At 41.6% G+C, this 576,716-nt stretch overlaps 3 protein-coding genes and 1 pseudogene across 10 annotated transcripts; 2 read left to right on the top strand and 2 right to left on the bottom strand.

The window, feature by feature from the left end:
- Positions 1-116,240: 116,240 nt before the first annotated feature.
- Positions 116,241-306,499, bottom strand: LRRC28 (leucine rich repeat containing 28). 5 transcript variants are annotated; one of them, XM_037832922.1, is made up of 11 exons: positions 306,392-306,499; positions 302,788-303,015; positions 284,138-284,178; positions 269,282-269,319; positions 268,533-268,670; positions 213,784-213,990; positions 186,876-186,968; positions 184,775-184,877; positions 155,816-155,991; positions 153,461-153,620; positions 116,241-119,520 (listed from the first exon to the last, which is right to left on the bottom strand). In XM_037832922.1, the coding sequence occupies exons 2-11, from the start codon at positions 302,953-302,955 to the stop codon at positions 119,448-119,450; spliced, it is 1,197 nt and encodes a 398-aa protein (XP_037688850.1). In that variant the 5' UTR covers positions 302,956-303,015; positions 306,392-306,499; the 3' UTR covers positions 116,241-119,447. The 5 variants fall into 5 exon arrangements, with proteins under 5 accessions (XP_037688850.1, XP_037688852.1, XP_037688851.1 ...); XM_037832924.1 differs by lacking the exon at positions 306,392-306,499 and adding an exon at positions 306,170-306,188; XM_037832923.1 differs by lacking the exon at positions 306,392-306,499 and adding an exon at positions 305,882-306,087.
- A 1,847-nt stretch (positions 306,500-308,346) lies between these two features.
- TTC23 (tetratricopeptide repeat domain 23) lies at positions 308,347-408,632 on the top strand. Of its 3 annotated transcripts, XM_037832927.1 has the most exons (11): positions 308,347-308,527; positions 323,017-323,216; positions 326,242-326,365; positions 329,712-329,862; positions 330,025-330,150; positions 348,036-348,213; positions 365,170-365,275; positions 385,358-385,485; positions 389,708-389,857; positions 407,063-407,145; positions 408,064-408,632. In XM_037832927.1, exons 2-11 carry the CDS (start codon positions 323,037-323,039, stop codon positions 408,158-408,160), a joined length of 1,323 nt encoding a protein of 440 aa, XP_037688855.1. In that variant the 5' UTR covers positions 308,347-308,527; positions 323,017-323,036; the 3' UTR covers positions 408,161-408,632. The 3 variants fall into 3 exon arrangements, with proteins under 3 accessions (XP_037688855.1, XP_037688856.1, XP_037688857.1); XM_037832928.1 differs by lacking the exons at positions 407,063-407,145; positions 408,064-408,632 and adding an exon at positions 406,873-407,052; XM_037832929.1 differs by lacking the exons at positions 389,708-389,857; positions 407,063-407,145; positions 408,064-408,632 and adding an exon at positions 387,595-387,832.
- A 4,451-nt stretch (positions 408,633-413,083) lies between these two features.
- Positions 413,084-441,128, bottom strand: SYNM (synemin). Of its 2 annotated transcripts, XM_037832931.1 has the most exons (5): positions 440,182-441,128; positions 432,596-432,720; positions 422,119-422,189; positions 416,923-419,375; positions 413,084-415,989 (listed from the first exon to the last, which is right to left on the bottom strand). In XM_037832931.1, exons 1-5 carry the CDS (start codon positions 440,980-440,982, stop codon positions 415,645-415,647), a joined length of 3,795 nt encoding a protein of 1,264 aa, XP_037688859.1. In that variant the 5' UTR covers positions 440,983-441,128; the 3' UTR covers positions 413,084-415,644. The 2 variants fall into 2 exon arrangements, with proteins under 2 accessions (XP_037688859.1, XP_037688858.1); XM_037832930.1 differs by having other exon boundaries at positions 413,084-419,375.
- A 75,684-nt stretch (positions 441,129-516,812) lies between these two features.
- Positions 516,813-517,597, top strand: LOC119532713 (annotated as a pseudogene).
- The last annotated feature ends 59,119 nt before the right edge of the window (positions 517,598-576,716 follow it).

The following is a 576,716-nucleotide window of genomic DNA, read 5'->3' on the forward strand; positions in this document are numbered from 1 at the left end:
AGAGCAGAGCTGCAGGTTTAGTACGGATTACTTTCATTAATAGCAATAAACTAAAACTCCCTCGCAGGCAAAATTGGGATACTCAGGCTCCATATCTTCACCATACGTGTTTCTGTCTGAAAGAATTTGAATATATTTGACCAATTCTAATGACAGGAATAGACAGTCATATCTTTCTCTAGTATGATGTAGAAAGCAAAAAGCAGAAAGGACAGTGACTTTTAAGGAGCTGGATCTTAAGGTTCCTCACATTTTCACCCAATTAAAAGTTATTTTACCACAGTGACGTTCTTTCCTTAAGCCCCAACAGGAACTGCTATCCTGACTAGTGAAATTGTTTTAATTGTGCATGTTTTAGGTTGTTATCACAATTCTGTGCTTATTTAAAGTATCACAGCCTGTTACCACACTATCACAGGCAAGTGTGTGCACCATATTTTTGTGGTGAGTCCTTAACCCTCCTTGTCCAACCTGATTGGAAAGAAAATTGTCTTTAGAAAAGCCAAATGATAGCATTGAAATAAAATGTATGTGTCAATTTTTATCTGAGAAGTACATTTTTTTCCTCTCTGGTTTCATCCTCAGAAATTTGGCCCTAGTGTAAAACAATGTTCTTGAATTAATATGTCATGGAAAGTGCTGTCCCCCTTCTATTTCTGATTTCAAATAAGCCTCTTTTTACATCAATATCATTCTCCAAAATGTGGGTTCTTTCAGTTACTCTTTATTTTACTTGAAATTATGGGATAGTTCTTAGGGCTAGGCAGGAAAATTAGCACTTAAGCTTCTTCTGAAGACTTTGCTATCTATTTTGGGTTGGTCCTTATTTCCTAGGAGCTGAGAGGTCACTCTGGTGGGCACTCTTATACACAATATAGACAACCTTTTTAGGTTCTAATGAATGGAATAACTAGCAGTAAACACCTGAAACTATCAAACTACAACCCAGAACTCATGAATCTTGAAGACAATTGTATAAAAATGTAACTTATGTGGGGTGACAGTGTGATTGGGAAAGCCAAATGGACCACACTCCCCTTTGTCCAATGTGTGGATGGATGAGCAGAAAAACGGGGGCAAAAAAAAATAAACACCCTGTGTTCTTTTTTACTTTAATTGTTCTTTTTCCCTTAAATTTTTATTCTTAATACTCTTGTGTGTTTGGTAATGAAAATGTTCAAAAATTAATTTTGGGGATGAATGCACAACTATATAATGGTACTGTGAACAACTGAATGTACGCTTTGTATGACTGCATGGTATGTGAATATATCTCAATAAAAATGAATTAAAAAAAAAAAAAAAACCATGGTCACTAGTCTCTAACAAGCTTCCCTGGTAGACAACATTTCACATGTGTTGTCACAATCTGTTGCTGCAGCAATCAAGCGTATCCCGAGTGAGTCCACTGGGAGAGGGCTCTTGGGAGCTTGCACCGGGTTTCCTCTGGACAAAATCCCTTTGCTGACTTTGCTGTGTGTCTTTTCCCTGCAATAGGTCAGACCCATGAGTACAACTATTTGCTGAGTCCTCTGAGTCCTAGCAAGCCATGGAACCTGGGGGTGGTCTTGGAGACCCCAGACATACCAGGAAAACACTAGTCAAAAGAAAGTTGGGGTGGCAAATTAATATCAAAGGAGACTTCAGGACTAGGAAGAAAGAAGGGCATTTCATAATGATAATAGGGTCAATTAATCAAGATGACATAATTATCCTAAATGCGTATGCAACTAATAGCAGAGGTCAAATTCATGAAGCAAAACTGATAGGATTAAAAAGAGAAATAGACAAATCCATCATTACAGTTGGAGATTTCAACAATTCTCTATCATTAGGACAGACCAAGTAGATAGAAAATCAGTAAGAATATATAACACCTATCAGACCAAATAGAATTAATTAATGTAGAAATCAATTAAAAAAAGACATTTCAGAAATCCCCCCAAATTTGTAAATTAAAACATTTAAATAATTCATGAAGAAGTCACGAGAGTAATTGGAAAATATTTTGAACTGAGTGAATGTAAAAACAACCTATTAAAATATGTGAAATGTAGCTAAATTACTAACATTAGATGCTTATATTAGAAAAAAGGAAGCTATCAAATAATAAGCTCCCATCTTAAGAAATGAGATAAAAGAAGAACAAATGAAATCCACTGTAAGCAGAAATAATGAAAAATAAAGCTACAAAAAGAAATCAATGAAACAGAAAACTGGAAAATCCCAGAGAAAATCAGTGAAATAAAAGTTAGTTCGTTGAAAAGACAAAAGTCTACACAGACTGATCAGGATAAAAAAAGAGAGAAATACAAATTATCATTATCAGGAATGAAAGAGGTAACTCCATGACAGATCCTGCAGACATTTCAGGATAATAAAGGAATATAATGAACAATTTCATGCCAATACACATTCCAAGCTTAGAATGAATGAACAAATTCCTTGAGAGACGTAAACTACTTAAGCTTACTTGAGCAGAAATATGACTAATTTACTGAATAAATTGAATTTGTAGTTAAAACTCTTCCCAGAAGGCACTGGCATTAGGAACTTATTAGAAATGCAAATTATAAGGCTCCACTCCAGACCCACTGAATCAGAAACCCTGGGGTGGGGTCCAGCAACATGTTTTCATAAGCCCTCCAGGGAATTTGATTCTCACTCAAGTTTGAGAACCACTGGACTATTAAATAGATTGTGGTTCGATAGGCACAAGTTAGAAATAACTCATTCGTGGCACAGCCACATGGGCCAGTACTTTGTAGAGAAAGCCAGCTGAGGCAGGAAACCATCCCATGGGCCACTTCACTTCTTTCCTTGTCCTGAGTTTTTGTAAATGCCCAAATCAAATGCTCTCTGCCAGCTTCAGTCTGTAACTCTCAAGTTTAGCCTTGGGACAATCATCATTCTTTTTGTCAAATATACTCAGCAGAGAAAGTTATTCACAGAAAATGGGTCATCCCACTTTTTGAAAGGATCTCATCTGAACTTCTTCTTTAAACATTTAAGGATGAAGAACCGGTTGTCGGGGAACTTGGCCTTCCAGAAGGTTAACTAAGCATAAGACACCAACTTGGAATAATTACCACTCCAAGTTTCAGGAAAACATTTTTGTTCTTAATACTCTCTAAAGAGTTTCAATTTTCTCCTAAAATTAAACCTTCCAGTGTGTTTAGCCTATACATTCAATGAAAATCTCAAATTTACTCTTAAAAATGCAACCATTTCAAGTTTTGTTGGGTAAATAACACTGCAATTCTCTATCAGTAGGACAGACCAAGTAGACAGAAAATCAGTAAGAATGTATAAGACCTATCAGACCAAACAGAATTAATGGAGAAATTACACAGCCATGGATACAGTGCCTTCCTTATAGCCAAAATTCAAAGATCTCAGGAAATAATTTTGCAGAAAATGCTACTGCTTAATATGTCTAGAAATAGGCTCCAAAGTATAAATGCTAAAATAAAATTCATTCTTTTAATAATACCCTATTAACATACTTATTTTTGCTTTTTATTCTAGAAATTTTTAAACATAGACAACGTGGGTGTTGGCTAACCACTGCCCAGCTTCCTCACTTATCTACATTTGGCCAAACATGCTTAATGTATTCACCTAACACAATTTCTTTCCTTTTTTTTTTTTTTTTTGCTGGAGTATTTCAAGAAAATTCTGTACATTATCTAATTCACCTGTATATTCTTAAGTCTGAATCTTTTACAGATAAGGACTATTTTTACATATCCACAATACCATTTTCATTCCTGACAAAATTACTGTCTCATCTAATACTCAGTCCATGATCAAATATCCCCAGATTGTCTGAAATATGGCTTTTTATGGTTGGTTGTTTGAATCAGGATCCAAGAAACGTCCGTGCATCAAATTTGATTGATATGTCCCTACATCTCTTTCAATCCATAAGAATTCTCTCTCTCTTTTGTTTTCTGCCATTTGTTAAAAGAACAGCATTATTTGTGGGCTAGACTTTCCCACATGCTGGCTTTGCCTGATAATTTTCCTTGTGTTGGTGTGTAATTTATTCCTCTACACTTTGTGTGCCTTGTAAACTGGGATTAGATCCTCGAAGCTTGAATCATTTAGGTTCAGTTCTTTTTTTAATGTTGGCAAGAATAGTTCATAGGTGGGACTGTGTACTTTCTATCTCATCAAATCAAGGTGGAATACAATGTTTGGCTGTCATGGTTTTACTGATATTAAAATGGATCAGTATGTTTTGGTGTTTTCTGCCTGATGCATCCTTTATAAAGTCCCCCATCAACATTTCATCTGGTAACTTCAGCAGTCTTTGTCAATCATCACAGGACCTATCAAGAGCCTTATAAATACTCAAATCCTCTGAGTCCAAATATTATTTCCATAAATGTATCCTAAGGGAATAATATAAAAAGTACAGCACTTGAGGAACAAAGCTATTTGTTGCAGCATTATTTACAATAGCAAAAAAAGACTAGAAGCCACCTGATAATCCCAAAAGAGAGAATTAACTAAGTAAATAAATTACTGTAAACACCATAAAGGAATAAAGTAGGTTTAAGTTTACAAGTGCATATCTGTTTCTTTATTCTTTCTCCTAGTTTCCAGTTTCTCCAAAACAAGCCTGCATCAGTTTTATCATTTTAAAAAAGTTATAACATAAAGTTCTTAGCCAGATGGTATGACATAACAACAATCTGATCATTTGAGAGTAAAGGAGAATTGAAAAAAATTATTTCGAAGATCATTTCTGGATGTAAAATTCCACATTTCTCTGTTCCCTCTAGTTAGCTACAACCCAGAGTAAAGGAAGAGCAGATTCTGTCACTGTGTACAGGCCATTGCCACCGAACCCTGCCTGGCTGGCTCCGTGTTCTTTGCCCCAACAACCACCACCCTGCATCTTTCTAACTCATGTCTCTATCTCCGATGAAGATCCAGTCTACTATTTGGTCACTTCTGTAGATGTCTCTTCTCCCATAATCGTTGCTGACACCAAGCCTTTGTCTTCTTCTGGGTTCTGGGAATGGCATTTTAAAATATTGGGGGACATTTTCTTAATTGACCATAAAAATATAAAGGATTCTGCAAAATTTTTACATGAATAATGTTATCTCTAGAATTATCTGGATCAGACATCTTAAGCCTTCTTTATGACTTTCTTTTAAAAATATTAAAGGACAGAGATAACACAATTTTTGCATACGTTGTCCCCTCAGACAGGAATAGTCTTTTCCCCCAGCTAGCTTCTTTTCATCCCTCAAAATTCATTTCAACCATCACTTCCTCAGGGAAGCCTTTTTGGACTTCCCAGACTGGATTTGGTCAAGTTATATTCTCCTACAGATCCTGGTTCTTTTCTCTATAGCGGGAGGCAGCTGTATACTGATGACTAGATGATGCTGATCTGCCTCTTCAGAAAGCAGGCTCCACCAGGGCAGGAATGGTATCTGCTTGCTCACCTGGACAGCCCTACTTTCTCATTCATATACCAGGAATTCAATGTGTTTGTCAAATGAATGCATGAATTTTCTATCAAAGTCAATGAGTTGACTTCAACCAAGGTATCTACTAGTAAGATTGATTGGCCATGACACAACAACATGGTCTTACAGGAGGTCTTTGTAACCCAAGAGATCTATGGCCCCTGAATTACATGCCCTCTCATACACTAGCCAGACTTTTTAGATAATTACAACTGCACAAACCTCCCTTTTGGTTGCTCTGCAGATGTATTATTATTTATTATTAGAGGTCCTCTAATGTACTCTTTCTTTGAACCACAAATACTTTGAGCACACAAAGTGTTAAAACTGTCTCTGGGTGTGTATAAAGGAGAATTTTGGCAATAAGAATAAGAAAACAAGATCATAAAGTAAGAATAAGAAAGCAAGAGCTTATTTCTTTTGCCATTCATCTCTGGCAAGGCAAGTCTGTAAAATTCTATTTTTTTTTTAATATTTAAAAGAAAGAGAGCATCTAATACAATAGTTCTAATCCCTAATAGACCCAATGCCTTCCTTTAAAACAATTTTGAAATACCCCCTGTAAGATCCTATAATAAAATTCATAGATAACGTCACCTACTTATATACATAATTTCAAAGCAATTAATATAATGCTTTAACTATTAAGAGAAGACAGAAAGGAGAAATTATTTTACAATAAAAGAATATGAATTTCAATATGTAGATTCTTGGGCATGTCTAGACTAGAAGACATAACAAATTAATCAGCTTCTGGCACCAATACGTGGAATCGCAATTACAAATGCAGCCTGATTTAGGAGTGTTATATTGAGGATTCAAATACCACGAGCAGCGTCGCTAATGGGGATGTGATATTTCTGAAAAGGTGAACAGCCCTCAGTGGAGTTTCAAACAAAATGTAATACAGTCTTTTCTAAATTTATATGATAGTTGCATCCGTGAAAAATCCAGTGCATATTAAAACTCTACAAAGACTGCTTTGTGTGTATATGTAAAACAGAATATTATGAATACAGATAATTACAAACAGATTTTCCCCTTCGTCAAGTTCTGGCAGGATATTCTGTAGTCGTGTGGGATGCGGGACAATTCTTTGCATTGCAGAATTGCCCCACAGCCATCGTCTAGAGTTCCTGGCCCCTCCCCTCTAAGTGCCTGTATTGCCTTCCCAATTATTGTCACAACTAAAAGCACCCCACCACCTTCATCACGTTTCCAAAAGCCCCACTGAGAACAACTGATCTAATATGTGCCAGGCACTGTGCTAAGTTCCCGACAAATATCTCATTTAATAATTTATTAATTTTTCTTTCCATTCAAAATGTTATCATACACCTTTTACATACCAGACGCTGCTCTGTGCTCTGGATATACAAGGGTATACAAGATAGTCTATGGTTTCTGACCACAAAGAGCTAATGAGCTAGTGGAGGAGATAGATGACAAGAACTTACAAATAAATCAGTATATAATGAGAAACCCTATCAAGTACTGGGAAGGAAAGAGTAGAGTACTGTGAATAATATTTTAAATAAAAATGATATTTTAAAGAAGACTATCAGGAAAGTCCCTCACAGCCAACCAATTTAAGCCAAGACCCGAAGGCTGTCAAGGAGGCAGCCATGGGAAGTTATCATGTGCTGCTCACAGAGAAAAAAAATGTGGCCTGGGGGAAATTTTGAGCCCAAGATCACACCACTTCTAACTAGTTGAAACTATTTTGAATTTAAGTCTCTCTAGTTCCACAGGCCATGAGCTGTCCAGATCAAAATTGGACAGACACTTCCTCTCACCTTCTTCGACTGACACCCACTCACTTTGGAAAAGACCTGATGTGTTTATATATAGTCATCCAGAGTAGAGGCATGCAGCCAGGTGGAGAATTATACTCGCCACAAGTTTTCTCATGAGAAAGGCAAGTCAACGTGCTGGAGGAATGAACTCCAATTCTCAAGTTTAGGGCCTTTCTGAGCTTCCTTGACTTGGAGGAGAGGAGGAGCAGGCGTATGGCGATGCAGGGTCCCCGCCATCTGTGGGCATGTGGGACTCCCTCAGGGAGACAATACCGCAGAGGTGAGGGAGGGCTGTGCAATGGGAAGAACCACAGGGAGGATGAGAGACAGCAGGGAGATGCTGCCTGGGGGTAGCAGGGGGTGGGGGGTGGGGTGGGCAGAGAAAGTTCTGAATGGAATTTTGGGGAACTATCTATGGTACACACTGGGTGAAACCTCTGAGCCACATGCTCTAGGAATTCCAAAGATAAAGCTCTCCAAAGAGTCTGGCAATGGGTGTGTGTTATCTTAGAATACGAAGGAACATGTAAGGACATGGAACTCATTTGGTTTCAAGTGAAAATGCAAAGCTGAAGGAGTTAAGGGTCCAATTTTCTCTGTGAAGGTGGAGGCTGTGACATTAGCTGCAAAGGAGGGGGATAGAGACGAGGGAGGGGTCTTGAAGAGGGCAACAGTCCCCATTAGTGGAGATACATCTGAGACTAGAATCCAATTTTCCATTGCCCCATGCTGCTACTTTCTAAGTCAGAGTTCAGTTGCAGACACCAGCAACCACACCAGCTATTTTGAATAGAATGGGATTTAATTCAAGGAACTGAGTGCTTAAAAAAATCATTGGCAGGCTCCAGGCGCAGGCCTCAAAATGAGCCTCTAGGAACAGCTTCCATAATAACTAGGTGTAACTGGCCCACAGGGAGCTGCCACAACCAGGAGGTCAGGCAATACAGAAGCTGCCTGTTACGGTTTGCTAAAGCTGCCATTGTGCAAAATACCAGAAATGGACTGACTTTTATAAAGGGGATTTATTAAGTCACAAATTTACAGTTCTAAGGCCATAAAAGTGTACAAACTAAGGCATCAACAAGAGGATACCTTCACCGAAGAAAGGTTGATGGCATCTGGAACACATCTGTCAGCTGGGAAGGCATGTGGCTGGTGTCTGCTGGTCCTTTGCTCCTGGGTTCTGGTTTCAAAATGGCTTTCTCCAAAATGTCTCTGGCCTTCTGTCTCTCTTAGCTTCTCCCTCTCAGCTCCTATGCATCCTTGCTTGTTCTCCTAAAGCTTTTCTCTCTAAGCATCTGGGGATCCTCTCTTAGCTTCTCTAGGGCAAACTCTGGGCTTCATCTCTTAGCTTAGCATCTCCAAACATCTTTCTGTCTACATCTCCAAGCATTTGGCTTTGTGTCAGCAGCCCCTGAGCTCTCTTAAGGACCCCAGTAAACTAATCAAGACCCACCTTGAATGGGCAGTGTCACACCTCCATGGAAATAATCTAATCAAAATGTCTCACCCACAGCTGGGTAGGTCATATCTCCATCGAAACAACCTAATCAAAAGATACCACCCATAATAAGTCTGCCCCACTAGACTTCATTAAAGAACATAGTCTTTCCTGGGGTACATAACAGGTTCAAACTGGCAAACTGCCCTAGAAATGTTGTCTATAGGGTAACTTACCATAGCTACAATCCAGGGATTGGAAAGTCACAGCAGAAACATTGGCTCTCAAGCCAAGCGGCAATTCCTAATCCACACCAGCAAAAAATATGAATTCCCTGTGCCCTGCCTCTCAAGGTCGAGGTTGAAACTAGGCCTGTGACTGCTGCAGACCAATTCAACACATCCATGGTGGCATTTGTCAGCAGAAACAACAAAAGTGTGGCCTTCACCTTATGTGCACCATTCAAAATTCTGTGCAAGGATGCTCAACAGGTCAAAACAGAATCACATCCAAAAGTTAAGCTAAAAGGGATCCTGGAAAAGGCAGTTGTTAGCCTTCCAGGTTGGCAGTACAGAAAAGCCCCATAGAATGGTAGAATGGGCTGTGTGTCATTCTACAGTTGAGCCATCATGCCTTAGACTTTTTCTTAATCTTAAAAGCATCTGTCTTAGCTTCCCAAGGCTGCTGTAACAGAGTATTACAAACTGATTGGCTTAAAACAAAGAAAACTTATTGTCTCACAGTTCTGGAGACTGGAAGTCTGAATCAAGGTTTCAGCAGGGCCGTGCTTCCTCTGAAGTCTGCAGAGTTCTGGTGGTGGCTTGCTGGCAAGCGATGGCATTCTTTGGCTTGCGGCATAACTCAGTCTACCTCCATCACAGGGCCATCTTCTTTCTCTCTCTGTCTTTCTTCCTGTGTCCAAATTTCCCCTGCTTATAAGGACTCCAGTCATATTGGACTGGGGCCCACTCTCATCCAGTTTGGCCTCATATAAACTAATAATATTTTCAAAGATGCTATTTCCAAATAAGGTCACATGCATGGAAGTGGGGGGTAAGGACTTGAGCCTACTTCTTTGGGGGACACAATTCAACCCATGACAGTACTGTAGTGACAGTCGATCAAGATCTATAGAGAAATCTCAAAGCTCAAACTCTTTTCCTTAGTATCCTGGAGATTGTGAATCCTAAGGGAAGTGGCTCTTTATTGATTTCCTCACTGAATTTCATCAGGGCATAAGAGAATCTGAGAATTTTGGAGTGGGTGGTGTCTCACTTTGCCAGATCTGATATGAGCAAAACCAAAAAACAGGTTGGCTTAAACAATAGGAATTTATCGTCTCATGGTTCAGAAGCTAGAAATTGAAAATCAAGGTGTTAGCCAGACAATGCTGTATCCCCAAAGTCTGTAGCATTGTGGTGCTGGCTTGTCACTATCCTTGGCATCCCTTGGCTTATTCTTCTGCCTTTCTTTCTCTTTCTGTCTGTTTTGCTGGTTTCTGCAAACTCCTGGCTTCTTCCAATGGCCTTCTCTGCTTTCCTGCTTCCAAATTTCCTCTCTTTATAAGGCCTCTAGTACTATGGATTAAGACCCACCCTCATTCAATTTGGTCACAGCTAAATAGTATCTTAGGAGATACAACTCACAAATGAATCCATACCTTAACTGATAATACATCTTCCAAGGGTCCTATTTACAAATGGGTTCGCACCCACAGAAATGTGTATTAAGAAGAAAAACCTGCCTTTTGTTGGGGTACATGATTCAATCTACCACAGAAGGGGAATCATTTTGTCCTCATCTTAAAGACAGAGAAAGAAAAAACTCAAGCCCTGATACTCACATTCTAAATTGCAGCACTCAGACGCAAAATATCCCCACACAGAAAGTCATTGCTATTCTAGAAGGAAGCTCCTAAAATCTTATTTTCATATATTTTGGAAGAGTTCAGGGACTGTACAGTCAGATGTGTAACTGAGTAGAGTTTTTTTTTGTATGCCTGGGGCAAGTTCCAAGTGTCCCTCCAATTTGCCCCCCTAATTTGCCAAACCATGGGAAAACAATCCTGTAATTAGAGTTATATTTTTACACAGCCTAAGTTTTTATGTGGCACTTTTTTTTTTTTTTTTTTTTTTTGCCCTACACACAGTCTCGCCAAAATGCTGTTATTTTCACAGAGGAAATACAAAGAGTGGGTTTAAAATCACAAGTCACATCCTAAGTCAGGAAAAGGAAGTGGGTTCTCTGGGGCAACCTCCAGGCTGGGCTCTGAGCAGCTGCTTTAACTTCATGAGGCCACAACACTCAGCATCTGAGATGGCCTTGGCCTGCCTTTGAAACGTTAAGGCTCCTGCTTCCAATTTTTCTACACAGATTTGTGGTACCTCATTGGCCATTAGACAATTGTGTGCGTGTGTGTGTGTGTGTGTGTGCATGCATGCACACAGGTGTGCTTTTGGTTGGGGTTGAGGAGAAAGTTTGGGTCCTCGGCTCAATATCATGCAAAGGTCAGATATGTTCTCTTTGACTCCACTGGTGAAAAATTCTTGACCCATATCCCAGTGAAGCTCATGACATTTTCTCTGTTCTAGAAATGATAGAAGACAGGTCCCTCTGGGATTCACGCTCCTCTGCTGGGATTTTCACACCATTCGCCATGTTAACATGAAGCAACAGCTGGGTTGAAGAGAACTGATAAAAATAGCAACATCACGCTGCAAGCAAGCTGCATGGAAAAGAAGATAATAAAGTATTTGATGCAGGGTGGCAAGGATTTCTTTTTTCTGAGTCCAGAGCTGCAAGTGTCCAAACACGCATTTTTTCAGAAGGAGCAAAAGAAGCTTATTTTCCATCTAAGCGTTGTCTACAGGAACGTGGACAGAGGCCAGACTACTTCTGCTCTTCCTCTACTTCCCCCTTACAGGCCTCTGGTAGCCTGATTGTTCGCTGGTGGATCATGCAACCTGACAATGTCACCTCCAAACGTTTAGCTCAGCCAATTTTGGGAACTCGGTTTTCAAGGTTGTTGCGTGTTGCCGCGGAAACTTCCTGAAGTTACCCCATCTTTCCATTCATTAAAGTGTAGCTTGCAATTGAACATTCTGACATAACATAGCTGAGATTTTTTGGCAGCAACGTTAACCATATTCAAGAGTTCCCTTCAGCCTTTAAATTTTCATATCCTCATGAGTGCTCACCACCTTCTTTTAATAACTTGAAAAAACAAGCTCCTCTCTGGAACTTCATTGTTCCAATATTTTCCCAGCAGACATTTACTTCTGTTAGAAATGTGTTACGTGTGTGCATATTTATAGAATCTGGGTGAACATAGGTGGGTTAGGATACGACGTGTAACTTATAAAAAGTCAGCAATCTGAATGGATCTTAGAGAAAAGTTATCCGAAGTCTAGTATTTTCTTCATATGATCAAATTTTTCTCATACTAAATTATTTGGTCACCTCACCACAAAATTACATTTTGTAAAAAGGAGTATATTCACTGAATCCAAACTTGGTTTTGAAAAACAGCGTTTACATTTCTAAGGCAAAAATGTGTAGAAAAAATTTTTTAAAACGGGGAGAGGAGGTAATAAGATGAGGGTTTCCTTCTCTTCCCCTGTGGTATAAAAAAAATAATTTTACCATTTACAGGGATCATGGAAGAAATTTTTAACATGGAAAATATAGGTTGTTTTGATTTTTAGCTACTAAGATATTTGGAAATCTTTTAAAACACATTCTCCTTGAAACGCAAAGCAACAGAGTGTAAAATGCAATGGGAAGCCAAAACAAATGCATAATTCTTAAGTGCTCACACAAATGGGAAATGTGTACTCTTCTAGGCTGGCATGTGGTTTAGTAAGTTCTTGAATTCAAATGTGGTGGTTGTTTGCAGGCTGAGTTATAGCAGCAGAGTTACTGTTCCCTCAAACTTTAAGAAGCGTTTTATAATAGGACACAACGTGGTTAACACAAGTTACAACATTAATGAACCCAACCAGATTCACTTAAATTTGTGAATTGAGATGTGCTTCTGGTTCTGTGTCCCCAGGCTGCCCCCAGCAATCCAGAGCCATTATATATAATATAGCAATTATATTAATGATTTATTTCATCCTGAACCCCCACAGCAAACTCGATATAAGTATCCCCTATTTTACAGAGGAGGAAAGTGATGCTAAGAGAATTTAAGAAGCTTGTCTGAGCTGATAAAAGGCAACAGGACTTGAAACCCTGGCTCACTGACTCCATGACTTCAGGACTGACCTCACAGCCATTCACGCAAGTTGGCATTTGTCACCTGAACTTTCTGGATTTACATCAGGTCACTTGTTGGTGTCTCTTGCCTTTGAGTGAATTAAAATTAAATTATGATGGTTTCTATTGACTTCTTCCCCAAAACATGTGCAACACCAAATGGAAACTAAAAGATCACAGATGGGATTGTGGAATATGATTTCTTCAACAAATGACTATATTAATTTATCAGACCCAACTTGTTTAGTCCGCCAGATGCTAAAATCGGATGACAGAAGTGAGGGCAGATTCTGGCAAGACAGGGCTGCTTCCTGCATGCATTTATCAAGCCTGCTGTGGCTTCAGACTCCCCCAGGCCACCAAGGCAGTAACGCCGGAGTGTGAGCATCTGGTTGGGAAGGCCGTCCAGCCAGGTCAGCAGCCCAAGAGCAGAGAGCGGGGGAGCACTCCAGAAGTGCCCAAGAGCAATGGCACGTGGGAGCCCTTATTTCCCAGAGGAAAACTACTGCAAGAAGTGCAAACCAACAGCCCAAAGTAAATAATGCGTCAGAGGTCTAGGTGGACAAAAGGAAGAGGGTTAGGGGAGGTGAGAGGATGGAAGGCTGAAGAAGGAATGTGAGATCTATAGATGAAGGGAGAGAAATATGTGAAGAGACAGACGAAGAAAACTAAGTCTGTGCAGGGAAGGGTCGGTGCAACTTAACTAACATTGAGAGACAAGCACCTGCACGTCCGGGGATATTCCAGAACCTTCTCCCATGTCCTCTGTTTCGGCCAGGCCCTCTTCGTGGTGGTGATGGTGGCCGTGGGAACCGAGCTGAACAAGTTTTAGCTAAAATAAGAAAAATGCACTGCCTCCTGCAGGCAAACTGTGGGGATGGCAGGTCGGCAACACCCACTGGGTCAGATGGGGCCAGGACCATGAGAGCAGACCATTCTCCACCTGTCGCTGCCTGCAGGCAGCAGGAGATGTGGGGCCAGTGTCTTTAGGAACCTCTCTCCCCAGCATGGCGTTCAGACACCACAGCCTTCTCCCCGTCCCTAACCCCACTTAGAAAAGTTCTGGTGGGGGTAGGTCATGTGCCCTTCCTCTGAGTAAATCCCTGCAGTCAAGGGCAAGGAGGTCTTATGATTGGCCCAGCTTTGGTCATGTGCCTACTCCCTGGGCCAATCCCTGCAGCCAGGAGTAGGTGAGGTCCTATGATTGGTCCATTTCAACCAGGGACCCATCCTATGGGAGAAGAGGGGAGGTGGGACAAAGCTTGTTACCAGGTTCAGTGCAGACAAAGGTGCTGGGCAGATGGAAACGTCTGGCATCTGTTTTTCCACCAACAGGTTTTCATCATGTTCTGGCAATGGCTTGGTCCATCAAGACCCAACTGAGGGCAGCCAGGCTGTCCTTGTAGGAGGGCCATATTAGGATGTCAGGGGGTGGAGCAGTTTGTGTAAAATATATTAAGTTATATAATATATTTGATTGGCTTTGAATCACAATATTTAATTTTACTTGAAATTTCAACTAATATTGAAGATGGCACAAGATGTTTTGCATTTATCAAAAAGGAACATGGATTAAAAGTGTTTGAGAAATAGTATTAGAGTGGGGAGCTTTTTCTCCAGCTGGCTTGTCAGCAGCAGAATCCATTCCTGTCTGAACAGAGGCTGACTTGGACACTTCAGTTCTCTGCAAGGGGCAAGGGGGGAAGGTGGGGGATGGTGGCTGAGGTTGAGGGGAGAGGGAGGAAATGGTCCCAAATGGCCAGCCACATTCAGCAGTACTGGGGGAGAGGGAAGGAAAGGTCTGTTTACTAAGCACCCACTGTATACCAAGGACATCATAGGCACTTTTCCAAAGAACCCCAGTTCATCCTTCTGGCACGGTGCAAGGTGCAGCTGCTGGGGCTATTTGTCAACAGATGGGCAGGACCTCAAGGCCCACTTCTGGGCAGCTTGCTTAGTCTCTCTTCCAAGGTGCTTCCAAGTTTGCCACGTGGATAACAATCCATCCTGTCTGCCTCAAAGTGCGGAGAAGATTGATGAGATGGTGTTGGCAGAGCAGAGAGTGATGCAAAGACTCCTTTCTGCTCTGAAACCTTATTAGGATAGCAAGAGTTCTTTCAATCCAGAATCCTCTAGGGAAAACTGGTCATGCTGCAGCCTTGAAAAAGACCTGCCTGTTTCCATTTCCTGCCTACAGCAGACTCTCAAAAGAAAGTGATGGGAGTGAGTGAAGGGCTGGGTGATCACGGGAAAGACACCTCTCTGAGCCCTGTCGTCCTCACTGTGAAATGGAGGTGACAGTGCTCAACTGCAGCAGTTTTCGTGAGGGACAGAGAACAGGACCAGAAAGTTTCTGGCACAGCTGGATGCATGCACCTAGTGTTAGAAGGGACCCTAAACAGCTGCTGGCTGGTTTTTATTTTGTTTATTTATTTAGTTTTACTCTCGGCTTGAAGGCTTAGCTTTGCTCAGCTTCGGAATGCCAGCCAGGCTCAATTAACGCTCTTATCTGCTGGCCCCCGCAGCAGGTAGCCTCTAGGTAGGTCTTGCAGCCTTTGCTTTAGGCTCAGCCACGTGGGCCAGGAACCTGTCGTGAGCCATTCCCAGGCCATCCTCCTCCCTGGACTCCTTTGCCGACTTGCAGGTGAAAGAAACCACCCTGGGCTGTGTGTCTGGAGCAGGCCAAGGCCTTGGGCCTTGCACACGGTGGAAACACAAAACGTCTTGCTGTGAACGTGAAGGAGGGAACCTCAAATGTTCAAAATCATTGTCTCTCCTGGCCAAAGGTTCACTCAACTTTGCCCGAACAGATGTGGCTGGATGTATTTGACCCATCCAGCAAGATCAGCAGCTTCCTGGAGGCTGCCCCAGTGTTTTCTAAGACAGTGCTTCTCAACTCTAGACTGTGTGCTGATCCCCCAGGGGCCTTGTTCAAATGCAGATTCTGATCCAGTTGTCCGGAAGGGGGGCCCCTGAGATTCTGCTGGTCTGACAAGCTGCCTGTGAGAACCACTTCTCAAGAAGCTAGACCCTAAGCTGTTATTTAGCAAACTTCAGACCTGATTTTTGCCATATCCATGTGATCTCTTTTACTATTTAGCTAAAACTTTTCTTCAAATCAGCCTATTTTTAAAAACTTAAACATATGTATATTACAATGAGATCACAGCTTCCATGAGCAATTTTTTTTTGTTTTAATACACCTTAAAATGAATACATAATCATTAAAATAAGAAATATATATCTACAATAATTTTCGATTCCACCAATGGTAGAGTATTGAGTTCTGAGAAACGCTGGCTTTGGGGGTCCTGGAGGAACCCATGGCTTGGATTTTCCAAACTTTGCTCTTTGGACTCTAAATTCAGCAGAGTCGGGTTCTTATGCAGGAGCACTGAGGCATCTAGAAGGGAGCTGGGGTATTTTGGGGTGATGTATTAACTGCAGAGAAGGCCTTCCTGGGCCCAGCAGGCTGGGTGGGAGCTGAGACATCCTCCTGGGTCCTCCTATCAAAAGCCACCCAAAAGGGTGGTGGGCAGCCACAGCCTCGCATCCAAAGCCATTTCTAAAGGACTTCTTTTTGGCCACTATTTTGTGAAAACCCATCAAGAGACTAGAGAATAGGAAAAAAAAAAAATCCAAATTCCTTTCTGATTCTGAGGTGCTTGTTTACAAAGTACAGAGTCCCTAGCGAATTGTTGCATTTGTAATTAAATCTAATAATAAGCCAATGTAGCTAAATTAATTTGGAGCTAATTCCATGGGAACTCCGTGTCCTGTGTCACTTCTGAACAAAAGAGCTTGGTGTCGTGCAATATGACTCATTCTGAGGCTGGACCTCCAGAGATGAGCTCTGGGAGGTAAGAGAGCTAATGCTGAGGACCCATGAGGGCAAGAGACACCTGCATAGTGGGTTCCGGAAGCTTCTGTAACCTGCATGTGGGCTGCCCACGGGAGACTGGCTTTCTGCTCACAGCGCCAACCTTTGAACAGCCCTTGATGGAGGCAAAGCTTTCCACTAGACCCTGGCCCACTCTGGCCACAGCCTGGGGGCCCAGACCCAGCCCTGTCCATGCCACAGGATTTTCTGCACAGGTTCTTTCATACTTTGAACTCCTGCATTTGCCTAACACCGTCACGTCCCTAGCCTGACAGGTCTGCATGGGCCTCTCCTTTTTTACAGATGCAATAAGGAAGCTCAGAACCACCCTGTCATTCTGCCTCTTCCTGGAAATAGTGACCACAAAGAACCCCATCCAGAGCAGGTTCCCCAAATCCCCCTTTAAGGATCTCTAAAGTTTCTCCGAGACCGAATCCCCCTGGGTTTCAGATTTGACTTAGGCTCCCAGTTTGGCTGGTATCAGTCACTTACAGTCTAGTATGAATGATTCTGAGAACAGACTTTGGTCCCCTCCACTGTATACAAGTGGGGTAGGGGTGGAGTAGGGGCTAAGAGAATCCTGACGTGAGAAAGTCTCGGCAACAGGAGTCTGGGGATGCCAAAGCTGAGCTTGGTGGGATTCCTTCATCTCTGGAAGAAATGGCCACCCTCAGTCTCCCTTCCTGGTGCCGGTTTGTCTTTTCTCCTGTTGCTGCGTGTTGGCTTTTATTTACTAGGGTAACCAGATAAAACAGCTTCCCAATTAGTCTGTAAGTTTCTCTTGGATTGTAGTTATGATCCCACTTTCTCAGCGTGCCACAGGATTGTTGTGTCCAATAGAAAGTACAGGGTTTTCACACCCTTGAAAGATCAAAGCCGTGCACATCCCACTGTCTCTGGAATTAGGGCCCCAGTGACCTATGGATGTTAATTTTCACATGCAGTAAGCTCCTGCCCATGGTTATTTTCAACCATATTAAATCTGTACCTTTTCCTGGTAGTGCAACTGGTTTGGATTATTAAGATGACCTTCGAAAGAGCTCACAGAGCAGCGCCTTTATGGAATCTGAAGTGATTGAAGTGATGCATTTTAATTTGAATTGTTTTTGCAGAAGAAAAGATTAGGGCCAGGGCACTGCACTTGTGTTTCCTGTTTGCTGGCTCACAGGGCCAGGACAGGTTGTGTCTGAAGGCAAGCACAGGGCCATTGGTTGGAAAATTTGGAGTCCTGGGGAATGAAAGCTGCAAGGCGGTCTGACTGTGTCAGGGCCTGGGGAGCATGACATTTATGTTTCTGTGCAGGATGTAATTTCCAGCTGAATAGCCTGGGCACTTACCCAGCTTTTACTTTGGCCCCAACTGTGTGTTAAGTGCAACCAACATCTCTTTTAAAAGCTCCGACCAACAACCTGAATTGATGCGGGTGTTTTGTTTCTAACCAAAGGAAGCCAGTCCCATCGGTGAGGAAGGCAAACCCCACTCCCAATCCCACCCTCCCTACTAATGATGGTTGTAAGAATTAGACAAAATATGCAAGGAGCACTCTCCACCCAGGTAAGGGAGAGTCCTGAAATCTTTGTTTCTCTTTCTGACATGTTTCTTCTTTATAATCTGGTGGCTTACTCTAACCCTCCCCAACGTGCTGCAAAACAGCAATGGTTGATGCCCAGAGGAGGTGACCTTTAAATGGAAATACTTTCCTGGCTTCTGAAAGGCCAGAGACCAGCTGACCCAGGGCAGACCCACAGGGAGCTGCCTTGTTTCCCCACCAGGATTTGTTGCCCTCATTCAACCTGGGACATTCTGTTCCCCCCATACTCACAGACACGGGTTGACTCTTACCCTCTTCCTCCTTGCCGTGACTGATTTCAACAGACTCTAGTTTAATCTCAGTGTTCGACTCCTAGTAATGGATGGGAGGGGTGGTGCAGCCTTTTATTAAATAACTTTGCTGTTGGGCAGCCAAGCCCTCACGGCCACAATAGACCTTTCCAGTTCCAGTTGTGTCTTACAGCCTATACATTGTCCTCAGGGGAGTGGCTTCTTCCTCTGTGGCAACGTCCACCCAGCTCCTGCACAGGCAAGAGTCCTTCATGGTTATCCTTGTCTCTCATGTCCCTCCCCTCTCACAGCTCCTTCATCCCCCTTACCCTCACGCCTTGCACCCTCTGCTCCTCTTTCCCGAGGCCAAATCTCTATCTCCTCAGCCTCCCACCAGATGGTTGGTTTGGATTCTTGGGTGGAACATCTTCCAGGCATCAGAGAATATTCCTGGCCCTTTCCCACTGAGTTTCTTACATGAAAAGAAGATGTTCATTTGTCTTGGTTTCCCAACATCTGAGCCTTTATCTTTATTTGGAGAATTCCCAATTTTATGGGTCTCTATGAAGAGCAAACCCAACTCTCCCATATGTCCTTTCCCAGCCTGCCTTGCAGCTGGGGCTCAAAGCATGGGGCCTTCTCTCTGCTGGACACATGCTCCAAGCCAGACTCAGAGCAGGTGACCCAGGAGGGTAGAGACAGTGGTGGCCACAGCAGAAGGGGCGGCTGAGAGGGAGCAGATGACATGGCAGTGAACACATCTTCTAGCGTGCAGTGGTGGGGCAGCGTGTCCCCAACAGCCAGCTCTGTGCTGTGGTTTGGTGCATTATTCTTAGAAGATCAGCTTTGAACCTGATCTCTGGTCTTCTATAAACTACCCAATATTCTTTTAAGAAGCCCTCTTTCTCTTAATTTAGCCAGAATTGGCAGCTGTCACTTGCTCCTAAGACCTTTGTTACAAAGAGCATCTGTCTCCTTCCACCGTAAAGCACATTACAGCGCCTGTCACTGAGAGTTCTTTTCTTTATCCCGCCTTTCTTGTCACCGTGCCATCTCTGCACGAGGGAAGGGAGGGAACAGCATTTGAATTTCTGAGTGGATTTTTAAAAACTTGTAGCAATGACAATACTCTTAAGAAGCCAAGGCTTTTGGTTTCTTTTGCAAATAAATCAGAGGGGAAGGAAGGAATCAGAGGGGGGCAAGTGTCTTGGAGAAGCCCATGGGCACCATGGTACTTGAGAGGAAGCAGAGACACAGGAGGGGCCTCAGCACAGGGTGGTGACACAGGGCCCCAGCACCCCAGGGTGGCATCACCCCTGTTTCTGTGCCACAGAGAAGGGCGAGGAAGGGCCTGGGAGCAGAATGGGGAGACATGGGTGGGGTGAAGAGCACACAGAGGGATCTGCTTGGATCTGGCAATGGGGGAGTGGAGAAGCCACAGACACAGGTGTGGTGAGTAGGTGCCCATGTCCTGGGGCCAGTGAAGATTACACTTCTCGGTGTCAGCCACACAAAGCTTCCCTCCCCCAAACCATAATGCATTCTCCTCAAACTTAACACCTGGAGAGAGGAGAAGGAAAGAGGAATGGGAAAAATCCTTAACTGAGTTGGTTTTTTACCCAAGGGCAGTGAAAACAATCTAGTAATGCCTGGTTGTAAATAAGGGCTTAGGAGCTGAGTTACGTCCAATGTTAGAAAAATAAAGTAAGTTATTGGCCTGCATGAGTCTGTGAAATGTATAACCACCTCATGTCCTTGAGTTATTAATGTTGACATCTGAGAAACTGCCATGAACTGAAGACCAGTTTATTTAAAATGGAAATGTGAACCAAGGACTGGCCTGTGCAATGTCAGATGGCTCGCTCAACCTCTCTGGCTTTAGCTTCCTCATCTAGGAGCTCCTGGAGCTGGGTGAATGAGCCATGCCATGGTGATTCTGGGCTTGCTTCCAAGGTGGCTCAGTCTCATGACTGTCAGCAGGCACCCTCAGCTCCTCCCCACATAGACTGCTCCACAGTGCTGCTTGAGCATCCTCACAATATGGTGTCTGGTTTCTCCCTCAGTGGGCCTTCTAAGAAGGAGAGAGGCGGGAGCCACTGTGTCTCTTGTAACCTAGTCTCAGAAATGATATGCCATCACTTCTGCCTCATTCTATTGGCCATACAGACCAAGGCTGATACATTGTGGGAGGGGATTACATGAGAACACAAAAACTAAGAGGGTGGAGATCATTGACGGTCATCTTGAAGGCTAACGCAGTGCTCCCAATCCAACTTGAATTAGGCCAGCCAGCATTATCAAGAAATCTGTTTGGGGGATTTCTCAGGAAAGCTCTCAGTGTCTAGATTCTGCCCCTTTGTCACTCAGAAGTGGCTGCGTGGGTCCTGTGGAGCTGGGTACTAGAGCAAATGCTTGCACGTGACAGAGCAAGGCTGGGCATAGAGAGAACAGACAAGCAGGAACCAGGAGGGGGTTTTGATGGCCTCAAGCTCTGGAATGCCCCGAGGCACATTGGAATGTAGGAGGGCCCCAGAGTGAGTACTGATGTTGGAGCTGAGTCAAGGATTCATGATTTTTTTGAAGGGATAAGTCCTTCCTAGTTACCAATGAAGTCATTGTGTTAAGACTAATAACTTGAATTATATCAGTGTGCTTTCTTTTTTCAGTCTTCCTTTTTTGTTATTTTTCTCCACATTTAGCCACAGCCTCCATCAACTTAACGAGGAGAAGCTGGAATGAAGGAGAAAGGAGCAACTGGAATAAAGGGATAATGTTCAGGTGAAGGCTTCCAAAGCAGCTCAGAAACAGGAGGATTGAAAGCCATGTTTTCAATTGCAAGATTCAGGTTCTTGAGAGAGGAAACATCTTCCTAAATTTGAATAGATTTAAAAAGTCTCGGAGGATTGAGCACAGAGCTCTTACTATATACTGTAGGGTAGGGTAGGGGGCATAGGATGGCCTCTGAGGAGTTCCCAATCCCACAGGAAGGGAACAGCCCTTCTCGGGCTGGGATGTGGGGGCTGAGCTTGGAGACAATCTCAGTTGACAAGATTAGAGTTAATACGCTACACTCAGGGTACAGGGAGAGATTACAGAATCCTCAGATGGGCCGAGGGAGCATCTAAAAGCTTGTGCTCCACCTTCTGTTTAGAATTCCAGAAGATTCCACCTTGCAGAGCAACCTACATCGATCTGAGGTAGCTTCAATGGAGGAGGAATGGTGGGGCGGCTTGGTCAGGCCGAGAGAGAGTCTGAGACGCCACAGACCAGGTTCCCTGGGGCCTTTGTGTGGCATGGGTGAGATCCAGAACTTTCGGAGGGCAGCAGTAGTGCCAAGAGGAAGAGGTGGCACCCTGGCCTGAGACAGGACCCAGGAGCAGCAGCACCTGGTGCAGGGATGGAGCTCACTCCCAGAGGCCAGTGGGGCCACCCCGAGGGCCTGCCCACACAGTCTGACTTGAAACTGGAGGACAAAGAGCGGACCAGGAGTGTCTGTTCTGAACCACGAGGAACATAATCTCCTTCCTGACCATCCTTTGAGAGGACAGAAGGACTTTGGAGGTGTAGGACTCTGAAAAGGGTTTTAAACTTCAATCAGCTAAATTAAATCTTAAATTGCCTGAGTAAGTATACAAAAGAGTTTTAGAATGGAAGAGAAGAAGCTATATGTAGTAAGATTAGTTGCTTTTATTTGTTCATTTGTTTTCCTTTTCTCCTTTCTGTGGAAATAGGGCCTCAGGAGGAGGTTGAGTGCAGTTAAGTAGAATTAAGCATTTCTGCCACTTGGGTCATTTACCACCTAAAGGAATGTGAGGTGGGATGAGAAGAGCTTAAGGGATGGGGGTAGTATGACAAGTAGCTGCTGTTTTACTTTTAAAAACCTTCCTTTTGTGGGTACAGAATATATAAAGAATGCCTACAAACCAATAATAAAAAGATAACTCAACTTCCAAAATGGACAAAAGTCTTTATTGGGAGCCTCACAAAGAAGAAATCTGATTGACCAATAAGCATATAAAAAGGTGCTCAATATCATTAGGCATCAGGAAAAGCCAAGTTAAAGCCACAGTAAGACACTATTTCACCCACTAGAATGGCTGAAATAAAATAAAATGAACATTGACAAGTATGTGGAGCAACTGGAACGCTTTGCTGATAGAGAACTGTTTTGCAGGTTTTTAAAATAATGGCACCAATATATCTACCCTATGACCCATCAATTCTACTCTTACATATTAAACCCCACAAATGAAAACATTTCTATCCATTTGGATTTTGAAGCCCAAGAATGTTCAAAATGGTCATATTCACAAGAGTGAAAAACTGCAGACAACCCAAATGTCCACCAACAGAACAGATAAACAAAATGTGGTATATCCATTTAATGGAATATTATTCAGCAATAAAAAGCCATGCACTTAAATACCCAGAGCACAGATGAATCTCCAAAAATATTAAGCTGAATAAAAGTAGCCAGACCCAAAGAGTACAGACTGTATGTTTCCATGTTTATGAATTTCTAGAACAGACAAAATTAATTTACGTTGATACAAGTCAAAAAGTGTTAAGGGGCATGAGAGAACTTTCTGGGGTGATGTATATGCTCGATATCTTGTTTTCACTGGTGGTTGCATGGGCATATACAGTTATCAAGCCTCACTGAACTAAACACATAAGAAATGTGCATTTTATTGCATGTAAATTATACCTTAATTTTTAAAAAAGTGTATTTTAAAAAGAGTTTTGGCCTATGTTCTCACAGCAGGATAGCCTGGCCGAAAGAATTAGCACAAAAGCCCTACAAAGCCCTGCATCTTTGGGAGTGCATGCTCACTCCCTCCCTTCATCTATTCCAAGTATGTGCACACCTGGGGAATTTGCACACACACACCCTCCTCACCTGGGGAGTATGCACACACATGCACACTCTGCCCACCTGGACATGTGCATACAGGCTGCACACCTGGGAGTATGCATACACCTCTGCCCACCTGCAAATGTGCACACACACTGCACACTGGGGGATTCTGCACACACCCCCTCCCCACCTGGGGAGTGTGCACACACATGCACACCCTGCACATCTGAGAGTATGCACACACAGTTCACACCTGGGGAATGTGTACACACACATACTCTGCCCACCTGGAAGTGTGCACACATGCTGCACACCCGGGGAGTCTGCACACACACATGCACACTCTGCATACCTGAGAGTGTGCACATACACACTGCACCCCTGGGGAGTATGCACACACCCCTGCTCACCTGGAAGTGTGCACACACACCCCTCTATAGCTGGGAGTGCCCACACACACACAGTGTGCCTCCTCTCTTACCTGGAGCCTGCAGGAACCCCCCCGTCCCCTGTCTCTCTGCCCTATCCCTGCCTTCCCCCTGTGGTCTCTGACTGGACTAGAGTCATCTCCGGTCCTAAACCTCAGCACACTCTAAATCATAGTTGGTGTGTGTTTTTTCAGCAAAATACGGATGCTTTTGAAACCACTTTCCCCTCTAAAGGCCTCCTCCTTCCTTGTTAACTCGGGTTCAGCTGTTTCATAAATAATGCAGCTGCCTCTCTTGTCTCAGTTACAAATGTGGACCTCTCCCTGTTTTGAAGGGTCAGATTGGCTTCTTTTGAGTCGTTTCTGTGTTTATCAAGTCTGTCCATACTTACCTGGCCACTGGGATGGGGGCATCACCCCTGACTCTGCCGATAAGGGTCTGTCTTGGGGTTCAGACGCTGTTTTCAAAGAGGGTTAATTCTCCTGCATGTTACTTTTGCAGAAAGCATGGATAGCAGCTCAGTCCCCGCCCCCACTCCCCACCCCCCACCCCCAGCTGTGGCCCTGTGTGGGTGGCTCTTTGTGGACCCAGTTCCCAGAGGAACAGCCCTTTCCAAAGGAGTGATGCACAGCACGTCACCAGCCCCACAGGACTGATGTCCCCTTCACTTCTGAGCCCCTGCCGGCTTCACTGATTCAACTCCAGTCAGGCCTGAGGGCTGCTCCTACCACAGCTGGCAAAGCTGGAAGTCCATCAGTCCAGGTCCTGTCCCCACTGTACCCCTGTCCCCAGGGCCCAGCAACACTCAGGCTCCCAGTGCTGGGGAGGGGTGGGCGGTGTCCTGAGCATAGGACCAGAGCCCTGAGGGGCTGACATTTAGTCAGGAGGTGGCAGAGTACAGGTCTGCAGAGGCCAAGTGTCACTGGAAGCTGTGAGTGGGCCATGGCTCCTTGGGGAGGGCAACAGGCTGCTGGGGAGGAAGTGGCAGGGGTATCTCTACACGGAAGCCATGAGCTACCTGCGGGGCAAGGCACACCTGTGTCCACGGCTCTGTTTCCCAGGTCCAGCCATGAGCCCCATTGATGGCAATGGCTTGGGGGACGCTAATGTTCTGGTGTAGCAAACCCCATTATATGAAAATCTACCCTGCGTTTTCATAGTTTCCATTTACTACTGTTTGATTTTTTTTTTAAGCCTTTACCAGCATCCTTTGCACCTGGGATGCAGGTTGGAGGACAGTGGTCTCCTTTATGTTCTCTGCTAGATGGTGAATGCACAGCCCCATCTGGAGTTGCCCCCATGTGAGGTCGTGGGCAGCAGAGCCTCTGAGCGTGAGCTGAACACCAGTGAAGGAAGGCCCTCTGGCGTATGGCAAGGAGCCATCAGAGGGCATGGATGTAGGTGGTGGTGGGGTGGCCCCAGCCATGGTCCAGGGTAGGGCATGGTAGGGCCCTTAAGGAAGAGATGCCACGGCTGGGAGCTGGCTCCCAGAAGTCATCCCTGGGTGGCCCACCTCCCAACCCATCCCTTCCCTGCTCTATCTCTCCTCCCCCAACCTTGTCTCTGGGCTCAAAGTTTGTCTCTTCCCTTCCAAATATTGGAAGATCTCTATGACCCTGGCCCTACAGGATTAAGTGTCAGAGAAGATCCCTGTAGCAGAGTCCAAACATAAGATGCTGTGAGGACCCTGAGTGTCATGCCAAGGAGACTGGCCTTTCTCCTGACAGTGAGGAGGAAACACTGAGGTTGTCGACTGGGGACTGGGTCAGATACGAGTTTCAGAAAGATGCTCCAAGGCCGTGGCAATGGAACTAGGGACCTACTGTCCTAGAACAGAGGCCACCTTCCAAGCATCCCTCTTGCACTATCCAACAGCTGCCAGCCGCAGCAGCCCCAGGCTTGTCCTTCCTCTTTCCCTTCCAGTCTTCTGTCCTCTCCTGCTTTTCTGCACATCTGTCTTGCTGCCTCGCACTTGCATTATCTCTTTCCCAAATCCCTCCAGATTCACCACCTTGGGGCCCTCTTCCTGGCTTTATATATCCTGTTTCCTTCCCTTCCCTTGCTCTCCTCCTGGGGACTCTCTCCCCCTTTTGTTCCCCTGGGATCCCTTTGGATTGGCTACTTGGAAGTCAAAACTGATATGCATAGCTCAACCCCTTCCTTTTCTCTCTTAGGGTGGACTGCTTGGAGAAAAGTGTCTTTTTTTTTTTTTAATGGAGGCAAAAATAGAATATTTATTACAGATAATAACTAAATTGGAGGATTTGGCTTTAGATCCATTTAGATCTATTCATTAAGTAGGACTTCCGATGGAATGCAGTAATGAGGCAGACTTCCTGATTCCTCCCCAATACACTCAACCTACCACGGCAGCCCTGGGCCAGGTCAGCCCCCACCGAGGCAGGCAAGAGGCCCTGGAGTAGCAATGGAACTCCAGTCTCCCCTTGCTCCTAAGAGAAAGAGGGTAGCGCTGAGCCAAGCATGTCTGGCCATTCCTCCAAATGGACCAGAGAAGTCCCCCCACTGCTGTGGGTGTCAAGTGAATAAAAAGCCACAAAGAGAACTGGAATGTACTAGAAAGTAAGCTTTCTTGATTGCTCTCCTCCAACAGCTGCCCCTGTCAGAAGAGTTCCACTCCATAGCTCATGTTTGCAAATTCTGGAGTCTAGTTTAACGTTAGCTTAATACTTGGTTCCAGAATGAAGAAGGCCATTGCCCACAGATAAAAGCTTTGTCTTGTCTTCCAAACTAGCCATGTCAACAATAAAAGTGATATTTTGGGCTCTACCTGTCATACTACTTATTTCTCACTTGCTTCAGAATTTAGGTGGGGAAGAAGGGTGTTATTTCTAGGGACCTCTTGAAGACCACAAAATAGCCCCCCACCCCAATGCACTCCACTCTGGAGACAATACTACCCATTTCCTCACTTACTTATCTGCCATTTTATTTATTACCATGTTATTCTATAGGTGTTCTACCTGTTGCTGTTTTGAAGTATAGGAGAGACTTTCAGCTCCCAGAAGGATGTAGTAGATAATAGTCAATATGCTGCGAATAGAGCATAGAATAGAGGAAAAGAAATAAATTAGAAAAATCATATTTTTAAAGACCTTGGAAAACTGTGGATGTGATGAGGACTATTTCAACTAAACTATTGGAGAAGGAAGATCCCGTCTCAGGGGACAGAGACCTATAGGGCTTGCAATAAAACATCTGGGAAAGCCTCACTGGAGGAAGAGGTATAAGGGAGAGGAGGATGGAACCTAACTAAAACTGCAGTCCAGTCAGTCCCCAACCCAGTTCCTAATGGATTGAGGTAGTTAGCCCTCCCCCCATTGGCCAAGCAAAGGGAAAGTATGAACCCCTCTGACATTTTTTGTAAAGGCTTCTACATCCTCCAGAGCTCTTTCATACACAATGTTCAGGGTACATTAAAAACATGTGAGACTTTATGAAGAGGCAGAAAAATTGTGACCAAAAATAAAGAAACAGACGATAGAAGCAGTCAGGGATTTTAGAGGTAGCAGTGAAGGAGTTTAAAATAACTGTGAAAGTATCTTAAATAAGACAGAGGAAAAGATGGACCAAATGGATTAAAAGAGACCAAACAGAAAACCAGAATCTATGAAATAATCGAATGGACATTCTAGAGCTGAAAACAATGGTATCTGAAGTCAAGAATTCTTGGGTGGATTTAACAGCAGACTGGACATAGCAGAAGACTAAGAGAGGCCAATAGAAAATATTCAAACTCAAGTACAAAGAGCAACAATAACAGAAAGAACAAAACAGAGAGTAAAAGACGTGTGGGACACTATCAAACATCCATCATATATCATGTCATAATTGGATTCCCGGAAGAAGAGGACAGAGAATGGGGCAGAAGCAATATTTTAAGAGATAATGGTTGAGACTTTTCCAAAACCAATTTTAAAAAACCTCAACCCACGAATTCAAAAAAACTCAGGAAACCCCAAGCAGGATGAATACAAAGAAAACCTCACCTATGCGCATCAGTGTCAAATTGCTTAAAGCCAAAACAAAGATAGAATCTTAAAAGTGGTTTTTAGATAAAGGCACATTTCCTTCAAAGGAGCAGCTCTAAGATGTATGGCTGACTTTTTGACAGAAACTATAGCTGGTTGGCAGAATAATGTCCCTTCAAAGATCTAATCTCCAGAACCTGTGGATATGGTACCTTACATGGCAAAAGGGACTTTGAAGATGTGATTAAATTCAGGATCTTGAGATTGGAAGGTGACCTTGAATTATCTGGGTGGACCCAACATGATCACAAGGGTCCTTATAAGACGGAGGCAGGAGGGCCAGAGTCCAAGAGAAGGAGATGTGAAGCAAAGATTGAAGTCATGTGATGGCCGGAAGGGAGCCAGGAGCAAGGAATGTGGGAAACTGCTAGAAGCTGGAAACAAGAAAACAGATTCTCCCCCAGAGCCTCCAGAAGGAATGCCAGTCTGCAGAAGCCTTGTATATTAGTTAGGGTTCTCTAGGGAAGAATCAACAAGAGACATCTGTAAATATGAGATTTTATAAAAGTGTCTCATGCAACTGAGGGGATGCACAAGTCCAAATTCCATAGGGAAGGCAGCGACCTGGTAACTCTGATGAAGGTTTTTGATGAACGCCCCAGGAGAGGGTGGCTGGCTGAAGGAAAAGTGAAAGTTCTCTCGCTTTCTCCCTTAAAAGTCTTCAACTGATTGGGTTAAATCCAGCTGATTGGATTCTCTCATTGCGGAAGACGCTCCCTTCATTGATGTAATCAGCCACAGATACAATCAATTGACTGATGATTTAATAAACCAGCCTTCTTCCAGCCACAAATGTCCTTGCAGTAACGGTTAGGCCAGTGCTTGCTTGACCAGACACCTGGGCACCATCATCTGGCCAAGCTGACACGTGAACCTATTACACCTTGATTTGAGCCCAGTGAGACCCACTTTAGACTTCTGAACTCCAGAACTGTAAGGTAAATTTGTGTTGTTTTAAGTCATTACATTTGTGGTAATTTGTTATAGCAGCAACAGGAAACAAATACATGGTATATAGAAGCTAGAAGACTCTGAAATGGCATCTTTACCATGCTGAATGAAACAAAGGGTGAGGTGCTCTAAGTACATAAATAAGTATGCTAACTGCCACTTTGGCCAACAGATTCCTAATTCTTAAATTTTGGGAATCTCATCAGCTAACCACACTGATCCCCCCTGATGCAAACTTTGAAGCCTCAACTGATCTTAGAGACAGCTGAAATTCAAATCTCTGGACAACTCTAACACTTCTAATACATGGTTGCTGAAAGTAAGGAGATAACATTTTTTTTTTTAAATAATAAGCTTTACTTTTAGAGCACTTTTAGGTTTACATAAAAATTGCACCGAATGTACAGTGTTCCCAATACAACCCCCACCCCACCCCCCACACATAGCTTCCCTATTATTAATATCTTGCATTAGTGTGGCACATTTGGTTCAATTAATAAACCCATATTGATACATTATTAGGAACTGAAGTCTATAGCTTACCTTAGGGTTCCCTCTGTGTATACAGTTCTACGGGTTTTGACAAACGTGTGATGTCATGCATCCACCATTACAGCATCACACCAGGGAAAACATTATTAAATTAAAATCATTAAAAACAATTATTAAAATAATTGTTTTTCTTTTTCACACTTTCTTGTCCATGATCTTCTTTCTCCTGCCTTATCTAGGGTAGGACCAAGATTATTGTAGCTGAATTAAAAAGAGAAAGAGACCACGTTTGTTTCTTGACACTGAAGACAGGCTCTTGAAGTTCATTCAGAAACAAGAGTGAGTCTTTCCATTTTAAGAGCCAGGAACGCTTCTTCTAAAGTCCCAAAGCATCACTTTAAATCTCAAGAACCAAAGCCAGGAAGATGGAGCAAGGAGTTTTGTCTTTAGGCTATAGAATGGGAAGGAAGCAGGATATGACATATGGGCAATTTCCTGCCACACAGAAAAGCAACACAGCACATTTTCTAGGGCTGGAGGAAGAGTCTGGAGAGGAAGTGAGACAAAGAAAGTTGAGGGTTGCGTGTGGGGGGGCCTGCCCTCTCTACCGCAGTCCCTGGGGGGTACAGAGGGGACCCCAGCAGGTTAGGAAATCCCAGAACAGAGGGAGCTCGCTCTGCTTCCTGCCAGTGTGCGGGACAACACTTTGATGAGATTTTACCTAAGCTTCCCCCATGTTCCCATGTGCAGCCTGGATGGAAAGACCCAGCTTTCACCCAAAGAGACAGAGTTGACCTGAGAGGGTCTAAATTAACTCTGGGGTCTGGGTTCTCCTGGATGGATGTGGCTGATGTTTTTCTCCCCCCAGGACCAAGTAGAAATGGACTCTTGAACACACTGAATTCTATCCATAGAAAATAAAGTTCCGTTTCTGCCCATCTGAGCTGTAAATGACAAACACCCTGGTCTCAGAGACAGTTTCCCCTCCCCTGCCGGGCTCCCGGAGCTGTTTGGCTCCGAGCAGGGCGGAGCACGCCTGCAGGCTCAGGAGCTCTGTGGAGCAAGCCATCTCGGATTTCTCCCCGGGCACCGTGCCACACGTACATGTCGTATTAACTGCCGACAGCTGTGCCCACTGCCTGGCAGGCCGCTCGCCTTGCCTTCCTGACGGCGCAGACCATTTGCAAAAGCTAGCTCCTTCTCCCAACCTCACTATTTGCCTCCCCGCCCCAACCCCCAGCCCTCTCCTGCTCCAGGACAAATATTTGGACATCGCACGTCCCTCCTGTCACGAAAACACACACAGCCTGAGGAAAAGGGGATGAATGTGCACAGTTCCTTCGTGCAGTCGGGCCAGAGAGGATCTGGGGACGTGGGCTGTGTGCCTGCTGCCCTCTGGGGAGGCTGCCACACGGAGCAGGGCACAAGGGGATTCCAGGGATTTGAGGGCCTGGAGAATCTGTAGGAGTCATGTCAGTTTTTCCAACATTTCTCTCACCTCCACCAGCCACGAGTTCCTTGACGGCAGGCTCAGGCTCCGTCATTTTGTGTCCTTCCAGCTCCTCTCTGCTTGCTGCTTCCTTCTAGGTGGTGTGACTTCAGCAATCCCATAGAACTTGAGGCCTGCGGCCTTGCAAAATTCAAAGTAGCAAACTCAACTCTCAGCAGTTAAGTGAGAAACGAATTCCGCTCTTACTCACTTTTCCCACAAAGATCTGAAAAGTGACACCCCTTGGAGTCCCTGCATTGCTTCTGCTGTCTGTCTTTCTGGCCCCTTCCTCTGGGACCTGTCCTTCTTCCAGGAGTCCTTGTCTCCCGGGCCATGCCCGTCTCTCCACTCCGTATCTTACTGATTCGCTTTACCTCTTCCTCTCACCTCCCGGGCCCCAGCCTGCCCCAGCAGTTCATGGACCCGAAGTGGCTGCAAAGTCTACAGAATGTGCTCTCCAAGCAAGAACTCAGACAGCGTCCCTGGGGGACGTTAGTATATCTAAATTCACCCTTTCACACCTGCAAGAACTGCAAAGCAGGCTGGAAAGCTCAGAGAAATGAAAGGTCCAGGGGGCATTGGGCCTTCAGAGAACCCGTTTAGCTCAGTGTTAACAGGAACTGAGGGCCTATTTTTTTTCCTATGAAGAGGAGAGGAAACAATGCATTGCAGTTCAAATGCCAGGCTCAGTCTCCCTAGGGCAAGGGGAGTTGCTTCATTTCCCCAAACACCCCTTATTTGCCATGGCGCTTCTCTCCACCCTGGCTGCCTGCCCAGTGCGCTGCCACATGGTTCTGAGGTCGATGCACCACTGCAGGCCCCCACCCCAGAAAAGTCCCCACCAACCACCCTAGTCGTGGCCTGCAGAGCCTCCTCTGTCACCGTGTGTCCCCAGGGGCCCTCTCCCAAGGAGGTGCAGAAAGCTCACCTGGAGGACATCCCCAGTGAGGGCTGGTTTGCCACCAGTGGCAGCTGGGACACACTGGTTATTCAGAGTGAAGAGCATTTTTAGTCTTTGCTACCCAGAAGGCGAGAGGCAGCGACCGAGTATACAAGGAGAGGGAAATGTGGTTTGCTTTTCCAAAGCTTGGTGCCTTGGCACTGAGGTCTTTTTGTTATTTGTTTTCACTTTTGTGTTTTTACCTTCACCCCATCAAAGCATGTCATTAGAGAAACCCTGGGCCTCTCGTACTGTGGCTTTGGGAGTGCATTCTCAGCCAACATTTCTACTCCAATTAGCTTCATCTTTAATGTCCCCCAAACAGGCGCACCCTCTGGGCCCACCTTTGAGATGGCGAAGACAAAGAACAAGGATTTTCTTTTCTTTTGAGGTCAAATATATACCCCCATGCTGTGTGGTTGCCCATGGGCTGTAGGTACTCACAGAAACTGGCATCTGAGGCCTGGGATGGGCAGCAGTGACCCTCACTTGGCAAGGACCCCAAGGGCTACTGTGTCTGGAGACTTAGCCCACCAGGCCTGTCTGTACCCTTAGAGCACACTGTCTGGCCCTTCTGTGCCTCAACTTCCATACCTGCAGGGAAGGAATTATGATGCCATGTTCTAGACAGGCTTTGACTGTTTATTGAACCTTCAAAGGCTTAACTATGAGAGCTAAACTTTAGTGCTTCCCATGTGTCAAGTCCTGTTCTAATTAGTTTAATCTTCACAACCACTCCAGATGAGTGAAGTACTGTTGTCTCCTATTGCACAGATGAGAAAGCTAAGGCCCGGTTGAGTTAAGGGATTTGTCCAAAGTCACATGATGCATAAGTGGCAGAGGCGGGACTCAAACTCAGGCCATCTTCAGAGCCTCTTACCCAGGTGCAATTGGTTGAGACTGAGAGGTAGTGGTGGGGGGATCCAAAATGCCTCCAGGAGCCAGGCAGGACCAGCCAGCTGGAGAACACACAGCCCTTCACCCTGGACAGCTGCTCCTCGACTGCAGATAATTGTTGCTGCACGGGAAAGCAGGCTCAGTGTTGCCACATGCTCCAATTTTTCAAGAGAAGCCAGAAATCTGCATACTTTTGTGAAACGTCCCAATTTTAAAATGTCATCAATTAATCCAAAGCAAAAACAAACCCATATCTTCAGGCTACATCCAGCTCCTGAGCTGCTCATCTGTGACCTCTTGTTCAGGCCAAGAAAGGCTAATTGGTTGAGTCAGCTCCATTCAATTGGCGGTAGCCACCTGGAGTGGAATGTTGAGAAGGATTCTGAGTCTGAGTCTGGCCTCTGTGGGAAAGAGTGCTGCAATCCATTACTAATGTCTGCCACAGGTGCAGCCTGGGGAAATGGCATCCATGCCTTGAGCTTGCCAACAATGTAGAGAATGAATTAGTGTTCAGTCTCCATCCTCCAGAACACAATCCTTGAAGTCCCCCAGAGCACCTTCAGATTCAATTAACGTTTGATAAACATATTTCCTGGTGTTATGTATTTACATTATTAACCCTCAGGCCCTTCTCGTGGAAGAGTGTGATCACACGTGCTGTCCCTCACTCAAGTCAGCTGTTTCAGCTCCACTTCAACTGAGAGCCAGACATCCTACTTCCTGCACAATTGCCACAAGAAATCCAACCTCTCCAGCCATTTTGTGATCTCCGGGGGCGGGGGGGGGGGGTGCTTCAGCAGTCTTGGTCACGGGGTGTCACCATAGCACACATTATTTCACTTGAAAGAAATCTCCAGGAGACAAGGCTCTTCTCCACAGTTCCTTCTTCCTCGCCCCACTCGGGGTCTCCTTCTCCCTCTGCAAGCCCCTCCCATCTCCTTTCAGGGTCTGTCCCAACTGTCTCTTCCCCCATGAGGGTGTCCTGATGGAAATTTCCCATTGCTTGTTCCTTTCTGAAGCAGCCACCTTCTGTAGCTTGAGCTCACCCTTTAGACTCCCTCTCCATCCTCATTTGCTTAAAAATTTATTTTCCCCAACAAAGTGAGTCTCCCCTTGTGAGAAATTCTGAAACCAGCTACTAACAGCAAAAGGAGCTCTGGGATGTCTGAGTTTGCCAGGGCTGCTGTAATAAACTTACAAGACTCATTGGCTTAAACAACAGGAATTTATTTGTCTCACAGTTTTGGAAGCTAGAAGTTCAAAATCAAGGTGTCGGCAGGGCTGTGCTTTCTCTGAAGTCTGTAGCATTCTGGAGTGGATGCCTGTACTCCGTAACTCCATCTCTGCCTCCGTCACATGGCTGTCGGCCTCCTTTGTCTCCTGCTCATGATGGTGTCCAAATTTCCTCTGCATATAAGAATTCCAGTCATACCAGATTAAGGTCCACTCTAATCCAGTTTGGTCTCACCTTCACTAATAAAATCTTCCAAGATCCTATTTACAAATGAGTTCACATCCACAGGACCAGGTGGTGGGACATGAGCATGTCTTTGTAGGGGGCATGATTCAGTCCATAGGAGAGCGCATCACAATTTCTCTATAGTCACACAGAGCCACCTCAGATATGTGACATTTATGACATTCAGATGACCTCACCTATAGGCTGATTTTTTTTTCACTGCATTCATAATAGCTTAGAGTCCCTTTCGCCTGGTGTTCTAGTTTGCTAATGCTGCCAGAATGCAAAACACCAGAAATGGATTGGCTTTTATAAAAGGGGTTTATTTGGTTATGCAGTTACAGTCTTAAGGCCATAAAGTGTCCAAGGCAACACATCAGCAATTGGGTACCTTCACTGGAGGATGGCCAACGGTGTCCAGAAAACCTCTGTTAGCTGGGAAGGCACGTGGCTAACATCTGCTCCAAAGTTCTGGTTTCAAAATGTCTTTCTCCCAGGACGTTCCTCTCTAGGCTGCAGTTCCTCAAAAATGTCACTCTTAGTTGCACTTGGGATATTTGTCCTCTCTTAGCTTCTCCGGAGAAAGAGTCTGCTTTCAACGGCCATCTTCAAACTGTCTCTCATCTGCAGCTCCTGTGCTTTCTTCAGTGTCCCTCTTGGCTGTAGCTCCTCTTCAAAACATCACTCACAGCTGCACTGAGTTCCCTCTGTTTGTCAGCTCATTTGTATGGCTCCACTGATCAAGGCCCACCCTGAATGGGTGGGGCCACCCCTCCATGGAAATTATCTCATCCGAGTTATCACCCACAGTTGGGTGGGGCACATTCCATGGAAACACTCAAAGAATTACAATCTAATCAACACCAATAGGTCTGCCCACACAAGATTACATCAAAGATAATAGCATTTGGGGGACATAATAAATTCAAACTGGCACACCTGGGTTAGTACTTAACCTTTTCTCCTATTTTCCCTCTACATGAATTCAGTTTTCTCAGCCATATGATGAGATACCCAGGAGCAGGCCCTATTTTCCTTACTTCGTTCACTCAGTTGACAAACACTACTTGAGCTCCTGCTGTAGGCCAGTCACCATTCTAAGCCCCAGGGAGGCAATACTGATTGAAAAGGGTTCCTGCTTTCTTGGGGCTTTCCTTTCTCTTTGCTGGGATCGTAGAGGAGCAGATGTTCATAAACCTCCTGGTCTTAAGGATTCTTGAGTCACACATGTAGAGCTTGCTCTAGCTTGTACTGCTGCAAGCACTTGGCTTTGATTTCTCCCTGTGGAGACTTCTTTCCCTCGTTGTGTTGCTATGTGCCAACGCCCCAGAGAAAGACCCCTCAAAAGGCCTACCAGACCCTGGGCAAGTCTTTTTAATTAACTTCCTAGGCCCCTTTTCCCACCTTTGAAAGATGGGTGTTGTCTACATGGCTGCTGTGAGTTGTGAGTGAGGGAAAGCACATAAGCAAAAGGCAAATGTTCTTTATCATTGAAGCACCATTGTATTTGGAGATAAAAATGCAGGTTCTTCCTCTTTCCAACCCCCAATATTTCTAGATTGCCCTGATTCTTCCGGAGGTCTCCTTTCTCTGAGAGAGAAGAGGTGGCAGAATACAAATAGCAAGGAATAAAATTCTTGACTCTAGAGTTTTAAAGAAGACTTTTAAAACTCAGAGAGGAGAAAATAATCTTGGGATAATCAAGGCTTTTTGCTACCTGAGCATGATGCTTTAAGAAAGAGAAAGGGTTTATTGAGTTTCAAAGAACTAAAGTCTTAAGAAATTGGAGCATAAAGTTTATTCCCCAAACAGTAGAATGGGGAAAGGATAGAAGAGGCTGGATGAGGTGCCAAGGCTGAGGGAGAAGGAGCTGTGGAAGGGAGAAGCCTGTGATTTCTTGTCTCCTGCCAAGATGGCTCAGGCTGTAGGGGAAGCATAATTTTTAAAAAATGCAAACAAACAAACAGAAAAACCCTAGATGAGTTTGGGGAAATCTAAGGTTAGGGAAACCTTGTACTTCCTGGCAGGAGGGCAGTTGAGAATGGATGAATGTGGTGTCATCAGAGTTGGAGACCCTGGGTCTCCTGCAGGTCTACAGAGATTGGGAGAGCAGCCAAAACCTTTTATGACCCCAAGGTGGATACGGCAGTGTGCCAGTTTGCTAAAGTTGCCATCATGCCAAATACAGAAATGGATTGGCTTTTATAAAGGGAGCATGCTGGTTTGCATATATTATGTCTCCCAGAAAAAGCCATGTTCTTGATGCAATCTTGTGGGGATAGACATGTTAGTGTTGATTAGATTGGAACCTATTGATTGAGTGTTTCCATGTAGATGTGACTCAATCAAGTGTGGGCAACACCTTGACTGGATAATTTCCATGGAGGTGTTACCCCACCCATTCAGGGTGGGTCTGAATTAAATCACTGGAGCCCTGTAAAGGGTTCACAGACAGAAGGCGCTCAGAGCAACTAAGAGTGACATTTTGGAGGAGCTGTAGCTTACAGAGACAATTTGAAGACAGCTGTTGAAAGCTGACACTTTTGAGAACACCATTTTGAAACACAACCTGGGAGCAAGCAGATGCCAGCCATGTGCCTTCCCAGCTAACAAAGGTTTTCAGATGCCATCGGCCATCCTTCAGTGAAGGTACCCTGTTGTTGATGCATTACCTTGGACACTTTTATGGCCTTAAGACTGTAACTTTCTAACCAAATAAACCCCCTTTATAAAAGCCAATCCACTTCTGGTATTTTGCACAACAGCAGCATTAGCAAACTGGAACAGGGGGTTTATTTGGTTAGAAAGTTACAGTCTTAAGGCCATAAAAGTGTCCAAACTAAGGCATCAACACAAGTATACCTTCACTGAAGGAAGGCCAATGGTGTCCGGAAAACGTCTGTTAGCTGGGAAGGCACATGGCTGGAGTCTGCTGATCCCAGGTTGTGTTCCAGCTCCTCTCTCAGCTCCTATGCATTCTTCAAAATGTTACTCTTGGGGCGTTTTGTCCTCTCTTAGCTTCTCTCGAGCAAAGTGTCAGCAAAAGTCTACTTTCAATGGCTATCTCCAAAATGTGTCTCTTAGCTGCAGCACTGAGCTCTTTCTGCCTGAGCTCTTATACAGTGCCAGTAAACTAATCAAGACCCATGATGAATGGGTGAGACCATGCCTCCATGGAAATAATCTAATCAAAATTTCACCTGCAGTTGGGTGAGTCACATCTCCATGGGAACAATCTAATCCCAATATTCCACAAGATTGGATTAAAGATCATGGCTTTTTGTGGGAGACATAATGTATCTGAACCGGCACAGGCAGTAAGACGAGAGCAGAAGCACTGGTCCAAGGGAATCTGGCATCATGACAAGAAGACTCAGCCATCAGTGGCAGACCTAGGCCATGCAAGCCAGAAGCCATGTGGGGATCTGTCTGACCCCATAGACACCGATCTGAGGAAGGGCTGATTGCTCCACTAAATACCAGTGGTAGTCAATGTCAATAGTCAGAGTCCAGCCATGGACTTTGTGTGGGGTCCAGCAGAGGCTGACTTTTGTTACAGTCAGGCTAGGCTAGGCTAGGCTGTAGTAACAAAGACCCCACAACTTAGTAGCTTGATCCATAGAAGTTGTTTCTCCTGCATGGTGGTCTGATCCACTGTAGGTTTGGTGGCTCTCCTGAGGAGCTCCCTTCTAAGGGATGACTCGGGATTCGATCTACTCCATTTAAATTGTGACTTCTGAGTGGGCCTCAGTGGGCTGGAAGAGAGGGCTGGGTGAGTGCACGGAGCTTTCCACTGCCTTGGCCTGGCAATGACATACATTATTTCTCGCTACAGCCCCTTGGCCAGAACTCGTCACATGACCCCAACCTAATGACAAAGGAGACTGGGAAATGCAGTCCTCTTGTGTTCCCAGGAACAGGAAAATGAAACAGAAATTGGGAAAACCTAGCATTGTCTCTACCACCAGCATGAACCAGGCATTCCTGAACACCAAGATCCATAAATCCCTTGTGGAATTGAGATGCCATCTCAGGCAGAACACCCCAAATTGTAACAAGCTTTAATGTGAATTGAGAAATCACTGAATTTGGGGGGTTTTCATGAAAATGACTAGGTCACATTTTTTTGTCATGAGGTAGCAATGGGGACTAAAGACAGGGAGTAGTAGATTTGGGTACAGAAAAATAAATGAAGCGAAATCTTTGCACATGCGAGAACATGGGCTGTGGCATTTATACCTGCTACATTATTATGGGGTATATATTGTTATAACTAGAAAAGGCTCACAGATGGTGGGCTAGCAGAGTGATTCAGGTGTAGGCCTAGGGGTTCAAATCTGGGTCCAGCCTCTCGCTGGCTGGCATGAGGATTAAATGGGATCAAATGTGGACGTGCTCAGCTCAGCACCAGATAAACCACACACCTGCAATAAAGGTTAGCAGTTGTAAATAAACATCCACAGCTGAAATTAAGATCCAGGGATTCTGACATCCAATCTGGTGCTCCTCCATTTTCCCGACCCCAAATCTTCTTGTCTTCATTTTCCACTGCTAAGATTAATAATTAGAAGAACAATTATTATGGGAAGGAGAAGGAGGGGGAGGAGGAGGTAGAGGAAAAGAAGCAGCAGCAACAGCAGCAGCAGCAGTACCACCACCACCACCACCACCACTGCCACTACCACCAACACCACCACCACCATCACCACCACCACCACCATCACTACTACCACCACCACCACCATCACCATCACCACCACCATCACCACCATCACTACCACCACCACCACCAGTACCACCACCACCACCACCACCACTACCAACACCACCACCACCATCACCACCACCACCACCACCACCACACCACCACCACCACCACCAACACCATCACCACCACCTCCTCCACCACCACCAACACCATCACCACCACCTCCTCCACCACCACCACCATCACCACCACCACCAGCACCACAACCACCAACACCACCAGCACCACCACCACCACCACCTCCTCCTCCATCACCACCACCACCACCACCACCATCACCACCAGCAGCACCATCATTAATTGAGCTCCTGCCATGTACAAGGCATTTTATGTAAGTTACCTCATTCAATCCTTAAAACAACTCTGTAACTTGGTATCATTATCGACATTTCATAGCCACAGATGCAATTAAAGTTTCCAGAGGTTGAATAACTCATGAGCGTCTCATGTCCACTTTGAGATCTAACACTGGCTGTGCCATCCACTCCTGTTGGGCCCTGAGTAAGTTACCTCACTGTTGTAAGATTTGCTTCCTCTACCTGTAAAAGAGGAATAAAACTAGTACTTACCTCCAAAAAAAAATCCATAAATTCTCTGACTCTCCTCTCACCAAGAGGTGGGGTCTTAGTCCCCTCTCCTTGAATCTGGGCTGACTTTAGTGACTTGCTCACAACCACTCAATGAAGCTCAGCTTCCAAGGCTGTTCAGAAAAGGCCATGTGGTTTCTGCCTGGTTCCCTTGGGATGCTAGCCCTGAATTTCCTTGAGTCGTCACATAAGAAGTCTGACTCCCCAGAGGCTGCCATGCTCTTAGAAAGCCCAGGCCACATGGGGAGGCCATGGATATGGATTCTGGTTGACAGCCCCAGCTGAGGTTCCAGCTGACAAGCAGCATCACCCATCAGGTATGTGAGTGATGATGTCTCCAGATGGTTCCAGCCCTCAGCCCTCAGCCCTGGAGTCACCCCCAACCTTCCAGTCTTTCCAGATGTGACCCCAGACATCACGGAGCAAGTGCATCCTGCTGTACCCCTATCTGAATTCCTGACCCACAGAATCTGTGAGCAGAATAAAATAGGTATCGTGCACCACTGAGTTTTCGGGTTTCATGCAGCAACATTAACTGGAATAGTCTTACAGCTAACGAGGGGCAGAGCCAGGTTCTGAGCTAGGGATTGACTCCAGGGTGCAGGCCTTTCCTCTACACCCTGGTGCCAGCTCAGCAACCTTGGTGTCTCAGAGAGTGTCTGGGTGGAAAGATCTTTGCTGAGTCTTGTCTCCAAGGAAGCAGGGCTGGTTCACGTGGTCTCAACTCTGGTTAACCCGCGTGGGCTGTCTGGGCTCTGGGGAAGCCAACTCTTCCTCCTTCAAGTTTGGAGAGTGGTCCAGCCTCCCGAGGCAGCCGTCCAGTTGTGGAGTGCACGAGTGAGGGCTAGAAACTGTAGGTGTTGTGTGAACTTGTTCCTGTGGGCCACTTTGCTAATGAGTTTGTATAACGTCAAAGTTGTTGGGAGAACAGAGGCTGGTATCTGACTGCCTGGGTTTAAATTCTGGCTGTGCGGCTTTTTGTTTTGTTTTGTTTGTTTTTAATTCAGTTTTATTAAGATATATTCACATACCATACAATTATCCATGGTGTACAATCAGCTGTTCACAGTACCATCATCTAGTTGTGCATTCATCACTCTAATCTATTTTTGAACATTTTCCTTACACCAGAATCAGAATAAGAATAAAAAATAAAACTAAAAAAGAACACCCAAATCATCCCCCCTCCTGCCCTATTTTTCATTTAGTTTTTGTCCCCATTTTTCTACTCATCCATCCATACACTGGATAAAGGGAGTGCGATCCACAGGGTTTTCACAATTACACTGTCACCCCTTGTAATCTACATTGTTATACAATCGTCTTCAAGAGTCAAGGCTACTGGGTTGGAGTTTGGTAGTTTCAGGTATTTACTTCTAGCTATTCCAATACAGTAAATCCTAAAAAGGGTTATCTATACAGTGTGTAAGACTGTCCACCAGAGTGACCTCTCGACTCCATCTGGAATCTCTCAGCCACTGAAGCTTTATTTCGTTTCATTTTGCTTCCTCCTTTTGGTCAAGAAGATGTTCTCAATCCCAAGATGCCGGGTCCAGATTCATCCCCGGGAGTCATATTCCCCGTTGCCAGGGAGATTTACACCCCTGGGAGTCAGGTCCCATGTAGGGGGAAGGGCAGTGAATTCACCTGCCAAGTTGGCTTAGCTAGAGAGAGAGAGGGCCATATCTGAGCAACAAAGAGGCACTCAGGGCGAGACTCTTAGGTGGCTGTGTGACTTTTGAACTGTGCAGTGCTGGCATGTTATATAACCTTCCCAAGCCAAGATGTTTCCTCATCTGCAAAATAGAAAAATAATAGCCCTCACTTCATTGGAGTCCTCATGAGTCTCAGGCAAGACACCCTCATGTGAAGCATTGAGTGAACGGCTTAAGCACACAGTCAGCCTGCAGAATGTGCTAACTACTATTGCTTTCCGTCGATATAGTTTGCTTGCAGGGTTTTGTTTGTTCAGTTCAGGGCAGACTCTTTTAGCTTCCGGGAGCTTCCTGCAAAGAGGAGACAGTAGCTCAAGATAACCCCTAGACCTCTGAGCTCTTTCAAAAGTTATTTAAAAAAAAAAAAAGATTCCAGACAGACCTAAGATAGCATTGTTATTATTGGTTTTATTGTCAATAGACTTGAAAAACTAATAGCTTTGGAGCTACCGAGGGTAGTACTCGCAGTGTGAAAGTAATCGCAGCGGCAAAGCCTTGCCAAGGGGCTCAAGGCTTCACCTCCTTCCCCATTTGGGGCCCCCCCTTCTACTTTGGCCCCCACCAGGGCCCAGGGGGAGTCGTGGGAGAGATGCGTGGTCCACACACTGCTGCAGGGAAGCACTGCGTGCTGCCCTGATGACTTCCAGAAAGAGATGGCAGATGGGGTGACTCAAAGTGAACCATCTCCTCCTCCCACCCACGCCCCCCACCCCGGGCGCTGCATCCTGACAAGCCCCTCTTCTCTCCGAGCACGAGGCTGAATCACGGCTCAGGGCCGTGGGATGCTCCTAGGTCCCTTTCCACGGGCACTGGCAACTGCGTGGATCTCAGCTAATTCCCTTAGAAACAGCCGCCTGCCCCAGGGCAGCACTTTGTCAGAAACCATCTCTGGACTTGCTGCTGGCTGGCTGCTAAGGCTCCATCCCGCTCCTCTCAGGGCAAGGCTCGTCCAAATATTTGGCTTGATCCCTGCTTTCTGAATCATCCTGTGCAGGAAGCTCTGTAATTTCATCTACAGCATGACTTGCCCAGTGGCCTCCTGGGCACCCGCGACAACTGCGGGAGCTCTGCTGATCGGCCGGCCTCAGATTACATCTCTTTTGCCTGAGATGATTAATGGATCCCCAAACACGCCTCGGCAAAAGGGTGTGAGGTGCACTTTGTACCCTTTCCAAGTTTTACGTTTTTTTTTTTTTTAATGCTAAATCCATTTGCATCTCATAAATTATATTGGCTCCAAAATGAAATGTTCCTGACAGCAGCAGATAGGGTGTGTGTTCCAATGAAACACTTCTCTCCGTCCTTTCTCCTGCTCCAAGACCTGAGGAGAATTCCTGCTTGTCTTCTGAAGGAGCAGGAGGAGGAGGGGGTGGCAGTGGAATGACCTAGATTCTAAATCTGAAAGACAGGTAGGGCCGGCTCGCCTGTCTTCCAAAGGCTGCCCTGGCACGGGGCTCCCGGGGTTTCAGAAGGAGCCAGCAGGAGGTTCCTGCTTAAGGGTAGAATGGTTGTTTTCTCCTTCACCAGGTTGCCCTGCTTAGGAAAGTTCCCAAACTGGGCTGGGTCCCTGAGCCCCCGCTGGTGTCCTGGGCTATGCCACCTGGGTGTGCCCCCGGAGTGTGTGATGGCACTAATTGACAGCAGAGGGAAGATGCCCCTTACAGAGATGTTTAGGGCAAGGAAAGGGGCATCTGAACATGGGGAAGTGGGCATAGCAGGTCTGATGCCAGGGTCTACAGGATTCAGAGACAATGGGGTTTAAATCCTCCTTCCTCCACTTTCCAGCTCTGTGACTTTGGACAAGTCACTCACCCTCTCTGAGCCTCTTGCTTCCTCATTCATTCATTCGTTCAGTACCTATATTTGAGCACTCACTCGTGTCAGACCTAGGGCTTCCCCCCTTGGCCCTTACATTCCAGACATTGCACAAATAATCACAACAATCTGCACATGTAACATCTGGGAGGTGGTAAAGCTAATCAGAAGACAGAGCTGGCTGGGAGCCCGACAATGTGCCTGGGAGTGAGGATGTGGAAGGGAAGAAAGATGAAAAGCAGGGAGGAAGGTGGCTTATAAGCCAGGGTCACTGGCCCAGCTTTTCCCGCCACCACGAGCTCCCTCCACGGCCTGGCCTCTGAGGACCAGGCCAGCCTCGCTTCATATGGTGCCCAAAAGGTCAGCCGGCTGGGTTTCATGGGCGGGAATTCCAGGGCTTGGGGCCGTGCAGGGAACACTCTGCCCACAGTCAGGCCTCCAAGTTCCCGTCTAGAACCAGCTGCCAGAGCCTCCCCAGCCTCTCCCAGTTGGCCTCAGCTGCTGCCAGGCAGGGTGGGCAGGCGGGGAGGAGAGAAGAGGCCCAGGGCAGCTGGCCTTGCTTAAGAACCAGCAGGGAGGGGATGCAGAGGGTGTGGCAGGGCTCGAGCCACAAGAGATGCTTTGCCAGAGAGGCCCAGTAATCTGAAGTGAAGCTGGAAGTCCTAAACATGTGTTTAACATGTGCTTTGAGCCAGGAGATGTGTATGCGTGCACAAGTATAGATATATGTATGCATATGTATATATGTATATAAGCATACATGTATACATGCGCATGTATATATGTGCATATAAACGTATATGCATACACATACATAGATGTATGTATACGTGCATATATGCATGCATGCACATATAAGTGCATGTATATGCATGCACATATATGTATGTGCATGTATATGTACATACACATATGTATTTTATGCATATTTGTACAAGCATGTGTATGTGCATGTATCTATGTATGTAGATATGTATTTGTGTGTATGCACATATATATGTATGTGTAAATGTATACATACATATATGTGTAGGCACATGCATATGTATGTGTAAACATGTATATAGGTATATGTATGCATATGTGTATATGCACATATATGTGTAGGTGTATATGAGTACATACGTATGTGTATGTACGTACACATGTGTATATATATTTCATTCTGTTTCCCAGAGTTCTGTGCAATGGTTATTATTTACTCCCAATTTTTTACGTAAGGGAGAACGAGACTCAGAGAGGTCCAGGGAAACTAAGCCAGTAAGCCAATGGCAGAACAAAAATGCAAACCCCACATGCTGTGGGTTCAGGGTGAACCACTGTTTCCCACCAGGCCCCATGTAGTGGTTGTGAAACAAGAGAGGTGCAACAAGGGGTTAGTTGGGTCCCTCTTCTAATTCCAGAGCTCGATGAATATGCTCCACTAATAGTGGAAGTTTTTGTGTCTCCTATTTTTAAGGCTGCAACAGAGTCAACAGAAGGGAGTGGAATTTAAGCAGGGCCCCTTGTGGCCTATCACCGCGGGGGCGGCCTTGGTGGGCCCTGTCTACCAGTCTCCCCCGCCCCCTCCCCTGCCCCCCTCTGTGCTTCCTTCCCCTTCCCCTGTGCTCTACAGCCCCTGGAGGAACTCTGCTGCGGATGAAAGCTTCACTTGAAGCCCACACTCAGCACTTTCCACTGCCTTCCCCTTCCCCTTTCACTTCCCAATACTATTTGGGGCTGTGTCTGGCTCATCCCGGGCCTCCACAGGGTCAGGCATGGTGGCAGGCAATGGTGGACTCACTCTCATTGCTTACCTTCGTTTCCATAAAGGAGATGAGAAAACTCCGAAAGCCAGCCCCGGAGCGTGGCTGGGACAACCTGCCAGTAGCGTGCAGACTCAGCAGAGAAATACAATCCTACCCAGGCTTTCCGGGGCTGTGCAGGGGGAAGGCTGTCAAGGGGCAGGGCAAGAAAGCAAGCCTGGGTCTCAGCTGCAGCGGGCCAGCCTGCAGAGCACGCCTCCATAGGACCCAGGCCCGCAGGCCCCGTCCCTCGAGGGGGCTGCTCCTTCCCGGGGGCAGTGGGGAGCTTTACAGAAATAAATGGAAGTCACCCTGGCATCTTAGGGACGTTTAAAGACATCCAGAGAATGAAATCTTAGATTTTATCCTCCTGGAAGACTGAGGCTGGGCATAAATTCTCTTTGTTCTGCTCCTTTGTCTCGCTAATTGTTACCGGCTGTACTGTACCTGTGGTTTTATTGTCATCCTTTTTGGAAGTGGGCAGGGTATAAATCAGTCAGTGAAATTTTTAAATGTAGCTCTTCAGTCTGGCATCTAACTAGACAAAAAAGAAACAAGCACTTAATAAATGCCTTCGGAGCCTCGTGATTTGCGTGGGGGCTTCTAATAAAAGGCAAAGTCTTCGCTTTGAGGTTATGTACACTGAACCCAGGGTGGGCCTCCCGCCTCCAGCGCACCCAGCTCCTGAGGCCATCTGCCCTGCCCCCCACCCCACCCCCCAGCCACCTCCGGGACCTGGCAGGAAAGGGGGGACAGCTGAGCTCCCTGCTCCTTGCTGCTGCCACCAACACAGCATGGCCCTATGATCACGCCTCTAGGCAAGCAAGGACAAGATGGGTGACACAGAACAAACCTGCCATCACCAGTTTCCCAAGTTCTTCCCTCAATGCTGAGCAGGGTCTGACAGCCCTAGTGTGTCAGGGCTGGTGGGGTGGGGTGGGGGGACTCTGTGAAGACAGGCGGAGGCAGCTTGCCTGTCCCCACAGTGGGCATGTGGTCTTAGGAGCAGTTGGTCCCTGGGGCACAGGTGAGTGCAGATGGCAGGTAAGATGTAGAGGGCTTGGCAGAGCCAACACCAAGAGACAGTGGGTTCCCTCCCTGGTGGAAAAAACCCAAGAAGGGTTGTAATAACTGGCCAGAGGACGAAAGAGAAAGTCTTAAGAGTCAAAGTTGTGGAGGGAAGTAAGAGTTAGAGAAGCCAGCCACCTGCCATCCTCGCTGTCTATTTGGGAGGGCAGCCGTGATGAAAACCTTCAAGCGAAGTCAAGGTCAACGAGCAGTCTTGAGTCATTAGCCATACGCAGATTAGTAGGTTAATACAAAACAGTCTCTGCAGATGAATTACCTCCAGAAGCCGTGAAGGAGTCCTTGGGGTTGACATTCACAGGTTCAGTTTTCCTAGGGAGAGCGATGCCTGCTTAATTTTGATAAGGCTTAATTTTAGTGATAAATGTCCTTTAGGTTTAACTCTTCATTTTTGCCTGGTGTTAAAATGAGGATTTTCTCTTCAACGGGACACAAGAAAGGCTGGCCCACCCCCCAGGGTAGTGAATCTCCCTGGCAACATGGAATGTGACTCCCGGGGAGGAATCTAGACCCAGCATCATGGGATGGAGAACATCTTCTTGACCAAAAGGAGGATGTGAAAGGAAATGAAATAAGCTTCAGTGGCAGAGAGATTCCAAAAGGAGCCAAGAGGTCACTCTGGTGGGCACTCTTATGCACAATATAGACAACCCTTTTTAGGTTCTAATGAATTGGAATAGCTAGCAGTAAATACCTGAAACTATGAAACTACAACCCAGAACCCATGAGTCTTGAAGACAATTGTATAAAAATGTAGCTTATGAGGGGTGACAATGTGATTGGGAAAGCCATATGGACCATACTCCCCTTTGTCCAGTGTATGGACAGATGAGTAGAAAAATGGGGGGAAAAAAAGAAAAAGAAAGAAGCTGGTCCTTTCTCTCCCCAGTCTCTCTGGGACCCTTGGGGAGAATCCTTGAGGAGTAAAACCTAGTGTTTGAAAAGGACACTGCTTCCCAATCTAGGATGGTCATAGGACACTATGGGTTAAAAGTGATAGTAACCCACTTCAAACAAGTCTAAGAAGTTTATTGAGAGGAAATTCAGTGCTCTCTTGGAATTCAAGCTGAAATCAAACAACCGGGCCTCAGGATGGGTGGAAACCAGGCCTTAGAAGTCCCAGGAGTGCAGAAGGCTACTTTCTGTCTGTCTGTCGTGCAGACCACGTATGTTCTTGCCGCTGCTTTTCTCTACCCTCCATCTTCCATGTTGCTCTGTGCATGTGGCGGGTGGAGGGGGTCATTGCACTGCCTTGAGTTTATATTCCCTCTCTTTATAGGACCACTGGTCTCCCAGCCTCAGTTCAAAATTTCTCGGGGCAACCACTGAGTGGTCCAGTCTGGGTTAGTTGTTCAATCTTCTGGGGCCAGGAGGACAGGGTGGTAGTGTATAGATACGGCTGCCAGGAGCCCTCCCCTGTGGGCTTTGAGACAAGGGGTGATGCTCAGAGCTCCAACATCAGAATCATTGAGAGCAAGGCTGACTCCACAAGAGACCCTGGCACGCCCAGGTTTCTTGATGCCAGGCACAGCATAATGGAATCTCCCACCCCCACCGTCTCAAGCCCTTTCCCCTTCTCTTTATTACAACTTGCTTTGAAGAAAATTCTGGCAATAGACATCCACATCCTTACCATTCAGCCTTACCACTTATTGCACCTAAAGCTTGGTTCCCCCAGTGGTGCTTTAGACATCAGTGTGCTGGGCTGGCTGGTGGTATTTGGGGTGCTGAGATAGCTTTCTCTAGTCTCAAACTCTCCCTTCAACAGGAGTCAGCATGGGGTGGTGGAAAGTGCATAATCGGATATCAGACTCACCTGGCTTCTTGTCAAAATGCTGTCACTTACTGATGTCTGACCTTTCTAAACATTGGTGTTCTTGCCTGTAAAATGTAAGTAAAACTTAAGTGCTATTTATCCCTCAGGGTTGTGAGAACTGGAGATGATATTTGTCAGGCCTTAGTTCACTTAGTTCAGCATGTGGCATGGAGAAGGCATCCCTTCTTTCTACCTCTTTCCCCTCGGATTCTCTCCACCTCCCGACATTCTCCGAAGACGATGATGTCATTCCTTCTGGCCCTTCTGTGCCAGGGCAGCTTCTAGTGACTTCTAGCCAAGGGCCTAATGGCAATGAGTGTCGTCCACAAGTAGACTGAGGCATGACCACTCAGGGGTGCTCAGGTAATAGGGAGAATGAGCTGTCCTAGAGAAGAACCCAAACAGGCCCATTCATTTACAATCACCCGGGACAGCTGGACCCAGCGCCCCAGAGAGTGGAACAGATACAACCTGCTCTTGAAATGACTGTCAGAGACGATTCAGGAGGCTGGGCTGTGGACACCTCTTTAATTTTTGACTTATGTTCATTGAGTGAGCCAGCATTAGATGTTTCAAAGCTAACAGGAATCAGACCATGTAGGGAGAATAGAAGCAGCCCGCAGTGTCCAGGAGAACTTCCGAGAAATCTTCGCAGAGTGGTTAGAACTGAGAGCCAAGTGGATTCTGCCCACTCTCCACGGCCCACCTCACCCCCACCAAGGGCCTTTGGATGTGAGCTGCAGAAAGGGGCTGCGTTGGAAATGATCATGGACTTGAAAGGAAGATGGGAAAACAGACCCTGGGCTCTGAGCTCCTCCTGGCAAGAGTCAAAGTCTCAGGCAGAAGGTAAAGAGAGCGGAGCTTGGGGTGAGAGAGGGGCTTCTTGGCTGAGAGTCCCTCCAAGATATTGCCAAGGACAATAGGGGCCCTGTGATCGGGAGAGGGGGGAAATGGCTTCTGGGTCACCAGAGGTCTCCCCCAAAGCCCCCCTATATCAAGTCTGTTCATCCTGCTCACAAGCTCTTTCTCAAAATTATTGCAATGGTATTTCTCAAATCCATTCCCGTTTTTCCATGTCCCCGGTCACTGCCTGGTCACATGGTGCTTTAACTGCAGCAGCAGCTCTTCAAACTCTTCTCTGCCACTTCCTCTTCCCATCCCTCCTCTGTCCAGCCGCCACAACTCACTTCCGGACACACAGCAGCTTGTGACTTTCCATTGCACAAACCCCGACGGCCCCCCACTTCCCGCAGAACAAGGGAACCTCAAGGTCGGACCCCACGCTCGCTGCCTAAGCTTTACGCCTGCACTTCCGGGCAGTGTTTCGCAGAGCCCTCTGGGCCTCCCTACCTCTGTCCGGGCTCATCCTTTTCCTGGGAATCCATGCCCTCCTGCTCTCCCAGCCCGCTCTGAGACCTCCCCCGAACCCGGCTGGCCCCATGGATCCCTGGGCGCCGGGCGGTGCCGGGTCTCCGCCTGCAGGGCGAGCTCCTGGAAGGCCGCACCCTGAGCGCCCAGAATACCAGACTCCCCGGCCCCGGGCCTGTCTGCTGCATTCCCGGAGCTGGCTGCACCGGGAGGCAGGGAGATCCCCAGTCCGCGCCGCTTCCTGCCCTTGCGCATCCGCCCAGCTCTTCCCCGTCTGAAGTCCTTCCTCCCGGGAGAACTCCTTATCTGCACGCCCCTCCACCCCGGCTTCCTGCCTTGGACTCTCTGGATTTGGAATCAGAAGACCTGGATGTCGAGCAGAGCTCTGAACCTCTTCCCAGCTCCGTGACCCTGGCCACTCCCTGCACTTCGGCCGAGCCTCAGTTTCTTAATCTGTAAAATGAAGTGGTTTTTTTTGTTTGTTTTTTTTAAAGCAAACACTCAAAACACGGATGTTGTTAAAAAGAAACATGTGCCTCCCAACTAACCCTTCTCCTCTAAGGATTCAGGTTAACACTTTACAGGGCAGCCACTCAGACCTTTTCCCATGCATTTACAAACATACTTAGAATTTATTTTGTTTTGCAAAAAAAAAAAAAAAAAGCATCACATATACATACGGGTCTATGCCTTGCTGTCTTCACTCAGCTGATTCCCTGTCCTTTCATACAGACTTCCCTTATTCTTTGTAAGGCTGCTTGCCTTGCAATGTGTGAATGACCCATAGATTATGGAAGTAGGCTCCTAACATCAGACGTATAAAATGTTTTTCTTTAAAAAATATTTTTTAATTAAATTAAACTTTTATTTTGAGGTCATTGCAGATTGGCACGTAGTTGTAAGGAATAATACAGAGAGATTCCATGTACTTTTCACCCAGTTTCCCCCAATGGTGACGTTTGACGAAACTGTTAAAGGATATAGTGACCAAGATATTGACATCCATACAGTCAAGATGCAGAAAACATCTCAGGGATCCCTAGTGTTTCTTTTAGAGTCACACCCACTTCCCTCCCTGCCTCCCCTCCCTTCCTGCCCCCACTCCTTCCTTAACCTCTGCCAACCACAATCTGTTCTCCATTTCTATAATTTTGTCATTTCAAGAATGTTACATAAATGGAGTCATGCAGTCCATGACCTTTTTGGGTTTGACTTTTTTTTTTCACTCAGCCTAATTCTCTGGAGATCCACCCAAGTTGTGGGTGTCCACAGTTTGTTCCTCTTTGTTGCTGGTGCTCTGTGGTCTGGATGTGCCACAGTTTGTTTAACCTTCACCCACGGAAGGACATCTGGGTTTTTTCCAGTTTGGGGCTATTATGAATAAAGTGCTTGTAAACATTCAAATACAGGTTCTTATGGGAACATAAGTTTTCATTTCTCTGGGATAAATACCCAGGAGTGCAACTGCTAGGTCATAGGTAGATGCATGTTTAATTTTATAAGAAACTGCCAAACTGTTTTCCAGAGTGGCTGTACCATTTGATAGTTCCACAAGCAATGGATGAATGATCCAGTTTCTCTGCAGTTTAAATCATTCTGGCAGATATGTGGTGATATCTGATTGTGGTTTTAATTTGCATTTCCCTAATACCTAATGATTTTGAATATCCTTCATGTGCTTATTTCTCATCAATAGATCCTCTTCAGGGAATTTCGTGTTCATGTCTCTTATGGTTTGCTCGTGCTGCCATTTTGCAAAACACCAGAAATGGACTGGCTTTTATAAAGGGGATTTATTTGGTTACACAGTTACAGTCTTACGGCCATAAAGTGTCCAAGGTAAGGCATCAACAATAGGGTACCTTCACTGGAGAAAGGCCATGGCATCCGGAAAACCTCTATTAGCTGGGAAGGCACGTGGCTGGCATCTTCTTGCTCCCAGTTGGCGTTTCAAAATGGCGTTCTCCAAAGTGTCAGCTTTCAATGGCCATCTTCAAAATGTCTCTGTAAGCTGCAGCAGCAGTGAGCTCCTTCTGTCTGAGCTTTTAAAGGGCTCCAGTGAACTAATCAAGGCCCAGGGTGAATGGGCGGGGCCACACCTCCATGGAAACATTCAATCAGAGGTCACACCCTAATCAAAGGTGTCACTCACAGTTGGGTGGGTCACATCTCCATGGAAACAACCCAAATCCCAATATCCCACGAGATTGGATTAAAAGATCATGGCTTTTTCTTGGGGGATATAATATATCCAAATGTCTTTGGGCCATTTTCAAATTGGATTGTGTGTGTGTGTGTTTTTAACTAACTTCTAAGAGTTCTTTATATATTCTGTAGCTTGGCTTTACACCCTCTTAACAGGTTTTGTTTTTTGTTTTTTTACAGAGCATAGTTTTAAATTTTGGTGTGGTATAATTTATCAGTCTTCCCTTTTATAGATCATATTTTTTTAGTCAAGTCTAGAAACTCTGGCTTTCTTTACATCTTCAAGATTTTCTCCTACATTTTTTTTCTAAAATTATTACAGTTTTACATCTTACATTTCTGTCCATGACATGTTTTGAATTAATTTTTGTATAAGGTGTAGTGTTTAATTTAAGGTTGAATAGTGTTTTCTGTTTTGTTTTGTTTTCTTTTCTTTAACCAGTGGATGTCCAATTGCTTTAGTACTAGTTATTGAAAAGGCTATCCTTCCTCTATTAAATTGCTTTAGCACCTTTGTCGGAAATCACTTGTGTTTCATCAATTCTAACAAAGGTACCACACTAATGCAAAATGTTAATAGGAGGCTATATGGAAACTCTGTAAACTGTCAACTACATTAATAATAAAAACTTTTCAAAAACTTAAAAAAAAAATTCATGCATACATTCTGTTCATTGTAACCGCTGTAGGGGACTCACCAAAGGCCACCCTGACTTTGTTTTTGTGGGTTTTCGTGTCTGTATTTATGAGCCATATTGCTCTATAGTTTTCCTTTTTGTTTGTACTGTCTTTCTCTGGTTTTGGTATCAAGGTAACACTTGCTTCATAAAATGAATTGGTAAGTGTTCCCTCATTGTCTATTTTCTGAAAGAGATTGTGTAGAATTGGTGTCAATTCATCACTACAATTTGGTAGAATTCTCCAGTGAACCCATCTAGACTTGGAGATTTTTTTTCAGGAAATTTTAAGGTTTTGAACTTAATTTCCAAAATAGTAATAGGGCTAGTCAAATTATCTGTTTCAAAAAAAAAATTTTTTAACAAATTGTCTGTTTCAGAGGGGATGAAAAGTGGTAATTTGTCCTTTCTGAGGAATTGGTCAGCTTTCATAATCATGTTTTTGGAGTTTGTCATTGTATTCCTTTGTGATCTTACAGAAGTCACAAAGGTCCATTGTGTTTATTCCTTGTTTCATTCTTGATGTTGGTAATTTGAGTATTTTCTTTTTACTTTGTTAAGTCTCCTTAGAAGTTTGTCAATTCTGTTGATCTTTTAAAAGATCAACTTTTTATTTCACTGACTTTTCTCTTTTGTATTTCTGTTTTCACTATCACTGATTTCTGTCTTATCTTTATTTTTTTCTATTGTTTGCTTTGAGCTTATTTTGCTTCTATTTTTGCAAGTTCTTGAGATGGGAGCTTAGATTACTGATCTGAGATTTTCCCCCTTTTTCTAATGTATGCATTTAATGCTATGAGCATCCCTCTCAACACTGCCTTACTGTGTCACACAAATTTTGATATTTTGTATTTTCATTTTCATTCAGTTCAATGTATTTTTTATTTTTTGTTTTCCTTGAGACTTCATCTTTGACCCATGGATTATTTAGAAGTGTGTGCTTAGTTTCGAAGTGTATGGAGAGTTTCCTATTATCTTTCTGTTACTGATTTTTAGTTTGATTCCATTTTGTTCATATACATTCTGTATGATTTCAATTCTTTACATATATTGAGGTTTGTTTTAGGGCCCAGCATATGGTCTATCTTGGAATATGTTCTATGGGCACTTGTAAAGAATGTGTATTCTGCTGCTGTTGTGTAGACTGTTCTATAAATGTCAATGAAATCTTGTGTGATGGTGTTGTTGACTTCTTCTATATCCTTAGTGCATTCCAGGCTAGTTTTTCTATCAATTGTTGAAAGAGAGTTGTTGAAGACCAACTACAAATATGAATTTGCTAATTTCTCCTTTCAATTCTATCACTTTTTGCTTCGCATGTGTTGCAGCTCTGATGTTTGATGCATATATATTTAGCATTGTTATGTTGTTAGTATATTGACCCTTTTGTCATTATATAATATTTCTATCTCTGGTAATTTTCTCTGTTTAGAAGCCTACTTTATCTGATATTAATATAGCTACTCCTGCTTTCTTTTTAAAAATAGACTTTTTATTTTAGAATAGTTTAAGAGTTAAGGAAACATTGTGAAGAGAGAAGAGTTCCATATACCTCACACCCAATTTTCTCTAATATTAATATTTTACATTTGTGTGGTACATTTTTCACAATTAATGAAGAACTATTGATACATCCTTATTAAGTAAAGTCTACAGTTTATTTAGATTTCCTTAATTTTTATGTAATATTTTTTTCTGTTCCAGTATCCCATTCTAGGACACCATATTACATTTAGTCATGATGCCTCCTCTTGGATGTCACATCCTCTCGGATGTGACAATTTCTTAGACTTTCCTTTATTTTTATTTTCTATTTTTTATTTTTTTGCAATGAACTTGACAGTTTTGAGGAGTACTGGTCAGGTATTTTGTAGAATGTTCCTCTATTGGGATTGGCATGGTTATTTTTCTCATGATTAAACTGGAGTCATGGTTTGGGGGAGGAAGTACACAGGCATAAACTACAATTCTCATCACCTCATATCAAGGGTATGTATCAAGATGATTTACCACTGTTGATGTTAACCTTGATCACCAGCGCGAGGTACTGTTAGCCTTCTCCACTGTAAAGTTAATCTTTTTATACACCTTTCCATGTAGTACTCTTTGGAAGGGAAGTCACTACACATATCCTACAGGTAAAGAAGGGGGAGTTCACTTAGGGTTTACTATTTGTGTAGTGTAGTTCCATGGATTTTAAAATTTTATTTTTATTCTGTTACCATATATGCAAGATAACATTTCCCCTTTTAATCATACGTGTCTCAGTGCTGTTAATTCTGTTTGCAATGTTGTGCTACCCCATCATTGTATTTTTGTTCTGTTTCTGAACATTTCCTTGTTTTCTGGCAGTATGAGATGCTCCAGGCTCATCTTGTATATTCCATGCTCCAGCTGTAGAATCAGCCATTTCTCCAGGCACCCCTGGTTCCTTTTACTGGAAATCAGGATCTGAGTACAAGGTGTTCTCATTGCTACTGCCGTGTTGTTGCTTCTAGTCCCTCTCATCTGATAGACCAAGGAAATATATGTATGTATACTAACCCATATATACACACGCACCTCTATAAGTATTTCTGTATGTATCCATCTGTATCTATATTAAGCTATATATGAGCTCATACTGATATCTCCAAGTGTAACCCTGTTCTAATTTGCTAATGCTGCGGAATGCAAAACACCAGAGATGGATTGGCTTTTATAAAAAGGGGGTTTATTTGGCTACACAGTTACAGTCTTAAGGCCATAAAGTGTCCAAGGTAACAATCAGTAATCGGGTACCTTCACTGGAGGATGGCCAATTGTATCCGGAAAACCTCTGTTAGCTGGGAAGGCACGTGGCTGGCATCTGCTCCAAAGTTCTGGTTTCAAAATGGCTCCCTCCCAGGAGGTTCCTCTCTAGCAAGCTTGCTCCTCTTCAAAACATCACTCACAGCTGCACTGAGTTCCTTCTGTTATGTCAGCTCATTTATATGGCTCCACTGATCAACTTAAACCCACCCTGGATGGGTGGAGCAACACCTTCATGGAAATTATCCAATCAGAGTCATCACCCACAGCTGGGTGGGGCGCATTCCATAGAAGCACTCAAAGAATTACAATCTGATCAACCCTGATAACATCTGCCCATACAAGATTACATCAAACATAATGGCATTTGGGGACATAATACATTCAAACTGGCACATTCCACCCCCTGGACCCCAAAATGACATTATCTTTCCATATACAAAATACATTTCATCCCACAACAATATCACAGAAACTTATATCATTTCAGTAACAAAAGTTAAGTACAAGATCCCATCAAAATCAATTACAGGTGTGGTGGGTCCTAAGGCATAATTCTCCTTTAGCTTTGGATCTGTGGACTTAAAACAAGTTATATGCTTCCAATATACAAAGGAGGGACATTCATAGGATAAACATTCCCATTGCCATAAGGAGAAAGAGTAAGGAAAACAGGGTTAACAGGACCAAAACAGTTCCTAAAACCCGCAGGACAAACTTCATTAGATTTCAAAGTCTGAGAGTCATTTACAGAACAGTGTTGCATCCTTGGGGCTTGAGAGAGCAGGAGCCTAACCCTTCCTAAGGGCCTTTGCGGCAGCCCTTTCCTCTCCAAACTCTTAGGTGAGTGCTCCAACATATCCACACATTGGGGAGACCACCTTCTTGGCCCCACCCTCCTCAAACATCGGGGCAGCTCCCGGATTCCCTTCCATCTCCAGGGCACACGCTCAACCCCTTCAGAATAGTGTGGTGGCAGCCAGGCTCTCCCCAATTCCCTGGGAATGTGCTCCACCCGCTTTGGGACCTCGGGTGGCAAAACTCTTCCAGAGCATCGAGGTGGAAGGCCCACCCTCAACCTCTGGGGCAAACTCACCCTTTCCATGTGTGTGGGCTGCTCAACTCTCCCAGCCAAGGCCTCTTAACTCCAGACCTCAACCTCCATGGCTCTGTCTTTGAAGAAATTTTTCCTTCAGTTTGTTTCTTGTCTGTTTCCTCCAGTCCAGACTGGCAACAGCTCTGTCTGTAAAGATCTCGCAAAAATTCTGTTGGCTTCACATGAAGCACACAGGGGTCAAAGCCGTCAGACAGTAGGACTTTCCACAAATCCTTTATGGATAATTCCATCTCCAATCTTGGCTTGTACTGAAATGGCAGCTGGGTTCCATGTTTGGTTATATCCTCACATTGGGCTGTAGCTTCTGGGATTCCACCCCCTGGAAGCTCATAATTTTCCAAGCCATCAGCTTCTGGTTTCTTTGAACCCAAGAGTTCAGTTCTAAGTTTATCTCTCTCTGCTCGCATTTTACTATAAGCTGCAAGAAGAAGCCAGGGTACCTCCTCCACATGTAGTCTGGAGATCTCCTCAGCTAAGTATTCCAGGTTGTCACTTTCAAATTCTTCCTTCCATCTGACATGAAGATTCAATTTTGCCAAATTCTCTGCCACTTTAAAACAAGAATCGCCTTTCTTCCAGTTTGCAACAACACATTCATCATTTTGGTTCAAGGCCTCGTCAGAAGTACCTTTCGAGTCCATATTTCCACAAACAGTCTCTTCAAAGCAGTTTAGGCCTTTTCTAACAAGCTCCTCACAATTCTTCCAGAATCTTCCCCTTATCCATTTAAAAAGCCATTCCAACTTGATTGGTATTTGCAAACTCAGCAGCAAAAGCACCCCACTCCTGGTACCAAAATCTGTTCTAGTTTGCTAATGCTGCGGAATGCAAAACACCAGAGATGGATTGGCTTTTATAAAAAGGGGGTTTATTTGGCTACACAGTTACAGTCTTAAGGCCATAAAGTGTCCAAGGTAACAATCAGTAATCAGGTACCTTCACTGGAGGATGGCCAATTGTATCCGGAAAACCTCTGTTAGCTGGGAAGGCACGTGGCTGGCATCTGCTCCAAAGTTCTGGTTTCAAAATGGCTTTCTCCCAGGAGATTCCTCTCTAGCAAGGTTGCTCCTCTTCAAAACATCACTCACAGCTGCACTGAGTTCCTTCTGTTATGTCAGCTCATTTATATGACTCCACTGATGAAGTCCCACCCTGAATGGGTGGTGCTATGCCTCTGTGGGAATATCTCATCAGAGTCATCACCCACAGCTGGGTGGGGCACACTCCAAGCAAATCTAATCAGCACCAAAACATCTGCCTCACAAGACTACATCAAAGATAATGGTGTTTGGGGGACACAATACATTCAAACTGGCACAAACCCATTACCACATCTTAGCCTTCTCCTCTTGCTTGTCTATAACCTCTCACTCCAACAGAAAGAAGCTTGGCTCTCACCATCCACCATATATTTTTTTTTCTCCAAAATAAATGGTCTTTTTATTGTGTGTCCACAAAAACAAAATCAGGTTGGCCTTTGGTGAATCCCCCACGGTGGTGATAATAAACAGAATGTATACATGAAAGCAACAACTACATGCTCCCACATGCTCCTAAATGAACTTAATTGTTCATTTCTAGTATGTATGTATGTATGTATGTATAGCTGCTTCTATACTAGAGTACAGGGCTACAGCTGCTTTTCCCTCACCCCATTCAGAGAGGTTATTCCATATATTTGTAATACTGTTAGATTCTTTTATTGCAGTCTGCATTCCATCCTAGGATCCCTTGATATTTTTATCACTGAGTAGTATTCCATTGTATCAATATACCACAGTTTGTTTACACATTCACCTTTGAAGGACATCTTGGTTGCTTCCAGTTTTTAGCAACTGTAAGTAAAGCTGCTATAAATATTAATACGAAAACTACTGTGTGGACATAAGCTTTTTTAACCAGTTGGGTAAATATCTAGGAGTGAGATTGCTGGATTATATGGTGACATTATGCCTAGCTTTATAAGAAAGTGCCTGTCTTCCAAAATGGTGGTACCATTTTGCATTCCCACCAGCAACTAATGGGAGCTCCTGTTGCTCTGCAAGCTTGCCAGCAATTGGTATTACCAGTTTTTATTCCTGCTTTCTTTTAATTAATGTCTGTACAATATATCTCTTTTTCATTCTTTTACTTTCAACCTAACTCTATTGCTATATTTGGAATTGGTTTTTTGTAGACAGCATATAGTTAGGTCATGTTTTTAAAATCCACTCTGCCAATGTCTTTTAATTGGTGTATTTAGAATATTTACATTTAGTGTAATTATTGATATGTTAGGGCTTTAGCCTGCCATTTTATTCTTTGCTTTCTGATTGTTCTCTCTGTTTTTCATCTCTGTTTTCTTTTTCTGCCTTCCCATGGGTACTTGAACATTTTTAGAATGCCATTTTTATTTATCTATAGTGTTATTGAGTGTATCTCTTTGTACAGCATTTTTACTGGTTGTTCTAGATATCACATTTTATATACATAACTTTTCACAATCTGTTGGTGTCAACATTTTACCGGTTCAGGTGAAGTATAGAAACTTACTTCCCCATACATCCCTTTAATATGATTGTCTTAAATATTTCCTCTACATACAGTTACAACCACATCTTATAAAGTTGTAATTTTTGCTTCAACTGTCAAACATAATTTAGAAAACTCAAGAGGAGAAGGAAAATGTATCATATCTACCCATAGTTTTACTCTTTCCATTGTTCTTTCCTTTTTCCTAATATTCCAAGATTTCTTATTTTATCATTTTCTTTCTGTCTAGAGAATGACTCTAGCTCTTCTTTTAGGGTAGGTCTCTGACAGCAAATTTTCTTAGTTTTCCTTCCAAAGAGAATGTCTTGATTTTCCCTTCATCCCTGAAGGATACATTCACTGCATATAGAATTCTAGGTTGACAGTGGGTTTTGTTTTGTTTTGTTTTGTTTTGTTTTTGGCGCTTGGAAAATGCTGTGCCAATTCCTCCTGACCTTTTTGGTTTTTGATAAGAAATCCACTGTTACTCAAATTTTATTTCCCATATAAGTAATAAGTTGTTTTTCTTTCTCTATTTTCAAGATATTTTTCTTTGTTTTTAGCTTTCAGAAATTTGACTATGATGTATCTTTTTGTATATTTCTTTGGGTTTATCCTGTGTTGGGTTCACCCAGCTTCTTAATTCTGTATGTTTATGTCTATTGCCAAATTTGGGAAGGCCTCAGCCATTATTCCTTCCAGAACTTTTTCATCCTGGCCCTCCATGTTTAGGTTCATGTGTCAACTTGTCCAGGTGATGGTGCCCAGTTGTCTGGTCAAGCAAGCACTGGCCTAACTGTTATTCTGAGGACATTTCATGGACTTAAATCATCAGTAAGTTGATTGCTGAACAATCAACCAAGGGGAGTGTCTTCTGCAATGAGAGATGTTTAATCTGATCAGCTGAAGGCTTTAAAAGGAGAAGTGATGACTTCAGCCATCAGAAGAGAGAAGGTTTCTCTTACACAAGCTCTGCTTTAGCCAGTTAGCCTCTCCTGGGGAATTTATCAAAACTGTTGATTTGGAGTTGCCAGCTTGCAGCCTGCCCTATGGAATTTGGACTCGTGCATACCCACAGTCGTGTGAGACACTTTTATAAAATCTCATATTTACAGATATTTCCCAGTGGTTCTGTTTCCCTTGAGAACACTAGCTAATACACCCTCTTTCTCCTTTCATTTCAGGACTTCAATGACATGAATGTTACATCTTTTGCGATAGTTTCAGATCCCTGAGGCTCTGTTCATTTCTTTTTTTATTTGTTTTCTCCCTGTAGTTCAGATTGGGTATCTCTATTATTCTATCTTCCATTTCACTGAGTTTTTCCTCTGCTCCTACCATCCTGCCTTTTGCCTATCATTGAGGTTTTTTTTATTGTTATTGTATTTTTCAGTTTTAAAATTTCCATTTGATTCTACTTTACATCTATTTCTTTGCTGAGACTTCCTATTTCTTTGCTTAAATTTTCTGCTTTTTCATGTTTCGAGTATGTTCATAATTGCTTGTTTATGCATTTTATGATGGCTGCTTTAAAATTTTTGTCAGATAATTCCAACATCAGAGTCACCTTGGTGTTGACATCTATGATTGTCTTTTTTCATTCAAGTTGAGGTCTTCCTGGTTCTTGAGATGATGAGTGATTTTCAAATGAAAGCTGGATATTTTGGGTATTACATGATGAGATTCTGGATCTCATTTAAACCTTTTGTTTTAGGCTTCTTCTGACATCACTCTATCAAGGCGGGGGCAGGGAGCTGCCTCATAATGGCCAGGTGAGGGTAGAAGTCCAGGTTCTTCCCTTGGCCTCTGTTAACACCTGAGGGGGCTCCTTGCTATGGCTGGGTGAGGGTGGGAATTCTGGCTTCCCATGAGGCCTCCACTGATCCCATGCTAGTGGGGAAGGAGGGAGGTGCCTCATTACTGCCTGGTAAGGGTGGAAGTCCACACTCCCCAAGTGTTATCCACTGACAACTCAGGAGTGGGATAAATTGATTTCCTTATAAAAAAAATTGCTGTCATGAATGAAGCTGTGATGGACATTTGTGCTCATGTGAGAGGATCTAGAGCCTTGGCGTTGGAACTGCAGGTCAGAGAGAATGCTTGTGGTGCATTGAGAGCAATGCCTTTCAAACTGGGGATTCCATGGACTCTTGGGCACTTCGTGGGGAGCCTAAGGAACTGCAGGGGTGTTAGGCAGTTGGGACTTTGGGTTTTCCACTGTGATTTGGCTGGAGAAACTCCCCTCTTCTCTGTCTTATGCACTCAGTTTCTGGGTACAATTTCATTCAAAGAAATAGTTCAATGGCCAAAATAAGAGAGAACATTTGGAAACCACAGTGAAAATGTCTGAGTTTCTTCCCATTTGTAAATTTCTGAGATGGTATAAATCATAAAACTCTGTCTTGGGACATGACTTCCAGGGGAATGAATCTCCCTAGCAATGTGGGACATGACTCCCAGGCATGAGCCTGGCCCTGGCAGTGAGGAATTGAAAATGCTTTCTTGACCAAAAGGGGAAAAAGAAAGGTAACAAAATGAGGTTACAGTGCCTAAAGATCTCAAATAGAGATGAGAGGCTATCCTGGAGGTTTCTCTTACACAAGCTCCAGCTAGACATCCCAAATGGCCACAGTATGCCATGCCCATACCAAAAGTAGTCCCCAAATACCTAGGTCCCTACCTGAGATTCCATAAGATATTCACTTGCTAAGTTTTATCTCTCAGAAGCTTAAATCCACCATAGTGTTCCTATGCCAGACAAGTCCTAAAACCCAGAAGCAACAGTCTCTTTAAGTACAACAATCAGATCAGATGCAGCCCCCTTCTCCATAATGTTGACACCCCTTTCAATATGAACAAGTTAGGGTGCTCACTGACTAGACACCCCTGAAGATGGAGAAAGAGATTAAGTGAGAGGAAGGGGTAGCAACAGACAAGATAGGATTTAGCAAAGAATTACAAACACTGAAACTTTATATATATATGTTAGATGCTAAGGTATTAGAATAGCTAGAAGGAAATAATGAAAATGGTGGTATTATAACCTATAACATTCTTTGAAATTTCCTTTATAGCAATTCATTGAATTGTGCTTTAGAAGTTAGCACCTTCTCCACATATCCTATATTTCACAATAAAGAAAGAACTGAAGCTGTGGAACTGTATCCCACAATATCTTTGGTAATTACCTATATAACTGCTTGTTGAGCTGTGCTTTGAAAGTTAACACCTTTCTGCATACATGTTATATTTTACAATAATGGAAATAACTGAAATTGTGGAAGTGTAACCCATAACTTTCTTTGAAATCTGCTCTCTAACTACTTGTTAAATCATGCTTTGAAAGCCATCATATGTATGTTAAAGATCACAATTTTAAAAATGCATTAAAAAAAAAAAAAACACTGTCAGGTCTGTGATTTTGAGGTTGTTTAGGAAAAGGGCCATGAACTCGGGTAATACTGGCTATGAAAGAGCCTTTGAAAGCAAAGAATTTGCCATAAAACTATCTTAAAATGCAAACCATCTTGGTGCATTTACAACAGCATTTGATTTATAACAAAGCTAATGAATACCTAGTTCTTTAGACACACATTGATTATGTGAAGCGAGCTGCTCCTGTACCGAAATTCCCAGGCCCACAGTTTCAGAAGGGAACATCTACTCAAATGGGTCCTTAGAGAGCAATGATACATTTGGAAGGTAGGTTTCCATGGGCGGAGGAGAGTTGCAAAAGTGTTCTGAACTTCAAAACAAGGTGCCTTGCTCAAGAGGAGTTTTTTAAAAAGCACCCCTCCTTCTGCTCTCCCCACCCTGCATGCGAATCTCACTTCCAGAGGCAGCTGCCTCATGTTCGGTTTGTGACACCTTCAGAAGCTCTGCTAATAAATGCATATCGGAAGAGCGTTCTGCCCATGGGGACCAATTTCTTTTTCCACCACTCCTGGCTTCTCAACATGAAATTAAAGGCAGGAGCAAGTAATTGCAGCTGGGGGCAGCTTCCGAAGTGTAGCTGCCGTCAAGGGACCTGGTCGACGTGCCACCTCCCTTCTGTCACTTCCACCTTCCAGCCAACGAGCAAGAGAAATCTGGGGCTCAGCTTTTTTTTTTTCCACAGAAATCAGACTCATGTCTCTCTGTCATGCGCGGTCAGGCTGCTTAGCTGAGGCAGCCTTGCCCTGCTGGGACGTCCGCTGCCTGAAGAGCAAGGCTGTGAGAAGGCGACCCTCTCCAGCCCACTGCACAGTTCCCTGGGAACTCAGGAAGCTTCTGGAGCTGACCCACTGGGCTCCCCAAAGCCTGGCCCCAAGTGCAGGACTGGGAGAAGGAGGTTGCTGGACTTCTGCCCTAGTTCAGCTCCATCAACGTCCTCCACGGGCTACCTCTGTCCCAGTGGGAGAAGTCAGAGGGCAATGCCCTCTCCCACAGCAGGAGCCTCCTGACAGCAGGTTCTTCTCTCCCAGAAGGCAAAAGTGAGGGAGGGTTTCCCCAGGTGCCCGGATGGCCCTGGAACTCACCAGGGACTTTCCACAGCCACATGGTCAAACTCAGGTGTGCAAAACAAACAAACAGAAACAGTAGAATTTGCCAAAGCTTTGGTTGTGAGGTGGAAGGAAAATAAAGGAGTCAAGGTTGTCATGGATTTAGGGCTGAGCTGAGAAAGGATGGAGTTGCCAAAGCATTAGGAGGAGATGTATTTGGGGGCAGAAATCAGGGGGCATCCAAGAGGAAAGGGGAGGAGGTGGTTGGATTTATGAGAGTGGAGTTTGGGGGAGATGCCACGGTGGGAGGCATCAGCTGGTTTAGACTTTCTTTCCCCGGCTACTACATACCTGGCAAAGGCCCTGCTCCCCCCTGATGAGCTGGATGCCCCCTCCCCTGGGTCCCCTGCCCACCTGCCCTGTCTCCCTGCAGAGAAGTGAGCCGGGGTGGGGGGCAGAGTGTTGGGCCTTGCTTTTACCAGCTGGGATTGGGGCCTGCAAGCTCTCAAACTGAACACCCTCTGATAAGATCCCCCAGCCCTCTGGGGGCTGCCCACCCACACCAGTCAAGTGTCACAGAAGGAATGTGGTGGCGACAGGCCCGAATCATGAGACAGAAACACCCGGGACACGTCCGTCAAGCTGGAAAGTGCCCCATAAAGGACAGGAGCCCCAACAGGCCAACGGGGGGCGGGAGGTAGCAGTGGGCCTGTGGGAGTCAGTGCTGGTGACTGTCCGACGGGGTGTGCGGTTGCCAAAGAAAGCAAATTCCTCACGCAAGTTTATCTCCTGGTGGAGGAGGAATAATCAGCGGCATGAAGTGGCAGAGGAGGGAGGCCATGTGCTCTGGCCCCTGCCAAACCTCCTGTGCCAGGGTGCGCAGGGCTGAGCAGACAGCTACCCTGGAGCACCTTGACCCAGGAGGGGGGGCTCCTCTGGTGGGCCCCGAGAAGGGGAGCAGCCCCCACACCACGCGAGCCATGCTGCCAGATCATCCCAGGCCAGGTCTTTGAAGGGTGGGTGGCCACTGAGGGAGTGGTGAGGGGCAGAGGGGTCCTTTCCTGGAGATCGGGAGACAAGGGCAAACAATGGAGAATTCCTGAGTCAGGATGTGAAATCTCCATGGTGACATTCTGAACTTTCAGCGGGAAGCCAGCTAGGCTTTGACAATACCAGGGGAGTGATTCATGTCTCCGCGAAGGGTGGCCCTGGATATGTGCAGTGCGCAACCTGCACAGCCAGCCCTGGAGGCCCTGGATGCAAGGTCCTAATTCTGTCATCCGCAGCTGCCTTTGGGAGAACCTATCCCTTGGGAACCCTGTGTAATACTTACAAAAATAGGACCGGGTGTTCCATGCTCAATAGAGGAAGTCACACCTTCACAATGGCCCATTGGAAGAGCTCCTTAGCTTTTCCTCGGCCCCATCTTTCTTCTACCCTAGTGGTTCTCAAAATATGGTCCACAGCCCAGCAGCATTGGCATCCCCTGGGAACTCGTTGGAAGTGCAGATTCTTGGACCTTCCCAAGACCTGCTGAATTGGAAACTCTGGGTCCTTCCAGGGGACTCTGATGCCCACCAGAGTGGAGAACCACGGTTGTGTCTCTACACAGCACTGAGACAGGTGGTTCTGGAAGGTCCAGAGCAGCAGTTCTCAACCTTGGAGTTGCCTGGGGAACTTTAAAAATAACTGATGCCTGGGTCCTGCCCCCAACAATTCTGATTTCATTGGCCTGGGGTTCAGCCTGGGCCTCGGGATTTTCAGGTGAAAACGTCTGTTCTCCAGGGCTTACTCAGGGTCACCATCTAGAACCCGAGAAGGTAGAGGCTCCACCTGACATCTCAGAGGTCTGACCCTCACACCTGGGGAGGCAGCGCAGCTGGATCCTGGGCTTCAGTGAGCACCAGAGTAATGTGGGGGAGGGGGAGGGATGCTTGAAGATGCTGATTCCCAGGCCCCTTCCCTCAGACAGCCCGATTCAGTAGGGCTGGGGCAGAGCCTGGGAATCCGCATCGTGAGCAATGATGATTCTAATGTGGGGTCAGGAACACCTGATTCTAGCCCCATGTCCTCCACTCACCTGCCTCATGCTCCTAACCAGTCACTCCATCCATCCCTGTCTCCTCTGAGAGTAACAGGAGCTGGGATGGTCCTGAGACCATATGGACTGGCCATTGCAGAGGGTGGCACACAGGTAAGGAACTGCTGGCCCTCAGTCCCCCTGACATCGGAGCTTGAGCAGAAGTGTTTAACAGGAGGTGAGCGAGTTGGGTGGAAACCAGAGCCAGAGTGGGCAAGTGGGCACCACTTACCAGCTCCTGGAAGCTCTGGGGAAGGGCCAGGGGTCGGGGCCAGGCTTGGGGTGGGCGGCAGGGGTCCCAGGGAGCTTGATCTGTGGGGCAGTCAGGAGACCCCTCTTTTCCGGTGGGCTCCACAACTGCTGTCCTTTCCAATTCTGTGCAGCTGCCCCTGACCACAACCAGCTACAGTTATTTAACCTGATAGGGGTTTAGTTTCTCACATCTGGAGGCCAGAAGCAGGCAGGGCTGGTGGAGCTGCTCAGGAAGCTGGAAAGGGGCTCCTTACACGACCACATGCTGGTGGGAACCAAATCAGGTGGGGAGACAGGAGGCGGGCGTGGGGCAGGCAGCTTTCAGTCCCATTGGGGAAGCAGACTCCTCGGGCAGGTGTGGGGACCCCTGATGCCTGCCACCCCACTCTTCTCAGACTCCCCACTGCAGGATCCTTTGACTACATGCAGGGACCACTGTGGGGCAAAACAGGGGGTCCCGTGCCTCCCCAACCAGGCCCGCACCCCCAACACCCCACTTTAAAACCCAGAGCAGATCCAAGAGACTGCATATGGGGCTCTGGATTCCTCACTGATGAGCCAAGTAATCTTGCCCTTGACATTTTTGATTTCTACAGTTTTCCTGACTGCCCGTAGGTGGTTGTAAGAATCAAATGAGGAAGTGATCGTGTAAACAATGGAAAGGTTAAAACTCTGATTAGGATTGCACCCTGACTCACTCAGGGTCCTCCTCCAGTTTTTCCCAGAAACTCACAATTCAGGCCTTATCCTCCCTGCACAGGCGGAATTTGCACTTCAGTCCCATGGGCTCTGTCCCTGGCTAGGAGCTGGGCAGCCTCCCCCCCTCTCTGGGCCCGGGTCTCCCTCCCCGCGGCCTCCACCCTGCACACCCCAGAGGCTCCCCGCTTGCAGGGGTGTCTGATCTTGGCCGACCATGTGGCCTTTCTGGGTCAGCACTTCTTCACCTGTAAAGAGGAGATAACAGTTACCTCCACGCAGGCTGACAAAGGAGCCAGCACTTGGCAAACCTAAGCAGCCCTGGAAATGCTTCATAATCAAAATGCCTTTTCCCGCTTGTAAAAACAGAAAGAGGCAGGGGAGAATGTGAAGGGTTGAGAGAGGGGAACAAGATCACAGCTTTGGGGGGCAGGGAGGAGAAGGAGAGAAGAGGAGGGAAACGAGGGTGTGTGCAGAAGGCAGGTGCGAGGGGGCTGGGAAACGGCCCCTCTGCTGTTTGGTTGGGGGGATGGGGCACGGAGGACCCTGCTGGTCCTGCCCCCACTTCCACTCAGAGGGTATGTGGTGCGAGCCTTTGTGTTATTAAGTTATTTGCAGGGCATGGGTCGGGGGCAAGACATCCTTCTCTGGGCTCTGCAGAATGGCTGCCCGCCTCATCGGGGATGCAGAAGGGAAGGGGCTGTGTGCAACTTGATTCTGCTCATGTAGGGATGAGGAGGACAAAAAGTACCCCAAACCCTTGAGCAGGGAATCTGGGTTATTGCAACACTCAGAGTCCCCCACTGTCAGTGCCTTCTCGGGGAGGTGACCTGGAAGCTGTCCCCCAACCCCCAACTTCACCATCACAGCAGAGAAGTTCCAAATGAAGTGCATGCAACCGAACAAGCCTTCTGAACGGTCTCCCCATCTTCCTCCCCTGGCCAGAGCTTCTCTTCCCAGCGGGGGTTTTGCCACTGGTTTTATGACGAGGGCCTCTAGTTGCACAGGCTCTGGGAGTCGGGCTTGTCATACGGAAGCTGTAAACTGTCCACCGCACCAGATGCCTGTCATTCCTTTTCTGCAGGTCTCTACCTGGGAGTAAGGATCGGCAAGCTGAGTCTTTGGTTTGTCCCCACAAAGCCAGAAAGGGGCTGCTCTAAAGTGGAAGGAATTTGGTACTTTGATCCTACAAAGGGGAAGTTTCAAAGGGTAGGGGGTCTGGTCACTGTCTTCCAGTGGGTGGGGGGCTTATTCCGAATGGAGCTTGCCCTGCTTGTGGGTGGGTGACCTCCCCGGGCGTTGGGGGGTGGGGAGGGCATGTCAACTAGAGCAGGAGAGACTGGGGTTAGAGGCGGGGCGTGGTTCCCTGGCAGACAAGGTGAAAACAAATGCTTCCCTGGCAGTGGGTTGCAGAGACGTAGACCAGCCTCTGTCCAGAACCAGGGATTACTTTTATAAATTATTTCTAGAAAGTTATAAAACCAATACCTGTCCCTGGTACCAAATTCAAACTCTATGGCCATGGGTCCCAAAGTGTGGCCTTTAGACCAGTAGCACCAGCCATCACCTGGGAACTTAGGCAAATTCTCGGGCTCCATCGGAGACAAAAAAGCAGAAACTCTGGGGGTGCAATAAGCAGTCTGTGTTTGAACAAGACCCTCGGGAGTTCTGACACCCAAGAAAGCTTGAGAACAGCTTGAAGGCAGAAAAGGAGAACATCTAAGGTAAAGGGCCCCTGCTCTCTGTGCTCCTGCCCAGAGGAAAGCTTTGTTTGTTCATGAGATCACACAAATGGGCTCACACCCTTTTACACACTGCTGGACATGTCACTGTTTCACTCAATGAAATATAATAATTTGTCCTGGAATCCCCCACTCCCCACCCCAAGTCCCTCCAAATGCCAAATGTATGAATCTATTTTTTTCCTTTTAACAGCTGTGTAGAAATTTGATTTAGTGGAGAAGGAGAGTATAATTCACTCAACCAATGCCTTATCGATTTTATTTAGACTCTTTCGATGTTTCTACTATTCCAGAGGTTGATGCAAAAAGCATGCTTGTGAAATTCTATCCATGAAACAAATAGCCAGTGGCGGAATTGCTAAGTCAAATAGTACTTGCTATTCAAATTTTTTTCAGATATTGCTAGATCCCAGAGGTCTCTAAAAAAGGCTCTATCGGTTTATACTCCCCACCAAATAATAAAAAATGCCCTTTTTGCACTTTCTTGCCAGTACTGGAATATAAAACTTTTCCATTTTGCCACTCTTATAGTTGAAAATGGAGACTTGTATTCTGATTTGCATTTCTTTAACTATGAGTGACATTGAAAGACTTTTCACCTGTTGATAGCTACTTAGATTTCTCTTGTGAACACTCTGTCCAATAGAGTTTTTTTTTCTGCTTCCATTATTCCTTTGGGTTATTGTTTTTGTTTTCCTTATTGATTTGGAAGCGCTTTTTGTATATTAAGGGTCTTGGTAATTGTTATATGCTACAAGTGGTTTTTCCTGGCATTTCCTTTGTCTTTTGCCTGAGTTTTTGGCTGGTCATTATCATCGTTATACTTGACCATGAAGCGGTTTATCTTTATATGATGTTAAACTTATTGATCTTTTCCCTTAATGCTTCTGGACTGGTGTCATGCTTTAAAAAGCCTTTCCTGCCTTGAGTTTTTTGTTTGTTTGCTTGTTTTTAATTTCCTATGTCTTCTTCAAGTGCTTGGTTAAAGCATGGGCTCCAGGCCTGGGTTCAGATCCCAGCTCTCCCACCTCCTGTGCTTACTTTTGTACTCTGTGCAGTGGGGATAATGGTGCCTGCTTCAGTGCACCCGTCTGGGTGTGCCCTTCTCTTGGGGAGCCAACTCAGGTTCTCAGTCCCTCAGGGTTTGAAAGCTCCAGTCCTGGAAAGATCACCTGGAGGCCGGACCAGATGTGGAAACACTTGTTTCCGGGATCTCCCACCTCCACAGAAGAGTGACCCTTCTCGAGCCTGGCTGCACACTTGCTTCCTTTGTGGTGACTCTTCTCGAAGGAGTCACAAACCCGAGGTGGGGGCTTCCCAGGAAAGGGCGCAGCGTCTGCTGGGAGGTCGGCAGCCCCAGAGAGGCGGTGGGGGCACCGGGACACTGTAGGGAGTCCCGTCTAGGCCCCTTCTCCTCTGCCTCTCCAGGCTGACATTAGCCAGGGAGCGAGTTAACACCCCAAGTGGGGAGCATGGGTTGTCGGGGTGTCTCCTTTATCCCTTACCGGAAACCAAAGATGCAAACAGCAGTTCTCTTGGCTTTCTCCTTTCTCACCCTCCCCCACAGTCACCCTCCACTCTCCTGAATAACTGGAAGAAACTATGTGAGAGCTTTATGCTTGGCCAGCCTTCAAAGCCAAAGGACAGGTGTCAGCCGCAGTGGGAGGGCCTTCCTCCACCAGGCGTGTGCGGGCGCATCCATTTGGGCCCCCTGAAAGCTGGGCAGCCCTGCTGAGGCCTGCAGACAGCTGCAGCCAGGACAGGTGTGTGGGGGGAAGAGGGACGGGAAAAAGACAGCCTGGCATCTGATTCTGGGATCTCAGAGCCCGCCAGCTTTGGGTGGGCTCCTATGGATGGTGGGTGGTCCTGGGCACTCAGCAAATGCCCCTGCCTTCCCCTTGCCAGCCATCCTGACCCAGGCGGGCAGAGACCAAACAAAGAGAAAGCCACAGAGGCGCGGGCTGGGGGCCAGGTGGAGGAGAAAGTGCAGGGAGGTGGAGGCAAAGCTGTTTAGAGGCTTCTCCTGAGATGTCAGGTGGTGATCCCAGTCCACGTGCTGAACGAGTGACAGATCTGATGGGGGACAAGCCTGCGGACCAAACCCAGGGAGACAGCCCTAGGCTGAGAGACCGTCGCCGCCCCCTTCTCCATCCGCATGAGGCCTGGTGAAGGCTGTCCACGCAGGGCAGGGACACCAGCCTTGTCCACAAGGGCCGAGCTGGCTTGGGAGGCCTGCGGGTGCAGCGGAACCCTGGGGAGGCATCCGCTTCTCCTGCGGGTGTCCACCTCCTGGGCGCTGCTGCCCCCCACCCAGCTCCTCCTGATGGGGGGCAGTGGCTTCCAGCAGCTGCCCTGGCCGGGCCAGGTGTGTGCAGCCCCCGAGGGCAGACACCTGGACAGGCGGAGGGCAGGGTGTAAAGGGTAATTGCCCCGGGCTAGGATCACCGCCCCTTCCTAGAGGCAGATGCAATCTCAGCTGTCAAGCCAGATGTTGGAAAAACACTCCACATTCCCCCAGGGCAGGGGAAAACCCTTGAGCCAGAGAAGGCTGCCTGCTCCAGGTGCAATGGGACTGAACTTCAAAATCACGGAAATAAAGGAGGGAACAAAGTGGAGACTGAGCATGTTTAACAAAGGAGAAGAAGGCTCCCTCGCTCCGTGGTGTGCCCTGGGCTGGCTCGTTCACTCACCATGTCAACTCCCACCTACTTGCCTGGGCTTGGGCTGCTCCCCATTTGGAGGGTCCCTCCCTCCTGTCCAGCATGCCCCACCCACCTGCTGGGAAGGGGTCTCTTCCATGCCCCCACCCACCACCCCCTTTCGTCTGAGCTCGTGTGGTGCTCTTGCCCGCACCACTGGGGCTGGGATGAAAGAACAGCCAATGTCCCATTGGCAGGGGAGGTCTCTGGATGACATGTTCCATGATTTATCCTGGGTTATGCATGGTCAGTGCCTCCTCATCTGGTTCCTTTATCCCAGGAGTGATCAACCCTTTTTTTTTGGATCATGGAGAACCTGATGGAGGCTATGGACCTCTTCCCAGAAAAATGCACATAAAAATACCATTATGAGTGCAATTTCTGGGAGTTCATGGATGCTTTGAAGTCCATCTAGGGACCCTAATCTAAGGCAGTAGTTCCTGTTTTTCAGGGTACACTAGAATCATCTGGGGTTTGTTAAAAATATAGATATCCAGGCCTTACCAGCTAGTTTGGCTGTGAATGGGAATATGCATTTTGGCACATGTCCAGGTCATTCAGATGCAGGTTCCAGGGTCACATTTTTGAGAAATGCTGGTTAAGGAGCCCACAGACCCCAGGTGAGGACCCCTGCTCCAAGTCTATCTTCATCTGTTACCCTTTCAGATGTACGGGTCTTGACATCCCAAAGGAAATTGCAAGCTCCCTGGAGGAAGGGACCATGTCTTCAACGTACCTACAGTGCTCAGCCATAACACAGGAGCACTCATTGATTGTCAAAACTCTTTATTGCTTAAGGCTCCCTGAGGAGTTGTCTTGGGAAAATCTGCAACCCAATCAACATGATGAGATCCTGTTTCTTCTTCTGTCACCAGGAGGGCGACCCAGCATTGCCTTGTGATATGATGGCCCATTCCATCTCCTCCGGTTTTCCACCATTGGGACACCTAGTGCCTGGTGGTAAGCACATCTCTAGAGCATTGGAGATAATCACCTACCACAAGACTCATGGCTTTCCTGCTGAGGCTCCAGTGTCTGTTTGGAAGCTCCTGGTTGAGGGAGGGGGGCTGTGTGAGTGTGTATGTGTGTGTGTGTGGGCATTGTTATGCCTCTGTGGTAGCTGGTTTGAATTTGGAATTCCGCTCTGATTGACTAAGTAACTTTTACTCTAATTAGAACAGTAGGGTTTATTCTTAATCTGCAACCATTTAATCTTCTGTCTCATTAATTGCACAAAGGTCTTTATGAATATGTAGATTGGGAAGGGAATAAAAGATGCTTTGACCTTGAAGCCACACATACAAAATAGGTGTACACTCTCTCAGTCTCCTGTTTCCTTTTATTATGCAGATGCAAAAATTTGTACGGCTCCAAATCAGGCTATTGTGGGTTATCGTCAATCTCACAGCCAATGAGGATACAGCATTCTGATGAGCCATAGAAATTTAATAATTAGTATAGTATTTACATGTGAGCTGCTTGCTGTAAATTTGCATGTAAATAAAAATGTAGCTATCAAAACCAGCCAGAAACAGCCCACTGATGAAAAATGTTTAAGGGGTCCAAAGGGAAAAAACGAAAATGCTTAGGAAGGAAAGGGTTAAGTGTCACCAGTCTGCTGAATCTTTTATGAAGAACACTCATTTTACAGCTAAAGGGCCTTTTGAATATACCTCACTTCTCCCCTTTTAGAGATACTAGTAAAGAAGTATGCTTAGGACATGGAGTCAGATTCCAGCTCTGCTACAAGCACCCGGGAACTCTTGAGATTCAGTCGTCTATTACAGATGGAAGAGCTCATCTTCCCCAGCTTCGTGAGACTGGTACACAAAGGCTGCCCATAAAATGTCCATTTATTTATTTCCTCTTTTTTTTTTTTGACAACATCCACGGCACACTTGAGGGGAAAAAATATTTCCTTAGCAGCTGTACTAACCCAGAGGGAGAAACCTTGTCTCCAAGGAGAATGTTTGGAGGTGGGGGTGGGGGAATAGAGGCTCCCTATTTAGCAAACCACTGGCTTCTGTGGTGCTAAATGGGGTTTATAGTGACGTTAGAGCCAGGAAGTTCAAAGAGCACCGGTGTTTAGATGTTGTAATATCAGATCCCTAGTTACCCACATTTTCAGAGACCAAGCCCAAGATTCATCGTTAAAGTTACATTTCCAGTTTCAAGGAAGACTCAGACTGGTTATGCTCCGAGAGGGGATGCATTTACCTTTTCCAAGGTGACGATAGTGACAGGGAGCTTGTAGCTTTCCTTCCCCAGCCAGATGAGCTGCCAAAGCACCCATTCTCCTGCTGCATGATTTCACACCAGAAACTGGGGTGTTGGAGCTGGCAGGAAGAGGGCAAGGCTGGGGAGGAGAGTGTTTTCCTGGCTAACTCGGGGTGTGATTTTTGGCCGCCGGCCTTTGAAATAGTTTACTAATCCTTTCCACTGCCAAGAGCCTGCACGGACGGGTATGCACCGCTAAGGAGAGAAGTTACTCCGTTTGCCATTGTCTGAAGCAAAAGAGGGGAAACATGTTTATTAGTGTTTTTAACCTTTACATGCAGAGCAGATGAGAGCTGAGACACTTAAGTAGTTAATCAGCAGTTTTCAGATGACACATTTCACGAGGTTTTTTGTACTCAAACGCCAGTGGAGAGAACACTGGCGGAAAGTTCGACTCCATAGAAGCTTGAGTGGTGAAAAAAAAAAGTGACGTGGTTTTTCCATTGCAAATAAAAAAGATATAATCTTATGTTAGTACAGGGAAATGTTTATGAGCAATAATATTAAAGGGGCAAAACAAAAACTGGCATGTACACACTAATCAAAATGTGTAGAAACAGCTCTAAGTACATCCACGAAGATAAGACAAATCGCAAAGCTGTGCCACTGGTAGAGTGCTGGATTCTCTTTCGAATGCAAAGTGAAGTTTTAAATTGTTCTTGTGAATATTAATCAGCGATCTGGACCAATAGTCCCAGGGGGAAGGTGGCATTCCCAAGGACTACTCAAGGGTTTCAAAAGCTTATGGAGCCAGGCTCCCTCCCTGAACCCCAACTCAGGCACTGAGGCCACATTCCCTGCAACCTCAGGTGATCAATCTCAAGGTGACCTTGGGTGGAGGCAGGTTTGGAAAGTTCTCCTAGGTGCGATGCTAAGGGAAGAAAGCAAGATACAGAATGGGGCTCACTGCACTGCTACCCTCTGTGCACAACACACCCTAATACAAAGGGACAGACATTTTTGTGTGTGCACACTCTGCAACCGGCTGAATGAAAATGGCCCCAGGCTTTGTGTTTTCCTCTGGGGAGTAAGCACAGGGTTTGACATAGGGTGAGAGTGAGGCTTCATTCAATGCCACTGTGTACTGTTTGAGCAAAAAAAAAAAATTTCCTATTCCTAAAATGAATTCATTAATTCATTTGAATATTTAAGGGGACCTCGTCACGGTGCACAGTCAGGACTCCAAATAAGATGCCCTTAGCATTGTTTAAACCCCACCACCCTGCTGCAGTTCCCAGGGCTCCTACCCCCCTCCCTCCCCTCTTCCTCCGCCCCACCCCACCACCTCTACAGTAATGTCCGAGTCATTCATTAGTCCATCGCACAGAAAGACAGTGTCTCAAAAAGTTCATCTCTGAGCTTTTCCTTTCTTAAGTCCTTGCACCCAACCTTTTTCCTAGGGGTTGGTCAGAGCAGGCTGTACTCATTGCTTTCAGCTGTAGGAACTTTGGTTAGAGAGGGAATGAAAAAAGCAAAAAACGGGCAATGTGCTTAAGAAAAGAATTCAAGTTGGTCTTTTGAAAATCAAAAAGGAAACCTGAAATAAGCAGAGCACAGATTTTGCATCTTAATAATAGTGGAGAAAAGAAACAGACCCCCTCCCCGCCCCCCACACACACCTAAGGAGGGGCTTCTGGGCTTGTAATAGTTGGGGATAGCAGGAAGGGCAAGACTTCAGGGGAGTATGGGGTATGGAGTAGGGTTGCCAGACAAAATATAGGACAAACCACAAAGTTAAATTTGAACTTCCAATAAACAGTGAATAACCTTGAAGCATAAATAAGTCCCAAATATTGCATGGTGTGGCCTAGGAGAGAAAGCCTCCATACAGGTTTTGGGTGGGACTGAGCAAAGGTGAAGCCCACCTGGTTAAGCAATTATATTCAAGACCCTTGTTGTTTCCATTTCCCAGATGCTAAAACAAATACCATACAATGGGTCAGCTTAACAACAGGAATTTATTGGCTCTCGGTTTCAAAGGCTAGAAGGCTGGCTTGGTCGCTACCTTCTGGTTGGCTGGCAATCTTTGGGGTTCCTTGGTTTTCCGTCACATGGCAATGCATATGGTGGCACTTTCTCCTTTCTCCTCTGGTCTCTGTTGACATCCAGCTTCTGGCTGCTCCCTGCATCATCTCTCTGCTTATAAAGGACTCCAGGAATCCGGATTAAAGCCCTACCTGATCCAGTGGGGCCACACCTTAGCTGAAGTCACATCTTGAAGAGATCATATTTACGATAGGTCCTCACCCACCAGAATGCAGATCAGGACCAAGAACACATGCAGACTGGGACACACAGCTCAATCCACCACACTTGTCCTACAGAAAACTCTGGTCCCACCTGGTCTTAGACCAGGCATCCTTAGAAACCATCATTCCAATGTTCTCATGTTATAATGGAATGGCCCAGTCTCCTTGGAGTTGCCCACCCAGGGAGATCTGGGTCTCACTCTGACCCCAGGCTCCTCCTGTGGCCCTCAGAAGGTGTGGGGGGCAGCAGGGGCTGTGCTAGCAGCTGCAAGATGCAGACGCTGCCACCTGGGCCTGACTTGAACTTGGGTCCTCAGCTTGCCACTGCTCAGATGGAGAAGTTCAGGCGTCACTGGAAATGTTCCCTGCTCACCTCTTGGATGGCAATGTTAGTTTAGTTTCCCTTTCCAGCTTTGGAAATGTCACCCATAGAGACATTTGAACCCCCAGTGGGACTGAGGCTGGAGTCAGCCCCTGCAACATGTCAGTGTGTCTTAGTTTCCTAGGGCTGCCGTAATATACCACAAATAGGATGGCTGAAAAGAACAGAAATTTCTTGATTTATGGTTCTGGAGGCAAGAAGCCCACGCTCTGTAGGGAGAATCCTTCTTTGACTCTTCCTGGCTTCTGGTGGTTGCCAGCCATCCTGGGCTTTGGGCTCTGCCTCTGTGTTCACAGGGACTTCTCCCCTAGTCCGTGTGCAATTCCCCCCTTCTTATAAGCATCCTGGTCATATTAGATTAGGGCCACCCTAATCCAGTTTGGCCTCATCTTAACTAACCACGTCTTCACAAACCCTATTTCCAAATAAGGTCATATTCTCAGGACTATGGGTTAGGATTCAAATATGACATAATATGACCTCAGTGAGTAGCATCTAAATCACAAAGCCGTCCAACTGGGAGGTGAAAACCCCACATCACAACACCACCTGACTGGAACAGATGCCTCCCATCCATGTGCATCGTGAGCCTGCTTCCAGGTCGGATGACAAGGACGCAGGGGAATGGAGTTGTCCTATTATCAATCCCCGTTTCACCACTGAGGAAGATGAGACATGGAGAGGTGAAGTACCCTGCCAAGATCCTCAGCAGAAGAGCTGAGATGTGCACCCGAGCTGTCTGCAGCCCTGGGGCACTGGGTCCCTCTGCTCGCCTGTCTTTCTGGGTGCTTCCAGGGGTCCCGTAGTGACGCTGCAGTCCACGGCTGCCAGCTCTGGGCCCCCAGCTGCTAGGAGGCTGCAGATGACTGAGATCCCACAGCATCTGCAGTAGGGAGAAAATCTCACCTCCCCACCCCAAGCAAAAGCTTTGAGAAGAAATCTGTGCCCCCTTCCACCTCTCAGGCTTGAACCAACCAAGCGGATGCCGTGGAGTGGCAGAACAGACAGGGAAAGTCAGAGCAAGATCCACAAGCAACAGAAAATGCCAGTTTAAGTAGGCTTAAGCAAACATGAAATTTTATTTCTATCATAAATTTCTGGGAGGTAGGGATTATTTTGACCTCCATTTTTATAGATGAGAAAATTGAGGCAGAATGTGGTTAAAAACTTGCCGGAGATCACAAGGAAACAATGGAACTGGGACTCGAACCCAGGTGATCAGGTGCTCCAACTTTAGGCCCACAGTGCATTGCCTGCTGGGAGCTCATTAAAAATGCAGAACCCCAGGACCTTCCTCAGAGCTCCTGAGTCAGATTCCGCCTTCTCACAAGGTCTCTGGCTGATCTGTCAGCACTTTCCCTTTTGAGAAGCACTGCCTCAGAGAACTGTGACATTCTCCCTCTTGATTTATCAGACCATGTGGCTGAGTCTTCCAGGAGCATGGCTGGTGGGCATCTTTGTTATGTTCCTTGCTGTATTTGTAGCGCCTAGAACAATGTTTGGCATATAGTAGATGCTCAATAAATTTTTTTAATGAATGAATGAATGAATGAATGAATTGATGAGTGAATGGAGCAGTTTTGGGTATGGCTGAGTTTCAGCTCTGGGCTTAGAAATACCTCAAGGATCTTTCCTGAATCACCAGGGGGTTTTGGCCACGACTAGAACCCCTTGTCTGAGCCCTCTTGCTGGAAGGTAGAGAGGGGTGAACTGTGCCTTCCGCCCAAAGATTAGCCATTGTTTGGGATTATCTGCTTCCCTCCTTTGTGGAATAATCAGTAGTAGCAACACTGGCCTGGAATACTCAATTCATAAAAATCCCTTGGAATCCCTTGAAGCAGCCCTTCTCCCAGCCATGTCCCTCATTTCTTCCATTTGTTCATCAAACCTTCCCACCTCTATCCTTGAGCAGCTCACACCTCTCAGCCATGTTTCACATACCTAGGAGTTATTTCAGCCAAATTTCTCCAACATCTGCGAAGGGTTTTATTTTTGTCCCGTGAAAAGGCTTCAAAGCCCTCTCTGTGAGCTTTGAGTTTGGCATGGGCAATTTGAAACGTTTAATGGGAATTGTTATGTTTTTGTCAAGGAGGAAATTATTCCTTGCAAAGTCTGGGACTGGCCGGAAGGAGACAGCCAGACCTCTCCAGGTAGAAGCAGACTCCTGCTGATCTTGGGTAAATCAAAGCTAAGCCAGCGGCTCCCAGCACCTGGCCTGACCCCAGCTTTTCATGTGCAACGGCTGCAGGAAGGAGAGAAAAGACAAAACCAGAAAAAACCCCAAAGTACATGCTTAAAATGAAACATTTCACTGGGACAATGCTCTGTTCATCTTTAAACTCTGCCCAAGAATAAATTGAAGCCTTTTTTCCCAGCAGAAAGATGGGATTTCTTTTTTTCCCTATAAAACAGTTTTATATAATCTCTCCCCCATGTCCCTCTGTCCCTCCCCGTCCCGTGTTGTCCTGCTGATGGGCAGGGATGCTATAATCCCCACCACCACCATCACTACCACCACTAGAGTAAGAGCCAACATTCAGGAGCTCCTGCTCCCCTGCATCCCACCTCTCCATGGGCTCTGGAAGCACCCGCTGACTGGAGGCAATGGCCAGCACACACAGGGTGGGATGCAGGCTCCCGCCATTGGGGCTGACCTTTGGGGGCAGAAAACTCACCATGGGCTCTGGCTTCCCTCATCCCCAGCCCTCCGATGTCCCACCCAGAGATGGCCTCACTAGTGCTTCCACTCACTCGGAACTGCTCAGGCTGGTCCATTCTTGGTACACCCTGTTTCATTATTTCAGACCTTCTCAGAGGCCAGTTTGTGGGTGAAGAGGTGAGCAGGCACCTCCTATCCATCCCAGCTGGAGAACACTGGGTCTGGGAGACTTGGTCCGGGACATGCTTGGGTTAAGGGGATAATGAAGGGCCCAGGAAATAACCTTATTTTTGGTCTCTCCAACTCCAAAGCAGGGTGCTGGCTTTGCTGTCTCCTTTTCAATGAGTATTAACAGAGAGAGTCACATGACAGCTGAGACAGCACTGGTTGGAATTCTTACTCTTAAAATAAAATTACTGTCATGAGGCACATTTAGCCAGAAGGACTCCGGGTCCCTGCGGTGTGCACAGCAGGCGCAGCCGGAAGGTGGCCTTAAAAGCTGTACTTGCCACACTGGCCTTCCAGACGCCCCAGGAGGCCTGGGATGACTCAGGGAAAAGCCTCCATCCAGACCTTAGGGTTAGAGGCAAGAGGAAGCGGGAGTCCGTGTTGCAAGTGAAAGGTGGGTGGTCCCTCTGAAGTGAGGTTTCAAAACCAGGGAAGGATGGACAGGCCAGTGGGGTCCCTGGCCTCATTTTCTTCAGCCCAGCCCTGAACCCACTCCTTATCTGAGCCTGCCCAGCATCTCCTTCCAGACCTCAGGGAACCTTCCCTGTGGAAAGGAAGCAGGAAAGCCAACCACATCCTGAGAACTCGGACTCCAGGCCAGTGGCTTTCCTTTCCCTGCTCAAGTCAGGAGCAGGTGCCAGGTGCTCCCCTGTGATCAGAGGGGTTCCACTGGGGGAGGCAGTCAGGGAGAAGCTGTATTCAGAGGGGACCCTCAGGGGAGGGGGTTGGGGGGGAATCTGTGATCAGAGGGGTCCACAGAGGAAGGGCTGCCTGGGGAAGCTTGCAGAGTGTCCACCCCTTCCCACCTGGGCCTCCATCAGCGTGGGCCCTCTGCACAGTGGCTGATCTCATCTCCTCCCGGGTGCTTGGCCCCGGGATGGCAGGTCCCAGCACGCTCAGCCCTGATCTTCCTGGCAGGCAGCAGAGGGGCTCCCAACTGGGGATGGGGCTGCTCTCCTGGTACCAGCTCTTTCTCCCCTCAGGCTCCCCCTTTCCCAGGGGCGGTGGTTCTCGCCTCTGCCAGGGCACACTCCGGACCGGCTAACAAACAGAACCCCCGGGGAAAAGCCAGAGGCGGCTCCTCTTCCAGTCCAGGCAGTCAGCCTTCCAGGGAAGATGCAGAGATGACGCTGGAGAGAGAGGGTGGTGAGGGAGAGCACAGCCAGCAGCACCAGGAGGCAGCACGCCTTTGGTAGGGTCACAGGGGACCTCAGGGGCTCCCTGCCAGGAAGGGGGCTGGGCCCCACCACTCTGCTCCGTGCACCTCACTCTCCTCCTACGGACAAGCTGCCCCCAGCAGCAATGGGGACACTGGGGGGCAGGCGGCCCCTGGTTTCTGCTCCCACCACCCCAGCTTGGTCCAGGTGTAAAACTCCAGGGAAGGCTCTAGCTGTATGAGCCCACCCTGCAGCCTGGGAACAGTGGACCCTCAGAATCATACTGGGGGGCAGGGGGAAGAAGGCAGCCCCAGAGGCAGGGTGCTGCTACATTAAGAAGAAGGGGTGCTGAGCAGTCCCAGGCACTGATGACCCCACAGTGACCTCCACGAAGCTGGCCCTGGCCCGCCAGGCCACCAGGCGGTGCCCCCATCCCCACTCTGCAAAGCAGCGTCAGCATTCTGCTTTGTTCACCTGCCCTGGAGGAAATGCTCATGGACCCTGGATGGGAGGGAAGAGCAGTGGGTCACAGGAGGTCAGATGGGGGTCCTGGTCACTGAGAGAACTTGCAGAACTGTCTCCCGTCTTAGGCCCAAGGAATTGTTAGCTCAGAGGAGCCATTTCTCCAAGAACACAATGCAAATTCATCTCGGAGCACAACTGAACCCATGTCCCAGGCTTGTCCTACAGCAGCTCAGTGTGGCAGAGGGGCTGTGGGGCCCCCAGGTACACAGTGGAGGGAGGTGGGGGGGGCGGGGGTCTCTGCATGGCAGAATTAGTGCTTCCCTGGTGCAGGGGCGCTGACCTGGGTGGGTCCAAGGAGGGCAGCATCCCTTCTGCTTGACGGCACAGGGAAGGCTCCCAGAAACAGCAGAAACACGTTCTTGCCATGGGACGTGAAGAACACGTTGGGTTTTATCAGCTGAGATGAGAGAGAGGTCCCCGGGGGGAGAGGAGGCAAAACTGCAGTCCCAAGCTGCAGGCAAGGCATGCCCCATCTTGGCCCTGAAGAGTTCAGTTTTCCTCTGAAACCCTTCTCCTAAGTGGTATCGCATGTGGTTCTGTGCCTTTCTGGCTCCCCTGTGGCCCGTGGGCCCAAGCGGGCAGCGTCTGCGTGGCTCAGGGCTCCAAACCCAGCACCTAGCTGGGCTTCTGCCTTCACCACTCCCCCTGTGACGGGGGAGCTCAGCAGAGGCAGAGAAGAGGCTGAAAGGGGGTGAGGGTGCGCTGGGCTTAAATGCCCCCACCAGGAGCCTCTGTGTCCCAATGCCCTCTGCTTCCTGCAGGGCTGGATCCCCAGTCCATCCACCCTCTGGCCTCTGTGAGCCCTTGGGGAAGGTAAGGATCCTAAGGGATACTTGGCTTCTTTATTTTTACTATTTTTTTTTGGGGGGGGGGAGGCCATAAAAATAACCAGGTTCTCATAATCTGTGAAAGGGGATGTTCTGGTTTGCTAAAGCTGCTGTTATGCAAAATACCAGAAATGGACTGGCTTTTATAAAGGAGGTTTATTTGGTTACAAAGTTACAGTCTGAAGGCCATGAAAATGTCCAGATTAAGGCATCAGCACAAGTATACCTTCACCGAAGGAAGGCCAATGGCATCCGGAAAACCACTGTTACCTGGGAAGTAATGTGGCTGGTGTCTGCTCATCCCGGGTTGTGTTCCAGCTCCTCTCTCAGCTCCTGTGTGAAGCTCCAAAGTGTCTCTCTTGGCTGTAGCAGTGAGATCGTTCTGTCTGAGCTTTTATAGGGCTCCATAAAACTAATCAAGACCTACACCGAATGGGTGGGGCCACACCCCCATGGAAATAATCTAATCAAAGGCATTACCCACAGTTGGGTGGGTCACATCTCCATGGGAACAACCTAATCCAAAGATTCCAACCTAATCAACACTAATATGTCCGCCCCCACAAGATTGCATTAAAGAACATAGTGTTTTGGGGGACATAACACATCCAAACCGGCACAGGAGACATCTTCACTGAGTGTGAGGTCCCCTTCTCTGAGGCCTTGAGCTGGAGGAAGGAGGACGAAGCTTAGTAATTCTTGGTCAAGTAATTTGGGCCTGTCACTTACTGTCTCATCTGTAAAATGAGGCTGTATACAGATTATTAATTTTCATTCCCTCTCTCTCTCTCTTTTTTTTAATGAGAGAACTCATTCCCGAAGTCTAAATCAGAATTCCAATATATAAAACAGACAGAAGTAGAGCTGCCTGGTTGAAGTTGGGTGCACACGATGTGGGGGATAGGGAAGGGAGGGTAAGACCACTAGTTTGTCCTCCTCCTTTCCTTGGATGTTGCCCTTGTGCCCCCGTCACGGGGCCCCCGGGTGCCAGGGGCCTCCCAGTTTGAACACCACTCCGAAGGCGGAGAACTGTCTGGAGCCAAATCAGATCCAGGAGGGTCCCCAGCTGCCAGGAGGTACAGGTGGCCTCTGGGGATGCCTGGGGAGCGTCCCTGGGGTCTCATGAACTGGGAGTGGGATGAGGGGTCTGGCCCTGAGGAGTGAAAGTCCCTTAAGGAAGGACAGCTCCACTGTCGGCGCTGCCAGGAGGAGGCCCCCCAGGCTGGGGACACAGGGACAGATGGGGCGTGGGCTGGGTCCAGGCCCTGGCAGCCCCCGGGGCAGGAGGCTCCCCTGCTGAGGGGCTTGCACATTTCTTAGCGTCTCTGACACCTGATTCTTCTCCGCCACCTCCCTTGGGTGCCCACCCCTGCAGGCGCTCACGCCTTGTGCCGTCTTCCTGCCTGTCCCCAGGCCCGTCCCCAGGCCGGCACACCCTGCAATTACGGCGGCCGCTCTCTCCCTGGCTTTTCCATTCCTCCCCGCCTTCCTCGCCGCCACCCTGCTCGCTGCTGCTAATTGCAGGGTTTGCCCTTCACAGCTCCCGGAGCAGTGAAGCTAAGGCTGGCTTGCCTCAGCCACCAGCGCTGACTGTTTTAGTAGCTGCAGGGGGAAATAATCCAGAATGGCTTCAGGAAAGCGTCTCTCTTAGCCTGGGAGGAGGGAGCCGGTGGAAAGGCAAGCCTGTCCCAAATGGAAATGCACATTTGAATTGTTAAAATGCAGATTCTGGCCCGGTACCGGGTGCCAGGGCTGGGTGGAGATTTTGCTTTTCTAACCAGCAGAGTGAGGAGGGAGGGTCTAGGGCAGAGAGAAAGCCCAGAGATCTGGGCATTTGCTGGGGAGCTTGGAGCAATCCAGGCTGAGGTACACCAGTCTGGGGGGTACAGTCTCAGGACCTCTGGGGGGGAGGGTGGTGAGGACTGGGAAGGGGGTTCCCTTGATCCCAGCCCGGGGCAGGGGCTGCCAGGGGGCTTCTAGGGGTAGCAGGGACCCCGGGCGTCCCCCTCCTGCTTGCAAAGAGGACTGTCACCCTCTTCTGAGGAAAGGACCCTTTTAATTCATTCAAGAGCTATTTACTGAGCGCCTGTGACACACAGGTACGGTTTAATTTCCCGCAATAGAAAGTAAATAATACAGACAACATTACTTCCGTATGGCGTTTCTAGCCTAATGGGACTGGAGGCAGGAAGAGACACCAAACAAGGAAAATAAATAAAATGCAGAGTGAGTTATTGGCAATATAATGCTACGGAGAAAAAGAAAGCAAAAGGGGGAGAGGGTGAGTTGGGACAGAGGTGAGTTGGGACGGCGGACAGGGGTTGCTGTTTTAAGGGGTGACTAGAAGGAAAGCCAGGGGATCCCAGGTGGGGACTTTGAGAAAAGCCTGATTCCTTAGAAAATCCCCCAAAGTATAAGCCTGCCTTTCTTTCTTTCTTTCTCTTTCTTTCTTTCTTTCTCTCTTTCTTTCTCTCTCTCTCTCTCTCTCACCCTTTCTCCCTTTCTCTCTCTCTCTGTTCCTTTCTTTCTTAAAAACCATTTTCTGAATTTGTGACAAGAACATGAATTCCTCCCTAACAGATCTTGCTCTCCCCAGTGCTCCATCCACAGGGGCCTGGGTGCAGACACCACAACCATCGCGGGGTGCAGGCGGGGGACGGGCTGCTCCAAGGCAGGTGCACCGTCCATCTGGGTGGGCAGCTGGGGAAGAAGTGAGCTATTGAATAAGCACCTACTGGGTGTGCATCTTTTCGTCACTGAATCCCCAACCCCAGGCTGGGGTAGGGGCGGGGACGCCTGCAGGCAGAGCAAGGCCTCCCTGTGTCTGTCCTGGCTCTGGGGGTGTGGGGGTGGGGACAGAGGAGCCCACCCAGGAACACCTGCCCCACCTCCTGCCACCTAGGAAACCCCCCCAGAGTCCAGGGCGGGGCCTGCATCCCCTGGAGATTAATGGGTTCGCTCAGGTGGGGAGGGCTGGATTGGGTCCTCCCCACTCCCCACTAAGATTTTTCAACATTTTCCATCTTAACTGGGATCCAGGGGTTAAAATCTGGCCTCAACTTGGCAAATGAGCCCTTGTCTGCCGGCCATGCGTTCCCCAAGGAGGGGGATGCCCCCCCAGCTTCCCTCAGGCCTCTGCTCCCCTCAGGTCTAAGCCTGGGATGCAGTGGGGGTTGAGCTCAGGGAATCAGGCCAGGAAGCTGCAGAAATAGCTCTTAGGGGGTGGGAGGGCGTGGTGCCTGCTGCAGGCCGCACACCCACACTGGGTGTTGTTTTCCCAGCCTCCCGGGTGGAGGGGAGTTCTCAGACAGGGCCAGGCTGGTTTCCCCGGAAGTGCAGGCCTGGGCAAAAGGAGGTCCCCACCCTGTCCCAGCCCCGTCCCAGCCCCTGGGTTTCCTCCCACTGTTCTCCACTTAACAAGGGCTGGCTCCACCCTGGAGGGGGGCCATGTCCAGCCAGCCGTGGGCCCTTGAGAAGGGGGAGCTGACCTGAGTGTCCCCAGGGCCCCCCAATAGGCCCTGCACCAGCCTGGGCCTTGCCTGACCCCTCCCCACTAACATGGATGAGCCAGGCGAGAGCCGGGCCAAGGTGAGCTGGAGTGGCCTTTTTGTGTCCCAGGCTCACTCCCAGGGGCCATTGCTGCCCTACGCAGGATCCCCTATGAATTGAGGTGGCCTAAAGTGCTGGGGGCCATCTCTGGGCAGCTGGGGTCAGCGTGTGGGCAGGATGAGCCCCCAGAGGCTGGGCCCCAGATCCCTGAGACAGAAGCTACACGCTGAACCCTTCAGGACTCACTGCTCCACCCCGACCACGCTTCCCAGCCTGCTCCCAGCCAGTTACGGAGCATGGCCTGGGAACTGGAGTTCCTCCACGAGCTCTAGCTCTAGGGCTTCCCAACTCCCTGGCAGAGACTTTCTGGGGAGGAGGAGCCCAGAGCACCAGGCTCCTCACACCCAGCCCTGCTTCCTTCCCTTCCCTCTCTCCTTCCCCAAGTGTCAGACCTGGAGGTTGTGCAGGAACCGTGAAAACTCCATGAATGCCGGGGCAAGAAGGCAAAGCTCCAGGAGGCAGACTGGGGGCCCCTAGTCTGCAGGGCAGGGGAGGAGAGCCATCCCCAGCTCTGCATGTCCTTCCCACATGGAGATGGCCAGAGGCTGGTGAGACCCTCCCCTCCTCCTGCTCTGTCACCCCTCCGCCAGGCCAGGCAGCCACCTGCCAAACATCACCCCAGTCACAGCCCCACCTCCAGATGCCAAGCTTCCGGATTCCCATCCCAGTGCTGCTGGCACCCTCGATTGGTCCCATTGTTAGCCCATACTGTGGCTCCAGGGGCAAGAGAGAAGGACCCCTTCCCTCTTGTCCCAAAGAGAGAGAAGGACCTCCGAGAGCTGGGAAGAGCCACCTCTTGCACACACACCGCCCCAGGCAGGGCACCATCTGGGTGACAGCCCAGGGGAGCACCCTCCTCCCCATGCCCACCGGGTCCCAGCCCCCCTCCCCCACCTGCCCCCTGAGGGTCTGACCCCTCCCCCTGCATGACAGTTGATTTGATGTGTCCACTTGGCTAGGTCATGGTGTGCAGTTGTTTGATCAAACACTGGCCTAGATGTTGCCGTGGAGGCCTTGGGTAGATGGGATGAGCATCTCCAGTCAGTTGACTTTAAGTAAAAGAGATTACGCTCTGTAACGTGGGGGGGCCTCATCCAATCTGCTGGAAAAAGAAGAAATTCTGCCTCAAGACTACAAGATCAATGCCCCTTGGAACCTCCCACCATTGGCCTGCTTATGGATCTGGGACCTGCCAGCCCTGCTGTCACGAGAGCCAACTCCTCAAAATAAATCTCTTGATGTGTATATCAAGATATATTATATCCTTTTGGTACTCTTCTTTCTCTGCAGAACCCTCACCGATGCACTCTATTTGTCTCCCCTGCTTGACCCAGGCCCTGGAGGGTCAGCATCCCATCTCCCCAGCACCAACAGGAAGGAAGGGGGTTCAGCAGCCACTAGGTGCTTACTACATCCTAGGAGCTGCTGTGTGGTCAGCCTGGTACTGGGGTTCTCCATGGGGTTCGGGGTGGCTGCTGGAGAAAGGTCCCCTCGGGTGGGGATGGAGGAGGCACCTGCCCCGGACTTTCCTTGGTGGCTCCTGCCACCCCCAGGGGGAGGTCTTGAACCCTGCAAGAAGGCCTGCCACTATCCGGGGACAAAAGGAGATGACGTGACTGTGAAGGCCAGGGACACGCGGGCACAGAGACTGGAAAAGAGACTTATAAAGGGGGTGAGCCTTGGCAGTCACGTCCTCTCGTCTGATGCCATGACCATGTGACCATGGTTAAATTATTTAACCTCTCTGCACCTCAATATCCTCAGCTGACAAAATGGAAATGACTGCAAACTGTACCTAACCGGAGAGGCTGTGTGGGGATGTAAAGCATTCCTTCATGCAAGCAACTAAAAAGCTCCTGGCCCCTAGTAGGCTTCCAATAACTGTTTGCGATCGCAGGAATGAGTCTTCTCTGTTTCCTGGTGGGGAAACTGAGGCCCGGGGGCTGGGGAGAGGTGACTCACCAAAGGTCACACAGCCAGCCAGGAACCGTTCTCGTGGCCGAGCACCCACAGGAAATAGAAGCGGACAAAGCAGCATTGGTTTTCAGCTTCTCTCCGCAGAGAAGTGAGCTGAAGTTTACCTCATCACAGGAATCAATACAGAGGAGGTTGTTAAAAACCGCGTCCCCTTCGTGCCAGCCGCTGGCCAGGGGTGAGCGATGGCCCCTGGGCGGCCTGCTAGGCCTAGCGGGTACTCAGGGCTGGCCACGCGGAGTGTGCTTGTGCACGAGTGTTTGCACACATGAGGGGACTGGGAAACTCGCCAAGGCTATGCCAGCGCCTCACAGCTCCCTGCTTAGCACTGTGGGTTTTGGGGGACAGAGATTTCTCCCGGCCGTTTCACATCCAGAGGACACCATCAGCTCTCAGCAAGAAGTCAACCAAGTGTGAAAACAGCTTTTTATGCCAACTGGGGCCCATACTGACTGGGGAGGCCTTCCCTGGAGGCAATTCCAAACTCCTCCCAGTGGGAAATCTCATAGCCGGAGCTACGCCCCAGGGAGAGGAGGTGAGGGGTGCTTTCCAAGTGAGGCTGGAGTGGGGGTTCAGATGGAACAGTTGAAACAATTTGGGTCAGCCACAGTGCAGCTGAAAGGACTGGCCAGGAAACCAAGATCAGACCCACCAAGAACCTGAGAACTGGCATGTCCTGGCCATGGCTGGAAGGAAAATCAAGTGATTTTTTTTTCCAGGATTACCCAGAGTATTTGGGTTTTGTACGCATCAGGACCAAGCGAGGTTATGTTGTGGTAGCAAACAGCCCCCGAATCTTGGTGGCAACTGACAACTGAGGTTTCTTGCTCATGCTACAAGTCCCTCATGGGTTGGCAGAAGGACCGCCAGGTTAATGGAGAAGCTGCCATCTTGAACTTTGCCAGTTTCCGTTTCAGGGGAAAGGAGACCTCTGGAAGGTCTCACACTGACATTTGGTGCTGCTGCCTGGAAATGTCATCCATCACTTCCAAGCATGGGCCAGAACTAGTCACATGGCCCAGCCCGAACCCCTGCCAGGAAGGCAGCCCCACTGGGTGTCCCCACCGGGGGAAAGGTGAGCAGGACTGATGACCACCAGTGGCCTCCCCCAGTTCCCAGCTTCTAGACCATTCTCAATCTGTAAGCCCATCCTCATCTGATCACCCCCTCCTGCCCCCACAAAGGCCACACAACAGCCTCGTTCTGATGTGTTTGACACAGATAAGGGCCACCCTGCTCAGAGCCCACTGGGCCACCACTGTGAGCTTCATGTTGCAGATGTTTACCTTTGAGCTTCTCAGCATAGACTCAGATCTCCAGAGATTAATACACTTTCTTATTCTTTAAAAAAATAAATTATATGTGTAAATATATAATTGTCCCAGCAGCTTTCCTTTGGGGCTGGCTTGTGGCCCTTGGAGAACACAGATCTGAACACCTCTTCCTTTCCAGCCCACAGGACTTAAGGGACGAGTACTTGCCTCTGAGGAGGGGCTGTGTTTCTCTGAGCTGGTTTCTCCCATGAATGCGGAGCACAGAGTCAGCAGTCAGTGGAGGGACAAAGTTGCCCTGGAAACCATCTTGTTCCAGTCAAGCCCCTCGTCAGGCAGATGATCAGGGGATGAAAGTGGGGCCCCAGCAGGTAGAAGATTTGTCAGCCAGAACTAGGAGGTGCTGACTCCCAGCCCATCTTGAGGATTTGGGTTTCTGCCAAGTGATGCTTTGCTCTGCAGCCCCCCATGCATGCTCGGGTTCACGGAGATTGCTGTACCCTGCTCTGCCTGACCCAGAGCCACACCTGTCCCAGACCTCACAGACTACCTGGGACTGGAGGTGCCCTCCTTGATTTAGTGGGCTTGCTCTCCTGTCACTTACAGCTCAGAGAGCCCAAAGAGTAACACCTAGGCAGGCGGAGAGGTAAAGCAGCCAACAGGACCTTCATCCCTCCCATCTCCCATCCAACGTTTGATGGTTTGGAGCTCTCATGTACCCCAGAAAAGACCATGTTCCTTTAATCCATTCTTGTGGGTGCACACTTATTGTAGGTGGGACCTTTTGGTTAGATTTTTTCAATTGAGATGTGACTCAGCCAATTCAAGGTGGGTCTTAATCCTTTACTGGAGTCCTTTGTGAAGAGGATGAAAGACAGTAAAAGCCAAGAGAGCAGAGAGAGAAATTCCCAAGGAGAAATATACAAGGGCTCACAGTAGCTGAGAGAGGGAGTCATTGAAACCAGAACCCAGCAGATGTTGCCATGTGCCTTCCCATGTGACAGAGCAGCCTTTCTTCAGAGAACGGATCCTCTTGTTGATACCTTAATTTGGACATTTTCATGGCCTTAGAACTGTAAATTTGTAAATTAATAAATCCCCATTGTAAAGCCAGCCCATTTCTTGTATATTGTATTCTGGTAGCTTTAGCAAACCAAAACACAAGGGAACATTTTCAATTGATTTTCTAACTAGGAGACTTCACACGTTCATATCCATCCATCCATCCATCCATCCAGGGGAAAGGAGACCTCTGGAAGTTCTCACACCAGCATTTGGGTGCTGCTGCCTGGAAGTGTCACCCATCACTTCAAAGCATGGGCCAGAACTTCCAGAGGTCTCCTTTCCCCTCCTCATCCATTATCCATCCTTCCCTCCCTCCCTCCCCTCCTCCCTTCCTCCCTCATCCAGTCATCCACCTCCCTGTCCATTCATCCACCTCCCCGTACATCCATCCATAAATCCATCCACTTCTCCATCCTTTCATCCATCTACCCATCCATCTACCCATCCATACATCCGTACATCCAGTCAGCAAGCATTCTCCTTTTCTTCTAGTTTACTGAGCACCTACTATATGGGAGGCTCTATGTTCACAACTGAGAGTACAATGAAGGCTGAGCTGAGAAGCCAGTCCTAAAGAAGCATCCACATTCACACTGAAGAATAAACAACTGCTCTCTGATCCTTCCAGGGAGCAGAGTTTGATCAGAGGAAGGAGCCCAAGGAGTAAAAAGAGAGAAAGAGGGGAGGGGCACAGAACAGCAAAGGTGAGGCTTCTGAGGGTGGGGAGGAAGTTGCCAAAGATAGTCTTTATTTTATTTGAAATTCATAAAGCAAAACTGACCACCAAACAAAACCCTAGCCAAGGAGGGTGCTTTAGTTTCCTGGTTGCTAAAACAAATACCACAAAGTGGGTGGGCTTAAACAATTTATTGGCTCATGGTTTTGAGGCTAGGTGAAGTCCAAGATCGAGACATCAATAAGGCGATGTTTTCTTCCCGAAGACTGTGGCATTCTAGGGCTGTGGATAATGGATGAGGAAGGGAAAGGAGACCTCTGGAAGTTCTGGCCCATCCTTTGAAGTGATGGGTGACACTTCCAGGCAGCAGCACCCAAATGCTCCTTGGTCCTTGGCTTTTCTGTCACATGGCAATATACATGGTGGCCTCGCCTGGCTTCTCTGTCCATCTGACTTTCACTCTGCCTGTAAAGGACTCCAGAGGGGCTGGGGGCAGAGACCCCTGGTTGGGGAGGTGCCTTTATAACTCAGTGCAGGGCAGCTCCAGTGGTTCCCCTTGGCAGCTTGCCTCCAAAGATCCGTGGCACTGGAGGCCACAGTACTCTCCTCCCATCTGCACCCACTGCTCCAACCATCCCTCCCACCCGCCATATGTCCTTTGATTCCTTGTCATTGTGAAAATGTGTGGATGATCATGTGTGGCTTTGATGGCTCAAGAGAGGTCTGTCCTGTGCCTTCTTGTCTCCCAAGGTCAACAGTAGACTCCTTGGTTGGGGAATCGAGTCACATCCACCCTAAAAGACATGCCCAGCTCTTAATCCACGTGGGTGTGAACCCATTTGTAAACAGGACCTTTGAAGCTGGGATTACTAGTGAAGGTGTGGCCATTTGAATCAGGGTGCGTCTTAGTCCGAATGACTGGAGGCCTTGGAAAGAGAGGAAATTTGAACGCAGCCAGAGAAGGTCACAGGAAGGCCAGAAGTCAGCGGAAACCAGACGAGCACACACAAGGAGAGAGAAGTCGCCGTCTGACGGGAGGCAGAGAGGCAAGTCATGGAACCAGAACTACAAGGACTGGGAAGGCCGACACCAGGGCACTACAGGCTCTGGGAGAAAGCCCGGTCTTGCCAAAGCCTTGATTTTGGCCTCCCAAACCGTGAGCCAATAAATTCCTCTTGTTAAGCGAACCGGGGTATGGTATTCATCATCGCAGCCCTGGAAAACTAGGCCCTCCTCACAAAAAAGGGAGACCATTCAGAACAGTGCAAGAACGATGGCTCCAAAATGGCTGTATTCTAACCCTACCTCTGCCACAGTCATGTGGCCTCAGGAAAGCTAGCATTTTCTCATCTGTAAAATGGGAAGCCAAATGGACTCTGTATCCCGAGGTTGCCGTGAGGATCAAGTAAACATATGTCAAACCACGAAGCGTCCTTCAGATGTCTTTTGGTCAGGTGCTGAGGCAAAAGGCCTGAACTTTACATGTGCTTGGCTGTCATGGGTATACAGTAGGTGCTTAATCAATGCGGGTGGCAGGTCCAGAGCCTGCCAAGGCAACGTGGATGGAAGGGCTGACGGGAGCAGGGAGGCCTGGTGGGCTTGGAGCCAGGATCTGTCCTTTGGCCTCTCCCTGGAGGGGATCAGCTGCGAGCTCAGAGGGGAGACCGCTTCTCCCCATCTGAGGACATATGGAAGGGACAGGAAGCCGGCGCAGCCTCCTGCTGCCCAAAGACGTGTTTAGGTGGTATGTCTTGGCATAAACTACTCAAACTGCCTGGCTTGGGTTTGGGGCACAGGACCCCAAGGAGAAGGTACATGAAGCAACAGATGTTTGCCAGGTTCCCTGAAGGATGGTGGGACCGATGAGAGGCAAAGCTTTTGATTTGTTCATCAGGGAACCACATATGGGGAAAGAGAAATTCTTCCGGGGGCCCAGCACCCCCTGGCAGGCTCCTCCTTGGCTGGTGCCGAGGTAAGGGTGGGGCACTGAGGGAAGGATGCCCAAGTGATGAGCTAGCCTTGGAACCCCTGGAAGTGGGCTCATGGAGGTTGCAGGGGTGGGGTCCTGGGGTCCCGGCATTCCTTCCCCTACTCTGCCAGGCAGACCTGAAAGGCTTCCTGAAGCTTTTCTGCTTGACCCTAAGTTGGAAATCCCCCGCTTGTGGCTTTGCAGCGGGACAAGTTGCATTTGCCCTGCCCACGTCTTCCCTGCCCACGAGACGCCCCCTCCCCTCTCATTTGACTGAGGCAGAGCAAGGCCAGGCTGGGGACTGGGCCCTTGTGCCAACTTGGCTCAAAAGTCCACACACTTTGCTGCAGGTGGGGAGGACGCTGCTAAAGCTTTCCAGGCCCAGATGGGGCAAGGGGGCCTCAGCTCTTGGGCCCTTCCCATGCCGTCCATCAAGGCCCCCATTGTGGGTGTTGGTGACAAAGAGGAGTTTCCAGTTTCCATCAGATTCTCAGGAATCAAGCTCATCCTGAAACAATGACAAGCCTCAGAACAGCTCTTCCCAGCCCTCCTGGAGCAGCATGTCAGACCTGGCCAAAAACAAAGCAGAATGGAAAATGGTGTGGGGAGGGAAAGGTCAAGGCTGGGAGCAAGTGGCCTCCTGGGCTGGAGGGCCGAGCAATGTCACCTGAGGGCACGGGTGCATGGCAATGACCCTGCAGGTGTGTGGCAGTGACCCCACAGATCTGCCAGGGCCGTGGGTGCTGACATGTGGCACCCTGGGCTGGCCCGGCTAACTGGTGTGGCCTCCCCCTGACCCTGGCTGGGACCCCACAGGACAATGTCCCCAGCCTCCAGGCCAACAGGTCAGCTCAGTGTATTAAAGCCAGAGTTCCCTTGAGCCCCAGCATGGCCCTGTATGCAGGGAGAGGGGGTGGAGCGGAGGTGGCAGAACAGAAAGCAGAGTGAGAGCCACACATCGCATCCAGCAAGCTAACCAAGGCACCCCTCGGCATCTACGGAGAATGACTACATTTATGGACCCCCTACTGTATGCCTGAAACTACATTTACTACTTACACATCAGTCCTGCCACACATGTATTACTAGTCCCATTTTACAGATAAGGACACTGAGGCTTAAATGACGGGGCAGAGAGCAAGGATCTGGGGGAAGCCCATGTCCTCCCATGCACCTGGTTGCTACCTGCAGCAGAGCCCCTCCTACTGCCCCACCCTATCCAGCTCTCCAGCAATGGCAGGAGACACTTGCCAACTGGCCTCTCTTTTCTTGTCTTGCAAAAGAATCTCTCTGTGGCATTGGGACCTGCAGGCATGGACAGAAAGTGCCAGAAGGGAGTTATCAGCTCCAGGGCCTCCCTCATCCAATGGGGCTCAGATAAATGCCTTCTCTTGCCTCCCTGGTGGGGAGATCAGGGGCCTGTTTCATGTGATTCTCCTCCAAGGGCTGGTGGGCTGTGGCCGCTGTGCAGACCCACCCACTCGCGACTCCTGTGGGCTTCCCTCCCTGCCCTGACTCACTTCCCCACTTCCTCTCTGTGATTGCTTCCTGGGATTCCCATGCAAAGAAATCACCGGCATCCACGTCTTGCCATGGGGTCTGCTTTGTGGGGAACCCAAACTAACAGATGTCCCTTCCAGCCAGAGACAGGGAGAACGTTGTCCCTGTGCCAACTGCTTCACATGGAAGGGATGGGCCTCAAACACCGGTGTTGAATCTGAGCAAAGGATTCTGCTGGGGATGGGTACAGGCAGCCTTTTACCAGTTTAAGGGGGAAAAAAAGTTGGATCGAATTGTAGTCATCAGAATGCTTTCAGCTGCAAGTAACAGGAAATCCAGCTCAAACTAGTTGGAAGAGTGAAGAAGTTCTCTAGCTGGTGAGGCTGGGGTCCAGGGTGAGGGGCTGCAGGATGGGCTCCCTCCCTGAGCGGTGGCCCCCTCCCGAGGGGTATGGCTGATAGCTATGGCCCTTCCAAGCTTACATTTGCTCAGGATGCAATCCAAAGAGCTTGGCGTCTTGGCTGTTCTTGGGACCCTCTATTAAGAGAAAGGATAGGAGAGGCCATAACAAAAAAATCAGGGTTCTTGAGATGAGAGAAGAGGTAGTGAAAACTGGGTGAGTCACCCAACAGTGTCCACTAGGAATTTTTTTCTCCAACTTATGTTGGAGAAAAACTTCTCCCTGGTGAATTATTCTGAAGCCTTCAGTGACTGTGCAAAGAGGCTTTCCTTCTGGCAATTGCCAGTGAATGACAAAGGGAGTGAAAAAGCAGCAAATTAATCTTCATGGAAAAATGCAGAAATGGCCAGTCCTTTCATAGCATGTGTGTGTGTGTGTGTGTGTGTGTGTGTGTGTGTGTGTGCGCGCGCACGCGCATGTGCGTACACGGTGAACCCACAGACTGCGGTTTAATTGTGTGTAAACACAATATACAGTTACACTATGCAAGTAAACATGTTCCAATACAAGGGGTGGATTTAATTGTGAGAATGTTCCATGGCCTTCTCCAAGGAGCTGGGTGTCCCCACAGTGTCCTGTCCAAGGCCCGTGGCCTCCTGCATTGATCTGGCCACTTGCCTGCATCTGTGGATGGCTGAGCAGGAGAGCAGTGCAGAGACAGCCATTGCAGGAGGGTCTGGGAGGTGCCGTGGAGGGGTCATAGCTATCCCAGTGCAAGTACAGGGAGGAGGGCCCTGCTCTCCCTTACTGGGAGAATTTCAAAGCCTTGGTGGTGCTTCCTTTAAATAATTCCCATTCCAGGGCTTAACAGATTTAAAGAGACACTGCCAAACTTGGGAGCAACTTGATCTTGGAGTCTCGAGCCCCCACCTTCCCCAAAGAAGCAAGATTAAGCTTCTTGCCCTTAGAGGGTGGTGAAGGAAGGCTCCTGGGCTTTGCAGCCACAGCTCCTTGAACTCTGCTTGCCGGCTATAGACCATCACGCCTCCCTGACGGGCCCACCTGGAAGATGACAGTGAGAGCATGCGTGAAACTCAGGTGCAGGGTGGCCCTCCAACCCCTGACCCCTTCCTTGCTGTGTCCTTCAGGGTCCAGTGGGAGACAGAAGCCACACCCATTATGTGAACAGAGAGTTGACCATAAAGAATGACTCACATGTGCATGAAAAGGCAAAAAGGGAAAACCGATGAAGCAGGAGGCAAGGACTGCAGGGAAAGGGGAGAGATCAGAGTATGCAAACCTAGAAGCTTGGGGGACCCCTCCCGCCCCATGAAGCTGGGACCCAGATCTGTGAGGACGTGGGCATGGGCTGGCTGCTGCTAACGGTCTCTCCTAGGAAGGGGAAGGAATGGCGACGCAGCTCTGAAGCTGGGAGAGTCCTCCAGGTTGCCCCAAGCTGGGGTGGGGTGACTGAGGTTTATACTCCAAGCTGGCCAGCTGTTGGAAGGGGCACACCCTAGAGCAAAGTGCTTTTAATTCCCAAAGAGGCTGACAGCTCTGGGGGCTGCAGCAGCTCTTCTACCCACTGGGAGAGGAGCACCCAGCCCTCACCCTAACCTGACCCTAAGGAGGCTGCTCCATGTTGGTTAGGGAGCACCTTTCAGGGAGCCCAAGGAGCTGCCAAGCAGCACAGTGTCCTTCTTAACCATCGCATGGGACTCCAGGGGAGTCCAGCCTTTGTGACTTCAGCCCAGAGAGGGGAGAAGAGGAACCCCAGGCTTCACCACTGGACTTCCCTGCCTCCTTCTGCCTCCTTCCCATGGTCCTTGGCTCCATCTTTCATTTTTTAAAGATTCAGATATAATTCACCTACTATAAAATCCACCGTTTTAAAGTGTACAATTTAGTGGTTTTTAGTATATTCACAAAGTTGCACAGCCATCACCATTATCTATCTATCTATCTGTGAGAATGGTTTCATTCATTCCCCCCAAAGTAAACCCCAATACCCACGAGCTGTTATTCTGCATTCTCGCCTCCCCCCAGCCCAAGGCAACCATGAATCCACTTCCCGTCCCTTTGGATTTGCTTATTCTGGACACATCATAAAATGGAATCATACAATATGTGGCATTTTGTGACTGACAGCTTTCATTCGGCATAATGTTTTCAAGGTTTATCCACATTGTAGCATGCATCAGTGTTTCATACCTTTTTATGGCTGAGTAACATTTCATCGCATGGATGTACCACATTGTGTTTATCCATTCGTCAACTGATGGAAATTTGGGTTGCTATTTGTGCTATTAAGATGGACATTTGGGTTGCTATTTGTGCTATTATGAATAATATACAAGGTTTCTGTGGGCAAATGTTTTTATTTCTCTTGGATATACGCCTAGGAGTAAAATTTCTGGGGCATACGTAAGTCTAGGGCTAACTTTCTTAGGAACCAAAAGACTGTTTTCCACAGTGGCTGCGCCACTTTCCGTCCCCACCAGCAATGCATGAGGGTCCTGGGCTCAGTCTTAAGGGGGGTGGGGGTGGCTTTTCATTGCACCACAGAAGAAACTTCATGAACCTCATCACCCAGGCAAGACCCATCATAAGCAAGCAGATGCTAAAGGGATGTAGAAAATATTTTTTCTCTCTCTTTCCGTGATGAATCTGCAAAAGAACCTAAAGCAGAGTAGAAAGCCTGGCCTGAGACACAAACCTTGATATTCTGGGCTGTGCAGTGTTCTCCTTCCCTGGAGCCGTACCCCTCACGGTGGAGAGCGGCAAGGGAATGTGCTCTTCATTTGTGGGGGGCAGAGAGGGCAAAGGAAGAGTTTGCAAGCTCTCCTGTGACTCACTCAGCCTGCACAGTACCTTTGGGAGTGGAGCTCAAGAAGGAGGGCACGTGCAGCTGAGTCACCCCTGGCGGCCTGGGGGCTCCCGGCTGAGCACTGCCTGTGCCCTCACGTTCTCATGTTATGCCACCTCCTGTGCGCTTCAGAAATGACTCACGTGAGGATCAGCTGGGGGCTGCCTGGAAACCCTTATTTTAAGGACTCCCCACTTTCTCGCCCACTTCACTGGCCTGTGACTGGCTTCTCTCCCACAAGCGTTGACAGCTCACGGCATCAATGAGCATCGCACTCTGACTGCTCTATTGATTATTATTGCCACGACAACACTGAGCAACGAATCACCCCAAAACTCGCTGCCTTAAAGCAATATGCATTTATTTAGCTCACTCATCCGTGGGCTGGTGATTTGGGCTGGGCTCGCCTGGGGGGTTTCCTGGTGTGGGCTGGGCTCGCACACGTGTCTGGAGGTCGCTGGCTGTTCTCTCATCTGGGGTGCCTTCGGCTGGGGCAAGTGGAGACACTGAGTTCTGTCCCACGTGTCTCCTGCAGGCCAGCAGAGGTGTGTCCTCATGGCCTGGGCAGAGAAGCCGAGCGAGCAAGCCCCACTTTGCCAGCACTTTTCAAGCCTCAACTTGCACCCCCTTGGCTAACATTCCATTGACCAAAGCAAGTCCCACTACTGATGCAGAGTCAAAAAGGGTGTGAGCCCCGAGGAACTGGGGAGAAATGCAGAAGTGGACTTCCTCACCTGGGCTATTGCTGATTTTCCCGCAAACATTGAGGACTGCCAATTTGGTGGGCCGAGCCCTCGATCAGGGGGCTTTCCCCGGTGAGGCTAGTTGCAGCAAGGGAGGGACTAAGCCCCCTTATAATTGTGCCTAGGAGTCCCCCCCACCCCCCCAGAGAGCCTCTTGGTTGCTCAGATAGAGCCCCCTCTCTCACTAAACCCACTTGCAGGTGAACTCACTGCCATCCCTGCTACATGGGACCTGACTCCCAGGGGTGTAAATCCCCCTGGCAATGCAGGAAATGACTCCTGGAGATGAGCCTGGACCCAGAACTGTGAGATTGAGAGGATCTTCATGACCAAAAGGGGAAAGAGAGCTGAAACAAAATAAGGTTCCAATGGCTGAGAGATTTCAAATGGAGTCGAGAGGCCACTCTGGAGGATATTCTTATGCACTATATAGATATCATCTTTTAGTCTTTAGTGTGTTGGAAGGCTAGAGGGAAATACCTGAAGCTGTTGAACTGCAACCCAGTGACTTTGATTCTTGAAGACAACTGTCTAACTATGTAGCTTACATGGTGTGACTGTGTCGTGAAAACCTTGTGACTCACACTCCCTTCATCCAGTGTATGGACAGTTGAGTGGAAAAAATGGGAACAAAAATTAGATGAAGGATAGGGTGGGATGGAGGGGATGGAAAGAGTTAGGGGTTCTTCTTTGCTTGTATTTTTATTTTGGAGTAAGGAAAAGTCAAAAATTGATTCTGGTGATGAATGCACAACTGTATGATGGTGCTGTGAATAACTGATTGTACACTGTGGATGACTGTAGGGTGTGTGAATATATCTCAATTAAACTGTATTTAAAAAAAGGTAAATGAACAATGCAGGGAGGATGGGAATGGGGTGTTTTGGATGCTCTTTTTTATTTTAATTTTTTTTTACTTTTTGGAGTAATGAAAATGTTCAAAGTTTAATTGTGGTGAGGAACGCACAACTATATGATGATACTGTGAACAACTGATTGAACACTTTGAATGATTGTATGTTATGTGATTATAGCTCAATGAAATTGCATTAAGAAAAAAAAGTGCAGGAGCTACGAGGAGACGGAAGAGGGGCATGTTGATGGGGAGGGCGAGAACGGATGCTGCCTGCCCTTGCCCTGCCGGGCAGAGAGAGCCCGAGGGCCAGAGTCTTAAAGCTAGTCTTGACATTAGATTGCAGATTCCCAGGCCCCTGGAGGCTTTCACCAGCAGGAGCAGAGCGGCTGGGACCGGATGGCATCCTCACATGGCCCTTGGAGGCCACAGAAAGCAGAGTGCTGAAATCTCTCTGGAGTCCTGAATGGAGGTGCCCTCCTCCTGAGAGCAAGGGAGCCCTGCGTTTATTTGCTCTGAGCTGTCCTGGTTGCTGAGCTGCTCTGCATTCACAGTCCCACCAGCAGGCCTGGGCCAGCAGCCATAGCTGGGAGGGGCAAGAGGCCCAGGTGGGACAAGGAGGAGAGGGATGGCTAAGATGCCTGGGATGGGGGGGGGTGCTTACCCCCCAAAGTGGATTCCTGGTGGGCTCAAGGCAGGGCAGAGTGTGGGAGCACAGCAGACTGGGTCCACGATCCAATGGCCTCCAGTGGCTGAGACGCGATCTTTCGGAACACGAAGTCTCTGTGTGCCTTGACTAGACTGAGGCAGCCCCCCGGCCCCTCCACTGTGTCTCTGCGGCTTTCCTTCTTTTTGCTGGAATGAAATGAGAGTCCATGCAAGTGACTTCACAAGGGAATTTGGTGTGTGGAACAAACATGGGTACCGTAGCATCAAAGCCCCCCGTGATTCTGGATGGCGGGTTTCTTTTTGCATGAGCACTGGGCTTGGGCTCAGGGGTGGAAGGAATATCACATTTCTTGAGTTTCTATTGGTCAGATTTACCTAGATCTCCAGGTCTCACAGTCCCAGGCTGGAGGGAATTTGACTTGGTCATCCTTGGGGCTCCTTGCATCGGCCAAGCTCTCTGCAGCCCCAGCCATGCCTGGGTGTGGGAATCTTGACAAGTCTAAGAGTTCTGGGTCTCACACCCCTGCATACTGCTGGGGAGTGGGTGTAGAAGCCCATTGCCCAGGGCTTCATACCCCTTTCCCCAGGGAAAAAAGGAAATGAATATCACCAGAAAAAGTCAAAACATGGGCACTAACTTGACTGACTCTCCATCCCTACAATAATGTTAACAATGATGGCTCAATTTGATTGAGTGCTGATTGTGGGTCTAGCATCGTTCTAAGTACCTGATGAATAATAACCTCATCCCGACACTCCTATGAGGCTGGGATAGGTCCCATTTACAGAGGAGGAAACCAGGAACCCTCCTCTCAGAGCCTCCAGCCTTTGCTCATGTCAGTTCAAAGGAAACTGCCTCCACTAAAGATGTCAAACCACAAGGAATCTGTTCTCACACGTGTAGATGCCCAGCAGGCTTCAGGGCTGGCTGAACCCAGGAGCGCTGGCCCCGTCTCCCCTCCCCTGTTCCAGCTTCAACCTCAGGCTGCCTTTCTTTACGGTGGCAAAACAGTGGCAGCAGTCCAGGCTCAACCCCACGTGCCCAGATGTCCAGAGAAAGGGGAGACGTTGCTTTCCCTAGCTCGTCTTCACGCTCACCTTCTAGGGTTGAGCCCCACACCCACCACCAAGCCCTTTGAGAACCAATTCTGGGGCTCAGGGTAATGCCATATGCTGATTGGCTTGGGTCTGGGTTCTTCAGATGATGGGCAGACAGGTGGACCAATCAGGCTGAGCCTGCGGCAGAGATGCTTGGGCAGACCCAAGGAAGACAGAAGGTGGGTTGGGAGCTGGTGGGCAGCCAGCAAAAGAATCCTGAGTCTGAGAGGAAAGGAGATTGGTCAAAAAAGGGGGCAAGCCACAGATAATCAAACTCCCAGCTCAGGGCAGAGCTTTGCCTCAGGGACTGAGCAACTAGGCGATCTGGCTCGGTCCTTACATGGATATTTCCTTTATGATCTGTCCTGGATGGCTTGGAAGCCAAAGCCCACCATAGAGAGAGAGGGAGGGAGTGGGGAGAAAGACACAGAGAGAGAGGGAAAGAGGGAGGAGAGAAGGAGAGGGGGGAAAGAGAGGGAGAGAGGGAGGGAGAGAGAGGGAAGGGGGGGAGGGAGGGAGAGAGGGGCACTGCCTGGCTTTCACCCATCACCTTCTCTGCTCCAGAATGAGGCAGGTTGGGGTGGGGACCCTCTGAGGTGGGCCCGTGACCATCCCTAACACTTGACATGCCCAAGGTGGCCTAGCTCTTCGGAGACCCTGGGGAACTCATGACTTTGGTGACTTGCCGTTTTTATATTCCATGAAGCATGAAGCCACCTGAGGGTAGGTTTGACTCACATCTCAGCACAACTGCCTCGAGTGATTGAAGGGCTTGTTTGTGGGCAAGGGTCTGGCACTAGGCCCACTCTTGTCCCCGACATTGTGGGAGCCTTCCTCACACAGTCCGGGGCAGGTGCTGAGCTCCCTCCAGCCCTGGCTTGGTGGGGCAGATACAGTGGAATCTTTCTAGAATAAAGGCTCCCAGGTAAGTGTCAGGAGGCTGATGGTGTGGCAACCACGCTGCCTGTCCGACAGAGGCTCCCGGTGAGGTTTTGGATGCACATAGTTTAAAGATGTGTTTAAACATGGCGGCAGCTTTCCCTGTGCAGCTGGGGAGCCTGAAAAGGGGAGTGGAGTGGCCTTCTCGGGCCCAGCTCTGGCTCCCAGGTCCCTCTGTTCAGGAAACAGTGTCAGCTGACACCGAAAATCTTTTATGCATGGAAGGAAAAGGGCTCCTTGACCAGACACACAACCCTGAGGCCAGCAAACAGCTGGTCCTTTCTGGGGAGTGGAGGTGGGAGGTCGTGAGCTCAGGATTAGTTTGGTGATAGAGTCACTTAAAGAAGTAAAATCAAGGCACACTTGCCCTATTTTAATTTGGGAGTGGGACTTCCATTCTGCTTTAGGCGGGAGGCAGTGAGCTCAGGAGAACCACACTCAGAACAGATGGACGTGGCTGTATCTCAGACACGCAAGTTAATGGAAAGGTCCACAAACCCCTAATTCTACATTGTATGCAGATTTTTAATGGATGTTAACATCTACAAAATAAACAGAGAAACTGCAGACCCAGTTCCTTAGAGTGGGTGCCTCTGATGAAGGGGAAAGGGTCTGGGGGTGCACAGTGGGTCTTCAGCTCCACTTCTAAAATTTTCATTCTCTCCAAGTCCACACCAGAGCTGGCGAGTGCAGAGGCCCGGCTGAGCGGGGAGATGCGATTTGATGTCTGACCTTGTTCGGGGTTTAAAGGCGTCCAAGTAACTTGTTTCAGCACTCAAAAGTGCATCCTAGCAAAGTGTCTCCAAAACTGGGCTTCACGCCATCGGCGAAGAAGAAGGCTTGGCAGGAGTGTGTCCTGGGTGGAGGCCTGGAGTCACGCCTTGGGGAATATGATCAGGAGATGGGAGAGGGTTTCCTAATATCCCTTTCCCAGATCAAATTCTGCTCTAGGGATAAAAAATAAATGCTGAGCCCAGGGGAAAGAGAGAGTTGGCAAGAGGGGAATAGAATCAGGTGGTGGGGAGTGGTGGAAGCTTCCATTTGCACACCTGCTGTGCTCTATACCAGGCTCATTTCATCAGAAACGCCCAGAGCAGCTCTTGGAAGTGGGGCTCGGAGAGGCTGAGGAAGGCGGCTGAGCTGAGTATGCACGCAAGACGTCTGACTGCAGAGCCAGCCCTGCCCTCCCCGTGGCTCTGCCAGGGGAACGAAGGATGCCTGCATACTTCTGGGAGCACAGAATGTCGGGGGGCTGGTGGCTGGGGCCCTGAGGGAGCTCCTCCAGGGTCAGTCCCACCCCTCCCCTTAGTGGCTTTCTCGGTCCTCCGGCTCCAGTGCCAGATTCTGGAAGCTCTGAGGAGCTCTCTGTGTGTGAAGGCAATTGTGGCCCTTGTCACAGGCCATGTGCGTCCACTTTAAGTGGGATTGATGACAGTCCAGAGATGGCTCAGCCTGAGTGTAGCCTCTATGGTTTCCGATATCTATGGCTTTGATTATCAAGAAAATGGAAAATCAAAATAGCTGTTATTTAATAATGCGTTTTTCCAAGGCAGATAAAATCTTTCAGACCCTTGGAGCCCCACGTGGGAATTGGTGGGGGGTGGGGCAGACATCCAAGCATCCTCTGTGGAGCCCCATGGCTCTGTGTCTTCTTGCTGAGCCCCATTTGCCCTGTGGCTGGAAGCTCCGCCTACTCTCTGATTGCTGGTGGTGATTGATGGGCAGGGGCCAACTCGGGGAGGGCTTCCCTGCAAACCTGCCACTTGGGTGGTCCTGGTTCTGACAGCTGGAGTGATCTGAGGCAGCACAGGTGAGGCCCCAGACAGCCAGGTGGCTGGGACAGGAGCGGGTAGCCCGCCTCGGCCCATGCCCTTAAAGCCAGTCCTGGCACATCCAATCATGGGTGTTTCTTTATCTCTCTGGTCCCAACTGACTACTCAGGAGGACTAAAAGCTTCTTGAGAGCAACACACAGCTCATGCTGGGTCAAATAGGGAAGCTCCCCAAATTGAAGTTACAGGTGGAAGCTGAGGGATGGAGAAGGGAAATCTGAGTTCCAAGAACCAACAGGTTGCCCAGCTTGTCTTTGGGTAAGAATCAGGACTCAGTTATCAGAAAATCTGTTCTTTTCTTCTTTCTCATCTGAAGAAATCTCACCAACTCTGTCTCTGTCCTTCATGTGGAAGGAGTCTTTATTTTTAAGATGCTAATCCTGGCCCATCTAAACCAAAGAGCGGCAGTTGGTGGGGAGACCCGACGGGATGTGATACAGTCCTGCCGGGTCTGTACATTTTCATGATACAACGTGAAAGTGAGTTATCGAGAGTCAACCTGGGTGGTTGGCCATTGCATTGAGATCAAGGATATAAATTCTTGCCACAAATGTCTGGCCCTGCAAGGACAATCAAATGTTTCAGAACCAAGAAGAACAATTTTTTTAATCTGAAACATTTTTAGGTGCAAGCATTTATTTTCATGAGCAAGAAGACAAGCCAATGGCACCCTTTCACATCTGCAAGAGTCGTGTAACCTGGGAGGTATGTGGTCACTGGTTGGACAATCTCAAACGTGCACTTTCTCATTTCCCATAATGGACACAGGTGCTCTTTACCCTGACTATATCAGGTTCAATTACTGCAACCACAGCCTGCCCAAGGGCACCTTGTCTGCAAATAGCAATGCCTGCCGAAGAAGGCAGAGAATAAAGGCTCCTGGGACATCTCCCTGCTGTTGAGCCACGCTAACCTTTCTGCCCTGTAAGGAAGGAGCGCCTGGAGAAGGGAACGGGGAGAAGCTGGAGAGCCAGAAACCTGTGCCCAAGCCCATACACTGCCCCAGTGGGCAAGCCATTTTATTTCATTTACTTCTTTCTCATCTATTCATTTAATTCATTTGTTCATTTTAGAGGAGCCTTGTCCAATCTATAGACTCTTTGTAAACTTTATTCTTGGAGTCACCCAGGAGTGGGATTCCTCATGTAGCATCCCCTTCCCCAAGATTATTTCTGGGAGAGCTTCTTTATTCTCCCTGTCTCTCGGGGGCAGTTGTGATTTGGGGTTCCCTCCACCAGGGCTGGAAGTGCCCCCTTGTCTTCAAGATTCATGGAGCCCAAATCCCTTCCCAGGTGAACCGTTCTCTCCAACCCTGCAGCAGAGGCTTGTACCGAAGGGACATTCAAACAGGAGCCCATCAAGTCCTCGAGGGTGGGACCTTATCGTTGTCGAGCTTCAGGGGAAGGTTCTGGGGGTGAAGGGGTTGGCCATGGCCGGCCCCAGCCTCCTGGGCTCCACTCACCATGTCAGACATCCCCAACTAGAGCTACTTGTGGATTTGAACTGGGCAAGGCAGGGTGACATTTATTCTTATTTTGTTAATTGTGTGGCCTCTTCCCTCTCTCTGCACCCTTTTCCCTCCCTGGGCTGTAATGAATACATTATGAACGGCACATTACTCAGGGCTGAGAAGTATATCTTGAACATCATAGACACTTACTAGCTATTTTTAGAAAGATAGGACCTAAGCTTTACTTTTTTTTTAAATATTCATTTTATTGAGATATATTCACGTACCATGCAGTCATACAAAACAAATCGTACATCCGATTGTTCACAGTACCATTACATAGTTGTACATTCATCACCTAAATCAATCCCCAACACCCTCATTACCACACTCACAAAAATAACCAGAATAATAATTAAAATGAAAAAGAGCAACTAAAGTAAAAAAGAACACTGGGCGCCCTTGTCTGTTTGTTTGTTTGTTTGTTTCCTTCCCCCACCTTTCCACTCATCCATCCACAAACTAGACAAAGGGGAGTGTGATCCCCATGGCTTTCCCAATCCCACTGTCCCCCCTCATAAGCTACATTTTTATACAATTGTCTTCGAGATTCATGGGTTCTGGGTTGTAGTTTGATAGTTTCAGGTATCCACCACCAGCTACCCCAATTCTTTGGAACCTAAAAAGGGTTGTCTAAAGTGTGCGAAGAGTGCCCACCAGAGTGACCTCTCGGCTCCTTTTGGATTCTCTCTGCCACTGAAGCTTATTTCATTTCCTTTCACATCCCCCTTTTGGTCAAGAAGATGTTCTCCGTCCCACGATGCCGGGTCTACATTCCTCCCCGGGAGTCATATTCCACGTTGCCAGGGAGATTCACTCCCCTGGGTGTCTGATCCCACGTAGGGGGGAGGGCAGTGATTTCACCTTTCAAGTTGGCTTAGCCAGAGAGAGAGGGCCACATCTGAGCAACAAAGAGGCATTCGGGAGGAGGCTGAGCTTTACCTTTGCGTTCATCCCTTGTAGGCTGCTTGGGAAGCTCCCCAGTGGGAGAAATGGCACCCTTACCCCTGGAGAAGGACACGATCCATCTCATTAGAGAATCAACAATAAAATGTCCGGAAAGGGAAAGCTTGCTGCCAAACAGCGGTGATAAGCAGCATCCCCTGTCTGGAAGGAGGGGAAGCCAAGAGGGTCTAAAAAGGTATCTGGCCCAGACGATGAGTTGGCAAAGGGTGGCCACATGAGTTTATAGACTTCAGGTTGGATTCCACACAGTCATTGGCCCAGACAACCAGCAGGCCTTCCCGGGAGAAAGGGGCCGGTTCAAAGCCAGGGTCAGCGAGAGAAGGAGAGGGCACAACCCCCCATTCTCCTGTATCCTACAGGAGGACACAGGGCCTGGCAATCTGCTGTTCCAGGGGAGGGTCCCCTCCCCTGTCATTCTACCTTTTTATAGGGCCGGCATGAGAGGGCAGCCTCGTCAGTGGGCATGCCCAGGCCCCCTGGTGCCAAGAAGTCTGGTCTTTAGTGCAGCTGTTTGAGGAGTCCTCTAGGAATGCCCTTCGCCTGGAGACCTCGGGCCCAGGAGAGTGGCAGAGGAACCACATGTCCCAGGGCACTGGGCTTGTGGGCGGCTCCTCTGGCTGGAAGAAGAGGCCCCAGGTCTCAGTGAGAAACACTGATGGACAAGAGTTGTCAGACTTCTGCAGCTTTCTGGACCTGGGGAATCAATCGGGGGGAAGAGTCAAGTGTGACTCACGTTTTAGGGGAGGTGGGGACTCGCTGGTAGCAAGGGTGTGGACATGGAGGTGTGGGCAGGGTGGATGGGAGGCCCGGGGGCATTTTTTTTTTTGTTTGGTTTGAGTTTTACTGATGTATAGTTTACACACCCTCAGATTCGCCTGGTTTTAGGTGTAGAATTCAATGTTAACTGGGTTACTAGTACGCTTATACCACCGCCGCCTTGTCAATGGCCTGTTGAGCTTCTGTGAGGCTGAGATGTGGGCCCAGGGCCATGGTCAGGGCTGGCACCGACGTCAAGGCTGTGGTGGGCACTACGGCTGGGGGCTGAGGGGAAGGGACAGAGTGCAAGTAACCAAGAAGGGGGAGCCGCAGTCACAGGCGGAGAAAAAGGAGAGGACGACGGGAGATGCTGCTGGCCTGAGAGACCCAGGGGAAGAAAGGAGGTGGCTGCAGCCCTGAGAGAGCAGCATTGGGGAACTCAGAGGCCAAATGGAGGCAGGGATGGGGGAAGTGGCAACAGCCAAAGGAGACTGCTCTTTGGATGAAGAGGAGAACAGGGATGGGACACAAATGGAGGGCAGGTAGATAGCAAGATGGAGGTGGAGTTGGAAGATGTGTATGTGGGGGTGTGGCTGGGCACCTTCTCTCCTTCATCCTCTCTCACTACCTCTCTCCTGCCTGTTTGACCTTCTCCTCCTCCTCTCTCCCCTCCCCACCTGTGTTCCCCTCCATCTCGGCACCACCCTCCTCCCGGCCACCACCACCCTGCTCTGGACTCCACCCATTGCCAGTGGGTCTCTGCCCTACCCCACTCCATGCTCCCCACTGCTCAGCACCGTCCTCTTGGCCCGGTGGTCCCTGAGGTCCCAGGACTTGGCCTTAGAACCGGCGATTACCTGGAATGTTCCCCCAGCTCTTCCCACAACTTAAATGTGAACAAGTTGAGGCTAAAACTCCATCATCCATCCATCCATCCATCCATCCATCCACCCATCCACCCATCCATCTATCCATCCAACCATCCATCCAAACATCCACTCAAGGCACCTTCAAAGAGGCAGATGTGGGGCGAAACTCTAAGCTTGGGCTTCAAGGTCTTCAGCCCAGCCCTCCCTGACCAGGCAATCAATCCCTGTTAGCCCTTCCCTGACACCTTCTTCTTGTCCCTTCCCAGCTCCCATCAGTGTTCATCACTATCAATTTGGGCATACTTTGTTTTACTATTTTCTCTCACTAGAAGATCCACTCCCTGAGGGCACCTGTTCTTTCCTGTTCTCCTTTGAATCCCCAGAGCTTCACCCCACACTTGCCTCTTTGCAGGTGCCTTGAATGGATGGATGGATGCATGGATGGATGGGTGATGGATGATGGAGTTTTAGCCTCAACAACCAGTCATTTAGGCTGTGAAACCTTAGCTACATCTTTTCTCTGCCTCCCCTCTTTCTCAGGACAGATAAGAGGAGACAATTCTTTGCCATATTTTTATCCACGTAACAATCCATCCGGTTGGTTGTTTGGACCCCTGGGAACCTTGCTTTTCTTGGCAACATTGATACCGTTTGTCACTGTGGATTTGGTCTCATGCAGTCTGGCACCCTGGTTGTGCCCTGCCCCACCCCAGGGCACCTGGCAGAGTAGAGAGGGAGCAGAGACCCAGCCCGGCTGTGAGTGTATTAGGAGCCCGTGCCGGGCAGTGCCTGGAGGACGCCATCTTTGAATCTACTCAGACACTGGCCCAGCCTGTGCGACTCTTTCTACAGAGTCCCAAACACTCCTTTCTCGTCTCCTGTGGTTTCTCCGCAGGTTGGATGTTCCCATTTATGGTGTCTGGAAAAGGCAACCAAGTTTCTTTCCTCGTCCTGTTACTTCCTGCCCCCTCTGCAGGCTCTGGGACATGCTGCCAACCTAGAAATGATGTGTTTAGCTCCCTCTTTGTTGTTGTTTTGGTGCTGTGAAGCCTGTGCTGTGAACACCAGGTGCTGAAAGATTAAAACTTATCATCCATCACCATCATCAAAGCAAGGTGGGGTGGAGTGGTTTCAACCAGTCCCAAATTTCCTTAAGGAATTTGGCCTCTTGTCAATTCCTCTCCCCCTGAGGTAGAAGTTACCAGGCAGAACAAAACTCTTTTCGGCTGCCCAATACAGTCTTGGGTTCCCTCAATTAAAAATCCCCGACAATGGACTCTAGTGCTAAGTACAAGAAAGGGAGCAAAATTTCCTGACTAATAAATATTACTTGTTTCTTGCAATTTAACTGTGGGGCTGTAAGAATAGTATATTGTTCTGGAAGCAGAGTTTTAACAACCTGGAAAGCTTAATTAAGCTTGCCTGCTGCATATTTTTTTTTTTTAAATTCAGTTAGTAGCAGGAGAGTATTTTTGGAAATGAAGTGATTATTTTGTGTAACAGATACATGTCTGAATATTCTTAAACCTCTATATAGGGCAAAACATAGCTAAATAACTGACTTCACAAGTGCAAAAGTATGACTGGTTGTTTTTACACAATGTCATATCTATTTATTCTATTCATTCATTATTTATACCTTGTATTCTTTCTTCCTAAGTACACGTGGTAGGATGAGGCTGAGGGGAGAATTTTTTAAAGTGCTTTACAAACTTGGTAGGCATTGAGTGTTTTTTTTTTTCAATTTCCTTTAGTTTTGCCCATCTGGGTGGGGTCCTTGCCTAGATTTTAGTCTCATTTGGATTCTTTTCTTTTATTCAGAGTAACCAGGATACCACTTAGAGGTGAAGGCTTTGACTATTACTCTGGATTGTAAAAATAACATTAAAAAGTTTTGTTATGAGGAAGCTGCAGGGTAAAAAGGAAAACAACCATTTAACAAAAGCTTTGAAGTGTGTACTGCCTCAGCCACTTATGGCGATGACTCAAAGCGAAGCACCAGATGGTAGGTTTTCAAATGAAGGCTCTCGCTAGATTGGATCTTTAAAAGTCTGGTGAAAAGCATGACATAAAAGTTGTCCAGATGAAACTCTTGACTTTTTCTAGAAGGGGATTAGGGCCAAGTCTTTACAAACAAGTCAAATGAAGAGTACTTTAATACTGGTGACGTGAAAAACGCGGTGTGCATATTACAGCTACCACAATTCCTGGTTAAGATCACTAGAGTATTTATTTATGAAAAAAGGGAATCACCTAATAGAAGTAGAGTAACTGACATGAGGTAGAAATCATCCAGAGTTGCATGACACAGGTTTGGCAAAGGGGCCAGCAAGGAGCATTGTGGGAAAGCTGGGGGCCAGGTGGGGCGGTGCCTGATGAATTTTATTAAGGAACTTCCCACATTCTCTGAGATAGGTTTGCCAATTCAGGTGCATCAGCGAGATCCGTGCAAAGATATGGGGTTGGGCAGGACTGTCCCAAAGAAAGGTAGCATGTGAAGACAACTCCTTGAGGTGGCCACAGGCGCAGGCAAAAATCAAGTCATTTCTTGCTTTCTTTTTGATACTTGTGGTATCAGATAATTCTGCTCTTTAATCTCACGTTTCATGTTTAACTTGAGAGTTTCAGTTTTTTCCCATGTCTCTTCCTCTGCCAAACACTGCAAATTCACAAGCCCTGTGTAAGGAACCGTGTACCATTTCTTCTGAAATGGAATATTATCTTATTAAGTTAGGGCTTGTTTAATGACCTGCAAAGCCTCAAGGTGTCTCTTCACCTCCAAACACACCCTTAGCCTAGCTTCTTTGGGTTAACCAGATGGCTCTCTTAGAGTGCAGGTTTTCTAAGCACTGACTCTAGGATTTCTGCAGAAGAACCCTCCCCACCACCATGCCCATCAAAACAGACGCCAGGCCCCCACCCTCTGCCTAGGAGCGTCTCCCAGCAGTCATGGGCTCTGCAACTTGTCGTAGGGCTGGGTATGGCTCCGTAGAGGCAGAGGAGAACTCCCACGGTAACAAATTCTTAACGCTTCTTTTCTTCAATTTGGATTTTCTTTCACTAAGCAGGATGCAAGTTGTTAAAGCAAAAGAGGATAGAGTGAAAATATGTCTACCGGTAACCTTATGCTCATTTTTGTTTTAAGTCATGCTTTCTGCCTGAAGTGGTGGTACCTTTTGTTTTGGACTTTTCTCCTGATCCTAATCTCTTTATTCTCAGATTCCTAAGTCTGTAGAGCTCCTCAGCCACTGGGAAGTGAGCCTTGGAAACTTCCCCAAGGGTGCAGCTTACTCTTCTGCAGCTGATACACTCCCCTAACACTGCCCCCCCACCCAAGTCTTTTTCATGCCATTTTCTTGTCTACAGTAACACTTGTTCTTTCTGCAAACTGCTTATTTTAACTGATCCCAGATTAACATGCTAACTATTTAATATTGTGGCTGTGAATCTGATGGAAATCAATGCTGTGAATTTATTAATAGTAAGCAAAAGCTTAATTGATCATATTTTGTTGCTCTAAAAAATATGCCAAATGGAAATGTGTGTGTATATAATCTCTTTATTGAAAATTGAGTGACTGTGATGCACCAGACAGTTACACGTATAAAAGTTCATTTTGATTTCAATCCTATTTCAGGGCTCCAATCACAATGAGTTTGACATTAAATAAAAGTAAAGAATTTCAAGATTACTCTGGTTGAAAATAGCTAAACTGATAATATGTATTTATAAAAGTAGGGGCAATCTCATACTTATTTTAAAATAATCTGCCTGTTCAAACAAATTGTCACTAAATAGAGGAAGACATTGAAAGTGATATTTTCAAATACAATAGAAACAGAATAAATTCATAAAAGCTTGGAAATATCTTAAATAATATTGGTGGAAATGTGTACTATAAGTTTGAGATTATGCACATCTATGTTATTGATATGGAAAAAGTCTCACAATATATTAGGTGAAGAAAGAAGTTTATAAAACTGTGTGATAACATTTAAGTAAATTAATGTGTGTGTGTAGGATTCATGGAAAAGAGTGAAACGATAGACAAAATAAAAGTGTTGACAATACTCATTAGAAGATGGAGGGAGTACTGGGATTTTGAGCTTTTACTTCATTCTTTTCTCCAGCCTGATGTATTGCTTTGATAATGAGAAAAATGCTGCTTTAATCTGAATTAGAAACCATGAAAAGTATTGCATGGATGGAGAATTCTGCAGGGAGACTGGGATTCAGGTAAACTCCTATACTAAATAAAAAAGAATTTTTTATGTAAAAAGAAAAAAAAGAATACCTTTTGGAAAATCTGATAAAATAAACACAAATATTTAATAATTAAGCTGAAAAGACAGGATGCTTAGTAAATAATATCTCCTTATACAGCTTCATTTTAGGCAAAGAAAGGAACCAAAACACAGAATTGGAAACCTAGGATAAAAAGCAAATATGACCTCCAAGTACTTTACAGAAGAGTACTTCCTAGTACCTTATGGATTTTCCCACTTGATTATATTTCCAAACACATTCATTTCATGGTGTACTTTGCTTTTGGGGTGTTTGGTCGAATAGTGACTATTCGATAAATGGATTAAGTGAATTGGATAGCTCACCAACGGGTTTTTTAAAATCACTGCAGTATTAGTGGGACACTGGTATTACTAGTGAGAACAGAATCTGAAACCAGATGAGCTGTTAGCACTGTTTCCATCCATTTTACAGCCATAATGACAGCAGTTCCAGTCATGGCTTCTGGATGGCTTGTTGGTCCATCCAAAAGTAATTTATTAGTAGACATGCAAAGTAAGTCGCATCCGTAGCTTTGATATGTAAAATTGAGATATAATCCACATACCACAAAATACACCATTTTAAAATGTACTATTCAGTGGTTTTTTGTATATTCACAAGGTTTTACAACCATTACCCATATCTATTTCAAGACTATTTTCATAACCCCAGAAAGAAACTCCATACCCATTAGCAGTCTCTCCCCACTGTCCTCTCCTGCCAGCCTCTGGAAACCACTAATTTACTTTCTTTTTTTTTTTTTTTTTTCCCAGTTCAACTCCTTTTTTTTTTTTTTAACCTTCATTTTATTGAGATATATTCACATGCCACGCAGTCATACAAAACAAATCGTCCTTTTGATTGTTTACAGTACCATTACATAGTTGTACATTCATCACCTAAATCAATCCCTGACACCTTCATTAGCACACACACAAAAATAACAAGAATAATAATTAGAGTGAAAAAGAGCAATTGAAGTAAAAAAGAACACTGGGTACCTTTGTCTGTTTGTTTCCTTCCCCTATTTTTCTACTCATCCATCCATAAACTAGACAAAGTGGAGTGTGGTCCTTATGGCTTTCCCAATCCCATTGTCACCCCTCATAAGCTACATTTTTATACAACTGTCTTCGAGATTCATGGGTTCTGGGTTGTAGTTTGATACTTTCAGGTATCCACCACCAGCTACCCCAATTCTTTGGAACCTAAAAAGGGTTGTCTAAAGTGTGCGAAGAGTGCCCACCAGAGTGACTTCTCGGCTCCTTTTGGAATCTCTCTGCCACTGAAGCTTATTTCATTTCCTTTCACATCCCCCTTTTGGTCAAGAAGATGTTCTCCATCCCACGATGCCGACTAATTTACTTTCATTTCTATGGATTTGCCTATTCTGGACATTTCATATAAATGGAATCATATGATATGTGGCCTTTTGTGTCTGACATTTCTTTTTCACATAATGTTTTCAAGTTTCATCCATGTTGTAGCATGTATCCATACTTCATTCCCTTTTATAGATGAATAATATTCCACTGCATAGATATACCACATTTTGCTCATCCATTCATCAGTTGATGGACATTTGAATTGTTTCCACTTTTTGGCTATTATGAATAATGTTACTATGAACATACAGGTATAAGTTTTTGAGTTGATATGTTTTCAGTTCTCTTAGGTATATACTCAGGAGTGAAATTATTGGATCATATAAGTCTAGGTTTAACATCTTGAGAAACCACACAACCATTGTCTGAAGTGACTGAACCAGCAATGTATAGTTCATACATTCTCATCAGCAACAATAAGGGCCCCATTTTTTTCACATCCTGTCAATACTTGCTATTGTCCATCTATGTGATCACTGCCAATCTACTGGGTACGAAGTGGTATCTCATTGTGGTTTTGATTTGCATTTCCCTAATGACTAACAATATTAAACATCCTCTCATGTGCTTGTCAGCCATTTGTATATCTTTGGAGAAATATCTATTCAAATCCTCTGTCCAATTTAAAATTTCGTTATTTTTCTTTTAGTTGTTGAACTGTAAGTGTTCTTTATATATTCTGGATACCAGACCCTTATCAGATATATGATTTGCAAATTATTTCTCCCATTCTGTGGGTTATTTTTTTCACTCCTGTTCCAGTTTGCTAATGCTGCCATTATGCAAAATACCAGAAATGGATTGGCTTTTATAAAGGGAGTTTATTTGATTACCAAGTTATAGTCCTAAGGCCATAAAAATGTCCAAACAAATGCATCAACAATGGGGCACCTTCACTGAAGAACACCGATGGCGTCTGGAAAACTTCTGTCAGCTGGAAGGCACATGGTTGGAGTATGCTCTGGGGTTCTGGTTTCAAAATGGCTTTCTCCCAGGATGTTTCTCTTTAGGCATCTGGGGGTGTCCTCTTAGTTTCTCCCAGGCAAACTCGGGACTAGCAAAAGTCTACTTTCAATGGTCATCTTCAAAATGTCTCTCTAAGCTGCAGCAGCACTGAGGTCCTTCTGTCTGAGCTCTTATATAGGACCCCAGCGATTAAATCAAAGACCCATGCTGAATGGGCAGGGCCAAATTGCCATGGAAACATTCAATCAAGAGGTCACACCCTAATCAAGAGTGTCACTCACAGTTGGGTGGGTCACAGCTCCATGAAAACAATCAAAAGGTTCCAACGTAATCAACACTAATAAGTCTGCCCCCACAAGACTGCACCAAAGAACATGGTGTTTTGGGGGACATAATACATCCAAACTGGCACAACTCCCTTAATACTGTCTTTTGAAGCACTGACGTTTTTTAATTTTGATGAAGTTTGATTTATTTTTTCTTGGGTTGCTTGTGTTTTTCACATCATATCTAAGAGCCATTGTCTAATCAAAGGTCATGAAGACTTACCCCTATGTTTTCTTCTAAGAATTTTATTATTTTAGCTCTTACAATTTGGTCTTGGGCCCATTTTGAGTTAATTTTTGAGTATGATGTGAAGTAGGGGTCCAATTTCATTATTTATTGAAAAGACTATTCATTCTCTCACTGAATTGTCTTGGCACCCTTGTCAAAAATCAATTGACTATAAATGTAGGGGTTTATTTCTGGACTGCCTGTTCTATTCCATTGATCTATCTGTCCGTAAGCCAGCACCATGCAGTATTGATTCCTATAGCTTTGTAGTAAGTTTTGAAATCAGAAAGTGTGAGCCCTCCAACTTTGTTCTTTTTCAAGGCTGTTTTGGCTATTCTTGGTCCCTTGCATTTCCACCAGCTTTTCCATTTCTGCAAAAAAGGCAACATTGGAATTTTGCTAGGGCTTGCATTGAATTTGTAGATCAATTTGCTAACTTAACAATATTGAGTCTCCCAATCCAGGAACATGGGATAGCTTTACATTTATTTAACTCTTTACTTTTTATGTTTTGTAGTTCTCACTGTACAAGTCTTGCACTTCTTTTGTTAAATTTATTCCTAAGTATTGTATTTTTTGATGATACTGTAAATGGAATTGTTTTCCTAGTTTCATTTTTGGATTTATCATTGCTAATATAAAGAAATCAATGGATTTTTGTATATTAATCTTGTATCCTGCAACTTTGCTAAACTCATTTATTAGATCTAATAGTTGTGTGTACTTGTGTATTATGCATTCCTTAGGCTTTTCCTATATAAGATCATGTCATCTGGAAATACAGATAATTTGATTTCTTCCTTTCCAAACTGGATGCCTTTTATTTTTCTTCCTGACTTTCTTGTTCTTTGCATGTCTCATAATATTTTGTTGAAAACTGGACATTTAAAATAACAATGTGGCAACTCTGGAAATCAGACTCTGCCCTCTCCCAAGGCTTTTTTGTTGTTTAGTGACTCTTCTGAACTAATTCTATAATTCTGTGTTCTTTGTTATGTGTGGTCACTGCAGTCTCTGCTCAGGTAACTTTGTGATCAGCTGGTGATGGGACAGAGATTTCCATAAGTCTCCAGTCTTTTCCATAAGTCTCCCAGTCTTTGCCAAGGTGCTTGGTGTCTGTGCTGGAGCATGCCTTCAACAGTCAGCCAGGCAGTGGACAATTTTACCCCAGCCTCCATTTTCTGCTTCTGCAGAGCCTCAATGTCAGCCTAAGTGAGAGCTCACGATGTTCTCAGGTCTTTTCCTGAGCATGCATACAGCCCTTGCAACATGCAAAGCCCTATGCTCATGCATGGCCTCTAAATTTCCAGGAATATGTTGGAACTTTTCAAATGGATATCTACAGACTTCTCATTCCCTAGCTGTTCCTTTTAAGGTTTTTAGTTTGCCTCAGCTGGTATCCACTGTCTCAGGCTAATCAATTGCCTACAATTTTTTCCCCAACATATGTCCCTAGGGAAAAGGCTTTTCATATCTGGCAAGCTCCTATTCAGTCAAATAAAGACAGCCTTGCAAGTGAGGTCTCCCAGGGGAACTATCAGACAAATCAAATAATGACAATTCTCTGGGAATGAGGCTTTAAAGGAGCTGCAATGACATTGTGGCCCCTCTGGTGGCTGCAGCTTTTTACCATGACTGGGCTGTTGGTTTTCAATGATATCATGGAGCTGGAAAGGGGGACATGAAAGGAAGGCAAGTTAAGACACCACAAAGCTCACCTTTCTTACTGAAATTCAGGCATTTTTCTTGATTAATTGTTCCTTGTATTGGTTAATTTCCAGAGTTCTGAAAAAATTTCCAGTTGCTCCTTGCTTTTTGTAGGGGAGAATTTTTGGAGGCTCTTATTCCATCATTTTTGCTGACATTACTACTGGTTTTGACTTAAATATTTAATGCCCCCTTCTTTTTCTTAACAAGATGATATTGGTTAAAATAATGAAGCCACCACCATCAACACTTCTAGGAATTCACACAACTCAAGCTCAATCATTCTATAAACAGCAGCAGCTGTGAGATGCAACCAAACTGGATACAATATGAGTTACAGAAAAATGTCCACACTCCAAAAGAATATTGTCATATGTTTTCAAAAGGTAGACTTAAAAGTCTTAGAAAATCCTTTCATTATACAGAAAATAACACTTGAATTATTGTAGGGTTTCAAGATTACTATGAAAAACAAAAGCTGTCATTCTTTAACACAGGTAGTAAAAATAGGGGGGAAAAACAGCCTACCCTTGCAACTTTCCTAATTACATATAGAAATGACCTCCACATGCCCTGCCTTCTGCTCAGCCACCATACTGGGCTGGTGGCACTTGTCACTGAAGTACAAGGGACTATGTTGTTTATGCTTCAAAGAGAATATCCTGGGCTGCAAGGCAATCTCTTTTCCTGCCTGAGGGTAACAGTCCCTTAGCTGTGATAAATCCCTTTCCTAGAGACACTTGCATCACCTTCAGCTCTATTAGAGGATGACATAAGAAGGTACACCCTGGGCAGGGACAGTGAGACTTGAATGATTTCAAGACAAACATAGGGCTATTTTCAAGAATGTAGACTTTATAAAAATCCCTTCTGTTTGAAAAGAAAGCAAGGTATTCACTGAGTTCCTGGAGAAATGTAGGAGTGCTTCATTAGCAGCAGGCAGGAATGAATGGAAACCATGAAATAATGAAAGCATAATGAAATGGCCAGGGTTATGTAAGGACACATTTTAAATGAGATTCTTAACAAGACTGTGTTTAAAAGTCTGTGAAATGAATTTACATCTCAACATTTAATTATATCTTGTTGCATTAGTGTTGGCCCAGTTAGGAATCCATGTTCACAAATCATCTGAACAAAAATATTTTGATTTCTGTTAAATCAATGTATCACATTTAAGCTTTTTTATGTCAAAGATGAGAACATCCGATTTTTCAATTCAGGAAGCATAAACCTAATATCACTATTAATAATTTAAAAAACTGGCGTTGAAAGTCCGAGACTACAGAATAGATATATATTTTAGGAAAACCATATGCAGGGGCCTCATAAGCCAATTGATGCTGAAGCCTTTTATCTTAGACTGTAAACCTTTTAATTCATTATGTTCAATGAAACAAAAGCAAGATGTACATTAAATTAGTCAGACAAGCCAGAGTGTGAGAGGTTTTTGTGGATGCTGAGTACGCTGGCCAGAAGATGTTTAACGTACACCTTATCTTTCCAGAAGAGGAAGTCCAGATAACAGACACAGGAGTTACTTCCTCTTCTCCATTAAGCAGAGTGGATCCTCCACTGGCCAGGGCTCTTTTGTGTATTAGTCATCTAAAATGATTTTTAAAGTGTGTTTAAAATATACATGTATGAAATAATGTATGTAACTGTAACTTTGGGTATGATAACAGTTAGGTGTCATGAAGGACACTGACAGGTGATCTACTTGAAATGAACCCCATCTGCCCTACACTCTAGGAAGGCTTTATGCCCAACAGGCTATCCTGGAATTTAAAATTTACTGTTAACCACACATCTGATCACTGATGGGAACTTAATCTGAATAGACTCTATTTCCTAAGTAGCTCACTTTTGCCCCATTATTACTGCATGGAATATTTTCCTACCTAGCATAACTGTTGCTCAAGAAAACAATATATAAATAACTTTGGAATTAGCTTTTCTGCAAAGCTATGTACACAATTCAAAGACAGCATGAAGGCAAATTTTCTCCGGCCTATGTCACTCCTTTATGATATCAAAAGGTTAAGAATGACATCAGTGAATCCAGCCCCAGATTTCCATAATGACAGGCATGAGGAAAACCAAGTGAGAAGTTCTACATCTCATCAATTAAGCTCAGGTGCTACAGCAGGGATTAAGGTTGAGCCTGCCCAAAGATTGTTGCTGCTGTTCAATGCACAGCGGTCTACAGTAGACAAACTATTATCGATATATTGTAAGAGGGTGCTTGGATTGCAGGTGTCTTTATAAAATGTCAAATAAGTTAAAACACAGCAAGCCTTTATCTCAACAGGAATCCTGAGTATCAGGTTAGCACAGTTCATAGTTCTGTTCTAAGACATATGGTTGTAGAGGGTGAAATAGAAAGACGTTGCAATATATTTTCTGTCACTTAGGCTTGAATCACATTTGTGAAATTTCACACTACATTTTTCACCCACCAACTTCTGTATACGTGTCGAGGTTAGAACTAAAACTCCAATTATTCCAAAGGATGAAAGAAGTGTTATATTTTGATATAGATCTTCAGTTCTTATTATTCTATATGCCTTTGAAATGTTAAAGCTGAACAGATCACATTATGAAAGAAACAAGAGGAAGTAAGAATGGTGCAAATGCAGTTGGAAGACATAACTTTCTGCCTTCAGCATTCTAGATGGATAGTTCCTTTCTGGGCAGCAGGTGGTGTGACTGTGAAAAGATCACACATTTGTCAGTAACGATGTAGGATTTTTAGCACTGTTAGAACCCAGCATTACAGATTTAGGGCAGCTATTAAAATTCCATAGACAGAATTTTTAACAAGTCTGAAAATCTTTTAAAACAATGATTCTGCCAAGCAAACCTTGGTTCCTTTTCTAGTACTCTTTATAGAAAACTCTGTCATTTAAAGGTAAGAAGGAAGGGAGGGAGGGAGGAAGACTTCTCAGCAACCAGATGAACATCTGGCAGGAAAGTAACATTAAAATGCCATCTTTTCAAAAGAAGAGCAAATATGGAGAACGCTCCCATTGGGAGCATTTCTTTCTGTCAGGGTGTAATCTCATGCACTTTCAGTTTATGGTCTTTTTGCAGAAGTCCAAGGCAGAATTTGGAACTGCTTTTCCTGCATTTTTTCAGTGGTGTCTGCACAACCATGTAAGTACCTAACAAATTAGGGTCATAATGAATGTATTAAAATAAGGTGTGCACGCAACACTTAGAGTCATCTTGTTAAAAACCAATCGCAGAAGTAGCTGAAGCCTGTTTTTCACATGCAACAAAAATATTCATAGTCAATATAAATTTAATCATAAGCTTATTTAAAAAAAGAAAACTGGAGGTCATTTTGTGGTGTGTTTTTTTTTTTCTTCCCCCTTTTGCATTATACTGAACATGTTTAAATCTAGAAAGAAAAGGATCAGATCTTTTAAAGCCTCAAATATTCCTCAAACTCTTCCCACATTAAAAAATCTTATCAGGATATAAAAAAATTGCAAAATTATTTTTCTGTAAAGTCTTTTAAAGTAACAGTGTCTCATTCATAGTCTATATTTTTATTTTACAAGCCCCCCTCCCCAAAAAAGTCTCTTAGTACAGTGCAAAACTTATAAACTTTCAAGAGGGCATATGTGGTGTGACAGAGATCCTTGCCCAGCCTCCACGGGAGTCTAACTGCCGCCAACTCAGGCACCTCCTCCCCCTATTCAAGACTACTGAGGCCTTGGGGTTTGCTGAAACTCTTTAAAAACTGACAGGTTTCCACTGGGGAAACCATGGAGAATAACCTCTGGGGGAAACAAGTCTCTGGCGAAAGAAAGAAGAGAGGAGATTAGAATTATCAGTGAAGATATGCATGTTCACAAGTTAATTTGGCTGTATTATCAAATCAGTTCTTCAGGGAATGGAAACTTGCTTTCAATTAGGTTTGGGGAGGCACATCAAAGTAAATAGTTTGTGTATGAGACACACTCATATTAAAAAACCACACAGAAGACAAGTGTTCCTTAATTTTGGGGGGCAGGGATATATTCCATTTTGGGGGAGAAAGGGAAGGCAGTTTGGATCTGAAGCTCAATCCGGACGTTTCCAGAGATTTCTGCGGCCCACCCACGTTTGGCAAGGCCGATGTAAGTTCTGCTGTGCCCTGGCTGGACTCCGGCCCCTGGGCCCCGCAGACCGGGTGCGATTTGCAGGCGACTGCAGTGACAAGCTGGCCCCGCTCCCGGGGGCTCTTGAGTGTTTATCAACTCAGTAGGTCAAAAGTCTGCAGACACTGGGTGGAGCAGCAGTAAGCCACAAAACTAACAGTTGTCCTCCTGGAAGGGGAAAAAAGAGAGTTGCAAACTCTGTTAGTTCAAGATTAAAGTCTCTGGATTCTTTCCATTAGAGACAGGATTTTTCTTTGTGAAAATAAAGGATTAAGCTTGGTCAACAAACTACACAATAGAAATGTAAATTTCCTTTTAAAGATGAGCAATGGAATCAGGTGGGGTATGTGTGTATGTGTGTTCATTTTTTTAAGTTTTCAGATGACAGAGTATCCCTAAATTAGTGGCTATGGAAAAAGAAGCCTTTTCCATATTACATTCTAAATTGTGCTTGATAGAACCAACAATGTCACCATGGAATTTGAAGTATTTTATAATAGTTATAAAGAAAATGCCACCAACTTTAGCTAGAACACATGTGTATTGGAAAGCTTAAAAAACAATTTTAAGGAAATTATCCTACAAATGTATTCACACAGACTGCTCTTGGAGGTAATTTCAGAATCTGAATAAAAGAGGTGGAGGGCTCTCGTCCTATGTGGTCCCACATAACAGAGGGGTTCCTTGTCACACTACTGTTTGAGCACCTAACAGCAGTGAGCCCTTTGGGACCATCCAATCCACTCTGGACAGCACCAATTTTTAGATGGGGAGGAGAAAAGGCATCTACTGCTGTTTTCACAAGACTCCCCTGTGCTGTTTTCTATTTCCCCACCTCTTAGTCCATTCTCTGCCTTTCTCTGCCTTTCTCCATGGCCCAGGGCAGTGGCCTCTACAGACTCTACCACCAAAGCTGCTTTCATCTCTGGCTTCTGTCTGGGTTAGACCAGTGGGCAGCCCCAGCAGGAGGCTGATGGGCAGTAAGAGAGCAAGGGTGGCTATTTCTACTCCATGCCCTCTCTACCTCATGACTCCAGCCCCTATTGGGCAGCACAGCCCCCTGCCACAGCTCCAGTCATCACCAGGCCTCAGATCTCCCTTTGCTCTGCAAGCCTAAGGATAAAGGATGATAATGGCTTCCTTTGGTTTTGAGTCCCAAGATGGCTCCACATCACATGTGAGTGCCTAAACTTCTGTATATGGTCCTTCTTCATTAATTTCCCTTCGGAACCCCAACTGAATCAGCCCCCTGACCGATTAGTTACATGTTACAAAGAGTGGCCCGAGGAAGCAGTCCATCGAAATGGGATTCTAAGGTTGGATTGCTGACACATTTGACAAGTGCGTGAATGACCTCCTTCTTAGGGAGAAATGCGACACTGCTAATCGGTAGCACAGTAGCACACTGTGGCTTCACAGTTAGGCAAAGTGTTATCTGATTGGAAGGCAGATGGAGAGTCAGGCGCTACCAGACCAAGTGCTGTGGCACTTGATTGCTCTAACATCCATGATGGATTCAAAGACTGTGGGGTGAGATAGCTTCTTCTGACTATGCTGCAGGCATTTTCTGAAGAAAAAGAAATGCTTAGGGCCTAGCATTCTAAACTCAGGGCATGAGAGAGGATCAGAAAGCATCCCTGATGGTCTTAAAGGAATCCTTACTTTATGAAGCTGTAGAGAGACATGGTTGAGGCCTGAATGAATAGGTTGCAGACACGTGATGCCAGTTAAAGGTACATATTTACTCCAAGTTGCTTATGCTAAGGTGAAGGTGCTGGTTGGGAAGAAGTGTGAACTTGAGACTTGGGATGGGAATCTTTGGGCAGCCACAAAGCTGAAAACCTTGAACCTCTAAACATTTCTCAACATCAGGAACAGCCTTTCCCATCTTCTAAGGAAACTAGCATTCCTTTGCACAAAAATATTTCAATGACTTTATTAGGCATGGCTACCTAAAAAGGAAATGCCTCTTCTCTTCAGGACCCACCACAACCACCACTCACTGCTCTAGGGCTATGAAGAGAGTAAAATTCCACCATGATCCAGAGCAGAATTGAAAGTTCACTCCTGGGGGAGATAACATATACCTTGGAAAAGCTGTGGGATTTTGCCAAATTATATTAGCAGGAACCTGGAAATGGATTACAAGAATATTTGCCAATGAGGATAAATATAAGGTTGGGTTGCTTCACCTGGGCCTCAGGATTTAATGTGTTAGCTTGAGCATGTGAGAGTGTTACTAGACATCTTGACTCAGTGGAGACCTACAGTCAATGAGGCAGAGACGTAGAACTCTGCTGCATACTCTAGAGGGAGGGGACTATAGGCATAGGGAAATGGGAATGCCAGAGAAGATCTAGCATGGTGCCATCTTCTCAGTCAGAGCTTGAAACACAGCTGCATTAAGAAACGTACTGAGGAGGGGAATGCAAGCTGGCAGTAGCAAGAGCCCTAGATGCTTTAATAAGATACATACCATCTACTAGAGGTGGGAGATAAACCTTGCAAAGGTTCAGGTGCCTGCTATCTCAGTGAGGTTTCAAAAGGGAAAGAGGAGTTGTATCTGTGAAGAAATAGTCACACACTTGGTAGGTCCCTTTGGGTTTGAAGAAAAAAAATATTTGAGTGGGGACTTGTAGCTCCATCAGGATGGAGTAGCCCCATTCTACCCAAGTCCTTTCTGTTACAACAAAACACCCTAGACACAAAACAACAAACAAGTATGGGAAGCCTTTGAAATGTAGGAAGAAGCCAGGCAGCCTAGAGATTGCAAGACCTGAGGAACAACATGGCAGTTAGGTCCCTGGTTTCCTTTTGCCTTCCACATATCCCAGACAGGCTGTTCCAGAAGCCTCCAAACCAGAACGGCCAACAGGCACACACACAAAAAAACTCCAAGAAAAGTCTACTCCCCCTATCCAAATGACAAGGAAAAGGGTAGCCTAACAAGGGAAAACCCTTCTGGCAATAACTGGGATACTCTAGCCAAATGCCAATGGAAAAACTGCACCCCAGAGGAAGGCATGACATCGGCAAGATGGTGGAGTAATAAACACCCAGGTTCTCTCCCCCAAAAGGAACATTGCAGAACCAGCAGAAACTGACAGGACCAATTTTCTCAGAGCTCTGGAAAAGAGCAAAAGGGTTGCAGTAAGTAGGCAACTTATAAATGGTAGGAAAACCTCATGGCACATTTACTGGCTCTTCCCCCACCCCTTCCACAGCTTGACATTGCACCAGCCTGTGCCACCAGTGCAGGTCCCTGATCCCAGGTTCTGGAGGGAGCAGAGTAATTCTTATGCACATATTGGGGCACATATATGTCTGTACCAACATTTGGGTGGAAGGCTGAAAGACTAATCCAAGACACCCATCTCTGTCTCACCAGTCCCAGATGAACAGTGGTTGCCAGGACTGATAGAACTCCATAAGAAAACAATCAAACCACAGCTGCCTGGGGCAAAGGATTACTACTTGAGACATAAAATAGCACCGAGAGTGGTACGAAATGCTGTGAATTTCTTAGGGAAAGCTAGGAGCATATCAAGTGCCCAGGAATATGGGGGAATTGATGCCACACACAGATGCCCAAGACAAGATGCATGCTCAGTAAACCTGAGGAACCCTACACTTTCTCCTTGGGCTGTTCTTTAGACTCACTGCGAGTCTGGCTAAGTTCCAAAGGAGAGCACAAGCACAGGGCCAAATAGCAAAGACTGGAAAAGATGTTTTCTTTCTATTTTTCTCTTTGTTAGTTCCTGACATTCAAGGTAATCTCTGCCATAACTCTAGCTGAATACAGTCTAAGGAACAGAAACTCTAGAAACTACATAGTTAAGGGACACAGAGTTTGCATAAGTAGTTTTGAAAAGTCACTAGACAAACAGACTAGAATAGCTTTGAACAATAAAGTAAGCAAACAAACAGCAAAACCTGGATAAGGGGGGAGGGAATCTGATTTCTAGAATGAATATATTAAAATATTCAAATGTTCACATTTCAACAAAAAAATCACAAGGCATATGAAGAATCAGGAAAGACGGTCCTTCAAAGGAACAAAATAAAGCTACAGAAACCATGAACGAGGAAGAGCAAACACTGGAAATATCAACAAAGACTTTAAAAAAAAAAACTGTCCTACAAATGTTCAAAGAGCTAAAGGAAAACATGGACAAAGAACTAAAGAAAGTCAGGAAAATTATATATGAACAAAATGATAATTTCAATAGGGACAGAAATTATAAAAAAAAACTATATAGAAATACTGGAGCTAAAAAGTATAGTAACTGAAATTAAAAAAAAAAAAAAATACCTAGAGAGATTCAACAGCAGATTGAAAGTGAAAGGATGGGAAAAAATATTCCATGCAAATAGTATCCAAAAGAGAACTGGAGTGGCTATCTAACATCAGATAAGATATTAATATCAGATAAGATTTTAAGTCAAAAATTGTTAAGACTATATATTGATACAAGGGTAAGTTCAGTAAGACAATATAACAAGAAGGCAATATAACAATTTTAAACATATCTGCATGCACCTAACAACAGAGCCCCCAAATCTCTGAAGCAAACATTGATTAATTGAAGAGAGAAACAAACAGCTCTACCTTAATAGTAGAAGACTTCAAAACACCACCTTCAATAATGGATAGAACATCTAGGCAGAGGATCAATAAGGAAATAAAAGACTTGAACAAAACTACAAACCAACTATATATATATATATATATATATATATATATATATATATAAATATATATATATATAGAGAGAGAGAGAGAGAGAAGGAACACTTCACCCAATATCAGTAGAATACACATTTTTCTCAAGTGCATATGGATCACTCTCCAGGTTAGGCCATATGTTAGGTAGCAAACAAGTCTCAATACATTAAAAAAAGACTGGAATCATGGAAGTATCTTCTCTAAACACAATGGAATGAAGCTAGCAATCAATAACACAGGGAGAAATGGGAAATTCACAAATATGAGGAAATTAAACAATATACTCTTAAGCAACCAATGGGTCAATGAAGAAATCACAAGGTAAATTAAAAAATATCTTTAGATGAATGAAAACAAAACACAATATACCACATCATATGGGATGCAGCAAAGGCAGTGGTCAGAGGGAAATTTATAGCTGTACATGCTTACATTAAAAAAGAAGAACTATCTGAAATCAGTGACCTAACTGCCTAGAGGAACTAGAAGAAAAAAGTAAACTAAACCCAAAGTGAGCAGAAAAAAGGATATAATAAAGATTAGAGTGGAGATAAATGAAATAGAGAATAGACAAACGAGAGTATCAAGAAACAAAAAGTTGGTTCTTTGAAAGTTTCAATAAAATCGACAAAACTTTAGCTAGACTGACAAAGAGAAAGAGAAAATGTAAATAATTAAAATCAGAAATGAAAGTGGGAATATTACTATTGATGTTTCAGAAATAAAGAGGATTATAAAGGGCTACTATGACAATTACATGCCAACAAATTAGATAATATAGAGGAAATGGAAAAATTCCCCAAACAGACTCAAGAAGAAATATAAAATCTCAACAGACCAATAACAAGTAAAGAGACTGAATAAAAAACCTCAGAACAAAGAAAAGTCCAAGAGAAGATGGCTTCACTGATGTGTTTTTACCAAACATTCAAAGAATTCACACCAATTCTTCTCAAGTCTTCCGAAAAAGTGAAGGGGAGGGAACACTTCCTAACTCACACTATGAACTCAGCATTACCCTAATACCAAAGCCAGATAAAGACATGATGAGAAAAAAAATTACAGACCAATATACCCTATGAACACAATATAAAAATGCCCAACAAAATACAAGCAAATTGAATCTAACTGCACATTAAAAGAATTATACATTATGATGAAGAGGGATTTATCCCAGGAATGCAAGGGTGGTACAACATAAGAAAATCATGTAATATACCACACTGATAGAATGAAAGGGGGAAAAGAAACATGATCCTCTGAATTGATGAAGAAAAGGCATTTGACAAAATCTAGCAACTTTTCTTAAGAAAAAAAAAACACTCAGAAAACAGGAATAGAGGGGAGCTTCCTCAACATGTTAAAGAGCATATATGAAAAACCCACGGCTAACATCATACTCAATGGTGAAATAGCGAAAGCTTTCCTCTAAGATCAGGAACAAGACAAGCATGCTTGCTTTCACCATTCACCACTGCTATTCAATATCATACTAGAGATGCTGGCGACAGCAATTAGGAAAAAAAAAAAAACAGCAATTAGGCCATAAAAAGAAATAGAAGGAATCCAAATTGGAAAGGCAGCAGTAAAATGATACCCATTCACAGATGACATTATTCTTTATATATACTGAAAATCCCAAAGAATACACAAGAAAGCTATTAGAGTTAATAAACAAATAAACATATTTAACAAAGTTGTGGGGAACAAGATCGACACACAAAAACCAGTTGTGTTTCTATACATCAGCAATGAACAATCTGAAAAGGAAATCAAGAAAACAGTTCTATTTACAATAGCATCTAAAAGATTAAAATACCTAGGAATACATTTAATCATGAATGTAAAAGGCTTGTACATTGAAAGCTACAAAACATTGCTGAAAGAAATTAAAGATGACCTCAATAATGGAAAGACATACTGTCACCATGGATTGGAAGACTTAATATTGTTAAAAAGTCAATACTATCCAAAGTGATTTAAAGACCCAAGGCAATCCCAATAAAAATTCCAGTGGCCTTTTCAGCAGAAATGGAAAATTCAATCACTGAATTATGTGGAATTGCAGGGGTCCTGAATATCCACCTCCATCTTGATAAAGAACAGAGTTGGAGGAGTCACACGTACTGATTTCAAAATGTAGTATGAAGCTAAAGTAGTCAAAACACTACTGTTTGAGGTACTGTCATAAGGACAAAGAGACTAATGGAATAGATTAGAGAGTTCAGAAATAAACCCATACATCTTTATGGCTAATTGATTTTCAACAAGGATGCCAAGAATCATGTTTTCAACAAAGGTGCTACAAAAGCTGGATATTCACAAGCAAGAAAATGAAATTGGACCCCTACCTCAAACCATATACATACATTAACTCAATATGGATCAATGACCTAAACATAAGAGCTAAAACCATAACACTCTTAGAAGAAAACATACAGGAAAAACTACAGGATCCCATATTCTTAAATAAGACACCAAAAACATGAGCAACAAAAGAAAAAAATAGATAAATGGGACATCATCAAAATTTAAAACTTCTGTGCATCAAAGGACATTATCAACAAAGTGAAAAGAAAACCTAAAGAATGGGAGAAAATAGTTGTGAATCATATTTCTGATAAGGGGTTAGCTACTATCCAGAATATATAAAGAACTCCTACAACTCAACAATAAAAAGACAAACAACTCCATTAAAATATGGGTAAAAACTTGAATAGACATTTCTCCAAAGAAGATGTGCACATGGATAATAAACATGAAATGGAGTTAAGCCTATGTTCAACACCATTAATCATTAGGGAAATGCAAACCTAAACAACTTGCTGAAATGGCTATTAAAAAAATAGAAAATAACATGCGGTGGCAAGGATGCAGAAAAATAGTGACACTCATTCAGTGTTGGTGGGAATGTAAAATGGTACAGGTGATGTGGAAAACAGTGGTTTCTCAGAAAGTAAAACACAGGATTACCATATGAACCAGCAATTCCACTTGTAGATATGTACCCCAAAGAATTGAAGCCAGGGACTTGCACAGGTATCTGTACACCAATGTTCATAGCAACATTAGTAACAATAGCCAAAGGTGGAGATAACCCAAGTGTCTATCAACAGATGAAGGGATAAACAGAATGTGGTATATACATACACTGGAATATTATGCAGCTGTAAAAAGAAATTAAGTTCTGGTACATGCTACAACATGGATGAACCCTGAAGACATCATGTTGAGTGAAACAACCCAGACACAAAAGGGCATATCTTACATGATTCCACTTATATGAAATACCTTGAATAAGCAAATACATAGAGACAGAGAGTGGATTACAGGTTACAAGGGTCTGGAGGGGAAAACGGTACAGAGTTGCTGTTTGGAGTGATGAAAAAGTTTAGGTAATGGATGATGGTACTGGTAGCAAAATATTGTGAATGTAATATCACTGACTGTATACTTATAATGGTTAAAATAGGAAATTTTGCATTGTATATACGGTACTAGAATAAACATCAATAAACAACAACAAATGCACCCTTGGCCTCCTGCTCTTTCTGTGAGGCCAAGTAGAGTTTTCCTTCTACCCACTCCTTGGCCCCACAGAAGCAGATGGCACACTCTGATTCCCCTGCTAATTGGTATTGGTGGGGTCTAGCAAGGAGCCAATTTGCTGTATCTCCCCTGGAAGAGGCAGGCACACCCCTATTTTCCCTCCTGGTGGTATTGGTGGTTGAGTAGGAAGCTGATCTCCCATCCCCACCCCCCTCCCAGAGGAACTAGGCAGTGTTCTGATTCTCCTACCAAGTAATGTCAGACAGATCTAGTGTTCTGAGTGTCCACCACACCTTACCAACAAGAAGATTTAATGGTGCAGTATGAGCCGAGGCTAGTAACCACTCCATTCCCCCTGCCCCTGTCCAGCTGTCTGCAAGTCCCAGGAGGAAGCTGAGACTCAGGCAGAAGGAGGTGGTGGGAGGTAGGGCTAGTTGGCACTCTGCCTCTTCCCCCAGCTGTCTCCTGCCATCAGAGGAGCCCACCTGGAAGCTGAGCTCTGAGCCCTCTTGCAGCAATGAGGAGGTGAGTCCATGCTCCGCTTTTGCTGAGAAGGTGCCAGTGGAGCCTAGTGGGAAGCTGAATTTTCACCTACCCATCTGCCACAAGGTACTGTGAGTCAGTGCCCCACTTTTGCTGGGGGTTGGGGGGGCGTCAGTGGGGCCTAGCAAGAAGCTGAAACATACCTCCTCCAGCCCTTATGTTACACCTCAACGGGCAAAACTGCCTTGAAACAAATGGAAAATTAGAAAATCTCAGCCAAGAAAAATAAGTCATAAAGAATTAAATGGAAATTACAGAACTAAAAAACGGAAAAACTAAAATTAAAAATTTGGTAGATGAGCATTATAGTAGAGTGGAGATGACAGAGGATAAAATCAGTGAACTTGAGGACAGATGAACAGAATTTATTCAACTGAATATGAGGACAGAATGAAACGAAATGAACAGTGTCTTGGGGACTTGTGGGAGAAAAACAAAAGAGCTGATATTTGTGTCATCAGAATCCCAGAAGATGAGAAAGTGTGACTGAAAAAGTACTCAAATAAATAATGGCCGGAAACTTCCCCAAATTGATAAAAGACATAAACTCCAAATAGGATAAAATCAAAAGAAATGCATGCCAAGAAACATCATCATTAACCTTCTGAAAACTAAAAGACAAAGAAAATATACTTAAAACCACAAAAGAGAAACTATTATAGGGGAACATCAATTTGAATAACAGTGGGTTTCTCATCTGAAATCATGAAGGACGGTAAGAAGTGGCACAATATTTTTCAAATACTGAAAGAAAAGAACTCAACTGTGAATTCATTCTATATCTGGTAAAAATATTCTTCAGGGATGAAGGCGAAATAAAGACATTCTCACACAAAGGAAAAAAAATAAGAGAATTTGTTCCTAGCAAAACTACCTTAAAGAATAGCTAAAGGGACGTTCTCTAAAGAGAAAGGAAATGTTACAGGTTGAATCACGTTCCCCATAAAAACAAGTTCCAGTCCTAATCCCTGGCCTGTGAATGCAAAGCCATTTGTAAATAGGATCTTTGAAGATGGTATTAGTTTAGGTGAAGTCAAACTGGGCCTTGATCCAATATGACTGGAGTCTTCACAGGCAGAGGAAATGTGGACACAGAGGAGGAGCGAGGAGGAGACGAACGGAGACTGATGACCATGTGACGGAGCTGGAGACCGAGTCACGCCACGGACCCCACCAGAACGCTACAGACTCAAAGAGAGCATGGTCCTGCTCACACTTTGATTCTGGACTTCTATAGTTTCCCAAACTGTGAGATGATAAATTCCTGTTGTTTAAGCCAACCAGTGTGTGTCCTCTTGTATCAGCCAAGGCAGAACAGGACAGGAAATAATAACAGAAAAAGGTTTGAGACTTAAGAAAGAAAAAAAGAAATCAGAATGGGGTAAATAAGTGGTAAATAAAATAGACTGCCCTGAATTTCTTACATCGTATTGATGGATGAAGAAAAATTATAATACCATCTGATGTGGCCCTCAATGTAGAGGAAATACTTAAGACAATCATATATAAAAAGTGGGCAGGGTAAAGGGAACTAAGGGGAAGTAAGGCTTCTATACTTCACTGAATTGGTAAAACACAAATGCCAGTAGACTGTAGTAAGTTATATACATACACAGTAATGACTAGAGCAACCACTAAGAAAACTATACAAAGTGACATACTAAAAGACCCTATAAATAATCAAGATGGAATTCTAAAAAAAAAAAAAAAATGTTGAAATAACCTAAAGGAAGGTAATAAAAGAGGAACAGAGGAACAAGAAATAGAGGAAATAAACAGAAATCAAATAAAAAAATGATAGACAGTTTTGAGGCCAGAAATCATTCAAGATCAAGGTATTGGCAAGGCATGTTCTCTCCCCAAAGACTATAGCATTCTGGTGCTGGCTGCCAGCAATCCTTGGGGTTCCCTGGCTTGTATCTCTACCTCCCATCACATGGCAATGTCCTCTACTTTCCTTGCCTCTGTGACTTCTGTGTCCCCTTTATATCAAGTCTCCAGTAGTCTGGATTAAGACCCATTCTCATTCAGTTGGATTATACCTTAAATAAAAATAACGTCTTCAACAAAACCTTGAGGGAAATAGACTGAGTGAAATAAGCCAGACATGTAAGGACAAATATTGCAGGGTCTCACTGATAGGAACTAATCATAATATGTAAACTCACAGACATGAAATATAAGGTACCAAGATATAGAACGAGGCTAAAGAATGGGGAGCAGTTACTTAGTATGAGCAGAATGTTAACTAGGATGAACTTAAATGTTTGGAAATGAACAGAGGTGTCAGTAGCATGTTGTGAGAACAACTAACAGTGCTGAATGGTGCGTGAATGAGTTGGAAAGGGGGAGCTCAGAGTCATAAATATCACCAGAAGGAAAGCTGAAGGTCAAAAGATGGGAATGTATAAAACTGAATCCTATGGTGAGCAATGTCTATGACTAATTGTACAAATACTAGAAATCTCTTCCATGAACCAGAACAAATGTATGACAATACAACTAGAAGTTAATAATAGAGGGGTATATAGGGAAAAAATATATACCTGTTGCAAACTATATACTATAGTTAGTAGTAGTTCAACATTCTTTCATAAACAGTAACAATTGTACTATACCAATACTAAGAGTCAACAATGGAGGGGGGTTGGTTAGGGGTATGGGAGGATTCGAGTTTCCTTTTCTTTCTTTTTTTTTTTTCTTCTTTCACTTTATTTCTTGTCTGGAGTAATGAAAAGGTTCTAAAAATTGATCAAAAATTAAGTGTGGTGACGGATGCACAGCTGTATGAGGATACTGGGGGCAACTGATTGTACACTTTGGATTTTTGGATAATTGTATGGTATATGAACAATCTCAATAAAAATTAAAAAAAAAAGATAAAAAAGAAATAATGTCTTCAAGAGGTGCTATTTGCAGTGGGTTCATACTCACAGGATTGCAGATTAAAATTAAGAACATGTTTTTTTTTCCCCCCTGGGGTACATAACCCAATCTATCACATATATCAATAATTACATTAAATTTAAATAGTCATCAATTACACCAATTAAAATACAGAAATTGTCAGAAAATACTCAGCCCCAAACAGTGAAACACACGTTCTTCTTAAGCTTCCCTGTAAAACTCACCAAAATGAACCACATTCTATCATTAAATCACACCTTAATAACTTTGAAACAATAGAAAATACTTGAACTATGTATCAGACCACAGTGGAATTAAACCAGAAATCAACAGAAAGATAGCTAGAAAATCCCCAGCTATTTGGAAATTAAACAACAGCTTTCTAAATAATACATGGGTCAAAGAGGAAGTTTCAGGAGAAATTTAAAAATATTTTGAAGTAAGTGAAAATGAAAATGCAACTCAACAAAAAGTTGTGGGATGCAGCAAAAGTAGTGCTCAGAGGAAAATCTGTAGCATTAAATGTATGTATTCAAAAATAAGAAAGCTCTAAAATCAATAACCTAAGCTTCCACCTTAGGAAACTAGAAAATGAAGAGCAATTTAAGACTAAAGAAAGTTGAAATCATATAGAGTATGTTCTTTGACTATAAAGGAATCAAACAGAAAGACAGCAGGAAAATCTCCAAACATGTGGAAAGTAAAAAACATATATATATTTTTTGACCCATGGTTAGTCAAAGAGGAAGTCTCAAAGGAAATTTTTAAAATATACAGAACTAAATAAAAATGAAAGTACAATATATCAAAATTTGGAGGACAAGCTAAAGTAGTGCTGAGAGACAAATTTATAGCACCAAAAGCTTTCATTAGAAAAGAGGAAAGGTCTCAAATCAGTAATATAAGTTCCCACTTCAAGAAACTGTAAAAAAGAAGTGCAAATTTTACCCAAAGCAAGCAGAAGGAAGGAAATAAAATAAGAACACAAAACAATAAACTTGAAAATGTCAATAAGATAAAAAAACAAAAAACAAAACAAAAAAAATAAACACTGATAAACCTCTAGCAAGACTGACAAAGCTGAAAAGGGAAAAGACAGAAATTAATATCAGAAATGAAACATATGATATCACTACAGACCCTGCAGTCATTAAAAGGATAAAGAGGGAATACTATGCACAACTTTATGCTCACAAATTTTACAACCTAGAAGAAAAAGGTCATTTCCTTGAAAATCATGAATTAGCAAAACTAAACCAAGATGATATAGACAATATCAATAGTTCTATAACCATTAAAAAATTGAATTTGTAATTAAAAAGTCCCTGATAAAGAAATATCTAGGCCAAGATGGTTTCACTAGAGAATTTTATCAAATACTTTTTTTGCAAACTTCATTTATGACCTACTACTTTTAAAAAATTAACGAAACTAGAGATATGCTTGTTGTAAACGTGGACAATATTGAAGTATATAAATAAAAGGTGAAAAGTTCTCCATCTCTTCCCATTTCCACCCTAATTCTACTTCCCCCATTATCATTTTTTTGATCATTTTTTAATTGTGGAATATAACATATATACATAGAAGTTATAACTTTCTAAGGGCAATTTAATGAGTAGTTAGAGAGCAAATTTCAAAGAATGTAATGGGCTACAGCTCCACAGTTTCAGTTATTTCCTTATTGTGAAATATAACATATATGCAAAAGGTGATAACTTTCAAAGTACGATTTAACAAGTAGTTATATAGGAAATTTCCAAGAATGTTATGAGTTACAGTTCCTAGTTCAGTTATTCCCTTATTGTGAAATATAACATATATACAAAAGGGTGATAACTTTCAAATTACCATTTAACAATTAACCATATAGCAAATTTTAAAGAATGTTATGGGTTACATTTCCACCATTTCAGTTCTTTCCTTCTAGCTATTCTAATACCCTAGAAACTAAGAAAAAGAAAATTATATAGAGATTCAGTATTCATAATCCTTTGTTTAACTCTATCTTGTCTGTTGCTATCCCTTCCTCTAGTTTAATCACTTTTCCGATCTTCAGGGATGTCTAGGCAGTGACCATCCTAACTTGTTCATGTTAAAAAGGGGTGTCAACATTATAAGAAAAGGGGTTGCATCTGGCTGGCATTCTTGAAGGGGCTGTTGCCTCTGGGTTTTGGGACTTAGATGGCAAAGAAGCTTTCTGGAGGATTAAAGTTTCTGAAGAATAAACTTAGTGAGTGAAACTTTTATAAAATCTCATATAGGAACCTGGGTATTCTTTAGGATACTCGGGACTACTGCTGACTTGGGCTTATCATACTGGGCCATTTGGCACATCTAGGGGAAACTTGATACGAATCATGAATTACCAATACCAGACCCTTGCATAGGAGTAACCTTCAGGACAGCCTCCTGACTCTACTTGAAATCTCTAAGCCACTGAAACATTTTGTGGCCTTTCTTTTCCCTTTTTTGGTCAAAAAGGCATTCTCAATCCCTAGATGCCAGGGTCAGTCTCATTCCCGGAATCTGTGTCCTACATTGCCAGGGAGACTCACTCACCTGGGGGGCCCTGTCCCATGTTGGGGGAAGGGTCTAGAATTTATTTGCAGAGTTGGGCTTAACATTTAAAGAAGAATTAAAAGCATTTTTTACACATTTATTTCAGAAAAATAGTAGATAGTAGAGGAAGGAATGCTTTCCAACTCATTTTATGAGACCAGCATTATCCTGATGCCAAAACCAGATAAAGACAGAAAAAAGAAAACTATGTACCAATATCGCTCATGAACTTAGATACAAAGATCCTCAAAAAGAACTAACAAATCAAATCCAGAAATGTATAAAAAGAATTCTACACCATAACCAAATGGGATTTATTCCAGGCATGCACAGCTGGTTCAATATTCAAATCTCAATGTAAACTACCCTATCAACAGGCTAAAGAAAAAAATCATATGTCTATATCAATTGAAGCAGAAAAAGCATTTGACAAAGCCCAACACCCATTTCTGATAAAAACTCTCAGCAAATTGAGAAAAGAGTAAATCTTCTCAACTTTAAAAAGACTATATGCAAAAAGCCTACTGCTATCATCATACACAATGGTGAAAAACAGAATGATTTCCGTCTAAGATTAGGAACAAGGCAAGAAGGTCCACTTTCACCAATTTCACTCAACACAGTGCTGGAGTTTTTTTTTGTTTTTTTTTGTTTTGTTTTGCCTTTGCTTTCTTTTATTTTATTTTATTTTTTATGTTCATTTTATTGAGATATATTCACATACCACGCAGTCATACAAAACAAATCGTACATTCGATTGTTCACAGTACCATTACATAGTTGTACATTCATCACCTAAATCAATCCCTGACACCTTCATTAGCACACACACAAAAATAACAAGAATAATAATTAGAGTGAAAAAGAACAACTGAAGTAAAAAAGAACACTGGGTACCTTTGTCTGTCTGTTTGTTTGTTTCCTTCCCCTATTTTTCTACTCATCCATCCATAAACTAGACAAAGTGGAGTGCGGTCCTTATGGCTTTCCCAATCCCACTGTCACCCCTCATAAGCTACATTTTTATACGATTGTCTTCGAGATTCATGGGTTCTGGGTTGTAGTTTGATAGTTTCAGGTATCCACCACCAGCTACCCCAATTCTTTAGAACCTAAAAAGGGTTGTCTAAATTGTGCGTAAGAGTGCTGGAGTTTTAACCACTGCAATAAGGCATATAACTTAGAAAGGAAGACATAAAACTGTTCTCATCTGCTGATGACTTGTCTATGTAGAAAATCCCAAGGAATCTACAAAAACCCAGCTAGAACTAATAAGTGAGTTCAACATGGTTGCAGGATACAAGATCAACATACAAAAATAAATCACAAACATTAAAAAGAAACTTCTGTGTATCAAAGGACAATATCAAGATAGTGAAATGACAACTGACAGAATGGGTTTAACATCCGGAATAAATAATGAACTCCCACAGCTCCATGATAAAAAGGCAACACAATTAAAAAATGGACCAAGGATCTGAACAGACATTTCTCCAAAGAAGACATATAAATGGCTAATAAGCAAATGAAAAGATACTCAGCATCATCAGCCATCAGAGAAATACAAGTGAAAACTACAATGAGTTATCACCTCACACCCATGATGTCTATTATATTTAAAATAAACAGACAATATAAAGTGTTGGCGAACATGCAGAGAAACAGGAACCTTAGTGCACTGTTGGTGGGAATGTAAAATGGTGCAGCTGATGTGGAAATGAGTTTGGCAGTTCTTCAGAAAGTTAGACATAAAATTACCATTTGACCTAGCAATTCCACTCCTAGATATATACTCAAAAGAACTGAAAGCAGGAACTCAGACAGACATTTGTATACCAACTTTCATTCACAACAGCCAAAAGGTGGAAGCAACCCAAATGTCTATTAAAAGATAAATGGATAAACAAAATGTGGTATATCTACACAATGCATTAAAAAGAAATGAATGCTGTTACATGCTACATCGGTGAACCTTGAAGACATCATGTTGAACGAAATAAGCCACTCACAAAAGAACAAATATGTATGATTTTTCTTATATGAAATACTTGGAATAAGCAAATTCACAGAGACAGAAAGCAGAATAGTGGTTACCAGGAGGAGGGGAGGGGGATTGGGAGTTATTGCTAATGAGTATGAGTTTTGGTTTGGGATGATGAAAATAGTCTGGAAGTAGATCGTGGTGAAAGTTACATGATATTGTCAATGTACTTAACCTTACAGAGTTGTCCACTTAAAAATGGTTAAAACTATTTTTATGTTAAGTATACCTTACCACAATTAAAAATAGTAAAATTTTAAAAATCAATCACACTTCCATGTACTAACAGTGAACATGTGGTTTAGGGTCTGGGGAAGGGAGACTCCTTGGAGTAAATCCCACGGTAGCCTGTATTATCCATGTGGGGAGAGGTGGCTGCCCTCCTGGACAGATGGGGATTGCCGTGAGAATATGGGGACACCCTGAAAACTCTGGTGGTGTTACTGTTTTGCAATAGATAGCAGGACAACTAAATCTTAGCAAAAAAAAAAAAAAAAAAAAAAAAAAGAAGGAGAAAGAAAAAGAACACCAAGTAGCAGTGGCCATAACCTGGCCCCTTTTAGGAGCCTTATGTATGGCCAGAGAGGCAGAACAGGTGGCAGAAACAACATCCCACTATCTAGAGGAGGAATAAAAATTACAGAGGGATACATGGCTTGCTCAAGCAGTCACGAAAGATGCCTTAACCAAGTGCTTGAGTCATGTGGATGATCAATTAGAAACTTTAGCCTGTACATATGCTTGTGCCCATGGTTGGAAATTACCCCAAGTTCAAGCCTGGAGAATAGTAACTAATCCAGGGTGGGACCCAAAAGCTTGGAATCCCTTAGATTCTTCACCTGATGATAAAGAGGAAGAAAAGAAATAAGTATGGGAAGTGGAGGAAGAGGAGCCACCCCCAGCAAGTACACCCAGTGCTACAGCAAAAAATAAAAATAGCGCAGGAGCGACTTAATGGAGTGGATCCTCAGAATTTACAACCTCTTGAGCAGAAACTCCATATTACCGTGAAAGATTATACTGCTGCTGAATTAGGTAACTTCGGGCAGCATTACAGGCAGAAAACCAGGGAGTCATTATGCAATTGGCTTTTATGATCGTGGGACACAGGATCCAAGGGTGTAATGTAACTGGGATGGAAATGAATAAGTTAGCATCTATCACAACACACCATCCCTATACCAGCACCTGTATGACACCCTAAATCAAATAGAAACAGTATGCTTGTTAGCCTGGCTAATAGCTGCATGCAACATTGCCTGGTTCAAGGAGGGAGATGTCCCACATACCACTCCCCACTGGCAATCTATGGAAGAACTGCAAGATGTTTTATGGGGTCTTGGGATGAAACATGCAATATATATGAGAATTTTGCAGGCCCCAACAATGAAACTTTTACAGCAGGGATGAAAGACAACATCCTTCACTCTGCTCCTAATCATTTTTAAGGACCCCTCATGTCCATTTTGAGTCCTCTAGTTGGACAGCCCATTTCAAGAACAGCTCAAGCCATAGCAGATCTTGAAGAATCTGAGTGGCTCTGAAAAAGAGGAGTAAGAGCCATGGGAAAAACTCAAGAAACATGACATCCCTCATTGGGTCTCCAAGTAAGCAAATGTGGGCTGATCTGATTACCAAAGGGACAGAATTAGAAACCAGAGATAAACAGCCAAATGCTATTTAAGTTAAATTGTGGAGCAAATTATGCAAAGATAAAAGATTTACTAAAATAAGTCCCCAAACAGCTGAAGGGGAAGATAAACCGACTAAGAAACACCCTTTCAAAACATGAGAGCCCCCCTGCCCTTTGAAACTTGGTGTCCTAGTTTGCTAATGCTGCAGAATGCAAAACACCAGAGATGGATAGGCTTTTATAAAACAGGGGTTTATTTCGCTACACAGTTACAGTCTTAAGGCCACAAAGCGTCCAAGGTAACACATCAGCAATCGGGTACCTTCACCGAAGGATGGCCAATGGCGTCTGGAAAACCTCTGCTAGCTAGGAAGGCAGCCGGCGTCCGCTCCAAAGCTCTGGCCTCAAAATGGCTTTCTCCCAGGACGTTCCTCTCTAGCAAGCTTGCTCCTCTTGAAAACATCACTCACAGCTGCACTCACTGAGTTCCCTCTCTCTGAGTAAGCTCATTTATATGGCTCCACTGATCAAGGCCCACCCCAAATGGGTGGGGCCATGCCTCCATGGGAACATCTTATCAAAATCATTACCCACAGCTGGGTGGGGCACATTCCAAGCAAATCCAACAAGCATCAAAACGTCTGCCCCACAAGACCACAAAGATAATGGCATTTGGGGGACACAATACACTTAAACCGGCATACTTGGCAAGCTCCCTTTCCCTTCCATAGGGGAGGGGTCAAGACTCTCGGGTACAAGCAATAACTGGGTACCCCAGGGATTAGAGGCCAGGTGTAGAATTAACTATTTATTTGTCCCCTACCAACAGAGAGTGTTGGCACTAGTGGATACTGGGGCTGAATGTACTTCAATTTATGGAAATGTAGCCTGATTTAATGGACCTGTGTTGGTCATAGATGGCAATGGGGGAAAGACAATCAGAGCCAAATGGCATAATTAGATCTTGCAAATTGGGAGACTGCCCCCTAGGAATACATTGTATATATTTCTCCTATACATGAATATATATTAGGACTTGATCTTCTCATAAATTCCACATTACAAACTACCACAGGAGAATTCCGCTCCCAGTGAAGAGTAGTGAAAGTGGTCTTAAAAGGGCAGGCAGAATGGTACCTGGTAAAAGTACTGCAACCTCAGAAGATTGTAGCCACTAAACAATGTAAGTCCCCAGGGGGACATAAGAGATTTCTGCAACCATTAAGGAACTACAGAGTGGGAATATTAATACCAACCCATAGTTCCTTTAATAGTCCTGTGTAGCCAGTATGGAAACCTGATGGAACCTGGGGCATAACAGCAGATTACCACAAATTAAATAAAGTAATGCCAGCATTGTGTGCAGCGGTTCAAACATTGCCTCTTTACTACAAGAAATTGGCACTCATTTATGTCATTATCATTTTTAGATTTAGTTAACGCTTTTGTCAGTATTCCCTTAGATAAAGCAAGTCAACCTGCTTTTGCCTTCACCTGGGAAGGATGACAGAGGACTTTCACAGTGCTCCCACAAGGCTATTTACATAGCCTGACCATTTGCCGTGACCTAGGGGCAAAAGACTTGGCCAATTGAGAAAACCCAAATTTGTGACTTTATTTAATTATATGGATGATATTATGTTAACCAGTGATTCCCTTTCAGAATTAAAAGATGTGTCAGAAATGTTAATATCCCATCTTGAGAGCTGGGCATGAGTAATCAATCATGAAAACCTACAAGGCCTTGGATGTTCTGTCAAACTCTTGAGTATTATATGGTCAAGTTGGAGAAAAATTATTCCTTCTGCAGTAATTGATAAGGCACAATGTTTTCCTATGTTGCATATGCCAAAGCAATTAAAGCATGTTCTAGGACTACTAGGATATTGGAGACATTTCATTCCCCATTTAGCTCAAATACTAAAACCACAATATGTTAACTAGGAAAGGTCGTATCTGGGAATGGGATGACCCCCAGCAGGCTGCTTTTGAGAAAGCAAAAAGGGCTTTTGAGAAAGCAAAAACAGCACTGGCACAAGCACTGAGGGGAGTAGATCCTGATCTACTCTATGAATTGGATGTGGCTAGAACTGACATTGGTCTCAGATGGGGTTTGTGGCAGAGGCAACATTCTAAATGAGTACTCCTAGGGTTCTGGTCACAATTATGGGAAGGGGTAGAATTAAGATACAGCGCCTTAGAAAAGCAACCATGTGCTGCTTATCATGCTCTATTGGAAGTGGAAGGTCTGACACACAAAATTCCTATCATCTTGAAGACGGACATGGCCAATAAGCCACACTCTGGCAGTGCACAATTAAGTACTTTAATAAAGTGGAAAGCTTACTTGTTGCAACACTGTATTTTCAATACCAGCCATCTTAATGCCAAGATGCATGAAATTTTACAACCAGTGTCATATGTAGAAGATTCAACAGCTAAAATTGCTGCACCTGAGATAGCTGTTGAAATATTCACTACAGAGGGCACAGGAACAATTCCCAAGTCTACTTGGTACACTGATAGATCCACACGTGAGCAGCCTCCCACATGGACAGCCATGGTGGTACAACCCTGTACTGACACTATATGGTGGGAGACTGGTGCTACACAAAGCAGTCAATGGGCTGAATTAAAAACCATATGGATGGTAACAGTGCATGAACCAAGAGACATGCTAACTATCTGCACCAGCAGCTGGACTGTTTACAAAGGCCTCATGACCTGGATGGCAACCTGGAAACAAGAATCATGGACAGTCAGAGGTTGCCCCCTATGGGGACAAGAGTTATTGGAAGACATCTGGGATGCCTGCCAGTGACAAAAAGTAACTGTCTATCATGTCCCCACCCACACTCCTAACATGCTACCTGGGAACATTGAGGCAGATGCCCTCCCTCAAGTCCGGAGCCATATTACTGAAACTCAAGAGGCAACCAAGTGGCTTCATCAAAAGAGTGGACACTGAGGGTATCAAACCTTATGGTGTTTAACCCAGCAGTTCCAGCTACTCATCACATGCCAACAACTTATAGGCAACACATTGTGCTCCCTGGGATGACTGTGAAGATTACTGCACCAGATAGGACACATCGGCTGATCACAGGCTCCAGTGACTGGTGGCAAGTGAACTACATCGGTATTCACCATGGTAGATACTGCTACAGGACTTCTGTTAGCTTTTCTGGTGGGAAAAGCTAATCAGTGAGCCACCAAACACTGCTAGAAAGGGTAAGTGCCCTCTATGGGGTACCTATGCAAATAGACAGTGACCAGGGAACCCCTTTCACTGGACAAATGATCCAACCATGGGCAATGGACTATCATGTAATGTAGACTTTTCATCTACCCTATAACTCCACAGGTGCAGGTCTTACAGAAAGAATGAATGGTCTCTTAAGGAACAGTTGAAAGATGATAAGAAATCCCTACAACAATGGACTAAAGACTTTATCAGGTCCTAACCCACCTAAACTCTACACTGAGAGTTACAGCCCCAGCTCCTATTGAAATGCTAACAGTAGGACTAATGCAAGTGCTAAGGACACAAATTAAAGGGCCAGCTACTTTACAGCCTGAAAGGGGGAATAATAATAATTCATTGTTGCCTATGCCTCAGACCATACAAACAGGGGAAAATGAGGTCCTTTGGCCTTGGTGCTGGCCTATGCAGCTGTGCTGGTTGGGAATCTTAAGCCCATGGGGAATAGAAGTCATCCACAAAATTGTAATACAGCCATAATTTATACAAAAAAATGCATGCTAAAACTTTTATCACCAATCTGGTGCCTCCTATTCCCATAGGAACCTTATGTATAACTATGTGGGACCCTTCCTATACCTAGACTAATGATTGATGTCACAATGGAGGACTCTCAAGATTTACAGGAAGAGAATATCTGGTATTTAAAACCTCTGACAATGTCCCTCTGCCTGGTACCTCACTATCTACCAGAGGAACTCTTGCATGTGTATTATTAAATAAACAAGATTTACCCCCTATTGTTCCCCATAAAGATCTTTTCACCCATAGCACCCTTGTAAACACCTTTCTTCAGTGGGCTTCAGTGGTAACTCATGCCCACGACCAAACCCAGTTGGGTTTGCACAGACTTGCCAACTTTGAGTGCTATCGGCCTTCCCTGGACCACAGCTTCTGCTAAGTGGACTATGTGGAACATCCTGTTGACATGGCAGAATTCAACACACCAACAAATCTGAACTGAGACTTTCTCTTTTAACACTGAAATCCAATTACTGTCTTATAATGAGACTTGGGCTTACATCTTTTCCCTTGTGAGGAAAGAAGTAAATAAGCCCTGGCCTATTTTAGGGTATGCTGTACATGATGGGATAGGATGGCTGACAGCAGAAGCAGTAACCTTAGACCATACTGCTCAACTGACCAACTGTGGCACAAGGCAGAACGTGTGCCCTTATAAACATACAATGTTGTGTATTTATTCCTGATCACTTACATAATATTTCACAAGCTTTAAATCATATGCAAGAGCACATACACAGTATTGACCAGTTATCTACTGACCCCCTTTCTACTTGGTATGATTCTCTTCTTTAGCCTTGGCAGCATTTCTTTGTAGGATTATCTGCCCTATATGTTGGATTATGACTATTCCGTTGTCTTTTACGTTGTTATTGTGGTACATGGATGCAATGCCTGTCCTACGGTCAATGCAGCCTGTTAAGCGGCTGGGCCCCCTCCTAAATGGCCCATAACAAACCTGCTTTAGCCCAAGACAAAGGTCAAGAAAGCAAACAATCTCCCACAACAATCACAGATGTAAAAATGGCATTGATTGTATCTTAGTCTTAAACACTAATGTTAGTAAAACATCAAGTTTTAGGCCCCTTTAATGATTATGCTAGAGACCTGATGTTCTTATACTAAATGGAATGTCTTTGTTCTAAAATCACATATTACTTCCCCTGGACACCTATTCCTCATGGCGTGCTAAACCTCTGGAACAGCTGCCACCAGAGAACCCCTCCTGTTTGTAAATCCCAATAAATCTTGTCTACTTCCGTGCCTTGTGTGTTTTTCAGTCTTGCAGCAGCCACCAGCCCATGCATTGCATGAACTTGGTCTGGTCCTGAACAGAGACCTATCCTGAATGAGGTGGGCCACACCTTAACTGAAGTAGACTCATCAAAAGGTCCTACTTATAATGGGTCCACACCCACAGGAATTGACTAAATTTAAGAACATGTTTCTCTGGGGAAAATATAGCTTCAAACCATCATACCAACCAAGGAACTAACTTTATGGTGAAGTACAGCAACAGGCTCCTGCCTCCAAAATTCAGTGATCTTGCCTTGTACATAACCACTCAGAAACATCTTGCCTCAAAGAAAGGTAGACGAGCCTACTGAAGGTTCAATTACTATGCCAGATGGGTGGGACAACCTATAAGGTGGCCATGCTGTCCTACAGGATGCAATTAATGCTTTAAAGGTGGTCAACATATGGTGCTTTCTCCCTACAGCACAAATACAAGAATCTAGGAACCAAGGGGTGTAAGTGGGAGTGGCCCTTTTTCTTAGTTTCCTGGGGCTTCTGTGGCAGAGTACCACAAACTGGATGGTTTAAAACAGAAATTTATAGTCTCACAGTTCTGGAGGCTAGATCAGAAATCAAAGTGCTGGCAGGGGCACGCTCCCTCTGACGTCTGTAGAGAACAATGTGTTCCCTGCCTCTCCCCTGGCTTCTGGTGTTAGTTAGCCAGCAACCCATGGTGTTCTCTGCCTCAGTCGTACATGGCATTCTCCCCTATGTCTGTCTCTCTGTGTTTAGAGTTCCTCTTCTTATAAGGACACCAGTCATACTGAATTAAGGGTCCATCCTACTATATTAAGACTACATTTTAACTTGCCCAATTGCATCTGTCATGACTATTTCCAGATAAGGTCACATTCTAAGGTGCTGGGGATTAGGAATGCAACATAACTTTTGGGGGGGCACAATTCAATCCATAACACCCTTCTTACTACCACACCTATAAACTTGCTTAAAGAAAATGTGCTTTCTGTTTTCACAATTTTGGGTTCAGTGGGTTTGGAAGTCCTGGTTCTCAAGGGAGGAATGCTGCTGACAGAATGATCGTGTTCACTGAAGCTGAAACTCTGCTGCAGCCAAGTCTAGTCCATCCCAGGAAGGGGAAAGTAACCCTGGAAGTGTTGCTCCCCCACAGTTTTATTGGGGTGGGGGGGGTGTTATTATGGTTTCTTTAACTTTAGAATCAAGTCCCCAAGTCCCTAAGAGCAGACAGGATTCATTCACTTTATTATTTATCATCATTACTAATGAATGTCTCCAGATAAATTCATTTTCTAAAACATAACACACACACACAGACACACACACATTTCCTCATCATCTGAACTCTTGCCATCTGAACCTGGGAAACAAATAAATCTGGACACTTACTATTTTTTTCAGATATGGCTGGTATTTCATAACATCTGCAATCTTGATTATTACAGTAACCCAGACACTTGATTGAGGCAGATAATGAGAAATTATTGTCATATACATTCCAACAATTAAACAAAAGATGGAGGGAGGCAGTAAAATGTAATTATATTGTTGTAAGGTTGTTACATTTGTCAAGTGTGAAGAAGGAAGTGGGGAGGGTCAGGGGTAAGGCAGAAGGGGAAGAGGCAAGTTAGGAATGTGAAGATACAGCTTTCAGTAAAGGGTGAAGTATGAAGAAGTATAATATAGCTGCTAAATGAACTAGGATTAAAGATGTGTAGTGCAACATTAAAATAATAATAAAAGGAGATTAGCTAAGAAGTCAAAAAATAAAATAAAACCAAGCAAAAAAAGTATTAAATTAGCCCCAAGGCAGGCAGGAAAGAAACAACAGAGAAACAAAGAAAGACCAGAAAAGACATATGGAAAACAAAAAGCAAGATGGTAGACTTAAACCCAGCCATATCAACAGTTACATTAAATATAAATGTACTAAACACCCCAATTAAAATGCAGACATTGTTAAATTGGTCAAAAGAGCAAGAGCCAACTATATTTTGTTTACAAGAGATGTGTTATGTTTAAAACTCTACTCAAGTGCACATGAGCTATTTAAGGTAGAACACATACTGGGTCATAAAAACAAGGCTCAAATTTCAAAAAACGGAAATCTTACAGAGTATGGTCACTGACCCCAATGGAACTAAATAAGAAAGCAATAACAAGATATCTGGAAAAGTCCCAAATATCTGGAAATCTAACAGCACACTTCTAAGTAATTTATGGGTTAGAGGAGAAAATACAAGACAAAAATATTTTGAACTAAATAATAATGAATATACAACATATCAAAATTTGTGGAATGCAGCTAGAGCATGCTTGAAGGAAATTTATACCTTTAAATGTCTATACTGAAAAAAAAAATGTTTTAAATCAATGATTTAAGTTTCCACAGTGAGAAACTCAAAAATGAAGAGTAAATTAAACCCAAAGTAATTAAAATGAAAGAAAATAAAGATGAGAACATAAATCAATGGAACAGAAAAGAGACAAATAAAAGAGAAAATTAACAATGCCAAAATTTGGCTCTTTGTACTATTAATAAAATTGATAAACACCCAGTAAGAGTAAGAAAGGAAAAAAAAGAAAAACAAAAATTACCTAAAACAGGTATAAAATGGAAAACATCACTGGAGTCTACAGATATTAAAAGGATAACAAGGAAATACTACAATAAGTTTTATGCCAATATTTGACAACTTGGACAAAATAAACTAATCACTTGAAAAATACAACTTACCAAAACTGAAAGTTGTCAGAATAGACTATCTGTATACTCCTATATGCATGGAACAAAATGAATTCATATAAATAATAATAATCTCAATAGATGCCACAAAAATATTTAATAAATTACAACACTCATTAATGACAAAAACTCTAAACAACCAGGAATAGAAAGAACCTTTAACTTCATAAAGGGCATCTATGTGAAATCCACAGCTAACAGCATACTTAATGGTGAAAGATGGAATGTTTTTCACCTAAGATTAAAGGCCAGATGTCTACTCTTACTATTTCCATTCAGCATTCTACTGGAGATTCAGCCAATGCAAAAAAAAAAAAAAAAAAAAAAAGACAAGAGAAAGAAATCAAAGGCATTCCAATTTGACTGGAAAAATAAAAATTAATTTCATTGGTTTATGGCATGATTGTCTATATAGAAGATCCTAAGGTATCTATAAAAAAGCTTTCAGAACTAATTAGGGAGTTTTGCCAGGCCACACAGTATAAGGTTAATATGCAAACATCAACTATATTTCTATATATTAGCAACAAATAATTGGAAAATAAAAAAAATTTAAAATAACATCCATAATAGTATAAAAGTATAAAAATACTTAAGCATAAATTTAGTGAAAGATTTGTAAGATCTCTATACTGAAAACCACAAAATAGTGCTGAAAGAAATTAAAGAAGACATAAATAAGCAGAGAGAGAAATAATGTTACCGGATGGAAATATTCAGTATTGTTAAGATGTTCATTCTCCCTAAATTGATCTATACAGTCACTGCAACAGCAAGCAAAATCTCAGCTGACTTTAAAATTTATTTGCAAAAGCAAAAGACTTACAATAGTCAAAGCAACCTAGAAGAAGAACATAACTGGAAGACTGACATTGCCTAGTGTCAAGACTTACTATAAATTTACAGGACTCAGGACAGGTAATCAAGGTATTGGTATAAAGATATAATACAGATCAATTGAACAGAAGAAACATTCCAGAAACAGACCCACACATTTATGGGCATTTGATTTTTGAAAGAGATACTAATGTAATTCAATGGAGAAAGGTGAGTCTTCAACAAATTTTGCTGCAATAACTGAATATCTTTATGAGGGGAAAGAAAGAACACTGATTCCTACTTTACACCATATCCAAAACTTTGAAATGGATTGCAGACCTAAGTTAAAAAGCTAAAACTATAAAACTTCTAGAAGTAAACAGGAGGACATCTTCACAATCTTGGAGTAGGGAAAGGTTTCTTAGGACACAAAAGCATGCACCATAAAATTAAAATTGATAAATGTGACTTGATCTGCTTTTCAAATGATACCTTTATGAAAATGAAAAGGCAAGTGTTGCTTTAAATTTTTTTCCTTAATTCAGGAAATTACATAAGTTTTTCAGTTATTAGATACGTTGCATTATCACTAATTTTTAAAAAATGAAAGTTGACTAGAACCCCAGTTCAGTTAATTTTCTATACCAGGATGTACACATATGTAATAATCACAACTGAAACAAGCCTCACACACAAAATGATCTTCAACATCCAAGTGCATTTTTAGAGATCAGCTGACTACACTTGCTCTCCTGATTTTAAAAAAAGGTAATTATGTAAAGCGTAAATCATTCATAGTGGAGTACAACCACTGAGTTTCTAAAAATACAGGTTCTAAGCAAAAAAATTGAAATCCACAAAGATGTAATTTTTGGCTCATGAAGCATAACGCCCATTGGGTGATCCTTACCCCTACAGGACACTTAAGGGAGTGAGATGGTAACCTGGAGGTGTCATATTTATGCTACACAGAAATTCCCAAGCCTGTGTATATATTTGCTTTTGGGAAAATCACCTAATAACACAGTGTATCTGTTTATTGCATTAATGATCCAAGCTGTTACAAGTACACCAAGAAGTCTCCTGCCTTAACAATGGATTTCTGCTGGTTAAGCCCTTTAAAATTCCAGAACCTTGGCATCAGAGACATGGTAGTTACAAGGGAGAAACTTTAAGCTAAGCAATAATTTCTTCAGTTAAGGAAAAGATTCCGATAAATTCTACAAAGAACATTAGATGTGACATTTGTTGCTTTAGATTCTCTGAGAATATTTATAGGCAAGGCAGAAGAAAGAACATTTCAGCTTGCTTTTAAAATACAGAAATACCACTATTCCTTAAAAAAACTAATCACAATGCTGTTGGCACATATTGAACCCACAAAAGTCATAAGAAGTATGGGATTTTCTTTGCAAACCTGTAGCCTTATTAAAAACACAAAGCATATCCTTGACTTATACAGAGATTCCAGCCAGAAGAAAAGTATTTAGGAGGCAGAGTTGATCAGATGAAATCTCAAGCTTGTGTATATATTTTTGGAGAATCATCTACTAATATATTGTGTTTGCTTGCTGTATTTATATAATAATAATATAATAATAATATATTTATTCCCAGGAAGTTCCAAATGAGTTTAAAGCTAAAAGTCAAGTGGCTGCAGGATTTGAATCGTTCTTATTCTGGTAGGTCACCATCAATAAAAATGTGGATTGGCTATTAATAATCAGCAAAAATTTATCAACTATACCATGGATGTCATTAAGGAATAGCAGAACAGTTAGACGCCACTAGCTGAATGGCATGGGAAAATAGAATGGCCCTAGACATAATGCTAGCTGAAAAGCAGGTGTCTCTGTTATGATTGGCGGAACTTGTTGCATGTTCATCCCCAATAATATGGCACCTGATGAAACTATCACCAAAGCTTTACAAGGTTTAACAGCCTTATCTCAGGAACCAGCAAAAAAATTCTGGCATTAATAACCCACTAACGGGGTGGTTGGAAAATTGGTTCGGGAAATGGAAAGGAATTGCAACATCTGTTTAAACTTCCCTTATCATTTCAGCTGAAGTGTTCACAGCTGGGTGTTACATTATCCCATGTGCCCAGGGGTTAGTTCAAAGACTCATCGAAACAGCCCTAATCAAGAATATCAGCAGAATAATCTATACCTCCCTCAAAGAGAAAGATCCCTATGATGAGGAATGTGAAAAAGCTCTTAGCAGATTTGAGAAACTAAAATGTGAAAACTAAAAAGAGTTCAAAAAGAAAGAGGAGGGAATCTGTAAGAAAGGGTTAAGTTTAGCTTTCACATAAAGGCAACATGGGATAGGGAAAATGGTGGCAGAACTGGCTTAAACAGGCTCCGTGGTAAAGGGAAAGAGACAGAGAGAAAGTCATGACATAAGCCTAGAATCAGCACCAGCTCCTTATATGGGAAAAATAACCAGGGTTACTGGAATGTAAAGGGCTATGGGGTATAATCAAAGGCAGGAACTCTGGGCAGGAAATTTAAACTAGTTAACTCTCTCTGACTCTGATAGGCTATACAATTCAAAATCTCAAAGGTGGGCTAGTTAGCTCTCTCGGATAGTCTGTAACCTCTGGAGTACACATCCAATGGGGAAACAGGGGAGGGACCTGCATATTAGGGTTAGGATATAACTATCGCCATGTTCTTTTATTAGCACGCCTGCCATGTTTCTGGCTGTGCGTCCGTTCTTGCAAGATTGTGAATAAATTCTTTTCTCCTCCAAAAAAAAATATATATTTACATAATAATTTATATAATTACATAAACAATATTATGTAAATAGTATTATTTCTATAATAATATATTTATATAATAATAATGGCTGTCTCTCCTGGGAAGAGTCTGTGTGCAGAAGCAGAGGCTTTAATGTTACACACTTGCTTCTCTATTTGACTGATCCATGCCCCATACTTTCGGTGAGAGTTACATATGCAAAAACAAGTATTGGGTGGTTGGGTCATAGCTGAATACCCTATGTGTAGCACAGTGCATTACGTGTAGCAGATGGTTACAACATAATTGTTGAAGGATACAATAAGGAAGAAACAAGAACAATTTACTTAAATTTGTTGATGACTGTTTTACTTGTGGGAAATATAATAAGTCACACCCTGAGAGTGTGCCAATGAATAGGCTTTTGCTGATAGAAAATAAAAAATTCTCAATACAAGGATGCAGATAATGTCAGTATCACTGATATTATTAATTAGTTCCAAAAAACAAAGTAAAAAACCACAGAAAGCAGGGGGGTAAAGAAACATTTAAAAAGTGATTAAACCAGGTAAAACTTAGATAGAAGAGACTATTAAAAAAAAACCAGATACTATTATTGGGCTGGAGAAGGGTGGCATTGGTTGTTCTGAAAGACAAAGGGAAGCCCTTTGTAGGACAGTACTTCATCCCCTCTGACAAATGATCTCTATCCCAAGGCACAATGATAACCCAGACTTCAGGCCCTCATGTAATCATTCTAGCCTGGAAGACCATGGAGAATTCCCAAGAGAACTAAGCTCTGTAGATGACTCGGTCACGGCAACACCACCTACTGCGGTGCCCTGCTGGCCGCAGACGCTCCTTGCATGTTTGATGACTGAGAAACGAATAAATGAGTGGATGAATTCTTCTGAATAATTTGGAAGTAACTGAAGAGTACTTTTTGTTTACTGGAAACCACTAGCCTACCAATGTTTTCATGATTAAAAATACTTTTAATTGCTAATGCAGTATCAGCTTGTTACAAAAATTCAACAAGACTTCTCAAAGGAAACCACTGTTAGTCCGGTGTGTGAGTCCTTCAAGACTTTTTCTACGTATATACTTGTTTAAATGTATGTGTGAAAATAAATATGCATACTTATACATATGTACATGTTTAAACACTATATATATACACACACACTCTATATATATTTGCATCCATAATTATTTAACAAAACTTGGCCCATTCTATATATACTCTTATGTAACTTGTTTAAAAATATTTTTAATAAAACAAAAATTTTGCTATAAGAATTTTCCTTTTCTTTTTAGAACTGTGTAACATTTTAGGCAAGGGCTTTTATTTAATACTTCTAGATTATACTATTTTGTCCAAATTATTGTTTTTGTGGATTTGTAAAAAATGCATGCTTACTGAAAATATTCAAATGATTCTGTAGTACATAGAGGTGAAAACTGAAGTCCCCTGACACTACCCCTATAATTCCACATTCTTCCCTCCCAAGGTGACCATAATTAAGAGTGGAACTACATCCATGTGGACTTCCTAGCGCACACACTAAAATTATACAGATACAGATTTCAAAAAGCACCTTGTTCCGAATGTTAGGGATAATATTAATATTGTATTTATGAGTACTGTGTCAAAATTTGTTCATAGTATATAGTGATCCACTTAGTAGCCTATTGTAGAGCACAGTGGTTAAAAGGCAGATTTAGAGCAAGACCACTCGGGTTCAAATCCCAGCTCTGCTATGAGACCTTGGACCAGTTTTTAACTGTCCTGTGCCTCAGTTCCCATAAAGAAAGGGGAGAGTATTGGGGTGAACTACGTGGACATTCTGAGGTATATGATTCAACCTAATAATAGTACTTACCTTGTAGGATTAAGATATGTGGTTCCTAAACCACATCATAAACCTGGCACATCATAAACTCTATGTAAGTACTAGCTGTTAATATTGAAGATACAAACTAAAAGGTTGGTATTTCTAAAATAACAAAACATCACACCTGAAAAGGAATTCTAGAGGTACAGACTGGCTCCATGAAATCAAATTCAATTAGCATTTATGGAGGCGCAACTACTCACCATGACTTTTGTTTTAGTGCTTCTACAGTAATTCTCTTACTTAATTTTTATGATAACTGGGTGAATTTGAAATTGTCATCATCATTTTGAAATAGAAAACCTGAAGCCCAGAGAAGCAACGTGACCTGCCCAAAGTCTGAGCACAGTAAGCTCAATTTCCAGGTTAGGTGTCCTGACCCCTAAGACCTGTATGTTCTTTTCTTCCCACTGCAGGGCCTTACTGCACAAAAGCAGTGATGTCACCAGGCCCCAATCGGAGTGCACCCTGAAGCATGTGTCATGGCCAAACATGACCATGCAGAATAGGAAGAATCAATTTTAGTTGTTGCCTCAAAATTCTCTGGTGGTTTAAGTAAGACTTTCTGAATGCTCCTGAAAAAATACTGGGTAGCCTGAATTCTTATGGGGAAACAAAGAACTTGTGAAACTCAGAAATGCTCAAGAAAAGCCAGACACATGTTAGTTTACTAATAAACAATATCCTAAATGATGTTCTTCATTTTAGTAAATGAACAATACATTTTGTTAATGAAAAAGTGCTATTCCTACAGGCGTCAAAACCATGAATTTACTAGCCATTCTTCTGTGCTATGTATATTGGAAGATCTGGAACTTTACTGTTTATGCAAAATATTGTAATCTGGCATAATTTTACTTCGCTCTGTTAAATTTAGGTTGAACTCACACTTCTATAGAACTTGATATTTTAGAAGAATATTCAATATGTTCTCTTTTAGAATAATGCCAGATGGCCACAATGATTTAGAAATTGACTGATAACAATGTATTATTTTATGACAAGCAATGTACACAGAACTGAATATTTTAGAAAACTTAAAAAATAATATTATTAAGACCTTTTAGTCTAGAACATTAAAAAAATATTGATTTCATTTTCATTGGAGTCAAGTACTTGTTTTTCAGTTACAGAAGAAACTATTCTAAAGACCATGGTAGAAAGTGAAGTCAATGCTTTTAATACAATCTCCATGGCAACATGGGAAGGAGTCCGGACTGGTGAACCAAATGAAAGCCACAAACTCTCAATTTCAGACCCTAGCATTAACTCACCACAGAGAGCCACGTTTATATTTTGACATTTCATTTCTGCTATAAACACAGGTACTTCTGGCTTTGCTTGTCAAAAAGGCACTGCCTAAGTCCTATGTACTTGACATACTCAGTTTATTAAATTAATACTATTACATTTATGTTCTGAGACAATATAAGATTATTCACACCGACTTTCCAGGTTGTAGCTGGGAAACAAGTAACAATAATTCAAAAATGCAAAGACTGAGTAAATTCCCCAAATTTCATTCATAGTAACAAAAATGACTTCATTTGAAACATCTACTACTTTTCTCACGGATGAATTACCATGATAAAAAGCAAGTTTAATTTAATTTAAATGCAATTCCACAAAATTTGGTTATCTGACCGCTCAGGATTAGAAGTAGCAAATTAGAAAGGTTTGGAGGGAGCTCCTTCCCACACAGTAAAGCAGAAGCCATTAAAAATACAGAAAGTTGAAACAGGAACTGAAAGTGTAACAAAATGGGATAATTCGGCACAGGATTGGGGAAGCGAGGGTAGAGAAGCTGGCAAAGGCGTCTACCATCCGAAGAATACCTATGATGTGCCAGGGGTTTGACTTCCTGCATCTGCTAATCCTCTCCCGCCTTGCCCTGCAGGCCGGTGATGTCCAGGGTGACACTCAGTGTGGGTGATAACGTTGCCCCCCTCTCACAGCCAAAGGGCTAGGCCTGCTGGGGTGCCAATGTCCCCATTCTTGATACTGTGTCACAATGAGTTCTTTGCAGTGATTCAGAAACCAGGGAGGGAAACAAAATTGTGGAAAGGTTTCTGTAAATAGGGTTAGACTTGAAATGATTCTTGACACTGAACAGGGGTCATAAGCTTCAGTTATGTGAAAAATCTACTCACCCAAAATACCATATTCAATGGGCAAGAAGTATTACGGTACTTTTTTTAACTTTTAAAAATGCAGATATAATTAAAATTTGAAAACCTGGAAAAACCTGAATTTAGAACATCCTTAAGCCAAGGTTGTGCTAATGGTGGATTTTTCATTTTATGTCCTATTTCTAATTGTCTGGTATTCTTTTTTTGAAACTACCAGCATGGGGGTATTACTTAGTGAACACTCATAGGAAATTCAAGGCTTTGTGCCAAGAAATAGAGTGGCAAGCAAATGCCATTTGAAAGGGGTAGAAATTAAAAACAGAAACACACACACACACACACACAGACTGTTCAGCTACACACTCTTTCAGTTAGCGACGCCAATTAAATAGAAGGGTTGGGCGCGTCCCATTACATAAGAAGTATTTTTTTTCCTTCTTCTCCTTTTTCTGGCATTGTTTATTGCCCAAAGACTACTGTGAATGAGGGAATAGCAAGGAAAAAACTCCACAAAGAATGGGCTACTTTAACTAATGCATATAATAGAACCGTTCTGTATATGACCAAAAAATTCACTAATGAAAATGGAAGCCCAGTTTTCTTGCAGTGCTGAATTTGAGCACTTATCTCATTTAAGATGCAGCTCAGGAGACACACTGTGGCCTGTTTAAAGCTGCTAAGTTAGCCATGCTGCCATGCACACTCCCCACCCCCTGCCCAGGTAGAAACCCCGGGGCCCACGCAGGCCTGATTACCCCTGGTGCAGCCCTGCCATCGGCGTCTCTCTCAAGGGAAAGAGCTTGGGGTAGACAATCGTAAACATGGGCTCGCTGCAGCGGTGACAGTGCCCCAGGGGGCAGTGCAGCAGCTCCAGGAGACTTCTGGGTAGCGAGATTGGAGACAGAAAGTTCAAATCTGGAAGATAAGAGAAAATCATGCTCATGAATCAGAAACCAGGTTTCCTCAAACTGGGTTGCTTCTTTTTTTTTTTTAATAGAAAACTCAGATTTATTTGTTAGGCTATTACAAAGACAAAACAATTCTCCTCTGAAGTACTTTGAGGACTTTCACTTGCTTCACTTGTTCTGTTATAGAAAATCACCCGAAAGGTTGGAAATTGAAGGATATAACCTAAGACGTTATAATGGAAAAGACTAGAATTTTGCAGGCTAAAGTAAACATGGTGGAAAGAATGAACGCTAGTCAGAAGTACAAGACTTGTGTTAGTTGGTGGTATGTGTGGCTGGGATGTTTCTGAAGCCGCTACCTAGAGATGCCTGAATTAATTAACCCAGGCCCCAAATTTCTCAAAAGACCCCACCCCTGTGGAGAATAAACAGAGAGGCTACGACTCTTCTGAGATATCTTTGTTTCTCTTTTTAAGGGATAAGGGTATCCTTAGATCCCCAAAGGGGCATACTTAAATTCAGCCTCTCTCTTCCACACCTAGTCCACCTCCACCCCCAAGCTGCTGTGCATTTTCACCATGTAGGCCTGCTACTGAGACAAGTTGCATGTAGTAAAGGCAGGAATTATAAGACTGATCTCAAACTGGGCTTCTTACCATATTTCTCTTTGTTACCAAATAAGTTCAAGTTAGTTAAAAGTTACTGCATGTTGAAAATTCTTATCTGATAGGCATAGAATAAAAATCTAACACTACTTGGAAATGAAAGACGGTTTTTACATTTTTGATACAAAAAGAAACCACTTATCTATTCTTTTAAAAGCAACCAGAAGCTGTCCTGAGGTTAAAGGCAAGGAAAGAATAAGATCAAATATTCTTCAAGAACAAAGATCAAAAAGGCATCAATTTACCCAGAGAGGGTTTTGAAAACTTCTACAAGAGAGAATAAAAAAAAAAAAAAAGGACTGGGACTGAGCACTAAAACTGCCTTTGATTAAGTTCTTCACTAAATCGACTGAGCATTTAGGATTAGTCAAACATCAATCAAGCTAAATCATATTTATTTAAAAGAATGAAAAGGGAGAAACACTGATGGGAAAACAAAGAAGATGAAAAAATAATGAAATCAAGCCTTTGCCTTGTCTCGCTCCATGAGTAGTCATTAATCAAAATAGGGTGATTCCTTCCCAGCTTTAGCCTGAGATACACAAAAGAGATGTTTAAAGCAAAACATCCCAGTGGCCCAGCCCATCTTGAGCACAAATGTACCCTGGTTTACTGTTGATGATAAACATCCAGGAGAGAGAGAGAAAATGGTCATAAAAAGGTTAAACCTAAAAACTCAATTGACCTTTGGAAGGAAATTTGAGTTATCTTCTTATCTTTTGTATCTGTTTGGACTCCTCAGTAATCATTTAGCAAAATGTAATTTATTCATAGGTGAACAACTATAATTTTCTGTTAATTTTAAAAAACAACTTAATAACTTTGTACTAGACATTCCTAGAAGGTTAATGTCAGATGTCTTTGTCTTTAAGCAAAGGCAAAAAAAATCTAGCAGTTTTAAAAATACCTGAAATATATTTTTCTTATTAAAATTGCCTGGCGTTTTCTTAAAGCATCTCAGATATCCACCCCACAGCACCTATGAAACTTCCACCCTGACGAATCCTTTCCAAAGCAAAAGCTGTCATGCTGTGGCAGCACTGACTAAGTCCCCCAATATTTCTTCTTCTCAATGTATATAAATTTCTGAGATGTGAGGAGGCTGCAAAGCAAAAACTTGCTTTGCTGGAAGAGGTATCCAAATTTGCTTTAGGGATGAGACCTTTACAAATTTTTTTCCTACTGAACAAAGTCTCTACCCAGACTTTTATTGCAACCAACTACATGTTTCTAATCACTAATTTTCTGCATTTAAACCACAGAGTTGCACTTTTTTAAAAATTCAGTTTGAGTTATATTCACATGCCATACAATCAGCCACAGTGTACAGTCAATTGTTCACAGTACCATTGTATAGTTATGCTTTATCATCACAATCAATTTTTGAAAATTTTCATTAGAGTTGCACTTTTAACCACTGTCCTTTGTCACGGACGACCATGTTTTAATATATGCTTCTCTGTGTCTGTAGGAGATGCTAAAGTGATAAGTGTGGGTACAATATTAGAACTCTCCCCTTCGTGGAGAGGCCACGTACCTTTCCACAGCCTGTGGTGGGTATGATACAGGTTCCGCATGGCTAGTTCTTGGAGAGGCAGGACGCGGTCCTCCTCTGTGCCTATGGATTTCACCTCCGTCGGGAGGAAAACAGTTAGCTGCCCCGATGAAAAGGACAGCAACTTCACCTCTGACACTTGAATGGGAGCACCACAGCTGCAGAAGAAATAGTCACAAGAGCATTAGCCGTAAGGAAAAGAAGCCACGTGCCAATAAAAATGTGTTAAAGCAAACATTCGAAGACCCCAGAGACTTTGCCAAATGGCCAGAATTTTTTTAAAGCAAGCAGATGTTATCCGTGTTCTTGAATAAAACTTGGTTGAGAAATCTAAACTCATCAAGTGGAACCCAGCTAAATAATTGCCAAGGCCCAGGCCCTTCCATCAAGGACAGACTCTGAAGGAACTTTCCTTCAGAAGATCTACACAATTTGCTTTAGTAAGCTCTATTTTTCTTCATTTTATTACCCTCTCCAAGTTTTTGTTTATTGAAATTTTCAAAATTAAAAGGGGAAAAAAAAAGTGCCCTGAGGTATAGTATTTTGGTTTAATGGAAATCTTATGTACGAAACAGTTTAATCTCAAAGGAAATAGATTTTGAATGGTAGAAGATAACGTTATTGGATCCTGGTATGGATTGAATTCAGTCCCCACAAAAGAGATGTTGAATTGCTAATCCACAGTCCCTCAGAAGGGGACCTTATTTGGAAATAGGGTTTCATGGATTCAGTCAGGCAAATGAAAATGTGTCATCCTGGAGTGTTTGGGGGGGCGTCGGTTCTTAATCCAATAAGCTGGTGTCTTTATAAGAAGATGAAATTTGGATGCAGACAGAGGGGAGAAGGGCACGTGATGACTGAGACAGAGCACACCATGGACTGCTGGACAGCCGTGGCCAGAAGCCAGGGGAGAGGCAGGGAACAGACTGTTCCCTTTGGACTTCAGAGGCAGCACGGCCCAGATGACACTTGATTTCACATTTCTGGCCTCCAAGACTGAAACAAGGCCTCTCTGTTGCTTTAAGCCACCTGGTTTGTGGTACCTTATCATGGCAGCCTTCGGAAACTAAGACAGATCCTTCCACAAAACTAGGAGGAAAACTCTGCTGACAAAGCCTACTGAGTAAGCCAATCACTACCAGTGGCCTGCAGCCGCTCAGAGCCGAGGGCAGGGCTGCCCAGTGCTCCTTCTGCTGAAGGGTCATTTAAACTCAGGTGTCCCATTTCATTCTATCTTCTGCCTGCAACTCTCTGGTTACCTAAAAGCCTCAATATTTGTCTTCTCCAACAACAAATAGGTGCCATCAAACATGGCATCATATAAGATCCCTGACCTCGGCCAGAAACAGGCAACAAAGGAGAGGGTCGAGGACAGGAAGGCTGATGCTCTTGGTTCATTTGTTCTTTAGAATCATTTATTCCTTTCTTCCTGCCTTCAGAAAACACTTCCAGAGCACCTACTGTATGCAAGTCAGTCAGACACTTGGATTTATAAAACCAAGGCAACAACTTTCCCTTGGGAGAATAACTTCAATGCAGTTGCTAAAATGTGGGGTGTGCCAGTTTGGATGTATTATGGCTCCCAAAACGCCATTATCTTTGATGCAATCTTGTGGGGGCAGATTGATTAATCTTTTTTATTAGGCTGTGACCTTTTGATTGGATGTTTCCATGGATATTTGACCCACCCAACTGTGGGCGATGACTTTGATTGGATAATTTCCAAGGAGGTGTTACCCTACCCATTCAGGTTGGGTCTGAATTAAATCACTGGAGTCATATAAATGAGCTGACAAACAGAAGGAACTCAGTGCAGCTGTGGGTGACATTTTGGAGAGCAACTGACAGTGACATTTTGAAGAGGAGCTGCAGCTAAGAGAGAACAAAACACCCCGAGAGCAACATTTTGGAGAATGTCATTTTGAAACACAACCTGGGAGCAAGCAGACTCCAGCCACGTGCCTTCCCAGTTAACAGAGGTTTTCCAGACACCATTGGCCATCCTCCAGTGAAGGTACCCGATTGTTGATGACTTACCTTGGACACCTTATGGCCTTAAGACAGTAACTGTGTAGCCAAATAAACCCCTTTATAAAAGCCAATCCATTTCTGGTGTTTAGCAAAATGGTAGCATTAGCAAACCAAAACAGTGGGGGCAGAGAAGACAAGTGACAACTCTGTGGAGGGAATCAGGAGGGTTTCCCAGAGGGGTAGGACCTGACCCAGAATACACCGACTTCACCAGGAATGAAAGGAGGGAGAGCAGAGGGAACAGCACATTCAGCAGTGTGGAGGCCTGGCAGATCATGGCTATGTCTGTGGTTTCAGGGGGGCCTGGAGAAAAGGATACAGCCTTTGGAACAGCAGGAGGAGGAGGCTGGGAAGATTGGCTAAAGTTTGATGGCTTCCATTCATGGGGACAATTGTTAGTTGGTTTTTTGTTTTTTTGTTTTTTTTTTAATCTTCATTTTATTGAGATATATTCACATACCACGCAGTCATACAAAACAAATCGTACATTCGATTGTTCACAGTACCATTACATAGTTGTACATTCATCACCTAAATCAATCCCTGACACCTTCATTAGCACACACACAAAAATAACAATAATTAAAATGAAAAAGAGCAATTAAAGTAAAAAAGAACACTGGGTACCTTTGTCTGTTTGTTTGTTTCCTTCCCTTATTTTTCTACTCATCCATCCATAAACTAGACAAAGTGGAGTGTGGTCCTTATGGCTTTCCCAATCCCACTGTCACCCCTCATAAGCTACATTTTTATACGATTGTCTTCGAGATTCATGGGTTCTGGGTTGTAGTTTGATAGTTTCAGGTATCCACCACCAGCTACCCCAATTCTTTAGAACCTAAAAAGGGTTGTCTAAAGTGTGCGTAAGAGTGCCCACCAGAGTGACCTCTCGGCTCCTTTTGGAATCTCTCCGCTACTGAAGCTTATTTCATTTCCTTTCACATCCCCCTTTTGGTCAAGAAGATGTTCTCCATCCCACGATGCCGGGTCTATATTCCTCCCCGGGAGTCATATTACTGTTAGTTGGTTTTTACACAACCATCTGGCCACAATATGGCAGGCAGGGAAGAGACTGGTAGCAAAGAGGTAGAGAAAACCCCAAAGACAGAAAGAAACAGATTAAGAATGTGGAAGTTGTTACGGTCTCGAAACTGAGGGCTTGAGATAAGTAGAAGAGGTGTGGGAGAGCCAAGGCTTTCTCTGTGTATTCCTTTAGGAAAATAATTTACACTTTTATTCGATTGATAACTTGGGGGGTTTGATTTGTTTTAAATAGAAATGTCATCACATTTCAGAAGCAGGAAAGTGAGTCATATGTGAGGTGGGTTTGACAAATTCCACTTGACTTCTTTTTCACATAGAGTTATTTTTATTGATTTGATCACAGGAGTTCTAGTTTTTAGCCAGGAGTGTCTTTAAGGGGAAAAAAAAAAGGTTAAAAAGAATCTAATTGTAAATTTAAATCACAAAAATACTGCATGATCATTATTACAATACAGAAAGTGAAAAGAGTGAACAGTCTTTCCTAAAGTCTCCATTTAATCCCTCTCCCCACCTTCAGCAAAGTAATCACGAAGATTGATTTGGTATTTACCCTTCCGTTCTTTTCTCTATGCTTAGGCAAAAAATACAGAGAGATAGATGCCCTCCCCCAACACATTTTTTTAAACATATAGGATCACAAAATTCTGTAATGTGCTCTGGTTCACATAACCTTTTAGGCCAATCAAGATACATTTAGAAAGTTCTTTATAATAGCTATCTAATATTCCATAGCACGGATGAACCATAATTTAATTATTTACATAATTTACTTTGCATATCATATGGTGCCTTTTGCCATTCAGCACTCATATTCTATGATGTAAAAAAAATCTACCCAATTATTTCCTTCATGGCTTCTAAAGTTTCTGATTTTCTAAAGAGAGTTAGCCCTAATCCCAAGACCATACATATATTATCTTAAAGTTTCTTCTAGTGTGGGGTCATATGTTCAACTTTAATAGGTAATTTTGAACTGTTTTTACTAATTTATACTCTCACCAGTCATTTATGACAACTGCCCTTGATCTAAATCCTGGCCAGCACTTTTGTCAATCTTCAGAAGTATATTTATTTTCCTGGGTGGGTAGTGAGATATTGCTGAGGTTTTAACATGCATTTATTTCCCTGATATTAAAGAGATTCAGCAACTTATGTTTGTTCTTTTGTGACATGTCCGTTAAATAACTCTCTCGCCCATTGTTCAATTAGGTTGTTCTTGGTCATATTAATTTGTAGGAGGGTCTTTACATATTTTGGATGCAAACCCTTTGTCAGTGTATTAGTTGGGATTCTCCAGGGAAACAAAGCTGTCAGAATATATATAAAAAGAGAGAGAGAGAGAGAAGTTTATGTGTATGTGTATACATACAGGTATACACATATGTATATATGCATATGTATGTATCTATTATGAGATTGTTATAGGAATTGGCTCATGCAGCCATGGGGACAGGCAAGTCTAAATTCTATAGAGCAGGTCACAAGCTGGTAACTCTGATGAAGGTTTTGATAAATTCCCCAGGAGAGGGTGGCTGGCTGACATAGAGATAGAAATTCTTCTTTCTGCCTGCTGAAATCATCAGTTCTCCTTTTAAAGCCTCCAACTGATTAGACAATACATCTCTCATTGTTGTAGGCAATCTCCTTTGTTGATTGTAGATGCAATCATCCATAGATGCAATCAACTGACTAGTGATTTAAATCCATGAAAAACCCTCACAGTAACAATCAGGTCAGTGCTTGCTTGACCAAACAACTGGACACCATTACCTGGCCAAGTTGACACATGAACTTAATCATAGCCAGCTACACGTTTTGCAAATATCTCACTCTGTGGCTTGCATTTTTACTATTCTACTGCTATCTTTGGAGTGAACAGAAATTGTTAATTTTAAAGTAGTTCAATTTTCCATTTTTATCTGTGGTTAGTTTCTGTATCCTGTTTAGGAAATCTTTTCCTACCTTGGAATCAGAAAGGTATTCTATGTTATTTCCTAAAACCTGTGTTGTTTTACCTTTGACAATTAGGTCTACAATCTACTTGGAGCTGATTTTTGTGTATAATATAAGGTATAGGTCAAGTGGCACTTGGAGGAAAATTTATATTCTTAAATGCTATTGTATTAAAGAAGATGAAAGGCTAAATGAGCAGGGGAAAAATTGAAAAAGCAAGTCAATTAGTAGGAGAAAATATGTGTACCATAAATTCCATCAAAGGACTTGTTTCCAGAAAAGACTCTTAAAAATCAAAAGGAAAACAACAAACTAATAAAAAAAAAAAAATTATCAGAAGACTTGAACAGGCACTTCAAAAAGAGGATATACAAATACCCAAAAAACACGAGTAGATTCTCAAATTCACTGATCAACAGGGAACTGCAAGTTAAAACAATGATATAATACAATGCACACCCAACAGAATGGCTAAAATGAAAAACTGACATCGTCAAATATTAGTGAGGATGTGGAGTAATTAGAACACTTAATTTAGAAATTGGTACAACCATTTTAGAAAGCTGTTTGGCAGTTATCTAATACAGCTGAATTTACAGAACCTATAGCCTAGCAACTCTACTCCCAAGAATATACCCAGCAGAAATGTGTGTGTGTATGTGTATGTGTGTGTGTGTGTATGTTCACCCAAAATATGCACCAGAAATGTTCAGAGCAGCATACTTCATAGTAGCCCAAAAGTAAAATAACCCAAATACCCAACATACCGGTTTGTATATATTATGTCCACCAGAAAAAGCCATGTTCTTTGATGCAGTCTTGTGGGGGCAGAAATATTAGTGTTGATTAAGTTGGAACTTTTAGATTAGTTGTTTCCATGGAGATGTGACCCACCCAACTGTAGGTGATAATTCTGATTAGATAATTTTCATAGATGCATGGCCCTGCCCATTTAGCTTGGGCCTTGATTAGTTTACTAGAATCCTATATAAGAAGCTCAGACAGAAGGAGCTCGCTGCTGCAATTTACGGACACATTTTGAAGATGGCTGCTGGAAGCAGAGCTTTGCTTATGCTTTGGAGGTACTAGCCCAGAGTTTGCCCTAAGAAGCTGCAGCTTACAGAGACATTTTGGAGACAGCCTTTGAAAGCAGACTTTTGCTCCACAGGAGCTAAGAGAGGAGAAACACCCCAACAGCAACATTTTGAAGAATGCACAGTTGCTAAGAGAAGAGCTGGAACACAACCCAGGATCAGCAGATGCCAGCCACATGCCTTTCCGGCTAACAGAAGTTTTTCAGATACCAATGGCCTTTTTCCAGTGAAGGTACCCTATTGTTGATGCCTTACCTTGGACACTTTATGGTCTTGAGACTGTAACTTTGTGACCAAATAAACCCCCTTTATAAGAACCAATCCATTTCTGGTGTTTTGCAAAACAGCAGCATTAACAAATCAGAACACCCAACAACAGAAGAATGGATAAATTAAATTGGTATATTCATAGAGTAGAATACTATGCAGCAGCAAGAACAAATAAACCACAATTACATGTAATAACATAGAAGAGTCTCACAAACATCATATTGAGTGAAAGATAATGTATTTGAAAAATGATTACATTTATGAAAAGTTCATAAAAAGATGAAACTAATTTATTGTGTTGGATGTCAGGATGGTGATGAGCATTTGTGTGGGTTTAACAACTGGAGAAGGGAACAAGGGGGCCTTCTCAAGTGCTGGTTAACATTTTGGTTTTTTTGTTTTGTTTTGTGTTGTTTTCATCTAGATGCTGGTTAGATTAGTGTGTTTACTTTGTGAAAAACAATTGAACTGTATACTTGGTGTAGTTTTCTTTATGAATCTTATACTATAATAAAAGTTTACTTAAAAAGATAATGACTTAAAATTAGGTTTAAAGTATTTAACTATGTGTTATGTATAAGAAATATGATAAAACAAAATGACAATAAAGTTGACAATAAAGGCAATGGCAACAATTAGGCAAATGCAAACCAAAAGAAACAGGACTGACAATATTACCTGATATGGAAAAATTCAAGTCCACAATTATTAAACAAAAAGGGGTTCATTCTAGAAAAAAATATTACAACCATAAAGCTTATGAGGGGAAATGTCTAGAAATACAATAAAAAATTGATCAAATGATAATGGGTGATCTAATACATCACACAAGATTTGAATGACCAAGTAGGTTAAATAAGAAAGGGCACAGAGGATTTGAATAATACACTCAACCATTTTCTCAACTTTTGTGATCATCCAGAAAATATTTATTCAATAACTAATATGGTCCAGATACTGTTCTGGTGCCTGGGGTGAAAGCAATTTGTGATAATTATTATTAATGTTCAATAATATCTGACATACATCTCCTTCCTAGAACATGGAAGACTATACTTCCTAGCCGTGTTAGGGTTAGGTAGGGTCTAATGACCAGTGAGCATTAGTGTCATATTCACTTCTGGGCCACAGCATCTAATTGCCACTATGAGACCCTTCAGTGCTATTTTCTCCTGCCACAGCAACCTAGAAGTCCTCATGTTAAGATCGTGAAGGAAAGAGATCAAATCAGCATGGATCGCTTAGCTGCCACATGGAAGACTGGTTGTCTGAACCCAGAGTGTCTGTGCATGAGTAAGAAACATACACTGATATGTGAAGCCATAATATCAGCCTAGATTAACTAATGTAGCTTGACCAAAACTAATCAATTTCCTACCCTCACTGGGCTTATTTTAGTAAGAAGAGACACAGAATAATAAAAAAAAAAAACTTAATAAAGCAGAGCGAGCAGAGAGCGAGAGTTATACTATTTAGATAGCATAATCAGAGAAAGTCTTTCTGAGAAGGTGCATTTGACCTGGAATCAACGAGACTAGAATGAAGAGAAGAGATGCAGGGAAGAGGAACCCAGTCACAACCTGGTAGATACCACACATCGAGGACAAGGAGCTAGAGGTCCAGCGAAGCTGACTTAGCTAGAGTTTGTAGGACACAATACCTCAAAGGAGAGAGATGAACAGAGCAAAACCCGGAGAGGTGCAAAGTGCCCCCTCCAAGTATTCAGATGAGCACATGTGAGGGCATTCATGTGAGGAAACTACTTGAGGCTGGAGAAAGAACTAATCTGAAAGGATTAGAGGTACAGTATGGAGAACTATCACAGGGTGGAGAATAGCGCCTGTTCTCACCAGTCAGACTTGAATCTTATAGTTCAAGGGGCACTGGGCAGAGTACGCAGAAGGGTCTTATCTCAGTAGAGGGAAATAACTAGCACTAGACTGAGCACCATTCCTTTACTACCTAACAAATCTTAAAAGTCAGACCCCACAAATCAAGCTGTTTCCAAGTAACTTAACTGTCCAGAATAAATATTAAGAATATTTATATGAATATAAAAGTATCCAGCACCCAGCATGGTAAAATTCACAGTGTCTGACATCCAGCCAAAAAATTACCAGACTTGCAAATAAGCAGGAAAATATAACTGGTAAAGAGAAGAAAAATCAAGCAATCAAAACTGACCAGGCCAAAAAAAAAAAAAAAAAAAAAAACTGACCAGGAACTGCTATGAATGCTAGAATTAGTAGAAAAGGTCATTATAACAGCTATTATAACTGCTGCAGAGAAGAAAGACATGTTACATATATAGCTTCTACTTTAGGAAACTAGGGGGAAAAAAAGAGAAAATTAAACCCTAAGTAAATAGAAGAAAGGAAATAATAAAGAACATCCAGAAAACCAATGAAGTTTTGATCTGGATTTGCAGACAAAGTATTTGCAATGAAGCAGAAAACAGAAAAATAGCAGGGAAAATCAATGAAAACAAAAGTTGGATTTTTGAGAAGGTCTGTAACATTAATAAACTTCTAGCCAAACTAAACAGAGAGAAGACACAAATTATCAATATCAGGAGTGAGAGAAGTGACAGCACCATAGATCCTATAGACACTAAAAAGGTAATAAGCAACTTTAAGTCAATACAAATTCCTTGGAAGATACAAATTACCAAAACTCACTCAAAAACTAGGTAAGCTGCATAGCCCTGTATCTATTAAATAAATTGAATATGCAGTTAAACATCTTCTCACAAAGAAAACTCCAGGCCCAGCTGGCTTCCGTAGTACTTTATACCAAACATTTAAGGAAGAAACAATGCCAATTTTGTACAAATTCTTACAGAAAATTGAAAATTTTATACTTATTCTATGAGGCCAGCATTGTCCCGATACCAAAACCAACAAAACATTCCAAGAATAAAGAACCTAAAACCAAAATCCCTCATGAACATAAAAAGAAAAATTCTAGGCAAAATTGTAGCAAATTGAATTAATACAAAAAGTCACTAAGACCAAAGGGCTTTATTCTATTAATGCAAGATGGCATTAACAATAGAAAATCAATGTGATTTACCACATTACCAACCTAAAAAAGAAAAACCATATAATCATCTCAAAAGATGCAGAAAAAACTTCTGACAAAGTCAACACCCATTCCTAATAAAAAATTCTCAAACTAGAAATAGAAGGGAATTTCTTCAGTATGATAAAGGATATCTATGAAAAACCAATTAATTACATACTTACTGCTGAAAGACTGAATGCTTTCACATAAGTTCAGAAGTAAGACAACATCTACTGTCACTCTCACTACTTCTATTCAACATTATACTGGAGCTTCTAGCCAGTGTAATAAAGCAAGAAAAAGAAATAAAGGCATCTGGATTTGAAAGGAAGAAGTAAAACTGTCTTTATTTGCAGATGACATGATTGTGTATGTAGGAAATCCAAATGAATCAACAAAAAAGCATTTAGAACTAAAAAGTGAGTTTCGCAAAGTGGAAAGCTACAAGAGTGATATGCAAAAATCATCTGTCCTTCTATAAGGGAGCAACAATCAACTGGAAACTGAAATTTTTAAAAATAGCATCTAGAATGTGATATCAAAAAAACAGAAATTCTTAGAGATAAATCTAACAAAAGATGTCTAAGACCTGTATACTGATAACTACAAAGTATTTCTGAAAAATGAAGGCATTTACTGTGATCATGGGTCAGATAACTAAATACTGTTAGGATGTTAATTCTTCCTAAAGTGATCTATAGATTCAACGTGATTCCAATTTCAGTGATAGTACGGTATTTCTTTGTAAGAATTAAAATTTTAATTCTAAAATTCATACGGAAGGCAAAACAACTAGAATAGCCAAAACAAATTTGAAAAAAAAAGCTCTGGAGTACTAATACCACCTAATTTCAAAACTTGTAAAGCTACAGCTTTAGCATGACATTGGCATCGAGATAGACAAATGAGAGTGTTTTCAACAAATGGTGCTGTTATCCATACGCAAAAAAAAAAAAAAAAAAAGGAACTTCAATAATACTTTGTATCATATGCAAAAATTAACACAAGATGGATTGCAGACCTAAATGTAAACCTAAAACCATAAAACTTCTAGAAGAAAATGTAGGAGAAAACCTTGACTTCAAGGAGCAGAGAACTTGCTGGAGGGTGTGGGCTACAGCTGGTCAGTGAGGTTGCTGAGGTGAGTACTAGTGCTACTTGCTGGACAGAAAAAAGCATCCTGGAAGCAAGAAGGGAATTCCCTTCCCCACTGTTCTCGCATCTCTCCAAGCCCCTCCAGTGAAAACTTCTTACATTAAGCCACCTGACAAAGGAGAAAGGGCTAGAAGGTCCAGTTCCAGGGCAAAGAAGCAAATGAATTGACAAAAGGTACACGTATACAAATCCTGTCAAGAGGAACATGGCATAATTTGAGGCCTAGGATAATGTTAACAGTTTTTAATATACAGCATCCGGCAGGCAGTAAAAAATAACTAGGTACAAGAGTAGGTAAAGCTAAATAAAAGAAAACCAAGAGAAACAATGGTAACAGGTAACAGATAATGAATTTTTTTAAAAAGAAGCCAGAAAATGGAGTTCTCAGATACAAATTTTAAAATACCCTTAATATGTCTAAGAAGTTATGTCTAAGATTGAGAATTTCAATAGCAAGCTGGAAACTATAACACATATATTGTGCTAAGGCTATGAAGAAAAATTAACCAGCGATAAAAGACAGGAACTAGAGTGACAGTGGGGGTACTATTTTAGATAAAGTAGGTCAGGGAAAGTAATTAAGAGATGGCATGAATAACTTGAAGTAATGAGCCATATGCAGATCTGGGAGAACTGCATTCCAGAAAGAGGACAAATAAGTGCAAATTTTTGAGGCAGGAGTCTGCTTGGCATGTTCACGAAACGGAGGAGGTACGAGTGCCTAAAGTGGAGTTAGAAAGGAGGAGAGCATTAAAAGGTGAATTCAAGGGTATAGCCAAGAGGACAGACCATGTATGGGGTTCAGAGGCCATTGTAAAGGCTTTGGCTTTTATCCTGGTGATATGGAATGTCAAAGGAGGGTAAAGGAACAACTGGATCTGGGTTATGATTTCACAGGATTATCAGGTGCTATGTGGGGAATACACATTAAGGGATTTAGGGTAGAAGCAGTAAGCTATTGCTATTAACCAGCTGAGAGGTGATGGTAGCTTGGGTCAAAGTGATAGCAATGGAAGTGGTGAGAGTGGTAAGAACCTGAACATATTTTGGAGGTACAGTCAACAGGATATGTGATGGGTTGGATGTGGGATGTGAAAGAAAGAGGAATTTAGGATGTCTACACAGCTTTTAGGCAGAGTAACTGAAAGAATGGAATTTCCATCAGAAGACTGGAAGGAGCAGATTCGAGTTGCAGGATAAGGGAATCAGGAGTTTGATATGGATATGTTAAGTTTTTTTTTTTTTAATTTTCATTTTGAAATAATTTCAAACATATAAGACAGTTGCAAATAAAATACAAACCCCATACAGAGAACTCCAACACCCCCCCACCAGATATCCATATCTACCAATTTAAGTTTTGCTACCTTTGCAGTACCTTCCTTTCTCTTTCCTTCCTTCCTTCCTTCCTTCCTCTCTCCCTCCCCCCCCCGCCTTTTTTCAACTATATCTACTATCTTTCTATCAATTATCTATCTACCCATTTATCACCTTCTGAACATTTGAGAGCAGGTTGCATATACCATACTCCTTGAACTCATAACATTTCCATGTACATTTTCCTATGAACGAGGATATTCACTTACGTCACTAACTTAACTACAGTTAATTAAAGAAAATTAATATGGATATAAAGCTTAAATTCTATGTTCCAATTTTTCCTTATGCCCCCTTTGAGCTTTTCTCCTCCATTCTTAGATCCACTCCAGTATCATATATTGCATTGATAGTCATTAACTCTTAATTAACCTTTTTTTTTTAAAAAAAGATACACAAAAAAAAACATTTCAAACAAACCATAACAAGGGAGTAAGAAAAAGACAACCAACCTAAAATAACTACTTTACTTCCAACATGTTCTTACTCTACCCCAGGAAAATAACCTATGAACTTGTTCCTACCATACCCATCAGAAATTAACAAACCAAAAGTCATTCCTGGGCATTCCCACAACATTAAATTTACCCACAATAGCTTATCTGTTCTTCTCAGGTTATTGTTCCCCCTTCATTAATTGCTCTCTATCACCAGTTCCCCTACATTCTACATTATAAACCATTTATTTTAGGCGTGTGTTGTTTAACATCCAGGTGTTTGTGAATTTTCTAAGTCTCTGATGGTTATTGACTTCTAAATGTATTCCATTGTGGTCAGAGAATGTGCTTTGAATAATTTCAATTTTTTAAATTTATTGAGGCTTGTTTTATGTCCCAGCATATGGTCTACTCTGGAGAAAGTTCCATGATCACTAGAGAAGAATGTGTATCCTGGTGATTTGGGATGTGATGTTCTATATATGTCTGTCAAATCAAATTCATTTATCAGATTGTTTAGGTTTTCAGTTTCCTTATTGGTCTTCTGTCTGGTTGATCTATCTATAGGAGAGAGTGATGTGTTGAAGTCTCCCACAATTATTGTGGAAACATCTATTGCATCCTTTAGTTTTGCCAGTGTTTGTCTCATGTATTTTGTGGCACCATGATTGGGTGCATAAACATTTATGATTGTTATTTCTTCTTGTTGAATTGCCCCTTTTATTAGTATGTAGTGGCCTTCTTTGTCTCTCATAACATCCTTGCATTTAAAGTCTATTTTATCTGAGATTAATATCGCTTCTCCTGCTTTCTTTTGGCTGTAGCTTGCATGAAATATTTTTTCTATCCTTTCACGTTCAATTTCTTTGTGCCCCTGTGTCTAAGATGAGTCTCTGTATGCAACATATTGATGGTTCATATTTTTTGACCCATTCTGCCAATCTGTATCTTTTAATTGGGGAGTTTAATCCATTTACATTCAATGTTATTACTGTGAAGGCATTTCTTGAATCAGCCATCCTAGCCTCTGGTTTATGTTTGTCATATATATTTTTCCCCTCTCTCTCTTAATGTCCTTTATTGAACCAATATTGAATCTCTTTAGTACTGAACCTTTCTCCATCTCTCTCGCCTTTCTTTGTGTCTCTGTCAGTAGGGCTCCCTGTAGTATCTGAAGTAGGGCAGGTCTTTTATTAGCAAAATCTCTCAGCATTTGTTTGTGAAAAATTTAAGCTCTCCCTCAAATTTGAAGGAGAGCTTTGCTGGATAAAGTATTCTTGGTTGGAAATTATTCTCTCTCAGGATTTTAAATATGCCTTCTCGCCTCCATGGTGGCTGCTGAGTAGTCACTACTTAGTCTTATGTTGTTTCCTTTGTATCTGGTGAATTGCTTTTCTCTTGCTGCTTTCAGAACTTGCCGTTTCTCTTCAGTATTTGACAGTCTGATCAGAATATGTCTTGGAGTGGGTTTATTTGGATTTATTCTATTTGGAGTTCGCTGGGCATTTATGCTTTGTGTATTTATATTGTATAGAAGGTTTGGGAAGTTTTCCCCAACAATTTTTTTGAATACACTTTCTAGACCTTTATCCTTCTCTTCCCCTTGTGGAACACCAATGAGTCTTATATTTGGACGTTTTATTTTATCTATCATATCCCTGAAGTCCATTTCGATTTTTTCAATTTTTTCCCCATTCTTTTGTTCTTTCATTTTCCATTCGGTGGTCCTTGAGGTCGCTGATTCATTGTTCAGCTTCCACTAGTTTTGTACTATGATTATCCAGAATCTTTAATTTGGTCAACAGTTTCTTTTATTTCCATAAGATCATCTATTTTTTTAATTTACTCTTGCAATTTCTTCTTTATGCTCTTCTAGGGTTTTCTTCATGTCCTTTATATCCTGTGCCATGCTCTTCTTCATGTCCTTTATATCCTGTGCCATGATCTCATTGTTTGTCTTTAGTTCTTTGATCAACTGCTCCAAGTACTGTGTCTCCTCTGATCTTGTGATTTGGGTGTTTGGGTTTGGGTTATCCATATCGTCTGTTTTTTTCATATGCTTCAAATTTTTCTGTTGTTTTTGACCTCTTGGCATTTGCTTTACTTGATAGGGTTCTTTTAGGATATGAAGGCTTATTCAAAGACAAATCTCTAATTTGTCAGATCTACAGCTTGGTTGTGTACACCTTCTCTAACTAACCAGCAGATGGCGCCTGTGAGTCACCTATTCCCCTCAAGTCAGTTCTCCCTAACTTTTCTTTGTGGTGTGTGGGGGTCTGATTCTTGTGGGGTCCAATTGGTGCACCAAGTTTGGGTTTGTTGTTGGTGTTGTCCGCCCTGAATGTTGGGTGTGTGTCTCAGCAGTTAGGGAGGGAGGGAAGCTTTAGTAATCAAACCTCCCAGTTGTTCCTGGAGATTTAAGGCTGTTGCAAGAGTCTAAACCTTCATTTCAGTCTCACCACAGATTGTCTCTGCTGCTGACCCACAAGTCTTTGGTATTGGCGTATGGTCCCTGGGATTTCCGATGGGTCCCTCTTCCAAGCCATGCCCTTCTAGGGCCTCTGCTGAGGGAAGATTGTGCTACGTCACAAGTGCGTGCCGTCCCTCAAGGGAAGTTCTTGGCTGCCGGGCCATGTAGGTGAGTTCCCAGCCCGCTGTAAGGATGGATGGCGTGTTAATTTCCCCCTTTTCACACAGCTCCACCTTCCCAGCTCCAGGATACTAGCTGTGAGTGTGCGAAAGGCTATTGTCCATGGCCAACAATCTGGCGTGTGCGTGTGCCACTGGAAACACCATCCGTCACTGGGTTTCTTGGCACGGCTCTGCACTGAGGCCCCAGCTCCGGGCAGGAGCGTTCCCAGCCCGCCAGGAAGATGGCTACAAGGGGCATGGTTTTTTTCCCCCTTTTGGCTAACTTCTGCTTTCCTTGCTGTGAGACAATTAGCAGCAGGTGTGTGAAAGGCTATCTTCCAAGCCAGATATTCAGGCATTCGCACAGCCCGTTTCTGCCATGCTTCACTGTGCAGTTCTTGCGGCCGTATCTGCAGCCACTTTTGGGTTTTTCTAAAAAAGAATTAGTCCACCTCCAAATGCCAACCCTTGGTTTCCCCACACCGTAGCGTGGCTGCCAGATATTCAGTGGCTTACTCACTCATTTCAGAACACAGACTCCCAGTTTCACCAAGTGCACGGTCCCTGTGTATTTAGCAGACCTTGTCCAGCTGGTGCATTGCTGGAACTGGTGTTCTGGGTCACTTCTGGCTTTTATCTAGTATTTTTCACGGAAGTGTTTTTTTTGCCCTGTCTCACCTAGCAGCCATCTCAGGTTCTCCCACTTAATCTAATTTTGATTCAGTTTTTCCATTTGAGTGCAGTGAGGCTGCTGGAATGGTAGCTTTGATGCCAAGGAGTGCCAATTGTGCCCTGAGATATTTGCATCATGCTGGCATCAGGTTGGTTCTCCCCAAATTTGGCTGAATGCCAAGAGTGAGGTCGGCCTACAGGGTCACTGCGCCTGTGCTTCAGCCGAAGTTTAACTCCTCCCAACCATGCTGCTTTCCTGTGCTGGGGATCAGAGGTGACATGTGCTGGGCTGACGGAGTTAGAGGCAGCAGTATCTGCATGGCCCTGGTCTGCACACGCATCTCATTGCAGCTCACCCAGCTGCCGTCACCCCCAAGGCCTTACCGGGCTCGATGTGTTAAGTTTTAGATGTTTATTAAGCATCCTGTAGAGATGCTGATTAGGCAGTTGGATATAGGAGTCTGGAGTTCAGACAAGTAGTCTAGGAAGATGCTCTCTCTATATTATTATCAGTGCACTGATAATATTTAAAGCCACGAGACTGTATGAAATAAGCTAGCAATGTCTGGTGCTCTTGGCATCTGGGGGGACATATTCTTTTTTTTTTTTCAGTTTTTTAATTGTGGAATATAACACATATATATAGAAGTGATAACTATCCAAGTGCAACTTAACAAGCAATTAGAGAGCAAATTTCAAAGAATGTTAGGGTTACATTCCACAGTCTCATTTACTTCCTTATTGTGAAATATAACATATGCAAAAAGGCAATAACTTTCAAAGTACAATTTAACAAGTAGTTATATAGGAAATTTATAAAAATGTTATGAATCGCAGTACCACAGATTAAGCCATTTCCCTATTGTGAGACATATCATATATACAAAAAGGTGATAACTTTCAAATTATAATTTAACAAGCTGCTATAGAGCAAATTTCAAAGAATACCATGGGCCACAGTCCCACCATTTCAGTTCTTTCCTCCTAGCCATTCCAATATTATTTTTTTAATTCAGTTTTATTGAGATATTTTCACATACCATATAATCATCCATGGGGTACAATCAACTGTTCACAGTACCATCATAGAGTTGTGCATTCAAGGGGGACATATTCTTAATTGTTTAATGCTGTTGTATGCACTGCAGATAGTTAATCCCACCAATCATTTTAAAAAGCCAAATCCTTCCCCAATTCATACACATTTCAAAATGACCCCAAGTAGAGAACTACTATCTCTGATTGAGAATAGTTGGCCTAGAGAACAGACACAGATGGAAAAGAGCTGTGGATCCTGAACCAAATATCCAGGGGGTTAGGAGGAACAAGTAGAGAAGACTGAGAAGGAGTAGAGAGTGCTGCAGGAGAACCGAGAGACAGCAGTATCTGGCAAGCCAGGTGAAAAGCCTATCCAGAAAGAGAAAATAACCACCCTTGTAAAATGTTGAACAAGTCAGGAAAGATAAAAACTGGGAACTGAATTGGGCAATGTATAAGTCATCGATGACCCTAAAAATAGCAGTTTTCGTGGAGAACTGGGGCTTAAATCCTAACTGGAATAGAAAGAAGTGGAGACAGTGGATATAGACATAACTTTCAAGGAGTTTTGCTCTAAAGAGGAACAGAAAAATGGGGAAGAAGCTGGAGGATAAAAATGAAATGTTTAGTGAAGGAAGCAACTCATAGAATAATATATACAACATGATTCTATTTATATAAAGAAAACATGGTAGGAGTATATTGGAAGGAGTGAAGTTATTTCAGGATATTTGTTTTTCCCATTGCTTTGCTTGTTTTGTTTGGAAATGTTTTTTTTTTAATTTGATAAATAAAGTAATTTAAAAAAAACACACAAAACTTGCCAATATACTATCTATATATATACATATATATACTATATATATTCACATGTACTAAAACTGTAAGTGCAAATGAATGATAAATACAAGATTCAAAATAGTGGATATTCTTGGAGAAGAAGGAGTGCTATACAATTGTAGAGAGAGATACAGGGGCTTCAAAATTATTGGTAATATTATCTTCTTAAGCTGGATGATATTTACACTGATGTGCAGGGTCAAAATATGGAAATCTTCTAGCCAAATGTTAAGAAATGATCCTCTTACCTTAGTTGATAGCAAAAGGAAGAGAAGTGAAGCAGAGAGGTACCTTCTGGGTACTTGTGGCCTCACCATTCCCCTGTGGACTACTGACACACCCCTAACCGTAGGCATTCCTATCTTTATTAAAATGAACCATGGCTAGTCCTGCTTCACTGGTTTGGATATATTATGTCCCCCAAAAGCCATACTCTCTAATGCAATCTTGTGGGGGCAGACAATAATATTTTTGACTAGGATGTGACCTCTTGACTGAATGTTTCCATGGAGATTTGACCCCAGCCATTCAGGGTAGGTCTTAATTAGTTCACTGGACTACTTAAGAGAGCTCCAGGCCCAAACACTTGCTGACTCTTTGAGATACTAGCCTAGAGTTTGTTCCAGAGAAGCTAAGAGAAGAAAATGCCTCGGAATGTGCTAAGCCAGGACACACAGACTTTAGATGCCTGCTAATGCTTAGAGATGCTTGGAGATACAGAGAGAAGGACATTTGGAGATGCTAAGTTAAGAGAAACCCAGACTATTTGGTGCAGGATCTATATGTTCTAAACAGTATAACTCTACAGTCGGTTTGTTCAAATACCACAATTACATGGAACTTTGAATAGGAAGTGAGATATGTAGGTTAGTATAGGTTAGAGTGAAATAGTGATACATCCCAAAGTAATCTGGGCAGAGAATTTGCAGGGCCCCCCGAGGAGCTGGGGGAAAATGCGGAAGTGCTGGACTTCCTCACCTGGACTGATGCTGATGTTGTCACAAACATTGAGGACTGGTGGTTTGATGTGCCGGGCCCTCTATCATGGGACTTGCCCTTTTGAAGCTCATTACTGCAAAGGAGAGGCTAAACTTGCATATAATTGTGCCTAAGAGTCTCCCCCTGAGTACCTCTTTGTTGCTCAGATGTGGCCCTCTCTCTCTCTCTCTCTAACTAAGCCACCTCAGCAGGTGAACTCACTGCCCTCCCCTCTGTGGGACCTGATTCCCAGGGGTATAAATCTCCCTGGCAACACAGGATATGGCTCCTGCAGATGAATCTGGACCTGGCGTCGTGGGATTGAGAATATCTTCTTGACCAAAAAGGGGATGCAAAATGAAATGAAATCAAGTTTCAGTGGCGGAGAGATTTCAAACGGAGTCGAGAGGTCACTCTGGTGGACATTCTTATGCACTATATAGATAACATACCTCCTAGGTTTTAATGTATTGGAATAGCTAGAAGTAAATACATGAAATTATCAAACTCCAACCCAGTAGTCTGGACTCCTGAAGATGACTGTATAACAATGTAGGTTACAAGGGGTGACAGTGTGATTGTGGAAACCTTGTGGATCACACACCCTTTATCTAATGTATGGATGGATGAGTAGAAAAATGGGGACAAAAAATAAATGAAAAATAGGGTAGGATGGGGCGGATGATTTGGATGTTGTCTTTTACTTTTATTTTTTATTCTTATTTTGATTCTTTCTGGTATAAGCAAAATGTTCAAAAATAGATTGGAGTGATGAATGCATAACTATATGATGTTACTGTGAACAGCCGATTGTACACCATTGATGATTGTATGGTATGTGAATATATTTCAATAAAACTGAATTTAATTTAAAGAAAAAAAAAAGAGAGGGAGAAACCCAGAGACATTTTGGAGAACACCATTTTGAAATGCAACCCGGGAGCAAATGACCAGCAGACGCCAGCCACATGCCTTCCCAGCTGACAGAGGTGTTCCAGATGCCGTCAACCTTTCTTCAGTGAAGGTATCCTCTTGTTGATGCCTTAGTTTGGACACTTTTATGGCCATAGAACTATAAATTTGTAGCCAAATAAACCCCCTTTATAAAAGCCAATCCATTTCTTGTATTTTGCATAATGCCAGCATTAGCAAACCAGAACACCTGCCTACAGGAAAAAATTGTCCCTTGGTCTGGAATCTTCCATATCCAAGCTTTACTTATCCCAAAGTCCAATTCTTTTATAAAGCCTCCTCTGACCCCCTCCATGACCTCCTCCTGAACCTCTCTCTTACCCTCCTGACTTCCTCCCTGATCCCCTCCCTGACCTCTCTCCATTGATCCACCACAATATTTGCAGTTTCCATCGCACATTCTCTAACTTTAGGATAGGTGCTCTTCTGTTGTTAACTTACCTAACGTGTTCAGTTTTCTCTTCCATCTAGTAGTTTCTATATTTTCCAAGGTACCTAAGCAATTCCAAATACACTGGTGGTTTTTGAGTCTTCACACACAGGGAGAGAAGTATGAATGAAAAAAAAAGAAATGGCAAAAATCAAGATGGTGGACTGAGATGCTTCAGGGCTCCATGTCCCCCACAGAAATTTTGAACAACCAACAAGAATTGGCAGAAACCTCTTTCTAAAAGCTCCAGAAAACAGTTAAAGGACAGCACCAACAGGACAAGTGTTGAATCCAGGAAAAGGCCACTTAAAAGCAGTGAGATCTCATGGCTCCCTGGCTGACCCCTCCTCCATCCCTTCATAGGCTCTACGAGCCGGCCCATGCTCCCAGTGTGGATCCCTGGTCCCATTACAGAGGAAGCAAAGTAACCCTCTAACACTAAAATATCAAAATGTTCAGAGGAAGCAAAGTAACCCTCTAACACTAAAATATCAAAATGTCCAGGTTTCAACAAAAGATTCCAAAACACACAAAGAAACAGGAAGCGATAGCACAAGCAAAGGAGAAGATTAAAGCATTAGAAGACTTCAATGAGAAGGATCAGACCTGGGACACAAATGTTTATAGCAGCTTCATATGATTCCATTTATGAAACATATTCTTGGAGCATGTAAGTCTGGCCCAATCTGCCTGGTGGTGGCCTGAGGGACTCACCATCCCAGAACTTGCCCTCCATGTAGAAGGAGCTCAGAGAGCTCTCCTGAAAACATTGTGGGAGAGTAGTCAGGTTGTGCTGCCTGGGCAAGGGATTGCTGGCTGTAGGACTGTGAGGAAACTGTTTCCTAGGGAAGAGGGCACATTTGTGTCCGTGTAAATGGGGGAATTCCTAGGGCCACAAGTCCATGCCCAAGACAAGAGGCTTGCACAGAAAGGATTATAGGGAGGGCCTTAAACTTTGGATAAGCAACTCTTCCTCCTCCCCCTCCTTTTTTTGACAGATCCTGGCATTCAAGGAAAGCTCTTGTCGTAACACTAGCTGGATACAAGCTAAAGGAACAGACACCTAACAGCCTAAATTCCAGCGATAACACTAAAATATCAAAATGTCCAGGTTTCAACAAAAGATTCCAAAACATACAAAGAAACAGGAAGTGATAGCATAGGCAAAGGAGAAGATTAAAGCATTAGAAAATTTCAATGAGAAGGATCAGACCTGGGACACAAATGTTTACAGCAGCTTCATATGATTCCATTTATGAGACCATTCTGGGAAAGATTAAATACAGGGACATGAAATTAGTCAATGTTTCCTGGAGCTGGGGTGAGGGAAGAGGTTCAATACAAAGGGGCATGAGGGACATTTTGGAGCGGAGTGAATTGTTCTAGATCTAATTATGGTGATGGTTACACAACTACATGCATTTGTCAAAATTTACAGAACTGTACATTAAAAAGGATGAATTTTACTATATGCAAATTATACCTTAATAAAACGAATAAAAAAATCAAACAGAACCACAATGCTAAAGCATCATCCTGGAGCCCTTTGCTCGGTTAGTCTTAATTGCTGGATTATGGAGACATCCTAGGGGTGAGCCACAGTCGGAGAATGGGGAAATTTGTATGGAAACACTTTAACAATGTTAATAATTTAGCAGCTGGTGTGGCTGCACTAGTGCAAACCATCCTCATATTAGCCTGTCAACTGGTGTTCAAATTTCTATGAAGCTTCACTTCCTCAACATTTTTCTTTAATTTGCTTCTTTCCCTTTATCCCTCTTACCCTTGAAACCTCTGCTAACTCCATGTGATCTAATAAGTATAAGACAGAGTCTGTAGTCAGCATGTCTGTAGCTTTGTATAGGTATTCCTGTGGGTTAGAATGGTATTACTCTAATGGATGAGGTAATTTTACTCTGTAACTACTGTTTCTTTCTTAATACAGAGATGATCAAATCTAAACGCTATTATACAGGGTGGTCACCAAGTGTGAAAACATAGGCAAACTCATGCAAATGGTTTTTTGACTATATACTATCATGCATAGTAAAATAATATTATCTGTTTCCAGATTTTATAGCCACACAGTTGTGCCTTGAGCAGAAAAGAAAAATGGAAAACACAGGGTGAAAAGCCAGCAAATCCTTTGTGAATATTTACTTCACACTATCGTTGCCTTCTTAATCCAACTTCAGATGAACTCTACACGGACACCTGCACAAAGAATTTAACAATAAAAAGTAACAAATAAAGACTCCAAAAACCAAAAGTCAGATTTTTCCTAATGCTTTCCTTGTTTCCAATAATTAAAAAGACAGGTGTCTGATTAAACAATTGTAAAGGCTCACATTAACAAGTAAATGCAGCCTCATTGTATATAAAGCCTCATTTCCCTTTGACAGTTTTTTAGCTGAAGTTCCTACTCTTCATCACTGGATGTAAGAAGTTAATCACATTCATTTTTAGATCACATTTATTGAATGCCTTCTCTGCTTAACATGTGAGAAGGAGCTGCAGCTATGTAAAAGCAGGCCACGAGGGAGAAATTCACACGACTTAGGCACCTTTCTGCTGGCCCATGGCCAGCCCTGCTGAACCTGCTTCAGAGACATAATGTCTACCCCTACTACATGACATGGGACAAGAAAGGTATTTTTGGTCTCTGCTCTCAAGGAGCTAGTGGAGGAGATCAAACACACACATAGACATGACTCCAGACAAAAAAGAAGAGGGAGGCAGTGTATGTAGTAGTACTGAGGTTTCTTCTTATTATTTATTGTTAGAAACTAAGATTGGATTGATGATATTTCAGGCAAAGAGAAAACATAAACATGGATTCAACTCTGTGAAATGCACAGGACACATGGGGTTAAATAAATAGTTCCCACTGGCTAGTGGGAGACGAGGCTGGAAAGCTACCTGCCTTGAAAAGCTAGTGTCACTAACCTAAATAAAAATCAATAAGGAAGGGCAATGTCAGTAAAGAGGATTGAAGCCCCATGATAATGTTTCAGTTCACAATGAAATGAATTCAGTATTAACCAGCAATTACTAAGCCTTGATGTCTTTGATTATAACTTATTATTTTAGATTAAATGCCTAGGGGTTACAACAAAGATTTAAACACTCAGGTGAGTTATTAAAATAAGTTGAAATCTGTTACAAATGTTAATACCTTTGGTTTAGCTATATAGATAATTTATAACAATTATCATACAGTTTCCTTTCAACTCAGTGTTTTCAGAGCTGCCATTTTACATTTAGCTCTGAATAAGCAAAATGAACAGCGACATCGTTTTGCCACTGAGATTATGCTGCAAAAATATATGACTTAGCAAAGTAGTTCATATGCACTTTCACACTCACTATTCCACGTGACAATATATTAAAAGTAAAGATTTAGCTTACCCAAAGTACCCAAATACCTTTTATCCTTCAGAAAGTACACTATGTCATCCACATGCTCATTTTTGCGGGGTTGATACAAGATTTATCCTCTTCCTTTTTAGCCAAAAAAGTTGGGTTTTTTTGTTTTTTTTTTTTTAGCTAAAAGTAAGAGGAAGGGTGAGGGGAGAAGAGGATATTTTACCTTAGAATGGTTTATTTTGCCTTCATTCTTCAAGGATATTTTTGCTAGATATATAATTCTGGGTTGACCGTTTTTTTCTTTAGTTCTTTAAAGATGTTCCACTGTCTTCTGGCCTTCAAAGTTTCTGATGAGAAGACAACAGTCTTTTGAATTGTTCCTTCATACGTAATGTATCATTTTTCTCTGGTTCTTTCAAGACTTTGTTTTTATCTTTGGTTTTCAGCAGCTTTTCCTATGCATGCTTTTCTTTGTATTTATACTGCTAGGGTTCACTGAGTTTCTTGAAAACGTAAATTTGCCTTTCATCAAATTTGGGACAATTTCAGGCATTATCTTTTCAAACATTTTTTGTTGCTGTTTTTGCTCCATTCTCTCTATATTTTCCTTCTGGGTTGCCAATTACACTTAGATTAAACTTAAAAACTGTTCCATAGGACCCTGATATATCCTTATTTTTGTTTTCAATGTTTTTTCTTCAGATTGGACCATTTCTACTGATTAATTTATAAGCTCACTAACTTTTTCCTCTGTTATACCCTATTCTGCCATTAAGCCTATCAAGAAAATTTTTTATTTCAGATATTGCACTTTTCAATTCTAGAATTTCCATTCATTTCTTTTTCAGAGTTTCTATTTTCCTGGTCTTTTCATCCATTGTAAATTAAATCCATTTTTCTTTACTTCACTCAGAAAAGTTACAACAGCTTCTTTAAAATTCTTGTCTGTGAATTCTAATATTTGGGTCCTCTCAGACTGGTCTCTGCTGACTATCTTTTTCCTTGAAAATTGGTCACATTTTCCTGGTTCTTCACATGTCAGGTAATTTTGGGTTGACTCCTGGACATTGTGAAAGTGCCCTGTGGAAACTCTGGATTCTGTCATGTTCCTCTAACACTCTAAAGCAGTGTTAATAAATTTGATATAGCAAGCGTTTTATTTCGTTGGCGTCAAACCGCCACTCTGTTTCTGGGATAGAAGCTCGAATTGACCTTCAATTCTTTTATCAGTAGCTAGGTCTGCTTTGAGCCTGCTCCATGCCTGCATGCTTCAGGTATCCAATACTGGTAGTTTTTGGTGTGTAGGCAGCCCCCACTTAAAATGGTCTGTGATCGAAAAGTAATTTTAATCTATTGGTTTAACTCAGAACTCATACAAACAATTCTGTTACATTGACTGGTTATATTAAGAAACCATTAGAAGGTCATTTAACCAATTTGCACCAAAGCCCAGCTATAATTGCTTGTTTGCATAAGAAAAAGCAAAGCAGTGGCTCGATTTTTTTTTCCTCATACAGACAACTGGAAAAATAACTCTGGTATAGGATTACTTTCACCATTAAGTTCTCCTGAGTAAACAAATATGCCAGTTACCACTCTCTAAAACTCTAACATGGGAGGGACTTCTCTTTCTGGATACAGCGTAGAAGAATGTGAAGACATTTACTCCTGTAGTAACAAGAAAAACATTGACAAAATAAAAACCATACTTTTCCATGAAGCAGTGGGATAGCCCAGGCTCCAAGCTGGCTCCCAATGATCTTCCCCTCCTAGTATTTAAACCTTTATACAGTTCCCTCCCACACTCAATAGGGTTGACCTGTGTTATCAATAGGATTTGCAGAAATGATGGTGTGTGTGACTTCAAGACTAGGTCATAAAAGATAGTCCCATGTTCCAAATTTCCACAGCATCATCACTCTACCTCTCTTGAGGCATTTATTATTTATATGCAGTTATTCTATTATATCAGGATAAACATCTGAATTATTTTTCTTTCCAACAATGCCTAGCACAGTGCTTACTTCCTAGTTAATAGGTTCAATAATTATTTGATAAATAATTAACAATTTGATAAATTTGAGCTAACTCAAATTTGCCCTTTGTTCACATTTCCATGAATATTAAGGATAACTGTGTGCCGCGTATGTTATTTGTTATTTTTATACCCTTTATACCCCACTCTTTCTCTATTCTTCTTCCGGGATATGAAATAAACACACACACACACACACACACACACACACACACACATATATCTCAGACTTTTTAATATTGTTCTGCAAGTCCCTGAAGCTGTGTTCATTTTGCTCTGTTGTTGCTCTAATTCTCTCATATTCTTAATCTGAAAAGGATAATGCAATTTTTTCAGAGATAGGACAAGGTGGCAGAAGTTACTGTGTTGTGATGTACTGGTCCTTCCTCTGGGCTGGAAGCCACAGGTGACAGCAGTGGAGAACAAAGTGAGCTGAGTATCTAATGCCCACCAAACAAAAACCAAGTAGCATGGTGGCCCATTTCATCCTTCAGGTCTCAGCTTGCTACATGAGTAGTTAATAAATACATATTGAACAAGCAACTAAACCAACATCCTTGTTCAGAATCAAGAAATGCACCGTCTGGCCTTTATATTAGATTTACCTCCTAGCCTTCTGCTGCCCCTTAGCTCTGTTTTTCCTTAGGCTGAGGCAGTAGGCACCACCACAAGGACTTGGAACACAGCAGACCTTTTCACATGATCAGTAGGTAAAGGAGACAGAAGGCGACTTTTCGTTTTGTTGTCAAGGCTTCATTCATTAGAATTCTGAATACATTTTGCCATAGAAATATTGTAAGTATAATTTTTTGGTGCAAAATGGGTTAAATGACTTCTCGTGAGCTACCTTTGGAATATAACCACTAGAATTGTTTCTATGAGAACTGCATTCTGAGTTACGAGTTAAATCAACAGAATAAAAATAACTTTTGGATCATAATCCATTTGTAAGTGGAGACTGTCTACACCCCCAAAACTACTAATATTGGAAAAAGGGTTGTTTGATACTATCCTTTTTAATAATAATTTTATTTATTATCTTATTACTAACAAAAGAAGACCTTAACAGTAATAAAAAATGTAGGCTCTTACTTAATAACTTGTGTATTTTTCTCTAATACTTATTCTCAAAGATTTAGAGCCTCATAAAATTCACTGCCACTGCTATCAGACATCAAGTCTATTCAATACAAATAGCACTGCTTAGCAGTCAAAAACATACATGACTAAATATCCAAACAGAAAGCTCTTTTCTTAAGGAAAGTACTGGTTACATGTGGTAGGGAATTAAATAACATTTCAGTGCAGTCTCTGAAGATTGTGGTATGGGAAAAACTGCCTTCAGCTTTGGAGCGTGCTTGCATCATTCCATGTATCATGGTGATGAGGATGTTTTATTCCTCTTGGAAGAATCTGGCGAGATTCTAAATCCTTTAAGAACTCATTAGGATTAATAACTGTGCAGTGTCACAGCTGTGACATAATCATCTAGAGAAAAATCACTGAGCTATAAACACGTCCACACATTCTATTATCTCTGGTTCACAAGAAGGTTTTGGAATATACCTCTGGACTTGGATTTCATCAGCCTATTTCCGATATGGGTGCTGAACTCTTCTAGGGCTCTTCCAAGAAAACAATTGTATAATTTTTCCTGAGGGAAGGCCATGACTCCTAGGCTTGCCCTCTCTGGAGCAATCACTGTGTACTGCTCATCCCTTGGAGACATGTCGACAGGGGATTGGCCATCCCATATGCATAAGCTATTGTCATCACTTTTCTTATCAGAACTACATATAACATGAGCTAGGTTATGTGGGACGTTGGGTCTTAGAAGGGGAAGGTCAAGCACACTGATTAAGTAGCTTCAAAAGTATTTGATAAAAATATATACTCAGGGTACCCCTGAAGAGCTGGGGGAGGAGGCAGAGGTGTTGGACTTCCTCACCTGGATGTTGCTGATGTTCTCACAAACTTTTGAGGACTGAAGGTTTGATGTGCCAAGCCCTCTATAAGGGGACTTGCCCTTATGAGGCTCATTACTGCAAAGGAGAGGCTAAACATGCTTATAATTGTGCCTAAGAGTCTCCCCGAGTGCCTCTTTGTTGCTCAGATGTGGCCCTCTCTCTAACTAAGCCACCTCGGCTGGTGATCTCGCTGCCCTCCCCGCTACGTGGGACCTGACTCCCAGGGGTGTAAATCTCCCTGGCAACGCAGGATATGACTCCCAGGGATGAATCTGGACCTGGCATCACGGGATTAAGAACATCTTCTTGACCAAAAGGGGGATGCGAAATGAAACAAAATAAAGCTTCAGCGGCAGAGAGATTTCAAATGGAGTAGAGAGGTCACTCTGGTCGACATTCTCACGCACTATATAGATAACAATTTTTAGGTTTTAATATATTGGAATAACTAGAAGTAAATACCTGAAACTACCAAACTCCAATCCCGTAGCCTTGACTCTTGAAGACGACTGTGTAACAATGTAGCTTACAAAGGGGTGACAAGGTGACTGTGAAAACCTTGTGGATTGCACTCCCTTTATCCAGTGTATGGGTGGATGAGTAGAAAAATGGGGACAAAACCTAAATGAAAACTAGAGTGGGATGCATGGGATGGATTTGGGTGATTTTTTTTATTTTTATTTTTTATTCTTTTTCTAATTCTTTCTGGTGTAAGGAAAATGTTCAAAAATAGATTGGGGTGATGAATGCACAACTATAAGAAGGTACTGTGAACAGTTGATTGTACACCATGGATGACTATATGGTATGTGAATATATCTCAATAAAACTGAATTAAAAAAAAAAAAGTATTTGAAGGATCCCTGGGCTGCTGAGGCAAGGAAAGTAAGACCAGTCAAAAGTGGGTTCTGGTTAATTGAGCAGCCTTTTCTTAATTTCAGAGCTCTCTGGGAACTACTTTAAGGTGGTTCTATTCCACTGCAGTAGAAGGAGAAACTGAACCCAACCTCCAAAACTGAATGACAGGAAAAGATTATTGCTGCTCTGAAAATAAAAGCCTATTATTTCCCATTAACTGAAGCATCTATATTGGTTGCTAGAATCATGATTTGATATGAAGGACTATCTCATATTTTGGCTTCTAAATATTTCCAATTGGTAAAACCTTGATGCCAGGCCTGTTAGTGTAGTAAAATTATCATTGCAATGGAGGGTAGAGGAAGAGAAGCTTCTAAACTAATGCCTATTTCTCCAGTTTCTACTACTAATACCATTGAGTTTATAACAGTACACATGGATTCATTTTCATTTGACTGGAAAATAATAAACAACTGACTAACCTAACCTATGGCCCACTAACTGAACCAAAAGTGCAATACTCTAAATTGCTTGCTCAATGGTGTCATTATGCATCCTTAGTTCCTAAGGATATAGGCCAAATATAAGCATATTAAGGCCAAAGAGAAAACTGAACAGAATTATCAAAAGTAGTTCATCTGCTTCTGAGTTATATCAGAACCAAAAAATGAAATGGAAACAAAACAGCAAAAGAGTCGAGCTACAGTACGGAGTAGGAAATTAGCCTTACCCATTGCACCCGATGACTTTATTGTACAGATAGGATGGCAAGCCTTTCAGGTGAACATTGTTATCCACGTACACATATTGAAGTTCTCGGGATCGACCTAAATCTGGGTTAGAAAGAAAAGTGGTATCATTTCTATAAATAGGCACCAATATAATGTGAAATGTAAAATTTCAGAAACAATATTAAAAAGTCAAAATTTCCTTTCTGGGTGAAAAATTAATATTTAACCCTGAGTGTAAAATGAGAAAACTGGGATTAGGATATTAGCGATTTCCTCCCTGCATAAAAATTCTATGATTTTTACAAGCAAATTTCAATTTAAGATTAAAGTTTGTTTTAGATCAATTATTTGGCTTTATATTTTAGAAAACAATGCTATACAAAATGATTATCTTTTCAGGTCAGCCTAAACAAGCCTTGTTCTGCAGCTTAATCAAGATTTACTGTGTAAAAGAAGCCAGACACAAAAGGACAAATGTATGATTCCATTTACATGGAATATCTAGAATAAGGAAATTCACTGAGATCGAATGTAGATTAAAGGTTACCAGGGGACGGTGGGAAGGAGGAAATAGAGAATTATTGCTTCATGGGCCCAGAAACTGGAGCAATGAAAAATTTTGGAAATGGATGGTGGTGATGGAAGTACAACCTGTGAAAGCAATTAATGCCAATGAACTGTACACTGGAAAATGGATAAAATGGGAGATTTTGTGTTATATATGTTACCACAAGAAAAAAATTTTTTTTGAAGAAAGAGAATCACTGTACTCTTTAGCTATCATTCCCTTTTTTTCCATTCACCACTCTCACCCCCAACCAACCCTAGGCAACCATTAATCTACTTCCTGTCTCTGTCAATTTTCCTTTTCTGAACATTTCATATGAATGGAATCATATAACATGTAATCTTCTGTGACTGGGTTCTTTCACTTAGCGTAGTATTTTCAAGGTTCATCCATGTTGTAGCATGTAACAGTCCCTCATTCCTTTTTACGCTGATTAACATTCCATTGTACGAATATAACAGAGTTTGCCCATCCATTACTCAGTAGATGGACATTTGGGTTATTTCTACTACCTTTTACTACTATGAATAATGCTGCTATAAACATCTGTGTACAAGTTTTTCTGTGGACATGTTTTCATTTCTCTTGAGTATATACCTTGCAGTGGATTTGCTGGGTTGTATGGTAATTCTAGTTTAATCATTTGAAGAACTGAAAGGCTATTTTCCTAAGCAGCAGTACTTTTTTCTATTCCCACCAGAAGCATATGAAAGTTCAAATTTCTCCATACCATCAACAACAGTTATTATCTGATTTTTAAAAAGTTTTTATTAGAGAAGTTGTAGGTTTACAGAAAAATCATGCAGAAAATACAGAGTTCCCATATATCCCCCCTATACAGATTTCCCTGTTAACACTTTGTATTAGTGTGTTATTACAATTGATGAAAATATTATAATTGAACTATTACCTATAGTCCAAAGTTTACATTAGGGCTCACTGTTGATGCTGTACAGTCCTATGATTTAGAACAAAATTTTTTAAAAACTTACCTGACTTTTTGACTCTAACCATGCAAGAGGATGTGAAGTGGTATCTCATTGCGGTTTTGATTTGCGTTTTTCTGATGACTAATGATACTGAGCATCTTTTCATGTGCTTATTGGTCATCTGTGTATCTACCTTGAAGAAATGTCTACTGAAGTTCTTTGTCCAATTTTTAATTGTGCTATTTGTCTTTTTTAATGAGTTTTCAGAGTCTTTCATATATTCTGGATATACTAAATGTCCCTTAACAGATATATGATTTTTGCAAATATCTCCTCCCATTCTATCGATGTCTTTTCACTTCCTTATGATGTCCTTTGAAGCAAGAATGTTTTTAATTTTAATGAAGTCCATTTTATCTATTCTTTCTCATTTCTTGTGCTTTTGGTGTCATGCCTAAGAACTTTTTACCTAACCCAAGGTCATGAAGATTTACTCTTATGCTTTCTTTTAATAGTTTTACAGTTTTATCTCTTATATTTATGTCTTTGATCCTTTTTTATTTAATATTTTTATATGGTGCTAGAGTAAGTATCCAACTTCACCTTTTGCATGTGGCTGTCCATTTCTCCCACCATCATTTGTTGAACAAAACCTTCTTTCCTCTTTGGATGGGGACCCAGAAAAGCCAACACAATCTTGAAAAGAAGATCAGAATAGGAAGGTTCACACTTCCCAATTTCAAAACTTTCTATCATGCAATGATAATAATCAAGACAGTGTGGTACAGGCACAAGGATAATCTATGGTCAACTGATTTTTGACAATAGTGCCAATCCAATGGGGAGAAATAGTATTTTCTGCTTATAAGACCATGTCATCTGTGACAAAAAAGAGTATTACTTCCTCCATTCCAATCTGGATGGATTTTTTTTTTCTTTTTCTTGCCTAACTGCCCTGGCTAGAACCTCCAGTACAATGTTGAACAAAAGTGGCAAGAGTGGATGAGTGGATATCCCTGTCTTATTTCTGATCTTAGGGGGAAAGCTGTTTCACCATTAAATATGAAGTTAGTTGTGGGTTTTTCCTAGATGCTCTTTAAAAGCTTGAAGAAGCTCCTTTCTAGTCCTAGTTTGTTGAGTATTTTTATTATGAAAGGATATTGGATTTGACAAATGCTTTCTCTGCATCTATTCAGACCATGTTTTGTGTTTTTTTTTCCTATTGGTATGATGTATCACATTAATTGGTTTATGGCTATTACACCAACCTTGCATTCCCGGGGTAAATCATACATGGTCATTGTGTATAATTCTTTTCATCTGGTGCTGGATTCAGTTTAGTAGTATTTTTCATACACACACACACACACACACACACACACACACACACACTTTTATTTGTTTATGCTAAAATAGGTTTCTGAAATAAGACAAGCTCAAATTCATCATCATCTGATGGTATGTGCCAGCACTATTTCTACAACAAATTTTTATTTAAAAAGTAATAAAATAGGTCAATATATTGTCTGCTGGAACTAACTGAATAATAGAAAGTCATTTGATGAGATATAATATTATTGTAGGAGAAAGCATAAGGGAAAACCCTTGGCACAAATTGGTCATAAAACCAACTGGGATTAATTTGCAGCATTTACAAAATACATTAAGTAATTCCTCCTTTATAATACTTTCCCTCATCAATTGATACATCAGTTAAACTAAGGACCACTCAACTCTGAGAGCCCAGGAGTCGGTGATATCACGATCAGTAGTAGTGTGAGTAGGTTGCTCATGTTTCAGTAATCAGAGACATCGGCAGTTATGAAGAAAGGTGAGTGATTTTTACCAGTATTGTGTTGAGGATTTTTGCGTGCATATTCATAAGTGATATTCATCTGTAGTTTCCTTGTGATGTCTTTTTTCATTTTGGCATCAGGATGATACTGGCTTCATAAAACATATTAGAAAGTATTCGCTCCACTTCTATTTTTTTAAAGAGTTAAGAATTGGTATTAATTCTTTAAAAACTTGGTAGAATTCAGCCGTGAAACTATCTAGGCCTGGACTTTTTTTTTCCCCTTAAACTTTTAAATTTTGAAATAATTTCAAACTTCAGGACAGTTGCAAAAATAGTACAAAACAGAGAGAACTTCACCATATGGGATTCTCTTAATAGGTAACTTTTTATTACTAATTCAGTGTCTTCACTTGTCATAGTTCTCTTCAGTTTGTCTATTTCTTCTTGAGTCAGTTTTGGTAGTGTCTGTCTTTCTAGGAATCTGTTTAGCACATCTGTCTTAGTTTGCTAATGCTGCAGAATGCAAAACACCAGAGATGGATAGGCTTTTATAAAACGGGGGTTTATTTTGCTACACAGTTACAGTCTTAAGGCCACAAAGCGTCCAAGGTAACACCTCAGCAGTCGGGTACTTTCACCGGAGGATGGCCAGTGGCGTCCGGAAAACCTCTGCTAGCTAGGAAGGCAGCTGGCGTCTGCTCCAAAGCTCCGGCCTCAAAATGGCTTTCTCCCAGGACGTTCCTCTCTAGCAAGCTTGCTCCTCTTCAAAACATCACTCCCAGCTGCACTCACTGAGTTTCCTCTCTCTGAGTCAGCTCATTTATATAGCTCCACTGATCAAGGCCCACCCCCGAATGGGCGGGGCCATGCCGCCATAGGAACATCTCATCAGAATCATCTCCCACAGCTGGGTGGGGCACACTCCAAGCAAATCCAACCAACACCAAAATGTCTGTCCCACAAGACCACAAAGATAATGGCATTTGGGGGACACAATACACTCAAACCGGCACAACATCTAAGTTATCTACTTTGTTGGCATGCAACAGTTCAGAGGATTCCTTTATAAACCTTTTTATTTTTGATTATTGCTGACAGAATAATTTCTAATTCCAGAATTTGAGTCTTCTCTGTTTTAATTTTGGTCAATCCCTGTAAAAGTGTGTTTATTTTGTTGATCTTTTTATAGAACCAGCTCTTGGTTTCATTGATTTTCTCTTTTATCTATTTCTTTAATTTGTTCTGTAATCTTTATTATTTCCTTCCTTCTGTTTGCTTAGATATAGTTTGTGCTTCTTTTTCCCATGTCTTAAGATGGAAAGTTAAGCCACTGATTTGAGATCTTTCTTCTTTTTTAAATTAAATTCAGCTTTACTGAGATATATTCACATACCATACAATCATCCATGGTGTACAATCAACTGTTCATAGTCTTTCTTCTATTTAATATATGCATTTACAGATACAAATTTTTCTCTAAGCACAGCTTTAGCTATATTCCATAAGTTTTCATACATTGCATATTCATTTACAGTCTTCTCAAAGTAGTTTCTGATTTTTCTTTTCACTTCTTCTTTGACCCATTGGTAATTTAGGAGTATGTTGTTTAATTTCCACAAATTAGTGGGCTTCCCAAATTATTCCCTGTTATGGATTTCTAATTTAATTCCACTCTGGTTGGAGAACACACTGTGCATTATTTTTCCATTTTAAATTAATTGAGGTTGTTTCATGGCCTGGCTAATGGTCTATCCTGGAGAATATTCCATGTGCACTTGAGAAAAAAACATTTTGTTGTTGAACAGAGTGTTATAAATTTATCTGTAGGTCTACTTAGTTACAGTGTTGTTCAAGACTTCCATATCCTTGTTGTTTTTTGCATAGTTTTTCTATCATTATTGAAAGTGGAGTACAGAAGTCTCCAACTATTAATGTTTAATTGCCTATTTTTCCCTTCATTTTAGTCAGTTTTTGCTTCATGTATTTTGGTGTTCTGATATTAAATACATGTATCTTTTTAATTATTATATTTTTATGATGGATTGACCTTTTTGTAAAATGTCCCTCTTTATATCTAGTAATGCTTTTTTGTGTTGCTTAATTTTAAAGTATTTTGTCTGATAACAGTATAGCCACCCCAGCATTCTTGTGGTCGCTGTTTGCATGACATATCTTTCTCTGTTCTTCTAATTTCAACCAATTTGCTTACTGAATCTAAAGTGTATCTCCTCTAAACAATATATAATGTTTTTATTAGACAGTGTGACAATCTCTGCCTCTTGATTGGATTGTTTCAGCCATTCACATTTAATGTTATTATTGAAATAGTTGGATTTACATCTGTCACTTCACATTTTTATCTTTAGGTCTCAAGTCTTTTTTGTTTTTCTATGCTTCCTTTCCTGCTTTCTTTTGCATTACATAAATATTTTCTAATGCAGTCTTTTAATTTTTTAAGTGATTTTTTTCACCACATTTTTGAAGGTTTTTGTTCTCCAGTGGTTGTTCTAGAGTTTACTATATGCACCCTAACTTTCAAAATCAGCTTCAGATTTCTGCCAGCTTAATTCCAGTGATACACAGAAACCTTACTTGTATAGAGCTCCATTGCCTTACCCCCTTCTATATTATTATTGTTTATCACAACTCTTAATGTGGGAAACCCCATAATATACTGTTTTAATTATTATTTTACTATCTGCAGATATTTTCTTAGTTTAAGACAATTTTGCTCCTACATACTTCCTTTGTTTATTACTGGCAAATATAGTAGACATATATTTCTATGTATAATCAGGCCAGCAATACTGTAGGTACATAGTGTTTTAGACATTTGCCTTTTAAATAAGTTAAAAGAATATGCATTGACACTATCCTCCTTAATTACTAAATTACTTTTACTGGTGCTCTTTGTTCTTCATCTGGATTAAAATTACCACCTGCATTTTACTTGCTTTCAGCTGAAGAACTTCCATTAGTATTTCTTATAAGGTGAGTCTTATAGCAACACATTCTCTGTTTTTATTTATCCGTGAAAGTCTTCATTTCATTTTTGAAAGACAGCTTTGCTGGATAAAGGATTCTAGTTGAGAGGTATTTTTCTTTGAGCACTTTGAATGTTTTCCCAGTTCCTTCTGGTTTCCACTGTTTGTGCTGAGAAATCAGCTGTTAATCTTATTGGGGTTCCCTTGTAAATAATGAGTTGTTTTGTATTGCTGCTTTGAAGATTTTCTCCTTGTTCTGATTTTCAGCATTTTTACTGACTATGCCTGTTAGTGGTTCCCTTTGCATTCTTCCTATTTGAGTTCACTAGGCTCTTGGATGTGCAGGTTACTGTATTTCAATAAATACAGGAGGTTTTCAGTTATTAGTTCTTCCAATATTTTTTCTCCTGTTTCTGCCTCCTCTCCTTCTTGTACTCCCATTATATACATGTTGGTGTGCTTAATGGTGTCCCACATTTCACTTAGGCTCTCTTTATTTTTCTTCATTATTTTTTCTTTCTGTTTTGGCTAGCATAAACTTTATTGCTCTACATTCAAGTTCACATTTTCTATCTTCTGCCATTTCAAATCTACTGTTGAGACCCCCTATTGATATTTTTATTTGTTATTGTACTTTTCAAATCTAGAATTTCAATTTGGTTCTGTTTTCATAATCTATATCTCTTTTTAAATCAATTTATTTTTTATTACAGAAGTTGTAGGTTTACAGAAAAATCACACAGAAAATACTGAGTTCCCATATACCTCCATCCCCATTATCAACACCTTGCATTAGTGTGGTACCTTTGTTACAACTGATTAAAGAATATTATTATAATTGTACTATTAGCCATAGTCCATATTTTATATTAGGGTTCATTGTGTTGTACAGTCCTACGGGTTTTTTTTTTATTATTTTATTCTAGTAACATATATACAACCTAAAATTTCCCCTTTTTACCACATTCAAATATATAATACAGTGCTGTTAATTTAGTTCACAATGTTGTGCTACCATCACCATCATCAATTGCCATAACTTTTCTTTATTTCTGTAGATATTTCCATGGCTTGCACCCTCACTTTCTTTGTGTCTTTCCTCAAATGTTGCCTGCTAGAGAATCTTCCCCTAACTACTCTGTCTAAAATAGCAAACACATTATTACATGACTCCCAAGATTACATCACTATATGATTACATTACTATATGCCTCTATTGCTGACTTTACCTCTACTACTTCGTTTTCCCACCTCTACTGCTAACTTTGAGGAAGCAAGCTCCTTTAAATCCTACAGCTGCAGGAGCTTGGAAGTGGATCCTACCCCAATCAAGCCTCCGATGAGAACCCAGCCCCAGCTGACATCCTGATGGCAGCCTTTTGAAACCCCAAGCAAAGGAGCTACCTAAAATTTTTGACCCACAGAAACTGTGAGATAAGCAATGCATGTCATTTTAAACCACTATGTTTGTGGTGATTTGTTGTGCAGCAATAGATAACTAACACATCTGCTAATGTAGTCAAGAGGTTTTTTTTTTTTTAATCTACAAACAGGACAGCTTGAAAACAAAGACTGTGTCCCTAACCTATCCAGTCAGTTCACAAATTCATACCATTGATCATACAATTCTGAATGACTCATTATAAACCCCTCCCTATAAGCAAAACACTCAGTACTATAACTGCACCTTGAAGACTGTCTTTAACTATAAAAGAAAGCCTTACAGAAGTCTACCATAACCAAACCTATATTCAAAAGAAAAGAGAAGGGAAAAGTTTCTCAAACAATTAATCCCTTGGAAAAGAATGCATTTTAAAAGAAGTCTCACAGTTCTACAAAAAACCACGTAATTAAAATATCAGATCCCTAATGTACCTTAACAACTAAAAACTATATATATAATTATCACTAGGGAAAATGGGAAGCCTTGTCTTGAAGGGAATCATTATTTGATGGGAAATATCAATTTGAAATGTTGTGCTGTTGATCACTTTAACTCATTCACTGGTATTTTTGTTTCAGGGTGGATTTCCACATTGTCTCCAAGGTACAGTTTTATCACAGAAACTCACCTAGTTAGCTCTACTACTTTGCTGTAAACATCAAGTTAATATGTTTGTATATTCTACAAATTGGAGGGTTGTCTTAAAAACGTTAAAAGTATTCATGTTCAAACCATTATTTGAAAGAATTACTAAAATATTTATAATACTCAAGACCATTTTATTTTAGTTACAAATAAACTAATATTATCCTCCCATAATTAATAACAGAAGTCACTATTAAACTAAAAAAATAAAAGAGTTACCAAAACAAGAAAAAGGAGACAAGGAAAGTGTGGAATTAGATATTAATACTAACACTTTTTCTTTGTTAATACACTAGCTAAGGTAACGGAAAACTTAAGAGGGCATTCACAAAACCAACATTAAAAAACAGAACAAACTTTAAAATTCAGTAATTATTTAAACCTTATTACCCTGTTCCACCACGCTGATCAGAAATCTTGCTAACAAACCAAGAGTCATACAGATAAAAAAAAAAAAAAAAACTGAAAAAAACAAACATACTATGCCAAACTAATTGCATTAGTGATCACTAAGACTGCAAATAGAACAAAAATTCAACTTTTGAGAAATACTTGTAAAATGCACAGATTATTCAATCAAAACATTATAATGATAACTTTTCTTTCTTTTGCCTCAATTTGAATGTATGTTAAATGGTATAATACTATCTGATCCCTCTAATCCACCAGGTTGTTATAACAGAGTGACAGAATGTGAAAGTAGTCTGTGAAATTTAAATCACTATACAATATGTTTAATATCAGAATATATGATTACCAAAATATTGAATAACGCTACATCAGTAAGCATGTATAGTGAAAAAGGCTATACATTTTAAAAACATAAATGAACAAATACAGAGGGAAATATCAGAATCCATTTGTAACAGAAAAGCCCTCAAAATTACACCAAGAATTCCTATTCCAAATTTCTTCAGTACTTCTCTAAAGTTCTCTGATATACATACAAATCCTTTAATTGCACAAAGAAATTTGCAGGGAACTTCCAGGAAGACGGTGGAATAGGAGAGGCAGAGGAAACTTTTCCATGAAAAAATTAGAGAACAGGCAGAAAATGCCTGGGAGAGCAGTTCCAGGGTATGAATGGCCAGAGAAGGATCTCTACAATATATAGTAGGGACTTGGATGAAAAAGCAGAGAAATTACATCTGAAAGGGCAAGGTGAGTTCACTCAACCAGGATCGCCTCTGGGGACTAACAGTTGTGAGCTGGCTGCTGAGCAGGGGAGGGAGGAGCTCTAAACTCCCATGCACCCATCTCAGAAATTAACTGAGGAGATAATCCTTCTCAGACCCATGGCTGGGAGCTCCCATGAGGAAACTCAGGAAATGGTGAGCCTGTGTTGACTGCACACAGAAAACCTGGTGCATTTACTCTTCTGCCACAAAAGCCCACAGTGTGCATGGGCAAGAGGCAGGGATAAGCAAGGATGCCACACAGAAGCACTGGGAGCCCCTCCCCCACTCCAGAGGCTCGTGGGCACATGGCAGGCAGGGACCAGGGCACATTTGAGCTGGATGGTGAGATGTGCAGCCCCACAGCCCGAGAGTGAAACACTCAGAGGGCCGGGAATCACCAGACCCACTGTGCCATTAGATGGACTCCCTGCTGAATAGCACAGGGCCTACTCCACTCCCCCACTAGGCTGACAGTCCCTAGTGCATACAGAGAATGGCTGCACCGATGGATTTCCACCTGGTATGGACCCTGTACACATCATAGCTGCAGTTAGGGAAAAGCTGGCTTGAGGGTAAGAGGTGGCTAAGAGCACCAATCTGCTGGGAAGACAGGGAAAGTGCACTCCAGCAAGCTGTGGTTCTGAAAAATTCTATGTAAATGTCCAAATAATACTGCATTTCCCAAAGTAACCTTATCAAGACAAGCAAATGCTCCAAAGTCAACAGAAAAATCACAAAACATATGAAGACCCAAGAAGATATGTACAAGCCAAATGACCAAATTAAAAAGCCAGAGGAGACACAGAACTTGTGGTAATTAATCAAAGAAATACACAAATCTCAAAAACAACTTCAGTGAGTTGGCTAAAGACATAAAGGACATCAAGAAGACTCTAGAGCGTATAAAGAAGAATTTGTAAGAGTAAATTAAAAAATAGCAGATCTTATGGAAATAAAAACTACTGTGTATCAAATCAAAAATATACCAAAGACACACAACAGCAGAAGAAAGAATAAGTGAACTAGAAGACAGAGAAATTGAATGTGAATGCACTAAACAACAAATGGTGAAAAAAATTGAAAAATTTGAAATAGATCTCAGGGAAATGATGGCCAACATGAAGAGCACAAATATAAGAATCATTGGTGTCCCAGAAAGAAAAGAGAAGAGTAAAAGGCTAGGGAGAGTATTTGAGGACATAGTTGGGGAAAACTTCCCAACCCTTATAAAAGAAATAAATATGTAAATCAAAGAAACCCAACAAACACCAAATAGAATAAATCCAAATAGACACACATTGAGCATTGAGACATATAATGATTAGACTGACAAATGCTGAAAAGGAGAAAGTACTGAAAGCAATAAGAGAAAAGTACTTCACCACATACAAGGGAAACCACATAAGACTAAGTACTGACTACTCAGTAGGCACCATGGAGGCAAGAATGCAATGGTATAACATATTTAAGATTCTGAAAGAGAAAAATTGCCAGCCAAGAATTACTTATCCAACAAAGCTCTCTTCAAAATTGAGGGAGAGTTTAAAATTTTCACAGACAAACAAATGCTGAGACAATTTGTTAACAAGAGACCAGCCCTGCAGGAAATATTAAAGAAACTCTACCAGCTAAGAAAAAAGGACAGGAAAGAGAGGTCTGGAGAAGGGCACAGAACTGAAGAGTTTTAGTAAGGTTAACATAAAGGAAAAAAATGGAGGGGGGAAAATATATCTGACAAATAAAAACCAAAGGATAAGATGGTTGATTCAAGAACTGCCTTCACAGTAATATCTTTGAATGTGAACAGATTAAACTCCCCAATTAAAAGATACAGACTGGCAGAACAGTTTAAAAAGTATGATCCATCAATATGGTGTTTACAAGAGACTCTCTTAGACCTAGTGACACAAAGAGATTGAAAGTGAAAGAATGGAAAAAAATATTCCATGCAAGCTGCAGCGAAAAGAGAGCAGGGTAGCTGCACTAATATCAGACAAAATAGACTTTAAATGCAAAGATGTCATAAAAGACAAAGAAGGACACTCTATATTAATAAAAGGGAAAATTTACCAAGAAGAAATAGCAATCACAAATGTTTATGCACCCAATCAAAGAGCTCCAAAGTACATGAGATAAACATTGGCTAAACTGAAGGGAACAACAGATGTTTCTATAATAATAAGTGGGAGACTTCAATACACCACTCTCTTCTATAGATAAAAAAAACTAGACAGGGGATGAATAGGGAAGTTGAGAACCTAAAAATGTGATAAATGAATTAGACTTAACAGACATATAGAGATCGTTACATCCCACATTACCAGGATACACATTCTTCTCTAGGGCTCATGGAACATTCTCCAGGACAGATCATATGCTGTAGCACAAAACAAGTCTCAATAAATTCAAAAAGATTGAAATTACTCAAAGCACATTCTCTGACCAGAAGGGAATGCAATTAGAAATCAATAACCACCAAAGAACCATAACTTTCACAAATATATGGAGGTTAAACAACACTCCCCTAAACAACCAGTGGGTCAAAGAAGAAATTACAAGAGAAATAGGGAAATATCTAAAGACAAATGAAAATGAGAACATGACATATCAAAATCTATGGGATGCAGTGAAGGCGGTGCTAAGGGGGAAATTTATAGCTCTAAATGCATACATTAAAAAGGAAGAAAGAGCTAAAACCAAAGACCTAACTGAACAACTGAAGAAGCTAGAGAATGATCAGCAAACTATCCCTAAAGCAAGTAGAATAAAAGAAATAACAAATATTAAGGCAGAAATAAATGAGATTGAGAACAACAAAAAAAAGAAGAAATAAAACCACAAGTTGATTCTTTGAGAAGGTCAACAAGATTGACAAACCCTTAGCTATACCGACAAAGTCAAAAAGAGAGAAGACCCAAATACACAAAATCAGAAATGAGAGGGGGATAATTACTATGGATCCCGAAGAAATTTTAAAAAATCATAAGAGGATGCTACGAACAACTGCATGGCAACAAAGTAGAAAACTTAAAGGAAATGGAAGATTTCCTGGGAACACATGAATAACCTAGACAGACCCAAGAAGAAATAGAAAACTTCAACAAATCAACCCAAGTAAAGAAATCCAATCAGCCACCAAAAATTGTCCTACAAATAAAAGCCCAGGCCAGATGGCTTCACAGGGGAATTTTACCAAACTTTCCAAAAAGAACTGACCCCATTCCTGCTTAAAATCTTTCAAAAAATTTAAGAAAAAGGAACACTACCTAACTCATTTTATGAAGTTAACATCACTCTAATACCAAAACCAGATAAAGATACTACAAGGAAGGAAAACTATAGGCCAATCTCCCTAATGAATATAGATGCAAAAATTTTCAACAAAATACTTGCAAATCAAATCCAAAGGCATATTAAAAGAATTATACACCACAACAAAGTTGGGTTCATTCCAGGCATGCAAGGGTGGTTCAACATTAGAAAAACAATCACTGCAATATGAAACATTAACAAATTGAAAGGGAAAAATCAAATGATCATCTCGTTAAATGCTGAAAAACCATTCGGCAAAATTCAGCATCCTTTTTTCATAAAAACACTTCAAAAGGTAGGAATAGAAGGAAGCTTCCCCAATATGATAAAGGGCATATATGAAACACCCACCACCAGCATAGTACACAACGGTGAAAGACCGACAGCCTTCCCCCTAAGATTGGGAACAAGACAAGGATGCCCATTATCATCACTATTATTGAATATTGTGCTAGTCAGAGCAATTCAGCAAGACATAGAAATAAAAGGCATTCAAATTGGAAAGGGAGAAGTAAAAGTGTCATTATTTGCAGACGACATGATCTTATATTTGGTTAATCCTAAGAAATAGATGACAAAGCTAACTAAGCTAATAAACAAATCCAGCAAAATGGCAGGATACAAGATTAACGTGCAAAAGCCGGTAATGTTTCTATACACTAGTAATGACCTAACTGAAGAGGCAATCAAGACAAAAATTCAATTCACAACAGCAACTAAAAACCAATTACCTAGGAATAAACTTAACCAAGGACGTAAAAGACCTCTACAAAGAAAATTACAAAACTTTCTAAAAGAAATCAAAGAGGACCTAAATAGGTAGCAAGATATTCCATGTTCATGGATGGGAAGGCTAAAAATCATTAAGATGTCAATTCTACCCTAACTGATCTACTCATTCAATGCAACTCCCATCAAAATTCCAACAACTTACTTTGCAGACTTGGAAAGGCTAGTTGTCAAATTTATTTGGAAGGGAAAGGGGACTCAAATTGCCAAAAACATTCTAAAAAAAGAACAAAGTGGGAGCACTTACATTTCCTGGCTTTAAAGCTTACTATTAAGCCACAGTGGTCAAAACAGCATGGTACTGGCACAAAGATGGACATATCGATCAATGGAATTGAACCAAGAGTTTGGAAACAGACCCCCAGATCTATGGTCAAATGATTTTTCTGATAAGGCCCCCAAATCCACTGAACTGGGACAGAACAGTTTCTTCAACAAATGGGGTTGGAAGAATTGGACATCCATATCTAAAAGAATGAAAGAGGACCCCGACATCACATGCTATACAAAAATTAACTCAAAGTGTATCAAAGACCTCAATATAAGAGACAGTACCATAAAACTCCTAGAAGATAATGTAGAGAAACATCTTCAAGATCTAGTAATAGGAGGTATTTTCTTAGACCTTACACCCAAGGCACAAGCAATGAAAGAAAAAAACAGATAAATGGGAACTCCTCAAAATCAAAAGTTTCTGTGCCTCAAAGGACTTTGTCAAAAAGTGAAAATACGACAACTAACTGGGAGAAAATATTCAGAAATCATATATCTGATAAAAGACTGATATCCACATATATAAAAAAATTCTACAACTCAACAACAATAGTACAAATAGCCCAATTATAAAATGGGCAAAAGGTATGAAAAGACATTTTTTTCTGAAGAGGAAATACAAATGGCTAAAAAACACTTGAAAGAAATATTCTTCTTCACTATCTATCAGGGAAATGCAAATCTAAACCACAATAAGATATCATCTCACACTGATAAGAATGGCTGCCATTAAACAAAGAGGAAATTACAAATGCTGGAGAGGATATGGAGAAATTGAAACACTTACCCACTGCTGGTGGGAGTGTATAATGGTACAGCTGCTGTGGAAGACAGTTTGGCAGTTCCTCATAAAACTAAATATTGAGTTACCCTACGACCTGTTAATTCCACTACTCGCTATATACTCAGAAGATCTGAAGGCAGTGACACAAACAGACATTAGCACACTGATGTTCAGAGCGGCATTATTCGCAAGATCCATCAAAAGATGGAAACAATCCAAGTGTCCTTCAACAGATGAGTGGATAAACCAAATGTGGTACGCTTGAAACATGTGACAACATGGATGAACCGTGAAGACATAATGCTGAGGGAAATAAGTCAGACACAAAAGGAGAGATGTTGTATGTTATCACTAATGTGATCTCTGTGAATAATGTAAAATCAATGTCTTATAATGTAGAATATAGGGGACCTAGAGATAGAAAGAAGCTAGAGAAGGGGGAATGATTACCTAGTATGTACAGATCAGTTAACAAGGTTGAACTTAAAGGTATGGGAATGGATAGGGGTGATGATAGTTCATTAATGGGATTATTAAGTATCAGTTCTGCATTGAAGAAGAACATGATTGAAAGGGGTTGTTTAAAGGCATGTATCCCATAGGTTAGCAACACAAATATAAGTAAGTGCTTGCATGATCTATTTCTAAGGTATGACACTGGTACCAACAGTGAACAACAGAGTGGTATATGAGAAAAACTACCTAATGCATACTATGGACTATATTTAATAGGAATACCTTACTATTACCACAATAATACAAGGGATAAATAATTAGGGGCTGATAAGAGCTTTGGAGTGCTTTGGGTTATGATAATTGTTTAAAATTGAGAATGATGATTGTACAACTAAGAGAAGATAATGTGAGACACTGATTGTTTATTTTGGTCAGAAAATATGCTGTGAAAAATTAGGAACCCCCTACTTAATAAGTCAAGCCCCTGATCTTGAGGCTTGCTCTTATGGCTATAAAGGGGATGCTAAGCCTACCTATAATTATGCCTAAGAGTCACCTCTGGGGAATCTCTTTTGTTGCTCAGATGTGGCCTTTCTTTCTCTAGGCCCAACTCTTCAAATAAATTAATTACCCTCCCCCCTTACATGGGCCACTACTCACAGGGGAGCGAGTCTCTCTGGTGAGTTGGGACACAACTCCCAGGAATGAGCCTGGCCCTGGCATCTAGGGATATGGAATGCCTTCTGGACCAAAAGAGGGAAAAGAAAGGTAACAAAATAAGGTTTCAGTGGCTAAGAGATCTCAAATAGAGTCGAGGCGCTTTTTTTCCCCCCGGGCCCTAAGTCAAGTGCCTTACTTCCCAGAAGTGACGACTAAGGGGAAGGAGGAGAGGGTGGGAGAAGAGGACGACAGAGAGAACTAGAGAGCATGGGGCAGCAGGAAGTGGTGGTGGTGGTAGGGGACAGTAAACCACTGTTCTGTGGAGTCTCAAGAGGCAAGATGTATCCCCCTTCCCCATAATGTCGACACCCCTTTTCAATATGAACAAGTTAGGGTGGTCACTGCCCAGATATCCCTGAAGATTGAGACAGTGATCAAAAGAGAGGGACGGGTAGCAACAGATAAGATAGGATTTAACAAAGGATTATGAATACTGAATATATATATATATATATATATATATATATATATTTATAATTTTAGTTTCTAAGGTAGTAGAGTAGCTAGAAGCAAATAACTGAAATGGCAGAACTGCAACCCATAACATTTTTTGAAATTTTCTCTCTAACTACTTGTCAAATTGTACTTTGAAAGTTATCACTTTTCTGTATATATGTTATATTTCATAATAAAAAATGTAAAAAAAAAAAAAAAGAAATTTGCAGTTAAAATTGGTGGATCTGGGTATGGGGGGTGCCGTGTGTTGGAGTTCTCTGTATATGCTTTGTATTATTTTTGTAACTGTCCTGTAAATATAAAACTATTTCAAAATAAAAAGTTTAAAGGGGGAAAAAAAGAAATCTGCAGACTTTCCAGTCTATAGAAAGTTTTGGATTTTTTTTTTTTTTTTAAATGAAACTACACTGATAGAATACAAATGAGCTCTGGTCTCTGATTAGCCTTTCAGAGCCTCTAGAGGACTCAAAGGAAGCCAAGGAAAGATTCTTGACTTGAGATTATGCAGGGATGAGGCATGTAGGACACAATTTAGGGACCAAGAACACAGACTTGGACTCAGACAACCTGGGGTGGAATTCTGGCTCTGTCACATACTAGATGTGTAGTCTCAGTTTCCAAATCTGTAAAATGGGGGGAATTAAGAGTGTCCATTAGGTTTGGTGAGAATTACCAACAAAGCTTTTAAATTCTCAGGCAGAATTCTTGGCATTCTTGGCACACAGCCATCTCCAACACATGGCAGTTATTATTACTATCACCACTATTATTAAGAGATCTGTTTGGAAGCGTGGACTACAGTCAAAGGCCAATTAAGAGAGACTTCCTTTGGCATTCAGTAAATGGTACTAAGCCTTTTCTACACTTTAACTGTGCACACGAGTTGGAGGCAAAAGCCTCTAAAGACAGCGATTTATGCTCTCAAGCCAAGAACACGAAATGGGACATGACAGAAGAAGCACTTCTTTTCTCTAATATACCACACGAAAGGGTTTGCGCAAATGAAATGAGGTTACATGCAAGATCATAATACAAAGTTAAATAAAAGTTGGCACTTGCTACTCCTAATATAGCTTAGTCTTCTTTGCTATAGTTTAATAGAAAATAATGAAGAGTCAATGATTTAAAAATGCTATTTGGTTTAGATCTTATCCAAGTTGTCAATATTTCAGAGAATTCTGTTTGCACCTCCCGACCACTTTGTCTGGGGATTTAAATTTTTCATGTATGCCCATAACAGTGTGAACTATTTTATAGTGAAGCTGAAAGAAATCATGGACCACCTGTGCTCAAATCTATTATACATTAGCCAGTATAATACCTCATGGATATGCATATTTAAACAGACACTTACCCTTTCCAAATAACACATCTGATATAGAGTAGGTAAAAAGCAGTGCTGAAATTACAAGGTGCAGTGGGCTTTGGAGTCAAACAAAACTGGGACTGAATCCTGGCTCTACCACTTCCTGTTTCATGATCCCAGGGCAAATTAACCCCTCTTGAGCCTGTTTCCCCCTTTACGACAGGGAATCAGAATACCTACCTCACAGACTTGTTATGAAGACTAAACAAAGCATTAAAATGTCAAGCTTGAATCCTGACATAATAAGCGGTACTTAGTACATCTTAGTCTTTTACCTCCCTCTTCTGAAAATAAAGAGAACATCACGAAGCAGAGTACAGGATTATAAAGAGAATCAGGCAACTCTGGGGTTTAGTGGATGCAGCCCAGCCTGCTGGAGAGGCCGAGAGACCCACGTGCTGGGCAAGGTCACAGGCTGCAGACGCCATGCTGTGACACATTGGTGAGAGCCTGCTCTCTGTCCCAGTGCAGTTGGCTGGCAGAAACCAAGAGCACAATGGAATGGCATTTTAATCATAATGAGCCTGAAAAGTGGATATTTTCTGCATGAAAAAGCTTTCAGATATTTCTTAAATTCTGAAAACCCAAAGCTTTGACTCAATAATTAACTTTAGAAAAGCCCATTCATCTATTAACTGATGAGGTAGTTTGTTTTCTTTCTTCTATTAATTTTACAGTATTAATACCTTGCAATAGGTATACCACACAATATAGTTTAAAGTTTTCATGCAAAACAAAAAAAAATTCACCCTTAGTTGTTGTTTCCTTTTTAAAGCAAGAAAGTTATCCATCTGCACAGAAGCTACAGTAACAAAGAACATTTTCATGTGGCTTTTTATAGTGGGGGTGCTGGGTCTACAGTATTTCCTTTTTTTCCACCTAGGCTCAACCAATCAAAGTATTTTTGCTTAGAAATCAGCAAAAGCTTGGAGTCCTGCACAAACTCTAATTCTATTTTTCTTAACCTCGAGGCTCCGGCATGTGCAGTACACATGGCAGAAGAAGAACAAAAAGCTCCTGTGTGTCAAGTCTATTGCTCTTTTAACCGTCCTGGGAAAGCAAGCACAGAGCGACAGCATAGGCCAGAACAGAATGGGACCTTTGTTGACCACACACTGACCAGCCTGAAAAGCATTTATTTTATCAGAAGGTGAATGATGTACTCTCTTCAATAAAATGATGGTACCGCACCATAAACTACCACATCAAGGCAAAAGACCTATCAATGTGATACCCATCATCTTAGCTCAAGGAGTCAGAGATATCATTAGTCATGTTGACAGCATTTCTTAATGACTATAAAATATGAGTTTCTTCACAATGAATTCAAAGTAATTTATGGTGAATTCCAAAGTAATCTTTAAATTATCTACAATGACGTCTTTTACAAAGACGGACACTTTGAACCACTTTTTCAGAAACATGAACTCTTTCAGAGCGCTAGCTTCTTTAAATGCATACACATACACATATATAGAGAGTCCATTAAATCTTTTACACAGTCCTATTATTTCTGATTTATTAAGTTTTTATAAAGTAAGATTTCACAGGAAATTATAATTTAATAAGACGCTTTATACACAGTAGATAATCAACAACTGTTGAATTGAAATTCATTGATTTTAATGAACGCGATGTTTTGGTCATCAAAGGGCTTCCTCTGCTGTTGGTTTAAACATTCACGCCTCAATGTCTCTACTTCTGTTGCACCGGTAGGTAACAAAGAAATGATTACAAGCAGTGAGCCGGGAACTGTGCTAGACGCTTGGAGCACAAAATGAAAACATACACAGAGTCCCTACCCATTCTTACAGTCTAGTGAAATAATAAAAATAGTACATATTTATTTGGTGCTATGTAACATTTATGAGTGTCACAGTATCTCAAATGGACCCTATTTAATTCTCAGAATAGTATTATAAAGTAGGTATTAATATCATCCTCTTACTGAGTCTTAGATTAAATAACCTTTCTAGGTCCAAGATCACACAGCTATTAAATGGTAGAGCTGGGATCTAAAGGCAAGTCTGACTCCAGAGTCTGCCTGCTTAACCATGATGCCAGAAAGCCTCCTCCAAAAGATCATTCCCTTAGAAGCAGTTTACGCCCACATGGTACAGGAAGTGAAACCCACAGCAAATGCCCAGGTGCTCTGGGTACAAGAGGACTGGCACTGAGTCCAGGGTGTCCCCGGTATGGTAGTAAAGTTGCATCTTGGAAAGGTTGCTGTTCTAGTTGGCTAATGCTGCCAGAATGCAAAATACCAGAAATGGATTGGCTTTTCTAAAGGGGGTTTATTTGGTTATACAATTACAGTCTTAGGGCCATAAAATGTCCAAGGTAACCCAAAAACAATCGGGTACCTTCACCGGAGGATGGCCAATGGTGTCCGGAAAACCTCTGTTAGCTGGGAAGGCACGTGGCTGGCGTCTGCTCCAAGTTCTGGTTTCAAAATTACTTTCTCCCAGGACATTCCTCTCTAGACCACAGCTCTTCAAATTGTCACTCTCTGTTGCTCTTGGGGCTTTTGTCCTCTCTTAGCTTCTCTGGAGCAAGAGTCTACTTTCAATGGCCGTCTTCAAACTGTCTTGTGGGATACTGATTACATGCTTCAACTTGGCGGGCCTGGGCCAGGGGACCGGATCCGCCCCTGGGGAGGGTGGTGGGCACGGGCGGTAGCGCCCTCCACAGCCCCCCGGGCCTGAGAAAGTGGAGCCGGATGCAGGCCCCATTTCCTCACCCCAAAGTACAACTGTCAGGAGAAGCTTGCCGGAGAAAACCGCCCCCTTTACCTTGCCCGCCCACCCCTGTTGCCAGAGCAACTCCCGCCACCGCCAGTGCGCATGCACCGTTACCAGAGCAACTCCCGCCCTCCCCGTTGCCGGAGCAACTCCCGCCCTTTTCAAACGACCTCCGCGCCCTCTCAGAACCAATCCAAGCCTTTAACCCCTACAGCTAGCCCGCCCTCTAAACCGCCCTATATAAACGTGTACTCTCCCCTAATAAACGCTCTCGGCTTCCTCACCCTCAAAGAAACGCGTCCCGCCTGTTTCCTCTCGCCGCCCTCCACACCTTGCATGCCACCGCCGGGGACCTGGCCAAGTCCCCCGCCTCGCCTTCGCCTCCGGGAAAGAGCCCCCGCCGCCGGTACCCTCCGAGCAACGCCGAGAGTCGAGGGTTCAGCAACCGGCCGCCCCCCGACGCAGTAGACGCGACCGCACTGTCTCTCATCTGCAGTTCCTCTCTCAGCTCCTGTGCATTCTTCCAAGTGTCCTTCTTCACTGTAGCAAGCTCGCTCCTTCTGTCTGAGCTTATACAGTGCTCTTGTAAACTAATCAAGGCCCATGCCGAATGGGCGGGGCCACACCTCCATGGAAATTATCCAATGAAAGATCTTGCCCACAGTTGAGTGACCACATCTCCATGGAAACATCCAATCAAGTCCTCAACCCAATCAACACCATATATGTTTCCTGTCTACACAAGACCACATCAAACATAATGGTGTTTTGGGGGACATAATACATCCAAACCAGCACATTTGCCAAGGAAACAAGTGATGACCAAAGCATCCATTTGTTTCCTTTAAAAGATCAGAGAAGTGGTAGGCTGGTTCTGACTTACAGACTTAGGGCAGAAATATCAAGAATTCCTTCAGAGAAGATCCTAGAGGAAGAGACTTCAAGCTGAGGGTCCAGCACAGATTCTGGACACCCAACAGTGTGGCCATCAGTTTGGAGAGAAGAATGTCTTCACACTGCATCTCACCTTGTGTTTTTGCTCACCTGGACTATACCTATTGTTTTGTTTTCAAAAAACTTAAGAAGTTCATTTTTGAAAACTAGAACTGATGGAAACTCCAGGTTCTCATTTTAAAGTCAAACGGACAACACCTTCCAGACTTCGCTAGTACTGCACATTCTTGTCACGATTAAAAAAGTTGTAAGTTCCAGAACCATATGGACAAAAAAACTGCTGGTAAGCACACTACTCATGGTTCTGGCCTTCATACTAGTTATTTTTCTAAACTTCAATTCTGTACCTTTCAAATATTGAATAACAAATTTTTCTTTAATTGGTATTTGGGAGAACAGGGCTCACTTTCTTCCAATTAATGACTCCCTATCTCTAAATCCTACTCCAAAATGTAGAGAAAAACACACATTTGTTCATTTAAAGCTAATCTTGATACACTTTCCTTTTTGTCCATTAGCATAGAATGCCAACATTGGCGCATGCCGCAGAAGTCATGTTAAGTAATTCTGTCAAATCCCTAAGAAAACAGTAAGGCAAAAAGCCAAAGTTCGATGTGATGAAAGAAAAATAAAGAATCATCATTAGGACAGTGGAGAAGGTTCTGTATGGATTTTAACTAATAGATTAATTTTCTCCTATCTCTTCTCACTATCAGTTTTTATTTCCAAGGCCTTCTTTTTCACTTTTGGTGATGCCTTTGTTTAGAGACTTGCCCAACAATTGCTCCAGAACATAATTCTATCATACGCTTGGGTCTGTCTTTGGAAACCAGTCATCATACCTTCTGCTCAAAACACAGGACTAACCCCAATCTCTGAGATTGCTGTACTAGAATAAACGTTTTAGTACTCAAACCAATATAAGACTACAAACTTTGCAAATTAGTCCCAATAAGCAATGACCCAGGCAGTAGTTCTTCAAACTGCAATTCAAATACATTCATGGTTCACCAAAGTAATGTATACATTCATCTCTAAATCTGAGATTAAGAAATTATTAACTGTTTTCATCTGGCTTCAAGACTAGTTTGAAGTTTGAGAGCTTTACTGGGTGACTTAAATATTTTTAAGAAACATTAAACAGTAATTCTTTTCCTGACTTTCTAGACAGATTTAGAGAAAGCAGAAATAAGAAGCAATAGAAAGAACAAGTGCAGTTAACAGATTTGTGCCTTTCATATGCCATTTGCAGGAAAGTAAGGGATTTCAGCACAGGCTTCAAAAATATCTGGGAGCTAGCTTCTAAAACTGTACCACTACTTAGCATAAACTATTTTCCTGTACAAGACATCCAATCTCTTTAAGAGAAAAACAGCAACTACAATAAATGAAAACAACTATTACAAAACCCTGGAATTATCTGTTATGTGATAAACACACCAGTTTCACATCCTTATCAAAGTCATGGCATATGTTCTACAGCAGTAAAGGAATATCATTTCACTTGTCACCCAAGTCCTTGACAGGGAAAAACTCTTCCTGAGAAAAATAAACACTTCACTACTAGAATCTCCAAGGGACTCCTCTGGAACTGGTTTAGAAACCCACATCATTTCCTGTTAGTAGGAAGGTATTCTCTACTAACTTTTAGGTTTACTGCATGGTAGTTTACACGCCAGGCTATTCTGTAAATCTCTGTCATATGCCAAATGTTCTTGGTTCAGAATTCATTCATTGTTTTCTAAATTATCACTCAATAAAAATTACACCTGCTACCATAGGTGTGACTTCTGTTTTCTTAAAATACAGAAATTACTGATACTGATTTTAGCTGTCACAGCACTTCCTCTGGGCTAACTAAAGAACGTCCTTCCACAGCCAATTTGTACACAGGCAACCTTACAGTCACTATATCTATTATTCAATACAAAATAGCTGTAAACATTACTGAATAATTAGGCTTATTAATTACAGAAAGGAAACTAGAAGCACAAGGTAAAAATACTTTAGAGGGAAAAAATCCTTTTCTTGGTATTTTTCTTCACTTTCAGAAGCAACGAGATGAGCCAGAAGTCCATGAACGATTTACTCAACGAGTGACTTAAGAAGACCATATTCAGAGTATTAATGGTTTAGATCATTTTACAAGGGATTTAAGTTATGCTTACATATAGCTTCTATAGCTGCTTTTTTTTTTTTAAGTGTGCAGAACTTTATTTGCAGACACCATTGTGTATGTAAAAAATCCTAAGGAATCCACCAAAAAAACCCCCACAAAACTGCTAGAACTAATAAGCGAATTCAGCAAGCTCACAGAAAATAAGGTCAGTATGTGAAAATCAGTTGTATTTCTAAATATCAGTAACAAAATTGCATGTAGTTGCTTTCTGAAGAGGCTTCCTTTAAGAAGCCTCATGGATAACTGTTTTTCTTGTAAGTCAAACGTCTTTGGCAAGAAATCGAAGTCAGTAAGTGACTCCCCAAAGTAAGATTCCAACCTCCAAAAATAAGCAGAGATTACAGCACCCATTTTGTAAAATTTTCAAGTACCTATATTATGCTGCTGTAATCATGGTTAAACATAGGAGCCTTCTAAAATCTGAAAACTTCAGATGTGTGCATGTATGGGTGTGTGTATATATGTATGCAGCTATTTTCAAACTATTGTACAGAAGTGCCCCTACTTGCTAAGTTTCCAAGAACAGTTTGTTTCTTTGAGGAAAGGCAGGCCCAGCAGCAACATGCTTAGCTTGACTCTCTCCTCGACACTTCAGATGGCTTTGGTTTATCAGAAAGGAGTTCAGGGAAAGGTTTCAAGAGTACAAGCTCCATGGAAGGACAACTTATGGACTCAATTATATTATTCCTACAAACTTGATTGGCTGCCCTTAACTTGCCTTAATGGTTTCAAAAAAATTAAGACTGAGGAGATTGCTAATTTATCTGCCAGCTTCATCTTCTTCATCTTCACAGATCTCCCACCTCCAGTCTCCTGAAGCCTTCTTTGGCAACCTCATGCTGCAGCTCTCTAGTTGTCTCATCTACTTCTCTACAAAGAATATTCAGTATGCCCAAAAGAGAAAGGCCATTGGTGATCTGCTCCCTGGCCTGTGGCTCCTGATGTCCTCAAAGAATCCAGGCATCACAACCAGGGGTGAGCACTGCTTCAGGCAGCCTGTTTCTTTCTTACTGGCAATATTCATCATCACAATTTTGCCTGTGTTTCTTCCTCTAGTAAGGTGAAACACATCCACAGGCCTGTGTCCTGCCAGGCAGTTTAGCCACTTCTGGACATGGGGGAGAGAAAGTCAGCGAGGCTGCAGAAGTTGGACCCGTGACTCAGAGGGAAGCCACTGAGTGAGACTGGGAGGGCACCCAGGGGAGTGTGGAAGCTGCTTCCAAATCCTGAGCTGTCCACAGTGCTGGGAGGTGTGGCCACTTCAACTGTCATGAGAACCCAGCACAGACCCCTGCAAATGTTTAATCATAAGCTGGGGTAGCTCTTATCTCTAATGCTTTTTGCCGTCAAATTAACGAGTTCACAAAGGAAAACTTCTCCTGACACAGAGGCATGGCTTTGAAGAGTGACAAAAGCGCTGGAGATAGAACCTATTCTGTAAGGCTCTACTCATCACTGAAAAGTGAATACTAATGAAGATATACCCACTTACTTAGCCATACCAGCATTTAGCGCAGTGCATACAGAAGATGCTCAGTAAATAACTCGGGGTGTCAAGGGTGCAAGCAGATCCTCTCCTCCAGCCAACAACCATTTCTATCCCACCCCAAACTTACAACTGCCACTGAAGTTGGGCCACCAGCTGCTTCAAGCATTTTGCAGGAGACACAAGGTCACTCCTTTGCACCCTGAACATGAAGAGTGATCAGGGTTTACGGGAATGGCTTCCATCTCTTCTCCCAACACTACAGCAGCACAGCACACACACCTGTGTCAGTGCTGGGATGCAGGACTGCACTGCAAACTATGGAGGAGTGAAGATCCAGGGCTGGAGGAGCTGCAGAAAGGTAGAGGGAGCAAGAAGACGGGTGTGGAAACTAGCGGGACTTGAGACAGGGCCCAAAGGTTAAAGATTAGTAAACTAGAGTCATTCCATTCAAAAAGCTCCAATGCCATGAGGGATTCTAGGCCAGGCTGAGTTGAACTGTATCCCCCAAAAAGATATGCCTAACTCCCATACCTGTTACTGTGACCTTATTTGGAAATAGAGCCTTTACAGACGTAATGCAATATGACTGCTGTCCTTATAAGAACAGGGACATCTGGACACAGAGAACAGGCACAGAGGGAAGATGGGCATGTGAACATGGAGGCAGGGATTGGACTTCTGCTGCCACAAGCCAAGGTATGTGGGGGCTACCAGAAGCCAGAAGAGGCAAAGAAGGATCCTTCCTTGGAGCCTTTGGAGGGAGCACGGTCCTGTGGACACCTTGTTGGCGGTTTGTTAGTTGCCATTACAAATTTGTCCGAGCAGTTTTTTGAGTTCTTGCAGTTAAATATCCCTCTGTCTATTTACAGTTGGTGTTCCCATTAACTCACTTTGTCTTTAAATCGTTACAGAAGGAATATATCATCTGTTAATGCTTTTGTGAAGTGAGTTAAACGAGCTTTTTATATTTTAATGCTTTAGCATTATAAGTGAAGGTTTTATTTTAAAAACCAGAAGGAAAAAAAAAAACTGTGAGAGAACAAATTTCTGTTGTTTTAAGCCACACAGTTTGTGGTACTTTGTTACGGCAGTCCTAAGAAACTAACATGAGCCTGAAACTAGATGGGCATTCTGATAAGAGAACATCTGTTTATCAGACATGAGAGCAGGGCTGTGGCTCAGACTCTGGCAGGTAGCATGGAGCTAGAAGTTGAATGAATGGATTAGAGTTGAGACAAAGAGTATGTAACTGAAGAACCAAAAACAAAAATAAAAACAAGAAAGCAGAGAAAAAAAGATGGGGAGCAAACAGACATAATTAAAGAACCAGGAGCTCTGCTGAAGTTGAAGGGGTTAAACAAAGTAAGAAGAGGAAGAGTCGCCAGCACCAGGAAAGATCTAGATAACAGGTCTGGGGCCTAGGGATTTTATAAATATCTGTTACCACCAGATCTGCTGAAGCTTAGCTGGATGGAAACTAGTAACTGAGAGCAGGTACCTGGGTAATGCACACAGGGAGTAGATGCTAAGCAAATAGACAGATGTATTGAATGAGGTCAACTGTAGTGTCCATAGTTGTATCCAAACTCAAAAATGGCAGAGCCAAATTTGACACTGGAGATGACCATACCACAACTAGAAAAATATGATGTATAGTTCAGCCCTATTCCCAGATAGAGTCCCCTCTCAGAAAGACTATGCTGGAATATGGAGACAGCATGTCAAAGTGGAAAGAATGTGAGGTTTAGAATAAGAGTCTGAAACTCAACTCTGTTTTTCACTAGCTGTGATTCTGGACAGGTAAGATTTAACTTCTCTGAATCTCAATTTCTTCACCTGTAAAATTAGGTTGTCAATAGATTTTGTAATCATCAGTTTCACTACAAGGTTTTGTAACAATTAGAGAGCGTATGTCCATATTAACAGGATACCCGACCACACAGTGGGTGCTTAATAAATATTGCTACTATTGTTATTACTAATAATTATAGTAGTACACATAATACATTATTATGCATTTCTTACACATATTGTGAATAATAATAATATGAATATGAATAAGAATAGTCTAGACAACCCCAGATTCAACAAGTTAATCTGTTTCTTGTGACATTTGAAAGTCAAACCATAAGTTAAGCAATGTTACACTGGAATTTGCAGCTTTACCCTGAACTTAATGTTATGCCAGTAAGTTCTAAGCAATCAAACCACCTTCTTATCTCTAGAAATACTTTCTTCTTTGATGTCTCATCATAACTGTTTTTGTACATATTTTGAGGAGACAAAGCCTCTGAAACCAATAGCTGGTTTCAGAGGCATATTGAGTAGACATATTAATTATGCATCCATATAATAAAAAGGTTTACACACACAAATCAACTGTCACATCTTTTCCTCTCCCTTCCCTCCATCTCTCCCTTCCTTCCTTCATTTGTTATCAGCACTTACTGCACCAGCCTAGCAATCAATAGGGAGGGAGTTAGCACTGGTAGAGGTCACGGTCCTTGGGAAGTGGTAAAGGAAGTTGTGATGGTTACTATGGGGGTGTGGTGAGGGTGGGGGCTTGATCTTGAAGATGATAAGGAAGGTAAAACATTTTTTTTAAGTAGGATATGGTGATCCACAAATTGAGCCTTCTCAGTTGAGAGACTTCTGCATTTGTATGTGTATATATATTTGTATATAGTGCTTTATAGTTTTCATACATAAATGATCTTTTTCAACTTCAAAATAATTCTAAAGTAAGCAGGATAAATATTATTATCTAGTTGAAAGATAAGGAAAATGAACCCAGAGAGGTTTAGGTGATTTACTCAAGGTCACTCACTGTCGAGTGACGGAACCAAGCTAGAACTGGCTCTTAGTTGGAACTTGGTGCTTGTCTCCTATAATTGCTATATAATCCATGGATTAGCGCAGCCAGCTCATTTATTTTTAAAAATCTTTTTGTATAGGATATTTTTCTCACTTAAAATAAAGCTCTGATTTCTTAGAAAAGTACCTTGCTCTTGAAATTTTGATTATGGAATTTAATTATATTTATGGAAAAAGTAATCTCCTTAAATTTGATAATTATTTGTTATTACCCAAATGGATTTTAGTGTCTCCAAGTATTTTAAAATTTCCTTGAAAATATTTTAAATTGAAAATAATATGTGCACTGCATTATGTTGGAAAATACTTCCTTTCAAGGACTAGTAAATTATTCACTTCATTGCCCTAAGAGATAAATTATTCAATAAAAAATGCCTTTATGAGTAAAATCATATGGTGCTTATTGTGACAGTTTAGGGTTCTATGAGGCTTCATATTTTTAAATTTTTAATAGCTCTTTTGTTTCTTATAAGTTAACAAAATAATGCAGCTCTTAATGAAAATAAATGTATTGTTTTCTTAAAGGCCTATGTTCGTTGACCTATAATATGCCAAAATGGGCCAGCTACAGATATCTATAGTGGATAATGTGTCATTTATTAGCTAAGATGGCATTTCTAGTCCAGCAGGAAGTTTAGCCAATTATAAAAGTCTTTAAAATGTTGTAGTCTGGTTATCTGGCAATTCTGTTTAAAAGACAACATCTAAGCAGATTTATCTGTACCAGTAGCTATCCTTTCATATTGCTCAATACTCTGTCAAGCTTATAGTTTTATATACATTTATATACATATATATTTATATGTCTTTTTTATTTTCTCAAATTATCTCATATTTGGTGTCTTCTCCCTAAACAAATTTTTAACACAGATTTTTAAAAATATGCAATGTGCAAATGAAATAAACTTTATTTGTTAAATGAGAATGAAGCTTTGGTCACTGAAAAAATGGATTTAGAGAGCCAGTATTCAAGACAAACAGAAAGATGGAAATTAATCTTTCCGAAGGCAAGGAAACAAATGCTTCCCATCGTACTCTGGCTGTTTTGCTCCACCACATGAGCACTTACCGAGTGGTAGGAATGCGAGACGGTTTCCAGCCATGGAGAGCTCGTTGAGGCTGGGAAGCTGGCAGAGGTGACGCGGGACACACCACAGACGATTTCGGTCCACAGTTAGGTACTGCAGAGAAAGGCACAGGTGAAGCCTCTCGGGTAAAGTTAGCAAACGATTGGAAGAAATGTCTAGGGTCTGCAGCTCCTTCAAATCGCCAACCTCTACAACCAAAATCAAAATTAAGGTAAATCGCATCCTGATTAACTCTAGTCAAGAAATTAAACAAAATGAGTCAATTCTGTAACAGTTCAACCAAATAAACTCAGTGGCTGCAACTATTTCCAAAGACATGAGTGCTTAAAGCACAGAATTCAGATTTAGTGTGCCAATAGTCCAACCAAGATAGGTATCCTGAAATCAATCGGCCAGAATTTCTTAAATGGGGAAAAGCGCTGGCATGAAGAAAGGGGATGAGGAGGCTGGAGAGATACAAAAGGTGGATTTGAGTGGAAAGTCTGTTAATGTAATTTTTGTTTCTTCTTGTTAAGTCAAAGTTGTTGCTAGGGTGAGAAAAGAATGATTACAGCCACTTCATGGTACTTGATTTGTGCTACTTTTGTGATCATACCCTCTAAGAAGAGTAGGGAACTTAAAAATATAAATTATAGCATCCAAGTCAGTACAAATTGGCCAAATGAGCCACATTTGGAAGAATGTGGAAGAATTCTGGACTAAGAGAAAAATGTCTTTTGGAAAATTTCGCCACGGTAAGGATTATAATAAAATAAGATCATTGTGAGAAGTAATTTTCAGATCTCATCCAGCCATGTGGCTCCTTTTTAAATACCCAAATGCACATATCCTATGAAGATATACTTTGATTCTGCTGACTCCAATACTGCCCCAGCATTGAAGTCTTTAACTATAATCTGTTCTATTGAACACAATTCTATCCTTGTATACCCAATCACCCCTTCTCAGGGAAAATCACCATTAAGCATCTCCGAGCAGGGGAAGCTCTGCTGAAAGTCTCCAGGGGAAGAATGTTACTCTGTCTCAGGACAACTCACTGTACTTAAGGTTCTGCTGTAAGCACCATGCACGACAAGTCTACTACTTCTTCTGCATCACAGCCACTTAACATGTCAAAGACCACCAGGATGCCACCTGCTGGCCTCCTCTAGCTAACCCTTATGCCATTCCCCAAGTCAGTCCTCTTAGGGTGAGGTTTCCCGTGCTCTCTCCACTTGACTGCACCCCTCTGGGAACATTCCAGTTTTTTCAGGCCATGGATGACTCTTAGCAATCTATCTACTAATGACTATTAGACTCGATTGGAAAATAAAGTCTTTTGTCTTCTTGGATGCCCAAAAAAAACAGATTAGATTCTTATTGCTATAGACCAAGGGTCTGCAAACTATGGCCCAAAAGCCAAATTTGGCCCATGGGCTGGTCTTGTACTGCCCACAAGCTAGGACAGGTTTGTACATTTTTTAGGATTATAAATGACAGTAACAACAACAAAAACAAAAACAAGAACATGTAATATAAACTGTATGTGGCCTGCAAAGCCTAAAATATTTACTATCCGGCCCTTTGTAGAAGAGGTTTTCTGGCCTCTGCTATAAACTCACTGTTAATGGGAGCATTTTTAATAACTTTACAAGTAATATAAGTGTAAAATACATTACTATTTAGTTTCTCTAAGATTTACAAGAAACTTGTGTGAGGAAGTTCACACTCTATTGCCCAATTTCCCCAACACTGAATGAAATCCATATTTGAAGGTTAGGCAGGATTCAGTATCAGCCTGTGACTTGGAATGGATGTTTCATTCTCTGTGAATCAGATTCTCATGGGAGTCAAATTCGTCCTTGGCTCAATGAGCACAATATTCCATGTAACCAGACATGTTTGCCTGCCTATCTATCTCACTGAAAAACCACTTCTGATTTGGGGTGCATGGGAGTGAGGAAATTGGGGGAAGGATCAAGTTTTGGAAGTGAATAAAAAGAAAAAAGAAAACTTCCTGATCTAATTTTATAAAGTGATTTTAGGAATGAAATGGGACAGAAGTGCAACAAATCAGCTACACAGCATCAGCTGGGTACCAAGAGAGGAAGGAGACAAGGTCTCTGCCATCAAGAAGGACATTACTTAGAAAAGATAATGGGGGACGGGGTGGGTAGGAGCTCAGAGAAAGACGAGTTAGATGAAGGGTTGGAGAAGCAAGATTTATCAAAGGAGATGGGAACTTTATGGGGTTGGGATTTGGGTAGGTCAAAAGGAAAATGGATATACCATTCCTAGCAGGGGGTGGGGGTTGAAAGCATGAGGACAGGCGCATGGAAGGGAGAAATGTTTATATAAGCATGTACAGCATTGGCCAACAAGTGCCAAGGACACTGATGGGAGAAGAGCAGAAAATGAGTTCAATACATCAGCTTGGTAGAGACATGGATGATGATGAAAACTGGCTAGAGAAGTGGGGACTTAACTGTAGTGAGAATAGGACATCTCCTGAAGATTCTTAAAGGATGAAAGGGCTCTTTTGGAAAAGTTTGACTGGTAAGTAAGCAAAAGGCAATGAAATGGAAAGAGATTCCAAGCTGGGAAAACAGGAGACATTTGACTGGAACACAGGCAGTGTGATAGAATGTGGAGGTAAATTCCAGACATATTTTAGGAAAAGCAAAAAAGTAGGTATTGGGGGATTAAATCATGCCCCCCTCAAAACACATGTTCAAACTTTAAAATCTGTATTCCTGAGGTGTGAACCCATTTGTAAACAGGACTGTTTGAAGATGTTGTTATTGGATTAAGGTGTGGCCAAATTGAATCAGAGTGGGTCTTAATCCATATTATATAGGACTTCTAAAGAGAGGAAATTTGGACAAAGTCAGAAAAAGCCACAAGAAGAAGCTAGAGAGGAGAGAGAGATTGCATTTGACAAGGGACTATAACTACCAGAACACTACTTAATACTCTGGGAGAAAGAAAGTCCTGTAGTGCCTTGTGTTGGACTTTTAGCCTTCAAAACCATGAGACAATAAAGGCTTGCTTAAGCCAATCCATTGTGCAGTATTTATCGTAGCAACTCTGGAAAACTAAGACAGTAGGCTTAGTTTGGAAAATGATGAAATAGAAAAAGTCAAAGTTAATTTTAAAGTTTCCAGACTATTTTACCCTAAGTATGGTGATACCAACACTAAAGACTCTTTTTTTTTCTTTTGTAGAAGATATTAAAACTTTATCAATACTTTCTGAGTTGCTGTATGTATAAACTACCTACTTAAAATGTGTTTAGAAAAAATTTTTTAAAAATCACATGGCAGTAAGCAAAAATAAATTATTTTCATCATTATTTCAAAAATAATTTTTTAAAAAAGCATTTTGGCATGGCTGCACAAATATCTAAGGCCTGGAATTGCCCACTATGTTAATTGGGTTTTTGCCTTATATTGTGAAGTGGAGAAATAATGTATGAAAATATATGATTTTGAATTCAAATTTTTTATAATGTCATTATTTACTTTTGTACTGGTAACAGATCAATATTTATACTTTGCTAGCAGAGGCTAGGCCTGCCTATAATTGTGCTAAAAGCCTCCTCCCGAATGCCTCTTTGTTGCTCAGATGTGGCCCTCTCTCTAGCTAAGCCAACTTGGCAGGTGAAATCACTGCCCTCCCCGCTATGTGGGATCTGACACCCAGGGGAGTGAATCTCCCTGGCAACGTGGAATATGATTCCCGGGGAGGAATCCAGACCTGGCATTGTGGGATAGAGAACATCTTCTTGACCAAATGGGGGATGTGAAAGGAAATGAAATAAGCTTCAGTGGCAGAGAGATTCCAAAAGGAGCCGAGAGGTCACTCTGGTGGGCACTCTTACTCACAATATAGACAATATATTCCAATGAACTGGAATAGCTAGCAGTAAATACCTGAAACTATCAAACTACAACCCAGAACCCTTGAATCTTGAAAGACAATTGTATAAAAATGTAGCTTATGAGGGGTGACAATGTGATTGGGAAAGCCATATGGACCATACTCCCCTTTGTCTGTTTATGGATGGATGAGTAGAAATATTTCTACTTTGCTTTAGCAGGTATGCACATATATTTCAGATATTAATAATACTTTACAAAGAAAGGGACAACAAACTGCCAGTACCAAAGGCCAAGTTTCTGAGCAATGAGAATGGGAAAAAGGAACTGACATCTCTTGCTTCCTGTATGTGATAAATAAAAAATATTATTTTATTAAATTTGAAACATGCAGGACTGCCTATATTAAATGAACAGATGCAATAAAAGGACATTTTTTCTAAGTAGCTTAAAATGTAGGCCCTTTGATTTGTTAGAAATTTTAGATTTAATTGTTTTTTCCAATTGAAATAATGTCTTGAATAGACTCTTGTTTCCCAGCTGCTAAAGCAAATACCATAAAATGGGTTGGCTTAAACAATGGGAATTTCATGGGCTCACAGTCTTGAGGCTAGGAGAAGTCCAAAACTGAGGCATTAGCAAGGAAATGCTTTCTCCCGGAACACTGTGGTGTTCTGGGGCTGGCTGCCAGCGATCCTTGGCCCGTGGCTTGTCTGTCACATGGCAATGCACACTGAGGCATCTTCTTTCTCATTTGAGTTCAACTGACTTCCAGCTTCTCCAGTGGCTTTCTCGCTCTATGTCTGAATTTCATTCTGCTTATAAGGGACTCCAGTAACCTGATTCAGTTGGGCCACAATTTAGCTGACGTAACATCTTCAAGAGATCCTATTTACAATAGGTTCATGCCCACCAGAATGTGGCCCAAGACCAAGAACGTGTCCAAACTGGGGTAACAATTCCATCCACCACAAATCCACATATAAAATGGTTGGTAAATTAATGATTTTGTCATACTATGAAAGAACTGGGGAATGAGAGAGAGAAATAAAATTAAATAGCTTCTTGGGCTGACTGAATTAAGCATAATTTTCATGACCATTTTATAACAGACCACAAATTTAAAACAATGTGATATCATTTTTAAAAAAGTCAATTTAGAATATTATTTGCTAATAAGCTCAGCCACCAGAAAGCACAGTCAGACAAACTTTAGCTAAGATTTTACCTTAAACACAAGAAACCGGAGATGAACCCAGGGAGCAATATGTCAGGCAGGAATAGAAAAGAGTCCAAGTGTGTGACAGGTTTCTACTCCTCTTATTTGAAGTCCAGTAGTTTTTTAGGAATAAGTGCTTCTCTGTACGTTGAAAGCCTTTGGTCAATTTCCAGGGTACTGAAATGGTTGCTTTTGATAATTTGTGTACACGAAAACTATGCAAAATTACCAAAAGCAAACATTTCAGCACCCGCAGTAGAAACCTGCAGCATGCTTGCCTGGGTGGCTCCCATCTCCCCGCCCGGTTGTCAGTGAAACAGTTCTAATATGGAAGGACAGGCTGCAAAACCCAGCAGCTTCACTGGAACTCGATGAAAGAGAACACAGAAAAATCAATGAAACCGAAAGTTGGTTTTTTGAAAATATCAACAAAATTAACAAACCTTTAGCTAGACTAATTTAAACAAATAAGACAAAAATTACCAAAACTGGGAACAAAGGATGATGGGACACATCACTATTGATCACTATTTATCAGTTTGTATGCCTTGTTTTCTTCGTGTGCCTGTAATAATCCCAACTTCCCAGTGTTTGCATTGTTTACTGTCAAGCTAAATATATCCAATTCCTTAAAATTTTTCAGCTACTTACAGAGTATCCTAAAAATGATTTCATTATTGCTGCATAGTAATTACTAAGGCTAAGTATAAAAATAACAGAGTGCCAATTTCAACAGAAAAAAACAATATGTCCCCTTTAAATCATCTTTGTCTGCCGGTGCACACTGACCTAACCTAAAATTTAAATGGGAATGGGAAGGAAGCCACCCACTCCATGCCAAGCCAGTGACCACAGAGTCAATAGAAAGGCTTGCTATTTTCAAGCACTGGGTTTTTCCGGTACCTCTAAAAACAGCTCTGATGTGAGTTCCACGGCACGCAAGCCGGGGAGAGCATACAGAGAAATAAAACACAATATTTCAATACAAATTTGAGTCTATGTACAGTAAGTCTCCCTCTCTATACTCATTTTCTTTCTTTTGATTGGACTATGGAAATTGTACACTCTGGTATGCAGAGATAGGTTCAAACTAGAATCCTGTTACTTATCAACTGTATAACTTTGGGCTATTTATTCAACTATGTAGATCACTGGTTTGCTGTTTAAAAAAAAGCATCTGTAAAAAAGAATGATAGGATGACATCTACCTCAAGAAGCTAATGATATGATTAAATGAAATCTCTTATATAATGCAACAACATATAGCAGACACTCAATAAATATTTATTTCCAATTTTCAGCTTATCATGTTCCATAACATTCTAACGTAAAACTGAAAATAAAAGTACTTTTTTGTTGATGTAGCTTTTATCACTAAAACAACTCAGCATACATTTGTTATGCCTAACATAGAGAAAGGGATTCTGGGGAGACAGGCAACTAACTGGGCAAAACCACTTTCTTTGACCAAAGGAAAACAATTAAAACCAACTCAGATTCAACTGAAATTACCATATGACTTGGCAATTCCACTCCCAGGTATGTACCCCAAAGAACTGAAAGCAGAAATTCAAACTGATACTTGTATGCCAATATTCACAGCAGCATTATACACAATAGCCAAAAGGTGGAAACAACCCAAGTGTCCATCAACAGATGAATGGATAAACAAAATGAGGTACATACACACCATGGACTATTGTTCAACCATAAAAAGAAGTATTGAATATGTTTCAATGTGGATCAGCCTCAAAAACATCATGCTAAGTGAAAGAAGCCAGACACAAAAGGTCACCTATTGTATGATTCCATTTATATCAACTCTCCAGAATAGGTAAATCCAGAAAGACACCAAAGGCAGATTGGTGGTTGCCAGTGGCTGAGTAGAGGAGGAAATGGGGAGTACCTGCTTAATGTGTACGGGGTTTCCTTTTGGGGTGATGAAACTGTTTTCATACTCAACAGAGGTGTCAGCTGCACAACCTTGTGAATGTACTAAATGACAATGAATTCTTTCACTTAAAACGGTTAATTTTATGTTCTGTGAATTTCACCCCAATAAAGAAGGTGCTCATATAAATGGTTATCCATGTATTCTTGGACATGGGTAGGTTAATTTCTACAACAAATGTTTCCTGGCAGATAGTAAGCACTCAATAAATGTTAATTTCTGATTTCCTTTTCCTTTTTATCATTATTAAAATTTCAAACTGAAGACAATTTAGAAAAGTATTTGTATGACCTTGGGGTAGGAAAGCATTTTTTATGCAAAAAAGACATCCATATATCACAAAGGAAAAGATATATCTGATTATATTAAAACATTCTTTAGAAAAGTCACAATTAAATGACAGAAAATATTTTTAGCATATACGATAGCATGGATAGTACAATAGCAGTGCCTATATATTGAAAAGAAAGGAAAAATAACTGAATTATTAGAGTTAGCATTTACTAAGTGCTGCAAGCTCTGTCCTGAGACCACTGCACACAAATTAACTCCTTAATCTTCCTAGCAACCTTATGAGGAAGTACCATATCACTATTATTCCATTGTTATAAAAGAGTTACCCATCACCCAGAGTGGTTAAACACCTACTTAACATCTCCACTTACATAGCTAAGAAAGAGCTCAACTATACCATGTCCAAAACAGAATTCCCTTTCTTCCCCCCAAAACTTGTTTCAACTACAGTCTTACCCATTTCAACTGAAGGCAATTCCTTTCTTTTTTTTTAAATACAGTTTTACTAAGATATATTCACATACCCTACAATCATCCACAGTATACAATCGATTATTTACAGTACCATCAAATAGTTGTGCATTCATCACCAGAATCAACTTTTTGAACATTTTCCTTACTTCTAAATAAATAATGTAAAAAAAAGAACACCTAAAACATTCCCCCCCATCCCACCCTATTTTTCATTTAGTTTTTGTCCCCATTTTTCTACTCATCTGCCCATACACTGGATAACGGGAGTGTGAGGCAAAAGATTTTCATAATCACACAGTCACACCACGTAAGCAACATAGTTACACAATCATCGTCAAGAATCAAGGCTACTGGGTTGCAGTTTGACAGTTTCAGGTATTTCCTTCTAGCTATTCCAATACACTAAAAATTAGAAAGGGTTATCTATATAGCACATAAGAATACCCTCCAGAATGACCTCTTGACTCCATTTGAAATCTCTCAGCCACTGAAACTTTATTCTGTTTGATTTCGCTTTCCCCTTTTGGTCAAGATGTTCTCAATCCCATGATACCTGGTCTGGGCTCATCCCTGGGAGTCATGTCCCACATAACCAGGGAAATTTATACTCCTGGGGCAACTCATTTCTTTCGACTGCTCAGGCCAAAAATCTTAGAGTCTGTGCTGGTTTGGATCTGTTACGTACCCCAGAAAAGACCATGTTCCTTTAATCCATTCTTGTGGGAGCAGACCTATTGCGGGTGGGACCTTTTGATTACATTGTTTCCATGGAGGTGGGACCCCACCCATTCAAGGTGGGTCTTAATCCCCTTGCTGGAGTCCTTTGTGAGAGGATAAAAGGCAGAGATATTTTGGAGAGAATAGAGAGAAGCTGAGAAAGAAAATGCCCCAGGAGAAGCAGAAGGACACACAGAAACTAAGAGCTACTTTGAGACCAGAACCCAGGAAAAGGGCAGCACACGATGCCATGTGCCTTCCCAGGTGATGAGTGCCATCGGCCTTTCCTCAGAGAAGGTATCTGCGTCTTGCTGCCTTAATTTGGATGTTTTCATGGCCTTAGAACTGCAAATTTGCAACCTAATAAATCCCCATTGTAAAAGCCAACCCATTTCTGGTATACTGCATTCCAGCAGCTTTAGCAAACCAGAACTGAGCCCTTCCTTACTCCTCTTTCATTTACCACCCTCCCCATCAAATCTGTCAAGAAATCATATTGGACATACCTTTAAAAAACTGGCCATCTGTTACCACCTAGCCCGAGCCATAGCCATCTCTCGTCTGGATGACTATGGCAGACTCTGAACTGGTCTCCCTACTTCCACTCTTGCCCCAATGCATCAGTGATAAGTGCTGGTTAAATAAATAAAACTTCTTTTAAGATATGTCAGGTCATTTCACTCCTCTGCTAAAATCCTCCATGGCTCCCCATTTCACACAGAGTAAAAATCAAAGTCCTTGCAAAGGCTCACAAGGCCCTGCACAAGCCAGACCCTCCTCCTTGCCATCACTGCCTCATCTCGTACTACTCACCTCCCACTCACTTTTTCAAGCTGGTCTTTGAACGTGGCAAGTACATTCCTGCCTTGGTGCTTCTGCCCTGGCAATTTCCTTACCCAGAATACTCTTCCCCTAGATAACCAAATGGTTTCTTTTTCATCTCCTTTAAATCTTGGTTCAAATGTTCCCTTTTGGGGGCCAACCCTAACTACCCTATTTAAAATTGCAAACTGCCACTTCTACCCCCCAGAATTACTGATCCCCCTTATCCTACAGCATTTTTTATAGTACCTAATTAAACTGCAGAATCATTGACTTAGTTATTAAGTTTATTATTTATTGTCTCTGTCCTTCCGTTAGAACAACAATTGGAAAGTTTTTGGTCTCAAAAGCCCTTTATACTCAAAAAAATACGGAGCACCTCAAAGAGCTTTGATTATGTAGGTTGCATCTATCAAAATGTACCATATAGATTCAAACTCAGTCTGACAACCACTAAGGCATATCTTAACAGAAAATGAGCAAAGGATATGAACAAACGGATCATAGAAGAGGAAATATAAATGGCTAATAACACGAAAAGAAGTTCAACTACATTAGTAATAAGAGAAATAAAAGTTAAAGACAAAATACGACATTTTAAATTCACAATAGTAAGTTAAAAATGGAAAATAGTGAGGTAAAAATTAAAGCAAAATTTGAGAATGAAATTTTAAACTACCATTTACAACAGTATTCAAAAATACAAAACACACAGGCATAAATTTTATGAAAGGTGTGTAAGACCTCTACATTGAAAACTATCAAATACTGCTGACAAAAATTTTTAAAAGATCAAATAAAAATAAATTTAAAGACACCATGTTGATAGATAAAGAAACTCAACATTCCTAAGATGTCAATTCTCCCCAAATTGATCTAAGACTTCAATGCAATTCCAATCATCTATCTAATCATTCATCATTCTACCATATCTTTTACTGAAAATGATAATGTTTCTAAATTTTATTTGGAAACTCAAGGAATTAGAATAATCAAAATAATCTTGAAAAAGAAATCGGAAGACCTACTGAACCTGACTTCAAAGCTTATTACGAAGCTACAGTAATCAAGATAGTATGGTAGGAGAAACTAAGATGGCGGCTAGCTGAGACAGGGCGGAAAAAACGCCTCCGTGAAAAACTCTAGCTAAAAACCAGAAAGTGACCTAGAATACCAGTTACAGCAATGCACCAGCTGGATGAGGGCTCCTAGCTCCAGAGGGGCCGTATATTTGGTGAAACCGGGAGTCGGCATTCTGAAACGAGTGAGTAAGCTGGCTAGAAGACCCGCAGCTGCGCGGCAGGCTGGGGAAGCCAGGGTTCAGTGTTTGGAGACCAGCTGGCTATTTAAAAAAAAAAAAAAAAAAAAAAAGGAGCAGCTCCAGCAGCAATTGTGGGAACCATGCAGTAAGTAAAACACAGCAAGAGGGGGCTGGGCCAGCCTCTTGGTGTCTGGCCAGGAAGACAGCCCGCAGCAGAAACTCTTGGGTTCGGGGGAATGGAGGGGAGAGCCGGAAGCAGAAAGAAACCCCACGGCTCGCAGCTGGCCCCCTGGAGGGCTGGATAAACTCCTGCCCAGGGCTGTGCCCACAGCCCAGAGCCCCACCAGTTGTCCTGGAGCTGGGAAGGAGGAACTGTGCAAGAAGGAGGGGGCTGAGATGCCCCGTTCAGCCATTTTTGCTTCGGGCGGGGAGTGCACCGCCGCACAGCCTGGCGGCCCGGGGCTTCCCTTGTGGGACGGCACGCACTGGTGACGTAGCACAGCATTCCCTCGGCCGAGCTCCTGGAGGAGCGCGGCTTGGAGGGGCGATCCGCTCGGAGAACCCAGGGATACTACGCCAAGTCTGGTGGTTTATGGATCAGCGAGAGAGAGGGTATGGGGCTGAACTGAAATGAAGGCTTAGACCCTTGTCGCGGCCTTGAATCTCCGGGATCCTGTGGGACTTGAGCATTAGAACTGCCCTTCCTCCCTGGCCACATGTACACATGCCCCACATTCAGGGCGAACAGCTCCAGCAACACACCCAAACTGAGTTCTCCAACTGAACCCACAAGAATCATTTTCCCACACAACGCAGAAACAAGGTTGAGAACTGACTTGAGGGATATAGGTGACTCACAGACTCCATCTGCTGGTTAGTCAGACAAAGTGTATGTCACCAAACTGTGTTCCTGAAAAATTAGATCGATATCCCTTTTTCTTTACAACTTAAAAGAACCCTATCAAGCAAAACAAATGCCAAGAGCCCAAAAACAATAGAAAATCTTAATGCATATGATAAAACCAGAAGATATGGAGAATCCAACTCCCAACACACAAATCAAAATATCGGAAGATACACTATACCTTGCAACATTAATCAAAGAACTACAATCGAGGAACGAAAACATGGCAAAGGATTTAAAGGACATCAAGAAGACCATGGCCCAGGATATAAGTGACATAAAGAAGACCCTCGAAGAGCATAAAGAAGACATTGCAAGAGTAAATAAAAAAATAGAAGATCTTATGGAAATAAAGGAAACTGTTGGCCAAATTAAAAAGACACTGGAGGGGCTCCAGGGAGCGGCGGCGGCGGTGGCAGCAGGTGTCCGGAGTCGGCATGGCGGGCGCATTGGTGCGGAAAGCGGCGGACTATGCCCGAAGCAAGGAGTTCCGGGACTACCTCATGAGCATGTCTAGAAGAGAAGTGAGCATCAAGACTGCATCATCAGTGATGTCATCAACATGGCGATGTAAAACTGAAACCTCTCTCCAGAGATTCAACAAAGAAAGGAACAACTCTGTATTGTTCAGAACTTTGGAGGAAGATATAGACTGGAGAAGGACCCTACAAACGCCAAATTGAAGAAGAAGAAAAAATATCAGAAATGGAAATGTTCTCATATAGATTGTGGTGGTGAAAGCATAGCTATGTGATTATATTCGGAATTGATTGTTCACTTAGGATGGATTGTATGGTGTGTGAGTAAAACTGTTTTAAGAAAAGACAAACAGAAAGATGCAAGTGCTGGAGAAGATGTAGAGAGAGAAATATACCTATTCGCTGTTGGTAGTGAAGTAGAACAGTGCAGCCCCTCCGGAGGACAGTGTGGTGGTTCCACAGGATGCTAAGTATAGGGTTGCCATATGATCCTGCAATCCTGTTATTTGATATATACTTGGAAGAACTGAAAGCAGGGACATGCATAGGTATCTGGTCACTGGTGTTTATGGCAGCAATATTCATGATTTGCAACTGGTGGAGTTGGCCTAAGGGTACATTGACTGGTGAACAGAAGGGCAGACTGTCGTGTATAGATACAACAGAATATTGAGCAACTGCAAGAAGGAATGAAGTTGTGAGGAATGCAACCAGGTGAATGAACCCTGAGGACAGTATGTTGAGCAAAATAAGGCAGAAACAAAAGGACAAATATTGCGAGGCCTCACTAATATAAACTAACTATATTGAGCAAATGTCAAGAATTGAATGCAAGAGTATAGGTTATCAGGGGATAGAACGTGGGCAGAGATTGGGCAATCAACCGTGCAGGGGTACAGAATGCTCAGTAAGGCTCATTGTAAAGCTTCCTAGATTGTAAGCTCTTACAGCAGTCATATCTATTCCCGAGTTTTAACTGTTATTTAAGAGATGTTTATTTGGTACAAAATTTATTTTCTCTGTAGCACACTATCTAATTTAACCTGTATGTTTAGTTTATTTGAACAACATAATTACATGAACCTAGACTAAGGAATGAGATCTTGTTATTCTGTACAGGTTAATGTAATACCCCAATGCATCCCAGAGTATTTTGGGCAGAAAATTAAAAAGTATTTGCAAAGTCCCTTTAAGGGTGTGCTGGTTTGTATACATTATGTCCCCCAGAAAAAGCTATATTCTTTAATGCATTTGTGGGGGCAGATGTATTAGTGTGGCTTGGGTTGGAACCTATTGGTTCAGTGTCTGTGGAGATGTGACCCACCCAACTTAAGTGATGACTCTGGATAATTTCCATGGAGGTGTGGCCCCACCCATTCAGTGTGGGCCTTGTTTAGTTTACTGGAGCACTAGATAAGCTCAGACAGAAGGATCTCAGAGCGAGCTGGAGCTGAGACAGACATTTTTTAAAGATGGCCGTTGGAAGCTGATGCAGACATTTAGGAGAACACCATTTTGAAACAACCTAGGAGCAAGCAGATGCCAGCCATGTGCCTTCCCAGCTAACAGAGGTTTTCCAGATGCCAATGGCCTTTCTCCAGTGAAGGTACCCTTTGTTGATGGACACTTTATGGCCTTAAGACTGTAGCTGTGTTACCAAATAAACCCCCTTTTTATAAAAGCCAATCCATTTCTGGTGTTTTGCGTTCCAGCAGCATTAGCAAACTAGAGCAAAAGGACTGGGGAAAAATGTGGAAATATTGAAATTCCCCACCTAATGAATTCCTGATTTTCTCACAGGTGTTGGGGACTCCCAATTTAATAAGTCAAGCCCTTGATCTTGGTGCTTGCCCATATGAAACTCATTCCTGCAAAGGAGAAGCTAAGCCTACTTAGAATTATGCCTAAGAGTCACCCCCAGAGAACCTCTTTTTCTTGCTCAGATGTGACCTCTCTCTCTCTCACTCAGACAATTCTGCAAATAAACTCACTAACCTCCCCACTACGTGGGGCCTGACTCCCAGGAACATAACTTGTGGGATTGAGAAAGTCTTCTTGACTAAAAGGGGGAAAAGAAATGAAACAAAATGAAGTTTCAGTGGCTAACAGATTTCAAATAGAGTTGAGAGATCATTCTGGAGGTTTTTCTTATGCATTATTCAGATATTCCTTTTTAGGGTCTAGTGTATTAGAATAGCTAGAAGGAAACACCTGAAACAGTTGAACTGTAATCCAGTAGCCTTGATTCTTAATGATGAGAGTAAAGCCATACTGCTTTTATGGAGTCACCATGTGATTGTGAAAACTTTGTGACTGACACTCCTTTATCCAATGTATCAGCAGATGAGTAATAAAATAAAGACAAATAAATAAATAATAGGGGGTTAAGCAATATGTAATACCTTGGGTATTCTTTTCTATTTTTATAATTTTTTCTTACTTTTCGGAGTAATGAAAATGTTCTAAAATTGATTGTATTTTTGCACTACTGTATGAGGATACTATGAGCCATAGATTGTATACTTTGGATGGATTATATGGTGTGTGAATATATCTCGATAAAATTGCATTAAAAAAAAAGAAAACCTTGAAAAAAAAAAAAAGACACTGGATATTCACAATACAAGACTAGAGGAAGCTGAACAACATCTCAGTGTCCTAGAAGCCCACAGAACAGAAAATGAAAGAACAAAAGAAAGAATGGAGAAAAAAATCAAAAAAATCGAAATGGATTTCAGGGATAAGATAGATAAAATAAAATGTCCAAACTGAAGACTCATTGGTGTCCCAGAAGGGGAAGAGAAGGGTAAAGGTCTAGAAAGAGTATTCAAAGAAATCGTTGGGGAAAACTTCCCCAACCTTCTACACAATATAAATACACAAAGCATAAATGCTCAGCGAACTCCAAATAGAATAAATCCAAATAAACCCACTCCAAGACATATTCTGATCAGACTGTCAAATACTGAAGAGAAGGAGCAGGTTCTGAAAGCAGCAAGAGAAAAGCAATTCACCACATACAAAGGAAACAACATAAGACTAAGTAGTGACTACTCAGTGGCCACCATGGAGGTGAGAAGGCAGTGGCATGACATATTTAAAATTCTGAGAGAGAAAAATTTCCAACCAAGAATACTTTATCCAGCAAAACTCTCCTTCAAATTTGAGGAAGAGCTTAAATTTTTCACAGACAAACAAATGCTGAGAGACTTTGCCAATTAAAGACCTGCCCTACTTCAGATTCTGAGGGGAGCCCTGCTGGCGGAGAGACAGGGAAAGGAGAAAGAGATATAGAGAATTTTAACAGACATATATAGTACCTTACATCCCAAATCACTAGGACACTCACTTTTCTCTAGTGATCACAGATCTTTCTCCAGAAGGGACCATAAGCTGGGTCATAATACAAGCCTCAAGAAATTTAAAAAAAAAAAATTGAATATACTCAAAGCACATTCTCCAACCACAATGGAATACAAATAGAAGTCAATAATTTTTGAACTGTAATTCCACTAGTTACTTCCTACATGATATAAAATACACAAACTCTAAGGACAAATCAGTGGTTTTGAACTCAATGTAAAATATGTAATTTTAGACAACTATATAAAGGTGGGGGAATGAAGGAGTAGAGGAACATAGTTTATGTGTCCTATTGAAGTGAAGGTAGTATCAAAGAAAAACAAGATTGATAGGGATCTAAGAGGTTAATTTTAAGCCCCACAGTAAACACAAAAAAATTATCAGAGAATATAACCATAGAGATGAAAAGTAGAGTTTGGGTTAAGAGAAATGGGGGAAGGGGCAATGAGGAGTTAAGAAAGGAGTGTAGGATTGCTGTCTGAGGTGAAGGGAAATTTCTAGTAATGGATGGTGGGAAAGAGCATTACAACATTCTAAATGTGATTAATCCCACTACTGAAAGGCTAGGGAGGGCTTGGAATGGGAAGATTTAGGCTGTATATATGTTTCCACAACTGAAAAAAAAAGACAGTCTAACTAGATGACAATTAAATGCTAAGGATGAACTTGGATGGGGCTGGAGGATAGAGGACAGGTGGCTCAAAGGGACACAGTTGGGACATAAGGAAAAGGAAATATAGAATGTAAGCTTTGTTTCATTGTTGAATCTATTGTACTTCTTAGCTGCACTTAATGGGATTGCATAAAAGAATGTTCTTGTTCATTGGGAAGTGTATACGTGAATTACAGTGTATGCTCAAGGATGTGTGCAGCTAACTCTCATATGTTCAGAAGACAGAGCAATAGATGATGGATGATAGATAGGGAGGGAGGGAAAGAAATTGCGATGTGACAGCATGTTAAAGTTGGTGGATTGAGCTATCGGAGGAGGGGGGTCAGGGTATGATGGAATTCTGTGTATGGGGCTATATTGTTTTTGCAACTGTTCATATAACTTTGAATTTATTTCAAAGTGAAAAAAAAAACACACTTTGGGTAATATCTTTTCTAAAGGAGGGTTCAGCAGTTTTCCAATTATCCAGTTTAAGGAAATAATTGACATATATTCAGATGAAAGAGAATAAATGCACCTGATAAAGAAATGCAATGCTTGATATGAAAAAAAAAAAAAAAAGATAGTATGGTACAGATAAATCAGTGGAACAGAAAACTAATTCTGCAAATAGACCTACATATGTACAGTCAAATAATTTTCAACAAGGACATCAAAGTAACCCAAGGGAGAAAGGAAAATTTATTTAGCAAATGGTGCTGGTAAACAGTATAGCCTTTTTTTTTTTTTAAAAGAATCTAGACCTCTATCTCACACCATGCCCAAAAATTAATTTGAGGTGAATCACAGGCCTAAGTATAGAAGCTAAAATTATAAAGGTTCTAAAAGAAAACATAGAAGAGAATCAATGGGATCTTAGGGTAGGCAAAGAGTTCTTAAAGAGGATACACAGAAGATTAACCTTAAAAGAAAAAAAGTGCTAAACTGGATTTTATCAAAATTAAGAACTTCTGCCTATCAAAAGACACTATTAAAAAAATAAATAGGCAAACAACAGACTGGAAGAAAAAAATTCACAACACATATACCTAACAAGGACTAATACTCATAATACACAAAGAACTGCTTCAAAGCAATAATAATTTTTAAAATCCACTGAATAAAAAATTGGGCAGATTTAAACACATACTTCATAAAAGGAGAGATGCAGTTGATAAGCATGTGAAAAAGTGCTCAACCTCATCAGTCATCAGGGAAGTGAAAATTGTTTGATGACATTATGCATCCCTAAAATGACCAAAATGAAACTGAATGACAACCCCACATGTTGAAGGAAATGCAGAGCAACTGAAATTCTCATTACCAGTGAGAGTATAAAGTGGAATGACCACTTCAGAAAACCATTTAGCTGTTTAAGTTAAATATACATCTACTCCATGAACCAGCAATTCTACTCTTCAGTATTGTTTCAGTTTGCTAAAGTTACCAGAATGCAATATACCAGAAATGGGTTGGCTTGTAACAATGGGGATTTATTAACTTACAATTTACAGTTCTTAGGCCATGAAAATGTCTCAATTAAGGCATCAACAGAACGATACCTTCTCCCTGAAGACCAGCTACTGGCGAGCTTGGGCTCCTCTGTCTGACAGCAAGGCACCTGGAGATATCTGCTGGTCCTCTCCTGGGTTCTGTTGCTTTCAGCTTCTGACTCCAGTGGCTTTATTTCTGAGGGTCTGTAGAGCCTCTCTTAGCATCTCCAGGGCTTTTCTCCTTCTGCTCTGGGTGTTTCTCTCCAAGCTCTCTGGGCTTTTTCTGTATTTTATCCTTATAAAGGACTCCAGTAAAGGATTAAGACCCACCTTGAATTGGGTGGGTCACATCTCAATTGAAACAACCTAATCAAAAGGTGCCACCCACAACAGGCGTGCACCCACAGGAATGGATTAAAAGAACATGGCTCTTTCTGGGGGGTCTTCTCTTCTTATAGGTCTATCCCTGCCTCTTCACGGGGAGGTCAATTTCACCGATTGGAAGTAGGAGTACATAACAGCTTCAAACCAGCACAAATATCTAATTAAAAGAAATGAGAACATGTATCTTCAGAAACAATTTGTATATAGAGGCTTCATTCACAATAGCTACAAAATGGGAACAACCCAACTATACATCAACAGATGAATAGATTTAAAAAAAAAAATGAGCAAAAACAGAAAGAATTAGTCACTAGCAGACTTGCCCTACAAAAATACTAACCAAGTCCTTCAGGCTGAAATGAAAAGACACTAGTAGACAGTAACTGGAAACCACATGAAGAAATAAAGAGCACTGATAATGGTACTACATAGGTAAATATATCAGACAATACATATGTATTTTGTTTTTAACATCATTTCCTTCCAACCTGATTTAAAGATCACAGAATAAAGCAATAAATATAAATCTGTGTGGAGGGGAATAAACTGAAAAAAGATGTAATTTATATGACAAAAATAGCACAAATGGAGAAGGAAGTAATGGAGCTATAACAGGAACAAAGTGTTATAAACTTGTGAAATTAATTTGGTAGAAATCTGAACTAGATTGTTATAAATTAAGGTGTTCCTCAACTTCCACAACAACCATTTAGAAAACTCAAAAAAATATAGCAAAAGATACAAGGGACTTAAAATGGTACACTGCAAAACATCTTTTTAACACACAAAAAAAGGTAGTCATGAGGAATAAAGGAACAAAAAAGACATGAACTATAGAAAATAAATGTCAGACTTAAATGCTTCCTTATCAGTAATTACATTAAATGTAAGAGATTAAACACTCCAATATCAAGTGTTGGAAAGGATGTGGAGAAACTGGAATCCTCATACATTGTTGGTGAGAATGTAAAATAGTGCAGTCACTTGAGAAGCAGTTTGGCAGTTCCTCCAAAAGTTAAACGTAGAGTTAACATATGACCCATCAATTCCCCTCCTAGGTATAAACCAAGAGAATTGAAAACATAGGTCTACTCAAAACTTGTATATGAATGTTCACCATAACATTATTCATAAAAGTCAAAAAGTGGAAATAACACAAATATCCATCAACTGATGAACAGATAAACAGTGTGGTGTATCCATACAATGGAACATCATTAAGCCATCAAAAGGAATGAAGTATCAAATTCATATTACCTTGAGGGGAACAAGTGACTCACGGACACCATCTGCTGGTTACTTATAGAAAGTGTATATCACCAAGCTGCAATTCTAACAAATTAAAGACTCACAGATGCCATCTGCTGGTTAGTAAGAGAAAGTGTACGTCACCAAACTGTGTCTCTGAAAAATTAGATTGATATCCTTTTTTTTTGATACAACTTGAAAGAACCCTATCAAACAAAACAAATGCCAAGAGCCCCAAAACAACAGAAAATCTTAATGCATATGATAAAACCAGACAATATGGAGAATCCAGCTCCAAACACACAAACCAAGATTTCAAAGAAACGTTGTACCTCGCAAAATTAATTAAAGAACTACAATCAAAGAACGAAAACATGGCAAAGGATTTAAAGGACATCAAGAGGACCATGGCCCAGGATATAAGTGCCATAAAGAAGACCCTAGAAGAGCATAAAGAAGACATTGCAAGAGTAAATAAAAAAATAGAATATCTTATGGAAATAAAAGAAACTGTTGGCCAAATTAAAAAGACTCTGGATATTCATAATACAAGACTAGAGGAAGCTGAACAACATCTCAATGTCCTAGAAATCCACAGAATAGAAAATGAAAGAACAAAAGAAAGAATGGAGAAAAAAAATTGAAAAAATCACAGTGGATCTCAGGGATACAATTGATAAAATAAAACGTCCAAACTTAAGACTCATTGGTGTCCCAGAAGGGGAAGAGAAGGGTAAAGGTCTAGAAAGAGTATTCAAAAAAAATTGTTGGGGAAAACTTCCCAAACCTTCTACACAATATAAACACACAAAGCATAAATGCCCAGCGAACTCCAAATAGAATAAATCCAAACAAACCCACCCCAAAACATATTCTGATCAGACAGACTCTCAAATACTGAAGAGAAGGAGCAAGTTCTGAAAGCAGCAAGAGAAAAGCAATTCACCACATACAAAGGAAACAACATAAGACTAAGTAGTGACTACTCAGTGGCCACTATGGAGGCAAGAAGGCAGTGGCATGACATATTTAAAATTCTGAGAGAGAAAAATTTCCAACCAAGAATACTTTATCCAGCAAAACTCTCCTTCAAATTTGAGGGAGAGCTTAAATTTTTCACAGACAAACAAATGCTGAGAGACTTTGCCAATAAAAGACCTGTCCTACTTCAGATTCTAAAGGAAGCCCTACCAACAGAGAGGCAAAGAAAGGAGAAAGAGATATAGAGAATTTTAACAGACATATATAGTACCTTACCTCCCAAATCACTAGGACACTCACTTTTCTCTAGTGATCACAGATCTTTCTCCAGAAGGGACCATAAGCTGGGACATGAAACAAGCCTCAAGAAATTAAAAAAAAAAAAAAAAAATTCAATATACTCAAAGAACATTCTCCAACCACAATGGAATACAAATAGAAGTCAATAATTTTTTAACTATAACTCCACTATTTACTTCTTACATGATATAAAATACACAAACTCTAAGGGCAAATCAGTGGTTTTGAACTCAATGTAAAATACGTAATTTTAGACAACTATATAAAGGTGGGGGAATGAAGGAGTAGAGGAACATAGTTTATGTGCCCAATTGAAGTGAAGGTGGTATCAAAGAAAAACAAGATTGATAGGGATCTAAGAGGTTAATTTTAAGCCCCACAGTAAACACAAAGAAATTATCAGAGAATATAACCATAGAGATGAAAAGTAGAGTTTGGGTTAAGAGAAATGGGGGAAGGGGCAATGCGGAGTTAAGAAAGGAGTGTAGGGTTGCTGTTTGAGGTGAAGGGAAATTTCTAGTAATGGATGGTGGGAAAGAGCATAACATCATTCTAAATGTGATTAATCCCACTAATGGTAAGGCTAGGGAGGGGGTGGAATGGGAAGATTTAGGCTGTATATATGTTTCCACAATTGAAAAAAGAAAAAAAAAAAAAAAAGACAGTCTAACTAGACAACAATTGAATGCTAAGGATGAACTTGGATGGGATTGGAGGGTGGAGGACAGGTGGCTCGAAGGGACACAGTTGAGACATAAGGAAAAAGAAATATAGAATGTAAGCTTTGTGTCATTGTTGAATCTCTTATACTTCTTAGCTTTGCTTAATGGAATTACATAAAAGAATGTTCTTGTTCATGGGAAGTACATATGTGAATTATAGTGTATGTTCAAGGATGTGTGCAGCTAACTCTCATATGTTCAGAAGACAGAGAAATATATGATGGATGATAGGGAGGGAGGGAGGGAAAGAAATAGCGATGTGACAGCATGTTAAAGCTGGTGGATTGAGCTATCTGGGGAGGGGGGGTCAGGGTATGATGGAATTCTGTGTATGGGGCTAGTATTGTTTTTGCAACTATTCATGTAACTTTGAATTTATTTCAAAAAAAAAAAAAAAAAAAAAACCTCATCACAGCTAAACACCCCAAAAAAAAAAAAATTTCATATTACAACACAGGTGAACCTTGAAAGCATTATGCTAAGAATGAAGAGTTCATTCTTTATTGGTGTAGAGTTTCTGTTTGGGGTGATGGAAACATTTTCATAATGTGTAGCGATGATGGTAACACAACATTGTGAATGTAATTAACACTGCTGAATTATATATCTTAAATGGTTAAAAAGGGAAATGTTAGGTTGTATATATGGTAATAGAATAAATTTTTAAAAATCCATGGAACTACACTACACAGTGAGTCCTAAGTAAACTATGGACTATAGTTAATAGTAAAATTATGAAAATGTGCTGTCATCAGTTGTAACAAATGTTCCACATCAATGCAAGGTGTTAATAACGTGGTATAGGGAACTCCTATATTTTACACAGGATTAAATTTTTTTAAACAGCAGAAATTTTAGGTGCTATATTTATTGCTAGAGTAAAAATTAACAACAACAACAAGACAACTATAGGACTGTACAACACTGTAAACCCTAGAGTAACTTACAGACTACAGTTACTAGTACAACAATTGTATTTTCTCATTAGTTGTAACAAAGGTACCACACTAATGCAAAATATTAAAAATGGGGGCAGGTATATGGGAACTCTATTTTTTTGCATGATCTTTCTATAAACCTACAACTTCTCTAATTAGAAAAAAAAACAACACATTATGCTAAGTGAAAGTAATCAGACACAAAAGGCCACATATTATATCACTAAATTTATATAAAATGTCCAAAATAAGCAAACCCATAGAAAGTAGATTATGGTTTTCTGGGGTTACCAGGGGTTATGGGAAGGGAGAAACAGGAAATGACCACTAATAGGTTTCTTTGGGGGTCTATAAAAATGTTCTGGAATTGGATAGTTGTAATGTTTACACAACTTTGTGACTATTTAAAAAATTTTCCTTAAGTGTCTTATAATTTTCTCTATGAACACAAGTGATGGGAGTATTCCATAACCGAGATATACAAGAGGAAGACAAGCTATCCACACACTAAAGAGACGCAGACTGGTATGCTTCTTCAAATTCTTGTGTGTGATTTGCTACAGATGATACAATTTTAGAGAAATAAATATAAGGTATGTAATTTACAAAGAGTGACAAAATAACAAAGCAATTTTCAGAAAACATCAGAAGTTATATAAGCAAATAAATAGCGTCCCTCAAGGTCATCTGCCAGCAAAGTGAACCCAGTAATACGTTTTCATTCATATTTTTTTAAATTCCTGTTCTGGAATTGCCTGAAGATCTTGATACAGAATGACTCCAGGGATTCTAGGAATCAAATCCGCTTGAGAAAGGATGAAGATTTGCCCCCCTCCCCCATCCATTTTATTGAAATGCATATGCCTCAAACTCTTCAGAAAAGTCCAAAAGAGAAAAAAAAAATTTTTTAAGTTTTAAATAAGATTGGCATCCTCAGAATAACATACACTCAATGACAATTCAGGAGCATTCCTACAACAACCATGCTTTCTTGTTTTGGGAATTATTAGAACCTCTATAGGAGATTATTTAAACTTAAAAGACCACAGTGTCTTCAAAGTGTGTCTTCAAATTTGACTAATTTGCAGGAATTAACAATCGTTTGGCTTTATGAATTTGGAATCCTGAAAAATTTGTTCAATTACTGCATTATTTTCAAATTTAGTTAAGGTACCCTACCTGTCCAGTTTGGAAAAACCAAATCCATGCCTTAAGTGATTCATTTGATCGGCCAGAAATAGCCTGAATTTGGTTTAAATATGGTCCAGTAAGAATGAGCGGTAATTATTTGTGAGGCCCAAGCAGCACCAGTATGCTTCTCCGATCTTCACAATTTACTACATTCCACTGTGGCTATCTGCTTACCTGCTTGTGTTCCATCCTAGAATATAAGCTCTAGGACAGCAGGCACATATTATATTTTAAAGGAGACTAGCTTTAAACCTATCCACCAATTATATTGTTTCTAAATAATGATTTACAATTTTAAACATGAACTTATAAATAACACTTTTAATATCCTAGGTAATGTGTTACTTAGGGTTTGCCAGCAATGGACACAACTTTCCTCAATGCTATATATTCACAAATTTGAATATGTGGCAGACTATGTTTAATAACAATCACAAACGAGAATAAAATTAATGCAGGAAAATGCATTAAGGCAATTTATTAAGTGTGCATTTGTCAAATAGAAGCAATATTCAGGAAGAACTTACTAAGTTACAAAACTCAAATCAGCAATTAAGAAGTCCTCTTGGCAGAATAAAAATATCTATTATATTTATAAAAGATAATTAAATATTATTTGAGAGCCTTAAAATAAAATGCTGCTAAACATATGGCATCTGAGAAACATAACACAAACTGATTTGGCTTAAATATTTCTATCTGGGTGCCAAACCTGCCAATTAATTTCCAAAAGAGATTTTAAAATTTTAAAGACATTACTCCAAATAAAATTACATTATATAGACATTTTACCTGGTGCTTTATATGTAATTAAATTATACAGTAGACCCTCACTCAGTATTCTTTGAGGTGTTAATTGAGTGTCCAACCAAATAGTCGATTTGGCATTTAGGGTACCTAGAGAAATGTCACTGAGAGTAACTGCAGAAGATCAGAAAAAGTATTCTAGTATTCTTGCTAAGAGGCAATTATAATATAACCACTAGAAAGAAATAAGACTTTCAGCATATACCTCTTTTTCAGATATATTCAGTCTTTGATTTTTAAAAAGCATTTATTTTAAAACTTAGCATTTTTATTATTGCTTTGTGTGAATGCATGCATGGATTTCCACTTGGAAAAATTCTTTCATTTCCTCATTCTACAAGACCACATACTCAGTTTTTCTTTTTATGTCTTATTTTAGTAATTGTCTATTTCACAGATTTCTTCTAGGTAGGCTTTTTTCCTCTTTATGAGGTAGCACAATGGAGTTTGTAGGCTTTTACTTGAATGAGCACACTGGGTGCCCATTGTTGGCATAAAACTATTATAATCACTGCCTCAAGAAATATCACTGCATTGTAGCCCAGAATAGAAATTATGCAGTTATTACTTGGCAGAGAATGACAAGCAACCCATACTTTACTCTCTGAAAAGAATATTATTGATGATTGCTTTCATTTCTCTCTCTGAACCCAAATTAAAACAGGAAGAAATTTTAAAGACAACAGTTTTAGTGCATACACATTTCAAACAAGTTGATTCATTCCAGTTTATTCTTTGAAATCCCCATAAGAAAAGTAACTACCCCGAAAAATAGAAAGTGGTCGATAAAAGAATGACCTCCACTAAGAGAACACTTAGAAACCACAGGAAAAATACACCATGCACAACACAAGAACTGTGTGGTTTTAAAGGAATTCTACATCAGTTAAAAGCATTCCACATTAAATTTAAATATATAACCTTTATAAGAAACTCACATTATCATTATTAACATGAGAACTTTCTCATTAGAGATTTCGGAATTTGCAGGTATTGGTTATCAATCGTAATACAAAAGCAACACAAGTCTCTAGACGTAGAGCCTGTCATTAATTAGAATTATAGAGGTTACCACTTAACAGAACTAAAACAAAAAAATACTGAATAGTAGGAATGTAAAGGGGGACAAAATTGTTATGTTTTCATTTTTAAATTTCCTATAGTTCACATGTTGTTTCTATGTCCATGTATTAAGGTACGAATAATACAAAATTAATTTAGTTACATTTTGGTACCTCAACACACACTTCAGAATTCCTTAGAGCAAGAAACACATCTGTAATGTTGTGTGTGTTTTTATTTATTAGTTGTATTTATTTTGCCTAAGACTGATCACATAACAATCTGTGATTAAATGCTAAGACTGATTTCTTAATGACATATTTGTTTAGTTCACTGAAATACAATATCATAGAAGAAAAATTTAATACATGTATGTGTACAGTGCTTCTCTGCAACTCTATATTACTGAGGGTCTCACAAGAGCTGTCACTATAAAATGAAAAAAATTCTATCAAATATAAGTATTATGGAAAATTGTGGTGTCTCTAATTAAAACAGAGACCAAAATATTTCTTCAGATTTCTGTATTTTCCCCTAACGTAAGGGAAAATACTATAAAGCAGAACTACTGCTTTTGTTGCAAGTCAGTCAATATACGCCAGAGTTCAGAATCTTTTATTGTGCTCCATAAGTTTTTTGTTGTATATTGCATTAATAAAGCTTTCAAATGCCCTTCTGTAATGGGAAGTAACAGTAAAATGGAACAAAAAGAAATATAACGCTTATAAGCATATAAAGAACAGCAAACAGTTTGACGTGAACAGATGACTTGTACCCTATAATAAGGTGTATTTCTTTCAGAAATGCCTCAGTTGTAAATCAAAATTTCCAAGAACACTAACATGTCTCCAAATTAATTTATTTTTTGCTCTATTCATCATATTATTTGAACTGGCAGTTTAGTAAACATTAGGAGTTAAGTCAAAACAACAGCCCAAAATACAACTTTAAAAAAAAAAAACTCAAAAAGCCCATATTTAATTTTTACATTAATTTTATCAAAACTGAATATTTGCGATAATAGTTTTTACAGAGCTTATGGAACACCACTCATCCAGAGCAGTGTGGACTCCAACTATGTTCACAAGAACACCAGTTCTGAGCAGTGCTCCCGTGGTCAAATAAGTTAAGGAAAAACAATATGCCATATTGTTTATCATAATACATATTATCAGCATATTAAAGAGCAGTCATCCAGTCAAGAAACACATTTAATTGTAATTAACCAACAGTTCCCCATTAATTTGCCCACAGTATACTTTTTTCCAAGAGTACATAGTTTGTTTTGAAAATATTACTAAACATTTTAAGGCATGTTTTTAAACCCTATGTACTCCATAAGAAAGGCCCAACACTCTAAACGGTAGTTCTAACCTTTTTTTAATCCATGTGTGTAGATAGAAAAAAGGAGTTACATTTAACAATTATGAACTCTGCTCAACAAAAAGGAAATAAAGCTGCGACTCTAAATCTGAGCTTTATTTTAATCATCATGGTCATTGTAATAATCGACTACACGTAACATCTGTGAAACCCAGCTAACTATAACTTCAGGCTGTCAGCTTAAAAAAAGTTCCCTGAGGTTCAGACATATATCAACCATGGTCCTATCAATACAATTTTGCAGATATTTTAATTTTATTCTTGCAGTCCTTCTGTCGAATGTTCAAAGAGTTCTGAAATTACACCTTGCCTGGAACGTGTCTTCATAAGCCTCTCTCATCACCCTGCAACTTTCCACTTTCTTCCCTGGAGGCAAACAGGTAATTCAGCCTGTTAAGGTTCATGAGCTCGTAACAGTAGTAGTAATTTAAAAGTTTCTTTTGGATATACAGAACAAGCCATATCCACAACACTCTTCGAATCCTTCCACAAAAATATGACTTTCATTCTGAGGCAGGTCACTTCTACCACTGAAATTCCTCACGAAACAAGTCCCAGACAGACCAATAGTAAGTTAAAACCAGACGGAAAAAAAGACCATCCTGATTTGAAATGCTTCAAAGAAAATATGGGTACAACTATTGTTAAAATGATTACTAATAATTCCTTTGCATTCATTTCCATTAAAAGACACAAGTGGTACAGTCGGTTCTAGTTACTTGCAGTAGTTGTGTTCTATGACGTCACTGCAAACACTGAAGTATACTGAACACTCAACCACTGCTCCCAGAGAAAATGCAGGATCAGGTTCCTGCCAGCCTCTGGTTACAAAATTTGTGCCAAGCAATCAATACATAACCCTGTTTTATGTGTGTTTCTGTTTACAGCACCCTTTTTAATGTATATTGCTTCATTAACATTGAATTCACAGTTAACAGCATTATAATTCAAGCCGAAATGAAACTTATCTAATGCACATATTTTCTCCATAAGGCACATCACAGCCATCTTGCACTTTAGCACTATGCTTGGGGCCATTTTAAACATCGAGGTCAAAACCAAAAAAGCACAAAAATGCAAAAAATATGGCACTAAATATAATGTGAAAAGGACACCTGTTTACAATCTGAGAGCTACAACAAAAGAGCAAAGCATTGCCTTCTTTGACCTCAGCTGGGAACAGGCATGTCAGGGGACTCAAATTTTTTGCCATTTTGCACGTGTCGGTGAATGATAACAAGAGTGTTGCGAGAGTTGATTTTGGGGTTACAAATACAATTTAGTGACATGCACATTCACAAATACAGAATCTACAAATATAAAATAGATTATATTTTAGGAGTGACTAAAAGTATGCGTGAAATGACTGTTACACAAGCTTAAATTTAGAAATGCTATTAATACAGTAACTACAAACTTTACAAAAGGCTTACCGGTTGAGCCAATGTGCGTTAAAACTGAATTCTAAGAGACAGAATACCATGCACATGCAGCAGGTGGAGCACGTTAGGTAGGGGGTTTCATGAAAGAATTTGACAGGACTGACATCATCAAGATGGCAGAGTAGGAGCTACCCAGTCCCATCTCCTCAGAGGAACATTACAAAACAAGCAGAAGCCACCAGAACCAACTTGCTCAGAACTCTGGAAATAGTCAAAGGGCTACAGCAGCTAAGCGAATGCTTAATCAAGAAAAAAGTGTCTTAATTGATGGGGAAGCCCTTAGCCCATCCCCTCCCAGCCGAGTGTGAGTCCGTAAGACAGCAGCCCGCGTTCCCAGTGCTGGTTTCTGGTTCCAGACGGGGCAGAGCACACTTTATTTGCAAATTATGTCTGTTCCGACCCATCTAATGGTTATTTTAAGGACTGACCCAAGGCGTTCATCTCTGTTCTGTAGATCCCAGAACTCAGACAGGGTGGTGAAGTGGACGCACCTTATCTAAAAAAAATGTGGAAAACAGTAACACCTGTCCCATACGGTAATGTGACAACAAATTGAGCAAATAAAGTTAAGCACTTAGGGTGCTGGGCATAGTTTAAATACTTAATAAATGTATTACCAATAATAATAATTTTGATTACCTGTGGGGGTTAAATTTACCACTTTCTGGAGTAACTGGTAAAATATTACTATTTTTAGGAACAACAAAAACAAATGCAGTGCATTTGAAAACTAAAATTACTAATTCTATTAAATTACTAATTACTAAGACAAAGCAAAAATATTTACTTATTATATCACCCCTAATGTTTAGAATTACGTACTAACCACAGATGACACTTTGAGTCCTCTAGGCCCATCCCTCAGTGAGCCAAAACCTTGTCAGAGCACTTCTCTGGCTCATAGGAAAGCAAAGGAACCATAAGCCTCCATGAGGCTGTGGATTCTAAGAGCACAGAGCTAAATTGAGAGGCAGAAGAATGAGATGGGAGAGGGTAAAGAAGAAGGAATCCTGGACCTCTGCCTTCTTTAGATATTCACAAAAGTCAAGGAGCAGATCATTTTAAAAGCTGAGTATTCTCACAGATTAGTAATCTGCTGGCCACTTTTGGTAAAGAAATTTATAATGCTTCATATTCTCTCATATTTATACTTTGGGATGACATTTATAGAATGACAAATCTTATTGATCCTAAAATCAATGAAATGTGAATCACTCAAACTATACAGGAAAGCCATTTTGTTCCATATATTGTCCCACTGGGGTTTAAGTGTGATATGGTACACACTATAACCTTCTCCATACCCCACTCACATTATCCCAAGTATTAGAATTCCGTGTCAAAAGTCATAGAAGGGATGAGAAAAACACACACACACACACTTTCTCTCAAGGAAAATATACTTCAGAATTACCACCCTCCAGTGTTTACACAAAGCTTAAAGTCAGCTTTTTAAAAAATCACCAGGACGCCTGAAGACAATTATATAATAATGTAGATTACAAGGGGTGACAGTGTGATTGTGAAGACCTTGTGGATCACACCCCCTTTATCTAGTGTATGGATGAGTAGAAAAATGGGGATAAAAACTAAAGGACAAATGGGGTGGGATGGGGGGATGATCTGGATGTTCTTTTTTCACTTTTATTTTTTATTCTTGTTCTGGTTCTTTCTGATGTAAGGAAAATGTTCAGAGATAGATTGTGGTGATGAACACATAACTATGTTATCATACTGTGGACAGTGGATTGTATACCATGGATGACTGTATGGTGTGTGAATGTATTTCAATAAAACTGAACTTAAAAAAAAAAAAAATCACCAGGGTAAAGAGCTGCCTCTTTTCTGACAACGGAAGGTAAAGGTTAGAAGAAATATCCAATGGTTTGAAGGAGAGAAGAAGGGGGCTATTCCTTAGTGCTTAAGGTTCTACTCTAGATTCAAAGGTCAGGGACCTTAAGATGACCAAGGGTATGAAACGTGCCAGCGAACCAGAAAGCAGGTGTGCTCAAATATTTAAGGAAGAGACCACTCCAAACCCACCCCGAGTGAAGGGGACAAGAGCATGTGGCATAATGCTAAGGACCCTCTCTGGGTGTGAGAACAGGCATCCAAGGTCGCCCAGCCAAGGGGGTGCCCGAGCCAGGGCAGGCAGTCTGCATGTACCAGAGCCTCCTTTCAGTTCCTTACCTATGTATATGATTAATTCCTTTATATATTTTGCTGCATTACAAGGTTATTACAAATGTATAGTAAGATCATTGAGTGGAAGCACAAACTAATTTATTAAAAGAGGAAGTGCTTTTAAAAAGTTCACAAAATGTATGAAATTAAAAACCCATGTATGAAGGGTAATTTTAGAAAAGGAAACAATACATCATTTTGTGTGTGCACATTTTTTAAAACAAAACTGACTTTATTTAGGTGGCAGTGGGTTAGCAGAGTTCCTTTAAATAGTTAGGGATTTGCAAAGTGCAAAGCTCATGTAACATAATCTGTGTTTTCCTCAAATCCCCATCAGTCCATTTCCTTAAGAAACCCATGCTCCCTGGCTCGGTGCCGGCATACCAAACCTGCCCAGTCGTGCATAGTTTTATTTCTGTTACTAAATTAGGAAACCGAAGTGGATGGTGTCAAGGCCAACAGCTCAACAGAAAAGGCTCAGCATCATTAGTCTGCAAGTATCCTTAAAAGCAATAGCATTAAAAGATTTTTAATTTTTAATTAGAGGTATCAAAGTAATTTAGCCAAAGGAGCAATACTAAGAAATAATTAAACAAAAACAAAGGGGAGAAATCCAAATGTTTAACAAAAGTCTTCTTCTGAACAGCCTTAATGTCTCGATGACTGGCATTAAAATACTACAGTCTCTTACTAAGCAGTGAAGGAGAAATGGGAAGTTATTCATCACAATTTTTACAAAGATTTACTAACATATTACATAGAGCTCCGTTTGGAAAAACGAAGTAGAGCATTCAAGGAGACTTGACTAGAGAAACACAAAGAAGTCTTTGAAGAAAACAAAGTCACTGTGTTTATAGTGCACATTAATATTATAAATGACAAAAAAAAAAGAAGGAAAAATACATAATTTTCCTTTTTCCATATTTTACCTGTCCCTAATTAGAAAAGCAAAGGGCTTAGGAAAAGATGGTAGCTGTTAATTAACATCTTAGAGTATTCTTAAACATAATCTAATGCCTTATCAAAAGCTGAAAGTCTTTACTCCTGAAGGTCTTGGGAGAAATTTACTTTATTCTACCAATATCCAAATGATATTTTTCTCTAAGCATTTTGTTTAATACTGATAAATTTTAAAGTAGTGTTTCTTTTATTTTAGTTCTAAAAGAGAATAAAAAATTTATTGCCAAGTCTATTTTTATATGGATGATTTGTGCATTTAAATGCCACAGGATTTAGAGATTATAGAAAAATTAAATAACAAAATTTGAGGCTGTCAGGCTTACCAACCATGACTCAAAAAGAGATGTTAACAATATTTACTTCCCATCTTTCAAGAATATAGAAAATAATTGTTTGGTATGCATCTATCTAATCTCCTTTAATATGTGTCCCTGATAGCTATAGGACATCAACACACATATAGGTGATCTGGTGTGTGCCAAAGCCCAGAGCACTTGGCTTGTTTTGTTCACCTCCTACCATCAAGAACAGAAAAAGGATCCATGGGAACGGGGTGGGCCAAGCAGAAACGGTGCCCATCAGTCTCAAGTGTGTCCTACATCCCCCACTATCCATCCTACCGGAGTCACCTTGCAGGCCATGTCATCTTGTCCCTTTGTCTGGTCCTTCACTGTCCCTGTATTGTTGGCAGGAGACACTTTATTGTGGGAGGCATGACAAAACTGGAGAAGCAAGCCTAAAGTCATCAGTTACATAAAGAAAAATAAAAGCAAAAAAAAGACTGAGTGATTAGAAATAACACTGAATAGTGTAATGATCCCCATCGATTGTTTTAATAAAAGGTCCTTCAGACTCTCATCCCTATATTCTTATTGCTACACATATATGTGTGTGTGTATACGTACACGCACACATACAAACATATATACAAATGGAGTACCAGGAAAAGAGGAAAAATGAGTTTCCTTTTGTTGCAAAAAATCATTGTGGCCAAAAATACTTGAAAAAGAAGAATGAAGTTGGAGGACTTGTACCACCTCATTTCATAAAGGTACAGTCATCGAGTCAATACCAAGTGTGCTACTGATATAAAGACAGACATAAAGATTAACAAATCACAATAGAATCCCCAGAAATAAATCCATATGTTTAGGATCAACTGATTATCGACAAAGGTACCAAGGTAAATTCAATTAGGAAAGGATAGTCTTTTCAACAAATTGTGCTGGAATAACTGAATATCCACATGTAAAAATACCTCAACCCTTACCTCAAATTATACACAATAATTAACTTGAAATGGCCAACAGACATAAATGTGAGAGATAAAACTTTAAAACTTAGAGAAGAAAATATTTGTGACCTTGGGATTGGCAAACAGTCTTAGATATGAAACCAACAGTACAATTCATGGAGGAAAAACGTTTTAAAATGGACTTCATCAAAATTAAAAACTTTTCTCTTCAAAAGACACCATCAAGAAAATGAAAAGACAAACCACACACTGGAAGAAAATATTTTTTTGTAAGAAAATATTTTTAAATCATCTGTCTGATAAAGGATTTGTATCCAGATAATAGCAGGGGTCTACAAACATTTTCTGTAAAGGGCCATTTAGTAAATATCTGAGGCTTTCTGGAACACCATATGGTCTCTATTTCAACTACTCAACTCTGTCCCTAAAGCACAAAAGCAGCCACAGACAACACGTAGCAGAATGAACATGGCTGTGTTTCAATAAGTCTCAGGCAGCAGGTCAGATTTGGCCCACAGGCCAGAATTTGCCAACCTCTGATCTCCAGCACATCCTTCCAGGTTATCTGATTCTAATTCTATGCAAATAATTTCACAACTCTGTAAGTTGTAGGTAATTCATAGTAACACAAAATATTATTGTTTATAAACATGCAAATGAATTATTGCTGGTGGAGGGACAACCCTCTGCCCTTGTAAACAAAACTAGTTTGGTCTCCATTTGAATGTTTATTTCAATATTACTGATTAGATCAATAAATGTGTCTGACCTTTGTATTCTCCTTTGAACTTGTTCTAACACTTTACCAATTTCCTCCTTAATGAGTTTTTAAATAAAAGCTTCAATGTGCTTGAAAAAAATTTTATATCTCTATGAAAGTCCTGATCTTACCTTCTGTGTGAAAATTATTAATACCGGAATACATAAAGAACTTTCACAACTCAATAGTAAGAACACACACACGAACAACTCAATTTAAAAATGGGCAATATATTCGAATGGATCCTTCATCAAAGATACAAAATGACAAATAAGGACATGAAAAGGTGCTTAACACCACTACTCATTATGGAAGTGCAAATTAAAACCACAGTGTGATGTCACTATACAGCCACTAGAACTGTCTAAAAAAGACTGAAATTCTGAATGTTGGCAAGGATGCGGAGAAACTGGAAGCCTCATACATTGCTAGAGGGAATGTAAATAGTACAACCACTTTTGAAAAAGGTTTGGCAGTTTCTTTCAAAGTTAAACAAATACTTAGTATACAATCCAGCAATTCTACTCCTAGGTATTTACCCAAGAGAAAGGAAAACATATGCCCACACAAAGACTTATACACAAATGTTAATAACAACATAGCAAACTGGAAACAATCTAAATCCCAAACAACTGGTAAATGGATAAACAAAATATAACATATTCATACCATAAGATACTACTCAGCATAAAAAGAAACAAACTATGAAAACATGATTCTTCCTTCACTGGTTATGCACATAGCGCTGGTATAGAAAAATTGTCTCACATTCCCAAACGTACATGCAAAAACATTATGCTAAGTGAAATAAGCCAGACACAAAAAGTTACATATTCCTTGATTGCATTTACATGGTATTTCTGGAAAAGGCAAAACTACAGAGACAGAAAGTGGTTTTCTGGGGGTGGGAACAAGGGTTGGCAACAAACAGGCATGAAAGGTTTTGGAATGATGGAAGTGTTCTAAAACTAGATTGTGGTGAGGGTTCCTCAACTGCATAAATTAAACAGAATTCATCAAACTGTGCACTTAAAACAGTGAAATTTTAAGGGATAAAACCAACTCAATAAAGCTGTTACAAAAATCAGTGGAGAGTAGCTTAAATAAATTATTAGCTCACGCCAAGAACAAAATTACAGGCATTGCCACAACGTTTAACAGGATGTTATCTGGAAGACATTTAAAAGTGATGTGTAGGAAAATAAAAGTGATGTATAGACCACACTTTGTAAATCAGTTATAGATAATGCCCTGGTGATAAGGTTCTATTCCTTGCTTCGTCACGTATGTATCATGACTTTACATTTGTTTCCAATTTAAAAGAGGTTAGAAATTTAAACTATGGATAAGAAATAAACAGATTTAAAATAGTTTAAACTCTCATACTCTATGTATTAGTTAGGGTTCTCTAGAGAAAGAATCAACAAGAGATATCTATAAATAAAATATTTATAGAAGTGTCTCATGCAACCATGGGTATGCACGAGTCCAAATTCATAGGGCAGGCAGCAAACTGGCAACTCCAATGAAGATGTTCGATGAACTCTTCAGGCAGTGAACTGGCAACTTCAATGAACGTGCTCGATGAACTCCTCAGGAAATGCTTCACTGGTCAGCTGAAGAAGAAGTGAAGGTCCTCTATCGGTCTCACTTAAAAGTCTTCAACTGACTGGATTAAATCCAGCTGATTCCATTCTCTCATTGTGGAAGACACACCCTTTGTTGACATAATCAGTTACAGCTGCAGCCAATTGACTGATGATTTCATAAACCAGCCTTCTGGTTTATTAAGCAGCCACAAATGTCCTTGCAGTAATGGTTAGGCCAGTGTTTACTTGACCAGACACCTTGGTACCAGCACCTGGCCAAGTTGACACATGAACCTGATCATCATAGTTCACCCCTTGTCAGCTTGGCAGTTATACACATCACCTTAAACCATACTTCGTCTCCAAGTAGAGAACAATAATAGACACATATTTCGCATAACAATACTTCACTTCCAGCGTACAACCGAAAATACACTATATCTCTCCAGAATAGTTCCTGGGCGACATTAACTCCTAAAATGGATTTCCTTTAACTTAACTACTGCAAAATGAACAATACAGCTTATGTCATATGATAAGGGGATAAGAAAGAGAAGAAAGCAGTGATATTTGCTTTACAGACAAATACAAACATACTCATAACAAGGAGGAAATATTCATGCAATCATAGTCCCCGTTTCTGTAACTGGTCACATGGTCATAGTTCATATTTATCACTACCTTCTTCCACTACCCATTCCATGTTCCCTTTACCCTCAGCAAGCACTTCAGCTGGCCGTGGTTCTTTGCCTGGTGGGGTGACCCAAACCTTCATTCCTGAAGTTTCTTGGCCATTGGTAGTCCTGCCTGGATTGGGTTGTTGCAGTTTTCCATTGACTTTAATCACAGGGCATGGTAGTACTTAGAGACATCCTAGGGGATCTCCTGTATTCCAGGAAAACTCATCTTTATCTCCATTGTGTAGATGCACTGCTATTTCCTCTTGATAGTCAGGATCAATCACCCCAGCCAGTACAGTAATCCCCTTCCTTGCCTGTTGATTCAGAGTCATAAGAAGCCCAAAGTGGCCAGGTGGCAGTCTTAACTTCCAATTCAATGGGATTATTGTTGTGTTTCCTGGTGGAAGCACTCTTCCTTTTGGAACAAAGACATAGACAAGCAGAGCTTAAGGCTGAAGGGACAGGAAGCAAAAATTTTCCTAGTGGATCACTAGGAGAGATAGTGAGTGGTGCCACTCCTGTTTCTACCCCTTGATTCCTGGACCCATGAATCCTAGCTACCCTTGATTCCTGAACCCATGAATCCTGGCTATGAGAGAAATAGCACCATAGAGTAGATGCTGATTCAGACCATACACAGCCTCCTGGAGAACACTGCCCCAACCCTGCAAGGTATTGCCACCTAGTTGACGCCGTAATTGAGTCTTCAACAGGCCATTCCGCTATTCTATAAACCCAGCTGTCTCTGGATGATGGGGAACATGGTAAGAAGAGAGAATTCCATGAGCATGTGCCCATTCCCTCACTTCATTTGCTGTGAAGTAGGTTCCTTGGTCAGAAGCAATGCTGTGTGGAATACCATGACAGTGGATAAGGCATCCTGTAAGTCCATGGATGGTAATTTTGGCAGAAGCATTTCATGCAGAGAAGGCAAACCCATACCTAGAGTATGTGTCTATTCCAGTAAGAACAAATCACTGCCCCTTCCATGATGGAAGTGGTCCAATGTAATCAACCTCCCACCAGGTAGCAGGCTGATCACCTCAGGGAATGGTGCCATATCTGGGACTGAGTGTGGGTCTCTGCTGCTGGCAGATTGGGCACTCAGCAGTGGCTGTGGCCAGGTAAGCCTTGGTGAGTGGAAGTTCATGTTGTTGAGCCCATGCATAACCTCCATCCCTATCACCATGACCTCTTTGTTCGTGAGCCCATTGGGCAATGACAGGAGTGGCTGGGGAACGAGGCTGAATGTTATCCCCCAAACAAGTCATTTTATCCACTTGGTTATTAAAATCTTCTTCCGCCGAAGTCACTCTCTGGTGAGCATTCACATGGGACACAAAGATCTTCATGTTGTTTGTCCACTCAGAAAGGTCTATCCACATACCCCTTCCCCAGATTTCTTTGTCACCAATTTTCCAATCATGTTCCTTCCATGTCCCTGACAATCCAGCCAAACCATTAGCAACAGCTCATGAATCAGTACACAAACACACCTCTGGCCAGTTCTCCTTCCAAGTAAAGTGAACAACCAGGTGCAGTGCTTGAAGTTCTGCCCACTGGGAGGATTTTCCCTCACCACTGTCCTTCAGGGACATCCCAGAAAAGGGCTGCAGTGCTGCAGCTGTCCACTTTCGGGTGGTGCCTGCATACCATGCAGAACCATCTGCAAACCAGGCCCGAGTTTTCTCTTCGTCAGTCAACTGACTGTGAGGAACTCCCCAAGATGCCATAGCTGTGGGCTGGGAAAGAGAAGGTAAAGTGGCAGGAGTGGGGGCCAGGGACATTTGGGACACTTCCTCATGTAACTTACTTGTGCCTTCAGGACCTGCTCAAGCTGTCTCTTGTATATACCTTTTCCATTTTATGATGGAGTGCTGCTGTGCATGCCCAACTTTATGGCTTGGTGGGTCGGACAACACCCAGCTCGGTAACTCAGATCTCATGGTAACTTGGTGGCCCATGGTTAAGCGTTCTGTCTCTACTAAGGCCCAGTAGCAAGCCAACAGCTGTTTTGCAAATGGAGAGTAGTTATCTGCAGAGGATGGTAAAGCTTTATTCCAAAATCCTAAGGGCCTGCGTTGTGATTCTTCTATAGGAGCCTGCCAAAGGCTTCCAACAGCATCCCTATTTGCCACTGACACTTCCAGCACCATTGGATCAGCTGGATCATATGGTCCAAGGAGCAGAGCACTTGCACAGCACCCTGGACCTGTCGCAGAGCCTCATCTTGTTCTGGTCCCCACTCAAAACTAGAAGCTTTTCTGGTCACTCAGTAAATGGGCCAGAGTAGCACACCCAAATGAGGAATATGTTGTCTCCAAAATCCAAAGAGTCCAACTAAGCGTTGTGCCTCTTTTTTGGTCGCAGGACAGGCCAGATGTAACAGCTTATCCTTCACCTTAGAAAGGATATCTTGACATGCCCCATACCACTGGGCACCTAGAAATTTTACTGAGGTGGAAGGCCCATGTATTTTTGTTGGATTTATCTCCCATCCTCTGCCACATAATACCTTACCAACAAATCTACAGTAGTTGCTACTTCTTGCTCACTAGGTCCAATCAACATGATATCATCCATATGATGGACCAGTGTGATGTCTTGTGGGAGAGACGATCAAGATCCCTGTGGACAATATTATGACATAAGGCTGGAGAGTTCATATACCCCTGAGGTAGCACAGTGAATGTAAACTGCTGGCCTTGCCAGCAGAATGCAAACTGTTTCTGGTGGTCCTTACTAATAGCTATTGAGAAAAAAGCATTTGCCAGCTCAATAGCCACATACCAGGTACCAGGGGATGTGTTGATTTGCTCAAGCAATGACACCACATCTGGAACAGCAGCTGCAATTGGAGTCACCACCTGGTTAAGCTTACGATAATCCACTGTCATCCTCCAAGACCCATCTGTTTTCTGCACAGGCCAAATAGGAGAGTTGAATGGGGATGTGGTAGGAATCACCACCCCTGCATCCTTCAAGTCCTGAAAAGTGGCATTAATCTCTGCAATCCCTCCAGGAATCCGGTATTGCTTCTGGTTTACTATTTTGTTAGGCAGGGGCAGTTCTAGTGGCGTCCACTTGGCCTTTCCCAACATAAAAGCCCTCACTCCATAAGTCAGGGGACCAATGTGAGGATTCTGCCAGTTGCTGAGTATGTCTACTCCAATTATGCATTGCTGAACTGGGGAAATAACCACAGAATGGGTCTGGGGACCCACTGGACCCACTGTGAGATGGACCTGAGCTAAAACTCCATCAATCACCTGACCTCCATAAGCCCCAACTCTGACTGGTGAACCAGAGTGATGTTTTGGGTCTCCCGGAATTGTCACTTCTGAACCAGCTTCTAATAATCCCCGAAATATCTAATCATTTCCTTTTCCCCAACGCACAGTTACCCTAGTAAAAGGCTGTAGGACCCCTGGGGAAGGCTGGGAGGAAGAATAACAATATAAAAATTTGGCAGTGTAACACAGTCCTTCCCCAAGGGTGTCCGGCCTTCCCTTAATTCAAGGGGTTCTGGATCTGTCAACTGTCTCAAGCCTGGGAATTGATTGAGGGGCCATGACTTCCTGTTTCTGCAATTGAAGGTAGACTTTTGTTTAGTTGACCTAGAATTCTCCTGTTTATATAGTTCAAACAAGAATTTAGTCGACTGCCCATCTATTTTACTACTAGGTACTCCATGATCTACTAGCCAATGCCATAAGTCTCTGCGAGTCAGATTATTTTGACTGCTGCTTTTTCATTATGGTAGCCACTCCCACCTTGTCTTTGGCGATTAACTGCCACGTGGCTTCTGCCAACTTAGGGTCCGATTATCCCCATTGCGTTTAAGGATTCCAGCTCAGTGACAGCAGTTCCTACAGTAATATCTGACCTACAGAGAAGGCAGCTACAGAGCTCTTCAGGGATGATGGAGCTAGTCTCACAAATTTATTCCTCACAGTCCTGGTAAAAGGTGTACCCTCTGGACTTTCCAGGGGTGTGTGAGCACGTCTTCCATGATAAATCCACTCTAACATTCCAAGCTCTCTAAGCCTTTGAATTTCCTCCTCTACATTATACCAGGGCAGTTCTGAGATTTCAACCTCAGGTAATGTTTGCCACCTTTTGATCCATGTTTCAGCCAACCACCCAAATAAACTGTTAACGCCCTTTCTGACCCCTCGAGCTACAACACTGAATGCAGAATCTCTGTTTAGTGGGCCCATATCAGTAAATTCAGCCTGATCCAACGTTATATTCCTTTCACCATTATCCCACACCCTTAATATCCATTCCCACACATATTCCCCTGATTTCTGTCTGTATAAGTTGGAAAATTCACACAGTTCTTTTGGGGAATAGCGGGGCCTGTTGGAACATCAGTCTAGTTACAGGTCTTGAAGCAAAGACTGGTGGTGGGGGTAGGCCATGAAAAGAATTAAAAGTATCCCTCAAGCCATTTACCTCAAGGCATTCTGTTGCAGTTTCCTCTTATAAAACAGGATTAATCTCTCCAGACAGAGGAGTGAGAGCTGCTTCCTCAGCGGAAGTGATTACAGGTTTAGCAGGCACTGAAGGGTTAATCTCTTTAGATGGAGATTGGATGGCAGGCTCCTCAGGGCAGACTGGAGGTCAGGAAGCTGTTTCCTCCAAGCAGGCTACAAGTTGGGTAGCTGTCTCCTCAGGGCAGACATGGGGGGGGGGGGGTGCTGTTTCCTCAGGTATATCTAACAATGACTCAGCAGAATCCAGGGTTCCAATGTCCTCACTGCCATTATTATCAATCCATATGTCCCCATCCCAAGTTTCGGGATCCCATTCTTTTCCAATCAATGCCTTTACTTTAACAGCAGACACCCTGCAAGGTTGAGATTTTAGTTTACGTTGTAAATCTGCTATTCGCACAATGAGATTCTGCATCTGGTTTTCAGAAATCTCAAGTCTGTGGCCACAGGAAATAAGATTTTCTTTCAGGGCACACATAGAAACCTTTACATTTGTCATATGGCACTTGAGTTTCAAATTTGAAGCCTTTCGCGCATCCCTTTCTCTTATAACTTTATCCAGCATATCTAAGAGCAACCAGCCAACATCATTATACCTCTTAACTCTGCAAAACTCTGTGAAGGTGCTGAAAACACTGTCACCCAGAGCCTTGCTTCATACACGAGTATGATTAGGAGAATCAAACGGTGCTATTTTGCATTTGTTCATTGCTAACTCATGCCATGGACTGTCAGTGCCATCTTTATTATTGGAAATGGAGTCATTGGTGCCTTTGAATCTAATCAGAGTAGAAAACAAATTGTAAAAGCCCATTTTAAGATTGTGTTTCTCAAGAACCACTCCTAGTACCAAAATTGTATTAGGTAGGGTTCCCTAGGCAAACAGAATCAATCAGAGATATCTGTAAATATAAGATTTATAGAAGTGTCTCACACAACTGTGGATATGCACAAGTCCAAAAATTCCACAGGGCAGGCAGCAAACTGACAACTCCAATGAATGTGTTCAATGACTCCTCAGGGAAGGAACTGGCAACTTTGACGCTTTGTTGGTTAGCTGAAGAAGTGAAGGTCATCTATCTGCCTCATTTAAAAGTGTTCCACTGATTGGATTAAATCCAGCTGTTTCCATTCTCTCATTGTTGAACACATGCCCTTCATTGACATAATCAGTCACAGCTGCAGCCAATTGACCGATGATTTCATAAACCAGCCTTCCAGTTTATTAAGCAGCCACAAATGTCCCTGCAGTAATGGTTAGGCCAGTGCTTGCTTGACCAGACATCTGGGTACCTTCACCTGGCCAAGTTGACGCATGAACCTAACCATCACACCCTATTATATCACATCTTTAAGCAGCAGAAGCAAATTTCCAAGGCTCTCATTCTATGTCCTTCATATTAGCAAACCTGCCAGAATTAGTATATTTAAGAATGTTGAATTTTAGTGATACAAGGCATATCAGAGCTTCATCAGGCTACAATCTACCTACCACATAGGAGAAGAAAATGAAGTCACGAGTGTCAAGAAACATTAAATTGTTGATTTATTGAAAGTTTAAAGTTCTTAAAGCTCCATGGAATTCTAGGTGTGAGAAACTTAAATAGCTTTATCTGTGAAGCTCAAAAGCAATTTTACAGGATATCATAGGCAAACCAAGAACATCTAAATAAAATACATGTGTAATTGATATTTTTGAAAAAATTCTCAAGAAGTAGAGAATAGGTAAAATTATCACGAATCGCTGATTTATAGAACCTACTTTACTATATTAAGAGCCTCAAAAGAAGAAAAATTTAACACATTCATTTTCCTCTTTCATTTAAAATTAACAGTACTCTACATTCTACATCATATCACTCACTAAATACAATAAAATATTCGGTTCTTAGATTGCTAATAATTTAGCAATTTGACCTGTCAAAAACATATATTCAATTACATTATTGGAATATTTCACTTAAAGTGAGGGAATCATGGAAATTTATCTCTAAACAAGAGCAGCAGCCCCTTTTGTGGGTATAAGACTGCAAAGCAACACTCTGTATATACAAGACATTATTAATGATTCTTCCTTCACTGGTTATGCACACAGCACTGGTATAGAAAAACTGTCTCACATTCCCAAACGTGTACAATTTAATCTCCTAGTGATATCAGGTAGTAGAAGAAATGCACCAAAAATATCATAATTTTGGTTTGGGATATATACAATGAGCATAATTGTGCATACTTTTAAAAAATGTTTTCCAAGGTACAGTTGCTCTGATTTACATTAAACATCTTTTTCATAGCACCAAAAAGAAAAGAAAATCCTAAGAATATTTCTTTGATTATTCAATTGAAGATCTTCATTAAAATTTTAATTTACATTTATATTTTTAAAAGAGGTAAAAATGGGTGAAGGAAAATTCCGAGACCTATTATTATATATATCTTTCAGCTATTTTTTTCCAGCCAATGTTTTGTTATTTCAACATTTTATGATAATGACTATAAAATTACAGTTCAACCTACCTCATTTAAGGAAAACTGACTCATGATAGGACCTAAATGCATATAAGTAAATAACAAGACTCACAAAAAACCTGCCATTATTCCTGAAAACTGAATTACAAAGGCACTAATATTGGTACTAGAAGTTCATACTAAAATGATGAAAACCAAACCTTTGAAATGGAAAAAAAAAAAAAAAAGTCACCAAAACAGACCCACCAGAATGAAAATTCTCTCTAGGAACATGTCAGGAGTAGAGATGTCAGCACATGCATCTAACGGGTAGGGAAGACTAACAACTAGTGATATTTGTTACAAGATGTAAGGCCATTCATATTTTGAACCCTTCATCACTTCCACAGCCACAACTTTATCTTCAACTTTTTCTCAGTATTTTGTAAATAAATATACAGTGAAAACTAAAGCAAATCGCCTTAACACCAAAGCATCTAATTAAAATTAGATTTTTTTAATTTAAAATAATGTCAACTTTTTAAAAAGGTCTAGTAAAAGGGATAAATAAAGAATTGTGATGCCAATTGTGTGTGGGGGGTGGTAACAAACCGTAATCAAAGTAAATTTTGTTTAATTGCTTCTCATTATACAACTCTTGGCAAATCATCTTGGCAAATCACAAAGCTTTTCATTCATTAAAACAATCCTTTAACTCCAAAATTACTTGCAGAACAGACAATTTGGTTCAAATGAAAATCTTTAGCTAGCTAAGCATAATTTACAGATGTAGTAGGCAATAAGCATATATAAATAACAAATGAAAAAAATAAAACAAAATGTTTCAGATTGAAGACATTATTTTTTAGGAAATAACTATTTCAGCACATAAGGTATATTCTGCCATCTAATTTTTCTTCATGATTCACAGTTTGACATGAAACTTTTTGATCATGTCATAAAACAACAGTATTCTGAAATCAAGGTGGAAAATCTAACTAAAGCTATCAAATAACCATGAAAATATAATCTTTGTTTATGTATTTAAAACTTGCTTTTCTGCAAAATTGGTTAATGTATTCAATGTACCAAATTACTCTATTAACATAAGAAAAATAGGGTTAACAGTTGATAGCTCCCTAGTAAAAATGAACCATGAACCCAAATTTTGCCAACCATATCAAAAGGTAGAGTAAAAATTATTCCATAGCACTTCTAAAATACTGCAAGCTGATTCAGATCCAAAATATAACAATTCAATCTTTGAATTCCCACTTATAAGTTATATCCAAAAGAAACATATTTTATAAGTACTCAAGAAACTTCACTCCAAAAAACTAAGTACACTGATATAGTCATATTTTTAATACCCTTAATTCCTGGTATTCAGAATCAACAAGTGGTTATGAACCCAGTATAGGCTTTTACCACAGCAACCGTTAACATTTTTGGCAATTTATTTAAGTGGAGGCTTTTAATTGGGGAAGCAGTTTATCAAATCTGCATTTGGAAAGATAATCCTGACAGCTGTGTGGATAAATGTAGAGAGCTATAACAGACAATATCCAAACCCGGATGGACGGCTCCTGCAGGCCACTTAGCCACCAACTCAGTCCCTCACAGCACGCATGGCTTCTCCTTGGACTTTTTGACTGACCTCTGTGCTGTTCCTGTCCCCATATAGCATCAAACTTGGAATAGATTATGGTGAAGTAAATTAAACTGCACAAAGGCAGGGCAGAGAAGTACTGAGCACACAAAGAGTTTGGAAAAGCTCACCTCAAGATTTCATACTGGATCACTAGCATTAGGATGTTATCTGATTTAGGAGCTCAACTTGCTAAGCCCAGTGACACAATTGATGGTAGAGACTCTCCGACTGCAGGCAAACTTTTCTCCTTTTGCCTTTTTGTTTCTTCCCAAGTAGCAACACAATGGACCTTTGTTTTCCAGACATTTGGCAAGTTTTCTACTTTTTCCCCTCACACCTTTCCTAAAAAGAATTATTTTCTGTATTTATTTGACACCAAGAAGGATGCATGATTCAGACAATAAAACTTTCTGTCTTTTAGAAGAATTTTAATGGCTATTTTTATTCTAAGGTTTTGGCCTTATTTTCAAAGCTTAGCAGTTTGTAAATACAGTTTAAAAGCTTGAGCAGGTTTTATCTATATAATCTACATATAATTGATTTTTTAATAAGTTAATAAAGTAACTCTATATCTATAAAGGATATTGAAAGAACAAGTTTTCTACATATGAATTTAGGGCTCTGATAGAAAAATGTATCATTTATTCAGTGATCACCCAGCAAGCTGAAGATTTCGTAGATGGTTAGATTCTGTCCCTCCACCCATGAAGCTGTCAAACTGGGTTCTTAACCACTTGGCAGTGCACTGAAGCAACGGCTAACTGGGTCCAGATTTTTGTTCACATTTTATAGCTCTCACGTCCTCTAATACATTGCATGGTACTTTCAATCAGTCAGTTTGTTAAATAGGTCAAATGAGAAGTCCCCCAGGTCATGTAGATAACCCCAAAAAATAAAGTCTACTAACATATCTTGCCGACCAGGTGACACCAGAGGGAGATCCTGCCAGAGATTAATTTTTTTAAATTCTGTTTTTTTTAGTGAAAGAACTGCTTGCTATATGTGCCAGTTCGATTGTATTATGTTCCCTAAAATACCATTATCTTTGATGCAGTCTTGTGTGGGCAAACATACTAGTGTTGATTAGATTTTGGAATCCTTTGAGTGTTTCCATGGAGATGCACCTCCACCCAACTGTGGATGATGACTTTGGTTGGATAATTTCCATAGATGTGTTGCCCCGCCCATTCAGGGTGGGTCTGAATAGTAAGCTCAGGCAGAAGGAGCAAGCTTGCTACAGCCAAGAGGGACACTTTGAAGAACGCACAGAATCTACAGATGAGAGACAGTTTGAGGATGGCTGTTGAAAGCAGACTCTTGCTCCAGAGAAGCTAAGAGAGGACAAATATCCCAAGAGCAACTAAGAGTGACATTTTTGAGGAACTGCAGCCTAGAGAGGAACGTCCTGGGAGAAAGCCATTTTGAAACCAGAACTTTGGAGCATATGCCAGCCACGTGCCTTCCCAGCTAACAGAGGTTTTCCAGATGCCACTGGCCATCCTTCAGTGAAGGTACTCGTTTGTTGATGACCTACCTTGGACACTTTATGGCCTTAAGACAGTAACTGTGTAACCAAATAAAGCCCCTTTATAAAAGCCAGTCCATTTCTGGTGTTTTGCATCCCGGCAGCATTAGCAAACTAGAACACTATATTACTAGCATTGCTGTGGAATCAGTGAAAAGGGGAGTCACCATGGGAGGGTAAATCACCTTGGAATTGCTATGATATTCCAAAAGAAGGGTAATGAGGGTAAAAAGCCACGATTATCATGATTATTTGGGGAGAAGAGGTCCAATCAGACCTTTTGTGTTTTGCTGATTCCAAAAAGAGAGCTGCCCTACCTCGCGTTGACTTGAACGCTGGGGCGGGCAGGGACAGGAGGGAGAGAACAATGAAACCAGAACTGACCCCGTGTTCCTAAGGCCACCTGGCATTCCCAGAAACTATAATCAGAGAATTCAAATGTGGAGCACCTAGGACCACACTTATCTAGGTGAAGGTCAGCCTCGCTGGAGGATCACCATAGCCTGTGCCACCCCCAGCAGGCTCTGCCAATGCTGTCTTGGCAGGTATCAGTAAGCAACAGGGGAAGCTCAGAGTGATCAGTGTCCAGTTCCTTCTATGACCTCTGTAGGAAGAAGGGTGATCTGCTCCTTCCCACCTCCACCTTGGGCCATTAAGCACAGAGATTTCAGAACAATTTACATGGAAACAGGACAGACCTTAGAAGACAGACTAAATTTCATTCTAATAAAGCAATGAAAGCTGTGCAGGGAGGGGGGAAAAAAAAAAACTTGGACCATACTTGAATCCTGAATTTTAGGAGCTATTCATACTGGTTATATGTAGTGCATATTCTATGTCTGCGCATATTTTTAGTCATTAAAATACAAAAGAGACTGTTTTAATGCTTTTAATTTGGGCTAAAGTCCTTCCTTTTTGTTGTTTTTTGTTGGGTTTTTGTTTGTTTGGTTGTTTGTTTGTTGGTATACAAAACAACTTTCAAGCATAAAAGCATTTTCAAAAAAAAAAAAAATATGCTGAATAATGTGCCAGGTGTAAGCATCACCTTTTCTGATTCCTCGTTATTTTTGTTTGTTTGTTAGCTCAACCTTCTCTCATGGGAGTTCACAGAGGGTTTACAGTGACTCCCAAAAGCATCAGGCTCCTCTTCAATCAAGGGTTAGCTGGTCTCTCTAACTCCTCCAATGTCTACTGGCTTTTGTTGTCTTTATCAAGTGTCAGGCACTCAGTACTGGGCAAGGAGCCTGCACTAATGGAAACTTTCCCCCCATAATTCTTCATCTGTAGGTGGACAGTGTTTCTGTTCATGATAGATCACATCATTTTCCGTAATCAAGTTAGAAAAAGCCTTTGGAAGAAAATTAGTTTAAGTCTGTTCTGTAGCAAATAATGTTACAGTTTTGATACTGGGAGCAGAGGAAGGCAATATATAAATATTTAAGTGGAACTTAATTTTAAAAACTGAAAAGGAATGCAAGTCAGCAATCAGATGAGAAATCCAAACACCTCTAATAGGACTTCCGCTTCCAAAGATGACATGGTTACTGACAGGAGACTTGCCTCCCAGCAAAATACAATGATATATTTAGACAAAAATACATGAGGTAACTGTTTTCAAGCAACGGACAGGCAACACAGGACTGTGACCCTTGTGCTAAGAGAAACACAAAAGGTGAGTCCTGGATCTGGCCTGGCTTCTGCCGAATCTGGGCTGAATCAGGAAGGGGAGCCTGAGCAGAGCTCAGTAGACTCACAGAGCTGAGGAGACAGAGATCAGAGACTGGGGGTCATGGGAGCAGCTGGAAAATGCAGGACAAGGCACTGGAGAGGAAAAAGCTGAGAGAGCGTGGAGGTGGGCTTAATAAATAGATTGCTGCAGAGAACAAAGAAGTTAATGAACCAGAAGAAAAATCAATAGATATAATCCAATCTGAAGATCAGAAGAAAAACGATTGGGAAAAAAACAAAGACAGAACAAAATCTCAGTGGCTTGTGGAATAATATCAAATGAGCTAATGTGTGCATAACTGGAGTTCCAAAAAGAGAGGAAATGTGGGGCAGAAAAAATATTCAAAGAAATAACCATAGAAAACTTCCCAATTTGGGAATCCAGAAAACCCATGCAGGACAAATATAAAAAAAATCCTACATCTTGGCACATCATAAAAAAACTGCTAAAACCAAAGATAAAGAGAAAATTTCAAATGCAGCCATAGGAAAAGACATTACATACAGGGTAATAATATACAAAATAAAACTGACTTCTCATCAGAAACAATGGAGCAAGAATAAAATGGAAGGACATCATGAAAATGCTAATAGAAAAAACCTTGTCAACTCAGAATTCTAAACCTGGGAAAACATTCTTCAAAAATGTTTCACAACCATGAGAATGGCTACTATTAAAAAAGTGGAAAACAACAAGGACTGGTGAGGATACAGAGAAACAGGAATTTAGTGCATTGTTGGTGGGAATGTAAAGTGATGCAGCCACTGTAGAAGACAGTTTGGCAGTTCCTCAAAAAGTTAAACACAGAATTCCCATATGGCCTGACAATCCCACTTCTAGGTATATACACCAAAGAAATGAAAGCAGGGACTCAAACTAATATTTGTATGGCATTGTTCATAGCAGTATTATTCATAATAGACAAAAGGTGGAAGCAACCCAAATGTCCATCAGTAGATGAAAAGATAAACAGAGTGTGTTTATACATTTAATAGAATATTATTCAGCCATAAAAAGGAATAAAGTTCTGATACCACACTAATACATGGATGAACCGTGAAGACATAATGCTGAGTGAAATAAGTCCGACACCAAGGGACGGATATTGTATGATTCCACCTATAAGAAATTGCTACGAAATGCAAATTCATAGAAATTGAAAGTACAGTAAAGGTTACCAGGGGTGGGGGGAGAGGGAGAATTGGGAGTTAATACATAACGGGTATAGTATTTCTGGTTGGGATGAGGGGAAAGTTCTAGTAATGGATGGTGGTAAGACTAGCACAACATTATGAGCGTGATTAATCACACTGAATTGTATGCTTGGGAGTGGTTGACATGGGAAAATTCATGTTGTGTGTTTCCACAATTAAGAGAGAGAGAGAGAGGGAGGGGGATTAAAGACATAATAACAACTAAAGTCAACAGATGATTCCCAGACTGGATCCAACAATGGAGAAGAAAAGGCCCAAAAGGACAATTTAGGCAAATGAGAAAAAAATGGAGTATAGATTGTAAGTTTTATAGCAATGTTAAATTTCTCAACTCTACTAAAAGTGGTTATATAAGTGAATATTCTTGTTCTTGGGAAATGTACATCATAGCATGAAGTATTCAAGGAGCATGATGTATTCAACCTACTCTCAAATGTTTAGAAAAGAGATAAATAGAAAGCAGATGATAGAAAGACGAACAAATACAGATAAATGGATGGAGAGATACAGAATGATATGGCACATCATTAATGAAGAAAGAAATACAAGTTAAACTAAAAGCAAATTAAATGTGAATTAAAACAATAATGCAATACAACTTCATGTCCATTAAGATGGATAAAATTAAAAACAAACAAACAAAAAAACACCTGATAACATCAAACCTTGGCAAGGATACAGAGTAACTGGAACTCTCATATACAACTAGAAGAAGTATAAAATGGCACAATCACTTTGAAAATTTTTGGGCAATTTCTTATAAAGTTAAATATATACCAACCCTATAAACTAGCATTTCCACACCTAGGTATTTACCCAAGAGAAATGAAAACATATGTCCACAAAAACCTTATACAAAAATGTTTATATTAGCCTTATTCATAATATTCCAAAGCTAGAAACAACCCACGTAAACCTCAAGAGGAAAATATACAAGCTGTATATTCATACAATGGAAAACTGCACTACAATAAAAAAGAATGAAATACTGACACATGCAACAGCATGGATGCATCTCAAAACATTATTTTACATTAAATAAACCAGACACAATGTACAAACCGTATGGTTCCATTTATACATAGTTCATCAACAGAACAAATTAATCTATAGTGATGGAAAACAGATTCAATGGAAAAGGAAAGAGAGAACTTTCTGGGGTGATGGAAATGTTCTATATTTTGATCAGGGTGTTGGCTACATGGTATATACATTTGTCAAAAGTCATAAAAGTGAACACCTATAAATTTCACTGTATGTAAATTTTACCTAAAAAAAAAAATACCCTGTAAGACAGGACTGAAACATGAAGAATAAAAATCAAAAGGAAAATACAAGAGAGGAGATGGTCATGAGTTAATAATTGTTGAGGCTGGGTGCTGGGTATATGGGATTCATTATACTATTCCATCTACTTTTGCTTTTGCTTAAAATTTTCCATAATAATTTAAAAAAAAAAAAAAGGAAACTGGATCTGCTTAGAAAAATAGGGCTTTGAGGCTCCACTATAGACCATGACTCCAATAATTTTTAGCTGGGAAGACTTTTTTTTTTTTTTTTGCATGATCATTATTTATTCATCTTGAAATCAAGTTAAACACGAACTATTAAAATAACCTTATCTCTAAGGCTGCAGTCTACAGACCATGCCAAGAAGACCTCTAAAGCTGGTATACCCGAACACCTTCCTTCAGTCTGCGATGAAGACATTTCTTCAGCCCAGATACTGTCAGTGCTCCACTCATAGCCTCGGACCTGATCCATCTTCAGCATTCTCTGGCCTACTATTCACTGCCAGGGTCTCTACTCCTGTGCCTGAGGCCTTTTCAGACCACATGGAAGGTGGCTGCTCTGCCCACAGTGTGCACAGGTGCTGCCTGCCAGGACTGCCCGCACCCAAGAAACTCTCAACCTATGACTTTTGGGAGTTGATGTACAAACACTTCGGCTCCCTCAACCCTTGAAAAGGATGATTCCAAGGGTTGCGTTTTACATTACTTAGGATGAGGCTCTCATTGCCCATTGCGCTGGCTGGCTGGTCAGGTAATCACTCTGTATGGGCTATCTATGCTTTCCTGTATCCTGTCACCACTCCATATTGGTGTTCTCTGTACCTCCCCAAAACCAACTTGCATTCAGGGAGAAGGGCTGACCTAACAGAAAAGGTAGCAAGTTAATTCTTAAAAGGGGGAGAAAAAACAGGTGACTAACAGAATGAACCAGTGCACAGATATACCACTGATCACGCTTTTGCAAACACTGGACTTACCACTACCAATAACAGCCTTTGCAATTTCAAAGTACCACAGTTAAGTAAATAGGAGAGTTCAATATACAAGTAATCCTGCAGCCTAGATGAGCTGATTTTTAACCTTTGGGTTACTTAGAGCTCTTTTGATTGCATCTCATAGGCACCAACTAGAGGTAACTTAAGCACAAAGCCTCTAAGGCTCAGGAACAGAACTAGTGACTAGGATACAAAAGAAAGGTTAGGAAGTCTTCTGCCACCACCTTCTCTCTGTGTATCTGCTTCATCTTTCTCTCTTTTTCTGTTTCCCAGTCCACATGACTACTGCCAGCACCTCGCAAGTTTATATAGTATTGTGTAGTGGCTTAGAGAGAAAGACTGATTGATTTTCTGCCTCCCCTCCTCTCTCTTTCCTTCTCCCCCAGTGGCCTCTTCCAAAATTCCCAGGAAAAGAACTGACTAGTCCAGCCTGGGTCAGGTACCTACACCCAAACCAATCAATTGTGGGCAGAAAGCAATGTTATATTATAGAAAAAAGGCAGTCCCTGCAATCCAATAAAATGGGAGAAGGGGAAATTCCCGGGAAACAGGTATTGGCAGACAACCCAATGGGTCGTGGATCTGTTTGAGACTCTAATGAAAACACTGGGCCTACTTCACAGCAATATGTGCATATCCACAAATGTCAAACTGTGCATACAATTTAAGGAAGTTCAAGAAACCCCTGAAATCCATCCTTAAGCTCTAATTGAAGAATTCCCTAGATCCAACTAGATCTTCAAGTGTTCCAAATTTCTTAAATGTTGCTCTAAAAAGTTTCAAATTTTAAATATCGTATATGAAATTATTATAGTCAATGGTTTTCAACCACAACAAATAAACATGGTGAAAGTTAGGTCTTCTGAGAGAATGTAATAGGTAAGAAGTCTGTTTATAATAGAAAGGATTGTGTGGTAGAGACTATTAAAAAACAGATACCACTGGCATCTACTGGCATCAAATTGGGACAGCATGGCAGGCCCTCACATGTTTTCACTAGAGAAGCATTTTCCACAGCATATCCCCAAACATGATCAAATATTTGGGCATGTGTACCTAACCCCCTACCCGTTCAACTCATAATATTTCAAACTGCCTCATAAAGAGATGTATAAAGTGAATTAAATAATTAGTAAGGCCTAGTCTCCTAGTCTGTCACTGTCATGGTAGCCTAGAGAGGAAAAATATTTACACATGGCTCAATCACATAGCTCTTCAATATATATAGCTTTGTTTATACGTAATTTTATTCAAAACAAGCAAAACCAAATACAGACAATAGAATTAAAACTAGGAAAATGAAATTCAAGTAAATGCCTCAAATCTCTTGTGCAACAAGTTGAGATATAAATAAAAAATAATATGAAAGTAGTCAGATTAATATATACCCTTCAATGGTTATTAGGAGGTGGTCAATGTTATTAAAAGTACGTCCTCTGAAAACGAGTCCAGACTTCAACTAGCGATATGAATGAAGCAGATGTGGTTAGGACTAGGGCAAATCGGGCCAAAGGGTAAAGAACAATACTGACTGCATTTTAAAACTTCAAATTCCATGTGAGATCAAGGGAAGAGATGTTTAGTTGGTGTAAGATCTGTATTTCCTAAACAATTTAACTCGTACAGTTTGTTCAGATACCATAACTACATGGAACTTTTAATAGGAAGTGAGACCTGGTAGGTTTGCATAGGTTAGTGTGAAATAGTGACGTATCCCAAAGTAATTTGGACAGAGAATAAAAATATATATGCAGGGCCCCCCTGAGGAGCTGGGAGAAAATGCAGAGGTGTTGGACTTCCTCACCTGGATTGTTGCTGATGTTCTCACAAACATTGAGGACTGGCGGTTTGATATGCCAAGCCCTCTATCACGGGACTTGCCCTTGTAAAGTTCATCACTGCAAAGGAGAGGCTAAACCTGCTTATAATTGTGCCTAAGAGTCTCCCCCTGAGTACTTCTTTGTTAATCAGATGTGGCCCTCTCTCTCTAGCTAAGCCAACTCAGCAGGTGAACTCACTGCCCTCCCCACTATGTGGTATCTGACAACCAGGGGTGTAAATCTCCCTGGCAACACAGGATATCACTCCCAGGGATGAATGTGGACCCGACATCGTGGGATTGAGAACATCTTCTTGACCAAAAGGGGGATGCAAAATGAAACGAAATAAAGTTTCAGTGGCTGAGAGATCCCAAATGGAGTCGAGAGGTCACTCTATTGGGCATTCTTATGCACTATATATGTAACACTTTTTAGGTTTTAATGCATTGGAATTGCTAGAAGTAAATACCTGAAACTATCAAACTGCAACCCAGTAGCCTTGACTCATGAAGATGATTGTACAGCAATGTAGCTTACAAGGAGTGACAGTGTAATTGTGAAAGCCTTGTGGATCACACTCCCTTTATCCAGTATATGGATGGATGAGTAGAAAACTGGGGACAAAAAAACTAAATGAAAAATAGGGTGGGAGGGGGAGGATGATTTGGGTGTTCTTTTTTACTTTTATTTTTTTATTCTTATATTCATTTTTTCTGGTACAAGGAAAATGTTCAAAAAATAGATTGGGGTGATGAAGGCACAATTATATGATGGTACTGTGAACAACTGATTGAACACTTTGGATGACAGTATGGTATGTGAACATATCTCAATAAAACTGAATTAAGAAAAAAAGTACATCCCTAACCTCTAAGAAAATATTTAATGGGAGGAAATGACTATGTTCTACTATAAAATGTTCTTATATTACATACAGGAAAAGACAGAATAATAGAATATACAGAACAACAGTTAAATAGAATTATATTTCTTACTTGTTCCCTAAAAGTACATAAAAAGAACTTCACAAGTATACAATATACCTTGTATCTGTTTCATATATGAGAATATTATCAAAACTTACAGTATTATCTTTACTCCTACAATTCCCAAGAATCTGTATAAGAGAATCTAATTTCCTTAGTCTGAATACATAAGCATGATAAAAGCTAGAATGATGAAACATCATTGACCCTTATTACGTACAATACCCTCTAAAGGAGAGATCACATTCCTGTATGTATGGAAAATTTTTGCATCAACTATGGTTAGGAAAAATAAAACACTTATTATATAAGGTTAAAATTACATGTTTTTCATCCTTTCGTGTGACCCTGAAGACCATTTCACTTGGATATACTAAAAAGACTGGTTGGTGTTCCTGAAACAGTTCCAAAGGAGAAATGATCCCGGCCAGTTGCCCAGCATCTGTAGCTTCCTCTGCTCATCCTTGGCTACACAGTAACTTTCATGTAATACCTGGAGCACAGGGCTTTTTATTTTTATTTTTATTTTTCAATCATACTTCACCTTTTCCTAATGTGGGAAATGATACGTGACAGTGAAATGTGCAATTGTGTTGCCTCTCATAACAAAGCCAAAGGATTTAATGTGTGGCTCAAGAGAAAACAGGACTGTATTACATGTACATCACAATCTAATCAGGTGTTCAGTAGGCAGAACTGACAATTGTTTCTAGAACTCAAACTTAAATTCTGCTAACGTCTAACATGCTTTTTTATTAAATCAAAGTTAATATACATCAATTACCCTATTGGTGAATGAGAGAAGACAATGTATGTATCTGCCCTTTGGATACTAATATGATTACCTTCTGCAAAGTTCACCTAAATTCTCTTATATGAAATTCAGAACTGAAATGACTTTTTGTCCAAATATTTCACCAGGGCGGTGATTCTAAGGGGCCCTGACTGCAATGCACAATTTGTAGTAACTGCAGCTTTGAAGTATAAATGCCACCTTCTTATGTCTGTGGCAGGAAAAAGACTTGTACAATTCAGCCACGCTCCTTAGTTTCATCTTCAAACAAATGGACAATTCAAATACAGACATACCCATGGACCACTGCCTGGGTACACAGTGAACAACATGAACAAAAATAAATGTGGAATAAAAAAAAAAAAAAAAAAAAAAACACCTATTATGTGCTATAGACTATGATTACCTGGAGGTAGGAATTGTAGTTGGTTATTAGCTAGTCGAAGATGACGTAAAGCTCTCAGACGACCAATTTCTGGGCAAACAATTTCTAAGGTGTTGTCACTAAGATCCAGACACTGGAGTTTTGCAAGGGACCCGATAGCTTCCAAAGAGAAAAGAATGGCAAGGGCAAAATGAATTCCACCCAGATGTCAGGCCAACCCTTTCAGGCAAACATTCCAAGTTAAAATATATAATGCTTAATCTCTGTCTCAGTTGTTCACAAGACAGTAAGAATGTAGATTAAATTTTATGGAAGTGACAATATTTCTACCTCAAGAATAAAATATAGTAACTTTTTAAAAGAGCACAAATAAAAACATAAGACTTCATAAAAACTGCTTGAATAAATAATTCATGAAATGATGCAGAAGGTCATTTTTATCTAACCATAAGTCTTAACTGAATCTCTTAAATTTAGAACTTATTTTATTATTTACCTAACAACAATTTATCTAATAATACTGTAGTTAACCATTACAACCACTTTAGACTTTCTACTTATTTAGTTGTTCTTAACAGAACTTACTAAATTAGAAAAAAAAAAAAAACAAAAAAAAAACAGCTTTGAACCTAATGTAATTTAAAGACACTTTATAACCAAAATTCCATAATTCCCAAACCAAAAACAGGTTTAAAAAGACAATTTGTTCTACTTATAAACCAAAGCTGACACTTTACTGTCTCCTAACTGAAAACTGGAAGAGAACTTACCTTCTGGAACTACAACAATGTTATTTGAATGAAGGTACCTGGTGGAAAAAAAAGAAAAGGAAAAAAACACGGCTATTAACCTTCAGCACTCTTACTAGATAATGTTTACAAAATGCTCGCTGAGAAATTCATCAAATATAAAGGGACCAAATTTCTTTATTTCACACCCTACTCTGCTGCACTAACACAAAATACATGGTTATCAAAGCTAACTGATAACACTTTGAGAATAATGTTTTATGCTACAATTGCAAATGTTAAATCTACTTACTGGTTTAGTAGCTATTTTTAAATAAAAGCATGCGTAATAGACAAATGATAAAGTCATTTTTTTACTCCATAAAACAACTAATTTCTGTATTTCAAATATTCATGTTTTCAGAAATGCATCTATTGGGTAAAGGAAGATAAAACTGCTATGTAAAAGGAGATGCAACTTTTAGTTTCTAAAAGATAACTTCACAAAATAAGCAGATCAAAGACATTCCAGCCAGCATGCTTAGGAGAACCAAGAATAGAGAGATTAAATATTCATCACTTATTGTATCTATAGAAATTCTCAACTGTCAAGGTACAGAATTTATTTCACAACAAAAGGAATTTAGGAAGAAATCAAATTCTTTTCTAAAAAAAGAAAGTTGACACAGGCTGGCAAGTCCAGGCAAGCCTAAGTAAACAACCTTTTTCATAGTAAAGTATCTTTAGCACACTCTGGTGGAGACTCTATACAATTGTCAGTAACCAACTATTCAAGGCAGAATAATAAATTGGCTATGGGAAATCATACAGTACTTTAAGAAAAACAATTTTATTAATTTTGACAAAAGAGAAGTAGATTTTGGTAAAGTTGAGCCTCAAATCTATACTTCTATCATCCTTCATAAATCAATCTTTATGATAAAGTATTTTAAAATATAACTTTGAAATTTTCTTCTACAGTTATTTTTAAGTCTACTGTCAAATGTTAAGATGCCAGTGAACAAAGAATGAGAAACACAGAAATTTAATAATTTTACAAAGATTACTTTATGCTGAATTAAATCCATTTTGGAGCAGGTATTAATCTGCTGAGTCTAACATAATTTAAGCAAGTACACCATTCTATCCTATATTGTATTCCTTGCTTTGTGTACATGAAATGATTCCACATTTTAAAAACAATACTTTTTAAACATTAATATTAGGAAGGAATCCTTAAATATTTTATCAGGTGACTCTCAAAACTGCCAAAAGACTAAATGTAAATAGGCATGGACACATGCACATACACACATCCATTGTTACATAAAACCCAGAGTGCTTAAATACCAAAATACAGAGACTGCTGGTTAAAAAACAATTTTTTCCTAACCAAATATTTGCCTATTCTCCCAACTAAAGGTCTACCTATAAAATCGTGCAGATCAAAATATGAACAAAAGTACTCACTATTATGATTGATATCAAAAAGTACATTTTAACACATGAAATTAGCTACATTATAAAAAAGATGCAACAGAAAGCAGTATGGAGCGTTCCCAACCCTGCCTACACATTAGAATCACCCAGGGGCCTTTAAAAAGATTGGTGTCCAAGACCACCCCATACCAAGTGCAATACCTTTTTGGATGCAGGGAGCTGGACTTCAGTATTTTTTTTAACCCCCCAGGTTATTCTAATGTGCATCACAGGAGAATCTTCACTGGTGTAGCGAATCTGAGAGCAGGCTCTGGAACCAGAATGCATGCATTGCAACAGTCATGTGACCTGGAAAATTACCTAACCTCTCAGTTTCCTAATACATGAACGCAGATTATGATAGTACCTATAACATAGGGATGCTGTAAGGATGAAGTGAATTAACAAATGTAATAATAATATACCTAACCATTATGAAGCACTTAGAACAGTATTTGGCTCACAGTAAGAGTTTAATAAATTTTATTGTTGCTGTTGTTACAATTAATAATCATGGTGATCATAACTCATTTGTAGATACAGGCTTCGGACTTTTAATTTTAAGTTGAAATGTTTAGTGATTCAGTAATAATTAATTTTTATCATGCTTGTCAACTCAAAGAATGGAGGAACCCTTATTCATTGCTGGTGGGAAGGCAAAATGGTTCAGCCACTTTGGAAGATGGTTTTGCAGACTTTATAAAGTTGAACATAAAAATACCATACAGCACAGAATCAGATTCTTATATATTTACCCAAATGATTTGAAAACTTTTATCCACACACAAAAAATCTATATGTGAATGTTTATAGCAGCTTTATTCATAATTCCTAAAGTCTAGAAGTAAACAAGATGTCCTTCAATAGTAGAATGGATTAGCAAACTGTGGCATATCCACACAATGGAATACCATCCAGCAAAAAGAAGGAATGAGCTATTGAGTCGAACAACATAGATGAATCTTAATTGCATTTTACTAAATAAAAGAATCTCTGCCCAAAGACTACATATTGCACAATTCTTTTATGACATCTAGAAAAGTCAAAACTACAGGGAAGAAAATAGATTAGTTGATAGGGGCTGACTAAGCAATCAAAAAACTCCCTACAAAGAAAACACCATGACCAGTGGGCTTCACTGGTAGATTCTACCAAACATCTAAAGAAGAATTAACACTAATCCTTCACCACTTCCTCAAAAAAGAAGGCAAAGAGGGAAACTTTCCAACTCATTCTATGAGGCCAATACTATCGTTACCAAAGCCAGACAAAGACATCACAATTTAAAAAAAAAACAAAACACCGCAGACCAATATGGAGATTCTCAACAAAATACCAGCAAACCAAATTCAGCAACACATAAAAAGGATTATACACCATGACTGAATGGGATTTACCCCAGTAATGCAAGGTTGGTTTAATTTAATATCAATCAATGTAGTACATTATATTAAGAGAATAAAGGACAGAAACCACATGATCATCTCAACACACACACATGCACACACACTGCATCTGACAAAATCAAAAACCCTTTCATGTTAATACACTCAACAAACTAGGCATAGAAGGGAACTTCCTCAACACCTTTGAAAAAACTACAACTTATGTGATGCTTGCTGGCAAAAGACAAAAAGTTTTCCCGCTGAGATCAGGAACAAGCTAAGTATGTCTGCTCTCTCCACTTCTATTCAACACTGTACTGGAGGCTCTAGCCAGTGTAATAAGTCAAGAAAAAGAAATAATTAAATTTAGAATAGACAGTAAGAAGTAAAACTATCTCTATTTGCAGATGTCATGATCATGTATTTAGAAAATCCTAAGGGATACAGAAACACTATTAGAGCTAATGAACAATATCAGCACAGTTGCAAGATACCAGATCAATATACAAAAAGCAGTTGTATTCCTACACACTAGCAATGAACAATCCAGAAAGGAAATTAAGAAAATAATTTCATTTAGAATGGCATCTAAAAGAACAAAACCCTTGATATAAACAAAAAAAAAGTGCAAAAGTTTTACACTGTGGGGGGGGGGCGGGGGCAGGGGACAGCAAGATGGCAGCAAAGAGAGGAGTGAAATTTAGTTAGTCCCCTAGAACAACTAATGAACAACCAGGTACAACTAGTAAATAATTTGGAATAACTGCTGGGGGACAATCATGTCTGTCCACACATGTTAAACCAACCTGGAGTGGGAGGAATGCCTAAGATCACAGCATAAAATCCGTAAGTAAAAACTGCGGAACTGTGCCAGGAAGCCCCTCCCCTCATGGCAGGCTTAGCTGCAAAACCACATTGTGGTAGAGAGCAGCACTCTCTCAGCAAGCAAAAATAGCTCAACCGAGCTCCAACTGGGGTTTTAATGAACAACTATGGACTACTGAATACAAACCACAAACCCCCAACAAGCAGACAGAAGCTTTTAGTGACAACTGACCTTAAAGAACCAGAAGACTCATCGGTCCTGGGAGGGGGAGCCCAGAAGACCAGGTATTACTCCTGGCTGACTCCTGGCCCCCTCTAAAAGGGGGCTCTCTGTCCTTTTTTCTCTCTCTCTCTCAACCTAAGGAGCTCAGAAGAGAGAGCCGCAGCCATTTTCAGTGGAGAAAGCCTCAGCCATTTTCAGTTCTCAGTACTCTGACCCAGACAGGAGTGAAGATAGCAGAGTCAGAGAGGAAATTCAACTACAAATGATAACTCCCTAGGGGGTATATCTTCCCTAAGAGTAAGGAGGTGGGGCCCAGGTTTCCCTTCAGACCCAGACCCCAGAGCCTGGGGGGAAACAGCCAAAACAGAAACTGAAGCCAAAATACATCTCCTTACACCAGTCGGGAGTGACAGGCTGACAGACACCACCTCCTGGACAGGTTAGGAATGCACAGCGACGGGAGACTTCACAGGAAAGCCTGTCATTCTTCTAACATACACTGTGAATATAACCCCATTCTGAGACCTGAACCTGTGCTGGTCTGGGAAAATCTGACCGGAGTAACCAAGGAAACCAGATGCCTAGACAACAGAAAACTACAATCTATACTAGGAAAAATGAAGATATGGCCCAGTCAAAGGAACAAACTTACACCTCAATCAAGATACAGCTGAGATATTGTTTCACTTTAATGAAACAATCTATTAAAGATTTTCAAAGAAATATGCTAAATCAAGTCAAAAGCCAAATCGAGTTCAGGGAAGATATAACAAAAGAGATGAAGGGTATAAAGAAAACACTGGGCAGACATAAGGTAGAAATGGAAAGTCTGAAAAAACAACAGGCAGAATCTACAAAAATGAAAGGCACAAGACAAGAGATGAAAAACACAGTGGAGACATACAACAACAGATCTCAAGAGGCAGAGGAAAACACTCAGGAACTGGAGAGCAAGACACCTGAAATCCTACATACAAAAGAACAGATAGGGAAAAGAATGGAAAAATATGAGCAATATCTCAGGGAATTGAATGACAACATGAAATGCATGAATGTACATGTCATCATGGTCCTAGAAAGAGAAGAGAAGGGAAAAGGGACAGAAGCAATAATAGAGGAAATAATCAACGAAAATTTCCCATCTCTTATGAAAGACATAAAATTAGAGATCCAAGAAACACAACGTACTCCAAACACAATAGATATGAATAGACCTATGCCAAGACACTTAATAATCAGATTATCAAACATCAAAGACAAAGAGAGAATCCTGAAAGCAGCAAGAGAAAAGTGATCCATCACATACAAAAGAAGCTTGATAAGACTATGTGTGGATTTCTCCGTAGAAACCATGGAGGCATGAAGGAAGTGGTGTGACATATTTAAGATACTGAAAGAGAAAAACTGCCAACCAAGAGTCCTATATCCAGCAAAACTGTCCTTCAGATACGAGGGAGAGCTTAAAATATTCTCTGACAAACAGACAATGACAGAGTTTGTAAGCAAGATACCTGCTCTACAGGAAATAGTAAAGGGAAAACTACAGACAGATAGGAGAAGACAGGAGTGAGAGGCTTGGAACACAATTTTGGTTGATGGTAGCACAGCAATGTAAGTACACTGAACAAAGATGACTGTGAGTGTGGCTGAGAGAGGAAGGTTAGGAGCATGTGGGACACCAGAAGGAAAAAGGAAAGATAAAGACTGGTAGTGTATTAACTCATTGAAACCTAGAGTGCTCAACAATTGTGCTAAAATGTACAAATATGTTTTTACATGAGGGAGAACAAATGAATTTCAACTTTGCAAGGTGTTAAAAATAGAGTGGTAATGGGGAAAAAAATACAATCAATGCAGACTACGGACTATAGTTAACAGAAACATTGTATTATGCTTCCTTTAATGTAACAAAGGCAATATACCAAAGCTAAATGCCTTTAAGAATGGGACATAAGGGAGGGGTATGGGACTCTTGGCATTGGTGATGTTGTCTGACTCTTTTATTCTACTTTAGGTTAACTCTATCTTTCCTTTGGTTGCTTTTTAGCTGTCATGTTTTTGTGTTGTTTTTTTTTCCCCTTTCTTTTTCTTTTTCTTTTATCTTGCTACCTTCTTTGACACTTCCTCCTTCTTTGTGGAAGAAATGGAGATGTCCTTATATAGATAGTGGTGATGGTGGTGAATACATAAATACATGACTATACAGGGAACCACTGATTGTTTGCTTAGGACAGAAAGTATAGTGGGTGAACAAAACCGTCTTTAAAAAAAAAACAGATTGATGAAGAAACCTTGAGGGCACTACATTAAGTGAAATAAGTCAGACATACAAGGACAAATATTGCATGGTCTCACTGACACGAACTAATTATAATACGTAAACTCAAAGACATGAAATATAAGTTACCAGGATATAGAACAAGGTTAAATAATGGTTGCTTTTTCTGAGTAGAATGTTCAACCACATTGAACTTAAGTGTTTGGAAATGGACAGAGGTGATGGTTGCATGTTATTGTGAGAATAACTAACAGTGCTGAATGGTGTGTGATTGTGGTGGAAAGGGAAGCTTAGAGTCACATATGTCAACAGAAACAAAGTTGGAGGTTAAAAGACGGGAATGTATGAAACAGTGAAACTTGTGGTGGACAATCTCCATGATTAACTGTACAAACATTAGAAATCTCTTTCATGAACTAGAACAAATGTATGACACTAAAACTAGAAGTTAATAATAGAAGGATATATAGAGAAAAATGTATACCTATTGCAAACTATGTACTAAAGTTAGTACTTTAACGTTCTTTCATCAATAGTAATAAATGTACTATACCAATACTATGAGTCAATAATGGAGGGGAGGGCGGTTAGGGGTATGGGAGGATTTGAGTTTTCTTTTTTTGTCTTTGTTTCTTTTCTGGAGTAATGAAAATGTTCTAAAAATTGAAAAAAAAAAATAATTGTGGTGATGGATGCACAGCTGTATGACGGTACCATGGGTAACCGATTATGCACTTTGGTTCTTTGGATAATTGTATGGTATGTTAACAATCTCAATAAAATTGAATTAAATAAAATAAAAAAGTAAAAAATGTTTTACACTTATCATTACAAAACATTGTTGTAAGAGATTAAAGACGTAAATAAATGGAAGACATCTCACATTCATGGATCAGAAGACATAATATTGTTAAAATGGCAAGACTCCACAAATTGATCTACAGATTCAATGCAATCCATATCACAATTGCAGCTGCATTTTTGCCAAAACTGACAGGCTGATCCAAAAATTCACATGGAAATACAGGAACCTAGAATAGCCAAAACAATCTTGAAAAAGAACAATGTTGGAGATCTCATTCTTCCTGATTTCAAAACCTACTACAAAGCTACAATAATCAAGACTCTGTTACATTAGGATAGATACATAGATCAGTGGAACAGAATTGAGAGTCCAGAAATAAACCCATGTGTCTGTGGTCAATTGATTTTTAACAAAAGTGCCATGATAATTTAAGGTCTTTTCAACCAATGGTGTAGGGACAACTAGATATTCACATGTAAAAAAAACAACTAAATCACACTGTATACAAGAATTAATTAAAAATGAATGAAAGATTTCAATGTAAAAGCTAAAACTACAAAAGCTTTAGAAGAAAATATGGGGGTAAATCTTTGTGACACTGGATTAGGAATGGTTTCTTAGTTATGACACCAAAAGCACAATCAACAAAAGAAAAAATAGATAAATTGAATTTCATCAAAATTAAAAACTTTTATATTGCAAAGGACCCTATCAAGAAAGTAAAAAGACAACTCACAAAATGGATGAAGATATCTGCAAAACATATATCTTGTAAGAGTCTAGAATCCAGAATATATAAAGAACTCTTACAACTCAACAATTAAAAGAAAAATAACCCAATTTTAAAAATGGGTAGAGGGTTTGAACAGACATTACTCCAAAGAAGATATACAAATGGCCAATAAACACATGAAAAGATGCTCAACATCATTAATCACTAGGAAGATTCAAATCAAAACTATAATGAGATACCTCTTCACACTCACAGGGATGGCTACAAACAAAAGGATGGACAATAAAAGTGTTGGTAGGGATGTGGAGAAATTGGAACCCTCCTATGTTGCTGGTGAGAATGGAGAACGGTCCAGCCACTGTGGAAAACTGTTGTTGGTTCCTCACATTATTACCATATGACCCATAAATTCCACTCCTAGGTATATACCTAAAAGAATAGAAAATATCTTTTCACATAAAAACTTGTATACCAATGTTCACAGACGCATTATTCATAATAGCCAAAAAGTGGAAACAGCCCAACTGTCTATCACCTGACGAATGGAAAAAAAAATGTGGCACATCCATGTCATGGAATATGATTCAGACAAAAAAAGGGAATGAAGTATTGATACATATTATTTTATGAGTAAACCCTGAAAATATTATGCTACATAAAAGGAGACAAAGAAGGCCAAATAATATATAATTCTATTTAAGTGAAATGTGCAGAATAGGCAAATTCACAGAGACAGATGTACATTAGTGTTTGCCAGAGGCTGGAGGAAGTGGGGTATGGAGAATGAGTACTAATGGATTTATTTTGGGGAGATGAAAATGGTCTGATGTTCACAAAAAAGTATATACAGGCATATCTCATTTTACTGTGCTTTGTAGATACTGCATTTTTTACAAATTGAAGGTCTATGGCAATTCTGCATCCGGCAAGTCTATTGGTGTCATTTTTCCAACAGCATGTGCTCACTCTGTGCCTGTGTCACATTTTAATTAAGGTATGTACATTGTTTTTAGACATAATGCTATTGCACACTTAAGAGACAGCAGTATAGTGTAAACATAACTTTTATATACACATGGAAACCAAAAAATTCGTGAATTGCTTTATTGTGATATTTGCTTTACTGAGGTGGTCTGGAACTGAACCCACGATATCCCTGATATATGTCTGTACGTGAATATTCACAGCCGATTTATTTATAATAGACAAAAATGATAAATAATCAGAATGTCTTTCAATAAGTAAATGATCAAACAAACTGTGGGGCATCCATACCAACTAAAAGGAACCAACTATTGATATATGCAACAACTTGGGTGGATCCCAAGGGAATTGTACTGAATGAAAAAAGCCAATCCCTAAAGGCTTAATAGTGTATGATTCCATTTATATAGCATCCTTATAATGACAAAATTATAGAAATGGAGAACACAGTAGTGGTTGCCAGCATTTGAGGGCTCAGGGACGAGGGACATGTATAAAGTTATAAAAAGGGTAGTGCAAGCGATCCTTGCTGGAATGGAGGTGTTATCAATCTTGACAATGGTGGTGATTCAACAAATCTACCCTTGTGATAAAATTGCACAGAACTAAATACACACACACAAATAAGTGCACATAAAATTGGTGAACTCTAAATAAGATCAGTAGATTTCATTGATGGCAATTTCTAGTGATCTTGTTCCATCGTCACGCAAGATTTACCATTGTACATTACCATCGGTAATGTCTTCACTGGGTGAAGACTTCATTGGATTTCTCTGTATTATTTCTTACAAATGTATGTGAATCTAAAATTATTTTAAAGTGATAAATTAAAAAAAAGAAAATCACTTTTCAGGCAAACAAAATCTGAGAGAATAATGGGAATAACTATAAAAGCCACTTTTCTCATTTTTAACTTATTTTCATTAACTTTCAAAAGCCAAAATTATAATAACATTTTTCCATTTTTCTCTCAGTTCCAAATCTGCCTTCTTTGTCCTCCTTTGTGATCCTGGAGCTGGACACTGCCAACATTTCTCCTTTGAAGCTGCCCTGGCAAAGAGAAGATGTTGCAATGACTGCAAGACAAAAGCAGCAAGAAGGCACTTCTCTTCAGGGTTGTATTCCCTCTGCAATTTTTTACTCAGCACAGAGCCAAGACTGGGTGACACCCACTTTAGAAGACCTCACGTACTAGCTCAAGTCATAGTCTCAGATTATGAACAGCCCCTCTTTTGCGCAGCTCTGGCCATACCCTCCCCATCCATCAAGCCACTTCTACAGAACAGCTTTAAAGACTCCCAGGCAAATGGTCTTACCACCAGTGTCACTTCTGCAGTAAGCTCTGCCACACCCCCAGGCAAATGCATCCCCAGCAGCAGGGTGCTTCTGCAACCAGTTCCAGACAACCAACAACCTCCAGCAACAGTGAATCGATTCCACAGGCAGCTCTGGCCTAAACCTCTGGTAAGTTTCTTCACCACCAGCAGGCTGCATGTTCTTGTGGTAGCCATAGCTTATTTGAACAGGTCTAAATCTCAGCCAGAGGGTGAGTTCCTAAGCCTTTAGTCCCTTTTTTATTATCCAAAAAGGGAAGAAATATGGACTCAAGGGACCAAAAAAAAAAGCCTAAGAAAACACACACACACAATGTCCCAAAGGCACTGCAGAGCAAACAAAATCTAGCCAATTCTGGAGGGGAGTCAAAACTTAGAAGGAAATGGCACTGGGTGAGTACTCCTTTTTTTTTAACTGTATTTTGTCTAAGGCAGAGTACAGACCACTACCATGCAAAGTAGCTAAAACTCTAATAGAAAACTCCAGTCTTGCTAGCCCAAAGAGCCAGTTGACAGAGTTCAGGGAAATCACAGCCACTAGAAAGTGATGAAGGGAGAATATCAGAAAGGAAAAACCTAGAGGGAGACAGAACCCAAAATTCCTTGTGTAAACCTTGCCTAAAGTAATGGTTGACCCCAGAACCATGTATATGAGAAACAAACTCCAGCTAAAGATAAAAGAACTGATGGTCACTGCCTAGACATCCCTGAAGATTGGGAAAGTGATTAAACTAGAGGAAGGGATAGCAACAGACAAGATAGAATTTAACAACGGATTATGAATACTGAATCTTTATATAATTTTCTTTTTCTTAGTTGCTAGGGTATCAGAATAGTTAGAAGGAAAGAATGGGAAATGGTGGAACTGCAACCCATAGCATCCTTGAAGCTTGTTCTATAGCTACTTATTAAATTGTAATTTGAAAGCTATATCTTTTTGTATGTATGTTATATTTCACAATAAGGAAATAGCTGAAACTATGGTACTATAACTCATAATAACTGGAAATTTCTTATACACCTATTTGTTAAATAATACTTTGAAAGATATATGTATATATAATTTATATATATGTATATATAATTTATATATATATATATGTATATATAATTTATATATATATATATATATATATAATGTATAATAAGGAAATAACTGGAATTGTAACCTATAATATTCTTTGAAATCTGCTCTCTAACTATGTGTTAAATTGCACTTGGAAAGTTATCACTTTTATGTATATATATTATATTCTACAACAAAAAAATATGATATAAAAAAAGATAAAAGAACTAAACTGCAATTTAAGCTGTCCTCCAAGAGATAAAGTTTACCATTTGAGTCAAATCAAGTAAATTACATCAAAACAAAATATGAACACACTTTTAAGGAAGATAACAGAATTCAGAATCCAAAACATAATATTCACAATTTCCAGGATATGATCTAAAATTACTCAACACTATACAACAGGAAATGTGATCCATTATCAATAAAAAAAGACAAAGAATGGATAATTCAAGATAATCCAGATGTTTGAATTTGCGAAGATGTGTTACGTAACTATTAAAACTATGCATAGTGATCTAAGGTAAAATATGCCTATAAAGAAAAAAACAGGAAATCTCAGCAGAGAAGTAGAAACTATTTTTAAAACCAAATGAAAATTCTAGGACTAAAAATTTTACTACATAAACAGAACACAGAATGAATATAACAAAGGAGTTAATGAACTTGAAGACAAATCAAAAGAAATTATCCATTCTGAAGTGCAAAAGAAAAAAGATTAAAACAAACAAACAAAAACCATGAACAAAGCCTCGGAGGTATGTGTGACAATATCAAAAGATCTAACGTGTAATTGGAGTCCCAAAAGGAACAAGAGAATGGAGCATAAAAAATACTTGAAGAAAAAATGGTAAAAAAGGTCCCAAACTGGTAAAAGACATGAATTCACAGATTCAAGCAGCTCAGCAAACTCAACAAAGATAAATGAAAAGAAAATCACACCTAGGCACATCACAAACAAATAGCTGAAAGCCAAAGATAAAAGAAAAATCCTAAAAACAGCCTAATAATGACATAGACATACAGGTAGGGAATTATTAAAACACCACTGACTTCTCACGTGGATCTATGAAAACCAGAAGACAATGGAAAATATTTTTAAAGTGCTCAGTGAAGAAAACTGTCACATGAAAATTCTAGTCTTTCTATATGTAATTCAGTTAGGAATCTCATGTTGCAGTCTTCATCCTCTTTTTGAGTAAAGTGCCTAAGGATTCTTTTCTTTAGCTTCAAAGTCTGGAAAAGCTTTTGACAAAATTCAACATCCATTCCTAATAAAAATTCTTGAGAAAACAGGAATGAATGGTGTGATGGGCAGCGTCTAAGATGTTCCCCATTGATCTCCACCACCTGGCACTTATGTCCTTATGTAATAGCCTGCTCTCAAATGTGGGCTGGACCTAGTGACTACCTTCTATTGAAGAAAACATGCCAAAAGTTATGAGATGTCAATTCCAAGATTACAGAGTGACTATGGCTTCCATCTTGCACACCATACCTTGCTCTCTTGCTTACTCATTCTGATGGAAGCCAACTGCCCTGCTGTGAGCAACTCTATAGAAAAGTCAAGTGACAAGAAAGTTAGGAAGGCCTCTGGCCAGTAATCAGCAAGGAACTGAAGTTTTCAATTTAACAGTCTGTAAGAATTGAATCCTGCCAACAACCATGGGAATGAGCATAGAAGAGAACCCTTCTTCAGTTGAGCCTTCAGGTAAGACCACAACCTTGGCCAGCAACCTTGACTGCAGCCTTGTGGGGGACCTCAAGACAAAGGGCACCCAGCTAGGTCATGTCCAGATTCCTGATCCAAAGAAAATATGAGATAATAAAGGTTTGCTGTGTTAAGACACTACATTTTGGAGTAATCTGATATGTGACAACAGATAATTAATAAAGATGGATGTTTCCTAAACACAATAGACCATGCATACCTTAGTTCTAAAGTAGGCATCTTTCTTAATGGGGATCCCTAAAGGCATTCCCATTAAGGTCAGAAAGAAGACATGGATGCCCATATTCTCAACTACAATTTTACATCATTCTGGAAGGACCATCCAATGCAATTATACTAGGCATAAGATTTGGAAAAGAAGAAATAATACTATTTGTATCTGCAGACAGAGTATACCTGGAAACCCTAGAGAATCAATAATAAAACTGACTCAAAGAATAAAAGAATTCATTAAGGTAGCCTGATATAAAATTAACATGTAAAAATCAATAGCATTTATATATAACCAATTAGAAGATAAAACAGATGAGAAACCCTCATTTACAATAGCAAAAAATAAAGAAATGTTTAGAAATAAACTTTAGAAATGTTCAAAACCTAAATGACAAAAACTACAAAGAATCCCTAAAAGACACAAAAATAGAACTTAAAAAAGTGAAAAGCCATCCTTATTCATGGAAATACACACTGATGTATTTAGGGATATGTAACTTACTCCCTAAGGCTCAGGGAAAAAAAAACAAATAAAAACACATATACTTATGTATAAAGAGAATGAAAGCAAGAAAATGTAAAGCAAAGGGAGTAAATGTCAACAAGAATGTTTAAGCTGAATCTAATTGAGAGGAAATAATCACACAAATCCAGACATCTATAAAAATCACTTTTTTTAAAAATTGGGGTAATTTAAATATGAACTGCAAATTAGATGATATTATTGAATATCAATTTCCTTAGATGGATAAAGATATTGTAATTATGTAAAAAAATGTCCTTTTTCTTAGGAGATACATGCTAAAGTATTTGGGGCAAAGTATTATACCATCTGCCATTTACTTTCAAATGATTCAGAAAAAAACAAGTGTGTGTGTGTGCACACGTACGCATGTATGTGCATGCGTGGACGTGAATGTATATGAGAGGACACGGGAAAGAAGGAAAGAGAAAGCAAATGTGGCAAAATGTTAACAATTGGCAAACTTAGGCAAAGGTATATAGTTGTTCATTGTACTAAATTTTCAACTTATCTGTTGGTTTGAAATTTTTCAAAATAAAAGATTGGGGGGAAAAAGAGGAAATGATAGAGACTTCCAGTTTGAAGATGGAGATGTTAAGTCAAGGTATCTTCACTTTACCTCCTAAAAATCAAGCCAAATAACAAAGAGAAAGAAGAAAGAGAAATGTAAATTCTTCCTTCTACAAAATTAGGAGGCAGTTGGGAAGAAAGGGAAATAATATCTATCTAAATTTCTTACCTTCCTTAGTGGTAAGTCAACAGATACTTGAAGCTGATGTACTAGAAAACATATATATATATAAACACACACACAAACACACACACATATATGTACATACATATACATGTATGTAAACATATATAAACATATTATTTAGCATTATGGAGCTAATCATCAAAAGAACTAAAACAAATGAAGTGTGGAGGATGCATAGAAGGAGGCTTTATATTTTAAATCTCATATACTGTCTTAATATTTGTATCAATTATCACATGTAGTAATAATAATAGATTTTTTTCAATTACAAGGGTTAGTCAGAAAGATTCTGTGACAAAGATGCTGTACCCAGAGAAAATGTATCTTTCACCAACTGGTGAGCTCATGTGGAGTTAAGATAGTTAAAACACAAATTAAAGTGGTAAAATACTTTGAAATTCGACTGGGTTTGGCAGTATTAGAGGTCTACCTACAGGACTACTATGATACCAAAAAATAATAACTTAGTACATTAAAATGACATATCCTATTATTTCAAATAACTCAAATTTATTTTCATTCTTGTTTTTTGAAAATTTGAGTAAATAGACTCACAGTTCCACAAGGTTTGGAAGCTTCTGAGCAAGGTTTTCTGGCTGAAAATTAAAAACTCAGAATTAAATTTTATTTTTGAAAGACATATAAACATTTCTAATCAGCTTTCACACAAAGTACTGTCCTTTGTGGGGCATAAATTTTAAGAAGATAATTTGAATATGATAAATCAGCAGGGATAGGTTTTATGCTTACATAGACCATACTACAATTTAAATTTATAAATCTGAACACCTAAAATCAATATCCTTAGACAAATCAGAAATCTCATATCCTGTGGGTCATGAAAAAAATAAAACTGTTCTTAGCTCTTGTAATATGGCCCAGGAAACCAAGTCAGTCATTTCCATGGTGAAATGAGTATCAGTATTATACAACCTCTAAGGCTGAGGTAGAACACTCGCTTCAAGTGTAGCAGATTGCACCAGATACTTGCAAAGACCATCAAAAATGTCCCAAATTTTATAATACCATGATGGCATACTATTTCCTCCATTTCTATTCTCTGCTGAAGAAGTGCCTTCACTTCAACACAAGCACTTACAACTGGTTTTGTTTTGTTTTTTTACCAGAAAACAAGTTATTTTTCAATCATGAGAGTTATAATAGAATAATAGAGAACCACAAAGCCCTGGACACATATGGATGCTAGGAGGGAAGCTAAGCTGGTACACTGAGCTTGAGAGTACAGCAGGATCCCCTGAGAGTCTTGTTAAAAGAGTGCTGGGCCTCACCCCCGGAGATTCTGATTCAGTAGGTCTGGGGTGGGTTCAAGTTGCTTTTCTAATAAGTTCCCTGGTGACACTGGTGCCATTAGCCCAGGGACTGCCTTTGAGAACCCCTGACGAAAACTACCAAATAACTAATTCATCAACACCAGCCATAGCACACGTATCTTCGAATTAATGCTTCAGCAAATTATTACCCACTATATGTCATGGACCTTTATGACCCTTTGGTCATGTTGAAATTGCAACTGCTAAATGGACATATGATGAATATACATATAAGATATGGGGAGGGGGGTGATTTTAAAAACGTATATTTCACTTACCACTAAAAATACAGAGATTTTAACATTTGGGTCTGGAAATACAGTTTTATACCATGAGCCTATTAAATAAATAATCAAAGGTTTTTAAAATCGAAGGCAAGTTTATAGATTACATAAATACCACTATTAAATCACTAAATCCTTTCAAATAAAACGCTTTAAATTTTCCTCCACATATATATCCATTCAATAATTAATAAAAAGTTTAGTCAAGATTGATATATACAGCAAACCCTCACCCACCAAAGAGAATGAGAAAAATCAAGGCTAGGAAAAATGAAGGTTGATAAGATTAAATTTTCATAAGGAGGGGAAAAGGAGAAAAAAGAGAAACTATTAAAATGACCCTAAACACAGCATTTCTTACAAATGTAGACAATGAACCAGATTTCCTGACATTCAAAATCTGAGCTTGTGCACAACTTCCTGCATCACCTTTTTTTTTTTTTAATTTACCTTTAAGTTTCAGAAATTGGAGCAGTTTCTGCTGAGGTCTATTTCCCCACTCATTTTACATTATGAAGACTATACATATTATTTTGGGAAGTTTTTAAGCGGGCCCTTATCAGGCTGAAAGTTACCTTGTTTTGCCCTTGCATCTGCCCCTTGTGGAAATAAATACTCCCATACTCTTTCTGCCAACCCTCACTGATGGAACCCAGGGGAAAGTGCTTCTCTGCCAGGGTCTTCTGTCTCATACCCACAGTAAGTAAAAGTAAACCAAGCTTTCCTTGTACTGATTTTCACACAGATCACAGGCCATGCGGGTAACTAAAATGCCTAAGTGGGTCCTGATGGAGACTGCTGGAATATGAAGTGCACAGGCCCCATCCAAAGGGCTGGCAGCCACAGCTCAGCTCCAGCAGAAGGCTACCACACAAGGAAGAGAGCATGTACCACTACATCTTCCACTTCTTCCAAAGGAAGCCAGAAATCGGGATTTTTGTCATTACTGTTTATAAATTTGGAAATTAAAGCAAAATACTTTATGGACCAAATAAAGTAGGTTTATAAAACAGGTCACCAAAGTGCAACTTGCCATGGAATCACCCATAGGATGTGTAGTGTGGTATGTGCGGCAGAGAGGCAAAGATTAGTGTTTTGGAATTTGAAGGAGACTAAACTGAATTCTGCTCATGTGTCAAAGATCAAGCACCTTTAAAAGTGGGTATCGAAATCTAAAACCATGACTATGGAAGAACTACAGTGTGCGTAAAATTGGTATCGTCCACAGTCAAAGACAATCGATGCTGTTTTACAGTTGCCCAGGTGAGATCCGTGATGCCTCATCAAAAGGCCCTTCCATTCTGTGTACACAAGTGAAAACTTACCTTTGTTTACTGCTGCACTCACATGCCAAAGCTACCTCACTTTGATTTTTACTTCTTGGTACATTACTGAATAGCAACCGCCAAAAACAAGTTCCTCTTCTAATATGCCTCTGTAATAACCTGGTTTTCCTTTATGTAGGGTTTTCTTAATGCAGATTTTTATATTTTTGCTTTTTCCAGAAGTGGTGTGGCTGGAATGGGAAACAGTCCTTAGAGGGGAGAGTGGAAGGGAGCCGGATCTAAGTCCCTCACACAGGGTCAGAGCCCTGGAAGAACTAGCCCTTCCTTGAAAAGAATCCTATAAAAAATCCACACACGGGTTGAGAGCAGGCTTCTCTCTACTGAAGGCATTGGATAGAGGAAAAAGTCAACTGAAAGCCAGCCCACACCACATGCGCTCGCTCACTCTCTCTCTCTCTCTCTCTTCCCCTCTCTCTCTCAAACACACACACACACACAGAGCTCAGATTTACACATGTGCAAAGATATAAGTTGTCAAGATTGAAAAAGGACACTGAGTCAGGAATACATATATTTTTAATTCTATATTCAAATATACTGTAGGTAAACTAGATGTCAACAACAAAGAAACAGGAATGGCTTCTTAGAAGAAATAAAGCTTGATCTGAGTCCTGGAAGACAAATATAATTTGTCAGAGGTTGATTGGGGAGGTGGGGGAGGGTAGTTCTCGTTAGCTTTCTGAGCACAGGAAGCAACAAAGGCAAGAGACAGCAAAGAATATCTGGGAATTAGCAAATACTATCTATTCTGCTCAATCTGTGTAACAGTACTTCTGAAGAAATCTAACATTTTCAAAAATCCTGTTATAAAAACAATTGTGTCAATAGAAAACAAAAGTGTTAGGGATTAGAAAATTTTTAGATTCATAATAAAGTAATTTCTCATAAGAAATGTAATACCAGTAATTATCATTAGGAAAAGGATTTAGATTGCTCTTCTCCATCTACTTTTGTGTCATTTGTATTTTTAACAAAGCACATGTATTTTTTAATAATTGAAAAAAATTTAAAGTTAAATTTAAGATGCATAAACTGTTACGTAATTGATTACGCAATCATAATATATCGAACTTGGGTTTTAAACACTCTATAAGAGAAAGTTCATTAGTTTGGTATGTCTGAACCACAGAGTATGAAGGTGTATAAAGACTTTGCAGAGAACAGCAAAGGACAGACCATTAAGGGCTTATATTCCTTATTAAAGAATTGCTTTTTTTTAAATCATGAAAGCAATGGAAACCCACCAGTTTATTTCACACAACAAAATGACTTATTAATTTCATATTGGTGTGCTGGTGTATTTAAACACTTAGCAGCAGTATCCTAAGCTGCTTACATATGTCCATCCATCCTTGCCCTTCTATGATAAGCAAATATCATTGCATATGAATATTGCTATGAGGTCAACAAAGGGTTTATTGAATACTCACTCTCTATAAAACCACTTGTATTTAGTTTTCCAAAGCTGAACACAATACTTATTTCCCCCATGTTTTGATATTGACATAATGCAGTGAGGTCTTTCATGGCAGGCCCTTTCCTCAGTGTTACTCTTGCACCTGAATGTTTATTTTTTTAAGTATTGGTACTTCTCATAGTAAGGAGAACACACACTTCCATTTAGGGGCATACATACCAAGCATCCTAGGCAAACTAGAGAACTCTAGAGGGGAGAAAAAACCAAGAAGCTAAATAATAGCTGCTCCTGTACAACAGAAAGACTTGTCCAGTTAGAATCTCATCTAGTTTCACCTGCTGAAACTATATGAATATCGTATCTAGCTAACTCACACATCCTGTGGTCATTCTTTCTGGATTCCTACGTGGCTCAGTCAGATACCATTTTAATCTGGCCATGACATAATACTTAGCTATATAATACTTAGCTATACACACAATTAAGCACTGAAAATGTTTTTGCTGCCAATACTGCTTCCCTGTGTTTTTAACAAGTAAGTATACTGTGTTTTGTGTTTAAAAATAAGCACACTGACCTTGAGAAAATTGCAGTTCATTAGAATACTGCCTTTAAAATAAAAAAATAAACACACTTGTTAGTACATATCAAAAAAGCCTGGCAAACGGGTGGAGGTGGCCTAAGAGTACATCAACTGAGGAACAGAATGGTGACCTGTTGTGCGTGCATACAATGGAATATTGAGCAACTGCGAGGAGGAGTGAAGCTGTGAGACATGCAAAAAGGTGAATGGAACCTGTAGACAGCATTTTGAGTGAACTATGCCAGAAACAAAGGCAGACACTATAATGCCTCACCAATATGGACTAACTACAATGTGTAAACTCAAAATTGGATTCCCCTTAATAGGGGAACGATTATTGTAATGGTCCCTAGATTGTAAGCTCTTACAGCAGTCAAATCTATTCCCAAATTGTAGTAGCTATCTCCCAACTCTGAGATGTTGATCTCTCGGTGTATAACCTGATTGGTCTCTAGAAAATTGGGTATCTTTGTGACACCTCAGAGCTAGAACTTGGCAGATAAGAATGTTAGTATTAGAACATATAGCAACTGTTAAAAAGGCTGAAAAAGAGTCAGACTTCAACTAGAGATATGAATGACGCAGATGTGGTTAGGACTAGGACAAATCGGGCCGAAGGGTAAAGGACAATACTGACTGCGTTTTAAAACCTGAAATTCCATGTGAGACTAATTGTAGAGATGGTTAGTTGGTGCAAGAGCTATATTTCCTAAACAATTTCATTCATACAGTTTGTTCAAATACCATAATTACATGGAACTTTTAATAGGAAGTGATACCTGGTAGGTTTGCACAGGTTAGTGTAAAATAGCGACATATCCTGAAGTAATTTGGGCAGAGAATAAAAATATATATGCAGGTCCTCCCTGAGGAGCTGGGGGAAAATGCAGAGGTGTTGGGCTTCCTCACCTGGATTGTTGCTGATGTTCTCACAAACATTGAGGACAGGCTGTTTGATGTGCCAAGCCCTCTATCATGGGACTTCCCTTTATGAGGCCCGTTACTGCAAAGGAGAAGCTAAACCTGCTTATAATTGTGCCTAAGAGTCTCCCTGAGTGCCTCTCTGTTGCTCAGATGTGGCCTTCTCTCCCTAGCTAAGCCAACTTGGCAAGTGTACTCACTGCCCTCCCCTCTATGTGGGACCTGACTCCCAGGGATGTGAATCTCCCTGGCTATGTGGGATATGACTCTCAGCAATGAATATGGACCCAACACCGTGGGACTGAGAACTTCTTTTTGACCAAAAGGGGAATATGAAATGAAATGAAACAAAGTTTCAGTGGCTCAGAGATTCCAAATGGAGTCGAGAGGTCACTCTGGTGGACATTCTTATGTGCTATAAAGATAACCCTTTTTAGGCTTTAATGTATTGGAATAGCTAGAAACAAATACCTGAAACTATCAAACTCCAACCCAGTAGCCTTGACTCTTGAAGATGATTATATAACAAATGTAGCTTACAAGGCGTGACAGTGTGATTGTAAAGCCTTGTGGATCACAGTCCTTTTATCCAGTGTATGGATGGATGAGTAGAAAAATGGTGAAAAAAACTAAATGAAAAATAGGGTGGGGGGGAATGATTTGGGTGTTCTTTTTTACTTTATTTTTTATTCTTTTTTTCACTTTTTCTGGTACAAGGAAAATGTCCAAAAAATAGATTGGGGTGATGAATGCACAACTATATGGTGGTACTAAGAACAGCTGATTGTACACCACAGATAATTGTATGGTACGTGAATATATCTCAGTAAAAATGAATTTAAAAAAAAAAAAAAAAGCCTGGCAAATAAGCAGCTCATTGCATAGGCTGTTGCTGACCCCTACTGGTGTGCTGAAATACTGTTCTCAGCTTTGTAATAGCAACATTTTTGGCAACGTAGCTAAATAATATGAGGGAAATGCTACCACATTTTAATCTGTATACTTCTGTAGTTTAGGTAAAGTGAGTAAAAGACTCACAGCTACTGGACTCTACTAAATTAAGGTCAAATTTTGTTACTACTCTGAGAGTAACTGAGCTCTAAGGCTGGATTATGGATGTCACACAGCTACAAATTAGTCATTCTTGAGCCAAAAGATTTTTAACAAAATTCAAAAATTTTTAAATTTGAAATCCTAATAGATGAGAGCAATATGCTATTACTATTATTTCCTTTATTTCACAATTTTGGCACCCAAACATTTTAATAAATTACCTGTAGCCAAACTTCTTGAGCATAAATAACTCCTTCTAAAATACATGAATATTGTTTCTCAAAATTAAGCCCAACATTTTCTCCATTAAATCTCACTTTATCATTTAGCCAAATTTTTCTTTACAAATAATGCAAAAATAAGGTTTCAGCAAGCACAGTTAGTATAAAATTTACCTCACTTTATGAATCAACAAGGCTTTACCACATCCTTTCAAAAAACACTTTCCATACCCTTTTAAATAGGAGCATTTTCAAATTGTGTGTTTTGGAACAATTACTTCAAACATTTTGCAAATGACAAGTGCAGAGAAGCTTTCTGGGGGCAGGGCTCACCATCCAGTTCCTTTTTCCTCCTTCCTACATTTCTTTCTTCAAGGTGGGCCTGGCCAAGGGACATACTTTGGTCCATGAAAGTGGAAGTCTCAAAGACTGAGTTCCAAAGACCTCACCCCTTCCCCCGTGTCCAACAGATGGTGGGAGCTCTGTCAGCTTCATCCCCAAGAGAGGACACCATGGGGCAGAGTCCCCAAGGGACCTGAAGTAGTTGTTAGTGTGAGCAAGAAATTAATTGTGTTGCCATGAGCCACTAGGATTCTGAGGTTCAGCATAACCTGGTCCATCCTGGCTTCTAACAACACATTTCAAAGAGGTGGCAAATCGAAATCACTCTAATTCTTAGAGCAGTTATAAAAAAGTTGATCACTTTTGGTACTGAAAGAAAAAAAGCACTTCATTCATATATTACCATGATACCCTCAGTAAGCTTTCTAATTGGATCAATAATTTGACCTCATAGTTTCTGAGCAGGTACCCAGCACGAGTCAAATGCCATGTGTCTATATGGAAACAATTGTGATAGACTTCTTTTCCTGCCAGTGATATTAGCCCATTCCTCCTCCAGTATTTCTCTCCCTTTTAATAAATGTTAGAGAGCCGTGTTTCTCAATGGAGGAAGGCTAATGGGATCAGAAAGAGATAACCAGCACAACCTTTCATCTTCTCATAATGAGTGAGCACTGGGAAATGTGTATGAAAGCATCAACAGCTCACGAACTCCTCTTGCTAAGAGAAGCCTCGTCCTAACAAGGGATGTGCAATCACTGATAGGTCAAGCACCACAAGCAGTTTACGCACATTTAGCTAGCTGCTGCTGACATCCCATTTCCCATCAAAAATATAAGTATGCTATGCAAATAATGGGAAACCTATTCATAAGCAATACTATCAAAAGATAATCCAGAACATGTCAGTGGTTTGTGGGTAAATGCAAATTTTGATTATTTGGACACGCAAGCATAACATCTTTAGTTTATAATTTGTTTAATAGTTCCAAAAGAAAAGCAATGAAAACACTGCAGCAAATACCCACATTACTAAGAGTATCTCCACCATAATAATCGCAGGTATGTTATGTACCAAGCTCATTAAAATGAAAATTCCATTGGAAACCCACTGAATCAAGCATTACAAAAATCAAAATAACCAAACTCTTTCCAAAGGGAAGGAAAGGTGGGAAAAAGGAGGGAAAGAAACATTTTTAAAATGTGGATAAATTCTTTTGTTTCTAAAGTGGTCTCTGAAGTGCCTTGAAAGAACACCAAGATAATCTTTCTTTACTACTTTGCAGAATGATTATATAGCATTAAAATACAGTGACAGTTTGATTTTCATGATAAAATGAGCTGACATTAACTAACTTTAATGTATTTTTTTTTTCAATTTATACAGTGCATTTGCAATAAAATCTTCTGGAATGATGGAAATGTTCTCTAACTGCACTGTCTCCAGTATATAGTTTTTGAGCACTTACAATGTGGCTATTGCAACTGAGGAAATGAATTCTTAATATTGCTTAATTTTAATTTAATTTAAATGTAAATAACCCATGTGTGGCTAGTAGAGATTAGGGCCAAAGTTTTATATTTATATTCATTATCATTTTTTCACTTAAACTCAGCTCTTTTAGATGTAAAATGTAAAAAAAATAAAACCTACTTAACTGTAAGAATGATAACTTTTTCAGATTATTTTTGCTTAAGATTTATAGATTGAAATTGTCATCTTAAAAATGTAAATAAAAAAAATTTAAGTACATGTAAAACTGCAAATGTTTTATTGCCAAAAATGTAAAACAAACTTCAAGACTGACATTTTGACTTAGAAAAACTTTTACAGAAAATATGCTCAAAATTAAAACGCTATACCACCAGTACATGCACAAAGATGAAATCTGTATCTGAATTGTGATTAAACTTTGATTACCAGCAAAAGGAGGAGAAAAAAAAAATTGTTGACAATTATTGACTGAAATGCCTCTTGAAGTAATCTTAAAAATACAAGTTTAAAAATGAAAGTTACATAAATATCACGAACAGGGCTGAAGATTAGAGAATCACTTGCTCCTACTCACCCTCCTATTTTCTCCTTTTAAAAAACTATTTAATAATTGTTTTTAAAAAATCCATGCTATATTTCCTAATAGAAAAAAAAACTATTTAATATGCATTCAATAAGAATGATTTCATAAAAGGAATTTACAAAGCAACAGACAAATACACACAGATAAAGAATACTAAATACTTATTTCCATAAAGCCAGACCAACCATTTAAAATTACACCCAGCCTGAATAATTCTTTTAGCTTATGACATATTTGTTTGTTTGTTGTGGGAAGGACAATGTCTAATATTTCACATACCTTACTTCCATTATATAGATGACTGATTTGATAGGGCTAACTAACATTTAGAAACTGATTTCTCACTTTTAGTGCACTAGTGTCTCATTATAGTATAATGAATGCATAAAAATGAATTAAAGTTGTAGAAACTTAATGTTTTTTGAACCTTCTAGTTACAAACAAAACCTTTTGGAAAAAGTCTGATGCAATAGAAAAACCCATACCCCTGCCACCTCTTCCTAAACTCTCCCTCCCAAATTCCTAGGCAGACACTACATATCACAAAGAGTGGTAAAATTGGGTTCCTTATACTTTTTTTAAATATGGGATGATACGATAGTGTTTTAAATATTTCTATCAAGAAAAGTTAGCATTTCACTCACAGTAAAGCCCAGAGGTAAACTTCCTAAAGGTAACTAGGAAAATTCACCTAACATTAAACACCTCGTTGCTCCATAATGAAAAAATTTCGTTAAATTTTAACTACATGGTTGGCTAGAAAGAGGTCATCAATAAATACTGCAGATGTAAAATGAAAGCAAGGCTAACCAGACTATAAATTAGGAAATTTGGTTTTTGCCCTAACTGACCATAAAAGTGACTTTGGACCCATCCACTAACTTCTTCCAAGCTCAGTTTCCCTAAAAAGAATAAAAATTTGCCTAAATTGTCAAAAGCTCCTTCTAGATTTGAAATATTCTATGATTCAATAAACAGAATTAAATTATGTGAGGCATTCATTTTCCGAAAACATGAGATTCTTTAGACGTTTAAGTAGGTTATCTACAGTTTAACAATTTGAAAGAAACCACTGTCAATCAACCTGTAATGATGAGGGGAAAACTGCTAACTCTAAACTTCAATAGAAAAAGAAGCTCTGATTTATAACAAAATTCATAATTTCAAGTACCTGTGGATTACTCAGTTACATTTGTAATGAATGTTTTGTAAGACTATACCACATATTACACATAAGCACTCAAATACAAACAGAGCATGAGAATGCTTCACTATTTGAAATACTCACCAAATTCCACATGCTCAGTTTAAGAAATACTTAACATTTTTATATAGTGGTAGCTCCAGAACAGAATCATGGTGATTATATGGGTCCTGCACCCCAACAGCAGTTGAAGCTACAAGGCCCGAGAGATCGGGGGAATATAAGGAGCCCCTTCCACTGGAATTCAAAATTAATCAATCAAACAACAAAACATAATTCCCTTTCCCTATTTCTTCTATCACACTTGGCTGTGAGATGCTCTACTTCCTTAATTTTTTTCCCCCTCAAGGTGTTCCAATGTTCATTTGACTCAGAACCCATTACTACCAAATTCAAAGGGGTGGTGGGTTGCATGTGACTTTTCCCAGTCATCAACCCTCCTCACTCTCAACCCAGTCACCAGTTGCAGGAACTATGTCAGAACAGATAAACCTGTATGGTGTGTGACTATTATCTCAATTAAACTGCTTTTAAAAAAATACAGCATAAACAGAGGCATCCCCATCACTGCAAATCAAGTCAAATACTTAGACTCACTGATGAATTAAATGTTAACATTAGTTAAAACGGATGAAACCTTAGTGGCACCATATTCTAACCATTTTATTTTAATTATAAAAATAATATACATTTATTGAACATAAGCCTAACTTAATAGTAGAGCCTTCCCCTTTTACTATAAATACTAAAATTAGGCTCTGTTTCTTCCCCCCACCTTGATGCCCTCCACCCATCCACAGTTATCACCATTATTAAGCTTGTTATATAACTTTTTATGCTTTTGTTTATTCACCTATAAAGTAAGGATAATAATAGTGCCTACCTCATGGGATTGTTTTGAGGATTAAATAAGTTAATACATACAAACTACTTCCAACAGTGAGTGAAACTTAGTAAACCCTCAAAAAGTGCTAACTGCTATCAGATTTCAACCAATCCCATACTGACGGACATTTAGGCTTGCACAATTTCTCATCATATACAATGCCACAATAAACGCATTTGTTCTTTTGACTTTTTTTTCTGTTGGGTAAATTCCTGCTAGTGAAAACACTGACTCAAACATATTCACATAAAATTTTTAACATAAAATTTTTCTAGATATGGTCTGCCAATCAAAAACACTGAGTCAATGTGCACTCCCTCCAACAGTATATAACAGTATCTTCTCCACATTTTCTCCAACATTGGGCGTTACTAATCCTCAACCCTAAGAATTAATCTTTTTAATTTTTGCCATTCTGAGAAGTAAAAATGGTATACTTTTTTCACCTCTATTGGAAGGTGAACATCTTTCTACGTGGTTTGACTGTCTGTATTCTTTTGATTTGCTTGTTCATCTTTGATGGGAGGGTCAGGAATGTTTTCTCCTGGGCCCATAGGAAAGAAAAAACATCTGTGTCTCACATGCCTCCCCAGTCAGGAGTGTGATTGACAGAGTCCTATTCTCTTCAATCTCTGCAGGAGATTGTGTTCTTTCTTGTTGCACAGATCAACCACTTAATCAGGACTCATCTTCTCTTATTCCTTAGCCAGACTCCTCTTTCATTAAAATTTAGAGGCCTCTTTGTTGTCCATTCATCTTTATAAATAAAATTGGCAAATGGTGAAAGTTTCCACTATTCTTTCACTTCCCCATGTCTCCGATCCACTGCCCTCATTAAGAGAAGTTGGCATATCCATTAAGTGATCTTGCCTGGAGGATGAGATTTTTTATTTTCCTCCAAGTCTCTTGTGATCTTTTATTTTATAAATGAGGGAACTGAGGTCCAAAGAGGTTAAGCATATGTAGAACCTGCATCTGTTACCTGGCAATTCTGAGTTTTTGCTACCAAACAATGAAACGCTCCTTCCTGGGACCACAGCCCTCAAATGCTTCCAAAGCTAATTCTCTCTCTTGGGCAACTTTCAGGGTTAGGAAGAAGAACTGGTGTTTGCTGCTTCCAAGCTATATTCCTTCGTCCTCTTACAAAGACCCAGCTTTGAGGAGTGGAGAGAGGGAGTTTCACCTCAGCTCCTCCTTCCTGCACCCCCCAGACCCTAACATCATCCCAAACTTCTCTAAGACTGAAGTCTCTCTCAGCAACCACAACATTCCATCCTCCTGATGGCTTACTCAATCAGGCTTAGTACACAGTTCTTCAAGTCCTTTGGCCCTCCCCATTCTCCCTACTCACTCACTCCTCCTTTTCTTTCTTGGCCTCCAATCCAGCTCAGATTCCATGGCCTGTCCGTTAAATCACTCTCTTGCCAAAATCCCAAACCCCTTAGTCCCTCTGTACTTGTATTGCATTTACCTGTCCAAATTCCAAACCTGCATGATTGCAACAGTCATAAAAGTCTTCATATCTCAGACAGCTGAGTACTGTAAGAGCAAACTCCCTAAACAAGCAGATGGTTTCATTTTAGCCTCCTCACCAACCACTTACAAAATAATGCACCATGACGCTATTGCATTTCTCTAGCCAAAGTGCCACAAGACTCTTCACAACAATAATTTCCAACCTGCACTCTCCATAAATCTTCAGGATTTGCCCAGGAAAGAAGCATCAGAAGTCATGCAGAACTCACACAATGGCCTCACTCTCCCCCAGTCTGTCTCCATTTTTGGACCATCCTCCCTATCTTGTTACAAAGAAGAATGAGGTACTATTCCCGAAGTCAATCCCTCCACCAACTGTACTCCGGAGTCCTTCCCCTCCTGCCTTCAATTATTTCCTTTTTCTGTATCTTCAACTCCTCTCTAAAGGAGATTTCCCATAAGCATTTAGACAGGCTCAAATCTTTCATCTTAGAAAAGAGAGGAAGAGAGGATAGAAAAGAAAAAAGGGGAGAAAATTAAAAGAAATCCTTTGAGGCCAAGCTCCCTCCAGCTATGATCCTCTCTTGCTCTCCATTTCACAGCCAAACTTCAAGATCTGTTTGCATTTGCTGCCTGTTTTTCTCACCTCCTTCTCACTATCTAATCCACTGAAACTCAGATTCTACTCCCTAGAGCTTCTACCTCTCCCAACATAGTCACCATCACCTGTCACCACAGTCCTAGAACATACGTTGGTCCACCTTATTTGATGCCTAAGCACCAATCACTCCTTCCTAAAATACTCTCTCCCTCTGGCCTCTGGAATATCAAACTTTTGGTTTCCCTTCTGCCTGACAGCTGCTCCTCGATCTTCTAATAACCAACTTTTAAACATGAGGATTTAACTTAAAGGAACTCTTTTCTCACTTTCTAAGTAATCTCATTCTTGTCCTCCACTTCTATGATCATCAACATGCCAGAGAGTCCCACATTTATGTACTCTCAGGGCTCCTGAGAATACTTTTCCTCTCTTAGCACCTACTCCACCTCTACCTCTAATAGTCCCCAGATCAGTAAACCACCATCCACCCAGCTGTTCAAACCTCAAACTTTTTTAATCAGAAATTTGGGGGTGAAAAAAAAAAAAAAAAAAGCTTCAAATTAGTTTCAGCCAAAAACAAACAAAATTATTAACTCAGGTAACTAGCATGTAACAGGCACTCTGTAAAAAAGTCCAGGGGTCAATCTAATTCCAGGCATGCTGGGTCAAAGTATTCCAATGCTGTCATCAGGAAACCATCCCTCCTCACTGCTCAGATCTGTATGCCTCTGTGCTGGCTTCATCCTCAGGTAGGCTCTCAAGGGTGGTAGCCAAGATGGCCACCAGAAGCTTCAAGTTTAGATTCTATCAATTTGGCAACCCCAGTAGAGTATGCCTATTCCCCAAGAGTTCCAGTTAAAGCCTCCAGGCTGGGCCAATCATGATAACCAGGAATGGCCAAGCCTGGCTCATTTTTTTTTAGCACCTAAAATCTCTTCCCCACCTCTATGGCCACCACCCTTCTTTGCCAGCCTACTTCATATCTCTACTTGGATGTCTTCAATAGCTAAGAAAAAGTTCCCAAACCTTAACATGTTCAAACTTTGGAGGAGCCTGGCCCCTACCAGCCCTTTCAGCTACCATTTCACTCCAACTACAATGGACTGGTCTTCATTTCTTTGGTCGTGCCCACTCCCTCCAATGTTAGAGCCTTTACTCATGGTTTATCCTCTATCTATGAAGTAGGTTAAACTACCTTTGTTATAAACTGAACCAGCAGTTGGTATTTATCAGGATCCTAGTAATTACATCCAACTTCCCCATCAAAGCAGAGGCTCCATGAGGGCAGGGCCTACTATATCTGTCTTGTTTACCACCTGGGATGCTGGCAAAGTGTCTAATATACTGAGGTACTCTTTAAATGTTTATGAAATAAATGAATGAATACCATGCTCTGGCAGTCATTCTAAAATCCATCTACCCAATTTTTGTTTAAAAGGATCAATCAGAAAAAGGAGAGGCACTCAATGAAATCAACTTATACATTTATAAAATTCGTATCCACAAAAGATCCTAAAGAATAATATCTTATGTTGTCAGTTTGCTACACCCTGTTCAAAAAACATTCAATGTCTCTGCACAAGCTATAGAATAGAGTTCTAACTACTTAGGAATTATTTAAGGCATTTAAGATTCAACAAGACCTGGCCCACAGCAGAGTTTTTATCTCAGCTTTATCTCCTGCTCTTAGCCCTCACAAACTTGCTAAATCAGTGGTTTTCTATTAATTACTCTGTGAATTCCTTGAGATTCCATACAGTTCCTTGGAAGGGGAGGACTTCTACATTGGGCAAGACTTCTGCCTAACCCCTCTCCTAGAAAAGAATTGTATCTATTTTACTTACTGAACTTTTTAAAAAATAAATATTCTGCTAAATTGGGCTTGGAAATGTCTACTAGAGGTCCCCTCTGAACATCCCGCAGGGGCAGGAAGAGGATTGTGTGCAAAGCACTAACACCAACCCACAAAGCAGACATAAGGCGAGCTGCTGTGGTGAAAGTGGAGACTCTACTGCTTTGCCTTCCCTTCTCCTCTCCATAATTCCCCACCGTGGCACTGTTCAGGAGACCCTAGGCTCTGAAGAACACGTACAACCACAGCACTAAAGCAAAACAGGAGTCTAGAAATTGTTCCCCGGACTTTCTGCCATTGAGTCTTAGTTCACATTTTTTCTTCAACTTGGGATGCAGCAAATGAAAATTCCATGAGAGTAAAATTTGTTCCAGGATGCATCTCTCATCACTGAACAGTGCCGGGTACACAGTAAGAACTCAATAAACATGAGTTCAATGAATGAATGATGCTCTTCCTCTTAACCTTCCGTCAAAATCTTATTCATTCTTCAGTGCCAGTACAAATTACATTTTCTTTATAAAGTCTTCTACCATCCTGCTACGTAGAATTAAATTGTGTGTCCTAAAAACGTTCAATAGTAGGCCAGACATCAGGGATACAAAACTAAAGACAGTCCCTGCCTTCGAAGGCTGCCAGTCTGGAACTCTTATACATCTGCTCTACTCCTTACGCTATTTTGCTTTATTTATTCATTCATTCAACAATTATGTGAATACCTATCACATGCCAAACACAAAACCCCTGTGTCCTATTATCTTATTTATCTTATAGCCATCACAAAGATCAGAGACCCAATAACTAATTCTTGAATTGCACTTCACATAATTACAGAAAAATACTTTAAACATTTTCTAAGGTAAATGTTGGGAACCAAAATCATAAAGTTTCTTAGTTACTTATTTACCCATTAATTACAAAACTGGAGTCCTATATAAAACAACTCACATTAGATTTCTCAGCTATTCAAATAATGCTAATATTGCATAATGACATTATGCTAATAAGTATTTTTAAAGATAAAATGGCCTAGAAATCCTACTTTTGAGACTCTGTCCTAAACACACATGCACACAGGTACACATGGAGGCTAGCAAAATGAGAATACCATGAAGTAAAATAAGAAAGTTGGAGAGAAATATGCATAGTGCGATTCTAATTTTATTGTTTTAAAAAGGAGAAAAAAAACTATAGCTATAAATATAATATATATTATATTATATTACATTATATATTATATATATATATATTATATAATAATACAAACACAAGCAAAGGGGTGGAAGGATACAACCAAAGCACTAACACATAGGTTATCTCAGAGTAGAGAATTGGAAGAAACGAAAAAGAGACAATTGCTTTCCATATATTCCTCCATAAAATGAGAAAGTTATTATTTCAAATATATAAAAAGGCTTTTTCCCTGTACTTTAGTTCTAAATATCGGCATTCCCTAAATTCTGAACATCTGACATACAAACATCCTACTCATTTAAGAAGCTGGGCTACACCAGTCAACTTGAAGGGGCTGTGCATTTGTGACTAATTCTCTTCCCTCCAAGAAGCTCCAGTTAGTGTGCTGGGAGGGGGTGAGGAAAAAGAAGGGGAATGTGGAGGGGGAGGGTACTTAACACAATAAAACAATGCTAATGTGAAACAATAAAACAATGGCAAACATGGAAATAATTGGCAGGGTCCCAAGCTTCTTTTAAAAAAACAAAAAGAGATCAATCCATAACATGTTTGAAATAGTATGTTTCCAAAGAAAATTTTTTGCAGCTGTAAGAAAAATTCTACACATTAAATCACCTTTAGAAACCGTATCTTATCTAGATCACAAGCAAACATTGTAAAAGCCCTCTAAGAGCTTATTCAGAATACACACAAGTATTGTTTCATCTTATTTCAAAATCTGTGCAGTGGGCAGTCTTATATCCAGTATAATCAGAGAATGGGATGGCTTTGTAATGATTGCTATTACCACCACTACCTGATATCTGTATAGCACTTTAAAGTTTACAAAGCTCTTTGCTATATACAAATCAAGTGTTCAGTTAAGAGAAAGCAATGAAAGGAAAATACATACATCTATCATTAAAAACATATACAGTAATTAAATCTTTGATGGCTAGAAAGGTGGCAGTGCACGAACTTGAAATGTTTGCTTAAGAGCCATTATAAGCTTCAGTTAAAATTGCATAGTAGATACTTAAACAATTTAATACATAGAAAATTCCAACTGAGAGACTGCCACAAGACCAAAAGTTTATTATAATTTTTTAAGCAAAGCCTTTAATCAAAGTCTACACCCATTGCGCTATGACTGATACTTAAGACTTAATCCTCTCACTATGTTTTCTATGAACATCAATCAAAAACATGGGAAAATCTGGCCTATAATCCTTGAAAAATTATTTTTATACCACTTCTTCTCCAAAGGGGGAAAAATACCAGGTGAAAATAGTTTTCACATTATAAGATAATTCTGCAAAAAGGAATCATATAACTGTTTATATATATTATTGAAGTTTGAAAACTGAAAAATCTAATGAAGTATTCAACATAACATATAAACCAACATGCCAAACACTACAAATGGAAGATATGGATACATATTCATGTGCTTTCGGATTCAGCAAAGATAAACATATTTTAAAATGCTTTCTACTCATTGTAGGTATTTGACACATACTAAATAAAACTTTTCCCAGAAAACCCTCCATAAATAGAAAGCCAATAAGATATTCTTTCCAGGTATTTAAGAAAGTCCAACAAAGAAGGGAATGAAGAATGGGTCAATTCACAAAGAAATCACAAGACATCATAAATCTTCTAAAATGAGTAAGACTAGAAATTCAGTACAAGATTCAAATGATAACCAGGAAAGGCCACATAAAGTAAATCCATCTAAAACAGAGACCAGATTTCATAATAAATAGGGAGGATAAAAAGTTTGATTGGGGACATTAATTTGAAAAAAATTTTAAATAGTTTATCTTCTATGTCATAAAATTTAGATTACAATTATATAACTATGTACTTATTCTTAGGATATAAGTGGAGTGAATTAAATGTTGCTTTCTTGGCAAAAATGTTTCCAACTAATTGTATGAGAACCCAATTCAAATTTGACTTTCACAGTGCAATTATAAAAGAGGCCATTATTTTTCCAAAAACAATCAACAGCTGCATCAAGCTTCCCAAACGCCTCTCTTAATAAGTTAACATTCAAATCATCCTCTTTTTATATGCCTATAATTCAAAGGCATCCTTGTTGGTCTTCCTCTTCTTCACTTTTTAAGTGGACCGCTGGATGTTGGAATATCCAAAGATCACTGAGGAAGCCTAACCCACAAAGAGAGCACAGCCAGGACAGATGTACCACTAAATGAAGAGGGGTTTCTGAATGGAGATTAGTTTTCAAGTGGTCCACAAGTGAATATTTTGCTGTCCTCATACAACCCTCATAACTGCAGAGCCTTGGATAAAGAATTCTCAGCTAATGAGAGGGGAAATACATCTTGATCTGAATATCTTAGGATATGACAAATATATCTTGGCCAGGACCAAATTTATGAATAAATGTTTTGAAGTGCAATAAAATACTGTACCAAGGTTGTAAGGGAGTTCCTTTTCATATACAATCTCTCCAAGTACTGCAGTCCCTCATCTTTCAGTAACTCCAATGGGAAATGGTGCAGATTCCTGTAATTTAAGAACAAATTCTTGTGCTTTTCCAGCCTTGCCACAGAAATCGTCTTACAAAGTTCGGATGCCATGACTGAACATATCCCATCAGGCACGTTGCAGCACTACATCTTTTCAAAATTGGTACATTTCTAAGGAGAACAAGAAAATTTAGTAATTATAATACTTATTACAAGCATTTCCATATAAAGCTATTTGCAGACACTTTTTAGAATTATACATTCAAGCCCATATTTTTCTGTAAAAACAATAAACTTACCATGCGTATGAAGAAGGAGATTTAAATGAACACCAATTTAATAAAAATACCACCACTTTTAAAGTAATCCTTACCACTTAGTAGAAATAATTCTAGTTGAAAAAATCGTTCTTGGACTTGAGATAAGAATCCTGGTCTAACAGAATAGAGAACAATTTCCTAACACATAACCCAAAGAAAGGCTTTCTTTCTTGAACTACCTCATTTTACAATCAGTTTAAGGTATTTCAAAAATATTTTAAAATATATAAAATATAGCTGATCTCTTATACCTTCATTTTTTTCACTTCTAAATATTGTCTTATATTCTATTTTTTCTTTATTGCTATTCTTTTCCTTTTAGCTTTGCAGATTATCAGAAGTAGCAAAGAAATAGGACCCGGGCTATGGTATTATTTTATTATTTTAAATTATTTCAATGAAAGAATAAATACTGTGCTAGAAACTAAGAACCCTCACTTATTCTAGTACAATCTCTCTGGGCCTCAGTCGTCTAACACATAAAATGGAACTAGCAATTAACTGATCCATTTAAAGGCCAGAGTCCAGGACAGATTATTTTAGATTCCCTTCTAGCTTTGAAATCAACAAGAGCACAGGACTGTAATAGACTTTATATCACTTAACACAAGAAAAAACAAACTCAGAGTTTCAATAATTTCGTCAATGTCACACAGCTCTTAAGGAATAAAAGTGTGGATTTGATTCCACATCCAATGGATTTCAAAGCTTAGGTTCTTTACATGCCCACGACTGATAGGATTCCACAGAATACTAGGGAAGTGCAAAAACAACTACAAAGAAGTTGGGTTTTGTTCAGAGTCTGCTCTCTGCTTTCCTGGGCACCTTTTTCCATCCTCTCTAATGAAAGCATCTCTTATCGGAAATGTTTTTCCTTAAGAAAAACTACTTTCACTAGGAATTAATACCAATTTAGTAGACCATATAATACCATAAGCTTTCAATAAGTAGAGTTTTATTTCTGGTTACTTTCTATCCTATTTCTAAACTCTAATTTCTAGCTGGTAAGAAAGGATTTGACATTAAAAGGGCAGAGAATGTGGAATATGCAGTAACAGCCCCAATGCAACATGGGAATCCAATACTTTGCCATATTGATGCTACCTACTCATTTGCCTACCTTTCTGAGATATAGTCTGTGACTTTGAGCAAGATATTCAATCTCTACATCTCTCATCTGTAAGGCAAGGGGAACTAAACTAAAGACAACATCCATGATTCTGCATGATACTTCCTAGGGAGTTGTTCACTGAAATCCTAGGCTGGAAGCAGCTTAGATGTCTCACAAGTGCCTCAAACTTAACACATTCAAAAGAGAGCTTTTGATTTTCATTCCCACTGTTTCCTAGCTCTGCAAATGGCAGAGACGTCCATCCACCTAGCTGCTCGTACCACTGGAATCTGGATATGATGAATGGTTACACCCTCTCATGTACTAGCCAACTCCCATCTATCATAAGGCCAGGGGTTTCCATCTCCAAAACGTATCTCAAATCCATCCACAACTGTCCATCTGCCAAAACCCCGTTCCAGCGCCATGCCTTGCCTGGCCACTGTATTGGTGGTCCCCCAGTTTCCATTCTAGCCACTTTTCCAAACTTAGCAGTGAGCCTTTAAAAACATAAGTCCAATTATGTCTCCCCCCTTTTTAGGTATACCAGCTGCCTTGTGAACACACACCCTACTAAATAAACCCTTCAAAAGCTTCTTTTTAGAAAACGAAGCTCTCATCAGGGTCTTCCAGGCTCTTTGAAACCTAGCCTCACCTACTTCTCCAGCCTTAGGTGGCAGACCTTTCCGAGGTTTCTTCCACCAAACTATGGGGCTTCTTTCTAAGCCTTGAAAGTGCCAAACACTTCCAGAGCACTTGCTGTTCTCTTGGCCTAGAAAGCACTGTCCATCCTTCAGGTTTAACATAAAAAATCACTTCCTTATCCAAACTAACATGTGTTCCTCTATTATGTTTTCAGATTAACCTCGTTCGGGGTTGGTTGGTTTGTTTGTAAGACCCTTCACAATTTGTAATTTATTGGCATATCTGTTTATTGTTTAAAAGCTTGCTTAATGACACAAGAATCATTAATCCTTGCAACGCTTCATTGCAAAAGACATCATTTACCCCATCTTACAGACAAAGGAACTGAGACTCATGAGCTGTTCCTTGCCAGAACTGAAACCCAGGAGGACTGACTACAAAACCTGAGCATAATCCACCTTTCATGCATTTCACCTGCTGTGAAGTGCAACCACAGCTCTGCTTCTTATCATCATTTATGCAGTGGGTAAAGCTTACACAGATGTAATAACATAAAGCAAAACTATGCCCACACTTACTGATGGAAGATTCTACAAGAGAATTCACTGTAATCTGACTCTTTCTTTCTGAATCCTCTGAATAGGATTGGCTGGAAGCCTCAGAATCAACATTACAGTGATAAAATGCATCTTGCTACAGAGGCAGTTAGGGAGAAAAGGAATCTGAAAGCTACCAATAATAAAAATGCTAATAATTTTCCAATATGCATCCATGGCAATACACAGCCTTTCACAGAATAATTTTCCTATCCCAATCCACTTCACTACCTCTTATCTACTGTTACAGTACATGCTATAGGTAGTATTAACTGTAGACAACTGCACCTCCACACGAGTTTTCTGACAGGTAAACACCCCTTAATATTACTTTAAAAAACAAACAAACAAAAAAACACACACACCTCTTCCATCTTAAGAAAATTCCACACATTCTAAGTAGGGATATTTTAAAGTAAAGGAGTCCTTCAGACTGATTTCTCCATACTTGATCGGGTGGAATATCACCCCAATTTTCTAATATTAGAGATTAGGAATTATAAACTGTATATTAAAGGCGTTTGTAAAAGGTTATTTTCTCAGCGCTAAGAAACGCGGTCAGAAGTCTCGGGCACCCCGATCTGCCCGAGTTAGCCAAGCCCTAGGGTGGTCAGTCTGGGAGCAGCGAGCCCGATGGCAGGAATTTCACAGACCCGGCATCAGGCTTCCCGGGACCCAGAGACCGCGGGGCCGGGAGGGCGAGGGTGGCCGCGCAGCTGCGGTGACCCGAGGCCCCGCCGGGTCCGCTTCGGGGCCGCGATCCCGCTCGCCGCAGCCCGGCCAGCTTCCCGGACCTGGCCTGGGGCTGCCCCGCCGGATGCCGAGCCCGCGGGCCGGGTCACGTGAACACCGGAGCGACGAGCGGCCGCACTCACCTGGTCACTGGCAGAGCCAGCGCTCCGGGGCGCAGACAGCGCTGGACGGCGAGCGGAGGACAGCGGGCGGGGCAGGGGCGGGACGAGGGCGGGACGAGGGCGGGGAGGGGTGGTACGAGGGGGCGGGGCGCCGGGCGGGACGGGCGGTATGGAGGGAGCGGGGCGCCGGGCGGGAGGGGTGGGACCCGCACCAGAGGGAGTTAGGGAACGGGAGGTCGTGCAGAGCACGGAACCTCGCGATAACTCGTTCCTGTTATCGCGGTTTTACGTGAGACGAGAGGCTCGCTTTCCCTGAGATGTGTCTATTAGCCGAGAGCATGACTCCTCCAACGTGGCCCCGCCTTCGGCTCGACCCCTCTTTCCGGTTCGGATGCGGAACTGTCTTTTTGTAGAGAACGGCTTTTTGTCTAATCTTCAGAAGGTGGTCTTCAACCGGCTCCGACCCTGGAAACGGGCTGTAACTGACTTCGTTCATTCATGCATTCATTCAGGCACACGTGCTGTCGTTCAAGGCATGCCTTGAGAGATTACAACAATAACACTCGACGTTGAGCGCATATTGTGTTAGGTTAGGGTAAATACATTATCTCACTTGAGTTTCACAGCAATCTCATAGCACAGGTACTGTTGTGTTGTCATCCTCGTTTAACAGATAAAGAACTTTGAAGTCCAGTGGGTTTATATAACGTAGCCGAGCGTATCAAGGAGTGAGCCAAAGATTTAAGGCTCTCTGTGCGTGCTAATAAATTCCAAGGAGTTAACCTAGTTCCTGCCAAGATGTGTGAGAAACGATCGCTACAAAGGACAATTACAATTCAGTGAGTTAAATATTAAGGCGGTCCCTGGCATGATTGAGTAGGCCGTCAGTTAGTTCTGAAGACGAAAAGCATATGTCAACGGAAGAAGACAGAGGAAGAAGGCTTTATGCTGGTTCTAAAACAATCCAAGCATTGTTCGGGAACATTTAATAAAAACCACTTAAATTTAATATGCCACGTTTGTCAATATGCAACTACTGCTGAAATTGTTCTTTAAATTTCCTCCCATGAAACTGTTATTTATTGTCCTTAGAAAAGCCTGATTAATTTGCTGGAGGCTCATTGTAAAGCAACCTTTACTTTATAATTAACTAGTTTCAGGTTGGTTTATTTAATTACTCTGAGAATGAATTACCTAGAAAATGAAGTTATGTTAAATAAGAATGACACCTTTTCCAAAACAAGTAACTAGTAACAATAAAATACCTATTACCTATTAATTCAATTTAATTTCTTGGAAGACCTGAGGAATAGGCATGGTATATGTCATTGTAGCCCTAAGAACTTTTTATGCAGGTTTCTAAGTACTTGAGAATTTGTGGGACTTAGAAATGTTATTTACTGGACTTAAAATGAGGAAGCAAAAATCCTTATCATCTGTGTGATAAGCCTTGGGAGAGAGTCTTCAAAAAAAAAGGCTTAATAGGCAGAATATTTTTTTAAAGCAATCAACTTCAGCCTATTTTCATTTCTTAAAAAAAAGAGAAAATACTATTTTTAATGTATAAATTTAACATCTGATAATCGATCGTGAAAAATGAATCATACTAAAATAACTTATGCCCCTGAGATGGACACAAAAGTAGCCAAGTGATTCTATGTGATAATTATAATATACCATGACCACTCAGAAGTTCCCTCAGTATGTAGATGGTCATTTTTCACATTTTGCCACTCTAAAAACAAAGGGGAAAATCCTCCTAATTTAAGCTAATAACTTTGCCATCTTTGATAAACCAACATCACTAGGCAGCGATACCACTTTAAGAATATTCCAAGAAAAAAGGCAATCACATTTTAAAATTCCCACCTCTGTCTCTCAAGGATTGGGTTACAAACTCGGCCAAAATACTCTTCTCCACTCCCTATTGGTGCATGCTCCGTCATTCACTCTTCTGCCTTGAGTTACCACGTTGCTTTACGGGAAAAGGCTGTTCGAATTTAGTCTGGAACTGCTCTACTTTAGACTTTTTCGTGGTTATTAATCTGTACAAAGAATCACCAAACTGATACAGCGGGAACCAAACTAGCCAACCAAACTGCCGAGACATCTGTAATTTGCTCGAAAAAGGAACGGAGAACCTTTCAAGAATACAGGGTAAATTGACAAAGGATTTTACGACAAAGTTAGCGATTTAAGTTAAAACTTTTCGAGTTTTTCGCTAGGTTTAAAGGAGTAGCTATCAAAGGAAAACCAGAGAATAGACAGGTACTAAGGATGGCAGGAGGAGGATTTTCAGAGGGGGTTTTCTCTTTAGGGTGAGGTTGGAAAGACCGTCAGATTATCAGTGGATTTTTGAAAGGTAAAGAGAACGGGATAATGAGATTAAATATAGATTACTTTCTACTTTAAGAAGCTGTGATTTGTTGTTGTTGCTTTAATATGGACTTGGAGGGACATTTACTAATATGATTTTTTAATAAAACGGATATTTTTATTTGTATACTATCATACATTGCATATTAGACAATAAATACATCTAGGAGAGAAGTAGAATCAGCTTTGGATCCAAATTTTGTGTATACTATTTGTGGATTAGGAAATCCAGGCACACATCTGATAATGAGGGAAAACATAACATTGGTATATGAAGCAGAATCAGGTAATTAAGGTAAGGATAAAATCTCAGAAATCCACTATTTTTCAAAAAATGATATTTTCATTGAAACTAAGATATAAAAGTGCAAGAGAATATCAATAAATAAGAATAACTTATTTATATGTTAAAACTTGCATTTGAAACAGCAACATAATTTTTTTTAGGATTCAGCCCAAGTTAAAATCCCAAAATATAGTATCTTAAAGATTCTTCAAATATTAATTCAATTAGTAAACATAATGCTTAGCGGCACTTCTGTACTTCTATAGGGCCTAATTCATAGTAGGTCCACAATAAACATTTCTTGAGTGCCCTTTGTTAATCCATATATGGCAATATAAAATAATAACATACAGCTCATGCTCTAGCTGGGAGACAAATCAGATTCAAACATTTAAATTAAAATTTCTGGACAGTTCTTGATACCCAGATGACTTTTTTTTAATACATTTTTTATTGTGAAATTTAACATAGATACATGACAGTGATAAGTTTCAAAGTACAATTTAACAAGTTAGAGAGCAAATTTCAAAGAATGTTATGTGTTACATTTCACAATTTCAGTTACTTCCTTATTGTGAAATGTAACATATATACAGAAAGGTGATAACTTTCAAAGTTCAATGTAACAAGTAGTCATATAGGTAATTTCAAAGAACGTTATGGGTTACAGTTCCGCAGTTTCGGTTATTTCCTTATTGTGAAGTATATATACAGAAAGATAATAACTTTGAAAGTACAATTTAATGAGTAGCTATAGAGCAAATTCCAAAGAATGTTAAGGATTATGGTTCCATTTCAGTTATTTCCTTCTAACTATTCTATATTCTATCATCTAAAAAATATATAACAATTCAGTATTTGTAATCCTTTGTTAAAACCTATCTTGTCTGTTGCTACCCCTTCCTCTCGTTTAATCATTTTCTTGATCTTCAGGGGTGTCCAGGCAGTGAGCACACTAACTTACTGATATTGAAAAGGGGTGTCAACTTTATGGAGAAGCAGGATGCATCTAATTGTTGTCCAGTTGACTTTTATAGTTTGTAGATGCCTCAGGAGCTCAGCTCCCTGTGAGCTTCAAATATTCAGGGAGATCCAGTTTGGGCCTGAGCAATGGGCAAAGTTTCAGTAGCTAGACAAGAAGGGAGGTCACATTCCAGGTAATGGGTGAGTTGTTAGCTTAAGAAAGGAAGAATTGGCTCTGACTGCAGGTTTATTTCAGGATCATGGGTTAGGAAAAAAAAAAAAAAATGAGAAGATACATAGAGCCAAAATTTCCGGAATTAAGGAATGTGGTGTTCTGGGCATTGAACAGGTAGAGAATTTATGAAAGTAATATTTGAAGAAAATAAAACTGACACTGCTGTTTTAGATGGCTCCAAGGGCAGAAACCAGAAGCAAAGGAGCTGGCAATTGAGCCTCTTAAGTCATTTTATTCAAATACCTGTACTCTACCATTGTTGAATAACATAAATCTCAATGCATTTCTTTGTATTCTTCAAAAACATTGATTTTATTTTTTGTTTTACAAATTGTATTAGATGTGGGGGTGGTTGTGGTACAATTAAAACAGTAAAGGTGATTATAGTACACAGCGAATCGATTGTTTCTCCTTTTCCCTCAGAATTTGTGTGCTTTCTTGATTCTATTTAACTAAAATGAAGGAATTTCAACAACTAAAAAAAAAATTTGTGACTAAAGAACAGCACGGAAGGTGCTCTTATTCAGTCTGTAGGCATTTTACCCAAACCGCTCCAACACAAAACTCGAATCCACACAACCACAGTGAGCTGCTGCAATATGCCAGACATGCTGCTCATTGTTGGGAAAGCAAAGGCGAATCAAGTACCGTCTCCCAAAAAAGAGCACAATGCTTCAGGGATGCCATTCCTGCAATGAAACTTGCTACAAAAGAATCTGAAGCTCATCCAGCCTACGTTGTTGACCAGTGGTTCTTAATTAGGTAGTGGGAGAAGGAGGAATCTTTGATCATGGAAAAGCACCCTGAGATAAATATCCCTGCAATAGACAACCCATGTAGGAGATAGTAGTGCTCACCAAATATACCGTCTGCTCCCCTAGATAACTAGGCAAATGAATAGTTAAACTTTAGGGAAATGATGGTGAGAAGTAATAGGTGAAAAGCCTGTTTTTCTAGTCTTTCTGGAAGAACCACATTCTGTTTATCCAGTCAACAGTTGACAACAGTTTCCATCTTATGCCATTAGTTCTGTTGATGTATAATTAAGCCTTGGTCAGCCTCGATCTTTGAATGATGCTGTGGATCTGACATTCGCCCAGCCCCCAAACCAAGCAGGTTGTTTATGTAGCATGGAGGAGTTACTATGTTACCTCATCATAGCTTATCCAAGCCTACCTACCACAACTATTAATGGATTTGCCCCTGGGGATATTGGCATTTCATTTATTAAAGTTTTCCTAAGGGAAAAAAAAAATGCTCTAATTAACTGAGTTTCGGGTATCAGAAAAATGAGGTATTTGAAGAGAAAAATCACACCATAAAAATGGTTTATTTGCTTATTCTGTAATTATTTACTGAGGCCTAGTAGGTGCCAGACACCCTATCAAGTGATCCTCCTATTTGTAGAGCCAGAATATTCATTTAAGATTGGTTTTCAAGATTTGGGGAGGCCTCTGCCACATTGTCTCTGAGAATTAGGGCTGGCCTATCTTATAAAAGTCTTTCTCACAATATGTATAAAAGCCAGAATTACAAATGAAACTGCTATATAGTTTTCATAGCTATTTTTAACACCTTAAGTGAGGTGTAATTTATTCAAATAAATTTATGGTAATTTATTACCATAAAATTCACTTGTTTTAAGTATACAATTCAGTGATTTTTTTTTTTTTAGAAAGTTTACATAGTTGTGCAACCATCTCCAGATTCCAATTTTAGAATATTTACATCACTCTAGAAAGATCCCATTTGCAGGTATTCCCCATTCCTACTCCCAGCCTCCAAAAATCACTAATAAACTTTCTGTCTCTATGAACTTACTTTTCTGGACATTTCATATAAATAGAGGCATTTAATATGTGATCTTTTTTGACTGGCCTTTCACTTAGCATAATGTTTTCAAGGTTTATGCAAGTTGTAGCATGTATTAGTACTTCACTCCTTCTCAGTGCTGAGTAGTATTCCATTGAACAAACAATACCATATTCTGTTTACCCATTCAACAGTTGACAAACATTTGAATTGCTTTCAGTTTGGGGCTATTATGACTATTGCTTGCCATGAGCATTTGTGTTCAAGTTTTTGTCTGAATATGTATTTTCATTTCTCTTTCATATATACCTAGGAGTTGAATTTCTGGGTTGCACTGGTAACTATGTATTTAACTTTTTGAGGAATTGCCAAACTGCTTTCCAAGTCAGCTGCACCATTGTCCATTCCCACCAGTAGGGTACTGTGCCAGTTTGAATGTATTGTGTCCCCCAAATGCCATTATCTTTGATGTAGTCTTGTGGGGCAGACGTTTTGATGCTGATTAGATTTGCTTGGAATGTGCCCCACCCAGCTGTGGGTGATGGCTCTGATGAGATATATCCATGGAGGCATGGCCCCACCCATTCAGGGTAGGCTTGATCAGTGGAGCCATATAAATGAGCTGAGTCAAAGAGAAGGAACTCAGTGCAGCTGTGAGTGACGTTTTGAAGAGGAGCAAGCTTGCTAGAGAGGAACGTCCTGGGAAAAAGCTGTTTTGAAACCAGAACTTTGGAGCAGACGCTAGCCACGTGCCTTCCCAGCTAACAGAGGTTTTCCGGACGCCATTGGCCATCCTCCAGTGAAGGTACCTGATTACTGATGTGTTACCTTGGACACTTTATGGCCTTAAGACTGTAACTGTGTAGCCAAATAAACCCCCTTTTTATAAAAGCCAGTCCATCTCTGGTGTTTTGCATTCCACAGCATTAGCAAACTAGAACAGGTACTGTGGTAGTTTGAAGCTGTATGTACCCCAGAAAAAGGTGTTCTTAAATGTAATCCATTCCAGTGGGTATGGCCCATTGTAAGTAGGAACTTTTGATGAGGTTACTTCAGTTAAGTTGTGACCCAACTCATTCAGGCTGGGTGTTAATCCTTTTACTGGAGTCCTTTATAAGAAAATGAAATTCAGCCACAGAAGTAAGAAGCTGAAAGCAACAAAACCTGGAAGAGAAGGGAGAGGCCAGCAAAGATGCCATCATGTGCTTTGCCATGTGACAGAGGAGCAGGGATTGCCAGCAGCCAGTCTTTGGGAAGAAGCATTGCCTTGATGATGCCTTGATGTGGACATTTTCTTGGTCTCAAACTGTAAGCTAATAAATTCCCATTGTTTAAGCCAACCCATTTCATGGTGTCTACTTTAAGCATGCCAGGAAGCTAAAAGAGGTATGAAGGTTCCAATTTCTCCATGTCCTCACCAACACTTGTTATTGTCTTTTTGTTGTTGTCATTTTAATGACTATGAAGTGATAGTGCCTTCTACTTTTGATTTGCATTTCCCTAATGACTAATGGTGAGCATCTTTTCATGTGCTTATTGGCCATTCCTGTATCTTGTTTGATGAAATGTCTCTTTAAATTTTCTGTCTATTCTTAAATTGGGTTACTTAAGTTGTAAGAGTTCTTTATATATTTAAGATGTAAATTCTTTATCAAATACATGATTTGCAAATATTTTCTCCCATCCTGTGAGTTTTCTTTTCACTTTCTTAATGGTGTCTTCTGAAGCCAAAAAAGTTTTTAATTTTAATAAAATCAAATATATCAATTTTTTTTAATTTTATCACTTGTGCCTTTGATATCATAGCCAAGAAATATTTGCCTAACCCAAGCTCATGCAGATATACTCCTAAGAGTTTTATAGCTTTTGTTGTTACTTTTAGGTTTTTGAGCCTAAATTTTGAGTTAATTTCTATGTTCATGTGAGATAGGAGTCCAACTTCATTCTTTGCGTGTGGCTATCTAGCTGTTCCAGCATCATTTATTGAAAAGATTATTCTTTCCCCTTTGAATGTCTTGCCACTCTTGTCAAAAATCAACTGATTATAGATTTATTTATGGATTCTGAATTCTATTCCATTGATTTTTAAGTCTTTCCTTATGTAAGTACCACACTGTTTTGATTACTGTAACTTTGTAGCAAGTTTTGAAATTAGGAAATGTGAGTGCTCCAACTTTGTTCTTTTTCAAAATTGTTTTACCAATTCTGGATCCATTGTAATTCCATATGAATTTCAGGATCAGCATGTTAATTTTTGCAAAAAATAAAAAAAAGCAGCTGGGATTTTGATGTGGATTGCATTGAATCCATAGATTAATTTGGGGAGTGTTGCCATCTTTATAATATTGAGTGTCTTCCAATATATGAACATGGAATTCTCTCCATTTATTTAGATATTCTTTAATTTCTTGGCAATGTTTTGTGATTTTCATTGTTCAAGTCTTGCACTTCTTTTGTAAACTTTATTCCTAAGTATTTTATTATTTTTGATGCTATTATGATTGAAAATCTTAATTTCGTTTTCAGATTATTCATTGCTGGTGTATAGAAATACAATTGATTTTTATTTATTTTGTGTCCTGCAAACTTGCTGAACTTACTAGTTTTAGAAGGGTTCATGTGTGTATGTGCACGCATGTGGGTTCCTTAGGATTTCCTGCACACAGGATCAGGATCTGCTAATAAAGAATTTTTTTTTCTTCCCTTCCTAACTTGCATGCCTTTTATTTCTTTTTCTTCTCTTTTTACACTGGTTAGGACAATCCAGCACAATAAGTATTTTGGTGGCTTTAAGATTTTTGTAGATGCTTTTACAGGTTGAGGAAGTTTCCTAGTGTGTTGAAAATTTTTATCATGAATGGGTGTTGGATTTTGTCAAATGCTTTTTTCTGCATCTATCGAGATGATCATTTGGTTTTGGGTCTTTATTCTATTAACATGGTATAATACATTAATGATTTAAGAGGTTAATCTAACCTTACGTTCCTGGGATAAGCCCCACTTGGTCATAGTGCGTAATCCTTTTTAAATGTTGCAAGATTTGGTTTGCTAATATTTTGGGGGGGATTTTTGTGTCTAAATTCATGAGGGTTATCGGTCTGCAGTTTTATTTTCTTGTGATGTTTTTGTCTGGCTTTGTTATCAGAGTAATACTGGCCTCATAAAATGAGTTGGAATGGTCCTCTATTTTCTGATAGAGTTTTATAGGAGGCATATTATAGCTCCTTTGAAGTTGGTTGAAGTCACTTCTGAAGCATCTGGGTCTGAAATTTACTTTTTGTAAACATTTTTCATTATTAATTTATATTTTTACTTATGAGTCTATTCAGGTTTTCTATTTCTTTTTTATTCCATTTTGGTAGTTTGCATCCTTCTAGGATTTTTCCCTTTTCACAGGCTTCTGATGCCTCAACTTATACATGGTCAAGGTTGATATTTAACTTGTATAGTCTCACACAGTCATAATGGTTGTTGTTTCCTAATAGCCACTGTCCTGGGGGCCTCTGCCCCTCCCTCAGGTCCGTCTTAACATTTCCCCCACAAATCAGCACCAAAGGTTTAACACCTGGAACAGCAGGGGACCTTCAGAATCCAGCTCCACCATACTTGCCATCTATACAATTTGATTGGTCCCCCTGCTTTAACAGCTATTGAATATTTTGAACATAACCTCCTTGGAAATGGAAGACTGAGACCCCACTTCAGAACTCTTCCTCCCACCTTGATTTGGAGCTCTTCATGTGCTTCAGCATTCTACTGGGCAGGTCTGATAGAAGATAGCAGCATCAATTGATTGGCTATGTCTGACTGGCAGTTGTGGCCACTGATTGAGAGGTCTGAGAAACTGAATCCAAGTCTGTCAGGAAGAAGGTGGTGTGTGGGGTCTTGGCTGATATCTAATGAAAATTTAAGCCCCAGCTATGGCTGTTACTAAGAAAAGAAAAGTGGCTGATGACAAGCGTGTATCTCAAAGTAAGCGTACTGAAAAATATGTTTTTATGTCAAAGGTGTGCTGACACTCATTAAAACAGACACTTGTGTGGGCACACACACATACACACACACACACACACAATGTAAGGTCACTGGCTCAAATCTCTCCAGAAGCCAGGCAGCTAACAGCCATATTCCCATTTCCAAGCCCTTGCTAATTATTCACTCTACATGAGATGCTTTCTCCTTTCTGTCCTTGCTTTCTGAAATATTTTCAGCCAAACATGCTGAGTATTCCCTAAGCACTGCAGCAGTAATGATTCCCATTTCTAAAGTCTTATCACTTCCCACACTTCCAGCATTTGTACCACCTATTACCATAATTAATTGGGTGCCTGATGTTTTTTCCAGCTAGATTTTACTTTTCTTGAGGCTACTTTTTCCACATAGTACAATGTTCTGGTGCATTGCTGATAGTAGAAATTCAGTACATATTTGTTGAATGAATAACAATGAGGTGAAATATAAAATAAGTTATCTGTAATAAGTGATAGAATTGGAGTTTGAAGTATCTGGGCAGGGTGGGGAGAGTACAGTAGGATCTACACTAAGCTGATCCACTAACGTGGTTTTTTAAAAACAGCTTTATTGATTGTCATAGAAGTGGACAATTACCAGTTTTGACATATGTACACACCCATGAAAGCACCACTACAATACAAATAATGAACGTATCCATCATCCCAAAAAGTTGTCTTGTGCCCCTTGGTAATTCCTCCACCCCACTCCTCACACCCAGTTCAAAGCAATCACTGATCTGTTTTTGGTAACTATATATTGGCTTGCATTTCCTAGAATTTATATAAATGGGATCGTACAGTATGCGCTCTCTTGTCTGGCTTCTTTCACTCAGCATTACTGTTTTGAGCTTCACATTGTAGCATATCTATTCCTTTTTAATGCTGAGTAATATTTCATTGTATTGTTAAACCACAGTTAATTTATGGACATTTGGGTTGTTTTCTGTATTTTGGCAATGAAGAATAAAAGTGCTATGAACATTTGTATACAAGTCTTTGTGTGGGCATATGCTATCATTTCTCTTGGAGTGAAATGTCTAAATCATGTGCTAGGTATATGTTTATACATTCCCACCAACACTGTATTAGAGTTCCAGGTGCTCCATCTCCTCACCAATACTAAATATGTTCAGTCTTTTTAATTTTAGCTATTCCAGTTGGTATGAGTGGTATCTTCTTATGGCTTTAACTTGCATTTCCTTAATGATTAATGATATTGTGCATCTTTTCATGTGCTTACTTGTCATCAATATATCTTCTGTGATGAAGTGTCTGTTAAAATATTTTTCCCATTTTTATAGTGAAGTGTTTGTTTTCTTATTATTGAATTCTGAGAGTTCTTTGTATATTCAAGATACAAGCCTTTATCAGATGTATGTTTTGTAAATACTTTCTCCCAGTCTGGCTCATCTTTTCATTCTTTTAATAATTTCATTTGAAGGGCAGAAATTTTTTATTTTGATGAAGTTTAATTTGTTATTTTGTTTCTTTTATGGTTCTTTTTGGTATCATATCTAGGAAATCTTTGCCCAACCCAAGATCACAAAGGTTTTCTTCTAAAAGTGTTTGTAGTTTTAGGTTTTATATTTAGATCTATGATCAATTTTGAGTTAATTTTTTGTATGTTGTGAGGCATATATCAAAGTGTTTTTTCATTTTTGTTTTATTTTTACATGTGGATATCCAGTTGTTCCAGCACTATTTGTTGAACAGACTGTTCTTTCTCCAATAAATTGTCGTTGCATCTTTGGCAATAATCATTTGCTCATATGTGTGGGAGTTCATTTCTGGACTCTCAATAACCACTGCCTTTGTTATTGCAGCTTTATAATAAGTTTTGAAAACAGGTAGCATTAGTCCTCCAATTTTGTTCTTCTTTTACAAAGCTGTTTTGGCTGTTTGTAAAAGAAGTTTTGGCTGTTCCAGGTCCTCTGTATTTTCATATAATCTTTAGAAACAGTTTGTCAATGTCTACCAAAAAAAAATTACATACATATATATGCTGGAAAAAATATATATATATGCTGGGATTGGAATTGTGATAACTTTGAATCTATCAATCAATTTAGGGAGAATTGACCTCTCAACAATGTCAAGTCTTCCAACCCATGAACATGATGTATCTGTCTCCATTTATTGAGACCTTTAATTTCTCTCAGCAATGTTTGGTAGTTTTAATTGTAGAGGTATTTTTCATCTTTTAGAAGATTTATTCCTATTTCTTATTTTTGATGCTATTGTACATGGTGTTTTTAAATTTCAATTTGATTGTTCATTGCTAATATATGGACATATAATTTTGTATATTGATCTTGTATCCTGCAAGCTTGCTAAACTCATTTATTAGTTCTAGGAGATTTTTTGCACGTTCCATCGTATTTTCTACATAGAAGTTCATAGAGCTATACTGTGATATAACTGTGAATAAAGGCAATTTCATCTTTTCCTTTCTGATCTGGATGCCTTTTTTTCTTGATTGGTTGCACTGGATAGAACTTCCAGTTCAATGTTGAGTAGAAATTTTAAGAGTGGGAATGTCCTTGTCTTGTTTTCTGGTCCTAGAGGACAAGTATTTAGGCTTTCACCATTAAGTCTGATGTTAGCTCTAAGTTTTTCATAGATGCCCTTTATTGGATTGAGGAAGTAAGATTCTAATCCTACTTTGCTGAGAGTTTATCTTAGAAATGGATATTAAATTTTGCCAAGTGCTTTTTCTGTGTGGATTGAGATGATCATATGGTTTTTCTTTTTTAGCTTATTAGTATTGTGAATTACACTGACTCATTATTGAATATTAAAACAATCTTGCATCCCTGGTATAAACTCCACCTGGTCATGAAGTATTTCCCTTGTATATATTTTTGGATTTAAGTTGTTAATTCGGATTAACATTTGGTTTTGAATTTTTGCAATTGCTTTCATGAGGAATATTGATTTGCAGTGTCCTTTTCTTCTAATTTTTTATTTGTCCTGTATCAAGATCTCATGAAATAAGCTGGGAAATATTCCCTCCTCTTCAATTTTCTGACAGAGGTTGTGTAGAATTTGTATTATATCTTCTTTAAATATTTAGTAGAATCCACTAGTGAAGCATCTGGGTCTGGCATTTTCTTTGTTGGGAGTAGTTTCTTTAACAGATACAGGGCTATTTAAGCATTTATTTTCTCTTCTGTAAGCATTGGTTAGTGTCTTTAAAGTTTGTGTCTTTAAAGGAATTTCTCCATTTATCTAAGTTGCCACATTTATTGGCACAAAGGTGTTTAGTTTATAATATTCCCTTATTAACTTTATAATATTGGTGGGATCTGTAGTGATGTCATCTCTCATTCCTGATATTGGTGATTTGTGTCTTTTCTCTTTTCCAATCAGTCAGACTACAGTTTATCACTGTTTTTAATCTTCTCGAAGAACCAAAAAAAAAAAAAAAAAACAAAACAAAAAAACACACGCTTTTGATTGGTTACACTGATTTTCTCTATTGTTTTTCCAATTTTATTTCATAGATTTTTGAGTTTAATCTTTATTACTTATTTTATTAATTATTTTCTTCTGCTTACTTTGAGTTTAATTTGTTTTTCTTTCTCTGGTTTCTGAAGGTAAAAGCTGAGGTAATGAATTTGAGATCTTTTCTAATAAAAGCATTTAAATCTGTAAATTTCCCCTCAAAAGACTGCTTTTGCTGCATCTCTCAAATTCTTATGTTTGTATTTTCATATTCATTCCATTCAAAATACTTTCATATTTCCCTTTTAGTTTCTTCTTTGACCCATGGATTATTGAAAAGTATATTATTTAGTTTCCAAATGTTTGGGCATTTTCCGTATATCTTTCTGTATTTGATTTATAATTTAATTCCTTTGCAACCAGAGAATATGCTTTGTATGACTTGAATCCTTATATATTTATTGAAACTTGTTTTATGGACCAGAATACAATCTGCCATGCAATGTCCATGTATATTTGGGTGTGAAGTGTTCTAATAAATATCAGATTGGTAGATTATGTTGCCCAGGTCCTCTATATCCAATGATTTTACTGTCTGCTTGGTCTATCAGTTATGGGAAAGAGGTATTTAAACCTCTGACTATAATTGAGGATTTATCTATTTCTCCTTGCAGTTCTCTCCATTTGGGGTCATATGTTTTGAAACTTATTACATGTGTAAACAATTGGGAGAGTTATGTCCTGTTGATAAATGGACCCCTTTATCATTATAGAATGACCTTCTTTATCTCTGGTAATTTCTTTGCTGTGAAATCTACTTTAATATTAATATAGTCACTCCAAGTTTCTTTTTGACTAATTTTAGAATGTTATATTATTTTTCACCCTTTTACTTTAACCTAGTTGTATTATGTTTAAAGTGAATTTCTTATAGGCAACATGGAGTTGCATTTTGCTTTCTTATTCAGTCTGCCACTCTGCCTCTTAATTGGGGTGTTTAGACCATTTACATTTAATGTGATTATGAATATAGTTATATTCAAATCTGTCACCTTGCTATTTGTTTTCTATTTGTCCCATCTGTGTTTTTGTTCCTTTTTATTTTCTTTTGGATTATTTTTATGACTTTATCTCCTTTGTTGGCTTATTACTATAATTCTACTTTGTTGTTTTAATGGCTGCTGTAGGTTTATACTAAATGTCTTTAACTTATCTCAGTCTACCTCCAAGTGATATTATGCCTCTTTGCCTATAGTATTAGAATCCCACAATTCCATTCCTCCATTCCTAGCCTTTATGCTATTATTTTACTTATACATACGGTATAAACCCCATGATACATTGTTATTTTTTTATTTAAAGAATCAATTGTAGTTTAACTATATTTAAATAAGGTGAAAACATTCTCATAACTTGTGATTATTAGTTCCCATTTCCATTGCTCTTCATTCCTTTGTGTAGATGTCGATTTCTAATTGCTATCATTTTCTTTCCACCTAAAGGATTCCTTTAGCATTTCTTTGAGAACATTGTAGTGCTAGTCTGCTGGTGATGGATTCTTCCACTTTTTGTTGTTGAAATATATTTTCACTGGCATAGAATTTTAGGTTGACAATTTTTTTCTTCCCACGCTTTAAAGATGTTGCTCCACTCTCTTCTCATGCTCTTGTTTCCTCTGAGAAATTTGCTGTCATCCTTATCTTAATTTCTTTATATGTAATGTGTCTTCTTTTTTCCTGCTCCTTGTAAGATGTCTTTATCATGGATGTGTTTATCATGGCTTTGAGCAATTTGATTCTGATATTTCTTGGTGTAGCTTTCTTCATGTTTCTTATGTTTAATGTTCACTTGAGCTTCTCAGCTCTCCAGCTTATACTTTTCCTCAAGTTTGGAAATTTGGGGGCCATTGTATTTCTTTAAATATTTTCTGCTGCCCTCCTCCTTTAAGAATTCCAATTAATATATATTAGGCCTCTTGAAGTTTTTTCATAGCTCACGAAGGTTTTTTTTTTTTTCCATTTTGCTTAGTTTCTACTGCTTTGTCTTCAAGTTCACTAATCTTTTACATGCAATGTCTAGTCTGCCATTAATCCCATCTAATGTATTTTTCATCTCACACATAATCTTCATGTCTACAAGTTCAATTTTGGTCTTTTTTATATCTTACGTGTCTCTGGCTTAAATTTTTAAACACAGGTAATAACACTTACAATATCTATTTTAATATCTTTCTCTGCTAATTCTAACATCTGTCTCAGTTCTGGGTCAGTTTCAATTGATTGATTATCCTTCTCTATGGATCATGTTTTCTTGCCTCTTTGTATGCCTAGTAATCTTTGACTGAATGTCAGACATTGTGAATTTTATCATGTTGGATGCTGACTTTTTTGTATTATTATGAACATCCTCGAGTTTTATTCTGTGATGCAGTTAAGTTACATGGAAATAATTTGATCCTTTTATGATTTGTTAGGTGGATTCTAGCAATCCTCAATCTAGGGATAATTATTCCCCATTACTGAGGCAAAACCCTTTTGAGTACTCTACTCAATGCCCCATGAATTATTACTTCAGTCTGTCTGGTGGGAATAGGCCCTGCCAGCCCTGTGTGAGTATCAGGCACGGTTCCTTATAAGCAAATTGGATGATTCTTTCTCTAGACTCAAGTAGTTTCCTCATACACATGCTGATCAGTATTCTCCCCCATACTTGACAGGTCCCTCTGCTCTTCTCTGGGTCCTCGTTCTGTACACCTGTCTCCTCTCTCGTAGTCTGTCCTGTGAACTTTAGCCACCTTCTCTCCCTAGACTCTAAGCTCCATCTCCCCAAATAGTCCACTATGTTGCTTCTGGGTTCCTTGTCCCTGCACCCCAGCCTGGAAACTCTCTCAAAATAATAAGCTGGGGTGATCATGAGTCTTACCTTGTTTATTTTTCCCGTCTCTCAAGAATCGCTGTCTTGTTGTCTGATGCCCTGTGTCATAAAAACCATTGTTTCATTACGTTTGTCTGTGGGTTGTTTTGTTTGTTTGGTTTTTGATTTTTTCATTTTGTTGGTTGGTTGGTTGATTGATTGGTTATTTCAGGCAGGAAGACAAATCTGGTCCCTATTACTCCATCTTGACCAGAAATGAAAATCAACAGTCATTTATTTTTCTCTCTCATGCATCTGTGGGTTATTTGGGGATTCAGCTGATCTCATCTGGCTTTATAGGAGTTAGTTGGGCTCAGCTGATTTCTGATGGCCATCCATATATATGTGGTTTTTTTTTTTTTAATGAACAAATAATGTTCAGCTTAGTTGAAACTGGAAATCAGCCTGAAAGTTTTACAAAGAAGTCAATACTAGCCATGGTGATCTTTTTTAATAAAATGCTTCTAATTTAAAAGAAGTCATGGGCAGGGTGTTGACATTTTCCTAGATTTTAGCCTCAATTTCTAGGGGAAGAAAATGTGTGTTTCTAAAAGTAATTATGGAAATTATCATTAACACCTTTACTTTTTTATTTAAAAATTAGAAGACAATGTATTTAAAAATATGCAAGAATCACAGGAAACCCAAATATCCAACCACCTAGATGAAACTGTTGCTGCTGTCAGTATAACGCCTAGAAAGAAGATCCAAATCAAGCTGCCTCAGACAGCTCTATTTCAGCCTCCTCGAGAGAAACTCCTTCAATGTGAAGAGAAAGCCAAGTCCTATTCCAGCAGTCATGAAGTAAGGAGCCTTTCTCTTCTATACCTGTACTCTATTAATGATCAAGGAAAGTCAGATATTTTGGGTTACATTCCTAATCTCAGGAGTTTTATATAAAAGAGTGTATAAGAGAGTACCTTTCACTATAGCATCAGTGAATGTAGCTTCTCAGGGCTCCATGCCCAGCAGCTGGCACAGTAAACATTTAGTATTTGTTTACTGAACAAATGCATAGATGAACAAACAAGTCCACCATGGCCTCTGGCAAGTGTTTACTAGACTGCCTGGCTGTGGGCTTGGCCTACTATGGTCATTTTCAAATCAGCCAACAAATGTTAATTGAGCTCCTACTATGTGCTGCATCTAGGCACTAGAATCAACGTAAACAAGGTGATAAAGCGTCTGCTCTCAGAGAACTCAGAATTGTTGTATTCTTAATCTGCTTGTTTTCTGCATGTTTCTTCCACATTTTCTTCTCAAAAGTTTTGCTCATTCACTCATTTATTCAATATACCTTTCTCTACCACCTTCTATGTATCAGGCCATGTTCATTCATTCATTTCATAAATATCTATTGTATGCCCAATATATGCCAGGTGCTGGGAAAGTGCTGGGGGCACCTTGGGGAAAACCACAGTCTGCACTTTGGAGGTATTCATAGTTTGGTTGGGAAGATAGAAGGGGATGGATCATTTTAGTGTTTTAAGTTCTGTGATGGACACAAGCTCAGAGTGATATACAACAAAATGGAGTGGCAATGAGCCCAGATGTGGTGGAGGGACAGCAATTAAGGTACATTTCTTGGGGGAGGAGTTACTTGGACTGCATTTACTTAGGAGTTGGCTAGGTGAGGAAGAGGGCAAAGGTGTTCTGGGAAAAGGTAGCCAATGAGTAAGAGCCCAGGGTCTGAGGGTGCACAGTATTTTGGGGAACTACAAAGAACTTTCTGGGGCACCGGCTTTAGTGACAGGGTCGAAAATGAGGCCTGGTCCTTACCTTTCCACCTCTGCTTTGCCCCTTCAGCTTTCTTTAATCAGAGTTCTTCTTTCCTGCCTCCTCTCTTGCTGTTCCAATTATCTGTTGCTACATAACATACACCCCAAAACTTAGTGGGTTAAAGCAAAACAGTCATGCATTTTCACACGAACATGCAATTTATGCAGAACCCTGTGGGGCTGGGTCAGCTCTGCTCCAAGCAGCCTCAGTTGGGCTCAATGGGAATAGAGAATCCTCTTCTAAGATGGCTCCCTCACGTGAGTGCTTGGTGCTGGCTGCCGGGTCCTTTTCCTGTGGGCCTCTCCATGAGGCAGCTTAGGCTTCCTCACAGCATAGCAGTTGGGTTCCAAAAGTGAGCATCCAAGAGATAGAAAAAAGAAGCCGCCAATTTCTTAAGTCCTGGGCCAAAAAACTGCCAAAGCCTTTCTTTATCCACATTCTATTGGTCAAACAGTCATAAAACCCAGATTCAAAGGGAAGGGGACATCCCCAGATGGAAGGAGTACCAAAGAATTTTGGAGCTGTGTTAAAAACTACCATACTTGCTTCAAGTATATTGCTTCCCTGAGCTGACCTGGAGCTGGAAATTCACAGTTCCTTATTCTCTTTGTCCTAGCCCTGAATGAAAAAGTGTTTCCCATTTTTTCTGTTTGCAATCTTGATGATTGCATTTGCCATGCTAGTATCATATGCTGCTAGGGAAAGTATTTGAATTGAGATTAAAATGTGTTATTTGCAAACTGCTACCACTTGCCCACTTATGTGTTACAGCTCAAAAGCGAGTCCTCACCTGATGCACACAAAGTCAGAAGACACTGGGATTTTGAGAAGAGAAAAGTTTATTTAGCAAAGGCTAGCTTTGTGGAGACAGGAGGATAAATAGTTCCTCAGATCTGTCTCCCCAGGCTGGAAAGTTGAGGGATACTTATGGAATTAAGCAAAAGGTAGTGGGGATAGGGATTATTAGGCCTTGTGACACACTGGGATTGGCTGGTAAACATTCAAATTTAGGATCACAAGTTGGCTATTTTCATTGGCTGTGTCTACGTTTAAATTTGGGATTGCAAGTTGGTTATTATCATTGGCTGGTGGGTTCTTTTATCTTAAGATGTGGGCTTGTGATGTTGCTGGAATTTGTAATCATTGGACTTCTTGCTTTCTTTCAGGTCTGGTGTTTCTCTTTCCTGTAGTCCCTGCTTACTTTGATTTCACTTGCAGGGTATTTTATGTCATTTTAAGTTCAGGTCTGTTCTTTTCAGTGCATGCTTCGCTAGTTTCAGTTAGTTCTGTGGGGGAAGAAGAAAGCAGGAACTTGTCCTGGGGTTAGGTGAATCCCTCATTAAACTTGAAAGAGGGAAGTGAAAGTTTTAACAATTTAGTAAGATAGGGGCTATTCTAGTGGATTAGCACAGGGCAGTTTCAGGGAGTGTGATTTTTACTATTATAATGACGCCAAGTTTTCTCCTAGGTTAACTTTCTTGTAGCTGTGCATATCTTTGCGGTTAAAGCTAATTAAGGCTGGTCTTGCTAGAGCTGTTAAAACAAGAACTTATTTTTGGGGTGTGTAGGTGGGAATTTCAGAGAAAAGAGAAATGGAAACTTTTGCAACCTAGTTAGAGAGGGAGCTGCTTCGGCCATGGGAGGGTGGGGGGAGGCAGTTATGAAAAACGGGGCAGGGTCCACTACAATTGTGCCTGAATATATAGTAGATTTTCATTGATGGGCAGCTGGAAGACCTAGGGAATGATTAGATATCTGCTCTACCTTTTCTATTTTTTCTTTATTCCATTACATTTTTCACCACTAGCATGCTATAAAATTTAGTTATTTCTTATGTTTATTGTCTCTTTTCCCCTACTGAATGTAACCTTCCTATGGCCGGGATACAGGGCTTTGTCTGCTTTGTCCTTTGATACATCCCAAGTGCTTGAAATCATGCCCAGCACATAGTAGGCACTGAATAAATACTTATTGAATTGTTTATTTAGGGCTTTGTGACTCTTAAGTTTTAAGTTGTCTAAATGCAAAGCCCATTTTCTCTTCCTAACAGTATAAACAGGCTGTCCACGAGCTCGTGCGTTGCATAGCCCTCACAAGAATTTGCTATGGTGACTCACACTGGAAACTAGCAGAGGCATATGTCCATCTGGCTCAAGGCTACCTCCAAATGAAAGGTAAGCTCCTTTCAGACTGAGGACAACAGTCATTGGCTTCTGCTGTTTTTCTAAAATGTTACTCACACTTAACTAGAAGGATTAGGTTTTCTTGGGTATTGTCCCCTCCAAATATTGAGAAGCCATTTCCTTTCAGAAACAGTCAGTAGGACACATAATAGATAAAGATTCAAAGAGAAAAAAAGGAAGAGCAATTTTGTCCATTCTGAGTTTTGTTTTTTATGATCTTAAGAGTAGGGTTCTTAGGAGAGGATTAATCTGTTGGCTCGGAAGGCATTGTGGCAGAAGTCTGGGGCATGGGTTTGTTCCAGTTTGCTAATGCTCCAGTTATGCAAAATACCATAAATGGATTGGCTTTTATAAAGGGGGTTTATTTGGTTACAGATTTATAGTCTGAAGGCCATGAAAATGTCCAAATTAAGGCATTCACGCTGTAAGTACACCCTCACGAAGGAAGGCCAACGGCGTCCAGAAAAGCTGTTAGCTGGGAAGGCACGTGGCTGGCATCTGCTGATCCCGAGTTCTGTTCCAGCTCCTCTCTCAGCTCCTGTGCATTCTTCAAAATGTTGTCTTGGAACATTTTGTCCTCTCTTAGCTTCTCCGGAGCAAACACTGGGCTAGCATCTTCTAAGTGTCAGCAAAAGTCTGCTTTCAATGGCCCTCTCCAGAATGTCTCTCTCAGCTGCTCTCCAAAATGTCACTCTTGGCTGCTCTGAGGTCCTTCTGTTTGTGAGCTCTTTTATAGGATTCCAGTGATTAAATCAAGACCCACCCTGAATGGGCGGGGTCCATATCTCCATGGAAATAATCTAATCAAAGGTATTACTCACAGTTAGGTGGCTCACATCTCCATGGGAACAGCCAATCAAGAGGCCACACCCTAATAATCAATCTGCCCCCACAAAATTGCATCAAAGAATATGAATTTTTCAGGGGGGGCATAATATATACAAACCAGCACAGAGTAGGAGCCTACAATGGCATCTGTTTACATTTGTATTGATGGAAAGTCTCTTGAATGCAAGTGACCAAAAAATTAAAAGTCTGCCTGAAACTGGCATAAATAGAAAGATCATTTATTGGCTCATACAGCTCAAAAGTCCTAGATGGTAAAACTTGCTTTAGACTTAGCCAGATCAGGGTGTTGAAACAATGTGATCAGGAGTCAGTTTCTCTCTTTTCCCACTGCTTGGTTCTGTTTTTCTCTGGATTGGCTCCATTCTTAGCCAGGCTTAGCACACATGGCAGCAGGAAGGTTGCCAGCAGCCTTGGGCTTCCCTCTTCAGCAGGAGGAAAAGAATGTCCCCTCAACCTCCAGGATTTGGGGGTTCTAGTTGGACCAAGTTGGGTGATATGCCAAAGGCATGGAAGAATCAGATTAGCTATTGGGCTGGTGGTGTGGTGTGTGGGAGCGGGGTGTCTCCAAAGAAAAACAGGAAGGGAGAATGGATGTTGGGCAGGCAAAAACAGCCGATACGCAGTACATCATGTCTTTTACTTACTAATTGTACAACCTAAGACAAGAGGTGGCATTTCTATACAGTTTCTTCACCTAAAAAAATGATATTTATGTTGATGGTGATACTAACTTCCCAGGGTTGTTTGTTCCCAGTGAAGAAATAAAACAATAGATGTGAAAAACACCACAATGCCAAGCATAGACTTGCCAACCAATAAATCTGGCTAAATCTGATTATTGATTGGTCCTATCTGCTGGAGTCAAAGGGTATTAGAGCCAGAGTAGCCTAGTTCAAACCCCGCCCCTCTATTTTCTAGCTTCAGAGGAAACAACGAGTCTGGGTTGAAACAGCTTGCCCCAGATCATACTATTAATAAGTAGGTGATCTGAGACTCAGACCTAGGATTTCAGATGCCAATACCCCAGAGTTCTGGCTTCTGGGATATCAAGTGATGCTTGTCTTCCAGAGCCTGAATGTCAGCCCTTCTTCCTCACTTGAAAGTAAAAGTAATATCTAATATTTATCTAGCTCTTATTGAGCACCGGACACCATGCTAATGGTTTTCCATGCGTAATCTCATTTAATCTTCATCATGATACTGTGAGGCATTGATATTATTATCCCTGTTTACAGTTGACGAAGCTGAGGGCAACGTGTCACAGTAAGTAGCAGAACAGGGAATTCAATCTGCAGAGTCTGACTTTGGAGCCAGTGTTCTTGTACCTTGTCCAATACTGTCTCCAGTAGATTGAGTTCACATTCCTTGGAGGCATGGAACCCAGTTGAAAATATAGTCCCCTGTGCCTTTTGTAATATTGCATGCATAATTGGCACTAATGAATTTCCGGTTGGTTGCTTAAATACGTGACTTGAAAAAAAAAAAAATAAGGCAGAATTCTGTAAGAATTCCCACCTGAGTAGCAAGCATACCTTTCATTTTCATTAGAAAATATATCCTTCCTGTTTTATAGACATTGGAACAGAATGAACTTCATATTTTGACAGCTTTCTTAGAGATTTGAGATACAATTCCATGTAATTAAGAACATAAGACCAGGGGTGTATGGATGTGGGTGGAAGGGGGTGTGGAACAGGTTGTCAATGTGGGGGAGGATGCTGAAGTGTGGGAAAGCAAAAAGCCCTGAAACGTAACTGGTGACCGTCCCCAGGGCCACTGCCACCACAGATTGATAAGCCCATGGGAAGAACCCCAAGATGCACCGGGGAACTAGTTCTTAGCAATTATTTTTTGCTCCAGTGTGCTTTATATGAGTTTATTGCCACATAGGAATAAGAGATTGATACACATTAATCTATTACCTCATTGGAATTGTATTTGTACATTTTTGTAGCTATCATGTTTTTGTATGATTATGTGTTATGATTATACATGGGTGAACGGGAGATCCAAAATTTTTATTATTTATTTCATTAAGATTACTGTCACAAAGTCAGCATTAATATTCATGAATATCTTATTTCCTGCCCAGAATGCTATCGCCCTGTATTCCATTTGTTTTTGTTTTTTATAATTACTTATAACATTATTGTATGTATGATAATGGTGAGATTTCAAAGCTGTTCAACTGAAGCTTGCTCTGTTTATTTCTAAAAAGACTGTTTTTGGAAAAACATTATCGAGTACTCAGTGTATCACACTTCTTTCCTTTTTTAAATCATGACAGGTAAATGCATTGTGATCTTATTGCCCGAGCCTGTTGGCTGGGCTGCGGTGGAGACACTCAGAGATGCTGCCCAGACATACCACCATGTGCCACTCAACAAGATGAGAGGGAGACCTCGTTGGATTCCCTGGCCACAGAGAACCAGACTCCTTTCCAGCTAAGATGAAAGAGAAACTGAGGCCTCTTTTTCTTTGTTCACAGGACTGTCACTGCAAGCAAAACAACATGCAGAAAAAGCCAAAGAAATTCTCACCAACTCCATTACACCTTCCTGTGATGACAATACAGATGTTTTCAAGTGTTCAGTGGAGCTTTTTCATACCTTGGGAAGAGCCCTAACCTCACTACAAAAGTATCCTTTTGTCTCGTAATCCTTATATTTTGTTCTCAAGGTGAAATAAAAAGTTGATAGGTGACTCGGAAAGGGTGATAGGGAGTAGGGGAGCCAAGAAAGTCTAGGATCTGGGGTCCCATAATCTAGAACCAAGTGTACAGTTCCTTGAACCCAACTCAGATTTAAGGAAGCTTCACAGAATTTGACAAAAGCAGAGAGACTTTCAAAAGAGCTGCTGCAATGTGGGAGAATTATAAAGGAAGAATGGATGGAAATTCAAGCGCAGATCAAATTGTCATTTGCACAGTAAGTTTCAAGTTCAGGACTTTGTCTGTATGATAGCTCAAGGTTCTTAACGGTAGAATCTGTCTTCAGGGAGGAGGACCTTCAGCATGGGACTTTTCCAAGCAAAGTGGCCGTTGTCCAGAAGTAAAAGGGGAACACAGTCACATCAGAGCTGCCACCACCAAGACACACATCAGTGACACCTTTCACTAAACATAGTGCTCTCATATCCACCCATGGGTCCTAGAGCTCTGATCATCATTCCCCTTTCTCTCTGCCTGCTCTCCCTGCCTCCACACCCTTCCCTCTCTCCCTCCCTTCCTTTTGTCTTCTACTGCTCCAGTCTAGAATGCTTCAATAGATTGATTTGATGATTAAGGCCTCAAAGCAGAAACATCTTAAACCTATCCAAATCCGTGATGATGAGAGGTTCTTTGTTCCTTTCCACAGTCCACATACACCATAGAAATCCAGCTGGAAGAGACATAAATACTTGAAACCTGGAGGGAAGAGAAGATGGGTCTTGTAGTTAGCACATTATCTCACCCCAAAGGCCAACCCTAAGCTAACTCCTTAGAGTATTGAGGTGACAGAGTAGGCCCACACTCTTTGGAAGGATGGATTGGGGTTGCAAGGGGAGAGAATGGATTATTCTAGAAGAGGCAGAGAATCCCAGCAAACCTACATGGCTGCCCTTAGCCAAAGCCAGAATAAATCAGTTACCTTCCTAACTACACTACACTCATAGGTTGATTCCCAAGAAAGGACTCAGAGACCCAGTAGAATCGTTTAAGAAGGGAAGCGAAGGGTCGCGATGGGAGCACACCTAAGGCTTCTGTATGAATGGAAGCTGAGAAGGACCAACTAACTAATGCTTTTCAAGATGTTTTTTTTTTTTTTTAATCATAATTCCCCCTGGTTAATTTGTTTTGTTTTGGTCTTTTTTTTTCTTTTAGTTTTTTTTTACTTTAAGTGCAGAAAGTTCGTCAGCCCATGCAAGACCTTTTTGTATGCTTTTTAAAATACAAAGCTTTTTTTTCCTCTTCATCTCTGATTTTCACTCTCATTATCATCACCACACATACAACCTTGATATGTATTTTACTTAGTCTATGTCTTTGAATATGTATCTCTGAATAGTAGTATTGTTTTATGCATTGATGCTATTTAAGTTTGTATAAATTCGTAGCCTACATCTCATTCTGTTGCTCACTTTTTCCACCCAACACAGTTTTCAGTTGTTGTACATACCTTAGTTCATGACTGCTACACAGTGCTCCATAGAATGCATGTACCTCACGTTGCTTACCTGTATCCCAGAAATGGGCATTGAGCTTGTCCCCAGTTCTCTGTTCCCACAGCAGTGCTGCTATGATCGTCCTTACACAGGTTCACTTCTGCAGCCACATGAGGATTTTTCTAGGTTTATACCCCAGGAGCAGAATTGCTTGGTCACAGGGTACACGGGTTCTTAAAAGTTCACCAAGCACCGTCAACTTGCTTTACCAATCCACCATCCCCTTGAAAAGGGGTTTCTGTTTTCTCACATTCCTAACGGTATTTGGAAATGGACCACAGTCATTCTTTCTAATGGTTACTGACCTGATGGATGTAAGGTGCCATCTAATCATTTTGAAATTCTATTTACATTTCTCTTTTTAATGAGTTTGAGTCCCTTTTCATATACTTCTTGGCCACTTGGGGTTCCCCTTCTACAAATAACCTGTTTGCATTCTTTCTCAATTTTCTTTTGGTGTCCCTGTACTTTTCTTATTGATAATCAAGGTTTTCTTGTACATTTTAAATATTAATGATGTTGCAAATATTTTCTTACATCTATTGCCCCTTTATGCATTATCGCTGTCATTAAGTTCTTAGTAGTTCATAATTTGGTTTATCAGTTACTCTTCAGTTCAGAGATTATTCAGTGATGTCTTTTTAAATTTCCAGGTATGTGGGATTTTTCAAGGTATCCTATTGTCATTGATTTCTAATTTTTTGCAGTATGGACAAAAACATAGTTGTATGATATTGACTCTCTGAAATTTGTCAAGGCTTCCTTTGTGTCCAAGACCATGGTCAATTTTTGTGGATGTTCCAAGTATGAATATGTTTGTTGTGTGTAAAGTTCAGTCTAATAAATCTGTATTAGGTTAACCTTATTTATTCTTTTATTCAGATGTGTATCTTTGCTTATTTTTTGCCAATTTGATTTATTAGTTTTTAAGATGAGTCTGTTTCGATCTCCAGTTACAATTATTGATTTATGTCTCCCTATGGTTCCTTCAGTCGTTGCTTTATAAATTCAGAGATAATGTTGTTGGGGAGCAGAGAGATCAATAGCAGCCTATTTTCTTAATTGACTGTTTTATTGATTGGTATATGTTGTCCTTCTTTGACCTTTGTATCTCTATTTTGCCTTATATTAAAATTGATACCCTAATCTCTTATTTTGGTTCACATTTTCCCATATCTTTTTCTACCCCTTTGCTTCAATCTTCAAAATTTTTGGCTTTAATTACCAATATTATGCCAGGCGGTATGGTAATTCTATGTTTAACCTTTTGAGGAAATGTCAAACTGTTTTCCACAATGGCTGTACTATTTTACATTTCCACCAGCAATGTATCAGGGGTTTCAATTTCTCAACATCCTCAATGATACTTGTAATTTTCCATTTTTTGTAAATAATAGACATCTTAGTACAAGTGAAGTGGTATCTCATTGCAGTTTTTTTTAAATTCAGTTTTATTGAGATATATGCACATACTATACAGTCATCCATGGTGTACAATCATCTGTTCACAGTACCATCATCTAGTTGTGCATTCATCACCCCAATCTATTTTTGAACATTTTTGTTACACCAGGAAGAATCAGAATAAGAATAAAAAATAAAGAACACCCAAATCATCCCCCTCATCCCACCCTATTTTTCATTTATTTTTTGTCCCCATTTTTCTACTCATCCATCCATACACTGGATAAAGGGAGTGCAATCCATAAGGTTTTCACAATCACACTGTCACCCCTTGTGATCTACATTGTTATATGATCATCTTCAAGAGTCAAGGCTACTGGGTTGGAGTTGGATAGTTTCAGGTATTTACTTCTAGCTATTCCAGTACATTAAACCCTAAAAACTGCTATCTATGTAGTGCATAAGAATGTCCACCAGAGTGACCTCTCGACTCCATTTGAAATTTCTCAGCCACTGAAGCTTTATTTCATTTCATTTCACATCCCCCTTTTGGTCAAGATGTTCTCAATCCCACAATGCCAGGTCCAGATTCATCCCTGGGAGTTATATCCTGCATTGCCAGGGAGATTTACACCCCTGGGAGTCAGGTCCCACGTAGGGGGGAGGACAGCAAGATCACCCGCCAAAGTGGCTTAGTTAGAGAGAGAGAGCCACATCTGAGCAACAAAGAGGCACTCGGGGGAGACCCTTAGGCACAATTATAAGCAGGTTTAGCCTCTCCTTTGTAGTAACAAGGTTCGTAGGGGCAAGCCCCAAGGTAGAGGGCTCGGCATGTCAAGCCTTCAGTCCCCAATGTTTGTGAGAATATCAGCAACAATCCAGGTGAGGAAGCCCAACACCTCTGCATCCTCCCCCAGCTCCTCAGGGGGAGCCCAAATATATATTTTTATTCCCCGCCCAAATTACTTTAGGATATGTTGCTATTTCACTCTAACCTCGACAGACTTACCATTATCTCACTTCCTGTTCAAAGTTCCGTGTAATTGTGGTATTTGAACAGACTTTCTGTAGAAGTTATATTGTATAGAAAATATAGATCCTACACCAAATAAACATCTCTTCCCTTGGTCTCACATGGAAGTGGAAGTTCTAACACACAGTCAGTATCAACCTTTACCCTTTGGCCCAATTTGCCCTAGTCTTAACCAGATCTGCTTCTTTCATGCCTCTAGTTGAAGTCTGGGCTCTTTTGCAGCTTTCTTTTTTTAACAGCTGCTGTGTATGCATTAATACTGACATTCATATCTGCCGAGCTCTAGCTCTGAGTTTTAGGTGTCACACAGATACCCAATGTTCCAAAGACCAATCAGGCTATACAAAAAGGGAAAAGCATCTCAAAGTTTGGAGATAGCCATTAAAATTCGGGATTAGATTTGACTGCTGTAAGAGCTTACAATCTAGGGACCATTACAATAATCATTTCCCTGTTAGGCTGTGCTCTAAGGTTCAATTCTGAGTTTACACACTGTAGTTAGTCCATATTGGTGAGGCATTATAGTGTTTGCCTTGGTTTCTGGTGTGCTTCACTCAAAATGCTGTCTACAGGATCCGTCCACCTTGTTGCATGTCTCACAACTTCACTCCTTGTAGTTGCTCGATATTCCATTGTAGGCATGCAGCACAGTTCACCATTCTGTTCCTCAGTCAGTTTACCCTTAGGCCACCTCCACCCATTGCAAATCATGAATACTGCCTCCATGAACACCAGTGTTCAAATGTCCATTCAAGTCTCTGTTCTCAGATCTTCCAAGTACATACCCCACAGTGAGGTTGCAGGACCTTATGGCCCCCATATACTTAGCTTCTTGTGGAACCACACAGTGACCTCCAGAAAGGCTACACCATTCTGCCTCCTCATCAACAGCAAATAGGTACATCCCTCTCTCCATGTTTTCTCCAGCACTTTTACCCCTATTTATATTTTTTCCTACAATTTTATATAGATATATTCACATAATGTACAATTTTCCTTGGTGTACAGTTGTTCACAGTATCATCATATAGTTGTACATTTATCACCACAGTCAGCACTTGAACATATTGATTACTATGAAAAAGGCTGTTTTTTTGGTGTGAATAATAAAAAAGGTAATAAAAAGAAAAATAAAATGTCATACAATATAATATAATAGTGAGGACAGAAAACAACTCCACTACCAAGAATCCCATATCCCTCCCTTATATCCCCCTCTCACACATTTAACTTTGGTGTATTGTCTTTGTCACATTTAATGGTAGCATATTACAATGTTACTGTTGACCATAGACTCCAGTTTGCTTTGAGTATGTTTTTTCCCAAATACCATCCCTTTTTTGAACACTCTGCATGGTTGACATTCATTTGTTCTCCCACATGTGAGAACATTTTTACATTTGTACATTTAGTAACAGTCCTTGGCCACTCCAGTTTTTGCCAAGTTATACAGTCTCAGTCTTCATCATCTATCTTTACTCTGGTGTCATATATTCCCCTGTCCCACCTCTTTCATCTTTACTCACAGACATCTTTGTTCAGTGTACTTACAATATTGTGCTACTGTCACACAGTATTATGCTATCTATTTCTGGATCTGTATAACCAATCCTGCTAAACATTCTGTAGTCCTTCAGCATCAAATGCCTGATCTCTACCCTGATTTCTATCTCCTGGTAGCCTGTGTTATCAGCTTTTAACTCTCAAAGTTTGCTCACTAATATTAGTTCATATTAGAGAGACCATATAGTATTTGTCCTTTTGTTTCTGGCTAACTTCACTCAACTTAATGTCCTCAAGTTTCATCCACATTATTATATGTTCCATGTCTTTGTTCTGTCTTACAGTTGCGTAATATTCCATCATGTGTATATACCACAGTTTGTTTATCCACTTGTCCGTTGATAGACATTAGGGCCGCTTCCGTTCTTGGCAATCGTGAATAATGCCACAGTAAACATCTGTTTACAAATGTCTGTTTGTGTCTTAACTTTCAGTTCCTTTGAGTATATACCTAGCAATGGAATAGCTGGGTCATATAGCAGATCTATACTTAGCTTCCTGAGGAACCTCCACATTGTTTTCCATCTCATTGCAGTTTGGATTTACATTTCTCTAATGGCTAATGATGTTGAACATCTTTTCATATGCTTATTGGACTTTGCATATCTTCTTTGGAGAAACGTCTACTATCTTGCTCTCTTTTTCCACTTCATTATACCAATTTTATGTTCCTTTCTCCTTTCTTGCCTTCTTTTAGATTAGTCAAATATTTTTATCATTCCATTTTCCTATTAACTTGTACACATTCTTTTATTTATTTTGTAGGTGGTTACCATAAAGTTTGCCCTTACATCCCCAACTTATAAGAGTCTAATGCACATTTTTCAGTTAACCGTTTCCTGGATGATGCAAGGAACTTCGAGTACTTTAGCTCATGTCTTTAAATCATGATATATTTTATACCACAGGCAAGCGAAGAGAGGAAGAAGACATTTGTAATATATATAACTAGCAAAGGGGTTCATGCCTAGAATCTATAAAGAACTCCTATATGTCAATACAACAAAGATAAACAACTAAATAGAAAGATGGGCAAGAGACTTTTCACGAAGAAAAAATGGCCAATAAACATATCTCAAGCTGTTCCATCTCATCAGTCATCAGAGAAATGAAAATTAAAATCGTAAGATTACTACATTTCCACTAGAATGACTAAAATTTTTTAAAAGACTGATATTAACAAGTGTTGGCAAGGATTAGTGCTGTCCTCTGTTGTCTCAGATGCTAATGCTTGAAATTAGTATAACTATGTTAGAAAACTGGCATTAGCTACTAAATTTGAGCATTTGCATGCTCTGTGACCTAGGATTATCACTCCCAAATATAGATGACCAGAAATGCATACAGATGTTCATCAGAAAGACACATCCAAGAATGTTTAAAGCAGCATTAATTGTAATCTCCATGTTGTATTGTGCTGAAGCTACCAGAATGCAATAAAACAGAAATAGGCCGGCTTTTAGCAATGGGTATTTATTAGTTTACAAGCTCACAGTTCTGAGGTTGTGAAAATGTCCAAATCAAGGCATCATCAGGTGATGCTTTTTCCCTGAAAACTGGCTGCCTGCAATGCTGATCTCATCTGGCAAGGCACATGGCTCTGTCTTCTGGTCTCTCCCTTCTCAAGATTGTGTTGCTTTCAGCTTCTGGCTCCCGTGGCTTTCTCTCTCAGCTTCTGTGTCTTTTTCTCTGTCTTTCGTCCTCTTATAAAGGACTCCAGTAAGAGGATTAAGACATACCTGGAGCACACTTCAACTGAGATAACCTAATCAAAAGGTCTCACCCACAATTGGTCTACACCCACAGGAAAGGATTAGCTTTAAGGACATGATCTTCTAGGGTCCATTCAGCTTCAAACCACAACCCTCCACAAACTGGAAACCACCCAGATGTTCACCAAAAGTAGAATAGATCAAATTATGATCTATTCCTACAAAGAAAATGATCAAACTACTTCTGCGCTTTAACATCATGGAAGACTGTCACAAATATGTTTAGTGAAAGGAGCTAGACCCCAAAGAATTCATGCTCTGAGATCCTATTAATATAGCAGGGAAGAAGATGAGGGTAGTGATTGAGAGGAGTTGCCACGGGGCCTCTGGAAAGTTAATAATTTTCTATTTCGTGATCTGGGTGGCAGTTACCCAATTGCATTTGTTTTAGATAAGTCATACAACTGCACTCTTATGACTTGGGTACCTTTCTGGATGTGTATTTTACTTCAAGTTTTGGAAGAAGATATTTTAAAATTCATACAAGTGGGGAATATTCATCTCTGCTATTTGCCCCTACCAGGCCAGACTCTCTTTCTGCCCAGAATTAGCTATTCTGTCTTGGATTGTAAGACAGGAAATAAATAAATCTGAGCCCCAAGATCTGATATTTATTGCATGCTGTTGAAGTCTGACTAATGTAAGTAGTTCTTACTGTTGAGAAGCAATGCCATAAAATAGAGTAAATGATCCTCTGCCAGAATCTGGGGCTTCCTCCCAGTGCTTTCCCCACCAGCAATACCAAACCTCGCCAGCAGATGGCGGGCCGTGCACACTTCTGTGCTGAACACCCAACAGGAATTGAACCGATCATGTGCCAAGGCTGTCCTACAAACTTACTTTTGTTTTTGCAGAGTTGTTTTAAGCTTTTCTGCCTCTTTCGATCTTGATTCTTCACACAGCTGCCTTCGCTGGAACTCTCATGTTCAAACTGCATGGTTTCCAGTCTATTACTTTACTTTGTTTCCTCGTCGAAATGTGAATATCTTGCCCAAACTAGTTCTGAAAGTAACATGGCTCTGTACGTTTCTGTGGTTAAAGCTGAATCACAAGGGCCTTTTCTTTTGCCAGGTCTTGGAGGTAGAAGCCCAGGGTAGCCTCTCACAGGGTTTCTGTTTCTCATAAAAGGGTATCTTTTTGAGCATCACCTTCACCCTTCCACGTCTCCTTTTATGGTGCCCACCGGGCCGGTGCTGTCCTCCACGGGCTGACAGATTGTGCTTCCTGGTGACTCATGCTCCGGGTCTTCCATCTCTGCTTGTGGCCTCGAGCATCTTCCTCTCTGTCTCTCCTCCGTCCCAATAGCTATTTCACCCAATTATTGCTTATTAACTTTGGAAAGTGAATTCAAGTCATCTAGTCCAGAAAGACACTAGTGAAAATGGGAAAACTTTTCCCAGTGTTAAGAATTATTTTCTATCCTGGTTACCAATATAAAGAGACAAATAGTCATCTTTATATACGCAGGTGTACAACCATTTCACACTTATACACACACATGTACACACATGCACGTGCACACCCCTTTCCACCTTTTAAAATGACCTTTCTGCATGGCACTGTGGGGGTAACCTACAGAGACTCCTGCTCCAGAACATTCGACTTGTTCCTGGCTTCCTCTGGGTCGGATGTGTTGTCTCTGGCTTCTTCCACAGCCTGCCCAGTGAATGTGTTTCCCAGCATTGCTTTGTTGAAGTAGCTCTCAAGGGTGTCTATAAGAAGCAAATACTTTTCTTTCCTCAGAGTTGCATCAATAGGACACTCCTAAGAATTGCAAAGTGATGTAGTTAACAGTGTGTGGTTCAAATCTGGGTTCAAGCCAAACTTCCCAGCTGTAGGAATTTGGGCCTTCCTCTCCTCTTCTGTTAAAGTGGGAATGATAGTCCTCGGACGGTTGCTGTGAAGATGAAACAGATACCAAATTGGGGGAAAAAAAGATAGCTATTTTTATTTAATTGAGCATTTTCTTTTCTGCAGTTTCTTCAGAAATGATTTCATTTTAAAGCCAATTACAGTTCTGTGTATTAAGACTGCCCCTGGCATGCAGTATTCTTTGATGTATTTTCTTTCCTGTGACCTGGAAAAGCTAAGCTTTGTTGTCTTTGCTCTCATAAAACCTGCCTAAGCTACTGCCAGGGAATCTTATTTGCTTATTTAAGTTTGATTTTGTTTCTTTGTCTCGGTCTCTCTTGATTCATTGAAAATGATTTTACCACCAAGTTTCCAAAGAGGAAAGGGAATGGGAGAGGCTTCTCCCTTAGCCAGTACTTTCCTGGGAAGGAATAGAAGACAATGGGGATAAAGAGGGTAAGGTTGGAATTCTACCTAGTTCCGTAATGCTTCCCAGTGGCTTTTAGTAATAGCCTTTGCTTTTAGTTCCCACAGTTCCCCCTGAATTGCCCCAGTTAATAAGTCCCAAATCTAACTTTTGCTTTCAGGACTCAGTATTTTTTTTTTTTTTTTTTTAGTTTGCTCCATTCCTTGGGAATGTCCTGCTCATCTCTCCAAAAGAGGTGTTTATCTTCTCAGCTCCTCACCATAGAGTTCTATGTACCTGGAATGCTTTAGACTTATTTAAAAAGAAGGAAATTGTTTGTTTGCTTTGCTACCATTATTCCCAATCCTATATTTCTGTGTGATTGAAGAGATGTTTTTGGCTCACACAAAGTCTAATTAAAAAAATAAAAAACTCCTATTTTTTGGATATGGGGAAGCAGAAACCCATCTTGACACAGATGACTTTCATATATTTTATCTTCTTTCTATTTCTTGAAACCCCTAAAGCTTTAATATTTTATAGCACTGCATTTTTGCCTTTCCTTTTCTGACACTGTGTCCTTGAAACACACATTTTCCTTAAATACCTGCAAACAATATTAAAAGCAACAATAATAGCTAACAATTATTGACCACTTGTGTCCATCTCTTTGCTAAATGCTTTACAGGTTTCATCTCATGTAATCCTCAGTCCTCTCTGCAAGGTGGATATTCTTCGTATCCCCATTTTCAGATGAAGCAAATGAGGCCAAGAGAAGTGAGGTCACACCCCACAGTCATATAGCTGGGAAGGAGCAGAGCAGAGCCAGGGCTTAACCCAGGTCTATCAAACTTTAGGGTCCCAGCACTTAACCACAGCATGGATCAGATTCACTAGTGAAGAAAGGAAAATGCACAGTGCAGTCTCCAGAGCAAAGCCATTACCTGCAGGTGCCCACATGGTTGAGTGGGATCCAGATGCAAATCTCGTGTCACGAAGATTCAAGAAAATCTCGCTTGTCTCGTTTCAGGATGAGTTTCTCATCAGATTCCAATCATCAATAAAATTTCCACAAAGCTCAACATTCTTGCCAAATTCTCTGTTGCCTTAGTAATGCCAGAGGAGATTGCATTTGCTTGTTGCATGTTAAAACAAATCTCCATCCCCGTGAGATCTTTTGAGGCTCATCTAAGATGAGATAATGTCTCATCACATACCTTGTAAAATTACTGTGGATATATTTTCATTCAACAAAATATGCCATGATTTAAATTGTGGTCCTGCCAGATTAACATACTGCCACATTCTGTTGTTCAAATTTCTCCATCTTTTCAGCTGTCTAGTGTGTTTCTTAAAGCTACCCAAGCACATTATGGACATACCAGATAGTACATCCTCAGAGCATCCCTGGAAGGTAGGTAGAAATGGAAAGGAAAAAATATTGCTATCCCAAACATTACATATGAGAAACTGGAAACAGACAAGATTACCTGAAATTGACTGATGCTTTAAATGAGTTGGAGATGGAGGTAAAACTATAATTTAGCCATTTCTTGATATAGTACTCTCTCAATGGCTTTTTTATTAAATATAGTGTGGAACTAAAGTAATTTTATTTTCCTTTTTGTCTTTTATGTGAATAGTGTACTCTCAGTGAACTTCAGAAGGCTCATCGCAGGTTGCATTTGCTTGATAGCCTCCATTTCAGGCTGTGTTAGTGCCAGGATCCTGTATTAGTATAAAATAGCCAACTTCAAAGGGTGAAGAATAGGATGTATTTCATTCTTTGGATACACCAAACAATAGAGTGCTGTATTTGTCCATCTTTTTAATGAAATATTTCAGACATATAAAAATATAGATAGTGCTATACAAATAGTCTTGGACCCAATACCCAGCTTACAAAATAGAAGATTTCGGATAAATGGAAGACCTTAATGCGTTCTTCCCAATCCTGTTTTCTTCCTTCCCACAGCAGAGGTAATTATAATGCTGAATTTAGTGTTTCTCATTTCTCTAATTGTTTTTATACCTTTACTGTATACATATATGCTCATAAATAATCTATAGTATTATTTTTTCTTATTTTAAAATTTCTATGTGTGTTTTCTTGCATAGCTTACTTTTTCCCATAACATTTGTATTTCTGAGATTTATCCATGTTAACTGATGCATGTAGCACTAACTCTGCATTTTATACCTTCATATAGTGTTTAATTGTCAGACTTTGCCCTAATTTATCCATTCTCCTGAGGGTGAATGTGTAAATTGCTTCCAACTTTTCACTATTACAGGTAATATTTCTATGATCATTCTTGTACGTGACTCTTTGGGCACGTGTGCAAGATTCTCTCTAAGGTACACGCCCAGGAGTGGAATTTCTCACTTGAAAAGCATCCTTATCTTCAACTTTACCTGATATACCAAGCTGCTTTCCACCAACTGATACTCCCATCAGTAGGTTATGTCCGTTCCTATTACTTCACATCTTTTCCAATCATACGGTTGCAAGAATACATCTCATGGTTTCAATTGCTTTTCCCTGATTGTTAGTGAGGTGGAGAATATTTTCTTATGTTTGCCAGACATTTGGAATTTCCACTCTGTGAATTGTCTGTTCACATCTTTTTCTCACTTTCCTATTGGGCTGTTGGCTTTTTTCTTATTAATTTGTGGACATTATATTTCTGGCTATAAATTATTTGTGGTTACATGCTTCAAATTTGTAGCTTGCCGTTTCCCTTTCTTAAGGCTGACTCTTCTAGCACAGGCTAAATATATCCTTTTTTTCTGCTCTGATTTGTTCTTTTTTGTGTCTCATTTAAGAAATCCTTCCTTACGCAATTTCATGGAGTTACTTTTTCTTCTTATTTTCTCTAAAACCTCAAAGTTTTGCTTTTTAACTTTAGGCCTTTAATCCTCTTGGAATTTTGTGTATATGGTGTGAGGAATCTAATTCCCCCACCCCTCTTGGGATAACCCAGGTACAGAGGTAGTCGTTTTACCTACAGATGAAGGACTCAAAGTCTGAAGAATTCAGCAGGATTTTAAATGTGGGGCCAATAATAGGCTGACAAAAATCTTTTGAATTTAGAAAGTTCAGAAATGGCAACAGGTCACCTTACCCAGGTGGATGCTTTATGGGTGACTGCATCCCTTTGGACTGGGCACCCCACTAAGTTCAGCCTGCTAGGTGTCACTGCTTCCATGGGGACTGTGCTGTCATTTGAGACATTCTTGTAGCAGGAAAAAGGATAAAACTATGGCCAGCCAACACCACATGTTTGTTCTTGCAGAATCTACCTCCTTCCAGTTTTCCTTTTCAGAAAATATTCAAATTAAATTCCAAGGCAGAGAAGTAAAGGAAAGTTAACTACTTGGATTGAGCAAAATGTGATTTAAAAAAGAAAAAAAAGAAAAAAAAAAGGTTTGATGTTCCCATTTCTGAGTAGCTGTCCTGGGTGAGTGTACCCAACATTCGTCTACACTGTTGCCCATGGAAGAAAAATCTTTAGGTATGGAATCTGCCAGCAAGAGGTTCTTAAAAGGTTTCTTTTATAACATCTTTTATAAAATTTCAACAAGTTCTCCATCCCTTAATTAGATGAATAGTCTCTAATAGTTTGCTACCAAGTCAATGTGAAAACATGTTCCTTTCTTGAAGTTTTTTTTTTCCTGAAATTTATTCTGGAATCTGTGAAAATTAAGGTATGAACTGAAGCTTCTAAGTCATCTCTAAGCCAATAGGATTGCAGGTTGTCCCTTCCTTCCTTCTTTTCTTTCCTCCCTCCCTCCCTCACCTCATCCTCCCTCCTTCCATCAGACAGTTGGCACTCACTGTTTGCCAGATTCTGTGGAAGATGCTGGCAATGCAAAGGTAAATGAGGCAGACTTGGTCCTTGTCTTCAAAGAACCCTAGCACTAAAGGGGATGGTGATAGGTCAACAGGCAGGGTTATAATACGGTATGAGGGATGTTTTGAGATCAGGAGAGTTCACACTTCTGTGGGAGCACAATGCAGAGGCATCTAACCCTGCATGGTATGTCAGGGAACAGGGGCGGGTCTGACTAAGGAAGCAAGGTGCCTAGGGTGCAAAATTTAAATAGGAGTTTAAGTTTGGGTAAGTATTATTGGTTTGAAGAGTCAATCAAAGGAAAAACATTCTGGGTTTATCACTGATTTCTGGACTCTTCCACATCTGTGTTCTCCAGGGGTGTTGCTCGAAGCATATCATATCATTAAACTAACAGAGTAATTGATTTAATAGAATACTCCATTAAAAGGCTGTTTTATATGGCTTTTCCCTTCATGATTTCCTGATTTCTTACCAAGATCATATTTTTCATAGACCTAGGCTTTTTGCAGGAGTCCCAGGCCCGATTCTTTATCAGGAGACATGCCCACCAGCTCTGGAAGGTTAGAGACCAAGCTCTGGAAGATTAGAGACCCCAGCTCCTGGCAACCACTGATCTACTGTCCATCTCTATAGATTTACCAGTTATGGACATTTTACACAAATGGAATCATACAATATGTGACCTTTTGTGACTGGTTCCTCTCACTTAGTATAATGTTTTCAAGGTTCATCCATGTTGTAGCATGTATCAGCACTTTATTCCTTTTTTTTTTAAGAAATTTTTTATTGTGGTAACATATGTATAACTCAAAATTTCCCTTTTTTAACCACTTTCAAGTGTAAAATTCATTGGTATTACTTACATTCCTAATATTGTGCTACCATCACCAACATCCATTACCTAAATATTTTTATTACTTTCAACAAAAACTCTACACCTTTAAGCCATAATTCCTGGCCCCTGGTAACCTTTAATCTACTATCTGTCTCAATGAATTTGCTTATTCTAGGTATTTCATATATGCAAGATCGCACAATATTTGTCTTTTTGTATCTGGCTTATTTCACTCAACCTGATGTCTTCAGGGTTCATCCATGTTGTAGCATGTATTAGAACTTCATTACTTTTTATGACTGAATAATATTCCATTGCGTGTATATACCACATTCTATTTATCCATTAATCTGTTGATGAGCATGTGTGTTGCGTCCGCTTTTGGGCTATTGTGAATAATGCTGCTCTGAACATTCGTGTGTAAGTTTTTGTATGAACATATGTTTCTATTTCTCTCAGAAATATAGTTAGAAGTGGAATTGCTAGATACATAGTAACTGTTTTTAACTTCTTGAGGAACTGACACTTTCCCTAAGTGGCTGCACCATTTTACATTCCCACAAGCAGCATCTGAGGGTTCCAGTTTTGGAAACCAGTGTTCAGATGAGGAAGCCAAGATTCAGAGATGTCTGTTCTTGCCCAAGGTTATATGACCTCGTCAATGAGCCTGCTGAAACTGAGTTCATGTTTTCTGACTCCAGTTGCAGTACTTCTCTACTGGTTACCCTGCTTCTCCTCGTGTACTTTTTTCCTATAAAATTTTCCCTGAAAGTCATATATTCCACGATGACATTTTGATACCAGAAAAGGCCAACTTTGTGTTAACTTGGAATGATGCTATACTATTAGCTAAGATAGTTGGTAGCTCTATGTTGTCCACAGTCTCTGTTACAAACATGCAATTACTTTTCTTTAGCTCCCTATCTCTAGAAAGGGAAAATATTTGATGTATGAATTTATGCATGCCTTGTCATTATTTACTTTTCTCTTGTTTTCTCATTTATCAGCTTAATTACTAAACTTTTTTTAAAAGCAGTTGCCCAGATGAGATCTTGTTGGTGTTGATGTTGGCATTTGCTTTTTTATTCTTCTATGACTTTATGGGCAGCCTCAGAAACAAAGGAACTATTCTTTTAAGGACATTTACTCCCTTTTCACACACTGCATCACACAGGAAGATGAGAAAGGAAAAAAATGAATCTTTTTTTCCTTTGCTCAGATATCTATGGCATTGTCCAAGTTCTCTAAGCTAAAATAAGTGGGGAAAAAACCTGAAATCATTTTGAAAGTGTGCGACTTACTCTAAATTCTAGATCATGGGCCATACAGTCTCTATTGCAATTACACAACTCTACCATTATAGTAAAGCAGTCCTGAACAAATGGACATGGACATTTATTGACAAAAACAGACCGTAGGCCAGATTGGGCCCACAGGCTATAGTTTGCCAACCCCTGTTCTTGATTGTATAAGCTTTGTCTAGCAGGAATTTAATTCTTTGGCTAGGTAATTTGTTACTAACCATGTGTTTCAAAGCCTCTTCCTATCACCAGAGATCATAGAGGGTTTTCTCTTCAAAAAATAAAGTATGATGCAAATCTACTGATTATCTGCTAATGTTCTAAATTCATTAGGAGACAGGAGGCACAGCAGTGTTCCCAGGTTACCTACTAATGTCTTCCCTCCAAGACTAGAGTTGCTACAGGCCACTGCCCTCCTTGGTCCAGGCACACATCTGACTTCTTCCTGTTTTGAGCCTTTTTGAAATTCTAGACGATGTCCCAGTTCCCAAACTCTTCAGTCAGCATTCTATTTCATTACGGCCATCTGAACCACAGGATCAGGAACCAGAAGGATCTTTACTTCTTCTGTCAGTCAAATCTTTTGAAATTTATTGGAGAGCAAAGACAGGCATGAAAAATACCCAATGATTGTTAGAAACAAGACCGATTTTATTATGTGTTCTCTTTGTCACTTTCTTACATTCCCACGGGCAATTTGGGAATCATTAAGACCTTTGTGTACTAGAAGTTCTGGAATGGGGGGTTAGATAGGAAAGGATTGATATCTTTCATTATTAAGTTTTGTACATAAAATTTTGCCATGAAAGAAAAAGTTTGTAAGAGTGTTAGCAAATGTTTTAGAAAAGATGTTGTTGTGTTTGTTGAACAATACATAAGGATAATTTTTTTTGAGAAATCTTATCCTATGAAGTTAAAAGAATGTTTTCCCACCGCCACTTTTACTTATGCTTTTCAAATGAACATTTTTCTGATATGCAAGTAATATCATTTTGTAGAAGAAAATTTGAGAAATCTAGAAAAGCCTAAATAAGGAAAGTAAAATCACCCACAATCCAACTGCCTGGAGATAACCATTGCTGACATTTTAATCACCATCCTTTCAGACATCAAATGCATATGTGTTCAGACAGGCTAGATATACATTTTCCACCTGCATGAGATTATACTGGACGTAATATTTTTGTAACGTGCCTTTTTTACTGAAGAATGTATAATGGCTATATTTCTAGATTGATAAATATGGCCCAACATCAACTTTAATGGCTACATAGCATGCCACAGTATAGATGTACTTACTGTAACCTGCCTAGACAATCCCCAGTGGTACATTTTAAGTGTTTTGTACTTTTATGCCCTTATAATGAATGCTAAGGTAAACACTCTTGCATATATCTTTTTGTCCTGCCAGAGTATCTCTTCAGGATAAACTACTAGAAGGGGAAATGGAATTAGTGGTCAAAAGAAATAAATATATATATTTATTTTGACATAGAGAAGTTAATGCCCAAATTATATTCTCCCCATCAGTTAATGAGGCTGTTTCACCTCCTCACCAATACCAGGCATTTTTTTGTTTTTTTTTTTAATAATTCAATTTTATTGAGATATATTCACATACTATGCAGTCCCAGACAATGTTTATAATTTCTCAACAGATCACTTATCAGCATCTCAGCATCCTTTATGATGGTTATTGTTTGGTTACATATTTTTTATTTTTATATTTTTTAAACCAACAGCCACATAGCACTTACTAGGTATTAGAAACTGTTCTAGGTGTCTTTGAAGTATTAACCAATTTAATTCTCATAATAACCCCATTGTTTTAGTTTGCTAAAGCTGCTGAAATGCAATATACCAGAAATGGGATGTCTTTTACAATGGGGATTTAATAGTTTACAATGAAAATGTCCAAATGCAGATGTCAACAGGCAGTATTTTCTCCCCAAAGACTGGCTACCGGCGATCTTGGACTCCTCTGTCACATGGCAAGACATATGCGTCCTCTGCTGGTCTCTTCTCTTTTGGGCTTTGATGCTTTCAGTTTCTTGCTTCCATGGCTTTCTCTCTGAGCTTTTATGTCTTTTTCTCTGTATTTCATCCTTTTATAAAGGACTCCCATAAGAGGAGTCAGACCCAGCTGGGGCAGGCCTCAACTGAAATAACCTAATCAAAAGGTCCCACCCACAGTAGGTCTACACCCACAGGAATGGATTAGCTTTAAGAACACGATCTTTTCTGAGTTCCATAAAGCCTCCAAACCATCACACCCACGAAGTTATTATCCTTAACTTTCAGAGGAAGAAACAGGTTAGGTGACATGAAGGTTGTACTTCCCATAGTTGTGGAGCCAGAATTTGAACCCAAGTGATTTGACTCCAGAGGCCATCCTTTCCACCACCATGCCCTGCCGCCTCTTGGAGGAAAGGTCTCCCTGACTAGGAAACGAACCTGGACAGTAGCGGCCAGAGATCCAAATCCCAACTACCAGCTCCCCTGTATTTTCAGTATTTTCTATTTTAATTATTTTTAAAATTATTCCTTTGTGGGGTTTTTTGTTTTTTTGTTTTTTTGTTTTTTTTAGATTGTATCAAGGCCAGAAGCAATCAAAAGCAGCTTTGCCCTACTATCAAGAGGCTTTAGAATATACTGAGATCAGTAAAGGTGAAAAAACCCTTGAGTGTGTGCCAATATTGAGGGAATTGGCAAGTGTCGAACAAGCCCTGGGGTTTCACGACTCAGCTGTCAACCATTTCCTGCAGGTAAGCTGCAATGTACTGGCTGCCAAAGCTGTTCTGGACCCAATGCTTTTCATAGACACAAGTGGAACAGTAGCTCTGAAAAGGCTGGTCCCCTCTTACCAGGTCCACATTCCATGAGCAGCCTTGAGGCTCCCTAATGGGGGTTTCCGTATATTCTGTGCACAATTTAAGTATTAATTCCCACATAAAGTTTCTTTATTCCTTCATATTTATTTATTTAGCACTTATATTATCAAAACAATTAGGGATCTTTACTACATTCTAAAACCTTTATCTCTTCTACTATTTAGATTTGATACTTGATAACTGCTGTTCTCCTTCATCATTATGAGATTTCTCAGTGACTTTGATATCTTTGTATCATATTATGTACTAAAAGCAAATTCAAAAAATTTTTTTTTAATTTTCCTCCATTAAAGTTGTAAAGAATAGTACTAAAACTTTCTGGTTATTTCAAATAAGATATAACGATGGTACTAAGAAATTTATTGCTATTTCTTTTTAAATTTGGCTGACAATGTATTCCCCCACCCACAGTTTATGAGGGTGCCTCATACTTTCACTTTATCTGGATTATCTCTTTTAATAATTATTACCACATTGTGATATATTATTATTTCCATTTCATAGATAAGGAAATCAAGAATTAGAAAGTTTGAGAGATATGCCCAAAACAATGAATGGCACAGGCAAGGTTCAAACCCGGTGTTTCCCAGGAAGATTATTCTGGCTGGTATGTAGAGCATAGATTGGGGGTGATGTGCCAAGAGTGGAAGTGGAGAAACCAGTCAGGAGGCAATTGACATAGTAAAGGGCAATTATGATGGTGGCTTGGACTACGATGATGATAGTAGGGAATACGAGAAGTACATAGATTTGAGAAATCTTTAGGAGGCAGAATTGATTGGACTTGGTGAATAATTGGATGTGGGTAAAAGAGGGAAAGGGACAAGACAAAAATGACTCCCACACTTCTGGTTTGGAAAACCAAGTAGATGGTTGTGCCATTTACAGTGGGAGAACAGGTGTTACTGGGTAGTGGAGAAATGGTGAGCTCAGTTTTAGAGGGTGACTCTGGGATACCTATGCAGCACACACATGGAAATGAGAGCTAGGCAGTTATATAGACAGGACTGGAGCTCAGAAAACAGGTCCAGAAGTCGTCCACATATCCATGGCAATTGCCATGGAAGAGAAGGAGATCACCTAGGGAAGGTTTGTGGCGTGAGAAGAGGATTGATGGATGGGAGAGTCTTGAGGAACTTTGGTGTTCATTGTTCAAATAAAGGAGGATAGCCTGGCAAGGGTAACAGAAAAAGATTTGCCAGACACAGGAGGAAAAGAGAAGGAAGGAGGTATTCTCTATGTCACCCCTTCTCCTTTTGTTATCTTTTGCTATTATGGAGGACATGGAGTTGTTGGGTGGATAAAAGAGTTAATATTTGTAAAGTGCTAAGAATAGTGCCCAATACATTTTTAAAAATTTTTCCCTTCCCTTCCATTTCTTTTTTCTTTTCTTTTCTTTTCTTTTCTTTTCTTTTCTTTTCTTTTCCTCTCATTGTTGACCTTGTTGAGGGACATATTGGAGTAATGATGAAGGCAGAAACCAGAGATTTCTGTCTTCATCATGAGTGAGTGAGATGTGAGAAAGTAAAGATAATACACATAGACATCTCCTTCCAAAAGTACTAAGTGGTGGGAAAGACATACCCAGCAGAAGGACAAGCAGTTGCAGAGGTCTGAAGGTGAGATAAAGCTTGACTCCTTCAGAAAACTTCAAGAAGTTCCCCATGGCCAGGCAATGGGAATGGTGAAGCCAGTAGATGGATATCATCCAGGTAGGTGTTGAAAGTCATATTAAGGAATTTGAGCTTTATCCCAAGGGCAGTGGTAGATTTCCAAGCAGGAAGAGTGACACCATCAGATTATCAGTCTAGAAAGATCACTCTAGCTATGAAGAATGGACTGGATGGCAGAGAGATGCCTCAGGACACAGCCATGGCATCCATGCAGGGGTGGTGATGGCCTGGATTCAGGTGGCATCACTGCAAATAGAGGATGTGGGCAGATCTGAGAGATATGCGGGGCATAGAAATGACAGCCACGGATGTGTGGCAGGGAAGGAAATGGAGGAGCCCAGCTTGATGCCGGGTTTCTGGCTTCAGTCGCTGTGTGGCTGGTGGGGCCATTTATTGAGTGAGGGAACACTGGCAGGTTTGCAATTTGTTGTAAGTATCAGTAACCAATAATCAGTAATCAATGTAAGTGAAAATATTCTTATTGAAACACTTTGTTCTTTTCTTGAATTATTTTTTCTGGGATAAATTTCCAGAAGTGAAATTGCTAGGACACAGGATATGAATATTTTATAGTTCTACATTAATATTGACATTTTGCCAAAGATTTGTTTTGATTTACATTGCCCCAAAAGCTGGATGTTTGTTTGTTTGTTTCTAATTGAACCAGTTTTTCACTCCAACTTTGCCAGCCTTTTTACATTTTACTCCCATTTTATAGAGTAGAGTCTCAAATTTGCTTTAATTTTAATGTCTTTTTCTTAGCCCCTGTTCCCTACATTTGTAATGACTAAATCCAGATCTACCCTCAAAGTCTTGGCTCTTCCTTTGCTGTGCCAATTTCTAAGTTTCAAAGAAAACACGTCAAATGATAATATCCTCACAGTTTTCCAGTGAAGGCCATTAACCCTGACAAAATTCATTGGAATGGAAGATGCCTTCATAAATACAATACCAACAGCATTCATTGCAAAGGTTGGAGTTTGTTTTAGAGAAGCATTTTCCAAACTGTGTTCCCTAGGCTACTAGCAGTTTAGAATACACTGGCCTAGAGAAGGAAGTTCAAATGTCTGAAAGGCAAAGATTTAGCAAAGGGATTCAAATAGAAATGCTGCCTTCCAGTGGATTGGACTTTATCACTACCGGGAGTCCTTAGCACAATGTAAATGGGAAGTAAGTTTAGGTAAAGCCCCATGTTTGTAGGGCCCGGATTCACCATTTTAAAATGTTCTACTCTATTTATTTTTTCTATCTATATAGACACATATACAAACATCCACACAAAACACACACACACACATACATTCAGAGGGATTATTATTTATATTTTTAATTTTATTCATTACAAAGAACATTGGCTGTGTTGTGTCCCTTTATCCCTGAGTATGTCAGTTTATGTTTAATAAAAGTAAGAATATTCTCTTAGATAACCAGTACAGTTATCAAATTCAAGAAATTTAACCTTGGTATAGGCCAAATTCCAATTTTGTTGATTGTCCTAATATTATCTTTTATGGCAATTTTTTTCCCCTCCAATACAAGATCCAGTCCAGGATCATGTATTGCATTTAGTGTTCATAACTCTGGTCTACTTTAATCTAAAACAGTTTCTCAGCCTGTCTTTGTCTTTTATGGCATGGATATCGCTGTTTCTTAGACTGTTCCTCAGTTTGGGTTTGTCTGATGTTGCCTCTCCACTAGATGCAGACAACACGTGCCTAGCTAGGATGCTACAGAAGGGTATTGTGTCCTTCTTGGGGTCTTGTATCTGGACACACATGAAGTCCATCTGCCCCTTGTCAGGGTGTTAATTTGGGTCACCCAGTCAAGGCGATGTCCTGTTTCTTCCCTGTGCAGTTGCAGTTTCCCCCTTGTAGCTAATGAGGATTCTGTGGAGAGACATTTTAAGACCATGTAAATACCCTGCTCCACTTCAAAATTTTCCCTCTAGGTTTAGCATCTATTGATGAGTGTTTCCCAAACCAGTCTTTACTGTGATGGTTGCAAAATAATGACCGCCCAACCCTACCATTCCATCCACATATATCAGTCGGCATTCTACTGTTGGGAATATCCCTTCACCTCCCCACCAATTTATTTATTTCTTGTTTGTATGTTTGCTTTTTTCTTTTCACTTAGCAAAATATCCTGGAAATCACCTTCATAGAAATCTTCCTCATTCATTTGATATTAATGCATAGTAATCCATTTTATGCATGTACTATAGTTTGTTTGTTTGGTTTTTTCCCGAAGAGTTTTCCTATGTTTGGGCATTTAGATTAGTTTCAATATTTTACAATTATAATTAATGTTGTAGTGAATAACCTTAAACATTCATATTGTTGGGGTTTTGTCTTCAGAGTATATTCCTAGAAGTGAGGCTGCTAGGCTAAAGGTAGCATGCATTGGGAGTTTTGTTAGATACTGCAAATTGCCTTTCATTGTACTTCTACCATTTTTGTGAGTGCAAGAAAGGAATGTATGAGACTGCCTGTTTCCCCACAGCCTGTTCCACCGCAGTGGATTGTCAAGCTTTTGAATTAGTTCCAGTCTGATGGGTGAGATATGACATCTCAGTATAGTTTTAATTTACCTTTCTCTTATTTCAAATGAAATTTAATATCTTTTCATATGTTTAAGGGATGGTTTTAATAATATCTTTTTGTGAAGTGTCTAGTCGTATAATTTGCCCATTTTTTATAGGATTTTTGGGCTTGTTTCCCTTAACGTTTAAGTTTCTTTATATATTATAGCTATTGCCCCCTTATCTATGATAGATGTTGTAAATATTTAACCCAATTTTTCATTTGTTCTTTTGATTTTACTCAGAGTGTTTTTACACTGAGATAATTTACATTTTATAAAATACACCCTTTTAAATTTAGTGGTTTTACTGTATTCACAAAATAGTGTAACCAAGACTGCTATCTAATTCCAGAACATTTTCATCACGCCTTACACGTTAGCAGTCACTCCCCATTCCTTCCTCCCTACATCACCTGGCAACAACTAATTTACTTTCTGTCTCCATGGATTAGTCTGTTCTGGACATTTCATTTAAACGCAGTCATGCAATACGTGGCCTTTTTATATCTGGCTTCTTTCACTTAGCTGAATTGAATGTCTTCAAGGTTCCTCCACACTGTAGCATGTATCAGTATTTCTTTCCTTTTTATGGTTGAAGAACATTGCATTTTATGGATATACCACATTTTGTGTATCCATTCATCAGTTGATAGGCATTTGGATCATTTCCAAGTTTTGACTATTAGGAATAATGCTGCTGTGAACATTCATGTACAAGTTTTTATGTGGACACGTGTTCTCAACTCTCACTGTGAGGCCAGGAGTAGAATTACTGGGTCATATGGTAACTCTATATATTAACTCTTTGAGGAACTGCCAAACTGTTTTTCAAAGCAACTTCACCATTTTACATTCTCACCAGCAATGTGTGAGGGTTCCCTTTCTCCATATCCTCATCGACATTCGTTATTGTCTGTCTTTTTGTTTTTAGCCATTTCTAGTGGATATGAAGTGGTAAGTCATTGTGGTATTTATTTACATTCACCTAAAAAGGAAAGAGGTTGAATATCTTTTTATATGCTTTTTGACATTTATGTATCTTCTCTGGAGAAATGTATATTTTGAATACTTTACCCATTTTCAAATCGTATTATTTGTCTTTTTATTATTGAGTGGTAAGAATTTTTTTATAATTCCAGATACTAGATACTAGACCTTTATCAGATATATGAAGAGCAAATATTTCCCCCCATTCTGTGAATTGTCTTTTCACTTTCTTAATAGCGTCCTCTGAAGCACAAAAGTTTTAAATTTTGATTGTCTGATTTATCTATTTTTTCTTTTGTTGTTTTGACTTGGGGCATCACATCTAAAAAACCAGTGACGAATCCAAGTTCACAAAGACTTACACCTGTGTTTTCTTCTAGAGTTTTATAGTTTGAGCTCTCACATTCAGGTCTTTTTTGTGTATGTTGTGAGGTAGGTTTTAATTTCATTGTTTTGCATATGGATATGCAGTTGTCCCAGGATCATTTATTGAAAGGACTATCTTTCCCTATTGAATTTTCTTAGCACTCTTGTAAAAAAAAAAAAAAAAGTCAGTTGACCATAATGTAAGGGTTTATTTCTGTACTCTCAGTTCAATATTGATCTTTATATCAATCTTTATGCTAGTATCACATTCTTTGTTACTGTTGTTGTGCAGTACTTTTTAAAATCAGTGATTGTGAATCCTCCAACTTTGTTCTTTTTCAAGATACATTTGTCTATTCTGGGTCCCTTTCATTGCCATATGAATTTTAGGATCAGCTTCTCAATTTCTGCCAAAAAGACCAAAAATTGGGATTTTTATAGGGATTGCATTGAATCTATAGATCAATTTGAGGAAATATTAACATCTGAACAGTATTAAGACTTCTGATCCATCAGCATGGGATGTCTTCCCATTTATTTAGGTCTTCTTTTTTCTTTCAAGTTTTCAGTGTATAAGCCTTGCATTCTTTTGTTAAATTTATTCCTAAGTATTTTATTCTTTTTTATGTTATTATAAATGGAATTGTTATCCTAATTTCCTTTTTGAATGGTTCATTGCTAGTGTTTAGAACTACAGGTTATTTTTGCATGTTCATCTTGTATCTTACAATCTGGCCGAACTCGTTTATTAGCGCTAATAGGTTTTCTGCACATGTGTATGTGTATTCAAAATGTTCTTGTTTTTTTTTTTTTTGCCATACAAAATTTTCCTTAATGTGTTCAAGGTGTCAACCTTTTCTTTTATTACATTTGGATTTTAAGTCTAAGTTAGAAGCTTTCCCCTGTACCCCAGGTCAGAGAGGAATTCACTCATTTTATGTACCTGTATTTTTGTTGTTATTTATTCTGTAGGTTAATAAAGATTAGAGAGTATTTTAAATAAATACTTGCAGAGCGTTATTAAAGAAATAACTTGGTGAAGTGAAAATAGCATTGAATTTGCAGCCAGAAAATCTGGGTTACAGTCCAGATTTTTCTGTTCACCAGCTGTTTGATTATAGACAAGTCATTTAGCCCCTACAAATGAACAAACAGACAAAAACCCTTCGAAAGCACTTTACAGAGCTGCTTGAAAGTTGCAAATGGAAAGCACTTTGTGAACGATTCGGCATGAGGCCACTGTAAGCTAGTTTTATTAGCAGTAATTATTAAACATTTCTCAAGGTTCCCCTTTCTTTAGGGACATTATCTAAGATACAGAAAGGTACAGTGTGACTTCAGCTCTCCAGGGGAGTCCTTGTCTCAAAGGCACATTTTAGTCCACACAAACAAAAGGGCTTTGGTTATTTCCCCTCTTGTTTTTCACTTCATTCCTTTGGAGTGAGAGAAACACCCAGAGAGAAAAGACCTTTTATTTTCTGTAGAACATAGAGAAGTTCCAAAGTATTTTAGGAACTAATCCATTAAAATGGAGAAAACCAAACCCAGTCCTGTGGAGCCACCAGGCAGGAAGGCAGCATCGCCAGGAGCTGATGAAAGAGCTGTCCCAGGCCCCACTGCCACTCTGCAGCAGGGGTTTGGGAGAAAGCCACTCAAACGTGATTGTGTCTGGAACTCCTCATGGCAGATTTTGGCATTAGGACCTTATTTTCCAATCCAAAACAAAAATCAGATTATTGTTATTTCATTTATGCAAGTGAGAGCATGTCTGTGGGTGTTTTCAAAGAGTATAAATTAACACCGTGCTAGCTCGGAATGCTTTTTCACATCTTTGACACTTGAATTGCGTATCTGTCTTTTCCGTTTTTAGGGCCACAGTGCCAAGCAGTAGCTCCCAAATTTAGTGAGTTTTGATTTGAGAAGTAGAATGAAATAATTTAATTTATTTGCTGCTCCACTGAAGGCTTTGCAGTCAGAAAATCTGGTTTCAGGTCCCTGCTCTGGGTGAGCTACGTAAGAAACGAGTGCTATTTTCTATCAAAAAAAAAAAAAAAAAAAAAAATCTCTGAAAAATCCGGTTTTTTTAAATATTAGAAATTATTATGATTTTATTCATTATAAAAATTTTCTAAGAATGACATAAACCTAGGTGCCATAAAGGGAAAGATTGTTTCTTTTTACTAAAATTATGCATGCTCTTTAAAAAAAAAATCAAGCCTTGTACAAAAAGCCACAAGTCATCCCAAACCACCCCTCCCAGAATTAGCCAGTGTTGACATTTGTTGAGCATCATTCCAAGCATCTTTCCGATGTGTATGTATGGGCGGGTATAGATTTAGAGACAGAGGAAGGAACAGAGAAAAGAAAAGAAAGAGTGACAGATTTCATACAAATGATAAGCTTCTCTGTGGCAACATATTATATAGTCAAAAATGAAATGGCAAAGGGGAAAATATAAAAAAGTTCTTATAAAATCTAGATGAAAAGGACAACTCAGTAGACATATGGACAGAAGACAGGAACAGGCAATTTACGGAAGAGGCCAATAGCCACACATAAGTAATCCTCAGCCTCACTCGTTATTGAAGAAATGCGCCTTTCAGCAAAAAAAAAAAAAAAATTGTTTGGTGATGGCAAGGGTATGAAAAGCAGCATCCTCTTGCACTGCTGGTGGAAGTGTGGATTGTTACCACTTTTGGGGATGGACGGCAATAGATATTCCCTCCCCAGTTCTACAATGCACCTACCCTTTTCTCTTTTTCAGAGAAGTTGCAGGGTTACACAAAAATCATACAGAAGGACAGAGTTTCCATATATCACCCCCAGCCCCACCCCACCCCAGTTTTCCTGTTATTAACACTGGGTTCATGTGGTACTTTTGTTGCAATTGATGAAACAATATTATTATATTTGTACTATTAACTATAGTCAATAGTTTCCATTAGGGTTCACTGTTTGTGTTGTACAGTTCTATGGGATTTTTTTTTTTCTGATAATATACCAACCCTTTGACCCAGCAGTTTCCCTTCTAGGAATTTACCTAACAGAGACATGTGCACAAGCATGCAAAGATGTATCAGTAGCCTCTCTGTGGCAGAGAGATTCCAAAATGTAGCTTACAAGGGGTGACAGTGTGATTGTGAAAGCCTTGTGGATCACACTCCCTTTATCCAGTGTATGGTTGGATGAGTATAAAAATGGGAACAAAAAAACTAAATGAAAAATAGGGTGGGGGGGATGATTTGGGTGTTCTTTTTTACTTTTATTTTATATTCTTATTCTGATTCTTTCTGATGTAAGGAAAATGTTCAGAAATAGATTGTGGTGATGAATGCATAACTATATGATGGTACTGTGAACAGTTGTTTGTACATCATGGATGATTGTATAGTATGTGAATATATTTCAATGAAACTGAATTTAATTTAAAAAATAAATAAAAATAAATTTTAAAAAATTTAAAGAAACATATATGAGTAGCGACACCGTGTTGTTGGCAATAGCCAAAAATCGGAACTACCAAAAAAATCCACTAATGAGGGGCTGATTACTAAATAATGATATCTCCATATGATGGAGTACTGTAAAGCCAATAAAGAGAATGAGATCGATGTATATGTTCTGGCACAAAAAAATGTCCACAGTGTATTATTAATCTTTAGTACTACAGATATAAACCAGTATGTTCACTCAGTCAACTGTTATTGATTGAACATGTCCTAAGTGCCAGGCTCACAGAAATGAAGACACTGCAGCATGAAGCACACAGGGGTCCTGCCCTCCAGGAACAGCCCAGTGAGTAAGATAGACCTTAATGGAATAATCACGCAAATGAATGTAAAGCCACAGGGAGAAGTAGCCGGTGGTGCAATAGCTCCCAACAGGGCAGCCTGACCTGATGCTGTGTCCCATGGGGATCAATAATGAGCCCAAATCAGAAGGTTGCAGAGATATTAACCTCTAGAGATGATGGGAGAGGAGACTTTCTGGCAATATAACAGAGCGAGGGGTAGGAGAAGTTGCTAAGAGGTCGGTGAGCACAGATCCTATCTGTGCATGTGTGCTTAAGATTTGTGCATATGTGTAGGTGTATAAACATTTAAATATGTTTGAAAGGATACACGGGAAACTGCCAAAAGTGGTTAGCTCTGGAGAGTCAGACTGGCAGGGGTTGGGGAGGAGGTGAGGCGTGTAGAGAGAAGGGAGAAAGCATTTTAAATTTTAATTGCGTATTGTTCTCTACGACTTTGGATTTTAAAACAGCATGTGCAAATATTACTCTTAGAATTTAAAAACCTAGTTAAGTTTTAAGAAAATCTATCCTTGCAACCAACGAAGAAGGAAATACAAGTATCCGAGATGTACACTTTGGTGCTTACCCTTACAGAGAGTAGGGCTTTTTCTCCCCAGCCCTTTGGAGGAGCTAAAATTGATAAATGGAGAGCTGACACTGGCTCCTAAAAGAAATTGGTTTAGCTTGAGCAACAAAAGAGAAAACTAAATAAATGAGACTTAAATATTCAAAACTTTTGTACATCAAAGTACTTTATCAAGAAAGTAAAAGGACAACCTACAGAATGGAAGAAATCATTCAGAAACCATATATCTGATAAAGGTTTAATATCTAGAATATATAAAGAATTCCTACAACTCAACAAGAAAAAGACCAACAACCCAATTAAAAAGTGAACAGAAGACCTGAATAGACATTTCTCCAAAGAAGATATACAAATGGCCAATAAACAGATGAAAAGATGATAAATGTCATTAGCAATCAGGAAAATGCAAATCAAAACCACAATGAGATACCATTTCATACCCACTAGAATGGCTACTATTAAGAAAATGGAAAGAGATGATGCAGACAAATAGGAACCCTCATACATCGTTGGTGGGAATATAAAATGGAGCAGCCACTGTAGAAGACAGGTTGACAATGTCATATAGTATAGTATTACCGTATGACCCAGCAATCCCACTTTAGATATACACCCAAAAGAATTGAAAGCAGGAACTCAAAAAGATTTTTGCACACTGATGTTCACAGCAGCATTATTCACAATTGACAGAAGATGGAAGCAACCCAAGTGTCCATCAACAGATGAATGGATTAATAAAATGTGGTACGGACATACAATGGAATATTATTCAGCCATAAAAAGGAATGAGGTCCTGATACACGTGACAACTGGATAAACCTTGAAGACATCAAGTTGAGTGAAATAAGCCAGACATGAAATGACAAATAGTGTATGATCTTACTTATATGCAATAAGCAGAATATGCAAATTCATAATGTCAGAAACTAGAATACAGGTTACCAGGGGCTAGGTGGGGAAGGGGAAAGGGGAGTTAGTGTTTACTTTGTACAGAGTTTCTGTTTGGGATGATGGCAAAGTTTTGGTAGTGGATGACAGTGTGGGAAGCAACAACTTTGTGACCATAACACCACTGAATTGTATTATTTGAGTGTGGATAAAATAAAATAAAAAAAAACTATAGAACTGTACAACACAAACAGTGAACCCTAATATAAACTATGGGTTATAGTTACTTGTATAATTATAATTATATTGTTACATCAACTCTAACAAAGGTACTACACTATCATAAAATGTTAATAATACGGAAAACTGTATGTGTGAAGGGGGTATATGGAAACTCTGTACTTTCTGTATGATTTTTATGTATACCTACAACTGCTCTAATGAAAACAGAGAAAGAAAGTAGCCTAGTTTGGGGCTCCCGGAACTCAGTTTTCAAGTTCCCAGTACAACGAAAGACTTCCCTTTCATCTGATCTCCCTGGGGTTCCCAGCTCCCTCTTTTTCTTAGCGAAGGCTCTCCAGCTGCCCCAATCCTCATGCATAGCCGTGAGAAGCTTTCCTATTGGGCAGAGATGGGAGAAAAACAAGAGGCCACCTTGGGCAGCACCCTGACCCCGTCTTCCACAAGGCATCAGCTCAAAGCTTCAAGGTAGGGTGGCCAACTTTGTCAGGGCCTAGAGGAAAAGGTATGCAGCTTCACAGCTGAGGTCAGTTACGAAAGCAACACAGCAAGCTCACAACTCACAATAAGTGGTCTTGAGCATCTTTTGTGTTATGGCACAAACTGGAATCAAAGCAAAAATGTGAACTCTTGGTGGAAGGCACCTAACATCTGCTCCATGCACTACCCACTCCCTGCTGGACACCCCTCCAGCATCCCTCTAAAGTCTCTCCAATGCTGCTTGGGTATCCACATATCAGCATCTCACATTCCCCTTAAGCCAGCCCACTCCACTTCTGGGCAGAGCCTACTATTTAGCTAGTACTTTCTCTAACTCTTCCTAACATTGATTGGAAAATCGCTCTGTAACTTCTACTCTTTCAATAATCAGGTGTTAGACTAGCAAAGCATGAAATTTGGAATCACAGGTCTTAGTCCCTATTTCACCACTGACCTGCTACGTGACAGTTGCTCAATATCCTTGAGGCTTCGTTTCCCCTTCTTGTCAATTGGGCTTTTAACATCACTCTCCTTGGTCATTTTGAGATTAAGTGAGCTGACATATGTAATTCACTTAGCATCATGCCTGGCAAAAGTGGGTGTTTAATCAAGGTTAGTTCCCTCTTTCCCTCTGTCCCTCCCTAGTTCTAGCCCTCCACTTTGCATTGAAATACTGGCTATCAATAAGTTGGGGGCTTCAATTGTCTTCCCTATGAGTGTTCTCATCTCCAGGGTAAATATCCCGTCTAAGCCCACCAATGTGCCTTGAGCTACTTGCTTACTCTCCACTTTGCTATGGGAGAGGAGATTTCTCTCTGAGTAAGTGAGCCCCTAATCATTATGAAGTGGGAAAAACAGCTACCTCCTCCCCAACCCCTGCCAAGAGTTGGGTTTCCACACTGAGACTCCTCCCAGTGTTTTAAGGGTTTCATATGTTGGGGTCTGCCTGCCTAAATAGAAATATCCTCTCATCCTTTTTACTAGTCATCAAGCTTTCCCTTCCAGAAATATTACATTGTACAAATCCAAGAGGACAGGCCCAGTTAGATAGGAGTCCTCCAGCTCTGGCTCTGGTGGCGTCCATTGACAGCTGGACTGTAGAATCGGCCCTTTCTTCCAGAAGGGTGCTCAAGGCAGCAGAATGGAAGAGCTGCTCTGCACCTTGGCACAGGTTGAGGTGGTTGGTGTTGTGAATGAGTTGTTTTAACTAATGACTTTGCTCACTGCAGGATATTAGAGCTTTATTGATTTATTTTTTTAACACATTTGAACGTTCTAGTCACTCAAGAGATTTGGGGCTATGAAACACCCCTTCACAGCGTCAAGATGACAGTTGATAAGCATGTAACTGTAAGACATTGAAAACAACAGAGGAAGTGAGGGGAAATAGGAGCCCCAGGGAGATCAGTAAATGATGAGGGGAAGCAGTGAGTGCAGTCAAGCAACAGATCCCCAGGCGGGGCCCATTACTCGGGCTTCTGCATAAAGCCAGTCCTTAAATGCTCTCAGATGTACATAAAGGGGGATTTATAGTCTCTTTGCAAACAAAATAAATGTTGTCCCAAATTGTGAGCAGTGGTATAGTTTGGAAAGAGTGTGTAACCTAATCACTAACATCAACTTCCTTTGCACTCTTTCCGCACGAGGTCTGCACGGTGGGGTGCTGTGTAAGTGGGGTGATCAAACTGGGTGACCCCGAGCCCTCATGCCCCACAGAGGTTCTTCTGGGGCTGCTAGGTGGGAGCAGACGGGTGGGCTTTCAGGCCCTCTCCACCTGCTTCCGCGAGAGCAGCTGCATTCTTCCCTGCTTTAAGTATTAGAGCACCATTGGAAGAACACCTTTTGTTCCAAGCATAGAGTCCTGTGGAAGATTTTGTTTGGAATAAAAGGAGCTCTGCTGCTTTAAAAAACAAACAAAAAACAACATGAAAAACAATGGCGGCTTGGTGTTTGCATCCCTTTTCCAAGTTGCTTTTTCCACTCAGTGGTATGTTTTTGAAGTGTAACCACGTTACTATATGGAGCTAGAGTCCACCCGTTGTCTGAATGAGCCACAGTATATTCTTTCTCCTGCTGATGAATGCCTCAATGGACTCGAAGGTATTTTTTATATAGGAAATGATAGACAGTGCACTCTAAGCTGGACCAAGAGGGAGGGGACAACAGAAGGGGCTGATGGAGAGTGAAGGTGCAGTGGCCGGTGGATTAGAGGACAAGAAGCTGCAGGGAAGTCCTAGAATCAGGGCAGTCCTGGTCAGGGAGCTTTGAGTTGGAGGACCAGGAGGTAGCAGAGAGTAAGTGATGATACGGCCCTATGACTGGCCAGGGAAAGTGGGTGGCTGAGAGTAGAGAGGGGCGTGAGCCTGTCAAACAAGGGAGGCCAAGGTGTTCCATAGTTCTTTTGCTGAATGTGTTGAGTTTGCCCCTTCAGCTCCACTCTGCATCCTTCTCAGTCCTGCTCTGCTCCAGAGGCTGCTAAGTCCTGTGCCAGCAGCATGCTTGCCCTCTGGCTGGAGGGCACACAGTCTGGATGGGGTGGAGGAGAGTGAGGATGGGGTATTTGTTCCCTCAGCTCCTCCCTGCAAAGCCACTGCAGGTGGGCAGTGTCCCTCCACGGAGGGCTGCAGCTCTCTCTCCCACAATGCATCTTTCCCATTCTAGCAAAGGCTCCATCCCTTGCTCTACCACCTGTCCATTATGGTAAAGCACCTTTCTGTTGCTAGTCCTGGGGGACTAAACTCTCCTCCTTGGGTTTCCTCCTTGTAAAGAATCATTTTATCGAACTCTCCTCTAGTAACCCATTTGAGCATGCTATCTCTTTCTTGCCTGACAGGTGCAGGCCAATTGCAGGGACACTGAAATCACCAAAAATGATAACAGGGGTAGAGGTGGAGAGAAAGGCGGCTAGCCCAGTGCTAACCCTAATGGGGGCAGTGTCTTCAAGTTTAGATAAAATAAAACCACCCCACGTTTTGTCACTTTGTCTAGGCGCTCCTTTAAAACCAAAAACCCTGCCTAACTTTTTTGTGGATTTCTCATGTTAGCACAATATCTGGCATGTACAAAGCATTTTATAAATTACAATAAATTGAATAGGACTGAATTAAATTAAACTGAATCTAATTGAATTTCCCTGAGTAAATGAGATGCTAATTTTGCACATTTTTAACATTGTGGGTGCCCCTACCCCTAACCCCACCAGCATATGGTTTTTGGAAGCATCATCAAACCATAAATAAGATCAGTGATCCAGTTTCTGAAGTGAATTATGAATAAATGTTTGCTTATATTAGCATCTGAGCTGAAAAATACTGTGATTACAAAAACTTCGTGATGAATTCAGATCCTCCTAAATTTTCAGGACCCACTTTCTTGATATTGTGGGCACTTTTGCGCTTAGAAATCTTTGCTTCCTCTCTCCAAGGCAAAAAGCAACTTACAGAACTTTCAGAACATGCTATTCTTCTCTTGAAAGTAATTTTGGTAGTCGCATATCTATTACATTTCCTCGAATTATAATATTGAGTAGAAAATATAAAACCTCTTGAATCTGAATTTGAGTTTTAATCAATCTAAAATACTGTGTGGTAAAAAGTCTTTGTAACTTTTGAGTTAAATCTTTTCTGGCATCACATACCAATTGCTCTCCTCAAATAGTAGATGGTAGAAATAGTTAACCAGAGGGAAAACACCAAGTAAGTAGGACTCAATTTATATTTGGTCTTTTGGTGGGTGGAGCTTTTCTTCTCTCTCTTTTCCTTCCCCCAAACACTGACCATGTGATAGTCTGATGCAACTCCTGCTTGCACATACATAAACAGGAGTCACATTTAGGAGGCCCATTATTTGAGAAGCATTTCAAGACAGAACTAAAGATTGGGCCTTTCAGGCTAAATCAAATACCATGATTAATCTTGGGATCAATGAAATCACTTATTCAATATATTTATATTCTAGAAGTTAAAAAGTCATTTTAAAGCAAAGGGTATTGTTAGCATTCATGAACAAAAAATTCTGATTGTTCTCACCCAGCAATAAAAGTTATTACCAGCAATCTTGTTTTCGGATAGCCCCCATCCTGAAAAGCCTAGAGCCAACAGCTCAGCTGATTTTAATGACATATGAGGCCATCGTCCTGACCCGAAGACCGTAGCTCCACCCTGATGACCCTCACCCGAAATGCACACAACTGGTCATCAAGGCGCAAGTCTCTATTCTGTGACTTTGCTATCTCGCTGTAGGTCTGAACTCAGATGCTCTTTCATTGCGGCCTTGTTGCCTGTAGCAGCTCCTGTGAGTTAGTTGTGGCTTCCTGGAGGCTGAACAGGGTACTCTGGGGGAGGTATGGGAGGATGGAGGGCGTGAGGGGTGGGGGTAGAATGGCAGCATTCTTGACCTGGTAGAAAAGCAGAATTTGAAGTCAGAGGATTTCAGTCCAAGGGTCTACTCCACCCTTATTAGCTGTGAGAAATCTTGGACAAGTTCCCCACTCAGCAACTGTTTTCTCATCTATGAAATGTAGATAATAAAAATGGTCAGGAAAATTAAAATGAGTTGCTATCATGCAAAAAAAATACTTAGGAACCTAAAAAGTGTAGTTTAAATCTTAGTTGTTGCTGTTTTTGTTTTTTGTCTGTTTGCCTATCCCAATCTAGTATTTCCCTCCTTTAAACTTGTAGTATTTTAGTATTTCTGTCACTCTTTTGGCAATTAATTGTAGACCACCTACCCTTTCATAAAAGTGTGTTGTATTTCACCGCATTTTTTCTTCCTGTACCTCCCACTCTTTTTAGCCCATGCCTTACCTGTAGGAGGTGATCTATATCTGTTTACTCCATGAATGTGAATATATTACTAATACTATTTTTAAAACTCCAAATGTTGACAGCAGATGAGTAGTGACTTTATCTTTTTATGTGAAGGGTTGTATTTTGTTATTATCTGGTCACCTTTTTATTTTATGTCCATAGGATCATTAATTTTTAAATGATTTACTTAGTGATGGGCACTGGCCATAGCCTCGAGCCATCTGCATTCAGAGGCCATGCTCTTTCGGCTCTCCCATGCTTCTGAAATCCAGCTCTACCAAGAGTTGATGGTGTGCCCACCTAAATAATTTCTTCCAGCTTGTGGAAAGTCCCTTGGCTTTCCTCTCATCGCCGCAAGAACAGTTAGCTCAGTGTCTTGCTGCCAACTTACGTCAATGTGCTCATTTCTTCTCTTTGTGGTGACAGGCACACTTCATCGTCCTGGGTAAAAATCCCTGCCAAGAGGAGGCAGCCGACTCCGCACACTGTGTAGCGCAAGCTGCCGTCACTTCTGGGAGGCCCGAGCACCACGGTGAGAGCCAGCCTTCGGGGTTGATGAGCACTGCGGGCTCCCTGGGGTCCCACACACGCGGGGTCTGTGACCTCACTGCCTTCAGGGTGGATGAGCAGGTGGACACGGCTGCCCCTGGGCCTCCCTGAGTGCCGTCGTCGGTTTGCCTGATGCTCTGTGGCCATGGCACTTCTTGGTTTCATCAGCCTCCTTTGGCGTATATCCCTGTATAGTCTTCCTCTAATCTTTTACTTTTAGATGCAGTGACTCTTCTTCCAAAGACAGCTAATTAAGAGTCCCAGCAAACCCACGCTGGGCTTACAGGGAAATCGGCTCTGCTTTCAGAGGTGATCTATTTTTAAAGATTGTTGTAGAGCTACTGTGGTAACAGAGCTGGTGGGTCACGGGGGAGCCTCGCCTCCCACAGGGCTGAGCTTTCCATCAGGAGCCACAGTTTCAGGCTTCCGAAAGGAAGTTGCCATTTATGACTCACGGTTTTTCTTAGCCCCGCATAATAGGTAAAGCAGTGAGCTTTGGGAATTCTTTTTTTGTTTTGTTTTGTTTTTTTTTATTTTAGTAACATATATACAACTCAGAATTTCCCACTTTCACCACTTTCAAATGTACGCTTCAATGACATTAATTATGTTCACAATCTTTTACTACTGTCACCATCATCCATTACCCATACTTTTTGATCACCTCAAGCAGAAACTCTGCATCCATTAAGCAATATTCCCCACTTCTCCAGGCCCCCACATCGGCACCTGGTAACCTATAATCTACATCTGTCTCTACAAAATTTGCTTTTTTTAGGTATTTCGTATAAGCAAGATGAAACAATATTTGTCCTTTTGTGTCTGGCTTACTTCACTCAACATGAAGTCTTCAAGGTTTATCCATGTTGTAGCATGGATCTGAACTTCCTTCCTTTTTAAGGCTGAATAATATTCTATTCTGTAGATATACCACATTTTATTTATCCATTCATCTATTGAAGGACACTTGGGTTGCTTCCACCTTTTGGCTATTGTGAATAATGCTGCTGTAAATATTAGTGTATAAATACCTTTTTAAGTCCCCAGAATTGGGATGGTTGGTTCCCATGTAATTCTATGTTCAACTTTCTGAGGAACCACCAAACTGATTTCCACAGTGGCTCCACCATTTTACAATCCCACCAACAATGTATAAGTGTTCCAATTTTTCCATACCATTGCCAACATATATTATTTTCTGCTTTGGTTTTTCTGTTGTTGCTTGTTTGTTGGTTGGTTTAATAATAGCCATCCTAGTAGGTGTGAAATTGTCTCTCATGTTTGGGAATTCTTTAATCCACCCTCCTGGGCTCAGAGCATACAACATGCCTCTATTGACAGCCCATATTCCAGTGACAACTATCTTGGTCAGAATATTCAAAGACAGTAGAACTCATACAGAAGACCTAGAGGTGTATTCCAAGATATCAGATATTTTTAAAAAATCATACACTGAATTGAATAAGCTCCAATTTGCCAGAAGACATAAAATAGGGATGTGGAAGGCTTGGAGTTTAGGTTCTGGAAGCAGGAGTTGGGCTAAGATGAGGCGGCCTGGCCCATGGGAGGAGGTAAAGGGGAGTGTCTGTGAGCAGCCTGGTCTGCAGAGATCCCTGGACCGGAGGCTCCAGCCTCCGGTCCAGGGAGAAGCTGGTGAAGGGGGTGCCAGTGTTTGTACATCTGTCCATTCCACTTTGCAGATCCCTCATTCTGGCCTCCCACAGTTTTGAGCACCTTTTCAGAGCTGGGTAGCCTGATTAAGGATGAGAAAGGAAAGGAAACAGGAGACCTTTCTGGTCCACCCTCCCTAAAACACTCCACACATAACTATCGGGTTTCCCTCCAAAACTTTCAAAGAACCAACGTTTTGATTGGCTCATTGGTGCCTAAAACTCCTTGAATAGGGGCAAAGAAACTTCGTTCCCACAGCTATTAATAAAACACTTAAAATGCAAATGCCTGTTTGAAGGAAACCCCTAGAATATAGCAAGAGTCACAAATCTATATGTCTACAGGAACCAAGCTAGGAAAGTGAGTGGAGCAGGCGATTAGTAGAAAACAATAGCAACAGCAAGCATAATTATAAATGGCAGCTAACTATTGGCTTCAGTATGAGAAAGACAATACAGAGTCGCAGGGACTGTGGCAAACTGGAGAGCCTGTACCCTGTTAAAAATGGGCAGCAGCTACTCAGTTCCAGCCCATTGCTGCCATGTAGAATACAGGCTCATGTTGGCAGATCTACTTTTCCAAGGGAAGGCAGAAATGTAGACTTTTAAGTGAAATCTCCAATTTGCAATTGATGGGAACTAACCTAAATATGTTGCAAGCTCTGAGCAAGGCCAAACAAATGTGAGGGCTGATGCTGTAACTTCTGGGCTGGAGAGCATGCTTGTAAATGAGTGGTTGTCAGAGCCTTCCTGCCTTTCACAGGGGTCATGGGTTAAGACAATGTGGGCATCCTAGAATTTAAACAGGTAGGGGAATATTCCCCCAGGGAACACCAAACAGATAGTGGCAGCTAAGGCTAAGAGACCACCTTTGCCTAGAGCAATTCCAGTTTGCCAGCGTGTCTCCCAATGCTTTTTGAACGTATGAATTGGGGACCTATAAAAATTGTGTCTTACATGTTTTCAGCCTGTAGCTGCAAAGTTAGGCCATTCGGCTTTGCTTAACATATGGAATCAGAAACAGAGCTGAATTATATCAAGAAAAGTTTTCCAGTCTAAGTATGGTGTTGCTATTGTCTCCCCTGTAAACTGAAAACAATAATAGTATCTACCTGATGCAGAGATTATGAGGATTTAATGACCTCACACAGTAATGACAACTAATGCTTACTTTGTACACACTGGCCTGATTCTAACTGCCTGACATTTATTAACTGAATTAATCCCCGCAACAACCTTATGAGGCATCTCCAACTTTCCAATGGAGAAACTGAGGCACAAAGAGGTTAGACAATTTGCCCAAGGTCCCAAAGCCAGTGAGTGGCAGAGAAGTGAGGCGGTTGGTCCCCAGAGGCTCCTTACCACCTTGTCATATTACAGGGACCAGCCCTGCACACGTCCCCTTCCCTTCCTGGCCCCTTTACCCGTAGGCCCACCGAAGAGTTTGTGGAGTTTGGGATAGACAAGGGAAAAAATAGGAGAAGAACAAGGGAGCCCAGAGAAAAGGGGTGGAGCACCAGTGAGCAGAGGCCAGGGGCATGCACAGAGAGCCTCAGCTCACCCACAATCCTGTGTCTCTTTGGCAGCTCAGGGCGTTTGGTGACCTGTACCCAGAAAGCAGACTTGCAAGTCAGAATTTGAAATACATGAGGTTTATAAAGGTAGAAGGATAAGTAAACTTCTCCCAGGAGCAGGGAGTTGGGACAAATGCAGATGGCTTTACAGATTAGGAAAGGGGGGGGTGGATGCTGCTTGGGGCCTGGGAGATTGACTGGGAGAGGCCACAGATGACTGAGGAACTTGGAGCAAGATCATGGTCTAACAATGATCAAAATCGTAACCCCAACAATTTAGCCCCAGCAATTGAGCAGATGCTGCTAGATGTTGGGATTTTCATTTAATCCTTTTAACAACCCTTGGAAGCAGGACATGATGTCCCATTGTACAAACAAGGTAATTCGCCCACTCTTTATATCACGACACTCCATCAGTCTGGAGAAACTCTCACTCTATACTCGTTGCTCTACCCCCAAAAAGACGAAGTCCCAATCGGCCTGGAGGATGCTTCTAGACAGGCCCTTCTCCGATTCAGCATCCCCCAGTTGTAAGACACTTGAAATATCTATATACTTGATGCTGCTAGGAAGAAAGCTAACAGGTGCCCTGCTGCATTGGACTCATTGCACCCTTGTGGCAAGTGTGGGAAAAGCCACAGGAAAAGAGCCAGGTGGGCCAGCATTGTGTGTGTGTGGTAACATCTATATAACAAGAAATTAGCCATTTTAACCACTTCTGAGTGTACAATTTGGTGGCTTTATTTACATTTATAATGTGCTACCATCTCCACCGTCCACTACCAAAACCTTTTCATCACTCTAAACAACAACTCTGCCTGTTAAGCAATAGCTCCCAATTCTCCCTCCCAGGTAAGCTCTAATTTACTTTCTGTCCATGGATTTGCTTATTCTAGGTATTTCACGTGAGAGAAGTCATACAATATTTGATCTTTTGGGTCAGGCTTATTTCACTCAACTCAATGTGTTCAAGGTTCAGCCAGATTGTAGAATGTGTTGGAAATTCATTTCTTTTTATAGCTGAGTAATTTTCCATTGTTTTTCCATACCATATCATCCATTGATAGATGCTTGGGTTGTTTCTAACCAGGCCAGCATTTTGAGATAAAGATTTTGTTCCGGCTCTTACCCACAAGTGCATTGGTGAGGTGTGAGCAGAGCAGGTAAGGCCCCGTGTCCTAAGTGTGGGGTTAGCTTTCCTCTAGGAGCAGGAGCGCGATGGGCTGCACCCCATCAGGAGCCGCAGTGGGCACCAGGCAGGGGCTTGCCCGCTGTCTTTCAGGGGACATGTTTTTCGTGTCCTCTCTCTGTTATCCCAACATGTGGCCAAGTCCCCAAGGTGAGAATGAGAGAAACCCAACAAGGCCTGAGGTTCCCCCAGACCTCTGCTGCCTCCAGCAGGAAGAAATGAAAGTGAGGGGCATTAGAACTCACCTGTGTAACACCTAAGAGGAGACCATCTCATCCTTGGTGGGTCAAGGCCCACCATCGTGCTCACCCAGACCAGACTTTGTGACTTGGACATTTTTGTAAGTTCTAGTTCTAAATCCCCACGAGGTCCCCTGGGAGCAGATCTACACGTTCCACCATGCAACAAGGAAAGCCTGGCGATCTTAGCCCTGCTCTCTGTGCTTAGTCCTGCCTGTGCCCCAGGATAGAGACTTTTCTGTTTTTTTTCCCCCCAAAAAAAGAATCTTTAATGAGAAAAGTTTCTCATTTGGGGATTTTCCATAGCCTGCCTGCTGAATGCCCATGGAAGGCATTGCCCTCTAACAACAAAACCCCCACTGGCCAAGAAGTGAGTGTTCCAGGCTCTGTGCTGGAGCTGATCCCTTTGCTCTTTGCACCACCACCCCGCCCCCCCGCATTCCTGATGCAGACAAAACTACCCTAGAAGTCACGAAGGACTGCGATTGCATAACGACTCCCAATTCGGGCTCCCGGAATGCCACTAACCTGAGTTTGGCCAGCTTCCCAGAGCAGCCTTAGACAAACTTGGTATGAAAGCTCTCCCCAGCCCTGCTAAGTGTTCAGGGCCTCGCCTCATGTTTATAACTCTTCTCCTAAAGGATATGAAGATGAAGTGGCTCCGAAGCCAAGTACACTGCAGTGTAAACTTCGAGTGGCAGAGCCACCGAGCGCAGACGGCCTTGTTTGGAAGTGGTCCCATCCACGGCCTGGGCTCAGCAGGCCTGGAGCCTGGCAATAGGCAGAAGGGATGGGCTCTGCCCTGTCGGGGCTCGGGGGTAGGGGCCAGGATCCCTGACTACGGAGATCAAACTCACGAGAGAAGGGGCACATCTCCAGGGTGTAATTCCCTATGCACAAATATATATACCTCCCTGGCCCCATTAGTCGTAGCCTCTCCCCATGTTTTTACACAATGACTATGAAATATATAAGTATCTAAAGTGAGGCATGTGTCTCACCAAAGTCTCTTCTTTTACCTCACACAACCCTCCCTTTCTCAACACTTTCTCCTGTGGCCTGCTTTTTCAGCCTCTGCACCCATACTGGTCTTTGCCCCAGCCCCTACCCCTCTCTGCGCTTACTGGGTTACTGATGCTCTCTGACTATATAGCCCCTGGTGTACACAGTTGCCTGGCTCCAGTGGGCTCCTGACAGGTGACATGCCCACCTGGCAGAAGCCATGGTCAGGTGACCTTCACCTTCCTGTGACCCTCCCTCACCTCACCTACTAGCCTCCATGGTGGGGCTGGGATGCAGTGCTATGGGGGAGAGGAAGGGTCAACCACAGCTGGCCATAGCCATCCACCTCCCTCCCTTCATCCTTTCTTCACCACACCATCTTCCTTCCTTGGCCTTCCCACCCCCCTCCAACCCAGTCTGCTCTGAAAGACCCTTCCTCAGCTCTGACTCAGGCCGCTTTTCTTATTACAAATGCCCACTGCTTGAGCTTGGTCTGCTGTGAGCTCCCCAAAGCCAGAGATCAGCATCCAAGCTGACCTCTGGCTGTGTGCTCCCAGGGTCCAGGCACGGATGGAGAAGTGGCAAGGAGAGCAGAGTGGGGTGGGTCTCAGAGGAAAAGGGAGGTCTCCTCCACTGTTTTGTTTTGTTTTGTTTTGTTGAGACTGTTCACATACCATACAATTATCCAAAGATCCGAAGTGTACAATCAGTTGCCCCTGGTACCATCATATAGCTGTGCATCCATCAGCACAATTAATTGTTTTTTTCAATTTTTAGAACATTTTTATTACTCCAGAAAAGAAATAAAAGACAAAAACAGGAAACTCAAATCCTCCCTTACCCCTAATCACCCCCCTCCATTGTTGACTCAGTTTTCCTATAGAACATGTTACTGTTGATGAAAGAACGTTAAAATGCTACTAACTGTAGTATATAGTTTGCAATAGGTATATTTTTCCCTATATACCCCTCTATTATTAACTTCTAGTTATAGTGTCATGCATTTGTTCTGGTTCATGAAAGAGATTTCTAATATTTGTACAGTTAATCATGGACATTGCCCACGACAAGTTTCACTGTTCCAAGCATTCACATGTTTTTACCTCCAACTTTCCTTCTGGTGACATACGTGACTCTGAGCTTCCCCTTTCTACCACAGTCATGCACTGTTCAGCACTGTTAGTTATTCTCATAACATGCTACCATCATCTCTGTCCATTTCCAAACACTTAAGTTCAACCTAGTTGAACATTCTGCTCAAAATAAGCAACCACTCCCCATTCTTTAGCCTTGTTCTATATCCTGGTAACTTATATTTCATGTCTATGAGTTTACATATCATAATTAGTTCATATCAGTGAGAACCTGCAATATTTGTCCTTATGTGTCTGACTTATTTCACTGAATTCAGTGCCCTCAAGATTTCTTCATCAACCCATTTTTTTAAAGACGGTTTTGTTCACACACCATACATTCCATTCTAAGTAAATGATAGATGGTTCCCTGTATAGTCACATATTTATGGATTCACCACCATCGCCACTATCTATATAAGGACAGCTCCACTTCTTCCATAAGGCAGGAGGAAGAGTCAAAGAAGGTAGAGACACAGAAGAAGAAAAAAGAAAGAGGAAAAAAAACACATAACAGCTAGGAAGCAACAAAAGGAAAGATAGCATTAAACTAAAGTAGAATAAAGAGTCAGACAACATTACCAATGCCAAGAGTCCCATACCCCTCCCTTATGTCCCTCTCTTATATGCATTTAGCTTTGGTATATTGCCTTTGTTACATTAAAGGAAGCATAATACAATGTTTCTGTTAATTGTAGTCTCTAGTTTGCATTGATTGTATTTTTCCCCCAATACCTCCCTATTTTTAACATCTTGCAAGGTTGACATTCATTTGTTCTCCCTCATGAAAAAGCATATTTGTATATTTTATCACAACTGTTGAGCACTCTAGGTTTCACTGAGTTATACAGTCCCTTTCCTCTTTCCTTCTGGTGTCCAACATGCTCCTAACCTTCCTCTTTCAACCATACTCACAGTCATCTTTGTTCAGTATACTTACATTGCTATGCTACCTTCACCCAAAATTGTGTTCCAAAACTCTTATTCCTGTCTTTTCCTATCTGTCTGTAATGCTCCCTTTAGTATTTCCTGTAGAGCAGGTATCTTGTTCACAAACTCTGTCATTGTCTGTTTGTCAGAGAGTATTTTAAACTGTCTATCATATTTGAAGGATAGTTTTGCTGGATAGAAGATTCTTGGTTGGTGGTTTTTCTCTTTCAGTGTCTTAAATATATCACACCGCTTCCTTCTTGCCTCCATGGTTTCTGCTGAGAAATACGCACGTAGTCTTATCAAGCTTCCTTTGTATGTGATGGATCACTTTTGCTCCTTTCAGGATTCTCTCTTTGTCTTTGATGTTTGATAATCTGATTATTAAGTGTCTTGGCATAGGCCTATTCAGATCTATTCTGTTTGGGGTACACTGTGCTTCTTGGATCTGTAATTTTATGTCTTTCATAAGAGATGGGAAATTTTCATTGATTATTTCCTCTGTTATTGCTTCTGCCCCTTTTCCCTTCTCTTCTCCTTCTGGGACACCCATGACATATATATTCATGTGTTTCATGTAGTCATTCAGTTCCCTGACACATTGCTCATATTTTTCCATTCGTTTCCCTATCTGTTCTTTTGTGTGTAGGCTTTCAGGTGTCTTGTTCTCCAGTTCCTGAGTATTTTCTTCTGCCTCTTGAGATCTGCTGTTGTATGTCTCCATTGTATCTTTCATCTCTTGTGTTGTGCCTTTCATTTCCATAGATTCTGCCAGTTGTTTTTTTGAACTTTCGATTTCTACCTTATGTATACCCAGTGTTTTCTTTATAGCCTTCATCTCTTTTGCCATATCTTCCTTAAACTTTTTGAATTGATTTAGCATTAGTTGTTTCAGTTCCTGTATTTCAGTTGAAGTGTAACTTTGTTCTTTTGACTTGGCCATAACTTCGTTTTTCTTAGCGTAGGTTGTAGATTTCTGTTGTCTAGGCATCTGGTTTCCTTGGTTACCCCAATCAGGTTTTCCTAGACCAGAATGGGCTTAGGTCCCAGAAGGAGGAAATATTCAATATCAGGTTTCCCTGAGGGTGTACCTTAGAAGATTGACACACTCTGTGAGGCCTGAAGCCAGTGTGCTTTTCCTAACCTGCCCAGCAGGTGGCACCTGTCAGCCTTTAGCTCCTGAATGGTGTAAGTAGGTGTGGCCTGTGGCTGTTTTCCCCCAGGCTCTGGGGTCTGGTTCTGAGTGGAAGGTGGGTAGTAGAGCTGGGCACCACGTCTTTCCTCTTAGGGAAGATACACCCCTAGGGAGTTTTCATTTGCATTTAAATGGGTTCTTTATCTCTCTGACGCTGCTATCTCCACCCTTGTCTGGGTCAGAGCACTGGGAACTGAAAATGGCTGAGGCTTTCTCCACTGCAGAGTGCTGTGAAATGAAAATGGCTGAGGCTTTCTCCACTGCAGAGTGCTGTGAACTGAAAATGGATAAGGTTTTCTCCACTGAGCCACTCAGGTTAAGAGAGAGAAAAAAGGGACAGAAAGCCCCCTTTCAGAGCCCGTCCTCAGCCCCCAGTTTCACCCACCGGCCAGAGACAGCACCCAGTCCTCTGGGCTCCCCCTCCTGGCACAGAGAAGTCCCTTGGCTCTTCAAGGTCAGTCATCATGAAAAGCCTCTGTCTGCTTGTTAGGAATTTGCAGCTTGTATTGGGCAGTCAACATTTGCCAGTTAAAACCCCTGTTGGAGCTGGACTGAGGAATATTCACTTGTTCAGAGAGTGCTGCTCTCTATCACAGCAAGGCTCTGCAATTCCAACTGCCATGGGGGAGGGGGCTCCCGGCTCGGCTCCACAGTTTCTGCTCACAGAGTCCACGCTGTGATCTCAGGCATTCCTCCCAATCCAGATTGGTGCACGATGTGTGGACAGTCACAGTTGTCCCCCAGCAGTTATTCCAGATCATTTACTAGTTGTTCCTGGTTGTTCATTAGTTGCTCCGGAGGGGCAGCTAACCAACTTCCACTCCTCTCTATGCTGCCATCTTCTGTCTCCTCCACTGTTTTCCCACCACTGTTAGTAGGATTCTCCCAGAGAAACCTCCATCTGCCCCCTGGATGGCACTTTAGAGCTCATCCCCAGTAGAGGATTCAGGGTTAAAGGGGAAAACTTGGTCAAACTTGGTCAAAACTTGCCTTAGGAAGTTTTTGGCAAAGCAAGGCCTAGAAGGGAGCCCAGGCACTTCCTCCTCAGCACCCTCCGGAACTGATTTCCAGATATCCGGGCCGCCAAGGGCAGAGGAATAGAAGGGGCGAGCTGCCCCTCACCCCCTCTTCAAAGAGGAGCATCCCAAGGCAGAGCGGAAACAGCATCAACATTTCTCCCAAATCCCCCTAGAGCAGTGTACTGGTGGCTTCCCTCTCCTGGTAGGGATAAGTGCATGAGCTTCAGGATACCAAGTCGTGAGCCTTAGGATCTGTCACCTTTGTGCTGGCTAATAATTTTGTGTGAGGACATTGTCAGGAAAGCCTACCTTATTTACGCCTTGACTTGGCTTCAAAAAGGATTTTCAAGGCAGCTTGTTGAAAATGCATATTCTTCAACAGGGCAAGTCGTTGGAGCACCAGGTTCCGAGGTTGCTGGAAGTCTGAGCAGTAAGAATGGCCCTGAGTGGAATACTGAGTCTGGGGGCTCCCGATGGGGACAGAGCTCCTCACCAGACCTTCTGGATGTCAGGTTCTGCAGGCACTTCCTGTACGTTCTCCCATGTTAGCCTCAGTTGGTCTGTGCAGACTTAACCGCCTCCCCTCACTGACACCACACCTGCCCCCCAGAGATGGTCATGGGCTTCCTCAGGCCACGCGCTGGTGAGCAGTGGCTCAGCCACTCCCAGAAACCATCTCACAGGCCTGCTTGTGCCCTGTGAAAGCAGAACTCCTGGAGAGGGTCTCCTGGGTGAGGAGAGACCCCGTCCTGGCTCCCTTCCTCTTCAAGCTTCCCTCAGGGTCCCCACAGGCCAGCCGGTGGCCTCAGAATAGCAGCCTGTGCAGAACTAGGGGGTCCCCAGCCAGCTCTAGACAGATTTGGTCTGTTTGCCCCTGATGGAGCTCCTCTGGGTTAATGGCAGCCTAGGACTGACTTTCCATGTTCAAACTCCCTGGGGTTCTTAATGCTTTGACATTTAGTACAGAACGGAGACTGGTTTCCAAGACTGTCATAAAACCTCATTGTCACATTGAACATGGAGGCCTCTCTCTTAATGAAAGCTGTCCTCGCTGTTGCAACTCCTCCTGACTTAGGACAGCCTCAGGGAAATGTGTCCAGGGTTACCAGAATTTATTTTAATTTAAAGGCTCCTGACCTCCAATCGGCCAAATTGTGATTCTGCATTCTTCTCGCTCTGTGAATGAGGCCTTGTTCACTTTGGCCAATATCTGTACATCTGCAGCAGAGTCTTCCAGAGCCCCAAGGAAGGAAGGGTGTGGCTCTGGAGCCCATTCTCAGCCCTCTGCAGAGAGGGCAACCCCACTGGGCCACCCTGTCTCCCTTGCTCTGACTCACGAACTAAACCTTTTGTTGGAGGGAGAGGGGAAAAAGATTAATGGCCTCTGAACACCTGTGCTGCTGGTGCTCAAATTTACAAGCTAAGTCATGCTCCCGTGTGGGAGAAAATGACCTCATCTTTTGCTGAGGCCGTCGGTATTAGGTTGTGGAGGATTCTAGAGTGGTTGTTAAAGGCAGGATTGGTTGTGTGTAAGAGTGCTCAAACTGCTGCCTCTTTTATGAACCCACTCCCCACGGGAGGGCACAAAGCCCATGCTGGCCCTCCCCAGGGCCATGACTTCTTGTCCCTTCGGAAATCCTGTTGTCACTTGTCCCAGATGGAGCTGAGCTGTCCACCCCCAGGAGAATAGATTCTGCTCATCTGGAATTCCACTCCTTTGCTGTTGTAATAGAGCTAACTTGCTCTTAAAGACAAATCATGTGGTCTATCATTCACAGAGTTAATTTGGAGGGTGGGAAGTAAGTCCAGGTCTTGCAATAAAGTGGTTTCCTCTATCCCAGATAAAGATAAAAGTGGTTTCAAATTTATAGGCAGGGGATGCACTTGACCTTCCTCAGTTCCTGAGCTCAAGGCTGTTTTGACATACAAGGGCCCTGACTGAGTTTATAGATCCTGATGTGAGTCAACCTGTACATGACAACAGCTGTCAGGAGCCCCATCCCCCCTGAATAAAAACCTTCCAGGGACAGCCATGGGAAAAACCCAGAACTTTAGAGAAGCCGAGAATCAGAAATAGAGGAAGGAAGGAAACTGGAAAGTGGCAACATTTAAGAGCCTTACCCCAGAGGACAGATTCCCAGCTCCATCTTCCCACCACTGCCACATTGCCTTCAGTCAAGCAATAAATCCCTTCCACACTCCCCTCCCTTCCTTCCTCCCTCACTTCCACTCCATCTTCCAGACACTCATATGCGTTAGCAAGCATCCTCTTTGGAAAACATGACTAGGTCTGAGTTAGAGGTTGTGAGTCATTTACACACTAGTTTGAATTAGGCCAGGCAGCCTCCTTTCTCGCATCTCTGAGATTAGCTGCACGAGGGAAAGGAGATGCTGCACTGGGATCTAGAGGACCAACCTACATGGGGGGCTTTTGGTGGGGAAGATGGGGGGATTGGTAAGCATAAGACCCCCAGAAGAAGGAATACTAAAAGGCGAGAGGACATTATGAGAAAAGGGCTAGCAAGGTCTCCCACATGACTGTCCGAACCTATGTCTGAGAGCCTGGATTACAGACCCAGAGAGGAGAGGAAAACACTTCCTGTCCCTTGTGGCCTCTCCTTTTCCTCCAACACAGCACCACCTGAGAAAGCCCAAGGTCTGAAACTCAGGTCAGCAAACATTTGGCCCCAACGCCTTCCTTCAACCTTACTAAATCCTCTGGTCTCTACAGTCAGGGCCTACATCCAGGGGGAAGAAGCGAGACTCGGACAGAGGGGCTCAGTCACAATCTTTGGTTAATTCCCACTGGCCAGAAAAAATCAAATCTCAAAAGTACTGCACTCCTGGGATGCCTTTAGAATCAACAAAATAAATGCCACATCATCTGCCTTATTTGCTGTCATAAGGTATCAGAGTAGTCTAAGTAATTACTAGTTTGATCACTAAGTCTGTAATGTTATGTTACCTCCTGTGACCCAGCTGTGAGTTAAAAGGATGATGCAGCATTTTCAAAGCGGTAGAATCTTCTCCTCCCAAGAGTGAAATCTGAATAACACTTTAGAAATGCATCTGCCAACCTGCCCATGGACAGTCCCCCAAGGAAGGAGAAGGGCAGGGAAATCCAATTCAAGTGAATTCTGTCTAGTTGCAAACTCCCCCGGTGAGGCTGCAGAGCCTTTCAGCATGGAAACTGCCCCTGCTTCTGTCCAGCGACTGCTCCAAACCCACGCAAAACAAATCCTGCAGGTGAACAGCACTTCTTGAGGTTAACTAGCCCTGATAGAAATATTTCCACCATGCTTACTTCTCTCCTTCCTAAAATAGATCACATAGAATGTATTTGAGTCACATCTCAAGACCCAGGATTCTCCTTGGGAATCTCAAGGATGTCCTCACAGTTCCTGAGGTTCTGCTTATCTGCAAATGATCCTAGACTCCTGTGTCTTTTCACCATTCTGGCTGTTTCCATGTTTCTGTCCTCTCAGTATCCATCTTCCAGCATTTCTGTGACACAGCCTAATGTGGACAGGGGAAGCTCAACCACAATTATCAAAAGTGTCCCTAAAATGAAAGCAGTTAACACAGTTGAACATGGACTATATCTCAGCCATGTTATCGATTTTTACATGCATTAATCAATTTACTCCTCACAATAACACTGAAAGGTAGGTCCTAGTGTAATGGTCTCCCTTTTTCATGGTGAGGAACTGAGGCCAACAGAGTAGATCTATACAATACATAAGAGATTTCCAAGTGGAAATGGCAAGTAGGCCTATGGATCTATGGGTCATAATCTTCCCCAACACATTTTATGTTCTTGCCGAATGTTACTATGAGGTCATTCCCAGCAGGTGCTTCACTGGAAGTCCTACGTATCCTGGGATTGGCAAACTATGGCCCATGGGCCAAACCCATCCTACCACCTCTTTTTGTAAATAAAGTTTTATTGAAACCCAGCCATGCTCACTCATTTGTGTGTTGTCTATGGCTGCTTTCGTGCTACAACAGCAGAATTGAGTAGTTGCCATAGAAACCATATGTACTGGTTTGAATCTGTTATGTACCCCAGAAAAGCCATGCCCTTTTAATCCAGTCTCTTATGGGGGCAGACCTATTGTGGGTGGGACCTTTTGGTTAGATTATTTCCATAGAGATGGGACCCTGCCCATTCAAGGTGAGTCTTAATCCTCTTGCTGGAGTCCTCTATGAGAGGATAAAAGGCAGAGACATTTTGGAGACAGCTCAGAGATGCTTAGAGAGAAAACGCCCAGAGACATTTGGGAGAGAGAGCCATTTTGAAACGAGAACCCAGGAGAAGGACCAGCAGTCACCGGCCATGTGCCTTCTCCTGTAACAGAGGAACCCTGGATGCCAGCACCCTTTCTTCAGAGATGATGCCTTAATTGGGACATTTTCATGGCCTTAGAATTGTAAATTTGCAACCTAATAAATTTCCATTGAAAAAGCCAGTCCATTTCTGGTGTATTGCATTACAGCATCTTGGCAAACCAAAACACCATATGCCCTACAAAGCCTAAAATCTTTGCCACATGACCTTTGACAGAAAAAGTTTGCTAACCCCTGTGCAAGAGCCCTACAATTTTTCCAGTTCCAGAGTAGCTTTTATGTTAATTTCTTGGTTCAGAACCTCCAAATCAAGTAGGTATTGCAAACTGAGACCTCACAGAGGTGCATGCCCCAAGCATGGTGGCCTTGTTTCTTTCGGATCTTCTTTCGGATCTTCTTTTTCCAGCCATGGCCTTGAGGCCTCACCTTGAACCAGTGCAGTTGTTCTTATCCCCATTTTATGGATTCCTGTCTATCCTGGTATTAATTTTCAATTGCTGCATACCAAACTGCAGTTTAAACAACACCCATTTATTAGCTCACAGTTCTATAGGTCAGAATTCTGGCATAGTAAGGCAGGTTCACTGCTCCAGCTAAAATCAGGTGTCAGCCAGCTGCATTCTCAAATGGAGCGCAGAATCTTTTTCCAAGCTCTTCCTGTTACTAGCAGAATCCAGTTGTCATGTTTGTAGAACTGTATTGCTGAACTGCTGGCTGTCGGCCTCTCAACTCCTACGGGCCACTCCCAGGCGCTTGCACCACTGCCCCCTCCATCACAGCCATGGAGAACCTCCTTCACGCCAAATATCTCTCATGCTTTGAATCTCTCAGACTTCCTCTTCTGCCACCAACTGGAGAAAACTTGCTGCTTTTAAAGACTTGTGTGATTAGGTTAGGCCCACCAGATAAGCTTCTGTTCTAGTTTCCTAATGCTGCCAGAATGCGAAACACCAGATATGGATTGGTTTTTATAAAAGGGGGTTTATTTGGTTACACAGTTAAAGTCTTTTTTTATTTTGAAATACATTCAAAGTTATAGGAACAGTTGCAAAAACAATACTAACCCCATATACAGAATTTCATCATACCCTGACCCCCCTCCCCCAATAGCTCAATCCACCAACTTCAACATGCTGTCACATCGCTATTTCTTTCCCTCCCTGTCTATCATCCATCATCTATTGCTCTGTCTTCTGAACATATGAGAGCTAGCTGCACACATCCTTGAACATACACTATAATTCACGTATACACTTCCCATGAACAAGAATATTATTTTATGCAATCCCATTAAGCGCAGCTAAGAAGTACAAGAGATTCAACAATGATACAAAGCTTACATTCTATATTTCCTTTACCTTATGTCTCAACTGTGTCTCTTTGAGCCACCTGTCCTCTATCCTCCAATACCATCCGAGTTCATCCTTGGCATTCAATCGTCATCTATTTAGACTGTCTTTTTTTTTTTTTTTTTTCAGTTGTGGAAACATATATACAGCTTAAATCTTCCCATTCCACCCCCTCCCTAGCCTTCCATTAGTGGGATTAATCACATTTAGAATGTTGTAATGCTCTTTCCCACCATCCATTACTAGAAATTTCCCTTCACCTCAAACAGCAACCCTACACTCATTTCTTAACTCCCCATTGCCCCTTCCCCCATTTCTCTTAACCCAAACTCTACATTTCATCTCTATGGTTATATTCTCTGATAATTTCTTTGTGTTTGCTGTAGGGGTTAAAATTAACCTCTTAGATCCATATCAATTTGTTTTTCTTTGATACCACCTTCACTTCAATAGGACACATAAATTATGTTCCTATACTCCTCCATTCCCCCACCTTTATATAGTTGTCTAAAATTACATATTTTACATTGAGTTCAAAACCACTGATTTGTCATTAGAGTTTGTGTAATTTATATCATGTAGGAAGTAAATAGTGGAGTTAACAGTTCAAAAATTAATGACTTCTATTTGTATTCCATTGTGGTTGGAGAATGTGCTTTGAATATATTCAATTTTTTTTTTTTTAATTTATTGAGGCTTGTTTTATGTCCCAGCTTATGGTCCCTTCTGGAGAAAGATCCATGATCACTAGAGGAAAATGAGTGTCCTGGTGCTTTGGGATGTAAGGAACTATATATGTCTGTTAAAATTCTCTATGTCTCTTTCTCCTTTCTTTGTTTCTCTGTTGGTAGGGCTCCCTTTAGAATCTGAAGTAGGGCAGGTCTTTTATTGGCAAAGTCTCTCAGCATTTGTTTGTCTGTGAAAAATTTAAGCTCTCCCTCGAATTTGAAGGAGAGTTTTGCTGGATAAAGTATTCTTGGTTGGAAATTTCTCTCTCTCGGAATTTTAAATATGTCATGCCACTGCGTTCTCGCCTCAATGGTGGCCACTGAGTAGTCGCAACTTAGTCTTATGTTGTTTCCTTTGTATGTGGTGAATTGCTTTTCTCTTGCTGCTTTCAGGACTTGCTCCTTCTCTTCAGTATTTGAGAGTCTGATCAGAATATGTCTCGGAGTGGGTTTATTTGGATTTATTCTATTAGGAGTTCGCTGGGCATTTATGCTTTGTGTATTTATATTGTGTAGAATGTTGGGGAAATTTTCTCCAACAATTTCTTTGAATACTCTTCCTAGACCTTTACCCTTCTCTTCCCCTTCTGGGACACCAGTGAGTCTTAAGTTTGGACGTTTTATGTTATCTGTTGTATCCCTGAGATCCATTTCGATTTTTTCAATTTTTTTCTCCATTCTTTCTTTTGTTCTTTCATTTTCTGTTCTGTGGACTTCTAGGACACTGACATGTTGTTCAGCTTCCTCTAGTCTTGTATTGTGAATATCCAGAGTCTTTTTAATTTGGCCAACAGTTTCTTTTATTTCCATAAGATCTTCTATTTTTTTATTTACTCTTGCAATGTCTTCTTTATCCTCTTCTAGGGTCTTCTTTATGTCACTTATATCCTGGGCCATGGTCTTCTTGATGTCCTTTAAATCCTTTGCCATGTTTTCGTTCCTTGATTGTAGTTCTTTGATTAATTGTGCGAGGTACTTTGTGTCTTCTGATAATTTGATTTGTGTGTTTGGAGTTGGATTCTCCATATCGTCTGGTTTTATCATATGCATTGAGATTTTCTGTTGTTTTTGGCCTCTTGACATTTGCTCTGCTCGACAGGGTTCTTTCAAGTTGTAAAAAAAAAAAAAAACCTATCTAATTTTTCAGAAACACAGTTTGGTGGCCGTACACTTTAACTAACCAGCAGATGGCGTCTGTGAGTCACCTATACCTCTCAAGTCAGTTCTCCACTTTGTCCCTGCGGTGTGTGGAGAAACAATTCTTGTGGGGTCCAGCCGGAGAGCTCAGCCTAGGTGTGTTGCTGGAGCCATCCACCCTGAATGTGGGGCGCGTGTATGAGTGGCCAGGGAGGAAGGACAGCCTCAATATTCAAATCCCCCAGGTTCCTGGAGATTCAAGGATGCCGCAAGAGTCTAAGCCTTCATTTCATTTCAGCCCCAGACCCTCTCTCTCGCTGTCCCACAAACCACTGGACTTGGGGTAGCGTCCCTGGGTTCTCCAAGCGGGTCCCCCTGCCCAGCTGCGATCCTCCAGGACCTCTGCCAAGGGAATGCCGTGCTACATCACCAGTGTGCACTGTCCCTCAAGGGAAGCCCTGGGCCGCCGGGCTGTGCCAGAGCGCTTTCAGCCTGATGCAAAAATGGCCGAACAGGGTGTCTCAACACCCCCCTCCTCGCACAGTTCCTCCTTCCCAGCTCCGGGACAACTGGCGGGGCTCTGGGCTGTGGGCACGGCCCCGGGCAGGAGTTTAACCAGCCCTCCAGGAAGCCAGCTGCTAGCCGCGGGGTTTCTTTCTGCTTCCGGCTCTCCCCTCCGTTCCCCCGAACCCAAGGGTATCTTCAGCAGGCTATCTTCCAGGCCAGACACCGAGAGGCCAGCCCAGCCCCCTCTTGCTGTGTTTTACTGCATCGTTCCCACAATCACAGCTGCAGCCTCTCCTGGGTTTTTCCCTTTTTTTTTTTTTAAAAGAGCCTGTCGGTCTCCAAATGCCAAACCCTGGCTTCCCCAGATCGCCACACGGCTGCAGGTCTTCCAGCCAGCTTACTCACTCGTTTCAGAATGCAGACTCCCGGTTTCACCAAGTATACAGCCCCTGGGAACTAGCAGACCTCATCCAGCTGGTGCATTGCTGTAACTGGTATTCTGGGTCTCTCTCTGGTCCTTATCTAGTGTTTTTCATGGAGGTGTTCCTTTGCCCTGTCTCACCTAGACGCCATCTTAGTTTCTCCCACAGTTACAATCTTAAGGCCATAAAGTGTCCAAGGTAATGCATCAACAATCGGGTACCTTCACTAGAGGATGGTCAATGGTGTCCGGAAAACCTCTATTAGCTGGGAAGGCATCTGGCTCCAGAGTTCTGGTTTCAAAATGGCTTTCTCCCAGGACATTCCTCTCTAGGCTGCAGTTCCTCAAAAATGTCACTCTTAGTTGCTCTTGGGGTATTTGTCCTCCCTTAGCTTCTCCAAAGCAAGAGCCTGCTTTCAACAGCCATCTTCAAACTGTCTCTCATCAGCAGCTGCTCTCTTAGCTTCTGTGCATTCTTCAAAGTGTTCCTCTTAGCTGCAGCAAGCTTGCTCCGTCTGTCTGAGCTTATATAGTGCTCCAGTAAACTAGTCAAGGCCCAAGCTGAATGGGCAGGGCCACACTTCCAGAGAAATTATCCAATGAAAGATCTCACCCTCAATTGAGTGATCACATCTCCCTGGAAATATCCAATCAAAAGTCTGCAACCCAATCTAACACCAATACGTTTCCTGCCCACACAAAACTGCATCAAAGATAATGGCGTTTGGGGGGACATAATATATCCAAATTGGCACAGCTTCCTTTCTTAAAGTTAAGGAGTGGCTCTCATTGTATTCCCAAGTTCTGCCCACAATCAAAGGCAAGAGGAATGTATGTGGGTGAGGGTCATTGGGATCATCTTGCAATTTTACTCTTCTCACCAGCTTTGTGCAGCTTCCTACCACACGCAGGCCTTAGGCCTTGCATCCAGTCCTTCTCAGGCTTGTAAAACCCCAGTCCTTCTGCTTTCTGGAATGTACCTTTTTTTCTAACACCCTCATGGACCATTCGGCTTCAATTCCTACTTGTCATTGTGGCGTGTAATGCCCTCTTCATTTCGAACTGAAGGTTTTCCTTTTCTTGCTTTCAAGTTTGGCATGTATTTAAAAATATCTGGTGGTGTGTTATACTCAGTTATGTTTGTGTGTCTGGAACAGTTGTGGTTCTCCCCTCAGCAATATGCCAACCATACTTTCAAAAATTTTATTACAAAATTCTTTCCGAAGTTTATAGTCAGAGCCCTTTCAAGTGGGTGGTTCCTTGCAGTTCTAACCATAGTGAGGGACAGTCAGAGTTGTAAGAAAAATTACTGGTATATCGGCCTGAAGACCTACCAGTGTGCCCAAGTCTAGGAAAGAACTTGCCCTTTTGCATTAACTTGCTTTGCTCTATCACTGGGAAAGCTAAGATGTATGAAAGACAAGGAAGTAAACTGCTATATCCTTCTGAGACCTAAATTGTCTCTAATAAAACAGGCAAGTGGATGGTCTCCTTAACTGATTTCCCTTGTCCAAAATGTTTATTATTTTCAAATAACTCACCAGCAATAAAAGCTTACATTTTCCATTTCCATTTCAAATCCTCAAGCAGTTTTCAAAATTTGTTGTTCTGATGTCTGTCTTCAGATGTGGCTGAGCAGTATTTTCAAGAGAGCATGGCTAAGCTTAAGGATGCTGAAGGGATGGGAAGAGCCAAATTTCTTTCAATTCAGGATGAATTTTGCCATTTTCTGAAAACCACTGGACAAGAAGAGGTAAGTGTGTTCAGACCACATTTGACCAGTTATTTTCGTGAGTGACCCATTTGATATTCAAATATCTCCTCCTTCACTCTGTGCACATCCATTAAGCACCTACTATGTGCAATGTAAGTTCCAGGATGTAGAGGGGCCCAGATAAATAAGGTCAGCTGGGTGCTCTTGGGTACTCCCAACTCCTTGCTCTTGGGAAATTTGGAAACTGTTTGAGAAATTAGATGGCATTACCACCTTCACAGGATCCCAAATGCCTAGAAACCTTGAGAACCCAGCAGACAGACCCTGCTTATCACCAGCCTGTGGTTCTGGCTGTGACAGAGTGTGGCTATTTGTCATTTCTAATTCCTCTTTCCATGTTTTGGATAATGGATGGAATTTACATTCTAATGAAAACTACCCAGAGCCTAAGTTACAGTCCACTGTCTTTTACCACTGAACTATGCAGACATACTTTCCATGACTCACAAAAATGGGCTCAGACCCAAAGTTCAGCCTCATTGGTAATTAAACCCTGGGATCTTATTCAATACAAAGCCTAACAGCTACTAGAAAACCACTTATTGCAACTTGATTCATTTATTATTTTCCATTCTAATGTGTTCTGTAGATCTCCCCTACAACCCTCTCCTAACCCTTAACACCCCACCCCTGCCTCAATTGGTGTGTGCTAACAGAACACAGGCTTTCAATCCAGAAGCACACATGTTCCTCAAGCCAAAGTAGGGCCACAGTAACCATCAACAATGGTGTTTCCATATTTTTCTGGGTCACCCAACCAACTAGAGAGGGGCCTTCTCGGGGCCTCAGATTCTTCACCAGCCACCTCTAGAAGTCCTATGGGGAGTGCAGAAGTCAGAAGTCCAGGCAGGGGGCTGTGTGGAGGGGTCCTTAACACTCCCTGCCCCATCAGGCCTCACCCCATCCAATGCATAGTAAATTTTACCTCTGAAATGTGTCTTGAATCCATCCATTTGTGTCTTGCTCCTTTCCTAGTCCATTCTGAATAAGGAAGCCAAGGTGATCTTTTTATATAAAAGGCAAATCTGATCGGTGAGCCCCCATTTGTAAAGCACTCCAATGGCTTTCGATGCCTTAAAATGACCCAGAATCCCTGCAAGCCCACAAGGCCTCATGGGACCTGGCTTCTGATAACATCTTCAGGTTCATTTTTGCCCCCTCCCCCGGTCTCGGTTCCAGCCATAATGGCCATTTCTAATTCCCCCTTCAGGCCAGGGCCAGCTGTGGTTTTCTCCTCTTGGAAAGCCCTTCCCCATCCATCTGGCCAATGCCTATCCATCCTTTGGGTCTCACCACTTCCCTGATTCCACTCCCCAGTCTTCATTTGATTCTCCTATTTTGCCATCCTATAGAACCCAATTTCATACAGTAACATATTGTATATATTTATGGCTTGATGCCTTTTGCCCAAGTAGTCTGACTTCCAGAGACTCCCTTGCCAAGGTGGTGGTGAGCCATTAGCAGGTGGATGGATGGATGGACGCTTGCCTGCAGGCCACTGACTCCCACAGGGTATCCACTCTTTCCTCCATTCCTGTTCTGGCCATGATGTCTGTTGCTGAAGCAACTGATGGCTGGTGTCCCTGATGTTACATCTCACCTCTCTTGCCCAAGCCACCCAGGTCAGTTGGTATTGCTCTAAAGATGCATCTCACTCACCCAGGCTGGTCTTGAAGATTTTAGCAAACCAGCTGTTTGCATTCTAGGCCCACTTGCCAGCCCATACAGTACTTTTTAAGAATGGAAAAAGCTTCTCCTTCCTCAGGTGGCTCAGCCTGTGACAGAGCACATTGCTTGGAGAGTGAAATGTAAACAGATTTCAGCCCTCACTCATTCTCCTACCAGGTGCCTTGTGCCTGGCACAACCTACCCAACCCAGTGTTTCCCTTTCAGTTTCCCACTCTCACCATGGGTTCTAGCAGGAATTGACCGACAATGTCCTGGGCTGCACTTAGGTTGTCCCAGATTGTGTCACAGCCTATGCATAGAACACTGCTCCAACAGGAAGGTGATTTTGAGGGAGGAAAATGCCTTTTAAAGTAAAGTGTAAATGAAGGAGACTCTTCTGCCATTTATGGTTTCTTCTAGCTGCACCATTCTCCTGCTCAAGAACCTCCTCTGATTTCTTATTCCCTGGAAAGAAAATCCAAACTCCTCAGCCTGGCATGAAGGCACTCCATCACCAACCCCAGCCTGTGACTCCCATCTCATTTTCCTCTCCTTCCCTTCCTACTCACTCAGGTTCAATCAAATATATTCATTCACTGGCCCTGATCATGCCTCAGGCTTCTCCCACCCTCTTGCCAAAGCCCCTCAGTTTTGCATCTGTCTTAGTTTGTCAGGGCTGCTATAACAAATACAACAGACTGATTGGCTTCAACAACAGGAATGTATTGTCTCACAGTTTCGAAGGCTAGAAGTCCAACATCGCGGTGTCAACAGCATCATGCTTTCTCTGAAGTCTGTAATCTTCTGGTGGTGACTTGCCAGCAATCCATAACTCAGTCTCTACCTCCATCACATGGCGCTCCATCTTCTTCTGTCTCCTCCTTGCTCCTACTGCCGGGTCCAAACTTCTTTTGCTTATTAAGACTCCAGTCATATTGGATTAAGGCCCAACCTGATTCAGTTTGGCCTCATCTTAATAGGATCATGGAAGACTTGAATGTGTGTTGGGAACATAATTCAATACATGACACATCCCCTCTTCTCAGGCCACCTGAATCCTATGTGGTCATCACTCCTTTTTATTAAGCTTTCCCTAACTATCATAGGCTGGCAGCGTCTCTGTTTCTTCTAAATCCACGTGGCACCTCTTCCACTGTCAACATAACCTGCCATTTCCCTTTATGCACATTCATTTCTAGTTTCCCCATTCAGGCTGCTGTAAACTGCATGAAAGCTTCATTTAGGAAAAAGGAGCCTGGCTCTTCTTTCCAGCATTAGCTACGTAGAGCCTGTCAGTCAATTCCTATTGAAAAGCTGCCAAACCCCACACTTATACTAAGCCAAGTCCGTGCTCACAGATGTTGGGAGGGGACATGGTTTGCTGGGTGGGATGGGCTTTAGGTTTAAATTCTGGTCCCTTACTACCAAAGTGTCACACTTGGCCATTGACATGACCTCTTGTTTCCTCTTTCCACCTAAGAAATTGCTTTCAACCTCATTAACACTTTTCCCCACCCCATCCCCAACAACTAACTCATATGATTGCCAGTGAAAGGGTTAAAGACTTTCCTGTCCCCTACAGTCTGTGGAGTGCTATCTGGGGGGCCTATGGGGCTGTGTGGTGGGGAGCCCCCTTCACTGGTCCCTGCTTGATTTGCCTGTTAAATTCAGCATTCTTGTTCTGCAGCTGTAATTGTGCTTTCATGTAAAAGAGCGTGGAAGAATTTCAGGAGAAAGTATGGGAGGCTGACATACTTTCACAGCCTCTCCCTCCCTTCCACCTGCCCCCCACCTGTTATCTCTTGGTGTCTGACTGAAGAGATTAATATCAGAAAAGACTGTTTTCTGATCAGCTTGTATTTTTTCATTCCGTGTTGGCATAAATAAATTTGATAAACCAAACAAAATGTCATGTCATGTTGGCATGTTTACTTTTGGTTTCCTAAACTGTTTCCTATGAGAAACAGAAAACTCTGGAGTGTGTTCTGGAAGTTATGTAAGTAGAGCCATTGCCAGGAAACTCTGTAGTTTTCACTTATGTAAGAACATCAATGTGCATGGTATTAGAGTTTAAAATACTAAAATTACTGTCGGATTCAAATCCTAGCTCCACCGCTGACGATCCGGCTGACCCTGGGCAAGTTTCTTGACTGCTCTGTGCCTTAGTTTCCTCTAAAAGAGAGTGAGAATTAAATGAGTTCCATGTGAAGGGTTCAATACATGTTAGCTTTTGTTTTTATGACTCAACTAAAAAGTATTCCTGTAATATCTGAAGTGAGTTTTTTCTCCAGGAGTCTTTTACGCATTCTCTCTTCATAGTTTATACAGTTTCAGTATATTTTTCCACACGTTATTTCCTGTCCTCTGTTTAACCAGAGGAGAGTGGGCTCAGCTTAGAGACACACTACCCAAACTCATTCCTCTAAAAAGTTAAAAATAAACTTCAGTTACAAAATGTTCTTAAGAGGCGCAGATCTTTACCAGCCTTAATTTTTTTTTTTTTCAACCAGACAGCATTTTGTTCCTTTCACAGAGAGCAACCTCGATCCTGAACGAGTCCCTGGAAGCCAAATTGGGAGTGTTCGGAGATGTCAGCCCTGAGGTGGCGGAGACTTACCGGCTCCTGGGTGGGGCAGACCTGGCACAGGGGAGGCACAGCAGGGCACACAAGAAACTGAAGAAGGTAAAGCTGGAGCCTAATAATAGCTCAAAACAAAACTCTCCCTCCCTTCCCCTTCCCACAGTCACTTTCTCTCCCTCCACCATGCTATTTTTAAATAAAACTCTATAAGTGACATTTTGGTAAGTTGACATCACTTTTGCCATGCCATCTACCCTAACACTTTCTGAGTCAAAGAAGTAGTAATCCTCTTATATGCATATATTTTTAAATAAAAACTTGTAACTATGCAAATATTTTACATTTGTGCATACTGTGATTTATCCATCTTTTATTTTATTGTGCCTGGATTTTGAGTCATATTTAGAAAACACCTTTGTACACACAGTTTATAGAGGTATTCTGTGTTTTCCTCTAATGCGTATACATTGTTTTTTCCTATGTTAGTTTTGCATTCGGAGTTTATTTGTGTGTATGGTGTGAGGTGTGAATCTTTTTTCCAAATGAATACCCATTTGTCCAGTGCCATTTTATTAAAGAGCCCAGCTTTGCTCCAGTGATTTAAGATATCATCATATGCTAGTTTTCCATATGTACTTGAGTCTATTTCTGGACTTCTGTTCTGTTCCCTGGTCTCTGTTTATTCATGTGTCAGTACTAATTATAGAGATTTTAATTATAGAAATTTGATAGTATGGTTTAATATCTAGTAGGAGAAAACTCCCCTCATGCCTTTTTTCCCCTAAGCTACTAAGTTTTCTAGGTATTCTTGCATGTTTATTTTTCCATGTGAGTTTTAGTATCAACATGTCTCGCTCCATAAAAAGTTTGCTATTTTTTTATTATTATTATTGGAATTGTGTTTATTTATAAATGAACTTCAGGAAACCCAACATCATTTTGATGTTGGACTGCTCTATCCAAGAACAAGAGATGTTTTTACATTTGTTCATGTCTACATTTGTATCCTTCAGGCGTGTTTTTTTGGTTTTTTTAAATTCAGTTTTATTGAGATATATTCACATACCATACAATCATCCACAGTGAACTCAGGCATGTTTTAAAGTTTTCCTCTTAAAGGTTTTGTACATTTCTTATTAAATTTATTTCTAAGTATTTTATCTTTTCCATTACTATTATGAATGGAATTTTATCCACTATTTTAGTTTTTAACTAACTATTTTTGTGTGTATATGAAGACAATTGATTTCTCTCTGTTAATTTTATGTCCTCCTAGCTTGCTTAATTCTTTTATTGCTTGAGTTAATCTAAGCATTGATTCCCTCAGGATTTCCAGGTCTATTACATTATATGCAAATAGACATAGTTTTTCTTCTTATTTTCCAATTCTTATGCCTCTCATTGATTTCTCTTGTCTAATTGCATTGGCTCCAACCTCCAGTACAACAATAAACAGTTCTGGAGAGAATAGGCCCCCTCACCATGTTTGTGATCTTAGTGGAAACGCCTTCAAGGATTCCTCATTTAGTAAGATTCTTGCTTTAGGACTAAGGTTTATAATTTTTTATCATGTTAACATTGTATCCATCAATTTCTATGTGTCTTTTTTTAATTAGAAATGATTGTTTAATTTTATCAAAAGTTTTTTCAGCATCTATGGAGCTAATCATATGATTCTCCTTAGATCAATTAATATGGTGTACTTGATTATAATATTGAAATACTCTTACCTTCCTGGAATAAATCCCTCTTAGTCATGTTGTATTATTTTCTTAATGTGTTGTTGGATTCTGTTTGCTAACACGTTGTTTAGGATTTATGCACAAATATTTGTAAGTGATGTTTAAGTATCAGTGTTATACTTGCTTCATAAAAATAATTTGGAATTTTTCCTTTATTCTCTATGCACTGGAGCAATTCATGTAGCACTGAAACAATCAGGTCGTCAAAGATCTGTAGCTCCTGTGAAATCATTTAGGCTTGGTGATTTTTTGTGAGAAAATTCCTTGACAATTTTTTTATTTCTCTACCAAAAAAAAAAAAATTGGTATACTGGAGTTTTCTATCTCTAATGGGGTCATTTTTGGTAAATGTTATTTGTCTAGGTAATTATTTCATTTACTTTTCAAATTTTTTTGCATAGAGGCTTGCAAGTTAGTCTCACAATTTAAAAAAATATTTCCACTATATTTATGGTTTTTTCCCTCTTGTCATTTCTTAGTTTTATATTTGTATTTTCTTCCTTTTTTCTTGACTGAGTTAGTGCATTGTCCATTTTGTTAATTTTTTCAAAGAACTAGGAATTTTGATTCAATAGTTCTATTTGTCTGTTATTTATTTCATGAATTTCTGCTTTCATCTTTATTATTTCTTTCCTTGTGCTTTATTTTAGTTTATAATTTGAAGGGGTTTTCCCCTATCTTTTTGTTTGTTTATTTTTTAAGTTTTTTATTTTGAAATACTTTCAAACTTGCAATCTAGTTACAAAAATAATACAGACCACATACAGAGAATTCCATCACCCCAAACACCCCAAATACTCACATCCACCAATTTTAACATTTGCCACATTCGCCATATCATTCTGTCCATCCATCCATCCATCCATCCATTTTCTATAGTATATAGAAACTGTGTTCCTATTCTTCTCTGCTCCCACCCACCCAACTTTATGTAGTTCTTGTCACAAATTACATGTTTAAACATTAAGTCCAAAACCACTGATTTTTCATTACATGCTATGCATTTGCCTTTTAGATCCTGTAGGAAGTAAAAAGTGGAGTTAAAACCAAAAATATAATCATAGTGGCATTTATATTTATCCATGTTGTTATCCTCACTGGAGATCTTTATTTCTTCCTGGGACATCAATCTGTTAATTATTATCTCTTCCTTCCAACCTGCAGAATTCCCTTTAGCATCTCTTGTAGGGCCAGACTAGCAGTGACAAATTCCCTCAGCTTTTGTTTATCTGGGAATGTCTTAAACTCTCCCTCATTTTTGAAAGACATCTTTGCCAGATACAGAATTCTTGATTGGCAATTTTTTGTTTTCAGCGCTTGAAGTGTGTCATCCCACAGTTCTGATGAGAAAACAGCACTTACTCTTATTGCGGCTCCCTTTTACATGACACATTGCTTCTCTTGCAGCTTTCAGAATTCTCTCTTTATCTTTGGCATTTGACAGTTTGATTAGATATGAAGTGGTGTGGATCTATTTGGGTTTTTCCTGTTTGGAGTTAGTTGAGCGTCTTGGATGTGTATATTCATGTCTTTCGTTAAATTTGGGGACTTTTCAGCCATTATTTCTTTAAATATTTTCTGTGTTCCTTTCTCTGTTTCTTCTCCTTCTGGGACTCCCACAATGAATATATCAGTACACTTCACAGTGCCCCACAGTTTCCTCTGGTCTGTTCATTTTTCTTCATTCTTTCTTCTTTCTGCTCCTCAGACTGGATTGCTTCAATTGTCTTATCTTCAAGTTCACTGATTCTTTCTCCTGTCAGCTCCACTCTGCTGTTGAACCCCTCTAGGAAATTTTTAATTTCTTTTTCTGAGGTCTTAAGCTCTGTTTGGTTCCCTTTCATAATTTCCATCTCTATATTGATATTCTCTTTGTGGTGATCTATCATGTTCCTGATTTCCTTTAGTTCTTTGTTGATGTTTTTCCTTTAGCTCTGAGAGCATATTTAGGACCATCTTTTTAAAGTCTCTCTCTGGAATATCCAAGGTTGGATCCTCCTCATGATAGTTTCTAATGCTTTAATCTTCTCCTTTGCCTGGGCTATCACTTCCTGTTTTTTTTGTATGTTTTGTAACCTTTTGTTGAAACCTGGACAATCTGATATTTTAGTGTCTTATCACTGGAATTTAGACACCAAGGCATCATTTCCTTAACCCTGTATCCAGTTCATGTTATGGCAGAGCTTTCCTTGAACACCAGGAGCAAACAAGAAAGAAGAAGAGGGGAAGGAGAAAGAGGAAGAGAAGAAGGAGGGGAAAGAATAAAAAGAAAACACCATTCCCGGGCTTTGCAGTTTGACCTGTGCCAGTGCTCTCTTTCAGGGCTTATCCATAAAATGGGTTTAGAAACTAGCCCCAGACCAAAGCGTAAGAACCACCCTATCCATGAATCTTGTCTTGTATGTGCATGTGTGTCCCTAGGAATTCTCCCATTTACACAGTTCCAAATGACCCCTCTTCCCTAGAAACAGTTTCCTCATGTCCCGGGCACTGCACCGTATGTCCTACAGCCAGCAATCCCTTGCTCCAGACAGCACGACTCAACTGCTCTCCTGTAGTATTCTGTAGGAAAGCTCTGTAAGCCCCCTTCTACCTGCAGGCAAGTACTGGGGCAGCAAGGCCCTCAGGCCACCACCAGACAGACTGGGCCAGACACATGCTCCCAGTATGTGCATGAGGGCTACTCAGTTCCCTCTGGAACTAGAACCAGGAATCCACACTGAGTACGGGTTGACACTGCACCAAGCCAGTGAGGGGATGGGAGGTGGGGTGGGGTGGCAGCCAGAGTGCCAAGAGCTCTTACTGCTTTTAAGTAGCCTTTTTCTTGATTTGGTACGTGCCCTGTTACTGCAGCCCTTTAACTGTTTTCTGGAGCTCTTGAGAAAGATGTTTCTGCCAGTTCTTTCTGGCTGTTCACAGCTTCTGTGGGAGGGATAGAAGCATCTCACTCCACCATCTTGATTGGGGCCTTCTATCTTTTTGAGTTGGGAATTCATTTATTTTCATGTTTTCATTTTTATTGATATAAGTGTTTAAGGCTATGAATTTTCCTCTTATTGTCACTTTAACACATCTCATACGTTGTTATGTGCTGTGTTTCCATTACATTAATTAGTTCTAAAATGGGAGGAACCTGGGCATCTCTAAGTAACATAACTGCCCAAACCAAAAGAATTAACTTGAGTTCTGAGTGGGCTGTCCTGTTAGTTGAGTCTGTATTTCTTCTTATGCCTTTTCTGACACGTGTGGTGCCTATTCCTCATGAGATAATCCATCTATCTATCATTGGTTAGTCAACAAATATGTATTGGGCCCCTTCTGTGGGTCAGTTACTGTGCTAGACAGTTCTGGGGAGAAAATAGTGACCAAGACAAACAGGCTCCTTGTCTCTGTGAGCTTCCAGTCTAGCCAGAAAGACCTATATTAAATCAATCATTCCAGGTGGTTTAAACATTACACATTTATGAAAGACAGGGTGAGAGAGACGTGAGAAGGGAGGCTGAGGGTGGTACTTACTCCATGTTCCTCCCTCCCCCTCTTCCATATAATAATACCTGATACTTACTCAGTGACTGTCAGATCCCTGGCACTGGGTTAAGTGATTTAAATATATAAACTCATTTAAATCCTTCAACAACCCTAAGAGTTGGGTACCTCTATTCTCTGTATATTACAAAGAGGGAAACTGAGGCTGAGAGAGTGTCTTGCCCTTGATTACAGAACTAGGAGTTGATGGAGTGGGGATTTAGCACCAGGTGGTCTATATTCTACAGTCTACTCTACACTGTTATCTAGTTCACATCATGAGTTTCCAAGTAAGATTTTGTTGGAACACAGGGTTCCTAGGCTTTAAAAAAGGTTTGAAAACCAATGGAATAGTGAGGAGAATGCCAAGATCAGTAAAGTGGGACTCTTTGGGTCACAACTGAGAGAATACATCTCAAGTAGCTCGGATATAAAGGGGCGTTTATTATCTTGGGGAATCCAAGGAAGAGCTGAACAGCCCAATGACCAGCAGGCAGGGATGCAGCTGACAAACCTCCAGAGAGACGGCAGACACCAGACTCTAATGCCATGAGCACTCTCTGCTATTCTCTGTGCATCAGCTTCTTTCTTCTGCTTGGCAACATCTGACCTCAAGCTGGGAATCACAGGCTGCCAGCACTCCTGACTTTTACATCCCACCCCTGTGTCATTGAAAAGCGTTAACTCTTCTCTTAATCATAGCTTTAAAAAAAAAAGATAGGGAAACACTGATTGGCCTTGATTGAGAATCAAGTTCCCACCCACCTCTGGAGCCGTCAGGATGTTAGAATGTGGTGCTTCCGAGGTAGCTGGGTGGCCCAGGGCAGAGGTGGCACTGGAAACAAGTCAGAAGACCCAACACCAGGCTCACTGGAGCCTCCCACCCCCTATTTGTTGAGCATGCATGAGGAGTGCAAATAGGAATGAAGCCATCCCTTCCCCAAAGAGGGCCCCTGGACGGTGCCAGAGTTACAGACAGGAGACTCCTAAGTGTAATATTGTGTTGAAGTTCTCTGCTATAGGTCCATACTGGGACCTATAGGAGGGAAGGGGTTTAGGAAAATTGCCCAAATAAGTAGTCCTGAAAAAGAGCACAGACTAAGAGAAAGAAGAATTTCCCGGGTTGGAAAGTGGGATGGGAGAAGAGAGCCAGACAGGCAGAGGCCCAGGGGCAAGAAAGCAAAGCATATTTAAGGAGCAAAAAACACTTGGGGTGAGCTCTTGTGTAGGAGAATGGCTGGGAAAGGCAGAGAGCCAGGTCCTCTCTCAGCCATGGGTCCCAATCTATGGGAAGTGAGCTAAAAATGATCAGTTTTGCAGATGATCAATTGCAAGTGATTTGATGACTGGGATCACAGACTTTGAACCCCAATTCAGCGAAATGTTACCTCTCCCCTCAAAAAAGAAATCCTTTCTTCTCATTAATAGAGGTATATTACAAAAATATTATACTCGATTATTATTATATTATTTTGAATTTCATCATAAATAATTGGTAGGAATTTTTTCCCCCTCTGTTTATATAGGGGACTATCTAAAAGCCTCGATCTTGTCTCTTGGCCTGCAAAGCCAAAGATTTTTACCATCTGGTCCTTTGCCCCAAAAGTCTTGTGGCCCTTACTGTAAGCAGGTGGGAGCTGTTGAGGGCAGGGCAGCAGCAAATCTATATTTGCGCTCTGGATTTACGAAGAAAAATCACTGTGATGATAGTGTTGAGAATGGAATGGAGTGGGCCGTGAGACTCGAGGCAAGAGGCCTCAGTTTTCTCATCTGTAAAATAGAGATAACAGCAGCACCTGCTGCCTGCCCTCCCTCGGTTATTTCAAGGCACGAATGAAGGGAGGGGAATGAAGCGACCTGATGCAGGCCGCCGAGCAGCATGGGTAATTCCAGTGGCTTTCCTGGCCAAGGCGCCATGCTGCCTGCAACTGAGAATCTCTGCTTTCCTCCTCTCCCTCTCCTCATTTCTCCCTAAGGAGGGCAGGTGGAGGATGGGAAGATCTTCCTAAGGGTTCAGCCCAACCATTCGCCTTCAGGCAGGGGATGGACCTACCCAAAGAATGGGGGAGAGCAAGCCACAAAGCTGACATACGTGCAGGGCTAAGGAGGGGGGCTGCACAGACATTCCCGCAATCCCTGCAAGGCTCCTGCCGCCACACATCAGCCACACACCCCATGCCAGGCTGGCTGCTGCCAGGGGCTGTCCCTATGTCATTCCTAATCTTTGCAGCCACCCTGCCAGTCATACCTAAATAGCCCCATTTTACAGAGAAGGGGCCTGAGACCTATAGAAGTTAGTAAACCGTCCGTGGCCTGAACTCTTTCCATTTTCCAAGAGTGGATCTTAAACTGCCTGCATCAGGGTCGTCTTCAGAATCAGTCTCTGAGACAGGGGTCCAGGGATCTGCAGTGTAGCCAGCTTCCTGGGGGAGGTTTCAGAATCACTGCTCCCAGTCCCACTGCCATGAAAATCAGCCCAGATTCAAGAAACTCTCAGGCTTCATCCCTTGTAAAACCTGTAGTGGAAGCTGGTAACATTTTTTCCCCTTCATTTTGGCCCCATTAATCATCAGTCCTGAAAACAAAGCCTTTGACATTTTAAAGATATCTGGCCATTTGCCAGAATCAGAGAGCAAAGGCTTGCAGTGTGGCTTTATGTAGGTTGTGCTTGCTGTGTCTATGCAGTTATCATTTCCACTTCTCCACATTGCCCATCTGAGGACAGGGCTGGCCTCTCCATGAACAACAGGCCCAGGATGGGGACTTTAAACATGCTTTTCACATCTGCTGCTAAACTGGTGTCTCTCAAATGCCATATTTAGCACCAAACTTGGGGAAGCCAGCAGCTTTCCAAAGCGAACGGCTAAGTGTCGCCTCTCTCTTGTTTTTAACACCACAGCAGCTGCATCACCCAAGTTTTCAATCAGTAGCAGGAAGCCATTCAACAGAAGCTTTTCCAGATGTACAATCCTGGGCTAAATAGTACAGGCCTGGTCCTTGAGGGTATGAAAAAACAAGAAGGCTTGAGACACAAGGCAGACAGCAGGATTAAATTACCGAAGGGAAAGCCACACTATCGAGCTGTCTTTTAAAGGCCTCTGCCTGCAGGGAAAAGAGGAAAACTCTGTTGGCCCCAGGTGGAAACTTCCATAGCAAAAGCCTGCATACTTCTGCCACACAGACTTGGTTTGATTCTGGGATGGGCATAATTGCCAACGTTTTCATCCAAAAGAATTCACAAATGGTGTTTATGAAGGTCAGTAATATCTTCCCAATATGCCCGGGCCTAGGTATACCATGAAGTTGGCTTAGTACCCAGTCCTGAATCTGGTCTCCATATTAGTTACTGCGATCAGGATTCAGTCCATTGCCTGACAACTTTAAATATGTTCATAAAATAAGAACATAATTTTATGTGACCTTTTTCTCCAAGAAATTCAAAGCCCACAGTAATGAATCTTTTGAAGGAAGAAGGAAAAAAAGATGTTTATTCCTATGTTATAGGTGAAAACACCAAATACTGGAAAGGTTGGTGGTCATGGGTCATGGGTCATGGATCACGACCCGAGCGAGAATGATGTGTCGGCTCCTTGCTGTATTCTGGCCAGTCCCCGAAATGTCCAAGCACCCAGCCCCTTCCAACAGATGGCCCCATTGTATGTACACATCATGTCTCATAATCCCATCATGAGTTTTGTTTTCCCTTCTGCATGTTTGGTGTTTGCTCTGTTGCCCAGGATACCAGGAAATCCAGAGCCAAATGTGGAGCCCACACAGAGCCACCATGTTAACCCACATTGTTTTCACATTTAGATTCTCATTTTCCCTTGATTCTGATTTTCCAGTTGTCTTTTCCTCACCGGTTGCTGGGCTGCAGCAGTCCACCTCAAATCCTTGCTTGAAGAGGAAGGAAGGTCATCATGGCATTAATTTCATATTAAAATCCTGTCCTCCAGTTGAGAGTTGAACTTGCAGACTTCTAGAGCAATCATTACTTGAAGATGTTTGTAAACTGGTTGCTGTTGTAGGAGAACAGGAGCAGAAGGTTAGAGGGGCCAGTCCTCCATTTTTAACCTTCCTTGGGGAAGTGTGGAGCCTCCGTTGCCTGCTGGAGGCTGGGTGTGTGAGAATCCCGTGTCCCCTGGCTACAGGCCGCCCCGGGTCTGGCCACCTCACAATAGCAGCCCGGGTTCAGTGCCCTCCACGTTTCCTGTGCCTTAGATGTGCCCAGATGTGCAGTGTACCGGACCACCCAAGGACAAGGCTACATGGGCTGGAGAAGCTCCCCAAATACCTGAGCTCTTGCTGTAGCCCTGCACATGCACAGCCCTAGAAGTTCCTAAATTGGCATCAGGGTTCAGAGGGGTGCAGAGCTGTGGGTCTGGACAGACTGTCCTGGCCTGAGGCTCCCTGGAAATTTGTCAGCAGCTCGCTGGATGCAGGGGAACCATGAGATGATGGGTGGATGGCCAGAGACAGAAGGAAAGGCAAGCTCTCCTCCCACATAAATTCAGTGTAACCTTAAGTTGAAAGAGGCTGCAAAAAACTCAGGCAGGACCACCTGAGATGGCTCAGGCCCACGTCATAAGGGAAATGGGCCAAGGAAAGGCAGCCTAAAAGGTGTAGTTCTCAGAGATTTCAGCTCCCTTAGGCTCAGACATAGGTGAATCTGATTTCTATATATAAAGCTGGCTCTCCACCTTAATTTCCAGGCAACACAGCAGGATTCCTCTCACCAGCAAGTCCTGCTGATGTGTGTGTCTTCTAAACATTTGTGTTGCAGTTGTCCTGGAAAGAGATGATGGTAGCTTGCTCCAAGACAGTGGCCAGGGGATGGAGCCAAGCCATGGGGGAGTCGAGGGATGGTGATAAGGATAGCGAACCCACGGCACTGGGCAACGTGGAGGTGAGAAGTGAGGGAGACGGCAAAGATGACAGCTACATCTCCAAGGCTGGCCCTCGGGAGCTCCTCAGAAAATCTTCTCAGAAGGGATCCACTCTGAGCAATGGTGTGGGTGGCAGTGCCTGGGCCTCACTCCTTTTCTCCCTCATCCTGGAGACCCTGATCTCCCACCTCCCCTGTATTTCTTTCACGGATGGCTCTCCTCACCAGGGTATCAATTCTTCAGTCTTAGAATTAGTAGCTCCCCAAGTAAGGAAGCTGCAGAAGTGGAGGGGGTGTGCATGTGTGTGAGAGAGAAAGGAAGGGATGCAGGGGTGTGCTCCCTCAAATACATCCCATTCTTTCTGCCTGGGACCCACCACCACCTCCCCGTCTGGTCCTCTTCCCTGGCTGACTCCCCATCCTTCAGGCCTCACCTTGAAGCCACTCCCTCAGATAGGTCTTCGTGGACTCAAGTACCCTCCATCACCACCACTAAGGCCACCTTTGGTTCTTTCCCATGGCACCACATTCTTTTTTGTTTCCATAGCACTTAATACCAGTGGTTATGGCCTTCTTTGCGTATTTGGAATGTCCGGCTCCCCACTACATTAGAAGTCCCATGAGAGCAAGACCTGTCCATTCTCTGTCCCCTCCCACCCCCACCAATCCTGGTGTCAGCCAACACTGGCCACAGGACCAGGAGTGATCCGGATGAGGCTGCTTCCAGCTGTTCCAGGCAAACCAACTGTTCCGGTTTGCTGATGCTGCCGTTATGCAAAATACGAGAAATGCATTGGCTTTTATAAAGGGTCTTTATTTGATTACAAAGTTACAGTCTTATGGCCATGCAAATGTCCAAACAAAGGCATCAACAGTAGGGCACCATCACTGAAGAACACTGATCGTGTCTGGAAAAACGTCTGTTAGCTGGGAAGGTACGCGGCTGGTGTCTGCTTGCTCTTAGGTTGCGTTTCAAAATGGCGTTCTCCAACATGTCTCTTCAAAGCTGCAGCTCTCCAAGCTCCTTCTGCCTGAGCTCTTACAGTGCTCAGGTAAACTAATCAAGGCCCATGCTGAATGGGCGGGGTCACACTTCCATGGACACATTCAGTCAAGAGGTTGCACCCTAATCAAAGGTGTCACTCACAGTTGGGTGGGTTGCATCTCCATGGAAGCAACCTAATGCCAGTATCTCATGAGATTGGATTAAAAGATCATGGCTTTTTCTTGGGGGACGTACTATATCCAAACTGGCACACCAACCTCCACCATGATTGTACTGTAAGGGAAATGTTCTCTAATGAATTGTGTTTCAATTCCTCCCAACTTCTCCCTTTAAATAATCATTCTGGCCTTGTGCTGATTAGTGAATCAAAGTGTATGTGTACTGTTAAAACATTTAAGACATTTCCCACTTCCATGCATTAAGGTTTCTAAAGTTTTCTCTTTTTCTTAATATTAGCCTTGAGCCTCAACATGAGTTCCTGGGTAATTTTCCCACCATGAACATAAGCTAACCTCAGTCAATATGTCCAAAGGAGAGTACTGGTTTCAGATCCTCAGAATCAGTGGAGTTTAATTTTTCTTTTCTCTTTTTTTTTTTTTAACCTTTCCCTGGCTTTGTTTTTCATCTCATGTAAAGACAAAATATAAATACTAACATGACAAGCTCGACAAGCTTAGAGGAATGAGAAACTCTGTCTTTCTCAATTTTATATTATCGAGTCACATGGCCTTGCCATTTAAATGGCCCTTTAGGTGTGGCCCTGCCCTAATGCCGGCATTGATAAATAAGATATGTTCCATCAGCACTTGCATTGTCTGAATTCACTGAGAGAAACTATGGTCCTAATCTAGGACCTTTGGAAAGGGGGTGAGGGAGGGAGAGAGGGCTGAGACACCACCGCCCAGAAAACCGATTTTCTGTTTTGGAGATGTCCCCACATCCTTGTGAGTTTAGGTATTTAACTATTGTGTTTTTTCCCCCAAACCTCAATGTATTGAGTCAGCTAACCTCCAAGCCACAGCTGCCACTGAGCCGCCCCTCGTCCCACTGGGGACAACCAGCTGGTGGCTTCTCGCCCTGCTCCTCGGGCTCCTTGCCAATCTAGCCTTTAAAACTCAGCCATGTCAAGTGTGATTGTGAAAACCTTGTGGATCACACTCCCTTTATCTAGTGTATGGATGGATGAATAGAAAAATGGGGATAAAAACTAAATGACAAATAGGGTGGGATGGGGGGATGGTTTGGGTGTTCTTTTTTTACTTTTATTTTTTATTCTTATTCTGATTCTTTCTGATGTAAGGAAAACATTCAGAAATAGATTGTGGTGATGTACGCATAACTACATGATGGTACTGTGAACAGTTGATTGTATACCATGGATGATTGTATGGTATATGAATATATTTCAATAAAACTGAATTTTAAAAAAAATGAGATTATACTATATTAACCTTAATTTTTAGAAGATTTTTAAACCGTTTTTGGGGGACTTAGAAGAAAAAGAAATGAAAGAAATGAAGGAAATTGAATTTTAGATAATTGTTTCTTTGCCACAGAAGTTTTCATTTCTTAAAAGATCCTTCTAGGTTAAGAAAAATAAAGATTATAAACAACAAAAAAAAAAAAAAACTCAGTCATGTCGAAAGCGATTTTTAAATTCTGCACCAAAGGCTTTAAGACTGTCTCTTAAAGACTGGTTCTACAAATGGCTCCTAAGAGAAAGCAGCAGACAGCAACCAACACTCTTTCTGCTACTGATCCGAGGGTCAGCCTGAGCCCTTTGGTTGGATCAGGATTCTGAAGGATTGGCAGCTACATTCACAGTCCAGCCTCCTTGCCAGAGGTTTTAGTGACTGGTATATTCCTGAAGTCCTGTGGGCCAACCACGTCTTTAAGGCTCCATAGGAGAACTTGCCTGGTTTATCTCTTTGTTCCTTGAAGCATTCACCCATTCAGCAAATATCACATCTACCTGTGTACCAAAGGAACACGGCCCCTGCCTGCAGCAGCTCTCAGTCTAGAGTAAATGCAAGTGGTTCTCCTTTGTCTTCCTTCAGGAAAGGACAAGCTCCCTGTTGGGCATTTAAGGAATAATAGAAAATGTAAGTGTTTTCCCACAACCACTGCCAACCAAACCAGAGAGAACAACAGCAGCCTAACAGCTCCCTGAACTCTGTCTGGAAACGTGTCATTTCAGTTATTTTTTGTCCACTTTAAAGGAAAGTGAGAACTTGATGTTGCTGATTTCAAAGAAGGGGGCACTGGACTCCTGGAAAGAATCTGGAGAGCACAGAATACCTTCCTTTATGGGGGAGAATGTTCTAATGTCAAGGCTTGGGAAATTCTTTACTTAGCTCAGCGAGACGTTTTCCAGGCCCAGCTCTCAGTAGGTTCAATTAACATTTATTGACTTTGTCGCTGTCTGTATTTTTAATAAAAGATCGAAATGCCTACTCCACAAAAAAATGCTTAAGTAAATTTAACTAAAAACAGCAGAGTGTGCAAAAATTCAATGTATGTTTCTTAAATAAATATATAGGCAGCTGTGTAAAACATTTTCTAGTAAAAATCAGTAGTGGATTATTTTGCTATTTAAAAAAAAAGTATCTCTTGCAAACCATTTAAATTAATACATGAACTGTTTTTTCGTGCCTTGCTGCCTGGTCTTGCCTTCCTAGTTGCTGCAATCATAAAAGAGGTTAGGTAGGGGCTGCCAGTCTGTCAGTCTCCCATTTGATATCACTTTGCATCTCTTCTCACTCGAGCTGGAATTTTAGGCAAATCTCCCTAGTGATGATGAGTAGCCTTGAACAGTCTATTAATACCAAGAAGAAAGAAGTCCTAACTGAAGTCCTGGGGTAGGGTGGAGATGGGGTTCACCTCTCTGGCCATCATTAAGGAAAAGCTTTACCAGTCATCCTTCTCTCTCCTATTGTTCCACTAATGTAACACCCCCAGAGAAAAATGATCAGCATGTGAGGTCTGGAAAAAATGAATGTAGTTGGTGGAGCCAGCAGGAATTTAGGTAAACTCTATCAATTGCCCTGGCATTCTTCGTGGGAATTCATGAACATTCAGCTATTGGTGTCTCTTTCCCTAGAGGATGAGGGGTTAGGGAAGAGGAAACTTCCATAACCATCAGGATAGGATGGAAATTCCTCCAGAGAGTTTGATTTTGGAGGCCATCTGTAAGGCAGACCAAACTGAGACCCCAGACTGTCTCGAATAATCATTATAATGACAGTAAAATTCGAATGCCACTGTGAATGAATTAACACTAAGCCATGTCGACATCAGCTCTTCTCCAAATGAGTAGAATCAGAGGCGCTCATGAATATGTGAACAGGGACAATCGAGTGGGTTTAAAATTAGACCCGGTCTTTTACACTGAGTGAAGGTGTTTCTTGTCACGTTGGAGAAAATGAAGTCTGTGCTGGCAGGAAGCACTAGCTCTTGAGGGCGGCCTCTGGCCAACCTTCCAGGGGTGAGGGGAAAGCATGCTTGCTTCTCGCTTGGAGGTCCCTTGCTGAGCCCCTCCTTGGAGAGGCCCTGGTGGAGTAAGAGTGTTCTCACATCAAAGGAGATATGCTCAAGCTTTCAAAACTGTAATACAAGCTGGAGACGAGAGCTGGAAGGGCTTTCATCAAGTATCACTGGTGCCAAAACCTGTCTCTTTCCCTTCCCCTTTAAAGCAACACAGAACCTTCTAAAGTTCCTAACAGTCTATCTGTGGAGTCAAGCAGAAGCTGGCTGAGAGCCAGGGACAGGTGCCAAGCAGACTAGGGCCAGGCCGAGGCCCAAGGCTGATTTTAAAAGGCTGGGATCCTTGCCTTTGCCGAATTTGAATTATATATAAAATAACATAAAACATAACATAATAACATAACAAGATAACATAACAACATGAAAACATAACATAACATAAAATATAAAAATTTTACTACTTCTTGGTTATATATAGTTCAACTAAGGTGTAGTGAATAATTTGCTATTTTGAAAAATCCTGCTATATTCTAGTCTAATAATATTTCTTTCCTGCAAAAGATAACCACATTCTCCGAGTCCTAGATCAAACCAAACATTCAGACCACTTTGATGTTTTCCACAGCTTATGGAGACAAGGCATTTTGGCTCCTTGCATTTTAATTTTCTTCAGGACCTAAAAATGGTTGGCAGATGAGAATGAATAACCTACAGTAACTAAGTCCCCAAATCCTCATGCTTTTTTTTTTTTAAATCAAACTGTTAACATGTAGAAAAACTAAATTAATCACTTAAAATATATAGTATGAAATATTTCAGACATACAGGAAAGTAAGATTAATATAATGCACACCTCTGAATTCACTATTCAATGTAAGAAATAAAACATTAGCCGTATGGACAAAGTTCCCTATAGACCTCACACGACCCCATCCCTGGGTAATTACTATCCTGATTTTGGTGGTCTCAGCCCCATGCTTTTCTTTATTATTTTACTATGGTCTCATTTTGCATGTTTTTAAATTTCATATAAGTATGTATTGTATGCATTCATTTGCATCTTTCCCACCCCCCACTTTATAAACACGAAATGCAACTGTGTGGATATATACATACAAATATCAAACCTTTGTATGTTACCATACACATCATACATATGATATAGTGCACAATTTATAAAGCACAATTTACTTATGCAATTACGAAATATTATCAGATTGCAAAGTGGTTATAGCAAGTTCCACCCAAAGAATTTCTGTTGCTTCTTATCTTTGACAAAGCTTGGAATTATCAGACTATAATATTTGCAATATGCTGGGCAAAAGGGCACCTCGTTGAAGTTTTCTTTGCATTTCTGGTTACTAGGGAGAGTCAACATATTTACTGGCCATTCAGTTTTCCGCTTCTTTGAGCTATCTGTTGATTATCTTTTGCCTTTTTTCCTTTTGGTAGGTTTATTTTTCTTCTCATCACCTTGTAGGATTTCTTTCTGTATTCTGAATGCTAATCCTTCTTCAAGTTTGTTCATTATGAAGATCTTCCCTCAGTCTGGGGTTTGTCTTTGCACTTACATGAATTTTGGTGTGCAAATCTTTGAGTTTTAATATAGTCCAATTTTATCCATCTTTTACTTGATGGTTTGGATCTTGTTTAATAAGTACTTCCCTACTTCAAGGCCATAGAGATAGTCTCCAACATTTTCATTCAAAAGTTCCAAGTTTTGCATTTTATATTTAGTTCATTAATCTATCTGGGATTAATTTTTGAGTTTGGTACAGTACCAGATGGACAAGCATCCTTTTTTTCCCCCCCATTTGGAAAAACTGGCCCTCCAACCATTTATTGAATTATCTATCACTTCCTCGCTGTTTGCAAGGCCTTCTCTGTCATATATCAAGCATTGGGCTCTCTGTCCTGTTCTATCGGCCTCTATGTCTACCCTTGGTGAAAATCACACTGTCTTAATTGCTATAATTTTATAAAAAGTCTTGACATCTGGTAAACCAAGTTCCTTCACCCCCTTCTTCTTCACAATTATGTTGGCCATTTTTAACACAACTTTAAGCTTTATATCTCCTTTCCTTGAGTTTGCTCTGGACCTGGTATAAGCACTCAAATGGCAAGACAATAAGCAGAAGGGGAAAACCAAAGCCAAAGTTAGTCCTGGCTTATCCATAAAAGTGAACATTTAACTCCTTATAACTAAGAAGTTGCTGTGGAGTAATGAATATAGAAAGCCCATGTAACATAAACAAAAGCAGAACAAACTGTTTTGTTTTTTAAAAAGAAAACTTTCCTTGGCTGTAGCAAAGGTCCTTTAAAAATGGAAACTGGAGAATACCACCTGGTCAATATCAATGTTCTTACCTTTATTTAAAGAAATGCTGTCTTTTAAACAAAGTTTGGCATATGGGTAATCACGGAGAGTTCTGCACAACAGTGCTAAACCTGTGCATTTGTTTCCTGGACTCCTCAGCCTTCCAAATCCAAGGTCAGACCGTCCCTATGGAGAAACCCTGAGGATGTGCCAATTCTGTCCCGAGGACACATAATTCTGTCCATTGATGAAGGGTTCTTTCTCTCATCCGAGGGATATTCTCTTTTCCTGAAAAGCACACCGAGCAACATTTTCATAACCTGACGATTGCCGCTTGATGTTTCGGCAGTGCCTTCAGATTCAGACACTCTTATATGGACCTCAGGACAAGAGGACCCTGGCTACCCAGCAGGCTGTTGACGTCCTGTCCAAGTGAGTTGGCTCTCCTCACACTATTTCTCCAAGTTCTCATTCCTTTGCCATTCATCCCTAGAAGCTTCCGAGGTGACCCATGAAAATTTCCACTAACCGACTTCCCATATCTCAGCAACCAGGCAATGCCAGTTCCTTTGAAAATCCCATTGCAAAGTATCATCCTGGTCCAGGTTTTAGGAAGAAATCAGCTCCTGAATAATGTCACAAACACACATTGGGTTTCTTCCTCCCACCCACAGACCAGACCCTGCCCGTGGAGGGTGAGGACACACCAGTGGTGGCTTGGTGTGCTCTGGCTGTGCCGTGAGCTTCCCGGAGCTCTGCAGGGTGCCTGGCAGGGCTGGAGCTGGGGAGGGGAGGGGGAGGCCTGGGCAGCCTGTCCTCTGACGTCCCCTTGCAGGCTGCCCCTGCATCTCTGAGCACAGGCCCAGCGCTCTGCTAGGAAGTCCCCCACCTGTCATAGCCTCCCCTCACCAAGAGCCAGTTCCGGGGGGTGCTCACTGCCCAGTCCTGCTCCTGAAAGCTCCAAGCAGCACCAGGCCACCAACGTAGACCCAGCCAGCAGGGAACACAGCCTCAGAGCCACTTAGCCCCTTTTACGCTGGGAAATCGAGTCAACGAGGCTCCAGCCCAGTCTTGTCCATCCTTTTTCCTCAGTGTCCTGCTCACTGAGCCAACAAAGGATTGTCTCAAGCCCAGTGGGAATGGCAAGGAGGAATTAGAAAACAGGAGAACATCTCGTTTTATGTTTGGGGACTGGGAATCTTCTCTCATGTACATTCCATCCGGAGTTTCCTTCATTGAGTGTAGCTTGGCACCTGCTAGAAATACCCTTTAAAAAGCAGAGGCCGCAGGGGAAGCTCTGTGGACACCCGAGGCCCCCCATGCTCACCTCCACCCCCCACTCTTTTGCAGGACTCCGGAGGTGGCCGTGAAGCCCAGGCAAGCTGAGAAAGCCAGGCCCGCGTCTTGTGTCGTGCAGGGGAAAGCCAGGACCAACGCAGCCGACTGACACTGCACTACCCCCAAGGAAAGCGGGGGTCAGGCCTGGGGACTTATCCTTAGGTGCTCTATGAATCTCTCTCCAACTAGAAGATGGAGTTCAGCAGTCACTCTACAGATCTTCAAGGCTGTTTGCTCCCGTTTGCAACCGTGAGACCAGAAACCGCACACAGGCCACGTTTTGACAGTGGATGCCCTTCAGCTTGAGCTGGTGCTTCTATAAAGTACTTTTAATTTTTAACCACCTAAGTCTTTTTCTTGCTAGCACACTTTTACTCCTCAGCACTACTGTTGCCTGAAAGGTTTCCCTGTGAAAATTTGAAACTGCCTGTGTGGAAAGTAGACTTGGCATCTGATTGTACTCAGCCCCTTCTTGCCGTAGGGCTGGAGTCAGATTTGGGCAAGAAAATTCTGGAGAAAGCCCTTTCTCATAGGAAGGTTTAAGGACTGAGAATAAAATGCTTATAAAAGGAGACTTGGAACTGCTGGAGTTGGTATGTGTTTTCTCAAGGAAGCCTGACTCAGACAGAGTCCGAGTCCCAGTCACGCATCGGATTTGGTTGAGCACCTGGTATGTCCCCGGCATGGGCTCAGGCCTGGGGACACAACCCATAAACAAGACACATGCAGTCCTGGTCTTAGAAATGAACCTTTAATGGTGGAATTAGTCAGTGACAACAGTGGAAGCAAGTGCAGCAAATACAAAAAAGCTGAGTACACTGTTGAGGGTGATAAATGGGTGTGCTTTGTCTCAGAGGTGAAATGAAGGGTGAGGTGGGAGGCGCTGGGGGAGAGGGACTGTGTTCCTGGGTTGAGCACGTACACAGAGCAGGGTGGGATAAGGGTCAGTATCACAGGAGACCTCGGTTTCCTGTAGGGGCCCTTAGGCAAGAATGTGGAAAAGTATGGAGAGTGTAGACGGTTTCATTTGGCCCCTTTCTCCAGACCCTTTGTCAACCATGAGATGGGTTCTGAGACAAGGGACCGGTGTAGCGAGGGGTATGGGCAGTCCTTTCCCTTTTCCTTCTCCATCCCCTCGGACAGGGCCAGGGGGGCAGAAGCTGGTTCTAAACGTCAGTAGACTTACAGCCCTGTCTCCAGCCCCTTCAGCCCCCAGGAGGAACTCCCAAGCCCCACTGGCCCCCCTTGTGCAAGGAGCTGCTATGAGAATTGTTGGGGGGAAATGACCAAGAGTTGCTGCGGCAGGGTGGAGAGAAGCAGGTGTCCCCATCCTCCTTGGGAGGTCTGTAGCAGACATCCTAGCTCAGGTCTTTTTGAGCCCCCCACACGGGACACCATATCCTATGGGAGGTTTTTGAGCACACTGCCTCCTGGGCTGTCCCAGAGGGCTGGAGTTTTCGGCTCCCCCTCGGATCAGGGCTGGCCCCAGGCTGCTGTGGGGGGCCATCAGGGGGTCTGCAGGCTGAGCAGAACCACTCTGTCTGGCAGGTGTTTCCCACCCCAGTTCAGCACTCTGTGCCCAGCGTTCCAGATGCTGTTCTTACTTATTCAGCAGCTTCTCTGCAGCCTGTTTGTCCCCACTATGATTTTTTTCCCTTAAATATTTTTCTTTCCACTTTTCTTTCTTTAGTCTTCTTCCATAACCACCTAGTTTTCTTCATTAAACCTCTTCCCTTTCACTCTTAACTCTGCCTCCCTTTTTCCCTTTGCCACCTCCAGCTTCCCGCCCTTCCCTACATAACTGCCAGAGGAAAAAAAAAAAAAAAACAAATCCTCTCCCCTCCTACATCTCAGGGAAGCTCCAGACAAGCAAGGGATCCTGGGAGGGGCTGATCTTCACTTTTTAGTTCCTGAACAAGGCAGGGCTTTCCAACCGTTTTGGTGTCACAGCACTCAGAAAATGTTTGTACAGTATACAAACTAAAATTTCTGCCCAGCTCAGCTGAGCGACTCCAGACCCAGCCTGGGTCACCCTGCGAGCTGAGGACATAGCCTGCGCCCCTCTCCGAGCATGATACAGGCTGGGGAGCTCTGAGTGAGGGTGCTTTGGCTGCAGAAACCAATTGTGGATAACAAGGAGAAAATGTTTATTAGGCAACATGGGGCAGTTGTTCACAGGAAATGCTGACAAACGAGGTCTCAGAAAGGCTGTTTCAGGGCAGGTGCCAGGAACAAACAGGCTATGTTTTCAGGAAGCCACAGACAAGGGGTACACAAGCTACTACTGTTTTTTTATGCTGGGATTACCCCATTCAACATTGAAATGCCTGAGTCTGACTAGCCCAACAGGGCTGGTAAGTTTTGGTTAACAGTCCCACCAATGCACCATGCAACAGGAGTGGGGTACCCCAAGGAGAGAAGGGCACTGTTGGCAGAAGCTCGGACATGACTGCCAGGAGGGTAAGCCTTGATTTCCACACGAGGTCTGTCCATAGCTGACCTACTGCTTTCCCCCTCCCCTTCTGAGCTGGAAGGAACCGTGTGGTAAGGTTGGCACCCAACATCTTCAGCTGACCTTCCCCCCCTTATACACATAGAAGAGAAGGGGAAAGAAAAAAAAAAAAAAAACACCTAAATTGGCTTTAAACTCTATTGTTAAACAATGAGTAAGGGGAAGAAGCCAACAGAAAAAAATAAAACAAAACATAAAGCGTAAATCACCAGTAAGATAAATGTAGACATGCACATACCCAGGCAGCCCAGCCCTGGCTCAAAAAGCTGAGTCCCTCAAGTGGTAGATTAAGTTATGTATCCCAGAAGAAAACATGCTCATGTTCCTTTGTTATTTCTGTGGGTGTGAACCTGTTGCAAATAAGACCCTTTGAAGATGCTATTTTTGTTAGGGTGTGGCCAACCCAATCAGGGTGGTTCTTCATCCTGTTACTGGGGGCCTTATGGAGAGAAAACCACAGGGAGGAGCCAGAAGTTGGAAATCAACGGAACCCAGAAGAGAAAGGAGGGGACATGGCCATGTGACAGGAAAGCCAAGGAACCCCAAGGATGGCCAGCCAGCCAGAAGGCTACCAATCCCAGAAGTAAGCAAGCCTCCTAGCTTCCAAAACCATGAGCCAATAAAGTCCTGTTGTTTATGGCAACCCACTGAGTAGCATTTGTCGTAGCAACCTGGAAACTAAGACACTCCGTTTCCCTCATACCTCCAGCCACAAACTTCAACCCCAGCCCAGCCAAGGTTCTTCCTTGACATTTCGATCATTAGCAAACCTTGCAACCCAGCAATTGTAAAGTGCTTCCATGTTTTTACCACAAACCTTTTTCTTAGTTTATATATTTGCACATTCCCTTCTGTTTTTAAGGAACATAAATCTCTTATAGTTTGGGAAAATGTTTATAAATTTGGAAGATGGCAACGTGCTAAAAAGATGTGTGACCTGGTCACTACCTACCAAGAGGGTCCCATCAAGCTGAAACACAGGTTTATATGCAAATGGTGCAACAAGCATTCTACATACAAGCCATATTAGAGTCCACACAGGCTTTCTGAAACAATGTGCAATCTGATCTGTTCCTTCTTCCTTTCCATATTTTTTAGGAAAATATCTCAGAATTGCAAAAACTAAAACATACGTGCTTAAATCTTTCTCCACCTCCGCCCTGAAAAGAATGAATTTCAGAATGTGCCACCAGATGTCTGTCATCCATTCCGTTTGTTAACTGCAACATAAGACGACTACAATTTGTCAGTTTTTAATTATTTGTAAAAGGCTATGAAGAGGCCAGAAGTGACAAACAGGGAAGAGTCTGGCTATGCCTTTGACTCCATCACCTAAGGTTCCTCAAGCCCCTGAGAAATGGCCATGAGTTACTGGCCCTCCCATAAAGTAACTGTGCTGGTTTGAATTCTGTTATGCACCCCCAACAAAAGCCATGTTCCTTTAATGCAATCTTGTGAGGGCAGATCTATTGTGGGTGAGACTTTCTGATTAGATCATTTCCAAGGAGGTATGACCCACTAATCAAGGGTGGGTCTTGACTAGTTCACTGGAGTCTTTTAAGAGAGCTCACACAGAGAGACAGCTCAGAGAAGGTGAGACAGACATTTTGGAGAGAAGCTAAAATATGTAATCCAGAGTTTTCCCCTGGAGAAGCTTAGAGCCGACAGAGACCCAGATGCTTGAAGATGTAGACAGAAAGACGTTTGGAGATGCTAAGAGATGAAGCCCAGAGTTTGCTCCAGAGAAGCTGAGAGGACCCCCAGATGCTTAGAGAGAAACGCCCTGGGAGAACAAGCAAGAATACACAGGAGCTAAGAGAGAAGCTAAGAGAGAGAGAAGCTAAGAGAGACAGAAGCCCAGAGACATTTTGGAGAAAGCCACTTTGAATCCAGAACTCAGGAGCAAAGGACCAGCAGACACCAGCCGCATGCCTTCCAAGCTGACAAAGGTGTTCCAGACGTCACCAGCCTTTCTTCAGTGAAGGTATCCTCTTGTTGATGCTTTAGCTTGGACACTTTTATGGCCTTAGAACTGTAAACCTGTATCCTAATAAATCCCCTTTATGAAAGCCAATCCATTTCTGGTATTTTGCATAATGGCAGCTTTAGCAAACCAGAACAGTAACCAAACATCCTGCTGTGCCCAGGACTGTCCTGGCTTTAGCACTGGAAGCCCCATATTCAAGGAAGGCACACCCCCCACCACCACCACCAGCCATCCCATCCCAGTCACCCTATTTGCACTAGAAGTTCAGATTGTGACAACCATGTTCTTACCACAAACTTGTCTGGTCTGTGTTTGAAAATAAGCCAGTTGGTTTACACTATGTCTGCCATGCTTTTTAGCTCTGTGCTAATCATTACCAAGTTCTGATTCAGATGGGGAATTAAGAACTCAGTAACTTTCCATATAAATTCTCCCTGGTGACTCTGTGCTACCAGAAAAACATACATGTAAACACATAGATGCTTTCACTGGTGTTTTAAATAGAAATCACAACAAAATCTACTGGAAAACATTCATTCTCTTTAAGAACAACATGGATTTTTTTTCTTAGGTTTTTATTTTCACACATTCTTGTGACATTTCTCTGTGCCAGGAACAGGAGGTTAGCAAAATCAGCTCTTTAAGATGATTCCATTCAGAATATACATTTTAAACAAGACCAAAGCAACCAGTGGGAAGTTGAAAAACATTCAATTAATACCGTTTTGCAACAATAGATAGGAAAAGACTGGCTGTGTCCTCACCCCCTCCAACCACAAAGCTAATTTCTATTGTCTTCTGAGTGACTGGTTTAAAAAAACAGAGTTGTGAGTGATCTGTCATTCTACTGAGGCCGACAGGGCTCCCAGGTGATCTAAAAACTTAACCAACAACAGCTCAGGATTTCATATGGTAATGGATACTTCTTACAGACAGGCATTCCGACCTGGAGATTAAAATTAGGGTCTAAGATATTTTGTTTTATTTTCCATGACATTAATAACCTGTTCACATCGGCATCCATTTACCAGGTTGCAATATGGGATACTCACATCAAACCTAGCCCACTTAAGACTCACATAATAGACTTCTCATTGTCAGTCTGTGTTGCCATCAAAACAGACTGGGCACCCCGATCACATTCCCTCCAATAAATCACTTATAAAATACCATTACAGATTTCCGCTAAAGAGCATATCTCTGGCTATATTTGAGATGAGAAGTCTTCGATTGTTGAACCTCTGAACCAGTTTGTGTCAAACCCTAGTTCATTCTGGCAGATAGGTAAGAAAGGTTTTAAACTTTTACAATCCAAATCAACTTTCGCTCTTTCTGCACCATGATCATCTTCAAAGCTGTGCTGCATTTGTCCTCCACTTATCGATTAGGAAAAGGCACTCTGCATAAACTACCTGCTGTAGCCATTGCCACGACCTGAGAAGCGTGCCGAGGACAGGCAGCATGTGGTTAGATCCCTCCGTGTCACATTTACTGTGGGAGGGAGATCATCTTCAGATCCTGGCACACCCTCTGGCCCTATCGTGACAATCTACCTGAAGATGGCATGACACTTGGCTCACCATTCCTTAGGAAACTCTAGTCAGTTACGTGACAGTATACTAGGAAGTACAACTCTAACAGCCCTATATGAAAAGAACTCTAGTTTGGACTAAAATAAGGTGAAGCAGCCAGAGATACTATTCTTATGTGATTCTATACCTTTAAAATTTGGGAGCTTAGAAAACGCACTGTGCAACGTAACATCTCAACTCGGTAGTGTACACCTGCAGACCTGCAACCTGTGGCCTCCAAATAGTCTCTGCCATCCTCCGGGGCCCCTCCTGGCATCTCTGGGCCGAGCTGCAGGTGAGGTGCCCACCTCCTTCCTCAAGACAGCTCATTCCATTTAACATATTATTCCTCTCCCTGGACCAAACACTCCAACTGTAATTATTTCCATTGAAAGTGCATAAACTTTCATGAGGTTGGGTGGTTGTCATTTTTAACCTTTAGGTCTTTCAGCTCAGGGAGAACACCACCCCACTTATAGTGGGTTAAGAAAGGCTTCTTGAGTTTCAGATTTTACTGCACACATCCATCTTGCAAGTCTAGCTGCAGTGCGGGCATTAAAATTCTTTTTATTGCCTGCAAGGTCTACCTCCCATAAGTGAATTTAAATGCTTGGTGCTGACAGTTAAGGTTTACAGAAGCTTAGTGGACTCTGATAAGCACTGGTTATGACCCAAAAAAGACTTTTGAGGCTACACACTACTTAACTACTTAGTGTCCCCGAAAAGAATCACTCTTATAAGCAATTCACAGTAATCTTCTCACCTACATATCAATCTAGTGCAATATTCCAGGAACCTGTGCTAACATAGTATGTTGATTAATATACCGCAATAGACTGCAGCTGGCTTCTCCATAAATAAAATACTATGTTCTTTAAAGTTCTGCATGTAGAAAGCAATTCATTCAAATGCTAAAATGAGTTTCATTCTATGGCAAATAACTGTTTCCTAAAGATGAAACCATTTAGCAGACTTTTTTTTTTTAAATGTAAGCAGTCTGCTTATTTCCTATGGTTTCTTTTTGAAAAGACTTTGGAAAGAGAAAAACCTATTTTTCCCTTAAAATGTTAGCCTTACTATTTCATATTAGCACATGCAAGTAAAGTTTGCCTTTAATATATTACTTTAACCTGGTTACTGTTTTAGCATCTTACCTATAGATAATTATAGTTTCAAACAGAAGCGAGGCATTTCTACAACCAAGTGCAAAACTGGGAGAAATCGTCTCCAGAAGTGGAGAGAAAACTCCAGAAAAAGGAACCTTTTAAGACTAAAAAGATAAAAATAACATGTGAACGTTCCAACTCAAAAATAAAATTCCAATGCCTTTTAAGGCATGATTTCATCTGAAACCTTTACATATTAACCATAAAGTAAATGGACACTGCCTGGAGCGCTCATTGAAGAAAGTGAACACAGGGGAGGTTTTAATAAAGAGTGAACTGCTCCCCCTTTTAAGATAAGTAAAGGCCCGTGTATGTTGGTATGTTACTGAATAATTTAAAACAAAGTATTTCTGCTTTTCAAAACCAGTGTCCATCATTCTCCTCCTGATTATCTAGATAGAGGAGGGCAACCTTCTTTTCATCAGAAATCACTGACCTTTGGTCTACCATTCTCTGTAGCTGCACCGTCCTATCAAACACAGCCCGCTCTTGGACATTCTCCCCAGGGGCCTGGTGCTTGCCACCGGCAGAGATCTGGAAGCTCCCGCCCGCTGCCTGGGCATTTCCACTGCCAGCATCTGCCCAGGCACCACCATCAGACACATCATGAGATTCTGCTTCGTTCCCTCCAGGGTGAAGGACCGGAGCCTCTCGTGTCCATCTGGCAGAGCTGGGGCTCTCCCCTCCGTTACTCACATCCATCTGAAAGGTAAACGAAGTTTCTTTGGGGCCCATGGAAATGTGCCTGAGCGATCGCCTGCTGTCTAACTCACCTCCCTCAGGGGCATCTGCTGAACCAGCAAGTGCCGATGCTTTGGAAATGGGTCCGTGGAAGACAATGTGTTCAGAGGTTTCGGTTTCTGTAGGACCTAGTCTGATGTGCCTAAAGGACCTGTTACTGTCCGCTGTCACTCCTGCCCCTGATGTCTCGCCTGCACTCTCCTCCTGAGGAGATGCCAAAAGGACTCTCTGGAAGGTGCTTTTCTCAGTCATGAGGATTTCTTTTCCCAGGCTATAACTACGAGTGGCTTGGGTTGTGTCTGTTGAGCCCTCTCTGTGGACAATGCTTTCTGAGTCACTTGACTCCCCTGGTTGGGGAACTGGTCCATGGAAAACTATCTGCTCAGTGATGTGATGCTCCCGAGGACCAATTTTGATGTGCCTGGTGGATGTGGCGAGACCTGACGACTCTTCGGTGTGTACAGAATCACCTTTGACACCCAACTCCATTTTGTCTGAAAGGGGGACTGCAAATTGCATTTGCTCACTGAGCCCATCTTTAGAGTCTAATTTAAGAACCCTTATGGAAGTCTGGGTACCCACTGACTCTTCAGTTTGAAAATGATCACCACCCTTCCCCGCCCTGGAAATGGGGCCCTGAAAAATAATTTCCTTTTTAGCATGGAACTGTTTGGAGCCCAATGTGATGTGCTGCCCTGATTTATCAGTATCTGTGGGAAACTCTGCCAGGCCAGACTCCTCTGTGGCCCCTTCCTCCTGAAAGGCAGGGACAGGCCCTCGAAAGATGACGTCTTGGGTTGTTTGGCTTTGATTAGGACCCAGCGTAAAATGCCTCACAGACCAGCTGGCTCCTGCCGAGCTCTCTGCCTGATCAAGGTCACCTTCTCCACTTACCTCTACCACTTCTGCAATGGGTCCTTTGGGGGAAACTTGCTCAGTCCTCCAAATCTCAGTGGGACCCATCTGAATATGCCTTACAGACTGGCTTATGTCCTCTAGCACTTGTGACTGGGCAAAGCCCGTTGGGCTGCTGCTGATTTCCACAGTGGCCGACACTGGACCCGGGGAAGCCACGTGCTCCGTGCTGAGATGGGCCCCGAGAACCTCATCCCCCTCACCAGAGGGGCTGTACAGCTCCCTGGTAGCCCAGCGCTTGATGTGAAAGCCGGAAGCCGGGGCACCCGCTCCATCCTCCCTCTTCGGGCTCTCAGGTGCTTGGCCGTGCCGCTTGGCCAAATTCTCTCGAACCACTGACTCCACTGCCTTCTCTATTTCACTGGCTTCATCTCTGCTCAGCTCTTCCAGGTCTAACTGGTCGGCATCTACAGTTTGCGAAAGGTTGACTTCAGCAACTAAGGTCACAGAGCCACCGTCAGGGGTCTCAACTTTCTTTACATCGACTGAGATGCTCCCAGGCTCGCCCTGATCCTCTCTGGTTAGAGCAGACAGCTCCTCCTTCACCCGCTCGGGAAGGCTTTCCTCCAGCTGCCCAATCACCTCCACCATCTGGCGTCTGGGCTCCTTGGAGAAGACTCCCTTGATGGACGTGTGGAATTCATGTGGTATTTTAATTTCCTTTTCGGTGACTGTGGTTTCAGCATGGAATTCACCACTTCTAACTCGTTCCTTCCAGTGAGAAGAATCTTCGTCCCCTTCCAGAGAAGAAGCCGGAACATCCAACGGCTGTACAACCTTCTCTCCCAATGCATCGTCCCTCCTTCTGCTCTTCCGAGCCCCTTGCACTATTTCATCTTGCCAAGAGTACTTGATGGTAGATTCTTCTTCGATGTGGATCTGCCCATACACTGAGCCCTCATCTCTGTCATGCCCCCCAGAGGACTCCTCCGGGGTGGACACAAAATAGCTCTGCTCTCCCTCTGAGTCACCTGCCTCCATCACTTCTTCAACATGAGTTATGTTCTGCTGGGGCTGCTTGGTCTTCTGGCCTTGACTAACTGAGAACATGCTGTCCGTTTCCCCGTGACCTTCCTCTTCCTCCACCAGCCCCCTGGAGCCCGGAGGTACATCATCAACCTCCTCCACCTCAAACGGGGTGGACGGCTCGCCTGCCGCCTCACTGCCCACGTAGCTCACGGGTTCCTCGATGATCTCCACGTTGACGACTTTTGCTTTCCCCTCCCTTCCTTTCAGACCCAGATTGATTATGTCCCCCAGCATCTGCTCAGCTGACTTCCCTTTCAGCTCCACTTCCTTCACGTTCTTGCTTAAAAGATAATCCAGGCCCGCTTCATCCGAAACATCGATGTCTTCGGTCAGTTTAGACTCCACAATGATTTCAGTCTTTGTTTCCCTGTCGCCAGGGAGCTCTTTCCTGTCCACGTACGTGACTTTTGTGTCTGGAAAAGGCTCCTCGGATGCTTCTGGATCAGGAGACTGGGTAAACTGCTTCAGGATGCTGGAAACAATGTTCTCGGCTATGGTTTCGGTCATGGAATCGTCTTTCAGAGAGCCGGTGGCATCGCCTCTGTCCAGCCTGAACCTCGTCTCTCTTGTGCCCGTCCCTGTGCCCGCACCACCACCAGCATCCTTCTTTATGGGTGTCTGTAAGCCTTTGGGGGACACCTCGGATGTGCGGTCCTGAGATACTTCTAGACTAATCGGAATCTCTCTCTCTTTCACAATTTTCTCGCTCAATGGTTCCTTCCCTTTAGCCTTTTCCTTCATTTGCTCACTTTCTCGCTTTCTTGCTTCTTTATCTAACTTTGTCATTTCTTCCCATCTCAAATTTCTTTCCTCGGAAGCCTTCTCTTTCGAATCAAACATTTTCTCTTCTTGCTTTATCTTGACCGTGCCTGATACATCTCTTCCTTGCTCCCTTGTAGCTTCAGCTTCTGTTTTCTTTCCCAAAATGATGGTTCTCTCACTTGACCGAGCACTTTTGGAAGCACCCATTGCCACATTGTCCAGGGGTTCTCGGGATGACTCTCGGGTGACAGTGGAATCCTTGGCTAAATGAGTGGTGGCATCAACCGTACCTTCCGTTTTTGGTCTATTGGGGAATGTTTTCACTGGAGCGTCCGTGTTTCTTAAATGACCATAGGTTGGAGGGAAAGTTCTGAAGCTGGTTTGATTGTTGACAGTTTTTTCATACGAGTTTTCCTGCCGGCTGGTAGCCAAGGAAGAATATTCCGAGCCCAGGAAGCCTCGCGTGGCAGCACTCCCGATAGATGTGGTTGTCTGAGATCCGAAGGGGGCCGACAGGTTAGAATACGGCGTCCACCTGCCATTTAGACTCGCCGAAGGAACTTTCCGCCTTGGAAAGAGATTTCTTTCATTTTCCCTCTGTAATACTGAGTTGGCATACTGACAGGACATGTTTCTGAATTCTGTAAAAATTGAAGAAACAGTTCATGAAAATGATAGTCATCTTTACCTCTTTTCATCTTAAAAGCACCTCCCCAGGTCAAACTCATAATAAATAAATAGTATTATTGCAGAAAGGTCATTATAAATATTTTCAATCCCCGAGTTATTTTAGGCAGTTTATAAAATCCCACCACAATAAAATACAGTACCACAAATAATTCAGCATAATACACTTCTCCAGTTACTGATCTTAAAATATTCATCTGTCTTAATAAAAAGATCAAATATCTGATTGTGTAGCATGGAGAATATGCCAGAGAGAACAGGAGTGCTAGTTTAGTGGCTGACATTTCACAACCAAATATTGTGGAATCATTCATTGCTCCTTCTTTGAGAAGTTTACTTTACGTGTTTCAGTGGAGAAGAGCTTAAAATGACAAAGTATATAAAACCAGCACTTAACACCAAATAGCACTACCCCTCCACCATTTAATATGCTCTTATTTTTCAGATTTTCTGTTGGACCAACAAATCTCGTAGGAATTTAACTTTGTTTTTTTTAAGCTTCTTGATTTCTTCTATTTTTACACTTGACAGAACTTCTTGTTTGAAAAGACGTCTGTGCAGGGAGCAGAACAATCACCAACGCGACAAGCTGTTTTAATTTCAGTCCTGAAGTTGGGAGATGTTCTACAGGCTTCCTGCTCCACTCTGTACCATCCACGAGAGAGCTACGCCCTGGGACGCCCAAACTCCCCCAGGGTATCCTGCCCATAGGGATGGCGGCTGGAGGACAGGACATGGCTGGGGCACTGTCTGTCCCGAGAGTGCTCCCTGGTGCCCAGCCACACCCCATCCAGCCTCCCATGGTGCCTTCGCCCTGCCTTGGTTTCCCCCTTAGAAGCCAAGGCAGAGGCCTCTTTCTGACAGATCCCAGGAAATAGTAGAGAGACCAGACGAGGCCACTTTCCACAGAGATTCCTCCTCTCAGTTCAACATATACTAAACGGACAATTCCAGAAGACGGAAATCCTAGTGCAGGAACCACCTGGTTTTTAAAGTTCAACGAGAGATGCGGAAGATCATACAAACTGGTTTTAGCCCTATCATGTTGTGGGAACTTGGCCAACATTATTTTCTGCCACATCACCAAAAAAACATAAGGAGCACTTATAAATTCACTGTCTAGGAACTCACCTACTCATATATTCAACAATCGGTTAATGGCACCCAGATAAGAAAGGACTCAAAACTATTTGGAAACCCAAAGTCTTTTAAGAATTCTCAACCTGTAATGTGTATTTTAAAAGTTTTCTTCCTTTTGGCATGATACATAACTGCAAAAATAAATTTAGCTTAAGGACACGATGTCTCTAAACCCTTCAAAAAGCTTGGAAATTGAGATTAAAATGAAAGAGAGATAACCATTACCCTTCTCCCTGAGCTCTTTCTCTTCCTTGGCTCTAAAATCATAGGACTATTGAAATAATAGCAGGCCCAATTAAAACATTGGTCTTCATCAGAGCTTGATTCTCCACCCACTTTCCCCTCTCTACACTCTCTGTAGGTGATGGGATAGCTTTCCACTTATGTATCCAGATGCAAGAAATTGTAGGTGACTGAGTAAACCTTGACATTTAGTGACTAGATCATTCTTATTTCATAGATGCCATCTCATCAGATGTTAGCTGATGCCAGGCAGACAGACTCACAGCCACTTACATGGACATTGTTGCTTTTTGCACAGTTACTCTTAAAATTAGAAAGGGCCACCAATGTTTCTAGTTGTAAATGAATGGAACCAACAGCATTGTCTGAGTCCATCTGTGAAATGCCCATGAGGGACAAACATTGTTTTTGAAAACTAAAAATGCAAATTGTTATTTTTAAAAATCTACCGTCTCTCTGGCTTGGATGTTAATCAAATATTCTGCCAATAAAGACACAACATCCATGCATTTCCAATCTGCCATGACTTTGAAGGTGTGGAAATATTTACAAAGACTAAAACTAAGCTGGGTTAAGATATCTATTGAGCACACTGTATGTAACTTAATCTGTCCTTGTGTAGCCAGAAAGTGCTTTAGGATTTGGGCTTTATAAATTCAAAGAAAAAGTTTTTAAAAAAAGGTTATCCCACAGTTCTTAGGTTTGCTCTAATGAACACTCTCTCCTGAGGGCTCTGGAGCTATAGGAAGCCTGAGGCAAGGAGGACCTTAGTGTCTGTGGGTGATACCCACCGTGTACCCCTCTCCAAGCTATCCATACCCACCTAAGGGGGTGCAAAGCGTGGACTTCCCCCACCTCTGCAACCTGGTCAGGTAGTAAGTTCCAGAGTGCTTACTGCCTGCTGTATAAAGTAACACTCCCCTCTTGTCTTTAAAACCTAATTCTTGGGTGGATAAAGGATGTCCCTTTCAAAGGGTATGACAAACTAGTCTGTATCTACCTGCTCCCACTGTCCACACTCCCTTCACCTCCTTCACCATGTTGGATGGGAAGCACCCCGAAAATATTAGCTAGATGAACAGATGAGTTTATCAAGCATCTTCCCACACGTTCTTATTTATATTAGCATTTAAATTATGTCATATTAAACCAGTATCTATTCAGAACTTAAGAGAGAGATGAACTACAGCTATCTGAAAAACCCTATCAAATCCCCGTTCTTCCATATAAATGAGGCCTTACCATTTATCCACAGAATGAACAGTTCAAATGGAAAGCATCTTAAAGTTAAATACTTAGCTTTTTCATATTTACCTTGTGGTACATTTTCAACATGTTCGGTCCAGATAAAAATCTCTGGATTGCTTTCTCCTTCCAGTAAGGCCCTATAAAAATAATTATTAAAAAAAAAATTCATTAGGAAATGAAAGAGTGAGAAGCATCTCTAATAAAATGTATCAAGTAGCTTGTGGTCAATGACCACACTGTCACGTGTCGTGGTTTTTAGGACGCACGTCTCATGCTGCGGCTGTGGGCAGGGGACTGGACCACAGGGGAGTGAGCCACCCCCCCCAGGCTGTGCTGTCCTGCTCGCCGCAACGTCCCTGGCACCCGACGGACACTCAGTATCAGCCAAGTGGACATGAGTGGGTAGGGCTTCAGAAGAACTAGAGAGCCAATTCCTTCTAGATGTGGCACTGGAGAGATAGGGGCCCGCAAGGAGAGGGAAGGGGTTTGGTTTCTCTGGGAAAGTGGGAAGGGGCCAATGCATGGCACCACTGTCTCGTGCTAGAGGGCCCCAAACCAATTCCCACCCCACTGGGGTCTTCCTGGAGTCACAGATCGGGGACAGCCTGCAGGGGGCTGAGTGCTTGGTGCACTAACCCAGATGGATTAGGACCAGGGTAAGGATTAATGCTTGCTTGCAAAATTAAAATTAAAATTTGCCTGCTGGCTCCCTTTATCCAGGGTATAGATAAATGAGTGGAAAAATCAGATGAAGAATAGGGCGGGATGGAGGGGATGGAAAGTTTGGGATGTTCTTTCTTGCTTCGGTTTTTATTTTGGAGTAAGGAAAAGGTTCAAAAATTGATTCTGGTGATGAATGCACAGCTGTATGATGGTGCTGTGAATAAATGATTGTACACTGTGGATGACTGTAGGGTGTGTGAATATATCTCAATTAAACTGCATTAAAAAAGTAAATGATCAATAGGGGGAGGAGGGGAATGGGATGTTCTGGACGCTCTTTTTCATCTTAATTTTTATTTTTTTTTTTGGAGTAATGAAAATGTTCAAAGATTGTGGTAATGATTTCACAACTATATAATGATACTGCAAACAACTAATTGTACATGTTGGAGGATTGTATGTTGTGTGAATAGATCTCAATAAAATTGCATTAAAAAAATTTGCTTGCTGGCCTGCATCCATGGTTTTCAAACTGGATTCCTCAGGGGCATTTTGGAGAAGAGGAGATGGAAGGCAGGCAGGTAAAGGAGGTAAAGGAACCGCTTCAGACCACCCCGTCCATCACCTCCTGTGATGGTCTGAAGCTATTATGTACCCCAGAAAATCAGGTTCTAAAATTTAATCCATTCCTGCGAGTGTGAACCCATTGTAAGTAGGATCTTTTGGTGAGTAGGATCTTAACTGTGTTAAGATGTGACCCACCTCATTCAGGATGGGTCTTAATCCTCTTACTGGAGTCCTTTACAAGAGGATGAAATTCAGAGAGAAAGACACAGATGCTCAGGAAGAAGCCTCAGACAGCACAGCCAGAAGCTGAAAGCAACGAAATCCAGGAGAAAAGGACCAGCAGACACCACCATGTGCCTTCCCATGTGACAGAGGAGTCCCAGATGACAGATCACCTGTTGGTGCCTTGATCTGGACGTTTTCACTGCCTCAGAGCTGTAAGCTTCTAAACTAATAAATTCCGCCTGTTAAAAGCCAGTGCATTTCTGGTAGAGTGCATTTGGCTGCTTTAGTGAACTAAAATGCCCCCCTCCTCCTCTAGGATCCTCATTTCATCCAGAGCGGCTTCCTGTTATCTCCTATAATAAAAAGGCTGGAAGTCACTTGATTTCTAGCTCTAAAAATTCTAGAGTCTTCATTAGGTTGTCTTCCCTGTCTACACTTAAGGCCATGGCTTTGATGAGAAGTAGTGGATATGCCAGGCTTTGGGTCTGACAGACCTGACATCAGGCAGTGGGTTAGCCCTGGGGAATGCAAGTCAGCCCAGGGCCAGTGGCCAGGATACCAGGCACTGTGCAAATGGCAAACAACAGTTGTTTGGTTGCTAGAGCAATGTATGAAGTCACTAAGCCACAGTTCCAAGAAGTACACCATCTATGGCAAAGGGCACTGGGAACCCGAGCCCACTTGGAAATGCTGGTATTGCTCCTGAGAGCTGGGCACGCAGACAGAAGAAGGACATCCCCATCAGAGCAGGGGCTCACTCTGGGGTTCAAGCAAACTGCTGCTGAGCCTTATATCCAACCACAAACCCGAGAACCACATGGGCATTTTGAAAAAAGCAAAGGAGGTGCCTTTCGCAGGATAAAGGCAAAGAAGACAGCAAGAGGATGTCTATGCCAGGTGTACACACCACGTGAGTTTTGATTTCGAAGCGCACGCGTGTAGATGGCAGTTATACGCAGAGTCCAGGGGGACAAGGGGTGGTGCCCGAGTCCCACTGTCCAGCCAGAGTCCCGTCCACTCGCTGTCAGAGCCAGGAAACAGGACACCATCCCCTGAGTCCCATACCCTCATGACCAAGCAGTCCAGATTCTAGAAACATAGATTCCATCTCGGAGAAAACACTGAGGTCTGTATCACAAGAGGGAAGTTCGGGGTAAAAGTCAGATTGCAAAAGATTGTAAGAGTCCGTGCCCCAGGAATACGGCAGCAGAAGAGATGGCACCCTAAACGGCTCAGGGGCGCAGGGCGGGTCTCGGTGACAGGGCCAAGTTCTATTTCCGATCTCCCCTCTGCCTGCTCAGCAGGAAGCCCAGGAGTCCCACAGGGGTTCTCACTCCAGGGCTGGGACGGCAGGACAGAACGTGTCTGCTCTGACCCAAGAGATGGCTGGGCTGGAAGAGCTCAGGTCAGCAGAAAGAATCAATGGCAGATGCTGGGGTGGGAGTGGGGTCAGGATAAAGAAGATCCCTGGGAGGGGGGAAATATATCTTCCTCCACCCTACAAAGGAGCTTGCTTTGTTCCTCCTTCAGGGGAAATACAAGCATCGCCCAACCTTTACTGAATTCGGGGCCCTGGGTAGGGGGTAAGATCTCTAGAGCATCAGGCCCCGAAGGGGCTTAGGGGTTGAGGGCAGGGACAGACAAGACACAACACAAAAGCCTCCAGTACCCAGGGCCATTGGCGGCCTCAGCCAACACTGACCCCAAGCATGGTTCGAACCCCTCAATGCAAGGCCTCTGAACATCATCCTGGCCTTACAGGTGAGAAGCACAAAGATAAGAGTCTTGGGGCTGGGGATGCTCAGCTCATAGGGGGAGACCCTGAGATGAGAGCCGGGCAGTCTGGCTCCTGAGCCCATGTGCTCAACCCCTACTTTAGTGTGCCAGTTTGGATGTACTATGTCCCGCAAAAAGCCATTAACTTTAATGCAGTCTTGTGGGGGCAGACGTATTAGTGTTGATTAGATTGGAACCTTTTGATTGTTTCCATGGAAATGTGACTAGTAACACCTTTGATTAGAGTGTGGCCTGTTGATGGGATTGTTCCCATGGAGGTGTGGCCCCAGCCATTCAGCTTGGGTCTTGATTTAATTACTGGAGCCCTATAAAAGCTCAGAAACAGAAGGACTTCAGAGAAGCTGCAGCTGAGGGACACATTTTGAAGACGGCCACTGAAAGCTGATGCTTTGGAGAAAGCCATCTGAAACGCAACCTGGGAGCAAACAGACGCCAGCCACGTGCCTTCCCAGCTGACAGAGGTTTTCCGGGTGCTAATGGCCTTTCTCTAATGAAGGTACCCTACTGTTGATGCCTTACCTTGGACACTTAATGGTCTTCACACTGTAACTTTGTAACCAAATAAACCCCCTTTAAAAAAGCCAAACCATTTCTGGTGTTTTGCAAAATGGCAGCATTAGCAAACTGGAACACTCAGATTCCCACCAACCCCCCTCACTCCCAGTTTGACTCATGTGTTAAGTTCACAAGCATCTCAATACCGGGCACTTTATCCTGCTCTCCGTCAACACAGCACAGAAGACTCCCGTGGCAAAAGCATATAAACAGAACCTCTAAAGAGGTGCCGGAAATGCATGATTTCCTCAAAACCTCTTGAAGGAGCATTTTTAAGGACGAGCCTTGTACAGCTCTAAGAAACAGGTAGACCATTCCCTGCGGTGCCAATCAAACCTAGTTATTTTGAAAGCGGTGGAGGAAAAATGTGTGGGGGCCAGGAGGACTGAAAAATGCCAGCCCCTGAATCAGGGGCTATGAGCAAGCATTGCATACGTACAACTCCACGGGGCAGGCAGCCTCTTGGGCAGGAGAACAAGGAAACGTGCAAGAAAAGAGGAGCAAAGGGCATTAAATCCACAGTGTGGAAGTGTCTACAACGGGGCCTCTGGCCCCTTCTCACCCACCATCCTCCCCAAGCCCTGCTGGGGGCCACATCTGGTGTAGACAAAGGGCTAGGGAACTTCAGGTGTGTCCACCATTACTCAGCACAGTGAGCACACCACCACCCCACTGCACAGCCACAGTAAGTGAGGGCAAGATGGGGAGGGGATGCCCTGGGGCAGCCTGCCACGGTACCAAGGTCCACGGATGGTTCACCTGGTGCTTTCCTGGCTAAAGGCAGGTGGAGAGCTGCGGACAAGGGTAGACGAGGCCACTGGCTCCCAGAGCTGGGAGAGGGGCCTCGGAGCCGCCTCCCCCGGCCTCCTCGTGTTGCACAAGGTGAGCCGAGCCCCAGGCAGGGCTAAGGGGCTGCTGGGTCACCAGCGAGACAGGGCCAGGGCTGGTACCCCAGAGCCTGCTGACGAGCCAGTGCCTCGTCCTCTGAGCCCCGGACACAAGCCCACAAGGGGTGGGTCAGCCACTGGGGAGACGATGGCATGGAAGGCAGGGCAGATCGGGAAGACAGGGGCAGAACTCTGTTTGTGATCCGAATCAGAAAGTTTCTGTCCCAAAAACCGGAACGACTGTGATTGATACATGAAAGTTCAGGATAAGGCATTGGTGCTGGGCCATTTTTGGTCATGCACTCCTGTGGTCAGTATTACTCCACCTTCCAAGAGAACCTATTCGTCGACAATGAAAAAATTCAGATGCTAAACAGAGACAAGTACTGATAAAACAGAGACAGGAAGTTCAGGGGACGGTTCATAGAGCAGCAAACGTCAGAGTTTGGTCGCATGGATTCAATTCCACTTAAGTTCTGGGAAATGCATTAAAAAAATTAAGATGGATAGTGAATTAAAGGATGGACAGGTGGACAGTCATGACATAAAGCAAATTTAGTAGAACGTTAATGGACAATCTCAATGGCAGATATGTAGGTGTTTACAATACTCTCAAGTTTTCTTATGTTTGAAAATTTTCTTAACAAAACATTGGGAGAAATTCATTTTGACATGAATCAGCAAAGTAAGATTTAAAGGACTGCATTGGGCTGACTGTCCGTGGCATTCAATGCTTCAAATTCCAACTGCCCTCTAAGGTGTGGTCTCTCCGGTTGGCGCCACAGGGTTCGGTGACCTCGGACAGGCCCAGTGTGACCCCATGAGGACAGCTGCACCTGCCTCCAAACAGACAAGACCTCCGTGTGGGCCTAACGCAAACTTCTAAGACTTTTCCTCTCTCCTTCACCAATCCCTCCTCTGCCTGCTCCCCCAGGCTTCTCCCTTACTGGATGCCCTTGGGCAGCTTCACAAGCAGTAATGTGCACTCAAATCACCAGGGAGCTTGCTAAAATGCAGCTTTTGCCCCAGGAAGTCTGGATGGGCCTGAGATTCTGCATTTCCAACAAGCTAGACGGCTGGTGGTGCCCGCGCAGCCGGCCGAGTCTCCAGGCCACTGCAGAGCAGCAAGCAACAATCAACCAGGAGCTGCTAGAAACAGTGCCTGGTCCCGCTCCAGGCCAATTACATCAGACTCCCCAGGGCCAGGGGCCAGTGCTTTTCTGAAGTCTCCAGGCGGCTCCCAGGGGCAGCCCAGGCTAAGCAGCCTGCCCTACCCTGTTGATGACCAGCGGGCTGCTAGTGCACTAAACCCTCACCTTCCAGGAAACAGACCTCAGGATGACGTCATCAGGTGGACAAGCATTTCCAGCCCCAGCACAGGCTAAGGCCACACAACCACACAGGTGCCACAGAGACAAAAGGGCCCCAGCCTGTCTCGGCACCAGGAGCCTCCTTCTTGGCCATGAGCTGGCAGACCGGGTTTGCTGAAAGCCCACGTCTTGGACTCTTTGAAGTTTGTTGTGCTTAAATTTTACTAATATTTCCTAATGTTTCTTCTGCACTGGGAAGGTGATATGTAATGGTAGAGTAGCTGGGTTCAGAGGCATCCCTGACGCTTGAGAGCCTGCCTCAGTGTGGCTGACGAATTTCAGTTATAATAGAATTTGCTTTAAGCTTTAGCAAGCTATGCCCTTTCTCTTACATATAAGATGCAAAGCAGATATTCTGCAAGATGAGAGCCTTCAACTAAGCAGCTGGGGTGGAGGTCAGGGGACACTGGCCACCACAGGGAAAACTGAGGCCAAGTGGCATGAAGTTGTTGAAAGAGAAGCCCTCCGAGCTGCAGCATTAGCCTCTGTGGACAGGGCTGCTGAGGGGTCTCACCACACGGGCCCATGGGCTGCGGCCCCCAGGGGGACATGGCAAGGCCCTGCTGCCCTCTCTAAGTCAGCGTAGGAGAAAGTTCGACTTTCCCAAAAACCAAACGGGCATGCACTTGTGAATGACGGTCAGAATATCAAAGCACCCTCATGCAAATATGAACATTTGCAACAGCACAGAGGACTGAAAAAGAGTCCAGAGCTGGTAACGTGGACTTATCTTCAGGAAACTCGTCAGTGATGAAAACATTAGGCTTCTGGCTTGTACAAAGAAACGAGTTATATTCGCCTGCTGCATCTTTTCCATCTATGGACGTCTCCCAGGCTAAAACCCCAAGCGTTTGGGAGGCAGGCTAGCCTGCAGCAAACCTAAGCACTGAGGTCTGTAATGTGCAGCTCAGTGGGCTGGAACACAAACAGATTCCTCAGCCAGCTCCTGATTTTCTCTCTGCAAATTTGGACAGCAGAAAGATGCACTGTGAAATCGATCACTGGCTTCCCTGAAAAACACTGATGGCTCCTAACTTCCTCTGAGATGGCCAATTCAATCCCTAATTGGGTTAAGGACATGCCAGCATCGGAAAGTAGCAATCCACTCCATCTCTGCTGGCAGTCAGACCACTGATGGCAAGCAAAAATGGCTCCCCATCAATGCCCTAGAGAAAAGCCAAGCTGGCAGGGCTGTGAGCACCCCCCCAGAAAAGCAGGACCTGGGCTCTCAGATAAGATGCCAGAGAACAGGAGGCAGGAGGAAGCAGGGAAGGAAAGGGCTCAGCATTCCAAAAGAACAAAGCCCAAAATAACAGTCTCCCAATTCCACCCAGAAAACCATTATTAAAAGGAAATGGAAAAATCCAACTGCTTGAGTGGGAAAAAAATATCATACTACGTCAGGTGTAACATAACACGGGTGTAGACATCTGTTTTCCAGAACTGCCCAGCATTTGCTCTGTAACAGAGCCTGATTTGGGGCACTTCCGCCCCAATCTCAGACCATGGGGCTCCCAAGAGGCTGACCCCATCCAAACCCTAAAACACTTTGTGCCCCTGGCCAGGGTGGGCTGAGGGAGGGGGGCATCACCCTGAAGCCAGGTTGCGGGGCCAGGAGCTTCCTGGGAAGGATTGGGAAAAGGTCCCTCTTCACCATCCCGGCACAGGATAAGCAGGGCAAGAAGAAAGAGACCAGAGGACACAGGGAGGGACCAACTGTGCCTGAAACTTAAGACTCTGTCAGTCATAAGAGCTAATAAAATTCCTTTTCTGATTTAAGCCCATCTGACAAGGATTTCTGCCGCTTGCAACTGAAAAACTCCTGATTAATCCTTCCCCCAAATGAAGGCTGACTGTTTTGCAGTTTGCCTCATCCATAAGATTTAGACTATCCTACACAGACTGGGTTTGAACACTCTGCCAATCTATTCCTGTGAACGTTCACCCCATAGATTTGCAAGGAAGAGGTTGTCACTGGACCTTGGGGACGACAGGTGGGCCAGTGCCTCCTCTGCCCAATCTCTGAGCCCCCAGGACCACCCCTCGATTCAGCTAGGGGCTCAGTAGAAGCCTGCTATACCCCCGGGGCAGGTCTCGCCCCTTAGCCGCCTCCTTGGGAGTGCCCGGCAGCCAGCAGCCTGCCCTCTCTTCCCTGATGGTAATAAGGCTAATGGAAGCCTGGTTGATGGCTGTAATGAGGGTGACGGATGCTCTGTCATTTAATGGACATCAAAACAACGCAGGGCACTTTGATATTCTTAGAGCAAAATAATGATCGGAAGATTACAGAAGCAGCCCCCAGGGAGGCTGAACCGGGCCCTGGGCTCTGTCCCCCTGCTCTCCCTCTGTCCGGGAAAGTGGACCCTGGCCCCCTTCTCGTCTGCTCCAGCTCTAACTCCCCAAAACTGCCAGTGACGGTGCTGCTGGAAGGGACCTGGATATGACCATGCCTTCCAGTGCTTTCCAAGGCAGAGTTTCCAAAGCTCCTTCATGTCATGAGCAACTGATGCTCATGACAATCCTGGGAGACAACAGGGGCACTGGGCCCCCTTTGAGTGGTTTGGTGGATATGGCACGGGTCTGCAGCCAGACACACCTGGCTCAGCCCCTCACCAGTCGGAACCCTGGCTTCAACCCCTTATCCATAAAAACGGTGAATGTGCTCCACCACAGAGGGTTACACAGGCAGTGAATAGATGCAAAGTACTTAGCACGGGGTCTGGCAGGCAGTGACGGCCCTATAAATGTTGGCTACTTTTATCATTCTTATAAATGGGGAACTCAGGGAGGGTCCCTAAAATTCCTTCCATTGTAGGTCTTGGAGATTTGGGTCCCAGGAAACAGAGGCAGCACCTCCACCAAAGAACCCGTTTACCAACCGTGGGCAGGAAGGGGTCACCCCAAGAGGGAGCGCAGCCCGTCTGATGCTTTGATCTAGGTTGGTCATCTGAATTCAAGTCAGCAGCTTGGGAAATAAAGATGGAGACTAATCTGTCGACAGAGATGCCGTTGTTCAAAGCCAAACCAGTGGTGGCAGGTGGGGTCAGGGTTGACTCAGAACCTCGGGATTTGAAGCAACAGTGAGCGGGTTCAAGTCTTGGCTCCTGTACTTTCTAGCTCTGTGACTTCTCAGAGCGAAGTTGGCTCATCTGTAAACAAAGTACCTGATTCCTAAGATTTTCAATGAGTTGACATGTGCAAAACTTTTTTTAAATAGCACAACTTATATATTTCAAATAGACAAAAAATTAGTATCATTTACAGTATCTTAAGATAAAATGCCTTTCAATGGGAGCTTCCTTTCCAGTATACTTTGAGATCTACAAGACGTATCTAGAAAATTTACTACTGTGGAAAATGAAGACTGCTTAAATTGAATGAGGGTGGGGTGGGGGAGGGCCTGTGGTTTTTCTTTTTGATTAATTGCTGTAACACCGTCCTTCAAGCAGCTGAGGGAGTTTCATATTTTCTTTAGACATCATTAGGAGCTGAAGTTCTTGCAGGACAACTTTGATCCTATATGAATTCTGCCATTTTGCTAGCACGGATATGGCTGTTGGGCCCACCACTCCATTAGAACTATTAACTCCATTCATATTAATTTTTGTTACAAATCTTACAAAGGGGGTGCTTCTGGGTATTAGGTCCACATTCTATTTTAAGGCTCTATATTCAGTTTTCATAAATTGTCCAAGCCTGTGGTGGCTGCCATCTTGTGTCGGCTTTGCTTCAAGGCCAGCCCCTTTGTGCAAAACTCTTAATGCCTGGGACACAGCAAACACTAGGTAGAGTAGACCGAATTATGTACCCCCTCAAAAGACATGTTCCTAATCTTTACCTGCCTCCCTGCAGATGTGAACCCATCTAAATAGAGGCTTTTGAAAATAATTATTTTTAGTTAAGGGGTGGCTTAACTAAATAGGGTGGGTTTTAGGTCATAGACCAGAGTACTTAGAAGAAGACAACACTTGCACACTGTCAGTCAGAAAAGGCCACATGGAGGAGCCAGAAGTCAGCAGGCACCAGAAAAGCGGGCACCAGGAGAGAAAGAGAGCGCCTTATGACAGGAGGCAGAGATGCAAGCCAACAAACCCCAAGGAATGCACCAAGCCAGTGCCAGAACGCTATAGACTTTGGAGAGAAGGCAGTTCCTAGTCAACACCTTGATTTCAGACTTCTAGCCTCCAAAACCATGGGCTCATAAATTTCTATTGTTAAGCCAACCCATTGTGTGGTATTTGTCATAGCAGCCCTGGCAAACTGAGATACCAGCAAGGATTGGCTGTTTCCACCACATGGGGGCGCCTGCTCGGTGATCTCGATGAGGCCCTGCTTTTTCTTCTCTTTGCAGCTCCGGACACGTTGCCTGGCCAGGCCAATGGCTGCTGTCGGCTTGGCCCAAAGCCACAGGGACTCCGCAGAAGCCACTTTGATTTCACACTGCTGAGTTCATCCAACACATCAGTACAGCATCCTTACCGGTAGGTTGCCACCTCCAGGCTGAGGCCGGTTTTCACCTGCACGAGTTCCTGATAATCCCGCAGCCGGTCAGCCATGGCCAAGGTGAGTTCTGCTTTCTCATCCTCCAGGCAGCCGATCACTCTCTAAAGAGAAAAGAGGTTACTGCAGGTCAGAGAACTAGGGCTTTGCTGGGTCAAACCAGAAGTACCAGCAGTTCGGGACACAAAAAGAGATTTAAAAAAAAAAAAACTTCCAGGCTCATTAAAGACATGGTTATTTACAAGGATGCTTTCAAATACTGTATCTCTTCTGAATGGAAGATTTAATTTTTTTATTGCATATGGAAGATTTTGATAGGACCTTGGCTTCTCTGTTTATACTCTCTAATAATAATGAATGTTTAGGAGTTTGGCACAATCACCTTGGCAGTTCAGACATCAGTCTACTGAGGAAGTTCAAGACCTCAAGCTGTTCGACTAAGATGCTATGGAAAATAAGCCAAGGCTAGAACGCACAGGGGTTGAGTATTTAAAACACAAGTCACTCAGATGGGAAACAGAATTCCCCCCAAATTCATGATTTTCACAATCATAAGCAGGTATGCTGACATGGAGTTCTTTTCTTTATTTCACCTAGAAAAGCTACTTTAAAATCATCTGGGAGAACAGCTAACATTCATGAGATCATAATATATTCTGGGCATAAATGTCAAAACTCAGCCCTGAATGTAAATCTCTTTGTGACTGTACACGGTTAACAACTGCTCCCTATGGCTTGTTCACATCGCACTCACACTTGGGAGATACTGCAGGGCGGGGGTCGAGTCCTGCTGCCTTTTGCCACACACCCCTCCCCCGCCCAGCCCCCAGCCCCCAGCCCCCAGCCCCCAGAAAAATGCCCTCCGCGTAGAAGTCACACGGTACATTTGATGAGCTGAACTGAAAATGAACTGATCAAGTTAATATCACCCTGCTCAAAACTTCCCATTTTAAGTAGACAATCTCCTTTAATTAATGAACACTACGGATTCATTTTATAGTTTTGTCTTTTCTTCTGGATTGTTAACCAGTTCTCCACAGAACAATCGAACGAGCAAATATTTAAACACTGAAATAAGTCCACATAATTCACCTTCTGACATTTAATAGGAAATAGCGTTATTCCTGAACACAAGGAACTAAACTGGGCTGTACTTTTAAACATGCATCATTTTGCGATTCAAAAAACTCCAAGACAATCAGGAGCGGAAGTTTCTCTTCATTCCTTCTGCAACCCCACCACCAAAGCACTGGCAAGATGCTGAAGGTCCACAGTAAACACACAATGTTTGTGAAACCAGTGAGCTTAACTAAAATCTCACACCGTGCCACGTACTGCTAGATTTAGCTTTTTAAAAATGCATGGTCAGCCGGTAAATAGTTCTGCTTCTCTTAATGGTTCTACTTGAAAGCCAGTGATTGTTGTTAGGCTCTATTTGTATCTAAGGGATACCCAAACAAACACACACAAAAAAAATCCCACTTAGCTTTTAAAGCAAAAGAGTAAACTGACAAACTACCGGCTCACGTCCCATGGTGGATATGTGTTAACAGGACTCCAAAGCTAGCACTACCAGTAAAGAGGTTCATCAAAGTAGACCATCTGCCAAGTGTTGATTTAAGTGGCAGAACTGCCAGAAATTAGCCGTGACATTCACGACATCTATAGTTAAGTCTCAGGGTTAATAACCCAAGTTCCCCATGCCCCCACCTCCCATTCCATTTTGGAGGGAGCATAAATTCAGGTACAAGGTTACAATATAAAATGTGCTATACACATATGTATGTTATTCTTTTCTACTATAGAAAATTTGACCTAAATATTAAAACTTGAGAATTTGTAGGAATTTATAATTTTCAAAAAAGTCCAAGTGTTAAAGTGCTTAGGGGAAAAACAAACAAAAAAAAAGCAATTCTCCAACCACAAATGATGCCATACCAAGAAATCAGAGATTCTTCTCTCTTCCAATAAGGCACACAATGCTTCTGTATCCCACGAAATATGGGGAAGAAAATCAAACTGAGTTTGAGCTAAAATAAGTGTAGTTCCAGCCATGTTTCTTAAACTGTGAAAGGAAAAGTAATTAAATTTTTTTCCAGTTGAAAATGTGGTCTTTTTTTTTTTTGGAATCTGCAGATTTTTATTGAGATATATTCACATACCATAGATTCTATCCAAAGTATACAATCAATGGAAAATTACTTTTGGAAGCAGGACTGTAAGATCTGTTGGCTCCCAACAGTCTCCACAGAAACCAAAACCAACCCCACTAGAAATTGCTCTCAATAAAGCTTCAAGCTGAGACTGGGTTCTGCGAGAAGCTTCCAAGCTGTGGGCCAGGCCAGGGACAAGGGAGTTGCCTGGTGGCTAATTTTAACCCAAGCAGAAGCGGCACCGCCTAATGTCATAGAAGCTTGAGAGAGAGGTCACCTTTTTTATTGCTATTTAGGGAACTTTGGGGGTAGCCTTGCTGCTGATGATGAAATCTAGGGCTACACTCTAGAAAGCACGCTGCTATTAGTGTCAGAAGAAGAATGTACTTTCTCTTAACCAAATGTGAGCCGCCCCTTTGGGCAGGTCATTCAGAGGACACCAGATAGGAAGAGCTTGCAAATGTCACAGTCACTTAGAATCTTGACTCTTGGAGCACAGAGGGAATTCAGATACTAGGATGACCTCATTTGGACACAAAAACTAACAGCATTAATAATAACAAGCATTAATGGCATGCTAACTCAGTATTTGTGGCTCCAGTCCAGACAGCGGCCCTGCCCAGATGGCCTCTTACAATCCATGACAGCTCCACCTGAGTATCTAAGAGGCATCTGATCCTGAACCCCAGTTCTGCCTCCCACACCTGCCCCCCTGTGCCCACTCTGTGCAGTGAAGGCCACTCCCTTCTGCCATTTGCTCAGGCCACAAACCCCAGGGTCAACCTTGATTCTTCCCATCTTTCTCACAGCCCCACCAATCCATCAGCAAATCCTGGTGGCTTTAAGTTGTCAGCCCTTTCACTGCTGTCCCTGGTCTGAACCTCTACCCCTTCGCTGCTGCCCCAGCACCTCCTGCCTTGATGAATACAGTCATCTACTAAAAGGTCTCCCTGCCCCCCATCCAATCTGTTTTCAACACAACAGTCAGGGCCATTCTGTTAAGAAACAGTCTGGTCTTGTTCTCACAAACATTGAGGACTGATGGTTTGGTGTGCCGAGCCCTCTATCTTGGGGCTTGCCCTTATGAAGCTCGTTACTGCAAAGGAGAGGCTAAACCTGCTTATAATTGTGTCCAAGAGTCTCTCTCCCCCTGAGCACCTCTTTGTTGCTCAGATGTGGCCCTCTCTCTCTCTCTCTAACTGAGCCACCTTGGCAGGCGAACTTGCTGCCCTCCCAGCTACGTGGGACCCGACTCCCAGGGGTGTAAATCTCCTGGGCAATGCAGGACATGACTCCTGGGGATGAATCTGGACCCAGCATTGTGGGAATGAGAACATCTTCTTGACCAAAAGGGGGATATGAAATGAAACGAAATAAAGCCTCAGTGGCTGAGAGATTTCAAATGGAGTCGAGAGATCACTCTGGTGGACATTCTTATGCACTATATAGATAACACTTCTTAGGCTTTAATGTACTGGAATAGCTAGAAGTAAATACCTGAAACTATCAAACTGCAGCCCAGTAGCCTTGACTCTTGAAGATGATTGTATAACAATGTAGCTTACAAGGGGTGACGGTGTGGTTGTGAAAACCTTGTGGCTCATACTACCTTTATCCAGTGTATGGATGGATGAGTAGAAAAATGGGGACAAAAACTAAATGAAAAATAGGCTGGGATGGGGGGGATGATTTGGGCATTCTTTTTTACTTCCATTTTTTATTCTTATTTTGATTCTTTCTGATGTAAGGAAAATGTTCAAAAATAGACTGGGGTGATGAATGCACAACTATATGATGGTACTGTGAACAGGTGATTGTACACCACGGATGACTGTATGGTATGTGAATATATCTCAATAAAACTGAATTTAATTTAAAAAATAAATTAAGTATAAAAAATAAAATAAAATACCAAAAAAGAAAAAGAAAAAGAAACAATCAGGTCAAACTCACGCCCCTTTGCTCAGATCCCTCTCGAGGCTTCCATGGCCCTCCAGGTAAACGTGTGAGTCTGGGAGCAGCCTCTCTTCACTCGTCCGCTCCTGCCACCCCTGCTTCCCTCTTGAGACCGTGCAGGGCAGGCGATTTTCTCTGGTTTCTTCGTCGTTTTGTTTTTTGTTTTATTTCCACCACTATATCTGCAGCACTTAAGAGAACTTGGCACATATTAAGCACTCAAAAGCTGTTAGCGTAACAAATTAACTGAGCGCCTGAACGTATGTGTCGACAAGCTGCTTTCTTCATCTGGATTTTACAAATGGAGAAACTGAGCCACTGAAGGGTCAGGACACCTAACCTGCCCGGAGAAACAGAGGTAGAATCAGAATCCAGACCCAGCCAGGGTGGCTGCAAAACATGGACCCTTAGCCACACGGCTCATCCCATTCTCTTCCCATTCAATCACATTTGGGAGGCTGGGAAGCCTTTCACAATCTCAAACATCTCAACGTTTATAGCGTAAGGTTGGCAGAAACCAAATGTCTAATTTCTTTTTTTTCTCACAAAGCCCCTTCCTGCAGACTGGAAGACAGGTTGTGTGACTCAGGCTTCAAGTGACCCAAGCCATGTATAAACAGCTGGGAACTTGGGTGTCATTTCCGCAAACTTCGCTGGCAAATCTGAGACATACGTAGGCCAGGCTGACAAATCTCACCTAATGTAGGCTGGGAGGCCATCTGGAAAGGACCACTTTCCCCAAGACAAGTCCTAGAGAGCATGTTCCCCCTCGAGCTACAGAGGGGACAGAGAGGTCAGGGAGCCGGTTGGGGGACCCCCTCTCCTGCGTCCAGTTCCATCTAGGCTCCCGCCTCCGAGATGGGGAAGGCAGAGGGTTTCCCATGACACTGCTTGGAACCCAGAAAGAAAGTGAATGAGACTCAACTCTAAAACTATTCTGACAACCGCCAGCTGGAACAGTCTGAAGGCATTTTAGGTTAATGGGGGTGCACTTCCAAGCTAGCCCTTGGGGAAGAAAAATTATCAATATTCTATGAATGCAAACGATATTTGTGAAAGGTTTCTCTTCGATGGAGCAAAAAGAACAGGCAACATGGTCCCAGTGGTTAGTTGTTCAGGCACTGGAGCCTGATGGAACCCTAGCTTGGTCACTTACTAACCATATGCCTCAGTTCCATCATCTGTAAATGGGGTTGGTATCAGCATCACCTCATAAGACGGAAGGGAAGATTGAGGGTGAACAGGAGTCAAGGGCTTGCTCCTTTGGGGCCTGGCATACAAGCAGTTGAATGCTTAGGAAAATATTTATTACAGCCTATCAGTTTTATCAGTTTTTAAGATATTTTCAGTCATCTTCCCAGCATGAGCTTGTATAGAATTTTTTAAAAATCATGAGTTTGGGGTTCAATCATCAATCCTTACTCTTTAACATAATTCCTCTCATTTTCAAAAGTCCTTTTTTTTTTGGACTAATGCTCGGTGTTGAATCTTTTGATGTGCAATTTGAAATATGGTTGCTTTAAGCTAACTGGGGAGAGAGTCGGGGTGTGGATAAGGTTGTAACTGGTGACACTGGCTACGATGAAACCGCCACGAATCGGAACCGAAAAAAAATCCAGGTCATTATCAACATTTTCCTTGCAAGGGAAAGAAACAAATCCCAATAAGAGAAAGGTATCACCGGGCAGAAAGTTGGGGGGAGGGCCCAGTACCAGGTCACAAGGCAGCCTTAAGTGGAAACCACTTGCCACTGTGGGTCCTGGGACCCCTGAGTCAAGATACCGGGCTAGAAGGTGCATCTAAACACACTGCCCAAGTCCTCATCTCTCCTCTACTCAGAGGGACTCAGCTTCTACCTATTCCATATTTGGAGTTCCACTTATGAGTTCATTAGAGGGGGAATGCATTTTGCTGCTAAAAAAGAACACTGAGACCCAGAAGACTCAATGAGCATAAGGTCACAAACGAGCTAAGTTGAGCAGGGCTCTAAATGAACACAACATGCCCCCAAAAGCGCGTTGCAAACCTGCCTGCACCACACTGGTTCTCAAGTGCTGGATCCCTGGTAGGGGTGCCCTGAAAAGGGTTGCAGCAGACAGTAAGTTTGGTGGGTACTCCTTTTTCTGATGATTCACAGCACTCATTGGTCAAAGGCTCCATGACAACTGCATTAAAGATATTTTTCAGGGAGAAGGTTTTCAAAATTCTGAGATGGAGACTAAAGGAAATCCACAATCCAAAAGATTAAATTCTAAACAATTTAGTACCATATTGCTTTTTATGATTTCCCATCTGGCCTCCAACTCTTTGAATACTGAAACCCCAGGGCAATGCTGGGAACCCAGGGGTAATCAATAGATATCTGTTGATTATTTGTGGACACCTGTCACATAAATCAGTCATCCATTCCACAACCAACATATTCCCTTCACTTTGGATATAAGAAAAGCAAGAAATCAGTCTATGTTAACTCACAGCTGCAAAATATTTAAACTTAAAATATTTCTGAAGCCGTGTGGATGTTGTTTCAACCTGTTGGCCAGGAGAACTACTAAGAGTATGATTTGGGAATATTTCCAATTCTGGCTGAGACTGGGCAGGATGCGGGGCCAAATACTAGGACCAGACTGTATGTACAAACAATAAATTGATCACAGTGTCATCCATCCATATCAGAGGGTTTGGGCTTGGCTTCCCTGAAATAGCAACTGTTTATATTACTCTGCAACTTGTAATAACATCCTGTGACAGGGACCTGGTTTTCTACAACTACCCAAAAGATCTGACGTCGCTTGTACTGTACTGTGCTTTTATGCCTCTTATGAAACTCTTTTCTGCTTTAGGGCTGCTGACCCTCCAGAGAGCCGCGACCAGCCACCTCCAGCTGGGAAATCGTTCAGGCAAAATCAAAAGAGTTGGAAAACTAAACTGTTACATTAGCTTTCCCGAGGTGGGTGGAGTGGGGAGACTTATAGCCAACGGTGCTGCCATTTTGAATGGCTTGGAGTAAAGGCTTGCCATTCATTGCAATGGAGCCTCCCAACATCATGACCTGTCAGAGGAGGAATGATCTGTAACTTCTGGATGTCAGAGAGGCTTGATTGGCTTTTTATGTGAATTAGGCCTATGCAACTAAACGTAGGGCTCATGGCGACGTTGGTCAGGATGCACCTAGTCACGTCAAGTTCTAAAGAAGGTGACCACCTAATAAGATGAGAAGGAGTGTCTATCCACCCAGAACCTACCACAGGGCACTCGCCCACTAGGTCGCTGGACCAAAGAACCACACTCCTCTATCAGAGCTGGCAAGGCGCAGGGGACCCTGCCCAGAACCATTCCAGCACCCTCCGGGCCGGCCCCACCCGTCGGAGAGGCAGAGCCCGGGTTAAAGGCTCCCCACCGCTTCCCCCTCACCCCCGCGCAGGGTGCCCGGCGGGGCGGTCCAAGCACACGGACCTGGCGCTCCTCGGCCTGCAGCTCGTACTCCTCGCGTATCCGCAGCAGCTCGTCCTCCAGCCGCGCGCGCAGCTGCTCCAGTTCGTGCGCCTCGCGCCGCAGCGCCTCCGCCTCCAGCGCGCACAGCCGCGTCTCCTCCTCGGCCTCCCGCCGGTTCTCCTGGCCGCGCCGCAGCGCCTCCTCCAGCTCGCGCACCTCGTCCTCGTACAGCTGCACGGTCTCCTGCCACGACTCGGCCACCAGCAGCGCGTAGCTGTCGTGCACCTCCCGCAGGCGCGGCGGGGGCGCGGCGGCGCGGGCGCGGTAGTGCATGGTCAGGCTGGCGGCGCGCGCGTGCAGCTCCCGCACCTCGCGCTCGTGGGCCGCGTCGAGGCCGAGGCGCTCCGCCTGCAGCCGGCCCAGCAACGCCTCGAGGGCGGCGCGCGCGTCCAGAGCCTCCTGCAGCTCGCGCCGCTGCGCCGCCAGCTCGGCATCCAGGTGGCCGTGGGCAGCGCGCTCCTCCGCGCCCAGCCGCTGCAACTCCCGCAGCTCGCTCCGCAGCGCGTCGCGCTCGCCCTCGGCCAGCGCCGTGGCCCAGCTCAGCTCGTCCAGCTGCTGCCGCAGGCTGCGCGCCTCCTCGGCGAAGCGGGCCTGCCCCGCGGCCCAGAGGCCCTCCCGTCCGCGCCGGCCGCGCAGCTCCTCCTCCAGGAGCAGGTTTTCGCGCTCCAGCTCCCGCACCCGGCACACGTAGTCGTAGAGCCGGGCATTGAGCTCCTGTAGCTCGGCCTTCTCGGAGCCCGTCTGCAGCCGCCAGGACAGCATCTTGCTGGGTGCGGGGCTCTCCCGGCCGGCTGGCTCCTTCCCTTGCCCTGGTCTTGTCCCCTCCGCCGCGCCGCTTCGACCCCGCCGCCGCCCCGGAGTCCCGCAGACTGGAGCCGGAGCAAGCGAGCGGCGACACTTAGCGGACGCGGCGGGCGCGAGTGGGAGCGGGCCACGGCCTCCAGCCAATCAGAGCCGCGGCTCGGCGCGGCCACTGTGGCGGGACAGCGCCTCCTGCCGGACTGACCCGCGCCCGCGGCCGCCCAGTACGCGGTCGGGGCGCGGCCGGGTAATACTTGCCAGCTGTGCGTAAACAGCCGGCCGCCGAGTCCCCCGCGGCGCAGGGTTCGTGGGTTTCCTGTTGCTGCCCAGTCGGGTGTACCTGCGGCACCGAAGTGTCCTGGCATTAATGAATGGAAATCGAAGCCGCCGCTAGGTGAGATATTCCGAATTGCTGTCATTTACAGGGACTTCTTATCTGAGACCCTCGAGACTGCGGCTTTTCACTTTTAAAAAATTATGCAATATATAGTATATGCACTTAAAATATAAAATATACTGTATGCCCATATACATATACACACATATTTGTGCAGTAAATATTCTAGTTTAGCCTAAAACATAAATACACATCCATTTGCCAGTGTTTTGGTGTAGAGCCAAGACTTTCTCTTTTTTTTAAATGCATTTTTTTATTTTGAACTTTAACATATACACATAACAGTGATAACTTTCAAAGTACAATTTAACAAGTAGTTAGAGAGCAAATTTCAAAGAATATCATGGGTCACAGTTCCACAACTTAAGCTATTTCCATTATTGTAAAATATTACGTGTACAGAAAGTTAACTTTTGATGTACAGCTGAACAAGCAGTTATATAGGTAATTTCAAAAATTGTTATGGGTTAGAGTTCCACAATTTCCGTTATTTCCTTATTATGAAATATAGGGTATATACAAAAAGGTGAAGACTTCAAAGCACAATTCAACGAGTAGCTATAGAGCAAATTTCAAAGGGTGTTATAGGTTACAGTTCCACCATGTCATTTACCTCCTTCCAGCTATTTCAACACCCCAGCATCTAAATATATATGTATATTTAGTTTCAATATTCATAGACCTTTGTTAAATCTTATCTTGTTTATTGCTACTTCTTCCTCTCAGTCTCTTTCCGCATCTTCATGGGTGTCCGGTCAGTGACCACCCTAACTTGTTCATATTGAAAGGGGGTGTTGACAGTATGGGGAAGGGGACTGCATCTGATTGTTATTCTTAAAGGGGTTTTTGCCTCTGGGTTTTAGGACCTGTCTGGCATAGGAACACTCTGGAGGATTTAAGTTTCTGAGAGATAAAACTTAGTGAGTGCATCTTTTATAGAATATCAGGTAGGGACCTAAGTATTTGGGGACTCTTTTTGGTATGGGCATGGCATACTGTGGCCATTTGGGATGTCTAGCTGGAGCTTGCATAAGAGAAACCTCCAGGACAGCCTCTCGACTCTATTTGGGTTCTCTCAGCCACTGTAACCTCAGCTTGTTACCTTTCTCTTTGTTCCCCCCTTTTGGTCAAATAGGCATTTTCAATCCCTCGCTGCCAGGGCCAGGCTCATTCCTGGGCACCAACACTTTCTTTTGAGTGAGGGTGGGCTGTTTAGAGCTCCACAGTTTCCTTGTTACACAGACTACCCATATGGAGCAGTCTACACTTTCCAATATCAGTTTCTTCCAGTTGGAGTGAGAATGGGCAAAGTGCTCCTGAGTCCAGAATTTTTCTGGACTCCTAGCATCTCCCCAAACTTTTATAATCATCACCCCTACTCCTAAACCATTTTTTCTCCCAACCAATGGTCTGGGTGAAAGCATGCAATGTAGTTGTCATCGGAACCACACCTTTCTTTTTGCATGTGTGTCATTGGTTTTCATGACAGGTGTTTAAGTTAGGGATGACAATTACAAGTTCAGGAAGCAGGAAGGAACCCAGGAACGAGGGGAACTGGCCCATGGCCAAACTGCCCATGGATGGTGGGTCAGAAGTGTGCAGGGGAGGCTGGAGAACCATCTGCCGGCTGGAGGGCTCCTCGCTGCTGGGCCACCAGGCCACATATTTTGCAGACAGAATGAAAAGATAGAGTGATTAGCAAGTCGATTCAGGGAAGGTCCTTTGAGAAAGTTCTAGGGCCCCTCCTTGTGGCAGGTGTGAGTCTCCAACCTCAAAAAGGGGGGCAGAAAGCGGGTCTTTGTTTTTCTAGGACAATTAACTTTCTTATCAGAGACTGCAATTTGGAAATTTCATATCTTTCAATGCAGAATTCCTCTTCCTTTGAGCGAGGCTAAGTTGGGGCTGGGGGGATTTATTCAGTGCCAAGGCATGTTGAGGGTCCTGGACCCTGGTCACTGTCCGTCCTTCTCCCAGTTGTGCCAGGGTGCACATTTCTGCCTGGCCCGTGCCGGAGCCCAGTCCTTTCTGGAAGCTCTCCAGGCTCAGTGGCTCTCCTGGGGTGAGGGGGTGCCACGGGGCAGCTCACGCAGCAGGGTGGACTCAGCCTGCAACCATTTGTCCACATTACCAGGGGGTCCTGCTGTCCCACCCCACCTGGTTGGGGCAGGGGATGGCTTTACAGGGTAAGAGGGCCTTCTCACATATTAACCGCTTCTTCTCCAGGTGAGGGGATGTTTCTGAGTCTCCTAGCAGGAGGCTTTGCTCCAGCTCATTGGGTATCCTGTGCTTAATTGGGTATCCTGCCTTTCAGGGCCTTAGATTTTGAATCTCAAAACCTTTTCCTCACTTCTGCTCTCAATCCTGTCCCTGAGGAAACGACTGCTGCAGGGTACAGCTGCTCAGTTAGGGAAAGGGTCATAGGGCACCAGGAGAAAAAAGATAGCCATTGGTTAATCTTTCAAAATAATATCCTGCAGCATCACGTAATCTTCACAAAACTGAGGCTCAGAAAAGCAAAGCTATATTCCTAAGGACACACAGCTCTTAAACTTGGGAGCAGGCACATCCAGCCAGGAAACAGAGGTGCACTCAAAGGGAGATACTGACTGACTGTGGTAGTGAGGGGACTATTTACAAAGGTGTGGACTGGGCAAAGGAAGACACAAGGGACCAACCAAAGGCAGAAGCCAGGAGGTGTCCCAGGCTGAGCCCAAAGGAGCCTGGAGCTAGGGGGGTGCAGCCCAGGAGGGAGCAGGAGAAGGAAAACCCACGCCTCCCCTTTTCCTGCCTCCCCATGTGGAAATCAGAAGACCCAGCCGGGCAGTGGTATGCTGGAGCTAGTTCCTTCTGGCTGATGAGGGCTAATTGTTCAATTTTCAGGAATTTGTGAGCTGGTTGTTTAAACACAGCTATTATTAACAATTGCATTATAGACACTTAAAATTAAATATGTAAAAAGCAAAGGTAATAAGTACTCAAAATGGTCACTTCCTAATTATTTTACTGCCTTATACTATTCTCCATTCTTGACATGCACGTCTAGTGTATCTAGTGGTGAAAATCCTGTATAATGGGGTCCAACTCTGTGCCCAGTGACATTGTATTCATCATTTAGATTGGCCATGGTGGGGTAATCTTAATCTTACCCACTGATATCAGCAACCAATTTATCATCTGTGGATCGTTGATTTATGTTCCATGGATTGTCTTGATTTTAAAAATGGGTGAAGAAAGCGCTAGTAGTGCAGATTAGATTTAGTAGTGTGTTGCGTCTTGAATTGTGAATAGCGCAAAACTGTGTGGCAGTATTTTCCCAGTGTTTCAAAACTATTATCCAATTTAGCGAAAAAGCGGCTTCACATTGGCAAATGATTGAAGTTCCTTAGTTATTCCACTTTTGACTTTCTTGTTAAAATAAGCAAAAGAATATCAACCAACATTCAAGTCAGAGTTGTCAACTGCAACCATGGATTGAGAAAATACCAGAGTTTGGCAAAAATCAATGAAAACATTCTGTTAGGATCAATTTGCTATGTGGAATTTACAATAAGGAGTATTGTGTAAAATTTTATTATTGTATGTAAGAAAAATTTGTAAGCTGCCTGCATGTTGCCACCATATTAACAAATATGCCCTTCAATTAATTGATGCAAAGGAAAAGTGGAAGCAGCCCTGCACCCCCATACATGGCTTAGCAAGTATAGCACAGGTTGAATTTCTGTTCCACTTCTCCCCCCATCCAGGTGCCTTTGTGCAGTGGACAACCCGCTCAACTGTCCATGGTGGCCTATCTTCCCAGCCTCTGCCTATGTGGATGAAGACCAAGGGTTTTAGGGGTGGTGTGGAAAGCTGGTGGATGGCAGGACAAATACACCCTTAATGGGGAGGTGGGGGGAGGGGCACTGCAGCCCTCATTTCTTAGTGGCATTTTTCTATTCAATAAAGTGGATAATAGAAGCTATAAGAAAAATATATATACCTATAACTAACTATATATACCTTACATGTATATATGTATGTTTATACTCCCATAGGGGTAAATAAAATGTTTTGCTATGAATGAAAAAAAAATTGGCAAATGAATATATTTTTCTTCTAGAATATTTTTTCCTAAAATTGGCCTAATATAAAAGACACTGCTGTAAGACAATGGTTTAAACGATTGTTTTTTAACCACAGCTCCCTCAGGTAAGCTCAACGCCTCAGCAACCATCGCCCCTACCTGTTAGCAATTGTCAAAGAAAACAGAACTCAGGGATATCAAAGAATTGGAGAGAAGAAAGTTACGCTTTAGGAACCCTTGCTGATTTTCATTAGATTAACAGTAAGAAACTTTTTGCCGTGCATAAAAATGAACGGCCGTGGAACAGCCTTTCAGCGTGAACAAGAAAGGACGCGGGGGGGCTCCCAGGCCGGCCTCGGGGGTCAGCGCCCCTCGACGGAGAGCGGGGACCTAACTGCCCAGCAGAGGGCGCTGCGCGAGGACCGCGAGCGCCCAGGACGGTTTCCTCCAGGACCCCCCGGGTGAGAAGAGACCCGTCTTCGATCCTAGCGTAGGAGGCGCGGTGGAGGGGAGCTCGGAGAGCAGGGCGGGCCCCCAGCTAGAATTCCACGGAAAGCCGGAGAAGCACAGGGCTGCGTGCAGCCGAAGAACCCAGCCTTTTCCATCCGCCCAGGCGCTGGGCTGGGGAGGGAGGCTAGATGGTATTTTTCCTACTTGGAAAAATCTACCAAGCTTCCAAGCATGGTGGAATAATTGGGGGGCGCAGGGAGGAAATAATGGATTTATCCCCAATAGTTCATTCACTTTTCCTCTCCCTCCCTCCCTCCCCAGCTCACCCCTTCGGCTCCTTGCCTGAGAGAAGGGCTGTGCCTCAGGCAGAAGCCAGAACAGAAAGGTCTTCTGACTTTGGTCTCCAAATTCCCCTTTTTTAGAGATTTGAGGAGGACTTCTGGCTAGACAAAATGTTAGGGAGAAAATCCTGAGGAGGGTGGAGCAGGAGGCTGAGGAGAGTCAGGCTTCCCTGGAGACAAGAAAAGATTCCCCTTGGGTGGGGGGTGGGGGGGAGAAATGGTGAAAGCACAGGCTTTGCTGGGTCCTGTAGAGGGCACCCCTTCCTGGGCAGAACCCCAAGGAGACAGCAAGACCCCTGTGCCCTACTTCCCAGGTGTACCCTTAGGGAGATAGCAGCCCTGCTCAGGAGAGCCTTTCTCAGGTTCAGGAGCCCAAGCAACCACATAGAAGTGGCAGGAAGGCATAAGGCCTGAGAGGCCTTTGTGCAAATTAGAATAAAGCACACTTGCTGGGTAGACAGTAAGCCCACAGGTGCATGGCCTGGGATCAGTGAACAGTTCCTTAATGCAAAGTGAAAGTGGAAGCAGCCCTGCACCCCCATCCATGGCTTAGCAAGTATAGCACAGGCTGAATTTCTATCCCACCTATCCCCCCATCCAGGTGCCTTTGTGCAGTGGACAACCCGCTCAACTGTCCATGGTGGCCTATCATCCCAGCCTCTGCCTATGTGGATGAACACCAAGGGTTTTAGAGGTGGTGTGGAAAGCTGGTGGATGCCAGGATAGGCAGGTGATATGAGGACCAGGTAAGCCCCCAGCCCAGGTACAACTCTGGTGCAACCCCAGAGAAGGGGGGCAGAACCATGTACTGATAAACTGAGTTTCCATCACCCTGATGGAAATTGGGGATCAAAATAGTAATTAGGTTGAGATAGTAAAAGGAATCTGTTTTTTCATGCACATCTAAGTTTGTGGACTGAAAGCTATACCTGCCACCCCACAGGTTTGGCCAGGTATAAAATGAAGCAAGCAAGGGAAGGGAAATGCAGCAGGCTGGGAGGAAGGTCCAAGCTGGGCACAGTGGTATAGAGGACACTGAGCTGCTTTGTGTCCTGCCAATTACTGACACTATGATCTTGGGCACAACTTCTTGGAACCTGTTTCCTTATCTGGGTAAGAACCAGAACAAAATGGCCCCTTCCTACAGAGTCAGTGAAAGGACTGGAGGGCTTGTTAAAGCACAGCTTGCTGGCCTGCACCCCCAGAGCTTCTGAGTCAGGGGTTCTGGGGAGGCAGCTGATCCTTGGCACATTCCCTGGTGATGGTGATACTGCTGGCCAGGGGCCACGTGGTGAACCACAAGATTAGACAATCCTAACACTACCACGTGCCAAGCACTGAGTGTTTAACATGGATTAACTTGTATATTCAGGACTATACCCTATGAAGTAGGTACTATCAGCTATATTTTAATGTTGGGGAAACTGAGGCATGGAGTAGAGAACTTGCCCACAGTCTTGCAAGTAGAAAGTGGCAGAACCAGGAGCAGATCCCTGGTCCCCCCACTGCCAGCCACATTGTGTGTGAAGCGTGCCACCCAGCACCTGTCTCACCACACTCAGCAAATGTGCATCAGTCATCCTCGAGGTGACCGCCCAAAGCCCAGGGTCACGTGGAGACCCGCGGGCAGGGGCTGTCTCAAGAAGACTAGGAAAAGATGCTCCAGACCCAGGAACAAATGCAAATGATGGGCAGCTCAGCAAGGTCCACGGCTGGACAGATTGGTCTAGAGAGCAGGGGGGCAAGGACTTGCTGGTCCTTGAACCTTCCAGACCCAGTCTCCTCACCTGTAAAATCCCTCCTAGGGTTGCTACAAAGACTAGAGAAGCTGAGACTATAAAGTCCTATGAGCCAAAGTGTTTTATGCCGCACCTCATCCCAAAAAGGTTTTGAATTCAGCTGCCCTTGCTCAGAGCCCAGAGCTTTCCTCTGTCTGTCACAGCTCTTCTGGCTATTTTGGAGCGGGCAGATCATTTGTTTATCGCTGTTTCATAGGAGCAAAGCAGGTGCTTGTTGGGGTATAGGCTGCCTTTTCAAAAGGTGCAAAAATAGAATATGTCATATGAAAAAAATTTGCAGTAACTTAAGCTGCATAACTTCACTCTCTTAATTTGGAAAGTCATGTCATATACGTTACAAATGATCTTGGGAAGGGCCCCAAGTGGCAAAGAAACATCTCTTGGTTAAGCTTCCCAATAGGAACAAGACTCTCACTTCTTCCTAAGAACTGGGGGAAAAAAAAGGACAATTTGTCCTCAAAGAACAGCACATTCACTGTTACCACCAACATAAGCACGGTTTCCACAGAGCTCATAGGTGGTGCCTTGATGGTGGATGGTTCAAGAAAGAAGAGTTATTGAGTCCCACTATTGTGTCTGGTATTGGGCCAGATCCCAGGAACACAGAGAGGAGAAAGACGGCCTCTTTCCTCGTGGAGTTAGCCTGGGGGCTTGTGGGGAGGTTGTTCTCTGTCCCCTGTGCTACCACAAGTTGGTGCTCGCTCTCGTCGTTGCCAACCACCAGGCATTCAGCAAGACATCTCTTCTCTCCTCTGTCTACACCCTGCTGCTCTTATCCAATCTCCTGCCTTTAAATACCAACAATATGCCAGTGACTCTCACATGCTTAACTCTGGCCCAGTTGGCTCTTCTGAACCCACTATGAGATGATCCTGGGAAAGGGCTATTTATGACATGACCCTCTCCCTTATTTCCCCCTACTCTGACAGGGGACCGTGATGGTGCTTTGGGTCCCTGGATATCAGCAGTGTCAATTCAGACCTAGTGGAAGAAACCTGCCTTAGTTTGCCAGGCTGCTATGACATAACACACAATGGGTTGGCTTAAACAATGGATATCTTATGACTTTGAGGCTAGAAGTCCAAAATCAAGATATCAGCAAGGCTTGCTTTCTCCTGGAGTCTCAGGTATTCCGGTGCTGGCTGCCAGCAATCCTTGGGGTACCTCAGCCTCCCATCACATGGTGATGCCCTCTCCTTTCATCAGCTCTTCCGGTTTCCACTGACTTCTCTCTTCTTCCTGTGCGGCCTTCTCTGACTTCTGGCTTCCGGTTTCTTCTCTTTATAAGTCTTCCAGACGTATGGATGAAGACCCACCCTCATCAGTTGGGCCACACCTTAAATAAAAATGACATCTCCAAGACATCCTATTTACCATTGGTTCACACCCACAGGAATGCAGATTAAGAATAAAGGCATGGCTATGTTGGTTGCCTAATTCAATCTGCCACAGTGTAAATGACTGTAGTTCCTTTGGAGAAGGACTCAGGAATCATAGCTGGCCATGGAGGTTGGCAGGTCCTCCTATCAGTCAATGGGTTCTGGGTCTGAGAACTGTCTCAGGCCTGGAATTGGATCATGGCTGTACAGGGGTGCTCTGATGATGTAGGTTTATCTATATAGGAACTATACACCATGTCCTATGAGTCATCTCCATGGATCCCTTAAATCACACACCCCCTCCCCAGGTTGCCATTCTGAACTTGGTGCTCATTACAGTGATCTAACTCACCTTGCTTCTGAAGGTAAAGGACTATCACCTGCCCTCTGCTAGGCCTGTAGCCATTGGTTTCCAAGTGTGGTCCCCCAACCACCAGCAGCACCGTCCCCTGGGTACTTTTTAGAAATGCAAATTCCCTGGCCCCACCCCAGATCTACTGACACAGAAGCAGAACCTCTGGGTTTGATAAGCTCTCCAGTTGATTCTGATGAATGATAAAGCATGAAAACCACTGATGTATTCTATCATCCCCACCAGGGAGGCCCCGCATGTCCTCTACTAGCACCTCTTACTCTCAGTTTCTCCTTCTTCTGCTGAGGGCAGCCAGCACTGAGCTTCTCAACCCTGCTGTGCTCCTCACCCATGTGTTCCTTGTCACTTTAGTAAGCGGAGTGTCCTCAAGGCTCCCAAGGAACATGGCCAGCCTGGTAGGAGTTCCTGGTCTTATAGTAGCACACCTGTTTCTTTGAACTTTTGTTCCCTTCCTCCACAGTTCTAACATTGCCACTTAGTTTAATGTGGGCCATCACCTTTTCCAGACTTCAGCATCATCCCAGCAGCATACGAGAAAAGTCACCCAGGGCCCTTGCCAGGGAGAGGGTCCTGTGTCACACTTTTCCTTATCCTGCCTCACATATTCTGCCCACCTTGACCCAGCACCCTCAGGATCCACACCCAGGCCCCAGGCCTTGCTGGCCCATGTTCACCAGGTTCTGTAGCACCTTGGGTATCTAAGTCCTCTTATTCCTTGGCAGGCCCAGCACTTCCCCAGCTGGACTGGCTGAGGTTTTACCCCCCTAGGTATGGGTCTTGTGGCCAGGAGGGAAGTGGTGGTCAATTCTGAAGAGCAAGCATTGTCATAACTGTGGCCTCTGCAGAATCTTCTAGCAGGAGGTTGGAGTGGGTTCTGTATCTCAGTAAGGGGGGAGTGAGTCACTGCTGCAGGCCCAGTGGGTCCAGGAGAATCTGGAGAATCAGGGTTCTCAGCTGCAGCTACCCAGATGCCCCCATCCCAAGCCTCTGAATCCCACTTCTTCCCCGCTCAGGGCTCTGACTCTGGCACAATAGTTGCCCTGAAGAGCTGCCTCTCTGACGATGAGATGCTGTGCTTGGTCTTCAGAGCTCTCTGCCTCCCAACTGTGGGAGATGAGGGTCTCTGTAAAAGCAGCCAAGTAGGCCCTCTGCCTCCCACATTTTGCTTTAAATTGCTGAGCAGTGTATCTGAGGCTGCCCTTTTCTCTCTTATTGAATCAGTGGCATCTAGCAAAAGTCACTTGATTCCCCAGTCCTCATAGTTACTGTTTCCCCCAAACCTCTCCAGAGTCCAAGATACTGCACCAACCAGTGTCTCCCCTTCCATGTGTACCTCGTCCCAATTCATTAAGGATGAAAGTCTTAGCAGTCACATTGTGCTGGCAGTGCCATCAGGCCAGAAACTGTCAACATTCACTTACCCACTAGCAGTGAACAATCTGAAAGTGAAATTAAGAAAACAATTCTATTTGCAATAGCATCAAAAAGAATAAAATAGGAATAAACTTAAAAGAGATACAAAACTTGTACACTGAAAAGCTACAAAATTCACTGAAAGAATTTAAAGAAAACCTATAGAAGAGGAAAGAAAACCTGAATTTATGTACTTGAATACTTAATAGTGTTTAGGTGGCAAAATTCTCCAAATTGATTCACGGATTCAACACAATCCCAGTTGACCTTTTGCAGAAACTGACAAGCTGATCCTGAAATTCATACAGAAATTTAAGGGACCAAGAGAAGCCAAAACAATCTGAAAAAAGAACAGAGTTGGAGGATTCACACTTCTCAATTTCAAAACTTACTACAAAACTACAATAATCAAGACTGTGTGGTACCAAGATAAGAATAGGGATAAAGATAATGGAATAGAATTGAGAATCCAGAAAAGGCAATTACATTTATGGTCAACTGATTTTTGACAAGGTGTTAAGACAATTTGATGGGAAAAGAATAGTCTTTGTAACATATAGGACTGGGACAATGAGACATCCACATGCAGAAGAAGGAAATTGGACCCCTGCCTTACACCATACACAAAACTTAACTCAAAACAGATCATGCATCTAAATGGAAGAGCTAAACTATAAAACATTTAGAAGAAAACACTGGTATAAATCTTTGTAACTTTGGATTAGGCAATGGTTTCTTAGATATGACACTAAATGCACAAGCAGCCAAAGAAGAAATAAATTGGACTTCATCAAAATTAAAAGGTTTTGTGTTTCAAAGGACACTATTGAGAAAATGAAAAGACAACCCACTCAATGGAAGAAAATATTTGTAAATCATATATCTGATAGAGGACTTGTATCCAGAATACATAAGAAACTCTGACAACTCAACAATAAAAAGGCAACACAACTTAAAATGGGCAAAGGATTTGAATAGACATTTTTCCAGAGAATATATGCAAATGGCCATGTAAAGATGCTCAAAATTATTAGTCATTAGGGAAATGCAAATCACAACCACAATGAGATGACACTTCACATCCTCTAGGATGGCTGGAATCAAAAAGACAGACAATAATAAATAGTGTTGGCCAGGATGAGGAGAATTGAAATCCACATTGCTGGTGGGAATGTAAAATGATGAGGCCACTTTCAAAAACAGTTGGGCAGTTCCTCAAAAAGTTAAGTATACCATATGACCCAGCAATTCCACTCCTAGGCAGAGAATTGAAAACATGTCCTCACAAAAATTTATACACAAATTTCACAGAAGCATTATTCATAATAGCCAAAAAAAAAAAAAGGGGAAGAGTCCAAATGTCGTTCAATTGATGAATGGTAAACTGCAGTATATCCATGCAATAGCATATTGCTCAGCCATATAAAATGGTTGATGTTCTGATACATGCTACAACATGGATGAACCTCAAAAACATTATATTCAGTGAAAGAAGCCAGATACAAAAGGCTACGTATTATATAATCCCATATACATGGAATGTCCAAAATAGGCAAATCTGCAGAGACAGAAAGTAGGTTGGGGTTTGCCAGGGTGGATATGAGGTTTCTTTTGGGGGTGATGAAAATGTTCTAAAATTAGATACCGGTGATGTGAATATACTCTGTGAATATATTATAAACCACAATTGTGCACTTTAAAAGGGCAGATATTATGTTATGTAAATTATAACAATAAAATTGTCATAAAAATTGTGATAATAGAGGAAACTGTATGTAGTGTATATGGGAATCTCTGTACTATCTTCACAACTTTTCTGTAAATCTTAATCTATTCTAAAATTTAAAATTTTTCAAAAAAAATCCCACTTGTCACCAGTGAGGCAGTCCTCAATACCCATCAACAGCCACATGATCCAGCTCCAGAATCCCATCCTTTAGAGGATGCTACTTAGGGACCACTCCTGGTTCTAAATGTCTTAGGTCGAGTGTCTTAAAAGCAGAGTCTGAGATGGGAATTCTTGTTCAAGTAAGTTTAATGAGGAATGCTCTCAGGAGAAGGAGACTGAAGGAAGCAGAGTAAAGCAGGAGGAAAAGAGAAGCAAAAAGATGGTGTTCCAGTATGCTAATGCTGCTGTTATGCAAAATGCCAGAAATGGATTGCCTTTTACAAAGGGGGTTTATTTGGTTACAAAGTTACAGTCTTAAGGCCATAAAGTGTCCAAGGTAAGGCATCAACAATAGGGGACCTTCACTGGAGGATGGCCATTGGCATCCGGAAAACCTCTGTTAGCTGACATCTGCTCTGGAGTTCTGGTTCCTGTCTAGATGTCTGCTTGCTCCTGGGTTGCGTTCTCCAAAATGTCTCTGTAAACTGCAGCTCCTCCAAAATGTCACTCTCAGTTGCTCTGAGATCCCTCTGTGAGCTCTTTATATAGGACTCCAGTGAACAAATAAAGACCCACCCTGAATGGGTGGGGCCACATTTCCATGGAAACATTCAATCAAGAGGTCACACCCTAATCAAAGGTACCATTCACAATTGGGGTCACATTTCCATGGAAACAACTTAATCCAATATTCCAATCTAATCAACGTTAGATTGCATTAAAGATAATGGCGTTTTGGGGGACACAATACATCCAAACCAGCACAGGTGTTCTCAGCTGGCACCAGCTTCAACCTGATCCCATGGGGAAGTTCTGGAGCACAAATTGCACCAGAGCTTTAGTCCCACTTGAGCTGAGTGGCCGTCTTTGTAAGTCCTGTCAGTCACTGGCTGGAGTTTGTCCCTGGGGTTTGTTATCGCTTCCCAGAGACTGAGGGTGGTTCTCTTGTGGAGGAGTCAGGGGATCTGGATGAGCACGAACCACACCCAAAAAGTTCCTATCAGACCTCCCTGCTTCTTCCTTGCTGCCCAGTCTTTTTTTTTTTTAATTTTTTATTTTGAAATCATTTTAGACTTAAGAAAAGTGGCAGAGAGTTCTTGTATATCCTTAACTTTCCCTAACATTAACATCTTACATAACCATGGTACAGTTATCAAGACCAAGAAATTAACTACCGACTTTATTCAGATTTCCCCATTTTTCCCACTAAAGTCCTTATTCTGTGCCAGGAACCCCAGTTTCCCACAAACTATTTGTCATGCTTCTTTAGTTTCCTCCAGTCAATGACAGTTCCTCAGTCTTTCCTTGCCTTTCATAACCTCAACATGTTTGAAGATTATTGATCAATTCTTTGGTAGAATGTCCTTCAGTTTGGGTTTGTCTTATGTTTCTCATGAATAGACTGAGTTTATGCATCGAGGGAAGAATATCACAGGAGTGAGGTTGTGTCCTTCTCAGAGCATCATATCAGGAGGTACCTGATGTTGATATGCCTTCCTATTGGGGATGCTAATTAATCTTCATCACTTAGTCAAGGTATTAGGTTCCTCCACTGTCAAGCTTCTATTTTCCTTTTATAATTGATGACTATTTGGAGGGAAATACTTTGAAGCTATGTAAATATCCTGGCTTTCCTTCAACTTTTGCCCACTAATTTTAGCATTCGTGAGTCGATCTTGCTTGAAGCAATTACTGTGGTATTCTATTGGTGATTTTCTATCCTTCATTCTATATTCATTGGAATTCTTCTATAATGAAGAGTTGTCCTTTTTCCTCAATTTATCTATTTAATCCCATGTATCAGTATGAACTCATGGATGTTTTATTTTTTTCCTTAGGTTATAATCCAATACTTGTTATCTATTTTGCTGCACAAATTATTTTATCTTTATCTCTGGGAGCTCTTTCAGGCTGGCTTCTGTGTCCTTTGACATGTCCCCACAACCTCCCTCCCTTTTTGTGGAGCACTTCCTTACTTTCTGGCACCATGGTGTGTCTCAGGCTCATCTTGTATTTTCCCTTTGCTAGCTCTGGAATCAACCACTTCTAGGATCCAAATAGCCATGATTCCTTTCATTGGAGAATGGTGCATAGAGACCAAGATCTGGGTGCTGGGTGTGTCCATTGCTAATGGGGTATCACTACTGCTAGACCTATCAATGGACAGAGCAAGGAAATATATGATATGTGTGCATATATATTTATTATACATATACATAGCTATATTTATGTGTCCATGTATATTCATATACCTATATTTTTGTATCTATCTGTGTATATATATACACACACACAAAAGCATATGCTCTGACTCCAGTGCTCAAGGTTCATTCTAGCCTTCCTTCCCCCTTTATTTGTAACTTCTTTCTTTGACAGTGAGAAAACTGGCTCTTATTCCAGCATATTTACTTATTTGCTCTATCCTAGGATACAAGTAGTTTCTCCACGGTCTTTTTAAAACCTGAGTCAGATCTCTCCTCTGCTTAACACCCTCCCATACCTACTCATGTCACTCAGTAAAACCCAAAGCCCTTGCAATGGTCTACAAGACCCTACATGAAATAGATCCCCATTACCTACTGGTTGGCTCTCTCTTTAGCTTCTGCTCTAGAAACCTTGGCATCCTTGCTGATCCTCAAGGCATAGGCCCTTGCACTCACTGCTCCCCCTGCTTGAAATGCTCTTCCCCCAAATAACTGTGCATGGCTCCTCATCTTCAAGTCTTTAATAAATGTCACCTTCTCAACCTGACCTTTCCTGGCCATCCTATATTTGAAATTGGAACCTCCACCCCTCTCCCCACCACTAGACACAGTCCCTCCTTCTTACCTTGCTCGATTTATCTATAGCATTTATCAGCTTCTAATATATAGTATAATTTGCTTACTTAATTTATTTTTATCTTATTGTCTGTTTCCCCACACTAGCATGTAACAACCCATGGGCAGGGATTTGTGTATGCTTTGTTCATCAGTGCATCCCACAATCTAGACCAGAACTCAACATGTAGCAGGTGCACAAAAATACTCAACAATAAATGAAGAAATTCATGGTCCCTGCCTTCAAGAAAGGTGTAGTCTATTGGGAGAGAATGGCACATCTAGCATTCCTGGTACTCAGACAGTGGATGGAAGAGGTGGAGCTTGTTGGGAAATGCTTCATGAGGAGGTGACCTTTGAGCTAAGAGTTGATATATAAACAGGTTCTCTGAGTATAAGAGGTGGAGAGGGCATTCCAGGTAGAGAGCACCCTTTTTATAGACTCAGGGAGACATGAGATAGCCTAATGCACATGGGGAACTACAAAGATGGGGAGAAGGGGTGAGGTGTCAATGGGATGAGGTAGTAGATGAGGGGGGAGCAGTAGGCTCCAGCCAGGTGTCTAGGAGGAGCCTGTGGGTTGTTGGTGTTGATTCCACATCTACAGTTTCATCTTATCTGTGCACCATCTAGATTATTAGTTACTTAACCTTTTTCCTTAAGTTGACTACCATATTTTACTTAAATATACCTTATTTATATTAAAAAGACATTTGATGCAATGCCACTCCTAGGTATTTACCAAAGAGAATCAAAAACATATTATCACAAACTTGTACATGAATGTTTATAGCAGCTTTATTCATTATAACCCCAAAATGGAAACAATCCAAAGGTCCATCAGCTGAAGAATGGATAGACAAACTGTGGTATATCCATGCAATGGAAAATTACTCAACAATAATACACATACCAACATGGGTGGATCTCATAAACATTTTGTTTTATGAAAGAATCTAGATTCAAATGACTACCTATGTGGTATGATTCCATTAATATAAAATTCTAGAAAAGGCAAAAACTATCGTGACAGTAAATACTTCATTTGTTGCCAGAGGCTAGGACGATGGGAGAGGACTGACTGAAAAGGGGAATAAGGGAATTTCTTTGGAAAATAGAACTGTTTCATATCTTGACTTTGGGGGTAGTTATACAACAATATACATTTGTCAAATTTTATTAACCTGTACACTTAAAAGTAGTGGATGTTATTGTTAATACATCAAATTGTATGTAAAGTATACATTTATTTTTAAAATAAAATAATATTTATGATATCACCCATTTAAGTTTTAGTTATATATTTCTAAAACATTTAAAAATAAACACCTAACTGGTAAGATATTCAATTTTTCCATCCATTTCAACCTAAAATCATTTCCCATTTCACCATGGTATGTTCTCTGCCATCAGATCTATTGGGTTTTAGCAGAGAATCCAAAGTGATTGGTTGAATTTGGCTGCGTTTCTTCCCTCTCACATTGAGCGAAGTCATTATCCATTCGTAGCTTTCAAATTTTTTTGCCTGTACCTTCGAAAGGAGATATATTTTACATTGCAACCTAATACAGATGCGTGCAAGTAACGAAAACAAAAACTCTACAAAACAATACTTATCCCTCCAGTATTTTCTATTTTGTAATCTTCTCTTCTAGCCCGTTCTATTTTACTTTTTTTAAATGCTGGCTTTTAATAGGTCTTGATTATAATTTGAAAAGTCCTCATCTAAATGATGTCATCTACACTTTGGTCAATAACATTTGCTGGCACTCATCAACACCCACAGGCTTTCTAAATGTGGTGAAGAATGGGTCAGATCTGAACACATTCTGTAATTAATATCCACTAGTCTTTCCTCCATCCCCACCTCCCTGAAAGTCCCTGACCTGTAGTCAGGGAAATGCAGCTCCTGTACCCCAAGTCCACCCTTTCTAATTTCTTATCACCTCCTCAACCATTAATCTCGAAGATCATCTCATGGGTAGTTAAGTCAGACGGCAAAGAGGGTTCTCCAAAACCAACAGACATCGAGTCACTAACCACCAAATGTACTTAAACTTTTTTCCCACTGTATTTGTGGATTGTTTTGATGATGCAGATGGCCACGGTCAGGAAGCTGGTTTCAGTTTCTCGGTCACACAATATCAGCCCCACCAGTAAAAACAGCAGTGGCAGCCAACGCAACTCATGTTCTCAGAAAAGCTGCCAGAGTCCTCCTTCCAGACAGCCCCAAATTTTAGTCATCAGGAGCCACGAAAGTGATTCAGAGATTGAACATTTGATTAATACTGCTGTATGATCCTATTTGAACCTCACAGAATTAGATTTGGAGATATTGTGGTTTAACAGTGGACCCTAAACCTAGCCCCACCCCATCCATCCCTATCTGCCTAAATCCATGTATACTCCAAGGCCCCCAACTAAAATGTTACTATGTACATCCACAAAGCCTCCCCTGATGGCAACTGTGAACATCAGTCCTCCTTTAAACTCTGAAGGGTCTTCAGTTGAAACCCTCTGATGAAATGGGCTGCAGTCCACTGGGTAATCTCACTAAATATGTCTCACCACTCCTGTGAGATTTGTGGGCAGGGATCAGGATTATATTCTTCATCCTTGAATCTCCATACTGCCTGGTCCAGTCCTCGCTCTCAGTAGGCACTGGCTAAGTGAAATAAGTAGCTGCTAAATTGAGATGTCTTCAGATATGGAAAATCTGGGTTCTAGTCCTAGTCCTGGTTTTGCTGTTATCCAGTGGTGAGATCTTGGCCAACTCACTCAACCTCTCTGCGGGCCTCAGCTTCCTCAGCTGTAGCTGAGGGAATAGGACTACATTAGCTCTAAAGTTCTGTGGTGGCCCACCTCCATGCTGGACTACCTTCTGGTATTCACTCCTGCCTTGCCCAGAGATCATCTGCATGACCAATGGAATATGCCAGAAGTGATGGCATGCACTTCCGAGATTAAGCTACAAAAGGCATCATGGCGTCCATCTTGATCAATCTCTGTGCCTTGCATCGTTCATCTGGGGAGTGTCAGATACCTTGGCATAAGCAGCCCATTGGAGAGGTCTACATGGCGAGGAACCAAAGCCTCCAGCCAACAGCCAGTGAGAAAGAGGCTGGCAACAACCCTGTGAGTGAGCTTAGAAATAGATTCTCTAGCTTCAGTCGATTCTTGAGATGCCTGCAGCTCTGATAGACAGCTTGGCTGCAACCCCAATGGGAGATCCTGAGCTAGAACCACTCAGCTAAGCTGCTCCTGGATTTCCAACCCTCAGAAACTGTATTTATTGATTTGAGATCATCTTTTTCACAGCACCAGAGGCCTGATGCAGGTTGTTTCTGTCTCTAAAATCCTGTAAGCCTAAAGCCCCTGAACTCCATCTATCTCATTCAGGAAAAGCCGGATTTATGGCCATCGTCAATCTTGCCTCTCCCACTCCTCCTAGCCAAAATCATAAAGAGATAATACTAAAAATGTCAACATATGTGCTGGAATTACAATAGTTCTTTCATTGGTTTTTATAAGAGTTCCCAAAGCTTTGTTGCTTTTGCTGATCTGAGCCCTTTAATTCACAAACGGAGGTGGCAGTCCAGATAAATTAGATGATTGGAATAATGCAAATAGTTCTTCACTTTCACAGCATTTGCATTTCTGCAGTGGTGGTGAAAATGAGGAACCGGCTTGCTTTGTTTCCCTCCAGCCTCACCATGAGAAATTTGTCTTGAGTGATAGTGAGCCATAGACCCAGCGAAATCCCAGGGGAGCCCAAGACAGGCCAGCAACAAGAAGAGAGAGCCCAGTGTGCTGAGTCACCTCCAGAAAAATAGCTCAAGGTTGGAGAGAGAGAGCGCCAGGAAATGGGGCTACCTCGTCTTCCTGGGTTAAGAAAAGACTTTTGACGGGACAGGAAGTGACTTTCAGTCTACCATGAGCCCACAGTCCCATGATGAATTAAGGACCTGGGAGGTAAATTACACAGGCTTGTGTCTCCTCTGGCTGCAGGTGTGAGCTGTAGTCACTCCCTGTGCTGGTTTGGATCTGTTATGGACCCCATAAAAGACTATTTTCTTTTAATCCACTCTTGTAGGGGCAGACCTATTGTGGGTGGGATCTTTTGATTAGGTTATTTCCATGGAGATGTGACCCTGCCCATTTAAGGTTGGTCTTAATTACTTTACTGGAGTCCTCAAGAGAGTCAGGGAAGGAGAGTTCAGAGCCAACACAGACTCAGACACTTAAAGAAGCTGAGAGAGATGTTTTGGAGAGGAGCTAAGATTTGTAATCCAGAGTTTGCCCCCAGGAGAAGCAAGGAGGACCCACAGAGGCCAAGAGAAGTGACGAGAGATGCTTTGACAGAAACGCCCCAGGAGAAACAAGCAGAGAGCTGAGAGAAGCTAAGAGAGACAGAAGCCCAGAGACATTTTGGAGAAAGCCTTGGAAACCAGAAATTGAGCTCAGCAGAGAAGGATCAGCAGAGCCAGTCATGTGCCTTCCCATGGACAGCGGAACCCCAGATGCCATCAGCCTTTCTTCAGAGAAGGTATCTACCTCCTGATGCCCTGAATGGGATATTTCCACAGCCTTAGAACTGTGAATTTGTGAAATAATTAACCCCTATTGTAAAAGCCCAACCATTTCTGGTATATTGCATTTCAGCAGCTTTAGCAAACCGAAACAGACCCCAAGTAGAAACAGGTTGCTGATGGCATCAAGTTTTCATGATATACCTGTAAGAAGGGAAAGACAGATTGAGGATGATTCCTGATTCTCAGGAATCCGAGGCGAAAACAAATGAGGTAGCAATGGTGGGGAGAATGTAAAAGGGACTGGGAAAGAGGTAAGAATGCCTGGAACGGATGGAATACATCTGGAGGGCAAGTGTCTTTCATTCACTAATACATCCTTAGATTTGATGCCTCGTGGCGGCGTCCTTCAATACACATTTGTTGAAAAAATGAAAGTGCATGTGAAAATGAACTTAGGAAAAGAGGCACAGACAGCAGGGGAGGATAATTCTGGGGAATCAAAGCATGTGCTTCTGGAAGCATCTGCTCCATCAAATAGGTTTTTGTTATATTATTTTCTTCTTTAAATAATATTAGCAGAGAAATCCCATCTTGAACTAATTGCCTTTCAGATGGGGATTTTGGAGACTTTTTGCTATTGCTGGAGAAACAGGAAGGAGGTGGGACAGAAAATAGGAAGTGAGAGGGCAGAGGGTGACATTGGAGGTTGTCCAGCCTGTTGGTCAAGTCGTTCAAGGGACTTAAGACCGGAGGGTTGTTTGGCTCGGCTGCAAACTTCCTATTGATTCAAGCTAATCTGGCTACTTCAACAGGATGGTTGAGCCGATTCCTTGTTTCTTCCAACCATTAACTTTCAAATTGTCATAATAGACCACAAGGAGCTGAACAAACTTTTGCTCCTCTGTGTGAGTTCTTCCTTTGTTAATGGGGTAAAGACTTGCTTGGGGAACCAAGAGCAGAAAACCAAACAAAATGGAAATACTAGGGAATGGAACTCTTGAAGATAAAAGAAACTTGTGAATTTTTTAGTGTGTCAACAAGCACATCAGGAATTTTTCTCTGAAACAGCGTCTCTGGCTAGGTATGAAAATAAAAATGAAAGTGTCTCAAGGCCAATAAACTGTTGTTTTTACTGGTGATGGTAGCACAGTGTTTCACTTAGTCTCACAACATAATTGTCAGGAAGGGAGGGAACCCATGTCATGGAAGACCGAGCCACAAAAGTTTGGAACGACATGTTTGGCAAGACTGGATGAGTCAGGGTGAGTCACAGGGTAACGTAAGTACTAGGAGCTCTCTTTGGTTCCAGCTATCTTTTTTCACTGGGACCACACTGGAGTTTGGCACAAGGATCAGAGTGATGGGCAACAGATCCAAAACCAGTCAAGTCTTCACTAGCTGAGTTAGGGGAGGGCCATGGTGCAAAAGGAGCCCAAGACAATGCATGTAGAAATTTTTTTACCATTGTAAAGCAGGACACGATGTCAGGACTTTTAGACAGACTTGACTATGGGGGCAGGTGGAAATTTGGTCATTATCTGGGATTTGAGGGTGTCAGGAGGAGAGAGAGAGAGACCGTGAGTGAGCCCTTGGCGTGAAGGGGCCTGGGAGGCAGCAACGGCTGCGTGGGTCAACCTAGGATTGGAGAGCAGGCACGAGCAAGGGCATCTCGTGAAGATCCCTGAGAGAGACCCTCTACAGGGTTTCTTCAGTCCAGTGTCACCTCGCCACAGGCACAACTGGAGCCACAAGAGAACTTGAAAGAGCCCGGGGACCTCTGTGGATCGATGAGATTACATTTCTGCCCCAAGGAGGGCTTGGCAGATGTTGTCGGAAACGAAGGAAGTTAAGTTTCCAGCACTCCTGACTCTGAGGCTTGAGAGTTGAACCTGCCCTAGGATGCCAGAGGATTAGGTTGCCCAGGCAACCGGGCGAGGCTTGGGGCTGTGGTTTCAGACTAGCCCCTCCAGGGGCAGCAAACATTCATCTGTCAAAAATGTGACTCTCCTTTTTTATTTCTTTCGCCCAACTTTGTCAGACGCTGTGTTGATCTGATATGGCCTTCTTTCTGAGGCTTTGTCAGAGCTCAGCAGAACAAGATGTCACATCTGCCCTGTTTGTGGGGAAAGGAGCCAGGTAGCAAGCTGGCAAGTATTAGCCATTCCATCCTCTCAAATCCCAGGAGTGAGAGTGACCAAAAAACTAAGACCCACAGGTCCAGTTATTTAAACACATGAAGAATTTTCTAGAAGGGCAAGTGAGAGCCAGCCCAGGGGTCTGTTGCTAACCTGTCGCCAAACTACGGGGCTGTCTAGCCCAGTTTCTTGAACATTGGACACAAGGCCATCAAAGATGGCTTCTGCCAGCCTGACAGGATGGTGGGGTTCCATCAGGAGCTGGGCCTGCAGGGGGTCAGGGATCTTTACGGGCAGAAAAAGTACAGATGAGAAGACAGGAAGAGATGCATGTGGCTTCAAGGAACTGGAAGCCATCTTGGAATTTAAAATATTCTAGGATAGTTAAAAACTGCACATCCCACACTATAGTTGAGAATTGATTGTATTACTAAATATATTTAATCAATTTCCAAGCAGATATTTTCTCTTCTGAAAGGCATTGTGTTTAGAAACATCCTTAGATGACAATGTGATAAGAAGCAATACACATGTCAGACTTCCATCCCACTGCTTTTAAAAAATGTACGCTAATAAATGAACATGTGTAATTTGCAACTTACACTTCAGTTAGAAAGTCGAGTGGAGATGCCGCACAGAGGAAAGTCCATGTGTGAAGCCATTAGCTCTTCCAAGATGCTCCACCAAAGCCGTTCTGCAGGTGAAGTAAAATTGGTATGTGAGTTTTCACTCTGATTTATCCAGAATGAAATTTTTAAGGAACAGATATCACTGTTTCCATTTAACAGAATTTGAGGTAATTAAGGAGCACTCTTCCTGCTCTCCTTTTGCCCAATTGCCCATCACTGCTAACAATTCATTTACTTCCTTGCAATAATGAAGTAAAAATCCTACTCTCATTCATAATATCATATGGTACTATGATATCCTGGTCCTTATAAGTCAAGGATGACAAACACCTTTAGGATTGGGCGAAGACCCAAGGGCGTACTGTTTGCAGCCTGTGAATTGAGGAAACACAGAATGGTCGTGAACTAAACCCAAAGGCTGGCAGCCTGGGAGGAGCCCGCAGCCTTGGATAAAGCCACAGACCCTGCCTCTGTCTGGAATCCCTCCAGCTTGCCTGTCTTCATAAAGTGGCTGTGGTCGTGCGTGGGTGAGAAAGAAAATATATTGCCCATTTTGGTCTCAAGTGAGTTTTGAGTTTCCTAAAGAGGCTTTGATTGAAGGGCACAAATCCTAAGTGTGCTGCTCAAATTATCCCAAACGCCTGTGTTCCAGCACCAAGCTCAAGAAATAGGAGATAATCAGTGCCCAGAAGTTTCCCCAGTGTCCCCTCCCAGGCACTGCCCCCTCCCTTTAATACCATGCACTGGTTTAGCCAGTATAATGCAATCGCAAAGTGTGTATTCTTATGTATCTGGCTTCTTTCATTCAACAAAGGAGTGTTATTTGAAATAGCCAGGATGTGCAGACAACCCAAATGCTCAGCAACAGAATTAATGAATAAGTAAACAAGGATCTGTTCATACCAGGGAACACAATGCAGCAACCAAAACGAATGACCTGTTGCCGCATGCAGCAGCATGGATGAATTCCACAAACATCAAGGTGAGTGAAAGAAGCCAAACTCCAAAGAAAATGTAACTCAAAAACAAACAAACTAAAGTATGGAGCTAGAAGTCAGAGCTGTGGTGTCATTTGAGGATGTGAAAGAAGGTAATGTGCCTGGAGCTTCTCAGTATTTTGAATTGTAGCCATTATGGGGGGTGTTTAAATGTTAGGGTTAGGGTTAGGATTAGGATTAGGGTTAGAGTTAGGGTTTTGCATTTCCCTGATGACTAATGAGGTTGAGCATATTTTCATATAATGGCTATCTGAGTAACCTCCTTTGTGAAGTGTCTGTGAACATATTTTGCCCCTTTTTCCGTAGGGCTGTGTGATTTTGCTCATTCATTTGTTCTTTATATATTCTGGATGCAAATCCTTGTATCTGTGTTTATAACCTCTCTGCCTATATATATATTGCAAATGTCTTCTCCTACTCTGAGTCTTGCCTTTTCACCTCCTTAATGGTATCTTCTTTTATTCAGATATAATTCACATACCATAAAATACACCTCTTTAAAGTGTACAATTCAGTGGGGGGCAGGGGGTTGTATGTTCGCAAGGTTGTGCAACCATCAGCATTAAGTAATTCCAGAACATTTTCATCTCCACCAAAAGAAACCCCATTCCCATCAGCAGCCACTTCTCATCCTCTCCATCCCTGGAAACCTAATAATCTCTAAGGATTTGCCTATTCTGTGTGTTTCTTGTAAAATACAGTTACATAATACCTGCCTCTTGTGTCTGGCTTCTACCATTCATCATAATGTTTTCAAGGTTCATCCATGTCGTAGCATATAACAGAACTTCACTCCTTTTTATGACTGAATAATATTCCATTGTATGGATAACACCACACTTTGTTTATCCATTCATCAGTTGATGGACATTTCAATTGTATCCATGTGGGGGCTATTACAAATAAGTCAGCTATGACCATACATGTATAGGTTTTTGTGTGGACATATGCTTTCAGTTCTCTTGGATATACACCTAGGAGTGGAATTGCTAGTCACATGGTAATTTTACGTTTAATTTTTTTTTTTAATGGCCAAATATTTTCAAAAGTAGCCTTACCATTTTACTTTCCCACCAGCATTGTGGGAGCATACTAATTCACATCCTGGCCAACACTAATTATTGTCTGTCTTTTTTATTCTAGTCATGTGAAGTATGTGTCATTATGGTTTGATTTGCATTTCCCTAATGACTAATGATGTTGAACATCTTTTCATGTGCTTATTGGCCATTTGTATATCTCTTTGGAGAAATGTCTATTCCAATCCTTTACCCATTTTTAAATTGTGTTATTTATCTTTTTATTGTTGAGCTATAAGAGTTCTTTATATATTCAGAATACAAGTCCCTTATCAGATACATGATTTGCAAATATTTTCTCCCACCATGTGGGTTGTCTTTTCACTTTCTCTATACTATCCTTGCAAGCACAATTTTTTTAATTTGATGAAGTCCAATTTATCTATTTTTCTTTTGGTTGCTTGTGCATTTAGTGTCGTATCTATGAAACCATTGCCTAATCCAAGGTCACAAAGATTTACAGCTATGTTTTCTTCTAAGAATTTTATAGTTTTATCTTTTGCATTTTGTTGTATGATCCATTTCTAGTCATTTTTGTGTGACGTGAGGTAGGGGCTTAATTTCGTTCTTTTGCATGTGTATCTCCAGTTGTTCCAGAACCATTTTTGAAAAGACTCTTCTTTTCCCATCGAATGTCTTGGGCTCTTGTCAAAAAATCAACTGATCCAGTAAAGGAAGACCTAACTTTGAACCTTCTGATTTTTAAACTCTGTGCTCCTGTAAACTACTCAAACAAATAAATGTAAAAGATGTATTTTAAAGCATAGAATGGAAAAGATATCTTCAATTAAGCCTTTTCAGAAAATGTTTGTATATTAAATGAAAACTAAGGAGAATAAAAATCTTTTAAAAGCCAAGGAGAAATTTTTTAAAAAAATCAAGTGATCATAAATATAAGTGTTTATTTATGGACTCCCAATTCTATTCCACTGATCTGTATGTTTACCTTATGCTAGTATCACACAGTCTTGATTACTGTAGCTTGTAGTAAATTTTGAAATTAAGAAGTGTGAGTCTTCCAACTTTGTTCTTTTTACAAAATTGTTTCGGCTATTCTGGGTCTTTTACAGTTCTATATGAGTTTTAGGATCACATTGTCAATTTCTGCAAAAAAAGGATGCCCCTTTTTGGAGGACAACATTAAGTGTTCCAATCCATAAACACGGAATGGCTTTCCTTTAACTTAGGTCTTCTTTAATTTCTTTCAGTGATGTTTTGTAGTTTTCAGTGTACAAGTCTTGCACCTATTTTGTTAACTTTATTCTCAAATATGTTATTTCTTTTGATGCTATCGTAAATGAAATTTTCTTAATTTTATTTTTCAGATTGTTCGTTGCTAGTGATAGAAACATGGCAGATTTTCACATATTGAATGTGTCTCCTGTAACCTTGCTAAACTCATTTATTAGCACTTATCTTTTTTGTGTGTGGATATCTTAGGATTATCTATATACGAGATTATATTATCTATAAATAGAGATAGTTGTACATCTTTCTTTCCAAATTGAATGCCTTTTATGTCCCTGTGTCACCTAGTTGCTCTGACTAGGACTTCTAGTACAATGTTGAATAGAAGTGGTGAGAACAGACAGCGTTGCCTTAGGGAGAAAGTTTTCAGACCTTCACCATTAAGTGTGATGTTAGTTGCAGAATTTTCATAGATGCCCTTTACCAGGGTAAGGAAGTTCCCTTCTGTTTTTGTTTTTTTTGTGTGTTTTTGTTTTTGTTTTGTTTTTAAGTGTTTTTATCATGAGGAGGTATTAGGAGTTGTCCAATGCATTTTCTCCATCTACTGAGATGATCACGTGGTTTTTGTTCTTTATTCTATTGATGTGGTGTATTACATTGATTGGTTTTCATATGTTGCACCAGTCACTTTTGTCTTTTAATGAACAGAAGTTCTGAATCTTAATATAGTTCAATTTATCAATCATTTACTTTAGGTTTTATGTGTCCTGTAAGAAATCTTTCACTACCCCAAGATGATGAAGGTATTCTCCTGTATTATGTTTTATATGCTTTCTTGTTTTCTCTTTCATATTTAGGTCTATAATCCCTCTGGAATTGATTTTTGTATGTCTTTATAGGAATTGACATAAATTTTGTCCGTATTAATATCCAACTGACCCAGTATGGTTTATTGAAAAGATCATCCATTCCCGTTGTTCTGATGACCAATGTGTCACTTTTGTCAGAAACTGAGCATGGAGCATGTGTATGTATTTCTAGACCCCCTATCAGTTCCATTGGTCATTTGCCTTATCTTGCTCCAAGACCACATTGTCTTAATTATTGAGTTTCATAATCAATCTTGATATCATGTAATGTAAATCCTCTTATTTTGTTCTTTTTCTTCAAGATTACCATGGCTATTCTTAGCTCTTTGCATATCTGTATAAATTTTATAATCAACTTGTGAATTTACACACACAAACACACACACACATACTCTCTCCTGAGATTTTTATTGGAATTGCATTAACTCTATAAATCAATTTTGGGGAGAATTGACATTTTTACAATATTGAGGATCTGAGTAAATTCATTAGTAAGGGATTTTTAAAGACTGGTCTTTCTCATGATTTTAAGTGAGAATAAGTGAAGATGATAATAACGATTTTATTAGCTAACACTTTACTAGTTGTATGCTGGATGTTTAGACTAAGTGCTTTATTGGCATGATGTTATTTCATTATAGAATTAATTATGAAAATTTGACAAAGGTTATAAGACATTCCTGAAGAAAACTGTAACATTTTATTAAAGGACATGAAAACAATTTTTGAACAAATGGCGAGGTACAGCACATCCTTGAATGGGAAGAACTAATAATCATAAAAAGTGTGAATGTTTTCCAAATAAATATTTACTTTAAATCTATTCCAATCAGAATATCAGTGTTGTTTTCCTGGAGCTGTACAAAAAGCATTTTAGCATTTATATTGTAGAGATTGTAAATATTTTAGAATTGACAAAGAAAATCTTTAACTTTGCAAAAGAGTAGTGAGGTAGGATTTCCTTAGCAGCTATTAAAGCTTTCTACAAAGCTAATGTAACTTTTTTAAAACTGTATCGTTCTGGCTCAAAAATAAGCTTACTGATCAGAAGACAGGAAGGTCAAGAAAATTTGATGTTATATGGAATTTAAAAAAAAATTTATAGAGAATTTGTAGGTTTACAGAAAAACCATGCATAAAATACGGGGTTTCCTTGTCCCTAGTGGCCGCAGGCAGGGCTTTCCTGATTTCCAGCCCACCTCTCGGGGTTGTGTCAATCCACCAGGCCAAAAGATGTGACCCATGCCCCCCAATGGGGAGAAACTCCTAAGGGACTAGTGAAAAAAAATGCAGTATTCCCATATACCACCCTATTATTAACTCCTTGCATTGTGGCACATTTGTTACAATTGATGAAAGAACGCTTTTTGATTGTACTATGAACTATAGTCCATGGATTGCATTAGAGTTCATGGTTTGTATTGTATAGCCTTATTTTTTTAAAAATTTTTATTCTAATAACATATACACAACCTAAAATTTCCCCTTTTAATCACATTCAAATATATAATTCAGTGGTGGTAATTACATTCACAATGTTTGCTCTCATAACTACCATCCATTACCAAATCTTCCTCAATCAAAATGGAAACTCTGTACAATTTAAGAACTAACTCACTATTCTCTACCCCACACCCAGAACCTGGTAGCCTACAGTCTAGTTACTGACTCTATGAGTTTGCTTATTCTAATTATTTCATATTAGTGAGATCATACAATATTTATCCTTTTGTGTCTGGCTTGTCTCACTCAACATGGTGTCTTCAAGGTTCATCCATGTTGTCAGAGCTTCATTCTTTTTCAAAATTTAATATATGAAAAAGATGGTATTTCCGTTCAGCCGGGAAAAGTTTGTTTATTTAATCAATGCTATTGGCATAATTGGCTCTTGATCTTGAAAAAAAACACCTTCAACCATGAATAAAATAATTTATGAATGGATTAAAACTCTAAATGAAAAACATAAAACCAAAACTAGAGGGGAAATTTTTGGAGAAAATTTATATAACCTCAAGATGGAATATGTGCATGCGTGGGTGTGGATGTGTGTATGTGTGTTATGCGATACAGGAAACCTGGGATCTATAAGGGGAAAAAAGTGACAAGTTTGACTATAGAAAGTTAAAATGCAAAAACAGATTGGGAAAAATACTTGCAGCTTTTTTGACTGGCAAGTTAATATCCCTAAAATATAAGGAACTCCTGCAACTGATAGGAAAAACACCAACCAAGCAACCAGACAGAAACATGTGCAAAAGGTATGACTGAACTACCTAGAGGAAATGAAATTGGCCAATTAATGCTTGAAAAGATCTCCAGACTCACTATTAGCCAGGGACCTACAACTCAAAACAATGCAACCGTATTTTTCACTGATCATATTGGCAACAATTAAAACGTTTCCAGGTGTACTGGAAACAGACTGTCTCATACAGTGCTGGTGGGAGAGAGTGACTTACTATCCTTTTGGTAAAGTAAGCTGACTGGCAGCATCAGTGAAAATGTCAAATGTACATACCATTTAACCCAGCAGTTCCTCTTAGTAGGTTCTATACCTCAAAGGACACATGTTTACAATTTTTTTTTTTTGCAGTGATTGAAGAATGAGTTAGGTCTGGGGTGTTTACTGAGATGTCCATATTTATTAAGTTGAAAAAAATGAGATGCAAAGTAAAGTTATGGACTCATAATAGCACACAATTATATAACCCTCATCACAGAGCGATCTCACTTCTAAGAGCTCCACAGGTGTTTAGTCACTGAAACATCACAACAACCTACTGAGGCTGTCAGTCCCATCTGTCCTGGTTTATAGACTGGATTCTGAGCACACAGCAAGCGTGTGATGGAGCTGGGATTTGAATCCAAACTGACTCCAATCTGTGCTTGTAACCTATCTGATGCTCTGTGTGTTGATCCCATTTTAAAAAATCATCCACTTTTAAAGAAGAAGGGAAAAAGAAATCCTTATACACGAAATATTCTTATGACACATGATATGAAATAACCGTATGACATCTTTCTATGTTTTAATCCATTGTTTTGGTTGCAAAGATGACTGGTTTTCCATCTTGGCTGCCAATTGGAATCACCTAGGGAGGTTTCATTTAATGGATATGGGGGCATCTTAGGCATCAGATTTTTATATGCTTTCAGGCAATTCTAATGTGCAGTGAAGTTAAAGAACTGTTGGCACAGATAACACAGGTCTGAAGCCCAGTTTTGGCATCATTTAACACGTGACCTTTGAAGCTGTTTTTGCAATTGTCCCGGTGCCCACTAGATGGCGTATAGTCCACATGAAGCATTTCAACGACCAGGTTTTTGCAGAGCCCTCTTTTGCAGAAGTAGGCGGAAAGCAGGGTAAGATCCAACATACCAATCTGAGACCAGGTATTCTACCAGGCTTTATCTTCACACTATATATTGTTAGCATGCATCGTTTTTAAGTTCTGGAAAGAGATTATCATCATGTTTGAAGCGTGCATTTCCCCGAGTCCTTACTGTGACTTTTCTTGGATACCAATTAAAGAAAGTTATTCTTTGTGGAAAGGCCACACCCTCTGTTGTTTTGGCTGCAAGGGCAATATGGAATGAGAGCTCTTTGGAACTCTCTTAATTAAAAGTACATAATTGACAGTGTAGTAAATAGCCCAGAGGGAAGATTTAAACACTATTTATAGATTCAGATTCCTGGTAGGAGTAAACAGAACAGTCAGGGGCCAAACTGTTAAATTAAGAAGATTCCTGTCCCCCTAAGGAATCAAAAGTGTGATTTTTTTCCAGAAAACAAGTACCTCTGGACTACATTTTTCTGCCTTTGATCCCAGAACAAACACCAACCTCCACATTTCTTGGTCACACACTGTTGATTCATTAAACAGCCATATGCTGATTTCCTGTAAGTGCTTAATTCATAATGATTATGGGCAAAGTCAAGACACGTAATTTAAGGAAAACTTTGCAATAAAATTAGCCTCAAAACTAATGGTAATTACTGTATCAGTGTCTCCACCCTTTGGAATTTTTCCCATCAGAATTTATAAATAATGATTTTTACATGGTTCCTAGAACAAAGAACTCCAACTCCACAAGGAATGAGATGGGCTATTTCCCAGAGCAGGGGATTAGGTGTGATAGACTTGAGATTTTCATCATACTTCTTCATCCACTTAGTAGTCTGCCCATCGGGCCACCTGATCCAGAATTTACGGAGAGGCTTGTGCTTCTTTGGAACATCAGCTGCCCCCACAAGCTTAGGAAACCCAATAGTTTTGGCAAAGTATGTTCCACAGAATTCTAGTGCCTTGGGATTTTAATACAGGCTATGTAGGTTAAAAAAAAAATTTAGCGTTCCAATGTCAAATATGTTTGGAAAATCCTAGTTAAACCATTCAACAGATTTCTCTCTTTTTTTCAGGCCTTCTCAAAGTCTTTAATATGTCATACATTCTTTGTGATTATTCAAGAAGAGGTGATTGATTCTTTGCAAAGCTTTCCAAATGTATTTAACACAAATCTTTTTTTTTTTGACATTTAGCACCTCCCCAAATACCGCAAAATATTAGTTTATAAACTACGTCAGAGCAGATACTGTTTCATCTGATTTTGTACCCCTGATCTCCAGCTCAGTGCCTACCATACAGAAAGGGCTTGAAAAATGTTGGTCTATTAAATGAAATGACTAATGAAACGACAGTAGAGGCATGGCCAAGCCATAAACGTAAATCCTACACAAGATTAGCTTGGGGCTATGCAGGGACTTCCCAGACCACTGTCAGGGTGGGAAGATGCAAGTCAGACTTTGAGGGTCTCAGTACAGTGCCTCAGCTCTTATTATTAGAGGGGTGCCACAGTGAGAGCTTGGGTGAATTTACTCTCCCTTAGTGAAGCTGCTTGTGCCCTGCTCATCTTGCCTGCCCTTCCCAACTGCCAGCCCATGCATCTCTAACTGAGGTTTTCTCTTGCTGCAGGAGTTAATATTGCCATCAATTCTCCCAGCTGCTGGGAGCAATTCTCATGCACTGACTGACTGGAAGAGGTGTACAAACACCCCAGCTCCCTCCCCTTAAGTGAGACAGCTCTGAGAGATATGTTTCACACATTTCCCAGAGTTCTCAAATGGGACTGTGCTCAAATGGCCCACAGTGCATTGCTTGATAATGCACTGGCTTCCTTGCCATCCCTGCCAGTGTCCCCCGGGATCCCCTCCCACATAAACTACTTGCTTTATATTAAGATAGCACTCATCCTTTCTGTGGACTCACCCTGCCTTGGCCCCACCTCACCTACAGACTTCAGGATCCCTGGAGAGTTTCAGTTGAATTATTTCTTGGAGTCTTCAGAATTTCACCATCCTGTTTACTAGCTGGAGTCGTCTCGCTGCATGCCCTCATGTAGCTTTCAGCCTTTTCGCAACTCACCTTACCGTGCAAATCAACATGCAGTGATAATCTTCCGTAAGTGCTGAAAAAGGAGAACTAGAGGGCGCTGTGGAAGAGACTAACAGAAAGTCCTAATCCACTCAAAGGTCTCAGGGAGGCTTCCCTGACAAAGTGAATTTACTGTGTGAGCTAACGAGGTGGGGGGTGAGGGAAAGAACCAGGCCGAGTGAATAGCATTTGCAAAGACCCTGGATGGAGGAGTGTGCTCTCTCCATGCCAATATTCCTGATAAATGAGCTCCCCAAGGTTCTTGAAGCATCCATCCCTTCTAGGGAACTGGAAGAGAGGGGGTGGGTGGGGAACCCTGTCTAATTCTGTGCCAAAGTTTGTCCCCTGATATCCAGTTCCAACCTCTGCAGGAGAATTGCACTTCCCAGCCCCCTTGGAGTTGAGCTCAGCTCCCTCGGATGGGGCTTGGTCATGTGACTTGCTTTGGCCAATGAAATGTGTGCAGAATGATGAAGTCCACTTCCTGGAGGAAGCCTTTAAGATCCAATAGGCAATCACTGTGTTTCTTTTCCCTCCACTATGGCAACTAGCAGTGTTCCAGGTGGACAATTCTGTGTCCAGATCCAGGAGTGAGGAAGATGATGACACATCAGCCAACTCTCAATAATCATATAGTATAAGTGAGAAACAAATCTCAGTTGTCTTAAGCCACTGCAATTTGGGGGTTGTTTGTTACTGCAGCACGGTCTAGCCCATCCTGACTGATACACCTGTGAAAAACTGCCCCGGGAAAACCACACACAGCACACCCAGACAGCACAGCACAGTGGCTAACTGCACTGTCTCTGGGGCCAAATCCTAACTCTGCCACACCCTAGCTGAGAGACCCAGGGCAAATCACTCAACCTCTTTATGCCTCTGTGTCTTTGTCAGCAACAAAAAATAGTGATAGTTGTGTTTACTGCATATTCTTGTGAGAATTACATAAGTTAATTCACATAAAGAGCTGGGAAAATTGCCAAGCACAGAGTTAATGCTCAATAAATATTAACTATTATTATTATTTCTTCAAAAACAAACAACAGTTGGATGCCATAGCTGGTCCATATGCCTCCTTAGGAAAAATATTACACAAAAGAAACCACACTGGCATTTGGCCTCCAGAAGAGACAATCTTTGATATCAGGGGATGCAAACCCAAATATCTCCAAGGTGCCACCAGGCGGCATCAGAGTGTTTAGTTCCTTTCCCAGCCACCCCCTCTTTTTTTTAATATAGTTTTATTGAGATATATTCACATACCATACAATCATCCACAGCCTACAATCATCTATTCACAGTACCATCATATAGTTGTGCATTCATCACAGAATCAATTTTTGAGCATTTTTCTTACTCAATAAAATAAAATAAAATAAAATAAAAGTAAAAAGGAACACCCCCCACTCCACTTTTTAATAGAGGTCCAGGTACAAAGAAAAATACTTCTATTATAAAAAGAATAATGCAAATGAAGTCATAAATGACATCTGATGCTCAGCTTGAGTGTTGAGGGTCTACAGCAATGTGGATACTACAGGGAGAAAGGGGTCCTGGAGTTCACGTCCCATCTAGAGGAGCTACTGGTGGCCAACCACAATGTTAGATTTTCAGGAATTTTTTAACTAGAAGTTTCAGATTTTTAAGTGTGAACTCGCTTCTTTTCAGATCAGTTTTGGCCAAACAGCTTGTATCAGATGGTCGGATGCAGTCTGTGAGGCAGCTGGTTTTTTATCCTCTGTTTTCAAGACCCTGCACTTGCGTGGAGCAGATATTCAAGCATCCCTAAGTCTTTGGGTGCTCGTTTGGATGGCTTTTCCAGAAACTTATGAAACACCTTCCTAAAGATGGACCTAGGTTTCCATCTCATGCAAACACAAACTCCCTCCCACTGTTGAAACGAAAACATCCTCCAGATCCACCACCCTCTCCCAATTGCCCAGACTTAGGTGTCTGTCGCGGTGCGAGGTCAAGCCAAGAAGAGTCATCGCTGCTCAGCTGTCTTTGGGAGAAGCAAGCTTGTCCCAGGCTCCTGGCCTCAAAACAGGAGCTGAAGGGAGGGGGGTGGAGTGGGGACAGCTTCAGGCCTGCCCTGCTTTCCCTCTCTCTCCAGGAGCTGCTCAGGGTCGAATGTGGATGTAGGTCTTTGAGGCAGCTTTGAGGAAGTGACCCGAGGCTGCAGCCTCCCGTGTGTCTGTTTGGAATCCTGTCTTCCTTCCTAAATATCAATAGTCAACAGCACTTATTTTTATTTTTTTGGGAATAATGAAAATGTTTAAAAATTGGCTGTGGTGACGAATGCACATCTATATGATGCTACTGTGAACAATTGTTTTACACTTTGGATGATTGTATGGTATGTGAATGTATTTCAATTTTTTAAAAAAAGTAAATGAGCAGGGGAGGAGGGGTATGGGATGCTTTGAGTGTTGTCTTTTACTTCTATTTTTATTCTTATTTTCATTTTTATTTTTTGGAGTGATGAAAATGTTCAAGGATTGGTTGTGTGGTGTGTGCGCAACTATTTGATGAAACTGTGAACAGTTGTACACTTTGGATGATTGTATGGTGTGTGAATATATTTCTATAAAATTACATTTTTTAAAAAAAAATAGCCAACAGCAGGTCTCCAGCCAGGCGTGCAGAGACCTCCCAACTTCCTCCTTTGTCACTTCTCTGCGGGGTTCCTCCCACTGCCTCCCTCCTTTCCCACGTGGGGGGAAAGTGTTGGAAGGGCAGAGGGTTTTGTCTCTAACCTTGGCCTGTGATTTCACGTTAGCCAGGGTGGAGCAGCAGGAGCCTTCAAAACCATTACCAATGAACTTCTAGGTTGACACGAGGCAGATCGCTTAAATTTTTTTTTGATGATTCAGTCTCTTATCACTAACGCAGGTGTAATAATAGCATATTCAGAGAGCCACGTGCCACATAATTTGTTAGCGTTTCCAGGTCCCAGGAGCTTGTAAGGGGGAGAGAGTACACCACGCCAGCATCGCAGCTTCTCGTGATCACATAAGCGAATATCTCAATTTTCTGGTAGCTTCCAAATGGGGCAAATGAAGCTAAGAAATGCGATTTAACATCTTTCACAATGATGCATTAATACTTCACATGACTGTCATTATTTCCAGGTTTCTCCCTGCAATTTATCTTTCCTGGATTTCTCCAAACAGTACCAGCAGACTTCCTTCTCCCAAATTCGATCTGAATACCAATTTCAGTCCTTATTTCAACTTCTTACATGAGGTCTAAATACGAAGCCACATACAAACATGGGAACAAATTGTTTTTTTTTTCTGATTAAACTTGCTTTTTTATATTACAATACAATCACTAGTATCTTCCCATGTAAACAAATATAAATTAATACAATAATTTTAATGACATAAAGTATTGCACTGTATATACCATGATTTACCTAAACAGCCCTAAAATGCAGGAATTTCATATGATTGAGATTGGTTGCAAGTAAGAGAAGACCCAAAAAATTGGTTTTTAATAATAAGGATGAGAAAGAAGAGGAGGGAAACTGCCCTGAGTAACGATACACAGACAGCCTAACAACCCAGAAGAGCAAAACACCTTTCTAGAGACATTTTTTCCCCCAGAATCATCCTCACTAATAGTAGAAGGCATTTGATGCCACTTTAAAAGATGAAGCTTTGCAGTGTGTCTGTAACAAGCACAGAACAAATTAATTTATTTCGGATGGATTCATGTCAGCAGCGGGGAGGAGCTCTTCCAGCAGGTTTGCAGGACCTGATGAGTCTGTGGGAACCCTGGACATGGCAAGAACTGAAGGGTTTCTTACTGAGGAGAAAGGAACAATCTGTTCTCTCATCCTTTCCAGGCACCAGAGCAAAAGACATGGGCTTTAAGCACAAGATGAGAGTCTGGGTTATATCAACATTCTTTTTTTTTTAACTCTCCAAGTATTCTTGGGGAGTTAACGCATCATGGGTGTAGGGTTTCTGTGTGGGGTGGTGGGAAAGTTCTGCTAATGGATGGTGGGGAGGGGAGCTCAACATTGTGCATGTGATTAATCCCATTGAATTGTATGCTTGAGAGGGGTTGGGGTGGAAGAGTTTATGCTGTGTTTTTATTTCCACAATTACAGAAAAAAAAGAAAAGAGAGAGCAACTAAAGAGACCATGACAATTAAATGCAATGCATGATCCTTGACATGATCTGATAATGGAGGAGAAAGGCTCAAAAGGACATTAATGGAACATCTGAAAAGGAAATGGAATATAGACTGTAAGCTTTATATCAATGTTAAATTTCACAAACCTGATAACTGTACTTAAAGTCTTATATAAGTGAATATCCTTGTTCTTAGGAAATGTCTGTGAAAGTATTATGTGCTCAAGGAGCAGGATGTATACAGCCTACTCTCAAAGGCTCATAAAATAGATGGATGGGATGGATGGATGGATGGGTGGGTGGATGGATAGATGGATGGGTGGGTGGATGGATGGATGGATGGATGGGTGGGTGAGTGGATGGATGGATGGATGGATGGATGGATGGATGAGCTGATGGATTGATAGAAAGACATAGCAAATGTGGCAAAATGTTGTAACTGGTGATGTGAGTCTCTGGGGGTTATGTTGGAGTTCTCCGTATGGGTTTTGTATTATTTTTGCAACTGTCCTGTAAATTTGAAGTTATTTCAGCATAAAAAGTTTAAAGAAAAAAAAGAGTAGATATTCTTGACCTGGGAGTTACAAGAGTGAGTGTATGTGGGGAGAGGGGCACCAGGGCCAGGCTTGGAGTCCAGCGATGACGGCCACCCTCATGTACTTACTTGCCAGCCCTGGTGACACAGATGGGTCTCAGCCAATGGGGGTCAAGAAACCAGCCAGGAGTCAAGAACCCAGCTAACTCCGGGTTGCCTCCATTTGATCAACGTGTACTGATTACCTGGGCTGCCCCAGCATCTATTTGTGAAGATGTGGCAATGCCAAGGCCAGGATCCAGTGCACTGGCCAACCTGGCTCCAGCTGGTCAGATGTCCCTTCTGGTTGGCCAGTGCCTGTGCCTTCCCAGTGGTTCAATAGTTTGAATGTTTCTTCTGCCCAAGGGCATGAAAGGAGCTAGTGGGTTCCAGTTATCTATGTACTCTTTTCACCTTTTACAGCCATCTTGCTATGTAGGAACTGTCATTGTGCCCATTTTACAGGTGAGGAAACTGAGACTCCAGTGAAGACACTGGAGGTCATTCAGTTGATCTGCTGGAGAGGCAGGATTCTCTTCCGTGGGGCAAGGATACAGGCCTGGCTTGCTCATCTTTGTATTCCCAGAGCTGGCACAGAGTAAGTGCTGAATAAATAATCATGGGACGAATGACTAGAAGAGAAACTGGCTGAGTAAATGTCCATGGACCCACAGTATTTCCACTTCCTGGTGATGCTTTCTGGGGCTGCAAGAATTCTTCATGGATATAGCTTCCTACTCTAGCCTAGGAAAAATGAGCCCAGCTCAGCACAAAGCAGGCTGGTGTGGAAACCAAACTTACACAGGGGCTAGTCTTTTGTTAAGGAAGATGTGCCCCCTCCTTTCCCTCCATGGCCCCCACCCAAGCCCCATTCACCCCTGAGGCTGTGGTACCACCTGGCAGCCCTGCCAGCCTCTGCCCTCTCTGGCTGTGTGTTTTCAGCCAAGTCACTCTGAGTCTCAATTTCCTCACACATAAAGTGGGAAAAATAAAAAATCTTATTGTGCAGACTGGATGACACCATGTTTCTGCAGTGCTTAGCATGGTGATATGTTACAACAGCAATGCAACTTCACAACGTGTACTTGGGGGTTCACTATCCTATTCTCTCTACTTTTGAGTATTTTAAGAAGAAAAGAAGGTAGAAGCCCCAGTAGGGGCTTAGGGCAGGTCTGGAAGGATCAGAGAGGGGAATGTAGAGAGCAGAGTAGAAAAGTTTATATTTCTTCCCTGTGCTCAGGAGGTTTATCAAGTTCTCTGCAAACAGAAGTCGGCCAGGAGGTTCCAAGCTGAATCCACTAAACCAACAAAGAAAGCTCCATTATTTGGGTATCCAGAGAAGTCAAGAGGATGACAATGAGAACTTCCTCCCTCATGCTGTGTCTTTCTTGGATACTGGCTCATTTATCCATCCCCACCCACCCACCCAACCCAATTCTCTTAAGCCTCTCTTCTCGGCTACCCATAAGTCCCACCATCACCACCATCTTACACGCATAACTTTCCCCTTAGCCCTTTTTTTTTTTAAACCCAAAATATTTAACCTATTTCTGATATCTGTCCTGTTCCTAGTTTCCCAGAGAGCCGACCTCTGAATGCATCCAACAGGGCTCAGGAAAAGGTGGTCCTTGGTGCTCTTCATCCAATACTTTCCATTCTTTTTCCAGGTACATGAATGGTGGGATTGGAGTTAGCCATGTAACTGACCGGGCAACTTGCTTTGGCAAATTAAAGGTGGGTGACGATGATGCATGTCACTTCCAGGTGGACGCTTTAAGAGCCAGTGCCTAAGAGAGTTCTTTGAGCAACGTGATCTTTGAGTTAGATCTACCCAAATAGAATCAGATCTTTAGTTTCCCTAATTACTTTTCACTGCCATATGTAAAAAAAAGGAACAGTTTTAAAGCATAGTACAAAGGGGTGTAAGGTGCAAGTCTTAAAACTGATAGATATGATAGGGATAAAGTGAATCAAAAGACTTGGTTTCTTAGAACGAAAAGCTGTCTGTACTTTTGGAAAACTCAACCCAGTGCTGGTGTTCTAAAAAATCTGTAGGTTAAGAAGATAATTTCCTTTTGGAAGTGTCTATTATACCTTTTATGAACACTAAAACCATGAATAGGAAAACATTGGTCATGGGGGGAATATATAATTTAAAATGAATTTGACTTACCTGGTTTTGAAACAGATTCTATGAAAGCATTTTTGTGTGAATTGCCTTGTTTTTCTTAAGAATCGTCTCTCTTCATTTTTCTTCCTTCTACCTAACACATTCTCTTTGGAAATTACATGATGCTTTATTAAATAGTGCATATGTTTACAGTTGGGAACTTAATAAATAATGAGTACACTAGCTCTTAAGGGGCAAAGATTGATAGCGTAAAATGCTTTTCTCTGTCTCTGAGTGTGTATGCTTTCTCATACCATCTTAGGTGTAAGCAGGTACCTGCTAAAAGGAAAGGGTATCACAGAATTTACACTGTTATTGGAGAATGTTCCTCTGCCCAGAGTCATCTAGCTGTCTCTGTCCTGTTTGGCTAAGTTGGTCCTCCCCAGGGAAGGAGGATGACTGGGTCTTGGGTGGGTGGACAATAGAGATAATGAAGTAGGCAAAGTACAAAGGGACCCAAGATAGAGGCTTATGCATTATTTATATTACAAAATGTTATATATCAATGACAGCATATCGGACTTCTTATGGGAAATAAATCTGGGAGGTGGATCTGCTCAAAAGTTTCCCATTTAATAGTCATGGAGTATAGAAACAACTTAGGGACATAGAAAATATATTAATTTTATTAGTTTGAGCATTTAAGTCAGTAGTTCTACCTAACATATATGAATAATATAGTGTTCTCAAACAGATGGCTTAAGTTGGGATATTGTGTGTATAAACCATTAAATCAAGCAGATTTTATTCAAATTTTTAGGATGAGGAAAACAAATGGTATAAAATAAGTCAAGAAATGTTCTCTTATACTACTATCTCAGACCATTTTCAATGTTTTACAAAATGTTCACACAGCAAATATGAAAAGCTTCAACATTCTTTTTTTAAACTCATGCTATAGTATTAAAAAAAAGTGAATGTTCTTGAATTCTTAGGTTTAATAAAGTAATCTTTTTACATTAAAAAAAAAAAAAAGCTAGTGCATGACTTGCCAAACTCTTTCCCTCTGCCATGCAACTGGCAAGGCTCCAACTCTTAACAGCTGCTCTGGAGTGTGGATGATGCAGTGCTGAGCATCCACTCTGCCAGCAATGGGCATGGAGCATGATCAAGAAATACGGTTTTGTTATTTTAAGCCACTGAGATCTGGGGTGTTATTGTTACTACAGCTTGTCCTGTCTCAAACTGACTGATACAAAACGTTAAGGATATAGAGAACTGAGAGGCTATTATAAGAAACTTACAGGACTTGGTTAATGATTGGTGATTAACCTTTCCCTCAAGGATACCATGAGACAGAAGCAGAGGTAGAGGGCCAGGGGAAGCACAGTCTCCAAAGTTGGGTCTTTTCAATAGTTGATATTCTGGTGGAAAGATAGAGAAATCAGTGTGGAACATGTGATGAAACATGATTAGGCTTTGAGAGTGGAGAGAAGATGATCAAAGTGTGATTTCTTTTTATGAGTTCACCTCCTCACCAGCCAGTGTCACAGTTCCCCAGAACTTGAGGTCTGTTTCAGTTTGCTAAAGCTGCCAGAATGCAATATACCAGTAATGGGTTGGCTTTTATGATGGGGATTTAATAGTTTACAAATTTACAATTCTAAGGCCATGAAAATTTCCCAATTAAGGCATCAACAGGACAATACTTTCACTGATGAAAGTATAATGGCATCTGGGGTTCCTCGGTCAGATCCTTCACTCCTGGGTTTCATTGCCTTTGGCTCCTGGTTCCAGTCACCTCCTCTCTGAGCAGCCCCTCTTAGCTCCTCCAGGATTTTCTCTCTCTATAAGCTCTCTATCCAGGTATGTTCTCTCTCTTAGCTCTCTGGGCTTTTTCTATCTTTTATCCTCATAAAGGACTCCAGTTAAGGATTAAGACCCACCTTGAATGGGCTGGGTCACATCTCAATTGAAACAACCTAATCAAAAGACCCCACCCACGTGTAAATCTCCCTGGCAATGCAGAATATGACTCCCAGGGATGAATCTGGACCCAGCATCATGGGATTGAGAACATCTTCTTGACAAAAAGAGGCATGCAAAATGAAACGAAATAAAGCTTCAGTGGCTGAGAGATTTCAAATGGAGTCAAGAGGTCACTCTGGTGGGCATTCTTATGCACTATATAGATAACACTTTTTAGGCTTTAACATATTGGAATAGCTAGAAGTAAATACCCAAAACTACCGAACTCCAGCCCAGTAGCCTTGATTCTTGAAGACGATTGTATAACAATGTAAATTACAAGGGGTGACAGTATGATTGTGAAAACCTTGTGGATCACACTCCCTTTATCCAGTGTATGGATGGATGAGTAGATAAATAGGGACAAAAGCTAAATGAAAAATAGGGTGGGATGGGGGAGATGATCTGGGTGTTTTTTTTTTTTTAATTTTGAAATAAATTCAAACTTACAGTAACAGTTGCAAAAATAATACAAACCCCATACACAGAACTCCAGCATACCCCAACCCCCCTCCACTGATACCCAGATCTACCAACTTTAATATTTTGTCACTTTACCATTTCTTTCTTTCCCTGCATCCTTCCCTCCCTGTCCTATCATCCATCATCTATTGCTCTGTCTTCTGAATATATGAGAGCAAGTTGCACACATCCTTGAACAAATAATATAATTCGCATATACATTTCCTATGAACAAGAATATTCATTTATGTAATCACATTAAGGGTACTTAAGAACTTCAAGAAATTTAACATTGATATAAAGCTTACATTCTGTTTCATTTTTTTTTTATGTCCCAATTGTGTCCTTTTGAGTGTTTTCTCCTCTATTCTTAGATCTTATCCAGGATCATCTATGGCATTTAATTGTCATTATCTATTTAGACTGTCTTTTTTTTCCAATTGTGGAAACATATACAGCATAAATCTTCCCATTCCAACTCCTCCCAAGCATTCCATTTAGTGGGATTAATCACATTCACAGTGTTGCAATGCCATCACCTTCCCACCATCCATTACTAGAAATTCCCCTTCACCCCAAACAGAAACCCTACACTCATTTCTTATTAACTCCCCATTGCCCCTTCCCCCACTTCTCATAACCCATACTCTACTTTTCATCTCTGTGATCATATTCTCTGATACTTTCTTTGTGTTTACCGTGGGGTTTAAATTTAACATCTTAAGTCTATAACAATCTTGTTTTCTTTGATACCAACTTCAATAGGACACATAAACTATGTTCCTATACTCCTCCATTCCCCCACCTTTATGTAATTCTTGTCAAAAATTACATATTTTACATTGAGTCCAAAACCATTGATTTATCATTACAGTTTGTGTATTTTAGATCCTGTAGGAAGTAAATAGTGGAGTTACAAATCAAAAATACATTAGTATTGGTATTTATATTTACCATGTGATCTTTACCGGAAATCTTTATTTCTTCATGTAGTTTCAGTCAATTGTTTAGTGTCCCTTCCTTTCAGCCTGCACAATTCCCTTTAGCATTTCTTATAGGACTGTTCTACTGGTGATGAAGTCCCTCAGCTTTTGATTATCTGGGAATGTTTTCATCTCCCCCTCATTTTTAACCTCCAGGTGTTTGTGAATTTTCTAAGTCTCTGATGGTTATTGACTTCTATTTGTATTCCATTGTGGTCAGAGAATGTGCTTTAAATAATTTCATTTTTTTTTTAATTTATTGAGGCTTGTTTTATGTCCCAGCCTATGGTCTATTCTGGAAAAAGTTCTGTGATCACTAAAGAATGTGTATCCTGGTGATTTTGGATGTAATGTTCTATATATGTCTGTTAAACTTCTCTATATCTCTCTCTCCTTTCTTTGTTTCTCTGTCAGTAGGGCTCCTTTTAGTATCTGAAGTAGGGCAGGTCTTTTATTAGCAAAATCTCTCAGCATTTGTTTGTCTGTGAAGAATTTAAGCTCTCCCTCAAATTTGAAGGAGAGTTTTGCTGGATAAAGTATTCTTGGTTGGAAATTTTTCTCTCTCAGAATTTTTAATATGTCATGCCACTGCCTTCTCACCTCCATGGTGGCTGCTGAGTAGTCACTACTTAGTCTTATGTTGTTTTCTTTGTACGTGGTGATTTGCTTTTCTCTTGCTGCTTTCAGAACCTGCTCCTTCTCTTCAGTATCTGACAGTCTGATCAGAATATGTCTTAGACTGGGTTTATTTGGATTTATTCTATTTGGAGTTTGCCAGGCATTTGTGCTTTGTGTATTTATATTGTGTAGAAGGTTTGGGAAGTTTTCCCCAACAATTTCTTTGACTACTCTTTCTGGACCTTTACCCTTCTCTTCCCCTTCTGGGACACCAATGAGTCTTATATTTGGACGTTTTATTTTATCTATCATATCCCTGCGATCCATTTGATTTTTTTTATTTTTTTCCCCATTCTTTCTTTTGTTCTTTCATTTTCTGTTCTGTGGTTCTTGAGGTCACCGAGTCATTGTTCAGCTTCCTCTAGTCTTGTACTATGGGTATCCAGAATCTTTTTAATTTGGCCAACAGTTTCTTTTATTTTCATAAGATCATCTTTTTTTAATTTACTCTTGCAATTTCTTCTTTATGCTCTTCTAGGGTCTTCTTCATGTCCCTTCTATCCTGTGCTGTGCTCTTCTTCATGTCTTTTATATCCTGTGCCATGCTCTCATTGTTTGTCTTTAGTTCTCTGATTAATTGCTCCAAGTGCTGTGTCTCCTCTGATCTTTTGATTTGGGTGTTTGAGTTTGGGTTATCCATATCATCTGGTTTTTTCATATGCTTTAAAATTTTCTGTCGTTTTTGGGCTCTTGGCATTTGCTTTACTTGATAGGGTTCTTTTATGATATGAAGGATTATTCAGACACCAATCTCTAATTTGTCAGATCTACAGCTTGGTGGTGTACACTTTCTCTAACTAACCAGCAGATAGCGTCCACGAGTTACCTATTTCCCTCAAGTCAGTTCTCCCCAACTTTGTCTTTGTGGTGTGTGGGGGTCTGGTTCTTGTGGGGTCCAATTGGTGCACCAAGTTTGGGTGTGTTGTTGATGTTGTCCGCCCTCGATTTGGGGCATGTGTCTGAGTGGTTAGGGACACAAGGCAGCTTTAATAATCAAGCCCCCCAGGTGTTCCTGGAGATTTAAGGCTGTTGCTAGAGTCTAAATCTTCATTTCCGTCTCGCCACAGATTGTCTCTGCTGCTGACTTACAAGTACTTGGTTTTGGCGTAGGGTCCCTGGGATTTCCGGGTGGGTTCCTCTTCCCAGCTGTGCCCTTCTAGGGCCTCTGCTGAGGGAAGGCTGTGCTACATCACAAGTGCGTGCCATCCCTCAAGGGAAGAAGGGGCGTTCCCAGACTGCTGTAAAGATGGCTGAATGGGGCGTGTTAATTTCCCCCTTTTCACACAGCTCCACCTTCCCAGCTCCAGGACAATTAGCTGTGGGTGAACGAAAGGCTGTTGTCCATGCCCAATATTGTGGCGTGTGCCTGGTGTTGCTGGAAACACTTCCTGTCCCACTGGCTTCCTTGGCACGGCTCTGGGCTGTGTCTCCGGCACCGGGCAGGAGTGTTCCCAGCTCGCTAGGAAGATGGCTGCAAGGGGCATGTTTTTTCCCCCTTTTGGCTCCCCTCTGCCCTCCTTGCTCTGAGACAACTAGCAGTGGTTGCATGAAAAGCTATCTTTCATACCAGATATTGAGGTGTTCGCACAGCCCTTTCCTGCCGCCCTTCATTGTGTGGTTCTCGCTGCCTTATCTGCAGCCGCTTTTGGGGGTTTTTTAAAAAAGAACTAGCCCGTCTCCAAATGCCAACCCATGGTTTCCCCACACTGCAGCATGGCTGCCGGACATTCAGCAGGCTCACTCATTCGTTTGAGAACGCAGACTCCTGGTTTCACCAAGTACATGGTCGCTTTGAATTTAGCAGACCTTGTCCAGCTGGTGCATCGCTGGAACTGGTGTTCTGGGTCACTTTCTGGCCTCTATCTAATATTTTTCACGGAGGTGTTTTTTTGCCCTGTCTCACTTAGGCGCCATCTTAGGTTCTCCTCTGGTGTTCTTTTTTGTTTTTATTTTTTATTCTTCTTCTGATTCTTCCTGCTATAAAGAAAATGTTCAAAAATAGATTGGGGCAATGAATGCAAAATTAAATGATGGTTCTGTGAACAGCTGATTGTACACCATGGATGATTGTATGGTATGTGAATATATCTCAACAAAACTGAGTTTTAAAAAAAAAAAGATCCCACCCACAATAGGTCTGCCCCCACAGGAATGAATTAAAAGAACATGGCCTTTACTTGGATACATAACAGCTTCAAAGTAGCAAAAGGTCCATCCATTTTGACTGCTCAAGGGTAAGGATCGCTTGGGGCAGAGCAGTCCTGGATTCATTCATGTAGCAAGCACTTATGGTGCACCTACTGTGTGCAGGCATTGTCCTGGGGCCAAGATGGGGAGCTGAATAGGACAGGTGCATCCTGACCCCGAGGAACTTACAGACTGGCTCACAGAAAGCAGATGTCAAACAACAAATTATGCCATGAATTCTTCTGTGGGTCATCATCATCAGTTACTACACATCCACTGATAAATACTTGAACCCTGCAATGGGTTAAATACTGTGCAAGGTACTACGGGACATACTGAAAAAAAACCCAGTACACAATACATGTTTCCCTTTCCTGAGTTTGAAATTTAGCTGGAAATACATAGCTGAGTACCCAGCCAGGCACAAGTTCCCACACGAAAGGAACGTGAGGAGCTGAAACTTCCAACTCTGGGGATCAGGAAAGGCTTTGTGCAGAAAGTGGGATCTGAGCAAAGCTCTGATAGTGATAGATATAGATATGTACATATATCTATATCAGAGAAACATGCTATTTCCTTTTTTTCAAAGAGACAATAGCTTTTTTTAAATTAGAAAATAATATGTGTTTATTTCAATTAAAAAATATAGAAGACCTCCCTGTGGAAATCAGCCACCTGGATTCTACCACCTATAGATGACCATGCTGTTATGTAACTAGCTGTTTTCACTCAACAATATGTCACGGACATTTTTCCATGCCAATTATTCCCAATCCACATCACCATTTAAGTGGCTAGAGAGTATCCCATCATACAGATGCACTCTAAATTAATCAACTCCCAATCACTAAACATTTAGCATTACAGTCAAGGGCACAGATCCTGGAGCCCACTGCCCACTTACAAATCCTGGTTCTGCTTCTCACCGGCTGGACAAGCTTGAGTGGAAACTTAAGCTCTCTGGGTGCAGGGTCCTCTTCTATAAAAATGGGGCTATTAGTAATCCTCATGGAATAGGGTTGTTGTGAGGAGGTACTTGTAACATATTTAGAACAGTTTCTAGCACATAGCAAATGCTCAATTAATGCCAACTGCTGTTTCTACTATAAACAGTGCTTTAAGCATCATCTGTGTAGATAGAGTCCATCTTTGTGTAGTCTTCCAACTACCTACGTATGATAAAGAAGAGGAATTAAATAATCAAATAAATATGGCCCAACTGCCCTCCAGAACCACAGCAGCCATTGAGGGGCAGGAGGACGCTGTGGTTGAGAGGGAGGCAATGCCAGGGGACAGCAGTGCCCCCTGAGCTAGGGCTCTGGGGACCGTCTCCCCTCAAACCCCGTCTCCCCTCAAACCCCGTCAACCCCCACTTTCCTAAGGAGGAGAGCAAAGCCAGCAGGGTTTGGTGACGTGCCCCACCTTCTGGGTGGCATTCTGGAACATAAAGCAGGAGAAAACATTAACAGCAAGTCAAGTCAAAACTCTCTCACTTTGATTTTTAGCACGGAAGCTTAAGAGTTGAGACCATGTTAGAAAATATAGGTCAAATCTCGGTTTCTGCGGTTACCAAACACTGCAAACCACCAGTGACTCCCTCCCTTGGGGGTGCTGCCAGGCTTCCTAGGCCTGGCAGCTGGGGCCTGGTCCCTCCTCGGGCTGCGCCCCTCGGCCCCTCGCCCCGGCCCGGTTCCCGGGCTCCGCGGGGGCCCCCGCGAGGGTCTGCAGAGAGCGCCCCGCAGGCAGGCAGCGCCGCAAGGGGGCGGGGCCCCGCGCACCCCGCCTTCCACTCCGTGATCGGGCGGGGTGGGGGGTGCTTGGCGGTGCTGCTCTGGGGTTGGGGGAGACCCCCGGGGTCCCCCGCAGGCCCTGCCCGGCCCGGCTGCAGGGAGCGCCCCGCCCGCCCGTGGGCACAAGCCTTGCCCGCCCGGAGGAGGGAGGCCCGGCCGCCGCGGGAACAATGTGGTCGGTTGTTTTGCCGACCGTCAGCCTCGTTCCCGGATCCTCCTTTCCACGCCCCCTGGCCTAACCGCCGGAGGCCCGGCACGGAGAGGGAAGAGCCCCCTTATTTGGTCTTGGAAAGAAAGGGGAAAGGTTATCCTCAGATGCCTGCGGCGTTGGGTCATCGGCCGCAGTTGTTTGCCCGGGGCCCGGGGAGGCGCGGTTCCGGCTCCCGCCGGCAGGTGGCGCTGTCGATCAGCGCTTCGAGAGCTGCCTGAGCTGGTAAACAAGCCTCGCAGGTTCCGGTACCTCCGTCTCGGGGGATCTTCTTTTGTGCTGGCGGGAGGGGGTGGGGGGTGCAGCAGGGGGAGCTGGAGAGGCGGGGCGGGGGGCAGAGGAGGGGAAGAAGAGAAGGGAAAAGCAGAAAACAAAGCCTATTTATGGGAAAGTCAAGCTTTTTAAAGAAGAAAATCGGCTTCGGTTGGAGGGTGTGACTTTGCCGTGTCGCTCTCACTTGAACCATTTGCGAGGACGCGATGGGATGCGGGAAGCAGCTTTAAGGGCATCCGTACAGGATGCAAGTTCTTTGTGGTCCATGCGTAAGATACTATGTGGAGATTTGTACCCGCTTGGGGGCTTCCTTCCTTTGTTTTTCCCCTTCCCTTCTTTCTTTCCTCCCTTCCTTCCCTCCTCCACTCCCTTCCTCCCTCCTTCCCCCTTTTTCTCCCTCCTTCCCCCTTTTTCTGCCTCCTCCTCCTTCCTCCTCCCTCCTCTTCCCTCCCTTTTCCAGCCCCTCAGGTGAGCACAGCGATCTGGAATGAGCCACCTGCATTCTTGTGGTCTGGGTAGGAGAGAGAAGCTGCAGTTTCTAGAGCACTAACCACGCGCAGGCCCGCTCTTGCTCACCCTTGTTGCTAACCCTCACACCATACCAGCAAGATGGGAATTATCATCACCATTTTACAAAGGACTCAGGAAGGCTAAGGTCGGGGATAGGAAGAGGCCAAGCTGGGATTTGAACCCTGGTCCTTCACATTTCAAAGCCAAGGCTGGTTCCACAGTGAATCCCACCTCCCCAATCAAACAAAGCTCATGCAATATGTCTCATGCGCCAAACCCTTACGAAGAACCAAAACATTAATGTGATTTGAATTTCTTTAGCAGAACAGAGCAAACGCTAACTATTGTGAGGTGGCGAATCTAGTGCGTGAACCTGCTCGCCAGAGCCTCTCTGGGGACCCTGGCTGCGGAAAGCAGAGGTGGGAATGAAAACCATGGAAATCGAGGTCAGGGGCCTTTCCTGCTTCTCCAAAGAGGTGGCTCAGGGCAGCAGCCTGAGTGGCACTTGTGGCTCCACGGGGGCCTCCACCAAGGACCTGCCAGGCGGGACGCTGCTGCTTTTATTTTCTATTTTAGGCAAGTTGCTGGCAGCCCTTTTGTTTGCCTGAGCATCCCACACGCTCCTCCACCTCTTCTCATTGTCTCATCCGCCTCCTGAAGGGGTACCAATAATTTTCACTCAGAAGACCTGTTTCAGGTTTCATCATCTGGAAAGAAATTAATTTTCCAAGTCACACAATTATAGACAACTTTTAAGAGTTGCCGCAGTGACAGTTTCATGCTTACCTTAGATGAGGCAGTGCCAGATTTTCTTTTTAAAAAAAAAGAAAGTTTGTGTGGACAACTTTAATCCAAGACATGTGCTTTCTTGCATGCACCCTCTTTTTCACGAAACAGTTAAAAAAAAAAAATTGCTGCTTCTACCCGTTTTGGGGTGTTTCCAAAGATTTACTTAGCTTGCTTCAGACTATGTTCCTGCAAAAAAATGCAGCAAGAATATTTTGTAGATGGTTACTTTTCAGTCACTGCTTTATTGGTTACATTCAACTGCACAGTTGGAACAAATTGGTCAGCTATGGTTGAGCCTCCCATTTTAAGGCTTCAGGACTTTTCTAGATCCCTTGCCCTACTCGGAACTGGGCCTTGGGTTGCCCTTGCCTCGCGTGATGCTTCCATGTGTCATCCCAGAAGTCTAGGCTGGCTGTCTTTTGTGATCTCTCTGAAACTAGTCATGTTCGCTGGAGCAAATGGCTTCAGCGAGAAGCCAGCCCTGTCACTCCAAAGCCGGGGCTGGGTCTGCCCCATCTGTGTTTTCCCCGACATTCCAGAGCCCAGGCCCCCATGCAAGGGGCCAGAGAGAATCCTTAGAGGGTCAGGAATGCAGCACCCATAGCCTTGTCCACCTTCCTGGATGTTCTGGTAAACTGGAGTTTGGGGGCCTCTAAAGCACTGGTTCTGGGCTTCTTTCTGTAGGTTTCCCCACTATAAAACCATCCCTAATTCTTCACTGGACTCCAGGTGAACTGCCTGGCTCCTGCCCTTTGCCATGCCTGGAGTCCTGGGAACCCAAGGAATGTCACACTACCCCACCTCATCTCAGGGACCATTTGGAGGGGCGGCGCCCAGCGAATGACAGCTCAGACTTGGGGAGCAGAGCTGCATGGCTTTGGCTTTATTTCTTAACCTCTTTGTTCATCAGCTGTTGAAGAGATTCAGTGATTTTGTAGCAGGGGCACTTCCCAAATCTGGGTTCGTCGCTCAGCTTGGCCAGTAGAAGTCACACAGAACCAGGCTGAGAAGGAAAGAGGGTTTATTTACGCCAGAGGGAGGACAGGGGGAAGCTTTCCCAAATCAGCCTCCCCAAAGTGCTTCTTCAGTTGGTTTTTATACCCATCAGAGACAGAGAGTTAATCCTTTTAGTTAACATGTAACAGAGGTCTGGAGAATTTCAGTAATTTAGTTATTTCCTGTTTCCTTCAGGAACTAGGTGACACCTGGGAAAGGTGCCCCCTGGGTGTCTAGGTAGATAGATGAAAAGGCTTTATTCATACCTGGGAAGTCTGGGGATCATAGATGAATGCTTATTCAAATCTGGGTGCAGACTTTACATTTACATATTGCTCCTTTGTGAAAATAAGAGCTTCCATTATAGCCTGCTTCCAGCTTTGAAGTTTACATTTTAAGGCTACTTTACAATTTCCTGCTTGCTTACAGTTTTAAGATTTTAAGTCACTGTTATAATGTCTTCACAGGTGAAGGACTTAAAACAGGGTCTGGCCCAAGGGCAGCACAAGAGTGCAAACCACTCAAGGGTGTCATGAGGCTCAAATGAAATAATGCCTGGAAAACTCCCAGCCCAGGACCTGGCACCCAGAAAGGGGCCGGTAGCATATGTTTGATTAGTAGTATAATCAGCTACCTCTTTTTGAATGTCAATTCTGTACTACAAACTATTTAAGGCCCTTTACACATGCATTCTGATCTTTGTGGAAAACCTAGGGTGTAGATATAAAATTATTGCATGTACGGGGAATGGAGAATCAGTTGGGTTAAATAAATTACCCAAAGTAACACAGCCAGTACGTGACAGGACCAGGATCTGGGTGACTCCAAAGTGTGTGTCCTTTCGATTATGGGCAGCCCAGTAGGAAAGAAGTCACAAGTAGTCTTCTGCAGAGGGCTGAAAGGTCTTCATGAAAGGGGAAGTAATAACTGACTCTTCAATATGAAAAACCTGCTATTATCCCTATTTCTTGGGAGTGGTTGTGGGAGACAGTGGTGCTAGGCTGATTACACATGTAGATATAAGCACCAGTGGATGCAGCCATCTTTGTATCTCCTGATTTTTGTCTTCTAAATCCCTAAAGCCACATGAGGAAGTCCAAGCTGGAAGTGGTTTACGTACTGGTGAAGACACTTTCAGTTTTTGTAAGAGACGGAAGTCCACCCTGAATTGGTGTAAGCAAAAAGGGGATTTAACTGGCTCATGAAACTGAAAACATAAAGGTTCAGCTTCAGGCATGGCTTGATCCAGGAGTTCAACATAATTCAGAATTAGCCTTATCCATATCTCAACTTGAATTCCCTCATGTTGGCTTTATTCTCAGGTTGGCTTTCTTAGCAGCCCTTATTGTGCAGGTCTAAGTTCAATATCCTCCTGGAGCAAAATGCTATAACAACATAATATATGATAATATGAAATATATACTAAAAATACTATCATATCATAAATATATGCAAATAAATGAAAGAGTTTAAATATACCACTATATTATAATCTAATGATATATAAATAAGTCTAAAAATTCCTTAAAGCCCTACTGAACTTACTGAACTAAAGATCCCTATAGAACTTAAATGAGAGTCACACAGCCACAAACAAAAAGATGGAGGCCAGGCTGTTATGTAGGTTTACTCACAAGCTGTGGGCGATCTGTCCCTCCCACTGCTCTGATGCCATTCAGATGAGTGCCTGAGCAAAAATGGCAAATTATTAAATGTCACAGACCACCGGACTCTTCCAAACAGTCAAGCTTGAGAATATTCAGTTGACAGGCTCCAAGGTGCAGCCTTCCTGCCAATTTAAATGTGCCCTGTGTTGAGGTACATACACATTCCGAATCGAGAGTGCTGCTGTGCTGGGATGTGGGCAAGTGTGCCGCCTTCTGCCTGGAGCCCACTCCCCTTCCTGCACTGTCACCCATCTCTGGGGCAGAGATGCTGGGTCCCCATGGGGAGTGGGGAGACCCACACTACCCAGGTGCCTGCCCCTCTGAAATGTGACCCCCTTCCTCCTCCTTGTCTCTCTGACCCTCTGGCCTTTCTGGCACTGTCAGTTTTCCCCTGGGGACCCCAAGGTCTATTTTGGATGTTGTCAGCTATTGAGCATTTGCTGTTTACTAAGTCCTGCCATACATGATTTCATTTCATTGTCTAACAGCCCTGGGAGGGCGACATTATTAGCTTCAATTTACACAGAGGAAATTGGGGCTTAAAGAAATCATGTTGTTACTTGCCCCAAATCACTCAGACAGGAAGTGGATGAGACCAGATTTAGTCTGAAGCCCAAATGAGTCATGTTTTCATTTCTCAAATATTTGTTGGGTATTTTACTAGGTGCCTGTGGATTCAGTGAGGAGCAAAACAGACTGTACTTTGCCCACAGGGAGTTTAGAATCTATTGAAGGGACAGAGATTCAAAGTAATCATAAAGCTTATTATAATGACATTGTTCCATTTTGGTAATGCTGCTGGAATGCAAAACACCAGAAATGGACTGGTTTTTATAAAGGGGGGTTATTTGGTTAGAAAGTTACAGTCTTAAGGCCATAAAGTGTCCAAGGTAACACATTAGCAATCGGATACCTTCACTGGAGGATGGCCAATGGCATCCGGAAAACCTCTGTTAGCTGGAAAGGCATGTGGCTGGTGTCTGCTCCAAAGTTCTGGTTTCAAAATGGCTTTCTCCAAGGATGTTCCTCTCTAAGCTGCAGTTCCTCAAAAATGTCACTCTTAGTTGCTCTTGGGGTTTTTGTCTTCTCTGAGATTCCCTGGAGCAAGAGTCTGCTTTCAATGGCCATCTTCAAACTGTCTCTCATCTGCAGCTACTCTCTTCTCTCCTGTGCTTTCTTCAAAGTGTCCCCCTTGACTGTAGCAAGTTCCCTCCTTCTGTCTGAGCTTAATAGGGTTCCAGTAAACTAATCAAGGCCCATGCTGAATGGGCAGGGCCACGCCTCCATGGAAATAATCCAATCAGAGTCATCACCCACAGTTGGGTGGATCACATCTCCATGGAAACACCCAATCCAAACATTCCAACTTAATCAACATTAATATGTCTGCCCCCACAAGACTGCATCAAAGAACATGGCTTTTTCTGGGGGACACAATATATACAAACTGGTATAGACGTAATATGCTCTGAAGGTGAGGTACCTAGTACTTTAAAGCATAGAAAGGGAGATCTGCTATCTTCACCTGGGGTCTCCCGAAAGCTGGCCCTGAGACAGGATATGAATGCGAGCAGTTTTTCTGGGAGGTGAGCACAGAGAAAGAGTGGGGAAGTGAGACGAGAAAGGAAGTCAGGAAAGGGTATGTGAATGGGAGACTTACTACCAGGGGCAATTGGAGCTCAATCCTGTTGGGGACCCCTGGGAGATGATGTAGAACTCACTTCAGAACAGTCCCACCCTGGACTGGGAAAGCTGGGGTGTTTATCACCAGCTTCTGTGACTCATTGGCTGATGGGTGTTCTCAGGGAGGGTGGACACCCCAGCATTTGAGCATCCACTGGCCAAGCACTTGGAGGGATGTGGTGGTGGGTGAGTAAACCAGGTGGGGGTTTTCAAGGGGTTTTGGTTAAACACACCCATCAGAAAAATATGTTGAGGATGCTATATATATATGTGTGTGTGTGTGTGTGTGTGTGTGTGTGTGTGTGTGTGTGTGTATTTATTTATTCCAAATGTATATCATGCCTTACTATAATAATAGCTATGCCTATAATAAAACATCATAAAATATATGTTAAAAGAATGAGCTTGACAGATGTGGCCCTCTCTCTCTGGCTAAGCCAACTTGAAAGGTGAAATCACTGCCCTCCCCCCTACGTGGGATCAGACACCCAGGGAAGTGAATCTCCCTGGCAACGTGGAATATGACTCCCGGGGAGGAATGTAGACCCGGCATCGTGGGATGGAGAACATCTTCTTGACCAAAAGGGGGATGTGAAAGGAAATGAAATAAGCTTCAGTGGCAGAGAGATTCCAAAACGAGCCGAGAGATCACTCTGGTGGGCACTCTTACGCACACTTTAGACAACCCTTTTAGGTTCTAAAGAATTGGGGTAGCTGGTGGTGGATACCTGAAACTATTAAACTACAACCCAGAACCCATGAATCTCGAAGACAGTTGTATAAAAATGTAGCTTATGAGGGGTGACAGTGGGATTGGGAATGCCATAAGGACCAAACTCCACTTTGTCTAGTTTATGGATGGATGTGTAGAAAAGTAGGGGAAGCAAACAAACAGACAAAGGTACCCAGTGTTCTTTTTTACTTCAATTGCTCTTTTTCACTCTAATTATTATTCTTGTTATTTTTGTGTGTGTGCTAATGAAGGTGTCAGGGATTGATTTGGGTGATGAATGTACAACTATGTAATGGTACTGTAAACAATCGAAAGTACAATTTGTTTTGTATGACTGCGTGGTATGTGAATATATCTCAATAAAATGATGATTAAAAAAAAAAAAAAAAAAAAGTAATCACGATGGGGGCACAATAATTATCGGCACACCTCTCCTAAAACTCATCAACTCAGTTTCATCAGGAAGAGACTCCGGAAAAAAAACACAATTTGGGCAATGTGTTTTCTAAAGGATGGTTCAGCAGCTTTCCAATTTACCCAGCTGAAGGAATTAATTGATACATATTCAGATGAAAGAGAAAAGTATACCTGATAAAGAAATGCAATGTTTGATACGAGACTGGACAGTATCTTTGTTTTTTCCCCTTCTATATTTCTAACATGATTGTTCCTGTTAACATTTTGTTTGGTCCACAGGTCATGACTGGGTAATTGTTGAGGTGTGGACCAGGTCCCTAGGCGACATATTCGCACTATGACCAGGTAAATTTAAAGATTGTGGCAATGTTCCGGCGAGTACATAAGAGAACGCCTCTGTTGTGAAGGGAAATACAACAGGAATAATTAAAGAAATTGACTTTTTTTACTGATAAATTTCCAATTCTTAGAGACAACCATTCTATACATGGAACATGAAGCACTGTTAATACTGTGAAGAAATGAATGAAATAAACACACACACAAAAAAAAAGAATGAGCTTGATAAATTGACTTCATCAAAATGAAGAAAGTGAAAAGACAACCAACAGCATGGGAGGAAATATTTGGAAATCATATATCTGAAAAGGGTTTAATATCCAGAGTACATATATAATTAAAAAAAAAAAAAAAGCCCTACAACTCAACAACAAACAACCCAATTTAAAAAATGGGCAGAGGACTTGATATACAAATGGCCAATAAGCACATGAAAAGATGCTCAGATTATCAGCCATCAGGGAAATACAAATCAAATTCACAATGAGATACTATACTGTACCCATTAGGATGGCTATTATTAAAAAGGAATGAAGGGAGGGAGGGAGGAAGGAAGGAAGGAAGGAGGGAGGGAGGGAGAGAGGGAGGGAGGAAGGAAGGGAGGGAGGGAGGGAGGAAGGAAGGAAGGAAGGAAAGAAGGAAGGAAGGAAGGAAGGAAGGAAGGAAGGAAGGAAGGAAGGAAGGAAATAACAAGTATTGGCAAAGGTGTGGAGAAATGGGAACTCTCATGCATTGTTGGTGGGATGCAAAATGAGGCAGCCACTGTGGAAAACATTTTGGCGATTCCTCAAAAAGTTCAACATAGAATTGCTATATAATTTGACAATACCACTCTTGGGTATATACCCCAAAGAAGTGAAAGCAGGGACTCAAGCAGATACTTGTACACCAATGTTGATAGCAACAATATACACAATAGTCAAAAGGTAGAAACAACCCAAGTGTCCATTAACAGATGAATGGATAAACAAAGTGTGATAGATACACACAATAGGATTCAGCCATATAAAGGAATGAAGTTCTGATATATGCTACAACATGGATGAACCTTGAAAATATTATGCTGAAGCCAGACACAAAAGGACAAATATTGAATGATTCTACTTACAGAAAATATCTAGATTAAGCAAGTTTACAGAGATAGAAGGTAGACTAGAAGTGGTTACCAAGGGTTTGGGTATGGGGGTGAGGGTAATGGGTAGTTATTGTTTAAAAGAAACAAGAGTTTCCATTTGGGGTGATGAAAAAGTTTAGTAATGGAAAGTAGCTATATAGGGTAACATTATAAAAGTAATTAATGCCACTGAATTATGCACTTAAAAACTGTTAAAATGGAAACATATTATGGCCATGTTCCCACAGTAAAACAATAAAGGATGGCAATGGATGGAATAACCTGTTTTAAATTAATTTTTAATTTACAAACAGTCTACAAATTCTTTGTTTTCACTAAAATATTTGATTAATTATTAATATTTTAGAGTGACCTGATTGAAAATATTTCATTTGTTTTATTGGTTTAACATTCAGTAATGTGAAAGTCTGGTTCTAAATTTGGTTTTCTTTACACTTTTAATAACTTTTGAGTTATATACGATTTTAAAAGATGCCTGGTTACAAGAGGCAGGCATCCTTGGCCATAGCTAGTGAATCATGACTTCCGTTTTTTCAGTCCTACCCATCAACTGACCACAAAATTTTAAATGAAATGTGGTTAGTGATTCTCCATCTTCTCAGATGTCAATAAGTTATTCTCAAAACTGAATTGGAAGATATTGTGGCTTTATATTTTTAATAAGTGGGCTCAAAACCCAATTAAATATTTCATTTGGAAAATAAAAATTCTGTTTCTAAATTTTAAAACATATACAAAGAAGAATTTATTGTAGCCACACACTTTTTTTTGGTAACGAAGTCGTAAAATCACAACATGCTGAAAACATTTTAAAACAACTATTTCGAAATGATCTCTCAATAGCATGTGTCTTTCAAAAAGCAGTTAATTTCTGACTAATTGTTAAAAGCAGTTCCTTTACTTGAAGGTACAGATTAAATCATTTCTTTCTTCAATTTTACCTGCTATAATAGCTTTGTTATTGAAAGCCACTTGGCATCCCAAGAAATGCCCGTTAACCAAGAGCATTTTTCTTTTTGTCAAAGAAGAAAATATCTGTTTCTCAAAGTCACTGCTGGACATTATAACATTACATAAAGATCTCACTATATTTTAAAAGCCTTCTTTTCATAAGATTAACCACTTTGATGACATCTTGTAATACTTTTGGCTTCAAAAATTCTCTGATGCAATATTTTGCTCTGAATTATGTGGTGTATGATTTCGTTTGTAGTGCTCTCTCTCTGAAACTCAACCCTGGAACTTTTATTCTTTAAATGCAATCAAAGCAACCCTCCCTGGTATGGTTACATTTACACCATTTTTCCACAAAACATTATTTTTCGTGAAGTCATATGCTATTGAGAATATATCTTCTCTGCTACATCTTTCCTTTAATAGATTCCAAACAACCAAATTCTTTGTTTTTCATCACTCAAAATCTCACAAACACCATAACTGCTACATGTGAAAAAAAAAAAAGAAAAAAAAAAAACACTGTACTTTCATCCAACTATATAGCAAACATCCCATATTGCATCTATTTCTAATACTATATTTTCAAATCTTCAGCTATCGTTCCGTGTCTTTAAACTGTATTTGCTGGCAAATGAATGCATTTTACTTTGTCTTTATTGTTTTCTATGTATTATTTCTGCTATTTTTGTGACAAGAACAAATATTTATAAAAGGTATGTAACTGTTGTCTTTTGCATCAAAAATCTTAAAAGAAGCTTCTAAACATTTACTATTACATTTATTGAAAGTTTGAGTTGAACATTTCATTAGTTTGAAAATTAATAGAAAAATTGTAGAGGTTTATATTCATGTTCTGGATATTAATTTTTTTTACATCACTAAAATATACAAGTTTAGGATGTACTGATCAGTGAACTTTTATCTCTGTATCTACCCATGAAATCACCAGCCAGATCAAGATACAAACATTTCATGAGCCACATATATGGCTTAATGAACTATTTTAGGGCAAACAACATTCAGCTCAGAAATCAAATTTTGCCATCCACTACAAAAGCGCCTTTATATGCTTCACTCAGTTACCCCTAAGTAATCACTATCCTGAATTCTGTACTTACTACTTCCTTGTGCTTCTTTTTTTAAGTTTTATTAACCAAATATGTATCCCTAGACACTATAACACTGCCTTGCCCACTTAAAACTTTTTGCTATTTCTTTCAAGGCTCTTCCAATTTAAAACTTCCCTCCTCCTCCTCTTCTTTTCCTGACAGTTTATTGTTGAAGAACCTGGGCTTTATGACAAGTGGCTTTCCACAGCCTGGATTTTGCTGATTGCATCCTCATGGTACAACATATTTCTCTGTTCCCTATATTTTCATCAAATTAGGCAGTTGGATCCAGAGGCCAGATTAGATTCACGTTTGATCCCTTTGGCAAGAACACAGTTGGTATTTGACAAGACTATAGAGATACAGAATATCTGGCTGTCACTCTTTTTATGAGGTCAGCAGCTGTTGATGCTTAAATCTTTAATGATTTAATGCCTAAATCTACTAATCCACTGGAGATTGCAAAATGGTGATATTCTATCATTTTTTCATTGATTAGCCATTTATTTCTCATTTATTAGGAGACACTTTCCCATCTACTATTTGGTTGCCCAGAGGTACAGTTTCATATAGGAAATACAGGATAAATGCTGGATTCTTATTCAAGATAACACTTGAACACTTGAATCCTCCAAGGGTGACCAATTTTTAAAATATTATTATGCACACATAGATTAAAACATCATCTTTACTGCAGCTCAAATTGTCCCTCTTCGGTCTGTGTGAGTCTCCTAGGATGGGTTCCTGAGTCCTTTTGGCATGACCCTTAGGAGTCTTTAATCACTTCCTTGCTATCTGGTATGACAAGCTGTTCCTTTTAATGAGAAATGGTTCTTCAAGAGCACAATCTGGGTTCTAGGGATGCCCACTGTTCTAGACTGGTCATTGTTACTTTTCCAGTGAAGCTAGATATACATATATACACACAACACACTCATATATATCTAAGTTTTCCTAGACATGTATTGTTCATTTCATGTCTGTACACATATAAAAGTATATTTATTTAAAGGGAGAATAACTCTTGAGTCAATATTGGGACTTCCAATTTAAATTCATAATTATCAAGATTTTATTTCACTTCTGTATTACACCCATATCTCCTTTTCTCTCACACCAGGAGTCCTGATTCTCAAGGATACAAAAAATGATATAATTAGAATCTCCCATAATTAGTCATTTGTTTTATCCAATTTTACATGCACAAAAGACTCAAAATACAAATACTAATCTGTCATCAATGTGATTATTGAAAACATTAAATCTTTTTGCATATGCTCTCCCCACCTCTCTCCATTTTTAATAGGTGCGCTACATTACTACATTGTTAGAGCACATGACCCTTACATTCTACACCTCCCCTCCTAAGCCATCATTTACTCTTTGTTCTAAAGGTCACTATAAATTTAATGCTTATCATTAATGTCTGGTTTGGGTTGTCTGAAGCTGCTCTATGGTAGATTTCTCAGAAATGACTCTTGGGAATTTCCCTGAGTTCTTGAATGTTGGTAAGAATTTTTCTTTTTACTTGAAGTTCAGTTTTAATAAACATGAAGTTCTGCATGCAAATTTTCTTCTCTTGAATAGCTTAAACATGTTTCTATATATGTTTTCTGGCATAAAATGCTACTTTCAAAACCTCTATGACAATCTAGTATTATTTTCTTGATAAATTATGTTCCTAATTATTTCTGCCACCTCGTTTCCAAGTTTTTATAATTATGATATTTGTTGTTTTTTCCACATCATGTCATTTTCTTGATGATTTTCACTTCATATAGTTAAAACTGTAGTTATATAGTCTAGCTTTGAAATAGGCTAAAGTGTTTACCTATTTTGGGAGTATACTTTTTGGTGTGTTTTTATTGTATCTGCTCCTTATTCTCTTTTTTCTTATTCTAACTTTGTCTGGAATTTGACCTTAATGCTTTTTTTCCATTGCTAATTTTTAGGTGGAATTCATTTTCCCTGAACATTTAGGATGAAAGGTTGGGAATTTAGTTTGTTTTGTAATTCAGACACTTGCGCAATTAGACTCTGGGTCTGGTTTTCAGAAATCTCAAATCTGTGGCTATAGAAAATAATATTTTCTTTCGGGGTACACACAGGACACTTTCACGTCCTTCATGCAGGGCTTAAGTTGCAAATTTGAAGCCTGGAGCTCATCCCTTTCTTTTATAACTGTATCCAGCATATTTAGGAACAACCACCCAATGTCATTGTATCTTTTAACTCCACAAAACTCTGTTAAAGTGTCAAAAACACTTCCACTCAGAGCCGTGCCTCTTATAAGCATTTGAGTAGCCATATCCAGTGGTGTTATTTTGCATATCTTTATTGCCAACTCACCCCATCTTGAATGAGTGGCATCTTGATTATTGGAAATAGAGTCATTAGTGTCTTTGAATCTAATATTAGAGAACCAATTTCCAAACCCCAGAACCAATTCAGAAATCTCTTCCTTAAAATTCTGTTTCTCAAGAACCATTCCCAATATCAAAACTTTTTTTTTAATCAGGGAAATAGAACTGACAGAAGATATCTGTAAATATTATGAGATTTTTATAAGAACTATCTCATAGAACTGTGAGGATAGACAAGTCGAAATCCCACAGGGTATGCAGCAAGCTAGGAACTCCAATGAAGGTTTTCAATGAATTCCCCAGGAGAAGCCGGCTGGCTGAAGTAGAGATGGAAATTCTCTGTTCTGACTGCTGAAATCATCACTTCTCCTCTTAAGGACTTCAACTGATCGGATGACTTCTGTCATTGTTGAGGGCAATCTCCTCAGTTGATTTTATATGTAACCAGCCATAGATGCAATAGACTTACTAATGATTTAAGTCCATGAAATGTCCTCACAGTAACAATCAGGCCAGTGCTTCCTTGACCAAACAACTGGGCACCATAACCTGGCCAAGTTGACACATGAACTTAATCACAGGAGGGGTCCAGAAAACTTCTGACATCACACAGCCTCCTTTTCTGTTGTTTTTGTGTAATGTTCAGAAAATGCTTTCTGGGATTTCCTCTCCTGTCTCTTTCCTTATCTATATAGTCCCTATCACTCCATTTTAATTCCACTACCAGCACTTTCCCCTCAGTGTGGGACTCTGTCCTAGAAAGAAGCCCCCAGGTGTCAGTTTTCAGGGTTCATGACCCTTTCAGTCACCCAGTATTGAGTCCTCCTAGTTGCAACTGCTGTTCTCTGTTGTTGTTTCCAATGAATTACTTTTAGCTCTTGGGGTTCTGCTGTTTTCACCTCTACTAATTGCCACTCTGTTGCTTCCTTCCCTTCCTACACAGACTCCAATTTCATGCAGACCTTAGAGTTATTGGTAGTTTGTCCACACCCACTTATATTTTAAGGTTTGTGGGGATACCTTGTTACTGGTTTTGCTGCTAACACTGTCTATTATTATGTGGAGAGTCTGAGCATGAAAAGAGAATTGCCACTGCCACTATTTTTCTCTAATTTATATTTTTATTGTTAACCTCACAAAACTCCACTATTATTATTATTATTATTATTATTATTATATAAGTCAATGTTTGTTTAGAATTACCCATATATTTCCCATTTTCTTGGCTATTTATTCCCTCTTATCACTTTGATCTTCCCTCTGGGCTCAATTTCTTTCTGCCTTTAGAATTTTTTTTTTTTTTTTTTTTTTGAAGGTCTACTGATGGTGAATTCACAATGCTTGTTTTTCCCCCTGCAAGTATCTTTATTTTACCCTCATTCTTGGAAGATACCGTCTCTGAGTATAGAATCCTAGGTTGGCAGCCATTTTTTATCAGCCTATTGAAGTTATCATTCAACTGTTTTAAGATTGTCATTGCTGCAGTTGAGAAGTCAGCTGTCAGTCTGCCATTCTTCAAAAGGCTGTATATCTTTTTACTCTGGCTTCTTTTAGATTTCTATTTGCTTTTGGTGTGTTACTGTTTCACTAGGATGTATCTAGACTTTCTTTATTTATTATTCTTGGAAATCAGTATTACATTGATTATAGAATGACTCATTATTGAATTATCAGTCATTATCTCTTCAAATATTGCCTCTGAACAGAAACAGAAATTCTCCTTCAGAAACTTTGCTTAAATAGATGTTAGACCCTCTCATTTCATCTTTCATATCTTGTATCCTCTATTCTATATTTTCCATCTTTTTGTCTTTGTGCTGCATTCTGGAAAATTCCTTCCAACATATCTTTTAGTTTACTGAATTCTTTTTTTGTTTGTTTGTTTTTTGGCCATGTCTGCCTTGGTTATATATGCAAACATTGAGTTCATAATTTCAATTCTTGAACTTCTTGTTTGTAGAAATTTTATTTGGTTCTTTTTCAAGTCTTCTGTGTCACTTTTTATAGTTTCCTATCCTCTGTACATATTTTTAAGGTTGTCTTTAATTTCTTTAAACGTAGTAAGCATACTTGTTTTATGATCTGTGTTTGACAATTTCAATATATGAGGGCTTTAAGGATATTTCTGTTTTATTTCTGTTGGTTCTCATTGGCTCTCACTCATAGTGCCTGTCTTCCTTTTATGCTTGATTACTTTCAGCTGTGTGCTGATTTTGGTCATCAGGAATAGTTTGAGATCTAGGAAGAAGGACCATTCCTCACAAAAGGATTTGCATTTGTTTCTGCAGAGTGCCTCAAAGCACTACAGTCTGAGATTCCTTTGAATGAAATTCACAATTCACAGCTAGCAGGGCATTGGTCCTCCCAACTGATGTTACTTTGGGTTGCAAATCTGTTCCAGGGTTTGGTTTACTTCTGGATTACTTGTTTCCCTTTGGAGTCCCAGTGTATTTGGGGGAAGGTTTCTTAATGTTTTAGATTTCTGTTCCTCTTGCCCCAAAAGGTTGTCAAAACTACTGCTTGTCTGTGCCTGGATCAACAAATGCCATGAGAATAAGGATTCTCAGGGTTCCAATTTTTCTGTCAATTACCTTGTAATTCTTGACAATGTTTCCGATTTCTTGATGTTTTAAAATTGAAAAAAATATTCTATTTTGCGCTTTGTGATATTTTCAGTGGGAGAGTTAGTCCAAATAACCTAGATCCAGAGGTTCCACTTGTCCATTTTGTTAAAGTTAGTTTACTCTGAACTATGTATTATAATGTGTGAAGCCACTTAATCTGGTACTCTCAGATTGTGACACATCATGATGAAAGACAATGTCCCCATAAACCTCACCATACTGCAGACACTCTTTCCCCAAGATTCCTGATACCTTACATGTTGGTGATGTTTGATCAAAGGAGAGCAGTGGTATTAGCCAGATATTAAATACTAATGAAACAATTTATTTTTAGATTTTTAACATAAAAATAAAAACAAAAAGTCTGATATTTCCTTCGTATACTCCAAAAGATCATCTCAGCCGTGTTGAATTTGCTTTCTGCCAACCCAGGGATCCTATGGTTCTATCAAAACCTGCTCCAGGAAATAGATCTGTTATCAGGGATGTTTGCTAATTCTGATCCCAGCTCTTCATTTTGCTACAGAGATTTTGGCCCGAATGCTTCATCTTGCTTTCCACTCTGTGTCTGCAGCTCTAAGATATGACTTTATTTGGGATAACCATGTCACTTCCATGTGCATAGGAGGTCTTTTAAAATTGTGAAATGAAACATTTATGACTGATCTTCATGCATCTGAAAACAGGTGTGTGGCAGGTGAGCAGGTTTGTGGGTTTTGTTTTGGGCCATGGGAATTTCCTGATATCATTTTGATGACTCTACCTGACAATTCTCTGTAGGTAAATGTAAAGCAAGCCCTATTTGCTGCCAATTTGAAGCCAGTGGTTTTCTCCCTTCTCACAGTGCTGAGTAAATTTCCCATCTTACAGTATCTAAAATGCCAGCCTGTGGGCCCCAGGTTTCCATTTAGTGTGATTTTTAGTAAACCTGGGGTAGTTTTCTCATTTTGTGTTGTGAGGAGTAAACAGCCCTACAGAGAAGGAGGAAACCTGAATTCTCCCCCTTGTCTGTTGCCAACATGCTGATAATTTCAAATAAATTACTCAGTCTCTCCGGATGCCAGTTTCTACTTCTTTAAAGTAAAGGGATTGATTTGGTTTGATGCACTTTAAGATTCCACCTGGTCCTAAAACAGTATGTTCCATATTCTAGGATTCTCTGCTGTTCCTATAAAGGTTTTTATGGTCCTAATGCCTTTAATTTGTAGGAACTTAAAAATATGTGCAACTTTGCCAGAATAGTTTAATTTCTAGTATCTAAATTGTCACTGAGGCTGAAAGATGAGCTTGCTACTAAATATAATGTAGATATTGCATCTCAGTTTTTAACAAAAGGGAGAGAATTCGGCCTGTTGTCTTGGGTTAGATGGTACAATTATTGCCCCATTTATTTAAAAATGTGAAATAATTTGGCATAAAAGCAAGTATATACACTTTCCCAAGGTTTTCATGGGTTAAAGCTACTATTTCCCTCTCCCCTCAAAGGCATTCTTTGCTTCGATTTCTTTTTCTTACCCTATCAAAGAAACAACAGAAAAATTTCCTTGCTTCCTCTTCAGCACTCAAGTCTTGATCTAGATTTGTAGTATGTTGTGCTCTTTCAAGGTAAAAGCAGATGTGTGGACCACATTGCATTGATTTTCCTTTTCTTCTCTTCACTTTTTTCTATAATCTCATGTTCACAACTTAAGCTTCCATTTAGAACCTGGAAGAAATTCTGTTATTTTAAGGCAAGCATAAAAATTTGGAATGCTTTACTCTAACTCATCTCCAGAATCTTTGGGGGAAGGAGTGTCCCCAGTGACCAGGCTTGGGCAGGATGCTATTTGACCTCAGCCTCCTCTCGCCTTGGACAGAGCAGGTAACCGGCCCCCAACCCCTGGCTCCTAACTCCTGGCTGTGATGCAGTCGCTGCTCCATTACTACAAGAGCGGGCTTCTCTTGGGCTTATCCCACGCAGTGCTTTTTCTCTCTATACCACATTTTCGGATCCCTTTTTAAAAATTTCATGCCTCAGTGGGTAGACTGGTGGGTTTCCAGGATTCCTGAGAAAGGTGTCAGCCACCATCTGTTCAACTGCTTTTCGTCTCGGGAACATGAGATGTTAGCCTGACATTGGTGTGAGATTGTGGCGGGATTCAGGCTGAGGGGAGGCTGTTCCCATCCTCCCAAACAACAACAAAATACTGAGGCGGCGCCTAATCGCCTTGTGCCGGGGCTGCCTTGGGGGGTGGAATAAAAACTGTGCGGAGATCCCTGAAAATAATGCAAACCAGAGCTTCGTGTCTGCCATGGGGCATTATCAAAGTTAATCATTTGCTTCAAATCTACCATCTCTTGCTCTCCTCCCCCCACGGGATTCCTTAGCCTAGAAGAATGAAACGAGGTGCAGGTTTTCTCTTCCTGTTCCTAATTGTTCACTATTCCTGCACCAATAGGTAGTCACTTCGATGAGCAGGGATAGAGTAAAGGGCATGGCGTGGGGCCTGATGTGTATTTGCATATATACATATTCACACACACATGCATGTACACACACACACACATATATACATATATATGACACTGCCCGTTGGCCATGCCTTCCCAATAGGGGCGCTACTGCCCCCAATAGGAAGAAAAGTGGTTCTTGGGGGAGGCAAAAAATCTTAGATATTATAATGGTTTGTGGCCCTCCAAAGACTCAGGGTACATAAACAGATATATGATATATCCATGGAATCAAAATTGGGGCAGGGTGGGGAGAAAGGAAAAAATGTTTCAAAAGTCTCCTTAGAGATGGTGATGATTAAAAGCAAAATGTAACAAAAGTTGAGCAACACTGCATCAGCCCCTGCTTTTTCATGTCCTCCAAACAACTTTGAACTACCAGGATCTGAGTCTCTGCCCCTAAGGGCCCCCCACCCCTACCCTACTCCTCAGCATCTGTCGACCACTGCCAGGAGTTGGTGTATAAATGCCCCCACTCCCCCACCCCTGGGATGCACTGGACAATTCTGAGGCATGTGCTTCCCAGAGTTTGCTCACAGGAGTAAGCTCCATTGACATCTGTGGTTGCTAGTCAAGAATGTACCCTTTATTTTCAGCCTTCTTTTCCCTGTCTCACTTCCCCTACTCTCCTGCACCTCCCCGATAAACCATCTGGACTCAAACCCTGTCTCAGGGTCTGTCCCTGTGGGAACCCAAATTAAGAGACTGTGTGTGCGTGCATGTGTGTGTGTTTATTTAAGACAATTTGTAAATTCATAAGTAAATAAAAGAGGACCCATGAGAGAGTGCGTCATGTACCAGGATTATAATTAACCCAATTCTGTGTACCTGCGGTCCATTAAAACAAAATTAAGAACATGGACTCTGGCGCCAGGATGTACTGCTGTAGGGTGGATTAAAGGAGTCTGTTTAAAGCTAGCAGGGCCATGCTTGGATAAGTGTTAGCTATTATCACCGCAGTGGTGGCGGCTGTCATTGCTGAGCACGTGGCTCCGTCACTGCCCAGTATAGGCTCGGTTATCACTAAGAGAACAGGAAAAGGAAAGCAGCAGTGAAAGTTTTACTAGGACTTTTTGAACTAGAAATCACCTTTTTCTGACTAAGAAGGTGCAGACGTTGGACTCGCTGAGTTGACAAGTTCTTGCTACATGAATAGTCACACTATTTCACTATTTCATGTCTACCCAGGGCAATCTCACAGCCTCACCTTTGGGGATTCAAAGATCCCCATAGCCAGTGAAATCCATGACCAGCACCTGCCTTATGACCCACTGGGCTACTGAATCCAAACACGGAATGAATGAACAGGTAGGCACTGGCCTAACGTAATGAACCCTATTGGGCAATGGTTCCATTCGGTTCAAGAAAAATGCTCTGTGTGCCTTTTCCCTCGATTTGTAGCAACAGTACAAATGTAGGGGATGACCTCCACACAAAGCCTTTAAAGCGAGCAAATCCACCTGCTTAAAATTAACCCCTCCTGTCTGTGCGAGGAAGTTAGGATCCTTTCCTCTCATGTTTGAACTTCCAAAGAGATGTTTTGCTCTGCTGGAGTTCTGATTTTGACATGATTTATTTGTGAGTCAGACATTCCATGAGTTGATACAATATTTAATACCTCTATAAAAACCTACATGGTAATTTCTCTTTGTACCCAAGTATTTCCATTTAGATTTATACTCTGTGTAGACTACTTATTAAAGGATGAAATCTCAACCCACACAGCCCTCTCTACTCCCTGTTCACACTGGAACCCACCTCCTAATTGAGGGCCCCGTTTTCCCCAGTTGTATTAGTTTGGGTTCTCTAGGGAAACAGAATCAATGAGAGATATTTGTGAATATAAGATTTATAAAAGTGTCTCACGCAACCGTGGGGATGCACGAGTCCAAATTCCATAGGGCAGGCAGCAAACTGGCAACTCTGATGAAGATGTTCGACGAACTTCTCAGGAAACGAACTGGCAACTTCGACGAACGTGTTCGATGAACTCCTCAGGAAATGAACTGGCAACTTCGACCAACTCCTCAGGGGAAACGCTTCGCCGGTCAGCCGCAGAAGAAGTGAAGGTCCTTTCTCTGTCTCACTTAAAAGCCTTCAACTGATTGATTGGATTAAATCCAGCCAACTGCATTCTCTCATTGTGGAAGACACGCCCTTCACTAAGTCATCAGTCACAGCTGCAGCCAATTGACTGATGATTTAATAAACCAGCCACAGATGTCCTCGCAGCAATGGTTAGGCCAGTGCTTGTCTGACGAGACAGCTGGGTACCATCACCTGGCCAAGTTGACACATGAACCTAACCATCACACCAGTGTAGACCCTAATCTTGGCATATGTGGCTTTTTCTTTTGTTGACTCACCTGCCCTTCACTTCATCAATGGCACATTGACTTCCTCTGAAATAACTGTTTGCAATAGAACAGGGATCAGTGAGCTTTTTCTGTGAAGGACCAAATAGTAAATACTTTAAGCTTTGCAGGCTATAGGTCTCTGTCACAACCAGCTAACTCTGCCACTGTGGCATGGAAGGAGCCATAGACAACACATAAGTGAATCAATATGGCTTTTTTCCAATAAAACTTTATTGACCAATGACAAGCAGTGGGCCACATTTGGCCCACAGGCTGTAGTTTGCCAATCCCCAATATAGAACAACAACCCCACCACTAACAACAACAAAAGTAATCAGCCTCTAGCTCCCTTCAATAAGGTATTAAAAATTGCCTTGCTTTACTTAATGATTTTTTATGTAATGCCACATACATAGGAATGTCTGTACTTACTTCTAAAGCTTCTTTGAGATACAGCCAGATCTGCACTGCAACATTCTCTATATTCACCATATTTTATAAATCAAAAGCAGTAATTAGGGTCCTCATATCCATGCATTCACTTCACAAAAACCACATGCTGGCCAGCAAGTTTACACCCCTCAATACATTCATCAATGCTTCTTATTTCACTTTTCTTCTCACTGCATACAGTATGATTTTGTTTACCACATTAGGCACAGGAACAAAGGTTTTCTCTACCACGGACACAAAATCAAAAGAAAAGGAGAATATTAACTGTACTAACTTTGGCCCAAGACATCTATACAGAAACTTTAAAACAGAAATACAATATCTCTGGTTATTTTCCCCACTCTCCTGAGTTCAACTGTGCACAAATTACTTGTCCTTGTGTGCCACTAGCAGGACTTCATTAAAAATCACCATTCTCATCCTGGTAAACACGGTCATTTACATTTGAGCACTGCGGAAGAATGAAATCACCCAGAGAAGTTCATGGTAGGTGGCCCTGCCTTTTCCATTAAGGTGGGCTTTGACAAGCTCCCCAGCACTTCAGTTAGACAAGCTGCTATCCTGTTAGCCGGGGTTAATGAAAGTGTGGGGTTCATGCTTGTAAAATGAGGATAACACTTGCAATCAAGTCTGGTTGCATTTTTATTTAATATGCGTCATTGCTGTTTCTAGTGTTTCCCCCTAACTTCTTGTTACTTTGCTCCCCCTGTGGATATAAAAACGATAGAACAGGTCTCCTAGGTGACATCTGATGGCTGGTTAGCTATCGGTTAAATGGGTGTTTGACATATTATTAGAAACCAAATAGTCCTCAAAGATGACGAAAGCTGAGAAGATATAGTTCCCAGTGATTTTCTGGGATTGTGAGAAAGAAAAAGTTGAATTGTCATAATGTAAAAAAAAATAGTATAGGGGACTGATGGTTTGCATCTTTGAGAGCAGAATACACGTTGTTCCCCAGTGATGTTAAAGCTTCATCTAAATGTTTGAGCCCCGAGTACAGGGTTGGTTGTGGATGCTCACTCAAGGAAAGAGGAGGAAACATTGAAAAATGGAGTCCATCTTCTGGACCCTGGGGAGGCAAGTGATGGTTCAGCAGTGAGATTTCCTTTCCGGTAACAGACTGGACCAGCCCTCCGGGTGAGCTTTAGGGCTTTATCAGTTCACAGATGGGACCTGAGGCTCAGAGAGGCTGAAGTGTGGCCAGTGATTTCTCAGCCTGGAAAGTGGCCACAGCCTGTGTTTTCCTTGCAAGAGCAAGTGAGTCCACAGGAATTCATGGAGTACCCTGAGGACTAGGTTGAACAACAAATGGAAGTTTGTGGCTGCTAAAGACACAAGGTTTCAAGCCCCAAGGAGCACTCAGTCCCAACAGGGAGGTGAGATAAACCAACAAGTAATCGCTTCCTCTGATAATAATTTACTGAATACTTCAATGTGCTCAACTCTTCTCTCCATGTTCACGTACTTGAACTCATTTAAGCCCCACAACCATCCTAGGGGATTGGTGCTATTACCATCCCCCTTTAAAGACGAGGCAACACAGCATACTGAGGTTAAATTGTTTGAACAAGTTGCACACCTTGCTAAATGGCAGAGCTGGGATTCCAACCTGACAGAAGGTTTCAGAGCTTTGTTGGTTGAGATGGAAGGATGAATGAGAATGAAGACTGACCTGTGTTGAGCCATACAGAATTTTCTGGGGCAAGAGAACTTGAATCTATGTTCCAAAATAACTACATTTACAGAAGATTTTATATTCAAGATTTCTAGGTCACATGAGGTAGGAATAAGTCCCATGTTTTGCATGAGGAAACTGAGTGTTGGAGAAAACTATATAACTTGGAAAAACTTGCATACCTAGTATCTTGGCAGACTTGGAATTTGAACTTGGATTTCTGACCTGCAGTTTGTCCTCTTTCCAACACTTCATGACTGGTTGATTTAGAGAAGGATGGGACTCTCTCAACCCTTTCAGAGGTCCATGGTATCTGGTTCCCGGGAGCTTTCTAGAGCAGTGAGAGTAGATTCTCACTTATGGCAAAGCAAGAGTTCTCCAGAGTTGAGGTCTAACCATGGCGGTTGTCCAGAGAAGGGGAGATGGGACTGGTTGTCTCTGTAGCATTAAGTGAAGTGCTCAGTCTAAGCCGCCAGCTCCAACGTCCATGCCAAGCTCCTCAGAAGCTATTGCAGAGGAAGGGCAAGATTTTTAAGGCCTAAAAGTGAGTGACACCCTGGTTCATAGTATCACACTGCCTTCAGCTAGATTGGCTTCAACCATATGGAATGTTTAAGGCATGGTCAAAGAGTCGTTGTGAGCTTAGGTGGCATGTTTGTTTGTTAATCCAAATGTGCCCAGTGGAGTTATAAAAAGTTGTGGAGATCAAGTTATCAAATTGTGTATTGGGAAGATCACCACCTGAAAGGCCTCTGTCATAAATCACACACTGACAGGGTCATCCATCAGGCCAGTGTGGATTTTTGCAGGTCAGGAGAACAGGGTGCCCAAGCCTTCCAGGCACAAGGGCTGGTGCCTGAAGTAGCCAGGACTGTTGGTACCAATGGGCATCCTTGGAATAAGCGGTACTTTGGAGGCTCTGAGGGTAAAAGCTGGCAGACTAAATTTATTGGAAACCCCAAGGGTCAAAAGTCAGAAACATACTGGAACAATACATGGGTAACAAGCAAAGGTGGCTATACATATTGAGGGACTGAGGCAATTGTCACTCTCTTTGTTAAGATTAGAGTCATCTGTATATAGCAGAAAACCCCAATCTAATAAATAGAAATTACAGATGTATTAGAAACAACAAATAGAAAGCAAGAAGAATGGTTTATTTCTTTCTTATATATAAGCCCAGATTTGGGCAGTCTAAGGCTAATAAGCCAAGTATGTTCCACTAAGGTCTTAAGAGCTATTGTGAGTTAGGGTCAATGCTAGCTGCTATGACAAACAAGCCCCTAAGTATTAACTCCTTAACAGAATAGGAGTTTTTCTTCTGGTTATTTAACAGTCCGATGCAAGTGTTCCTGAGTAGCAGGCAGCTTTCCTCCATGTGGCTCCTGCACATTGCAAGGCTCTAACAAGCATGTATTAAATGAACACATTTGACAAATGTATTCAAGGAATGAGGGACACAGATTCCTTCCCTCTTGTGGTTCTGTTGTTCCCTAAAGCCTCAGAATCCCCTGCATGTAGCCAGCTGTTGGGGGAAGGGCACAGACCGATGAGTGTGCATTCTAATGAGCCACACCTGGAAGTGACACCTGCCAATTCTATTCAGGTTCCATTTGCAAAACACTTGGGTGAACAGACTCTGCCCCAGAGACCCAGGCTTCTTTGAGCTCCCTGAACCTCACTGGTCCATCATCCTCCAGGTGTCCATCATCCTCCACAAAAATGTTCACCAGCACATCTCCTTTCTAGCTTGCAACTTCAAACTAAATCCTGAATATAGGTCATCACTCCCTAAATTATTAGACTTGGGTCACTTTGAATTTTCAAATCTATCAGACACAGCGAGGAGCAGAAAGAGAAATAAGGGTTCAAGGGCCTAACTCTTATTAAAAGCTCAATAAGAGGGAGCTCTAGGAGGAGAAGCGGGAGGGGTTAGGGGAGAAAAAAGGAGATGAGAAATGGAAGGTTGCCCTACAACAGAAATTTCCCAGGAGCTCCTGCTTATTTCTTATTGGTCAGAACTTAGTCACATAGTCACCATAGCTGCCAGGGAGATTAGGAAATTTAGTTTTTCTTCCTGGGACTCATATGCCTGGCTAAGAATCTGGGGTTATGTTACTATGGATAAAAAGGAGAATGGATATTCATAGACAAATAGTAGTTTCTGCCACAGTCACCATCTGATTGTGCCCATCTGTGTCTCCCCTGGCCACCCCTACCTCGTGTTCCTCTCCCTGAAATCCTCAAGTCACTGCTGCTAACACACCTGGTGTTGATCACGGCACTCAAGGACCATACATGCCCTTTATGCATCCTTTTCCCCAAAAACTGTTTACAACCAATGAGTGGATGTTTTAGAGAGAGACTTACTTTCTGTGCTGGTTTGAATGTATTATGTCCCCCCAAACGCCATTATCTTTGATGTAATCTTGTGTAGGCAGACATATCAGTGTTGATTAGATTGTAATTCTTTGAGTATTTCCATGGAGATGTGCCCCACTCAACTGTGGGTGATGACTCTGATTGGATAATTTCCATGGAGGTGTTGCCCCACCCATTCTGGGTGGGTCTGAATTAAATCACTGGAGCAGTATATAAGTTCAGACAGAAGGAGCAAGCTTGCTACAGCCAAGAGGGACACTTTGAAGAATACACACAGAAGCTGAGAGAGTACCTGCAGCTGAGAGACAACTTGAACACGGCCATTGAAAGCAGACTCTTGCTCCGGAGAAGCTAAGAGAGGACAAACACCCCAAGAGCAACTAAGAGTGACATTTTTGAGGAACTACAGCCTAGAGAGGAACATCTTAGGAGAAAGCCATCTTGAAACCAGAACTTTGGAGCAGACACCAGCCACGTGCCTTCCCAGCTAACAGAGGTTTTCTGAACACTATTGGCCATCCTCAATAGTGGTGACTATGTGACTAAGTTCTGACCAATAAGAAATAAGGTACCTGATTGCTGGTGTGTTACCTTGGATACTTAATGGCCTTAAGACTACAACTTTGTAACCAAATAAACCTGCTTTACAAAAACCAATCCATTTCTGGTGTTTTGCATTCTGGCAACATTAGCAAACTAGAACACTCTCTAAATTACCTTTAGGCTTTATCTATGTAGCAAAATAAAACAGAGTTGAGTGTCCTCTGGTTAATCTGATTAGCACCAATAGAAACCAGGCAAGGAGTGAGTTCTCAGCACTGCCTCTCCTTAGAATGCAAGAGACGGCATCTCTGGGCCATCTGGTCAACCCATAGCTTCCAAAGGATCTGGCATGCAGAACCATTAATGCAAGAAGCCTCCATCCTTATTTATAAAGCACTTTAGAGTAACAGAAGTAAGTGAATTCCATGAGGGAAAGACGTAGGAAACACATGACATGAAAAGCCACCCACCTACTCTGTCATTACCCAAAAGGAAGGCCCATTACTGGAAAGCTCCCAGGCCATTTGACAGAGGGGCCACCTGCACATGCCCCAGCTTCCCAGGGCAGTCCCCATTTCAAATAATTCCTTAAGGATTCCCACACTTGTCCACTCATATGTCATGACTTGGGGATCAGAAAATACAGCCACCACAGACCCAAGGCTCATGAAGGGAGCCACCTGCTTACCCGAGGACACAGTAGAAGGTGGAGTCCTACGAGGTGCTGAGGATGCTTTGGGGGTAGGACCGCAACCTGACTGAGCAGCCAGATCTGGGGAGAGCAGTTCTCCCAAGGGCCTGGAGCCCAGGGGAGATTCAGACAAGAGGCTCCTCCCCAAACTGCTAAGCAAATGCCATCTGGTTAAAATGAACATCCAAGGCAGCCTTGGAAGGGAAGAGAAGGGGACAGTTGCCCAGGAGCTGTAACCTGGCAATGGAACGATGGAAAGTTCAAGGGCTCTCCCTGGGCTAGTGCCTGCATCTTCTGGGTGGACCCCAGCCTGGGGTTCCTGTACCCCTCCACATGCTACGGGCTCCTGGGTTCCCAGCAATGTGTGGTCCTTGGTGCCTGGGAATCACGCTTCATGTGCAGCCACTATTTCCATAAGAGGATGAGAGAGAATCTGTTCCCCTTGGCACTGGCCACGGTGGAAAACCAGGGGCTTCATCCCCATTTCACAAGAAGAAGACAGCCAAGGACAAAGGGCAGGGGGGCCCAGTCAGTGTTGCATCAAGGTTTTTTGTTTTGTCTTTGTTTTTGTTTTTGTTTTTTTTTTTCATTTTCAGATGAATAATTCAGTGGCTATGCCAAGGTTGAAATATTTTTCTGTTTTCAGTAAGATGTGAGAAAAGGAAATGAATTTTAATGAAATGTTTTGGTTTACTTTATCAGAGGATTCCCACGCCCTAAACAGATGTCAGCTGTTTTATCCTCTTGCCTGCAAAAGGCAACCGAGAGCCATGTGGCTACCCTGCCCAGCCCTCTCATGCCCCACCCCCAGTTTCCTCAGTGGGCAGAGCTACCTGTGAGGACAAGGCTAGTAGAACTTCGAAGCCACCTGAGTGTCTCAGCCACTCAGAAAACAGAAATGGAGAAGCCACGGGAGATGATTATGGTGTCTTCACTCTCCTTGCCTCCTGAGGTCCCTGGAAGCGAGAGCAAAACACCTGTGCCAGGTGCTCCTCTGGGCTTGTGCACCCCTGCCCATACGAGCAGCTCCCTCCCTGGCAGACGCCCAAGCTGACTAAGCTGACGTTCCCCTGAAAGAACTCAAGCACCAAGCCATTCTGCAAACAGGATTTAAGGGATGTGGAGAAATGCGGCGAGATCTCTACAGAGAAGAAGACAGAGGCGTCAGGTGAAGGTGATGTCACAGACATCTGAGAAAGTGCCAGAACATAATCTAATTTATAGCTGTGGGCTCAGGACATGTTTCTGAGCAGACATTTCTGAACAATCAGAACACACTGACTCCCTTAAACAGGATGGCTTATGGGTTCTTCCTTATTCAAGAAAAGGTCTACCCCAAGTGCCACCAACAGATCAGCCAAAAAAAAAAAGGATCTGAGGGAAGTTCCTGAGGGTTAGCACTGGGCTAGTTTGGGGAGATAGAGTCGTAAAGGTAACCAGACTTTGCCCTGCAAGGGTTTATGAAAATATGCTGTTGAGCCAATGACTATGCACCACAAATCAAAGAAAAACCAGAGAAAGTCTGTAATCAGATAAGTGTTCTGTGTCTGGATCCTCAGGTACCACCGTCCCTGGAGTGTCACCTTGTCAAAGAGAGCTGAGGGAATATCTAAAGAGAGAAAAAGAGTAGTTCTTCAACAAACACAGCCGTAAAAGATTTATATTGCCACAGAGATCACATAATAAATTTCTTTTCACATGCTTGGCCATTTAAGGTTTTTAAATCATGTTATAAACGTGTTTGATTGTTCCCCTGATAAGAAAAGGGCAAGTATCTTTGCCCTAGTCTGACTGGTGAGTTAGTGCGGATGTTGGGATTCACAATTCCAGCTTCCCGGGAGCCTTTTTTCCTGCCTCTCCTGTTTTATCTGAGAGGCAGGCCCAGCAGGCCAGAAACTTATGGAGTAGATGAATTTTAATGGCAGCCAAGAAGGGGACCCCCATGGCCCCTCTCTCACTCTCTTTCCCTGGGTCTGGCTCCCTAACAGAGGGAAGGTCCCAAGCTCTCCTAGGGGCATGAACATTCCTGAAACTGGCCGGTGGAAGGACAGAGGCTGTTGACCATCTTGCTATTTCCTCTCTGACCTGGGCCTCAATGATCACGGCCTGCAAGTGCCGTCTCTAGAATGGGTAAGTCTGCAAATCGCACACTTGCTTTCTGCCACCTGTCGTGTTCAGTTTAATCAACCCAAACTACGAGCTGGAGAAGCAGGGGCCATGCTGAGAGAGGGTGATGGAGAGCACAGGAGGCCAGCAGGAACAATGTCTTATCTCCAAAGGCTCTGCAGCCCCAGATGCCCTGGAATATGGCAATATGGGGATGGGTGGGTTGGGGGAGACTTTGGGTGGACCTGGCTCAAGGAATGGGTTTGGGTGGAAAAATAGGGACCAACAGAGCAAACTCACTGGCATGTCTAGATGAACTCTGCAACCAAGAGTGAATGAATCAATAAAAGCCAATGGGAAGAGAAGCACTGCCACCAACGGGGAGGCAGCGTCTGGGTTGCAGCCGTGGAGAGTTACATCGTTTTCCAATCCTCCTGAGTACGCCGCCACCTGGGACAAAGCCCGAGTGTTCAGGATGCTGAGCGTAGCTTTGAGGATGACCCCTTCTTCTCTGATTCTTTTATGGCACACCAAGAGAGTACACAACATATGATGATAAGTTTTTCTGAGTCTTTTGGAAGAGATTTGCTCAGCATCTCTGATGGCAGAGGAAGAGCTCATAATCACAGGGGATGTGATGGTGGTGAAGATTCTTTGACTTGTACAGATGTCAACCCTTTTCAGGCAATGGATCAAATGATGTTAAATATGCAAAACAGTATGCAGAAATTACAAAGAAACTTTGGTCAGCTTTCAATGGATCCAAATGGACATTCATTTTGTTCTTCCTCTGTTGTGACCTATTCCAAAGTAGGAGATGAGCCACCAAAGGTTTTCCAGGCCTCAACTCAAACCCATATGGCTCCTGGAGGAATAAAGGGAAACAGGAGAGCACTGAGAGATTCTGAGCATGGACTAGAAAAAATGGCTGTTGATCTTCATATCCATGACTGAGCTCATGTCATTAAAAAGTCAAAGAACAGTAGGACTGGAGATGAAGACATCAATCAAGAGTTCACCAATATGAATGAGTGATGCTCATGCTTTTGATGATGAGTGGCAACATGAGATTTTGAAGTACAGACCTGGGGGACGAGGGCACCGTCTAGAAAACCCTCAGATGTACAGTGTTGGCCATGAAAATTCAGGATCCCATGAAATTAAAAGAAGGCTATAAGAGTGAAGAATTGCTGCAGAAGGTGGAAGTCTTCATAGCACCAGCGGTGGACAAAATGGGTATCAAGGAGAGACCTCACCAAAGTCCAGTCATTAAAAGTGGAAGAAGATCCAACATTTTTGTGGACAAACTCAACATCAAAATCAGCAAAAAATAAATCAGCATGCATTTGATTTGTTAGTTTGGGTTGTTTGAATAGAGAATGTAATGGTGCCGGGCTAATACATATAAGACCAATAGCTTGTTTTTAAATCAATACTGTACTTTGCAACTTTCTTCGATATCTGAATGTTCTTAGAAGTGCTAGCTTTATACCATCCCTACTGTAGGAATAAATCCTTGATTTTCAATAATGTGAATAAATTGTTACTCGATAAAACTCTTTAAAAAAAAAAAAAGCCAATGGGAGGTTAATATAAATCTGAAGAAGATTTCCACACTTTTCCCCTGACATCAGACAAGCTGATTCTAATGTTTATATAGGGAAAACAAACAGGCAAGATAGACTGGAAAACTGAGAAAAAGAAAGGCAATGAAGAAGGAACTAGCACTCCAAATAAAACATACTACAAAGTCTCAGTAATTGAAATAGTGTGGAAATGGCCAATTATCCAGACATACCGATGGAAGCATAGAAAATCCAGAAGTGGACCAAGAGACATATAGGAATTCAGAATCATAAAAGGGATCTCTCAATTCAGTGTAGGTAAATGTTAACTTTCTAATTAATGGTGTTAGCAACAAATGGATAACCATCCAAAATATATGTAGCTGGCTCCATATCTCATGCTGTATATAAGGTTAAGCTCTAAATGGATCAAAAATGCAGATGTGAAAAATGAAATCATAAAAGTGTAAGAAGAAAACAGGGACAAAATCCTTTGGAAAGTGGAAGTGGAAAAGAACTGCCTATGATTTTAAATATACCTAAATTTGATTATATAAAAATAAAAAGCTGCCAGAGAGGAAAAAAAACACTATAAGCAATGTCAAAAGACAAATAAGGAATGGGGAAAAATATTTACAACTCATACCTCTGTAACATATAAAGAGCTCCTAGAAATAGAGATGATGAAAGACCAACCTTCCAATGGAAAAAGGGCAAAGGATATAAACAGAGAGCTCACAAAACAGAAATACTAATGGTTCTTAAGCTTAGGAAAGATGTTTAATGAAGGAAATGCAAATTAAAGCTACACTGAGATACCACTTTTCAAAAATCCCTAAAGTTTGACAACATACTCTCTTGGTAATGTGGGGAAACATAGCTGGTAGAAGTGCAAATTTGTTCAGTTCTTGTGGAGGGCAATCTGGTAATCAAAAGTATTTCAAAATTACTAATGTGCTACCTTTGCCCAAGCAATCCCACCACTGGGAATTTATCCACAGCTGCACATGGACAAAATTATATATGAACAAGATTCATCATTGTAACATTATCTGTAATGGGAAAGACATGGAAACAACTCAAGTATCCATTAAGAGGAGAGTGGTTAAACAATGGAATAGTGTTGGGAATGAGGAAAATGTCCATCATATATGAAGTGGGAAAAGCAAGTTTCAGAACTGTGTACATAGTAAGCTACTTTTTGTGCAAGAAAAAGGGAAAATAAGATTATATATTCAAATTGGCATGCATTTGCATAAATCAACACTGGAAGGATACACAAGAAACTAACAAAAGGACAGGAGAGGGACTGAAACTATTGCTTTCTCTGGGTCTGACCACCTGAGGAGGTCCAAAGCCTTCCCAGGGGAACCAAGTGGATATACTAAATTTCAAACGAAAAAGTAAGAGAAAAGTCAGTAAGAAGAAACTCCAAATGAGAAAGAACTGGCTCTAAATCTCCACCAGCAACAAATCCTCGGTCTGAGTGCCATCTGTCCATTCCATCAAATCACAACAAGAAATTCCAAGTTTGGAGTTCAGCTTCCTGAGAAGATGAGCTACAACTGATTCGCAAGTTTAGCTCAGCTCTTTGCTTAGTATAAAAGTCCACACCAGATTCCTACAAAATGAACAGTAAGATCTCAGCATAACTCCAGAGAACACCTAGCTGTCGCTCATATTTATGCCTTTATGTTGCGAACGTTTAGAATAAAGCAATCCCTTATGACGTTTTAAAAAGGCATGAAAGATGTATTCACTCATTTGTTCATTTAACCACGTTTTCTGAGCATGCGTGGAAGGCTCTGTGTCAGACCCAAAGGGCTCCTTGCTCTTAGGAATGACTTAGCAAAGTCATTCCCGTGGCCTGCGGGATGTCCCTGTACTCTAGCTCCAGCCCTTCCCTCTTGTCCTCTGTGACCTGACCACATAGGTCACCTGCTAATTCCTTGCCTGTATGTTCCTCCTCTAGATGCCATCTGTTTCTGGTGCTGGCTGGCTGCAAGCCTTGGGGTGCCTTAGCTTGTAGGTACATCTCTGCTTCTGTCGCATGGCACTCTCTCCTTGTGTCTGCTCCTCTAATTTCCGCTGGCTTCTGGCTTCTATTGGCTGACCACATCCAAATTTCCTCTGCCTCATAAGGACTGCATTCTTACGAATTAAAGCCCACCCAGATTCAATTTGGCCTCATCTAGCTAGGATCTTCAAAGATCCTATTCACCAATGAGTCCAACCCTTAACTAATAATAGCATCTTCAAAGGTCCTATTTACCAATGGGTTCATACCCAACAGGAACGCAGATTACAACTTGAACGTTTCTTTTGTGGGCGACATGATTCAAATCCCCAACACAGCGCATGCAATTCTCTGCTCTTCCCCTCAGTGAGATCTCAGATCAAGAGACCAACAGAGCTCTGGGGAAAGCTCAGATGGTGGGTCAGTGGTCACCAGGGAAGTGCAGAATGGAAATTGATTCTAAGGGATACAGGGTTTCCTTTTGGGGTGGGGAGAATGCTCTGAAATTTGAAGGTGGTGATGGTTGCACAATTCCACACCGATACCAAAAACCACTCTGTTGTACGCTTTAAACAGGTGAATTTTGTGTGATGTGAATTACATTCAATAATTTTTTAAAAGACCCCCTCTTGGCTAGCAAGTTAATTAGTGTAAGGGCACTGTGATGGGAAGCCTCGCCCACTCCCCACCCCCTTTTTAAAAATATCTGCAGAATAAACCCAATGATTGATTTTTTTTTCATTTTTATTGAGATTGTTCAGATACCATACAATTATCCAAAGATCCAAAGTGTACAATCACTTGCCCCTGGGTACCCTCATACAGCTGTGCATCCATCACACTTAATTTTTGTTCAATTTTTAGAAACTTTTCATTACTCCAGACAAGAAATAAAGTGAAAGATGAAAAAAGAAAAAAAGAAAAGGAAACTCTAATCCTCCCCTATCCCTAACCAACCCCCCTCAATTGTTGACTCATAGTGTTGGTATAGTACATTTGTTACTGTTTAAGAAAAAATGTTGAAATGCTACTAACTGTAGTATATAGTTTGTAATAGGCATATATTTCTTCCCTATATGCCCCTCTATTATTAGCTTCTAATTGTATTGTCATACATTTGTTCTGGTTCATGGAAGCAATTTATAGTATTTGTACAGTTGATCATGGACATTGCCCACCATAGGATTCAGTTTTATACATTTCCATCTTTTGACCTCCAACTTCCCTCTGGTGACATATATGACCCTGAGCTTCCCCTTTCCACCTCATTCACACACCACTCGGCGCTGTTAGTTATTCTCACATCTTGCTACCAACACCCCTGTTCATTTCCAAACATTTAAGTTCATCCTAATTGAACATTCTGCTCATACTAAGTAACCACTCCCCATTCTTAAGCCTCGTCCTATATCTTGGTACCTTATATTTCATGTATATGAGTTTACATATTATAATTAGTTCCTATCAGTGAGACCCTGCAATAATTGTCCTTATGTGTCTGGCTTATTTCACTCAGTATATTGCCCTCGAGGTTTTGTCATCAACCCATTTTTTTTTAATATGGTTTTGTTCACTCACCATACATTCCATCCCAAGTAAATAATCGATGGTTCTCTGTATGGTCATACATTTATGTGTTCACCACCGTCACCACTATCTGTATAAGGACATCTACATTTCTTCCACAAGGCAGGAGGGAGAGTCAAAGAAGGTAGAGAAGCAAAAGAAAGAGGAAAAAGAAATGACAGCTAGGAAGCAGCAAAAGGAAAAATAACCTTAAATCAAAGTAGAATAAAGAATCAGACAATACCACCAATGTCAAGTGTCTAACATGCCTCCCCTATCCCCCCCTCTTATCTGCATTTACCTTGGTATATCATCTTTGTTACATTAAAGGAAGCATAATACAATGATTCTATTAGTTACAGTCTCTAGTTCATGCTGATTGCATCCCTCCCCCAGTACCTCCCCATTTTTAACACCTTGCAAGGTTGACATTTGCTTGTTCTCCCTTATAAAAGAACATATTTGTACATTTTATCACAATTGCTGAATACTCTAGATTTCACCAAGTTACACAGTCCCAGTCTTTATCTTTCCTCCTTTCTTGTGGTGTCTCACATGCTCCCCACCTTCCTCTCTCAACCGTATTCATAGTTACCTTTGTTCAGTGTACTTACATTGTTGTGCTACCATCTCCCAAAATTGTGTTCCAAACCACACACTCCTGTCTTCTATCACCCTGTAGTGCTCCCTTTAGTATTTCCTGTAGGGCAGGTGTCTTGTTCACAAAGTCTCTCATTGTCTGTTTGTCAGAAAATATTTTGAGCTCTCCCTCATATTTGAAGGACAGCTTTGCTGGATATAGGATTCTTGGTTGGCGGTTTTTTCTCTTTCAGTATCTTAAATATATCACACCACTTCCTTGTTGCCTCCATGGTTTCTGTTGAGAGATCCGCACATAGTCTTATTAAGCTTCCTTTGTATGTAATGGATCGCTTTTCTCTTGCTGCTTTCAGGATTCTCTCTTTGTCTTTGACATTTGATAATCTGATTATTAAGTGTCTTGGCGTAGGCCTATTCATATCTCTTCTGTTTGGAGTACGCTGCGCTTCTTGGATCTGTAATTTTATGTCTTTCATAAGGGATGGGAAATTTTCATTAATCGTTTCCTCTGTTATTGCTTCTGCCCCCTTTCCCTTCTCTTCTCCTTCTGGGACACCAATGATATGTACATTATTGTACTTTGTTTCATCCTTGAGTTCCCGGAGACGTTGCTCATATTTTTTCATTCTTTTCTCAATCTGCTCCTTTGCATGTAGGCTTTCGGGTGTTTTGTTCTCCAGTTTCTGAGTGTTTTCTTCTGCCTCTTGAGATCTGCTGTTGTATGTTTCCATTGTGTCTTTCATCTCCTGTGTTGCGCCCTTCATTTCCATAGATTCTACTAGTTGTTTTTTTGAACTTTTGATTTCTGCCGTATATATGCCCAGTGATTCCTTTACAGCCTCTATCTCTTTTGCAATATCTTCTCTAAACTTTTTGATTTGATTTAGCATTAGTTGTTTAAATTTCTGTATCTCAGTTGAAGTGTACGTTTGTTCCTTTGACTGGGCCATAACTTTGTTTTTCTTAGTGTAGGTTGTAATTTTCTGTTGTCTAGGCATGGTTTCCTTGGTTATCCAAATCAGGTTTTCCCAGACCAGAACAGGCTCAGGTCCCAGAGGGAAGAAATATTCAGTATCTGGTTTCCCTGCAGGTGTGTCTTAGAAAGTTGCTCCACTCTTTGATGCCTCGGGTCACTGTGCTTTTCTGCCCAGCAGGTGACACCTGTTAGCCTTTAATTCATGACTGGTGTGAGGAGGTATGGCCGTGTTCCCCCAGGCTCTGGGGTCTGGTTCTGAATGGAAAGGGCCCCACCCCTTTCCTCCTAGAGAAGACAGAGCCCCCAGGTGGAGGTCATTAGCATTTCAATGGTCTTGGTCTCTGCTTGTGCTGTCTCCACCCTTCCCCAAGTCACAGCCCTGGAAACTGAAAATGACTGGGGCTTTCTCCACTGAGCCAAAAAAGAAACAGATAGTCCCCTTCAGACCCAGTCCAAGGCGACCCTCTGGCTCTCCAAGGTCAGTCGTCACCCAAAGCCTCTATTTTTGGGGGATGCGTACCTGTAGTGAGCAGTTCACACTCGCTACTTAAAACCCCAGTTGGAGCTCAGCTGAACTATATTCGCTTGCTGGGAGAGAGCTTCTCTCTGGCACCACGAGGCTTTGCAGCTCAGGCTATGGGGGAGGGGGTCTCACGACTTGGATCCGCAGGTTTTACTTACAGATTTTATACTGTGTTTTCAGGCATTCCTCCCAATTCAGGTTGGTGTATGATGAGTGGATGATCTCGTTTGTCCCCCCGCAGTTATTCTGGATTATTTACTAGTAGGTTCTGGTTTTTTGTAGTTGTTCTGGGGGACTACTTAGCTTCCACTCCTCTCTATGCCGTCATCTTGCCCTGCCTCTCCCAATGATTGATTTTTGAATGAATAAAAGACTTATGTTGAATTAAAAAAAAAAAAAGATCCTCTCTTGAAGCAAGTCTTCCTAGATATGGTTGGACACCCCACTACTGCAGAGGACCCTGTTTCACAGTCGTAAAGAGCCACTGTGTCCCTGGATATGAAATGCACTGCTGTACTGCGGGCGCTGTGGCTGGGATAGAACACCATCTGCGGGGAATTTAAAAGCTAAGATAAAACCGACTCAAAGTTGATGTCTTTACTGTGCTGTGCCTGGAAGTTCTAAATAAAACCAGTGATAAAACACACCTCTCTGGGGCAGGGGGTGGAGGAATTTTTTTAAATTTAATTTAATTTTATTTTTTTGGTGTATGTTTTAAACAATTGCTGGAGTTACTGTTGAGTTTAAGCAATGTGTGTGAGTGTGTGTGTGTGTGTGTGTATGTGTGTGTGTGAGAAAGAGAGAGAGAGCACATTCTTTAATAAACACTGTATTCCACAGAATTCCCAATTACAGCCAGCAGTCCCCCACAGACAAACTCAGTTACCTGGGTTCCTTTTGAGAGCGCTTGTCACTGTCGTGGTTCATAACAGCTCAGCTAGCGTTGCCAGCCCTGTGCCACTATATTTGCCTGCCTTTAAACTGTAGATTCAGAGAAAATGCTATTGGCACTCAGATTGCACAGACAAAACAGAACTTGGGTAACTTCAATTCTGTCATTCATTCTCTGTGACCACTTGAGTTTTTATTTGTGTTTTTAAATTTTAAACAGTGAAAAGCAGCAAGAATTGCCAGGTATGATGTTTTCATTTGGTGAGTACAAATTTTAATTCATAAGTGAACTGTTTCACAGAATTTGAAACTGAAGAGTAGTCCTGGTTTCTAATTGTTAATTGTTTTAAACTAAAGACTACATCAAGAAAATAAATTGTTGCAACAGTGGTATGATTTGGTAGTTGCCCGAAATGCAGACATTTGGGCTTTAGTAAAAGTTGCTTCCTAGTTACTGAACAATTATTTACATAAAATAGTATTATATCAGACTGTAACCAAAGGAACCAAGCTTAATACTAAGCAGATGTAAGAACTATTGAATAATTAGATTTGTTTTTCCCCTTTTTGCACAGTAAAAAAAAATTTTTTTAAACTCTTTTTTTACTAGCAAGATTACACAAAAAATATTCAATAAAGGAAAATTTTCAGTGTTTGTGCTTCTTCTTTGGCCATTTTTGTTATTTGTTTCATTTTATAATTATTGCTGAAAATAATTAGGTCATGTAGAGAAGGGGTTATTTTCTAACACCTCTCCTCTATTTGACTAAATTAAATAGTAATATTCATCTAGCTTATATTAGTGAGCTGCATATATCCTGAATATATCCCTAAATATTTTGAATGTGAACTGAATATATAATAAGGATACATAATTTTGAAGAATATTCATATTCATTACAAAAAGTCACAAAAAATATTCTTTAATACAAGGTTTTGGTAAATTGCTAAACTTGGTGAATTAATTGTTTGGTGACTTAAACCCTACAATGAACTGTCTTTTCCCCTATGCAATGGTCAGTTTATCTCCCTTTATCACTACAGTGAAACTGAGACATAGAGTATATAAAGTAATTTGACCAAAGTCACAAAATCAGTAAGAGGAGTTAGAATCTGAATCCAGTTAGTCTAACTCTTAGTCATTATACTATGTTGCTTCCTCATGCACCTACCATTAAAAATTAGAGTTGCCCATAAATTGCCATCCAAGTACAACTTCACTCAGATGCCAAGGGCCTGCTTTCAGGATGGTTCCTTGGGTTTATTCCTGGGCCAGATCCAAGACCTTGCTTAAGCCCCTTCCTGCCTCAGGGCCTTGGTACCTGCTGTTCTTTGGCCTGGAATGCCTTCCCCCTGGCTCTTGAAATAACCCTTTTTCATTTTACCTCCTCAAAGAGACCTTTCTTAACTTCCATATCAGAAGTTACCTTGCCCAACCACTAACCCTTGCTCTGTTTCATTTATTTCATAGCATACAGCATTGCTTTTGCTATCTATCTATTTATATCATCTTTCTCTATCAGATCAGTGCCTGGCACTTGGTAGATTCTTAGTAAGTATTTATTAAGTTAGTGAATGAATGAACGAACGAACTAGTAATGCTGAACTAAGAAGGATTCAGTAGCCCAGAGTGCTGTACGAAATCAGCCATGCCTGCCACGCACATCATGTGGAGGGGGCAGCACCTCTGTAAGTACAACATATTACCCATGATGGAAGGTGGGCTGAGCTGTCCCCTCATAACCACCCATCCATGCACTAGCGTTGCTTCATTCACCCATGGGACTCCTCAGCCCACTCTCTCTCTCTCTCTGGGGATGGACAGCTAGGCCTTACGGAGCTCACGCAGAGAGTTACTCCTTCAGGGAGGAAAGTGGGCCCAGCACAAGCAGGGAGACTGCTCAGGGCCACAAGCCAAGAGGATCAAATCTCTGGTTTCATGTTCTCCTACAGTACCCAATAGCTTCTCACTTTCATGTGGGGCCTAGGAATTGGACAGGTGAGCAGAGGTTACTCAGAGGGGTTCAAAGCTCATCAAGCAAGACAAGACCAGCTTCCCACAGCCTGAGTCTGAAAGGGAGTTCATGGATAGGAAGCTGGAGAATAAGACTCACTTCAGTTGTATCAGATTCTCTCCTTCTCCTCCCAAGTCATTAACAAAGACTGACACTGTAGTCTTAAAAAAAAAAAAAAAAAAAAAAATCTTGTTCCCTAAGTGGTGATACGGAATAATTATCTCAGCATGCAATCAGCACAGCGATCTTCTTCAAAGCAATTTGTGGCAAGGATATGCATTTTTAAAATAGATTAAATTTTCAAGAGCTTTCCTCTTAAACCTGGTCAGAATGTATTTACAACTCACCTGGTGAGGCGATGCATATCTCCAAGCTGGAATTCTCTTTCATTAGGCCTGGCTTAATTGAATCAAGCCAAGTCATTTTGGGATTGTCTCAAAAGAAAACCTTTTATCTCAAGGTAAATGTGTCTTAACAAGGCCCTACAGGTAAATAAAGCCAGCTCACCACTTCCTCAACTCTCTCCTTTCAAAAGCCTACCACCCTACCTCATTTGTTTTTCTTTTATGTGAGGAATTTGCTTGTGAAGTTAACTGTTTCCAATGAAAGACAAGTGGACTTTTTTTTCCTTTTAGCTGTTTTTCCTTCTTCCCTCCCTCCCTCCCTCCCATCTACCTTTTTCTTTCTTTCCTTCCTTTTTTCTTTCCTTCCATTTTTCCTTCCTTCCTTTTTTATTCTTTCCTTTTTCCTCTTCCTCCCTCCCACTTTTCCTCTCTCCTTTCCTTTGTTTCTCTCTTTCTTTCTTTCCTTCTTTCCCTTCCTTCCTCCCTTCCGTCTTTTCTTTCTCTTTTCTCTTTCTTTCCTCCCTTCCTTCTCTCCTTCCTTCTTCCTTCCCATTTTTTCTTTTCTTTCTTCCTTCTTTCTTTTCCTTCCTTCCTTCTTTCCCTTCCTCCCTCCCTCCCATCTCTTCTTTCTTTCCCCTCCCTCCCTTTTTTATAAATAAATTGTGTGTGAGCTGGAGAGCAAGTCTGCAAAGCAGGGCACAGCCAAAGTGTAACCAAGTGGGTGAAATTCAGCTCTGGGTTGGCTGGGCTGGCTGACAACTCCTTCAAATGTATCTGTTGAATTTACGAAAGGTCAAAGCTCATGACTGCATTCCCGCAGACTCCAGAGGAGTAAGTAGGTGTCCATTCCAGCGCGTGCCCGGCTTCATCACGCAGCATGCAGGGAGCATGTGTTCTCTAGATCAGGAATGCCCCTGGCCGTGTTGTCCGGGAGGCTTGCCTGGGGCCGGAGCTTCTGCAGTTCTAACCCACTCCAGGCGATGCTGGCGGTGGTCCCTGCTCCACGCTCTGGACCAGAGAGGTCGCTAAGGGCAAAGGACGTCGCCATCCTACTCTACTTGAAACCCCCAGCAACGTCAAGGCAGACAGTCCTCTACTCCGGAGCATGGCTTCAGTGGTCTGCGGCCTGCGGGCACCCTAAGCAACGGTTTCTCCTGGACTCTCCACTCCTGGCCCTGAGGAATCTATCTCCAGAAGACTGACCTGGTCTCCCTGGCATTTTTCGCAGGTTTCCCTGACTCAGCATGAATTCCCAATTCCAGCAAAAATCAGGGGCGGCCCGAGCCTCCCTTACTCCCTCCATCATCATCCCCGCTGCCGTTTCCTCGGATTGAGCTGTTGCTCCTATCACATGTCACTCGGGGGTGACTAATAGATGATTGTGATGGGAAGCCGTCAGCGTTACAGTAAATGAGCGGGTGCAAACCGAGAGCGCGGTCAGCTGACCGCTCACGGGGGCGGGACTGGCTCCGCCCCCAGCCCCGGCCGCTCCGCCCACCCCGCGCCTTCTCCCCCTCCCCCCTCCCCTCCCCTCCCCCTCCCCCTCCCCTCCGCCTCCCCCCTGCTTAGCGATTCAGGGCGTCACTCAGTCCTAGCGGGGCGGGACTCGGGGCCCTGCTCCCACCCACCGTAGGGCGGGGAGGCCCCAGAGGCTTCCAGAACACCAAAGCCGGACGCGAGAAGTTTCTCACGCAGGGAACCGGCCCGAAGTTTGCAAACCCAGAAAAGGCGTCCTCCATCCTGGAACAACCCAGGATTGCAGGGAGTGATTCCTCCCGAATCCCAGAGCCGTCTGGGATGGGGCAGACGCGGGGGTGGGGGGAGGAGCGAGAGACTTATTCTACGATAGAAACTTGGAATTGGCTCTGGCTCCTGCGGCCTGGGGCCCTGGGTGATGTTTGCCACCAGACGGGGCGGTGAGACTGGGCTGCTTCCTCCCGCTCCACTCCTCTCCTTCCTCCCCTCACCCCCACATTCCAGCTCTGCTTGCCTCCCCCATCCCCTCGCTGCCCAGGTCCCACCCTCCAGCCTTCCCAAGTCGACCAGAATTTCCCTTTCTTTCCATTCCTCCCCTGCATAGGAGATGGCACCCAGAGATGCATTGTTGTTTGCAAATAGTGTTTACTTATTAAACTAAAGTGTGCCGGTCTACCAGCTCTGGCTCCAAATTAACATTTAGGAAACATCTCATGAACTCAGGTGTCCATAGCTGAGAGTTAGTGATCCTGGATCAGTGGCCCTCAAACTTGAGGGTTCATCAGGAGCTCCCAGGAGGGCTTGTTAAAACCAGAGTGCCAGACCCCACCGCCAGAGATCTGTCTGTCCAATAGGTCTGGAGTGGTCCAGGAATTTGCATTTCTAACAAGTTACCAAGTGAATGCTGGTGCTACTGAACCACTATTCTAGACAGGGGTGGGGCTGAAGTTTATCTACTTTTCTTCGGTTTAAAAAGGTTTGCTAAACAAATTAATAGTGTGAACAAGATGTCAGAAAGACCAACCTCCTCTCCATGATTCTCTGGCATTTACAAACAACAAACATGTTCTTTATAAATTACAACATTCTTGGCTGTGCTTGATGAAACAAGTCTTCATGAGCACGGCAAATTAGCGGGCAATGTTGGCTCGCTCCAGGTACTTGGAAATCAAGCGTTTTATAGCAGGAGATGACTTCAGAGACTGGCCAGACCAAAACCTCATCTAACAGGTGAGTAACGAAGGTCAGCAGGGTTGACTGCAAGCTGGGTGGATTTGTGTGGTGAGCTGGGAAGGCCGGCATCTGTGGGAGCAGGTGTACCTCCCTGTGTAGGTTCAAACCCCAGCTCCACCACTGTTTAGTTGCGTGTAATCTTAATTTTTTTCTCAGTTTCCTAATCTGTGAAATGGGACCAAAGTCTATTTTGCTGCAATATTGTGAAAAAATTTATATATATATGTATATATGTATATATATATATATGTGTGTGTGTATGTAATGTATGAAAGCCACTTAATTCGAACTAGCTTGCATATGTGTCAAATTATTGTTATTATTATTAGCGGGTCAAAGTCATGGTGTTAGTGACCTAGCAGATGAGCTAGGACTTGAACTCAGGAGCCCTGGGTTCTAATCCAAAGTTATTTTTTCACTGCCCCAGACAGCATTTGTGTAAGGGAATGTTGCTTTAAATATATATCCCTATGGCACTTAGGTTTCAAGCTTTTCACAGATTCTAATGGATTTTCTCCTAATTAGTCCAAATAGGTGAAGCCTGGCTGTTTATGAGCCTGATTGAAGTAATAAGCACAGCCCTGTAGCTAACAGGATTCAAGGTGCCACTTAAGAGCTTTTGCAAAATACATACCCTGAACTGACTCATTCTCTCCTCACTTCTTAAAACTGAAGTTTTCCATTGTTGGGGAACAGGGGCAGCTGTTAGGTAAGTTACTCCTTCTGCTGTCATTCCTCCCCACCCCCCATACACACACTGCACCACCCCCGAGAAATACGCTAGAACTAAGGGTCTTTGAAACATCAGTCTGGAGCTTATTACCCACTGCGAGCCCATGAAAGAGTTGTATTAGTGCCTAAACTGCTTCCCCCGTATTTCAGCAAACGTGGCTGCTTGTCACACTTTTGTAACCTCTCTCGTCAAGTCCTCTGAGAGACCCTTGCTGCCTGGAGAGTCAGGGAGGGTAAGAGGGTGGTGGGAGGAAGCGAAGTCAAATAATCTGGGTGGGTAGGCTGCAACTACTTAACCCACCGTGGCACAGAGCCCCATCCAGTCTCCGATCTGCAGGCCTCTTGGGGACGTGACATTCACATTCCCACATGAAATGAGAAGCTAAATTGCTAATAGCCTCCCTGGGGTTCAGTTCCCGAGTGGGATGCCTTACCAATTTCATCAGGGTTTAGACGCATTAGAATATCACAACTTCGGCTCACGTGCAAGGCATTCACTCAGGTTCTTGACGTTTGATGCTGAAATTCTGTATGGAAGAAACACTTCTTTCCTGTGTGATCCGTGTATCAACAGGCACTTCCAAATGAGATCACTTTCTTTGTCATTACCACCGTGATGTCGGTGGCTTTTCAGTTGTCCTAAAGGTGCCCGGAACAAGTTTTAAGCTATTGATTTCAATTCCCAGGATCTGTGCCTTTTCCCCTTAAATCTGATTTAGCCTTTGGCTTTATTCCATAATTGCTCTTCTTTTTAATCTCCTCCTCCCCCAAGTCTTACATTCTCTTGGCCTTTAAGATCTTTAATTTCCACTTTGGTTCCCATAGCTTGTTGGATTATAAAATCGCAAGCCTGGCTTTAAAATCCAGTCTGGCATTCTGAGATGTGTGTGCCTGACGTGTCCCCAGGTAAGTGGCATCTGTAACTAGATAGGAATCTATTTTTTAAATTTCAGTTTTGTGCCGGTTTGAATGTATTATGTCCCCCAGAAAAAGCCATATTCTTTGGTGCAATCTTGTGGGGCAGACAGAATAGTGGGGATTAAGTTGGAATGTTTGGATTAGGTTGTTTGCATGGAGATGTGCCCCACCCAGCTGTGGGAGGTGACTCTGGTGGGATACTCCCATGGAGGTGTGGCCCCACCCATTCGGGGTGGGCCTTGATCAGTGGAGCCATATAAATGAGCTGGCTCAAGGAGAGGAAACGGAGGGCAGCTGTGAGTGACGTTTTGAAGAAGAGCAAGCTTGCTAGAGAGGAACATCCCGGGAGAAAGCCATTTTGAAACCAGAACTTTGGAGCAGACGCCAGCCATGTGCCTTCCCAGCTAACAGAGGTTTTCTGGACGCCATTGGCCATCCTCCAGTGAAGGTACTTGATTACTGATGTGTTACCTTGGACACTTTATGGCCTTATGACTGTAACTGTATAGCCAAATAAACCCCCTTTCTATAAAAGCCAATCCATCTCTGGTGTTTTGCATTCCGCAGCATTAGCAAACTAAAACAAGTTTCAACGAGGTATATTCACATACCATACAATCATCCATGGTGTACAATCAACTGTTCACAGCACCATTATGTTGTTGTGCATTCATCACCCCAATTAATTTTTGAACATTTTCCTTACACCAAAAAGAACAAAAATAAGAATAAAAGATAAAAGTAAAAAAGAACACCCAAATCATCCCCTTCATCCCACCCTATTTTTTATTTAGTTTTTGTCCCCATTTTTCTACTCATCCATCCATACACTGATTAAAGGGAGTGTGAGCCCCAAGGTTTTCACAATCACACCAGACAGGAATCTATTTTAAATCAATTTAACCAGTCTGTACATTTATTCTGAATTTACTCAAGTTGTCCTAGAGTGGTGAGTTATTTTCTTCTTTTGTCCTCCTGTTATTTTCTAACTGGGTCAGTAACTTTTAAGCATGTCTTTGTTGGAAAGCTTCTGATTTAGTCAACCTTTTACAAATTCAAGAGTCCAGCTCCCATTTCTTGATATTGGAAGTGAAGTTTTGATTTTTTTCTGTGACAGTTATTGGTGTATGCATTATGTCCAGACCTATTGTTCACAGATACATTTGGAGAGGAGCAGTTGATATAAAACTGGAATGAGTGTTCACCTGGTTCCCTTTCAAAATTGTGATATGATTGATCCTCTTAGGTTAATCACTTGGGTGTTAAAACACATTTTCTTATTCAGCAAACGTGTTGAGAGCCACGCCCAATGCCAGGTCCAGGACATGTAAGGGAATGAGAGGAGGTCCCTTCCTTCCGTGGAATTTGGTCTTGGAGGCAAAACATGAGCTGATCTAATCTATAGCAACAGCATGACGGGAAGAAGTGCCATGGGCTACGATGGAAGTCAGAGGAGGGGCATCTGACTCACATTCGAGGCCAGGATGGTTTCCCGGAGTAGGTGGCTCCTCAGCTAAGTGTTACGGGTAAAATAGGACTTAGATAGACGGAAAAGTGAGTCAGTCAGTTAAACTTGTGTTTGAAAGCACTCTTTACACAAGTTAAGATGTTGTTTGTCTGCAAATAGCAGTGACCTTCCAAAATAGAGGCTGATAGGAGATAGAAGTTAACTTCTCTCTCACAAAAATAAAGTCCAGAGTTGATATGGAGGCTCTATAGTGTCAAGCCCCCTCTATCTTATTGCACTGCCATACAGGGCTTCTATTCTCTCAGGTCACCTTGGTCTATGATGGCTGCAGGAGCTCCAGCCATGGCAAGCTCATTCCAGACAGGAGGAAGGTAGAAGAGAGAATGGCCTTTTTCTCTGATATGCTCTACTTTTCTCCTTGACCAGATTTTGTTGCCAACATAGCTGCAAGGGATGCTGGAAAATGAGATCTTTTAACTGCATGACAACATGCTCAGGTAGAAGTCAGGGTGGTTACTAAGGAAGAAGGGGGAATATTGGATAACAACCAGCTGTCTCTGACATAATGGTGATTGTGGGTGGAGAGATGACTGTGTGAGCAAAGGAGAGAAGGACAGCTTATCTCGTTTCAGGAAATAGATAAGATAAGTAGGTCAATTTGACTTAGAGTTTGGTTGCCAAGAGATAGGGCCAGAGAAATAAACAGATTCTAGGTCATGGGAGGTCTTGTAAGCTGTGCCCTGCTGAGTTGCTGAGTTTTTTTTTTTTTCCCTGAGGGCCATAGGGAGCAATTGAAGAATTTCATGCTTGGGAAAAGGGGGGGTGGAATGTACTGGAAGGAGGGAAGGGGCATCCTTAGGAGGCAAGCACAACATTGAAAGAGCAACAGTGACAGCCTGAACCAGGTAGTGGCATCAGGGTTGGGGGGAGATGGACAGATTCAAGCAATACTGAAGAGGTAGAACTGGTCAGGTATGGAGACCAACTGGTTGTAGGGGTGAGAGACTAGTGACCCAAAATGGCAGGCACCCAAGCACCTGGGTGGAGAGGACACTATTCACTGAGATGACTGGGAATGCTAGAGAAGTTTGGTGGAGAAGATGAGCTTGGGTTTGGATTTGTTCCTACATTATATCTATGCACACAGATTGGGTTGATCCATTTCTTTCATATCTTTGTCAAGGTATAATTTACATACTATAAAATTAATCCATTTTTAATGTACAATTTGATGTGTTTGGTCAATTTATATAGTTGTGTAACCCTCACTATTATCGAGTTTTGGAATGCTTCACCATCCCACAATGTTCCCCTGTGCCCATTTTCAGTCAAGTCCTGCTCCTAACCCTGACTCCAGGGAATCACTGATTTGCTTTTTGTCAGATCCATGTTTTAAATTGTAAATTCAATAAAATGAGTAAGTAGTGCAGTGATTGTCTGGTGGGAAAGAAGGATGGGGTCATGACCCTCAGGAGAAGATACTAGAATCATTCAGGGGGCTTTTTCAAAGTACACAACCGTTCTACACCTGCCTCATGGGTTGTGCTTCCTTCCCATCACCAGCCTCCCCTGATAGAAAGCCAACTTATTAGAATTGGGAACAGGTTACATTCATCAAGTATGTTAAGCCAGAAAATGGTAGACAACCACTGAGTTTGTTGGTATTTAATAACTAGCTTGATAGATATTTAATTTTGTTCTTCAGTGATTATCTAGACAGAGCTCAGATTTTGGTTATGTCCCAAATACCAACAGCCCTCTAAACAGAATATGTTGCTTTTCAAGACCATCCTCTTGTTTTCCCACAGAAAGTGTCCCACTACTACTGAGACACTATAATAACCATTTCTTGAATAATGATTTTTTCTCCAAAGTGTGTTTTTTGCAAACCCAAAGGGTGGCCCACCCTTGCTTGATCCTCTAACTGTACCTTATGGCTGTCAGTGATTCCACATGTAAATGCAGACTATGATTCTTTTTAATGGCAATGCAACCCCATCGAATGCTTTGATGACATATCGGTCTGAACATCCCTGGTTTATCTCAGGAAGACTCTTCAGGAACACCCTCTTAGGACTTGACTTTAGGCTTATTATAGATATTGAAAGTTCTCTCTCAGACTCCATTCAATTATATCATTCTTGAGTGATGTCAAGATTTCTTAATTAGTTGCTAATACCATCAATAATATGAAGCCTGAGACTGCTATTTTAGAAAGGAGAATTATGTAGGCACTTTTTCCTTTGCTCCCTTAATTGTCTCAAAGCATTAAGGATCCAAGTTATCTTTTGGCTGGGACCTTGGCTCTAACAGTTTCCATTCCTCAAAGGGGTTGTTTCTCTGCTGTTTTAACCTCCCCCGATCTTTCTGTCACTTACCTTGATGGTAAAAGAGGAGATATTCAATACTGTAGCAACCAAAAGCCTTAAGAGACATCCTATCAAATATTCTCCACATCCAACTCTCCTTCCTGCAAGTGATGCTGGTATGGCAGCTCCTTAAAATCAAGGCACACTTGACTCTTGAAGATGATTGTATAACAATGTAGCTTACAAGGGGTGACAGTGTGATTGTGAAAACCTTGTGGATCGCACTCCCTTTATCCAGTGTATGGATGGAGGAGTAGAAAAATGGGGACAAAAACTGAATGAAAAATAGGGTGGAATGGGGGGAATGATTTGGGAGTTCCTTTTTACTTTTATTTTTTATTATTATTTCTGGTGTAAGGAAAATGTTCAAAAATACATTGAGGTGATGAATGCACAACTATATGAAGATATTGTGAACAGTTGGTTGTACACCATGGATGATTGTATGGTATGTGAATATATTGCAATAAAACTGAATTAAAAAAAAAAAAACAAGGCACAGCTTCTCCAGAAAAAGTGATCCAAAGAGGTGACTATGCATTCTTTCATTCCACAAATATTTTTTCCACTTTCTGCAAGGCAAGGGAATACAGCAATGAATAAGACAGGAAAAGATCTCTGCTTTCTTGGGCTTACATTCTGGACAATAAAAAACAACTGAATAGGAGAATTTATTTCACAGGAGCAAGTGAAGCCCATAAAACAGTGGTGTGCAGGTGAGTGGTTTTGGGGGGAGGGGGGCTTTTGGAAGAGGTGGAATTTACACTGGGCCCTAAAGGGAGAGAAGGGGTGGCTGAGGTCAGGAGGAGAACCATTCCAGAGAGAGGGCCCAAGAGAGGAGATAGCTTGGCATTCTCGAGACACTGGGAAAAGTCTGGGATGTCTGCAGAAGTGTGTGTGCTGCATGGTTGCATGGCTGGGCAGGACCCATGTCACCTTGAAGACCGTGGCCAGAATGGATTCTCTGACGGTTGTGAAAAGGCATGTGATGGGCTTTCTCCTGTAGGAAGATCAACACTCTGGCTGCTGGGCTGGGGAGGAGCAAGAGAGAAGGCAGGGAGATAGGTAGGAAGCTGTTGCATAATGGAGGTGAGAGACGATTTTGGCTGTGACTTGGGTGGTGGTGATGGAGGTGGTGTTAAGATATGTTTTGGAGTTAGGGCACTGGGTGGATGGGATATGGGGTATGAGGAAGCTGAGGAATCAAGCATGACTCCCAGGTTTTTGGCTCCGACAACTGGATGGATGGTGATGCTGTTTTCTAGAAGGGAGGAGAGCAGGAGGTGCAGGTTTGGAGAATGAGAGGAATCAAGAGTTGTGTTTTGGACACGGTAGGTCTAAGATGCCTGTCCATTTATTCATACAGCTCTCTTAGAATATGCCCAGTATTGTGAACACTGAGCACTTTCACTGGGGTCATATAGATAAACAAGCCAGAGTCCCTGCTTTTAAGGGGTTCCTAGTCTGGTAGGGAGACATACATATAGAAAAAGGGTTGAGATATGTAGGGCTGTCTGATGGAACAGCCCTGCCCAACTGAAGGTATGATTGACTGTCTTGGGGTATTGACTTGTGTCCCCCACAAAATCATATTCCAGTCCTGACCCTAAGTCCGATGAACGTGAACCCATTTGTAAATAGGATCCTTGAAGATAAGATGGGACCAAGCTGAATCACAGTGGGCCTTACTCTATAAGCAGAGGAAATGTGGACACAGTCAGAGGAGACAGATGGCAAGAGAGAGACAGCCATGTGATGGAGGCAGAGATTGGATTGGTGGCACCATGACTACACTTCAAAATGCTAGACTTCAGAGACAGCATGATCTTGCCAACACCTTGACTTTGAACTTCAAACCTCCAGAACTGTGAGACAAATAAACTATTGTTTAAGCCAGCCAGTGTGTGGTACCTTGTTATAGCAGCCTTGGAAAATTCAGATGGGAAGCAGGGGATGGGTGGATTAGTGAACATCCAAACAGGGTGGCTGCTTCAGCTGTGTCTTGGGTGACTCAGCAGCTGAGTTTTCCAAAAAGAGGGATTTTCCTTGAGCAGTGGGGCTGGTGGCTGTGGGGGATCAGTGGTCTAGTCCTGAAGGTGAAGACGGGGAAAATGTGTGGTATGGTCCTTGAGAGCAGCTGTGGAACCACAGGGACTGGGGCATCTCCTTTGAAGCTGGACCAAATTGCAATGTTAACATATAGTGGATATTGTAGATTAGAAAAAATTAATGGACAAATATACTATAGTATGTTGACCAAAAATTAAAATTCTGTGAAGGAAAATGTATTTCTGGAGCAGTCCCTCCACATGTGGAGGGGCATAGATAGTTTAAAGAACTTGTCCTAAGTCCCTCAAGGGGAAAGTGCCCGAGCCAGGATTTAATTGCAGGCTGTCTGGCGCCAAAGTCCAGTCTTGCTCCTGGGCCCAAATGTACCATCACCAGAAGATGAGCAGATGAAAATGAGGTGGGTGCAGAACAGTGTTCAGCATGATCTTGATCCCACCAGTGTTGACAGAAAAAAAGGCTCTTACTCATTGTGCCGGCTTGGATATATTATGTTCCCCAGAAAAGCCATGTTCTTTAATGTAATCTTGTGGGGGCAGACTTATTTATCTTTTGATTAGGGTGGGGTTTTGATTAGGTTGTGTCCATGGAGATGTGACCCACCCAACTCTAGGTAAGAAATTTTGATTAGATCATTTCATGGCGGTACGACCCACCCATTCAGGATGGGTCTTAATTAGAGCACTGGAGTCCTTAAGAGAACTGAGAGCCCGCACAGACCCAGATGCTTGGAGATGCTGGGAGATGCAAGACGGAAGGATGTTTGGAGATGCTAAGCTAAGAGCTGAAGCCCAGAGTTTGCCCTGGAGAAGCTAGGAGAGGATGCCCAGATGCTTAGAGAGAAACATCCCAGGAGAACCAAGCAGAGAGCTGAGAGAAGCTAAGACAGACAGAAGCCCAGAGACATTTTGGAGAAAGCCATTTTGAAATGCAACCTGGGAGCAAAGGACCAGCAGACACCAGCCACGTGCCTTCCCAGCTGACAGAGGTGTTCCAGATGCCATTAGCCTTTCTTCAGTTGTTGCCTTAGTTTGGACACTTGTATGGCCTTACAACTGTAATTTGTGACCTAATAAACCCTCTTTATAAAAGCCAATCCATTTCTGGTATTTTATTTAAAGGCAGCATTAGCAAACTGGAACACTCACTCATGTCTATTTACTAATATGTATCTATGATACATGCATAGAAATATTCTAGAAGGATAAAAAAAAGTGTTACCTTTGGGGAGTTACACTGAAGCAAGAGGAAAAAGGAGCTTTTACTTTTCATTTTATACCCTTCTGCTGCCTGAATTTTTGAAAAAGTGAGTATGTATAAATTTACAAATAAAATGTTAAAAATAGGTTGTCTGGGCAGGGGCACGCCAGCACCCATTGCACAGCCCAGCTCCCTGACCACACATTCTACCTTTGTGGAATTTTAAGGGTGCTGGACCATTTCCCCAAGGTCTCCTTACCACTGTCCCAGGGCATGAGAACAGTCACTTCTGGAGGCTCAGCTTTTGAACATTTAGTTCCTGAACCCTCTTGTTTGTTCCTCTCACCAATGTCTGTTGTCCCCCAACTGGAAGCCTGAGGTCTAGAAAGAGGTCATGGAATTCTTTCACTCTTGCTTTGAAGTTGGGGGAGGGGGGAGGTATTCAACACAGCTCATGTTCTAGGGCTAGAACATCTAGAGACCAGACAATCCTGTATGACTAGGAGAGCACAGATAACCCAAGCCGGCCACTCCAAGCATCAATAAGGAGGAAAAGAAGGGATGGAAGTTTTCTACATTATTTGCCTGACACGATCTCAGTGGGCTACATACTTTAGCCACAGGTTTTAACACAAGTGCCAAATCCATCTAATTGCTATTGCCTGCCAGGAGTACTAGATTCAGAAAAATTCTGAAGTGAAATCTGAGCTCTGCAGAAAAGAGACATTAGTGATAGATTAGTCATGTCTGCCAGGGACAAGGTATAGGTAACTGAAGTGTGTATGCTAAGTAGTTCTTATCCCTGCTTAGTTCACTCCTGCCTTTGGCTTTTTCCTCAAATGAGATGAGTAGTCCAGATTCTTCTAGTGATATTTATCTCATTCTTCCCATCTCACTTGGTTCATTCTTCTGTAGCCACACTTGCCACAGCCTGCCTTGCACCTGAATTAGTCACCCATGTGTCTGTATCACTCTCCATCTCATTGCTTCTGAGGGCAGGCCATGGCATCTTCACGTTAACACCCCCACTGCACTCTCAGGGCATCCAGCAGAGGGTAGGCACACAAAGGATGGTTGTTTAGTTGGTATACATGAAACAGAGTTTCAGTGGAACCCCCCAAGATGTGGGCAACCAGCAGACTCCTGAGGAAACACCACGAAGGAAGGAGAGCCGCTACACAGAGGGAGGGGGCCATCTCAAAAGTGTGTAAGTAATGCCAATTTCACTCATTACTCATTGTCTTCTGTATTTGATTTCTAGGACTCCTGTAACAAATTACTGTAAATTAGTGGCTTCAAACCACAGAGTTATTATCTTATGGTTCAATGGTTTAAGAGTCCAATATGGGTCTCACTGGGCAAAAATCAAGGCGTCAGCCGAGCTGTGTTCCTGCTGGAGGCTCTAGGAAGGAATCCCTACCTCTGCCTCCTCCAGCTTCTAGCAGCTGTCTGCATTCCTTGGCTCATGGTTCCCTCCCACCTTCAAAGCCAGCAGAGCAGCATTTTCAAATTTCTTTATGATTGTCACTTTCTGACTGCCTCTTCCACTTTTAATGGGATTATCCTGAGCCCACTTGGATAATCCAGGATAATCCCCCCATCTCAGCTCAAGGGAGCAGGAACCTTAATTCCATCTGCAACTTTAATTCCCCTTATTCATGGGTTCTGGGGATTAGGATGGAGACATCTTTGGTGGTGGTGGTAATGGGATGGCATTCTTCTGCCTACCATGTCTTTAACTAGACTTACAGACAACTCTAAACACCCAGCCCTTCAAGTTGGTAGGAAATTTCACCTGACTCAGAATCAGAGCTTCCTCCATGTTGTTAAGTCTCACCAAAATCAGAGCGACCCCCATGGCCTAGGGGCTAGGGAAGAGGACCATACAGTGCTTTCCATCATGATCACCACCAAGATGGCATCCCTCAAGTTTCAAGGGCCCTGCTGAGTGTCGTTCAGCTTCTATAGAATTGTCCAATCTGGGAGCCTTAGCAGGAGGAATCCAGCATCACTGAGGACCACTCCAGGAGCTTTTCTTCTCCCTCAGAGACACTCCTCTCACTCCTTCTGTGGGAGCCCGCCAGGCCCAGGGCCTTCCCCAAGTGTCTTGAAGACTGCACACAGCAGTTTGCTTGACCTAGGACAGTTAAGGTTTGACCTATTCTCCTTGTAAAAGCAGGCGCTAAATGTAATCTATACCCAAAACTACCTCCTCCATGAAAATCCTTGAGGCTACAAGATAATCTATAATCCTCCCCTCTTCCCTGTTGACTGTAATAATCCCTCACTATGTTGTAAGACCCCCACTCCCGCCTTATGCTCTCATACCCGATGAAATGTCAAGCCCTTATAACCAGCTTATTCAGCCCCTCTCCAAAGGGCAGAGTATCTTCACATTGAGCTCTGAACCCTCTGCCATTCAGAGCAGTTCCTGAATCCATTCAGAGAAGTACCTGAATTCAGGGCAACGTGACTCGACTTCCCACCCTGTGGGTAAGCCCCATAATAAAAGCGCATGTCTCAGAACGTGTCCGGTGCTTTCTTTAGTCCTTGGGCTACAAAAGCCCTCTTGGGCCGTGACACCTTCTAATACTTTGGGACCTCAAATACAACCTGTCCAGTGAGCTGGGGGTTTTCCAAGTCAGGATCCCCCTCCCTAGACACACACCCATTAAGCTTTCAGCAGAGCAAAAATCCCTGAGTTAAAGAATTACAAAAGGCTTGACTCCTCGCTTGGAAATGGGGTGGAGGGAGGAAAATCACAGAGAAGGAAACATACATTAATACCTCAAAAATGTCTCAGGCCACACCTTTTGCTCAGTTTTGCCCTGGGGCCTTCTCTGCCCCATGCAGGCGTCATGATGACCTTGCCCAGGGAGCTTGTCCCCCTCGGTCAGCACAGATCTGCTCCTCTTGGTGCCCTGGGCGTGGAAGGCAGCCCTCCTGCCCCAGGCGCCGATGACTATAAATGCCCAGGCCCATCAGAGCTGGACTGTGTTTAGGCCCTGGCCAGCCTCGGCCTGAGAAGAGAGGCCTGTTCCGTGAGGAATGCCCGGCAGGATTTGTGGAGGGCCGGCTGGAGAAGTAGAGCAGTCATTAAGGTGAGGTGAGCCGCTGTTGGAACCAGGAATAGTTAGTGATGACATGAGCACAAACATTGGTCAGGGAGGGCCTTCCTAGAATGTGCTGTTTTGTATTTGCTTTGTGGGAAGGAGTGTCTGCTGCCTTTTTTTTTTTTTTTTTTTTGGAGGTGGGGGGGAAGACAGGGATTAAAAAGATGTGAATTTAGAGCTCCTGAGAGTGCTGGAGGCGAAAGTCCTTAACTCAGCCTGGAGGCACAGGTGGTGCTAGGATCCCGCTGTGGGGCTGACACTAGGGCTGACTGGCCGGAAACTCCCCAGAGCCAGTCAGGGAGACCTTCGGTTTTTCCGTCTAGTGTACTTCATTTCACCTGCAAAGACTGGCTAGGCCAGCTTTTACTCTCACTTTTAGGATTATTTTTAAATTCCCAACACTCTAGAAAAGTCTTGGAAAGGCTTAGACTGATACAATTTTCATAGGTGGTACTTAAAAGTGTTTACACACTCTTCCTCATGCTTTTTACTGTTTTGTTTTGTTTTGTTTTGTTTTTGGAGGGGGGGGGGGCTTTGACTTCCCCAGGCATGGGAAGCTGCATCAGAAATAATTTCCCTAATAAATTCCTAAAACTGCCCCCCCCCACTGTGTGGTAGATATGGTGTTTGTGTCTGTCCAGCACCCCTTTCTTTGGGGATCACCCCCACACACACATCAATGTGATCCTGCTGATCCATCAATCATGGCATGTTCATCTTCCACCCCAAAGATGGGCACGTGACCCAGGATGGACACAGTGACTGGTCAGGGGTAGACACATGACCTGGCCATGGCCAATCATCATAGGACCTCTTCCTTTGGACACAGTGATTGGTGTAGGATGAGCACATGACCAAAGCAAGGGCAAAGAGAATTCCTTTCCAGGACTCCTGCTCAGATATTTAGGGGGAGCTGAGCTTCCCACCAGTGGATGTTAAGCTCTGTCATCATACCTGGCCACAGGAGAGAGTGGGCCATGGCACAGGTGCTGCAGAATGAAGACGAAGAGAGCAGAGAGACCTGAAATCATCATCTGCCCCCCGAGATTAGGCTGAGCTTGGGTCAGGAACACCCATGGACCTCTCAGTTGGGTGAGCTGAGAAATTCCTCTTTCCTGCTTCAGCTATTTTGAGTTGGGTTTCCTGACACTTTACAACCCGGGGAGCCTGGATACATTTAGCAGATACATTTTTTTTTTAAGATGGGAAGATGTTTTGTATATCCAAATGAACACCTGAAATACAGTTTGCCCAGTTTCTTCCCCCCACTCCTAGTGGCTCAGTTCTTCATTTGTCTTGCGTCTAACTCAGGTGCCATCCTAATCCATCCTTTAGCATTAAGAGGCCAGGCTGTGTGTCCCTGCCCAACCACACCTGCAGGACCGCACCCCAGCTCTTTAGGGCAGCGTATGTAACTGAGGAGCAGGGTGAAGGAGTAGTCCTCTGGCTGAGGATGACGTGTTCAACATGAGAATGGAAAGCTGCTCCAAGGATGCTGTGCTCTGATGCTCCCACAGTGGCCCCGGAATGGCACAAGGGAAGGAAGTTGGTCACCTGATGGGCGGCATGGTGGAGTGGTTTAGAATATGGTTTAGGGAGCCAGAACAATCGTGGTCCAATCCCAGCTCTACCACTTACCAGCTGTGACAGGTGGGGCCAGTTACCTAAGCTTCCTGGGTCTCCACAACCTTATCTATGAAATGGGCTGATAGTCACATCTAATCCTTCGGGCTGAGCTGAGGATTTGATGAGTTATTTTTTTTTATTTACATTTTTTTTAATTGTAGAGCTTAAAAACTACTCTGATGACTCTAAGGTGATTTGGCACAATGTATTTTACTGTCTCCGTCAGGGAAATGCTGGTCATCTGGAAACAAATGATTGTTAAACTTTTTTAGTAGGCTTTTGGGTACTTTTAAAGCTGCAAACTATCAAATAGTGACACATCCAAACAGCTCTGTTAAGCGTTTTCTCACGGACACATATGCAGAGTGGGTAGAAGCAATGGCATTTCTTAAACCATCTGGGTTGAGAGGCTAGGGAATCACAGTCAACATAGCCCTGAAAAAGGTTGAAGAGAGAAATCAGTGGAGCAGGAAGGAGGATGCTGTGGTTGGCTCAGGCTTCTCTGGGTACAGCAGAACCAACCCTCTGGGACTTTACCCTCACACTTAATGGGCAGGCGGTCCCAGGAGTGAATGCAAGTTCCATTCATTTCTTCCCAGAATCAAAAGGGACGGCTCAGCCCCAGGTCAATGAGCCATGGTGTAACCACAGACGGATGCCACCTCTGAGACGAAACAAACCCAGGTTATTGCCAGAATATTCCACCAAAGGGGATGGGCAGCCACTGCACACATCTTGATGTAACAGTGTGCCGTCATCAAATGTTTCCTTATCTACGCCAAATGTTTGGTCCCTTTAGTGTTCAGTTTAGCAAATTATCCTAATCAGCCTTTTGTTTATCTCTGTTTCCTGTGTCTATATTTTCTCTCCCCAGCCTGCTGATAGGCATGGGGGAAAGAGGGGGTTGGGGTGCAGTATAACCAGCCACAGGTTTTAAAGTCAAACAGACGGGGCTCTGAATTCCAGCCCAGCGGTAACCAGGGTGAAGAATTTGACACAGGGTGTTTACTCTTTGCCTTTGAGAGGTTTACATTTAACATCCCTCTGTGCCACAGCTTGCTCATCTGAAAAATAATAATAATACTTGCCTTGCAAGTTTGTAGTAAGGATTAAATTAAATAATCCAGAGAAGGCACCCAATTCAGGGGGTTGGCACATAGTAAGAGCTATAATATCTTAACACATATTAGCTAATTATTTTTATTATTTTTATTATCACAGGAATAAAGGTGTAGACTTCAAAAGTTTTAAATGCCTTACTTGGAAGAAGTCACTTGATGACCGGCTTCTTGGATGATGTTAAAACAAATATGTCTCATCCTCTGTGGTTCACCTTATTATAATTCCACATCAACTGTAGGAGACGACACCTGTGAGTCTGAAGACAGTGAACAACCAGGCAATTTAAAAAGTAGAAATAAAATAAACATCAGCCAAGTGCTCTAACCCAGCAATGTGAAAAAGGCAGGGGTGGGGATCTAAATGTGAGATAAATATTTAAAATAACTTTTAATCAGTCTGATCCTCAGTTCTTTGTGTCATATGGGTGGTGGCGGTTTCAGACACACGCGCACGCACACACACCGCCAAGGAAATTCTTTTTGATTCCTTTGTTGCTCATTGGAATTCCATCACAGTGGGGCATGTGCATTCCCAGGCATGTGACACCAGCCTAGCCAATCAGATACTTTATTCTGCTGGCTGTCGTGATTGGTTCATGGATGTGCATATGACTCAAACCTGGCCAATGAGAGACCCAAGGGCAGGACATTTCTGGAAATCTCAGCAAACTGAGGTTGCTGAGACAGTAGGATATGAATTAGGTGCTGCCAGCAGCTCCCTTGACCTCATGGGAGGAGCCTACTTGAGAAGTGAAGCCACCCCAAATGTGGGCTGACATCCAGAGACACTAAGGGGGTTGGGGCAAACTCCTGCCAACATAGTTTGACCCCCTGGATCAGTGAGCCTGAAAATCTCTTCAATTTTGTGAGCCAAGGGGGTGCACCTGAATCTTAATGGGATTGCTTATTGTTTCATTATTTGATTTCATTTTGGTCGGGTATTTTAATACCATATTTTGTTAAATGAAGGTGTGCAAGTTTTGTGAATAACGGGTACATTGAATAGGCACGAGGTTTGGGATATTATCAAAACACAACAGAATTTTTTTCTCCCACTATTTCTTTAAAATGTATCCAAGATTATAACTTAAGTGGACCTGATAACTTTCTGCTCCCTGTTGAGCTTATCTATTGCATTTAACACATATAGCTGCAGAAGGGGTGTTTACACATCACGTGTGACTTTTCATTTAGATCAAATGTCTTTCTTCTAAATTAATTTTGCTCATTTTCAATTCCACATTTTCTTGTGCACATATGAGAAGTGAAATGAGAGCTCTTAATTTATTAGCTCTATTGGCAGAAGAAATTTGCTGTTGAGTAATGCTAGATTTATGTCAGCGATGTCAGATGCTTCCAACAGAAAAATGGTTAACTCTAATAATTTAATATTTCATCCAAGTCAAGGAATCAAAACCAAGTTTTTGGAGGCTCACCCTGTCGACAGTGAAGCATGTAACATTATATGGATACCTTTGTAAATCCAGATGAGTTCAAGATTGAAGGTGAAATTCTTTATTTTCACAATGATAATGTGATTATGGATCTTGATAGAGTATAGTACTGTGGTAAAAACTTTGTTATCTCTAAATTAAGGAATTAATGGAGCAGAAATATATTTGGAATTGGTTGCAGCACCAGACAGATAATTCATAATTGTATCTAAACAAGCTGAAAACATTTTATTAATCAAAATAGAAGCCTAGGTATCAAAAAAGAGAATGTGTGTGTGTGTGTGTGTGTATGAATATATACATATAAGGGAATATATGTATGTAATTGAACTACAAAGCTAATGTTGAGTAGAAAAACATATTTCAGCTGTCTGTAAGCAGTAAGATTTTAGAAATGTTACAGCTTTTGAAGAACTATTTTATGATATTTTTATAAATCAACCAAAATATCCTGTAATAGGAATAAATTTTTCCAAGGATGTAGCCTTTAAGTGTTGGTAGTATTTTGGTTATATTTTTTTCACATCAGTTGGAAGTAATTCAATCAAACATTCAACAACTGGAGCAAGAAAAGTTATCTGCTTTCAAAGCCTTTAGTGGATTATAATTATTGAAAGCAAAGCTTGCAAACAGGAAGATATTAAATATTTTCCCCTTCAAAAGCCAGTGAGAAACTGAACATATTAAATTGAATGGTTTACAAGATTTAACTTTGAGATTCTATAATTGTGCCTTGGAATATCATGACTTATGGAAAGTCTTATAATGGGGCTCCTAGTTTTATTAGATTTTTAGTATTATACTCAGTAACAGAATGGAATGAGATTGAAGAGGCCTAAAATTTTACAGCATCTAAATTTGGTGAACATTAAAAAGAATCCTAAATACAATTTATTTGATGAGTTTAGTCTTGTCTGAATATTTGTCAAGTAAAGGTTCTCTGAATGAACATGAATGACAATATCTGTGGAAATACTTCGGCTAAAATATTTGCAAATATCAAATATTGAAAAAATAGAATGTTTCACTTAACAGAGTTTGCTCTGAGCTTACTGGGTACCTCAGAACCTGTAGATAGAGTACATTCACATTACAGTTAGCCATGGTGCACAGAGAAGACACAATTGAAATTGTCCCCAGTTTCAAAGTTATTATAAAATGCATCTTTGAGGATGATGGCAGGCAATTTTATGAAGAATCATATTGAAGAAAAAGTTCCATTAGAGCAAGTAAGGCTAAAAAATTGATAAAAGTATATGAATATGCACCACGATTAGTTATTCTGTGTATGTATTTTTCTAAATACTCGGATAATCAACATAAAGGAGTTTTTATATTTTTCTTCTGTTTACATAGATATATATTAATTTAATTTAAAAAGAAATAATTTTTGAATAGAACTATTTTATAAACCTACCAATATAATAAAATTAATTATTGGTCAACAAATACATATTTCAAAAGTCATACAATTTTACTTATGTTTAATGTCTCTTTTCACTCCTCAAAGTGTCCCAGTTTGGATGGTCAATCATATGGTCACCCCAACAAAGGCCTGGAAGACGGAGGAAGCTCCACTTCCAGCCCCTCTTTTCCCATCCTTCTCCTCCCCGCTTGGCTAAAGAAGGAAGAGGGAGAAAAAGGCATAAGAAAGTCCTTACTTGATGATATTGGGGGCTCTCTTAGTCTAGACTCTGTCATGGTCACTTTCATGATCTCTTTGAAGACTCCCTACATTGAGAACTTCCACTGAAGATCCCAATTAGTTGGCAGCACATCTTTGGGGCCCCACTCCCCATCAGCTCCCTGCTGCAACCATTTTTCTCTTAGGTGGTCCTCTTGAACTTACAGCAGGACTTAAAATGGCTCCAGGAACAAGGCAAATGCCCATCAGTGGGAAATGGTTTAGTACACCAGGGTACATGCCCCTGATGGTGTAGGAGGACTCTCTAGTATAAAGAGGAATAGGGAAAAGCTCTGGCCAAAGAGATACAAGGTACCCTTTAGAAGATGTTAAGTGAATAAAGCAAGATGGAGAACAGTGTTTAAAGAATGTCTCCTTTTGTGGAACGAAAGGGTGAAGGGACAAAAATATATTTGTATTTGGTTTTAATTTGAAAAAAGAAACAATTGTTGGGCCAGACCAAAAACAATTAAAATAGTTACCTGAGGAAGAAGAGCATGAACATGGTAGAAGGGAAATGATGAACGTACCTTGGTATGGAGTTGTAATTTTGGAACCATGTATTTATTTTCCATTATGGAACCATGTATATATTTTACATTATTTAAGAATAAAGTAAAATTAAAAGGGTGAAAAATCAGTCTCCCTAAATTGAAAACAAGTGGAAATCACTGAACCTAACTGTATGTTGTGTTGGTGGCATAACCATCTAAAGAAAAAAAATTCCTTCACAGACTTTAAAGTGCAGCATTTTTACTGTACATCTCAGTGAGATACAATATAAGGACAAAAGAACCACAAAGAAATCGTGACCTGCATTCTACAGCCTTATTGTTAGTAGTAAAATTGGTATTTTATTTTGAAATCAAATTGTAATGTAAGTGATTATGTTAATGGCACCAGGAATCAAGATTCTCAAAATCAGGGCAAAGAATAAAACTAAAGAAGAACCCAGTTGTTCCGGCTTGCTAATGCTGCCTTTTTGCAAAACACCAGAAATGGATTGGCTTATATAAAAAGGGGTTTATTTGGTTACACAGTTACACTCTTAAGGCCATAAAGTGTCCATCAACAAAGGGTACCTTCAGTGGAAAAAGGCCATTGGCGTCCGGAAAACCTCTGTTACCTGGGAAGGCACGTGGCTGGTGTCTGCTTGTTCCCAGGCTGTGTTTCAAAATGGTGTTCTCCAAAATGTTGCTCTATAAGCTGCAGCTCCTTTCTCAGCTCCTCAAAAATGTCACTGTTAGTTGCTCTTGGGCCGTTTGTCCTCTCTTAGCTTCTCCGGAGCAAAAGTCTGCTTTCAAAGGCCATCTCCAAAATGTCTGTCTCAGCAACAGTTATTCTCTCAGCTCCTGTGCGTTCTTCAAAGTGTCCCTGTTGGCTGTTGCAAGCTCACTCCTTCTCTCTGAGCTTATATAGTGCTCTAGTAAACTAATCAAGGTCCACGCTGAATGGGTGGGTCCATACATCCATGGAAATTATCTAATCAGAGTTATCACCTACAATTGGGTTGGTCACATCTCCATGGAAACAACCTAATCCAAAGGCTCCAACTTAATTAACACTAATATGTCTGCCTCCACAAGATTGCATTAAAGAATATGGCTTTTTCTGGGGGACGTAATGTATACAAACCAGCACACCAGTAAAAGCCAGTAATTGTAAATTGGGTTTGGAAATAGAAGCATGAACTTAATATGTTCTTTTTCTTTAAAAGGTGTTTATGAGCTCTGCAATGATAACCCAGTTAGCAAGAACACACCTAGTACGCAGATTCTGATTGCTAAATACCACTTATCACTGAAAGGAACCGGGGCTGTGAGTGAAATGGCAGATTCCAGACCTGAGGCAAAATATGTACAAGATTAGCCTGGAACATCTCATACCGGAAAGCAAGGCAATGCTCAAAGACTAATGTAGACATGCAGAACACAAGATCCAATTTAAAGGAGCTCCCACTAGCCAAATGTAGACTAGCAATTGATAACATATTGAATGAATAAAAATTCATTAATACATAAATAGAAATTCATGACTGTTCAAAGAATTTAAAAAAACAAGTTCTTCTTTACAGAAAAATGCCAGCTGATTGATGTAGAGTTGTAAAGTTTAAAAAAATCACCATTTTGCAAACCCCAGTGTAACAATTGAGGCAAGTGTTTTCAATGGCTGGTAAAAAGTTATTGGGGAGCTGGATGCTTAAATGGTGTCAAAGCATTACTCTACAGATTACTTACTAATTTCAAAGAAAAAAAAAGATACTTTATAGTAGAGAGTTCTGTGGCCACCTTAAACAAATGATCAAGCTTAACATCACTAGCAGTGGAACAACCTAATGTTACATGCCCTTTTCCACGATACAAGGAAGGAAACAGAGGGCTTAACAGATATTCTTTCCAGAAAAATGTTTGACCTAAATATGATTGAGCTTCTAGACTTAACTTTTAGAAGACAGAAAACACAGAGAGCTGAGGAACAAGTTAAATGACAGCATGAAGAAATAATCAGACAAGTCCAGAATCTGAGCATTCTTCAACAAAACTACCTGAATGCTCAAATAAGTTCATTGTCACCCAATCACCCATATTTTGGTTTCTAAATACCATGTCTCACTAAAAGGAGCCAGAAATCTTTGGAGAATTGGACAATATCAGGCCTGGGGCAAGAAATGTATAAGAAAATCCTGGAACTTATACCGAAAGCAAGGAAGCTACCAAATTCTGTTAGGGTCATGTTAAAAGAACTCAGGAACCAACTTGAAAAGGCTCCCACTGGCTTAAAGCTGGGACAATTTGAGCAGCAATAAGAATAAAGCTACAAAGAATTGAAATATATCAATTCAGTTAAAAATCAGTCAGTTCACACATTCCAAAGTAATTTAGGCAGTTAATAAAAATATAATGCAGGGGTCCCCTGAGGAGCCAGGGGAAAATGCAGAAGTGTTGGACTTCCTCACCTGGCTTGTTGCTGATGTTCTCACAAACATTGAGGACTGTGGGTTGGTGTGCTGAGCCCTTATGAGGCTCGTTACTGCAAAGGAGGGGCTAGACCTGCTTATAATTGTGCCTACGAGTCTCCCCCTGAGTTCCTCTTTGTTGCTCAGATGTGGCCCTCTCTCTCTAGCTAAGCCAACTCGGCAGGTGAACTCACTGTCCTCCCCTCTACGTGGGACTGACTCCCAGGGGTGTAAATCTCCCTGGCAACGCAGGATATGACTCCCGGGGATGAATATGGAACAGCATCTTGGGATTGAGAACTTTATATTGACCAAAAGGGGGATGCAAAATGAAACAAAATAAAGTTTCACTGGCTGAGAGAGTTCAAATAGAGTTGAGAGGTCACTCTGGTGGACATTCTTATGCACTACATAGATAAGCCTTTTAAGGTTTTAATTTATTGGAATAGCTAGAAGTAAATACCTGAAACTACCAAACTCCAACCCAGTAGCCTTGACTCTTGAAGACGATTGTATAATGATGTAGCTTACAATGGGTGACAGTGTGATTGTGAAAACCTTGTGGATTGCACTCCCTTTATCCAGTGTACGGATGGATGAGTAGAAAAATGGGGACAAAAGCTAAATAAAAAATAGGGTGGGATGGGGGGGATGATTTGGATGTTCTTTTTTATTTGTATTCTTATTATTTCTGGTGTAAGGAAAATATTCAAAAATAGATTGGGATGATGAAATGCATAACTATATGATGGTACTGTGAACAGTTGATTGTATACCATGGATAATTGTATGGTATGTGAATATATTTCAATAGAACTGAATTTTAAAAAAAAGTAAATGGAAGAGGACTTCTGGTTGACCAAGATGGTAGTGTAAGAAGCTCCAGAGTGTCATTCCTCCACAGAATCTTTGAATAACTAGTAAAAACTGGTGGAATGATCTTCCTCAAAACTCTAGAAAACAATTAAAGGGTTGCAGTAATTGGTAGAGTGCTGAATCAAGAAAATGCAGCTTTAAAAACTGTAGGGTAGAAATGGTGGTACTGTAACCCATAACATTCTTTGAAATTTGCTCTATAGCTGCTTGTTAAATTGTACTTTGAAAGTTATCACCTTTCTGTATGTATGTTATATATCACAATAAGGAAATAACTGAAATTGTCGAACTGTAACCCATAACATTCTTTGAAATTTGCTAACCTCTGTTAAATCGTACTTTGAAAGTTATCACTGTTCTGTTTATATGTTAAATTTCACAATTTCAAAATTGTATTAAAAAATCAGTCAGTTCATAATTCAGAGTTCATAATAATATATATTTTTAAATCATTGCTCAGTGCTGGAATTTGCTAGACACTAACTCATTACTCTAGAACCTGATAAATAAAGTCAAAGAAACATGCATTTATACTGTCCTTCCTTTATAAAATTTATTTCAAAGCTACTAAATAGTTCATGAGGGTAACTTCTTTATAGATGTACCCCAGCTAATAATTGCAGAAACAATGATGGAATTATCACCACTTTTCATCCCGTAGTGAAATAACGTATCTAAGGAATGGATCCATGGCTACTAAATGCACAAAGTGAAATGCTGCTGGGGACTTTGCAATTATGGATTGGGCTGATAGTACCTGAGCCAGTGATCAATCTTGCTAACAAAAAGAGACAACCAGACATAATGGGGCTCTTGAAATGGTGAAATAGAAAGTACACACCACCACTTATTTAATATCTTGCCAAATCTGATTAAGCCCTTTGATCTAACCAGCAATTTACAGGAAATACAGGGGACAGAAGAACATGCTAAAATGACATGGATGCAGTCAGCAAAGTCCAGAATATGGGAAAGTCTGACAAGTCCCAGTTTATTCAACAATAAAGTTGCAATGGAAAACAACAGAGAGAAGAGGAGTTACAGATTTAAAGAGTCTAGGGAGATACAGCCATCTAATTCATTGTGTGAACCTTGTTTGAATCCTGATTCAAACAAATCTATTGGAGGAAAAGGGATGAGAATTTGATTACTGACTGATAATAAGGAGGGAAGGAGGGAAATAAGGAGGGGTGGAGGGTAGAATTCAGTGGACAAGTGGTGGAGTTGACTTTGGTGGGAGTAGGGACAAGTCCTGCATGGTAAGAAGAGGGAAGATGGAGCTGCAGGGAGAGATCAGGCAGATTTGTGGACTAGGTAATGAGAAGGTGAGGGTGGTCTCTTTCAATGGCCTCCAGTTCTACATGAAGTATGAAGGGAGGGAGAAGAGAGAATGATTAATTATCCTGTTGAGTCGTGAAAGGACTATATGTTATTTGTGGTCAAAAGTGTGAAATTAAAACCATTCAGCCTGGTCTTGAAAATGTCTGGAGCCACATTTGGATATTTAGATGTAGGCATAGAGAAGGAAAATCATTAGATTTGATTATGATTGGAGATTCGATGGATGACTCCAACTGGATCTTGAAAGGTGACACCTTTGAGGAGACTGAAGAACTGTCATGTGGACGCTGGATAGAATGGAAGACGCAGTGGGAGGGTAGGACATTTGAACTTGGCATTTCAGAGAAGCTGCAGGTGCAGGTGCTGACAGGTACACCTATGGCTTGCGCACAGGAGAGTCAAGCCCACCCTCATCCCTGGGGAGGAGCTGGCGCAAGCTGGAGCGAGGCCAGGGCTGCAGTTGTCCGGAAGGGGCTGTGGCTGCCTGCTTCTTTTATTAGCAGCAGAGCCCTTTCTTCAAACAAGTTCCTCTGCAATGGCCAAATATATCAAGCAGATGGCCTTGGGATTCTCAGGGCACAATTTGAAAACCCGGTGGGGGTCTCTGGGATGGCTGTGGCTGAGTGGGCTTGTGGAAAACCAGGATCCACTTCAAGCATTTGAGATCCTGCCTCTCCTGGCAACAAGGTGCATTCCAGTGCCCACCCCCCCATATCCCAGCCCAAAAGGCATGTCCTCAGGGAATCTGAAGGTGGATGTACCCTGAGGTTAATAAAGCCTAAGCCTCAGGGGCCAAAAGTCACAGGAGCTCTTTCCAAGGCCGGAGGGGAAGGGGGAAGTTTATGCTACAGTGTATCCACATGGTCACGTATTTTGGTACAATTTACAAAATATGTAAAATAATTAATGCAATTAGTCAAGACCCCTAGCTCTTTGCATTCTGACTTCCCCTCCGTTACACCTCTCCTTATATTAGCATTGGAAAGGTGTATATGTATATTCGGTTTTCACTCTTTTTCATGCATAATGGGTAATCATTAGGTGTTCTCATGTAGGGATGACTTACAGGGATGTTCCTGCCTCCTGCTCTGCTGACTCATCTGGCCAGGGGCAGGCAGAACCAGGGCCAGAGGTCATGTATGATATAAACATGTCCCGCAGCACCTGGCACCAAAAGTCTGTGGGTGGTAGGGGAGATGCAAAGTCTGAAACGGACAGAACTAGACTCTCATCTGTGGAGAATTCTCCCCAATCTTACAGATCATATATAAAATAAATTTGATGGAACTTTCCCCAAATTTGACCACATTCCTAAAAATGTATGAGATTAATGAATTGTAGAACTGAAGGAAATATTTCAATAATCGATAAGATCAATCAATAATAAAAATAAATTTTCATCAACCAATGCTGGAATAACATACAGAAAATAAATTGCAGGATTTTTACCATATGAAACTGTAATAAAAGGGTATCAAGCCAAAAAATGTTATGGGGCAAGTCAGGAAGTTAATTAATAAAAATATTATGTGGGTTTTTCATGCAGTCAGCAAAGTCCAGAATATGGGAAAGTCTGACAAGTCCCAGTTTCTTCAACGATAAAGTTGCAATGGAAAACATCAGATTAAAAGAGTCTAGGGAGATGTAACCATCTAATTCATTGTGTGAACCTGATTTTATGTTATGTGTGTAGTTTTCAAAAAATTGTAATTTTCTACTATTTCTTTTTGCATTCTAAATAAATATGCATTTTCATGCCTAATTTTATATTTGTATTTTTGTACTTTTTTCATCAAGAGAGCCCTCTCTTACATAGCCTCAGGCCCTACAATATCTGGATTCCCCCAGGGATGACTTACCTGAACCCCAAGACTAGATGGACTTCTCCTAGTGCTCTAAAGGCACCTCATACTCTTGCTTGATAGCTCTTAACTATGGTTTGCAGGTATACATTCCTCAAAGTGAAAATCTGATTGACATCTCTCTGGCCCCAGACTCAAGATCCACAAGGACAGGGGCTTCTTCTGGCATTGCTCTCAACTATACTGAAAGCACACTGTCTGGCACATAGTTCGTGCTTAATCAGTGTTTGACTGACTGACTGAATCTGTAAACCTGCCTTTTCTCCTTATTGACATTGTCACCTGTTGCTCCATCAGTCTGATACTCTGCTTATTTATGCACCATTTTCTCAGTTTCAATAGATGACCCAAATTGTGAAGTTGGTACTGTCTTGATGTGTTTCCTAGACATTGGTTGTTTTCATGTATTTATTTTTAAATATAGTTCATTTTAAAGCTGTCTCATATTGAAAAAAAGTTATACTGCAAGAAGGTTTCTTCTACTTTGTTGTTAAAAAGAAATAATATATTTTTTTATCTTCTGAAGAAGTATGTATTCTCTCCCTTCATGCATTATCCTTTCATAAGTTTTGCTATAAATGCCCCTAAAATACTATCCTCCTGTTTGGAAATTAAATACTCAGAAGAATTCACTTGGAAGGCTCAGGAGGTGTGGTGTGTTGGAAAGCCTGGCAGTAGTCCCAGCAGAGTGTATTGGGTTAACCATGAAACACTCAGTAAAATGGTGGGGAAGAGAGCCTTACCAGGTTGGTTCTGGGATCCTAGGAGATGCTGTGTTTTAAAGTGTTTTGAAACTGTGATGTTTGTTGCAAATATTAGGCATTCTTCTTCATCATCATCATCATCATCATCACATTTTACCAACGTTTTGACATTACTGAAATATTTAACTTACACAAACTCAAGGTATTTACAGGAAAATTCTCAGAAGAAACATAATTCTGGATATGTATTGTTTCTCTTATAACATCTCAATGATGAAAACCATATTCTTTGTTTAAAATAATTTTTTTCGCTCTAATATAAAGATATGGTAATTTTGTATGTACTATAGCTTATTTTCTTTATTTAAAATTAAAAGTTCTTAGGAATAATTTTCCAGATCCTCTTACTTAAATTCATAGAATCTGCTGTCAGTTTATTCTTCAGTAATTTTACATAAAAGGGAGGTTTGATTTCTCGCAATACCAGTCCATCTTTTGAAATCCATTACCATCTCGTGAGCCAGTATATAGAATTATTCTCTCAATGATAAAGCAAGCATCCTTTTGTTGAAAATGCTAACAATGGAATATAAATTTCAACCTTGCCTCACTGCAAATAACAGTAAGGGGTACAATGTGTGTACAAATACCTGAAAACAAGAAAGCCTTATTTAACCCTCCTAACCCACTGTCCATCCAAAATGTTTTTAGACATGTTCCTTTTTTAAAATGCAAAATAATTAAAATAGAATGAATTTGACCCAAGATACTTCACTTCAGCTCTGAGTTTACCTAACCATCACTACTAAGAATATCCATCCAGGATTGGTGTTCTCGACAGACACCCAGCCATACCTAAGCTTTCCACCTCTCTTACTGAAAACCATCACGGAAATACAAATATTTTACAGCTGTCGTATTTTTGCCTGAAATGAGACAAGCAGGGGATTATCTGATGGTCCTTCCTCTTTATTTGTGTTCTCTGTAACATGACCCACAGGTTTATCACAGTTAACTCTATCGGGAATGTGTACACATGGTTCACAACCACAGAAGTAAACTGCGTTCACTGAAGAAAATCCAGGAAAAACAAGCAAACAGAAAAGCACAAATCATAAAATAAAAATAACCAAAAGCCCGCCTCCCAGGAATAGCCTACTGTGAACATGTGAGTGGTGGTCTTTTCAATTTGTTTTCTAATCATTTGTGATGATAACATTTATCTTTCATAGTTGTTGTCATTCTGAGTTGTCAGCTGCTTTCATGTAGTCCATTGTGAATGGCATATCATTAAATATGTTCTAAAACATGGTTTTTAATAGCTGCATGGTAGTCAGCCTAATGACTGTGCCACCTCTTAATTCAGAATTTGGTGACATTTTTATACTGTACTTTAAGCAAATCCTGTTATATACTTAGGATACATTCATAAAAGTGGGATTTCTGGAACAAAGCACAGACAAGTTTTAAATAGCTTTTGATAAATAGTCTCAAATTGCTTCCTAGAGGGCTTCAAATAATTCACACAACCCCATGTGTGCTTGCTTACCTGAATTCTCACCAACATTTGACATTATCCATTAAAGTAGCAACAAACATAAAGACAAATTATTCCATTATTTTAATTTGCCCTTTTGATTACTAGTGAGTTTGAATTTTAAAAATACATGTTCATTGATAATTCATGGGGTGTTTGGGGGGAGAAAGGAAATCACCTCTTCATGTCTACTGGGGCAAGGGGTTGTGTTTTCCATATTGATTTGTATGAATAATCCTAGTTTTTACAAATGGCAACAAAAGAGAAAGTTCCAGGACAGCAGAGCAAGTTGGTCAGTGATGGTCAGAGTATTTGTTCCCTATAGGTGCCATATTTTTCTTTAGATAAAACACTCACCAGGTGCATAAATAAATGAATGAATGAATGGACTATATATATTTATATATTGCAATGGTGACCTGCCCCTAAACTGCCCAAATCATTGTAAGACCCCCATCCGGGCATTTCTCTGGGGGGTCCAATCCTCACCTCCTCCCAGAGCACAGCTTTGCCCATTACCGTATTTTCATCAGGGACATTCTTCTGTGACAGAGTCTCAGGGAGAGGAAGGGATGGGGGTGTCCTTTCTTGCATAAGTTGTCGAGTAGAACACGTGTTTCCTCCCAGGGCAGCCTCAATGCCCTCTTTGTGAAATGGGATAATAGTAGCACCTAGCTCATCAGATTTTTGTAACAACTGAGCCCAAAAAGCCCAAACACTTTTTGTAACACACGACACACATTAAACGTTTAGTAGACATTCTGACCACAGGAAGGCTTTTTCTTCTCAATTGATAAAGAAAACTTTATATTTTAAAAACAGCAATGAAAACTAAATTTCCAGAAGGACTTCACTAGCTGATTGATTGCTGAGGATCCAGCTATGGGTTCAAATTCAAATAATAGCATGCTCCTTTATTGGATAAAACACAGAGCACCAAAAGGATTTTTATTTCTATTATCTCTCTACCAGACTTCCAGTCGGGGGAGGCGGGGGGAGAATAAGAGAGTATAGGAAAGAGAGAAGTGAATTATGCTGGGTACCCCCAGTTAGGGTCAGCTAACATCCCCATGCATCCACACACAAACAACCCCAGCCACCTTCTCAGAGCAAGACATTCCATTCCTAAGTGCACGCTTTGCCCTCTCCTACTGTAAAGATATAAAAGGTGCAGATTCCTGATGTGCAAAAGGTCCCCAGTGTCTCCAGTCCTATCCAATGTTGACCCTTACCCAACGTGGCAGGGCTGAAGCCACATGGAAAGCAAAGACGGAGCCGCATATCCCCTGCTGAAATGTTCGCTGCAGCCAGACGCCGGACGCCGTCATCGGTGGAGGATGTTCGCGTTCCTGAGGATTCTAAGGAATTTGGGTTGTTCCGAGCTCTGCTTCTCCAGCAAAATGATTTCCACTTGTTTCCTGCATAACAGCCTCTCTCAATTACGTGGAGTGGCGGTATCCCTTCCCAGCACAATTGACAACACTAATAAAAATAGATAACGTATTTTTAAAACCCTACAGCAGATTGTCATGGCAATAAATAATTGTATCATGTTGCTGTCATAGCAACGAAGTCTGTGTAACCGAGACAAATCAAGTCTATATGGAATCTTTCTAAATTTAGGTGTTTGAAAAGAGTTAAAATAGCCTATAGTCACAGGAAAATGCATTTAAAAAAGCAAAAATGCTTAACCTCCATTGGAAAACATATTTTAGTCATTAAAAAAAAATTCTCCAGTGCTTGTTGTAATATTTCTCTATTCTTCTCAAATTATAAAACTGGACTTCCCTTTTGGTTCCTAATATATATTCCTAAGAAATTTTATGTGCAGCGAAATACTGGGGAGTATTTTTTCTCTCTCTCTTTCAGTTTCTCTCTCTTTCATTCTCTCCCCCCTCCCCTCTTCTCCAGAAGTAATTTACAAGGTCATCATAACTCTTCTATTTTCCCCTGGCAGCTAATGACACAATATTAATGGAATAACAAGTTACATTAGCTAAACCACACCATCCCAAATTAATAGCTAGTTTCCATATTCTTGTCTCCATTTTTTTAAAAAAGTATTTATGACTGACTGAGACCCAATGTATCATTAAGAACTACAAACTACCAGAGCAAACTATGATTATTCTCTGACACAGTAAAATTTTCCTCCCGACTTCAACTAACTGCTACCAAAATGACAAATAAGCGACATTGCCCAAAAAGGAGGGAATTATTTTTTTCAAAGATATGTAATTATTGTGCCATTAAGAGAAATCTCCAAGTCCAAAATAATTACATGATTAGGTGAAAAATTGCTGCAGTTTCCCACATGATAACACAAGACCGCTGTCGTTTGATTTTTTTCTTTATTTCATTTTACTTCAATGAAATAAAAATGTCTCATTTTTGCTTCTGTGAAGATTTCTTCTATCTGTGTCCCTGTCAGGGGTTGTCATATCATACTATATAAACAAGGTTCAGATCCCAGCTCAGTTACCTACACATCGTGTGAGCTTGCCGAACCATCTTGCGGTGTTATTTAATTCTTTATGTATATGCATTATTTAGGAAAAAAAGAAATACTAGATTACTATTTTTTATAATTGTAAATAAATAAGTGGGAGTAGTATATGCAGAGTACTAGTACATAGCAAGTGCTCAGAAATATGTTAGCTGCTGTTTTCAATTAGTGTTAAAGATGGAATTATATATTGAACTTTGAAAAGAAACTAAAACAATGAGTTCCAATGAGATTTAGCTCCTTAAAGTCTTCTACTGATGTTGACCAAAACTAATATAAACATCATAAGTAATATGTATTATAAATCTCGTAAGTAATGTGTAGGATAAATTTCATACTATTTTTTTTTCTTTACTATATTCCTTTATAAAAATTCTCATGACTTATTTTTCTCAGACAAGCTTTATCAGAAGGTGGACTGTCAAAGACCTGCTTGGTGGCACTGACCCCACTGTTGGCACCAGTTCTCCTGCCGGGCTCCCTGAAGCATGTGGAACTTTCTGGAAGGAAGGAGACAAACCTTATTCTTCTGTGCATCCCCAGAAGCCCCAGCTTTTCGTCCAAAAAACTGGTGGCTGGCGATAAATGTCTGTGGAAAAAACCTGTGAAGAAATTAAAGAGATCACGAGTTGCCCAAGAAACCAGAACCTAATCTACTTGTATGAATAAAGTGTGCAGTGCACCCAGGGAGAGAAGGCTCCACCACCATGAAGATTCTTCACCAAGAGAAGACATCTTCTTTTGACCATCTCTGCAGCTGCCTTCTTTTCTCATGCCAACTGTTTGCAGGCACAAATGATAACTCAGTATGTGTAGCTAAGTAGACTTACTTTGGGATGTGGTAGCCTTTTCAACTTGATAGGGAATTGCTTTTCCCCTTCGTTCTCTGGGGTCTTGTTTTATTTATTTCATTTCATTTTGCTTTTAAGAGGACTTGACATCAAAAACAGTCCAACTTTTCAATTATATTTTCCAGGCAAGTCATACACCCATAGAAAGATACTACAAGTGCAAAAAATCCTTTGCCAAACATGTAAATATGCATGGCTTTGTCATTTTCCTCATTGCAAAACCTAATTTCATAGAATTACCAGCAGGAATTTAAATATAATTTTAAATATGACATGAATTTTTAAATATAATCTGAAGAAGAAAAGAAAAGGAATAAAAGTAATAGATGTTATTTCTAAGTACTATGGATGATTTTTATTTTCCTCTTTCTAGTTGACCACATTCCTATATTTAATATTTTATCTGATTGTGTAAAAATGTAGCTTATGAGGGGTGACAATGTGATTGGGAAAGCCATATGGACCACACTCCCCTTTGTCCAGCATATGGATGGATGAGTAGAAAAATGGGGGCAAAAACAAACAAACAAAAAAAACCCACCCAGTGTTCTTTTTTACTTTAATTGTTCTTTTTCACTTTAATTTCTATTCTTATTATTTTGTGTGTGTGTGGTAATGAAAATGTTCAAAAATTAATCTTGGTGATGAACACACAACTGTATAATGGTACTTGAACAATTGAATGTACACTTTGTATGACTGCATGGTATGTGAATATATCTCAATAAAATTGAATTTAAAAATATTTTACCTGAAAAAAAAGAACATTCTGTAGGGGAAATCAAATTCATCGTCATGTATGTCAATTGCCATAGCTGTGATTAGAGATTAAATCCACACAATGTGATTGGGCTAGATAAATTCTGGCCCCTTCAGTTTTCAGATCCTGTAGGTCCTATTTCCACAATTATCTACCTGGGTATACTGGGTTACCTGAGATAACATCATCCCACTGATTATCTTAATTATTATATTTACTATTTTGGTATTATCATTAATGTTATCATTACATCATTTGTGACATTTTTAAACCTTTTCTAAGACTCTATAATACAACTTAACCCATTTTACTGAAAATAAAACCAGATCATAGTGCCATAGGGGTGTAAATGATTTGTCATCCCAGATTCAGTCTTTGAACCACTCTTCATGCTGTTTCTAAGAAATCCAGAAGCCATTTAGAGCTGACATTGATTTTAAGTGGCATGTGATTTTTTGTGTGTAAGTGTGAGGTGGCAGCAAATTTATCTTCCTGATTATGTTTTACTTAGGCTAACGTAAAAATCAGCTTGCACTCCTGAGGCATTCACCAGCTGGAAAGTAGAGGGTATTTTGTCGATGGAGGAGGGGAGAGATGCTTGTTTGAGATTTGAACTTTGGCCACATAAAAAAAAAATTTGTAGCAAATATGACCAAAATTTAATACCTGTATTGTATAATAAACTTATGCAAATTGATAACAGCAACACTAAAACCCAACTGATAAAATGGGCAACACAGTCTATTTCTGATATTTTCCAGTAATAGAAAAAGAAATATTTTTAGTTGAAAATATAGAAATGTTTGCTCAGACATAGCATTTTTGCTCAACTCAAAAGGGAGTGAGGCACTTTTTTAAAATAAGCACTTAAATATGTAAAAACCAATATACTTAATCTTGAAAGTTACCCTTTTTGAAAATAGATCTCAGTATTTGTCAATACATATTAAGAGCCAAGAAAATGCCCAAAGCTTTTGATCCAGTAATTCTACATTTTTAAGGCAACAATTTATGTATATGGGAGATGCAAGAAGACATTTGTGATGAGAAAAAGAACTATGCAGCAGTGTGGGAAAATGCTCCTGAAAAAATGTACACGGAGAAAAGGAATACAAATTGCATGTATAGTACGATTATTAAGTACATAAAAACAAATTATGGAAAAACAATGGAAAAGAGCAAACGATTGTGGGGGGTTTTCTTTATTTGTTTCATAGAGTGTTTGGGGCTTTTTTTCTTTTTCTGTTTCAATTTTCAGCTTTTTCTGTCCCTTTCTCTTCTCCATGAAAAAAAAAATGCAGCCTTGGAAGTAAGATCTGCACCTGAAAAGCCGTGGGGGGTGAGGGGTGGGTTCTGATACCTCAGAAAGACAATTGCAAGTTGACCAATATCTCCCCCTTTGTTTAAGAATGTATAAATGTCACCCTAAAAACAATAGGAACTTTCAATTATTTTATATAGAATGCTTTTTTTTTTTTTTTGTATGTGCTTTTATCAGTTCTACAGAATTCTACAGAATCCCAGCAATGCCTTTTCTCATTTTGGACTATAGTTCTGAGAATTATCTATTTGAACAGAATTTCTCTCTCTTGTAAAATGATAGCTGAAAATGTTCTCTGGGCTACTCAGTTGCGCTTTGCAAGGAGCTATATGATAAATTCATGCTTGAATTTGGTTCTGGGGAAAATTTTACAGAAGTGGATGAATGCACATGTTTTCTTCTTTACAAAACAAAAACAAAACACTGTATACCAGTTGCATGGACTAGAACTCTTTTTTTCTTCGTTTTTCTTGAGTTGCCAAACAGCTTCGAGCTGAAGTCATAGCCTATTTGACTATAATCAGCACTGAGCATCTCTGCCTTCTGTTTCCTTCAGGTTATCGGTGTCCTGTGGTTTTAATGCTTTGATGTTTTATCTTGAAGTTTTCCCAGAAGTAGGTAAATACAGAAATGGAAAATAAACAAATGAATAAGAAGATTTTGTTATAAATGAGAAGCTACTCATTATTTTTTTAAAAGATACAATCTAAAAGAGTGGAACATTAGAAAATGAAAGCGTCCCTCTACCCAGCCCTGCTCCCCAGACTTATGAGTAGATGAACTTTTTTTCTATAAGAGAAAGAACCTGTTGAAATATTTGTTTTTAACACTGAGTTGAATGTAGTCCTGAAAAATTATCCTTTTAAAAAAGTTTATGCTTTTTAAAAAGAGCATGACACCCCAGGTATCTGATTCCTGACAACTTCTCACACGGAGGCACACTAAGATTAGGTGCATCTTCCAAAACACAATAATTATGTTCTATGTGACAGAGGAGCTGAAATTTTACATATAGTTTAAGAAATTGCCCGTGATCCAAATAGTCATCAAACTCTTGGAAGAAATCTAAGCTGCTTAGGTATGTGAATTCAGATTTAAATCTTGAGGAAACACCTCTGGGAAGATCCCTATTGCTGCTGCATTGGATTGCTGTTTGTTTATGGGTCCTGTTTTGTTTTTGTCTTTCCCTTCTGTCCCAATAGTTCAGACATGTCAAGGAAAGCAGTGGTTTCCATAGGCTGCTTTGGATGAGTTTTACCGGTTAACCTCTTTCCATTCATTTTTCTTACCAGGAACCTCAAAGTGATTCCTGGGAAAGAGTGGGCACAGACTCTAAAAACTTAATTCCATGAACTGTTTGCTTAAATGAAGAGAAAATTAAAACCATTTTTAATGACAAGGAAGTGATATAATTCTTAGCGATTTTCGTTGACGTAGAAGATTCAAAGACAGCTGGGATGTATATTATACTACCCGTTGTGAAAATTGAAGTCAAGTTGGAAAACCTAAGGTAAAATTAAGTTCAGCAGCATAATAAAGTTACCACAGGGTGATATAAATATCAATATATAAAGTGATTTGAATTTTTAAAAGTTCTTTCCAGAAATCTTACAGGGGAGTTTAAATCAGAGATATTTGATGTTTCCCATCTTGTTTTTAGATATAGTACTCCTAGGCAAAGAGTATGTTTGCAATTTGCTAAAAATGGATAAATGTATCACAAATTAATGGAAATGGAAAAATGTGAATTGGGATTGTATTATTTAAATAACTATTGATACTTTAAAATGATTACTAATGAAAAGAGAGGATGTTATGCCTGTTAAAAATAAATTATTTATTTAATAGTTCATTTATTCCCTTGGCAAGCAAGCTGAAAAAGCCTACATCACTTGCAGAAGAAGGTTTCATTTATTTAAAAGGCTACATGTTTTTAAGATAGCTATTAAACATAATAATTTGTAATATTGTTGGAAGACTGGCTGGATATATTGCACAGGATGCTAAAGAATGGGGTTAGGCTGTTCTGTTTACTCATGCAAAATAAACATCCCAGATCAAGAGTGTTTATAAAACACAAGGAAAGGCAAAAAAATGTTCATTTTAAGTATTCCTGTGAACACTACACAATTCTCGTCTGACACAAAAGCAATCTCTCCTGCATGTGATGTCTGATGTTACTTTTAGGTGGTGTCCAGGAACAGTACCCTGCCATGAATCACAAAAACTGTCTTCAAATCAGAAAAGCTGAGAAAACATGCACAAACATCTTAAAGGCAAAGTTTTCCTTTTCTTTTAACTTTTTAAGTTTTGGATAAGGGGTATTTCGAAAGTATATTTGATTTTTAAAATCCACCATATTTCACTCCTAAAAATTGTATTGTTTTAGGGTCAATGATTAGACAAACTGTAGTAGTTCCATACCATGAAATACTGCCCAGCAATAAAGCAGGGGGAACTATTGATGCACACAGCAACTTGGATGGATCTCAAGGAAATTATGGTGAGTGAAAACAGCCAATCCCAAAAGGCTATATTCTGTCAGATTTTATTTATATAACATTCTTGAAATAAAAAAAAAAATTATAAAACGGAGACCAGATTGGTGATTGAAAGGGATTAAGGAGGGGGCAGATTCTGGAGGGAGATAGGTTTGGCTATGGTAGGGAAACAGGAGGGATTCTTGTGGTGATGGAAATGTCCTGTATCTTAACTGTGGTAGTGGATACACAAACCTACACACGTGATAAAATTGCAAAGGATGAAACACACACACACACACACACATATACACACACACATACACACGAGTACAAGTAAAAGGAAATCTGGACAAGATCAGTGGATTGTATCACTATCAGAATCCTGGTTGTGATTCTGCAAGATAACACCATTGTGGGAAACTGGGTAAAAGGTATGAGAATTTCTACACTGTCTGCAAATCTGCAATTATCTTAAAATAAAAAGGTTAATTTTTGAAATTTGAATGGCTTTAGGATTGTGTCTCCTAACCTGAATTAAAACAATGTGTTGCCTCTCAGAATATGAATATTAGTAAGACATATGTGATGGGAAAATACATACCATCCCACTTGCCCTGCATCTTTCACTGATTCTAAGGACACTCTAGATGGATCTATTTAACCAACAAGGTATATCCAACAAAGCTGAACTCCAAAAAGTTTCTGAATGCTCCGAAGTCCCAGGTGATGTCACACTTCTCCTGATCCCAGAAGATGCTCAGAGAAACCCTTTCACATACTCCAAAACAAAGTTTTAATCTTCTTGGTATCACACATAAAAATATCAAGCTTCAAAAAGCATGTTTTCTAACACATTTTTCTCCCTATCATGTGGGTTTTTCTCTTCCCGCTGCAGGTGTTGTGTTTAGAAAGAACTAAACTTAGTCTAATGGGCATTCCTCACATTCACCAATTCCACTTGGAGGGTTTTATTTCTGTAGAACGCTTGTGTTCTAGCTTCATGTCCTTGTCCTTTGTGGTCCCCAAAGGCTTTGAACTGCCACACCCATCTTAGGCTATACTTGTGTCTTCCTTTTTTCCCAAGCATGAAATCAATCCAAGAAAACAATTCTTTGGAAGAGACTTGCAAAATATGGCTCTGAGCTTCCTGTTGTGAAGTCCTCTGTTCCTCCTTTCTAGGCTTTACAACTATGCTGTGATTCTCCAAACCAGCTGGTCGTGCAGGGAAAGCTGTTGACAACTGCTCTAGAAAGAAACAACTCTTGCTGTTTCTAAAGTCAAATTCTTTGGCCAACAACAGGCTTAATAGCTCTTCCGTTCATCTCTTTCTCTGCCAGAACCTGTCCAACTCTTGGCCTTGCTTTGGTTTTCCCTGTCATTTTCTTGTGTTCTTTCCTACTTCCTCATGTTTTATCTCCCAGAAAGAATGCCTGCTTCCCATGATCTTTTCCCCTTCTAGTCGGTTTGGCTTGCCTGTCTCCATAGCCACTAATTCAACAGGTCTTCCCAGGAAAGATGACATGTCCTCCACCTTGTCATAGACGAAGCCTAGAAGACTTGACTAGCCTTTTGTTGTTGTAGGGGATTTGCTACCAAGGCTGCCAAAGGAAAGCCGGCCAAGATCCTTGTAGACAAGTTGATGCGAGAAATGTTAACGCTCTTATCTGTTTAGGGAAGGTGCAGTACACTCCTTGAATGTGATACTTACAGATTGTTTCCCAGTAAAGCCCAGGTGAAATAGGATCCTCGAGCAATTTAAACAGTAATTCAAGGGAGATTTTGTTATTCATTACGTAGAATAGTTTTTAAGTTTTTCCCTCCTTATCTGTGTGTCATGATAGTTTTGAAACAAACAAACAAAAAATTCCCTTATTTGTGTTTAAAATGAGGTAGAGGGTGATTCAGACTCCGCTCTATCGCCTTGCTGCACATGTGGGTCCCTGTGGCTCCTTCCAAAATTTGGCCATCAACATAGACCACCTAGCTGGTGATAGGTACACCTTCCACGGGGGTGGAAGTCGGTACTCAGACACATCAGGTTAAAGACTCGCTTCTTTACCCCCATCTGTGGTCCAGCAGGTGGTAGACCAGCTTGGTAGATGTGGTAGAGGCATAGGTAGACCAGCTGGCCAACAGAGGAGCTTGCCACCAAAGCCAACTGGATCCAGAATTGATGTCTCAGTCCAGCTTTAGACCTAGCCTGGAAGGCCAGCCCAGCCCACTTGCCTGATATGCAGACCACTCTGCCTCATCCACCCTTCATGGTTGTCATCTGCTCCTTATAAGCTCTCTCATTTGATTTTCCTCATTTCTCTGCTACCTTCTCTCTCCCTGCCAGCCCTTCTGAGCTTCATGAGAAAGGGGCTGGACAAGTGAAAGTTATATTTTATTTTTTCAGCTCTGTTTTCAGCTCTTATACTCACAACATTGTAAAGAAAAAAAAATTGAAGTTCTGATAGGAATTTGCAAATTTTAGTGACATGATAGACACAAGTGATGGGCATCGGGCTTTGGGGGCCTAATTAAGGCAATCCACATGGGACAAAGCATTGGTTTCTGGCCATGTCAACCCGGTGGCCTCAGGAAAGTCATTCCCCTTTTCCCAACCTCAGTTTCTCCTTTGAAAAAACAAGGAAATTGAAACACATGATTGCTCAGGTTACTGTCTGTGCTAACATTCCATGGGCCTAAGAAGATAGAAATGAATGCTTTTGAAGGAGTCAAAAAACATTCCTGAGAAATGCAATGTCATTTAAAAATAATTTAGCAAATTCATATATTAAAAATTAGATTTAGAAACTTAGGGTCCTCCTATCTGAATATTTATATCCAAGGACTAACAGTTACAAGGTTGCATAGGGAAGTAAAAGTCATCACAACGTGGAGTATTTATCCTCAATTGGACATCCTTCTCGGCATAAGAGTAACACCCATTCCCACCCATCACATCAATATTGTTTTAGGTCTGATAGTAAGGATGCCACAACTATCTAACAATAGAAGGCAAACAAAAAGAAATTGGACACAAAATGAAACTACGAATTGTAAAGCTATGCTACAAAGGTCAGCCCTGCAGTAAAAAACAAACAAACAAATATCGTATTATCCTAGGACTCTAGAACGGTTTTGGCTATTCACATCACCTACCACCCAAAGCATCAGTTGAGTCATTCTTTATTCTGAAAATCTGCATGTGGTTGCCGTTATGAGTTAGGATATTACCTAGTCAATTAATTTTGGGTTAATTCTTTAGTTTATGTTTTGTCCTGTATGTCCCAATTAAACTTGTTCCATCTCCTCCCTGCCCCATTATTTGCTATAAAATTTGATTCTTGTTTTAAGTGGATATATGTTAAGAGATGTTTCTTCCAAGAGCAATCATCGGTAATGAGACTCCTCTACACTTACTAAAGGAGACCAAAACAAGTGTGTCAATTTAGAAATAGTTGCCAATAAGTTCAAAGAAAGCTTCAAGCACAATGGATCACCTGAAACTTGCTCTGGAAAAAAAATACAGAGGGGGCTTGGAGCAGCAAGTCTATTTGGAAGACGGCTGCAGGGGGCTTGTCTTAAATTTTATTTGGCTAAACATAGATACCATTTATTGAGGGCTTACTTTGCTTCACATTTAAGTACACTGTTTCTTTTAATCCTCGCAACAACTTTATGAGCTAGTGACTATTATTACCCCAATTTTACAAACCAGAAAGCTATCAGAGAGCAACACGTCTACAAAAAGAAAAAAAGTGGCTCAGGTAGCTATAAGCAAGCCCAGGCAGTCTGGCTCCAGAGCCCTTGCTCACCTAGATCAATACTTCTGAAACTACATCAGATCCCTGGAGGTGGGGCCTGGGTCCTTTTGAAAGGCTCCCTGATGGCTGTCCAGGGAGAATAACCTCTGTCTTAGCACCCCAGTTGTAATGTTCAACACAAATCCCCAGGGATCTTGTTAAAATGCAGATTCTGTTTCAGAGACTGCAAATTCTGAGATTCTGTAGTTCTAATAAGCTCCCAGGAGAAGCCGATGCTGCTGGCCCATGGACCACACTTTGGGGGTAACTTGTAAGGTTTCCCTCTTTGGGGGCTGGTTTTGAAGGGCTGCTAAGAGCTTTGAGAAGACTAGACCCCCATGTCATCTGCAAGGCAGCCTTGCTGGCATTATCATGAGGGCCCCTTGAAAACTCACCCTCAGCCATTTTTCTGCAAGTAGGCAGCCCCACCCACTTCCTGGGGAGGACAAGTAAAGGAAAATTTAATCTTCCATCGTCTTGAGCCATGGAAATGCCAATTTGATGTAGCTAGGAAAGAAAAGGAACCATCATCTCCAGATGCCATCCCTACCCCTTTCCCAGGTTGCTGTGAGTTTTATCATCTGACTACCATTGTCCAGCACTGAAGAAACTCTGTTCTGGCACTTCAAGGACACTTCAAAGACAAATCTCTACTTTGCAAAGGGACACTGAGATCATTTTGTTTTCTTCTGTAGTACCCACCCAGTACCACTAGTGAGGGAATAGGTGATCTCCAAGCTGCTACCCAGAAGAGACCAAAAACCCTCTGAGAAGCCAACTCTCTCCTTTTAGCCCCCAGATGCCCTCAAATCAGTCCTGTCTCCTGTAGGCACACGTTGCTGTTAATAAATAACCACTATTGTTTAACAGTAACTGAATACATTGTGTACAGAAAAGATACAGTCTTTACCAGATGGAACTGAAATCTAAATGATACAAACAGGCACCAAACAGACACATTGAGGAAGCATGTGTGCGAGTGGATTACATAAGGCTGGAGTAGATGACAAGTCACAGGGATGGCGAGATGTGTATTGTCATGATGATATCTGTACAAACAAGGAGCCGTACAGTTTAACTTCAAAGTGGATGTCCAGAACAGTGGGTGTATTTGAGAGCTGGTGAGACAAAGCCCAAATGCTGGGGAACACAAAGCATTTGGCTTCTGCCACTTCCAGAAGGATGTATGTATATGTGTGCAAGCATGCATTAGCACATACATGGGCATGCATGTCTGTGCACATGCATGTGTGCATGTAGGCATTTAAATGGGGATGATGAAAGGAAATATTGTATTACTTTTATTACCTTTTCATAGCTCTATCTCCATTATGTTGAATTCTATGTGGAACTGGGTTCCACAATTTCAGCATCTTTGCTGTGATGCTTGAGCTCTCTCACTTAGCAAATGCCAGAACTGAAGTCCCCTTAGAATGTGTTCAGAGAGGGACCTTGGAGAGAATTGGCACTGTACATTACTCTGAAAACTTCTACAGGACTTAGAAAACTCCAGACCAGGGTGGCAAAAAGACTTCTCTCTCCAGAGGTTAAACTTTGAGTGGTTTTAAACATTTCTTTGTTTTGTTTTGAGTTTTTTATTTGTTTGTTTTCACTGTTTTGTTTTGTTGTTTTAGTTGGAAGGCTCACAAAAGCCCTAGTTGCTGGCAGGACCTCAGAGGTGGACCTGTGGTTTGCTGGCTGTGATTGCTGACACTTGGTGCTCTCTGTCCCACATCTGCTGCCTGGTCATACCACCCCCGTCCTCTGCGCGTGGGACCCTTTCTTTCAGGAAGCATCAGCCTGTGTGTCGACTTACCTTGCTTTGTTGATCGGGTACTCAGCAACACCAAGTTTGATAAGTTTAACTTTTTAGCACTGCCTCCTGTTCCCCCCAAAAAGACTGTCCTGATTCCACAAAGACCAGGGAGCTCACAGCCTGCACCCTCTAAGTACAGAGAGAGTTCAAGTGTCCAGATAAATGCTCCAGGGTTGGCTTCTGGGAATTTAATGGCATGCCAAAGGAAAATTGGGGCCCTCTGGGCTCTGAATAGCCCTATAAAAATCAAACATACGCTTTTAAAAAATCCTAACATTCTCCCATATACTGCTAAAAACTCAATATCTACCATCCATGAGTCACAGAGACTGCGAGATGCTAATTGCCTTGACAATATCCATGTAAAGAAGGAGGTGTGTGGTTTAACTTGAAAGCAGATGCAAAGAACAATGGTGTTTTTGAGTGTTGGTCAGAGAAAGCTCAAATGCCGGGGAATACATTTCCTCATTCTAATCCTAAATTCTTATTATAATGACTCTTTCCTCCAAAAACATTCCAGTTGGCATTTTAAGACATTTCTTTTTTTAAAAAAAACTACTTAAATATCTGATGTGAAAAGCATCAAATTAAATTTGCAATTTCTAATTAGAACTTAGATTAAGCAGAGTTTGTCAACAAGGTTTATGTAGAAATGTATGCAAATATAGACTTTTAGTGTACATATATAGCATGCGTTGGATGAAGAGATGTATGACAATATACAACACATGATTCCAGAAAGCAACAATTTCTCAGGAAAAAGAAAAAAATTTCAGGGTAAAGTTCAGAAGATTTTGAAGCTTGTAAACAAGAGTTGGCATTGGCTTTATGAAAAGGCTCTCACCTCTGCTGTATTGTCCAGAAGAGCTTGTGTTTGTCCATCCCGGGTCTGATTGTATACTTGATGTCTTTCCCGCAAGAATGTGGGAGCTCCCAAGTATGGGGATTGGGTGTGTCTGTTCTGTTCACTGCTATATCCCCAGCACCCGGTTCAGTGCATGCCACCCCAGTAGGGTTCTATAAACATTTGTTGAATAAATTATTTCAAACCTGACTGCTAAGAAAGACCACCCACTGCATTAAAAAGAAAAAAGACTTACCACTATCAAATTGATATATTTAATTCTACCCCTAGGAAAGCATTCCTTGAGCCTGAAAGAACAAGCACATATTAGTCAAGGTGGCTAACTTTAATTGAAAGCTTGCCATTATCACATTCCATGGGTTATTTCACTCTATCTTGACAATACCTTTTCAGGAAGATAAGATCATCAACATCCCTATCCCCATTTTACAAATGAGGACAATGAGGTGAAAGTGTCACCCAAGGGTACAGAGCCAAGCTTCTACCGCAGGCTGAATTGCTGTCGATGCCCTTCGTTCTGCAAATCCATCCTGGAATAGACCTCTTTGGACCTGAGGCAGGGGAGGAGCTGAACGAAAAGGCACTGGATGATAGAGACAAACCATCTGTTCCCCCATAATCATATGGTTTTGGTTTAAAACAGAAAGCTACCAGACAAGAGTTGGGCTCCTGAGTTGGAACCGACTGGACTCAAATTCTGGCTCAGAACACGTGACTTCAGGCAAATGGCTTAACCTCTTGGAGCCTCTGCAAAAACACCTGTCTCCCAGAGATGGTGTGTGGGAACTCTGGCACAGAGTAGGCACGCAACTAATGATTACTAAGTGCATTTTATATCATTATTATGATGAAAAGATCACTAGGCAAAGGACCTGGCTCCCAGTAGGTCCATGGCATCTTGTTTCCTCCCTGCCCTTTCTTCCATCTTCATATACACCATGCCATTGAGATAAAAGATATTTATGCACAAATAATTGCATGCACCCAAAGGGAAACAAAGAGAAGCGTGTGGGCTCCAAGATCTGCATAAATGCGGACAGCAGGGATGTGCTCGCATACATGCTGGCAAACATCGTGTGCCTAAATGCTGGAGCGCTGCAAAACAAACCGCTCCTATTTATAGCCAAGGATCGACTGCCTGCAGGCTTTGCAACTGCGTTTTCCTCCTGCTGCTCAGAATGAATGGGTGTTTCATTTTTTAATGAAAATCCACACCAAGTTTTGGAGTTAGCATTTTGAGGGCCCCTATGTCATGAACTAAATATGTGAAGTTCAAAAAAACTGAAATGGAATTGAATTTCCAGGGGGGATCAGGACCTTTTTTCAAGTAACTGAATACCTAGGATGTTTCCAATGAGTACACATGTGTGGGAGAAAGCTTAAGTATGAAGGCACATCTGAGGCCTCTTTTTAACATAATGGTAAATGCAATTGCAAGAACAAGTAGGCCCCTGTATTCCTTGAACTGGAGAGAATCAGGCATACAGGTGTGTTTAAAAAGACTTGGCTCACTAAGGAGTTTTTAAAAGACCAAAAAAAATCTGAATGGGAAATGATGCCCCCCACCCCCTTCCCTTTCCTTCTCTCTCTCTCTTTCTGCTCATGGATGTGTGTGTGCGCGCACACACACACACACACACACATACACACAGACCTCCACTGACAATTCCATCCTGAAGGATGCCAGCTACTACAATGTGCTCTTTTGGGATTCCCTGCAGGAGACCCCCCCATTCCTCTCTCTTGGCCTCTGGGCTGCTTTCTGTTGACCGTTTTTACTCTCACTTTCTCTCCATGAAGCCATTTCCTGATTTATACTGACAGCCTGAAATCCTATGAATTAGAAGCTGCCCACAGTAAACATTGAATGTGTTATTTGATTTCTTCTCAAACTACAAAAATATTTCCTTGAAAACAATTGAAACAGGAAATTGGCCACATTTTGCAATGGGAAATAATGAAGTAGCCAAGGAAAACCGTAATAAAAACTCAGAGAGAGCATACAAATCAGTCCTTTTACATATATTTTCATTTCCTTACAAAAACCTTCACCTTTGTAACTTTTCGTACGAGAACACCAAAAGCCAACAGACACAAATCATTGTGAAATAGCAAGTGAGCCATACAGAAACTGCAGATAGGCCTAGATAACTTGAATTGTTTCAGCCTTACTTTTCCTTTCATTTAAAATCATCATGTTGTCAACAAAGTGAAAAGATCACTTACAAAATGGGAGAAAATATTTGTAAAGCCTATGTTTAATAAGGGACAGGTATCCAGAATATACAAAGACCTTCTACCACTCAAAAAATAAAAAGACAAGTAACTCAATTTTTAAATGGCCAAGGATTTGAGTAGGCATTTCTCCAAAGATATACCAATGACCAATAAGCACATGGAAAGATGGTCAACATCATTAGCCATTAGGGAAACACAAATCAAAACCACAGTAAGATACTACTTCACGCACACCAGGATGGCCGTAATCAAAAAGTCAGACAATAGCAAGTGTTGGTGAGGGTATGGAGATACTGGAATCCTCATACATTGCCAGAAGGAATGGAAAGTGGTGCAGTCACTTTGGAAAACAGTTTGTCAATTCCTCAAAATGTTAAACATAGAGTTACCATGTGACCCAGAAATTACACTCCTAGATACTTACCTGAGAGAAATGAGAATCTACATCCACACAAAAACATGTCCATGAATGTTCAGAGCCTAAAATTGGAAACAACCCAGATATTTATCAACTCATGAAAGGAAAAATAAAACAATGAAATATTATTCAGCCATGAAAAGGAATGAAGTACTAATGCAAACCTTAACACAGATGAACCTTAAAAGCATGATGCTAAGTGAAAAGAGCCAGTCACAAAAGACCGCATGTTGTATGATTCCTTTTATAAGAAATGTCCAGAATAGGCAAATCCATAGAGATAGAAAGCAGGTTAGTGGGTACCTGGAGCTGGGGGAGGGAAAGGGGGTTGACTGTTAACAGTTACATGACATATTTTGGGAGTGATGAAAATGTTTTCAAATTAGTTCATAGTGCATGGTTGCACAACTCTAGGAATACATAAAAACATTGACTTGTATACTCTGAATGGGTGCATTTTTATAGTATGTGAACTATGTCTCAATAAAGATGTTTAAAGAAGAAAATAAATCCTTTTCTAACATTTCTATAACTCTGTGCTCAAAACCTTAATTTATCATTTTGCTCATAACATACCTTAGCACACCTGTTAAACTTTCTATCCTTAATAGTTTTAAAAAATATGTTTTGACATCGACATTTGAAAGAAATGACAATGATTATGAGTTAAACTTTTCTCAATATACGTCCTAGAAAATGCCTTGACACAAAGAGCAGAATTCATTTTCTCTGGAGAGCAACAAAAGGTATACTTTTCTAGATCCTACTGGCTGAAGAATACTACGGGTTTTAAAAAAAATTCTTTTGGAAATTAGAAAGGGTTTTTCCAAAGCCTTTAAACAAACACACCCTAACAATTACTTGACTTGCTCAGACACCAGCTCAATATCTTAAGTGGGGGCTTTGTTGACCCTTCACTTCCCGACCCACAGGTCCTTGCACGCAGTTGTGCTTCATAAGTGTTTGTTGTACTCCAGATCCTGGTGCTGATGGTTGAACTATCTCCACTAGATACGCAAGAAAAATACTGACTTGTTTTCACACATTTGCTCTAAGGATCAGAGGGCCACATACTGTCATGGTCTCTCTCAAAATTCCAGTTCAATTCATGCTTTTCTATGGGGTTTCCAGAACATATGAGGGCACACGGCAAGGGCTGCAGAGGGAACGAAGACAGAAAGGTGGTTCCATGCTCGCTACACCACCAGCCCACCTGGGGACATTCAGCTGACACACAGATAGTCACCAACGCTGGGCACAACCTGCCTTCAGCTGTGGGGTGGGCTTCTGGGGGCAGCTTGCGTTTGACGTGGAAGCTGCGGAAGGCAGGTAGAGAGAGGGATGAGAAGTGCATGGTGAATAAAAGCTGGAGCCTGGAAGGGAAGGATGAGTCTTGGGGAAGAGTTTGGGGGGAGATGATGACTCAAAGAAGCAACAAGCCCAGCTGGAAAGTGAAGGCAAGGGAGTCGGAGAGTCTGTGGAACCCAGAGTTGGGGAAACACCTTCAGGAAACGGTAACGTTGGTTTTCTACTCTTTGCTTGTGTGTTTAGATGGGGTAGGTATGAAAGAGCCTGTGTTAGAGAGGAGAGGGTCTCATGTCGACCAAGTTCCCTCGCAAGTGATGGTTGATTTTGTTGTGGACTGGGACTAATCAAGAACAGTAGCTTAAGTCTGAAGTGCTGTACATATATCTATGTATCTAAAGTGCTGCATATGTGCTTGTATCAAAATGCTATGCATATGCTTGTATATAAAGTGCTGCATATATACTTGTATACAAGGTGCCATACGTATGTTTGTGTATATTTTATACAAAGTATCACATATATGCCTGTATATATGGTGCCACATGTTTTATATGAAGTGCAACATATATGCTTGTCTATAAAGTACTATGTATATGGCTGCTAATGTTACATTGGGTCACATCACACAAACAATTTATGGAAATATTGCATATAGTCCAAAAAAGAAGGAGAAAGTTTCTACGGTATTTGCTCGGAAGTTTGAGAAGGACTTGAGAACGCAGAAATGGCAATTTAAATGCGACCTGTAATGGCAGAAGAGGGCTTGGAGGTCACAGGCAGCAGTAACTCCATCTTCTAAAGGTCCCAGGTGGGGAGAGAGAATCAGGCGAAAGTAAAACTGAAGTTAGTGTCGCTCTTGGCCTCTGTCTCTAACCCTTTGGCCAGACACCTCCCATGTGACAGATGGGTGGTTTCTAGGAGGTTCGACTGTTGAATGGGTGGGTGACTAGTTGGAGTGGGAAAAACCCCCTTTAAAGTGCAAAAGGTCTCAGAAGGAGACTTCTTTCTCATTCACTTATTGCTGGAGGAAATCATTACATCCCCCTGCAATCAGGGAACTTTCCACAGAGGGTTGGGTTAAGGACTTTTGAAGGGAATTTGAGACAGTTGGAAGGATGGCTTGGAAGCCGAAAATGAGGTGGGTATTTTGCACCCAAAGTGCCTGCTCTTTACTCCTGGGATGCATCTGCCTCCCAATCCTCCACATAACCCTGACCCTCACGACAGGGCCCTATGTAAGCCTCTTCTCCTCTAGAGCCTTTTCTGACCCAGCTGGGCTGGCTGCACGTCTCCCCCAGTACCAGGGAATCTCACCCAACCTTCCCTCATTGTCCTCACTGTGTCAGACCCTAACTGCGTCACCTTTGTCCAGGATGCCCTTGAGAGCAGAGGGTGACTCACGGCTGGCATGTGACCACCTCCCAATAAATGTTTGCTGAATGAAAAACCAACTGTTTCTTTGGTACCTGATGGTAATTCAAGTTGGGAAAAGTTCACTGTTAATGTCTTCTTGTTTTTGTTTTGTTTTTCTCTGGGGGGCACAAACATTGTCCCATTTCCTTCTTTGCCCTCCCTGGGGTCTGCCTGGACTTCAGCTTGGCTCTGGCCAGAGAACTGACCTCTTCCCTGAGGCCTTTGAAATGAAGCAGAGATGTGTCAGGACTTAGCCAGGCCCAAGTCTAACCTGCCAATTTTACGGCTGAGAATCCAGGAATCTCCCACACCCACCCCAATTTGACCCCATGTCCTGATGCCAGCTCAGCACTCTTGGTGACCTCCATTGTATGTGAGAATATATTGGATATTGGATAGGAACAGACCCCTAGAACTTCATGAGGTGACATAAAGATGACCGGCTATGG

This window comes from Choloepus didactylus, chromosome 4 (genome assembly GCF_015220235.1).
Source record: "Choloepus didactylus isolate mChoDid1 chromosome 4, mChoDid1.pri, whole genome shotgun sequence".
NCBI lineage: Eukaryota > Metazoa > Chordata > Mammalia > Pilosa > Megalonychidae > Choloepus > Choloepus didactylus.

Excerpts from the sequence above, each read along its gene's own strand:
- LRRC28 (XM_037832922.1), bottom strand. The coding sequence starts at position 302,955 with ATGGCATCCGAACTTTGTAAGACGATTTCTGTGGCAAGGCTGGAAAAG. Across the intron at positions 268,671-269,281 it reads CATTGTTGTAGTTCCAGAAG|CTATCGGGTCCCTTGCAAAA; the intron begins GTAAGTTCTCTT and ends TCTCTTTGGAAG. Across the intron at positions 119,521-153,460 it reads ATGGCAGGGCTGCACCAGGG|GAGGACAACTGTTAGTTTTG; the intron begins GTAATCAGGCCT and ends TTCCCCTTCCAG.
- SYNM (XM_037832930.1), bottom strand. The coding sequence starts at position 440,982 with ATGCTGTCCTGGCGGCTGCAGACGGGCTCCGAGAAGGCCGAGCTACAG. Across the intron at positions 432,721-440,181 it reads TGCAGGCCGAGGAGCGCCAG|AGAGTGATCGGCTGCCTGGA; the intron begins GTCCGTGTGCTT and ends TTTTCTCTTTAG. Across the intron at positions 422,190-432,595 it reads CTGGAGGTGGCAACCTACCG|GGCCTTACTGGAAGGAGAAA; the intron begins GTAAGGATGCTG and ends TTATTTTTATAG.
- TTC23 (XM_037832927.1), top strand. The coding sequence starts at position 323,037 with ATGCAAGAATCACAGGAAACCCAAATATCCAACCACCTAGATGAAACT. Across the intron at positions 323,217-326,241 it reads CCTATTCCAGCAGTCATGAA|TATAAACAGGCTGTCCACGA; the intron begins GTAAGGAGCCTT and ends TCTTCCTAACAG. Across the intron at positions 330,151-348,035 it reads ATCAAATTGTCATTTGCACA|ATTGTATCAAGGCCAGAAGC; the intron begins GTAAGTTTCAAG and ends TGTTTTTTTTAG.